We start from the raw sequence: 576,716 nt of genomic DNA, 5'->3' as shown, positions 1-576,716 counted from the left end.
ACACACGATAACGATGGCGTTGACACTGACAAACTCATTATCCGTCCCTCCCCTGGTGAGATAGTTAGAACATTTGGCGTTAGCAGGGGAAGACCGTACATCTTGGGTTTGCAGCTTATAAGTGTAACTGATGACACAATACAGATTGGTGATAGATGGTTTGAGAGAACGTCTGGCTTAATGAATCTTATTTTCCTAAGACCTACCAAAAAGCTATAAATTATTCAGTTAATGATATAGAAACGTACCATATTAATACTGCACATGACTAATGTACATGAGATCGCGAAAAGCCTGAGCAACAAGAAATATAAAACCATTATAAAATTAATACTTGAAGGCGAAAACGGCAACAACAACAACAGCAGCAGCAGCAGCGGTGATGGTATTGACATTGAGCATAAAGCAGTGAACAATCGAATCCCGCAGTATATATATTATGACGAACCCAACGAGCTAATAGATCGACTAGGGCTGTTCATGGCATCAACTGCTGCAGGTAATAGAGCTCATTCGAATGAAGTTGTTTCAGTAATCTCTGAGCTTAGAGAGAGAGGTATCATCGAATAAGTATAGAGACAGTAAAACTTCCTGGCAGATTAAAGCTGTGTGCCCGACCGAGTCTCGAACTCGGGACCTTTGCCTTTCGCGGGCAAGTGCTCTACCAATCTCATTCTGGAAACATCCCCCAGGCTGTGGCTAAGCCATGTCTCCGCAATATCCTTGCTTTCAGGAGTGCTAGTTCTGCAAGTTTCGCAGGAGAGCTTCTGTAAAGTTTGGAAGGTAGGAGACGAGGTACTGGCAGAAGTAAAGCTGTGAGTACAGGGCGTGAGTCGTGCTTCGGTAGCTCAGTTGGTAGAGCACTTGCCCGCGAAAGGCAAAGGTCCCGAGTTCGAGTCTCGGTCGGGCACACAGTTTTAATCTGCCAGGAAGTTTCATATCAGCGCACACTCCGCTGCAGAGTGAGAATCTCATTCTGGAAACATCCCTCAGGCTGTGGCTAAGCCATGTCTCCGCAATATCCTTTCTTTCAGGAGTGCTAGTTCTGCAAGTTTCGCAGGAGAGCTTCTGTAAAGTTTGGAAGGTAGGAGACGAGGTACTGGCAGAAGTAAAGCTGTGAGTACCGGGCGTGAGTCGTGCTTCGGTAGCTCAGTTGGTAGAGCACTTGCCCGTGAAAGGCAAATGTCCCGAGTTCGAGTCTCGGTCGGGCACACAGTTTTAATCTGCCAGGAAGTTTCATATCAGCGCACACTCCGCTGCAGAGTGAAAATCTCATTCTATAGAGACAGTAGTTCGAGAACTGCACAAACCAGCATGCAAAACATACCCTCGTAGGCATGTTATGATTAAAGGTTTGGGTGACTTATGGCAAGCTGAACTTGTAGATATGAGGGAATATGCACATGAGAATAATGGATTCAAATATATTTTAATGGTTATTGGACATTACCTGTTAAAACAAAAATGGGTAGAAATGTCGAGGATATTGTTGAGCGTTTGTTAGAGACAGGGACGAATCGATGCCCAGACAACCTCCAAACCGATCGCGGCGGAGAGTTCTACAATAGGTATTTCAAGACCGTGATGCAGCGGTACGGAATACATCACTACTCCACATTCACTCACCTGAAGACAAGTATCATGGAGCGTATGAACAGAACAATAAAAGGTCGAATGTGTATGCATTAACCTTCGCGGTTCATACAAGTGGACAGATATTCTCCCAGAAATAATTGGTCAGTATAATCGAACCAAACATACCACAATAAAAATGAGATCAATCGATGTTCGTGATAATGGAGTCATGGATACGGTGTACTATCGCATTAAAATACTGGATCCACGCAGACAGAAATTTATTGTAGGTGATTTGGTACATATCTCAAAAACCAAGACGGCATTTGAGAAATCATACCTACCGAACTGATCAACAGAGATATTTACAGTTTCAAAGGTGCAAAGAACGAATCCTAGAAGTTATATATTGAAGCATAGTAAAGGTGAAGAAATTGCAGGCTGCTTCTACACTGAAGAGCTGCTGGAAAGCTCAGAATCGGATGTTTTTTTCGTGGAGAGAGTCATAAGACGTCGTGGAAATAATGCACTAGTCAAGTGGCTTGGTTTTCCTGCTGCACAAAAGTGCTGTATTGATGCTAACGATTTGCTATATAATGGAGGCGCATAATTCACAACCACCACAGTAGCATAACTTGCATGCTAGGAGACGCATTAGAGGAGGTGGTGGTATTCTAGACAAACTGCCAGACCTGGGACAAAGCTTCAGAAACGCTTGGCATGAGGTAATGAGAGGGTTAGTCTGCTCGACGAAGCGTGTATGGAACGTGCATATGCTGCAAACAAAGATCCATCAAATCGTCACATTGCAGATAGGATTTTAGCTGACAAGGCTAAGGCGATACGGAGAAGAAAGGATATTGGTGTAGGTCAACGCAACGCAGCATTTGCAGTGGATAAAACCATGCAAGGAAAAATTAAGTTTGGTTCAGGAGTGATGAATTTCAAGCGAGTTATGAATTCTGCATGTTGTGCACTAAACAAGAAGAAGGACAGATGCGGGAAGCAGAGCTGTTTGAAGAACTATATCCTGACAGCGATGTATGCAGCTGAAAACGCACTGAAGGAGAAAGATGCGGGAAGAAGAGGAAGAAGAGGATCGGTTGAAGCACCTCGAGTTCTTCCAGTACCCAAGACATCTGGCGGTTTTCTTCCATTTCTCATCCCGGCCCTCTCCGCACTCTCAGCAGTAGGGTCACTCGCTGGTGGTGCTGCAGCTATCGCTCGAACGGTCAAGAACGCGCATAACACCCAAGTGCAGTTAGAAAAGGCAAGAAGATTTAATCGCATGATGGAAGCTGCAGCCATAGGAAAAGGACTATACTTGAAACTGTACAGGAAAGGGATTCGTCTATTCATAAATAAAAAAAGCCCATTAGCGGTCCTACCAGATCGGCCACTCACAAATACTGATCTTCTTAAGTTTGTTAGAAACAAATTCAAAATACAAAGGTTCTGGGTGTGTTTATGTGGGATACATTACCGAAGACTATATGGAAAACTGGTGAATGTGGCATGAGAATTTAGATGTTGCTGTAGGCCCCAGCACCCCTGGGTATCATATGTTATGAAAAATGCGGATACTGTCTACTATTTCGACTCATTTCGTGACCTGCAACCGCCAGAAGAATTACAACGATACTTCACTCACAGAAGACGTGTGTTCTAAAATTATCGGCGCTATCAGGACTTCAACACATACCTCTGTCGACATCTATGCGGCATGTTTCTCTTGATCTTAGCAAAGAAGAAGAAGTATGCTATATAAGGAGGAGCTTTAAACATTCCTTCATCAGTTGAGGTTCAGATGCAATGTCGTACACTTTAACGTTCAAAGAATAATCATAAGTATTGCATGCAAATTACTTCCCACCAATTGATTTTAGGGTTGGTGAATGGAGTATTGCATTGATTGGACTCGATATGTACAACAGCATCCCAGATATCACTGAGACTAACAACAAACTGCATCTGGATATTAATGGTGAAAAAGATGTCATGGAAATACAACCGGGTGCATACGATATCGACTATTTAAATTAAGTCTTAAAACGTTCTGGAAAAGATATTGAACTACATCAATAGACTTAAATCTGAAATAAGGACTGTAAATGCAACGATTGACTTTAACCCGAAAGGTTCAATAGGGCGCCTGCTGGGTTTCACCAAAGGGCAGCTTCTGAAGAAGGATCCAAGTAAATTTTACAAAGCAGATCAGACTGTGGACATACTTCCTGTCAGCACAATCCGAGTCGAGTGTAATATTGCAGTGAACTCCTATCTCAACGATAGTCTGATTCATACTATTAACGGATTCTTCCCCTCAGCTGCAATGGGATATAAGATTGTTGAGACCCTTGCCAATGCAATATACCTTCCAGTGACAGCTCAGACACTGGATTATTTGGAGCTGCATATTGTGGACCAGAATAACCAACTTGTTGAGTTTCGTAGTGAGGAGATCATTGTGCGATTACATCTAAGGCGGGATGGGCGAACGGTATAAAACAAGTGCACACAATCCACAGTATGTCACTTCACTACCGAACAGCAAAGTGATAACACGTGCAAACTACAAGTTTTTTAAATCAGTTGGCTTGAAACCGTGCAATGACGTCCTCACTCATTATAACCAGTCCAGTAGAGTATGATGAGAGAATTATACGTCAGGAATATTTCTCGCATAAACCTTATGCTTCAACCACATTTAACAAGAACGATGAAATTAGGATTGAAATCCAGCACCAAGATGCACTCATGCTTCCATGCAAGAGTATCATATATCTAGAGGGGTCATTCAAGACAACCGACGACAGTGATACAGTGGGATCCAAGCTTACATGTAACGCTTTAGCATTCCTGTTCCAAGAGGTACGCTATGAACTCAGTGGGTCTGAGATCGACCATACACGCAATGTCGGCATAACATCGACCCTTAAAATATACGTCTCTGCATCACCCGCAGATTAGCATAGTTTAGAAAATGCAGTATGGTTCATAGACGATCCAGAGGATAGAACAGTTGCAGACTACGAGCGATTTACTGCATGCACACCTCTAAAAATGCTTATAGGGTACTTTGAGGACATGAGACAGATTATTATGAATGCTAAACAGGAGCTCATTCTGGTGCGGTGTGCGACGGACAATAACTCATACATTCAAGGAGCTCAAGGGGAGAATATGATCACAATCATCAAGATAATACGGAAAATGCCTCATATCAGTGTATCTGATGAGGAGCGTTTGAAGCTTTTAAAAGTCCTGAATTCTGGAACAATTCAGTCACTGACATTTCGCTCATGGGAGGTTTTTGAGTACCCTACCGACTGCGAGCAGACAAACATGGGCTATTAAAACCTCTTAGCAGCTAGAGAGACCTAGATTCATCATACTTGCATTTCAGCCTGATAGAAGAGGTAATATAGCAAATGATTCCACCGTGTTCGATAACTGCAAGCTAACTAATGCCAAAGTTTACCTCAATTCAGAATTCTTCCCATATGACAATTTACGTCTGCATTGGAATCAAAATGTATATAGTCTAGCTTAAGACATGTATGCAAGGTTTCATGATTCTTACTATGAAATTGCCAAAGGAGAGGGAGGAGGGTGTCTACTCAGTCCATGTAAGTTCAAGGAGCTTTCACCAACCATTGTAATAGACTGCTCGAAACAGAAATAGATAATTAAGTCTGAACCTATAGATGAGCGAATTGAATTTGAATCTTCGAAAAATTACCCAGAACACACGGTCGTGTATGCTCTAGTTCTACATGACTGTGTGATCAACTACTGCCTGCTCCCCAGTGTTGTGTAACGAGCTGTATGAATGAATAGGTGCTGCACTGTACCTAGAGCAATTAACAATGGCGTCTCAAGGTGTGAACACCATTTCAAATGCTCAGGGTTTTTGTGATGGTGAGCGTAGACAGTTCATATTTGAAGATGTTGCATTTGAAGTGTACACATAAGATGCTGGAATAATAGAGACATTATCAGCAAACATTGCATAAATGAGGCCTTTCAAGTACGTGAAGTGTGCTAAAACACAGAAAAGTGCAAAGTGGTTAACACATTTTTACCATGAAATTCACTGGAATGATCCTGGCATACCCTCTAAAGATATGGTGATGGCGCTTAAATTATTTGATCACACGGATACCATCGCGTACATGAAGGGGAAGGAGAAGAGATCATGGATGCGTCGAAGCTTTAAGTTTTGTGCTATTCAAGATGTGGAATTCTACGGGTGTCCTTTTCTCCATCGACTCAAGAACATGTATGAAAACAGTGTTACTGTGTCTGCTTATGAACATGTAAAATTACTTCTAAGTTGGATCAGAAATAAATGAATTTTTACCTCACAACCTCTGTGTTGTTTTTTCTCAACCCTACTCCTACTGTGACAGCGTACAGTTTCTTAACCACATGCTATGTCTGTGGTTTTCTTCGAGTACAGGAGATATAATTTTAGACATGTCTGCTGTATATCTTTGGAAGTGGACACAGTCACGTGCCCCCTGCTCCCATAAACCAATTCGTTCTGCATGACAGGCGTAATTCCATGGAACCATTATACACTCCTGGAAATGGAAAAAAGAACACATTGACACCGGTGTGTCAGACCCACCATACTTGCTCCGGACACTGCGAGAGGGCTGTACAAGCAATGATCACACGCACGGCATAGAGGACACACCAGGAACTGCGGTGTTGGCCGTCGAATGGCGCTAGCTGCGCAGCATTTGTGCACCGCCGCCGTCAGTGTCAGCCAGTTTGCCGTGGCATATGGAGCTCCATCGCAGTCTTTAACACTGGTAGCATGCCGCGACAGCGTGGACGTGAACCGTATGTGCAGTTGACGGACTTTGAGCGAGGGCGTATAGTGGGCATGCGGGAGGCCGGGTGGACGTACCGCTGAATTGCTCAACACGTGGGGCGTGAGGCTCCACAGTACATCGATGTTGTCGCCAGTGGTCGGCGGAAGGTGCACGTGCCCGTCGACCTGGGACCGGACCGCAGCGACGCACGGATGCACGCCAAGACCGTAGGATCCTACGCAGTGCCGTAGGGGACCGCACCGCCACTTCCCAGCAAATTAGGGACACTGTTGCTCCTGGGGTATCGGCGAGGACCATTCGCAACTGTCTCCATGAAGCTGGGCTTCGGTCCCGCACACCGTTAGGCCGTCTTCCGCTCACGCCCCAACATCGTGCAGCCCGCCTCCAGTGGTGTCGCGACAGGCGTGAATGGAGGGACGAATGGAGACGTGTCGTCTTCAGCGATGAGAGTCGCTTCCGCCTTGGTGCCAATGATGGTCGTATGCGTGTTTGGCGCCGTGCAGGTGAGCGCCACAACCAGGACTGCATACGACCGAGGCACACAGGGCCAACACCCGGCATCATGGTGTGGGGAGCGATCTCCTACACTGGCCGTACACCACTGGTGATCGTCGGGGGGACACTGAATAGTGCACGGTACATCCAAACCGTCATCGAACCCATCGTTCTACCATTACTAGACCGGCAAGGTAACTTGCTGTTCCAACAGGACAATGCACGTCCGCATGTATCCCGTGCCACCCAACGTGCTCTAGAAGGTGTAAGTCAACTATCCTGGCCAGCAAGATCTCCGGATCTGTCCCCCATTGAGCATGTTTGGGACTGGATGAAGCGTCGTCTCACGTGGTCTGCACGTCCAGCACGAACGCTGGTCCAACTGAGGCGCCAGGTGGAAATGGCATGGCAAGCCATTCCACAGGACTACATCCAGCATCTCTACGATCGTCTCCATGGGAGAATAGCAGCCTGCATTGCTGCGAAAGGTGGATATACACTGTACTAGTGCCGACATTGTGCATGCTCTGTTGCCTGTGTCTATGTGCCTGTGGTTCTGTCAGTGTGATCATGTGATGTATCTGACCCCAGGAATGTGTCAATAAAGTTTCCCCTTCCTGGGACAATGAATTCACGGTGTTCTTATTTCAATTTCCAGGAGTGTATATATATATTGTTATCTTCCATCTTAAACTTCATCTCCTTAATAGCACTCACCTTCAGCAAAAACTAATGTCATTTGTGACAGGGCTCCCACACCGGCAGCAACAGCAGTTTGACGGGTAGATTCAGTGACAATTGCTAGGAAGAATGCACCCTGTGCTATTCTGGGAAGCACTGGGGCATCTATCTCGGCACTAGACCCACACCACAGTTATGTGTCATTGCGGCAGCAACAGTACCTAGGTGAACACATGTCTCGACAGGAATTTCTCGGGTGTAATGTATGAAAGAGATGTCGGCACCTCATCCTTGTGGGACCCAAACTGACCCCTACATATCACTTGGCAGCTGACGGCGGTGGCGGCGGCGGCGGCGTTGGGTGTCGAGTGGGGGGGGGGGGTGTTTTTTATTAGCGATCTTTTGTTTAAACTGTATTCCATCGATTTCACCGGCAAATAGGGTGTTGAAAATTAAAAGAAACTACCCCATACATGTCGAAAGTATCGATTTATTTAATTTGCATAATTTTTTTTTATCAATGTGGTGTTAGCTGTACAATAATTAAGGGGGGAGGGGGGGTGTCAGTGGGTGACATGGAACAGAACAGCAGGTTAAGTGCATAACACTAGGTTAATTTGCAAAATTTTTATTTAAAATGCAGTACAATATTTTAAGGGGGTGGGTGCCAAAGAAGAATGCGTTAGAAATGGCGTTCAACAGCATGTGAAATTCGAAAAATGAACCAGAAAATAGTGGTAGGTCATCACAAATTACTTAATTTGGCATCAAAGGTGGTACAATAGTTAAAGGAAGTGGGGATGATGTGGAAAACCACTTAACAGAACAATAGGTTAAGTAAGACTTATGTCCATCCTATCCATCACAGACTGAATCCTTTTCCAGCCAATTCCTAGGAAAAGTTGACGGTCGGATGACTTAGGTTAGTGGAGGTAGCCCAAGTGCCCTTTTTTCCCGCCATTTTCTTAGGTTAGTGGAGGTAGCCATGGTATGTTGCACTGTTCTGATGGAACTTCCCACCATTTTCTGGGGGAGGAAAGGGGAGGAAGATGGGAGGGTATTTACCAGTAGGTGACAGGTTAATTAATTGATCCATTTAATTAAGTAGTCAAGCAAATTGATAAACGTGAGAGGGGGACCTATTATAATAACTCAGCCTGAAAGTGTACTTGTAGCAGCGAGGGGGGGGACTGCTGTTGGGGAGGGGGCAGGGGGGCAATAGGATAAGTGTCTGTCAATCAAAAGGAAATGGGGGTGACATGAAAAACCACGTAACAGAACAATAGGTTAAGTACTTGTCAATCAAAGGAGAACAATAGGTTTGTCCCTGAGTGCATACCTGCCCCTGATGTAGGCAAACCACACTAACAAAATGGACTGAAACATAGCTTGTCCCACTACTAGTATGGTGATTCTGAGTTCCAATGACTGGAAAATGCTTAAACACGTTAAACAATGTCCTACTCTTTTCTATCTCATTATATTTCGTATAATCGCTCAAAAACAGGGAATTAGAACCAAAACATTTCTCCCACTCCATGATGCGATTCTGAAGTGGATAAATGAGAAGATCTGCACAGCGCATGAGCGCTGCTGAAAATGACAGCGTGAGCCAATCGGAAGGCTGTGTTCTAAAATTTAAACTGGACTTTATTCCCATGCGACATAAGGAACATTCACAAAGCCAGAGAGTATCACATCTGCCTAGATCTGACTAAAAGTGATTCAGTGAAGAATATGAAGTCTCCTTTGATGGAGGAATGTGTTCTCCTCATCCCTTCCAAAGATCTTGCTCGGGGTCAAGAACGCTTGGCTCACTATTTGCCGATGGGCTATTCGCCAAATTGCTACAGTTTTATAGTGGTAAATTCCTCTTAACAGAGATTTATATCGCACATCCATCTTGCGAGCTTTCCAGTCTTCGGAACCACCATCATCTACATAAGAAACGTAGAAGTGAAGCAAAATACAGCCACTGGCAATAGTAATCTAGATATGAAATTTCAGAGCAGTGTACTGAACGACTACTTGATCAAGGGAATGCCTATATTAACCTCTGAAATATGTAAGTGGACGATTTCAACGAAAAATTCAAAGAAGGGCAGGAAGATCTTTCTTCTTTGCTAGAGCGACAAGATACAGGGTTCCGATTATGACACCAGGTGGACAGCACGAAATTTTCATCTCCAACGTTTACAACGTAGAGTAACAATGGACAAAATTCAAGATCATTGTACAATACAGGTATGTGCTGAGGAAAGTTGTGAGGGATGGAAAGACCCTCTGTGGTTCCAAGGCCATGTTAAAAAACTATTACGAAAGCAAGGAGAGCTTCACTTGAAGTTTAAAAGTACTAAAAGCCTCACAGATTAACAAAAATTAAAAGAAGCCAAAGTTAGCTTAATGAGAGCCATACGTGAAGCGTTCAACGATTTCGGAAGCAAAATTCTGTTTAACGACTTGCCAGAAAATCCTTAAAAGCTTTGGTCTTACGTTACGTGTTTTTTTATATTTCATTTTATCTGTTTCTAGTATCGTGTTATAATTTCATGTATTGACTCGTTCCATGACCATGGAGAATTCTCCTTAATTTGGTCCCACGGAACAATAAATAAATAAATAAATAAAATAAATTAAGTCAGTAAACGGATCAAAGCGATCTGTCCAGAAACTCTGTGACCATAATGACATTTAAACATAAGATGACAAAAGTGTGTCGAAATACTAAGCATCTTTTCCAAAACTGTCAGAGGAAGATTACATTGCAGTGCCTTTAAATCGTCACACGAATGACAAAATGGCCCAAGGTCTTTGGAGAAGCGAAGTGTTCGTGATGACTGGAAAAAAACACAAGTCATTTCCATTTTTAAGAATGGTTGTCGAACTCCTAAACACAGAAAGCGGCTACACAGTGTGTTCTAAAAATAAAAAATAAAATAATATACATATGCATATGACAGACAATTAGAAGGATAATATAATTGCGTAATTGGAAGTGTTCTGCACTTGTACGATATTTTAGGCTATCGGACTTCTTCTCTTACATTTCAATTGTAGATGCAGACAGCGAATTCGAAGTACACCAGTGTGTGTCACAATTAAGTAAATTCTCCTTCCTTGGTTTCACTTCACTTGGATAAAAAATACTTAATACTGGTATCAAAGTTTTTTCTTATTTCGAAACATGTATGATACAAAACACTCGTAGCCTGTCATCCTCCGAACGGCACTTCTTAACATACAAGAGAGTGAGAAACAAAATCGTGTACAAAAAAATGAATAATGGTTTTTCATTTGTCTGGGAATTACCGCGCATTCATAATTGACGTCTTTGCCAACGCTTATGGCTGATCGGTGTTTCATTTTTTTTTTAAATAAATTTTAACTTTATGATATCCATGGGGTCTTTCATCATGTACCTACACAATTGCCCCCACACTGTACGTGGACCTGGTATGGAGGTCAACAGTGTTTTTTGCTTGTAAATGTTTAAAATTGCCGATAGGGGTCAATAACCTTTATTTGTCGGCTTCTCTTTTATTTAATGGAATGGATATGTCACCTTATCCTACGTATGTTAGAGTTCTACAAGAAATTAAAAGGTTATATACATAATATAATACGATGACCTCGCAGTCTGGTCTCCTTCCCCAAAACAACCAACCAACCAACCAACCAACCAACATAATATGATAGTCCATTACATATTTGAATTTAGCGCGATAACAATAATGTTCAGTTTGCTTCATTCTTGCTGCAGGGTTTCACGCTTGCGCACGGGTAAATTTGGCGGCTAAGAACTAGTCGCCAACGGTCAACATGTTAGCTGCTACCGTCGCACGTGCATGCACTCGTTTTCTTAGCGATGAGTTCACATTGAGTGTCACACTTTCGCCTGAGTGTCACATATTGAAGAATTTCCGTGTCGTTTGTCTTCATTCTGGGTGCAGTGGGTGTGTTCTTATTGTTCAAAATCCGACGCTGTGTCAGAGCCTCATTTTTATGGCCAGGGCGTCATTATTACTCATCGTACTCGCATTTTCAGTGGACAGAACCCCGACCAACAGCATCCGTCGATGAGGTAAGTACCAGCTCGAACAACTGTGTTAATGTGTCAAGTGTTGTGGGCAACGATACTCAGAAATTAATTCATTGCACACGCGTGTTCATATCACCCACTTGACCATCCACTTGTTGAAAGACACATATAGCCGTCCAAAACATAATATAAATTGCTTGCCTTCAAAGTTCATTTCTTCATATGGAGTTTGAGTTCCAATGAAAATTCATACAAGTATTGAGTTACAACAATATACATAACATGATAGCTTATACCTAGCATTCCATCCATCGCTTATACTACGAACATGATAAGCTTCCACATTCTTCAACAGGTTTCACACCTAACAAATTGATGTTCCGGACAAAACAAACGAATGAGTGGGAATCGCCCATACCAAAGGTACCCACTACAGAATTGACACTACGAGACAAAATCAAACAAGCCATGATTACACTAGAAAACAGGGCCGTGTGTAGAAAGAAAATTTATAATAAGAAACTGAAACGTGTTACACAACTTTTTAAAGGGCAGTGAGTCCTCTTATGTGCGCACGAAATTTGGCAAACTGAACAAGAAGTGGCAATTACTCTATTCAGTACCATACGTAATTTCCAAAATACCATACCCTGGGACGAACAGATTAGTGTATGTGAAAACATGGAGAGACAAGGGTCTCCATCCTCACAAAGATACAAAAGCCTTTTAGAATGATGAAGCTAGGTAGCTTTTCTTCATTCTATCACAAGATAATACCCACCGGATGTGTTTGTGTGGGGTGTATGTCCTAATAAACCGGTGAAATTCTTTAAAGACTCGTTCTACTGGCCTCGCTTCTGGGTGAAAAAAGCTTACTAATATATCATACAATGAAGGCTTACACTACCGGATGTTTCAGCTGCTGAGAGTTCTTCCGGGTTATGTGGCCGTGGTCCCTAGAACTCTTCTATCCCTGAGGTTTCGTCCAAAGCTAAGTTGGACATCTTCAGAGGTGCTTCTGGCTGTGCTGAGTCTTACTGACTAATATGTGCTTTATGCTCTGTGAGGTCATAAACTGTTTCCACTTTTGCCCAACGAAATATGAAGCATTATCAGTTAGTAGTACCTTTGGTTTACCTACTCTTCTCAAATAGTCTCCCTCAATTCTTCTTCTGATATTTGTGGCTGTTGCCTTTCTAATGGCATACTTTTTGATATGTTTCGAGAAAATATCATATAGTGCTACTACGTATCTTACACCTCCTTTACTTCCTGGACATGGACTAGCTATATACAGGGATACTATATCTAGAGTATATATCTTTGTGAGTATTAGGTGTAACTCAGTATATTTTGACACACTGGACTGTTTTGATTTTTGACATATTGCACATTTTCTTAATACCTGTAGGACTCGCCTTCTCAAATTTGGAAAATAACAAAGTGTTGCAATTTTTTCAGTACATTTGCCTACTTCATAATGTTCCCATAATTCATGTGTGTGTCTTATAAATTCGTCGGCATAATCTTCAGGAATACACACACCATTGATCAGATTTTTCATGTTTCCTATGAAACAAAACACTTCTACTCCTGATATCATTTACTTACCTTTCTACCTTCATCCTGCTTAAAGTTTTGCATGACTTTCCTCCATTTGCGATCTTGCTGTTGTATAATTTTCATTTGCTTACAAAACTTGTGGTAATCAGAGTGTTGTGTTGTACCTTGCATTAATAACGTTCTGAGTTCTGCGTCTTGCTCTCTTAATTCACCAAATTCCTCTAAACCTTGTGATAACCTAGACAAAGCATCTGCAATAACATTCTGACTTCCTTTAATATAAATGATCTCGAAATTGGATTCTTGTAAATATGGACACCACCTAGCTAATTTATGGCGCAATAGTTTAGATGTTAAGAGAAATGACAGTGACTGAGGCTCACAATAAACGTTGGTATCCTTAAGCCACAAAAGATATTCAACCTTTTTAAATGCCCATATTACAGCTAAACTTTCCAATTCTGACACAGAGTACGATCTTTCTGCTTATGCTTCTGATGTGCAACTAGCAAAATTGATGACCTTGGGTACTTCTTTACCTCCTTCTTCTCGCATCTGGAACAAAGGTGCCCCCAGCCCCTGAGATGAGGCATCTGTGCATAGGCAAAAAACCTTGGACATATCAGGGTGGCTAAGAATGTTTGCATTGACTAATGCCTGCTTAATGTATTTAAGTCCTGTTGACACTTATCATCCTGTAACCAAAGCCTATATTTTCGTAACAAGTTCAGCAATGCATCAATGTTCATCACTTGCTGTGTTACGAATTTACGAAAAAAATGCTAGTCCAAAAAAGCTTTTAGTTGTTTTTTATTCCTTGGAGCTGGACAATTGCGTATGGCATCAAGTTTTTTTTTGATGAGGTAATATACATTGTTCTGACAGAACATGTCCTAAAAATTTGACTTAGTCTCTACCAAAACTAGACTTTTTTAAAATTGGCTGTTACTCCATAATCTGCAAATCGTTGACGCACCTGTTTAATGAGCCTGATAAGTTCTAACCAAGTGGGTGTGGCTATTAGCAGGTCGTCTACACAGACAGTAAATTTGCTAAGCACTTCTGGTCCTAAAACCTTGTCCAAAGCAGATATAAACATGCCTACACTAATGTTCAGTCCAAAAGGTAGAACAAGGGATTCGTAACTTCTGCCGACACAAACAAATGCTGTATATTTTCAACTTTCTTCATGAAGCTTTATTTGCCAGTAAGACATATTGAGATCGAGTATATTGAAATATTTTGTACTGTAAAACTTTAGAAGCTGTTTGTCCAAGTTGTCTGGTCTTATGCATACTGCCACTATAATCTTATTGATACCTCTAGCATCGAGAACTAATCTTACAGAACCGTCTGTTTTGCTTACTGGTAATATAGGACTACAATAGGGTGAAAATGAAGGTTGCATAATTCACCATTTAATCATATGATTGATCTCTTCCCTCTTGTTTTGTCTATGGAATAGGGTATGACATTACACAAAATGTTTCAAATGGACGGACTTCAAATTTATATACATGGTCTTTGATTACTTCTCGCTCGCTGCTGAAAACATTTGCATACTTAAATAACAAGTTAGAAAGTTCTTGACATTGCACATCATTTAGTATTTGTGATTAGCTTAGTTTCTACTCTACCATTTCGTAACTTACCTCAGTGCATGCTTCTTGTTCAGTATCAAATTTGTTTGTGAAATATACAGCTGGAAAGGAATACTGTACTCTTAGATTTGACTCTGGATTGTTCTTGTTACTTTCAACAGGTGTTTTGACTAAACCAATAGAAAAAAATCTGATCCTTTACATAAAAGTGGCATTTACCATTACCTGTACCAATAGTGTTTTGTATGTTCTAAACGTGTCCATGCTAATAAGACAATTAGCTATAAGTTCATCAATTATGAGAAAATTGCACTTTACTGTGAAATGTTCAGTTTTTAATGGAATAAATGCCTGATGTTTAACCAATTTAGTCTTACTGCCTGTAGCAGTTTGTACCTTGCAGTTTTGGACAGGAAATGTTGGGAATTTGTCTCTCTTCTTCAGTTCACAGAAAAACGTATTTGACATTAGGTCAGTTGTTGAACCTGTATCTAAAATTAACTGTGTGTCAATATCAAATATTTGCACCTTAATGATTGCTTGTATTTGTTCTTCCCAAATTTTTTCTATTGCATCTGACTCATGCTGATACAAATCATCCTTGATGTCACTTTGTTTGTCAAACCTTATAAAACATGTTTGTAGTTTTACTTTGCCCCCACTCCCAGAGAGCTCAATAGCCTGGAGTAATTTCAGTTAGATGCACTGTGTGGGTATTTCGCCAATTCTTGTCGTTATCTGCTGTGCCATTATTTTGCTGCCTAAAGGTCAGCTGCAGTACAGTGTAAGGCATGGCATTGTTGTCGCACATCAGCCACTGCTGCGGCTGACTGTTTCTGTTCATGTTCGGCATAGGGCCTTGTGATGGCGGATTGTAATTCGCTTGTGCAGTGAAATTATTCCTGTTGTTTTGAAAATATCTTTTAAATCGTTTGTTTTTTCTGTTCCCGTTATCGTACTCGTAAGGATCAAGGGAGATGGGGGGAGGAGGGTGGTCGGGAACTGGCAGCTGGAAGGAGGATAGGAAGAAAGAGAATGCGATCTGACAGTTTTATCATCAACACCAAAAACAGATATCTACCACTGCCAGAGTTAAATGTGAGAAGAATCTCAGGTAGAACGAGGAGCAGGAAATGTGCAGCACACTTCAACCGAGGCCAAGAAGCCTAGGAATGTACAGAGTGTTAGGAAGAAGAAAGTGCTGCTGCTAGGTAGTAGCCATGGGCGAGGTGTAGGCCCTCAGTTAAAGAAAAGTTTAGGGGCAGTGCACCAGGCCACCAGTATCTTCAAGCCAAATGCAGGGCTAAGTCATGTGATAGAGGACCTAGGGTCTTTTTGTAAGGACTTTACAAAAGAGGACATTTAGTAATAGTGGGTGGGGTGGGAAACAGTTTGGACAGGGATGGGGTATATGATGTAGGTGGTGACCTTGACAAGATAGCTTCCTTGACTCGTGGCACCAATGTACACTGTGTTGAACTGTTCCAGCGTCATGACTGATCACACCTTCATGGAGCTCTGAGGCGAATCAATGTGGGGTTAGGGCTGGCTCTGAGGACAGCCAACTTTGCTCATGTTTCTCTGGTGCCTGTCATGACTATCAACAGATGGGGTTTCACTAGGCATGGCCTACACCTAAACAGGACTGGGAAGGGAAGATTGGTACAGCTGATTCATGAAAGTATAGGGGGTGGATCTCAGGCCATACATGGTCAAATAACTGTTGTCATAGGTAGGAAAAGTAGGTCTTTTTTTAGGATAAATCCAGATAACAGGTTCCCCTGCCTAAAGAGTATCTCCAGCTCTTTAAAAAATACTGAAACAATCACTCACAAGACAGATTTTAACACCTCAAATATCATATATACCAGATGTCACAAAGAAAAACAAACCACCGGAAAGAGTGACATGGGACATTTCACAGATTTAACAATCCTACATCAAAACATGCAATCAATAAAAAAAATTATACCACTATTAGAAGCTGAGCTCCAGTCTTTGAACTGCACAGTAGTTTGTATTACTGAGCACTGGTGTAAAGACACAGAAATCCAACATGAGGTATTATCATGTATGAAAAGGCAAATTCTTACTGCAGAACTACTTCAAGGGGTGGAGGACCACACATTTACATCAGAAAAAGAACACAGTTCAAATCAAGACATGGCCTCAGTACAGTAAGTGAAGACAAACACTTTGAAATATCAGCTATTGAATTAACAGGGCTTTATATCACCAAGAAATTAATCATTTTGTGTGTGTATAGATCACCCAGTGGTAATGTGGAAACTTTTTTCAATAAATTAACAGAAGTTCTAGATATAGTATAGATATAGACAAAGGTCAACATAATCCTGTGTGGGGACATTAACATCAACACTAACATCATAAATGAATCCAGCAGCACCTTCATAAACATCCTCCAAAGTTTTGGCATGTCCCTGTTGGTCAATAGTGCAATAAGGGTTACCACAACGACTTCATCAGTAATTGACCATGTGGAAACAAATATGGACAGGGAAAAATGTGATGTAGCTGTAAAAGATCTCAAACCATCAGACCATCTCTGTCAAAGAACAACAGTAAAGTCAGGCATAGAATCATTCCCTAAACTACAAGCCTACAAACGACATCTATCAGAAATCAAAATAAAAGATTTTTCAAAATAACTAGAATAACAAAGCTGGGATGAAGTGTATAAGGAGACCAATGTGGATTTGAAATTCTCTAAATTCTCCACATTGTTCAAATTGAACTTTGAAAAGGTATTTCCAAAAGTATGCATGTCAGTATCAACATCTCACAAAAACAGATGGATAACAGCAGGTACTGAGAAGTCCTCCCAAACACTTAAAACACCTCAGTTTCATGAAAAATATTCGCGATGACCCAGAATTCTTATATTTCTATCATAGATACAAAAAGATCTATAGGAAGGCGTTGATTGCTGCAAAAAGTCATTTAATGACAAAACAATATACAATGCAGAGAATAAAAGCAAAGCAGTCTGGGATGATATAAAAAAGGAAATGGGGAGAGGCAAACTATCACAGAATAACATACTGCTAAGGGAGGGGGATAAAGTAGTAAATGATTCACAGCACTTAGCAAACTATGTAAACGAGCATTTTTCAAGTATTGCAGAGAAGTTACAGCAAAAATTCCCCCAAATAAATATAACACCTGTAAAAAATGTTGCACTAACTACAATGATGTTACTTTCAACCACAGAGAATGAAGTCAGTAAAACAATTCAAAAACTAAAAAATAAAAAGTCAGTAGGCTTAGATGAAGTACCAATGTGTGTACTGAAACAGTGCATAGGGATTATACAAGGCCCCCTAACAAATATAATAAATGAATCCTTCACTTCAGGGACATTTCCAGAGCAGTTAAAACAGGTAAGAGTTGTACCTTTGCTTAATAAAGGTAATGGAGAAGACATAGAAAATTACAGCCCATTTCCCTGTTGTCAGTATCCTCAATAATAATAGAAGCAATTATGAAAGACAGATTAATGAATTACCTGAATAAATACAATCTTTTAAGCGAATCACAGTTTGGTTTCCGAAGTGGCAAAAATACGGAATCGGCCATAGTAGAATTCACAAAAGTTGTACTTGATGCTCTTGATAAAGATGAGTGTGTCACAGGCATATTTTTCGATCTTTCTAAGGCGTTTGATACAGTCGACCACAAGATTCTGTTAAATAAATTAGAAGCATTAGGAATAAGAGGGGTAGCTAATGACTGGGTTCGATCACACGTAGCAGATAGGGTACAAAGAGCAGCGATAGCACCTACTTCAAATAGATCTAAACATTTGGTAAAACACTTCTCAGCCCCAAGATACGTTAATATAGGGGTTCTGCAAGGTAGCATATTAGGGCCAATACCATTCCTGATATACATCAATAACTTTCCCAATAGTATTATTCATGCTGCAAAAATTCTCTTCGCTAATGACAGCAATATTATAGTCACTGAGGAAACAAGAGAACTCCTTGCAGAGAAAGCAAATGAAACTCTCAAGGAAGTTTACGATTGATCAATAAGCAATAAAGTGACATCGAACATAAAGAAAACTAATGCCATGACTTTCAGTTTGAAGAGGGAAAATTATTGTGTCAAATTAAATGTAGATGGCACCTCTATAGACTGTGTTACAAATGTAAAATTTCTAGGAATGAATGCTGATTCTCAGTTGAAGTGGTGTAAACACACAAAGGTACTTGCAAATAGAATGTTATCAGCATGTTATGCCCTTAGAATTATATTATCAGTGTGTAACATGCAGTGTCTTTTAGTTACATACTATTCATATGTACACTCAATTCTTAGCTGAGGCATGCTTTTTTGGGGAACAAATGCACACAATATGAACAATTTCCAAACTCCAGAAAAGAGCTATAAGAGTAATAACCGAAAACAGTAGTCGAGCTCACTGTAAAGATCTGTTCAAAAAACTAGGGTTTTAACTGCTCCATGTGAATACATTTACCAGTCAGTTGTACACATCAAAGATAACATTGGTAATTACTGCACAAACAGCTCTGTCCATGATCATGCAAGAAGAGATAGACTCAACTTACATTTACCAAGAAAAAATAAACATAAAACTCAAAACAGCATTTTCTACGAAGGAATAAAACTGCACAATCAATTACCTAAAATGATTAAAGAAATTGCAAAAATTATTTAAAAAGCCAGCTAAAAAGTACCTGTTATGCAATACATTTTATACATCGAAGGATTACTTAGCTAAAACAGAGGAGGGATTTGATAAAAAATGTTGTACAAATAAATAATAATAATAATGATTACAAAATATCCAACATTACACATAACACCTTCACTTTATGTTTTTTTCCTTTCTAGAAATACTTACCCCTTTCTAGAAATACTTACCCCCAAGCTATGTATAGCACAATACTAACACCTCTTTCTCTTCCTGAGCTCAACATCTCACTCATTATAGAGGGATGCTGACTCAGTTTTTGAGGATAGGAAATGGGATGTTGTAGTACAGAAAATGGCCCAGAGATAACCAGTGTGTGTGTGTTTGTGTGTGTGTGTGTGTGTGTGTGTGTGTGTGTGTGTGTGTGCCTGTGTGTGTGTGTGTGTGTGTGTGTGTGAGAGAGAGAGAGAGAGAGTGAAGTGTTATGAAACAATGTGTGTTTGTGTGTGCAGTGACTAATAGTGAGATATGAGTGAACAATGTGACATGACATTATTTAATAAGTTATTTGTAAAAAAAGTATTGTATACCAGAAGTAAATCTAATGATTGTCTCTAACTAGAAGTCTGTAAATACATGTGTAAACGAATTAGCTTACTTTAAATTGATCTAAATTTGTAAATACTTTTACAGTCCTATATCCTCGTTAAAGAGATCTATGGATGAATAAAACTACTACCACTACTACTACACCTACTACTACCTCTGGGTATGTAACTTTGTTGTTGTGCGCATCATCCTTACTGTGTGCGTGGATTAAGTTTTATTGACTGATTTACATAACTGTGTTGTTGTTGTGCCTGATTTTCTGTTGCTCTATTGGGTGCAGTTCTTTCCTCATAGATTAAGTTGATAGAATCAAGCACTAACAGAAAATATTAAGTGTCGTGCTTTGGTGTTGTGACTAATTTTCTCTAATGTGCGATGGTAAACGACTTTTCAAAATTTTTAACATGTCTGCCTGTGATATTGGGTTCGTCCAGTAGTGTGTCTTGTTCAGGTATTTTTCAAAGTATCCACATAGGCTACCGTATTTGCCATTGAATTGTGCGAGATTGAAAACCTCACGTCTGAGTCTTTCTTGCAATGCCTCAGACCAGTATTTGTTTAGAAAAGCTCGTTCAAATTCGAAATAAGTGGTGCAATGTTCGGCCACTTCAGTTGCCCATAAAAGAACGTCACCTTGTGTGTATCCCACGACAAATCTGATTTTTTGTGCTTCCGTCCAGTTGTTTGAAATACATGACGAAAAACACTGATAAATACTACTGGATTCATTCGTTTATCTTCAGTAGTGAATGTAGGAAACTGTCGTTGTCTCAGAAAACCTTCATCTCCGTAATAGTTGATAGAGGCGTTGTATTTTCGGTCATATTTATCTGGTTATTGTAGTTGCCTGTATTCCGGTTGGTAAATGTTTAGGTGTTGGGGTTGTGGGTATGTTTACATTTTGCACTCTACAACTGTCATGGTACCTGCTTTGGGACTCCTGATAATTTTTGGCAAAAAACCGACAGGTTGTGGTTTGTTCACTGTAACCTGTGTTTTATTTACGTGCCTATTTCGCGATCCGGTAATGTTTTCTTCTAAAAGATTGCGGATCCTATCTTCCACGGCTTGTAGGTTAATGCTTACCTTGTTCATAATTTCATTTTCTTTTTTCTGAATAGCTTTTCTACTACATCTGTGTATAATTTACAATCGGTTACTAACTTCTCTGCAGTGGTATTACCCTTATCTAACGTACCTGGTTCAGCTTGTCTAATGATATCACTCAGATTTTCATTGATCTTCTCTCTAGCCTTCTTAGCACATGCTGAGTCAACTTATAATGTTGCTACTCTTAAAGTAAGCTCTTATACAGCTAGAGGTACATCTTCATAGCCTTTATTTAGTTTTTTAACTACAGTGGTTACCTTGTTTACTGTTGAACGCAACTGGTTTTGCGAGTCTTCAATGTTTGTGTTTGCATCCGTGATTTTCTTTATCTGTTGCTCTACTAGATCATGATGGTCATTAAAAGAATCTACCTTCTGTTTTATCTCTGTAATATTGCCGTTAACTTCAGAAAGTGCTTCATGCTTTACTTGTTTTTTTCATATCATTCAATTTTTCATCGATTTCAGAGCGAAAATTTTTGGCTAAGTCATCGAACTTCTGTGAGACTGTTTCTTGCAAATCCTTGAATATTTGTTTTTATTCTGTTTGATTGTATTTAGATCTTGTGTAATAGTGTTTTGTTGTTATTTTACCATGTTCATATCATGTATCATATCACTGAAACCTGTATTGATGCTGTCTAATTTCGTGTTATATTAGATAATAACTGCCATAGCAGTGCATTCGTTGTACTACTTTGGTTGCTGTCAGCTGTCCTTTCCAAGTTAATGTTTGTGTTGTGACCAAGCGGTGTTTGTATTGTGTTGTCAAAATTCATATTGGAATCGCTCTCAAATGTTTCATCCATGAGCGGTATGTCGCTCTGGGAGATGCCTGACATTGTCTCATCAGTGGTAAACAGTGTGTCATCAAGGTTATTCTGCTGTGGAGTGTCGCTATCATTTGTCACAACTGCGACACTCATCTCTAACCTACTTAAACCTTCTGCAGTAGGCATGCGTGGCGCCTGAACTTCAACTGTTCGATCACATAATTCTGCGCCATCTTGGCTGAATGCGTTTCGCTATCGCTATTAACAATGGGCATATACTTTTCGGCCATGATACATGAATATTCAAAAATGAAGTTTTAACAAAAATGTTAAAAATTTCATATGCTAATTATTACACTCGATAATTGTTACGTCTATTATGAACACTGTCGCAGAAGCAACTAAAGAAAGCATCCCAAATTTAAAAGAACACAAAATTCCCAAGATTAGTGAGATTATACAGAAACTCGAAATTTAGCGTGAACTCCAATGCGAGAAGCTTTTAATTTAATTTAATTTCCACAATGCAATTCTGTCTCGACGTCTGGCAGTAAACCAAAAGAACTTCTGGTCATATGTAAAGTACGTCAGAGGCAATACGCAATCAATATCTTCAATGAGTGCAAACTATGGTGATGTCCATTTTCAACTTCTCGCGGCGTAATGAATAATCCATTAAATTTTGGCATGCAGCCGCGCAAATAAAATTTCTTCTACTGATATTTCGGCCGCGTATCGTCCGGCCATCTTCAGAGCGAATCACAAGACTGACGACTAGGTGCCAAGCGCGGCCTTATATGCTCCACCGCGGCGGTACTGCGCATGCAGGTCACAGATGCTGGTCGGCGGCAGAGACATACGCTTACACATGCGCCGCCTGTGGCGAAGGCGTACAGACATTCGATTTGTTTATCGATGTTTGATCGGCGGTGGTGACACGATGACGACTTCTCTGCAATTGAATTACTCCAAGAGCCGGATTCCATGCTTTCTCCAAATTAAAACCATTATCTCTGTTTATTAAATTGTTGGCTAATCGAATTTCTATAGCTTCCTTGAATATAGATTCCCAAAAAGAAGAGGTGGATGTTAAAATCTTCACATCACTGTAATTCATGGAATGACCCGTATCAATACAATGTTCGGCCACAGCTGACTTGTCTGGTTGTAATAAGCGTGTGTAGCTTCGGTGCTCCACACACCTCTCATGAACGGTGCGTGTTGTTTGACCTATGTATGACTGCTCACAATTTCCGCAAGGAATCTGGTACACACCCGCCTTACAAAGCAGTAAATCGTCCTTCACAGAGCCGAGTAAAGCCGCAATCTTCGTGGGGGGCCGGAAAATCACCTTAACACAGAGCAGCCCTCTTAGATTGTTTGCAGATGCTGCTGTCATTTACCGTCTTGTAAAATTATCATATGATCAAAACCAATTGGAAAATGATTTAGACAAGATATCTGTATGGCGCGAAAAGTTGCAGCTGGCTTTAAATAATAAAAAGGGTGAAATCGTATACATGAGTACTAAAAGAAATCCAATAAATTTCGGTTACACGATAAATCACACAAATCTAAATGATGTAAATTCAACTAGATACTTAGGGATTACAGTTACGAATAACTTAAATTGGAACGATCACGTAGATAATGTTGTGGGTGTATCAAACCAAAGACTGTGATTTATTGGCAGAACACTTAGAAAGTGCAAGAGGTCTATTAAAGAGACTGCTTACGCCACTCTTGTCCATCCTCTTCTGAAGTATTGATGTGTGGTGTGAGATTCGCATCTGATGGGACTGATGGAGGACATTTAAAGAGTTCAAGCCAGGGCAGCACATTTGGATTTATCGCGATGTAGGGGAGAGAGTGCTATGGGCACTGGTGTGGCAATCATTAAAACAAAGGCGTCTTTTTTTGCGGCAGCATCTTCTCGTGAAGCTCCAGTCATCAGCTTTTTCCTCCAATTGAGAAAATATTCTGTTCGTGTCCATCTACATAGGAAGAAATGATCACCATGACAAAATAAGAGAAATCAAAGCTCGTACAGAAAGATTTATGTGCTCGTTTTTCCAGCGCACCATTCGAGAGTGGAACGGTAGACAATGGTTCTTCAAACTCTCTGCCAAGCACTTACTTGTGAAACGCAAGGTAATCATGTAGATGTAGATGAACAGGCACAAAAAACTGTAGGCCTCTCAAGTCGGTCAGTTGTAGAGTTTTGGAACATGTTTTATGATCGTTATTATGACATTTCTGGAGGCCAAAAATCTCTTCCATAAGAACCAATATGGGTTCCAAAGACATTCATCGTGTGAAACTCAGGTAGCCTTGTTCGTCTACGAGACCAAGAAATCAGTAGATACAAGCGCTCAGGTAGAAGCCGTTTTCCTTGACCTCCGGAATGCAATCGACACAGTTCCGCACAGCTACCTAATGAAAAAAATATGAGAGTACGTAAATCAGAGCAACTGTGTGATTGCTGAAGATTTTCCATCAAGTAGAACACAGCAGGTCATTCTGAATGGAGAGAAGTATTCAGGCGTAAAAGAAACTTCGAGTGTGCCCCAGGGAAGAGTTATAGAACCGTTACTTTTCACAATATTTACGAATAAGTTAGTATATAACGTCGGAAGTTCCATGAGATTTTCGCAGATGACGTTGCATACAGAGAAGTCATGATGCTAGAAAATAGCGAAATGGAGGAAGACACGCAGAGGATCGACGCTTGGTGCAGGAAATAGCAATTGACCCTCGACGTAAACAAATGTAACGAATAGTGAATACATAGACGGAAAGATCCTTTATTGTGTTATTACACAACTGCAGAACAATCACTGGAAGCAGATACTTCCACAAAATATGAGGGGTATGTGTATGGGACGAATCGTGAGTAAAGCAGATGCCAAACTAAGATTCACTGGAAGAATCCTCAGGAAATGCAGTGATCTACAAAGGAAGTAACTCACAAAACACACGATCGACTAGTACTTGAATATTGCTCTCCAGTGTGAGATCCCTATCAGATAGAATTGATAAAGGAAATAAAGAAGATCCAAAAAAGAGCAAAATTTTTCATTACAGGTTCATTTAGTAAGCACCAAAGTGTCACAGAGATGATCAACCAAGTGCAGTAGCAGACACTGCAAGAGAGGCGTTCTGTGCATCATGGTATGGATTACCGTTAAAGTTCCAAGAGTGTACATTCCTAAATTGGCTCTGAGCACTATGGGACTTAACTTCTAAGGTCATCAGTCCCCTAGAACTTAGAACTACTTAAACCTAACTAACCGAATGACATCACACACATCCATGCCCGAGGCAGGATTCGAACCTGCGACCGTAGCGGTCACGTGGTTCCAGACTGTAGCGCCTAGAACCGCTTGGCCACCCCAGCCGGCGTACATTCCTAGATGAGGCATCAAGTATATTGCTTCCTCCTACATACATGTCACGAAAAGACAATTAAGATAAAATTATATACATTCGAGTCCACACAGTGGCTTACTGGCAGCCGTTCTCCCTGTGAACTAATCGCTACTGGAGCAGGGAGGGAGGGGAAGTACAATAGTACACAAAGTACCCTCCACCACACACGGCAAGATGGCTTGCAGATATAATGTAGATATAGATATGCTGACTGACTATACAACAGCTTGCATCTGCTTCACAATCCTTCCAGTGCAAGAACTGGAAATATGGACCAGAGAAAAAAATGAAGCATGGTACTGTTCAGGACACATAGTTGGGTTTACTGGTGGGATGAAAACAAAGCCAGGTGCTGTACAGCCAAGACAAGAGAGTAAAATCTCTCTAGAGAAGTTGGCTATGATATTCCAGGCAGAGGTAGTCGCTATCAGCGTGTGTGCTGAGTAGAGTCTATGTAGTTGCTACGAGACTCGTGGTACAGTATCTATATTCACTCAGGCAGCCAGCTAGCTCTGAAATCTCTATCAGCCCATGCAACAAGGAAAAAAATCGTCGTAGAGTGCTGTGAATCCGTGATGAGCGTAGGGAAAAGCAACAAGACGAACTGGTCCCTAGACATTCGGGAATCGGTGACAATGAACAAGCAAATAGGCTGGCCAAGGCAGGGTTGACAATTCCATTTGTTGGACCAAACCTGTCTTAATCACTGGGGAACGACGTAGCTTGGTCAGGAGATAGCATATAGAATACTGAACTGAAATCCAAAAACAAAAACATGGCAAACTAATTATGCCAAAATTGTGTTTTAAAGTAAGTTCTGCATTCTTGGGCTCGAAGAGAAGCAGAGTAAACTCGTGGTAGGCCTAATGCCTGGCCATGAAAACTTTAAGAAACACTTGACACACAAAGGGTACACAGAAAGAAACTCATAAATTCAGACTGTGTGGTGTAGGAGATGAAACCGCACCATACTTAATCTCCCAATGTGAGGCACTAGAGGCAAAAAAAGACACAGAATATTTGAGTCAGAAATGCCTGAAGAGGTTGAGACTAACAAAGACCTAGCAAAGGGCCTCCTACTTCTCTTGAAGAGTATTGGCTGGCCTTACTAGAATGAAGGGGAAACCACACAATAAACTTTGTTTCGGTGCAGGCAACAGAGGGCTAAGACTGCTGGTTTTCCTTTTTTCTTTTTTTATCTCCCTGATTAAACCAATCCAGTCAAAACTTGTAAATTACAAAAATTCAATTGGAGTGAAACTTGAATAAGATTTGTTAATGTATATCAATTTTCCATTGTACAAATAATTCAAAATACACATTTTTTGCTAATACTGTGTGTCACAAATGCACTCTGTGTACCCAAAACTGACTTTGCAGTCAATGTAGACAGTGACTCACACCACAGTGGTGAATAGGTATATGCGGAATGGATACTGAATAATGATTGTTTGAATAATTGGAAAAATTGGTTGGAAAGAATAGTTGAAAGAAATTTGAAGGTAATTTATGAATCTGTGCACAACCCTGGGTGAACTTTAACTGATGCCAATATCAATAGGCCTTTAATATCAGTACATACAAGCTCAATAAACATGATTTGCATTATGCACTGCTTCACATTAATTCCATTGTGCTTAATCTTGATGCAGGAACGATCCTCTGGATACCATGTCAATCCTTCTTGTCTGCATCGAACCTCTTGATGGGATCTCAGCTACGAGTCAAATGATGAACAGATAGGAGTTGACCTCTTAACCATGCGAATTAATATTGCTTTTCTAATAACTTTTATAAAAAGTCGTTTAATGAACGGTTAAAATACACATTTTTAACAATGCTGGTATAATGGCCCCAAGCATACGTCTGTACACCACCACTTCTCGAAAAAGAATTGTAAAAATAAATGAATTAATAAACTAAAGAGCGCATTTCTTACTTTGTTTCATATGTATATTTAATGAGGTATCAAAACATTATCCTTACCACAAAATAACTCGTTAATTTATCTTTGGCGGTGTCTATAACTCATTCAGTTCACATATAGCTTATATATAAGAAAACAACGAAAAATAATGATAGAATACAGTGGCTCATTTGTTCCCTTTGTTACCCAGTCAGCTGAAAAGCATTATTGACGAAGCGATAATATTGCATTCATTAGATGTAAGGGTATTGCATCCTTACAAGGAGATTCTCAGAATCTTGCAGTAGTAATAACTGCTAAAGCGTTCATAATAATATATCAACGCTTTGTGCATGAGTTTTGAATCTTCGTTAGCCTTCTTTTCCACTCGTTCCTAACGCTAAACATTAAAGTAAATTTTATCTGAAAAAATGCCCATTTTGTCTTGTTGAGTTAGAGAGGCTAGATGTACACATAATTGGCACCATCATACATCATATTGTAATGAGATAGATAAATTAATTAACAATCTTATTATTTCACTTATGTGATTCAATTAACATTAATACACACGTTTTTTCTGTTTCACAGTCAACATTCAAAGTACTAGTGTTGTATAATTCTTGTATACTAGGCAATAAAACCAATCAAAACATTGTAACCAATCAAGACGCTAATTCCTCATTCTTTGATTATTCATTTCATTATTTTATGAACCTTAATCTTGTCAGATTTCTTCAAGATTATTTTAATTTTAACTTACAATGTAATCATTTACATTCTATTTATATAAATCGACAGGTAGTGCAGACAAATATTTATATTACATCATCCTAGAATATTGGTCAAATGTGGGGGACCCATACAAAATAGGACTATCAGGGTATAATGTATGTATACAGTAAAGGACAGCACAAATTGTCACAGTTTTGTTTGATTTATGGGAGAAAGTGATGCAGATGCTGAAGTTTTACTATTGGTGTTTGCAATAGATATGACCAACTGTCAGAGTCTAGTGGAGAGGAATCTCTAGTAGTAGTAGATGTAGGAAGTATGCAGCAGACCTCAGCAGTTACGGTGGCTAGGACAGTTGCAAAGTCTAAGAGAAAGAAGAAGGTTCTGCTGTTAGGTAGTTCTCATGCTAGAGGTGTAGGTCTGGAGTTGCAGGAAGTGTTGTGGAGTGAGTACCAGGTCACCAGCATTGTGAAGCCTAATGCAGGATGGGCTCATGTGACTGTTAACATAGGGGGGTTATGTAGGGGTTTTACTAAAGAGGATCAGATAATGATTGTGGGTGCGGCTGGTAATAGTATTGATAGGGATGGGGAGTATGACATAGATGGTGACCTGGAAAAGATAGCCACTCAGACTGGCAACACGAATGCGCATTTCATGGAACTATTTCAGTGTCACAATCAGCCTCATCTTAATACAGCCGTCAGGTGTAATAACATGAGACTTGGGGGTGCGCTGATGACAGAAGGCATGAGTCACATTTCAGTGGTGTTGGTGGAGTCTATCAGCAGGACGGGTTTCACTAGACATGGCCTGCATCTCAACAAGTATGGAAAGGGGAGGTTGGCAAAGCTTATAGGTGACAGCATAGGTGGGGGTGGTGGGATCACTCATGGGAAAATTCCTGTAGTAGTGGGTGTTAGAGCTGTACCTTTTTTAGATTGAAGTCAGCTGATAGGTATTCCTGCTTAAGGGAAGTCTCTCTAACAAAGGAACCACTTTCGACAAAGCTTAGGTATCCAATTAATGAGGGAATTAGTATATTTCATCAAAATATACAAGGTATTAGAGATAAAGTTAGTGAACTGCTTATAGATGTTGACTCTGAAATTATTGGTATATCTGAACACTTCTTAAATAAGGAGATAATTCAGAGGCTTCCTTTACCAGGATGCAGGTTGGCTGGCAGCTTTTCTAGGAGCTCTTTGCAGTGTGGGGGAGTAGCCATGTATGTGAAAAACGGTATCCCATTTGAGTCAATTGATGTTTCAAAGTACTGCACTGAAAAGGTGTTTGAATGTTGTGCAGGTCTGGTTAAATTTAGTGGAGCTAAACTTCTAACTGTTGTTATTTATAGATCCCCAGACTCCGATTTCACAACATTTGTGCTAAAGCTAGAGGAGGTTCTTGGTTCACTTTATAGGAAATACAAAAAGTTAGTTATATGTGGTGACTTCAGTATTAATTGCGTAAGTGATTGTGCAAGGAAAAGAATGCTGGTAGACCTCCTTAATTCATATAATCTTATGCAAACCGTATTCTTTCCAACGAGAGTGCAAGGGAACAGTAGAACAACCATAGACAACATTTTTGTTCATTCCTCATTACTAGAAGGGCATTCTGTTAGCAACAAGGTGAAGGGCCTTTCAGATCATGATGCACAAATTTTAACTCTAAAAGATTTTTGTGCTCCAACACATGTTAAATATAGTTATCAACTTTTTAGGAAACCTGTTCCAGTTGCTGAAGAGACCTTTGTAAACCTTATGAAGGAACAAGAGTGGCAAGATGCTTTCCTCAAGACATTTCTCGTGCTCTTTGAAAGTTGCTTTCCGTTAGAACGTTCAAAACAGGGTACTAGCACAAACGGGCAGCCTGGGTGGCTGACTAGAGGGATAACAATATCCTGTAGAACAAAGTGGCAATTATATCGAAACGTTAGAAACAGTCAAAATCTAAATGCAGCAGCCCATTACAAACAGTACTGTAAAGTGCTTAAAAAAGTTATTAGGAAGGCAAAAAGTATGTGGTATGCAGATAGAATAGCTGAGTCTCAGGATAAAATTAAAACAATATGGTCAATCGTAAAGTAAGTGGCTGGTCTGCAGAGACAGGTCGAGGATATAGAATCAGAGCGTAGTGGGAATGTCCATGTTACTGATAAGTCGCATATATGTACAGTATTTGATAACCACTTTCTGAGTATAGCAGGTGAACTAAATAGAAACCTAGTCCCATCAGGGACTCGTAGAAAAAAGTTTTCCGAGACTGTTACCTGAAATGCTCCTCCATGATACTGACAAGAGGGAGATTGAGTTAATAATTAAATCACTAAAGACCAAGAACTCTCATGGATATAACGGGGTATCTATCAGAATACTGAAGTATTGTTCTATGTATGTTAGCCCAGTACTTAGCCATATCTGTAACTTTTCCTTTAGGAGTGGTCGGTTTCCTGACCGATTAAAGTACTCGGTAGTGAAGCCACTTTATAAAAAGGGAGACAGGGATAATGTTGACAATTATAGACCTATTTCTATGCCATCGGTGTTTGCTAAAGTTATCGAGAGGGTTGTATATACAAGGTTACTGGAGCATTTAAATTCACATAATTTGCTATCAAATGTACAGTTTGGTTTTAGAAATGGTTTAACAACTGAAAATGCTATATTCCCTTTTCTCTGTGAGGTTTTGGACGGATTAAATAAAAGGTTGCAAACGCTAGGTGTTTTCTTTGATTTAACGAAGGATTTTGACAGTGTTGACCACAAAATATTACTGCAGAAGTTGGACCGTTATGGAGTAAGGGGAGTAGCTTACAATTGGCTCGCCTCTTACTTTAAGAACAGAAAGCAGAAGGTAATTCTCCGCAATATTGAGAGTGGTAGTGATGTCCAGTCCCAATGGGGCACTGTTAAGTGGGGCGTTCCCCAAGGATCGGTGCTGGGGCCACTGCTGTTTCTTATTTATATAAATGACATGCCTTCTAGTATTACAGGTGATTCAAAAATATTTCTGTTTGCTGATGACACCAGCTTGGTAGTGAAGGATCTTGTGTGTAATATTGAAAGATTATCAAATAATGTAGTTCATGAAATAAGTTTGTGGCTTGTGGAAAATAATTTTATGCTAAATCACAGTAAGACTCAGTTTTTACAGTTTCTAACTCACAATTCAACAAGAACTGATATTTTGATCAGACAGAATGGGCATATTATAAGCGAGACGGAACTGTTCAAGTTCCTAGGCGTTCGGATAGATAGTAAGCTGTTGTGGAAAGCCCATATTCAGGATCTTGTTCAGAAACTAAATGCTGCTATATTTACCATTAGAACAGTATCTGAAATAAGTGACATTTCTACACGAAAAGTAGCCTACTTCGCATATTTTCATACGCTTATGTCATATGGTATTATTTTTTGGGGTAATTCTTCTGATTCAAAAAGGGTATTTTTGGCTCAAAAACGGGCTGTTCGAGCTATGTGTGGTGTAAGTTCGAGAATCTCTTGTCGACCCCTATTCAATAGTCTGGGAATTCTGACATTGCCCTCACAGTATATATTTTCTTTAATGTCGTTTGTTGTTAGCAATATTAGCTTATTCCCAAGAGTTAGCAGCTTTCACTCAGTTAATGTTAGGCAAAAATCAAATCTGCATGTGGAATGTACTTCCTTGACTCTTGTGCAGAAAGGAGTGCAGTATTCTGCTGCATCCATTTTCAATAAGCTACCACAAGAACTCAAAAATCTTAGCAGTAGCCCAAACACTTTTAAGTCTAAAGTGAAGAGTTTCCTCATGGCTCACTCCTTCTATTCTGTCGAGGAGCTCCTGGAAGAGCTGAAAAATTAAGCAAATTCCAGTGTTACATTGTTGATTTTCTTTATTTAAACTTACGAATTGTCGCCTGAATATATGTCTTATATTGCATTTTATCTGTTTCTACTATCGTGTTATAATTTCATGTATTGACTCGTTCCATGACCATGAAGACTTCTCCTTAATTTGCTCCCACAGAACAATAAATAAATAAATAAAAATGAATAAATGCACTTGAAGAAAAATGCAAAATATCCTGAGAAAGCCTACTTACAAAGTTTCCAGAACAGCTTTAAATTATAACTCTAGGAATATACAACAACTCCTTAATGTCACTCCTGTAAAGTCTATTCAGACAAGATAAGATTAGTTACAGCGCACACGGTGTCATTTAAATGGTCATTCTTGCCACTTTCCATAAGTGATTGAATGGGAAGAGGCCCTAATAAGTGGTACAGTGGGAAGTGCTGTGCACTTCATAGCAGTTTGCAGACTGTGGATGTAGAGTAGGCCTGGACGACAAGATAATTATGAATGTCTCCTAAAAGAGCTTTTCACAGAAGCCAAAAATCATGCTGAATATCGATTATTTTCTTTTAACAATGAAATTTGCGACATCTGAGCTGTGACATTTGTTATGCTCTTTATTTATTTCTGCAAAATTTTAATCAAATTTCAGTTCTAATACAGAGCATAAATTATTTAGATACCTTTGAAATCCATATGCAATTTCAACAGTACTTTTAAATGTGGTCTGTCTCTATCGTCGATGTAATGACATTCAAAATCTGAATAGCACTTAAGGGCAAACGTTACACTGTACTATAGCAATATAACTTTGGAGACAATGCATTTGTATGTTGCTGACAAAAGTTCTGTTCTACACAACTGAATGCTACTCTATAGACATCTCTACTCTATGGTTGAAACACATAATATCCTAATGGCCTCGGGTGTAAACCTATTGTAAAATATTGTGTGATAGAACACAGTATACTCAAGAAACAATAAAAGTAACTTGGTTAAGAAGTACATCTTTTTAGGAATTTCGACAACACATATCTCGTAACATATGAGGTGCATTCAAGTTCTACGGCCTCCGATTTTTTTTTCTCCAGACTGGAAAGAGATAGAAACATGCGCATTGTTTTAAAACGAGGCCGCGTTTATTGTCAATACGTCCCAGAGATGGCAGCACCGTACGGCAGATGGAATTTTACTGCCAGCGTCGAGAATGAGAACTGTTTTAAATACTTAAAATGGCAACGTTTTCCTTACTTGAACAGCGTGCAATCATTCGTTTTCTGAATTTGCGTGGTGTGAAACCAATTGAAATTCATCGACAGTAGAAGGAGACATGTGGTGATGGAGTTATGGATGTGTCGAAAGGCGTTCATGGGTGCGACAGTTTAATGAAGGCAGAACATCGTGTGACAACAAACCGAAACAACCTCGGGCTCGCACAAGCCGGTCTGACGACATGATCAAGAAAGTGGAGAGAATTGTTTTGGGGGATCGCCGAATGACTGTTGAACAGATCGCCTCCAGAGTTGGCACTTCTGTGGGTTCTGTGCACACAATCCTGCATGACGACCTGAAAATGCGAAAAGTGTCATCCAGGTGGGTGCCACGAATGCTGACGGACGACCACACGGCTGCCTGTGTGGCATGTTGCCAAGCAATGTTGACGCGCAACGACAGCATGAACGGGACTTTCTTTTCGTCGGTTGTGACAATGGATGAGACGTGGATGCCATTTTTCAATCCAGAAACAAAGCGCCAGTCACCTCAATGGGAGCACACATTCACCGCCACCAAAAAAATTTCGGGTAACCGCCAGTGCTGAAAAAATGATGGTGTCCATGATCTGGGACAGCGAGGGCGTAATCCTTACCCATTGCGTTCCAAAGGGCACTACGGTAACAGGTGCATCCTACGAAAATGTTTTGAAGAACAAATTCCTTCCTGCACTGCAACAAAAACGTCCGGGAAGGGCTGCGCGTGTGCTGTTTCACCAAGACAACGTACCCGCACATCGAGCTAACGTTACGCAACAGTTTCTTCGTGATTACAACTTCGAAGTGATTCCTCATGCTCCCTACTCACCTGGCCTGGCTCCTAGTGACTTTTGGCTTTTTCCAACAATGAAAGACACTCTCCGTGGCCGCACATTCACCAGCTGTGCTGCTATTGCCTCAGCGATTTTCCAGTGGTCAAAACAGACTCCTAAAGAAGCCTTCGCCGCTGCCATGGAATCATGGCGTAAGCGTTGTGAAAAATGTGTACGTCTGCAGGGCGATTACGTCGAGAAGTAACGCCACTTTCATCGATTTCGGGTGAGTAGTTAATTAGAAAAAAAATCGGAGGTCTTAGAACTTGAATGCACCTCGTATAGTTAGTGCACATGCATTGTTAGCCCAGTCCCAAAAAATGGACTCTGCATTAAGTGAAGTACATAACATTATGTGAAATGGCTAAATGTTTGTGATAGTATTGTAGAAATGACATCGTGTAACACATTAAGCTGCTGTTCGATTCATTCTTTATTGTGCGACTGGTTTTGGTGAATGACCATTAGCCAATGCCTGTTGTACGCACCTCATGGATTCCTGAAAATTTCAGTTGAAAAGAATGTTTGGATACTGTGGTAAAAATACAAGCAAAATTTACAGATTTTTGAAACACACGAATTGCATACATAAAAATATAATATTTAGAAATAACTGTGAGTCACGCACATGTAGCTACATGGAGCGTCAATTAGCGACGACTATCCCTGGAAGACCCAAAAGAAAAGGGCGAAGAATCATGAGCAACTGTTGACATAAAACATCGCTTATCCATCAGTGCCACAGATTTAGTTCAAATTAACTGACCATCAAGACCAGTATCACCTTTGTAACAAGATATCAACAAACTTTTTAATGTATATTTTATTTTTCAGTTCGAGATGTTCAAACAAAACAGAATTAAGTTGTTTTGCATAATGTGAGAAAATATCTATCTGTTCCATGAGATCATATTGTACAGAATGTAATCAAGTTATAACAGATTACGGTGAATAAGTTTTATTACTTGACTAAAGAAGAAGGGACTTCAAACATCAGGCATAGAAAACATGTTGTATGTTTTACTAAATATGACTCAGTTGTTGTTGTTGTTGTTGTGGTCTTCAGTCCAGAGACTGGTTTGATGCAGCTCTCCATGATACTCTATTCTGTGCAAGCTTCTTCATCTCCCAGTACCTACTGCAACCTACATCCTTCTGAACCTGCTTGGTGTATTTATCTCTTGGTCTCCCCATACGATTTTTACCCTCGGCGCTGCCCTCCAGTACTAAATTGGTGATCCCTTGATGCCTCAGAACATGTCCTGAAAACCGATCCCTTCTTCCAGTCAAGGTGTGCCACAAATATTTCTTCTCCCTAATTCTATTCATTACCTCCCCATTAGTTATGTGGTCCTCCCATCTAATCTTCAGCATTCTTCTGTAGCACCACATTTCGAAAGCTTCTATTCTCTTCTTGTCCAAACTAGTTATCGTCTGCATTTCACTTCCATACATGGCCACACTCCATACAAATATTTTCAGAAACGACTTCCTGACACTAAAATCTATACTCGATGTTAACAAATTTCTCTTCTTCAGAAAGCTTTCCTTGCCATTGCCAGTCTACATTTTATATCGTCTCTAATTCGACCATCATCAGTTATTTTGCTCCACAAATAGCAAAACTCACTTACTACTTTAAGTGTTTCATTTCCTAATCTAATACCCTCAGCATCACCCGATTTAATTCTACTACATTCCATTATCCTCGTTTTGCTTTTGTTGATGTTCATCTTATATCCTACTTTCAAGACACTGTCCATTCCGTTCAACTGCTCTTCCGAGTCCTTTGCTGTCTCTGACAGAATTACAATGTCATCGGCGAACCTCAAAGTTTTTATTTCTTCTCCATGGATTTTAAGTCCTACTCCGAATTCTTCTTTTGTTTCCTTTACTGCTTGTTCAATATACAGATTGAATAACATCAGGGATAGTCTACAACCCTGTCTCACTCCCTTCCCAACCACTGCTTCCCTTTCATGCCCCTCGTCTCTTATAATTGCCACCTGGTTTCTGTATAAACTGTAAATAGCCTTTCGCTCCCTGTATTTTACCCCTGCCACCTTAAGAATTGGAAAGAGAGTATTACAGTCAACATTGTCAAAAGCTTTCTCTAAATCTACAAAAGCTAGAAACGGAGGTTCGCCTTTCCTTAATCTATATTCTAAGATAAGTCATAGGGTCAGTATTGCCTCACGTTTCTACGGAATCCAAATTGATCTTCCCTGAGGTCGGCTCCTACCAGTTTTTCCATTCGTCTGCAAAGAATTCGTTAGTATTTTGCAGCCGTGGCTTATTAAACTGATAGTTCGGTAATTTTCACACCTGTCAACACCTGCTTTCTTTGAGATTGGAACTATTATATTCTTCTTGAAGTCTGAGGGTATTTCGCCTGTCTCATACATCTTCCTCACCAGATGGTAGAGTTTTGTCAGTGCTAGCTCTCCCAAGGCTATCAGTAGTTCTAATGGAATGTTGTCCATTCCTGGGGCCTTGTTTCGCCTTAGGCCTTTCAGTGCTCTATCAAACTCTTCAAGCAGTATCATATCTCCCATTTCATCTTCATCTACATCCTCTTCCATTTCTAATATTGTCCTCAAGTACATCACCCTTGTACAGATCCTCTATATACTCCTTCCACCATTCTGCTTTTTCTTCTTTGCTTAGAACTGTGTTTCCATCTGAACTCTTGATATTCATACAAGTGGTTCTCTTTTCTTCAAAAGTCTCTTTAATTTTCCTGTAGGCAGTATCTATCTTACCCCTAGTGAGATATGCCTCTACATCCTTACATTTGTCCTTTAGCTATCCCTGCTTAGCCATTTTGCACTTCCTGTCCATCTCATTTTTGAGACGTTTGTACTCCTTTTTGCCTGCTTCATTTACTGCATTTTTATATTTTCTCCTTTCATCTATTAAATTCAATATTTCTTCTGTTACCCAAGGATTTGTACTAGCCCTCTTCTTTTTACCTACTTGATCCTCTGCTGCCTTCACTATTTCATCCCTCAAAGCTACCCATTCTTCTTCTACTGTATTTCTTTCCCCCATTCCTCTCAATCGTTCCTTAATGCTCTCCCTGATACTCTCTACATCCTCTGGTTCTGTCAGTTTATCCAGATCCCATCTCCTTCAATTCACACCTTTTTGCAGTTTCTTAAGTTTTAATCTACGATTCATAACCAATAGATTATGGTCAGAGCCCACATCTGCCCCTGGAAATGTCTTACAATTTAAAACCTTGTTCCTAAATCTCTGTCTTATAATTATATAATCTATCTGAAACCTTCGAGTATCTCCAGGCCTCTTCCATGTATACAACCTTGTTTTATGACTCTTGAACCAAGTGTTAGCTATAATTAAATTATGCTCTGTGCAAAATTCTACCAGGCGGCTTCCTCTTTCATTTCTTACACCCATTCCACAATCACCTACTACTTTTCCTTCCCTTCTATTTCCTACTATCGAATTCCAGTCACCCATGACTATTAAATTTTCATCTTCCTTCACTATCTCAATAATTTCTTTTATCTCATCATACATTTCATCAATCTCTTCGTCATCTGTGGAGCTTGTTGGCATATAAACTTGCACTACTGTAGTAGGCAAGGGCTTCGTGTCTATCTTGGCCACAATAATGCATTCTGATGTGTTGGTGAATGTGCCAACACCTTGTAGATAGAGGAGGCCGAAATGCACGCTATCTAACGCAGACGGGCGTGAATTCTGGAACAGGATAAGTAGTGAATTCTAATAAGAAAAGTATGCAGCTCCTCTGGTACTTATCTTTTAATCCATCCTTTGTATACATCGTTCTTGATGAGACATCTGGAGATTGTGGCGATACAAGTGAGACTCTTTAGATACAAGCTATCTAAGGCTAGTGGCGCCTTGCTAGGTCGTAGACGTGAACTTAGCTGAAGGCTATTCTGTCTCTCGGCAAATGAGAGCAAAGGCTTCGTCCGTATAGGCGCTAGCAACGTCGTCGTACAACTGGGACGAGTTCTCGTACGTCTCTCGAGACCTGCCGTGTGGTGGCGCTCGGTCTGCGATCACACAGTGGCGACACGCGGGTCCGACATGTACTAATGGACCGCGGCCGATTTAAGCTACCACCTAGCAAGTGTGGAGTCTGGCAGTGACACCACACATTCACTATACTGTTTGTAGTAGCTTACCCGCGCTCCTATTTTTTATTCATTATTATACCTACTTCTGCATTACAGCTATTTGATTTTGTATTTATAACCCTGTATTCACCTGACCAGAAGTCTTGTTCCTCCTACCACCGAACTTCACTAATTCCCACTATATATAACTTTAACCTATCCATTTACCTTTTTAAATTTTCTAACCTACCTGCCCTATTGAGGGATCTGACATTCCACACTCCGATCCGTAGAACGCCAGTTTTCTTTCTCCTGATAACGACGTCCTCTTGAGTAGTCCCAGCCCAGTGATTCGAATGGGGGACTATTTTACCTCCAGAATATTTTACCCAAGAGGATACCATCATTATTTAACCATACAGTAAAGCTGTATACCCTTGGGAAAAATTACGACTCTAGTTTCACCTTGCTTTCAGCCATTCGCAGCACCAGCACAGAAAGGCAGTTTTGGGTAGTGTTACAAGACCAGATCAGTCAATCATCCAGACTGTTGCCCCTGCAACTACTGAAAAGGCTGCTGCCCCTCTTCAGGTACCACATGTTGGTCTGGCCTCTCAAGAGATACCCCTCCATTGTGGTTACATCTACGGTACAGCTATCTGTATCGCTGAGGCATGCAAGCCTCCCCACCAACGGCAAGGTCCATGGTTCATGGGAGCGGCATGCTCTGTATTATCTAAATAGTCTTCAATGTGTAGAATATATTGCTTAGCAACTACTTTTTTAACTGCCTTCTTAAATAATTTTGTTGTAGTACACTCTAAGACAAAAAAAAAAAAGAAAAACGAAGCACTACGAAGGAATTATCCGACTGTAACGGAAAACAGTAATTGTGATTTACTTGCACAGACTAACAAATGGCTACAATTTCAGAAAAATTGGATAATTTATTCAAGAGAAAGAGCTTGACTAAACGAGCAAGTCAATAATTCTTTGGTCAGCCTCTGGTAGTTATGCAAGCAGTTTTTTGGCTTCGCATTGATTGATACAGTTGTTGTATGTCATCCTGACACATATCGTGCAGTAGGTGCGTTAGATCGTCAATATATCCCGTACTAGTTGGATGGGTTCAGCCCATAATGATCCAAACGTTCTTCATGGGGAGAGGTCCGGAGACCATGGCCAAGGTAGGGCTTGGTAAGCATGAAGGGAAACAGTAGAGACTTTCGCCGTGAGTGGCTGGCCATTATTTCGCTGAAATGTAAGGCCAGGGTGGTTTTCTTGAAGGGCAACAAAACAGGGTGCAGAATATCCTTGACGCACCGCTGCGCTGTAAGGGTGCCGCAGATGACAACCAAAGAGGTCCTTATATGAAAAGAAATGGCACCCCAGACCACCACTCCTGGTTGTTGGGCAGTATGGCAGGTGACAGTCAGGTTGGTATTCCAGTGCTGTCCAGCGCATATCCAGTCTTGTCTTCAGCCTGGAATCTCATTGGTTAGAGTAGAACTGTCTTCAGGCCTGGACAAATTTTAGGACAAATTTATGAAACAGTAGTGGCCTGCAGACATTCAGCAAGAATTGCTATTAGATTTCTGGGGCAGAAACGAGTATCATCCATGTTACACCACGTTGAAAGAGTTCTGTAAAAATACTGTTGGAAGCAAATTAACTAGCTGGACATGGGCTTAGGTACAAAATTGTTTGCAATGGATACAGAACATACCTATTGCTGTATATTCATTGGGAATTGGTTGCAGCACTGGCAGATAATTATGAGTGTTATGTAAGGTTCTTCAAAAGAGTAGAATTTCTTGGTGGTCAATATGGCGGCAAGCAGAATGTGCTACAGCAATGTCAGCATGGTGGAAGGCTGGTGCATCTTCTGCACAGTCAGTGCTGCATGCCAAACCCATGTAACAGGCAACAGAGTAACAGCCATTGTGACATCAGGTGGAATATGACAATGACTGTATTCTACACGACCTGTTAAATTGGCCAATGTCTCAGTGCAGGATCAGCCAGAGACAGTGAGGTCTGAGATCCCAATTCTAATTGGAAAACTGGCCGATAATGTACAAGTAATGAGTATAAACGGAGTGTAGAAAGCAGACTCTACAACTGACTTTGGTGTCACAGAGGGGAGGTTGGTGAGGGCAGTAGGTTCGACAACTAGCTTGGTCAGATAGTTGCTGGGGTGTTCTAGTGATCTTGGTAGGAGAGAGGAGACCGGTAGCCTTAGGAGTGGAAGAGAGACATACTTGCAGCACCGAGTATGAGTGCAGTGTGGCGTGACCTTCACAGTGGATCAAACCGTCATTACGTTCTTGACTGATACTTTCAGAATAGTGTGACTGTTTGACAGACAGGAACCGAATGGAGCAGGTACAATAGAAAATAACAATTCATTGAGCTGGAAAGTGTGGAAACGTTGGTATTCAAAACAGCATATTAAAGAACATAACGGTGCAAGCACTTACGAATGGCATGTGAGGGAACTCGAACGAGGTCATGTGGAATACGGTCATTGTCACATTACACACTGATGTCACAATGGCTGCTACTCTGCTGCCTGTTGCATGGGTTTGGCATGCAGCATTGACTGTGCAGAAGGTGTACCAGCCTTCCACAATGCTTACGTTGCAGTAGCACATTCTGCTTGCCGCCATTTGACCACCTAGGCATACTACTCTTTTGAAGACATAGACTTACTAAATAAGAACCATACATAACACTTATAATTATCTTTAGACAGTGCAGCAGTGCCTCTGGAGGGAAGCGACGTTATCTACAGCGTATTTACGTGATGGTGTTACAAAATTTCAGAGATAATGGAGAAGGGTAAATGTATTAATATGAGTTAAGCGGTCCTGGGCCAGAAACGATCGAGTCGGAAGTTGTAAGCGGAAATCTCCTGATCCCACTGACAATGAATATCTGTGCCAGTAATCATGCTGCTAAGGTTGTAGGACAGGTGGTAATACAGACGAACTCTAGTAAACATGGGCTCTAAAACTATTTGCATATTTTTGTTTCGCTACCGGGAAATACATCTCTTCTATTGAATAAATGACCATAGCTCTTAACGTATGCATCTTAGGACCAATGTTTGGTAGAAATTTGTTTCTTGTTTTGGTCCATACTACCAGCTCTAGAAATTTCCTTCCCTGCAACCCAAGAAACAACATCAGTTCGTGTATTCTATTGTCAGAGATATCAGAACGATTTTTGCTTATGCTTATGACTTTCGACTCGGTCCTTTACAGACCAGGGTCCCTTACATCAAATTGATACAGTTAACCTTCTCCGTTACTCCTGATAGTTTGTAACATCATCAGGGGACCACCCTGTACAAATTTTTATTCGATAGAGATTCCAAATGTGAACTGCCCTTTACGTTGGATAACGATCATGCAATGCTTTTAGACTACCAGGTCGAGGGCGACGAAGTCTTTGGGAACTGTTGCTTCCTGGCAGTATACTTAGAGAGTTAAATGTATGCCTGCAGGAAGAGTAAAGACAGAAAATTCGATAGCTATGCCTGAGTTTGATAGAAAAGCCACAATTAAAGACTTGTTACATGAGGAAGAGCCAGTAAACATTCTAGCTGATCTATATCCTGTTGTAACAGTAGCAGGAGGTGGTATGGAGAATGAGTTATTAGTGTAGACAGTTGTTCAGAGTTTTTGGCGATTTTACAAGAATATTTTACAGACTTTCCAAGCAAAATAGACATGGAAGTATTGGTGGTCTCTAATGTTAAAAGCTTAGGTCTACAGGGAAGGTGTTCAAAAAAAAATATGGCATGACGCAACACTGCCTGTGAAATTTAAGTATCTCATCTAGATCACATGTTTTTGATCATTCTGAACCCATTTAACATGGTTACGGATGCAGCTTTCTTGACTTTGAAATACTGGACGTAAATTTTGAATTGTGTTACATAAAAACTATGTCAAAAGAAAGGCAGTGGTGGTACTGTTTCTTCTGCAAAAGGAACCAGTTATAGGAACCTCTGAAATTTAGAGTAGGGACCAAAGCAATGACGAAAGACTTGTATGAAATATAAGTTTATATGGTTTTAGAGTTCAAATGGTAGCGTGAAATGGAGGTAAGAGCTATCATGCAGAAATAGAACCAGGAACAGATGCGTGAAATGAATTGATGATGATGGAAACAGCGTTTTCTTAGTGGAAGAGTGTAGGAGATTTCTTGTACTCTGAGGAACGGTGTGCGTCTGAACTGAATAGAACAATTCTCCCCTGTTCTCTCCATCTCTGGTAGGTGTGAGAGAAATTTTTATGAAGTAATTAGTTAGGAAGCTACTGAAACGTCAATGGAATATGAGAGATTGCAGGGCGCTCTCACTTATGATTTGGTGTAGGGAATACAATCTACGGCGATTTGACTTCATACATTGTAATGAAATGGTTGGCAGCAGTTTATGGTCTTGTTTGTGTGCTCTAGGGAAAGAAATACGGTAAGCTTCACCTGTATTCAAAGGAACAGGGTGCCGACTTAGACGACTTCAGTAAAAGCATGGCATTGGTGGGGCGACTAAGCGCGTTTTTTTCTGGAGAACGGTGAGGAGAAATTTCCAGAAGGGCTGTGCCACAGTCGCATTGTGCAGAAACACATTAAGCCTTGGCGCCAGACATCCAGGTATATGGCCTAGCGCCGAAAAGTCGCCGACAGCGCATTGTAGGCCTTGTTAGCGAGCAAGCCGCCCAAAGAAATGTAAATGTTCTGCAAATGTCCGTGGGACAGGAAAACTGGCGCCCGGACGTGCAAACTCTGTTTCAAAACGTGTTTTGTCAATGCGAATTTATGGCCGTTCTTTGCAAACTTAGAAACGGACGCAACAGGGGAGATAACAAGCTGTTTATGGAGGGCTGTGCTTCCACCCTGTATTGTGTTGGCAAAAGACATGGCAAACGTGTGGGAAAGAGGTTGCGAAGCTGCATTTTTTCCGTGTTCTGCCAATTAACTTTATGTCTCTGATTGGTCAAATCGGTTAGCAGTGCAAAGACCATTCACTGAGCTTAGAATGCCGGGCTCAAGCTCGAGATTGGCTTGTGCGAAATTGGGGGAAATCAAAAAAGGGAAATAAGGTTTTGGAACCGAGCTGAGGAGGCAACACAGAGAAAGGGAGATCAGCACTCTGATACAAGTCTCTTGTACTGGCGCTTTGCTAGTGATGAATGGTGAGACTTCTTTCCTTTGCTAGTGTGCAACTTAAGGCCTGTGCTAGTCACCTTCTGAACCATCAGAGGTACTGCTTATATCATCACGGTCACAATGAATGACGCGTGGGTGTACTTATTTGTCTTGAGTTGGACGTCTAAACATTTGACATATTCCGACACGTACAGTCGTGGCACGAAGTCAAATTGGTTTGGCAGACCAGCAAACGGGTCCACCTGCACACTGGAATCCGTCGGAGTTTCAGAGGCTCTTAGGGAAGTACCTGTGTTCTGAATTAACAGAACGCGAGACCATGTACATGCATTTTTCGGGAACGCGCATTTAATAACAGATTGCCGCCGTCCATGACTTCAGTCGCCGAACGTATCTTAGTGTGCCTCTTTGCCCAGTAGGATGGTAAAGTGTTCGCTGCTTCGACATAGGGCTATAATATCTATTTCTCAGCACCCTGTTCTTTCAAACCATATTTTTTGTTTTCTTTTCGTATGGTAGAATATAGATGCTTGGTGGAGGCGTAGTTTGATGCCATAACCTGGATTCATGTGTTTGAATTGAGATAGAGCGAGTAGTCTTCTGGTTAGTGTCGTGTGGCGATCCTCAGCAGATCACTTTGTCCACCATAGATCCCATTTTAGTAAGGTTTTTGTTAAATAAATATTTTTTGTATGATGTTTTGTAAGAGGTATGCGATGTATGCGCTGCCTGCAACAGGCAAGACTTAGGAGAGTCTCTGACCAGAGAGCAGTATGTAGTTAGTTGTTGCTTGTCGCTATTCGGCATCAGTCTGCAGTGGTCTGCAGTAGTCTGCGTGAGTCGGCAGTAGTCGGCGTGTGTCTGCGCTTGTGTGCAGTCTACTCTGGTCGGGACTCTGGAGGATGAGTATTATTGTAGAAGGTAAAGAAGCAGCCTTGCGCATATCTAATAATGTGTGTCAAACTGTCATTCAATTTCGTTTAAAAATGCCCCAATAATAATTTTTATAATATAAAGTAATTTTTTTAAAAAAAAGCATTCATTTCAATTTAAAGATTTTATTCAATGGATTATCTTTCCTTTCCTGAATCACAAAGCATAGGCCAGCATTGCACGGAGCTGTGTCGAAAATTTTTATGTAAGGGCAGATATATTTGCAGTTTTTATTGAGGTAAGAATTTTTGCTTTTTTTTATTCAGAGTACAGGGCCGTCGCGCAGTGCTGCTGTCGTCATAAAATTTACCGGGTTACTGAATTTTTTTTATTATTTTGGTGTTTAGGAATTTTTCTATTTCGAACTTAATATTAAATGAGAAAAGAATTTTGTGGTTACATTAAATGTGAATGCATTTCTGCAGGGAGACTATAAATAGGAACCAATTTTGTTCAGAAGTAACAATATTAAAAAATTCATTTAATTATTATTTCCGAGGGGAGGTTACATCTGGTTCATATTTTTTTTTATTAATTTTTGTGGGGAGGTTACAGTTTCTTTAATAAATTTGTTGTATTGTCTTATGTGTTCAAATGTCCGTGAAATCTTATGGGACTTAACTACTAAGGTCATCAGTCCCTAAGCTTACACACTACTTAACTTAAAGTACCCTAAGGACAAACACACACACCCATGCCCGAGGGAGGACTCGGACCTCCGCCGGGACCAGCCGCACAGTCCATGACTGCAGCGCCAAGACCGCTCGGCTAATCCCGCGCGGCTGTATTGTCTTATTTAAAATCAATAAATCGATTGTGAATTAGACTACAACTTCTCCCTGAGTTCTTTTTAGCAGTTCCTTTGCATTTTTATGGCAGTCTAGATCAGTAACATAAGGAGTGGCTTTTTCATTTGGTGTCCACTGCGTGGATCTTTTACTTCATTAACTGTAATCTTCTTTCATTTGGCGAACCGCTGCCAGGATATCGATCCCTGGCACTTCTGTGATGCTGCGACATCCGGCCAGGATCGTATTTCTTTGTGAATCTTCTGATAAGTAGTCATATATCTGCTCTTATTTATTTAAACGTAGTTTGCATCTGGCGCAACGCATTTACTAATTTGTCACTCTTTCTTTCACAGATCATTGGCAATTTGTTGCTCTTTCTTGTAATTGTGTTTGTTGCGTTTTAGCATTGTCCTTGTTTCATTTGTGCTTAACTTTGATTAGTGAAAAATGCCGCAAAAAACTGTTAACAAATGGTTCAAATGGCTCTGAGCACTATGGGACTCAACTGCTGAGGTCATTAGTCCCCTAGAACTTAGAACTAGTTAAACCTAACTAACCTAAGGACATCACACACATCCATGCCCGAAGCAGGATTCGAACCTGCGACCGTAGCGGTCTCGCGGTTCCAGACTGCAGCGCCAGAACCGCGCGGCCACTTCGGCCGGCAACTGTTAACAGTACATCGCGATGTGTAATGAGTGAAATAGCCGACTCTAATAATTTGACCGATAATATTTGCGACACTCAGTGTAATGATGATAGTCCTCCATTTACAGACAATCAGTGCCTACCGACCACTAGTAATGATTTTGATCCTAATGATGAACAAATAAATTCAATTGTGTCGTCTGTCAATTTAACGACAATTGATGACGCGGCACGTTCTGTTACAATGAACGCTGCCCAGTTTAACACACCCGATTTGCAAAATTTGAATTGTGAACAGATAATTTTTTCTAACGAAAATGAACAGTGTTCTCAAAGTACGACAGATTTATTTGATTCCGAGGTAGTGACTAACAGTGCACATCCGATTGGCAAACCTTTTCGAGAATCACAGAATGACCAAATGGTTACACAAAACGTGCCAATTGCAGGTACGCCATCAAATAGCACAGAGAATAGAGCCGATAATTTTGGCTGGGATCAAGTTATGGCATTATTACGACAAATGAATGCAAAACAAGACAACAATCACAAACAACTTAATGAAAAACAAGACAACCTTAATGAAGATTTCAAACAACTTAGTGAAAGTCTTAAACAGTCGAATGATAAGCAAGACAGCAATCACAAACAACTTAGTGAAAATCTCAAACAACAAATTAATGAAATTAATGAAAAACTAGACAACTATTCCAGACAGCTTAGTGAACAGATTACAGTCGTTGCCGCGCAATGTCATGATACTAAAGAACAATTACGTGAGGAAATTAAGGCTTGTGCTAGGAAAAGTAGTGAAAGAATTAGATCTGTTGCTCAAGGATTAAGGAATACGCAAACAGCTACAACAGAATCACTTAGAGACGAAATTAGTGCAGTCGCTAAACAATGCTCTGAAAACGCAACACAGTTACGCGACGAGTTGAAATTTATGTCAGCAGAAGTTTCGCGCACACTGGATGCAAAGGTAGACGCGAAATTTGACCAACAGAACAGCCAAATTGACGAGCGCTTTAATCACCACCTACAAAACAGTGAAACGCGTTACCGTTAATTTATACAGGAACAGAATAAAGTAAAGCGACAAGTCATCGCACAGAGACGAAAGCAAAAACATACGTAGATAACAATATTGCTACAGTATCAGACGAAATTAATACTATCAAACAGTTGAACACCGAATTGCGTGATGAAATTTCCGATCTTAAATCAAAAACAGATACACACACAGTAGACTTTCAGACAGTGACCAACAGACTTGAACAATTAGAACTAATACAGGATTCCGATGTCATCAAAGCAGACGTTAAAAAATTGAACGAAACCACACGTAAACTACAAAAACAAATTAATGCTTGTGACACTAAAAACGATGATCATTTAAAAATACTGACTGAAAAATATGATGAATTGGCCAGTCGTATTGACGTTATTGAAAGTAATAATGACACCAAATCAGACGATACTTCACCGATTTCATTTAATCAAACACCTGAATTCCAAAATTTACAGCAGACGATCAATGAGATAGATTCGTCCAATAATACATTACGTAGAAAATTGTCAACTTTACAGCAAGAAGTGACAGAGATGAAATATGTTTCAGTCAATAACACGTCACAGCATACGGCACATTCCGAACATTTGTCACATTCACACAGTCAGTATAATTTAGGTAATTTACAGGGAGTACGTGAGTTAGATTCCGAACAGTCACAGACAAATAGATTCTTATGCAATCCTGAACCTGTTCACACATTCAGAGACGATAACGTTGATTACGAGCAATTTTTATCCGTAAAAAAACCTAAGGTATTTATAAATGACAGAACACAAATACATCGTTTGGACTGGATACGACAATTTGCTTTTGTATTTTCACCACCATGGCCTGTGATGCAGAAACTAGCATTGGCTTGGATACAACAATTTCTTTTTTAATTTTCACCGGCATTGCCTGTAATGCAGAAACTAAAATTTATTTGTAGCGCGTAATTGACCTCAAGGGATTCATTACGCTTTAATGAATATGTGCCTAGCGTGCACAGGGCCCCGAGCCGTAGTAGTGCTATTTCATCTTTAGTTTTCTGCACTGCTGCCTTCTCTTCTACTATCCTTTATATCTATTAAAACAGCTCTTCAACTATCGATCTATCTAGGATTAAGAATGAGTAAAGAAAACCCGATAAGACAAGTTTTACCGAAAGTGACAGTTTTCATTAGACGCTCCAGAAATTACAACCACGAGAACTTTAATACCAGACAAAAATTTAATCATCAGTATCGTCAAAATTATCAGCAACAGGTACCAAATTTTGGTAACAAAAGAGGTTTTTCCCAACAACAGCAACAAAACCAGCCGGTTAGCATACCTTACCAACAATGTAGTCTACAAGATCAACCAAGCTTTAACGTTTCGCCGCCTACACGTATAGCGTCAGCTCCAACAAATAGTAACGCACAGCAACAAGGAAATAACTACGTACAGAAAACACACCATTTCAATTCCTATCGCAATGCACCATATAGAAATGACTATCATGACAGACGTAAAAATAATGAGCACAATTTTCAGCGTAAATTTAATAACAGTCGGTCTTATCAGCAGCAAAATCATCCGCAACAGCATATTATCATGAATGAACCAGACAGTAGGTATCATCCCGAACGAAATACGTCAGGAAGAAATAACAGAACAGTACAAATAGTGAAAATGCCACAGCATCAATTCAGATAGAATTTGACTAGATACAGTACAGTTGCATCTTCCAGTAACGCAAGCATTACTTTTGACACGTAGAATCTTGTTCACGAAAATGTTATTACTTTTGACGACATCCGAGACACTCTTTTGCAGGAAAGACTAGTTATTCAAAAAACCATTTCACACCCTGTCATCGAAGTAAAGATTGGATCATCCAAATTTTCAGTAGTAATCGATTCTGGATCTCCTATATCAGTCATAAATGAGGAAATTTTCAACGAATGTAACAAAGAGAATACCTATCCTACGTTACCATTAGGCAAAACGAAAGTAAAAGGAACAGTATCTGGTAAAGGAGTAGATGTAAAATTACAGACACATTTATCATTTTGTATTGCAGGTCATACATTTCACTAAAATTTTTGGATTGTTCCCTTATTGACGACAGAGTTATTTTAGACACGAATTTTCTGGTACAACATGACGCAATTATTGACTTTCAAAACTCCTATTTAATGTTAAAGGATGAAAATGTACAACTGGATTTAGAATTTCTGCACTCTTTATCTGCAGAAGAACAAACAATTAATCGTACAGAGGTCATTTCCGCATCACGTAACATAGACTGTCATTCCACATTGTTAAAAGCGTACGTACACACTTACAATACTCCAGACGAAGCCGACTATGACGTTATACAGATGATTTCTGATAAAGTTAAACAGAGCAGTGCAAATACAGACGACGAACGCACACAACTACGCAAAATTCTTTTACAGCAAGCTCCAGTTTTTGACAACGTTCCTGGCACTATGTCCGGTTTTATGTATGAATTTCAAGTTAAACAGCACGACACATTTAAAGCCAAACATTATCCCATTCCGTATATTCACAGAGAACAAGTTAAGAAAGAATTGCAAGCTATGCTTGAGCAAGGAATTATTGAACCGGCAGTTAGTCCGTACATAAACCCGCTCCATATTGTTAAAAAAAAGGATGGTTCACTTCGCCTCGTACTTGATTCGCGTCACATAAATGACATTATTATTAATGAAACGGATCGCCCGCAGACACTAGAAGAACTTCTACAGAAATTTCATGGTACTGCTATTTATTCCACATTAGATTTGAAATCGGGATTTTGGCAAATTCAACTCCATCCGGACTGCAGAAAGTACACGGCTTTTCTCTGTTTTGGTGACTGTTATCAATTTTGTAAATTACCGTTCGGTTTAATTATTTCTTCAGCAGCATTTATTCGCGGTTTGAATACAATACTTCCGACAGAACTTAAAGACAGAATCACAACGTATGTAGACGACATTCTTATTGCAGAAGCTAACTGGTCTGAACACAATCTAATTCTTGAACAACTGTTACGAACTTTTCGTGCACAAGGACTTAAAGTTAATCTCAGTAAATCGCACTTTGGCAAAACTTCTATAAAATTTCTTGGGCATGTAATTTCAGCAGAAGGCATTGCGCCTGACCCGGAAAAACTTCAAGCTTTACGTGACATTACTGTTCCTACGACGAAGAAACAACTACGCAGCTTTTTGGGTTTAATTAACTTTTTTCGTAAATTTATTCATTACTCTGCTTTAGACACCCCTAGATTATGTCAATTGACAGGTAAAAACACTATCTGGTCCTGTGATAAGCAAGCACATTCTGAATTTGTGAACCTGAAGGAAGCTTTGTTGAATGTACCACTTTTATCACACCCAGATCTTACTAGAAATTTTTCCATTGCCACCGACAGTTCTAACACCGCTTTAGGCGTATACATTTTTCAGGAAATTGAAGAAGATATGGCACTACAGTAATTAAAAACATCGCCTTTGCGAGTCGCATTCTGTCACCTGCTGAACGCAATTATTCTGTTACAGAACTTGAAACACTATGTGTTGTATGGGCAGTTACGAGATTTCGGCATTTCCTTTATGGAAGACATACAACCGTTTACACAGACCATAGAGCGAGACAGTTTTTACTTTCAGCTAAATTTACACACGACAGATTAAGTAGATGGAAACTTTATTTGCAGGAATTTAATTTTGCAATTGTTACATTCCCGGTACACAAAATATTGTAGCAGACGCACTATCCCGTTCTCTCAGCAACAATCAGCAAGACATCGCAACCAACTTCTGCAAAGTAAATTTCAGCGTCATGTACATTCAACAAGTTGCATTTGAGAATTTCATTTCGTCGTCATTACGAGACATAGCACAAGAACAGAGTAAAGACAACGCATGGAAAGAAATTAAACACCTTTGGCAAGATAGGAATAATTTTACCATTAGAAAACATTACACTGTACGCAATAACATTCTGTTTCGCCACTCTCACCCTGACAGCAACAATTGGTTATTATGCATTCCTGACGAACTTGTTAACAAATTAATCTGGTATACTCATTTAAGTTATGCACATTACGGAGCCAGAAAATGTTTTCTTATACTGAGACATAACTGTTATTTTACCAACATGGAGAAACGTATTCGACGCGTTTTAGCGTCATGTAAAATCTGCCAGAAAGCTAAGTCAGAAACGACTTCACATATTCCTCCATTACATCCCATTGTACCTGTTAAATTAAGACACATGGCCGCTGCAGACATTTTTGGTCCGATTCCCAGAACTAATAGAGGTTTTTGCTACATCTTTGTCGCTGTTGAACTCACTTCGAAATTTGTTACATTCAATCCGTTACGCAAAGCTACTGCTAAAACTGTTTCGAAAGCATTTGTAAAACATTTTCTATTTCATGTAGGGCATGTATTGAAAGTAATTTCCGACAATGGATCACAGTTTCGATCTGCTATATGGACACGGATGTTACGAGCTAGAAACATTTCTCCGATCTATATATGCAGGTACCATGCTTCTTCGAACCCTTGTGAACGATTAATGAAAGAAATTGGTAAACTGTGTAGAATATACTGCCATAAAAGACTTATTGATTGGGGCACACACATACTCTCATTCCAGGATGTAATTAATTCCATACCAAATGAATCTACTATGCTATCTCCGTCTGTTATACTGAAAAATGTTGAACCACCTAACAAAATTAAAGAATTAGTAACCTTTCCTACATCCCGTCGACTACGACACCATGAAATAATTGACATTGCGCTGAACAACTCGTTCCACATCATTACGAAATATCGTATTCATGATCCATGGAACTAGTATTAATCTAATCTAATCTAATCTAATCTAATCAACATCAAACGTTCCGCAGAGCGCCGGAGAAGACAGCAAAAACAGGTTTGTACACGCCGTGACTTTCACATTGGACAGAAGATATTAGTATGCACACATTATTTATCTAATAGAGGAAAAAGTAGATGTAGTAAATTTGAGCTTCTATATGCAGGTCCATATCGAATTCGCAGCATTCCTCACCCCAATGTAGTACACGTCGAAACTTTGAGAACCAGAAAAACCAAAGGGAATCACCGTATCTCCAACATCAAACCCTTTATTGAATGAACATACTTTATGATTTATCACACTGTAATGCCATTTCCTGATTTTTTTTTATGACCACTTATGCAATTATATTCACATGAACACTTACTCATGATTATAGTATTTTTTCTTGGCAAGTGCCCGGCAAGGTAAGGCAGGTGGCATTTCTTGTCGTTACACATCAGACTGTGCTCATTTTTCATGTATGTATGATTGTTTTCCTGTTTTGTTTGTATGCGCTATGAAATATTTAAGATATAACAAACACCAGTTAACTTTGACATTTTGCCTTATGATATCTCAACATCGTGACTAATTTACATTTTTTGCTGCTACATTGTGATACTCTGTGTACATTTTTGCACCTGCACACTGTCTATGTTTTTGACATATTACGTTTTCTGTAATGCTATGCTGTATGCTCAATTATATCACTAGAAACCAGTTTTTATTTAATGGGTATATGATTTAAATGCAAGACATTAATCATTGTTCATCATTTTCAGAAAGAAATAACGTGTAAAAGAAATAAATTAAACAGAAATGGGAATTTTACCTTCGGAATGAACGAAAGAAGATGCAATACGTCGTCACGAACAGTAAATGGATCAGAATTAACAAGCATTAACAAGAATTTACTATACACATCGTATGATAGCAGTCTTAACTAATTTTTTCTTTGAGAATACGAGGCGATTGATGCAGGCTGTCAGACAGAACTACACATCTTAGTTTTAGTGATGAAATATGCTAGAAATAAGGAACTTTATACTATGAATAGTTGTATAATGAAGTGACTTTTTTGCAGATGATAATGAATGATAATGAATAGTGATGAAGAATATGCTACTATGGATAATGAAGTTTTTCTTTACAGGTGGTGATAATAATGGAATTATGTTGATATGGATAATGAAGTTTTTCTTTGCAGGTGATGATAGTAATGATAATGAAGTTTTTCTTTGCAGATGAGGATAATGTTGAAGTTTATGTATTAATGCTATGTAGTTATTTAACTATTTGTTGCAGTTCGTTTTGACAGTATGTCTTATGTCGCATGGTATGATGACTGAAGGTTTTGGAAAGGACAGCTACAGAACATATATATTTATTACACATTTCATTACCTGTTAATTCGAAGTTCACTACTTTTCAGCATAATATGCGTTTCTTCTTTCAGTTTAATAATACATTTTGTATATTTTGCAGGAGAAATTATTCATGAAATTAATGTGCTATAAACAGTTGGTCATTAAACCTGTGTCGTTCATGAATGTGATCACATATACTCTATTTGTTTCATAACCTTGCTACAGCTGACTCATGACGAATGACGTTACACATCTTCAATTGCAGCAATAAGACAAATGCAAATATTATTATGCCCCAGCAATTAATTATCGATCCCAACGCAATGCATTGCTAGCACAAAAAAAATGTATTACCAGTCCCAAATAATACTACCATTTTAAAAGAGTTATGAGTAACACTGAATGATGTCTTCTAATCACAGACTTTGAGTAATAGTTACAGAGTGTTACATTTTAATTATGTCTTATGTCACTTGAATGATGAGTTCTGAGTAATAGTGAATGATATTTTGTAATAATGCATGTATGCTCTACACTCTTTAACTCCTGTTTTGAATGATGACTTCTGATGATTTGTAACTGGCCAATGAGTGCCAATAATTATTTTTAAATATGTCATATGTCACTTGAATGATGGAAAATGTTTTGTAATATTCAATACTTGCTGACCAATGAATGCCACTGTTTCTTATATTTTAAATTTGTATTATATCACTTTTATGCTATATATATGAATACTAGTAGCTTGATGCTACACTCATTAGCTCCTGTTTTGAATGATGACTTCTGATGGTTTGTAACTGGTCAATGAGTGCCAATGTTCTCTGTAAACAGATTACTTATGAACATTATTCTGTAATACTTCATACATGGTACAGAAATGTTCAGTAACTGGGCAATGAGTGCCACGAATTACTTAAATCAGTTGATAGACTAGTGTAATTATCAATGATGACTGGCATAAGACTTAATGTCCTTCACTTTCGGACCTAATTACCAGAAATTACTGCAATATCCGTTGGCCTGTCTATCCTCATGCTCATGGAGCACTATATTTGGTTTTTGCACTAATTTTACGTTGGTGTACCTTACAAGAACGTGGTGTTGATACGACATGCTGTCCACCACCTTGAGTGATGGAGATGTTATTATGGTCCCACTGTTTGGTGTACCTAATGTACTACCAAATGATAACATGGAATATTAACACGACATTTCAGTGTCTTGGCTACACTGATTAATACTTCAGGGAAAAGAACTTCAGATTGTCTCACTTGGTGTTGTGCTTCTGCAGAAAGATATGGACTTTCAGTGCAGCTGCGTGCAACGTAATGTGCTACAACCATGATGCAATCCTTCCCTTTCCTATCCTAGTTCTTGTAAAAAAAAAAAAGGGTACTACAGTGCGTGTGGCACTTTTGATTTGTATTCATTGCGTATACATTTTGTGATTTGCTGATATATTCTGAACTACAGTGCGTGTGTGCACTTTATGTCATTTGTTAATATGATTTGTACTCATTGCCTCTACATTTTATGATTTCCTGATATGTTCTGTACTACAGTGCGTGTGCACTTTTGCCATTTGTTAATATGTTTTGTACTCATTGTGTATACATTTTGTCATTGCTTGATATGTTCTGTACTCAGTGCATGTGCACTATATTTTATTTCATGTTCTGCACTTATATATATATATATATATATATATATATATATATATATATATTCTCTGATTGTAAACTTAGTTAATTAGGAAAAATTTGTTGCTCATGGCAAGTCGAATTGACTCACCAACGCTGCCAAATTTTTGTCCCGCAAGTGGAGGGTTATGTAAGACGTATGCGATGTATGCGCTGTCTGCAACAGGCAAGACTTAGGAGAGTCTCTGACCAGAGAGCAGTATGTAGTTAGTTGTTGCTTGTCGCTATTCGGCATCAGTCTGCAGTGGTCTGCAGTAGTCTGCGTGAGTCGGCAGTAGTCGGCGTGTGTCTGCGCTTGTGTGCAGTCTACTCTGGTCGGAACTCTGGAGGATGAGTATTATTGTAGAAGGTAAAGAAGCAGCCTTGCGCATATCTAATAATGTGTGTCAACTGTCATTCAATTTCTTTTAAAAATGCCCCAATAATAATTTTTATAATATAAAGTAATTTTTTTTTAAAAAAAAAGCATTCATTTCAATTGAAAGATTTTATTCAATGGATTATCTTTCCTTTCATGAATCACAAAGCATAGGCCAGCATTGCATGGAGCTGTGCCGAAAATTTTTATGTAAGGGCAGATATATTTGCAGTTTTTATTGAGGTAAGAATTTTTGCTTTTTTTTATTCAGAGTACAGGGCCGTCGCGCAGTGCTGCTGTCGTCATAAAATTTACCAGGTTACTGAATTTTTTTTTATTATTTTGGTGTTTAGGAATTTTTCTATTTCGAACTTAATATTAAATGAGAAAAGAATTTTGTGGTTACATTAAATGTGAATGCATTTCTGCAGGGAGACTATAAATGGGAACCAATTTTGTTCAGAAGTAACAATATTAAAAAATTCATTTAATTATTATTTCCGAGGGGAGGTTACATCTGGTTCATATTTTTTTTTTATTAATTTTTGTGGGGAGGTTACAGTTTCTTTAATAAATTTGTTGTATTGTCTTATGTGTTCAAATGTCCATGAAATCTTATGGGACTTAACTACTAAGGTCATCAGTCCCTAAGCTTACACACTACTTAACTTAAATTACCCTAAGGACAAACACACACACCCATGCCCGAGGGAGGACTCGGACCTCCGCCGGGACCAGCCGCACAGTCCATGACTGCAGCGCCAAGACCGCTCGGCTAATCCCGCGCGGCTGTATTGTCTTATTTAAAATCAATAAATCGATTATGAATTAGACTACAACTTCTCCCTGAGTTCTTTTTAACAGTTCCTTCGCATTTTTATGGCAGTCTAGATCAGAAACATAAGGAGTAGCTTTTTCATTTGGTGTCCACTGCGTGGATCTTTTACTTCATTAACCGTAATCTTCTTTCATTTGGCGAACCGCTGTTAGGATCTCGGTCCCTGGCACTTCTGTGATGCTGTCAGTTTGCGTATTTGCCGATCAGTTGCGCATTGTTAAGAAAAATATGATACATTAGTATGCTGTAGATATTTAATGCTCTGATTATGTTGTTTATGTGTTTACTTGTTTTATTATAGTGCATTTGTGTCAGCGACTCCTGTCTCATTTTTTCGACCGACTTTCCGTCGTTGCTAACGGCGTTGTCTTATTATTTTTGTGGTGTTTGCTATTGTATTTGGTCGTTTTTTTCTGAATCTAAGGGACTACTGTCATTGTATTATACTGCGTATATCTTGTGAGTTAGATAATAGGTTGTCCACGTGTTGCACAGATTAGTGTAGTTGTTGTTAACAGAGAATCTGAATGATAACGAGAAGCAGGGCTAGACAAGTAGACTGCGAGCGGGAAAATAAAGCATAAGTCATGGAGGAATAGCGCAATGAAACGGTTGAGGCACAGTTTGAACGTAGGGAGGCGTTGCTGTTGAACGGAATTAGCAACAACGAGGTCGCACAACAAGGAAATCAAGGAGACGAAAGCGATATGTCTCTTCTTGAGGGAACAGAGAATGTCAGATCGCATGTGGTCTAGATGTTAGCGTACCACAACATATCGAGGCAGATGTGATTGTTAGAAATCTGGACAAGGAAGACAGGGAGGTATCAGAACGCAGTGATGTGGACACAACACCAGAGAATCCCTGTATGAGTTCTAGTGATCACGATGCGGTGGGAAACGAAGAGGACTTCAATCTAGTGGCATTTTTAATGGGAATGGAGAAGAAACTTGATAGTCTAAAAGGAATGGAGGAGAAAATTAACGAGACGAGGACGGACATAAAAAATATCGATGCTCAGGTAAATCAGATGCGAGAGGAACACAAGTCATGGACAGATAAACTCCAGGAAGACCTACGGAAAGTAAACACCAAGCCAATTAAAGGTTTAAAGATTGCACATCATGCTAAGAAGACGGCAGATAGTGCCAAGACAGTTGCAAGTTTCGGAAGGCGAGAAGCAACTGAAGCATCGAGGGCGATTAAACGGATAGGATTGCAAGGACGAGAGGCGATGATCAATTTGAACAAGAAGGTTAAAAGCGTAGAAAAGCGACAAAATGACGCAGAGCAGCGCATCGACACAAAAATACGTGAAGCCACTGATGTTCATGCGACAGCGGCCACGGAAAAATTAGAATCTGAGCTGCGCAAATTAGGGACAGGTTCGGAGGTAACAACTGCAAATCCAGTGAGCGAGACCGAAGAGGTCCGTACTCTCCTTTCGTTCAAAGCGCAACAGGAAGCGATCAACACGCGCATAGAGAAGAAATTGGAGGAAGCGCTAAGGAAACAAATTCAAATGCAGCCAAGCGCGAACGCAACAGCACCTGAAATAAAGTCAGTCGGAACGGATAACTGTATACCGTTAGCGGCAAGCAGAGGATATGGTGAGACGAACGTCGCACTTTCTCGAAACCGAGGAGAGAACACAAATGAGGGGACGTCGAACGAGGGCAACCAAAGGTCAGATATTTTCCGAAGGACAGACGTTGTCGATGAAACTTATTTGATTTTCGACACTTACTACAAGTCCGAAAATTCGAAATTTTCCGAGATGAGGGTAATTTTATTCATCCACGGACTTGGATATCACAATTTGACATTTCTTTACCACTAAATTGGCAATTAAAATACAAGCTGGACTTTATTTGCGGACACTTGCAAGGGCCAGTTGCGGAGAAAATGCGCAGAATATCGGCAACGTGTAGAAGTTACCAGGAGTTCAAGGACAGCTTCCTAAATATCTACTGGTCCAAGGAGACGCAAGAGCGTGTAAAATACGAGATGATTGTTGGGAAAGATTTCGAGAGTTCAGGCTACAAATTCTCTGTCAATTTCCTCGATGCAATGATTGACAGGAATCAATATCTTGACGTACCATGCTCTACCGGTGAAATCATTCGTCACTGCTACACCAAACTTCCGTCAGCATATCAACAAGTACTAGCTAGCAGGTGTAATGTGGAGCTCAGTACTTTCCGTAACACACTTTAAGAATTAAAGTACGCACCCCGAGCAGAGAGCATCAAAGAACACAGAGGAAAGTCTGACAGATACGTCGCAGGCCATATATCGCGTCCACAATATTACCGTTTCAATAATAGGAATGGAAATGCACGGAATGGAGCGCCTTACGGAAACTATTCATGGTCGGGAAATTTCGAAGTTGAACAACGAAGAGACTGGAATGGGAACCGGAATAACTATGTACTGCGGAACAGAGGCTGGAATGGAAGGAGGAATGAAGGCTACGGGCCACAAAGCAATGGGTGGCGAAGCCATGACTCCAGTTTCAATGACAACAGAAGATGGGCGCAATTGAACAACGGAGGAAACGGAAACAGAGCTCAGATCGAGGAAATTGAATTGAGGAGGCCGAACCCAGGTCGAAGTGCGCAAGGAAATGATAACCAAGGTCAGTGACTAGTCAAGAATGCAGAAGAGGCACAAAATGCATCTGCAACTAAATTCGGACCCATCCTCATCAATGTTATTAGATACGATGATATTGAAGAAACGTTGCTGGAAGAAAGAGCGGAGTTCACTCAAAATGACGTGCATCGAATAGCTATGGTAACCATAGGAGGGAAGGAAGTTAGAGCAATCCTGGATAGTGGTAGTGAGATTTCGGCCGTTGCGGAAGAGACTTATAGACTGAGCGGAACTATCGGTAAGGAAACTAAGAATAAAAGGAGCAATAGGGGGGAAAGTAACTGAAGTAAACATGCAGACAACCCTAGAGCTTCTTTGTCAAGGTCACCTGCTGGTAGGAAACTTCCTGATCGTCCCAAAACTGACAACTGAGTTGATTATCGGAACCGATTTTCTACGCGAGTATCATGCAAAACTGGATCTATGACGTGGTACAGTGACATTAAATAAGAATAAAAACATCATGCTTCGTTTCATTGATCAGGTAATACGAGCGCAAGTCCCGACGAGGTGCCTTAAGATCTGCACAGGTTCAGATGACTGGCATTTAGTGAAGGCGAAAACAGTGCCGAGAGATGATAGGAATTACCGCTATGACCGAGACGACACCGATGCATACGATACAAGAGAGGGTTTGTGGTATTGACAATATTACCGAAGAGGAGAGGGTTCGTGCTGTAACGTCCCCTTTAGAACAATTTATACAAGACTGTGCTTATCCTGACACACAATATTTTTAGCGCAACGCAATCTGACTTTCAAAAAATCCCTACGAAAGAATGGCCCTGACTAACATTAACCTGTACTTTTCACAAATCACTTACCTCACAAAAATCTTGGTTGCTCCCACTACTGCAATACAGCAAGCGCCACTACTGCCAGCTAAATTAAAGATTCAAACTACGGAAGGCACTAACTACTGATAGGGATAGTTAGCAAATGAAAGATATTAATAGAGAACAAACAATGTATTTACCTTGATAATGTTGAAAACTCATAATATACATAACAGATCATTGTATATCTTACAAATTTCCAAACTCCGCCATCTCTCTCCCCACATCCACCACTGCTGGCGGCTCACCTCCAACTGCGCAACGCTACGCGCTGTTCACACCCAGCTGCCTAACACTACAATGGCAGACAACAATGCAAACTAGACACAGACTGCACACAGCACAGCCAGTGATTTTTTATACAGAGGTGGCGTTACCAGTAAAAAGACTAAACAGCCAACTTACATAGCCCCCATGCTCCCCACAAAAAATTTTACAAATTGTTTTGGGCACTGGGCAATACATATTTGTTAAAATTTTTCGTAATCGTAATTACAACAACCGAGAAATCAAATGCACACACTTATTGATACAATGTTGGTAAAAAGCTAAAATTTTCTCACAGTCCATAAAGATAGTTCTGATCATTCATCATAATAGTAATTACAGTTGTTTTTTTCGCAAAATCTCATTAGTAAAAGAAATTGCACACGGAAGTAGTGGATTTCCATGCAGTTTTCAAGAAGTAGTGTTGTCCTTCCAACGGAAAGACAGTGCTGACTCTTGACATGCTGACAGATAATGGGCCACAACAGAGCAAACCCACAGCAGAGTCAGTCGAAGTTTTGAAGAGTATTGGTAGGTAGGTCATCACAGAGCAGACCCACTGTAGTCCTGGTAGAGATTACGGTATTGGTGGGCCACCAGAGGTGCAGACCCAATGCAGTCCTTGTAGAAATAATGGTATAGATGGATCATCAAAGATGTAGACCCACTGTAATCCTTGTAGAGATAACGGTACTGATGGATCATCAAAGATGTAGACCCACTGTAGTCCTTGTAGAGATGGCCAGCAGCCATCTGTTGTGACTGTGCAGGTGCACAATCACCATTGAAGAGTCTTGCGGAGAATAGAGCAAGTCCATAAACCACAACTTGTGCACTCACAAAGTTTTTGGAATCGTCCTTAGAACCAGCAATGCTGTTATCCAGTCCCTTGCTGAAATATTAACACACGTGCAAACACTAACAGTCCCAACTGCTCACATATTGTCCATATATTATGACCAACAAAAACGTGTGCAGTGAAATGATACTTAATTTGAAGAACTGGTGTCTATACAATTATAAATTTACAACATAAGAATACAATTACAAAGGTACAAAATACATTATTAAAGAACATAACAATACAGATAACATTTGTAGTAATAGGGGCTTTACAAAAGAATAGAAATAGACATATACGTCAGTGTTACAGGAATTACGACAAGAGTACATACATAAAAGATCAGAATAACTTTCGAAACATCAACTTCACACATGAGCATTAACACAAAACAGAATAAATAATGTCTAAACATCTTTACAAAGTAAATAACATATTATTAATGCCAATTGTATTTGAGGATAACAGTATTCCTCATCATAGTGAATGTAACTTAGTATTAGAAGAGAAAAAAAATTCTATGAAACAGTACACAGAGACAGGAAGAAAACAAATACACATGGGTACACAAGCACATGGTGGGAAAACACAAGGAAAGGACAGGGTTTCTTTTACTGCAGTATTTGGCAAACAAAACTTTCTTTACTTCTCGGAGATCTCCCTTCGTTCCTCATTATTTCCAAAAAGTCCTATCAATACCTGCTTTCTCTACTCTGTTCATATTTCTTTCAAAATAATTACGGATTATTGTACAATACTCATTTTGGCCCAAAACGTTTTCATATACCTTCAATGCATTTCTTTCCATTCATCACAACTAGTTTCTTATATAGTCTACCCCCTCTTAAGCTAACTTAAATCTACTGAGCTCAGATGCTAAACTAAGGGACGAGGCAATGCAGCAGCACAGAACAATTAACACAAACAGCAATGACAAAAAAGTGCAGATTTGCAAAGGAAGCAGCATTTTAGAAATTAGCGAAGCAATTGCAATATTACGACTAATATAAGGCAATGTGCAGCAAACAAGAAAAATAAATCTGGCTTAGCAGAGTAACACAAATTCAAATTCAGCATCACTATGCCTGGCAAACAGCAGCAGAAAATGAAATACCTAAACATGACATAGCTCAAGCAAAAAAAAAAAAAAATAGTACACTAAAGATAACAATGCAGATAAGGGAAATGTATAATCACATCTTAATGTCTAAGTAATTAAAGTGGTGCACCACAAGAAGTTATTCTACCAAAAAAATTACCCAGTACTTGAAAAGAAAATTCCGTATGCAATTCCTGTGAAGGGAAATATCTTTTTATGCTCCCTCATTTTTTAAAAAAAAAATTATTATTTACTCGATCTGTAGACAGAAAATATTTATATTAGTACATCTATAAAATTTTATTTTAACCAATGCTGCAGTGCAGCTAGAAACTAGATATCAAATGAAATAAGCAATTACGCAAACCAAAGCATAAAAATATCATTCAATAGTCATGTGACATTTCATAAGTTAGTAGACATTCTCTCAACTCTCGTAGAAAGACGCTTGTCATAATCAGGTGTGCAGATGTAAAAATATTTCTCGTCATTTCATTAGGCATTTCTGTAAATATCATAAATTAAGAGCTCCACAGTGTCAACATATGTTTTCAAGTTCGACCGTGTCGTTTTTGCGATGCTCTCTACAAAGGAACGTCAATAGCGAGGATAATGGCCTCTCTTTTTTTTTCTACCTGTGCCGCTGGAAGGCACATGCTAATGGCTTTTTTTCTCGGGCGGCTGTCGCCCATCTGGGTGCCCACGACGTATTACGTGCAGGTGGTCACTTAACTTTCTTACGGAAATATTTACGACAGCAGTTTCCGCTACAGTGGCTGTCTTATATAAAAATATTTCACGGGTCAAGAATTAGCGTTGCAAATCTGTAGAAACAAAATCCTATAAATATAAGTGTCCAAAAAAAATATTCGTCAGCATTGTGATACAGTCACACATTTACACACATTTCATAACCTTGAAGTACGATTCTTGGTTTCCAACAACCTTTTCCACAAGTCAGAGTCCCTAATCACTTTTCATTACTCCTTACCTTATTACACATATACATATTCGTCGACACGTCAATCTTGCGACGACACTTCACTATTTCATCGTAATAAATACATAGCATAATCAAATTCCCCATATAGCATCAAATTGTTCATCATAAACATACCTCAACAGCATAATACACATCGTCGTCGTAAAAATAACATCATAATACCTCAGTCAACTCTCAAAATCGTCGTAGCTTCCTCCAATAATTTCAAAACCTAAAAAAATTCTCTGCTCATGTCAAAAGTGTCATCCGCCTCAAACACACTTCAAAAATCATGATCCCATACCAAATACATCATTCAAAGTTCTCATAGTATCACAATGGTTCCAAAAAAATATGAACAGTTCACAAACTACTGACAAAATGCAATTTCATACGTGTGAAGTTATTCAACTGTGTAATTACGTAAACATCTGTCACTAATGTAGTAAAAAAAATGTTTATCTCTCAGTTACATGATCAGATAGCTGTGTAATTTGTGTGTTAGAGAAATATGGTACCGATGTGTAAAGTTGTATAAGCAAATACCATATTAGCTAGGGTTCCTTGTGGTTGCCACACACATGGTACACAAAGTAAGCGTGTACCCCCCTGAGGATTAATGTAATTATACCCTCAGGTGTTACAGATTACAGCAATGGAATGAAATGTATCACGGAAAACTTTCTTTGTAATTAAAAAATCTTTAAAAATAAGTGTCTTAAGTATAAGATTAATCACTCAAATGCGTGTACTGTAGCGCTAAACTGTGCGTCTTGTCGCAACATAATCTCTGTGGAAGTGTCGTAGTTATCGCCCTCCGAAAGCTAAGTTCTGCAGAAGTCAATGTACTTACCTCATGATAAACAAAAGTGAAATGCTTTGTGTATAGATATCGTAGTTATTACGCTTATTGTTGTGATGAAGAAAGTACTGTACAGTAACGTATTGTTGTGCCACGAAAAAGGCTGTCTCATTGTTGCTATACCACAAAAGTTACTACTAAAACATGTTTTACTTTACAGAAGAATTCAGAAAAACTGTGCATATATAAAACAGATACACCGCAAAAGCAACAAGGTAAATTGTGTCACGCATTAGTAGCGTCGTGATAAAACCGTGTAGTTGTCACATAAACTAACCACTGTGTCGTCTGGTATCTCACAGAAAGCGCTTTAATTTCAGAATGTATTTTCAAATAAACCAAAATGTTGCATTAAAATCTCATTAACAGTACTGGTAAATGTTCTAAGTATGTGAGCCTTATAGTCGTTACGTAATCGTGCAACAAACAAGCAAGAATGTACAAATACAACACTGTGTCGTCTGTTCACTATAACAATGCATTCGTAATTTCTGTTTAAAAATGTTCTCTTGCTTCTTGATTGGATATTTAACTTCAAACATTGTTGTATGTTAACAGATTCTAAGTCTGACAAAGCTTACTAGCAATGTAAAGTGAAAAGTTTTATGGCAAAGACAAAGTTAAAAAACAGATTATCTCTCAGTAAGCGGTTTTACATGTGAAATGTGGTATAAACCTCTACTCTTCCTAGTACTCAGAGTTTGAACTTGAATGCAATTATCATGCGGTATACGTCGGTAAAGAATGCTAAAATTTTTCTCAAGGCTAGCGTGTTATGTTATTTTTTTCGGAGCCAGCGGGGGCACGCGGCTGCCTGCTGTGCGAGTCATTGTCTGTCTCTTTGTTGGCGCGCGCCGTTATTGGGATTAGGAGACCTAACTTCTACAAATGCACTCTGACGAGAAGGCCCTGCCCTGTTTGAATCCCGCCAGTTCTGATGCAATTCAGGTCTGTCGTTACGAATATCTCGTCTGTCGTCATGTCGGTAGATTTCATAATTTCTTTCTTGTCGGTCATGTGGTGAAGAATTTCTTCCTGAATCGTAACTGCGCGCTGAACTGTTGCGTCTGAAGTTATTCCGTCTCCCTTGATAATAATAGTTCTGGTTACCATATTGTCTGTTTCTGTGGTTGTCTCTGTCACATTCATTACTACGAAAATGCGATCTTTCTCTGTAACTATTACTCTGCCAGTGGTTGTCATATGGGTGGTGTCTGTTTTGGTCACGATTTACGTTGTAAGAATAGCCTTGTCGTGTATTATTTCTGTCATCGCGGAATTGTGACAGATGTGACCTGTAATTGTTGTGCTCCTGTTCTCGCGTTCCGCGATTGTCAGTGTCAATTTCCAGTTCTTGTAGCAGTCCCTGAAAAGCTTCAATGTCGTCTTTGCAACGTCCTGCTAAAATAATATGCCGTAAATGTTCAGGTAATTTGATTAAGCAAATTCGGATGAGTTCTGAGGGGCTGTATGGGTTTGAAAGATATTGATTCTTATGCAACATGTCTTCAAAATATTTCACAAGACTGGAAAATTCAGATTGTTCAAAATGTTTCATCATTATGATGCCATGTTTTACTCGGTCTTGTGTGGCTTGAGACGAATATGCTGAGAGGAAGGCATGGTAAAATTCTCCTTCACTGTGGCAATCGTGAATGACCGATCGCATTCTTACAGCTGGTTCATTCTCTAAGTAGCCACACATAAATTCTAATCTGTGTTCTAACGACCAGTTGGGAGGAAAACAATGAGAGAATTGATGGAGCCACGCTTGTGGATGAATGTCGTTGCCAGAATTCTTAAACGTTTTGAATTTACGTGTAGTAAAGAACAGCTTATAGTCAAAGTCATCATGTCGGCGAGTCGCATATCGGTCATTGTTAGGTCGTGTCGGCCGTTCCATCTCAAAATTCGGTGCACATTGCCAGTTTCTTTCATAACTTCCGAAATGCCCTGTGTTATTATTTTGCGGCTTTTCCGTATTTCTAAGTCCCTCTTCCCGTACTGGAGCGCGAGTGTCCTCTGAAATATGTAATTCTTGTATTACCTGCGTCAACTGCTCTTGTACTTCCCGGATTTCTCTTTTGTATTGTGTATTGATTTGATTTTGATTTTGTTTGAATTTTCTAATTTGTTCATACTCTTCTGTGTCAGTGAAGGCTACAGGTCTTGTGTCATTCAGATCATCATCTACCTTTGAAGATAAGTTAGTGACCTGATCCGAAAGTTCGGCTACTTTCTCCGATAGTGTACTTATTTCCTCAGTGTGTTTTTCTGAACCAAATTTCAGAGTATTTACTGTGTCCTTTAAATTTTCCTGAGTTTTTGCAAGTTGCGTAACCGAATCGGTAGATGCAACTGAGTCAATTTTAGCTTGCAAGGTGTCGTGATTTTCATGAACAATGGTTTGCAGTTCTTTTATGGTTGCTTCGTGATTCTGTAATGCATTTTCATGCCGCGAAAAAATAGGTTGAAAATGCTCACAAATTTGTGTTTTTACGTCATTACAGACTTTTTGACATTTCGATTCGATGTTATGTAACTCAGTAGTTAAATCTTCACGTGTTTGTTCAAGAGTTTGTTCCAATGAGTCTAACTTTTGAAGATTTTGTTCCATTGTGTCTAATTTTTTAAGATTTTGTTCCACTGTGTCTAATTTTTGAAGATTTTGTTCCATTGTGTCTAACTTTTGAAGCTTTTGCTGTGTTTGTCTCTGGTGTTGTTCCATTTGTTGCATTAGCTGTAATAACAATGCATTAGTGTCTGGAATCTGTTCCTCTACGCTTTTCGGCAGTGCATTTGCACCGGCAACATTCACATTTTGACAAGCAGAAAATGTGTCTTGACTTATTTGAGAAAACGGTGAGGACGCAAAACCTGAATCTACAGTATTTGCAAAATTGTGTCCTGTCATTTCGGACTCCTGAGGCGAGCTGTTGCCGAGCGATCGATCGATAATGCTTCTCTGTTCACTAACTGTTTCACTGCCTACGCCATTGTTTGCCGCCCGCTCCATTTCCCTATGCACAATTACCAAATTACTACTTTGAATGTCTGTTACTTCATTACACAGTGGTGCTGATAAGCTACGCTCGTCGTCACTATTATTTCTCAGTTTACTTTGTAGCCTAGTGTTACGTTTTTCACACGCCATTATTGTCACAATATTTCACGATAACACAGAAAAGCACAATTTAAAGAGCAAAAATAAGAGAACACATTAACATAACACTGAAAATAATATCTAGTTAATTGCAGCTGCGAAATACTTGGTGCACATCCACATGCATGCCACAACTGTTTTACTGTACAACAATGAAAAACTACAACTACAAAGGAAATTCTCTCTATGATTACGCGCTAGCAATAAACAATAGCTACACTAATTACACAAACTACAAGGAAAAAATCAGAAGATTCCAGTGAGGTATCCTAGGCTAAGGGTCGACATATGTAACGTCCCCTTTAAAAAATTTATACAAGACTGTGCTTATCCTGACACACAATATTTTTAGCGCAACGCAATCTGACTTTCAAAAAATCCCTACGAAAGAATGGCCCTGACTAACATTAACCTGTACTTTTCACAAATCACTTACCTCACAAAAATCTTGGTTACTCCCACTACTGCAATACAGCAAGCGCCACTACTGCCAGCTAAATTAAAGATTCAAACTACGGAAGGCACTAACTACTGATAGGGATAGTTAGCAAATGAAAGATATTAATAGAGAACAAGCAATGTATTTACCTTGATAATGTTGAAAACTCATAATATACATAACAGATCATTGTATATCTTACAAATTTCCAAACTCCGCCATCTCTCTCCCCACATCCACCACTGCTGGCGGCTCACCTCCAACTGCGCAACGCTACGCGCTGTTCACACCCAGCTGCCTAACACTACAATGGCAGACAACAATGCAAACTAGACACAGACTGCACACAGCACAGCCAGTGATTTTTTATACAGAGGTGGCGTTACCAATAAAAAGACTAAACAGCCAACTTACAGTGCTACTGAACAACATGGAAGTGTTCCGACCTAAGACAGGAGTGATCAATAATTTCCAGTATGTATTCTGTGTCAAAGAACATCATAAGTTCTTCGTCCCACCTTATCCCATTCCAGTCGGATACAGAGACAGAGTCCAAACAGAAGTATGGAGGATGCTGCAAGAAGGGATCATTGAGACAGGCGTGTCCACATACAATAACCCATTGCGAGTAGATGAAAATCAAATTGGATTGATACATCTGGTACTTGATTAGAGGTAGATCAACATGATAATCTTGCCGGAAACAGACCATCTGGAGAATCTGAAAGATCTCTTGCAAAGATTTCATGGTGTCAAAGTGTTTTCGTCCATTGACCTCCGTTCAAGTTTCTGGCAAATTGAGGTACACCCTTCGTGTCGTCAATACACGGCTTTCCTAGTTGAAGGACACTGCTATCAGTTCCGGCGGTTGCCCTTTGGCCTCAATATATCGTCTGCAGATCGGAGGGTTGAACGGAATTTCGTCCATTGACCTCCGTTCAAGTTTCTGGCAAATTGAGGTACACCCTTCGTGTCGTCAATACACGGCTTTCCTAGTTGAAGGACACTGCTATCAGTTCCGGCGGTTGCCCTTTGGCCTCAATATATCGTCTGCAGATCGGAGGGTTGAACGGAATTTCGTCGGAGAGTCTGAAGAACGACATCACGTCCTACGTTGATGATATCCTCCTCGTAAAGCCTTCCTGGGACGAACACAACAAGGTCCTTGGCGAACTACTAGGAACACTAAGGCAACAAGGTGTCACAATTAATTTAGATAAATCATGTTTCGGAACTAGGAAGGTGGATTTTCTTGGGCACGTAATTTCAGCAGAAGGAATTGCACCTAATCCGGAAAAACTCGCAGTTATAGCACAGTTCCCGAGACCACAGACCAGGAAGGACCTCAGAGGATTCCTGGGCGTCGTAAATTTTTATAAGAAATTCATTAGAACGGAAGAGAATGGTGCACCAAGGCTTTGTGCCTTAACAGGAAAGAAGACACCATGGGTATGGGACGAGGCAGCAGATCATGAATTCAATTCGCTAAAAAAGCTCTTGTGGAGGCACCTATCCTAGCTCACCCTGACCTAACAGCGGATTTTTGCATGTGGACTGATGCAGCGAAAACAGGTCTTGCCGTAGTAATATTCTAGCACATCATGGAAGAGGGGACATTAGTAAACAAGACCATAGCATTTGGGAGCCGAGTCCTTACAAAATGCGAAAGGAATTATTCAGTAACTGAGTTGGAGGCACTGACTATCGTGTGGGCTTACAAAAATTCAAATATTTCCTGCTTGGACACAAGACCCATGTCTTTACAGACCACAGAGCGTTGGAATTTTTGTTGTCAGCAAAATTGGGACACGCCAGGCTGACACAGACAGTGGATTTTATTCCTGCAGCAATTTGTCTTCAGCATCACACATGTCCCGGGAAAAACAAATGTGATTGCGGACGCACTTTCACGTTCACCGATTGAGAGACCAGATGAAAAGGGAGAAGATGTGGAGGATAGTCACTTTAGTCTATTCTATCTGTGGGGAATCGCTTTCGATAACTTCATGACTGCATCATTACGTGATATAAGAAGAGAGCAGGATAAAGATCCGGAACTGAAGCAGCTGAAAGAACGTTGGAAGGACCGCCAGGAAGCCGAATTACGAATGTTCTATCTCGTAACGAAAGGGATTTTATTCCACTGACGCAACACGACCAGCACGATATGGAGCCTTTGTATACCGGACGAGCTAGTCAAGAAGTTAATCTGGTACACAGATTTAAGTCATTGTCACAATGCTTCCTAAAATTGAAGGACCTGTGTCATTTTAAACATATGGAAAGACGCATAAGGCAGGTTCTATTAGTATGAAAGACCTGTCAGAAGGCAAAACCAGACAGCCAGACAATGAAGGCACCCCTCCATCCAATCGTTCCAAACAAACTGCGACATATGGCGGCCGCGGACTTAATGGGACCGCTCCCGGTCACTAGGCGTGGTTTCCGATACATTTTAGTAGTCGTTGAATTAACATCGAAGTTTGCTACATTTACTCCGTTACGACGAGCCACGGCAGTCACTGTTTTCAAAGCATTAACGTAAGACTTCCTAGCGCAAGTAGGCAGGGTGGACAAAATTATTACAGATAACGGGGCTCAGTTCAGGTCAAAACGATGGAAGGACACTCTGGAGAGATATAGGATGGCACCCATCTACATATTGGGACATCACCCGAGTTCGAACCCCGCCGAACGATGGATGAAGGACCTGGGAAATCTGTGTCGTATCTACTGTCATCGACAGCACAGTACATGGGACGTGATGTTGCGGGATTTCCAAAATGTTGTGAATGAACTTCCACATGGTTCCACTCTCTTGGCACCGATAGCTGTATTGAAGAACAGAAATCCAGCAGAGAAAGTATGGGAGCTAGTGGAATTTCCCCGCCGGAAACAGATTCCGCACCGAGAGATAATTGGGATGGCGCTGGAAAGGATTCGGGAAGCTGGCAGGAGAAGGAAGGAGCGAGAAGATAAGAAGGCTTGGGTCCGTGAATTTCACGTTGGACAGAAGGTTCTCGTCAAATCGTTTAGGCTCTCAAACAAACAGAAGGGACAGTGCCAAAAGTTCTTCAGTGTATATAATGGACCGCTTCGGATACGCCGTGTCGCGCACGAGGTTGCGTATGAGCTGGAGTTCCTGATATCTGGAAGATCGGCAGGAGTGCATCACATTTCGCACATTAAACCCTTTATTGAATAAAGCTGGCGGTCACGACAGTAGCAGTTACAGTAGGAGGAAGGAGTAGAGACGAAAATAGAAAAGGCGGACATACGATGGCAATTTTCTCATGCTGGACAAGCCACACATAGTTTAATGCCCGGGGATAGCCGAACATGAGCATTGTAGCATAAGTTTGTTTAGTTATAATAATTTTAAAGATAACAATCATTTCTTTAGATCTTTTGTGATTCACCATGGTAATTAACATAGAAACTTCTCCCATTACTAATAGGTGTAAGAGTTGGCATTGTTAAAATTTCACTGTACAAGTATTTCTTTGTAACATGTAGCAAGTTTATAGATGTACAGTTGGTCATCCCAGAGCTGAATCAATTAGAGTTGTTGAGAGTAGAGGTGTAGCGATTTCACGATGGAAACTTCGTTGTTTATTTCTGTCCTATTTCGCGTGAGTAATATGTTATCTTAGGAGTTTTGCAGTCTGCACGGAACGACAGAATCAGGTGTCACAACAACAATGTTCGAGTACAAAAAGAGCACGAGTATTCGCCAAATTTAACCTAGTAAAAGTTTCTTTTCGGATGAATGTGAGAGCATGTGTAATCAATGTTCAGTCAAGGAATGAATGTAGCCATATGTATAACTGGGCAGGGGTAGTAATTTTTCCAAGGGGCAGAGAATCCACAAGACCACAATATTATATCCAGGTTAGGGAATAACCTTCTCTGACCCCAAATTCAGGATGAATGAGTAGATAAATGTATGCATGGCCCTATAACCGTTTAATAATTGTTATTTAAATCTGGGTCTTTAAGAATATGACCTGATGGTATACCCATCACACTTTGTTTTTCATTTATTTTTGTGTCCATGCAGCAGAGAGCATATGGATGACCCCTGGTTGAATGTGGATTAGAAAGGGTATAACACTGTGCTGGGATTTATGGTGTAGAAAGATTAATGTTCATTTCTTGGATAATGTTTCTACTAAGTGTCACAATTAATTCTGTTCCATGTCACACTAACCTCTTAAAGTGCAACACTCCCCATGAATAAATTTGAGAGGAACGGGGAGATCGTGAGAGTTCGCAGGGCACTCTCACTTATGATTTGGTGTAGGGAATACGATATACAGCGATTTGACTTCATACATTGTGATGAAATGGTTGGCAGCAGTTTATGGTCTTGTTTGCGTGCTCTAGGGAAAGAAATACGGTAAGCTTCACCTGTGTTCAAAGGAACAGGGTGCCGACTTAGACGACTTCAGTAAAAGCATGGCATTGGTGGGGTGACAAAGCGCGTTTTTTTCTGGAGAACGGTGAGGAGACATTTCCAGACGGGCCGTGCCACAGTCGCATTGTGCAGAAGCACATTAAGCTTTGGCGTCAGACGTCCAGGTATACGGCCTAGTGCCAAAAATTCGCCGACAGCGCATTGTAGGCCTTGTTAGCGAGCAAGCCGCCCAAAGAAATGTAAACGTTCTGCAAATGTCTGTGGGACAGGAAAACTGGCGCCCGGACGTGCAAACTCTGTTTCAAAACGTGTTTTGTCAATGCGAATTTATGGCCATTCTTTGCAAACTGAAATGGACGCAACAGGGGAGATAACAAGCTGTTTATGGAGGGCTGTGCTTCCACCCAGAATGGTGTTAGTAAAAGACGTGGCAAACGTGTGGGAAAGAGGCTGCAAAACTGATTTTTTTTCTGTGTTCTGCCAATTAACTGTAAGTCTCTGATTGGTCAAATCAGTTTGCAGTGCAAAGGCCATTCTCTGAGCATAGAATGCCGGGCTCCAGCTCGTGATTGGCTTGTGCGAAATTGGGACAAGTCAAAAAAGAGAAATGAGCTTTTGGAACCAAGCTGAGGAGGCAACACAGAGAAATGGAGATCGGCACTCTGGTACAAGTCCCTTGTACTGGCGCTTCGCTAGTAAAGAACTGCAGGTCTCTACCTAAACGGTGAGACTTGTGTCCTTTGCTAGGATGCGACTTAGAGCCTGTGCTAGTCATCTTCTGAACCATCAGAGGTACTGCTTATATCATCAAGGTCACAATGAATGACGCATGGGTGTACTTATTTGTCATGAGTTGGTCGTCTAAACATTTGATGTATTCCGAGATGCACAGTCGTGGCACGAAGTCAAATTGGTTTGGCAGACCAGCAAACGGGTCCACCTGCACCCTGGAATCCGTCGGAGTTTCAGAGGCTCTTAGGGAAGTACCTGCGTTCTGAATTAACCGAACGCGACACTGCGTACTTGCATTTTTCATGAACGCGCATTTAATAACAGATTGCCACCATCCATGACTTCAGTCGCTGAACGCACCGTAGTGTGCCGCCTTCACCAGTAGGATGGTAAAGTATTCGCTGCTTTGACATAGACCTATAATATCTATTTCTCAGCACCCTGTTCTTTCGAACCATATTTTTCCTTTTTTTGTATAGTATAATATAGATGCTTGGTGGTGCCGTAGTTTGATGCCATAACTTGGATTCACGTGTATGAAGTGAGATAGAGCGAGTAGTCTTCTGGTTAGTGTCGTGTGGCGATCCCCAGCAGATCCCTTTGTCCACCTTAGATCCCATTTTAGTAAGGCTTTTGTTAAACAAATATTTTTATATGATGTTTCTTTAATAATTTTGTTGTCTTGTCTTGTTTAAAATCAATAAATCGATTGTGAATTAGACTACAACTTCTCCCTGAGTTCTGATTAACAGTTCCTTCGCATTTTTATGGCAGTCTAGATCAAAAACATAAGGAGTAGCTTTTTCATTTTGTGTCCACTGTGTGGATCTTTTACTTCATTAACAGTAATCTTCTTTCAAATATACGAAGTAAATAAAAGGTGGATATAGACTGTTGAGTAGGTAGTATGAGAACTTTAAGGCTCCAAACTTAGGGCAATGCGAATAAAGATTCTAAAGATAGGAAAATTATTGAGTTGAGGTGAAGTAGAAACAAGACATAATTCCAGGTAAACCAGGATACTGGAAGTAATTTTCTGAAATATTTATGCATGAGTAGTGCTTTTGTCATTTAAGTCAAGAAGGTTAGAAGTGGACTAAGTATAAAAGAAATGTAGTTGGCACTAAGGTAGCAGTACCAAATGTAGACTATGCACGAGGGGGAGGGTCTGGTGTCAAGGAGATCAGTGCTTTGTGTCACAAACAAGTGATTAATCTACAAATATTATGCAATAGGTTAACAAAACAGAGAGTGAGTAGCATAGAACGGCAGAATAATAAACGTCAAGCCTCAGGATAGTGTTAAGACGAAATAAATACTGAGCAGACATGAGCACCAGAAAAGATTGGCTAAATCGTGTATATACATAAAGATCTAATGATTAAGTAAACATAGCGTATGCAACCAACAGATGTGATATTCAGACTATTAAAATAGGACAGTACAGTAGTTGACCAAGGAAAGTAGATAAGGTAGTGAGTGGAAGTCTTTGACTAGAGTAAACTGTAATGAATGAAAACGGTAACCTTCCAATGTTTTTCCAATCATGAGTAAAGACATTGCGTAGCTATTTAGACAAAGGAATATAACGGAGAGATCTGGGTCTAGGTCGTTGTTATGCAATAAGGCATTTGCATTTGAGATTTGTGAACCTAGATCACAGTTGAGAAAGAGAGGTATGGAGTAAGGATTGGAGAAGACAGAGACATTTACAAGAAAGGAGGCGACTCATCGCAGATGCAGGATACAGCAATAACCTCCTTTGTCCTGTTCCTATTGTTTGACCTCATTGTGGAGAATCAGAGTCACTTCCCCTGTCTTTTCGTTTACCATACCAACACCAGCCTGAGAAAGTGTGTAATGAAGTAGGGGCCGAGGGTTAGGTAGTGTGACACTGCAAAAATAGTACCTACACTGCGTAAAGAGATGATCTAGAATGTGTTTAAAAATGAAATTCACAGTCCAGTCACATTAATGTGATCTCACCTGTGTTCGAAGCCAATGTTCAATAATCACTCATAGACGGCAGACGGCAGCACTAGTGATGGAGCGTGTATAATCCATGTGTGGGGGACGTGGAAAACGTGCAGTCATTGCGGCAATGTGGAAATAGAGTGATTTATTTGATGTCTAAAACGTCATGGTCAATCGCGTTTGGGCCAGGGTTGATATGGCTAAGTCTCTAAACTGTTCGTGTGCTGTCATAGTTAAAGTATACCGTGCTTAGCAAAATGACACTGTCCAAAACTGATGCTAACGCAACTGTGGTGTACCATGGACCATAGATGACAAGGGACGACCAATAATTGCTGAGATGTGTATGAGCGAATAGATGTGCAACTGTTAAGCAACTGAACACCCAGATGAACCAAGGAGCCACCAACAGTGTCTTCTCAATAAGCATTCAGATGACTCACGTTTTATACTCCACCAGATGGATGGCTGTTGACATGTATGGCACTGCAACAATTGTTGGAAAAGCCACACTCAGAGAAGGGAGTGTTATGTTTTTCCAACAGTGTGATGGCTTCTACCACCAGGACAATGCAACCTGTCACACATTTCACACTGCATGTGCATGATTCAGAGAGCACCATACTACCCTAGCCACCAACTCTCCAGATTTAAATCCAATCGAGAGTATATGCGACCACCTCAACTGGGCTGTTCATTCCATGGATACTCAACCGATAAACCTAGCGCAGCTGGCCACAGCACTAGAGTCAGGATGGTTCCACATCCCCATCACTACCTTCCAGAAGCTACTTAACTCTTCCTGCACATCTCACTCTACAAAATGTGGTTATTCAAGTTATTCAAAGGAGATCACATTAAGGTGACTGGACCATTCATATCTACACTGCGAAGGAATAACAGAAAGTGGAGTCTATAATATTGTTCATCAAAACTCATGAAAGTTTTAAAAACTAAGGGAGTAGGGTGAGAGATTGCAGTGGTATGTTACCCCACTGCGCATGCTCATCTTATCATTAATTAATTTGTACCTTAACATAATGAAGAAGAGAAATAATTAGACGGAATAGTATGAAGACATACGCAAATTTTTGTTAAAGTAAGTTTGGTGTAAACTGCATTGTAATCCACTTAAAGTATCAGAAGATATTTGAATTTTAATTTGGATTGATGATCGGAATTCACGAGAACCAGACAGCCATTGTCTCAGAGAAAGGCACTGGTGCACACAAAAATACCAGTCAGTGGGACAGACATTCAGACTATGGTGTCAAAAGGTCTCAAAGGCTGTCAGAGGAACACTAACAGAAACTTGGATAATAATACTACTAAGTTTGCAGGGAACAATACCCCTTCACTACAGCTTGGTGGATGAGTACAAGGAAGAGAAAGTGGGAAGACATAAAGTAGTACATGCTTAAGTTATGGAGTGTAGTAGTAAGGAGAAATGATGGAATATCTAATTCCGATAGTGTCTTTGCTAGAGTAATCGTTTTAAGCAGTTATAATATTCGGAGCATCAATAATTCTTAAAGTGGTTGGTGTAATGTCACCAATGCCCAGGACAGGCAGCACTGGGGGCGATGAGTCATTCATAAAGGTTAATGTGGCTTAAGTCAAATGAGTTCAGACATTCGCCAGATGTCAGCTACTTAGTAATGGCGTAATAGGCTTTATTTTTGCTCTTATTGAGTCAGCAATATCTAATTATTTCGAGTCTCATAGGAAGTGAACTTACTTGATGTTGACAAAGAAATATTTTGATTCATGACAATCGACACAGATCTAGATGACAGTAGATAATGGGCAAGCTTAAGCCAGGCAAGCCACCATCACTCCAACTCGTGTTGGTAAGTAGGATGCTTTAACTATTCCAGTGTTCACAGTCTTAGTGTTGTGATTTTATCATTGATGATGACAACTTGGTAGTCGCCGTGTGGTTAATTTATTAAGTTCTTGGAAAATATCAGGTTATTAATTGCCAGCATATCCTAAACTGCCCTGGTGTTGTAGTTTGAAGTCCACATCAAAAGAGCATAAACCATATGCCATACAAATAGCAGAGTTGAGGGAACTGAGAATCGTGAATTCATGTGTGACTAACTTCTTCTTCCCTACTGATAAAATGGTGTCGAGAGGAAGACATATTTGGGTGAGTTCCATGAATTCTGATAAAAGCACTTGCAACTCTATGGAACTGATATAACTTAATGTATGTCCACAACGATGTATGAGGCGAATTCCAAAACTAAGGTCCGGTGACCAATATTTAACTGATGTTTCACACATGCAGCGCTTTCTACCGGCTCTTTAGAAAAGGACTGCAATATTGATTCGATTCAGTAGTCGTTTGCCAGTCGGTGAGAGCAGGTCACAATGGGTGAGATAATCGCAGGTCATGCCAGTTGTGAAATGCGTGGTGTGATTGCATTTTTGCTGGCAAAAGTGTCTTCAACACCAGAAATCCATCATTAGTTATGCCTATAGTTCAATTCTTTTATCTTGGCGGCTCGCGCATACCCGCCCAGACGCGGGAGATTGCTGTGTTGCCAGTTGCAAATGACACATGCAACAAGAGAAGCAGCGCCATAGTATAGTATAGTTCGCAAACTTACTTTTAGGGGGAGCGCGCAGTTTATGAAGTAAAGCCACCACGGCCGCATTAACCCTTTCGCTGCTACAGAGACGTGCTCCCCGCATTCCACGCAGTGCGCGATTTTGTCATCACTGCACTGCTCGCCTGTGCAGACACATGGTGTTCCAACTGCTTTGACACACTTATCGTTCGATTTCACAAAAACCATTTGGCCCAAAAATTTCATTTTTGCACATCTTCTTGGCTGATACTTCCCCCCATAAATGACTTAATTTTGTTTCGATGTTCTACGCAGTTATTGTGCAGCGTTAAATGTAGTAAACCATTGCACGAAATTCTTAAGAGTTTGCAGAGGTAAAAGTCCATAGTGTATGGTCGATTTTAGTTGCCACAATGTTGAGAATGAAATGTGGACAAGATACCTAAATTTCATATAAAATTTACTGTATAACAATATCTCATTTAATTTAAGTACCAGATAGGTATCGTATGTAATATTGAGAAATATTCCGTCTTTCGCGACTAATAAAAGTTTTATTTACACCGGGCGCGTTGGGCTTTATTTTAAAGCACTTCAATCAATCAAATAGAAGTAGACAAAATACATTAAACAAAACTGTGGAATTACAAAAGCATTAGGAGTTGAATCTACTGTATATCAGTGAAGTGCTCTGAGCTATGTCAAATATAATTCTTGTGTGTGGCACACACAAACAGCATTTATTTGCTAAAACACTGATCAGCCAACACAAACGTTGAGTATTGTTTACCGCAGCACAAAACTACGAAAGGTTACTTGCCAATGGAGGAGACAAAATACTGTCCACTGAAGATGCTTCAAAATAGAAAAACGTGTCTGGTCTAAATAAGACGCTTATTACAGTTGCAGAAGAGGAATATATTTCAAATTCTGCTCTAAATAATACTTTTAATATTGTCGCAAAAGAATATATCTCAATATGAATAGTAAAACAGCGACTGCGGAAGAGAAGATATACAAACAAAACAGATAACATGAATATTGTATGTGCGCCTTTTCATTGTTTTTAATTGCTGCGAAAAGAAATATTGGAGGACAAAATTAGAAAAACCGAAAACCTAACTTGGTTATAATGAAGAGACAAAGCATTCGGAAATTTCAAAAAAATTCATTCAAACGAATAAAATTCATGAAGTAATACACTTCGATATTGTTTTTAAATAAAGAAAACATTAAATTCTGAACGAGGTTTGATCTTAGAACCTTTCACGTGGCAGCCAAACACCTTAACCATTACGCTAACGTAGCTCGTCATTCGATAGAACTCCTGGAGGACTCTAAAATATCACGCAATATACCGACAAACATTGTTGGTATGATTACGAATTACTCACGTTTCGTCGAAGTACAATAGGAAATAATCAATTACTGCTGTCCTTTATTGCGAAAAAGCAGTTCGTGAGAATGATACAAACACCTTTCCTTGCTATCGCCTGAATTAGGAGGCTTACTGCTTGTTTGGTTTAATTAATTAATAGAATATGAAGCAACTGGTATAAAGAATGCTTTTTCCAAACTTTCTATAAAAGAAAGTCTGCTATCAAGACATTGCTTTTGTTCTATTACTTTATTTTTGACTGAACGATTCTAAAACTGAAGACACTCATCTGTGCTCTGCACTGCAGTCGAGCTTTGGCAACGTCGTTCTCTGTTCATTGGCTGACTGTGTTTTGTGACGTCAGATGCGGAGAACGAACCTAAACTCGGCCGCCGTCGTAAATGACGCGCACTTTAGTATATGTATCTGAAATAATGAGTGACAAACGTGTTCGGAAATGGTGTCGAGAATTTCAAAATAGCTGCACAAATGTCCACGATGAACAACAGAGTGGCTGGGTCGCTATTCCGGCCAACGACATTGTTGGTCAAGTGAACCAATGATGGGAGATTGACTATTAGTGCTCGGGCTAATGAATTCCAAAATTTTGCTCGAACCTCAGTTTACAAAAGTGTCACTGAACAGCTAGTAGATCACAAACTGTGTGCAAGGTTGGCTTCAAAAATACCCACTGATCGACACAAAGAGCAAAAAAAGCATAGTGCTCAGCAGTGTTTGGGGCGCTATAGTCAACATGGAGATGATTTGTTTTCCCATGTTGTTATGGTGTTATGGGCGACGAGACGTGGATATCGTATACCACTGCAGAATCGAAACAACAGTCATGCAGTGGCGCCATTCACTTCACCAAAACCAAAAAAGTTTAAGAAATCGCCGTTTCCAAATCGAAAAATGATGGCTACCGTTTTTTGGGACGAAAAGGGTGTTCTTTTTATTGATTTCATGCACTATTGGTCAACAATTACCGCTGACATATACTGTGAAACTATAACCAAACTGAGAGTTGGGCTCCAGAATGGACGCTGCGGGAAACGGTCTTCTAGCATAGTCCTTTATGACAATGCACACCATAACACCAAGGAGAAGAATCAAGATTTCCATTGGGTAAAATTTTGATCACCGTCCATACAGTCCCGAACTTGCACCAAGCGGCTGATTCCTCTTGTTGCAATTGAGAAAGTGACTGGGTGAACAACGATTTCAAAACTACGATGAAATCAAGGCTGATGTTTCCAAATGGTTCAATTCCCAGGCGGCAGACTTATATGCAGACAGGCTAAAGGATCTGGTATAGCATTATAAAAAGTGTATAGATGTGATCGGCGATTATGTGGATAGGTAAAGCAGACATGCAGTAAAATATGGGGTGTTCAAAAAATCTCTCCGCAGTGCCGTATGATTGTTCGCCTGCCTGGGTTACTTACCTTTAAGTGGACTCTCCCAACTTTCTACTGTTTCGTTTACCTCAGCCAGCGTCAGTAGTATCGTTGGTGTGTGTCGTTACATGTTGACGTGAACGTTTAAGTTTAGTTCCTTTGTTGGTTTATTTCGTTTTTGTCACTGTTAAAATGCTAACCATTGAAGAACGTGTGTTTTTAGTCGAATAAGTATTCAAAGCTGGCGGTAAATACACAGTTTCAGTTGGTCAAACATTTAATTCAGTTTTCCCGGAGACAACACTCTCACATCGCGATACTGTGCGAGATCTGATTAACAAATTTCGAAGTACGGTTTCAGTGACAGATGCACCGAGAACTGGTCGTCCTAGAGTTTTGTCTGAGGATAAACTACTCGATATTTCCGATAAAATGTCCATGAGTCCGAACAAGTCAGTAAGAAAACTCGCCCAGGAAATCGATGTTAGTGTCGGAATGTCCCACACAGCTGTAAGGAAAAAATTAGAACTTTTCCCATACAAAGTGACAGTCATGCAAGAACTGAAAAATACTGATCATGGCAAGAGATTGTATTATTGTCAATGGTTGAAAAATTTCGTTCAACAAAATGGAAGGGATATTCCTAATGGAACGTTTTTCACTGACGAGGCGTGGTTTCATTTATCCGGGTACATGAACTCGCTAAATTCTCGTATGTCGACTACTGCAATCCATTGTGTATTCATGAGGAACCACTTCATTTTGTGAAAATAGGAGTTTGAATTGCAATTTCTAGGCGTCGGATTGTGGGTCCCATATTTTTCGACGAAATAATAAACGCACAACGATACTGCAGTGATATTCTATACCCATTTGTAGGATAACTTATGTTAAATGAAATACTGAACGGTTATTTTCAACAAGATGTTGCAACCGCGCATATAGCTCGCGTTTCAGTGTCACTGCTTGCTGATGTTTTTGATGATCGCATAATTTCACAGGGACTTTGGCCTCCACGATCGCTTGACCTAACACTGCCTGACTTTTTCTTCTGGGGTGCAGAGAAAGCAACTGTCTATAAAAACCGTCCAAAATCCATTGATGAATTGAAAACTGCAATATCCACTTTCACTACTTCTGTTACAGAAGAAATGTTACAGCTTGTATTTGGAAACATGATTAGACGAATTGAATTGTGTATTCAACATCAGGGGGGACACTTTCAACATTTAATGTGAAAATTTTTAAGTAAAAATGAATATTCAATCAATTACTAACTTGTATTTCATTGAGTTTCATTTCGGTATATTCATTGCGGCAGATGGCACGCGCGGCTAGCAATCATATGGCACTGTGGAGAGACTTTCTGAACACCCCGTATTACTGCCAATAAACAACTTTTCTTTAGTTTGTATGATCGAGTGCAGCGTACTAGCAGCAGCACTGCAAGTAAGGTAAGTTAAGATAAACAGGTCAAGAAAGTCCAGTTGAACTTCGAAGATGCAGAACCAACATCTAGGTCTGATATTCGTTAGAGCCATGCACCACCACACTGCTGTTAGGCTTCCGCTTACTGATACAGTCAGTTCGTTTATGGTAGATTATTGTTTAGGGTTCGGATATCAGTTATTTTCTCTCATTGTCAACAGATGTACTTTGTTTCTATTTTCACTAAAATGTCCCACAGAAAATTAATTCAAAATACGAGAGGAAATATCAGAGAATGTTTCCATTCTGCTCTGGTATATATGGTGAATTGGTTTCATGACTGAAGTGATTATGAAGTTGATCATTAACAGACTCTGTTCTATTATCAGTTCTGATAACTTATTGCCTGTTTGTTGCACCGAAAAAGATTTTTCTTCAAACCAGGTACATATTATGTATCCTTGAGCCTCCAAAGTTCCCATGTAACATTTACTAGCGCATTTAACTTGACTGATCTAATAGGTTCAGAATAGCGAACTGATTCCCTAGTGGTTTAAATGTTGAACACAATTCCTTGTATGAAGTCATCAGTTTTTTTGAATCATTATTAGCAAGTCAAAGGTTATTACACTTAGTAACCAAAATGTTTCTAATTTCTGCGCTCAGAGCTGCATGTTTAGTTTCTAGACTTACTCTTGACAATTTAAACGCCCTTTTTTGTACTTAGCCTTATAATGATCATTCTTCTTACAATAATAGCACTCACAATCCTCTTTGTTCACAGAATTTATGCTGAAATTGACTTGTATCCTTTTTGTGGTCAATTCATAAAACTTTGTCAGCATGACCAGGAAGGATTCGGGATTCACACTCATAGCAGTGGAAGTTCAAAAACATAACAAAATAATTTTTTTTTACATGTGAAATTTCATCATTTTTTCGCTTACTATTGGCTGCATTTGTTGCTATAGGTACATTTTTCTTGACAAGTAACAGAGATTCTTTGTTGAATTTTGCGCAGCATACAAACCATATTTACAGGTGTATGAAACTCTAGAATTTTCCAAATCTATTAAAAACTGTGGTAAAAATTGAGATAATTACCTACAAAATTTGATTTTTTCTAAATATAAAGTTTAAAACATGACAGCTCATTCATTTTTTCATAAATTAAATAGATTCTAGAGTTTAAGACACCTGTAAGTATGGTTTGTATGCCGTGCAAAATTCATCGAACAGTCTCTCTTACTTATGAAGAAAAGTGTACCTATAGCAACAGCAAGCTTTAAGATGAGTACATTTCAATCCAAGTAGAGAAACCTCCACCATTGTGATATCTCGCGATTCTGCAGTGACTTGGGTTCGTGTTGCTGCTCGTAGTGTCACCGAGGCGAAGACCAGCGAGTGGAGTGCTTGGGTAAGGCGAATCTAATTAGCTTCCCTCGACTTCTTATTACTATTTACTGCGTTCAACTTGTTACAGTTTGTTAAGTTCAACCAGTGGTAATTTTTCTTGCCTAGTGGCCGCTAACGCCCCAGTTACCTGCCCTGGTGGTTAATGTATGTAATGGCAGTGTATGTTTCCTCGCCTTGCCGCTGCTGTCCGGTAAGGTGTGTAGCTTTGGCAGCTTTCTTGATTGTAGGCCGGTTGGTGATTCTTCTATTCTGGTATTAGTGGTTCCTTTCTTGTTTCGGGCACTCTAAACACAGTATTCTGGAGACGTAGTGCAGACCGCTGCTTCCAGCTTTGGCGTATTGTTCCATCGTTGCATTTTGTTTATCGGGCGTCAGGTAGCTTCAGCAAGATTATCATTAGTCATTCGTTAGACTGCCACTAGTCTGAGTTACCATCTTGTGAAGTGAAGGCAACTCGTAGCTGCCTATCCCATCGCTCATGAAAGTGTTCGTTGCCAGACCTTCTCAGAGATCGATTCCTGCAGCACTGTCTGTGGCTACTTGGTTCTTGTAAGGCATGTGTATTCTAAAAGGGGGTCTGATGGCCAGTAGTTCAGTGTAACACTCCTTCAGCCAACGCTTTCTGCGGCTATAATCTGCATCAGTACCCTTCAAGGAACTTATGTACTGGTCCTTGTGTTTTATTATTGTATTATTTATTACAATACCTCGTAATGCCTACATTAAAGGTTTATATGTCTAGTTAATGGTCGCCTTCTGGAATAAATGTAGCAGTGTAGTGTTCAGTGGATGTTAAGGGTTGTGTTACAAAGTTTACCATCATCTTATTTCACCATGTTTGGTGATCAGTTGCTTGTTTTTTAATTAACCTTTGCTATTGTATTTGCTGTTTTACATCAAGTTTCTAAATTTTTTGTATTATTGCCGTTCCTCGCGTGTAAGGCCTTCAGCTCTGATTATGGTCATTTGTCTTAAAATTTTAATTTGGTATTTTTATTTTAGTAGTAAGCCTTAAAACCTTATTTAATGCCATTCCTGGCATCTGATGCCTTCTGCTGTGTTTGCCACAACTTGCCTTTAGTATTTCAATACCTGTAATTTTTAAGTTGCAGCGTATTTTAAACAATTCTTAATTTATTCCCATTCCTGGCGTGTAAGATCTTCTGCCATCTCAGTGGCTTGCTGTTATAACATTATCTGCTGTATCTGTATTTAATGGTGATTTGCTAAATTGTAACTCATTGAAAAAACTATTATTTACACAGTTGCTTATTCCTTCATTAATAATGTATGGTATTTTTATTTATTGTTGAGTCTGGAATTACTGGTTTAAAATAAATTGTGTGAAACTGTAAAAGGCAACCAATAGTAATTGATTATGGCCCTGTCCACAATCACAACCGAATCCTGCCTTCCCTTGACTACCAGGTTTCATTCACTCAGCTGCTTAAGTAAAAATATAATAAAGAAGTTTCACCCATCGATCCTTAGCTGAGGACACTTCACTGGAATCTTCTGATTTTCTTGTAGTTTGAATAATTTGTGCATGATTGGAAAGTATTAATGTTTATTGCTAGTGCTTAATTGTTTAGAGAATTTCTTTTGTAGTTGTAGTTTCTTATTGTTGTACTGTATTGTAATAAGTTGTAATGAGGAAAGCAGTTGTGGCATGGATGTCGATTTGCATTAAGTATCTCACAGTCACTTTTGCAACTTATTAGATATTTATTATTATCAGTGCTATTTTAGTGTGTCATCTCATGTTTGCCTTTCAATTTGTTTTTGTGTGTTATTGTGTGAAATAGAGTGATAAACATGGCATGTGACAAACGTAATACTAGGCTGAAAGTAAATTGAGAAATGACAGTGATGACGACTGTAGCTTGTTAGCACCATCTAGTAACAAAGTGATTAACTTTCAAGACAATAATTTGGTAATTGAGTATAGGGACATGGATCAGGCAGTAAATGATGGTGTAGAAATGGGAACAATCAGTCAACAGAGGGGTATTGTTGATCGATCGATCAGTAGTCTTCGTCTCAGGAATGAAGAATAACAGAACGAAATCTTGCAAATTCCATAGATTTAGGTTTTGTGTCATTACCCATTTCTCAATTTACTCAAGACATGCTTTCTGTTTTTCGACATATATGAGGTGCGACAATAAAGTAATGAGACTGATTTTCTTTGCAAAATGTCGCAACCCTGCAGGATTGCATAGGCACTGTATCCTTGACCTTGGTCTATAAGCTACTTCTAGTCCAAGTGGCACATCGATGCAACTGCTGAGTCATGAGTTGTGCTGTGATAAGTTAACACGTGTTTGTGTCTCTCGTCACGGAAATGGAACCGCATAATATTGCGCAACAGTATGCCATTTCTTTATGCGTTAAATTGGGTGAAAATGCGACGACAACTTACAGTAAGCTTCAGAAGGCATTTATAGAGAAGGTTACGTCAAGATCTCAAGTTTTTTGTTGGCACAAAATGTTTAGTGAAGGCAGAACGAATGGTGAAGATGAAGACCGCAGTGGACGACCTTCAGCCTCACAGACGGCTGTCAACTTGGCCAGGGTGTGTGAACTCGTACGATCTGATCGAATATTATCCATGAAAATGATTGCAGAAGAATTGAACATCAATCGAGAAACGGTTTGTCTAATAATTACTGAAGATCTTGGTATGAGAAAGATTTGTGCAAAAATGGTCCCCAGAAACCTCACACCACAACAGCGAGAAACACTGAAAAATGTGGCAGCCGATCTGTTAGAGCAAATGGGAAACCAATCCAGAATTGTTGAGCCGTATTATCACTGGCGATGACACTTGTTTTTTCCAGTATTATCAAGAGACAAAATGCCAAAGTTCACAATGCTGCTCAAAGGGATCACCCGGACCAAAAATACTCGCATGTCAATGTCAAAGTGAAATGCATGCTTGTGTGCTTCTTTGAGTCCAAGGGTATTGTTCATAAAGAGTGGGTGCCTCCTGGACAAACAGTTAACCAATATTACTACAAAGAAATTTTAGAAAGACTTCGTAAAAGAGTTCTTTGTGTCCATGCCAACATTGCTGATAATTGAATTCTGAATCACGATAATGTGCCATCCCATACTGCTCTGTCAGTACAGCAATTTTTAACCTGAAAACAAATTTAAGTACTACCACAGCCAGCTTATTCATCAGATATCGCTCCATGCGACTTTTTTCTATTTCCAAGAGCCAAAACGGCGGTCAGGGGACACCATTTTCAAACAACACAAGATGTCCAAAAAACTGTGACGAGGGTCTTGGAGGATATTGCAGAAGATGAGTTCCAGAAATGTTACCATCAATGGCAGAAGCTCTGGAAAAGTGTGTGCAATCAGAAGGGAACTACACTCCTGGAAATTGAAATAAGAACACCGCGAATTCATTGTCCCAGGAAGGGGAAACTTTATTGACACATTCCTGGGGTCAGATACATCACATGATCACACTGACAGAACCACAGGCACATAGACACAGGCAACAGAGCATGCACAATGTCGGCACTAGTACAGTGTATATCCACCTTTCGCAGCAATGCAGGCTGCTATTCTCCCATGGAGACGATCGTAGAGATGCTGGATGTAGTCCTGTGGAACGGCTTGCCATGCCATTTCCACCTGGCGCCTCAGTTGGACCAGCGTTCGTGCTGGACGTGCAGACCGCGTGAGACGACGCTTCATCCAGTCCCAAACATGCTCAATGGGGGACAGATCCGGAGATCTTGCTGGCCAGGGTAGTTGACTTACACCTTCTAGAGCACGTTGGGTGGCACGGGATACATGCGGACGTGCATTGTCCTGTTGGAACAGCAAGTTCCCTTGCCGGTCTAGGAATGGTAGAACGATGGGTTCGATGACGGTTTGGATGTACCGTGCACTATTCAGTGTCCCCTCGACGATCACCAGTGGTGTACGGCCAGTGTAGGAGATCGCTCCCCACACCATGATGCCGGGTGTTGGCCCTGTGTGCCTCGGTCGTATGCAGTCCTGATTGTGGCGCTCACCTGCACGGCGCCAAACACGCATACGACCATCATTGGCACCACGGCAGAAGCGACTCTCATCGCTGAAGACGACACGTCTCCATTCGTCCCTCCATTCACGCCTGTCGCGACACCACTGGAGGCGGGCTGCACGATGTTGGGGCGTGAGCGGAAGACAGCCTAACGGTGTGCGGGACCGTAGCCCAGCTTCATGGAGACGGTTGCGAATGGTCCTCGCCGATACCCCAGGAGCAACAGTGTCCCTAATTTGCTGGGAAGTGGCGGTGCGGTCCCCTACGGCACTGCGTAGGATCCTACGGTCTTGGCGTGCATCCGTGCGTCGCTGCAGTCCGGTCCCAGGTCGACGGGCACGTGCACCTTCCGCCGACCACTGGCGACAACATCGATGTACTGTGGAGACCTCACGCCCCACGTGTTGAGCAATTCGGCGGTACGTCCACCCGGCCTCCCGCATGCCCACTATACGCCCTCGCTCAAAGTCCGTCAACTGCACATACGGTTCACGTCCACGCTGTCGCGGCATGCTACCAGTGTTAAAGACTGCGATGGAGCTCCGTATGCCACGGCAAACTGGCTGACACTGACGGCGGCGGTGCACAAATGCTGCGCAGCTAGCGCCATTCGACGGCCAACACCGCGGTTCCTGGTGTGTCCGCTGTGCCGTGCGTGTGATCATTGCTTGTACAGCCCTCTCGCAGTGTCCGGAGCAAGTATGGTGGGTCTGACACACCGGTGTCAATGTGTTCTTTTTTCCATTTCCAGGAGTGTACTTTGAAGTAGACAACACTAAACTTGACTAATACAGTAAGCAACATTTTTTTTCACATCACACTCATTACTTTATTGTTGCACATCATACGTATTACCAGTGTGAATTCATTGCCAAAAAGCGCGTTGGGACACGTTTCAGTCACTCATGCATTGTTATTGCTATTAATTCAAAAAGCTAATCAAATGGGACAATGGTTCCAAAAATTTAACACAATTTAACAACCAGTTGAACAAATACGTGAAGATTTAACTGCTGAGACATCTGAAATCGAATAGAAACATCAAAAAGTTTCTGAAGATGTAAAAACACAAATTTGTGAACATTTTCAGCCTATTTTTTCGCGAGATGAAGACACATTACAGAATCATGAAGTTGGCACAAAAGGACTGCACGAAAATCGCACCTTGCAGGCTAAAACTGACTTAGTTGCATCTGCTGATAGTTACACAACTTGCAAAAAATTAGGAAAACTTAAAGGACACAGTAGATACAATTTCGACACAAATGGACACACTAATATTTTGTTCATAAAAACAGAAGGAGGAAATTAGCTCATTATCGGAAAAAGTACCCGAACGTTCGGTTCAAAAATGGCTCTGAGCACTATGGGACTTAACTTCTAAGGTCATCAGTCCCCTAGAACTTAGAACTACTTAAACCTAACTAACCTAAGGACATCACACACATCCATGCCCGAGGCAGGATTCGAACTTGCGACCGTAGCGGCCCGAACTTTCGGAGCAGTTAACAAATTTATCTACGAAGGTAGGTTATGATTTGAATGATACAAGACAGATAGCCTTTACTGACACAGAAGAGTATGAGGAAATTAGAAAAATTAAACAAAATCAGAATCAAATTAATGTGCATCATAAAAGTGAAATGTGGGAAGTACAAGATCAGTTGGTACACGTGATACAAGAAGTATACATTTCAGGGATACTCCCGTTCCGACACGGGAAGAGGGACTTAGAAATACGGAAGAGTCACTAAGTAATAACACTTGGTATTTGGGAGATCTTGAAAGGAGTCCGCAAGGAAGGTGCAGCGAGCCTTGAGAAGGAACCACCGGCACGACATAAGAATGACAGATTTGCGACTCGTCGTCATGATGACTTTCACTATAAGCTCTTCACCACATGTGTAAATTCAGAACATTCAAGAATTCTAGTAATGATATACATGCACAGGCTTGGCTGCATCAATTTTCTAATTGCCTTCCTCCTAATTGGTCATTAAAGTAAAAAAATACAAAATATTATACCACATTTCTTGTGTAAAACCGATTATTGAGAAACAACTTGCTTTCTGACTTAGTCTTTGCCATTAAACTTTTCACTTCAGGTTACTATTACGCTTTGTCACATTTCGCATGCAGTGATGTTTTGAAGTCAACTATCCAGTCAACAACCTATGGAATTTATTAAGAAAATGATTTTATGAGTTCACTTTTATAGGAAACGGATGATACAGTCTCATGGTGTGTACATTTTTGCTTGTTAGTTGCACGATTACGTCACGACTATAGAGTCCACATTGTTGGAACACATACTGATAATGAGGTTTTAGTGCAACATTTTGGTTTACTTGAAAAGACATAATTATTTAAAGTAGTTTCTGGGGGATCAAAGACGACACAGTATTTGGTTTGTTTGACAGCCAAGCGATTATACTACGATGCTACTTATGAGTGACACAGTCTTCATTATTGCTTTTGCGCTGTATCTGTTTTATGTCTGCACAGTTTTTCTACATTCTTCTGGAAAGTAAATATGTTTTGGTGATAGCTTTTGTGGGATGGCTACAGAGAGACAGTTATTTTCATAACACAACAATACGTTACAGTACAGTACTTTCAAGGTCACAGCAATGAGTGTAATAACTACCACATTTCTATGCATAGCACTTTACTATTGTATATGTCAAAGTAAATACATTGATTTTTTGGAGAACTTGGCTTATGGACGATGATAACTACGACATGTGGTACATTTTTACCGTTAAGCAATGACAGAAATTATCTTACAGCAAGAAGCACAGTTTAGTGTTACAGGGCATGCATTTGTGTGATTAATTTTTGTACTTGGAACATTTCTAGAAATATTTTTGAATTACAGTTATACAGAGAAGGTTTTCGGCGATACATTTCATTCCGCAGTTTAGTTTGTAATATCTGAGGGTATAATTACATTATCCCTCAAGGAGCCTAGCTAATATGGTATTTGCGTATACAATTTTATATGTCAGTACCATATTTCTCTAACACAGAATTACACAGCTATCTGATCATTTAACTGAGAGGAATTAACTCCCTCATGGGGGTACGCCTACTTTGTGTACCATGTGTGTGTAAAGCGCAAGGAGTCCTAGCTAATGTGGTATTTGCTTATACAATTTTACATATCAGTACCATATTTCTCTAACACAGAGTTACACAGCTATCTGATCACTTAACTGAGAGGACTAAACTTCTCTTTACGTCACTGACACAGGTCTACCTAATTACACAGTTGGATTAGTTTGCATTTATGAAATCGTACCTTGTCTGCATTTTGGTAACTGTTCATATATTTTCGGAATCATTGCGATAGTGTGAGATATTTGATTGATGTATTTTGTATGCGATCATGATTTTTTAAGTATGTTTGAGGTAGAAGACACTATTGGAACGAGCAGAGAATTTTTTTCGAGGTTTTCAGATTATCGAAAGAAGCTATGACGATTTTGAGATTTGATTGATCTGTTATGATGATGTTATTACGACGACGATGTGTATTATGAAGTTGAGATACGTTTATGATCAATAAGATGATGCTATATGCGGAATATGAGTGTGCTACATCTTTAGGATGCTGAAGTATTGAAGAAGAATCGACGAATTTGTATATGTGTAATGACATAACGAATAATGAGTAGGGGTTAGGGACTCTGGTTTGTGAAAAAGAATGTTGAAAACTAAGAATCGCACTTTAAGAGTTATGAAAGGTGAGTGTATATGTGAATATGAGTACCACAATGATGACGGAAATTTTTGGACACTGTTATTCATGAGATTTCGTTTCTACACTCTTGTTATGTAAATTTTCAACCTGTGAAATTTTCTGTCGTAAATATGTTGGTAAAAAGTGTATGTGACCTTAACGTAACGCTCGAATGCGCCCAGCTGCGCGTTAGCTGCTTCGAAATATACCTATTGTTGTGTGGACTTCCAACTTTTCTTGTGCCACTTCAGCAACTTTGAAGCTTGCCGCACTCCCACTGCACAAAAGAGAGGCCATTGACCTCGATATCGACGTTTAATTTCAGAATGCACCACAAACATGACACATTATTACCTGGAATCATATGAGTACACTTTGGAGCTCGTACTTTGTGCTTCTTACTGAAATGCTTATGAAATGATGAGAAATATTTTTATGTCTACACACCTGACTATGACAAGTGTCTTTCTATGAGAGTTGAGAGAATTTTTACTGACTTATGAAATTCCATATAGCTGCTGAATGATGTTTTTATGCTTTGCTTTGTACATGTTTGTTTATTTTATTCGATATTTGGTTTCTAGCTGTGGTGTAGCATTGGTTTTATAAAATAAAATGAAATACATATGCTAATGTAAACACTTTCTGTCTACATATCCAGTAAATAGTAATTTTATGATCCACATTCCTAAGAAAAGGGGAGCACTTGGAAAGAAAAAAAAATAATAAGAAGGGGAAGTGACTAGTAACTGGAATTGTATACATGATTTTCTTTTCAAGGACTTGACAATTTTTTTGGTAGAATGATTTGTAGTGGTGCATCACTCTAGTGTTAAGGTGTGCCATCAAAATTAAGACGTGAATAGACATTCCCCTTATCTGCATTACTGTCTTTACTGTAATATTTTTTCTGCTTGTGCTTTCTCATGTTTAGGTATAAGTTATTGCATTTGCTGCTGCTATTTTCAGGCATTGTTCTACTGAATTTTACGTTGTATTACTGTATTAAGTCAGTTTTACCAATGATTTATCTTTCTTGTTTGCTGCATGTTGCCTTATAATAGTTCTAATGTTGGACTTGGTTTGCTAATTTAAATCTGCTGCTGCTTGCTTTGCCAATTTGCAATTTTTGTCATTGCTGTTTGTGTTAATAGTTTTCTGCAGCTGCATTGCCTCGTTCTCTAGTTTATGTATCTGAGCTCAGTAAATTTAGTTTAAAAGGGGGTATGCTATATAATGAGTTATGGATGAGCTGGTAAAGAAATGCATTGAGAATCTATATGAAAAAGGTTTGGCCAAAGAGAATTATGTAATGAGGAACAATTATTTTGAAAGAGGAAATGAACAGAAATATGTAGGATGTGATGGCAACAGGTTGAGATAGGATTTTCTTGGGAAAGAATGATAAGGGAAGAAATATTTGTGAAAGTAAAATCCAGAAAGCATGCTTAGATAAACTTTTCTTGTGGGAACAAACGTTGAAATAAGAAGACAGTTTAGATTGCTAATGAGGTTCCACGAGTTTTGCAGTACTAAATGTTACACTAAAAACAGAACCTGTCTTTCCTTTTGTGTTATTCCGCTATGTGTTTGGGTACCCTTGTGTGTCTGTGTTCTTCCTGTCTCTGTATGTTTACCTGATAAGATAAATTTGATAGAATTTTTTTCTAATACTAAGCTGCATTCACTATGATCAGGAGTACTGTTATCCTCAAATCTAATTTTGTTTTGTAATATGTTCTTTACTTTGGGAAGATGTTTGGACATTATTTGTCCTGTTATGTTTTCTTTAATGCTTCTGTGTCATGTTAATGTTTGAAAGGACATTCTCATTTTTCATTTATTTACTTATATCACAATTCCTGTAATACTCATGCGTACACTTATGTCTGTTCTTTTTTTAAAATTTGTATTACTACAAATGTTATCGGTATTATCATGTTCTTGACTGTAATGATGTTTTCTGTAGCTTTGTAATTGTATTCTTATGCTGTAAAATTGAAATTGTATAGACACCAGTTCTTTAAGTTAAATAAATAGTAGAGATTCATTTTACTGCACACTTCTGTTGGTCATACTATTTGTATAACATGTCTGAAAGGATACTGCAAAAAATTGGTGGGTGCACAAGTGGTGGCTTATGGACTTGCTACATTATCCGCAAGACTCTTCAATTGTGATTGTGTATCCGCACAGTCGCAACAGATGGCTGCTGGCCATCTTTTCAAGGACTACAGTGGGTCTGCACCTTTGGTGGCCCATTATTACCATAATTTATACAAGGCATACTGTGGGTCTGCTCTGTGGTGATCTACCTACCAATGTTCTTCAAGACTTCGACTGCCTCTGCTACGGGTTTGCCCTGTTGTGGCCCATCACCAGTCTTCATGTCAAGAGTCAGCACTGTGTTTCCGATGGGGGGACAACACTACTTCAAAACTGCATGGACGTCCACTACTTGTGCGCGCATTTTCTTTTATTGCTTAGATTTTGTGCATAAAACCATAGACTACTCTTTTGATGAATGATTAGGACTGGCTTTAGGGACTGTGCGGACAATTTTTGCTTTTGACCAAGGCTATATTACTAATTGTGCGCATTTGATCTATTTGATATTATTAATATGAAATTTTTTTAACAAATTAGTCTTGGGCACTGCCCGAACTATTCTGTAAAATTTTTTGAGAGGAGCAGGGGGGGCCAATGTAAGTAGGCTGTTTATGTTGGCAGCGTTATGTAGCGCTCTGCATTAATAATTCTGACAGTGCTGTGTGCACTCTGTAAGACACTGTGGCTGGTCGGACATGCTGTTAGAGGTGAATAGTCAGCAATGATAGCACTTGGAGGTGAACAACCAGCAGTGATGGAATTTGGGAGTGAGTAGTCAGCAGTGATGGAGGTTAGAGGTTAATAATTAGCAGTGTTGGAGGTTTGCAGTATTCGCACAAGTGTACAGTCTGAATTTGTATCCATCATGGAGATTTATTACTGATGATTATATAATTTTTTTGAACTGGTTGTTACTTGATTAAGGTAAAACTGCTAAATACATTGCTTGCTCTGCAACAAAATCTTTCCTATGCTAATCACATGTCTTTAGTAGTTAGAATCTCTTGTTTAGCCAGCAGTATTGGCGGTTGTATCGCTGTAATTCGTGTAAGGAAGATTTCCTGTGACATAAGTAACTTACATATGGTTTATTGTTAAGATGTCTTCTAATTCAGGGTTATTCTTTTGTATTAATTATTTGAAGTCTGGTCATCATTTTTGAGCAGTCAGATTGCGGTGTGCTAGGATATTGTGGGTCAGTGTTGAAATGATAAGAATAAGTAAAGCGAAAGTAGGTTCAGTATGTTTCGTTTCAGTCAGCAGTTTAAGAACGTTCACTTGCCTTCAATTTCACTCAGCAGTTTCAGAATCAAATAATGTAGAAGTTTCACCATCTCAGTTATTTCAGTCCAAGTAAGTAAAAATTTAATTAAACTAAGAATTTTTACTACTGATAACCATAATACTTATTATAAACTGTATAAGGGAAAATTAGATTATATGACATGACAATAGGCTTATGTATAGCTGTTTAATAGATGTGCCCTGAATATTTACATTAAAATGTCCACTTGTGGTACATCATACTGTTTTCAAGTTAAAAACTTTAATAATGCACGTAATTGTTTCAGAAATAACTCAATCATCAGATGGAGTCCACGGTATCATGGTTACTACAGACTTCCCAAATTCTACAGCACAAGCTCCTCCCCTTCTAAGAGTAGTTCATGGTCTCTGAATAGCTATGAATTCTAATATATACTTCCTATTCGGTGTGGGCAAAACGAGATGAAACAAAACTGCACAAACACGCTTAGTAAATAGAGAAATGAGTCGCAACCATATTACCACACTTCGCTACTAACCAGCTAGGCAGGCATATTGCAAGGACGAATTGCATGCAATCCATCAGACTGAATGAGCTTTCCATGCACTCAAAGACTGATCAATGCAATATGCCCACTTGAGTACGATCTACAAAGCGATCGGTCATCCATGCGAGCGGCTGCAGTGATTCATCACTCACGTGTGGGACACTTGAAACTTACCACAGTTAGTAAACACGTTGTTGCGCCAAGTGTGAAATTAACTTTGCAGCAACATTTATTATCTGACATGTTCACGCAATGCATTCTGAAAATACTCTATAAACGCCAAAATTCGACAAAGGCATGTTGTTGTTGTGGTCCTCAGTCCTGAGACTGGCTTGATGCAGCTCTCCATGCTACTCTATCCTGTGCAAGCTTCTTCATCTCCCAGTACCTACTACAACCTACATCCTTCTGAATCTGCTTAGTGTATTCATCTCTTGGTCTCCCTCTACGATTTTTACCCTCCACACTGCCCTCCAAAACTAAATTGGTGATCCCTTGATGCCTCAGAACATTTCCTATCAACCGATCCCTTCTTCTAGACAAGTTGTGCCACAAACTCCTCTTATCCCCAATTCTGTTCAATACCTCCACATTAGTTAAGTGATCTACCCATCTAATCTTCAATATTCTTCTGTAGCACCACATTTCGAAAGCTTCTACTCTCTTCTTGTCTAAACTATTTATCGTCCAAGTTTCACTTCCATACATGGCTACACTCCATACAAATTCTTTCAGAAACGACTTCCTGACACTGAAATCAAAACTCAATGTTATCAAATTTCTCTTCTTCAGAAACGCTTTCCTTGCCATTGCCAGTCTACATTTTATATCCTCTCTACTGCAACCATCATCAGTTATTTTGCTCCCCAAATAGCAAAACTCATCTACTACCTTAAGTGTCTCAATTCATAATCTAATTCCCTCAGCATCACCCGACTAAATTCGACTACATTCCATTATCCTCATTTTGCTTTTGTTGATGTTCATCTTATATCCTCCTTTCAAGACACTGTCCATTCCGTTCAACTACTCTTCCAAGTCCTTTGCTGTCTCTGACAGAATTACAATGTCATCGGCGAATCTCAAAGTTTTTATTTCTTCTCCATGGATTTTAAGTCCTACTCCGAGTTTTTCTTTTGTTTCGTTTACTGCTTGCTCAATATACAGATTGAAAAACATCAGGAGGAGGCTACAACCCTGTCTCACTCCCTTCCCAGCCACTGCTTCCCTTTCATGTCCCTCGACTCTTATAACTGCCATCTGGTTTCTGTACAAATTGTAAATAGCCTTTCGCTCCCTGTATTTTACCACTAAAACCTTCTGAATTTGAAAGAGAGTATTCCAGTCAACACTGTCAAAAGCTTTCTCTAAGTCTACAAATGCTAGAAACGTAGGTCTGCCTTTCGTTAATCTATCTTCTAAGATAAGTTGTAGGGTCAGTATCGCCTCACGTGTTACAACATTTCTACAGAATCCAAACTGATCTTCCCTGAGGTTGCCTTCTACCAGTTTTTCCATTCGTCTGTAAAGAATTCGCGTTAGTATTTTGCAGCTGTGACTTATTAAATTGATAGTTCAGTAATTTTCACACGTGTCAACATCTGCTTTCTTTGGGATTGGAATTATTATATTCTACTTGAAATCTGAGGGTATTTCATACATCTTACTCAGCAGATGGTAGAGTTTTGTCAGGGCTGGTTCTCCCAAGGCTATCAGTAATTCTAATGGAATGCTGTCTACTCCCAGGGCCTTGTTTCGATTTAGGTCTTTCAGAGCTCTATCAAACTATTCACGCGGTATCATATCTTCCATTTTATCTTCATCCACGTCCTCTTCCATTTCCATAGTATTTCCCTCAATTACATCTCCCTTGTACAGGGCCTCTAGTACTCGTTCCACCTTTCTGCTTTCCTTTCTTTGCTTAGAGCTGGGTTTCCATCTGAGCTCTTGATATTCATTCAAGTGGTTCTCTTTTCTCCAAAGGTCTCTTTAATTTTCCTGTAGGCAGTATCTATCTAACCCCTAGTGAGATAAGCCTCTACATCCTTACATTTGTCCTCTAGCCATGCCTGCTTAGCCATTTTGCAATTCCTGTCGATCTCATTTTTGAGACGTTTGTATTCCTTTTTGCCTGCTTTATTTACTGAATTTTTATATTTACTCCTTTCATCAATTAAATTCAGTGTTTCTTCTGTTGCCCAAGGATTTCTACTCGTATTTTTACCTACTTGATCCTCTGCTGCCATCACTACTTCATCCCTCAAGCTACCCATTCTTGTTCTACTGTATTTCTTTCCCCCATTCCTGTCAACTGTTCCCTTATGCTCTCCCTGAAACTCTGTACAACCTCTAGTTTAGTCAGTTTATCCAGGTCCCATCTCCTTAAATTCCCACCTTTTTACAGATTTTTTAGTTTTAATCTTCAGTTCATAACCAATAGATTGTGCTCAGAGTCCACATCTGCCCCTGGAAATGTCCTAGAATTTAAAACCTGGTTCCTAAATCTCTGTCTTACCATTATATAATCTATCTGATACCTTCTTATATCTCCAGGCTTCTTCCATGTATACAACCTTCTTTCATGATTCTTGAGCCAAGTGTTAGCTATGATTACGTTATGCTCTGTGCAAAATTATACCAGGCGGCTTCCTCTTTCATTTCTTACCCCCCAATCCATATTCACCTACTACGTATCCTTCTCTTTCTTTTCCTACTATCGAATTTCAGTCACCTATGACTATTAAATTTCCGTCTCCCTCCACTGTCTGAATAATTTCTTTTATCTCATCATACATTTCTTCAATTTATTCATCTACAGAGCTAGTTGGCATATAAACTTGCACTACTGTAGTAGGCAAGGGTTTCATGTCTATCTTGGCCACAATAACGCGTTCACTATACTGTTCGTAGTAGCTTACCTGCACTCCTATTTTTTTTATTCAATATTAAACCTACTCCTGCATTACCCCTATTTGATTTTGTATTTATAACCCTGTATTCACCTGACCAAAAGTCTTGTTCCTCCTGCCACTGAACTTCACTAATTCCCACTATATCTAACTTTAACATATCCATTTCCCTTTTTAAATTCTCTAACCTACCTGCCAGATTAAGGGATCTGATATACCATGCTCCAATCCTTATAACACCAGTTTTCTTTCTCCTGATAACAACGTCGTCTTGTGTAGTCCCAGCCTGGAGATTCGAATGGGGGACTATTTTACCTCCGGAATATTTTACTCAAGCGGACACCATCATCATTTAACCATACAGTAAAGCTGCGTGCCCTCGGGAAAAATTACGGCTGTAGTTTCCCCTTGCTTTCAGCCGTTTGCAGTACCAGCACAGCAAGGCCGTTTTGGTTAGAGTTACAAGGCCAGATCAGTCAACCATCCAGACTGTTGCCCCTGCAACTACTGAAAAGGCTGCTGCCCCTCTTCAGGAACCACACGTTTGTCTGGCCTCTCAAGAGATACCCCTCCATTGTGGTTGCACCTACGGTATGGCTATCTGCATCACTGAGGCACGCAAGCCTCCCCACCAACAGCAAGGTCAATGGTTCATGGGGGGGGGGGGGACAAAGACATAAACAAAAAAAAACAAAGAATAAACCCAGAGTCAAAGATATTACATCTAAATGTAATCACTTTTCAACTTGAGCACTTCTACACCCAGATGCACTACTACACTGCACAGACACTATGCCATATTACATCAGTCCCCCTCCCCCTCACCCTCCCCAACTGTTAACATTAGCTGTAGTTAAACTTGACCTGGCATCTGGATCACATGATGACTGGTGTTGTTGTTGTGAAGTCGTCAGTTGTAAAATTTTATGTCCATAGCTGGTTATCAGGGGCATGTGGCGGGGTAATGGGTGGTTGAGACATATCCATAGGTAGTGTGGTAGGAGATTTGCGTGCGCCAGTATCTGTAGCGCTAAAGACAGGTTTTAGGCAGTCAATGGAAACTGTTGTTGGCGTTCTCATTACATTGACTCTAAACATTTTACCCTCCCTGCTCAATATAATATGAGGTCAATCGCACCGTAGCTGTAGAGATTTATGTACTGTGTCATGCCGAATGATACTTGTTTGCAGCTCATCAAACTGGCAAAGTAGAATGGGCAATGAGTCACTTGCTCTCTTGCTGCAATAGGACTGAGTTGTCGAATCTGACAGCGAAATTTGCAGATGCAGTGATGACAGTGTCCTGCATGCTGCACTGGAGCTCACCGTGTTGTCTAATTGGTTGTCTATAGACCAGCTCAGCTGCGGCAGTGTTCAGACTGTCTTTGATGGCTGTGCGGAGGCCCAGCACCACAATCGGTAGTCTCTCAGTCCAACGCTGTGACTCATGGCACTGAGGAGATGCTCTGAACAGACTGTGTAAGCATTCTAGCGTTCTATCAAACCATTCACTGCCAGGTGGTAAGCAGCTCTTCGGATGCGTTTCATACCTGAAAGGGTGACAAGTGACTTGAATAGATAAGATTCGAATTGCCTGCTCTGGTCTGTAGTGATGCGTAATGGTATGCTAAAGTGGGCAATCCATCCCTGGAGAAATGTACTGGCGACAGTTTCGGAGGTGATATCGGACTTGTGGAATACCTCTGGCTAGCAAATAAATCGATCTATGATAGTCACACAGTAAGTACATCCTTCTGATGGTGGCAACAGTCCTATGATGTCAGTGTGGACATCTTTGAACCATTGATTAGGTGGAACAAACATGCTGAAGGCTGCACTAGTTTGACGAGTGCTCTTGTTATGTTGACAGGCCATGCCCTAGTGGACAAAGGTCTTACAGTCCCTGACAATATTAGGCCATACAAAAGTTCTTTTCAACAATTGCGCTGTAGCATGAACACCAGGGTGAGAGAGGTTGTGTAGTGAAGCAATTGCTTCCTGTCGAAAACTTTGAGTAATGAAGTGTTGTGGCTTAGACGCAGAAACGTCACAATACAAAAGCACGTTTTCTGGAGGCACCTGAATGCAATGTAGCTGAAGGCTAGGTGACTTGACCAAGAAATCCTGCAGTTTGCTTTCGGAATGTTGTGCTACAGCTAGCGCCTTGTAATCGATTGCCTTTTAAATCATCTCAATGCGCGAGAGAGCATCGACTAGGACATTCTCCCTCCACGTGGACATTGTTGATTGTAAACTGTCCTATGAAGTCTAGATAACGAAGTTAGTGTGGCGACGGTTTGTCCGAGCATTGATGAAATGCATGTCAGCAGTTTGCGGTCCGTTACAAAAGTGAAGTGTCTGCCTTCGAGCATGTGCCTGAAATTTTTTTTTTATTGAAACATATGTCGCTTACAGTTTGCGGTCATAAGTAGACCACTTCTGCTGTGAAGGAAACAGCTTTTTGCTATAGAATGCCAAAGGTTGCCACTGATGACTCATCTACTATTGGGCACAGCTCATCTTGCGACCCCTGACACGTCAACTATCAAGCAGAGTTGCACTGTGGGACTGGATGTGCCAACAAAATGGCCTCAGTGTTAGTGGACATTACATTGTTGAAAGCTGTCTCGGCTTCCCTATTACACAGCAGTGTGTCACCTGGTCTATGCAAACCGCATAGTAGGTTCTTCAGTGGGGCAACTAATGATGCATGGCTCCACACACAATGGCGATAGAACACGCAGCAATTCATGAACAGTCAGCAGTTGTGGATAATTAACGGTTGTGTCTACCAGGGGCGGCTCCTGTATAGGTTTGCAGGTTTGCGCTACTTCCAAGAAATAATTTTGTTCAACTGTGTTTGCCTTCTGAGCGTTCTATACTAGTGGAGAAGTAGCGCGCCGTTTATCTCTTTTGAAATGCCCGGGTTCCAAACGCCGAACGCAGTGGAGTGCGACGGAACATGCCGACAGCGACAGCGGATTTGCACTGTGGCTGCAAACGCGGACTTAGGTGTCTCAGAGGTGGTGTGGGGTGCGGGGTTCGGGGGCAACGCTTGGCAACAATGTACTCGTACGCGGGCCTTGTGTGTATAAACACCTCACCCGGGCCACCCTGCCAGCCGCAAGAAGAGGGCCCTAACTCTTCCGAAAGAAACGGAACTATCGGATCTTTGAACAAAGTGGGATTCTCGTGTCACCTTACCAGTTCAGGTGTAGCTGCGAGCGAACTAGCTATTTCCTGCGCGTTATTTAGTCATTTTAGCGTGTGCTATAGTGAATTTTGAGGCTAAAATGACAAGTGAATACGTGAAATAATGAATCAGGTAATTTCTTTGCTCTGTGAACCCTTCAGTTCACGGAAGTTTGAAGAAAAATTAGAAATCAAGAGGCTAGGTAGGCTGCCTCCTGCTTTAACAATTTCGCAGACCGTTAAAACGAAAAGTCGCCAATTTAATAGGAAATTTAACTCTGAATTGTACAACAAGCATGAATGGCTGTGTAGTTGTGACATGAAAAATGCCTTATTTTGTTTTCCTTGTTCATTATTTGGAGGAGATCTTTCATGGTCTAAACATGGAGACTGTGACATTCAACACGTCCATGACAAAATTAGAAAACACGAACTTTTTTCAGTCCATGTAAATAACGTTTTGAATATGGAAAGTCTAGGCAATGTAAATATAACTATCCAATTAGACAGTGGGTACAGAAGGTCCATGGCATTACACAACTAAAAAGTTATCGATAATAGGTACATATTGAATCTAATTATTAACTGTATTCGTTTCTGTGGTAAATTGGAACTTGCCCTTAGAGGACATGATGAGACTGAATCATCTTCCAATCCTGGTGTTTTTCGTTCCTTGATTAATTTTAGTGCAGAATTAGACTCTGTGTTATGATCGCATTTAGAGAAAGCTACAGCTTTCAAAGGAACCCCAAAAACCATCCAGAATTAACTCCTCCAGTGCATGCTTTACGTCTGACAAGAGGAAATTAGAAAGGAAATTAAAGGTGCTGAGTTTTTGACCATAATAGCTGATGAAAGCAGTGATATAGCCTGTGTTTTCCAAATGGTTATAGTATATAGGAAAATCATAAACGGAAAACTAGTTGAAAGATTTTGGGACTTCATATCATCAGAAAAGCATGATACCCAGTCTTTGGCAACGTCCATCACCTAACAGATAAATAATCATTTGAGGAATTGTCCACATAACTAACAGCGCAAACATATGATGGTGTCCATCATCTAACCGATAAATAATAATTTGGGGAATTGTCCACATAAGCTAACAGCGCAAACATATGGTGGTGCAGCAGTATGAGTGGTTCGTCACGTGGGGCAGTTGTTAAGGAAAAGTTTCCCAATGCTTCATACATTCACTGTTATGCCCACCAGTCGAACCTCATTGTGCTTAAAGCTGCTTCCATTAATAAAAATGTACGAATATTCTTTACTAAACTTCAGGGATTTTGCTTCTTTTCAGTATCTCCTCAAAGAACAGCAGTTCTTGACGAAACAGTACGAAAACGACTGCCACGTTCAGTACCTACTTGTTGGAATTTTCAGTCAAGGAGCGTCAATACCGTTTTCGAATATAAGGAAGATATTATCACGTGCATGAATAATATGAGCCAGGGGGAAAACCTGTGTAATGAGACCACGATCCAGTAAGCCTGTGGTTTAGTAATAACTTTGAAGGATGAAAAGTTCATTTTCTGGCTTTCATTTTTTCATAAAATCATGATCCATGTGCATATTTTGTATAACCAATTACAAAAAAGGGATATTGACCCACCTTACACATAAAATCGGCTGACAGCTTTTGAGCGTGAAATTGTGAACATTGGGGAAGGATTGAGTGAAAATTGAACAGGTTTACAAGAGTACGATAAAAGAGGGTAAACTGAAGATGGCGCAGCAATGTGTTATCTACTGAGGGAGGCAAAAGGAGTATGTAATGTCATAAGTTACGAGGCAAAAGAAAGATTCATGTTCACTGGACACCTAGTTGCAACCTCTCTCTTTTTACCACTGAAATTCGCTACTTACTCATCCAGTTTTCCAGAAACCTCTTTCAGAGCTGCTATTGAATGATACTCTTTTTTGGAAGCAAAGAAACTTCAAACAGAACTCTCTGTTATTTATGGAAGAGCGGAGTTCAAAAGCATGTGTGGAGCTTTGACCTTTCTGGATTACATAACAAACAATAATCTTCGTGATACACTGAGCGAATATGTGAAGCTCCTGAAAGCGATAATTACAATTCCAATGACCACATCAGAAGCAGAACGTTGTTCTTCTTCTCCAAAACGCATCACAATGTTCTTGCGGAATACTATGGACCAAGAAAGACTATCAGCACTCGGGATGCTCTCTATCGAACGAGACCTCGTTTTAGGAATTGCAGACTTCAATCAAAGACTGATTGAAAGATTTGCAAATATGAAGGAAAGAAGAGTAGAGTTCCTGTACAAGTGATCACCACCACATCCAGATTCAGATATAAAATCTAACGGCGTTAACATCAGTCCTGCTGAAAAAAGTTAGTAAGGCATGCCTACAACTTTTTGAGTACATAGTGCTGCAGTTGATTTTAATTTCTTTTATTCTGCAAAAGTAATACTTTCTGTGTACACCTTTTGGTTATTATGAGTAGGTGCAGGAGTGACACAAGCGAGCGGTCTGTTTATATCAGGCATTACAAAAACGTTAGCAATGTACTGATTTTCTATCTTTTGTTGACGTTTTCCTTCGTGAGCAAAGTGCACCACCATCTTCTTTGGTCATGAGCCGCCACTGGTGTCTACCCTGTCTTGTGATGGGCAGATTCCCAGCACATTGATGTGTAGTCCAGCAAGTGAACTTCTGAACCTCCAAAGACACGTTTAGAGGGGTTGGCAAGAAGTTCATGTGAACAAAGGTGTGAATATCTGGCATAAATGTTCCACATGCTCGGCTGCAGAGCTGGGCATAACTTTTATATCATCAATGTACACATAACAGAAATCCAGGTCTCTCATCACTTCGTCCATGAAACGTTGGAATGTTTGTGTGGCATTATACAATCCGAATGGAATTCTTGTAAACTCAAAGAGGCCAAATAGGGTGGTGACAGCGGTTTTAGCTATATCTTCTGGGGAAACTGGTATCTGATAATATGCATACAGGAAGTCCAAGGTGGAACTGGCGCGGTACCATAGACATCAAGTGGAAAGTCCTCAATGTACAGGGACGTGTATTGATCTCGGAATGTCCTTGCATTTAGCTGATGATAATCACTGCATGGATACCATCCATTGTTCTTCTAGGCACCACATGTGGCGGCGATGCCCAATTGCTACTTGACAGTCTGCAGATGCCCTGCACAAGCACGGAAGAGAATCCATGCTTAGCTATTCTCAGCTCTCAAGCAGTGTGGTAGGGCATGGATCGGCAGTCCGGGACTTGTGAGGATGTAGTGCACTGTCTAATGGTGTACAGGTGCTAGGGTTGGTAACTGAGTGGTAATCTCTTGGAACTGTCTAAGTAATGCGACGTAGGACGAGTCACCTGCGATCATCCAAACAGCTGTACCATCTATAAAACGTACACTACCTTGACTGGGGAGATTGGTGGTGGTATCGAGTAGTCGACGATATCTGACATCAGGGAGCAGACCATAAAATGACAGAAAGTCTGCTCCTATTATGGGATGCGTCACATTTGCCGTGATAAACTGCCATTCGAACTTTCGACGTAGGCCTAGGATTAGCGTGCACATCACAAGCAAAGAATAAACACAAAGTCAAAGATATTACATCTAAATGTAATCACTTTTTAACTCGCACACTTTTACACCTTGATACACTACACTGTACAAACGCTATGCAACCACTACAACGTTTTATTGGGCCAATAACCTTGTGGGGTGGTGGATAAATAATCAAATGTGTTTTTCGTTATGTCAGTTAAATGGTCTGTGCATGCTTTACATCTAACATCGCTGTTCAGAAGAGCCTGGAAACCATTTTTGTGGTCAGCCAGAAGGTGATGGAGAACATACTGACCGTAATTCCCAGTTAGCAAATCCACATTACTCTTTGTGTTCGCTGAAAGAAAATGTTCCTACCTGCTATCTACTAAACAGGGTCACAAACTAAGGCTAAAAATAAAAGTTTTGAGTTTTAACTGATTGATATATTCTGTAAAAGCTCACATGCAGAAAATATAATTAAATCCCTAATAATAATAATACTATCTCTTTCACTAACAGTACTATTAACAGTTCAGAGGCGACATCCACGGGAAGATCCAAGTAAAATGGTCTTCTAATCACCAAAAGTTAATTGTTTACCTCTAAAGTCGGAAAATAATCTCGCCACTTGCCACGCGACTTCGTCAACATTGCGAGCGGCACGCGAACAGTTACTTCTGTGACATCTAAGTGATCCATGGCAGTGTACAGTCCCACTTTTACTGTAAACGCTTTTGGTAGCTGCCCAGTTCTGTTGTCATCCAAGGCACAGCGCACACAGGATTTGACTAACGCAGACAGATTGATATCTCGGTGCAAGGTGTCTCTTCTACAGCTTCTCTGGCCGTATTTATATATGGCACAGCAGATTGCCAAATGGGACATCTGCTGTCAACGTCCTAGGCACAGGTAGCAGCATTTTACTCGTATACGCATTTATTAATATCTACGTCGTTTAACAATTTACAATCTTCTTAATATTTATATAAAACGGGGTTGAGTTTGCTTTAAGGCCCGTCCACACGCAACGATCTGTCTGCGCAAATGTCTGCGCACATCACATGTGCGCAGACAGATCGTTGCGTGTGGACAGAAGATTTGCACCAACCTGAGGTGTGTGCAAACCTGGAAGTTGGAGTTGGAGGTTTGAGCGAAACCTCTCAAATCTGTGGGTTCAAACCACATCTGCGCAGACAAGTTGGAGCGTGTGGACAGAAGATCGCCGCAAATCTGGCGCGAAACAGCTGTTTGCTCAGTCTAGTGTTTGTATTTGTACGCACAGAGCATTAAAATGGCTGATACTCGTCAGTGTTCTCGAGAGTTTGTAAGTGAATTCATTGAAATATACAGAAACCACCCATGTTTGTGGAAGATTAAAAGTAAAGAATATAGTGACCGAGACGAAAAGACAGCAGCATACAATGCTCTAATTGAAAAATTGCGGGTAGTTGACGCCTCGGCAAGCAGAGAAACGGTAATAAAAAAATAATTTCGTTGCGAATTGGCGAAATTATTTGCGGATGGATGTCGAAACTTATAATTATCTCTTAAAGCTTGTAACCCCTCATATTATGAGAAAAAATACTTGTATGAGAAGGGCAATTTCTCCTCATGAACGGCTGGCGGTAACATTAAGATTCCTAGCAACAGGAAGGAGCTACAAGGATTTGGAATTTTCATCTGCAATATCGAAACAAGCATTGAGTGAAATAATACCCAACAGATGTGAAGCTATTTACGCTTTCCTGAAGGATGAGTTCATGAAGGCAAGTCAAGTAAATTAAGTCTGTCAGCGAATTGTTTACCGAAAAGAGTTATCCAAAGTTCAGAAATCTAGAAGATCTGGTGTAGGAGTAGATCAAGTATACCAGCCAACGTTATGGTATTTTGATCTGCTTGTCTTTCTTAGTGATCAAGAAACGCCAAGACCAAGCAGGAATACAATTGAAGATGAAATTGGAGTGCCAATGTGCGAAGAAATGGAACACGAGGTAATGTAAAACAAAACTGGTTCGCCCTGCAACTCTCGCAGTAAATTTACGTGAGAAAACTGCTTTCGCTTTAGCAGCCACTGTCTACACCATTTTGACCGCTTTCTCTGTTTCCTGCGGTTGGTCTAAATGTTTTTGCAACACAAGTTGCGAACACAGACCACAACAGAACTTCCTCCATTTCTATATTTCAAAATAACTGAATTAAATTTTGACGTTTACGGGGATCGTAGTCGCTTGCCACTGATATTTCATTTCTACACCGACAGATGGCAGGCGAGTAGTAGATTGGGGTTTGTGTCGTGTGAACACACCACATTTGCAGCGATCTTTCGCATGTGCAGATATCTGCGCCGATGTCTGCGCAGACAGATCGTTGCGTGTGGACCGGGCTTTAGTTACTGTAAAAGTTTTAGCTCAACTGTGTTTAACCTTTGCTGGCTACAATTTTTAGAACGGAACTGATGTAGAAAATGACCTCTGAACTGCCTCTTTAAGATTCCTTGTACTAATAGTTATAAGCAATACATTCTTGAAACTTGGAACAGCTGTATTATAGTACTTTTGTAATCAAGTGCTGAAGTTAAAACTCTTTGTTACAAATATAAATGATACTTAATCTATCATGAATTATGGTGCTTTCGGTCCAAAATTGGTTTTTAGTAAATAAATTGAAAAGCAATAGTGGTAGCTCATTGGTGTCACCTCGTTAATATTTTATATCAAACTGACACCACAGACGAATTTTCACGTTCCTAAGTCTAGCATTCAGCACCTTCAATTTTTCGTAAAAACACTAATTCTGACCAAAATACTACTCTGATCAAGTTGAGACTTGTAAGTTTTACTTGTGACATACTTTTGTATATTCTGACCAATTTTTAGCTTTCTAGTTTTATTATTTAGTGTCCCTTTTTTTTATAAGATCATATTTTTTGCCTAATATTTCAGCTGATCAGTCTGAGACTTCACAATGTTAATATACTTAAGCCTACACCGACTGAGTTTGGAAAAGCTATTTTAATTTTTTAATTACATTCTTATATAATGGTGCAGTCCTTCAGGGGCATTATGATGAGGGGGGCTGGTGCTAGTGAACTGGTCTAAGCCCCAGCTTAATCGCTGGGCTCTGTACCCTTTACACTGACACAGCGCTTGTTTCGCCTTAACCTGTTACCAAGTTATTACAGTCTGGGGGGAATAAACCAACACAGACACAAAGTACTGAACGATTTCCATTAACATTGATAGGAAGAGAAAAAAGTCTGCAAAAGAATGAATGAATGTATGTCAGTCAGAAGCAGCAAAGATATAAAAACATTAGATGCAAGATTAAGATATTGTGCACCTGCACATAGAAATCACAAGATTATAATAATCACAATTAATCACACTGCGTAACAGATCCATCCATCTACATTACAACCCTTTTCGTAAGAAAATAACACTAATCAATTTTATCTACCACATGCTTTTCATCTATTAAATGTATACCAAATATTGTTGGATTGTTTTTGTCAGTGTTACGATGTTCTTTGTACCATGTACCTATTTTTCTGCCCAGTGTAATTTGAATGAACATCAATGGGCGTTCGATTTATTTCAGCTGATGGTATATCCAGTATAAAGTCAAATCCCCCGTGTGGAAGCACTTACTAGCCTCCGCTGTACATCCATATGCAATTTTTCGTTGTCTGTGAAAATGTGGCTTAAAGCCAGGCCAATAGGACGACAATTTGCTGGATTTTGTATTTGAACCGTGGTCGTGGTCGGGATTGTGGGGGGGAGAGGGAGGTCTGCATATGCAAGTTTTCCTTGCCTATGGAAGCCATCTTCATGAACTTGTCATCCTTGTGTGCTTCAAAGAATATATCTTTGCTTTTATTGTTTGTGATGGTGTTGCAGTTGCACACTTACGTATTACCATTCAACCATTGGCGTGTTGTTGTGAGAAGTTTGTGAATTAATTGAGCGTCTAAAGCGATCGAAGTGAGGTAAATTGATATATTGTGCAGAACACATCAAGTGAAACGAAGATCATTTGTTTTTTGGTTTAGTTTTTTTGCACAAAATGCTGGAAGTAACGTGCAATGATCGGTTGGGCAAGAAAGTTCGAGTGAAGTGCAATCCGGATGATACTATAGGCGATCTTAAAAAACTTATTGCAGCTCAGACGGGTACAAGATGGGACAAAATAGTGCTGAAGAAATGGTATACCATCTTCAAAGATCACATCAAACTTCAAGACTACGAGATTCACGATGGTATGAACTTGGAACTTTATTATCAATAATTGAGGAAGTTTGCTAATGGTCGTGGTACACATCTTCCTTGAAGATCTTTATTATTTCATGTATTTATCGGGTATTTTTGCCAGATAAATGTGTTTATGAGAGTAACTATGAGATGATACTCAAAGACAGACATGAAATCTTGATGATTTGACATTGTTTACCCGGTGATGAATATGCTGGGTATAATATTTGTTGTTTATATGGACTGATATGTCACGTTTTGTAAGTTCTTTCTTTTGTACTTATGTTACTATTTCAGTTAAGAGTTCTGCTGCTGAAATAATGTAGAATACTGGTGTATATTTTATCAACAGCAATATTATTTACATCAATCATGTAAGATATGTTCAGTAAGGAATGTTAATGTCCATTTTCAGATTAAATAAAAGAATTGATGTTGCATGTAAAACAGTTAACATTGATTTGCCATCAGTGTACGAAATAGTATCATTATGCATATCTGCATGATCTTTTAAAAAGTTCCTGAATATATACACTTACTGTGTGAGGTGTTAGAACTTAGCTCGTTTCCTGTGTGTTTTGGTGTGCCTTGCATAGTGTCACAGCATACCATCTATTAATAAGGTGTGTATTAGCCTGCATAGAAGAAACTTCTTGGTTTACATTTTTTAAATTTATGTGTAGTGGAGCTTATAATAGGAGTTTCCCCAACTGTTGTTGATGTATTTAGGGCTGTTCATCGAAGAATCATCTCCCAACGATAAAGCATTTGTCATCACAAAAAAAATGAAAAATAAATAACTCAAATGTCCATATAGCCTACATATAAATATGAATGTGTGTTTGTGAGGATAGGACAGGTGATGGCTCATTTCATTTAAAATCACCCAAACTAAAGAAATCTCGTTGCCATCATTTCACAGATATTTGTGAAAATTTTGTATAAGAAAGTACGTAAATAGAAAATGATAAAACTTTTTTCAGATTTTTTTTAGATCAAAACTGTAGTCAGTAGGCCATTTTGAAATGTCTAGTTTTTACTCCATCTGGAGTCAGTACGAAAGGTAGGTTGAAAGCTTTTAACTTTTGTAACTCCCTTATTTATAAATCAATTTTATTCAATTTGGTGTCATTAGAAAGATAAAAAGGACCAACTATATCAGTAAACTATGAAAATGTTGCAACTATATATATATATATGAGATGATGTGACTTACCAAATGAAAGTGCTGGCAGGTCGACAGACACACAAACATACACACAAAATTCAAGCTTTCGCAACAAACTGTTGCCTCATCAGGAAAGAGGGAAAGACGAAAGGATGTGGGTTTTAAGGGAGAAGGTAAGGAGTCATTCCAATCCCGGGAGCGGAAAGACTTACCTTAGGGGGAAAAAAGGACGGGTATACACTCGCGCACACACACACACATATACAGACACAAGCAGACATCTCACAAGCAGACATATTTTTGTCTTTAAATATGTCTGCTTGTGTCTGTATATGTGTGGATGGATATGTGTGTGTGTGTGCGAGTGTATACCCGTTCTTTTTTCCCCCTAAGGTAAGTCTTTCCGCTCCCGGGATTGGAATGACTCCTTACCTTCTCCCTTAAAACCCACATCCTTTCGTCTTTCCCTCTCCTTCCCTCTTTCCTGATGAGGCAACAGTTTGTTGCGAAAGCTTGAATTTTGTGTGTATGTTTGTGTTCGTTTGTGTGTCTGTCGACCTGCCAGCACTTTCATTTGGTAAGTCACATCATCTTTGTTTTTAGATATATTTTTCCTACGTGGAATGTTTCCCTCTATTATAACCATATATATATAATTAGATATTTTTCAGATTTTCTTTTTAAATTTTGTCTCAAAGAATTCATATTGTCATACATTTCAACATAAAAAAAAGTCAGAAGGGTGTTTGTTCTGTGTAATCATTTAAAACAGAAAGAACATAAATAATAATATAACCTACATGTTTCATTTTGTGACTCTTACCTAATGGCCACAAATAATGATCAGTGTGAAGTGGCCATGAATAACTTGAGGAAGGGCCACTTGGACTCATGAACTTGACTTTTGCATCTCTGTGTTCTTCACTTATCTCTAGAATTTTTCCAAGCCACCACTGGTTATCGTAGATAGCTGCGACAAATGTTTCCTCTTTAATTGTGTTAGAGGCAGTGTTTTGAATTCCACGAGGAACTTGAATGATTTTAGTAGATGATGAAACACGCTTTATCAGCAACTTGTTTTCATTCAGTGGTTTGAAAAAATGATTCACCCTTGTCCCAAGAATGGTACAACCACTCTTATCGTTTTTGTAACATGTTTCTGAACTTAATCTCCTCTGTTGTAACATATGACGTTTCTATTCCTGGAACATTAGTTTTGGCAAATGTAAACATATTTTGGACTTAAAATGTTGCTGTCATATGGACACTGTAAACTTGATCTTGTTGCTAAACGTTTAATATACCACCAACTCCATCACTTGCATTTTTGCCATGGCTAGTGGCAAAAAAATTGCATTCTGCAGTTACTCCATGATCTTGCTTGAGATGGCACAAATTTAAAAAGTTCTTGGAAGTTTTTATATTGTGCAGAACTGTCATCACTGAAGTACATATCATGCTGGATGTGTGGTAATTTTTCTAATACGTAAGTGAGAGCAGTTTTCTGGAAAACATAGAATATGTTTGTATCACGCTGCAAACAGTCACTTATACAACACAGCGACATTGACTTAATGCAATCATCTGTTTTAAAGTGTGCCACAAAAGGATGAAGGATGACTTGAATGTTCTGCCAGTGAAATCCTTGTGCAGCATCCTGAAGCAAACAGGTATACTTATCTGCAAAATCCACCATGATGATGCATGTAGTAACAGGGAGGGTTTCTTTGCTTGATTTGAAGTAGTGACTCTGAGATTTTGATACATAATGATGCTGTGTTAAGCCTTGAAGTTTTTGTATGAGATACTCAACAAATTCATCAGTCACTTTCATTAATGTCTCCAGTGTAGGTCGATCAGTTTGCATCCATTGTTTGAATACAACATTTTCACAATCTTGTAAGGAGAACAGCGACGCAGCATGCACTCCTGGTTTTCCAGATTGCACATGGTTCTTTCACATGTGCAGCATGCATTAACAGTTTTACGTTTTGGTGATACGTGCATACACACATGTTTATATCATCTTCACAGTAAAAATTCTGGACAAATTTTTCCCCATCCTTACCTATTATGTTTCCCACTTTATAACTCCCTTAATTGACAAAATACTATCTTTTAGCACTACCCTCGATTTCTTTACCATGTATTCGGTAGTGTTAAAAAACATTCGGATTTTTTCTTTACTCCATGAAGCTGGTGTTAAGGTAAGTATTTGTAGTTTTTCTTTAACAGAACTGCTGCTGAGTTTCTCTTTAAGTTTTTGCATTAAAATATTACAGTCTGTACATTCAGCACAGCCAGTTTCTTCAAACACATTTTTCACTGGAACATGTAGCACTTCTGATGCTGTTAGCTGGAATTTTAAAGCTAAGCGACGAGCTTGGATCAAATATATTCTGACGCCTGTCTTGTGCTATCTTGGCAACCTTCAATGGTTAAATTTCAAGTAATTCACAACTTTCATTAAGTTTTTCAAGAGCTGTAGATGGATCTGATGTATATTCTTGATCTTCAACTTCACATTCATCCATCCCTGGAAGGTTATCCCCCGTAGGAGATAAATGTCCTTATGGCATGTTATGCACAGCTTGGTACCTGGGATAAGTCCAAGTGTTTTTATTTCCTTGTCATGGATAAATAAATAGGTTTCAAAGATTTCTTACCAGTCTTTTTACCATGTTTCTTAAAAGGATCACTGCAAATTCTTTGTCTGTCTTCAAATGTTACCAAATACAGCCTTTTGTGAGAAGAGCTCTGTGATGCATGTGAGTGTTGCTGCTAGACTGAATTTTTCACTGTTGTTTCATTTATGGTAGATTAGCTATTTGAAGCAATCAATTATTACAGCATTATTGGAAAAGTATAAGATCTAACAATAGAGGACAAACACCCTTCTGATTTTTTTATGTTGAGAATTATGGCAGTAGGAATTAATAGAAACAGAAATTCAGATGGTGAAACTTGTGATCCTGGGGGAGGGGGGAGGGGGGGAGAGATAGTTGGAAACTACATTGGTTACAAATTTTCAAACATTTGTTGCTTAGGCACAGCACTTAAATAATTTTTATACTATAGCTCTATTCTTTTACTTTCCATTGGCACCAAATTGAATAAAATTGATTCATAAATAAAAAAGTTATTGTAGTTACAAACTTACAAGGCACTTAATTTCTCAACGCTAGTTGGTAGAAGGGACTCAAATTTCAAAATGGTCCCCTAATTACAATTTTGGTCAAAAAATTCCAGAAAAAATATTTTAACCCTAACTCATTATCTACATTCTTACGCCACATTTTCAGAAAAATCTGTGACATAAGGGCAACAGCCACTGGATGATTTCACATGAAATTACCCTGATCAGTTGTGGCCTAGAACCATCCTAGCAGTTGCCTGAAATTAATTAGGAAAACCTAAATCAGAATGGCCAGACAGCAAATTCTGCCTTTCTGAATATGAGGTCATTGTCTTAACAATAGCACGGCTTCATTTGGTTTGTCCCTATTCTACAGTGTTTTTCGATTTGCACCAGATAATGTATTTTATAAAACAACTTACATTTGCACACACTAAGGATATCTGGTGATGAATCATGGACCACAAATGTGATGCTGTGTCCTTTTCACTCCCTCAAGTGAGTACAGAAGGTAGACTTCTGTGATTATATGTAGAACTAATAATGGGAGACATAATGTTTTCCTTAATAAGACAAATGGAATATAAGATGCATTTATTCAGTTCAGTAAGGATCACCAATTTTTAAATAGTTCTTTACAGTGAACCAAACTAGTAGCCTACATCCAGTTGATTATTCGTGTGGTCCTTTTCCACAGTTTAGAAACTATGTTTGTGTTTTTACACCTTTGATCCATATAAAATCTCAGAGAGAACTGAATGTATTTATAAATAGTATGTCACTATAGGACATATGCTGTTACAAATTGATAATAGAATGCTGAAAGTGCAAAGTGCTGATGGTATTCTTTTTGCCAGTATCTTTGCATGTGTTCATTCCATATTAATTGACACTCACTGCTCATCTGTGAAACCTTTTGTTTGTTACACAATCTACAGCTTTATCAACTATGCCTAATGTGACTCAGTTGTTTTCCCTCTTTAATGCTGAAGTGTGTACTGTTTTTCTTTATGATCAATGTTACTGCCCAACAGAAAAAAAACACCTTTTTGGTTTCATTTCCTTTGTCTTGTGGGACTAGTGGTATTTTATTGGTGACTATGATGGTGCTGTCATTAGCAAATAAAAATAAAACTTTTCCTACATCTTTTTATACTGTCAGGAGAGTCATATTGTGTATGTGGGGAGGGGCGTGCGCTCGTGTGTAGGCACGCACTCTTGTGTGTTCTTTGTCCACAATAAGTTGACAGTTCGTGTGTTGGCTGTCAGAAATGGCAAGAGGCGTGCCTTGCCCCTGCATTAGGACTGCCAAGGGGAGGATGAGCGGAAGGCAGCGTCGGCTTCTTGCCACAGTCCTGGTGCGATTACCCTTAACAACATGCACAGTAGTAGTTCGCTTCTAGGGGCAGCTTAACATTGAAAATGCTCAGAAATAAACAAATAGCTTTCAACTAGTGTCGAAATTCTCCACTTCTGGCAGCACCAGTTAAATCATCAAGTTATCGTGGACAAGCAGTATAAGAATAGACCTGGGCGCAATACACTACCTTGACACAAACCTATGTTTCATGTTCCTTGGCTGACAATTGTTTTACTAAAAATTTATCATCAGCAGATGTTGAACTTCTCTAATTTGTGCATCCATTTTCCAGGTAAGACAGACCACACATTTGCTATTCACCCTACACCTTTTGCTTCTAGCTTTTTTAGTAATGTCAGAAGCTTTGGACAAGTCTCAGAATATGCAGGCTACCAATTTTGTTAACTTTATAATGGCCGATATTGTACCTCTTCCAACTGTAGAAACTAAAATGTACGTTGTTAAAAAAGTTTGTATTTATTTATGAAACTCATTTAGTCTTTCATGATTGATTCAGATATTTTTTCAGAATGCAGACAAGAGTGATATTGACACGTAGTATCGATACACTCCATGTTACATTTCTTTAGTAATGGTATAACTTGTGTGTGCTTTAGGTACTCTGGAAAAATACCTGCACGAAAGGACTTACTTGTTAATGGGGCTGGCATGCTATCCATGCACTTCTTCAGGATAGTGTGGAATCTTATTTAAGCCTACTGACTTATTTTTAAAATCTGTTTTAAAGATTATGGCATGATTGGCTGGCAGACCCTCGATGGATATTCAACCTGGCTGTTTGGTAGTGCTTTCAATTGGGCAGCTCTGTGGCAACTACTAAGCAAAGGGGATCTCCTGTTTAATGTGGACTCTGAACTACATGTCTTTAGATATATCTTCATGTATCATTTGAGACATGAAGACTAGCATAATGGCGCACCGAAAAATTCTGGTGTCGGACAAGGATTTAATCCTGTGACCTTATGCTCTCAAGGCTAGCACTTTACCCCTAGGCCACCAAGCCCAACTATTTCTGTATTGTCCTTCTGACTTCAAGCTCTATTGTGAGAAACATCATTATTGTGTGTGCTGTGTAAGTCATTGTGATTGCTTTATGTGTTTTGGAAGATTTTGTTGGAACTCTTCTGCAATGTCGGGGAAATGAGGTATAAAAAATTTGGCAATTCCGTGGATTTTCTAATGTTACACCCCCCCCCTCCCTCCTCCCATTTTTTTATTTGTATGTTATTATACTTGTGTTTACGTTTTGTAGTTTCATGTTTTATCATATCCCAAATTACTTTACTTTTATTTTCTGCATTACAATTTTTTGTGGTTGATTGACTTTTTTGCAGTAAACAGTACACTCTTGTTTTTTTATTATTTTAGCTGTATAATAATCTAGGAACTGTGGATTAGTATATTGCTTTTGTGCAGAACAGAGAAATTTAAGTGTCTTATACGACTTCCCAATTCCTGCACTTATCCATTCATTTTCCTTAGCTTCTACTGTTGAAGTGCCTCGTTTTGGAAATGTATTAATGTAAAGAATTTGTAGAATTTAAGAGAACTTACCATTTACATTGTTTTCCATATACACTTCATCCGAGGCTTTATTTATCATTACCATAGCAGTACTGTATCTTTTACACCCCCAGAAGATCCTTTTATTGTCCAGCAGTTTTGGGAGTTTTACCTAGCCTGTCTTCAGCTTTATTATCTAACTGTAATGATAGTTAAGGGGGATTCCACTGTCTTGAGTGGGACAGTTGGACTATGTTTCTCAACAAACAAAAGCTGATATAACAAAAAGTATAAATATAAATCAAGTAAAGATTCATTGATTATCATATGAAAACTTGTTGTTTTACCTTCCCTTTAAATGTGAATATCAGAAATTTACACGGTAAGCTGCTAGTCATCTTTAAAACCTTGTCACGGGTGGGACAGCGAATGGAGATAATATTAAATTCCCATCAATGTTTTATAAGAACTCTGTGAATTATGCCCATATTTGCTTTTGAAAACATTGAATCTACAGTGTTAAACAAATTCTCTATGTGATGAAATATGAATAAATGGAACATTGTTAATATACTTAACAAAAATTACAATCGAAGTGTATGACGGTTGCGACTCGTGAAATAGAATGTGCTAAAATTAATTTTGTTATGTTAATTTGTAGATGAATCAGTAGTTAACATATTTAGACCTGACTTCCTATTTAAATAACCTTGTAGGAAAGTTTTGTTAGCTATGAATAAGATTGGTTAGTTGGTTGACTTGGTAGAAGGGGCCAAACAGCGACGTCATTAGTCTCATTGGATTAGGGAAGGATGGAGAAGTAAGTCAGCTGTGCCCTTTCAGAAGAACCATCCTGGCATTTGCTTGAAGTGATTTAGGAAAAACTCAGAAAACCTAAATCAGGATGGCCGGATGTGGGTTTTTAAATAAGATCTCTCTCTCTCTCTCTCTGCGGCATTACTGTAAGTCCTCAGTACCTAACTGTTTAAATTTTAAAAAATGCTCAGAAAACTACTCATCCACTTTGAAAAACATCAATCTCCTGAAAGTTCATAATATAAAGTATTCATAATATGTTTGATGCTGGATTTGGGAGAATAGCAAAAAGTTGTTCAAACGTTATGTAGGATTCATTCTTGTCATCAACTCTTGAACACCTTCACGAAATCTCCTGCTCACACACATAATCTGTATGTCTCATTTTTTTTCCCAGAGTCTTCTGTGCAATCGCAGCATACCTGTATTTGGCCGATATCTTTCTTGCAGTTTAGGACTTCAACAAAATAAGTGTTCTTTGCATGATGTTTTCGACAGTTGGTTTTGACCCTGTAACTTCTTCAAGATTGTGTTGGCAGGTCTTGGAAATATGATAGTTCATTGGTTATCTCAGAATCTATAGAGATGAAAGAATGTACACTGAGTGCACATTGAAAAACTTGATTATTTCAATATCTGGATATTCTTGCTAGAGAGAGAGAGAGAGAGAGAGAGAGAAACCTAGACCTTTATGTCTCATTTATGTGACGTTTCTTTTTAGATTAGATTAGATTTACTTTCATTCCAATTGATCCGTAGTGAGGAGGTCCTCCAGGATGTGGAACATGTCAGAAAAACAACAATACATGACAAATATTTACAACTAAAACAAATAAGCTTATGTACCATTCCACTGGTCCCAAGTGGAATGATCGTCATTTTTTAATGAACACTAAGAGTCATTTTACAAATACCAATGCACTGAATTTAAAATAAAAAAGTTTTTTATTTATTTATAAGGTAATACAACTACTGTAATACTTATTTACAATGAACACATTACTGCACTGAAATTGTGCAGAAGTTATGTTGTACTTATATACAAATCAGTTGGTTTTACTAAGAAATTCATCAATGGAGTAGAAGGAGTTGGCCACCAATAAATCCTTTAGGCTTCTCTTAAACTGAATTTCATTGGTTGTTAAGCTTTTTATGGCTGCTGGCAAGTTATTGAAAATGTGTGTTCCTGAATAATGCACACCTTTTTGTACAAGACTAAGTGACTTTAAATCCTTGTGAAGGTTATTCTTATTTCTAGTATTGATTCCATGAATTGAGCTGTTGGTTTGAAAAAGTGATATATTTTTAATGACAAATTTCATTAAGGAATAAATATATTGGGAAGCAGTAGTTAGTATCCCTAGTTCCCTAAACATGCTTCTGCAGGATGTTCTTGAGTTCACACCACATATAACTCTCACTGCACGTTTTTGTGCCCGGAAAACTTTAAGCTTGGCTTGATGAATTACCCCAAAAAATAATCCCATATGACATTATGGAATGAAAGTAAGCATAGTATGCCAGCTTTTTCATTTTTATATCTCCTATGTCTGACAAAATTCGCATTGCAAACAGAGATTTGTTAAGACGCTTCAGCAGTTCTGTGGTGTGCTCCTCCCAGTTGAATTTATTATCAAGCTGTAATCCCAAGAATTTAACACTGTTCACTTCTTCTATCTTCTTGTCATCGTATGTTAGACATATACTCTTAGGACACCCCTTACAAGTTCTGAACTGCATGTACTGTGTTTTTTCAAAGTTCAGTGACAAAGAATTGGCTAGGAACCAGTGATTAATGTCCACAAATATTTTATTGGCTGATCTTTCTAAGACTACACTTGATTTGCTATTTATTGCAATGTTTGTATCATCGGCAAACAAAACAAACTTGGCATCTGGTAATGTTACTGATGAAAGGTCATTGATATACACAAGAAAAAGTAAGGGCCCCAAAATGGAACCTTGTGGGACCCCACATGTAATTAGTTCCCAGTTGGATGATGCCTGATAGCTTGATACATGTCTCTTTCCTAATAACACCCTTTGTTTCCTGCCAGAGATATAAGATTTGAACTATTTTGCAGCATTTCCTGTTGTACCATAATATTCTAGTTTACTTAAAAGGATATTGTGATTTACACAGTCAAATGCCTTTGACAGATCACAAAATATACCAGTTGCCTGCAATTTTTTGTCTAATGAATTAAGCACATTTTCACTGTAAGTGTAGATAGCCTTCTCAATATAAGAACCTTTTAGAAATCCAAACTGTGACTTTGACAGTATGTTATTTGAGATAAGGTGGTTATAAAGACGACTGTACATTACTTTTTCGAAAATTTTTGAGAATGCTGGCAACAGTGAAAATGGACGGAAATTTGATGCTATTTCTTTATCTCCCTTCTTAAACAGTGGCTTAACTTCAGCATATTTCAGCCATTCAGGAAATATTCCACTAATAAACGACTGGTTACACAGATAGCTTAATATGTTACTTAGCTCAGAATCACATTCTTTAATTAACTTTGTTGATATTTCATCATACCCACTAGATGTTTTTGATTTTAAAGATTTTATGATGGACATTATTTCTGTTGGGGTAGTGAGGGTCAAATTCATATTATGGAAGTTACTTGAAATGTCTGGTCTAAGGTAATCCATAGCAGCATCTACCGAACCTGACAACCCCATCTTTTCAGTAACAGTTATAAAATGTTTGTTAAAAAGTTCTGCAACACTATATACATCTGTCACCAATGTATCATTTATTCTTAATGCTATTTGTTCCTCCTCATGTCTGGTTCTACCGGTCTCCTCCTTCACTATATCCCATATTGTTTTTATTTTGTTATCTGATATGACTATCTTTTCCTTGTAATATATTTGCTTTGACATCCGTATTACAGTCTTTAATATTTGGCAGTATTTCTTATAATGTGCTATAGCATCAACATTGGAAATGTTTCGGATTGACAGATACAGTTTTCTTTTTGTTTTACAAGATACCCCTATTCCTCGAGTAAATCATGGCTTCTTTGTAGACTTTGCTCTAACCTTGGTAAGTTTTGGGGGAAAGCAGTGTTCGAATAAGGTAAGCACTTTATTAGCAAAAATGTTATATTTTTCATTCATGCCATGAGCACTGTAAACATCAGTCCAGTGAATGTCTCTGAGGAATGTCCTAAAATAATCAATTTTTGGCTTACTGATTACCATCTTGAGCTCAGATTTAACAGATTTTATATCCTGTTCAGTATTAACATTTAACAGAAGGAACTGCATATCATGGTCTGAGAGGCCATTGACTATTGGTTTTGTAATATAATTTTGTTCATTGGACTTTTCTATAAAGATATTATCAGTGGCTGTTTGTGAGCAAGTGGCTATCCTAGTGGGGAACTTCACAGTGGGAATTAAGTTGAATGATAGTGTTACTAACTCAAATAAGTTCTTATTGGGAGAGTCTTTAAGGAAATCTACATTGAAATCACCAGCAACCACTATTTCTTTGTTTTTGGTTGTTAAATGGGCCAGTACAGCTTCAAGGTGGTTGACAAACAGATTAAAGTTACCTGCAGGTGCTCGATATACACTTAATATTATGAAGGATTTTTTGTGAAATTCTAATTCTGTCGCACATGCTTCCAGATACTGTTCTAGGCAAAATTTATGAATGTCTATGTTCTTAAATTTATGACAGTTCCTGATGAATGTGGCAACTCTTCCTTTCTCCATTTCTGATCTACAAAAGTGAGATGCTAACCTAAACCCTGTAACACTTAAAAGTTCTATACCAGTGGTCACATGATGTTCAGAGAGGCAGATTATGTCAGCTGGGTTTGAAGACTCTAATTCATCTATGCAGATAGTTAATTCATTAATTTTATTTCTCAGTCCTCGAATATTTTGATGCAATAAAGATAGCTGACATTTCTCATTGACTGAGTTAAATTTTCCCAGTTGGTGGGTCTCCAGTAGACTTCAGGGGGGATGTAACAGAAAATGTAAACATTTATTTAAAAAATCATTACAGCCATGTTTAGTAATGTACAAATCTAAAATTTTGCATTTGTAAAGCAAAAGAGCTGTGTGTTACTGGAAAAAATATAATAAAATATGCAGGGTTAATATTTTGCCAGAATTTTTAATTGTTGTATTGTCTTTTTTTATAAAAAGGCTATAAGACAATTGAACTACAGGTATTAATTTATGGTACAAATTGTATCATTAACAGTTTTTAATTTTGCACATCCAATTTTTTTTTTCCCATTCAATCGTCTAAAAATCAGAATATAAGTGCAGTATCTCATATCTTTTAGTTCCAGGGAGACAGCAACACATTGTGAACAGTTCCTGAGAGTTTCATAGCATTAGTGCACATACTTTTCTCAAAAAAGGCTTCTAATAACATAAAAAACGTAAAACAGAGAAAATGAGGTTCAAAGATTTTCTTCTCATACTTCTACATGTAATAAGTTTACCCCAATTTTAAAATCCTACATACTGATACTCTTCATCCTCCAGGTTTCTCTTCTCTCCTCTCCTCTTCGAATCTGCCTGGCCTGTATTTGCAGATAAGACACTGATCTGAGCCGGCCGGTGTGGCCAAGCGGTTAAAGGCGCTACAGTCTGGAACCGCGTGACCGCTACGGTCGCAGGTTCGAATCCTGCCTCGGGCATGAATGTGTGTGATGTCCTTAGGTTGGTTAGGTCTAAGTAGTTCTAAGTTCTAGGGGACTGATGACCTTAGAAGTTAAGTCCCATAGTGCTCAGAGCCATTTGAACCATTTTTGAACACTAATCTGATCGCTTTCTTGACCCTGCTTTCTTCAATGGTATAAGATGCTTTTGTTGTAAACACCTCAGGATCTATACCAACTCTCTTCAGCACTTCATTCTGCCATTATTTCCGTTATTGTAACATAAAACTGCACCATAGGAACCTATTTTGAGTACTTAAAGTCCATAGAATGTCTGTTTTGAGCATCTAATCCTAAATAAATTACTGAGGCCTTCATTTGCATTTTGTGTCTTTCTGTGAAGGTGCTTCCTCAATAAATCAGGGTTTGCAAGAAACCTGAATGTGGGCTTAATTGCATTCATAACAGGTTCTGGTGATGAGTGTTTATGTGAATGTGTCTCATTTCTGTTGTTGAACTTACACCAATTGTCTTTCGGATACAGATTGTGCATTGGTGTTTGGTCATTGCCTCTAAATCATGTGTTTTTCCTGGTAGCTCTTCCATAAAATAACTGAAGAGAATCAATTTCTTACAGAGTAAGCCAGCCTTTTCCTCCTACTGGTTTTCTACCCTCAAGTACTTCACCTTTCTTCTCTTTCAGCAAGAGACGAAACCTACCACCAAGCCTCTTTTGAACGTGTGTTGTATTGTATTGTACGGATTTTTATCTGTTACAACTTTGAACGAAGAGGAGCCCCGTCACCAAGGTATTTAGTATATCTAACACCATACTCCCCCCATGAACCATGGACCTTGCCGTTGGTAGGGAGGCTTGCGTGCCTCAGCGATACAGATGGCCGTACCGTAGGTGCAACCACAATGGAGGGGTATTTGTTGAGAGGCCAGACAAACATGTGGTTCCTGAAGAGGGGCAGCAGCCTTTTCAGTAGTTGCAGGGGCAACAGTCTGGATGATTGACTGATCTGGCCTTGTAACATTAACCAAAACGGCCTTGCTGTGCTGGTACTGCGAATGGCTGAAAGCAAGGGGAAACTACAGCCGTAATTTTTCCCGAGGACATGCAGCTTTACTGTATGATTAAATGATGATGGCGTCCTCTTGGGTAAAATATTCCGGAGGTAAAATAGTCCCCCATTCGGATCTCCGGGCGGGGACTACTCAAGAGGACGTCGTTATCAGGAGAAAGAAAACTGGCGTTCTACGGATCGGAGCGTGGAATGTCAGATCCCTTAATCGAGCAGGTAGGTTACAAATTTAAAAAGGGAAATGGATAGGTTAAAGTTAGATATAGTGGGAATTAGTGAAGTTCGGTGGCAGGAGGAACAAGACTTTTGGTCAGGTGATTACAGGGTTATAAATACAAAATCAAATAGGGGTAATGCAGGAGTAGGTTTAATAATGAATAAAAAAATAGGAGTGCGGGTTAGCTACTACAAACAGCATAGTGAACGCATTATTGTGGCCAAGATAGACACAAAGCCCATGCCTACTACAGTAGTACAAGTTTATATGCCAACTAGCTCTGCAGATGATGAAGAAATTGATGAAATGTATGACGAGATAAAAGAAATTATTCAGGTAGTGAAGGGAGACGAAAATTTAATAGTCATGGGTGACTGGAATTCGTCAGTAGGAAAAGGGAGAGAAGGAAACATAGTAGGTGAATATGGATTGGGGGGGGAAGAAATGAAAGAGGAAGCCGCCTTGTAGAATTTTGCACAGAGCATAACTTAATCATAGCTAACACTTGGTTCGAGAATCATAAAAGAAGGTTGTATACCTGGAAGAATCCTGGAGATACTAAAAGGTATCAGATAGATTATATAATGGTAAGACAGAGATTTAGGAACCAGGTTTTAAATTGTAAGACATTTCCAGGGGCAGATGTGGATTCTGACCACAATATATTGGTTATGAACTGCAGATTGAAACTGAAGAAACTGCAAAAAGGTGGGAATTTAAGGATATGGGACCTGGATAAACTGAAAGAAAGAGAGGTTGTAGAGAGTTTCAGGGAACAATTGACAGGAATGGGGGAAAGAAATACAGTAGAAGAAGAATGGGTAGCTCTGAGGGATGAAGTAGTGAAGGCAGCAGAGGATCAAGTAGGTAAAAAGACGAGGGCTAATAGAAATCCTTGGGTAACAGAAGAAATATTGAATTTAATTGATGAAAGGAGAAAATATAAAAATGCAGTAAATGAAGCAGGCAAAAAGGAATACAAACGTCTCAAAAATGAGATCGACAGGAAGTGCAAAATGGCTAAGCAGGGATGGCTAGAGGACAAATGTAAGGATGTAGAGGCTTGTCTCACTAGGGGTAAGATAGATACTGCCTATAGGAAAATTAAAGAGACCTTTGGAGAGAAGAGAACCACTTGTATGAATATCAAGAGCTCAGATGGAAACCCAGTTCTAAGCAAACAAGGGAAGGCAGAAAGGTGGAAGGAGTATATAGAGGGTTTATACAAGGGCGAAGTACTAGAGGACAATATTATGGAAATGGAAGAGGATGTAGATGAAGACGAAATGGGAGATAAGATACTGCGTGAAGAGTTTGACAGAGCACTGAAAGACCTGAGTCGAAACAAGGCCCCGGGAGTAGACAACATTCCATTAGAACTGCTGATGGCCTTGGGAGAGCCAGTCATGACAAAACTCTACCATCTGGTGAGCAAGATGTATGAGACAGGCGAAATACCCTCAGACTTCAAGAAGAATATAACAATTCCAATCCCAAAAAAGCAGGTGTTGACAGATGTGAAAATTACCGAACTATCAGTTTAATAAGTCACAGCTGCAAAATACTAACGCGAATTCTTTACAGACGAATGGAAAAACTGGTAGAAGCAGACCTCGGGGAAGATCAGTTTGGATTCCGTAGAAATGTTGGAACACGTAAGGCAATACTAACCTTACGACTTATCTTAGAAGAAAGATTAAGAAAAGGCAAACCTACGTTTCTAGCATTTGTAGACTTAGAGAAAGCTTTTGACAATGTTAACTGGAATACTCTCTTTCAAATTCTGAAGGTGGCGCGGTTAAAATACAGGGAGCGAAAGGCTATTTACAATTTGTACAGAAAGCAGTTATAAGAGTCGAGGGGCATGAAATGGAAGCAGTGGTTTTGGAAAGGAGTGAGACAGGGTTGTAGCCTCTCCCCGATGTTATTCAATCTGTATATTGAGCAAGCAGTTAAGGAAACAAAAGAAAAATTCGGAGTAGGCATTAAAATTCATGGAGAAGAAGTTAAAACTTTGAGGTTCGCCGATGACATTGTAATTCTGTCAGAGACAGCAGAGGACTTGGAAGAGCAGTTGAACGGAATGGACAGTGTCTTGAAAGGAGGATATAAGATGAACATCAACAAAAGCAAAATGAGGGTAATGGAATGTAGTCAAATTAAATTGGGTGATGCTGAGGGAATTAGATTAGGAAATGAGACACTTAAAGTAGTGAAGGAGTTTTGCTATTTAGGGAGTAAAATAACTGATGATGGTCGAAGTAGAGAGGATATAAAATGTAGACTGGCAATGGCAAGGAAATCGTTTCTGAAGAAGAGAAATTTGTTAACATCGAGTATAGATTTAAGTGTCAGGAAGTCGTTTCTGAAAGTATTTGTATGGAGTGTAGCCATGTATGGAAGTGAAACATGGACGATAACTAGTGTGGACAAGAAGAGAATAGAAGCTTTCGAAATGTGGTGCTACAGAAGAATGCTGAAGATAAGGTGGGTAGATCACGTAACTAATGAGGAGATATTGAATAGGATTGGGGAGAAGAGAAGTTTGTGGCACAACTTGACTAGAAGAAGGGATCAGTTGGTAGGACATGTTCTGAGGCATCAAGGGATCACCAATTTAGTATTGGAGGGCAGCGTGGAGGGTAAAAATCGTAGGGGGAGACCAAGAGATGAACACACTAAGCAGATTCAGAAGGATGTAGGTTGCAGTAGGTACTGGGAGATGAAGAAGCTTGCACAGGATAGAGTACCATGGAGAGCTGCATCAAACCAGTCTCAGGACTGAAGACCACAACAACTACAACAACACCATACTGATCCTCAGATCTGGAGAACATTATCACAACTGCAGCAGCCTCCATGCCCCCACTTGAGCCACTATAATTTTTAGAGCATGCTTTTCTTGCCACAGTTTCTCACTGTCTTCATTGATGGACATTTTCCTTGTTGCACACTGATGGCAATATTTAGACATAATTTCTACATCTAAAACTTTACCTGAGTAATACTAATAATAGATGCAACTCCATACAGAGATGTGACTCCTTTTCATTCAGGTCCCGTCTACAGACACACACACACAGGTCAGTAACATTTGTAGGAAATTCACTGTCATGAATATCTACCCCAGGATCTATTTCTTTTTGGTTTATTTCCACCAATTCCTCCTCTGCTTTCTTCATAGAAACTTTGGCAGTATCGCATACATCAGACGTTTCTTTATTTTTTCAAACCTTGCACAAGGTGGAGGCATGTTTAGAAAACCACACAATAAATTACCTCCTTCCCTGCCTTGCCCAAGGCATCTCAGAGCATATGCTAACCTAAAATTGCTTTCATAGGTACCAGTTTTTTTAGGAGGAAAATGAAAATTTGCAGCCACACAAATTACAAATCATTTTTAAATCACAAGCTATTCCCACTCGTCTTTCTTCAACAACAATCATGCATTCCGTATTTTTACAGCTAACACATGAACATGAAAACTTTATAGCCTGGCTGAGAAGGTGTAAATCAGTAAGTCTGAATCCAGTGGAATCCATATCATCATTCACGCACCTTTACAATTCTTCTGTCCAAAGTTTCGACGCTGAAGCTGAGGGCTTATGTTCTTCATTTTAAGCTGCTTCTTCTTTTTTTGTTGCTAAACTGATTTCTATGAAACCATTTCCTAAACACAGTTTTTCCACCAGCCATTATGCATAAATTTGACTTCCACATAAAGGTTTGCAAATTCAACCTTCCACCTACTGATATGTGTTAGTATTGTCAAAAAGTAAATAAACCACATGCAAGAAAGTTTTCAGGCAAAGATATAGATGTCGCCCAAAGATATCGAAAGAAAATAGCCTTCACACTAACAAAAATTCCGCTGAAGCAAGCAGTTTCCCAAATGTCGGAAAAGGTGGGAGTGGCCACCAGTGCAGAGTTAATCAGTTTAACAATTTAAAGGCATTTCTAAAGCTGGTACCACAGTAAAATTCACACACAACATAGATTAAACCGCGTAGATCAAGAAAATAATATTTTTGAAAAATCGATTTTTTGACCCAAATCCATTACATCCCCCTTAACATTCATACAAGATAACTACCTGCAGGTTCTTATCATTTGTGAAAAAGTTTTGATTTTGAGCAGATAATCAACTGTAAGTTTGCAAGATGAGGTTTTCATGTCTCTTAAGAAAATCGGCTTGCTACCTTTTGAGGAGGCTTTGCACATACAAGCTTTTTTTATTCTTTAAGCGGCCAAAAAAAAGCTAATTCCGTACCTGAGAAACAGCTTTGGCGTGGGACTGAAAACATTTATAGGATCATATCTGGGAAGCACAGGTATCTCTCTTTCTTTTTCTTTATGAGTGCTGTATTTACTGGCACCTTTGCGCAACTTTTCTTGGAGTTGTCTTTCATGCTTTGCTGACATTCTTTTTCCCATATTACTTTAAACATTTATATGCGGTCATTTACACATTAAACACTGATTCTGGGTCACTAGATGTATAACTGACTCCTATGTTAAAATAAACAAGTAAACTTTCTCACATGTGGAAAACTAAAGGTATAGCAGTTTTTGTAAATTAGCTGTATACTTAATATCTCATATATCTTTAAAAACTGAAGTTTGCCTGCAAGATAGTATTGGGTACTTGAAACTTAACACTTGAAACAACTACTTAAGTTTAATAACTGCCAGTATAAAAAGCAAACTTTTTGTTCTCCAGCCTCATCTACAGACATGCTGACTTCATTTAATTATATTTCCTCAAATAATTTTGTAACTTTGATGATCTTTTTTTAAAGTTAGTCTCAAGCTTAGATGCACTTAAAATCACCCAGAGGCCAAAATCTTTCATAAATACTTTACAATTTTCCCTGTTGATACCACTAAGTAAATAGTCTTAAGATTGATGGTGAACTTTTGATACCCTAGTAGCAATATTTACCATTTGTGGCAGGCTGAAACTGTTCTAGCTTTAAAATATGTGCCACCTCTGATATGAATACATGATTGCACTTCATGGTAATTCTACAGTAAAAAACTTGCACATTCATTCGACGATAAGACTATATGCTGTATTTCAGATGACTGCACCAGGGCTCTATAATGAATACTACATGCTGTTCAAAGAATGTAATTAAAATTCAAGCCAGTATACTTTATTTTGAATAGAGTGCACACGCTGATGACAAACTCACAATTCTTAGCAAATTTCTGTGGTGTTTGTGCCTTCCGGTATGGTACATCGTATTTTTTGTGTACATGTTGCAGGAATTTCCAAACTGATAAGACAATTACTGAGAAATGGTTGTCTTGTGGAGTCCACATAGTAGCCTCCTGGAATTGAATTTGCAAACTGAGATTCAGTAATGTAATATAAATTCTCAACACATTCCCATTTCCATATAGAAGAGACCTTGAGTGTTCTTTTTGCAGTGCATGTGAAAGAATTGGTAAACCCTCTTCATTCTTTTTTTATCACTTACACAAAGAACTACCAAGATGTAGCAGCATAGTCACATCACAATGAACACTTACAAAGGTGCGAGTTATTTGTGATCTCATCAACCGTGTTGTACTTTCTTCCTGTATTGCTTTTCTTTTTAAATCATGAAAATTTGCTATGGTATTTACTTTTATTGCTCGTCTCTGACAATTGGTGAAATGGGTTAAATTTTTGCTCACTTGTTGCTTTATTGGTAGCAAGGGCAACAGTTACGGTTTTAATATATGGAGCAGTAGCGATACAGTCAGTGTTTATTCAGTAGCAGTGCCATCGTAACTGTCGTCTGCTTCACATCTTCTGTGCAGCAAGCTATGCAAATTTTAGTATTAACTGTGTTTTTCTTACTTGTCACTTTTTTTTCCGTGTGTTTTTGCTTTTAGGAAGCTTTAATTTTCAAGTACTAGTAACAGTGTTCCATAGATTTTGTGTGTGTGTTGAGCACAGTCCAGAGACAATGAAAATAAGCACTAACTGTTTCCAAAATGAAGTGTCTAGTAACCTCAGTTTAGTCAGCTATCAGCCGCCTTTAGTGAATTAGCAGTCTAGTTAAAAGTTGATTACTTAGCTCTCTACAGTAAATTGTTGTTTTCTTAGGATGGATAGGGTGTGTGACTGCTGTGTATGGACGCAGGAGGAGCTGGCCACTGTTCATGAACAGCTGAATGTGCTGATGCCACGATCAGCCATCTTCAGACTGCTGCCTCGGAGTGTAGCGGCAGTGGTGAGTCCGGTGCGTCGCATGGTACACCCCAGGTGTTACATGCTTCACCTGTGGTCCCTGCTGTCGAAACATCTTTGCGGGTACCGGGTGCAGTTGGCCACCCTCTCCCCAAGGGGAGTGGCGGGTTCAACGGCGTTTGCGTTGCACAAGATGGAGGGTCAATGTGGAGACTGGCCATGTGGCATCTTCCGCTCCGCCTGTGAGTGGACATGTGGCCGCACCTTCAGCAAGGTCCATGAAGGCACACGAGGGGAAGGGTTTATTAGTGATAGGGAACTCCAATGTTAGGCGGGTGATGGAGCCCCTTAGGGAAATAGCAGAATGGTCAGGGAAGAAGGCCAGTGTTCACTCTGCCTGCTTGCTGGGGGTCTCATCCGAGATGTGGAGGAGGCCCTGCCGGCGGTGATAGAGAGCACTGGGTGCACCCGATGCAAATTGCTGCTCATGTCAACACCAATGACTCCTGCTGTCTGGGTTCAGAGGTCATCCTCAGTTCATACTGGCAGTTGGCGGAGTTGGTAAAGGCAGAAAGCCTCACTCGCGGGGTGGAATCTGAGCTATTTGTAGTGTCGTTCCCAGAACCGATCGCGGTCCTCTGGTTTGGAGCCGAGTGGAAGGCTTTAAACCAGAGGCTCAGATGATTCTGCGGAGATCTGGGGTGCAAATTTCTTGACTTTCGCTATCGGGTGGAGAAATGTAGGGTCCCCCTGAATACAAGGTGTGCACTGCATGCAGGAAGCGACTACAAGGGTAGCAGAGAACCTGCAGAGTGCACATGTGGGTTTTTTAAGGTTAGAGAATTCCCTCCCTAGGCCCGACAAGACGCCTCCTGAGACACAAGGTAGCAGTAGGCAAAACACAACAGGGAATGACAGTATTAATGTAGTAATAGTAAACTGCAGGAGCGTCTATAGAAAGGGCCCTGAACTGCTCTCATTAATAAACGGTCACAATGCCCACATAGTACTAGGGACAGAGAGTTGACTGAAACCAGATGTAAACAGTAATGAAATTCTAAACTCAGATTGGAATGTATACCACAGAGAGAGGCTGGACAGTGAAGGGAGAGCCGTGTTTATAGCGATAGAAAGTGCAATAGTATCGAAGGAAATTGATGGAGATCCAAAATGTGAAATAACTTGGGTGAAGGTCACGGTTAAAGCAGGCTCAAACATGGTAATTGGATGTCTCTATAGGCCCTCTGGCTCAGCAGCTGTTGTGGCAGAACATCTGAAGGAAAATTTGGAAGATATTTCGAGTAGATTTCCCGACCATGTTATAGTTTTGGGGGGAGATTTTAATTTACCAGATATAGGCTGGGAGACTCAAACGTTTATAACGGGTGGCAGGGACAAAGAATCCAGTGAAATTTTTTTAAGTGCATTATCAGAAAACTACCTTGAGCAGTTAAACAGAGAACCAACTTGTGGCGATAACATTGGGCCTTCTGGTGACGAACGGACCCGAACTATTGGAAACAGTTAACGCAGAACAGGGAATCAGCGATCATAAAGCAGTTACAGCATCGATGATTTCAGCTGTAAATAGAAATATTAAAAAAGGTAGGAAGATTTTTCTGTTTAGTAAAAGTGAGAAAAAGCAGATTTCAGAGTACTTGACGGCTCAGCACAAAAGTTTTATCTCAAGCACAGATAGTGTTGAGGATCAGTGGACAAAGTTCAAAACCATCGTACCATATGCACTAGATGAGTATGTGCCAAGCAAGATCGTAAGAAATGGAAGAGAGCCACTGTGGTACAACAACTGAGTTAGAAAACTGCTACAGAAGCAAAGGGAACTTCACAGCAAACATAAACATAGCCAAAGCCTTGCAGACAAACAAAAATTACACGAAGCGAAATGTAGTGTGAGGAGGGCTATGCAAGAGGTTTTCAACAAATTCGAAAGTAAAGTTCTATGTACTGACTGGGCAGAAAATCCTAAGAAATTTTGGTCTTGCGTCAAAGCGGTAGGTGGATCAAAACAAAATGTCCAGACACTCTGTGACCAAAATGATACTGAAACAGAAGATGACAGACTAAAGGTCGAAATACTAAATGTCTGCTGCTTCACAGAGGAAGACTGCACTGTAGTTTCTTCTCTAGATTGTCCCACAGATGACAAAATGGTAGATATCGAAATAGACGACAGAGGGATAGAGAAGCAATTAAAATCGCTCAAAAGAGGAAAGGCCGCTGGACCTGATGGGATACCAGTTGGATTTTACACAGAGTATGCAAAGGAACTTGCCCCCTTCTTGTAGTGGTGTACCGTAGGTCTCTAGAAGAGTGTAGCATTCCAAAAGATTGGAAAAGGGCACAGGTCATCCCCATTTTCAAGAAGGGATGTCAAACAGATGTGCAGAACTATAGACCTATATCTCTAACGCCGATCAGTTGTAGAATTTTGGAACATGTATTATGTTAGAGTATAATGACTGTTCTCAAGATTAGAAATCTACTCTGTAGGAATCAGCATGCGTTTCGAAAAAGACAATCGTGTGAAACCCAGCTTGCGCTATTCATCCATGAGACTCTGAGGGCCATAGACATGGGTTCCCAGGTAGATGCCATGTTTCTTGACTTCCGCAAGGCATTTGATACAGTTCCCCCCCCCAGTCACTTAATGAACAAAGTAAGAGCATACGGACTATCAGACCGATTGTGTGATTGGATTGAAGAGTTCCTAGATAACAGAATGCAGCATGTCATTCTCAATGGAGATTAGTCTTCCGAAGTAAGAGTGATTTCAGGTGTGCTGCAGGGGAGTGTCATAGGACCGTTGCTATGCACAATAGGCCTATATATAAATGATCTTGTGGATAACATCGGATCAGAAGTTCACTGAGGCTGTAGTATATCGAGATCGTGCTGTAGTATATCGAGAGGTTGTAACAATGGAAAATTGTACTGAAATGCAGGGGGATCTGCAACGAATTGATGCATGGTGCAGGGAATGGCAATGGAATCTCAATGTAGAAAAGTGTAATGTGCTGTGAATACATAGAAAGAAATATCCTTTATCATTTAGCTACAATGTAGCAGGTCAGCTACTGGAAGCAGTTAATTCCATAAATTATCTGGGAGTAGGCATTAGGAGTGATTTAAAATGGAATGACCATATAAAATTAATCGCTGGTAAAGCAGATGCCAGAATGAGATTCATTGGAAGAATCCTAAGGAAATGCATTCCGAAAACAAAGGAAGTAGGTTACAGTACACTTGTTCGCCCACTGCTTGAATACTGCTCACGGGTGTGGGATCTGTACCATTATTGGGTTGATAGAAGAGATGGAGAAGATCCAACAGAGAGTAGCGCGCTTCGTTACTGGATCATCTAGTAATCACGGAAGCGTTAGGAAGATTATAGATAAACTCTAGTGGAAGACTGTGCAAGAGAGACACTCAGTAGCTCGGTACGGGCTTTTGTTAAAGTTTCGAGAACATACTTTCACCGAGGAGTCAAGCAGTATATTGCTACCTCCTACGTATATCTTGCGAAGAGACCACAAGGATAAAATCAGAGTGATTAGAGCCCACACAGAGGCATACCGACAACCTTTCTTTCCACAGACAATACGAGACTGGGACAGAAGGGAGAACTGGTAGAGGTACTCAAGGTACCGTCCACCACACATCGTCAGGTGGCTTGCGGAGTGTGGATGTGGATGTAGATGTAGATCTGAAGAAAAGAGTGTTAATTTTTCAGTCTGTTTTATCGTGGCAGACATGGCACATCTAATTCATGTATGGAGTTCATTTGTAAGATATTTTTCATTGGTTATAAAATATTGACAATCACAGGTCAGTGTACCTGTTTCCATGTGACATTTGTTCAGTTGTTACATGGAAAATGTTACAGAAAACAAACAGTAACAGACAGAAGTAGTGCTGAAAACATTTTAAATGTTTTCAAAAGAGTTTGGAGGAAATGAAAACTTCCCTGTCGACTTCTTTTTTACTTTCAGTAAGAAAATGTAGGTATGTCTCAAAGTGAACGATCCCCATACTAATAGTCACATGAAAAAATACTCTTCTAAAATTGATGTAAATAAAGGATGTTTCTATCAGAAATGGTACATACTTACGGGATAGCCCTACTTGACAAGTATTTTTGGCTATTTACATATTCTTGTAACATTTAATTTTATATGCATGAGCAATGTCAAAAAGAATGATACTGTTAAATAGACAACCATATGGAATATCCTCCAAGACAACTGCCACTATCTGTATCACTTATAAGCTGCACATACCTAATTACCAATGGACTTGTCTCCCGTGAGTTTTGTTGCTGGTAGCTATGGTGCTGGGATTTATCATCCATCCTATTTACAGATGAAGCTACCTTTACAAGTCAAGTAGTGGTACCTTCATCTTCTGAGCACCCACCATTGCACTGGTTCAGTGTCAGTGTTGAGGCAGGGACTATTGGTCACTGCTTGGTGGGACTAGTCATCCTTCCACAAAGATGATGCATATCTGAACTTCCTGTGGGTGACCCTGCTGGAAGACGTGCGCATAGTGATACAATGAGTAATGTGGCTACTACAGGATAACGATCCAGTACACTGTCCTCTCAATGTGGAGTTAAAAAAAACCAGCACAAGCAGAACACTGGCATTTGTCTGATGTATCCTCATGTATGCTTTCAGTCACAGAACCTGCATTGTCGATGATGGTTTGTCTTCACTTTCCTCAAGTGGATGTACATATCTTGGAACACATTTCTGGCTATATTTCCATATGACCTCCTTTGCTCCTTATCCTCTCAGGGATAGTTTCTTAGTTTGTCCACATTAGGAAATGTTTACATAGTGATAGATTATAAACTGGGTTGGTGCCAGCCACATGGATAAATCAACGGAAAAGCTGAAAAACATACTTAGCATACACTCAATCGCTCCTCTTCTATGGCATAATCTCTTGCATCTAAAGTGAAAATATATTTATTCTACAGAAGTGTACACAATATTGTTACTGCAAAGTCCATAACCTAACATGTCCAAGATGCTCTTCAGGTGCCAAGGGATTCTCATGCTCAACTGCCAATACATATACTCAAATATTGTGGTATTTGTGATTAACAAGTGAATTTAGGATGAAATACACAATTCAAAACATCAAAAAGGACATGTGAATGCAAGTACTGGAAGTTAACTTATCTACTGATAAGCAGAAGCCACACACAACAAATATACTGAAGATTTTTTAGGATAAGTACCGCATTAGTAATATGTTGGACAAAAAACTACAAATTGTTTCAATTACAGTATCTAAATGTCCCAAATTTGTCGTATTACACCCTAATGCTCAGTCACTTGAGAATAAAATTACTATGTTGCAATTGCTACTCCAGTATAAACTAAAAATCGTGGTACTACCAGCTTTGTGGTGGATATATTTCTGCAATACCAGTAAATGCTATATTGACCCTACTGAAAAAATTTCTAACTTTGTATTATATTTCCAGAAATGAATTTAATTATTAACATACTTGTATATGGATAGAAATCTTCTTTGCAACCAAAGTAGAGGTTTTACAGGATCAGTATATTAAATATGAAGCTAGTGCTTTGTGGTGATACACTAATTTTCCAACAAAGCAGTGGTAGGTATGATTTGATACATATGACCCACACATTTGATAAGGTCACCACACTCTACATCTATTGTCTATACTCTGCAAACCACTCGGCAGACGGTATGTCCCACTGGACCAGTTATTAGGGTTTCTTCCTGTTCCATTCATGTAGGGAGTGCAGGAAGAATGAATGTTTGCATGCCTTCTAGGCATTTCCTATTGAGCTAAAAACACTGAAACCTAGTAACAACAAACAATGGGTAACTAAAGACATAAAAATTTCCAGTGATAGAAACATTCCTGCAATATTTTTGTAAAGAATTTTCAGTTACTTTAAAGCCTACAAAATAAACTATATACAATGACACTTTGATAAGCTCATCAAATAAAATTATATACATATGGAGAGCTATACAGAAAGAAAAATCCTTTTAAGTTCAGTACCAAAAAGAATGTATCATCATTAATACCAGAGGGCTCAAAAGTCATAGAACCAATATCAGTTCTAAAACAATTAAATGAATAATGCACTAGCTGAAGATTTCATTCAGAAAAACTGTGAAAGGCCAGCCCTGTACTTCCTCAATAAGTCTGTGGCCTTTAATGTCTATTTATGAAACAGATCCTTGTGAAAATGTAAGTACAGCTAAATCATTAAGCAGTACAATCAAGTGACTTCGAAGTACCCAAGCATGTACTCGATAACGATACCAATGACAAAAGTTTAAATGTCTCTTTAGAAAATGGTTTCTTTCCACATTTTGAAAATAGAAAAAGTTTCACTACAGCTAAAAACAGGTTATTCTGTCAAAAAATCCATTTACTGACTTGCATCATAGTTAAGTTCCTGTCCATAGATTCTAGACAAACTTTGACATTATCATAAATGAATATTAAAAAAAGGAAAGTACAGGTTGAAATATCAAAAATATTATGAAAAGGGCAGATTGCTACTCACTGTAAAGATAACATGCTGTGTTGCAGACAGGCACAACAAATAGACTGTTACACACTGAGGTTTCACCAAAGCCGTCTTTAAAAAGACACACACACACTCTATAGCTGCATTCCAGATGGAGAGGTGGTCGTATGTGCGTGAATGTGTGTGCGTCTAAATTTTTTTATGAAGGATTTGGCTGAAAGCTCATGTGTAACAATTCTGCTACTCAGCAGTCACCTTTATGCTGAAAAGCAATCTATCATTTTCATGGTACAGTGTGAGGTTTGGGAACTTCCTTATTTGAAATGATGTGACACAGCGGCCATTACTCGTTGTTGGTGGGGTTGAGCGGCCTTTCACTCTTTTTAAGGTTAGTTTAGCAGTGATCATGTAATGGACAAGACAGGAGCATATGATTGCCGTGGCGACATTTTTCCCATAGTCATTCAGTCATCACAACCCAGTGTGCCTTCAGGGAACTGTTTATATTGTGCCTGCATGTTGTGTTCCTGACCAAAAGGTGATTGTTATGTTGGTGGGCACGTTTATGGATACTGATAATATGCAGGAAAAGAAACCAGCATCTTCAAGAACCAGCAGGACACCAGAAAGAGTTGAGAAAGTAAGGCTGGTGACTTTGAATTCCCAAGCGATCTACACACAGACATGCAGCTGCTTTTGCAACTTCTGAACACATAAGTGAGACAAATTCTTCCTAAAGACTAGAAATTTCATCCTTAGAAACTGGCAATGGTGCACATATTTAATCCATGCCATTTTGTTTCACAGTAAATAAATACACACACATTTGAAGCCTGGATTGAAAACTTGCCTTATGACACCCACATGTTGTTCTGCGACGAGGCACATTTTTGTTTGTCTGGATGGATGAATAAACAAGACGTGATAGTGGAGCACCACAAATCCCCGAGAACTTCATGAGCAGCTTCCGCATACAGAAGATGTGACTATTTGGTGCACTTTATGCAAAAATGGCCCATGGTTTTTCAAAGAGAACAATACGACTGTTATGACCACTTCTGCCCGGTATGCCAAGATGATTGAGGAGCTTTTTCTTTCCGAACTCGAAGAAATGGATGTAGAGTGGGCGTCTGGTTCCAACAAGACAGCACCATGGCTCACACAATACAGACCTCTATGAATCTCTCATACAAACACTTCCCTGTATGTGCTGTTGTTGCCAAATAAGATAGATCTGCTGGACAAAGTGGACCGAATCTTCCAATTTCAGCTCTCCCAATACATTGAGGAGAACAGATCATGATATTATTTTCATAACCTAATGAAGTGAAACTTTAAATGTACCTCTGTGTAAAGGAAAGATAATTAAATTGATATCCCCAGTATTTTATGTTTAACAATTTTCTAAAATAAGGATGTTTCTGTGCTGCACCCTCTATTCTGATCAATATAAGATAGCTGCAAGTATTGTCCTAGACATTTCGAAAGCTTTTGGTGTAATCCTGCTCAAAAAATTGAATAGCCTATGTGTAGCACATGGCTGGTAGTGCTCACACTTAAAAACCCGCAGACAGAAGATATCATGTATGAGTTTAACATAATGAATAAAATAAGAAACAACTATTTCCTTTATAGCAAATTACCAGTAAAATATGGTGCACTGCAAGGCTCAGTCCTATGCAGAGCTGCTACTCTTCCCGATTTATGTTGACTGCTTTGTTAAATATATGAACTATCCTGTATGTCAATGACACCAGCATATTGCTCACTGGATCTAGCCTGGAAACACTGCAATCTCCAGCAGAAAGCTATGAAAAGTCTTTGGGGAATGGTTCACCAAAAACAAACTCATCGTAAAAATAAGAAGCGTGTCAACTTTCGTTCATTTCCAGTATCTAGCTAAGTATCTATTCAACAAAGATTTAAAAATGGTCCTCTAAAAAATGTAAGAGTGACAAAAATTTTGGGTCTGTGGTTTCAGCAGGACTTTAGGAGATGCTTGTAAATAACTTGTGAAAGAAGCTCTCGTCCATTTTCTACTGCTTGAGAATAAAATCTGCAACAAATAAAACAATAGTACTGCAGGCATACTACAAGCAGTTCAACTCACTGTTCCAATTTGGGGTCATTTTGTGGGGTTGCTTAACTTATACCAGGAATCTTTTGAAGAATACAAAAAAGAACTCTAAGAATAATTCTGTGGTTTTAAAAGATGGAGCCCAGAAAATATCTCTTTACTGAGCTTGGTGTTCTGCATGTTACACATTTGTTAAACTGTCTTGTTCACTACAGACTACCTTTTGAAAACAGGCAAATTCCTACAGATTAAGAACGTAGACAACTACTGCCCCAATGGAAAATCAAATATATGCCTAACATATTCCAGAACAAAAACCTACGAGAGGAGCATAATTAAACTGGTGTCAAACTACACAATAAGATACCAGAAGGAATAAAAATTGTTATTTATCCAATATTTAAAATCAAACTCAAGACATTTCTAGTAACACACTCTTTATGTACTGTAAAAGTACTCCTGACTATGTATAAGTAAATGTTACTTAACACACTGACTACTGCACGCAGTGATGGATGTTTCACTGCCAGTCAGATGGCCACTGGCGTACATAAGGCGTTCAATGTGAGGTTCTGCTGTAGCTGCCGGCAGCCTCATGGTAGTCAATGCATAAAACGAAGTGAAAGAACGGTACCTAATTTTAATTTGTATATTTTCTATACTCTATCCTTATTTTGACCTGTCTTTGAACAGTTACTGATAACCTTAGATTAAACGAATATCTACCTACCTGTCTATATGTTCGTGGTTTATTGGCACTCAACAGCTATGTTATCATTGCGCCATCTGCCTACTTACTTTCACTTGTTTTTTTGCTGATACTATTCATAAATATAACTGTAGTCTCATGGTGATCTAATATAAATTGCATAATTTATACTGTATGAAAAACAGGACCAATACAAACTCAGTCAATCAATGCAACAGGTTTCCAACAGACAATGGGCAGGAAAGTGAAAATCAGTGTGGATGTAAATTCTGCGCAATTCTAATGTATATGAGGTATATAGACAGCTGACAGTCATCTGGGTAAAATTGTCTCTGTTTGAAATATTCGATAAAATAGCTGTGTTTTCCTTGGGACAAAATATTCTGGAAATTTTAGTTCCTTTTAAGGGACTATTAAGATATACAGTATCTGGTCTAAAGTAGCTGGACACCGTATGTAAAGCAGAACTGTCCATTAGACGTCATCAGGGGGGACCAGTCAGCACAAAAAGAGCATGGAATATTGCATTGTCAGTGGCAGCAGACTGGGACAGTCAGTAGCGGTACCAGAGCTCCAAGCGCTAATAGAAAGCACTGATGCTCAAATCGTTATAGGCACTGAAAGCCGGATATAAGCTCAGCCAAAATTTTCGCGAAGAATGTAACTGTGTTCTGAAAGGATAGGATGAACACGGTCGGCGGTGGTGTGTTTGTTGCTGTCAAAAGTAGTTTATCTTGTCGCAAAACTGAAGTAGATACTTCCTGTGACTTAGTATGGGCAGAGGTCATTGTTGGCAACCAGAATAAAATAATAATTGGATCCTTTTACTCACCTCCCAATTCAGATGATACAGTTACTGAAAGGTTCAAAGAAAACTTGAGTTTGATTTCAAACACGTACCCGACTCATATGATAATAGTTGGTGGTAACTTTAATTTACCCTCGACATGTTTATTTCTGGAGGTACGCATAAAATATCATCCAAAATTGTGCTACACGCATTCTCTGAAAATTATTTTGAGCAGTTAGTTCATGAGCCCACGCGAATAGTAAGCGGTTGTGAAAACGTACTTGACCTCTTACCAACAAATAATCCTGAGTTAATAATGGACATCAAAACCGATTCAGGAATTAGTGAACACAGAGTTGTCATAGCAAGATTGAATATTGTAATCCCCAAATCCTCAGGGGAGGAAGAGAAAATCTCCACTCATTTCAAATTAATAATACAAGTTTAGACCAGATGTGGCTTAAATTCAAAGAAATAGTATCGGAAGAAATTGAGAGCTTTATACCAAATAAATTAACAAACAACGGACTGATCCACCTTGGTACAAAAAACGGGTTAGAACACTGTTGCAGAAACAACGAAACAAAGATGCCAAATTTGAACAGACACCAAATCCCCAAGATTGGCGATCTTTTACAGAAGCTCGAAATTTAGCGTGGACTTCAATGTGAGATACCTATAACAGTTTCCACAACAAATCTTTGTCTCGAAACCTGGCAGGAAATCCAAAGAGATTCTGGTCACATGTGAAGTATGTTAGCGGCAAGAAACAATCAATGCCTTCCCCTGCGCTATAGCAATGGAGATACTATTGAAGACAGTGCGCTGCCAAAGCAGAGTTACTAAACACAGCCTTCTGAAATGCCTTCACAAAAGAAGACGAAGTAAATATTCCAGAATTCGAATCTAGAACAGCTGCCAACATGAGTAACGTAGACGTAAATATCCTCGGAGTAGTGACGCAGCTTAATTCACTTAATAAAAGCAAGTCTTCTGGTCCAGACTGTATACCAATTAGGTTCCTTTCGGAGTATGCTGATGCATTGGCTCCATACTTAACAATCATATACAACCGTTCGCTCGTCGAAAGCTCTGTACCCAAAGACTGGAAAGTCGTACAGGTCACACCAATATTCAAGAAAGGTAGTAGGAGTAATCCACTAATTTACAGGCCCATATCGTTAAAGTCTATATGCAGCAGGATTTTAGAACATATATTGTGTTCAAACATTGTGAAGAAAATGGTCTATTGACACACAATCAACATGGGTTTAGAAAACATCATTCCTGTGAAACACAACTAGCTGTTTATTCACTTGAAGTTCTGAGTACTATTGACAAGGGATTTCAGATCTATTCCGTATTTCTGGATTTCCGGAAGGCTTTTGACACTGTACCACACAAGCAGCTCGTAGTGAAATTGCATGCTTATGGAATATCGTCTCAGTTATATGACTAGATTTGTGATTCCCTGTCAGAGAGGTCACAGTTTGTAGTAACTGATGGAAAGTCATCGAGTAAAACAGAAGTGATTTCTGGCGTTCCCCAAGGTAGTGTTATAGGCCCTTTGCTGTTCCTTATCTATATAAACAATTTTGGAGACAATCTGAGCAGCCGTCTTCAGTTGTTTGCAGATGACGCTGTTGTTTATCGACTAATAAAGTCATCAGTAGATCAAAACAAATTGCAAAACAATTTAGAAAAGATATCTGAATGGTGCGAAAAGTGGCAGTTGACCCTAAACAACGAAAAATGTGAGGTCATGCACATGAATGCTAAAAGGAACTTGTTAAACTTCATTTACTTGATAAATCAGTCTAATCTAAAAGCCGTAAATTCAACGAAATACCTAGGTATTACAATTACAAACAACTTAAATTGGAAGGAACACATACAAAACGTTGTGGGGAAGGCTAAGCAAAGACTGCGTTTTATTGGTAGGACCCTTAGAAAATGTAACAGGTCTACTAAGGAGACTGCCTACACTACACTTGTCCGCCCTCTTTTAGAATACTGCTGCGCGGTGTGGAATCCTTACCAGATAGGACTGACTGAGTACATCGAAAAAGTTCAAAGAAAGAGGCAGTACGTTTTGTATTATCGTGAAATATGGGAGAGTGTCACAGAAATGATACAGGATTTGGGCTGGAAATCATTAAAAGAAAGGCGTTTTTCGTTGCGATGGAATCTTCTCATGAAATTCCAATCATACGAAAATATTTTGTTGACACCAACCTACATAGGGAGAAACGATCGCCATGATAAAATAAGGGAAATTAGAGCTCGTACGGAAAGATATAGGTGTTCATTCTTTCCACGCGCTATATGAGATTGGAATAATAGAGAATTGTCAAGGTGCTTCGATGAACCCTCTGCCAGCCACTTGAATGTGATTTGCAGAGTATCCATGTAGATGTAGATGAATTCAATAGTGGACTAGTCACTTGATGTCACATGAGTAACAAAACCATCGGGGAGTTTTAACCCTTCTTAAGATGCGCAACATATGCTGATGTAATTTTGATACGGATGCATGAAGGAACAACCATACCCAAATCAAGAACTGGTAAACCTCAATTACTAATGGACAGAACCATCGAGCATTGAACTTAATTGTTTTTTTTTTTTTTTAAAAAAAAAAAAAGAAAGAAAGAAAGGAAGGAGGAGGATGAAATACGTGGAAGGAATCACCCGTGAGTTCCAAAGTGCTACAAGCTGTCCAGCTAGCGCATAGCATATGGCAGTGCGTATGGAGTTAAAAAGAATGTGATACAATGCTCGAGCTCCTGATCACCACACATTTCTGTAGTCACTACTAAGCGACACTCAAGGTGGTGTAAAGAGTGACGCCACCAGACAGTGGATGAATAGAAATGAGTGACTTGAATTGATCAATCACGCTATAACATGTGGCAATCTGCTGGAATGGACTGTATTGGTGAATGTCCGGAGAACATTACTGGCCATCATGTGTACTGCCAACAGTGAATTACAGAGGAAAAGAAGGAAGATTGGGTCTAACATCCTGTCAACATCGAGGTTATTAGTGATAGGAGCACAAGCTCAGATTATGTCAAGGATGGGGAAGGAAATTGGCTGTGCCCTCTCAAAGGAGCCATCCAGGGATTTGCCTGGAGCAATTAAGGGAAATTATGGAAAATCTAACCCCGGCTGGCCGGACACGGGTTTGAACCGTCACCCTCCCGATGCGCGTCCACTGTGTGCTAACCACTGTGCCATCTCGCTCGGCAATTGCAGAGGAGGTAGTGTTATGGTATGGGGCTGTTTTCCATTATTAGGGTGTGGTCCCTTTACTGTGGTTAAGAAAATACTAAATGCAGAAGGATATGAATATATTTTACAGACTGGGTACTGCATACAGCAAAGGAACAGTTCAGAGACAGACTGACTGTATAAGTGTGACAATGCATTCTGTCATAAAGCAGCACCCGTGACACAATGTTTTGTGAACAACAACGTTACTGAAATGGGCTGGCATGCAGTCCCAATGCAAACTCAATGAAAACCCTTTGTGATGTATTACATCACTCAAGACCCAGTGCTCAACATCACTACCTTGTCTGTTTTTGGATCTTGAGAAAGAGTGGGCTGCCATTCACCAACAGATATTCACACACCTCACAAACTATCCCCAGCAGAATTCAAGCCATCACAAAGGCAAAGCATGGACACACCCAATATTAATGTCCACTAACAGGTGATGAGATACTTTTAATTAGATAGTGGACAAATGTTATTTGGTTTACAGTGTTGTTTTGCTGTCATAAACTAGAAGAACCTCAGAATGAAAATGAAGAGACTACATGTGAATGCCGTGAGTATGACAAAACAAAAGGCCTGGGAGAGCTGTGGAGTGACAGCTGCCGAGTAATTGCCTCAAGAGATTGAAACAGAGTGACAAAATTAGGAATATTTGTAAGCAACAACGTGAGGGTGCACGACAGGTCTCACCGATTTGGCTCTTACTGTGTGAGTAAAAGCATGTTGGCACCTCTTTCAAGTTCCTACACTATCTTGCTTGAGTGGGCCATAGGAAAAGGTAAAATGTTCTCTAAAGAATTTAAGGAGAATGTGAGGGATTTTTGAACAACAATCGTCAAATGGCATGGCTCAGTTGTCAGTCACTCTGACTGACTATTTGTTGGCTTGGGTTAAATTCCTGCTGCTACAGATCCCCCCCCCCCCCCTTTCTTTTAATTCTTCACAATATTAAACTATTAATTACAAAATTTAAATACATTTAAGGATTTCAATTTATATACATAAAGGTAATATATTCATTATGATGACACCACTTGTGAAATAATACCTTTTTGGTCACGTTACAGGCTTAGAGCAGTTCTGACCAGTGTACTAGGTTGTTCAAAGGTAAAATAACTTTTGTAATTCTGGATACAGTAATGTGTTAAAGTATATATTTCTGCAAGTATCTATGGACTCGACAGGGAAAGATAATGATTTTTAGGGTCCTCGCAAAGACTATGTAATGCGGTAAGAAAAAGAGAGAGGGGGAAGGGAGTAGGGTGGGAGGACGGGGGGGGGGGGGGGGAGGACGGGGAGAGATGGAGCAATTATTCAGTCACTTCACAAAAGAACAAAAAACGGCTTAAAACTATTGACACAATGAACCTCACAAAGCAAAAGACATAAAGCTTTATTTTCAAATATCTTATAACAAAGAGAGGGACTGTACAACAAAGACTTTGTAGTTGTGAATGGTACCACTATGGACTGGATCACATATGGACGCTGACTATCAGCAATTTGTGGCCATTATACATAAAAAAATCTTTAAATTATGGTAAACATTATGTTCATAATACAAAAATAATACAATTTCTATCTGCTCATCATACAAAATGCAACAGTTAACATCTAATGTCTGTGTTGGTCTCTCTTCTCTTGTTCTGCATCTAGATGGGATGGATATTGTGTGAGGTCCAACGTTAGCACTTTGCTCACGAGACACTCTCCTACCTGTGTACAGGTAAACAAAAGGTAAATTTAAGCATCAGTGTCATTAACTTCAGTTTTTCAGTTGGTAAAAAATACTAAAGACCATTCAGGATAATAGAAGCATAAAGTAGAAATAAGAATGAGTCCCATTCTGTTGTTGAACATGAACAAGAGGATCTTGTATTTTAAGGAAATTTTTATTGCATTCTGGTAATCAACAAAAAGGCTTTATGAACTGTAAAGTAACTACTTGTGTACGAATACAACAAACAAAATTAATAATTTGTATGGAAATTTTCTAGACTATTAAAAATGTTCTTTTGTTATCTTATCTTTATTCTTCACGTGGCATAGAGAAAATATCCAGTGTTCCAACAATAATGTACAAGGGAACATGGATATACAATACTACAAAGGTATGCCATAAAAGACTAACACACAAAGACAATGATACAGCTGTGGATGAGCTGCTTTAAGTCTTCATTACTGAACTCTGCCACCAGTGGAATGGCAATTTATCTTCAAACTGATGTCTGCCTTCTATATTTGCATGTATTAAACTGTCAACTACATTAATATTACATTGTATGTATATAAACTATGAGTATCACACACACTCTCATGAAAGAATTCAAAGGCTGACTCATCCAACATACAAAACAGAATGATTGCCTTTCCTGCTAAAGGAAACAGTGAATGGGTGCAGAAATTTTGTGACATAAAATCCTGAAATAAGTGTGAATGTATCATGATAAAATCTCTGCTCCCTTTATGACATGTATGAGTGAGTAAACGTGTATATGATGTTATTCTGCATACCCATGCTTCACTTATGTATTGAAGATACTTGGCTCTGCTTGACTTTGTGCACATTTCATTTGAGGTATTAGTTGGGCAACGAGCGGTTATGGGGTGAAGAGCCAAAGTTGTGATGTCAGACCAAGTGCAGAGAGACCTCATTGCCAACCATAGCTCCAAGGGATACACCAGACGGAAGATTCCTTGAACACTAACGAACAATGCTGAAGAAGAGGACGTTGAGCTTGGATGTATATTTTAACCTGTCTCTTGTCTGAAGTCTCTAGATGGACCTCGCTCATGATGGCATCACAAGAGGCATCATCTGTTGTGAGACTGAGACTGAAAATGAAGTAATTTGCTAACAAGAACTCCAGCCTACCGACTTAAGTAGAATGGGTAAATAACTGCTGTGTGGTGTACTACGGTTCAAGTACTGTACAGGAGTATTGCATAATCATCACAATGACAGTTTAAAGCAGTATAACTAACAAATTCGTGCAGCATATCCCCAAAACAGTACTTACAAATGAATATCAAAATGTACCTTAAACACATTGAATAATTCCTGTTTGAAACACTGCTCAAAAACTAACAAATGTCTATTGGTGGAAAGAATCATGACCGTGTCAGAAGTAAATTACCACAGTTTACTGATTTGCTACTCATGTAAGCTCTATTTTCAGCTTTGCTGAACAGGTGCGCATTGGCACCTCCTATCAAAAACTGCTGACAATGAACACTTTCAATCGTTCTTTGAAGAATGAAATTCTGCTAGTGGCACCATTACGGTTTGCAAAATGCTTCCATACTTGAAACCATTCAGATGATCTTGATAAACCTTGTTATACATCCATCTTCACTGTTTATGTACACACGCTTACTATCTGGGGGTAGACAATATTCTTTCAATTTATAACCTGGTTATGCATCTATCTTTACAGTTCATGGAAACACACTTATTATGTGTGGATATACAATATTCTCCAGCTTAACAATATGCCTATAGTTCAAAATATACAAGTGTGACCTGAATAAAATTTTCAAAACTTACAATAAAATAACTTCTTTGGGCCCTTACTTCACAAATTACACACAACTTAGTATTTCAGTGACTATCTGGGTCTTTGCACTTATTCTAAGCATGCTTCACTAGGCATGTGTCAGTACACTAAAGACACTTTAGGCACTATGGCTCCCAAAATCACCGGTAACTGTCTAGAACTTTACAGAGGTGTTCCAAACCCATTTAACTGTTGTCCATGATAGACATAGAAACTTCTCAGCATATTAGCTTGTTGTCAATTTTGAGGCTTGACTGTAGAGACTTCACAGACACTTAAATGAAGTAAAAATGTTTAAAAAACACATGGTAAAATTACAACGAAACAGAATGGTTGGCCAGGAGGCAAGATTTGAGTACTGTCAGTAGACATATCTGAAAGAGAAAAATGCTTTTGTTAGGTTTAATTCCTTCCTTGGGAAATAATGATGGATAACTTCGGAAAGGGTGGAAATGAGACACAGGACACTGAGGCCCGAGTTTCTGAGAACCTACCTGTTGCAAGGACATTAGGAAACAAATATCAACTGATCTGTATCTGAAAGCATAACAATAACCGTCAATTTGTCAAACACTACACTATTTATAATTAATCTGTCTGCTATCAAACTACAAGGGCAACTGTGTTGCTCAACATTACAAACCCTTTCATTTGTGAGCTCTGAAGTTTCTAACATTGCTGCTTATATAAAAATTGCTGCTGGAAATAACTTACATCTGGACATATCCCTATAAGAGCATCTGCATGGCTATAAAATTCTTCTTTTAGGGAAATAACTATTGTTTGCAGAGATGATGTTTTATCTCTGATATAACTTGCCACTTTCCCAATGTTTGTGTTATCAAGTGCAGCATCAATTTCGTCCAGCACAAAAAATGGTGACGGCTGGTAACTGCAAATGAAATGTATTTTGGAACATAATACTCGGGGCTTGAATTATCAGTGACAAAAATAAAAAATACCATTGTTTAAGATACACTTGTCTGTTATTAACTACAATACACACCAACCTGTGTATTGCAAAAAGCAGAGCTAAAGCTGCAACAGTTTTCTCTCCTCCTGAAAGATTTGACATTGGCTGGAAGCGCTTTCCAGGTGCTACACAATTGTAATTAATTCCATCAAGATAAGGCTCTTCAGGATTCTCTGGACCAAGAAATGCTTGAGCCGACTGATTCTTTGCAAGAGACTGTTGGGAAGGAGGAAAAAAAAAATCATTAAATTACACACATGAAAATGACAGCATGCAAGGCGTACTTATCAAGGCTTTAATCTTTGGCCCAAAAACAAGAACACTTTGTGTACAGGTATTACAAGTACTTTACAGGAATTTGTTTCTAACTCTAATGATGTTGAGAATGAATGGACGATTCCACAAATCTGTTAAAGATTTGCCATAAAAATATGAGACACTCTAACAATATTTGTGACAGAAGAGGGGTAATTGTTATAAGCTGCCAAAAAAATGCAGCCCTATGCTAGATTAACAAACATTCCTCTTCTTTGACAAACATTGATAGAATTTTTTCAAAACTAATGTTTCCAGTATAATTTCTTTCACTTAAATCAAATAAAGACAGAAATTTGCCTTGACAGCCAGGCAGTGCACATACAGTACTGAAGGAAAAAAGAGAAAATGTGTGTCTTTTCGAATGGTAGGTTCCTTTCGCCCAGCAAGAGAGAGGAAAGAGTTTAAAGAAATTGACTATTTAGAGTAAACAAAAAAGCCATTGGGAATCCCAAGTCAAAGGCCATAAAATATGTCTTACTAGAGTGGACTGTTGGCAGCCCCTGACTGGTAAGCACAACCTATCTGAATAGAATTTTATTTCAGACAACTTTTTGTAGTAGTTGTGTAATTTGTTCTATCTTTGGTATATTACTGCTATTATTTGTGCTGTTACAGAAAACAAGATATAGGACACAATACCACAGTGATTAAAAAAAAAAAAATCTTTTATTGTTCTGTCAACAGCGATACTGTTATAAAGTGACTGGCAATGAAATATGGATATATCATGGTATTTATGTATATATCGAAATCATCAGCAACCAGTGGCTGACTATTTTATAGTTGCTGAAGATGGATAAAATAATAAAATATTTATGTACTTCACTTTCCTTCCCTGGTGTTAGGATTTAGTGTGTTACAGATTAAAGTTTATTTTTGAACTTTAAATAGAACAAAAATCAAAGCAAATTGTAAGCCAGTGCACGAATAACTGCCCTCTAAACATAATTTTGATGTAATTCTATCGTGCTACACCAGGATGCATACATGAAATTCACCAGGAAAACTAACACCAGATGCTGGTACACCCATCACATTTTGTCATTAACATAGCAAAATCTTGTAACTTGGAAACTGCCAATTTTGAGTTACATGTTTCTACAAGTTAAGAAATGTGTTGTGCGAAAAGCAACAAAACCTTGGATCTTGTAACATTCAAATCTTAGGGCACAAAACCTCATATTTCAGAAGAATGTTTATGCTTGGATATTTACCACAGACAGTCCTTTCACTGTTGTGCCAATTTAACAATTATTTAGAGCTTGTCGGTAAATATTTATAAAATTCTTTGTATAATTTAGCAGTGTTATAGTGGAATGATTAATTGTTCATGTGGTTAGTTAATGTGTGCAGAAGGTTAAATATACTATTCAAAAATTGTAAGTACACAAATACTGAAACACGCTAATTTCAGTAACAGACCTATCCAAATGTAGAGCTCTTATAAAACAAAATTCACCAACAAGAATAACAGCTTAGATTGAATTGTGTCATCCTTTCACCAAACGCATAGCTTTCATTTTATTGATACTTTTCTGTGTATATAGACAGTAATATCATGCTATAGGCCATAATAATTAACGAAGTCACTCAGAAATACATAGTATATAAACTTTACATACAATCAGTGAATTTTATGGAGGTTTCTCTTGATACGGCAAGGGACTCAAATGCAAGTAAATAATTACAAAAAGGGAAGTAGACTCCTGCTCAGAAGTTTCAAGTGTACTGCCAGCATCATTCTCACCATCAAATGAACCTTTATTGTCTAATAACTTAAAAGTAACAATGGGAAGTTCAGGTTGGAATATCAACAATTACGAAAAGGACAGACTGCTACTTAGCGTAAAGGTGACATGTTGAGATGCAGACGTGAACAACGAAAAGACTGTTAAACACTAAGCTTTCAGTCAAAGCCTTCTTCAAAAAAAAAAAAAAAAAAAAAAAAAAAACCACACACACACCTCATGCAACATGACTACTATCCCTGGGTGTTTTAGCCGGACTGCCGAGCAGTCCCGCTAAAACAGCTGGAGATAGCAGTCGTGTGCATCTGCTTGGGTGAATGTGTGTGTTTTCCTTTCTTCTATGAAGAAGGCTTTGGGTGAAAGCTTAGTGTGTAACAGTCTCTTCATTGTGCCTATTTGCAAGTTAAATGTACGTAATTCAGAATGCAGTGATGTCATATCTGACATATTTTTCTGATTGGAAGTTCTAAGTGTACCACACGCACCAATCTCTCCAGCAAACAAATCTTCAGTATCTACTTACAGAAATGTAAGTAATTCAGAGATGGGCGTTATGATATTTGGAGAAGAACGTGGCAGGGCCCCGAAAGATCTATGTTGAAACAAGGCCCAAGGAGTAGACAATATTCCAGCAGAACTACTGAAAGCCTTGGAAGAGCCAGCCATGACAAAACTCTTCCATCTCATGTGCAAGATGTATGAGACGGACAGAATACTCTCATACTTCTAGAAGAATTTAATAATTCCAATTCCAAAGAAAGCAGTTGCTGACAGGTGTGAAAATTACCCAGACTATCATTTTTATCATAAGCCATGGTTGCAAAATATTAACACAAATTCTACACAGAAGAAGAACGGAAAAACTGGTAGAAGCCAAGTTCGAGGAAGATCAATTTGGATTCTGGAGCAATGCAGCAACATGTGAGGCAATACTGACCCTGACTTATCTTAGATGATAGACTAAGGAATGATAAACCGGCATTTATAGCGAGTGAGTCAGCATTGTACACTTTCTGTTATGTTATTCAAGCTGTATACTGAACAAGCAGTAAAGGAAACCAAAGAAAAATCTGGAGCAGGTATTTAAGTTCAGGGGGAAAAAGAATTTTTTTTTGAGGTTTGCCAATGATGTAATTCTGTCAAAAACTGCAAAGGAATTGGAAGAGCAGTTGAAAGGAATGGACAGTGTCTTGAAGGGCAGATATAAGATGAACATTAAAAAAAAGCAAAACAAGGATAATGGGATGTAGTTGAATTAAATCAGGTGATGCTAGGGAATCGGATTAGAAAGCGAGACACTGAAAGTAGTAGATAAGTTTTGCTATTTGGGCAGCAAAATGAGTTATGATGGCTGAAGAAGAAGAGAGGATATAAAATGTACATTGGCAATGGCAAAAAAAGCATTTCTGAAGAAGAGAAATTTGTTAACGTCGAATATAAATGTAAGTGTTAGGAAATTTTTCTGAAGGTATTTGTCTAGAGTGTGGATGTGAAACATGAATGATAAACAGTTTAGATAAAAAGAGAATAGAAGCTTTTGAAATGTGGAGCTACAGAAGAATGTTCAAGATAAGTAGATCACATAGTCAATGAGGAGGTACTGAGTAGAATTGGGGGAAAAAAGAAATCTGTGGCTATGTGGCTAAACCTGACTAGAAGAAACGACCGGTAGGTAGGACACATCCTAAGACATCAAGGTGTCACCAATTTAACATTGGAGATAACTGTGTGTGTGTGTGTGGGGGGGGGGGGGGGGGGGGGGGTAAAATTGTAGAGTGTGACCAAGAGATGAATATGGCAAGTAGATTCAGAATGATGTAGGTTGCAGTAGCTATTCAGAGATGAGGAGTAGCCTGGAGACTTGCATCAAACTAGTCTTTGGACTGAAGACCGTAACAACATCAAAGTAATTCAGAAGGCAGTGATTTAATAGATTACATGTTATCGGCCTACTACAGCAGAGGAATCTGAAGGCTCAGGGGCGGACGATCTGAACCCAACAAGAAAACTGGAAGAAGAATCATCTCAAAATGTACAAAAAAGAATAACACATAAGACAGCAGAAAATAGAAAAAAAAAATGACAATTTACAATCAACTGTGGCTGGAGTGGTATTAGGTAATCAGAACCAAAGGAAAAGCCAGGCTGAACAAATAAACGCCCTGAATAACACTGTGAAGTCAGAAATGATGACTGAATCTAATGAAGTAACAAAAAAGTGTGCTAAGGTGGTAGAGAGAATCCTCCTGTATAAATAAAGAAATGAAGCTAAAATTGTAGAATGAAAGGCAAAGAATATACAAGTACTGTGGGTAAGAAGCACAACTAAATAACAAGAGAATCTAGGAAAATGTGTTCATAATGGTCACTGAAATCAACATGTTCAACATCTGAGAAGAACCACATATAGTCAAATATTTAATACAGTCTGTCAAATATGACCTAGGAACAATGGAAAGTGTATGTTGCTACCCTAAGTTCATAGGAAAAAAGTTAAACAAAAAAATTCAAAGTAGGAGAATCAAGAAGGCAATATATTCTTCAGTGTAATTTAAAAGTACAAGATGATGTGTTACCTGTGTGAAATGAAATGTTCGTTTCAACTTAAGGAATTGGTGAATGGTCAACCAGCAGGTGGGTTAAACAGAGTAAAGAGGATAATTATTTTGAAACAGGAGGGGAACAGAAATACACTGAAGGAAAATGTTCATTAATTTTTAGATAAAATTACCAAACTGCCATGCAATCATTGCTGAGCCCCTACTTCCAAGCTTTGTTTGGCGCCACATTTTTGTCATTTAGTGAATTGTGCAGAGTGTTCAAAAGAGACAGTATTAGCAGTAATGTTGAATCAATTGCTGGAAAAGATTTATTTGGAAAAGAAATAACATTGCTTTAAATCATCTACAAAAAGATGAATGTGATTTCCGTCCCCCCCCCCCTCTTTCTTTCCCACATAGTATTACACTTTGTCAGTGCAATGCTAACTACATGAAGAAAGAAAGGGCAAGGCGGAAGTCAAAAGATAAAAAGGAGGCAGCTGAAGCAGGGAAATAATGTGTATCTACCACGGATGTGCAACAATGTAGTTACTGCTTGCATCCCAGGCCAGTTGTCTTTATTTTAAACGAAAGTTGGTACACCACAATTTCACTACCAACAATTTAGCGGTATGTTATATTTGGCATTAAGGGTGACAAGCTATACGATAATGTATTTGAAACTCTCACTACACTTTTTTTAGACAGAAATTAAGAGACTATAACAAAACTAAAATATATTACAGTGAATGGTGGTGTGCTGAGAACCAAAATGTTGTTCTCTGAAATGTGCTACAACAGGACAGCAAGCAAATGGTATGACAATCATTTGAAAATATTTACATGAAGGACACACAGAAATTAAATGCAATAATATGCAATCCATAATTGAATACAGAAAGAGAAACAGGATGCTCTAATCTCCAGCTAATTATGTCGATGCGATATACGAAGCAATATGCGGAAAAGAGGACAAGTACAAAGCAAAGTACATATTACATGACTTTTTTGAAGACTTCTATGGAATTCTGTACAGTAAATCAATTTGTTCTTGTAAGAAAGTAGGAGACTCATGTGTTACTTACAAACCAGCTCTAAGATATAATTCACTGGTATGTATTGAACATAAAGTTGATTTGAAAGAGGATTGGAAATTACTTCCTAGATACCCTCAACACAACCAATATAAATATAAAAAATCTGTATGCTTGACCAGCTGCAATTTCAGTACAAAAACATCATGTGTCTAAAATCCAAGAGATTATCAGTCTTTTGTATGAAGATCATCTTTACAAATACGTTCAAGCAAATTGAAGGAAATCACAAAGAATTTTAATTCAAATTAAATTTGTTTTGAGTTTAAATGCTCAGTTTCATTAGTAACATTAAAAACTATATGAATGCAAAAACTCTTAACTTCTTGTATGTTAACAATATTTTACTACAAAACCTCTTGTCTTATTAAATACAGTCATTAACACCACTGAACTGCTGAATAATATGTGCAGCAAATATTGTTACTTAAGTCTACAACTCAATCTCTCTTTCAGAGTTGTATAACTTGTATTAAATAAAAACTGTATTAGAAAAGTTTTTTTTCTTTCATGTAAAATGAATATTTTTGGTATAAGAAGTTTTGCTGTCTTGACAACAATATCCCTGTATTCAGAAGACCTAATATTACTGTGTAAGATGACATAATAAAATCTTAATGCATTAATGTTAAAACAACCCTATACATATACTGAATCTGAAAATGAATAACTGATTAAAGAAGATGGCTTTCATGATTTGTGTAGAAATAGTTTTTACAGTGGAAAGGATTAATATGACTACTCTGCCACCTACCAGTCAAACAAATATTTAGAAGCACTGAAAATAAATACTCTGTACAGATACAAGGAACCTACCAGACCAAGACAAGGCAGCGTCTCCAAAATGAAGTGTAACTATTGCATGCGCCCATAAGATTTGTGGGCATATTTCACTGGTTGTAATGATCACATCCACTGTTTTTACACATTGTTTTCACTAATTTAGAAGTTTGTAAGCTGAATCAGGAGAGGAGTGGGGGTTGGGGGAAGGGGGGGGGGGGGGGAGGACTAAATTGCTTATGACTTGGCCCAGTTGAACTTTCGTCTTTCTTCCCTGGATGAAAAGGTTACCAAATTCGAAATGAACTTACCTTATAGATGTTATCAATTTCATTAGCTACATGTTCAAAGCAGTTCATGAAGCGATCATGCCGTTCCTTTTTGACGCGTTCAAACTTCTGTTTTGCTTTAAAAGCATGCCTCCTTGAGTTTTCAAACTCCTCGTTTGTTTCATGGAGTTTTTCTCTTGCCATTTCCAATTTCTGCATAGCCTGTAATTAAAAAAAACGCTATACATCAAGAGAGGAAGGAAATACAGAATACTGATGCTAGTCAAAATAAGAGGGGAATAATTCAGATACATCAGAAAGGAGAGGAAAGGTTCATGTCATTGCTAATATAACAATCCTGTAACACTGATTTATGTTCTGAAACATCATCTTTAATAACTAAATGAATATGATCCCATGGGCATGGGAATCTGATTTGAAAGTAACATTTCAAACAGTTTTGGGGACAAAGAGAAAGTGGAAGGACACACATAAAGTGTGTTACGTTTAATGATCATGAAGAAACATAATATATTAACAGAATCTGGAAAATGCGCTCTCCATTCCCAAAGGACAAAAAAATTCAGGTTTATACACTCAAAAGACAATGGTCGTTACAACATTTAAACAGTCTAATGGTTGAAATAAGTGTGAGGATCCCTTGTACTATATCTTTCTTACATTAGTGGGTATTGATGGAAAGCAAGACATACATACATAAATGAATGGCACAAAGAGCAGCAGGCCAGTCCTCTCCACCTCACGACTTAGAAGCAACAAACACATTAGCTGGTAGCCATAGCTACGCCACTACTGCCGTTGCTGCATTCCAAGAGTCATTGGAGGTCTGGGAATTCTACCTTCATTTTTTGAATTCCAGTATTTTGCTTATAACATTTTGGGTAGGCAGCAAAGTGCTATGTTTTTCTCATACAGTAGTTATTTATATGAACAAAGTGGTACAGAAACTGAAATCACTCTCGGATCCTTGTGAATTTTCTTTCGACGATCTCTGTGCTCTGTTACAGTCAGCAGATGCATCTTCTTGTGGCTAGGCTCCAGCTTAATTAGTGTCATAAACAATATGAACAGTCATATGCAGCTTAGGATGCTGTCTTGCTGGGGCCCACACTCAAATGCAATTTCATGTCTCAGAACTATTAAATCTCATATGTGGAATTCACTGCTGCAGGAAGTGACTGCGTGCCTTATCCCTGACAGGAATGGTGCCATAAAAGCTTTAGCTAAATATCATCCTAGTCTTGGTGAAGTAATTAACTGCTATATCTTTCAAGGTTGTTTTGGAAGCTTAGCAGGTTTCTACAAACAACACTCAAATTTCCCAAGTTTTTACAGTTGGAGCCATGAACAGCGAAGGTCAAGGTTAGACTCATTCACCGCACATGATGTCACATATTCTCCAACCGCCAGTGAGTGTTCAGTAATGCTCTGAGTGCTCTGTCGTGAATGTCGTAGCGAGTGCGAACATTCAATGTGATTGCAGCAAACCATTTAATTGATTTTTATTCCATTTGTTTCAAGCTGTGATGCTGGTAAGCAGCAAATTTTACACAAGCAAGTGAGATATGAGGATCATTCAATAATTAACGAGACAAACTGGTCTAGGGAAAAAACTGTTAGTAGGGCAACTTTGGTACTATTATGGCTCTAAGTTGGGATCATGGGACGAGACCTGATCAGCTGATGTATCAACATTGTTTTGCTTATAGCCTCAAAAATACATTTCAAGATGGCAAGTCCACCTGAAATGCCTACATTAGTTGAACAATGTTCTGTTAATCGTTTTTTACTTGCTGAAGGTGAGAAACTGGTGAATATGTACTGTAGAATGTCTAAAGTTTACGGTGAAGGTTGTACAAATCGTGCAAATTTTTACAAGTGGGTAGAGCAGTTCAAAAATGGTCACAACACAGTGACTGACAAACACTGTTCTGTCCAACCAGTTGCAGTTTCAACTCCCTCACTCGACAAGTCGAATTGATGACATTATTTGTGCTGACCGCTGTGTGACTGTGGAAATGATAGTGGATAAGATTCAAGTTAGTACGGGCACAGTTCATAACATTGTCTGTAAGAAGCTGAAGTACCACAAAACCTGTGCAAGATGGGTCTCAAAGGAGTTGACGCGGCTACACAAGGAAACAGGGTAGAGAGTGTGCACAGAGCTAAAGGAACACTATGAAAGAGAACATGAGCACTTTCCCAACAAAAAAATTTTAATTCGCGATGACACTTGGGTCCACTATTATGAGCCAGAATCAAAAAGACAAAGCATGGAGTGGAAGCACACCAACTCACCTGTTAAGAAAAAATTCAAAGCCCAAGCATCAACAGGAAAAGTCATGTTGACGGTGTTTTGGGACGCTGAAGGTCCATTTTTTTGTGATTATCTCGAAGAGCAGCATACAATGAACAGCAAATACTACTCTGATTTGCTGTTAAACAAGGTGAAGCCAGCCATGAGAGAGAGAGAGAGATGTCGTGGATCTCAGAGGAGAGGTGTGATTCTCCAGCAAGACAACACACATCCTAATACTGCTCTACTAACCCGTGAAACCATTGACAAAATGGGCTGGGAAGTACTGCCTCATCCCCCTTACAGTCCTGATTTAGCACCTAATGATTTCCATTTGCTTGGTGCACTGAGGGAGGCATTATGTGGGAAGAGATTCCAAGACAACGAGGATGTGAAAAAGTTTGTGGGAAATTAGTTCAAACATCAAGATAAAGAGTTCTTTGCAGCCAGATTAAAAAAGCTTGTTGCCCATTGGAACAAGTGCATAAATGTTCAAGAAGATAATGTTGAAAAATAGAAAAAGTATTGTTTTGTAAAAATAAACACTTTTTTCTCCAGACCAATTTGTGTCTCTAATTATTGAATGACCCTCATACATAATTTGCAGGATACATGCTTTTTTCAAGCATAAAGCCCCTCTACATGCTTACCACAACTGTTGCTCTGAACCAGCAACATTGCGATCTCTTTCTGTGCCTCGCCCAGCTCGGAATATAGTTACTTTTGCAAGTACCAATCAAATGATTCTGACTCATTATCTTCTATTTCTATACCTAAGTTTCAACCAAGTTCATGGATGTCAAGATCGCTGGTGTCTCTTAAGATACTTCATTATGGTGATGATTCTTCCTCCCTCCGCATTGTTGCATGACTTTTTTTTGTAACTTTCGCTTGGGTCAGAAATGCCCTCCTTCCTTGGTGTTGCAATGTGTGTCATGCACATCAAATGCTCTCCAGTTCTGTCTGGACTACGGCAATGAGCATAACAGAAGGTGACACCTGCATCGTGCAGCAAACTGCTGGGCCTGCAGCAAGTGTTGTCATCTAACTGTCACCTGTCAACAAGCGGCCCACTGGGCATGTGTTCAGTGGCAGCGTGAGGGCAATGTTGTGGTACATACAGACATGACTGCAATATCTTGCCATGGAAGCTCACTTATAACTTGAAAATGACAGCTGATTTGCCCACGATATTTGCAACCTTCGACGATTCTATCTTTGTGTATTATCATGATCTTTTCGAACATTTTGACTGTTTTTCACCTTCATTCAAATTATGGTGACAGATTGTGTGCCATTTTCAGATTCTGAGAATACATTGCTAGTCTTCATTGAACAAACAATTAACAACAAAGCATAGAGCTTTATTATGGCGATGGATATCAGCCACTGCAGGAGCTACATCCGTTGTACTCAGGTTTATGGTGATTTCAAGGAGTCTGTTAACCTTTTCGCTGCTACAGATGTGCTCTCTGCAGTCTGTGCTGAGGGCAACTTTTGTTATAGCTGTACTGCTCGATAAATGCTGGTGACAATGCTGAGACACAGCATTCCAGCCGATACAACATATTTATCACCCTATTTTTCGAACACTATTAGGTGAAAAAAACTTGATTTTTTCACATCTTACAGTCTGATATCTTCACTTAATAAAGAACTGAATTTCTTTTTATTATCTGTCGGACTTAGTGCCCTGCCTCAAATTAAGTAAAACATCAAATGTAATTTTAAAGAATTTCAGACGTAGAAAAGCACTGAGTAAATTTTGTGTATGGTTGATTTTACCCTAAACATTGCAGCGAATGAAATGTAGATAAGATATCTAAATTTTATTTAAAATTGAGAGCACAACTATCTCTCATTTCATTCTTGAGTCATTGGATTTTATATCAAATGGAGGGTCGTGCACGATGTGCCCATTTGTGTCCTTTTGCTTCATGAACCATGTGGTCACAACAATTGTCATTTCTTATAAGTGATTCAAGATACTGAAATGATGATCTCTGCATAATACCATAGTGTGCAATGAGGGGCACACATTTTGTATGACAAATAGTGAACACTCTTATATTCACAGAGGAATGGAATAACTCATTTGCAGCAGTACGAGGTTGGCAACTCATGATGCATACAGACATCCATAGAACCGTAGGAAAATCCAAATAGTGTACGTCACACATCCATAGCACCTGGGGTACGGTGTAACAAGACATGTATACACATCTGCAGCAGTGAATGGGCTGATTATTTGGGTTCCCATTGACATAGTGGGCTAGTTTTTAATGAATAACGATTTCAGTGCATCTTTCACTTTGTAATATTCTCCTAGAGATGTGAGGTCTCATCTAATAGTGATCACACAGCAGCACGTGACTCATTTAATGTACACACAGTTAAAGTTTTTTATTAAGTAACGTGGTTTGTTTTGACAAATTAAAAACAAAAAATAATTTCTCATAATAAAGCACACAATGTCTTCTCTAAATCTACATCTGCAAACTGGAAATCAACAGAATATACAATGACAGAAAAAATTGCAACACCAGAAAATAATTAGTGTATAGTAATGAAATTTTGGAAATAAATTTAACTGATAAAAATTGTAAGCTCACAGGTTAATGTTAATATGAGATAAGCCATTGCAAATATTAAATTCTGATACATTAGTAACATGTGTAACCACCAGAATGTTGAATGCAAGCATGCAAACGTGCATGCATTTTGTTGTACAGGAGCCGGATATCAGCTTGTGGGATGGAGTTCCATGCATGTTGCACTTGGTCAGTCAATATAGGGAAGGTTAATTCTGTTTGTGGATGACACTGGAGTTACTTCCCAATGATGTCCCATACATGCTCGAATGGAGACAGATCTGGTGATTGAGCAGACCAAGACAACATGTCAACACACTGTAGAGCATGTACTGATGTACAAATTTGCAGTCAGGAAGTATGGGATAACAAGAGAGCACTCCCGCTGTAATACGAAATTGCACTCCAGACCATAACTCCAAGTATAGGTCCAGTGTGTCTAACATGCAGACATGTTGGTTGCAGATCCTCAACTGGCCTTTCCCTAACCAAAACACAGCCATCACTGGCACTGATGCACAACCAGCTTTCATCAGAAAAGACAACAGATCTCCACCCTACCCCCAATGAGCTTTCACTTGACACCACTAAAGTCACAAATGGCAGTGGCTTGGGGTCAGTAGAATGCACACAACAGGGCATCTGGCTCGGAACTGCCTTGTAACCAATTTGTAGCAGTTTGTTGCACCACTGTGGTGTCAATTGCTGTTGCACAAGCAGCATGATGTGCCAAAGCCATAGACCAAACAGGATGGTCAGCCCTCTTGGTAGTGTCTCATCGCCATCCAGAGCCCTGTCTTCTAGCGACTGTACAGTGGTGTGACCATCGCTGCTAGCAATTAAGTATTTCTGCAATATCACAGACGGGAAGGAACATCCAATTTCTCATAGCCCTGCTACACAACCTTGTTCAAATTCAATGAGCCACTGATAATGGAATCTTTGTCGCCTTAAAGGCATTCTTAACTAACATCAACTCACCACGTCCATTCTCAAAGGTAACTAATGCTCATGAAATTACAGTAGGTATTTATAGCGAACCTGATTCATGTCCTCATAGAGGTGCTACTAGTGCCACTCTTATGCAACTGATGCAAAATTTGAATAGACACGATCTTTCAGATGTAGAAACACACCTACCAACTTTTGTTTATGCCATACAACTCCTCCTTAATGTTGTAATTTTTTTCCCATCAGTGTGTAAGACAGTTACTTCTCACCACACTTACGGATGGACCATGGGAAGAATGACTGTCTATATGACCCAAACGGGCTGTTATTACTATTATCTTCATGCTCACAACAAGACTGGTATATAGGGGCCTGAAGGATATTCCTTATCGGCAGAGTATGAGACGGTGGTTGTCTGGGCCTGAATGGCCCACCTAGGCCCAGAACACAGAACTACAATTACACCATCAAAAAGCAGTTTATGTTAAATATATAATTATTAATATGACATATTTGCAACTACCATTGTCTTCTAAGTTGGTAAACTGATGGATGCGTTTGACATACAAATAATATTACATTAATTCTGACAGTTTTCATTATTTGGAAAAACAAATATAGTCGTTCCAGTAAACAATGAACACAATAAATAGGATGCTCAAGAAGAATAAAACAAAAGACATACCCGCATATTTGGTGCCTGTATTCGCTGAATGGTGTTTTGCAGGTCGTTTATTGCTTTACTTAATTTATTATCCATTTTTTTTACATCGTCTGCATCATCTAGTTCCTTCAGATTGTCTGGTAGTTGTCCGTAATCAATCACAATTCTAAAAACAAATGGAAATAATGAGGTTCTGACATTTCTTTTTCCATAAGTAACATCAAACATAAATAATTTCCTATATGTCAGTAGAAAACTCTACTGATGACAACAGTTTCAAAAAATAATAATGTCAACATATAACACTGGAAAATCACAATAACAGTTCCAAAAAGATTGTTAATAAAGCAGGGTATTATTCGGCTGTTGCAGTTACAGGTAACACATTTGTTTCCTGAGGAAAATCTAACATTCAGCTAGTACATGAAGTACGCAAAGGTCTGCACTACCTGAAAACTTTCTCTCAAATTAGAGCCCACACTGCACGAGTCTGTTTCATTTTTTTGTAGTCTGATCTTTTTTTCCAAAATTTGGACACTCCCCCCCTCCACCTCGCGTGTGAGGTTTACCCTGTAGTCGGCTAAAAATGCATGAAAATGATTTTTTAAAAATTTGTTTTAAGCACTGATTAAAACACTTCTTTAAAAACATTATTTTATTTAGAAAGTGTATTAAACAGTGACTTATCCATTAAAAATTGACCTTTTTTCGATACATTATACACACCAAATGTCACTGGTCATTGCAGATGACAGAGAACCTTGTTTGTGCCTTGCTTTGAACAATATGATATGTAACTTTTCAATCTTTTGATTTATATGATCACTAAGAGAGTTCTTGTTGGTGAACTTTAGCTTAGCTTTCTTCCACAAAGGGCTACTTCTTGCTTGCATTTTTGTATCAATTTGTTAGCATGCTGTGTAACATACACATTGTAGAAGTTTTGATACATATTCATGTTGAAAAGCATAACATCAGCTTGATATGTGTCGCAGAATGTCATGATTGATTCACTGACTGACATGCAATGATTTTGACTGGCACAGCAGGGAACTCCCCAAATGAAATCTGACATCTTTGCAGCACTTGTTTCAAATTGGGGAATCCTGGGCATGCACACTTGTAAAGCATTCAGTTTAGAGAGGCCATTAAGACTTTGACCCCAGCGCTCGACGCTGGCTTACGTAATCGTGGCAGCGCGCCAGCCGCGGACTTAGCGCACAGCAATGTAATATTCTCTATACTCTGGATGAATTTTATACCACAAAATGTTATCCATTATAATAATGTATATTCTCTGAATTAAAAAGTTAATATGAGATTTTCATTGTGACCTCCTCCCCATTCCTCTTTAACGTGACAAAAATGATCTGATGTAGCACACTCATTTGTGATCACATTGTGCCAGCAATAAACCCACAGTAAAATATCCACAACATTCCTCATGTGAATGTATGCTTTCCTGGCGTATATAGCTGGCGAAGAGTTCTCGGGCTTCCAGCCGGGTGGCGGTGTCTTCAAACTGCGACGTTTCGACGAGTGACATACTCGTCATCTTCTGGCGAAGTGCCGAGACTTTGCGGATGCCAGTCCCTTTATACCTGCGGCGTGCCCCCACCACCTGGCCGCGGGAGGCTGGGTCCAGAGGCGCCAGCGGGCGGGGTGGAGGTGGAAGCGAGTGCGCCGTTCGTGTCTCCGTCAGAGCGTTCCGGTCGCGTCTCGTGGGCTCGACGGTTCTTGGTGCGTTCCTGGTGTATTGTGGCTAATGCTGGATTCCAGGCCGCACTCAGTTGATAACCTTCGTCCCTGTTCACAAGATTCTCGTGGACCCGTATTTTTATTGATTCTTTAATGACGCTGTCCCAATAGCTCCCGGCTCGGCACAGCACCCTGGTGTTCTCGAAATCAAAGGCGTGATTATCTTTGATGCTATGTTCAGCTATAGCAGATTTCTCTATCTGTCCAAGTTGGACATGCCTGGTGTGTTCCTCGCACCTTTTCGAGATGCAGCGCTGCGTTTGTCCAATGTACTGTACACCACATTCGCAGGTAATGCTGTATATACCAGGTGTGTTGAGTTTGAGTGGGTCTTTAGCTGAGCCCAGCAGCTCTTTCGTCTTCGGCGGCGGTCAGAAGATGGTATTTATGTTTGATTTTCTCAGTAGCCTATTCTCAAGCTACATGGGCAGATAAACGGCAAGAGACACTCAGTAGGACTGGTACAACAGAGTTTAAATGTAATTTTACCAAAGGAAAGTTCAATCAAAAAATCTAATAAATTATGTGATATAACAGTTGGGTGTTCCAAATGGAGACCTATGATACCTTTTCACACTCTATCAGGTGCTGATAACTCTTGTCTCACATGGGTAACCAGCATCTCCATGTTCTTCACACTGATCATTCAACATCTGACACTGTTCATACCCCTTACATGCATTACCACACCCAGGAACAACACTAAACATGAACAACATTAATGCACTTTCATGGCTATTCTACCTGTCATAGAGAATTACATCTCTATAATCGTTTATATATTTGCCGCTAGCAAGTACGTCTGAAATACAGAGGTCAAAAAAGAAGGCACTAAAATATTACAGTCAATACACGTGCCTTGAGGATTGCTTAGCTAAAAATGGATGTGCCAGCTACTCTGCAACACACTAAAACCTCCAACTTAATGGTATAAGGCTGGAATCTTGACAAATCACAAATTTTTGAAAGCATTGCACACTTTTCTTGCTTTCAGCTACAATAGAGGACAGGCCCCAGAGGATCACTATGCACGAACAGTTAGTTTCACAGACCACAGCTTATTTCCAAATGCTTCCAGCCACTCTAAATTTAATGGCTTAGTACTTTTGCTAAACAGCAGGGAAAAGGCTCACAGGGGCAGTTCATTTTTCTGCACGTATGTCCCTGATAAACTTCCCAACTGCAATGCCTGGTTCCTCACTTCTAGTGTGCTTTGATACCCTGCAAAATTGTACTCCATTTCTTTTTTTGTATACCGGAGAGCCCTGAATCATCTGAAGCATTTTCTCTGCCAGTTACAATTGTAAAATCGCTTGAAGCGTATTGAGGAAATCAGTGCAAATGAAGTTCTCTCTGTCATAAGTAATCTCCATCGATGCCTTTAGGTTTGTATACAGTTCTGCACTGTACATTGAAAATTTATTTTGGCATGTAAATCCTCAAGACATGATAAGGTAAAACAACTCAGAAACCCCCTATGAGCATACACTGGAATAAAATTGTGGTTTTGTAAAATATTGCAGGAAGATATAAAATCAATAGTAAAGATACTATATTTATTTTATTTTATTTATTTATTTATTGTTCCGTGGGACCAAATTAAGGAGAAATCTCCATGGTCATGGAACGAGTCAATACATGAAATTATAACACGATATTAGAAACAGATAAAATGAAATATAGAAAAAAAAACATATTCAGGTGACAAGTCATAAGTTTAAATGAAGACTATCAACAATGTAACACTGGAAATTGCTTAATTTTTTAGCTCTTCCAGGAGCTCCTCGACAGAATAGAAGGAGTGAGCCATGAGGAAACTCTTCAGTTTAGACTTAAAAGAGTTTGGGCTACTGCTAAGATTTTTGAGTTCTTGTGATAGCTTATTGAAAATGGATGCAGCAGAATACTGCACTCCTTTCTGCACAAGAGTCAGGGAACTGCATTCTACATGCAGATTTGATTTCTGCCTAGTATTAACTGAGTGAAAGCTGCTAACTCTTGGGAATAGGCTAATATTGCTAACAACAAACGACATTAAAGAAAATATATACTGTGAGGGCAATGTCAGAATTCCCAGATTTTTGAATAGGGGTCGACAAGAGGTTCTCGAACTTACACCACATATAGCTCGAACAGCCCGTTTTTGAGCCAAAAATACCCTTTTTGAATCAGAAGAATTACCCCAAAAAATAATACCATACGACATAAGCGTATGAAAATATGCGAAGTAGACTACTTTTCGTGTTGAAGTGTCACTCATTTCAGATACTGTTCTAATGGTAAATAAAGCAGCATTTAGTTTCTGAACAAGATCCTGAACATGGGCTTTCCACAACAGCTTACTATCTATCCGTACGCCTAGGAACTTGAACTGTTCCGTCTCGCTTATAACATGCCCATTCTGTCTGATTAAAATGTCAGTTCTTGTTGAATTGTGAGTTAGAAACTGTAAAAACTGAGTCTTACTGTGATTTAGCATCAAATTATTTTCCACAAGCCACGAACTTATTTCATGAACTAAATTATTTGTTACTGTTTCAATATTACACACAAGATCCTTCACTATCAAGCTGGTGTCATCAGCAAACAGAAATATTTTTGAATCACCTGTAATACTAGAAGGCATATCATTTATATAAATAAGAAACAGCAGTGGCCCTAGCACCGACCCTTGGGGAACGCCCCACTTAACAGTGCCCCATTGGGACTGAACATCACTACCACTCTCAATATTGCGGAGAATTACCCTCTGCTTTCTGTTCTTAAAGTAAGAGGCGAACCAATTGTAAGCTACTCCCCTTACTCCATAATGGTCCAACTTCTGCAGTAATATTTTGTGGTCAACACAGTCAAAAGCCTTCGTTAAATCAAAGAAAACACCTAGCGTTCGCAACCTTTTATTTAATCCGTCGAAAACCTCACAGAGAAAAGAGAATATAGCATTTTCAGTTGTTAAACCATTTCTAAAACCAAACTGAACATTTGACAGCAAATTATGTGAATTTAAATGCTCCAGTAACCTTGTATATACAACCTTCTCGATAACTTTAGCAAACACCGATGGCATAGAAATAGGTCTAAAATTGTCAACATTATCAATGTCTCCCCTTTTATAAAGTGGCTTCACTACCGAGTATTTTAATCGATCAGGAAACCGACCACTCCTAAAGGAAAAGTTACAGATATGGCTAAGTACTGGGCTAACATACATAGAACAATACTTCAGTATTCTGCTAGATACCCCGTCATATCCATGAGAGTTCTTGGTCTTTAGTGATTTAATTATTAACTCAATCTCCCTCTTGTCAGTATCATGGAGGAGCATTTCAGGTAACAGTCTCGGAACACTTTTTTCTAAGAGCGCTATATGATTCCCTGTTGGAATTAGGTTTCTATTTAGTTCACCTGCTATATTCAGAAAGTGATTATTAAATACTGTACATATATGCGACTTATCAGTAACACGGACATTCCCACTACGCACTGATTCTATATCCTCGACCTGTCTCTGCAGACCAGCAACTTCCTTTACGACTGACCATATGGTTTTAATTTTATCCTGAGACTTAGCTATTCTATCTGCATACCACATACTTTTTGCCTTCCTAATAACATTTTTAAGCACCTTACAATACTGTTTGTAATGGGCTGCTGCATTTAGATTTTGACTGTTTCTAACGTTTTGATATAATTGCCACTTTGTTCTACAAGATATTCTTATCCCTCTAGTCAGCCACCCAGGCTGCCTGTTTGTGTTAGTACCCTGTTTTAAACGTTGTAACGGAAAGCAACTTTCAAAGAGCATGAGAAAGGTCTTTAGAAAAGCATTATATTTATCGTTTACTGTCTCAGCGCTATAAACATCTTGCCACTCTTGTTCCTTTATAAGGTTTACAAAGGTCTCTACAGCAACCGGATCAGCTTTCCTGAACAGCTGATGACTATATTTAACACGAGTTGCAGCATAAAAATCTTTTAAAGTTAAAATTTGCGCATCATGATCTGAAAGGCCATTCACCTTTTTTCTAACAGAATGCCCTTCTAGTAATGAGGAATGAACAAAAATGTTGTCTATGGTTGTTCTACTGTTCCCTTGCACTCTCGTTGGAAAGAATACGGTTTGCATAAGATTATATGAATTAAAGAGGTCTACCAGCATCCTCTTCCTTGCACAATCACTTATACAATTAATATTGAAGTCACCACATATAACTAACTTTTTGTATTTCCTATAAAGTGAACCAAGAACCTCCTCTAGCTTTAGCAAAAATGCTGTGAAATCGGAGTCTGGGGATCTATAAATAACAACAGTTACAAGTTTAACTCCGTTAAATTTAACCACACCTGCACAACATTCAAACACCTTTTCAGTGCAGTACTTTGAAACATCAATTGACTCAAATGCGATGCCGTTTTTCACATACATGGCTACTCCCCCACACCGCAAAGAGCTCCTCGAAAAGCAGCCAGCCAACCTGTATCCTGGTAAAGGAAGCCTCTGAATTATCTCCTTATTTAAGAAGTGTTCAGATATACCAATAATTTCAGAGTCAACATCTATAAGCAGTTCACTAACTTTATCCCTAATACCTTGTATATTTTGATGAAATATACTAATTCCCTCATTACTCGGATACCTAAGCTTTGTCAAAAGTGATTCCCTTGTTAGAGAGACTTCCCTTAAGCAGGAATACCTATCAGCTGACTTCAATCTAAAAAAGGTGCAGCTCTAACACACACTACTGCAGGAATTTTCCCATGAGTGATCCCACCAACCCCACCTATGCTGTCACCTATAAGCTTTGCCAACCTCCCCTTCCCATACCTGTTGAGGTGCAGGCCGTGTCTAGTGAAACCCGTCCTGCTGATAGACTCCACCGACACCACTGAAATGTGACCCATGCTTTCTGTCATCAGCGCACCCCCAAGTCTCATGTTATTACGCCTGACGGCTGTATTAAGATGAGGCCGATCGTGACGCTGAAACAGTTCCACGAAATGCACATTCGTGTTGCCAGTCTGAGTGGCTATCTTTTCCAGGTCACCATCTATGTTATACTCCCCATCCCTACCAATACTATTACCAGCCCCACCCACAATCACTACCTGATCCTCTTTAGAAAAATCCCTACATAACCCCCCTATGTTAACAGTCACCTGAGCCAACCCTGCATTAGGCTTCACAATGCTGGTGACCTGGTACTCACTTCCCAGCACTTCCTGCAACTGCTGGCCTACACCTCTGCCATGTGAACTACCTAACAGCAGAACCTTCTTCTTCCTCTTCGACTTTGCAACTGTTCTAGGCACAGTAACTACTGAGGTCTGCTGCATACTTCCTACATCTACAGCTACTAGAGATTCCTCTCCACTAGACTCTGACAGTTGGTCATATCTATTGTAAACACCAATAGTAAAACTATCTGAAAATCTTCTTCTCCTAGCAGATCTCTTGCCAACAGCCAGCTCCCATTCCCCAACCCCCTTCTCCCTCCTCATCCTATCTAGCTCCTCCTGTGCGTTTTTCAACTGCACCTGAAGGGCACAGATCTTACGCTCCTGCTCCTCTATCAGTTTACTCTTGCTACATAACCTGCAGTTCCAGGAGAGGATCTCACCAGAATGCCCACTGGCTTCCCCACTGCATTCCCCCCAGTGAAAATACTTCGAACAAGTGTCACACCGCAATCCACTACTCACGAACCTACGGCAAAGCCCACACTTCTCACTCATGGTAAAATTTTACTTTTTCTAAGTTCCGCTACTACAATAAGAAGATGCTAAAAACCTGACTACAATAATCACAAACTTACTCTACAAGGGAAGTAACTACTATTATTAACAGTATTAATAAACAACAAATGTGAATATAACAAAAGACTAATACAGAAAGAGAATCAAACGTCTAATCACACAGTAACGAGCTGTAAACAGTTCCCAAAAGGTTCTTCTGAAATTATTTCACCAGAAAACACCACGAACACCGGTTGAAGAGTACTAAAGTTCCTAAATAAATCACTATGCACAAACAATTAATTAGTACTTAGCTTTCGATGCGCCGCTACAGCTGCAACTGGCCAGCGCGGAATGTAAACACAGGCAAGAGGTTAAGTTGCTCGATACGAAACACTCACAAATATCACGTCACAACAGAAGAAAGGCAGAGCTGAATGAAGAAACCACTAATACGTCACTTATATAGTAAATATTATCACAAAAACCGTTAAAATATGTATCTGGAACCTAAAAATATATGAAAACTTAGAGAGCGATCTCACACGCAGTCACTCGCTTACGACGTCACACCAAAGAGTCATGATAAAATAACTTTTAGTTCCCTTAAGAAACCAAGATTGTGATTTGCTCCAACCTTGGCGTAATACAAACAATGGAAACTCCAGGTTGGAATATCAAAAATATTTGGAAATGGATGGATTGCTACTCACCATAAAGATGACAAGTTGAGTCATACACAGGCACAAAGAAAAGGCTGTTACACATTTACCTTTCGGCCAAAGCCTTCTTCAGAAAAGAAAACACACACACACACACACACACACACACACACACACACACTCATAAATGAAAGCACACCTCTCACACACATACCTGCCATCTCTAACTGGAATGCAGCTGTTACATTGAATGGAAGTAGCAATCTGGAGTGGGGTGGGGGAAGGGGAGGAGGGAAAGTAGGGCACCGGGAAGACAGGGGGGGGGGAGGAGGGGGAGATTAGAAGAGCACTGTCTGGTGGAGTGAGCAGGGACTAGATGGAGGCATGACAAGACTGCTAGGTGCATTGTCGGGAGGCTGTGGGGCAGGGGGGGGGGGGAGGAGGGGGAGGGGGGTAGTGGGAAGCGGAAGAGGACAGAAGCAGAGAAGGGGAAAGACAGAGCTGTTTTGGATGAGGGCGGCACACACTGAAAGTGGAGGACGTGAATACGAGTAGATGAGAGGACAGACAGAGTGGAAACTGTTTGGAGGTGTGGGGACAATAGACTACTGTAGGTTGAGACTGGTATAATTTCGGAAACGGAGGTTGGTGTGGGGACAACAGGTTATTGTAGGTTGAGGCTGGTATAATATCGGAAATGGAGAATGTATTGTAAGGATAGCCCCCTTCCATGCAGTTCAGAAAAGCTGGTGGTTAAGTGGCGGATTTAGATGGTTTGGATTATGAAGCAGCCATAGAAATCAAGCATGTATGTTCAGTTGCATGTTGCACCAGAGTGGTTTACCATGCTCCTGGCCAATTAGGTGGTGGCCGTTCATACTCATGGACAGCTGACTGGTAGTCATACGAATATAAACAGCTGTGCAATGTCTGCAGCAGAGCTGGTATACGACATAGCTGCTTTCATAGGTGGCCTGGCCTCTAAAGGGGTAATAAAGCCCGTGATGGCATTGAAATAGGAAGTACTGAGTGGGTGGATTGGGTAGGTCTGTATCTGGGTCTTCTACAGAAATACAGTTTCTGTTGCAAAGGTTAGCCCTGATGAAGAATGTGGTTCATTTGTTCCAGTCCAGGGTTATATTGGGTGACAAAGGGGGCAGTCCTTTGTAACTGATTCTTGGGGGTGGCGGGAGGATTGGGGTTGTGTGGGGGAATGGTACATGATAGTGTCAGTGTGTGTCTGTGAAGGCCTTGGTGAGACCTTCAGCATATTGGGACATGGAGCTCTTGTCATTGCAGATACACTGTCTCCAGGCTGTGCGGGAGGGATTTTTCAGTGTGAGAGGGATATCAGTTGTTTAAATACAAGCAATGTTGGTGGCTAGTGTGTTTAATGTGAACAGATGTGAGCCTGGAGCTCTCAGAGAGGGGGAGGTCAATGTCCAGAAAGATGGGAGGTTGGGTTGAGGAGGAGCAGGTGCAGTGGATGGGAGAGAAGGTGTGTAAGTGATGAAGGATTGAGATAGGGAGTCTTGGTAGTGAGTCCTTATCATGAAGATATCATCTGCCATACCTAATCTCAAAACAAATCCTGACCTAATCATCCTACCAGCAGACAAAGGCTCCACCATTATGAATCGCAGTGACTACCCACAGGGAAGCCTCTGCCAATAATCCGACTCCTCCACCTATAAACTCTGCCATCTCAGAACTCCATCACCTCCAATCCTTGCTTAAAACCTTACACCCTTCCCAGAACCTCTCCCCTGAACATTTCTCTCCTCACCCCTATGACACCCACCTTCTATACACTCCCCAAAATCCTGAAACCCAACAACCCCAGAGACCTCATTACAGCTGGTTACTGTGCCCCAACTGAAAGAATATCGGCCCTCCTCTTTGATTAACATGTCCAATCAATTGTTCGCAATCTAGCCTTCCACGTCAAGATATCAACCATTTCCTTCACCGACTCTCCACCATCCCCACAACCCTTTACCTCCATGATCCCTACGCATCAGTGTTGAAACCCTTTCCCTATACATCAACATCCCTCATGCTCATGGTGTCGCCATTACTGAACACTACCTTTCCCAATGTCCTTCAGACTCCAAATCCATTACCTCAGTCCTTATACACCTTACAAACTTTATATAACACACAACAATTTCTTCTTTGAAGGAAAAGGTATACATGCAAACCTGCGGCACAGATGTGGGCACCTATATGGCAACCTCCTATGCCAATCCATTTATAGGCCATCTGGAGGAAGCTTTCCTAGCCTCCCAAAACCCCACTGTTCTGGTTCAGATTCATTGGCAATACCTTCATGATCTGTACTCAGTGCAAAGACACCCTATCCTCATTCTTTCACAACCTAAATACCTTCTCTCCCATCTGCTTCCCTTCAAAACAGCGTGCCATCTTCCTGGACATTGCCCATCTCCTCTCTGATGGCTCCATCCACACCTCTGTCCACATTAAACCTGCCAATCACTAACAGTATCTGCATTTTGACAGCTGTCATCCCCTCCCCCTTCCCCCAATACAGCCTGACCAACTGGGAGCAGTGTATTTGCAGTGACAAGAACTTCCTTGTCCCTTATGCTGAAGGTCTCACGAAGGCCTTGACAGACAGGCACTATCCCCCACACCTAGTCTGTGAATAGATCGCCCATACCATTCCCCCACACACCCACGATCCTGCCACCACCCCAAGAAACAACTACCAAGGATTGCCCCCATTCGTCATCCAATATCGTCCCAGACTGGAACAACTGAACCACATCCTTCATCAATGCTCTGATTACCTGTCATCATGCCCTGAAAAGAGGGACATCCTACCCGAGATCGTTCCCATCCCTCCTAAAGTCATGATCTGTTGCCCACCCAAACTCCACAACATCCTAGTTCATCCCTATGATACTCTCAATTCCAACCCATTGCCACATGCATCATATCCCTGTGGAAGACCCAGGTACAAGATCTGCCCAATCCACCCACTCAGAACTTTCTATTCCTGTCCTGTCACAGGCTTAGCCTACCCCTTCATAGGCCGAACCACCTGTGAAAGCAGCCGTGTCATGTACAAGCTCTTCTGCAATCACTGCACAGCTTTTCATATTGATATGACTACTAACCAGCTGTACACTTAGATGAATGGGCACTGCCAAAGCGGGCCGAGAGTATGGTAGACCATCCTGTGGGACAACAAGCAGCTGAACGTAAAATGCTTAAGGATACAGGGTACTTATAAATTGTGGAAAAATCGAAATTTTTTATGACTTTATTAAATTCTATAGTCTTTCCTAATTACACTGATATATACATTATAGGGTTTCAAATGAAAAATTACCTATATATACCAAATTTTAAAGTTACAGTCATGTATTCCGCCACGCCCCCTTTATTTGTGTTACAGAAATCAGTATTATTTCGAAAAGAACTGTGAGCTTTCTGTTTCCAGTGATTATATGTGTGATACACTGTATATGTTGGTAACAGTGCAGGTTTCTAGTGTCTGTGAATGATTATCTTTGCTAGTACTTACTTTTGTTTCACAGAAGCAGTTTGTTCATGTGTTACTGAATGTTTGTTGCCCAAGTGCTACATATATTTGTGGACGTACATATCCTTTAGTGTGCAATAAATACGAACTACACCACACATCAAGAAATTCAATAAAAGGAAATTCTGTGGTAACCAGTTTACAAACAAAGCAAGCCACATTGTTAAAAAAATTAACCTATGTATCAGTTCTTCAGTGAAGAAACTCCCACATGGCATGTCTCCTTCTAGTTCAAATTTTTGTGTTAACAATGTCGTTGTTTGTAGTGGATTTGTTATTGTTGATGTGGGCATCTTATCTTCTTTGATAAAGGAAGTGGCAATATGTAAACAATGTGACAGTGTAGGCTGTCTTGAAATAACTGAACAAAAAAGTAGCAGGAAGGGTTTAGCATCAAAATTAGTTGTTCTGTTTAAATCATGCAATAAATCTACCTTGAAAATGACTTCCAACATTGTAAATAATTCATATGATGTGAATTTGAAGTTAGATTATGGAATGCATGCAATGGGAAACAGAAAAAACGGCTACTCAAACGTTTTGTGGTTTGATGGACCTTCCTCCTCCTCCCAGTAGGTTCAGCAAGTACATAAAAATACTTTTTGATGCCTTGAAGGTTGTGTCTAAAGCATCTATGAAACATGCAGCAGAAGAAACTGTAAATATTAGTGGAACCAGGGACATTGCTGTTACACTTGATGGGACATGGCAACATCGAGGACATGGTTCCTTGAATGGTGTTGTTAAGTGCTACTTGTCTGGAGAATGGAAAAGTTGATGATGCTGAGTGCATATCTATGTACTGCCACATCTGCCGTGGTAACACTGAAAGACATATTGAACGTCAGTGTTCTAAGAATTACGATGGTTACAGTGGAGGAGGTATGGAGTGTGATGGAGCTCTAAAAATATTTCAGAGGTTGGTGCCCGTTTATAAAGTTAGATATAAGAAGTATCTAGGCAATGGGCACTCTTAAGGTTTCAATAAAATTAATGAGTTCAATGTTCATGGTGATACCTTGATAACACAACTGGAGTGTTGTGGACATGTGCAAAAGGGGATGGGTGCTAGATAGAGGAAGCTATTAAGAGAAATGAAAGGAAAGTTGCTATCTGATGGAAAATCTGTCTGGCCGAGGCAGATTAACAGAAACTGAAATAGATCTCCTTCACAGTTGTTATGGACTGGTCATTAGATGAACTGCACTTCTGGAGCTATATGAGCCACCTACTTTCATAAGCTGTCCACAGATGACCACCCTGATCACGGTCTTTGCCCTAAAGGAGCAGATTCTTGGTGAGGTTAACAAAAAGCAAAAGAAAGTGGTCGAATATACCGTCATAAGCATTCCCTTCCTGAGCCTCTTATGAATGAAATAAAACCAATATTTAGAGACCTGAGTGGCCATGTTTTGCTTAGTAAATGCCTTCATGGGGGCACTTAGAATAAAAAAGAAAATGTTTCAAAGATTGTGGGAAAGATTACCCAAGAATGTTTTTGTAGGAGTCAATACATTAAAAGTTGGTGTACTAGATGCAGTGATATGTTTCAATGATGGAGTGATACGAAAGTTGGTAGTCCTGAGAAATTTAGTCATAAAATGTGGCTGTAATATTGAAAATAAATTGCTTGCATGTGACAACGGGTGCATGAAGCTGAAAAATTCGCTCTTTGTTACCAAAGAAGCAAGAAGTGCTAAAAGGAATGCCAAGAATGCCAAGAGGAAGCTTGAAGATGAAGAAATGCTGCAGGATGAAGATGATGCTTCAGGAACGCTCTGAAGCACAGTTTATTTGGACTCATATCTTCATTTGCAATTTCCTGCAAAGTTGTATTTTTCAGAATTTAAGTAAAAATATTTCCTAAAGTTTATAAAGCATTGCTCTAATTTTTTTACTGTAACTTGCAATAGTCCACACTTATGTAGTAGACCTAAGCTTTATTGCAGAATCAACTAAATTACAGAAAAAATAACATTTTTATTAGGAAAAAAAATATAAAAATTAAAATGTAAGATGTGATACTTTTTTATCCTTGTAATATACATAATGGGTGGAATTAAATAGCTCTAGTACCTCAGCCATCATATCAGGCATATCTGGTAAAAATATGATCTCTTTCAAATGTATAACATTAGATAAATGGTACCTCGATTTGAGGAAGCATTATGGAAAAAAAAATTGCTTCAGTTTCTTTGTAATTTTTTTTAATAACCCTAAGCAGGTTCAAAAATATTCAAATACTTCTAATTTGTTTAGAAAGTGTGCTGTGTTACCTGATACCAACAAAAAAATCTGTGAAAATATACATTATAAACAGTGCCTGAAAGATATAGGTGTTGACTTATACATAATATTGAGCTGGAAAAATACCCTGTATCTTTAATGTCAATAGCTGCTTCAATACCCAAGCCATCTGCTTTCTCCCCTCAACCACCACCTTTGCTGAACTGCACAGAAGGGCGTTATCCCTACAAAACATTCCCCATGCCCGAAGTCATCCCAACCTCAACCTAAGCTAACCTACTGCCCCCACACCCTCCATCCAACAGTGTCCTAACACCTTCTCCCTATTCACATACCCCATCCTCACTGTGTGCTGCCCTATTCCAAGGCACCCGCCCGTCTTTCCCTTTCCCTGCTCCTCTCCTTTTCTGCCCCCCCCCCCCCAAAACTCCCTGCTGCACACATGGCACCTAGCAGACTTGTCACGCCTCTATCTAATCCCTGCACACTCTGCCAGACAGCCCCCCCCCCCCATTCCCTGCTATCCCTCCCCTTTTCTCACCCTACTCCAGGTTGCTAGTTTTGTTCAACATAATAGTTGCATACCAGTCCAGCCTACTGGAGACGGCAGTCCTGTGCATGAAGTGTGCTTTCTTTTATGAATGTCTGTGTGTTTTCTTTTCTGAATAAGGCTTTCGCTGAAAGATAAAAGCATAACAGTCTATTAATTGTGTCTGTCTGTAACTTCATGTCATCTTTATGGTGAGTAGCAATCTATACTTTTACATCTACATCTATATCTACATACATACTCCGCAATCCACCATACGGTGCGGCGGAGGGTACATTGTACCACAACTAGCATCTTCTCTCCCTGTTCCACTCTCAAACAGAATGAGGGGAAAATGACTGCTTATATGCCTCTATACTTTTGCTAATATTCTTGGTGTAAAACGTTTATATTCATTACACCACAATCTGAAAGATGTTCTTTATGCAAATCCTGAAGGTCTTCATTACTCTCAAATTATTATTAAAAAATTGCTCCATAGGTAGAAGAGAAATCATGTGGTTTACGGGTGATTGTAGGAGGGAGGTGGTTTTACATGCCTGTTGCACCACAAGCAGCTGCCACCTGGTATCAAGTGGTGGTTCGTCATGACGGAAACAGAGGCTACGAATGGGGCCTGTCCTAAATGCCTACTGCTGCCAGCCTGATTCCCTCATAGTGAACCCTATATACTGTACAACAAAAATTGAACAAGGGTCATACAAAGGTTCTAAAAGAGCAGATATTTTCTGTCCTTTCCCAATGTCCTGTTGATTAATCATTTTACAATACCCAGTGTTTTGAGGGGCTGCATTCAGTTTCCTTTGATGTGGCAGCCAACTAAGAGCTCCATCAAAACAATAAGAGGCCCAGGAATCTCAGTGAATGTTTAGAACTGAAAATGGCGCACCTCATTTTATTAGCTGGAAGATGGGAAACCCGATTTGAACTGTTAAAAAGGACAGATTTTTCTGTACAAAATTTAGAATCTATACTTAACAGTTAATTGAGACTACTGTCTGGTTGCTGGGAAAATGAAAGAGCAGAAAATGGCATAGTTGTTCATAAGTAAGGGCTCCTTAACTTGGGAAATAAAGGAGAGAGAAGAAGAAAGTAAGTCACATTTAAAACACAGCTTTGAAATACACCATTCTCTCACATAAAATGAATGCCTAGAAAATTACTGTCTGTATATCTAAAACAATATTAGCACTGGAGGGACTATGGTAATCTGGAACAAGTCCCTTTGAGCCCTGTATGTGAAGCTGGTCAAGGGAATTATTTCTCCCAGAAGTATTGCAGTCTTCTTAAACATTGAAGAAGATACTTATTAAGTGGTGCCTGTAGAGCAAAGTAGGGGTATAGTGATCTCCAGCAAGGTCAGGTTATCAATAGTACAGTGACATCTCCTGAACAGATACTGAAACTGGCTGAGGACCTATCTATCCACAGACTTTTATACCTCATATAATGTCTTCTCCGTGGTTCAGTTGACAATAGAATAGACACTGTAAAAATTTTCAATAACCAAGGTGTGATTTCAGAAATTTAAATTGCAGCTTATCAGCTTGTAGTTCACAATATTTATTACTTTTCTCAAAATCCAGTCAGTAACTAATATCTTCACATCTAAATGCAATATTAGTGGTGATTTGATGATTACTGACTATTGACTGTGGCATTGTGCGCAATGCCTATTTAAAGGCTCACATAAGATAGTTTCTACAAAGTCTTTACAAAATGTGTCTATTATTAGTCCTGAGTATACCATCATTCATTACTTAAGTTACTGTACACCTTGCTCCTTTGCCTGGAATCCTATAAAGGCTTACATACAATTGGAGGCTTAATGAAAATGATTTATAGATCTTTCAGAAATTTCTGCACATGCTCTTCTTACTCTCTTCTATATTATTGTTTTTGCGACCAAACAGCTGCTAGGTTCTTATCTGACAGCCTGCACTCCATAATGCCCGGCATGTCTCCCTGATTCTGGAGCATCAATATTCACTCCATCAGGGAGCCAACTGTCTTATTAGTTGTCCTGAACACTTTGACATGTGTGATGGATTGTGTTGGTGGCATGATAAATGCATATGTGAATGTTCTCTATGGTCAGATAAAAGCAGCTGACTTTACAGTGTCCAGTTTGCTTTGCTGAGCACACATCTTGAAAGTTCTCTTTAATGAACTGCTCTTGCTGTTACATTTATTCAGGTGGGAAGTGGTCACTGGAATGCAGATCATCATCCACTTCCCTCAGAGGTGTCCTGTGTGCACACAATATGGAGAGTATAATGAAATACTCCCCCCCCCCCCCCCCCCCCATGAACCATGGACCTTGCCGTTGGTGGGGAGGCTTGCATGCCTCAGCGTTACAGATAGTCGTACCGTAGGTGCAACCACAACTGAGGGGTAGCTGTTGAGAGGCCAGACAAACGTGTGGTTCCTGAAGTGGGGCAACAGCCTTTTCAGTAGTTGCAGGGGCAACAGTCTGGATGATTGACTGATCTGGCCTTATAACTCTAACCAAAACGGCCTTGCTGTGCTGGTACTGCGAACGGTTGAAAGCAAGGGGAAACTACGGCCGTAATTTTTCCCAAGGGCATGCAGCTCTACTGTATGGTTAAATGATGATGACGTCCTCGTGGGTAAAATATTCCGGAGGTAAAATAGTCCCCCATTCGGATCTCAGGGCGGGGAATACTCAAGAGGACGTCGTTATCAGGAGAAAGAAAACTGGCGTTCTACGGATCGGAGCGCGGAATGTCAGATCCCTTAATCGGGCAGGTAGGTTAGAAAATTTAAAAAGGGAAATGCATAGGTTAAAGTTAGATATAGTGGGAATTAGCGAAGTTCGGTGGCAGGAGGAACAAGACTTTTGGTCAGGCGAATACAGGGTTATAAATACAAAGTCAAATAGGGGTAATGCAGGAGTAGGTTTAATAATGAATAAAAATAGGAATGCGGGTAAGCTACTACAAACAGCATAGTGAACGCATTATTGTGGCCAAGATAGACACGAAGCCCATGCCTACTACAGTAGTACAAGTTTATATGCCAACTAGTTCTGCAGATGACGAAGAAATTGAAGAAATGTATGATGAAATAAAAGAAATTATTCAGATAGTGAAGGGAGATGAAAATTTAATAGTCATGGGTGACTGGAATTCGGTAGTAGGAAAAGGGAGAGAAGGAAACGTAGTAGGTGAATACGGATTGGGGTTAAGAAATGAAAGAGGAAGCCGCCTGGTAGAATTTTGCACAGAGCACAACTTAATCATAGCTAACACTTGGTTCAAGAATCATGAAAGAAGGTTGTATACATGGAAGAATCCTGGAGATACTAGAAGGTATCAGATAGGTTATATAATGGTAAGACAGAGATTTAGGAACCAGATTTTAATTGTAAGACATTTCCAGGGGCAGATGTGGACTCTGACCACAATCTATTGGTTATGAACTGTAGATTAAAACTGAAGAAACTGCAAAAAGGTGGGAATTTAAGGAGATGGGACCTGGATAAACTGACTAAACCAGAGGTTATACAGAGTTTCAGGGAGAGCATAAGGGAACAATTGACAGGAATGGGGGAAAGAAATACAGTAGAAGAAGAATGGGTAGCTTTGAGGGATAAAGTAGTGAAGGCAGCAGAGGATCAGGTAGGTAAAAAGACGAGGGCTAGTAGAAATCCTTGGGTAACAGAAGAAATATTGAATTTAATTGATGAAAGGGGAAAATATAAAAATGCAGTAAATGAAGCAGGCAAAAAGGAACACAAACGTCTCAAAAATGAGATCGACAGGAAGTAAGCAGGGATGGCTAGAGGATAAATGTAAGGATGTAGAGGCTTATCTCACTAGGGGTAAGATAGATACTGCCTACAGGAAAATTAAAGAGACCTTTGGAAAAAAGAGAACCACTTGTATGAATATCAAGAGCTCAGATGGAAACCAAATTCTAAGCAAAGAAGGGAAAGCAGAAAGGTGGAAGGAGTATATAGAGGGTCTATACAAGGGCGATGTACTTGAGGACAATATTATGGAAATGGAAGAGGATGTAGATGAAGATGAAATGGGACATATGATACTGCATGAAGAGTTTGACAGAGCACTGAAAGACCGGAGTCGAAACAAGTCCCCGGGAGTAGACAACATTCCATTAGAACTACTGACGGCCTTGGGAGAGCCAGTCCTGACAAAACTCTACCATCTGGTGAGGAAGATGTATGAGACAGGCGAAATACCCTCAGACTTCAAAAAGAATATAATAATTCCAATCCCAAAGAAAGCAGGTATTGACAGTTGTGAAAATTACCGAACTATCAGTTTAATAAGGCACGGCTGCAAAATACTAACGCGAATTCTTTACAGACGAATGGAAAAACTAGTAGAAGCCAACCTCGGGGAAGATCAGTTTGAATTACGTAGAAATGTTGGAACACGTGAGGCAATACTGACCCTACGGCTTATCTTAGAAGCTAGATTAAGGAAAGGCAAACCTACGATTCTAGCATCTGTAGACTTAGAGAAAGCTTTTGACAATGTTGACTGGAATACTCTCTTTCAAATTCAGAAGGTGGCAGGGGTAAAATATACGGAGCGAAAGGCTATTTACAATTTGTATAGAAACCAAATGGCAGTTATAAGAGTTGAGGGGCATGAAAGGGAAGCAGTGGTTGGGAATGGAGTGAGACAGGGTTGTAGCCTCTCCCCGATGTTATTCAATCTGTATATTGAGCAAGCAGTGAAGGAAACAAAAGAAAAATTCGGAGTAGGTATTAAAATCCATGGAGAAGAAATAAAAACTTTGAGGTTCGCCGATGACATTGTAATTCTGTCAGAGACAGCAAAGGACTTGGAAGAGCAGTTCAACGGACTGGACAGTGTCTTGAAAGGAGGGTATAAGATGAACATCAACAAAAGCAAAACGGGGATAATGGAATGTAGTCGAATTAAGTTGGGTGATGTTGAGGGTATTAGATTAGGAAATGAGACACTTAAAGTAGTAAAGGAGTTTTGCTATTTGGGGAGCAAAATAAATGATGATGGTCGAAGTAGAGAGGATATAAAATGTAGACTGGCAATGGGAAGGAAAGCGTTTCTGAAGAAGAGAAATTTGTTAACATCGAGTATAGATTTAAGTGTCAGGAAGTCGTTTCTGAAAGTATTTGTATGGGGTGTAGCCATGAATGGAAGTGAAACATGGACGATAAATAGTTTGGACAAGAAGAGAATAGAAGCTTTCGAAATGTGGTGCTACAGAAGAATACTGAAGATTAGATGGGTAGATCACATAACTAATGAGGAGGTGTTGAATAGGATTGGGGAGAAGAGAAGTTTGTGGCACAACTTGACTAGAAGAAGGGATCGTTTGGTAGGACATATGCTGAGGCATCAAGGGATCACCAATTTAGTATTGGAGGGCAGCGTGGAGGGTAAAAATCGTAGAGCGAGACCAAGAGATGAATACACCACGCAGATTCAGTAGGATGTAGGTTGCAGTAGGTACTGGGAGATGAAGCAGCTTGCACAGGATAGAGTAGCATGGAGAGCTGCATCAAACCAGTCTCAGGACTGAAGACCACAACAACAACAACAATGAAATACTGATGTTGGAGAACAGTCTGGTGTGAGTGCTTAAGTGCGTCATAGTGTAAGTGCATATTCAGAACAAGAAACCCTTAACAACTTGATGGCAGAGTCAAGCAACACAAGAACCCCACAGCAAATGATGTGCACTGCAACTACCACAGCAGAGAAAATGCAACAGGAACTGTATTATAATGTTAATGAGAGTTTCTGATTAACAGTTCATGGAGGACGCATACAGTGAACATTCAGCAACTAAATGCTTAAGGCACACCATGACATCAATTGCCATCAATGAAGATGACTACTTATCGTTCTTTCTCTGTCACTTGAGTGATCCTTTTTGTATAGGCTATAATCCCTTAAACATAGGAGCAGGTGGTCATCTGACAAATGATTTAAAATGTGTTTCTTGTACATGTACCGCTTCCTGCTGTGGGTGTGTCCATAATGGGCCTACGGACCCTTGGAACACAGTGGGGTTGGGGGCAGACAACTTTCCAGTGGATGAACCCAGCTGTTGTATGTTCAGGCAAAGTTGGAGAACTGAAGGTCAGGACAAATAAAACTGTTTCTACTAGTTCACTATTCAGTCACTTCAGGATGTTTTTGAGATTCGTCATGTCAACCTCTAACCATTCTTCCTTTGGCTCTTGCACATTTTTGTGCATTAAGCCCATACATAAAATGATTGTCTTACTACGGTTTATGTTGTTCATTTCCATCAAAATTAGGTATTTGCATAGCACTTTGCCTGCTGTTTTTTGTTCAGTTAGATGTGCTGCTTCTGTTTCCACCAATAGTATTCCATTACCAACACTTAACTGATTTCAGTGTACCTGCTATAAAATTCAACCCTTTATGCATGTAAAAGGAGACACATTTTCTAAGCTTCCTGTCGGTGTTTCAATACTCAGAAACACATTATGAGACATATTAAGTGTCCTGTTATTCATAGGTATTTATTCTGAGCTGAAGCTATTGGTGGGCTATCTAAAGCCACTTTCATTCAAGGGTGTAATTAGTCCCAAACAGAATATGCATTTTGGTGGCAGTGTTTTTGTGTGACAAATTCACCTGGATGTTCCCACAAGCAGCTAGAAATACAGGAACTCACCCAGACTGAGCCCCACTTGCCTGAGTATGGCTCAGGCAACTAGGGTGAGAATGGTACCCCAGAAGTGGCTTGCTAACAACTCACAATACATGCAGTTAGGTTAAGATTCTCACTCCTTGTGACACAACATAAGATTACACCACTGCACCATATACGGTGGTCACTGATGCAAGCAGAGACACTACAGTTACAGAGGACTGGCAGCATTCAGAAAGCTGCCTGTTCCTGATCCTGGATTTAGCAAACGTGAACTCGGCCAAGGTAGAATGCTCTCCCTGGAGTACTCATAATTTTATATGACCTAGGAGGCACCTGTGACCTACTAAATGCTATAAATGGAACTAGCATTAGGACCCCTCTCATGATGACTTACGTATTCTGTGTTAACTGGATGTAATCACTAAAAGTAAGGATAGTTTTATTTCTCTGCCTCAAATAGTATCTGTAAAGTTATTTTGCTTTAGACTGAGGTAATTCATGTCTGATAGCTACGAAACACATTCTCATTATCTAACCCAATGCAGTTCATCTATACAGTGCTGTTATTAAAAGCATGAAAACAAAATTTACAAAAAGAGAGAAACTACATTCCTCACAGCATAAATACATAACATCTCGTTCAAGAACTATTAACAAAATGACATACAAAAATAATTGTTAAAATGACAAGAACAGTTTAGAAAAGCAACTTTTAGTAGTGACAGAATCATTCTTGAAGAGAGAGAAAGTCCATGAAAAATTTACATTATGCAATGTAGATTACTCACCGGCTTTCTCTATCATATATCTGTTGTGTGCTAAGCGAGTTCGTTTCTGAAGTTGTTTCTGTATTATCTCCTGTGGATGTTTCTTGTGCAATGTCTTCCATATTACCACGTTGCATTGGTATTGCAATATCTTCCATCTAAATTGAAAAAGTTCATGTTTACAGCCACTCAAATAATATAAAAATATTTAATTAACAATATAACATTACCTTGCATAACAATTTAATAAAACAGCAAAAAAACTGCTACAAGCCAAAACCAGCACATCTTTAGAGGAATGTGGGGTTCGACGAGTACTGTATTTTTCCGGTCACAGGATGACCCTGAATATAAGAGGATTCACTATTTTGAAAAGGCTTCTTGAGGTTTATTTTTAACATTGTCTAATTAATCAAAATTACAAACTGTTTTACTGATATAAAGTATATTACACTCTGCCAAATAAAGTCAACATTACCAATTTTGATCTTTTTTAATTCTCCACATTTTGGTAAAAGAAGAACAAACAGAAATTGTTTGCAAGCATTTTTCTCTGTTTGCAAGCATTTTTCTCTTAACAACTTCTATTATTGTTCTCTCACCACCACCACCACCACCACCACCACCACCACCACTCTTTTACTGCCAATTCTTCCTGTCAGGCAGTCCTCCCACATCACACCATATTCTGACACCCAAACTTCCAGATGTCAGACACTCAGATCGGTACCAAACATATGTCGATAGAGTATGAACCAAAACACCGATTTAGTTCCTCCTGTGTGCTGCTGTCCAGTAGAACACGCGTAAATGGTAATTAAAGGTATCACCAGAGTTACAGAGCTGAGGAAAAGTGTATCTGTGAGATAGTACTGTAGATCTTGCATGGGTGAGAAGATAAATGTGTTCAGTTGTTGTATCAAAGGTCCCAGCTTTGTTAATGCATTAAACTGTTATATAGGAGAACATTTTCTTGACATGTAAAAGGACTTTTCAGAGTTTGTAACAATGTTCTTCTGGCAGCCTGCTTTTGCTTCATTAGTTGAACTTTATGTAGCTATTACTGATGTTATCATTTAGTTTATTATTAATTATTATTACTACCATTACTTCTGCATGTGTGATGCAGTTGTTTCTTTATTTTTCTGTTCTGACTGTATATTCTGTGGAATTACAAATGTGCTCTATAGGTTTACTTCCAAACAGCCCTTTTACATGTCATAAACACACTGTCCCATGTCACACTTTCAAGCATAAAATACAGTAAAAAAATGTGACATTTTTGGGGTTCAAATCCAGGATTCTTGGTACATGGATGTAATGCTTTATCAGTTTCCCCATGGAAGCAACATGTGTTATGTGCTCACAGTTACGCTTTTGATATATTCCATACTTCTGGTGTTTCTTTTAATTAACATTTACGCCCTTTCTTCTAGATGACAGCATGTAGTATGAACTAAATCGGAGTTTTAGTTGATACTCTATTGACATACAATGTCTGGTTCTGCTCTGCGTGTCTGACATCTGGAGGTTGGGGTGTGAATGATCCACGACAATGGACATACAGCACTTTTTGAATCCTTTTATTATGGATTTTGGTTGAAATTCTGCTCTAGATAGTAAGGATCTGTTGTGTCAGCAGGGATATTGGGTTGCACTGGTGTTCTATACATTTTCTCCTTTATTGATGAGCTATATCTTCCCAAAATTCTCCCAAGTCGATGTAACATTACACCTAGATTATCACCCCAGCTGAAAATTTATCTAAGTCATCTTGTATCCCCCAACAAAAATGAATCTTCTGGTAGAGGCACTGATTCTAAATGATAACCTTCAACACTTCTGCTACATTGACGACATCTGGAGGCAGCTGCTTCATTATCATGTCTGCAGGCATTCCATTTGTTGAAATTTGCTCCACTGCGATCTCTCTTGAAACAGTTTTTTACCTGAAGAAATGATGCTTGGTGTCAATGTGTTTAGTGGGGTCTTTGTATCCACATGTCTTTGGCAGATCAATTGCACCTTTGTTGACACAAAACTATTTAATCAGGCCCTCTTTTGCAAAAAAGGGGTATTTCTCCTTGCAGCCTTCAGAACCAAAGTGGTTCCTCACAGGCAGAAGTTAATACCATGTACTCCACTCTACTGTCTAGAGAGCTACTGGTGGCAGTTTTTTGTTATTCCATGAAACTGCAGCACCTTGTGACAAACAAGAAACTGGTGGTAGATTTTCCATCTACAGTATCCTCGGCCCAGTCAGCATCGGTCTATCCTTAAGTCACGGTTCTCATCTTTTGAAAATTCTAGTTTAAAATATTTAGTCCTCTTTAGATACCATAGGATTATCTTTGCAACTAGCCAATGGGGATACTCCTGGGCTAATATCAAACAGACTCACTGCTTGAACTGCATATGCTACATCTTGTCCAGTACCCAGTCGAGCATATTATTACATTACTTATGCCTCCTCTGTGTGTGACATTCTTCATGGCAGCTTTTTCTCTTTCTGTTTTTGGGCTCATTTCATGAGTTATTACCTGATTGTTATTTAGTGGTGTGGATGCCATATGGCAGTACTCCATGTTACACTTTTACAAAATCTGATTTACATAATGGGATTGGTCCATCCAAAAAGTCTTGTTACTGGGGTGCACAGATGATTGGATAATTTTCCAAAGTCCTTTTGTTTCTTATTAATTGCATTTTTTTTTCCAAATTGTTAAAAAAAACAGTGTGTCATCTGCATTAATACCTACTTCCTTGATTTTTTGTGGTAAACAGAGGGGTTAGCTGTGGACCTGCTTGAAACTTAAACTTACAAGGAGAGGTACCCAGTGGCGAGATTAACATTTCGAAACCACTTATATGGTGATGTAGGTTAAGGTCCCTGATACACCCTGCAGTCATTCACCCTAGTGAGTCCTCAAAATGGTTCAAATGGCTCTGAGCACTATGGGACTCAACTTCTGAGGTCATTAGTCCCCTAGAACTTAGAACTAGTTAAACCTAACTAACCTAAGGACATCACACACATCCATGCCCGAGGCAGGATTCGAACCTGCGACCGTAGCGGTCTCGTGGTTCCAGACTGCAGCGCCTAGAACCGCACGGCTCCTTCGGCCGGCTAGTGAGTCCTCATTTGCGAGTAACTGATGAAAACAGATTTTTGAATTTCACTTGATACCTTACAGCTTTAAAAGAGGAATGTTACACAGACTGGTTGCATAGTATAATGGTTGAGGTAGACTCTTCACGTGCAGAAGGTTGTGGGTTCGCATTTTGTCAGGTGCTAGAAATTTTTTATTTTAAAGTCTTCACTGGTTATTTTTATTCATTTAATTGCTTTAAATGTAATTTTTTAAATTTGTTCCTTTTTCACATCATTTTAACCGCCATATTAGCTCTTCCACTTGTTCTAATTTTTCTTCCAACAATTCTTTTTCCACTTGGAAGTGCAATATTTGTTCATGTGATCTGAATTATTTTTGTAAATTAATTTCAATTTCATTTCCTCCATTTTACCGTCCCATATTTTGACCATATTAACTGCATCCATTTTATTGTATTTGTTGGTGTATAAGCTGATTGCAAGTTAATGTAGGTGCCTATAAGCTTAATCCAAATTTTCTATGTTCTGGCTGGAAGCTATTCACTGTTAGCTTCCTTGCGAATTTTGAGCATTCCAGTTTATAGAGTTTGATGTATGCATGTACGTTGTCATTAATTATGTTTATATTGTTCATTCAAGTTTCAGTTACTCTTGTGTTTAGTGTGGGGATCCACTTACTTCACTCCTGTACTGTGGTTTCTTTTGCAAACTATGACTGAAAAATGGCATTGCTATACTACTGCATTTAAACTGCAAGTGATTGCATACACTAAAGAGCATGGAAATAGGGCTGCAGAAAGGTATTTCAGGCCATCTCCAACTGAATCAAATTTGACCAGGAGCGAGAACACTACACACTGAGGATTCTGTAAAAACTTAATATGTATACAGACAGTTAGTTCATCCATTCTGGGGATCTAGAATCTCAGGATTTTTGCCTGTTATTGACATTGATACTGGCAAGACATTGGTCGCAGTGATTCCAAGACTTCAAGAATGTTTTACTTTCAAGTTCAAAGTCTCGTATCAAGTGAAAAACAGAAAATTTTTTCATGTAATATAATTATAAATTAACAATTCTCTGATTTTTATTTCCTTTACTACTTCTGTGAAACCTTCCTCTGGCCAAACTTCATGATTCTACGTAAGGGGAAGTACCCTATAGGGCATAATTAGTGAGATTGAAAGTATCAAAATATGAGACATAAATGGCTGCATCTTTTGTCTGCACTGGCTTAGAAGCTTAACATTTATTATAATGTGAAGTGACTATAGACCTTAGTACGCGACATAAATTTCAACCTGATATGTCTATCCATTTCTTAGAAGAAAGGATGGACAGTCAGATAACAAATGAGCAGAGGGGGAGGGGGTATGTGGTATAATTACAAACTAACAGTTTTCAGATTTGTTTCTTGCTTACCTAATTTCATGTTTCTAAACCAATGGCAAATACCTAACAGGTTTTAATGAGCGAGTTTGCAAGTGTCAAAACATGTGACAAATCTTTTGACTACATTGATTTAGAAGATGGCATTTATTACACCATCAAGGAACCACAGACCTTTGTATGGGACAAACTTCAACTTGATACATCTACACAATTCTGAGAGAAAGGTTTTCGAACAGTTGGACAGACACAGACAGACTGACATCAAGGTGATTCCACAAGGGATCCGTTTTTACTAACTGAGGTAAGAAACCCTAAAAATGAAAAGAGCTTGGCAGACTTAGGAAGGTATCTTTAAAAAAAAATCACCTCACAGTAAACATGTACTGAGAAGTGGAACAATTGAATGACCAAAACCTGAAGCAGAACTCAATACTTTATTTTTTGAGAACAGAAAAGCAAGAATTTCACTTTCTATGAAAATGATCATTCACTGAGCGAAAGCAGTTTCCACTAACAAAGGGATTGCTGACTTTACTGGATCAACATAATGGTGTTCAAGATTTATGAAATAGTATTGGCTTTTTATGTGGACCATGACAAAAATATCACAGGGGGGTGCCACCTGAGTATGAACAACAAATTGTTGAATTTCATCAATTCATCATTAATGCAAGGAAAAGAGAATAGTTTGAACTTTCACAAACTGGAAACATGAATGAGATGGTGGTAACCTTTGAAGTGCCTTCTATCAGAACTGTGGATTCTAAGGGTACAAAAAGCATTATTGTTAAAACTTCAGAACATGAAAAGATTTAGTAGACAGTTGTTCTATGCCGCAATGCTGATGGGACAAAACAGTCCGTACTTCTGATTTTTAAAAGAAAGGCACTTCCTGGGGAACAACTGCCAAAAGGAATATTTGTCCATATATACAATGAAGTCTGTATGGATGGAGGAGGAATGAGATTGTGGATAGACAAAATTTGGTCTAGGCGACATGGAGGACTACTGAAGAAACCTGCCTTATTAGTATGAGATCAGTTTCGTTCTCACAGAACAGAAGACGTTAAAAATACACTGAATGTACTGAAGACTCATTACAGTCATTTCAGGGCAGCTAAGTTGTTTGTATGTATCAACAGACCATTTAAGGGAATTATGAAGGCAGAGTGGAACAGATGGATGTAATCTACAAATTTTCACACTACACTGTAAGGAAAGAGGAAGTCTGTGTATGGGTCTAAGCTTCATGAGACTCTACAAAAACTGAAACAGTGATGAAATTGTTTAATAAAAGTGGAACCAGTAAAGCACTAGATGGCACAGATAATTATTTATTGTATGGGGATTCAGATCCTAACATGACAACTTCAAGTATTTCTACTTTCAGCTCCGAGGATGAATTTTGTAGTTTTGAGGAAAAAAATTTAAAAATTGAGCACATTTTCCTACTTATATTACCTAGATATATGACGTGTGTGCACATAAGTGTTATAACTGTTTTGCGGTAGATGTATTAAGTGAGAAATTTTTTCACAAAATCTTAAAAAAGGGGGGGGGGGATTATGTCTTTTACACTGGTGCCCCTTATGCACTAGCAAATATGTTACTGATGATTCTTTCTTTCTTTTGAATCTTCATCTGTGTTATTTTATCCATAGAGCAATACGAATTTGTCTCCTAAGTGTTTGTATGACGATTACCACTCAAAAAATTTACATCTTCTAACAAAAAATACACTTTTGAAATTGCACATTTTGTCTTCTTTTGTTTAACAGAGACATCAGTGTTTTCAAATGTTTAATTATTATGACAGATAAATAAAAATAGTTAAATCCAACAGCAAATTCACAAGCATAAATATTCCAAGTGGAAAAAGTATGATCAGATGAAAAATGAGAGCACATGGAAAAGTGAATATGATGATTACAATTATGTGACAAAGGAATCTAAATAAAAGTTTACATTTAAACCAAATTAATTAAATAAAAATAATTATGAAAGTCATTTTGACAAATATTTAAAAATAAAAAAATTTCAAAGCACCTGACGAGATTCGAACCCGCAATCTTCAGCATGTTTAGAGTTTACTTTAGCCATTCCGCTATGCAACCACTCAGCATAACACCCATTTTTTAAGGTCGTAGAGCATCACGTGAAATTCCAAAATCTTTTTTTTGTCGATTACTCGCAGACAAAAGCTCCCCAGGGTGAAATGCTGCAGGGTGTGATATGTGGGAACTTAAACTAGATCACTGTACAGATAGTTTCAAAAAGTCAATCCCTCTGCAGGGGATCTCTCCTTGTAAAGCTTTACCCAATTTAATATTACAACACTTCTACCTTTTTAGTTTTAGATTACTTATATAAGTAATATAAAACCATCAACATTTGTTGTTAATATTCTAACCCGGAGTTTCCATTGTTTAACACAAAACTGAAACACAGCTACATTACAGACCTGTCTACACTGTATTCAACCATCATTAGGTACAGTTACAATCAAATGGGCTGTTTCTCACATTGATTTCTGTGGTAGGGTACCACCACCCCCAAGGAACTTTTGCCATACAGGGGAAGAGACGAAAGCTAATGTAAACAGCCATAAATGAGCATCTAAACATTCACCAGCGATCTGAAGATGAACCTGTGGTTCTGAAGCTGTTAACAGTGTTATTTGTGTGAGTAAACTGCATTATTAATTGCGCCTGGTTGCTGTTTTCTACTTTGCAAGAAACCATTTGTGCGCAGCTGTCTCAAAATGTCAGTTTTCAACAAAATAGTAAAAATCAACCACATTTTTTCAGTTTTTATTTTACAAATTTTGTGGCAATTTAGTTTCCATGTGCATCAGCCCTTGTATCAGCATGTCTGCCAGGTGCAGCCAGTATCTTACAATCATAGTCTGAACGTGAACTGAAGTGGCAATCTGTGAGGGTCCCTGAATTCTATTTGATGCACTAAACCTTCCTTAAAATTGGCCTTCAGTGTATTTTGAAAATGTATAAGAGATAATTTGATTCAAAATACATTATATAATTCGGAAATATGGCTTGGCTGAAGGCACAGGAATGACATCACATGTCACCATAATAAAGGACGCTGCTTCAGCTGAAGGAAGACAGCTAAGGGCAGTACTAACAGAGTGACTGAGCAACTGGCAGTTGATTCAGACGGCACTGGATTTTGTTTCCGACTGGCCACATTCGAGTTCAGTAGATGAGGTTTTTTTATTTGTGGTGGAAGCTAATAATAAACTGCTGGGAGCTAACAGAAGCTAACATTAAACTGCTGGGAGCTAACAGAAGCTAACATTAAACTGCTGGAAGCTAATAATAAACAAATGTTATTAAATGATGAACCGTGGACCTTGCTGTTGATGGAGAGGCTTGTGTGCCTCAGCAATAAAGATAGCTATACTGCAGGTGCAATCACATCGGAGGGGTAGCTGTTGAGAGGCCAGACAAATGTGTGGTTCTTGAAGAGGGGCAGCAGCCTTTTCAGTAGTTGCAGGGCCAACAGTTTAGATGACTGACCGATCTGGCCTTGTAACATTAACCAAAACGGACTTGCTGTGATGGTACGGCGAGCGGTTAAAGCAAGCAAGGGGAAACTACAGTCATAATTTTTCCCGAGGGCATGCAGCTTTACTGTATGGTTAAATGATAATTGCGTCCTCTTGGGTAAAATATTCCAGAGGTAAAATAGTCCCCCATTCAGATCTCCGGGCGGGGACTACTCAAGAAGACGTCGTTATCAGGAGTAAGAAAACTGGCACTCTACGGATTGGAGTGTGGAATGTTAGATCCCTTAATCGGCCAGGTAGCTTAGAAAAATTAAAAAGGGAAATGGATAGGTTAAAGCTACATATAGTGGGAATTAGTGAAGTTCGGTGGCAGGAGGAACAAGACTTTTGGTCAGGTGAATACAGGGTTATAAATACAAAGTCAAATAGGGGTAATGCAGGAGTAGGTTTAATAATGGATAAAAAAATAAGAACGCAGGTAAGCTTCTACGAACAGCATGGTGAACACATTATTGTAGCCAAGACAGACACGAAGCCCATGCCTACCACAGTAGTACAAGTTTATATGCCAACTAGCTCTGCAGATGACGAAGAGATTGAAGAAATTTATAATGAGATAAAAGAAATTATTCAGATACTGAAGGGAGATGAAAATTTAATAGTCATGGGGGACTGGAATTCGATAGTAGAAAAAGGAAGAGAAGGAAACATAGTAGGTGAATATGGATTGGGGGTAAGAAATGAAAGAGGAAGCCGCCTTGTAGAATTTTGCACAGAGCACAACTTAATCATAGCTAACACTTGGTTTAAGAATCATGAAAGAAGGTTGTAGACGTGGAAGAGGCCTGGAGACACTGGAAGGTTTCAGATAGATTACATAATGGTAAGACAGAGATTTAGGAACCAGGTTTTAAATTGTGAGACATTTCCAGGGGCAGATATGGACTCTGACCACAATCTGTTGGTTATGAGTTGTAAATTAAAAATGAAGAAACTGCAAAAAGGTGGGAATTTAAAGAGATGGGACCTGGATAAACTGAAAGAACCAGAGGTTGTAGAGTGTTTCAGAGAGAGCATTAGGGAACAATTGACAAATATGGAGGAACAAAATACAGTAGCAGAATGGGTACCTTTGAGAGATGAAATAGTGAAGGCAGCAGAGGATCAAGTAGGTAAAAAGATGAGTGCTAGTAAAAATCCTTGGGTAATAGAAAAGATATTGAATTTAACTGATGAAATGAAAAAATATAAAAATGCAGTAAATGAAACAGACAAAAAAAAGTACAAAATGCAAAAATGAGATCGAAAGGAAGTGCAAAATGGCTAAGTGGGGATGGCTAGAGGACAAATGTAAGGATTTAGAGGCATATATCACTAGGGGTAAGATAGATACTGCTTACAGGAAAATTAAAGAGACCTTTGGAGAAAAGAGAAGAACCTGTATGAATATCAAGAACTTACATGGAAACCCAGTTCTAAGCAAAGAAGGGAAAGCAGAAAGGTGGAAGGAGTATATAGAGGATCTATACATGGGCGATGTACTTGAGGACAATATTATGGAAATGGAAGAGGATGTAGATGAGGATGAAATGGGATATATGATACTGCGTGAAGAGTTTGACAGAGCACTGAAAGACCTAAGTCGAAACAAGGCCCTGTGAATAGACAACATTCCATTAGAACTACTGACAGCCTTGGGAGAGCCAGCCATGACAAAACTCTACATCTGGTGAGCAAGATGTACGAAACAGGTGAAATACCCTCAGACTTCAAGAAGAATATAATAATTCCAATCCCAAAGAAAGCAGGTGTTGACAGATGTGAATATTACCGAACTATCAGTTTAATAAGCCACGGCTGCAAAATACTAACACGAGTTCTTTACAGACGAATGGGAAAACTGGTAGAAGCTGACCTCGGGAAAGATCAGTTTGGATTCTGTAGAAATGTTGAAACACGTGAGGCAATACTGATCCTACAACTTATATAAGAAAACAGATTAAGGAAAGGCTGACCTACGTTTCTAGCATTTGTGGATTTAGAGAAAGCTTTAGACAATGTTCATTAGAATACTCTCTTTCAAATTCTGAAGGTGGCAGGGGTCAAATTCAGGGAGCGAAAGGCTATTTACAATTTGTACAGGAATCAGATGGTAGTTATAAAAGTGGAGGGGCATGAAAGGGAAGCAGTGGTTGGGAAGGGAATGAGACAGGGTTGTAGCCTATCCCCGATGTTATTCAATCTGTATATTGGGCAAGCAGTGAAGGAAACAAAAGAAAAGTTCGGAGTAGGTATTAAAATCCATGGAGAAGAAATAAAAACTTTGAGGTTCGCCAATGACATTGTAATTCTGTCAGAAACAGCAAAGGACTTGGAAGAGCAATTGAACGGAATGGACAGTGTCTTGAAAGGAGGATATAAAATGAACATCAACAAAAGCAAAATGAGGATAATGGAATGTTGTCAAATTAAATCAAGTGATTCTATGGGAATTAGATTAGGGAATGAGACACTTAAAGTAGTAGATGAGTTTTGCTATTTGGGGAGCAAAATAACTGATGATGGTTAAAGTAGAGAGGGTATAAAATGAAGACTGGCAACAGCAAGGAAAGGCGTTTCTGAAGAAAAGAAATTTGTTAACATCGAGTGTAGATTAAAGTGTCAGAAAGTCTTTTCTGAAAGTATTTGTATGGAGTGTAGCCCTGTATGGAAGTGAAAGACGGACGATAAATAATTTAGACAAGAAGAGAATGGAAGCTTTCAAAATGTGGTGCTACAGAAGAATGCTGAAGATTAGATGGGTAGAACACATAAGTAATGAGGAGGTATTGAACAGAATTGGGGAAAAGAGGAGTTTGTGGCACAACTTGACTAGAAGAAGGGATCGGTTGGTAAGACATGTTCTGAGGCACCAAGGGATCACCACTTTAGTACTGTAGGGCAGTGCCGAGGGTAAAAATCGTAGAGGGAGACCAAGAAATGAATACACTACGCAGATTCAGGAGGATGCAGGCTGTAGGAGGTACTTGAAGATGAAGCTTGCACAGGATAGAGCAGCGTGGAGAGCTGCATCAAACCAGTCTCTGGACTGGAGACCACCACCAGCACCACCACCACTACCACCATCACAACAACAACAACAACAACAACAACAACAATAATGAAACGACAACGAAATAAGTACATTCAAGGGTCTGTAGATTTGAGAATCTACTGTTGGGGGATTGATTACATGCCAGAAAGTAAACATAGGCAGATCCCTTAGGGAAGGCATTTTCCTGCATAGGCTGTTGTTTTATTTCGAATTAATCACTTTATTCCATAATTTTACAAGTTGGGTAACTCGTCCCCTTTGCCACTATCAAGCTACACCACAGCAAAAAATTGTAAGACACATAATACGATTTATTCCATACATCTGCATAGAGGAAGCAACATGTGATGGTCAACCTAATAAGGGCTTTGAAGAAGCACAGTAGATAGAGGCACAACTATCTCAGACATGAAATACATAAGATAAGAAAAAGACACTTATGGGGGTTTTTCCAATTTGCTAGCATACAATACATATACGTTAGTGTAACTACTGTATTTAAAATGTAATTACACATGGTTCAGTCAACATGGTAAAACCAGTACCATAAACAAAAAATGAGACACCAGTGTGATACGTACCTTACATTGTTTTAAAATGCTATGGCGGTCTGCTCTACGCTGTTCAATTTTGGACTCTAGAGCTGTCACCTGCTTTTGGGCGGCCTGAATATCCTTTGCTATACCTCCCATTTCTCGTCTTGCCTAAAACAAAATTTTACACATTTATTTGTAACATATAAACTTTGGTTTACTATTCAACAAAAGCACAATAATTTAAAAGCAACTTTCTGTGCAACCATGAATCTACTGATGATTACAATAACTTTAAAGTTTAGGCTGGAGTCCTGACAACACAAAGAATTTTAAAACATACACCACATTCTTCTTTGTCAGCTACAGTAGAGAATACACAACGAAATTTTACAACTGCTCTTTTAACAGAATATAAAACACACCTTAAAATGTGATATATGTCACAAGCACCACAAACTAGGGTATCCTACCAACAAGCATAACTAGGTACTGTACCATCAGGGGTATTAGAAGGAAATCAGCCACTGATGAAATGTCAGTTTGTTGTGCGACAGATTTTTTGTTCACAATCCTGTCTGCAGCCTGAGAAATCTACGATAAATATTGCTTTATCACACATTTTTAGTTACAATTTTTTTTATGCTGTACAAGCAACGATCTGGGCAACACTTTGATGGGAGCAAACCATTGATATCCCAGTCAGAGCATCACGTTTAGCCGACAGCCAGAGGCCACCTGCTAAATTGTTCTCATTCCCTATGATCATTATTTAAATATGGCAACTATAAAACAAAAAAAGACATGTAAATTTGTATTAATTCAACCTTAGTAATTAGTAGTTCAATACTGTATCTCAATCTTAAAGACTGACTGATATGTAAACAAACATAAAGCAAGATAATGACCAAACTTAATGCAGAACAGCATGCATTGGAACTCTGAAGTGTAGTACTGAATATTTCTTCTTCTTATTTTCCCTAAAGTTTATCCCATCTATACAAGGTCAGCTTTTTACAACTTGGCAAATTTTATTTTATTATTTACCTTTGCATCCAGTTGCCCTACATGACACCAAAGTCATTAAGGTATCTTACGAGAGTGAAGTCTTGTGCAACAACTGTGTATCTTGTAAAATTGTTTTGTGTGTTGCCATATTTTAACTGCTTGCATAATGTAATCTCTGGGAAATACATCTAAAAAAACACACTCTGCTGAGCATATTCAGTCTGGGTCTAGCTCACCTTAATGCCTCACAAGGTAGCACACTGTGCCTCATGCTATATGGGCAGGTAATAATGAATGATTTTCAGTGACGAGAGATAAGATAACAATTAGGCCATATGAACAAGCTTATTTTGCCAGTACTGAACACAGAAAAGTTTAGGCAATGATAGTGATATCACAGCACTTTTTTCAAGCTAAGAAATATTGCATGGGCAAGGACTTCATTGAAGAACCAGTCATGTTATTAATGTTGCATATTTATCACCCAAAAATAATAACCAATACATCAGATGTATGAAGTTCATGTACCACAAAAAAGGAAATAATGAGATATAGCAAAGTACAAGATATAGGCATGAATACAATAAAAAATAATTTAATGTATGAATTCCTGTATCTTGGAAATTATGACAGTGTTTAGTAAAAAGGTCATCTGTGGTTGATGACACAGCAACGGGATAAACAACTAATACAGAACTATCGTACGTCACTTTGCAAACTGCCACAATATTTACATTCTAATAGTAAATATTCCCATCAAGAACATGCAGTCAAAGACACAATACACATTTATACAGCACTGTATCTACAATAAATTCATTGTTCACAGTATGCAAGTGTATGTTCACATAACAGCAAGGCATATCATGGCAAGTATTACTGACCACAGCTTATCATTCTCTACTGTTAGGCACTCTTTCCCTCACCAGTTCATGTCTCTCGAGTCCAATAGCTATATGAAAACCTGTAAGATGTCGGCACACTGTGTCCTAACATATTCCTTGTCGGCCTTCTCAGCTGCTAAATTTGCTTTCTTGTTGACCCAGAGCCCTACGGTCACTGGTACAAAGCAGAATGTTATGTACAGCATTGTTCAGAAGCACCTCTGGGGATTCAGAAGACGCCTTTGTGAAAACAAGAAACAAATAGAAAATTAGACACATATCAGTGATGGAACATCGTTCCAAGTTTCAAACAATAATATGATTTCTTCAGGCTCCTGATGAATGACTCCCACATACACTCTGCCTTCTCTTATGATAGTCCTGGCTGGTCTGTTTCCTTCACACACACAGCCTCTCTCGAGGAATGTTTTGTCTGCTGAAACTTTTACCTGAAGTTTGGTATGAAATCATTTAACTGTCACAACTGGCTCATATTTAATGAATTCAAAAGCACAAAAACGTACACATCGATCCATTATACTCCGAGAACTGATGGCTGCCCCCTAGTGATGTACTCTGCAACTATGCCATGACATGTATCACGAATCTAAACTTGGAGACATCCTCCGTCCAATGATATGTGTCACTTTTCTGGATGTCTTGTAGTTTTCATGGAGGCACCTTCTGAAGCCCTGGAAGTACTTATGAAAAGTAGTGTACTTCTATGGTAGGATGTGATGGGAGCCTTGTACATTTTGTAATTTGTTTCTAGATGCGGAACCCAATTAGAACATGCAAGTACGTTTTTTATTTGATAACACCTCTTCTACAGTAACAATGCCAGAATTACAATCAGCTCAGTTGGGAATTGACTCAAAATGGACGAGATTGATAGATAATTCAAAACTGAGTATTTTTCATCATCTAGGGTGAGGAGCCATGGTGGCACGTGAAAACGGTGCAAAATGTTTGAATAAGGTGACAGAATATTTTAAAAAATGACAAGTGATTTTAATAAACAGATAGGGCACAAATGAATGTTTCCATTTTTGATAGTCCCTACCAAAAGGCAATTTAAGACCACAATGAATTTCTGTCTATGGCCCTGGATGAGGTATCGCCAATTTCTCCTTCATACAAATTTATTAATATACTGGATCACAAACCCAGCAGTGCCTGTGCATTCATTTTGTCAATTTTATATTAGAAACAGAAACTGAATCTTCATGCATGATGTGGCAGTTGTTGATGCATCTCATTGTTTATGATGTTATAATAACTAAATTGGTAATCCTCCTTTTGGTAAAGCCATAAATTTCTTATTTCCGCAATTCTAATCAGAACCTCCTCATTACCTGCGTTATTTACCATGTTTCACTTCCATACAAGACTACACTCAGACATATACTTTCAGAAGAGACTTCCTAACACTTAACTCTGTATTCTATGTTAACAATTTTCCCTTCTTCAAGAATGCTTTTCTTACCACTGCCAGTCAACATTTTATATCCTCTCTACTTTGGTTATCATCAGTTATTTTGCTGCCCACATAGCAAAACCCATCTACTACTTTAATTGTCTCATTTCCTAATCAAATTCTCTTAGCATCACCTGATTTAATTCAACTACATTCTATTATCATTGTTTTGCTTTTATTGGTGTTATTTTATATCTTCCTTTCAAGACAATGCTCATTCCGTTCAACTGTGCTTCCAAATCCTTCACTGTTTCTGACAGAATTACACTGTCATCAGCAAACCTCAAAGTTTTTATTTCTTTTCCCTGAACTTTAATTCCTACACCAAATTTTTTCTTTGGTTTCCTTTACTGCTTCTTCAATGTACGGACTGAAAAATATTGGGGATATGCTATAACCCTGTCTCACTCCCTTCTCAACCACTGCTTCTTTTTCATGACCCTGGGCTCTGTCTGTCTGCTGTCTGATTTCTGTACAACCTGTAAAGTTCCTTTTGCTCCCTGTATTTTACCCCTGCTACTTTCAGAATTTCAAAAAGAGTACTCCAATCAACACTGTCAAAAGCTTTCTCCAAGTCTACAAAGCTATGAATAGGTTTTCTTTCCCTTAACCTGTCTGCTAAGGTAAGTTGTAGGGTCAGTATTGCCTCATGTATTATTTCTCCGGCATCCAAGTTAATATTTCCCAAGACTGGCTTCTACCAGTTTTTCTATTTTTCCATTCTTCTTGTTGTTTATGACGCCATATCTCCTGAACTATGACAGGTAGATCAGTGGTTCTTACCCCCACAGCAATTGTTACTTGACAGTAAGGGACATGTGTACCTTGTTTTGTTGAAATGGGTTCAGTGGTTTAGGAGAAGCTGTGGAACATACACACATCCATTTTTATAATATGTGTGGATGCAGATACACTGTTTAATTTGATACTGGTAATCGTAAAACCCAAACAAATTCTACATCACATTTTTACAACTAATGACATTCTATAACGGAGAAAGGTCAACAAAATATTTTTGGTTTCCTGTTTCTTAGGCATGAAGTAATCATACAAGATTTTCTTTTCCCAAGATTTCTCTGAAAGGTTTCCATCTCCTTTTCTTTCACTCTTTCACCTACTTTCATGATTTGTGCGTCCTTGAGTATACCCTGGGCCAATTTTGCTCCCTTTAAATCACTTGCTTTCTTAAGTTTAATGGAAGTTTGAGAGCAGGAGCTGGTGTTGTTCACCCCCCACCCCCTCTCTTTCAAAGCAGCTATCTCATGCTCAATTGATTTTACATGTTATTCACCTTTTTAATCGCCTCTTCCATGTGCATTTAGTTTTGCTCCTCTTTTCGATTTTCTTCTAATTCAAGTCTTACTTTCCTTTCACATTCTTCCTTACAAGCAGTATGATTTGCATGTGCTTGCCATTCACACCTAATAATTGTGAATCAATGGCCATGGAGAGAAAATAGAGGTACTGTCCCAAAGCATCATCACAGTCAAAACATGGTTTAAAAATCTTTCGGCCATCGCTGCCTAGTCTTCTCCTAATCTGTGTTTCGAAATGGGATATCTTCTTTCCATGTCCAGATTTCCATGGAACAATGTAAAAGAAGCTTTAACTAGTAATAGCTTTGAAACATTTGGATACTTTTAACTCTACAGATGAGGAGTCCCTTCTCGAGACCACCTGCTGCTGCTGCCACCAGTAGTTGTCAATACCCTTTTTATACAATAAGTAATCTTTCCGGACATCGAACAGCACCTTTAACATGTCACTGTAGCTTCTGTTCTTTACTCTTTCTTTGGAGTCTAAAAACCTAAATCTCAGTCGTGTACTTGATAAGCACGTTTTGTCATCACGTGTTTGCACACTGCGATGTACTGTTTTTAAGCACTATTTCGAAACAGTTTTTAAGCGTTATTTAAAAACCACTACTTTTAACGTTCTTCCTGTTCACTAGGTTCTTCAGTTACTTGCTTGCTAACGGTTAATTGTTCCAGAGGGAGCAGATTATACAATGTAAAGTGTTCATCATAAAAACTTAAAAAACAAAATCAATTTCTCTCAAAGCACAAAAATTGCTTAAAACACAAGCCAAAATGGTTTGAAGTATGTTTTCTATTTTGTATGCAACTTGTGAATCAAAGGTGTCAGGCTTTGAAAAAGTTATCCTGGTTCTGCAGATGAAATTATGAAACGAAGTTCTGCATTTATTAAAATGTTTTTTTCCCACAATGGCATTGTAGGATTTTGACTGAACAGTAGGAGAATTCCTTTTTAGAAGTATATATTTAAGAAAGTAATACTGAATACCACCTTACTGCTCCAAAATCCTGTTGGCTTGATGTCCTGAACTAAGCTGCTTAGTCATCACATGCATCGAAAACTTGAGCAAAATAATAATAAATATTGACCAGATATTTGGATGCTTCTTCACGTGCACACTCCTAAGCCTTTAAATAGGCATTACACATTGTATGAATGCAAATTCCAATGTTTATATGTTGTCTTCCATGGGACTCCTGGATATCACTATTTAAAAGCCTAATTAAGGATGTAACATTCTGCTACCTGCTTTGTCAATAAAGGAAGTTCTTAGGTGACACTGTTATGCAACAACTACTCTCTGACCAAAACGCAATGGTCATTTGCAATTCTTAAACACCAGCAGTTTCATCAAAACCCAAAGTGTAATACAATGAAAGTGCTCTGTGTGTCCGGAAATATGGTGTCAGTAATTAGGTATTGCATTCTTTTCAATGAAAGTGAAAAGTGTTCAGGAACACTATTCGGGAACATTATCTTAAAAATGATATAAAAATCATTATGAACCCATAGACTAATTCAAAATCACTGATTTCATTGTCCAAATCAATTTAGTAGTGGTGAAACTATCCTTCATACTTAACATCCTTATTGTTGGCGCACATACTGAGCTTGAAGGTTGTGCCTGATCTGAAAGTTCTAAATATGACTGATATGTCTTCCTTTACTTTCAAAGTTAGACTCATGTTTTGTTACAAGTGAACCATTAAAAACTGCCTGAAAACCTTTTGTCTTAAAATTAACAAGGCACGAACAGATACTACAAAATAGTTTGCTTTTGCTAACATTTCCCCCTTTACTTTTCAAACTTTCCGTCTTTTCAAGCCAGTCTCTACAGAATTTGCATTTTCCCTTCTCAAAAAGCTTATTTCAAAAACTGAATAGAGTATCAAATGCGATGTTTCACTGGTTCTTTACTGTGATATCAGGCAGCGAAGTAAAGTGTGATCAGGAGCTAAGACACTTCCTATTATTCAGTCCTGTTCACCTTACTATTTCATCTACATCTATGTCATACTCCGCCAGCCACCTAATGGTGTCTGGTAGATGGCATTTCTGGTATCACTAACTGATACACCATCTACCCTGTTCCATTCGTGAATCATGCGTGAGAAGAATGAGTGTAGGTAAGCCTTTGTATTGGTTATAATTTTTCAAATTTTCTCTTTGTGGTCATTATGTGAGATGTATGTGGGAGGAATTAATATGTTGTCCGACTCTTCCTGGAAAATGCTCTCTCAAAATTTTAACAGTAAAACTCTCCATGATGCAAAACGACTCTTTTGTAACGACTGCTAACTGCATTTTGTTAATGCCCTCATGCCAACTAAATGACCCCGTGACAAAAACATGCTGCTCTTCGTTGAATCTCCTCTCTCTCTTTTATCAGGCCTACCTACGGTAGTCATTTCAGCACACTTGCCCACCTCTTCCAACTGAATTTCGTATCTCTAAGTGCTGCAGTTACTGCTGGAAGTAATAGTACAATCCTAATATCCAATTCTCAAAATAAATACGATACTTCTGATAATAAATGTATCGTACACTGTACTCTTGTGTACAATGAGTAGGGACCAGAAAAAAATTGCATTTTGTGATAAATATGAAACAGATGCGAATTCTGCCTCAAAATGCGAAAACGCTAAATTATTTAATAGATGCTCTTTCATAGTGAATTGTATCAAGATGATCTATTTATCAGAGATAGTTGCAACAGCTTCATTTTTTGCAAACAATATTGAAAATTTAACCAGTTGTTGGCATCGTACATCATCTGACAAAGCCCAATTTAGTGAGACAATGAGCTCAAAAACCTACTTGCAAAATAAAGTGTATAAAATAGGGATGCTCCAACGTGTGAGTGTAATCAGTGATGCGGTGCCATGCGAGTTGTGGGTGGCTGAATGGTCTGTTTAACGTGCATGCTGCATAATGCAACATAGTACTCAGCCATGGGACCTAGCATTTTAGTTGCCTAAAGTTCAATAGATGGTATATTGTGGTCACTTAATGTGGCAAATAAGGTGGCGGATGTTTTGAACTGTAGTTACATCGAATACCACCAAAGGTCAGGCCTGAACTACATTGTTAACAATGCTCTACTAATGTCAATAAGCAATTGCATGGTAGCCGCCCCTGAATGCTTTGTTGTGCGTTGCTTGTTGTTTTCTTTTTTTACTATGGAGTATGTGATGTTACTAATCCTGGCCCACCATGGATTTCAGTTATGACCCTTACAACACCAGAAGAGATCAGCGATCCCTCTGACAATGTGTTAGTTTTGCTGTAGGCTGCTGCCCAGCAGATTGGAGGTGGGATTTCCTTCTCCTGTGGTGGTCAATATTCTAGGTTGTTTACATTTGCAGCCAGCTGTGACTGTAGCCTACAGTGCCTACCTTCTGCGCTATAGCTGTTGGAAAACAAAATCTGTACTATTTTTCGACTGTGCCGAAACTCTTCCTCTAAGGTTAAATAGAGTTGCCGTACATTCGGTTCTACTTCTACACAACATGCCTTGTCACTTCTATCCGCAATGTTGTCAAGCATGGGTCGCACGGCTATGAATGCCCACGAAAGGTTGAAATTATTAGTCTACAGAGTCTTTAATCTTCAAATTGTGTGGGAAAAGACAAATAATGTCCAGAAACACCTTATATCAGAGGGGCATTCGGTTAAATTGCAGGAAAATGCTGCTGCTTTTCAACAGAACAATCATTTTTGAAAGCTTAAATACTGCCAAACAAAGAAAACAAAGGCCATTACGGAAGTTTTTGCAAAAGCAAATATTCCAATCAGCACTTTTTTAACAGTCAATTTCAAAGAACTAATAATTTGTTTGTCTTCATCCATGTAGCATGACAACCTTTTAAATTTGTGGGTCTACAATTACACTGATAAGGACTAAGTCCACAATTGATCTGTCTTATTTATCAGATTCCAATTGAGGGAATACATAAAAAGTTTTCTCTTGCCCTTGTGATATCATACACATTGTCACAGCTGCTCTTCCTCTATGGCTCGCACCATATCTCCATGGCAGGGCCCGACTAAATGGCACCACGAATGCGGAACGACGTTTATCATTGTCCTGGCTTGTAGATAAGCTGCGTCCACCCATTCCATGACACATACACATAAATAAACATACAGCCAAACAATAGATTACTTAATTCACTATGAAAATAAACTTTTATAGTGGCGATCATCATTTGTCGGTTCAAAAAAAGCTTGTGCAACACACCACTTCACCAAAGAGAGATGTTACACTAGATACCACTGAGAAACTAGAACTTAACAAAAATAGGAGCGGTCATGATAGAGGAATGTTTCTCTCTAACAACAGTTAAGTTTATATATGTTATAAAAAAGGTGACTAAAGGTGGGGAAGATGACTGGTTCTTCACCCTGCATCATCATGTATTGGGTCCGCATACACACATTTTCTTAGAAATTGAGAAAAGAAACTGTTATAACTATCATTTATGTACTCATAATGCAAATGCTGTTCAATGGAAGTGCCACTGGCATAGCGGCCAAGACACCTGGCTCGGGAGCAGAGAACCTGTGTTCAATTCTCAAATGCATTCTGCATTTCTTAGTTGGATTTCTTCCCATATTGGCAATATCTTTGATGTGCAGCTACATGTACACTGCATTTTTTCATATTACGAAAGTATAAATTCGAATTCCACCAAACACCACAATTTACTTTCCAAAGCATTGAAATCGAGATTTGTGGTATGCTTTTGTAGGCCAGTCATAGCTCATATCACGTGATCTCGCCAGTCAATGACACCGGATATTCAGAGCATAGGACACGTGATGTAGTTAGCCAATAGGAACATCACTGTCAAGTAATGCAAACACACAAATAGAGAAAGTTAATGGTTTAAATTAATATATAGTGTTATAAGAAAAGAAAAGCTTTCATATATAATTTTTGTGCGTGTTACATTTTAAGATAGATCACACAAATGTGCCAGTAAAAGTTTTAACAACGACATAAATGTGATCTTCTGTGCTCGAAATTCTTCTAAATGGTCGTCCTCAAAGAGTTGATTTTTAAATGAGAGTCAAACCTTTTGTGATTTAAGAAATTCATTGTACAAGGTTATTACAAATGATTGAAGTGATTTCACAGCTCTACAATAACTTTATTATTTGAGATATTTTCACAATGCTTTGCACACACATACAAAAACTCAAAAAGTTTTTTTAGGCATTCACAAATGTTCGATATGTGCCCCTTTAGTGATTCGGCAGACATCAAGCCGATAATCAAGTTCCTCCCACACTCGGCGCAGCATGTCCCCATCACTGAGTTCGAAAGCATCGTTGATGCGAGCTCGCAGTTCTGGCACGTTTTTAGGTAGAGGAGGTTTAAACACTGAATCTTTCACATAACCCCACAGAAAGAAATCGCATGGGGTTAAGTCGGGAGAGCGTGGAGGTCATGACATGAATTGCTGATCATGATCTCCACCACGACCGATCCATCAGTTTTCCAATCTCCTGTTTAAGAAACGCCGAACATCATGATGGAAGTGCGGTGGAGCACCATCCTGTTGAAAGATGAAGTCGGCGCTGTCGGTCTCCAGTTGTGGCATGAGCCAATTTTCCAGCATGTCCAGATACACGCGTCCTGTAACATTTTTTTCGCAGAAGAAAAAGGGGCCGTAAACTTAAAACCGTGAGATTGCACAAAACACGTTAACTTTTGGTGAATTGCGAATTTGATGCACGAATGCGTGAGGATTCTCTACCGCCCAGATTCACACATTGTGTCTGTTCACTTCACCATTAAGAAAAAATGTTGCTTCATCACTGAAAACAAGTTTCGCACTGAACGCATCCTCTTCCATGAGCTGGTGCAACCGCGCCGAAAATTCAAAGCATTTGACTTTGTCATCGGGTGTCAGGGCTTGTAGCAATTGTAAACGGTAAGGCTTCTGCTTTAGCCTTTTCCGTAAGATTTTCCAAACCGTCGGCTGTGGTACATTTAACTCCCTGCTTGCTTTATTCGTCGACTTCCGCGGGCTACGCGTGAAACTTGCCCGCACGCATTCAACCGTTTCTTCGCTCACTGCAGGCCGACCCGTTGGTTTCCCCTTACAGAGGCATCCAGAAGCTTTAAACTGCACATACCATCGCCGAATGGAGTTAGCAGTTGGTGGATCTTTGTTGAACGTCGTCCTGAAGTGTCATTGCACTGTTATGACTGACTGATGTGAGTGCATTTCAAGCACGACATACGCTTTCTCGGCTCCTGTCGCCATTTTGTCTCACTGCGCTCTTGAGCGCTCTGGCGGCAGAAACCTGAAATGCGGCTTCAGCCGAACAAAACTTTATGAGTTTTTCTACGTATCTGTAGTGTGTCGTGACCATATGTCAATGAATGGAGCTACAGTGAATTTATGAAATCGCTTTAATCATTTGTAATAGCCCTGTACATTCTCGCACCTAGTACATCTTGCGTAAATGGAAATTTACTTTGAAAGTGATGCTTTTCAAACAACCATTTGCAATATTTTCCGCAACCCGTTAGAAATAGGTTCATTTCAGAGTTGCCAGAGAGCCCCTGATAAGAGGTGTCATCCCACTTGCAGCTACAATGACCACTTGCAGCTACAATGACACAGGAAGCCCGTATGTTCCAACATGTAAAACATTAGAAGATCTTACATTATGTCAAAAAAAAAAAACAACCAAGACATTGGAATTTCGTGCACCATACTAAAATGCATAATTTGGTTTTAAGTTTATATGTCCAGATTTGGATGCAAATTTTCTTTGCGTACAAGTATTGTATTATCTCATGTTTGGATCTTTATTGTGGCATGATGTCATACGTGCTAGAAGGTGAAAACATGCACTTGAAATGCAGCAAACAGTTTAAACTAGCCAACACTGTGGAATTAAACACTTCGTTCCAAATAAATTAACTACCTCAGCGGAAAAGATTAATAAAACCCATATTTCTTTAGTAAACCAACAAAAATAACTTCATTTTTCTGTAATGTGATTAATGCCTGACTGTCAGAAAGGTGAAAATAAAATAAAATCTGAAACTAATAGCATATTTTAGCCTTCCGTAATCACGTGAATGTGTTTTAATTCACTTGATATCTCCCGGCCACAAAAATCCGATTTGTTTTCATTTGATGTGAGAGCTATAGAAGAAGATCACTAAACGCAAACATGGGTCACATGGAGACTACCCACATAAAAAGTAAATGATACTGCTTTGGCACAAATGGTCATTTTTATAACACAACAGAATATAATTCACGAAGCACCAATATAAAATACCTATTGGGCCTACTACAAGCAAAACGCTTTATGTTATGAAATAGTTCCATATTTCATTTATACGCTACAGTTCTCAAGCATGAGATCGAAAAATAGCAGTATGAAATTTTGACATAAATTCTGAATCGTCATATTCTTCCATAATTTGTATGATGTTCCCGTTTCTTCTCAATCAATCAATCTTGTCACCACAAATTCTGTAATTATTCCTGCCAATGTCAAAACTTATTCTCATGTTAACATCACTAACCCTGCCACAATCACCAGCTTAGTTATCCCACATTTACTCTCTGATCAGATGCTATTACGTCTTCATACAATGCGTTTTGCTACTCCCAGAATAGAACTTAAGCAGCTGCTAGTCTGAAACTGTACAACTGACCCTTACTGGTGTAGTGGTCTGGCCAAACATTTTCTGTTGAAATTTCACTTTCTTGGATACGCTGAGCAGATAATATGTAATCTTTCTTAACTGTTATTCCTGTTAGTCGATTATTTCCACCCTGGTAGTCTGAATCTATGGATTTTGCTGGTAATTGTAACAATGTTGATCATTCAAAAACCCAGTCAACAACATAAACAGCGACTGGCATTCACTCGTTCGGCTTTATTCTGATCAGCTCGTATAACCCCACCCCCTTTTGTCTGCAGGAGTTTATTTCTAGATGTGATGGGGATTCCCCTGGCAGAGACATCACGTACGTTATGTACGCATTCAAAAATCAACTTGTGATTCATTCAGAAATCAACTTAGAATGTGTTCCAAAATGTTCAACAACCAACAGCGATTTGTTTCAAAATCATATGAATAAATGATAGACCACATGCGCTGGATGCTAGGCGCTTCGTGACACAAGGTTTTTTCTTAAAGAACACAAATTATCCCCCCCCCCCCCCCCCCACCAAATTGCCACCAGGGGCAGATATCCCGGTTTGCTCCCTGCCCCAGATCCGGGCCTGTTGCGCATGTGTGAATCTGGCAGCTTGGGTGCACCAGTAGAATTTTTCCGGGTAGCATTTGGTTGCTTGCTGCTACTGCTTATACAGCTTGTAGCCAGAAGTGGGAGAAGGTACTACTCATATGACTTATCTGCGCATGCACATGAGCTTGCTCGCAATTGCTCAAATGAATCTACTGTAAACAGCTGTGAAGTCACACTCATCGGAGACAGTTTATTGTTGTGAAGCATTACATAGTCTTCCGAAAGCCTTTGACACATTTTGCTGTTGGCAAATGCTTGTATGAGTACTGTGTGTTGTTGTTGTTGTTTTTGTTGTATATGGCACATTTCCTTTACAACTTAAGTTTTATTTTCTTTTTTTTTTTCCTCTTGTTCATGTTTTATTGCTGCAGTATTATTCTGCAGCAGGGAGATACTATAATATCCTTAGAGTATCTGTTCTTACCAGTCAAAATTACAAAAATTTAGCTGAAAACCAAGACAATGAAATATTCCTGGAATTCAAAACAATTCCTAGGTTTTTTTTCCAGATTTCCCGGTTGTCCCAGGTCGTATACACCCTGCAATTACCTACTGATTTCATCAATTTTGTGTCGATTACGGCTCATGCACTGTAGGGGTGCTTTTATCAAAAATGGGAGGAAGGGGGAGAGGAGGTACGGGAGGGGGGATGTTGACGGAAATATCTTTTAGTCTCTTTCATTTTAGGTTATACACAAGCTACCTGCCAAGTATGAACAGACAGTTGGCTATGTCTGAGGCCTGCCCCTTGTCACTACATAAAAATTTAAATTCCCTGGAAGAAAAGCTGTAATAATTGACTAAACAGCCAACACAGCACACTAGCTTTGACAATTAGTATATAATATGTTCAATTCATTGCATTTATATAAAATATTTTGTAATATTTATATGTTATATTTGAGTGTATTACTTACTGAATAGTCATATCTAAAAAAATTTTAAATCTTTTAAGCCACTGTATGTTTCCTCCAATCTTGCCAAAATTAAAATTTAGCATGCATATTTCTAGAAGAAAGTACTTTGCATGAATTCTGTGATTTCATCACTCTCTGACAGCCATTTGAAATGTGGGGAAGCAATGCCATGCCACTAAGAAGAATGCAGACACAAATGCATATTGTGCACTTATAACACTATTAACAGTTACTGTGTGAAGGTGTCACTGGAAAGGCTGGAAATGAGGCCGGTCTTTTATGAACAGTGGACAGCCTCACACCTTTATGTTTCACTGCATCTAATTTTTTATAATGTAATTGTCACCTATATGATCCTGATGTGACATTAAAATAAATCAGAAAATGAAAAATTCAGCCAAAAATAAAGAATAGCAAAGTGGTCTCCTTGCCTTGGAAGTAGCACTATTGTCATTCTCTTGTGTCTAAAGGAACTGATGGGCATCACCATCCAATTACCTCAAACAATTGGGAAGATTTTAAGATTCAAATAAGGTGGCATTTGATTTTTAACTCCAATGCATTCCCTTACTCAGCTCGTGAAAGCAACATTATAGAAACTATTCAGGCAAGTATGATCATCATCAGACTTCAAGAAAGGGGGTGAGGGGGGTGAGAAATAAAATGGAATCTCTCCACAAGTCAGGAAACTGTAGCACTACTCAGATAAAATTAAACTGGACGAGAAAGATTGCTTTAGATTTCCCTGCGAGATACTGCAGTGTGCTGTAATGAACTTATCATGGCGAAATGTTGATTCACAACCCACATGTAATGTTAATTCAGTTTCTACATGCAAAAGGGTAAACTGTAATTTTTGATGAAGCCTTATTACCCAACACTCATCAAGCGGGACTCTTGAGAACTCCAGAAAGCTAGATGATGCTACTACGAGCACGGTCATATCATTAGTGAAATTTTGCACTGTTATTTTTGTCATGTCCCTTCATTTTGTCTGCGGCTTCAATTTCAAATTGCAGCAGCAACTATGTACCTCCCAACCTTTCTCTGAAATTTATCAGTCATAAGAAGGTAAGCAAACAATACACTACAACAAGCACGTTTCTAACCTGCTTTTAGTGCAGATTTAGATTTCACTTATCAGTTTCCAGATAAGAATTTCAAAAATGTGAAAAATATTACCTTGCCAATTTCTTCTTCCATGTTATCCACCTCAGCTTTTTTAGACATGCGTTCTGATTTCAAACTATCCAGTGACCGCATATCACGTTCAATATCAGCCATCTGTTTCTGCTCTGCCTGTTTTGCTGTTTCTAAATCATCTTCATCATCTTGAACAGCCCTTTCCCAACGAAGCACATTATCTGAGGGGAAAAAACAGATTACAAAGCACTATTAGAATAAAGCTGAAAATCGACCACAGCAGTCATGAAATGACCCCCCCCCCCCTTTTCTCTCTCTGTGCATGTGTAATTTGGATGCATGTAATTAATTGGACAGGTAACAGTTATGCAAAAATAAAAACTGTGGCACACAATAATCTATCATTTAATTACGTAACTCACATTTCATTTATACAGGGAGAGTCAGAAGGAAAGGAACATGCTTTGAGGTGTGATAGTATTAGTGATTCTGAACAAAAACCTTCGGATGGATGTATGCCCTATTCTGAATGGTTTCCGAGATAGAACACATTTAATATCACTTTTGTATGTTTTTCTTGAACAATTCGAAAAGCACACCCTCCAGCGAAACGTGTCGCAGTACAAAATTAAACTACATTACATTTCCTGCAAATATGGTCCTATTCATTTTTTGTCTCTAAAATTAATGGTTTGTGTAAAGATGAGGCAAGAATGCTGAAAAACTGGCTCTACATGCATGCACTGTAGCTTACATAGTTTTTGTAGGCCAACTCGGGTAGTATATTAAGGTAGCAAGTTGAGACGAACTGTTTGATACGAGACACTTGTGGTCTATCAAGTCAGGAAACTATCTCAAACTGGCCTACAAAAACTACGTAAGCTACAGCACATGCGTGTCGAGCGAGTTTTTCAACATTCTCATGCTCTGTTTACACAAACCATTAGTTCTAGAGAAAAAAATGAATAGGACCTACTTTGTAGGAAATTTTATATAGTTTAATTTTGTTCTGTGGCACGTTTTTGCTGGTGGGTGCGGTTTTCGAGTTATTCAAGAAAAATGTTCAAAAGTGATATTAAATATGTTCTATCTCGGAAATCATTTGGAATAGGGCATATGTCCATATGAAGTTATTTGTTCAGAATCACTAATACTATCACCCCTCAAAGCGTGTACCTCCCCTCCTGACTCACCCTGTATTTCCAGACGTCACTAGAAGATAATGATATTTTACTATAAAAATACAGCGACCAGCCACTTTTTTTTTTAATGCGTTTTATTTATGGCAATGAGGTTCTAGCTAAGCTACTGTTCACTAAACATTGACTTGGGTGATAGAAGTATTCTAAGTACGATGTATACTAGGTTGTTTTTTATTTATTTATTTATTTTTTTGTTACTTAGGCAGTATTGAAGATAATAAACTAACATAACACATTTATACAAAGCAGTAATTCATACATTTACAAATAACAAAGATAGAATTAAGATTTTTATGTTGTGTATTATTACATGCATTTGTTGGGTTTATATTAGATTATGTTATTTCTTGATTGTGCTTAGTAAGTGGTTTGATATGTAGAGTGCGGAAGTTTTTCAGCAATATTCGGTTTGGTAACTGTGTTTGGCCGTTAAGTCATGTCAGAAGGGGATGCATGTTAATATGAATAAATTTCGATATCTTCTAGGAGGTTGATTCTTTTTCCTTTGTTGGCTAGGTGGAGAACTTGTAGGTTATGGGATATGTCTGTTACTTGATGTTCTTCTTTTGGGCAAATGTGGACTTATTTAAGTTTTTTAAACAAAGATCATCCATGTGTTCTCGAAAACGTATGTTGAAGTTTCTACCTGTTTGGCCTATGTATGTTTTTGGATAGTAGATTAGCTAGAACCTCAAAACTTTCGTAATGTATAACTTCGTCCATAGATAAACTGCTTGTATGGAAAGGGGGAGGGGGGGAGAGAGGGGAAAAAACCTGTGAGTCGACAACATGGCGGATAACGCGGTGCGCCTGTGTAAAATACGTGACCAAAAGTGTTTGTGCTGTTACAAAAAAGAAGAAAGGCCAAGAAAAAATAAGGAGAGGGAATGTAAGTAAAATGAACAACTAATAGTGTGTAATTTTAAACTTGTGAAATTGAAGGAAATGATTGGAATCGTTGCTTTGCACAGGCCATGTGCAGCATCCAAACTGCTGTCGATATTGTACCACTGTAGAAACTGAAAATACATGTAATTTGCCAGCTGAAGATGGGTGGATACCCGAAATGCATATTGGCATAAATAAAACGCATTAAAAAAAAAGTGGCTGATCGCCGTATTTTTATTGTAAAATATCATTATCCACGGCCACGGAGCTCAACAGTCCAAATAAAATGGACAAATTGTTATTGACACTACCTAGCCAGGTACTAAGAGCTTTACATGCCTTCAGAAAGTACTAAATTAAGTTAGAAAGAACAATTCTTAGTATCAAGGTCAATAAAAAGTGTTTAAGTGCGAATGTAACTCCAAAATATATCAAAGTGAACATCAACAGTCAAAGCTAAGCAGCGAAAATAGCTAAAGAAAGAAATGAAATTATATGGCTTCAATCTGAAATACAAAACCAACACAGAAAGAAGTATTTTTTAAACCACCAGTTATATAGATTACATTTAGAGCTAGGTAAACAACTTACTCCCACACAATTCAACCATGCATTAGATTTTGTCAGTATAATAGCTATGAAAGAACAGCATAAAGTCAGATGTAGGAATAACAATAAGTTGATAAAGCTTATGTCACAAATTCCAAAGGTGAATGACAATGTACCGTGCACTAAGCATAAATTCTCCAAACATCTAGTAAATTCAATTAACATCATTTTCAGTGATAAAGAAGTAAGTTTGCTGAATAAAGGGCTTCAACATAATATCACCCCATCTCTGATTGAAAATAATATTAAAGAATTAATACTAGGCACCAAAATAGCCTGTGATACTGTAAAACTAACTCAGAATGATCAGTTTGCCATAGGCCACAAAGTTAACAATTTTATTACCAAACAAATAGAGAAAGCAAATAATAATAATAATAATAATAATAATAATAATAATAGTATAAAGCACCATGACAGTACAATACTTAAAAGTGTTAACAAGAAACTAAGTGACAATAAAGCTTTAGTAGTAAAAGCAGATAAAAGCAATGCTATTGTTGTAATGTATGAAAGTGAATATGTAAACAAAACCACTGAATTTTTCAGTAACAATAATATAGTAGAAATTCAGTCTGATCCCACTCTTAAGTTACAGAATAAAGTTAAAAATATGATGAAAAAAAGTGATTTCCTCTTAAATGCAAAAGATATACATGAATGTACTGTTATGAACCCTTATGCACCACGCCTACGAGCACAACCTAAGACCCATAAAGTCAACTGTCCCATACGTCCAACTGTTAATTCTCGGAGCAGCCCAAGTTATAAAATCAGCAAGAAACTGAATGAGATCCTTAGCAACACATTCAAATTCGAAGAGACATACTCAGTAAAGAACAGTTATGAACTTATTAATTGTCTAAAGGAAATTCAGATTCCTGATACTGTTAGCTTTGCATCACTTGACATCACAAACCTCTACACAAACATACCGGTCAAAGAAACAATAGAAATAATTAAAAACAATTTACTTAAACATCAAAATTTGGCATTACCAGAAATATATGAATTCATTGATCTATTAACACTAGTACTATCACACAACTACTTTTCTTTTAATAACAAAATGTACCAGCAGAAAGAGGGCCTGGCTATGGGTAGCTGCCTTGGCAGTTTGCTTGCTGATATTTTCATCAATAACTTAGAATGTAAAATTTTTAAAGAAAACCCCCAGATAGTAACCAAGATAATTTATTACAAAAGGTATGTTGATTATATAATAATCTTATTTGATGGCATAGCAGAAGAAATTGATAACCTTGCAAAAGAAATGAATAAAACGCATCAGATCATCATCTTCACTGTAGAACACCAAACAGAAGTAGGTTTCAATTTTCTGGATCTCAGCATAAGTAACTCCAACAAAAAACACAAATTTCAAGTATACAGGAAACCAACATACACTGATAACACAATTAATAAATCATCCTGCCACCCCGATAAACATAAGATGGCTTCATACAGAGAAATGCTAAACAGAATGCACAAAATACCACTAGAACCAGCTGACCAAACAGAAGAACTAAACACCATCAAAGCAATTGCTTACAATAATGGTTACAATCCAAAATTAATAAATGAACTAAACTCTAAGATAAATCCCCACATAACCCAAAACAATAACAAAACAGCATTAAAGAATAACACAACAAAGCCAAAAGAAAAATATGTAAGCTTGCCATTTGTAGGAAAACTGTCATATAAAATAGCAAACCTGTTCCGAGGAACATATCAGAATCAGCTACTATACAAATAACAAAATAAAGGACAAAGCTATCCATAACATTAAAAATAACACCAAACCGTACAATCAATTAGGAATATACAAACTTAACTGCAACTCATGTCCAAAAACATACATAGGCCAAACAGGTAGAAACTTCAACACACGTTTTCGAGAACATATGGATGCTCTTCGTTTAAAAAACTTAAAATAAATCCACATTTGCCCAACATGTAGCAGAAGAACAACATCAAGTAACAGACATATCCCATAACCTACAAGCTCTCCACCTAGCCGACAAAGGAAAAAGAATCAACCTCCTAGAAGATATCTAAATTTATTCACATAAACATGTATCCCCTTCTGACATACTTGACGGCCAAACAGTTACCAAACCGACGACCAAACAGTGTTACCAAACCGAATATTTCTGAAAAACTTCCACACTCTACTTATCAAACCACTTACTACGCACAATCAAGAAATAACACAATCTAATATAAACCCAACAAATGCATGTAATAATACACAACATAAAAATCTTAATTCTATCTTTGTTATTTGTAAATGTATGAATTACTGCTTTGTACAAATGTGTTATGCTAGTTTATTATCTTCAATACTGCCTAAGTAACCAAATAAATAAATAAAAAACAACCTAGTATACATTGTACTTAGAATACTTCTATCACCCAAGTCAATGTTTAGTAAACAGTAGCTTAGCTAGAACCTCAAAACTTTCGTAAAATATAACTCTGTCCATAGATAAACTGCTTGTATGTAAAAAAAAAAAAAAACTGTCAGTCAACAACATGGCGGATAACGCAGTGCACCTGTGTAAAATACGTGACCAAAAGTGTTTGTGCTGTTACAAAAAAGAAGAAAGGCCAAGAAAAAACAAGGAGAGGAGAATGTTAGTAAAATGAACAACTGAAAGTGCGTAACTTTAAACTCGCGAAATTGAAGTAAATGATTGGAATCGTTGCTTTTGCACAGGCCAGCTGCAGCATCCAAACTGCTGTTGATATTGTACCACTGTAGAAACTGAAGATACATGTAATTTGCCAGCTGAAAATGGGTGGAAACCCGAATTGCATATTGTCATAAATAAAACGCATTTAAAAAAAAAAAGTGGCTGGTCGCTGTATTTTTATAGTAAAATATCATTATCCACGGCCAAGGAGCTCAACAGTCCAAATAAAATGGACAAATTGTTACTAGAAGATAACTTTTGCTATTTTGGCACAAAAATAACTAATGCTGATTGAGGTGGAGAGAATAATATAAATTTAAGTATTAGGAAGTCTTTGCTGAGGGTCTGGAACATAGCCTTATATGGAAGTGACTGATGGATGAGAAGCTGTTTAAATGACAAAAGAAGTTTTTGGTAGACATGAAGAAACAGTGAATTTGGTAATGAGAGTTAGTGCGGGGGGATAAAAATTGTAGAATTGGATATAAGCATGAGTACAGTAATTCAGTTCAAATGCATGCGCGTTGCAGTAGTTATTCGGAGATGAGGAGGCTTTCACAGGATAATGTGTGATGATGTTTGGTTTCTGGTGCACTCAACAGCATGGTTATCAGCGCCTGTTCAAATTCCTAATCTTTGCACTGACCAGTCTTGCCACTTTCCCAATTATGATGAAATGATGAGGACAACACAAACACCCAATCCCCAATCCTCGATCTGGCTGGGAAATGAACCCAGGGCCCTGTGATCCAGAGCCAGCAATGCTAGCCACTAGATCACAAGCTGTAAGCACACAAGATAGTGCAGAGCACTGCAACAAACCTGTCTTCGGACTGAAGATCACAACAGCATTCTACCATGATAAAACTTTCATGTGATTAATTAAACAATGGGAAGTCCAGACTGAAGTAACAACAATGTGAAAAGGATAGACTGCTACTCATCACACAGAGGAGGCACTGAGTTGCTGAAAGGCTCAATGAAAAAGACTGCTACACATTTAAGCTTTTGGACAAAGAGATCCTCCTTCCAAAACAGAAAACGTATACATTCACAGAAGCACAATTCACACTAACAGGGCCCTGGTTAATTGTATGGCACACCTGCAGCATTAACAACATACACTCCCAGAAAAAAAAAAAAAATAGTACACCTGGAGAGACAACATCGATTTAGATCCGAGGATGGCATATGCCACCTGGGGGATAGTAGTTGTATTCATAACGGTTTCCTTGTTGTCTGCCAACAGACAGCGTAGAGGCACAGCTACCAGAGCACCATCTGCGTCTACCCTTTAATAGGGAACACTCATAGCCAGAAGGCTCAGCGTGCTGCAACCAAATGAAACAAACAGTTAACCATGCCATGGAGATGCACTTGTGCTTCCTACCGCCAGCTGAGTTAGTTTGAAAGGGATCAAATTGTGGCCTACCATCAGGCAGGATGGTCCTTTTGAAGAATGCCACACAAGCTGGATGTGCTGCATCAGTTGTGCAACAATGCTGGTATCAGTGGTGATGTGAACATTGGTTGGTTGGCTTGGGGTATAAAGGGGAAAAACTACAGGGTCATCAGTCCCTTTTTCTTCATGCAAACAAGTCTCAATGTAAAACAATTCCAAAAAGGAGTTGGGGAAAGTAAAAGGGTGTAAAACTAATGGGGAACCACACCGAAAGAGAAAACGAAAGAAGCGAACCAAAAGGGGAAAACGTACACTAAAAGGAAAACAGAGGAAGTATTAAAATCATAGTACACTAAAAGGAAACATAGAGGAACTATTAAAGTCATAAAGCAGACGGCCTGGGCTTGCTGATCACATGAATCATAAAGGATGAGCCAGCCTCTCTGCAACACACTAAAATCTCCGGCCTAAAAGACAAGGTGAGATGAACACACATAGGGAAAAGACAAACACCAAGGTAAACAAAACGCAAAGAAAGAGTGACAAAGAGGTAAAAGGGAGGAAAGGTGGAGGCCTGAGAGGGAAGGCCAGATGCCCCTCCTTAGATTGTATGATGAACCCCCCACCCCCCGCCCCATTAATAAAACTTAAAACTAAACCAGCCATTGAGGCACTGTCGCTCAGCACCGTAGACAGAGTGCTGGGAAGGTTAAAAATCCGCCGCAGAGTGGCTAAAATTGAGCACTCTAACAAGTTGTAGATGACAGTCATATGAGAGCCACAGTAACAATGAGGTGAGTCCTTGCAACAGAGGAGGTGATTCTGTGTTACCCAAGTATGGCCAATGCGAAGCAGGCAAAAGACAACAGAGTCCCTGTGAATGGCTCACATGGATGACCATCACATGTTCATTGCCTCCTTGATAACACGGAGTTTATCTGGTGTACTGAGGCTGCGCCATTCAGTATCCCAGATCACGAAACTTTACGGTGGAAGACCGATTGGAGATCAGTCTCCGGCAGGCCAATCGCCAGAGTTGGTTTACCAGTAGCCTGTTTGACCAGCCTGTCAGCAAGTTCATTGCCTGGTATCCCGACACATGCTAGGGTCCAAATGGTCACTGAATGTCCACTGTTGCTGAGAGCATAAACAGACACCTGGATAGTCATTACCAAAGGATGTTGAGGGAAGCACTGGGCGAGAGCTTGTAGGCTGCTTAAGGAGTCACTACAGATGACAAAGAACTCACAGGCGCAGGAGCAGATATGCTCAAAAGTGCGACAGATGGCTACCAATTCTGCAGTGAAAACACTGCAGCCACCTGCCACCTGGTAAGGAGCACTGTTCAGTGTGTCCAATGTGAACATAAGGGAAGGCAACAAGGCCATCGACCACTCATCCATCGGTGTGCACTATTTCGGAGCCCTGAAACACATCAAGAAGAGAGAAAAATTGCCGGCAGAGGGCGTCAGCTGGAATTGGGCCTTGCGATAGGTCCAGACGAAGCTGTGGGCCGAAGCATGGACCTTGGAGGTGTATGAAAGTGTACCCACAAGAAAGGTGGTAGAGGGAAACTGTTGAGTTCAGTAAGAACTGACCATACACAGATGGAAGCAGATACCCAGTTCTGGACAACTGTTGTGGGAGACGGATCACCCTGTTAGGGAAAAGGAGATGGTAATTAGGATGACGGGGCGAACTATGAATGTGGGCGGTATAATTTGCAAGTATTAGTTGCTGCCGGAGCCACAATGAAGGAATGCCAGTTTCCACGAGGAGGATGTTCACAGGGCTTGTTCGGAAATCTCCCATTGCAAGCTGAACTCCACAGTGTTGGATAGGTTCCAGCAGCTGAAGTGCGGAGGGTGATGTGGAACCATACACCAGGATCCCATACTCAATATCGGACTGTACAAGGGCTTTGTACAGCTACAGCAGCATAAGACAACCAGCCCCTCCCAGTTGGTGTGGCTCAGGCATCAAATAACATTAAGAAGCTGCCAGCACTTATCCAAAAAGTGGTAAGTCTCCACTACTTCAAGTAATTGGTCATCGAGGGAAAGTTATGGGCGGGGGCGGACAGTATGACGATGACAAAAGTGCATGACGTGAACATTCTCACACTCAAAGGCAAGGTTCTGGATGTCCACACAGCACAGATGACTGCCAGGATTGTTGGATTTTAAGGGCAGCAGTGGCAGATTGTACAGCTACCACAGCACAGATAGGAGAGCGTGTGGGCCCAGTCATATCCAGAAAGACTGTTTCAAACCGGTTTTTAGCTGTGAGTCTACAGGCATGCACACTGCTAGCCCGTCTTCCACTCAAGCCACAGCATCAATGTGCATTACTCGATTCGTGCGATCAGAGTATCACTTGCAAGATAAAATGGTGTGCTGTGGTATTCAGCGATTGAAGCAGATTCTGCCAGCATGCAAGTGATGGTCATTTGCGCTTACAATGTAGACATGGTGAGCACTGTCTTGTAGAGTGCATTCATTCAAGACAAACTGGCCCCACCCCAGACATTATGGTCAACGGTAAGATAAGCTAGATCTCTTGTTCACCTTTGGTATTTCTGGAGGGGACACTAGCCAGCGCTTGGTATGTGCAGAATGTAATCAGACCTAATCTTTTGCTGTTTTTGCAACAGTAAGGTGATGTGTTGTTCCAAGAGGATAACGCTTGCCCACACAGTCTGTGAAACTCAACGTGCTCTGCAAGATGTGCAGCAACTTCCCTGGTCAGCACAATCTCTGGGCTTGTCTCCAATCGAGCACCTGCAGGATATGATGGGATGAGAAGGGACTCTTGCAACTCATCGACCAACAACTCTTACAGAACTACTTGAACAGGTTGAGTTTGTGTGGAATAAGATATCCCAGGACACTATTCGCCATCTGTACAATTGACTAGATGGTAGATTCAGTGTCCACATCGTCACTCGTGGAGGCTACACCATAAAATAATATGGGCGTTTCAGCAAGGGTCGATATATGGTACCTCTGAATCATTCATGCTATTGATCTGTAAATGTAGTCATTTCATGTATTCCACATGCACTGTTGTAACAATAAATCGTGAGTGAATTCGACGCTTCTAAAAGAGTCTACTAATTTTTTTTCTGGCAGTTTATCAACACACCTCTCTCATCAGATGCTGTAGCTTATCAACCCGTCTGGGGAAAATTATTTGATTTTAATGTGCAATGGAAATGAAACTGGTGGAAAACTTGAGGTGGCAGATTTCAGCCAATAATTTCAAAATAACTGTAAACATTTTAGTTCTTTATTAACACTTGGTGTTTATTTTCATAAGATTAAGTACAAATGACTTAGTATTGACATTTAAGAAAATGATAACTTATGTAAAGCTGAAGTTCAGCTGCTCATTTACATTTAAACAGCATTTGACAGCTTACGGTGACTTTAAATACTTGTGGAAATCCAAACAAAGGCGGATATTTGAAGTAGCCTATATTAAGCAAAATGGAGTATGTGGGTTGACTGATGTATCCAGAAATGCATCGTGAGATACATTTTTTGAATCCACAGTCACATAGTGGTTGAAGTAATGTGCCATTGACCTCAGGGGGTTCACAATATGTGTGAACTTGGTAAAATGACACCTAAAAGGCCAGAGCTGATCATTACTTTACTTCATATTTTGGTTTCTGTATAACAATCTTTCCGATTTAACTATACTACCTACTTTACATTATATATTCTTTCACTATCTCTATCTATTGTCCTGGAGCCATGAGGTACTAGGAGACACTTTAGTAACAATGGAGGGATAGCTTTTTTTTCACGTGTTCTTCACTGATTACAAGTACCAATAGAGTGTCAAGCTTACTAGTCTTGAGAGTGGCAGGTGGTACTTAGAAGCATGAATGGAAATATATTCTGCACAACACTAACACATTATCCATAGACTGATAATATTGTTATTCTCATGCAGGTATTATCATGATTTTTTCTTAGTACATATCATATAGCGAGATGACTGTATGACGAACTTATACAAAATACATATTTGTACAAAGCCAGAGGGAAGGTACTTATACAACACAAACCCTTATTATGTAACCTGAATAGTTAGTCATCAAAAATTAAAACATGAAAAACATAAAATTGTTACAAAGTCAAACAACAGAAAATCCAGGATGGAATAATGACAATATTATGGAAAGCAAAGATTGCTACTCACCACAAGAGGAGATATTGAGTCACAGACAGGCACAACAAAAAGACAGGTACACATTTAAGCTTTCAGCTGAAAGATCTTCTTCTAGAGTAGCAATTATGTGAGATGTAGTAAGGGACTGGAGAGAGAAGGCACAGGAGAAACAAATTTCCCATAACTTGTTTCTCCCATCATCTGCCACAGTCCCGCTGTCTGGTCATGGAGAAGCACTCCCCTATTGACACAGACAGTACCACACAGGACTCAACTCTCCAGCAGTACTGTGCATGGTTAACACAGATTTATTCAGTATACTTTGGCAAAATTAAGCCCCTTTTACACGAATAAGTGTCTTTTTTCAATAGACTATTAATGGCAACTCTCCACAGTAGTCCTGCTGATATATTTATTATACAATGTAATGAGACTTGCTTGGTAGGTGTGGTCATTTGTGTTTACATGTCAGTGCCAAAACTGTGAATGTTCTGACAGTACTAAAGAGCAGAAGTGAGGTTATGAGGGATCATTAGCCTTATAGAAAGTGAAAATGTAATAAAAGCAATAAGGAGCTAGCTGTTATACAAGAAATTTAAAGTGGATGTTCTTGACAAAGCTCGTACAATAAGTTCTCCACACTGCTAAGAAATGCAAGGACATTAAAAGTATCATGTAAAATTTCAAACCAACAATGTATATTTGCTTGGGAAAATATATACATACAAATGCATCAAATAATTTTTAAAAGGCTGTACAGAGTATGGTTTTACTTTTTCCTCTGTCCTCATCTATATTTACATCCACACTCTACAAACAAATGTGAAATGCATGGCAAAAAGTGCTTCCCATTGTATCAAATATTTAGATTTCTGTTGTTCCATTCACTCTCGAACAAGGGAATAATGACTGTCTAAATGCCTCTAAGTATACAGTAACAAGTCTGATTTTGTCCTTGTGGTCGCTGCAGGTTGGTTAAAAGGGGCTACAGTATATTCCTCACCTGTCTTCATAACAATTAAAATTACTTCTCTCTTTCAACAGTACTGACTTTACTGTTGAAACAATTTGCATTAATAAAAGATTTAATCTATTTATGCTCCATGTAGCTTTTTTCTCTTTTTCCATATACTGTAAAATCAACATACTATTTCTGTTTTTAGTTTTGAGGACACACACACACGCGCGCACACACACACGCGCGCACACACACAGCGCACACACACACACACACACACACACACACACACACACACACACACACAGACACTTAGAACAAATATCAAGTTCTCATGAAACTTTTGCAATGTGTCAAAGAGACAAAAGCACAGCATCCTCTACTATACATAAGTGAGGTGAGAACTGATTAACTTCTGATGTTACCAGATGCCGATGCATTCCCCAGTTTCTGTGTGTGTTCAATCCTCAGTATACTCAGAATTTTAGAACTCCACACTCAATCACTGATATCACTTATCCACTTGTGACATGGCTGGTGGCAGATTTGCATGCCTCACACTACATGCACCCACTATGAATAGTCAATTTAGATGGAAAAGTCGCACATGTGAAACAGGCCTTACTGCTAATTACGTATCAATAAACCAGCACACATAGTTACTTCACCACTAAATTGTGTATACATTTCTTTTTATGTAAATAATCAAATAATAAAATATCAATAGCTCCATGTATGAAATTATTTCTGTATCTGTGTCAATTTTTCCAACTTACTTCTGGTGTCTCGAGTTTTTTCAAATTCTAACTGATTGAGTATGCGGTTCTTTTGATTTTCAAATTCCATTCTTTTCTTCATTCTCTCTTGCTGTGTTCTGTAACAGAATCCAAAAAATGTGAATTACATGTAACTGATACAGAGTTTGTAGAAGAGTGATTGATTAGCAATGTTGGTCAAATTTCTTCTCTTACATTAGCCAGAAAAATTAATTAAATATGTATTTAATTCAAAACATATGTATTTTATATACACACTTTTTAAACTTTAAGTATGGTACAATTATAAAGCAAACTGTTCTTAACAAATTGACTAAAATATTACTTTGAAACAACACTAATTTCACCTCAAGGAGCAAGAATAAAAGTGTGTGTGTGTGTGGTGGGGGGGGGGGGGGAGGGGGAAGCCCTTATCTTTTCCCAATCACCTCTGCAACTCATTTTAACACTTACCTTCTCCCGACCACCTCTGCAACTCTATACTCTATCTGTAAACATGTGCTTCCATATGTATATGAAGATGCATTTTTTCTTAGAAAATAAAGGCATGGTAAAAACATTTCTAAAGATCTTGAGGTTCTGTATTGCTGAATCTGAAGTTAAATGTCAACAGGAGTTCACCAAATAGCTTCAAAAACTGTGGGTCTGACAACAATACTGATGATTGAATAAAATCTTTTCAGTTTCCAACTGACGCAGCTTGAAATCAGAGAACACAATATTCAGCACACCACTATAAAAGAAATCAAGGATGAATATTGATTGTTTTAAATTATCTTTACATGTGACATCCTTCCATTCCCAAACCCACACCTATCCTTAGGGGTAAAATTTCATCATCATTCTCACCTGTCAGCCTAACAACCCAGAAAGCTAAGGATTCATTTTTGTTGTTTTCAGCTACCTGTGTGTCTCCCAGTACTTACTCTCAAACTCATTTCTAGAAGTTTTAGGAATGTCTTAACACACACTCCTGTCCAAATAGTAAATGTGAACATGGGGAGTCCTGGGTGTAATATAAATAATGAATAAAGTGTACAATGTATAGTTCCGGCATAGAGCCCCTAACAGGCATGCTTCAAGTACACAGTGAGTTGTTACCTTTATCCTTTCCATTATTTGCCTAAATAAATAGTACTTTCCACGAGTAACAACTCTATTGAAATTGCTCCAAGGAATTACCACTGTGTGTTGAACCCCCCCCCCCACACACACACACACACACACACACACAGAGAGAGAGAGAGAGAGAGAGAGAGAGAGAGAGATGCATGACAAAAATTTACATGTGTACATCCATTTTATATGTGCTGATGATCTTGTATCACTAATGACTGAATTCTTACCTATTTCCTTAGCGAAACGTAAATTAATAATACAAAAAAGTTCCAAAAATGAAAAATAATCAGCTAATGTAACAGAGAGAAGATGTGATTCATGAGTGGTTTCAACGTCACCCACGAGCTACTAGGTGACATTACCTGAGCTCTCGTTCTTCATATTGCCTAATGTTTGCTACCCCTATCTGGGAACAAAAACTAGCAAATACAATGTCTTCAACATTGTTCATATTTTCTTTAATTTCTTGAATTTGCTGGTCACGATTACGCATTGTTCTTTCAATTTCTGCAATAGTTGGCTGCAAAAAAACATGTATTTGAGAACCATAATATATATTTACAGACATTTCAAAATGTCACACATTGAGGTAAGGTAGAACAACATTAAGTGATATTCTATATTATAAGAATGCAATGAACTCTAATACTTACTCCAAAATTTTCAGATTTGGTTTTTAGACTAGCAAGTTCTACTTCTAATTGCTTGATTTGTTTCATCTGAAAAACCAAAAGCAGACCAATGCTAAGTGATGTTTATATTTCTACTTACAAAATGCTGACAACTTACAAAGCATACAGTTGCCATGACAGTAAATGCACTTAATAACTTACCGTATTCTCACGGTCAGTTTTTGAGTATTTCAACCGTGTTTCAAGGCCCCGAATTTGTGAATCTACTGTATTAAGTTCAGATTCTTTCCGAGACTTCTTCATTGAGTCTCTGAGCTCTTCAGTTAATTTTTCCTAGAAAAAAAAAAGTAATAAAATAAACTCTGTTTAGGACTGAAGTATCCTTCCTCACCTCAACATCATGCTTGTGCATGTGAAATAATGTTTATCAGAAAGTCTTTCTGTACGATGGTTTTCTTATGATTTTAAGTTAGGAATGAACACATATCAATGTATGGTGCAGGATTTTTGTGACTACCTTCCAAAGCAACACGTAATCACAGGTTTAATAAAATCAGAGAAGAGAAAAACTCTTTAACACAAAAGAGGATTGGGTCAACTGAAAAAACTCAACCTTGGAACACAGATGACGACTGAAGAGAAATCTCACTACATTTACCAATAAATTGTGTGTACTTTTAGAATCTAACAGGAAGCAGTTTATATGATGCTGAATGGGGATCCAGATCTTAGTAAAATATTCTGGAAGCTGAATTCTGTGAGCAAATGCAATAAAATTTCAATTCTGCTCACCACATAGGTGTTGAGATGCAGACAGGCACAATGAAGAAAAAAGTGCTTAACATTTAAGCTTTTGGACAAAAAGCTCCTCCTCCTGAAATAGAAAATACACACACATTCACACTAGCCAAAAATGATGGGGACAGGACAGGGCTGCTAGGAACAGCGTTGAATGGCTGCTCTAAGGGCGGCAGATTTTCTATTGTTTAAAATTTCGATTCTGATAAGGTAACTTGCTTTTTTCAGGCTTGGTGCCACAGTCTCTTGAAATTTCCATTCCTACTGAGATGGTTTATTTTCATAGATCAGTATTTGTTTGAACCACTATTTGCCAATTTCAGTTATAATAGGATTTTAATGGGCTGGGGCAAACACATACCACAGTTCCAGCTTTTGGAGCCTGCGGTTCTTCTTCTGGTAGAAGGGTTGAAGTGGAAGCGAGAGGGATGAAGGAAAAAGACTAGCGAGGTTCAGGAAGTTGGGAGAGTGACGAAAAAGTCGTCCAGATCCCAAGGTCAGGGGAGACTTACTGGACGGGATGAGAAGGAAAGATCGATTGTTGGAGACTGCACCTTACAAGATTCGAAAAGCTGAGAGCTTAAAGGTGAAAGGTAGGGTAATAAGCAGGAAAGAGGTTGCTGCCAAGACAACATTGTGCAGAGTTGATAAGAGCAAAAATCTGTTTATGTGGAAGAGGCAGGGGGAGGAGGGAGAATAGACAGGTCAGAAAATAAAAGAGTTACACCTAGATCAGAATAACAAAGTGATTGACAGCTAGCTGTTCCAGGGCTGCTACCACAGCAACAGCCAACCACAGAATGTGGATGGCTGCACCTCCTGTTCCATTCACCATTGTCAGATATCTGTTACTTCTGGTAGTGGCTACTGTAGCCAGTTGTAGATGACGCTCATGGCCGGCAACAGAAACAGCTGTGATCCATTTTGTTGTGTGCTTTGTTTCTCTTTGCTGCGAGTTTATTTTGCCTTACAGAATGTCTGAAGCTTGCAGTGGAAGTGTGCAAAAATGTGTGGCAGCTGAACGGAAAGTTCAGCGATCTACTCATGTTTTTCATGACCAGACGTGAGTTTGTGCACTCAGTGTGAGAATATTTCGAGAAAGAGAGAGACAATGGAGTTACTCTTTCGTCTCTAATGAACGTTGTTGAAGAAACTGCAGACACCTTGAAGATACACAAAAATACTGTCATCAAAATTTGTAAGGATAAATGGTGCGCAGAAGCGGAAGAGCATGGATCAGCCAAACAGCAGACACCCGGGAAGAATAGAAGGACAGAACCACATGTAATAAACTTGGGACTCTTTTGAACTAGATGCTGTTCATCACCACATATACGGATATTACATGAGAAAAGAACATCCAACTATTAAAAACTGTGCATTTCTCCTCGTGAGGCAGAATTATTCAGAGGCAGCTAAATGTCTTTGTTAACGGTTGTCAGAGCCCTCAGTTTTTGGTATAAAAAAAATATAATGGAGGGAGGTGACACCGCAGTGTGGCATTGTTGATTTTTAAGAACTATAGTTAAAGTGCTGTTTGAAGACATTGTGTGGCTTGACGAAACCTGGATAAATGTCAGTCATTCTGTCAGAAAACACTGGACAGGTGATAGCATATGTGGAAGTTCTGCTGTTCTGGTGGGAAAGGGCGCAAGAAGTATTGTCTTGCATGCTAGAACTGCGTCTGGTTTCGTACGTAACTATCTCCTCAATTACATATCGAGGAAAACAAAGGACTACAGAGGAGATGCACCACGATAGTTTTCTGAAGTTGTTCAAGAGGCAACTGCTGGAAAACTTAAATCAGCGCCTGTCATTGTAACATATTATGCCACGTACCATTCCGTAATTAAAGATAAAGCTCCAACGATGGCAACGAAAAAAGCCGATATTGTTTAATTTTGAAATGCCACGACCTGAAAATTTAGGATGATTTATGCAAGGTGGAGCTCACGGAAATAGTAAAGAAAAATAAGCCACAATTCCAACAGTATATTGTGGACGAGGCAGCTAAAGATCATGGCAACAGGGTCCTTAGGCTTCTACCATACCACTGGCACTTTAATGCCATCGAAATGTTTTGAGCACAAATTAAAAATTACACAACAACAAATAAAACAAAAGGAATGTTAGAGGAGGCAGTGACACAAATAACCAAGAGAAGGCAAGAAATAATGTATGCCACACAGAAACGGTTGTTAAAGAAGTGTGGGAAATTGAAGTGAGTGTCGAGTAATGTAGAAAACATAATTATATCCTTGAACAATTCCAGTGCCTCATCCAAGGACCAGAGCTGAGGTAATGACAGTGTCGAAGAAGAAAGTGATTCTGAACTAAGTGGCATTTACCTTTTGCCTTTATTTTTGTGTTTGTATTTCATATTTTTGACTGAATGGTGTGCGCTGCAGTTGCACAATGAATCTCATCTCATTATTAAGGAATACCCCTCTGCAGAAGTATAACACTCTGCATACACACTTCAGTGACAGTAAGTACTCAAGCAGTTTATATTATTTTAATGTTAGTTATTGTATTTTCATGAGCAATTCAGATCCATTTCAACACACAATTCATTCGGATTACTGTAAAAACAGTGCTCTTCTTGTTGCTTTTGTTGAGATATATAAATAATAGAAAGATGGCATCATTTTATACATGGGAGTACGTTTATTAAGCCAAAAGTATACACTCCTGGAAATGGAAAAAAGAACACATTGACACCGGTGTGTCAGACCCACCATACTTGCTCCAGACACTGCGAGAGGGCTGTACAAGCAATGATCACACGCACGGCACAGCGGACACACCAGGAACCGCGGTGTTGGCCGTCGAATGGCGCTAGCTGCGCAGCATTTGTGCACCGCCGCCGTCAGTGTCAGCCAGTTTGCCGTGGCATACGGAGCTCCATCGCAGTCTTTAACACTGGTAGCATGCCGCAACAGCGTGGACGTGAACCGTATGTGCAGTTGACGGACTTTGAGCGAGGGCGTATAGTGGGCATGCGGGAGGCCGGGTGGACGTACCGCCGAATTGCTCAACACGTGGGGCGTGAGGTCTCCACAGTACATCGATGTTGTCGCCAGTGGTCGGCGGAAGGTGCACGTGCCCGTCGACCTGGGACCGGACCGCAGCGACGCACGGATGCACGCCAAGACCGTAGGATCCTACGCAGTGCCGTAGGGGACCGCACCGCCACTTCCCAGCAAATTAGGGACACTGTTGCTCCTGGGGTATCGGCGAGGACCATTCGCAACCGTCTCCATGAAGCTGGGCTACGGTCCCGCACACCGTTAGGCCATCTTCCGCTCACGCCCCAACATCGTGCAGCCCGCCTCCAGTGGTGTCGCGACAGGCGTGAATGGAGGGACGAATGGAGACGTGTCATCTTCAGCGATGAGAGTCGCTTCTGCCTTGGTGCCAATGATGGTCGTATGCGTGTTTGGCGCCGTGCAGGTGAGCGCCACAATCAGGACTGCATACGACCGAGGCACACAGGGCCAACACACGGCATCATGGTGTGGGGAGCGATCTCCTACACTGGCCGTACACCACTGGTGATCGTCGAGGGGACACTGAATAGTGCACGGTACATCCAAACCGTCATCGAACCCATCGTTCTACCATTCCTAGACCTGCAAGGGAACTTGCTGTTCCAACAGGACAATGCACGTCCGCATGTATCCCGTGCCACCCAACGTGCTCTAGAAGGTGTAAGTCAACTACCCTGGCCAGCAAGATCTCCGGATCTGTCCACCATTGAGCATGTTTGGGACTGGATGAAGCGTCGTCTCACGCGGTCTGCACGTCCAGCACGAACGCTGGTCCAACTGAGGCGCCAGGTGGAAATGGCATGGCAAGCCGTTCCACAGGACTACATCCAGCATCTCTACGATCGTCTCCATGGGAGAATAGCAGCCTGCATTGCTGCGAAAGGTGGATATACACTGTACTAGTGCCGACATTGTGCATGCTCTGTTGCCTGTGTCTATGTGCCTGTGGTTCTGTCAGTGTGATCATGTGATGTATCTGACCCCAGGAATGTGTCAATAAAGTTTCCCCTTCCTGGGACAATGAATTCACGGTGTTCTTATTTCAATTTCCAGGAGTGTATAATGATCCTGTAAATCAAACTCAAACACCGCACATTAAAAGGTAGCATGAGAAGCAGTCCAGTAAGGAACCACAGATGTTGCTGCTACAGCAGAATGCACATGCACGCACTAGCAACACCACTCCCTTCCACACTAACTGTGCTTCCATTGTCAATCACTTTGTTATTCTGATCCGGCTACAGAAAACTAAAAGGGAGTGAAAGAAGGAACAGTTACTTAGAAGAAATGTTGAGACTGAAAAAATTAACATAAATTAAGACCAGGTGGGTGGTGAGAACGAAGGACATGTCATAATGCCAGTTCTCATCTCCAGATTTCTGAGAAACTGAAGGACATGTCATAATGCCAGTTCTCATCTCCAGATTTCTGAGAAACTTAATATCGGGAACAAATCCAGATGTCATGTCTTGTGAAACAGGCACTGAGATCATGACTGTCATGCTGTAGAGCATGCTCTGCAACAGGATATTGTGTGCTGCCAGTATACACCATACCTATGCTAAAGACACCACCCATTTCCCAGACCAGCTGAAATCTGTGCCCATCCCACTCCCACCAAACACCTTGCTTGTCAATATTGATGCTGCCTCCCTCTATACCAAAATATTCCTTTTCATGGTCTGTCTGCTGCTGAACATTACCATAACCAGCGTGCATCTGATTCCGAACCTATGATGTCCTTCCTGCTCGCCATAATCAACTTTATACTTACCAACAAATACTTTACCTGTGAGGAACCAAACATGTGAACAGATCAGGGGCATGGCCGCACGAGACAGGATGGCTCCTTCCCATGCCAACTTTTCATGGTTCGTTTGGAGGGACTGATATCTTCAGCACCTGATTTGGTTTAAATACACTGATGAATCTTTGCTGTGTGGACTTACGGTGAGGCTGATCTGCTAAAATTCTCACAAATAAGTTTCACATGGTCTTATTCGGAATCCAAAGCCACTTTCCTTGACGTTGACCTCATCCCCAATGAGGGCCAGCTACACACTTCTGTTCACATTAAACCTACTAACAAAACCTATGCTCCATCTGCACCCATTTCTCTACCCTATGGCTCCTACCTCTGTGACTGCCGTGCTGTAACACTTGCCCTACGCATGCTCCTACCATGACTTATGCCAGCCCTGTAACTGGCAAAACATATAGTATCAAACATTGTTTGGCTTTCTACATTGGTATGACTACCACCAGGTCACCAGTTAGGGTGGAATGGGAATAGGCAGAGAATATATGTTTGCAAAACACAATATCCTGTTGCAGAGCATGCTCTACAATCTGACAGTAATGACCTCGGTGCCTGTTTCACCACACTTATCATCTGGATTCTTCCCCAAGACACCAGTTTCTCAAAACTCCACAGGTGGGAAATGACATTACAACATGTTCTTCGTTCTCGCCATCCACCTGGTCTTAATTTCCATTAATCTCTCCAGTCTCAGCATTTCTTGACAGCAACTAGTCCTTTCTTCACTTTCTATATCTTTCATTTTCTATGTCTATTATTCTCTGCCTCTCCCACCTCCATCACACACAATGAACTTAGCTTTCCGCTCTTATTAACTTGTGCTAGGTGTTTTGGCAGTAATCTCTGTATTACTTATTAACTTCTCTTCTGACTTTAAGCTCCAGGTTTTCAAATCTCATCCAGTGCAATTCCCAACAATCAGTCTTTCCTTCTCATCCCGTCCACTAAGTCCCCTCCAACTCAGGGTTCTGTGCGAGTTTTCTGTAACTCTCCCTATTTCCTAAGCCTTTTCAGTCCCTTTCCCTCATCCCTCTTCCTTCCCCTTCCACCAGGAGGAGGAGCAACTGGCTTTGAAAGCTTGATATTTCATTCCGCCACAATGAGAGCCACTGATTCTGAAAGCTTGCATATTGCCTCAACTTTTTTATATGTTTTCTCCTGCTGTCTACTTGACGAGTAGATTTTTTTATCTATCTAATTGTATTTTCAACTAAATAACTGGGTATTACAATTATTAACACCTTAGATAAGAAACATCACACAGTAAATGTTTTGGGGAAGGAAAACCAAATACTGCATTTTATTGGGAGAAGATTTAGAAGATGCAACAGATCTCTTAAAGAGACTACATCCACTACTCGTCTGTCATCTCCTGGAACAGTGCTGCATGGTATGGGATCCATACCAGAGGACCTATTATCGTGAAATGGGGGAGAGTGTAACAGATGTGGTACCTAAAGTTGGGTTTCCAATCATTCAAATGAAGACTTTCTCGTTGTGGTGAGATATTTTCACAAAATTTCAGTCACCAACATTATCCTATGAATGCGAAAATACTTCGATGACACCTACCTGAAATGATCATCACAATGAAGCAACAGAAATTAAAGCTTACTTGGAAAGAGTTAAGTGTTCATTTTCCCTGCACGCTATTTGAGGATTGGATGGTAGAGAAATAGTCTGAAAGTGGTTCAATGAAAGGTCTGCCACACACTTAAGTGTGAGTTGCAGATTAGACATGTAGATATAGAAGTAAAAATTATGGCCAGAGTCCCAGAAGATACCTTACAGTCTAAAATCTGGTTTTTGAAATCTGTCTCACCATTATACACTATCTGATCAAAAGCATATGGACACCTATTAGTGGGCATTAATATGGAGTGTGTTCACCCTCTGCCTTTATGTTGTCTTGAACTCTGCTGCGAACACTTTCAGTGATTGTCTGAATGTCTGTGGAGGGCATTCTTCCTTAAGAGCTGAAACCAGAGAAGATAATGATGGTGGACACAAGGGTCTGGAGCGAAGTTAACATTCTAACTCATCCTAAAGGTTCACTGGGTTCAAGTTGGGACACTGCGCAGCCCAGTCAATTTCAGGATGTTACTGCCCACTAATCATTGCCTCCCAGACACTGTTTTATGAGAGGGTGTACTGTCAAGCTGAAGCAGACAATCACTGCCTCTTAATTGTTCCAGTATTGTTCACAGTACACAGTACTGCAAAATGTGTTCATATCATTCTGATTGTAATATTTTCTCACGAGTAACAGAGAGACCACAACTTAATCATGAAACAACCCTATACTGAACCACCAACATTTCTGTATTCACTGTTAATAATACACATGATGGCAGGCAACGTTCTTCAGACATTCGCCAAACCCCAACCCTTCTGTCTGAGTGCCACAGGGTATAGCATAATTCATCACTTGTTTCTAGTCATCCACTGCCAAGAAGTTTCGCTCTTCACACCACCTCCTGTCACTTAAGACTGACTACAGAGATACGTGACTTAAGAGAAGCCGTTTGACCACTGTACCCCTCTCTTTTTAACTGCCTGCAAATAGTTATTGAGGTGGCAGGACTAATGGTAGCACTTTGCACCTCATGAATGATACCTTCCACTGTTTGCATGTGATATTTTTACACTCACCCTTTGCATTGCACAACGGTACTTATCTGTCAGTACACGATTTCTGACAGGTCTTGGTTTCACTGTGGTTGTTCCACCTGATTTCTGTGTTAAGTTTATGGCTAGTCTCATTTCTGCTCCTTCTCAGTACTTTCATTTTTCTTCAGTCTTGCTTACATTATCAAACACAACATTAGGATTGCCTCTTTGGTGCCTTTACCTTTCCTAAAGTCAAACTAATCATCATCTACCAGATCCTCAATTCCTTTTTCTATTCTTCTGTATACTATTCTTGTCAGCAACTTTGATGCACGAGCTATTAAACTGACTGTGCAATAGGTGAGTAACAATTCATTATTTTCATAATACTGTCATTCTTTTCCAGGAAAGCTTTTCTTGCTGTTGCCAGTGTGCATTTTATATCCTCTCTATCTCGAGCATCATCAGTTATTTTGCTGCCCACATAAGAAAACTCGATGACTACTTTTAGTGTCTCATTTCCTAATCTATTTCTATTAGCATCACCTGATTTAATTCACTTGCCGACATTCATCTTATAACCTCTTTTCAAGACACTATTCATCCATTCAGTTGGTCTTGAAAGTACACTGACATCTCTGACAGAATTCTCATATTTAAGCAAGCTTTCACAGATTTACATTTCTCATCTAGTTAATCATGCTCTACCAGTTTGCACTCCTGTCAATCTCATTTTTTGGACATCTGCATTTCATTTTGTTGTCGTTTTTATATTTTCGCCTTCCTCCAATTAGATAAAGTATCTCATATGTTATACAAGGATTTCTATTGGGCCCTTTTTTGCCTGGTCCTCAACTGCCTTTACTATATATCTCGAAACTATTCCTTACCCCTATTTCACACAGTTATACCTAATGCTCTCGTTGAAACTCAATAGTTTTTGATTCACTCAACTCATCCAGGTCTCACCATCAGGGATCAGAGTCCACATCTGCCCCTGAAAATGTTTTGCAGTTTAAACTCTGGTTTTGAAGTCTTTGTCATGCCATTATGAAAATACCATTGTGAAATCCGTATGAAACCTTCTAGGGTCTCCAGGTTTCTTCTTCATGATTTTTTGACTGGGGATTAACAATGATTAAATTTTGCTCAGTGTAAAATTCTATAAGGCAGCCACCCCTTATATCCCCCCCCCAAGTTCACATTCTCCTATTATTCTTCCATCTTTTCCTTTTCCTATTACTGAAATCTAGTATTCCATCATAAATAAATTTTCATTTTCCTTAACTATTTGGATAATTTCTGTTTAAACTCAGCAATCATTCTTTCAACCTCTTCCTCATCTGCAGAGCTAGTACTCATACAAATTTGCACTACTGTGGTGGATGTTGACTGTGTGTATTTTAGGGACCTAAAAAATTAAAAAACACGAAATTACCTAATAGACACTATTTCATAGCAAACTGTAGCGGCTGTTGAACTGTCTACATAGGATAACACGCCACATAAAGCAACACAGCACCCAGCTGTGGGAACTAGCATCATCAAACAAAGAAATGTCTATATTTGTCTGGTTGCTGAAGTTCAAAAATTGATATAATGTGGCACTATCAGTATGGCAGTTTTAGGTGGCGGATGTTTTGAACTGTAGTCACATCAAATATTGCTAGAGGTCAGCCCTGAAGTACCTTGTTTATAACTGACAATTTCACCACGCAACTGCAGGTCATCCATTACCAAATGCTTCATGTTGTATGTTGTTTTCTTTTCTTATTTTGAAATGACTGAAAAGACTAATCCTGGTCTATCATGGATTTCAATTATGACCCTCACAACAACACGGACTGGCAATCCCTGTAGCTCTATGTCAGTTCTGCTTTTGTAGAAAAACAGAAAAATGATGTAGGCTTCTGAACTGCGAGAGGGATTCACATCAAAATTTGTCAATCATAGTAAGTGTGATGAAAGACCCATTCAAGATTATTATGGATGATGAGGTTTGGTTGTTGCCTTTAATTTGTCCATCCACAGTACTGTGGATGGACAAATGAAGAATAAGAAATAAGACTTTTAAAATAAGGAATGAAAATAATGTTGAGGGTAATGTTAAATATTTCCATATGAACAGAGGGCAGTTTTCCCATGACACATTTATCTTTCTAGAGATTAAATTTATGCAGCTGTTCCACGTCATATCATTACCCAAGTAAATTGCCTGTCACTGACATTACGTTGCAGAATGAAATAATACACAGCTCAACAAAATCCAACAATGGAAAATCCTGTATAATATTGACAATTCATCAAAAATTGGTATCGAATACCTTACCTTAAGAGCTTTCAGCTGAGACATGTGCTTTTCATCCCAGCGTTTTGCTTTTCGTGCAAGATCCAGACTACCTCCAGAGATAATCCCAGACTTCTGGTAAAAGGTTCCATCTAGTGCTACAGCCTGCAAAGGAGCACATTGTAACAAGAGAACTAATAGTAAAATAAACTTTTATGCAGCTTAAACATTTAACATGCTTATCAAACAATGGAAAATCCACGATGGAATGTAACGATATTATGAAAAGAATAGTTGCTACTCACTATATAGTAGTGATGCTGAGTCGCAGATAGGCACCATGAAAAGACTGTGACAAAATAAATTTTTTACCAACAAGGCATTTGTCAAAAATAGATCACACACACACACACACACACACACACACACACACACACACAGAGCCTTGTTGGCCGAAAGCTTATTTTGTGACAGTCTTTTTGTTGTGCCTATCTGCGACTCAGCATCTCTAACATGCTTATCAGTAACTTAAACAATAAAGGTGACAACAATTATTTTCTATTCTGGAAAGGAATCACTTGAGGAAACTATAAGGTTTGCTACTCTATCCTGTGCAAGCTTCTTCATCTCCCCGTACTTACTGCAGCCTACATCCTTCTGAATCTGCTTAGTATGTTCCTCTCTTGGTCTCCCTCTACGATTTTTACCCTCCACACTGCCCTCCAATACTAAATTGGTGATCCCGTGATGCCTCAGAACATGTCCTACCAACCGATCCCTTCTTCTAGTCAAGTTGTGCCACAAACTCCTCTTCTCCCCAATTCTAATCAATACCTCTTCATTAGTTATGTGATCTACCCATTTAATCTTCAGCATTCTTCTGTAGCACCACATTTCATTGGTTTCTGTACAAATTGTAAATAGCCTTTCACTCCATGTATTTTACCCCTGCCACCTTCAGAATTTGAAAGAGAGTATTCCAGTCAACATTGTCAAAAGCTTTCTCCACGTCTACAAATGCTAGAAACGTAGGTTTGCCTTTTCTTAGTCTAGCTTCTAAAATAAGTCGTAGGGTCAGTACTGCCTCACGTGTTCCCATATTTCTATGGAATCCAAACTGATCTTCCCCGAGGTCGGCTTCGACCAGTTTTTCCATTCGCCTGTAAAGAATTCGTGTTAGTATTTTACAGCTGTGACTTATTAAACTGAGAGTTCGGTAATTTTCAAATCTGTCAACACCTGCTTTCTTTGGGATTGGAATTATTATATTCTTCTTGAAGTCTGAGGGTATTTTGCCTCTCTCATACATTTTGCTCACCAGATGGTAGAGTTTTGTCAGGACTGGCTCTCCCATGGCTGTCAGTAGTTCTAATGGAATGTTGTCTACTCCCGGGGCCTTGTGTCGACTTAGGTCTTTCAGTGCTCTGTCAAACTCTTCAGGCAGTATCATATCTCCCATTTCATCTTCATCTGCATCCTCTTGCATTTCTATAACACAGCCCTCAAGAACATCGCCCTTGTATAGACCCTCTATATACTCCTTCCACCTTTCTGCTTTCCCTTCTTTGCTTAGAACAGTGTTTCCATCTGAGTTCTTGATATTCATACAGGTTCTTCTCTTTTCTCCAAAGGTCTCTTTAATTTTCCTGTAGGCAGTATCTATCTTACCCCTAGTGAGATAAGCCTCTACATCCTTACACTTGTCTTCCAGCCATGCCTGCTTAGCCATGTTGCACTTCCTGTCGATCTCATTTTTGATACGTTTGTATTATTTTTGCCTGCTTCATTTTCTGCATTTTTTATTTTCTCTTTTCATCAAATTCAATATTTCTTCTGTCATCCAAGGATTTCTACTAGCCCTCGTCTTTTTACCTACGTGATCCTCTGCTGCTTTCACTACTTCATCCATCAAAGCTACCCACTCTTCTTCTAATGTATTTCTTTCCCCCATTCCTGTCAATTGTTCCCTTATGCTCTCCCTGAAACTATGTACAACCTCTAGTTTAGTCAGTTTATCCAGGTCCCATCTCCTTAAATTCCCACCTTTTTGCAGTTTCTTCAGTTTTAATCTACAGTTCATAACCAATAGATTGTGGTCAGAGTCCACATCTGCCACTGGAAATGTCTTACAATTTAAAACCTGGTTCCTAAATCTCTGTCTTACCATTACATAATCTACCTGAAACCTGTCAGTATCTCCAGGCTTCTTCCATGTATACAACCTTCTTTTATGATTCTTGAACCAAGTGTTAGCTATGATTAAGTTGTGCTCTGTGCAAAATTCCACCAGGCGGCTTCCTCTTTCATTTCTTACCCCCAATCCATATTCACCTACTATGTTTCCTTCTCTTCCTTTTCCTACTATCGAATTGCAGTCACCCATGACTATTAAATTTTCGTCTCCCTTCACTGTCTGAATAATTTCTTTTATCTCATCATACATTTCTTCAATTTCTTCGTCATCTGCAGAGCTAGTTGGCATATAGACTTGTACTACTGTCGTAGACGTGGGCTTCGTGTCTATCTTGGTCACAACAATGCGTTCCCTGTGCTGTTTGTAGTAGCTTACCCGCATTCCTATTGTTTTATTCATTATTAAACCTACTCCTGCAATACCCCTATTTGATTTTGTATTTATAACCCTGTATTCACCTGACCAAAAGTCTTGTTCCTCCTGCCACCAAACTTCACTAATTCCCACTATATCTAACTTCAACCTACCCATTTCCCTTTTTAAATTTTCTAACCTACCTGCCTGATTAAGGGATCTGACATTCCTTGCTCCGATCCGTAGAATGCCAGTTTTCTTTCTCCTGATAACGACGTCCTCCTGAGTAGTCCCCACCCGGAAATCTGAATGGGGGCTCTTTTACCTCCGGAATACTTTACCCAAGAGGACGCCATCATCATTTATCCATACAGTAAAGCTGCATGCTCTCAGGAAAAATTACGGCCGTAGTTTCCCCTTGCTTTCAGCCGTTCACAGTACCAGCACAGCAAGGCTGTTTTGGTTAGTGTTACAAGGCCAGATCAGTCAATCATCCAGACTGTTGCCCCTGCAACTACTGAAAAGGCTGCTGCTCCTCTTCAGGAACCATACCTTTGTCTGGTCTCTCAACAAATACCCCTCCATTGTGGTTGCACCTACGGTACAGCTATCTGTATCGCTGAGGAACGCAAGTCTCCCCACCAACGGCAAGATCTATGGTACATGGGGTGGGGTGGGGGTGGGGGGGTGGGGGAGCTCAGAACTTAAGTGGCTCAAAATGTAGTGTCATCTACTGACTGTTTATGAAGCCAAACATGTAAGTAATTGTTTTGCTTTAGTAGTCACTTGAGTACATGTGAAAGCTAACAACAGCAGCTTCAATAAGAATTGCTCCCACCAATCACAAAGTACATGTTGCAATTTGATTTCTATGTTAAAAGGATCTACAACTGCTCAAATTGTTTATGGTCCTACAGTAATGAGTGAAAATAGTGATGAATTCAAGACTGTTATTGTCAACTAGTTCAATTCCTAAGCAAGGGGTTCGAATAATTTAGCAAGTAGTTACAAAAAGCACTTGGAAGTGAATGGGATTATCTGGGACAGTGAACTAGATTTATAGGAAACTAAAACCACCAATAAAACCATTGTAACAATTTTTGATGACCAAATAGTTCTTACTTTTTGAATATGTCTCATATCAAGTATACAGAAGTGAGACCCCCTGTGCAATAAAAGTAGAGAAAGAACACATGGGAAACTACTGCTGTATTTCTTCCCTCTAGGCTGAAAGTTGAGTCATATTTCAATATTTACATCTCTGTAGGCAAAAGTTTTCCTATGGCACACTCATCGTCCTAGTGATTAAATTAAACCTTTTACGCTATTCGTTTCTGTCATCACGCGGCAATATGAAATAATAAACAAGGACTCCAAACTCTAAAATGAATTTCATAACAGTGTTAGATTGTTGGCAACCAACCAGAATCGATTTCAAGAAAGAAATAGCATCATGGTGGGATTCTGGTATAACTTGTACCCACAGCCACACATCGTACAGTGGTTTACTCATTGTATATTAAGATTCATACGGTCTTAATGAAAGAGGGTCTTATCATTCTGCACTACAGGCTACTTTTCACTATTTCTTCATCCAGTTGCTTCAGAAGACTAAGTTCCCAATATCACTGTTATGTTCCAAATAACACTGGCCAAATCTATTCTGGAAGTTGAAACTGACTTTCTTTTTGGTGGAGTGTCACCAACTTTCACTACTTTGACAGTTTCATTTCTGGTGTGTAGAGGTGAACAGTCACCACATACACAGCTACTATTTGGCATATAAAATTAGTTGGATTATTATTAAAACTGTTAAACATTAGTAAGAAATTAAGTCTTGAAGCTTTTAATCAGCATTCAACAAATGTGGCACTCATCTTGCATAAAATTTCACACATTTCTTCATGTAACATGTAGCCTACCCATCTTCTAACATCCTATAGTATCACCTAGTTTACAGACCTTCAATTTTCATTTTTTCAGTACCATAATGTACACATTCTCAATGTTTAAATCTGCAGTTGCAGCTTTTACACAACCTTTGGTTTATTATCTTGCAAGAGATGCACATTCACCTTTGAATTCTACAGCACATTCTTCAGTCATGAATGAGGGAACATACATACTCTTTCATGCACCTAAACTTTGGATGAATTCAGGTTGGAAACACACCAACTAAATGATTTTTCATGAGATTATGAAAAACAGCCATGGATCACTTGACATAAAAGACACAGAGCTTGGTAGGTGAGAGTCATGCAAACCATAAAAATTAATGGACAAATTTTAAGATCTACTAATTTGATCATGATACAAGTATTATATGGGAATCTAGGCTCTCTCTGCAAATTTTAAAGAGGAAATCTCTTTGGGTTATGAGCCGAGTAGTGACATCTTGTTGTTAAAACATTTCGAGTTCCCTGCTCATCATCTTTACAGGAAGTGTTGGGTTCACATCCAGTTCACATCTTTATAGTCACTGGACCACAGACTCCTTTACTGGGGGCCCAATGGGTGGGCCACTAGTGCGTCTTTAGAACAGACGTTGCAACTGATGCTGGTGGGGCCTCCCAGTGGGGAGCACGAGTCCAGGCATCAAGTCCTGGCTTCACCTCTCTATTCCACCTGGTGCCTCCACTGGCTTTACGTCAGACGGTTCCTGGGGTGTTTTTCCTAATGCACATACCATGTGGAGCTCAGTTGGAAAGAGCTGTCTACTTGAAAAGACCATCACATACTCTTGTCTCCACTGCCTCTTTGATGGCCAAATGCCAGAGCCATCAGTGCAAGACAATGCCTTTGTCTGCTCAAAAACAAACACGAGATCTTCATTGATGCTGCACACTACCAGTGCAGACTTTTCAGTTTGGCTGAAGCAAATGCTCCAAACATATTGTGAACATTGCTGCAACATGCACAGCTGTTTCTGGCTGATGTGCTGCATGTCAAACTTGCAAATGATGCTGTAGCCATCAGGAGCCTATAAGCCCTAGTTGGTCTTTGACTGGTCAAAGCATATTCTTGACTTTAACCGTTGAGCAGAAAATGGTTTTTATGTTGTGATTCTTCACTATCCTGGCAAACTTGGCTGAGGGCAGTTCTGGTATGAAAGGAACTTCAGGCACTTGATTTCTTTTTCTGGATTGTCTCTTCTTCTTCTCAGTTGGTTGGAGACCAAGTCTTATTTATGTCTCTGGATAGCTGTTCTTGCCAAACATTTTGGGAACATGCTGTAACTTAGTCAGTACACCTTCCTTGTTGCATACGGTATGCACTGGTATGTAACAGGGTGGTGAGCGCAGATTTGCATTCACTAGATAATAGCAGCCACTGGCCTTTAGTTGCAGATCTGTCTGTGTCTTCTCCATGCATAGAATGCCATCAGGATTCTTCTTCATCAGAATGTTTAGGAACAGTAGGAATCCGTTTTCCTCCAGTTCCACGGTGGACCTGACGTCATGTTTGTTGTGTTGTTCAACCATGGTAAGAATAGTGGTCCAAATGTTTGCTGAACTTTGCAACATTTAGGTCCTTTCAGAAGGTTATGTGAACATACCTATAAATGATAAACCTGTTATGCATATTCAGACGAAAGTGTAGGAGGAGGAGCTGCCTGTCAGACATGATCAATAACTTATCTCTCCACAATAGAGTTCTTGTCCACTATGATTGTCCAATGATGGCAGAAATTAAAGGCTGTGAGTTGTTTCCATAGATCTGTCATGAAACTACAGCTTACAAGTGATACAAGCATGGTAGAACATGAACAGTGACATCAGTAATCCAGGAATTCATGAAGGTTAAGCAAAAACAAAAAGTACATACATCATATCTGTTCTTGTCCATTTCATATGCAACCTTCATGGCATCTTCTGGTGTTTCACAGACTAAAGCATTATTTGTAGCAAATAGCACTGCTCTCTTGATATCAGGTGGCTGGTAGTGAAGAACATCAAACAACAGACGTACATTCTTTGGTTCCTTTATATTTCTGAAACAGAAAGATGATGCAATAATGACTTGAAATTACAGCTGAATTTGAAAGACGAAAATCATCACACAATATTAAATAGTGTCTCATTATTTTCAACAAACTTATCTTCAGAACACAAAATAAATACTACATTTTTTGCTAGACTGTGACTTCATAGACTTGCACCATATGGTTGAGAACTTTAAGATCCTCCTACATCAGTCAGGTGCGTACTATACATCAGAGGCTGTTAACCATGTTGCTGATCCTGTGTGGTGTCCAAACATGGTCCTTCTTTGTTTCTTTTCTTTTTTTTTTTTTTTTTTAAAAAAAAAGGCTGCTCTCATCTAGTCCAGATAACAACAGCTATAGAGTGCCAAGTGCAAGTCTAAGATCTGAAGGAATGTCCCCCCCCCCCCCCCCCCCCAGGCTACAGTATTTAAATCCTAGTAGTTAACTGACGGAGCATTTGGAACAAAAGTGCCCAAGTTTGGAGCACTCCTAAAAAGCAGTGCAGCTCACGATATACTATTTGTTAAAGGACATCTTGTGAACACCATGAGCTGTACTTAAAATGTTTATTAGCCAAACCCCTACTTGGGTGTACAACCCACTGTTAGTGGCTTCTTCATGTAACATGTACCCTATCCTCCTCTTAATATCCTATAGTATCAGCTTGTGTATAGGCCTTTAATTTTCATTTTTCCAATCATCCAACAATCAATGGGCACAATTGCAGTTTTGTTAGTGGAGGATGTGACAAGACATTCTGTGAAACATTATTAAATTTGTTCTCTGGAAAGTCAGAACAGATGGTTTGGAATGATGATGATTTTTGGTTTGTGGGGTGCTCAACTGTCCAGTCATTAGCACTCGTAAAAAGTCCCAATTCTTGCACAATCCAATTTCTTACAAAGTCTGATCTAGCCACTGTCACGAATGATAATGATGATTATGATGAGGAAAACACTAACACCCAGTCACCGGGCAGATAAAATCCGCAACCCAGCTGGTATTTGAATCCGGGACCCCGTGATCCAGAGGCAGCAGTGCTAGCCACTACACCATGAGCTGCGGTCAGATAGTTTGGAAGGTTGCTCATTTTGGAAATATATAGATCTAACGGCAACGAATAGGTATGACCTCTTTGAGAATGTACACATGGATCTGGTGTCAGTGGACATGATGCAACTGTAGCAAAATGATTACCGAAGTACAAAGGGCAACTAAAACAAGTAGAAAGATTCAAATGTTTAATGAACTAGACAAAAAAGAAACAGTGTCGTTTCTCAATCACGAGCTTGAAACTTTAGCACAGGACAGGAGCATGCAGAGGAACTGTGGCTCAAATGTAAAAGAATAGTTGATCCTGGACTGGATAGATATGTACCTCAAACAGTTCATGAAGGGAGGGACCCATCATGACATTCAGTCACTGTAAAGGAACTTCTAAAGAAATAGACTGCTGCATTATAGGTACAAAACAAAGCATTGCACTATAAAAAGAGAGATGCTGAATGAAACACGTTTGGTTGTCAAGAGAGCACTATGTGAAGGTTTCAATGACTTTTTCTACAGCAGAATATTGTCAAATGACCTTCCACAAAACCAAAATAAATTCTGGTCATACGTAAAGGCTGTTTGTGGCACCAAAATTATTATCCAGTCACTTATGGACAAACAAGAACTGAAACTGAAAAATTTTCAAATTTTCCTTTACAAGAAGGTAAAACCAGGAAAATTGCCTTAATTTAACCCTCATACCACTGAGAAGATGAGTGAATTCAGGGGCATTGAGCAACTGAAATTGTTAAATGGAACTCCTGGGCCTTATGGAATCCCTATCGGAAGCTACACTGAATTTGTGGCTGAGTTAGCCCCCCTATTAACTAAAACATATTGTGGATCACTTGCACACAAAATTGTGGCCAATTGTTGGAAGAAGGCACAAGTCACACCTGTCTACAAGAAGGGTAGTATAAGTCATCCACAATACTACAATCCCATATAACTGACTCTGCTGGTTGTTGAAACCAAGTGTACCATATCTGGGGGCAAAAGAGGCTGTCCCCCACCTCTCAGGGAAAGGAAAAAATATAGTGCAGTCAGGTGTTTTTGTTTCCAGAAAATGATTTCAGAGTCAGCATTATGCATGTTTTTAACAGGATCAGAAATGATCTTTTGCATTGCTACTTACAAGTCATCATTCGTCTTCCAAAATATTAAAAATACTCCATACTCCAGGTATAGGGACCCCCTCCCCCCTGCTACAAACTATCATATGGCACCCTTGGTACAAATATATTCCGAGTTCAAATGTAACGAGGTATTTTGAACAGAATGACCTCCTGAAAACCACGGATCAAGGTAGACAGGTAGATGCAGTATTTCTAGATTTCTGAAAAGCATCTGAATCAGTACAACATCTATGCTTATTTAAAAAGTCAAACAATGGAAAATTCAAGATGGAATGTAACAATACTATGAGAAGGAAAGTTGCTACTCACCACATACTGGAGATGCTGAGTCGCGGTTAGGCACAAAAAAGACTCGCACAATTATAGCTTTTGGCCATTAAGGCCTTTGTCAGCAATAGACACGCATACACAATCATGCAAACACAGCTCACACACACGACTGGAGTCTCAGGCAACTGAAACTACGCATTTGCGTGAGTCTCTCTCTCTCTCTCTCTCTCTTTCTGTGTGTGTGTGTGTTTGTTTTATTTGTTGAAGAAAGCTTTGGCCAAAAGCTATTAGGTGTCACAGTCTTTTCGTCATGCCTGTCTGCAACTCGACAGGTCATCATTACAGTACTTAACAATTCTATCCTTTTCCTAATATTGTTGATATTCCAATGTGGAGTTTAGGTTGTTCAATTTATTATCAGTTTGAAGAAAGCCAGAACATGTAATGAATACCGAATACTGACTAATAGTAAGTGTACTTAGACACACTCGTCATGAAATTTTAAAGATTTTAGTCACTGCCATCCCCCTCCCCTCTTTTCAGATCTTGGGTGCATTCTTGCCTAGTAGTTAATAACTACCATTTGTTGTTATTTTCTAATGTTCCTTGGCACAGTATTATTCCAGGCTATTGATTACCTGTATCCATCTATCCGATTTAAATTGCACCCAGACTCTAAATCACTTTAAGCATCACTTCTTATTAGCTTATAGTTCTAAAACTTAGAATTAACATCCTGTACACAACCCTAAAGCATAATAAATCATAAATGCATGTGGCTAATTGAAGGAGAATCTGAATCAATGGAGAGATGTGGACAAGGCTTTGCATTACCGTAAAAATAGTGCACTAAACTCAGTAAGAAAAACACAAGAGTAATCTGTTCATAAAATACCAAAGGTGAAGAGAAAGATGGAAGCACAAAAGTTAAGATGACCAATTGACACCAAAACAGTTCAAAACAACTAGAAAGGCTGATATCAATATACACTCCCATCACTGAACTTTGTGGAACCAATCTGTTGCAGCTAAGACATCTTCTGCTGTATCTGTTCTCTTGGTAGTTCTACCACACAACAAAAAATTCAAGAGACCCCTATAGAGTCTGGACAAAAAGGACAGAGGAGGAGGTAGTGTCAGATATAAGCTTTAGGTCAGTCTGAGCAATGAGTTCAGATCCAAGAATGCTGCCTATCCTGGCCAGCATTTAGGTTGGAACCCTAGCATTGGAGGGCAGTGTGGGGGGTAAAAATCGTAGAGGGAGACCAAGAGATCAATACACTAAGCAGATTCAGAAGGATGTAGGTTGCAGTAGGTACTGGGAGATGAAGAAGCTTGCACAGGATAGAGTAGCATGGAGAGCTGCATCAAACCAGTCTCAGGACTGAAGACCACAACAACAACAACAACAACCTAGCCTGCACACAAGTTTGGTCTATTAGGAAGGTTTTCTTCTGAGCACTTTCTACTGTGTAGTGGAAGTAGCACAATATAATCTTACCAAACAAACATAAACCAAGGAAAAGAATCTACTTCTGGGCACAACAAACAGGAAACAGGACATACAGAATATTCTGCACCGATACCAATTTAACACGACAAAGCAAACTATGAGCAGCAGTAGCCCAAAGTGTTACTAAAGATATCGATACAGGACATGCATACTAACCTTAATCTTTCCTTCAGAGGTTTGGCTTGAATATAATCCAATGGAAGAAATGTCTCTGGCTCCAACATTTGTTCTTTCAAATACTGAATACACTGTCTTGCTGTCTTTTCTGTATCTACAACAATGGCTTCCATATACTTGCCAAGAACTTTTGTAATTGCCACATTATAGCGTTTGTGAATCGGCTGACACATGTTGATCATCCGATCAAACTGAAATCAAGAAAGAAAAATTGATAGTAATGCTCTAACTTAAATCTTGGAAATCTTCACACATAATACATGGAATATGTAATACAGACAGAAAGTAACTGCAAAATACATTAGGAAAAAAGTGGGTCAGAGTTTAACATCCCACTGTCCAGCAGATCATTACGAGATGGAGCACCGAGTAAGGCCTCGTACTGACAATCACCGCGACTGTTGAATGAAGTACAGGGTTATTTGCAAGTATTTCCAGTTTTCAGAAAGGATAACTCTACAAAAACAGAAAAGAAAAATGACAGATATCAGTCGATAGAGCATCTCTCCAAGTTTAGATTCGTAACACTCAGTGTGGCGTAGTTGCATTAGTGGGCAGGCATGTAGACAAATCAGACACTCATCAAAGTAGTTTGTGCCTCCAGAAAAGGAACCCAATGAAAGGGTTTCCAAAATGGCTGCTGTTACGCCTTCCGGTGCAATTCACCAGTGAGCCCAAAGAAATGTACACATGTAATGATGAATGCTGTGTCACAAACGGTGCTCATATCAAGCACGTCTGTAATGTGAGTAAAAAGCATGGAGAGATGTTGTATACGTATATCTTTCATTTTTTTTTTTTTTTTTTTTTTTTTGTGCAATCATCTTGTGAAACCATGGAGGTACTTATGAATAACCTTGTACAGGTAAGGCATAGGATACAAGTCAGGGTGTATACGTGGACAAGGAAAAAAAAAAATTCTCGGGTTTCCTGGTTAAAAATACCGTTTCCCTGGGTGAAAATACACTTTTTCCACGTTAAGTGACAGTATACTCATCCTCGGCACTGTAAAACTCATCAATCCTTTGAATGTTTATGGTTTTATACATCGACGTAGAATTTCCTGGCACTTTAGAAAACGAAACTCTTGGGGGGGGGCATAAATTTGAATTCCGCCAAACAAAGCATGTCTCTTTCTGAAGCATTGAAATCGAGATGATGATGCGCTTTTGTAGGCCAGTCATAGCTCACGTCACGTGTTCTCTCCAGCTGATGACAGCATAGGACACGTGATATAGTCAGCCAATAGCAAGATCACTCTTACGTAGCACGAACACACAAATAAGAAAAGTTAATGGTTTAAATTAAGATACGTAGCATTCACATGTAATATTGGTCTCGAAGATTAATAAGCTGGAAGAGAAGTTAAGCTTCCACATATAATGTTGATCTTTTTTGTGCGTGATACACTTTAAAATACATCACACAAAGGTGCCAGTAAAATTTTTAATAACGACGTAAATGTCTGATCTTCCGGGCTCAAAATTCTTCTAAATTGTCATCCTCAATGAGTTGATTTTTAAATCAGAGTCAAACACTTTGTGATTTAAGAAATTCATCATACATTCTCGCACATAGTTCATATTGCGTAAAAGGAAACCTGCTTTGAATGTAATGCGTTTCAAACCACCATTCGCAATATTTTCCCGCGACCTGTTAGAAATAGGTTCGTTTCAGCAGTTGCAAGAGGGCACCAGATAACAGGCGTCACCACGCTTGCACAGCTACGATGACGCAGGAAGCCCATATATATGTTTGTACGTGTAAAACATTAGAAGATCTTACATTATGTCATAAAAGAAACAAGACATCAGAGGATACTTCAAGTGTGTCGGAATTTCATGAACCATACTAAAATGCATAAATCGGCTTAAAATGCACACTCGTACGTAAATTTTCTTGTGGTACCAGTACTGTATTATCTCATGTTTGGTCATGTCATACGAGCACTTAAAATGCAGCGAACAGTTGAAGCTAACCAATAGTGTGAAATTAAATACTTTGTTTCAAATAAATTTACTGCCTCAGCAGAAAAGATTAATGAAAGCCAAATCTCTCTAGCAAACCAGCAAATATAACTTCATTGTTCTGCAAGGTGATTAATGCTTGACTATCAGAAAGGTGGAAATAATATCTGAAACTAATATTTTGGTCTTCCGTAATTATGCGAACGTATTTTAATTCATTTGATAGCTCCCGGCCACAAAAATCCGTTTTGTCATCATTTAACGTGAGAGCAACAAACGAAGAGGAAACAACAAAATCACTGAACGTAAACACAGGTCACGGAGATGACCCAACTCCGCACAACAACTCAGACTGCTCTGTGCATCAGCCCCAGATTTACTATTATTTTCCCAACCTGGAGCAACATTAAGTAGAGGCGCCTAGCTGCACTTATGTAACCAGAAGCGGGAGAAGGTACTACTCATATGCAACTCAACTGCGCATGAGCAAGAGCCCGCCTGCAACTGCTCAAACGAATCTAATTTAAACAGTTGTCACGTCACACTCATAGGAGGCAGTTTGTTGTTATGAAGCATTGCAGTCTCCCTAAAGCCTTTGACCCTTTGACACAGTTTGCTGTTGGCAGACCCTTGTATGAGCACTGTTTTGTTGTTGTATATGGCGCGTTTCCTTGCAACTTAAGCCCCCCCCCCCCCCGTTCATGTTTCACTGCTGCAGCATTATTCCGCAGTAGCGGGATACAGTAATATCCTTTGTTAGAGTATTGGTTCTTACCAGTAAAAATCACAAAAAATTTAACTGAAAACTAAAACAATGAAAAATTCCCAGAATTCTAAACAATTCCCAAGTTCTTCCCAGTTTTCTCCCAGATGAGAAAATTCCCGGGTTTTTCCCGGATCTCCCGATTGTTCCGGGTCATATACACCCTGCAAGTACATTGTATTGTAACCAGATCAAGAGTCAGTGATGCGTGGGCTTTCCACATATCACCTTCTCAATGGTGTATTGTGGGTGCCTCAATTTGGGTAAAACTGCCACTTCCAGAACCAACTGTTGTGGGCAACAATGTTTCTGTATCAGGGGTCCTCATCAACTATCACAGATTGAACCAGCATAGAGTGTAGTAACTCCTTCATCAGTTCCATGGAGGAGGAGGAGGAGGAGGAGGAGGAGGAGGAGGAGGAGAGAACAACAACAACAACAACAACAACCAGTGGGTATCGCCCCAAATCACCACCTCCCTATGAGGTACCACATAAGCAGTTGTATCCACTGCATATTAACGGGTTATGTAATTACTATGGGTGCAGACACACCACAGTATGGAAGAAGGTTGCTGGACTGAAGTGTTTCTGTATCTGGTGGCAGACTCCTACAGCAGAGTAAGAGTGCATTGAAAATCAAACGCGAGAATGTATCCTGCTTGATAACAGGACTCTGTTCAGGTATGTGCTGGAGCTACTCTTAAGTTGGGGATATTCACATGGACTGAAATATGACTTTTGATAAGTCTGCCATTATATCTTGTAAGCAAATAATACAGGAACCCATTATCCAATTGTCATGTGTTTGTTTCCCTATAGCAATCTGTAGACAATCTGTACCTACAGCAAGACAATGCACCAGCTCATTTGTCCCATATACTGACACAACACATATGAGAGAGCCTGTATGGCCCCTCAGACTCACAAGTATATATTAGCAACATGCATCCATCTAAATCCTCAAATAATCTGTAGCATAGTATGAATAATGAACATTCTAAGGTGGTTGTTGTTGTTGTGGTCTTCAGTCCTGAGACTGGTTTGATGCAGCTCTCCATGCTACTCTATCCTGTGCAAGCTTCTTCATCTCCCAGTAACTACCGCAACCTACATCCTTCTGAATCTGCTTAATGTATTCATCTCTTGGTCTCCCTCTACGATTTTTACCCTCCACGCTGCCCTCCAATACTATATTGGTGATCCCTTGATGCCTCAGAACATGTCCTACCAACCAATCCCTTCTTCTAGTCAAGTTGTGCCACAAACTTCTCTTCTCCCCAATCCTATTCAATACTTCCACATTACCCTCTAAGGTTATTACTGCCTAAAAGGTGCATTAAGAATCAACTTGCCATTTACCCAAGTTAGAGCAACCAGCCAGAACATAACACCAACTACTTAAGTTTTCCTTTAAATCACTTAAAAAAAAAAAAAAAAAAAGTTATGCAACATATAATCACTTGTTCACTTTTCAACACAATTTCTGTTCTTTTCAACAGATTGTAATCATCTTCGATCAAGTGTTATGGTAAATCATGCTCTCTCTTTTCCTCAGCTGTAGTAAGGAATTTTGCAAACTTCCTATACGGTGGGCTTGTTTTAGAAGATTAACCAGTGATGTTGCCAAATCTAGGCTGTATAGTGAGTGGAATCAAAATGTTGCAACTTCAGCAATGGATTGTGAACTTTTGACAACATCTTGCATAGCCACAAATTCACACCATACTACGGAGCAGCAAAAATGGTGACTGGGAGTGTCAGGGAAATTCTTCCAGCCCTCTTCTCCTCTCCTTTTCTAAGTGCCAATGAGAAACCTTTGGCCTAATCCAACCTGGTCCGTGACTAAGCTCACACCATTGTCACACAGTGTCATTTCTGACACAGCTTCCAACCAGGTAGCATCATAAGGAACACAAATTACCAAATGGCCACCTGTCATCAACAAGGTTTATATGTGACAACACTGAATTTCATTCATGCTGCTGGTCGCATGGCTTTGTAACTTTGTTGCTACCCAGCATTCACTTACACATTCACTGTATGGAAATGTTGTATGATTACAAAGAAAGCAGCAACTTTCACTGGATAGTATTTTTGTTTGAGAGTTAAGATGACAGTTTGAAGATGCAACGTACACTTACTTCTACTCGACCTACAAGACAATGTTGTGAGCATCATAGACTGTAAAAGCACTAGTATGTAGTGCTTCACTACAAACAGTATAGAGAAACAAAGTTTCAATCTACAGGGTAAGATATTAATGGGAGAAAAACTATCACTGATTTGGTCGTTTTGCAGAAACATATTGTTCGTTGTACTGTATTGGAGTTTTTATGACCATGGCAAGTATTCCGCACAGCAAATGGTGGCAGAAGATTGCTTTCACGGAAGGCTGTCATTCGAATAAAGAATTCTGAAATCTTTGGAATTCAGGTACATAAAATATGATGATAGAAGACAGATTCTGATGGAGAGGTCCAGGGCAGTGGTGGTTTGAAAGTACCAATTGGCAAAGGAAACAGACTTATTGCATGTCATGCAAGATCATCTGAACATGGCTTTATCAATACTGAAAAGCTAACATTTGCATCCTACAAATCTAATGATTACCACAAAGACATGAATAGCGACATATTTTAACACAGAGTTTTTAGGTTATGTGATTTGGAAGAACATTGAGTAATTGTTAAAGAAAAATGGAAACGATTCCTAATTCTAATATAAAGGAGGAAGAAACTGTACAGTAGATAGAAAACTATTTCAATTTCAGGTTTTGTATATGATAGTGGAGATGTTGTAGGAAGTCAAACATCACAGGCATCTTTACAATCAATTTGAATTTGACAACTTAGCAGCAAAAATGGACCACAATGTTGTGAGGCTGCCCCCTTTTCACTATCAATACAACTTGCCAGAAAATGTATGAACGTTGGAGAAAAGAAAAGTCACGTCCAAAAATTGCACAGTCACGATGAAAGATTTAAAAATAAGTAGAGGATTATGATGTCACTGTGGAATAAAGGATTAAGTGGGTACATATAGACGAAGAATCTGTAAGGAAACAACTCTCGGAAGGAACACGTTAGAGAAAAGTTCAAGTCATTGTTTCAAATGACTCCTCTGATAATCAGTCTTTACGGATGGACTATTAAGCAGCAATAAATTGCATTAAATGTTTATTTCTTGGTCTTTCCTCTCCCCAGAGGTGACAATGTTGTTTCCTCTCTCCGACCGCAATTCCGTCCCTGTTGTCTTCCATCCCCCCACCCAAAACAACCAAATATGAGGCAGAACAACTGCTGAGCGTACACTGCCTCTGTGGGCATATTGGTAGAACTTGTGGAGAACAGAAGTAGCGATGGAACAACCGATTGGTTTTAGCAACTGACTGGCCAGTCAAATGTTTCTGTTCAGTTGGTTTTTTTCAGTCAAATGAAACCAATCTCTGTGGCCATGTTGTCAGCTGTATGAATGTTTTCACCCAGTCTCTGGGTTTGAGTGATTACATTTACATTCTTTTTCAGCCTCTTCAGTTATACACCAATCTTCAATAGAGCCACCAACTTTTTTGAGAGACAAGTAATGTATCTCTTATCAAAGAGAACTGAACAACGAATATATTTCTAAAAATGAAGTATTTTTCAAAACTTACATTTACTTACTTCAGTACAAATTTTTCAGGCTTGTAGCATTAAATATGGATTTTTGGCTGATTTTAAGAGGATAATAAAGGTGCTACATTATAAATTTATAATTAAATAAATGAAAAATACTTTTTTCTTAAAATTTGTTGAAGCTCCATCTGCCCGATAGTCTGCACCCATCACCAATAATTCTATTTCACTACTGAGGTGACGTGAACAGAAAGCATATAGGACACAAATTTTTAGATTGTCTGGTGCCTGCAGAACTTGCTCTTTAACCACATACAGTCACTCAATGGAAGTAATGTTTTTTTTTTTTAATTTTTTTGCAATAAATATTTGTCATCACTCGTTAAATTTCTTTGATTTTTTAAAATAATATAGTTTCATAATATGAATCATACTTGCAAATACTGTGTATCAGATTGAAAGTATCTTCAGGATGACTTCTCATTCAATTTTGTCCAAACCCAGGCCACTGAGCATTTCGCCATTTTGATCCACACACAAATTTTACTATTAAGACAATGTCTATTCATAAACATGAATGAAAAACTAAACTAAAAGCTACTTATTGGCTCTCAATAAAAATCAAAACTCAGGACAGCAATCACAATGATGACAGGTGAAAACAGAATCCAGTTAAGAGTCAGACTGCACTCAACTGTTTTCATTTTCGCAGACCAGTTTCATTTGAAAGAAATGAATGAATAATAATCCCACAGATATGTAAAATTGCAGCCAAATGAGTCGACTGTTTTCCAATGACTGGGTGAATCATTTGTTTGCATTCAGCTGTTGTCATCACAATGCAGAAAATTTGTTTTCTGCTTTGTACTGACATTAAAATTAAGAAGCAAAGCTATGGAATGTTTACATGTTCACAGCTTTATAATTTAAAAGATGATAAGTAATGATGTATTTGACTCTAATATCCCTTCTAAATCGCATGACAACACATCAATATGGACAAATTGCTATTTCACTACAATATTTTCTAAATATTTTCATGACGCGTGGTTTTGCAGCCATTGTTTGAGCCATCATTAGTCTTCTGACTGGTATGATGTGACCTCCCACAAATTCCTCTCTTGTGCCAACCTCTTCATCTCAGAGTAGCACTTGCATCCTATGCCTTCAATTATTTCTTGGATGTATCAATCTCCTTTACATGACCCTCTAGTAACATGGAAGTAACATGTCCTACCATGTTGTCCTTCCTTCTCGTCAGTATTTTTCATATTTTCCTTTCTTCCACCTCTTTCCTTACCATATTAGTCCACATAGTTTTCAACATCATTCTATAGCACCACATCTCAAACACATTGATAAATTACTTCTTTTCCAGTTTTCCTGCTGTCGATGATTCACTTCCATAAAATGCTGTGCTCCAAATGTACGCTCCCAGAAATTCTTCCTCAAATTAAGGCCTATGTTTAATACTAGTAGGCTTATCTTGGCCAAGAAAATCCTCTTTGCTTGCGCTAGTCAACTTTTTATGTCCTCCTTGCTTTGTATGCCATGGGTTATTTTTTCCCAATGTAAGAGAATTTAACTCAATCTTCCTTGTGGTCACCAATTCCTAATATAAGTTTATCCCATCACTAATTTCATGTATGTTACTACTCATTACTTTCGAATTTGGTTTACTACCAATACATATCATGCAATCATTTGACTTTTCATTCCATTCAATACATCTTTTAATTCATTTACATTTAGGACTGCTATGCCATTAGTGTATCTTATCAGTAATATCCTTTCACCCTGAATTTTAATTCCAATCTTTAAGGATTATTTTACTTTCATCATTACTGCTTCTATGTACTGACTGAAAAATAAGGGTGAAAGACTGTTTCCCCCTCTTTCACTCTTTTTTAATCCAAGCACTTTGTTCTTCGTCTTGCTGTCCAATTGCTTGAAGTTGACACCTGCTCCACAATATCCAACAGGTTGAGACATGCTTCTAAAGAACTTCATCACTACTGCTACAGATCTTACATGCCCATATTTTTCCTTGTCTGGTGCTGTGGTACCTATGACACCCTCCAAAATCTGCTTATAAAATCATATTCAAACAAATAATCCAACTATTCGTGACCCAAGATATTTGATATGAAATTTTCTCCTTATTTTGAATCATACCTCTTTACTTCCACATTCTGATCAATTGATTCATTGTAACCATCTACAAAACTCTGCGTAATCAGTAATCAAAGCCTATCAGTGATTAATCATCTATTAGCATTAATGATGTCACTGGCACATCAAATGTAAGGCACAGACAATGCTATGGCGGGTTGACCATTATGCTTTCAATCAGCCAATGATGTTCATCGTGCAGCTTCTGTTCAGTGGAAAACCCAATGTCTAGATATATTGATGCACCCTTATATTATTCTTCAGTCTCTTATGTAGAAGAATCCATCTGCTTTGTTACATATTGGCTGTAGGTCACAGATGTGAGTGTCAACATCCATGCATTATTAATATACAATACCAATATTTTATTTTCAGTTCCCCAGTCAACTTTCCATCAACTTCTATGTCCTGCATAATCCCTTTTCCACTTAACTTTTTTTTTCTCTCATCTTTCTCCAAGATTGCTCCTTCAGTTGACTGTTTAATTTTTTTTATTTATTTAGTTATTATTTTTTTTTTATTTTTATGTTGGTTCTCCTAGTTCTTTCAACTACCATCCACTAACGTACTAAGCACAGCTCATTCTTCTTGTTTTTCTGCTTCTACATATGAACCACAATGGACTACTTTTATTTCAATTTTGCCTCCTTTCTTTTCTTCCACATTTCACTCAATATTTTTTGATATTTCTCTCTTCCTTCTTCTGTCCAAGTGACTCCAGCTTTGTTCTTGGGTTTGCCATGAAAACCTTGGGAATATTGGTTGGTTGGTTGATTTGTGGGAAGGGGAACAAACAGCGAGGTCATCGGTCCCATCAGATTAGAGAAGGAAGTCGGCCATGCCCTTTCAAAGGAAAGTATCGCAGAAGTACCCGGATCATGCTATATTAGTCGGAGGCGACTTCAACCTACCTAGTATAAACTGGGATGTCGATGGATTCATTACAGGTGGTACAGACAAGCTGTCGTGTGAATTACTTTTGAACAAATTATCCGAAAACTGTCTTGAGCAGCTAAATCGACAGCCAACGCGTAATGGAAATATTTTAGATCTGGTAGCCACGAACAGACCAGACCTCATCGAAGGTGTCAGTGTTGAGACAGGGATTAGTGATCATGATGTTGTCATTACGACTATGGTTACAAAAGTTAAAAAGTCGGTCAAGAAGGCTAGGAGAGTATTCTTACTAGAAAGAGCAGATAAGCAGTTGTTAGCGTCCCTCTCAGTAAATGAATCGACTTCATTTACTTCCGGTACGATGGACGTGGAAGAATTATGGGCAAATTTTAAACACATTGTAAATCACGCATTGGGCAAGTATGTGCCGAAAAAGTGGGTTAAGGACGGAAAAGACCCACCGTGGTTTAACAGCGCAATTCGGAGAATGCTCAGGAAGCAAAGGCAGTTGCACTCGCAGTAGAAGAAAGATTGGGAGAATGAGGACAGGCAAAAGTTAGTAGAGATTCGTGCTGCTGTAAAAAGAGCAATGCGCGAAGCATTCAACTACTACCACCGTCATACCTTAGCAAAAGATCTTGCTGAAAACCCAAGGAAATTCTGGTCTTACGTAAAATCGGTAAGCAGGTCGAAGGCTACCATCCAGTCACTCACTGATCAGTCTGGCCTGGCAACGGAAGACAGCAAAACGAAAGCTGAAATTTTTAATTTAGCATTTGAGAAATCTTTCATGCAGGAGGATCGTACAAATATACCGCCGTTTGAGTCCCATACAGATTCCCATATGGAGGACATAGTGATAGACATCCCTGGGGTTGTGAAGCAGCTGAATAGGTTGAAAATAAATAAATCGCCAGGTCCCGATGGGATTCCAATTCGGTTTTACCGAGAGTACTCTACTGCATTGGCTCCTTACTTAGCTTGCATTTATCGCGAATCTCTTGCCCAATGTAAAGTCCCGAGCGACTGGAAAAAAAGCGCAGGTGACGCCTGTATATAAGAAGGGTAGAAGGACGGATCCTCAAAATTACAGACCAATATCCTTAACATCAGTTTGTTGCAGGATTCTCGAACATATTCTCAGTTCGAATATAATGAATTTCCTTGAGACAAAGAAGTTGCTGTCCATGCATCAGCACGGCTTTAGAAAGCATCACTCCTGCGAAATGCAACTCGCCCTTTTTTCACATGATATCTTGTGAACCATGGATGAAGGGTATCAGATGGATTCCATATTCCTTGACTTCCGGAAAGCGTTTGACTCGGTGCCCCACTGCAGACTCCTATCTAAGGTACGAGGATATGGGATTGGTTCCAAAGTATGTGAGTGGCTCAAAGACTTCTTAAGTAATAGAACCCAGTACGTTGTCCTCGATGATGAGTGTTCATTGGAGGTGAGGGTATCATCTGGAGTGCCCCAGGGAAGTGTGGTAGGTCCGCTGTTGTTTTCTATCTACTTAAATGATATTTTGGATAGGGTGGATAGCAATGTGAGGCTGTTTGCTGATGATGCTTTGGTGTACGGGAAGGTGTCGACATTGAGTGACTGTAGGAGGATACAAGATGACTTGGACAGGATTTCTGATTGGTGTAAAGAATGGCAGCTAACTCTAAATATAGATAAATGTAAATTAATGCAGATGAATAGGAAAAAGAATCCCGTAATGTTTGAATACTCCATTAGTAGTGTAGCGCTTGACACAGTCAAGTCAATTAAATATTTGGGCGTAACATTGCAGAGCGATATGAAGTGGGACAAGCATGTAATGGCAGTTGTGGGGAAGGCGGATAGTCACCTTCGGTTCATTGGTAGAATTTTGGGAATATGTGGTTCATCTGTAAAGGATCCCTTTATCAGGTCGGATTGAGGGAGGACATAGAAGCAATTCAGAAGCGGGCTGCTAGATTTGTTACTGGTAGGTTTGATCATCATGCGAGTGTTACGGAAATGCTTCAGGAACTTGGGTGGGAGTCTCTAGAGGAAAGGAGGCGTTCTTTTCGTGAATCGCTCCTGACGAAATTTAGAGAACCTGCATTTGAGGCTGACTGCAGTACAATTTTACTGCCGCCAACTTACATTTCGCAGAAAGATCACAAAGATAAGATAATAGAGACTAGGGCTCATACAGAGGCATACAGGCAGTCATTTTTCCCTCATTCTGTTTGGGAGTGGAACAGGGAGAGAAGATGCTGGTTGTGGTACAAGGTACCCTCCACCACGCACCGTATGGTGGCTTGTGGAGTATGTATGTAGATGTAGAACCATCCAGCGTTTACCTGAAGTGATTTAGGGAAATCACAGAAAACCTAAATCAGGATGGTTGGAAGCGGTTTTGAACCATAATCCTTCCAAATGCGAGTCCAGTGTGCTAATCACTGCACCACCTTGCTTGGTTTTGGAATCTTGCAATTTCTTTCTGAATGGCAGTTATTCCTTAATATCTTGGAGTAATTCAGAGTTTGTCTATGTTTTTTTTCCAATTTCTTTGCACTATGAGTGATCCAATTTTAATTTACCTGAATAAGTGAACAGCCTTTTTGTCAGTGGGTACAATTCATTCTTTGTATGTGTCCTGTTCCTCATTATGTCTGCAATCTTTTCCAATATGTGAATAAAGGTCACTATTATGACATCTTCCGTGTTATGTTTGCTCTTTAAGCGGTTCCAAAATTTAGCTTAGTATTTTTCTTTCTGTGTTTCCAGAACTTCCATCATCACCTTTTTGTTTCGAATTAAACATTCTAATTCAAATGTGCTTTTGGGTGAATTACTGTAGTGTAGTTTAAGTCTAGCACTAAAAGATATTGATTTGACCTTGTATACTTCCTTAGTGATGTAGCACATCATTTACGTCTTATTAACTCTTATTTTAATGGCTTGTGATGTAACACATGACTCCAGTAGAAGTGACATGTAACTCTACGTATAAACCTCGAACACTGTTGAGAGGTTTTTGTCATTTGTTTTTTGCCTGTGACATGATACAGATGGACATCATGCACCTTCAATGTGCGGCAGTGTTTGCAGTATAATCACCGTTGCAGCATGATAATGCTACGCCGGCCGAAGTGGCCGTGCGGTTCTAGGCGCTGCAGTCTGGAACCGCGAGACCGCTTCGGTCGCAGGTTCGAATCCTGCCTCGGGCATGGATGTGTGTGATGTCCCTAGGTTAGTTAGGTTTAACTAGTTCTAAGTTCTAGGGGACTAATGACCTCAGAAGTTGAGTCCAATTGTGCTCAGAGCCATTTGAACCATGATAATGCTGATAACATCAGTCAACAGAACTGTTCATTTGCTCATGTACTGTCTGAGTCTGTTGGCTGACATCAAACTGAATGAACAAGCAATGTTTCCTGTTACTAACTGATGTTGTATTCCTTTCTACTAAATATGGAATTACTTGAAGATTGTAAGTTTCCACCACAGGTGCAACTGGAGCGGAAAAGTCAAGACGAGTGGCATCTACTTAGTCTATGAAGAAGATTAAATCAAACAACAGAAAATCCAGGATGGAATGAAATTATCCTCCCAACCTTGAACAAAACAAATATCCCATAATTTATCTTTCCAGTCTCCCACCATCTCACAAAGTCCCACAGTCCATCCACAGAGGAGCATTAACTTAGTAAAATCCAGGACTGGAGGAACTGAATTATGTTATCCGCCAGGGTTTTGACTATCTCTTGTCGTGCCCTAAAATGAAAAATGTTCTGCCCACTATCCTTCCCACCCATCCCACAGTGGTATTCCACCATCCACCGAACCTACACAATATACTCGTCTATCCCTAAACAACCCCGGCTCCCAACCCATTACCTCATGGCTCATACCCCTGTAATAGATCTGGATGCAAGACCTGCCCTATGCATCCTCCCGCCACTGCCTACTCCAGTCCAGTCACAAACATCACCTATCCCATCAAACGCAGCGCAACCTGTGAAACCAGTCATGTGATCTACAAGCTAAGCTGCAAACCTGTGCTGCATTCTACGTGGGCATGACAACCAACAAGCTGTCTGTCTGCATGAACGGCCACTGACAAACTGTGGCCAAGAAACAAGTAGACCACCTTGTTGCTGTACATGCTGCCAAATATGACATCATTTCAATGACTGCTTCACAGCCTGTGCCATATGGATTCTTCCCACCAACACCAGCCTTTCTGAATTGTGCAGGTCAGAATTTTCCCTGCAATATATCCTATGTTCCCATAACCCTCCTGGCCTCAACCTTCGTTAGTCATTGTCCTTTCCCATCCAGCCGTTTCTCTGTTACCAATCCAGCACTACAAAGACTTCATTCCTCCATTGTACCCAGTCTTTTTACTTCCCTCCTTTTCTGCTATCTCCCCCCCCCCCCCCCCCAAAATCTCTCTGCTGCCCTCCATCCAACTTCCCGACTGCACGCAACTGCCCAACCCTCTTTCCACCCCGTCCCTGCGCACTGCCAACAGCACGTCAGTGTCCACCACCCCTAACCCACTATCCCTCCCCCTCCCCACCACAGCCTCCTGCTTACCACCACCCAGTCTCCACTCCCATCCTGCACTGGTGCTGCTGCTTGGAGTGTGGCCTCAGTTGCCAGAGACTGTGTGTGTGTGTGTGTGTGTGTGTGTGTATAGTCTAATTTTGATGAAGGTCTTACAGGCCGAAAGCTGTATTTGTGACAGTCTTTTTATTGTGCTTATATGCGACTCAGCATCTCCGCTATATGGTGAGTAGCAAGTTCCTTTTTGCTATGAAGAAGATTTATTTCCAAGTGTAGCAATTCAGAATGATACATAGGTAGATAAATAAATAAACCAACAACAGTTATGTGGAATATGAATTAATTCTACTTTCTGGTAAACCAGTGGCTGAGACTAAGGACTATGATTGTTTCATCAGTTCCATAACTACACCACAGCAGCTGGTAGCAGCAACGTTGGGCACTCGACAACTTACAGCCAACTATTTCACCAAGCATGGTGATCTGGTTTCTTGTCATTATTGTGTCGCTATCAGACATGCAAGCGACTTCAGTGAGGGGGGGGGGGGTGAAGAGGAGGAAGAAGAAGCAGCTGCCTTCCGCACTGAGACAGTTTTTAGCACGGGAAGAATAGTTTTCAACAAAATATTTTTTTATTTTATTACTATACTGATCTAGAAGGTGGAAGAGTTAAAAGCTGAAAATGCTAATTTAGGCAGCAATTACAGATCGAGGAGATGAGCTGATGTCTCCACTAGATACTGCAGACACACAAGGTATCAGATTCACTGAACTGAGTGAGAAACTAGGCACTAATAGTTCTGATAAGCACGAGCCAAAGTTATGCTCTTCTAACTTGCACAGAGGCTTGCAACTTCGAAATAAAAGATAAAATATCTTAATTAGAACCTCCGATTTTAAATATAACAGGATAGTTACATTCTGAATATCTGCACAGTTTGATTTCACCACAGATCCACTGCATGTATCTCCTATCAAATTAAATACTGAAACAAAATTCAGACACTAACACCAGTTTAAATATTTTAGAACAAAGTATCAATTTAAGTAAGGTAAACATAGGGGCATATTTTCGCATTACGATAGTATAAACAAGAATTCCACCAAATACAGCAACAGGAATTCCATCAAATACATCAGAGCAGCTTCCAAAGCACTGAAATTGAGATTACGATGCTTATCAGCCAATCGTAGCTCATTGTCATGTGATGTTGCCAGCCAATGACCGCAGATATTCAGAGCATAGGACACATAATGTAGTCAGCCAGTAGCAACATCATTCTTAAGTCGTGCAAACATATGAAAAGGAAAAGTTAATGGTTTAAACTAATATACATACAGCACAGCTACAAGAAAAGCTAAGCTTTCACATATAATACTGGTTGTTAAAAATTTTTTGCTGTTTTGTTTTCTGAGGGAATGATTAGGCGGGGTCCTGAGAACAGAACTTAAATTGCAGCAGCTGAATGTTTCTGAAAAGCACGGTTATAAAGTTCACTGACTGAATACATGTTCCGTCGAGCACTTTGACTTTTCCATAGAAAAGCCAATTACTTGTGCAATTGCTCAAGAACTCCCTCCACACTTTTTCTCTTTAAAAAAGATGAAGAAGAAGAAGAAGAAGAAGAAGAAGGAGAGGGGGGAGGGAGGGGGGGGAGAGAGAGAGAGAGAGAGAGAGAGAGAGAGAGAGAGAGAGAGAGAATAAGTATACTTTCTGTCATTGGTGTTGTATAATTTGTAATCTATGGAAGAACTAAAATAAATAAGAAAAACTAACCTTGAAACTTAGTCTTTTTTTAGCATGTGTTACCCTTGAAGATATATCAGGCACAAGAGTGTCAATAAAATATTAAATAATGACAAAAATGACTGGTCTTCTGTGCCCCAAATTTTTCTAAGTGGCTGATCCTTAATGTTCAGTTTTGAATAAGAGTCTAACACTCCATGATTTAAGAAATTAATACATTCATGTATTGGGCTCATTTAAGACTAGATACTTTTGAATTACTTCAAGTCTTGGCTATGAACGAAGCAAAACACATGTATGCTATTTGAATATGTGTAAATGAGTCTAATGTTTAAGGAATAAGTTAGCTTGCAGAAGTTATTGTCTGCAAAAGTTGAAAATATATAGTGATTGGACTAAAAAGTATTTCAAGGATAGAGGAGTATTTTAATAAATTCCTTTAACCAGCTATATTCTTTGGAGAAGAAGCTATTGGGAGATCTATGTAGCTGATTACCCAGAGCAGAGGATTGGCTACACACAACGTGCAAGTAAACTGAATTGAGAGACGTGTGTGCCTTGCAACCCAATACCACACTGTCTCTTGTTGACCGAAAAACGTTAGAAGGGGTGACAACATTCCAGTTTTGTAACAGTAACCTGCTACTTCAATGACTATAAGAAGGCACACAAAATAACAAAATTTAATTCATATTTCAGTTTTTTCATTTGGTACTCAATGGTATATTGAATCTTGATGTTCTTACTAATTAATACTTTTAAATAATTCACCATGTATCTGTTACATGAATTTTTTCCATTCTGGCTTACATCCGGAATGTTCACATTAACATTGTAATAGTGTTATAAGAAAAAAGGAACTTGGCAATCTTTCATTTATTCTGAGAAACGAGATGTCACTTAACTTATCTGGGAAAACAAATAGCATTAAACTGTCTCTACAAATTAAAGCAGAAAATATTGGAACTTACAACTCCTGGATATAGTCGTTTGAAATTCTCAACAATTTCCTGCTTTTTCTTGCGGCGCGAATCCTCATGTTTGTCCACACGAGCATCTCCGAGTTGTTCCACTACACTTTCTAGCTCCTTCTGTAGTTCTTGCACACGCTCCTTTGAAGTGCCAACATCAGACTGTAAATCCTCACGCAGACGGCGCTGATCTTCTAATGCTGATTCACTCGTTCTTTTCGAAACAGTAAGAAATATTAACATCATAATGAGAATATTTTCTTTAAACATACTTAAAATTAATACCATAATCATTATTTACTAATGATTGTGTAAGTCTCTCATAATAAATTACGTATGTCATAATTTGTCTTAAGCCAAGTAGCAATACAAAGAACAGACTCACACATGTGAATTCATTTCTCATTCACAGAAACACTTTTGCTGGGCTTTCCAAGGTCGAAGCACAATAGCTAAGTTTGTGTTAATCCATTAAATCATCACTAGGAAGTACCCTGTCACCACATTGACAAAAACTGTTGCCAATGCCTATAGAAAGGTGCACTTTTAGACAGACCTGGAGCTTGTTGCCTCCTATAGGGGGAGGCAGGCTTACCTAGTCACGGTTTGTGTGTGTGTGTGTGTGTGTGTGTGTGTGTGTGTGTGTGTGTGTGTGTGTGTGTGTGTGTGTAAGAGGGTAGGGGGGGGGGGGGGGGGCTGTCCACTAGTCCTGCCATATGAAAAGACAAGACGGCATTAACATAATGAGCAATACATTCTTGGCATATTTGAAAATGAATTGGAGGATATTATGAAGCAGCAATTGATAACTGAAAATTTAGTTCATTTTATAACCAGCCAGTAGAAATTAATTTTATATTTAAGGGGCTCCAGAAAGGCTCAAAATCATGAAAAGTTCAATTTTTACTTTTTTGCATTTTCTGAATCTGCAGACTATTACCTTTTAATACATATATAATTTATTCAATTCCGAAGACTACAACTACTTTTAAATTTTTTTTGAAATGTGTTCTACATGGGCGTGACCCACTGTGGCGCTGTTAAACTGCTGTCAAATGGTGTTATTATTAACGTCCGTGTTCATCAGGTACATTTTAGTGATGTGAGACAAAGTATGTGTTGTGGCTAACCTGTGATGGTTCAATATATATCGCTGGTGTGATTGTCGATTGTTTCATGTTTATTTACTCTGTCGTTATCTCGAAAATATTCGTAATTAATTCTGTTTCTTGAGTCTCTGTTTTGTTGAAGTATAATAATGAGTAAAAGTAAAGTTATTAGAAATCCTCTGAAGGCTTTTAAGAAAAGGAGAAATGTAGGAAAGCCAAAGGTACGTGTTATTACTGTAAACAATAAAGACGATAACCAAGTGAGTGAACCTAACCTCTCAAGTACACCTGCCCATAGCAGTCAAAGTGGGAAAGAAAATACTTCACAGAAGAAGCTTGGTTCAATGAGTGAAAACTATGAATGTTTTATGGGCGAATCGGATGTGAATGAAATATTTGATATGTCGGTTCTCAAAGGAATTTTTTCAAACTGTGTAAGATGTATTCATTGTAGTGAAGTTGGTCTGGAACTCTCCATAATAAAGCACGTAGGACTTGCTAGTGAAATACAATTGAAATGTGATAAGTGTTCATACATGACCACCTTTTGGAACAGTGTTGCAGTAACTGCAACTGAAGAAAATGGTAGCAAAATCTACGAACACAACAACGAGCGATGCTTGCTTTAGACAAGGAACGCCTTCGGGCTGCAGACAGGGCTGTAAAGAGTCTAGAAATACAAGCAAGAGTAAACAGGAGGAGGAACAAGAGGAAGCTGGAGGAGGAGTTTGCAGAGGATGAAGATAATCCATCCTATGGACCTGGAATGCACTAAAAAGTTAATCCAATCTTTGTCGCTCGATTCCCAAAACTTTTATTTTCTCATACTAATTACATGTTGTCTAAAGATCTTCCAAACATATTTGTTTCAAACTTTCAGTAAATGTTACACAGTACCTTCTGCATAATTTAACACAGCCTTTTTCCAAAAAACTGTATATTTTTGAATATATAAATAAAAAATTGCAAAAAAGTTGTGAATTTTCATTACAATTGAAAAAAAATCATCTTTAATAACTGAACTAAAATTTTGTAAAATCCCTGTGTTAAGTTGTAGCCCATATTCCAATAAATAATCTGTAAAAAGTTCAACTTCCTACCTCAAATACTTTGTGAGGAAAGATGTAATTTATAAGCGTTATTTTAACATTGCAAGTATAGGGTGTTCCGGAGCCCCTTAAGTAAATTGGTTTGTGATTAATATTCAGAAGTACTTTAATTCACTCAATAGTTAGCTATATATTCTCAATGTTCTCACAATTTGGGAAAATTATTCCTTTTAATGTAGTTTCAAAAGGGCCTCTCCACAGAACGTGTTATTTCGCAATTCATAAATCAGACAATATAAAACTCAAATGACAAAATATGGTCAACTGGCATATTCTGTGGCTTGTCAGTTGTCAAAAGCATTTGATTGTGCAGTTCACAGAATTCTACTAGAGAAGCTCAAATATTATGGTATCAGAGATTTTGTAGGTAACTTTTTGTTGAACTAAAAGGATGCAGAGTGTTGCATTAGAAAACCTAGCAAGTACACACAACAGAAAATCATCATAGAACGGTGATTAATCAGTACAGGTGTATCACAATAATTAATAAGGTGTCTGCTCTTGTTCTACACAAATAACTGATCTTTAATCACACATCCAAGAAAAATACCTAGTTTTTTTTATTGATACTGTAAATAAAGTCTAATCGAGTAACATCAACATCTGAAACAGTAAATCTTATTTCCTTCAAAATTAACAACTGGTTGTCTGCAATTGGAATGTCACTGAATTCTCTGCTGCACATGGCCATTACAAGCAATAAATGAAATACTATTCTAAATTCTTTGGTGTTTTTTTCGATAAGAACCTGAACCAGAAGTCACATTATGGATCATGTCAATGCTGTGCTAGTCATATACATGAAAGTGTCACCCACTAATTAAAATGTATCTAGAATAAGGAAAATCATTTGTAAATGACAATCCTTTCATTCAATTGACAAAATGTTAATTCCAGATTATACTTCTGGTTGTTCACAGTGTTCTGCTGAGTGTAACTGACTTTTGCCATGACCACTTGATTGATTCCAAGCACGTTACACAAATGTTGGAGATTTTCTCCACACATCCAACTCTTACATTTAACAATATTTCTTTCTAAGTATTGCAATAACCTCTGGAGCCAGGTGGCTTCTCAAGATTGGCCATTCCCTCATCCTCAACACCAAATAACAGTCAGTCTCTTCTATTTTCAATTTGGAACTTGGGTAATAGAGCAGTAATGTTCTACCTGAGCTTTAATCATTTCCTAAGCAATATCCTCCAAAATACTCCATTATGAAAGCTGAGATAAACTTGTATTGACTTTCAGAATAGTAAGTGTATTAACTGCAGATATATTCTGAAGATCAAAACAATTTCTTGATCACTTTTGGCAGCACACACCTCCTGACTACGGTTCCTCCTCAAACCACAACAGAACAACATTCAAGTATTTCACTGTCTCCGTCTTCCAGTATTTTGACATTTACATGTTACATATGCTGACAATTGCCATCCAAATACATTACTGTAGAGAGACTTTATTCACACAAATTAAAGATGCTAATCAGAAGAGGGAGAAAGATAGGAGACACAGAAGGGTGAGAGGAAGAAGGAGATGGGAAGGTGGGGGGAAGAAGAAGAAGAAAAGGAGGAGGAACCTATAACTTCCAGCAAACCACCAGGAAAATAATGAATTTTCTTAAAAGTAAAAGTACTCCAAGTGTTGATAACATTTCTAGCAAAATATTGAAAGTGTGCTGTTTTGATAAAGCTACTGTATTTTGCCATTTATGTAATTTGTCGCATTCACAAAGTGTATTTCCATTCAGACATACAAACTAGATCCCTGTTTAAAAATATTATGAGGATAATCATTAATAGCTATAAACTAGTTCTACTACTAACTTCCTTCCCAAAATGTTTAGAAGAACTGTATCTGCAAATATGGGATTCAGTGTTTTGACTGGGATTCCAGATGGGTTCCTCCACTGAATCTGCCATCTATAATTTTATCAACTGAGCATAAATGAGTTACAAAATTTTTCCTACTACGATCTTTTGAGGTCTGTCAAAGCCACAGCTTCTCTTGGAGACTCTTATAAATTCATAGCTTTCACAGTACAATGACTTTTAATTGTTAGGAAACAAAAAACTATATTAGTTGGACATGTAGATAGTGTCACAACTGAAACAAAAAAAAAAGCATGTTTTTGTTTAACAGTGGGGAAAACCATCCACTACTTCTTGGTGCTCTTGTGGGTAATATTTCTTACCAGTCTTGCTGAAGCAGGTAACTTCCTTTGCTACATAAGCTTAAGAAAATATGAAGTTTTCAAACTCCAAACCGCTAGGTCAAAAAATGCTGCATTTTTAACACCACAGACATTTCAATCAGTAGCGGATGGTAACAGCTGGCAGTCAGTGCTTTGTGGTGATGGTGACAGACTGGTAGAGCATACCAACAAACTATGATCCTAGTTAGAACAAATACTTTTGAAATGTAAATGCCCCATCTAATTACACTAAAATTTCACCCAAGGGCCATGATTGGGGAAAGTGCTAACAGGGCTGATTCAAGAACATTTTTCCACACAAGCAACGTATCATATAGCCCCCCCCCCCCCTCCCACCGCCCTTTTCCCTCATACACTTTCACTCATGTCAATTTTCACTACTAATTGTGATACATACTGTATATAAATCTTGGACTTGGGTGGCTCTGGGTCCCAAGCAGTGGCTTGTGTAGCTTAGGCCTTAAACAAGCCCAAGATGCTACATGTATGATGCAGCACCAGCAAATTTTGCTGCTGATGTAAGATGACATCTTACACATCAGTAAGGTCTGTAACTTTGTCTGCAAGATCACCTGACCTCATTACTCTGAATTTTATTGTCAGGTGTCATCTAAAAAGTGATGTGTTCAGCACACCCATTGGTAAGGGTGTAAAACTAGAGCAATGAATCATACAATCTTAAAAGATCTACTAGACGATCCAACGATTGTTTGAAAGAACTATTAACTCACTGCAGAGACAAATGCAGTACTGCAGTAAAATGCAATGCTGACATAAGGAAGAGTTTCTTCAACAAGTGCTTGTTTGCAGACCCATGTTTACTTGAATGTTATTGCATCCATTACTGCAAATTTTCAGAAGTGTCAGTTTTTGCTATTAATTATGACACAGATTGTATAGGCATAGCAGAAAGTAGTGTTAACTGATAGGAAAGTCCTAGCACAAACCTAGGAATGAACTACGAAAGTTTTTGAATTGTACTCTGACATCTATCCACTGTGACCAATCTCTGTTTCACGCAATTTAAATTTCAGAATTAAAATATAAAACACTTGCCCACATGTCACTAAAACAGACAAGAAATTATGATACCTACTTTATATGTTCTGCCAGCTTTTCAATGCGCTTCTGTGCTTCATCTTTCTCATGTCCCTTCTGACGTAAACGATTTTCGATTTCTGCCTTCTTACGATATTCATTATCGAGACGATCCTGATCTGACTTTTGTTCTCTATTGACTGAGTCGAGCTGCTGTAAATACATGGCTGACCTCTTGCCAGCCTCCTCCTTCAGCCTGTGGTACTCTTGCACCTGCTCAACATCAAATAATAAAAGATCTCAGGCTCCACGCCTACATTATTTATTAAATTATCTGTCAGTTCATTATTACAATGTAAAACCTTGAGAACAAACATGGCTAAATAACAAAAGAAATGCAAATATCTATTTTTAGTACGTAGGCACAGAGAGTTATAGCAATAAATCACTACATTCAGTTCTGTGAATCAATGACTACAACATTAATCATAAATGTAGCAAAAGGTTAGTAATTAAGTAGGAGAATTTTTTTTTAATTTTTGGGTAGGCTTACAAATGGGAATCTCTTATTCAAAGAAAAGATACAGGAGATTATTAACCACGTTTCTTCATTAAAATATGCCGTTTGTGTCTTTTGTAAAGTCCTAAATGCAGAGGGAGCAATACTTATGTCTATTTCAATTTGATGTGTATTTATTACATAATAATCTGGGATAACTTGAAGTTTTTAGAAAGGAAGTTGTTTTACTGTGCCATAAAAGTAATATGCGCTCTTCATCCAAAAGTATCATGTAGATATCTCAATTCTTTTTATTCCACAGAACATCAAGCAACATGCCATAACCACAATCAGGTAAAGGCTGAACACACTGACCAAGTACTACAATAAAAATATTAAGATTGGATGTTAATTTCAAACTAATAAAATACACTTAAGTACCTCCTAATATCACACACATTCTCTTGCATTCTCGTTGTGATGTTGTTCTCTACTTCGGTCCAACACCCACTTAAACCTGTTTAATGTGTGAAGCCTTTTTCTCCTCCCACAATTTTAACTCCCCCTCCCTCATCCCCCCACCACCCAACATTACCAAATTAACTGTTTCTTGATACCTCGAAGTATCCTACAACTGATCCATTCTTTTAGTCGTGATGTGGAATTTCATGTTGTCAGACAATAAACTTACGAGACAATAAACTTCTATTCTGTTCAGTGCTTCCTCATTAGTTACCTGACCTCTACATCAAATCTTTATCATTCTTCTGTAGGACCAACATTTCAAAAGCTTCTTGTATGTTCTGTTTATCATCCAGGTTTCACTTCCATACAAGGCTATACGCCGGGTGAGTACTTAGAGAAAAGACCTACAAACACTAATATTTGTAGTACATGTTAAAATATTTATCAGAAACACTTTACTTGCTAGCACCAGTCAAGTATTTTGCATTCTCTCTACTTCAACCATTTCAGTTACCCTGCTACTCAAATAACAAATGTCATCTACTGCTTTTGGTGTCTCATTTCCTAATCTAATTCCCTCAGCATGTTACCTGAATCAATTCAACTATACTCTATTTACCTTTGTTTTACTGTTGTTGTTGTTCACCATGTAACCTCTTTTCAAGATACTATCAATTCCATTTAGCTGCATTTCCAAAAACTTTACTGTCTCTGAAAGAATTAAATCATCACTGGCAGACCTTGAAGATTTTATTTTTTCTCTCTAAACTTCAAATTCCTTTCAAAATTTCACCTTAATTTCCTTTACTGTTTGTCCAAAGTAAAGACTGGCTAATATGAGGTACAAAAACATTATCTATTACAGTTTAAACTGAGTATTATACAGATATCATGTTACTGTACTCGATCATTCATTAAGATAATTAACCTGAATTCAAGTTATTTACTGCTTTTCTCTTTCTTCAGCACAAGAAACAATTTCACTATTTTACAGATCTTACATCTCCTCCATGATGAAGAATACTTGTTTCTTAAATGTCACATGAAGTAAAGACATATGAGCATGTGAGCCAAGTTATGTGGTGAATAGGGAATACAAGTTTAAAATGCCCAAAATACCACATTTATATACACAATCTTTACCCCCTCCATCCATATATCACATCAGGTGAGGTAAGCCTACCTGTGCATCTTCAAGATGTACATCTCTTCCCTGCGATTGACTTTCTCCAGCAACCATGTCTTCATACTCGCGTTTTCTTGCTTCAACCTCTGCAAGCTCATCCTCAAGTTCACGAATATCTTGTTCATGTGCTGCATCTGCTTTCTTCGCCTGAGCCAGAGATTTGCGTGCTGACTCAAGTTTCTTTTGAATATGAGCAACACGTTCTTTAGCCTTTATGAAAGTTGGCCTCTTCTTGTTGATCTCAACTTCCTACAGTACAGAGGAAAAATATATATACTTACAATATTATAGCCAATGGTCAAAATAACATGATGAAACAATGAAAAACTACAATGAATACTGCACTTACAGCAACAAGAAAAAGCAGTTATTTCTCACAGCTGGTTCTTTAATTAAAGAGAGTTAAAACCAAAAGTTCATTACACATAGAAGTGTGTGTGTGTGTGTGTTTTTATCCAAGTACAAAATATAATCACACTGCATCACAGAGAAATTTTAAATTACTAAGGTCATGTTTTGGATGCTCATTCACTGCTCAGAACTTTCTGTAAAATATATTTAATAACAAAAGTCAACTAAATTTCATTTAATCAATATACCAAAAATGTAAACCTGAATAGGGTTACAGTAGTATTTATGAGATGTAGATATCCTCATACTGAACCTGGCAAAGCTTCGCAATTGCTAATTATGAATAAGAGTCACGTAAATGTCCTAATGTCTCCCCCCCCCCCCCCCCCCCCCGTTCATCTCTTCCTGCCCCACTACATCTCTTCACCCCCTTTTCCCACAGTTCAGTTCCTCTTCACCTTCCCCTTCTTTATGTCCATCCCCTCCTCCCTCTCCGTACATTTCCTCTTCCCACTCTCTCTGACCTTAAGCATTGTTTATTGTTATTGCCAAAGACACCTTGACTGAAAATTGAAGTCAGTTAAAATGAATGCCTAAACTTGTTGGGAGCATCTGTATATGGGATATGAGAGGTCTCTCCTGCTACTGGATCTTTGAGAATAGTAGCTTCAATGGTATATTTCACATGCCTTTAATCTGCAAATTGGCTAAATTGCAAGACTGGCATGATTCAGATTCTGTAGTAGTATTCTAATCATCAGTGCCAATATGCCATAAGTACAACTTTCCTGTTTTCTATTAAAACAGAATGTGAAGAAGAAAACAAACATGTACATAGTTGTGTATACAATTTCTGTTTGCAATTCTATATAAAGAGAAGGAATAGATATGGGAGAAATAATATGTCTAATAGCACAGCATTTTTGTTTTCACAGAACACTTGTACACTGTTCTTTAAAAATAATATACAGCTCTCTGGATGTTTATTAGACTATCATGAAAAAAATCTAAAATAAGTAGGTCAAGAAATTTCACAATTTTTACTGACAACTTTTCCATATTGTATATGTATCCTATGTCTATACGAATGTTTATTAAGAGTATCACCTAAAAATCTGAAGTATATCAGTCAGGAACTTTTCAAGATTTTTGCTAACATTTCCTCTTTTTACACACACACACACACACACACACACACACACACACACACACAACCTGAAAAATACACTCCTGGAAATTGAAATAAGAACACCGTGAATTCATTGTCCCAGGAAGGGGAAACTTTATTGACACATTCCTGGGGTCAGATACATCACATGATCACACTGACAGAACCACAGGCACATAGACACAGGCAACAGAGCATGCACAATGTCGGCACTAGTACAGTGTATATCCACCTTTCGCAGCAATGCAGGCTGCTATTCTCCCATGGAGACGATCGTAGAGATGCTGGATGTAGTCCTGTGGAACGGCTTGCCATGCCATTTCCACCTGGCGCCTCAGTTGGACCAGCGTTCGTGCTGGACGTGCAGACTGCGTGAGACGACACTTCATCCAGTCCCAAACATGCTCAATGGGGGACAGATCGGGAGATCTTGCTGGCCAGGGTAGTTGACTTACACCTTCTAGAGCACGTTGGGTGGCACGGGATACATGCGGATGTGCATTGTCCTGTTGGAACAGCAAGTTCCCTTGCCGGTCTAGGAATGGTAGAACGATGGGTTCGATGACGGTTTGGATGTACCGTGCACTATTCAGTGTCCCCTCGACGATCACCAGTGGTGTACGGCCAGTGTAGGAGATCGCTCCCCACACCATGATGCCGTGTGTTGGCCCTGTGTGCCTCGGTCGTATGCAGTCCTGATTGTGGCGCTCACCTGCACGGCGCCAAACACGCATACGACCATCATTGGCACCAAGGCAGAAGCGACTCTCATCGCTGAAGATGACACGTCTCCATTCGTCCCTCCATTCACGCCTGTCGCGACATCACTGGAGGCGGGCTGCACGATGTTGGGGCGTGAGCGGAAGACGGCCTAACGGTGTGCGGGACCGTAGCCCAGCTTCATGGAGACGGTTGCGAATGGTCCTCGCCGATACCCCAGGAGCAACAGTGTCCCTAATTTGCTGGGAAGTGGCGGTGCGGTCCCCTACGGCACTGCGTAGGATCCTACGGTCTTGGCGTGCATCCGTGCGTCGCTGCGGTCCGGTCCCAGGTCGACGGGCACGTGCACCTTCCGCCGACCACTGGCGACAACATCGATGTACTGTGGAGACCTCACGCCCCACGTGTTGAGCAATTCGGCGGTACGTCCACCCGGCCTCCCGCATGCCCACTATACGCCCTCGCTCAAAGTCCGTCAACCGCACATACGGTTCACGTCCACGCTGTCGCGGCATGCTACCAGTGTTAAAGACTGCGATGGAGCTCCGTATGCCACGGCAAACTGGCTGACACTGACGGCGGCGGTGCACAAATGCTGCGCAGCTAGCGCCATTCGACGGCCAACACCGCGGTTCCTGGTGTGTCCGCTGTGCCGTGCGTGTGATCATTGCTTGTACAGCCCTCTCGCAGTGTCCGGAGCAAGTATGGTGGGTCTGACACACCGGTGTCAATGTGTTCTTTTTTCCATTTCCAGGAGTGTATGTACCCTATGTCTGTCTGAACATTCATTAGCATATCCTACAAAAATATTAAGTTAATCCGTTAACATATACATTAATATAATAGAGGGAAACATTCCACGCGGAAAAAATATATTTAAAAACAAAGATGATGTGACTTACCATATGAAAGCGCTGGCAGGTCGATAGATACACAAACAAACACATACATACACACAAAATTCAAGCTTTCGCAACCAATGGTTGCTTCGTCAGGAAAGAGGGAAGGAGAGGGAAAGATGAAAGGATGTGGGTTTTAAGGGAGAGGGTAAGGAGTCATTCCAATCCTGGGAGCGGAAAGACTTACCTTAGGGGGAAAAAAGGACAGGTATACACTCGCGCGCGCACACACACACACACACACACACACACACACACACACACACACACACACACACACAGACACAAGCAGACATTTGTAAAGGCAAAGAGTTTGGGCAGAGATGTCGGTTGAGGCGGAAGTACAGAGGCAAAGATGTTGTTGAAAGACAGGTGAGGTATGAGCGGCGGCAACTTGAAATTAGCGGAGGTTGAGGCCTGGCGGATAACGAGAAGAGAGGATATACTGAAGGGCAAGTTCCCATCTCCGGAGTTCTGACAGGTTGGTGTTAGTGGGAAGTATCCAGATAACCCGGACGGTGTAACACTGTGCCAAGATGTGCTGGCGGTGCACCAAGGCATGTTTAGCCACAGGGTGGTCCTCATTACCAACAAACACTGTCTGCCTGTGTCCATTCATGTGAATGGACAGTTTGTTGCTGGTCATTCCCACCATATTGCCTCTGTACTTCCGCCTCGACCGACATCTCTGCCCAAACTCTTTGCCTTTACAAATGTCTGCTTGTGTCTGTGTATGTGCGGATGGATATGTGTGTGTGTGCGCGAGTGTATACCTGTCCTTTTTTCCCCCTAAGGTAAGTCTTTCCGCTCCCGGGATTGGAATGACTCCTTACCCTCTCCCTTAAAACCCACATCCTTTCATCTTTCCCTCTCCTTCCCTCTTTCCTGACGAAGCAACCATTGGTTGCGAAAGCTTGAATTTTGTGTGTATGTATGTGTTTGTTTGTGTATCTATCGACCTGCCAGCGCTTTCGTATGGTAAGTCACAACATATACATTAACAAATACATAGCCCATATTCATCCAAACGTTTATTAGTCTCTCATGTAAAAATGTGAAGTAAATCAGTCAAGAACTTTTAAGAGATTTTTGGTAACAACAGTAAACAATGAATTGTCTTTGTATAGTAGTATGGATTTTATAATCAATTTGTACAGCACCTATATTAAAAAATATAGTGCCTACATTTAAAAAAATGTGTCCTATGTCCATGCAAATGGTTATTAGAGTATCACACAAAAAATTTAAGTACATCAGTCAAGAACTTTTCAAGATTTTTGCTGACAATGTTTCCCCTTTATACAGTATGTGTGGATAGTGTTTTCGGTTAGCATGCAAGAGGGTGAGAGTTTCATTCTGGGTTGAGAATTATTTGTTTTTATTTACTAAAACTAGTCCGCATGGTATGGTAGCTAGCGCTTAATTGTCATACAGTGATTACAGGGGGTCTTCTACAAAACATTTGCAGTTATGTACCATGTACACAGAAATGGAAGTACAATCGTTTTCACTGGTCAGCTTTTAAAGACACCTTTGGCACATTATGGATGCGAATTGTTTTGTGGCACTGCATCTACTAGATTCCAAATCTATTTTCTGTGTACCCTCCCCCAATGGTTCCATCAAAATCATTTGCAAAGCATGTTGCTAGCCCAACTGGTGATGTAAGACCCTAACTTAGTGTAATGGGCCTGAATGTGGCAAGAATAACAGTTGGTATTAATCCATGGGACCATTGAGGGAGGGTACACACAAAACAATTTGGATCGTAGTAGATGCAGTGGTGCAAAACAATTCATATCCATGAAACACTAAAGGTTTCTTTAAAAGCTGACCAACGAAAACGATTGTACTTCCATTTCTGTGTTCGTAGTATGTAACTGCAACTGTTTTGCAGGAGACTCCCTGTAGTCATCTGTATGAAGATTAAGACACTAGACTAGATAGCATACCAAGCAGACTACTTCTAGCAAATAAAAACAAATAAGCCTCAATCCAGAATTGAACCCTCAGCTTCCTGTATGCTAACTCAAAACGTTATACACCGCACCAACTGGACAGCACTACCACTACCACCTGACAGGGGTTGTTACTGTACATGTGATCACAGTGTTGCCAGACTGCCAACCTTTAATGTCCATTTACTGCCCGAAATATGTGCAGGATGAAATTTTGTGTGAGATGTTTTTGTATTGCAAGTATGTGAGGAATTACGATGCAAAGTCTGAGTGCACAAATTTTTCTTCACCCTGTATTTTTAAAACATATGTAGCCTATGTCTGACTGAACATTTATCTGAGTATTGTATAAAAATTTGAAGTAAATAAATCACGAATTCTTTGAGATTATTGTTAACAACATTAAACAACGACTTGTCTTTATATAGTAGAATAGGTAATTATTGCTTCACTGATTGCTTGAGTAATCTTAACTGACAAATAAAACTGCAAGAGGTCCGTCTTCAATATTATTGGCACAAGCTGTACACCAAGCAGTGTGGCGAGTGGGTAGCATTGCTGATTGGCAGGCTGCAAGTCAACAGTTCAAACCAGACCACCAGCAATTATTTATTATTTAGTAATCATCATTTCTGGAATGTCCTCAAAATTTCTTATGTTTGTAATGTCTGCATATTCTGGAATATTCAAAGTCTGTATAAATAGCAGCCCTCTCCACACAGTAGTCAGTTCAGTTTTGTTCTGGCTGTACTGCAGTGTTCGCAATTAATGCGTTTTCAGTGCTATGTGTTGTACCTCACTGATGACCCGGACTTTGATTTGATTGTGAATGCGGCATGACATTGCTTGGTGGAGGCACCGAGTACTTCAATTAATCTAAATCATGGTGACTCCACTCAGACAATGTAAAAGCTGTCGCCTACGTGGACAGGAACCAGTATAAAAGCAGTATATCATTTCCACGATCTGAATATTCAGGAGACTAATGGATTCCAAAACAGCAATAAGTTAGCTGTACATAGGTATCCATCAGTGTTTCCCAGATAAGCTGGTCAGAACCCAATGAAATAGCTGAAAGGATTTGACTGAGTCACCACAAACAAGAGATATGATGTGGTTGGCAAATGAATGATTTTACTTGATGGCACAATGGTTTGAGAACAAAGGAGAGAAGAAATTAGCTGGGACAAATTCCAGACCGAACTGAAGAAAACATCTAGTGACAATCAACAGCAAGCCCTATGACAGAAGAACTGAAGAACAGGGACCAGTGTCGTGGGGAAATGACACAGTCCTACATACAGAATGTTTGGGCTCTGTGCCACATTATGAATATGAATATGAGAGAAGCTGAAAAACTCTCAAACTTGATGAGGGGAATCACAGAAGACATGTACCAAGCTCTTCTGGCAAAGATTGTTACAACAACCGAGAAATTCATCAAAAGGTGTCAGTGCATCGAGGAAATGCGACAGAAAAAGTCGAATGAAAGACATATGTTTGACTCATGAATGTGGTCCCCATGGCAGTTGTGGAAGATCACCATGACATCACCTCTCTCATACACCAGGTTGTAAGAGAGGAGATACAGTATTTTATGGCAGCTTGAAATGTTGGATCAAGTAAGCAAGAGAAAGCAGCCATGAATGTTGACTCCATATGTCAGGAGACAGTGAAGAAAGTTGAAGATGTGTGTCTAACTTGAGCACCAATCTTGACCACCAGTCGAATGTGTAAGGAGGAATGGACTCTACCAGCTCAAACTTGTGCCACATACATCAAATGACAACACAGCATCTAACCAACACAGGTACAACCAACTCCTCCACAAAGTATAAAAGACATTTTCTATTCCCTGTCATGATATAAAGGTACCAGCCACTTGCACTGCTGTCAAATTCAGGAACCTTCAATGGAGGTGAGGCCGCCATGAATGACAATCCTCCATGGACAACAATCACCAATATAATTATGAGGAAATTTCATCGATTCAACATCGATGGCTAACATGTCTGGATGCTAGTCAACTTAGGGCTTCCCTTTTCTTTAATGTTGAATGCTTTAGCAGCTAGAGAAGACTATCTTCTGTGATATGAAGGAGACTGTGCTGAAAGTCACTTATGGGAAAAACTAACCAGCTGACAGGCATGTGTATTGCAAGAATAACTATCAATGACAGAGCACAGCCTTCCGAATCTGTTGTTTCATCAGAATGTCATCACACTGTTATTCTCGAAAGGACTTCCTGCAGCCATCACAAGCATCCTCAGACTGAGGAAGATCAGAGCTCCAAACTGACAGAGCTATTCAACAAACCACAAGTAACAAAGATTGCTTGCCATTAAAGACAGTGTTATTCCACACTCATAGAGGAGACGAGTTTCTGTTGTCAATCTAGATACTCCAATTGTGAAGATTTTGTTGACTGCAAAAAGCTACTCGGCATCACAAAACAAATCTAGATGCCAGTGACAATCATACACATTGTAAGTGATAAAGGATGACTTTCCATCACTATTTGTCACAAGCAGCCACAACTCATCTCTAAAGCTATGTGCATAGTGACAGTTGAACCAGTCCAGACGGGCCACTCAGAGCCATTGCCAAATAATCATGCTGCTACCACTAGAGACAGCACAATGCAGGAACCTACTATTGAACTACCAATAAGATCTTGCCTGACCGAGGAACACAGTCAGTGAGTGTTATCTGTTGGACATCACTTTTTGAATGCTTTCAAATCTGGTGTGGAGAAAAGACAGACCAAGCTGCCCATGTTTAAAAAATGTATCAACACGGGGAATCATTCACCAATTAGTCAACACTCGTACAGTGTGTTCCACCTGAATTACGGATAATCCGGGAGGAAGTGGAATAAATGCTGCAAGATGATGTCATTGAAGAATGCCCTTGATCCTCTTGAGTGGTTTTTTGTGAATAATAATAATAATAATAATAATAAGAAGAAGAAGAAGAAGAAGAAGAAGAAGAAGGATGGGAGACGGCATTTCTGCATAGAGTACCAATGACTGCAAAAATCACGAAAAAAGATTACATGTCTATCCAAGTCGACATGTGGGAATCAATGTGTAATTGGGTAACAGACTGCACTGAAAATCTAATCCACTATCTTACAACCAAAGCTGTACTAGTTACTGATGCTCCGGAAATTGCAAGGATCCATGTAGAGGACATCATTTTGAAGAACAAAACACACTGTATGATGTTCTTTGACCGCGGAAAGGTTTTCCATTAGAGACTAGTATCAAAGTAATTTCATGCTGCAACATTGCCCAAAAGATGACAATTGCCTATCATCCACAGATGAATGATATCACAGAATGCTTTAATAAGACACTGGCAGACATGCTCTCTATGTACACTGATGTCAAACAGAAATTCGGATACAATACTGCAAGTCATGACATTTTTATGCAATACTGTGAAGCAAGACACTACAGTCTCCATACTGCTCTTTCTACTCCATGGTTTGCAAGGCTGAAAACACACTGGATGCACTGCTCCTCTCTCAAACGCACAAAACTCAGGATGACTGCAAGAAACACCTCATCACCAGGATCAAAGAAGCAAGTAACATAGTTTGCATACAGACCTTGGATGTCCAGAAGACTGACAGAATGCTATAATGCCTAGTATCAGTCAGTGAGATACAGCCAGGGAGACCTGGTATGGTTTTTATGCCCGTGCAAAAAGTGGGATTATTGGAAAAGTTACTAAAGCTCTACTTGAGGCCATATTGTATGCTTTGTCGCTTGCCTCATTAGGATTATGATCCTTCATCACAAAGAAAAAAGTGCAGACGTCATCCTTGTCCTTATGAACTTGCACTACAGTCCTGATGCACAATTCACTAATGGGGCTTCTTGTTAAATGAAACTGAAGACCTACTCGGTGATTGGAAAACTTCGTTGTGAGGGGCCACCTTCAATGCTCGTCACAGTGAAGGAGATATGACAACATGACCAGAAGATGGGGATCTGACAGCACTGTCATACAGAGGACCACCGACAAGAATTAGATCCACTGTAAAGTTCTGAAACAGTTGGTTCGCCAAGAGAGGGAGAAATGCCACCACCTGTGTTCTCAAAATTTCTCATGTTTGTGATGTTTGTATAAACAGCAGCACTCTCCATTCAGGAGTAGTTTCTGTTCTGTTCTGTTTTGGCTGTACAGTGGTGTTCATGATAAACATGCTTTCAGTGATAAGCATTGTACATCACTGATGACCCTGGTTTCAGATTTGGATGTAAGATTCTGGTTATGATGAGTCTTTGTTTATAAATTACTTAATCTGCTACAATCTGATTTTATTTTAATGCATATTCATTTACTCTGGTTTCTATTTCTTATGTGATGTTTCCCAGTAGATATAACAAGGAGTAGCAGTCTACCCCAAGTCAACTGTCTCAATTCTGGAACTATACAAAACAAATCTCTATCAAAAAAGTAAATACCAAGCATTCTTACAGCATACAGTCAAAACAAAAATTTCACATGAAGTGTTGTTAAATATTACAACATGGTGAGAAAGTGTAACTAGAAAACTGCAACTGACTAGGAACTAAAATCATCAACACAAAAGACTGAAAACTTACCATTTCTCTTATGTTCTGCTCGACCTTGGCTAGCTCCCGAGATATTTTACCACATTCCTTCTTTTTTTCTTTAAGTTCTTCCTCTGCCTTTTGTTTTCGTTTTTCCACTTTCTTCACATCGTGTTGCTTTCGACCTAGCTCTTGCTCCAACTGCTCAATATCTTTTTCATTGTGATACAGGCGAAACAATTGCAGTTCTACTTGCTTGTCATGCTAGAAGAAAGAAAGATACATTTTTAATATTGTAACTATCTCTAGAAAGGTGCAGTAAATGCCTCTAATTTCAGCTACACATTTGTAACTTGTTCTTTTAAGGGGAGCCGGAGGTGGTCAAATCCAAAAAATTAGGATTTTTTTCTTTTGCTACCGAAAATTAATTGGAACATTCCTCTTTAATGTAAACTTTGAATTATTGTTCTACTCGCCCTAGAAGAGGAGTTATTACCATTTTCCCCCACGCAGAGGAAATGGGTGGCCGCTGAATGCATCTAACACCCTCTCGTGACTTCCTGGCAAACTGTTTGGGATTTTCTCGGCCTGTTACGCATACAGCGCCTTATGTTACGCATACAGCGAGTGTGCAAGGGTTGGCTACATTGTTTTCTGTGACAAATGAAGCGCTAAGAGCGCGGAACATCGTCTCTTTGCTGTTTACCGTTTCGAATTAGTTCAATGTTGCGCCTGTTGTTGGTAGTATTATACTTCTTGTGTAAAGCGTTGTTCTGGTTACGATGTCACGTTTTAGTAACCGTGTATATAAGAAGAGGAAGAACGTAGGGAAAAGAAAATTAACACTAATACCAAGTTGCGATACTTCAATTACTGAAACAGTGCATTCTTCTGCTAAGCAACACATGGCCGGCCATAGCCCTGTGACATCTTCTAGCAAATACTACCTTGGGGATGGTGACTCCAAAGGTTTCAAGACCATAGAGGAACTGAAACCATATGGAAATGAATTTGTAGTTGAAAAGTTGGAATGCATTGGGCATGTGCAAAAGCATATGGGTGCACGGCTTCGAAGGCTCAAACAAACTTTGGGTTCAAGTAAGCTCAGTGATGGAAAGACAATAGGAGGGAGAGGCAGGCTTACTGATGAGGTGATTGAACATCTACAGAGATACTATGGGTATGCTATAAGGCAAAATACTAGTAATGTTAGTGACATGCGAAAAGCAGTGTGGGCATTGTTCCTTCATACTGCCTCTTCCAATGAATACCCTCAACACAGCCTGTGCCCAAAAGATTCCTGGTGCAAATATAATGCAAAAAAGGACTATGATCACAAACATGGTTTGCCAGCAGCTGTGATAAATGCAATAAAACCAATTTTTCATGACTTAGCACAGCCAGAATTGTTACACAAATGTCTATACGGAAAGATGCAGAATCCTAATGAGAGCGTAAACAATTTGATTTGGAAAGTGATCCCTAAAAGGGTGTTTGTAAGCATAAAAACACTGCACTTTGGCATTTATGATGCAATAGCAACCTACAACCAAGGGAACAGTGTGAAGTGTGAAGTTCTGAAGGCATTAGGATTTACAGCTGGAGTGAACACTGTACGAGCACTAAGAAATATTGACAGAGAAAGGATGAGAGGAGCAGAAAGAAGAGAAAGGCATATGAAGTATGATGGAACAACAGGCCAGAAAAGAAGACAGAAGAGGAAGCTTTTGGAGGATGAAGAAGAAGACCCTGATAATCCATCCTATAGTGCAGGAATGTATTGAGAAACTTTGATAGCCATTTCCCGTAAATTAGAATTTTTCGAATATAAGGAACATTTTCTCAAAATCCACTCAAGCTAGAGAGAGGTGAAATTTTTATACAGCACTCCTAGTGGTCAAACTTACATTGTAACACAGCCATTTGGCAATATGTTCAGTAGTTTCATTTCAGTTTAATTATAAAGCAATTATTTGTAAAAAAATTTGGGTCATAATTAAAAAAAATAATTGGAAGGAAACTAGAAAAGATACTTCAAAATCCCTCTGTCATAACTGCAATACTAAACCACTCTATATGTAAAAAAAATTCAAATTTTTCTATTTGGTAGTTTATTCATAAAAGTTCCTCAAACTTAGTGATTTTAACATGGGCAGCATAGGCACCTCCGGCTCCCCTTAAAGGGAGACTGTAGGAAGATGAAGTTCCATTCACACACAAGTAATCATGAGTTGTTGGAGCAATGGGGTTGAATTTCAAACTACTCATGTAATGTTGCCAACAAGAAAAATTGGGAACACATTTTATGCTCGAGACTGACATACTGAAGTGACAAATACTAAAAACACACACACACACACACACACACACACACACACACGACCACTGACCAGGGACAGTGATCATGTGTTTTTGTTGCACCTATCTGTGCCTCAACATCTCCGCTATGTGGTGAGGCTTAAAATGAACAGTGTGTAGGTACATGATAAAAGACCCCCAGGAAATCGTAAAGTTAAAATTTATTAAAAACAAAAAAATGAAACACCAATCGACCCTAAGCGTTGGTAAAGACATTAATTTTGAATGCGCGGCAAGGCGTCGGAGAGAGGAAAAAACCATTCATTTTTCGTTATACACGATTTTGTTTCTCACTCTCTTCTATGTAGAAGTTCTGTTAAGAAGTACCGTTCGGAGGATGACGGGCTACAAGTGTTTTGTATCATACATGTTTCGAAATAAGAAAAAATTTGATACCAGTATTAAGTATTTTTTATTGAAGTGAAGATAAACCAAGAAAGGAGGATTTTCTTAAGTATGACACGCACTGGTGTACTTGGAGTCCGCTGCCTGAATCTACAACTGAAATATAACAGAAGAAGTCCGATAGCCTAAAAATTTGTACAAGCACAGAATATTTTTAATAATGCAATTGTATTATCCTTTTAAATGTTTCTCATATGTACATGTAAATTATTTAATTTAATTGAATATTTTTTACAACACAACAGACTGCACAATTTTCAATTGGGTACTTATCTATTTTAAATAGTTCATACTGAACGTGACTACGCTGGTGGCAACAAGAAACTTAACACAGATGGGCAAATTTAGTCCTTTATCTTCTAAATTCCTTTTAGGAAGACTCCTTGGAATGTCTAGTAGCCTCAACCTTTAGACTGCTATGGGTGTGCTCCCTGCATTCCACATTGAGCACAGCTCTGTTGTCAATATTCTGCTTGTCTAATGCTGCTACCTGTGCTGAAAGATGACATTCTGGCCGCTGTGAAATGCTTATCATTCGATTTTAAAAACTATTTAGTGAACAAAATTGAGTTTTGCACATCTTACAGTCTGATACCTTCGCTTGATAAAAGACTGAATTAATTTTTGTTATTCTTCACACTTAATTTGCTGCATCAAATTCAGTAAAGCATTGCAGGAAATCTTAAAGTGTTTCCAGAGGTAAAAACACAATGTGCACACTTTGCATTGGCTCATATCTTACTGTTTTATATCAAGTGGCCAGTTGCCCCATACATTGGGAATCATGTAGTCAAAACAATTGTCACATTTTGTAAATGGTTCAAGATATCAAAATGAGGTTTTCTTGCAAACGATAGCATGCAAAGTGGCATGTGTTATATGAAAAGCATTAAAAACATTTTATTTACGGAGATGTGGAAGTAAAGTAACTTGTGCGCAGCAGTGAAAGGGTTGGCGGAATGGGACGCATAAACATGTCAATAATGTGTAAGGAAAACCCAGGTGCGCTCAGCACCTGGCAGTGGCGATGCATGACGAGTTAACTCATACATGTCTGTCAAAGGGTTAAAACTTTCCACACTGAGCTGATTAGACATTTTTTGTCGCTGCAGACTGACACTTTTCAAAATCACGAAGAAAATATAAAGATAGTAAACCATTTACATTAAAGTTTGATTTTTCTTTCTAATGCTCTTATACAATTTTTTCTGAACGTAAATGATATTTTTTTCTAGTTATTTCTAAAGTTGAATGATTAAAAAAAAATTATTTTTAATATTTGAGAGAAATAAGCACCTGCAAAAGAACACATTTATTGAAAAAAAGTGTGTATACAAAAAAATTCAATACGAAGTGCAGCATTGTTTTTTAATCAACATAATTTATTCGGATATGGTACTCTTCGAAACAGTCAGGTATGCAGAGACCCACACTACACTGCTTACCCCACCATTGTGTTTATTTTCTTACTTTTTCCCCAGTTTCTTTTTTCCCTTTATCTGCACACACTTTACAGCACCTTGCTGTGTTTTGTTTACATGCTGTAACTGGGATCTTTTCTGGCAACTGTCACCCAAACACTAAGCCCAAACTTGGTGATGGTCCACTTTGTGAATCCTGAAGCCCTTCCACACCACCATGAGTTGCTAGCTGCTTACGTAAGACCTTCATGAAGCACACCAGAGATGTTATCTTTTTGTTTGTACACAATCCAACTATTCACTACTGCTAAAAGAAATAAGTGAAAGAAAATCTTTTCCACCGATTCAGTGTCTCCCAAGAGTAAGGACAATAGCTTGATACCTGGTCAACCCTGTCTACTCAAGGTTTACCCTTGTTATAGTCTATTACAACAGCTGGTTTATGTCTCTCTACTTGTCCTCCTTCATTACTGGTACTAGTAACAGCTGAAGTTGCTTGATGCTTGGTTGAAAGACAGTACACATCACTGGTTGATTTCCATTTTACTGCAAGTAAATATTTCTTCCTCCAAAACATCACTTCCCCCTTCCTGTTTTTCATTACAGTGCCTACTTCCAAGGTTTATTCTGCCACAGATAGCCCAACACGGAAGGGCTTGTGTAGAACCTATCTATACAAATGCAATGTGCTTTGCCAAAATAATCTCCACACAAGATCACAATTACTGACACGACAGAGTTATCTACATTGTTTGCTTTACCTGTGTAAATACAGGGTGTATACGCGGACAAGGAAAAAGAATTCCCGGATAAAAATGCACTTTTTCGCGGGTGAAAACACACATTTTTCTGGGTGAAAATATCCATCGGAACTGTAAAACTTATCAGTTCCTTGAATGGTAAAGGTTTTATATGCCACTTCCATGCACTTTAGACAAAATAAATAACTTGTTCTGAAAGGTCTTTGATGTGCAGCAACACGTACGCTGCATATTTTCGTATTACATAAGTATAAATACGGATTCCACCAAACACAGCAAATTAGTTTTCGAAGCACTGAAATCCTGTTTTCAATAACCTTTTGTCTGCCAATCACAGCTCATGTCACGTTATCTCACCAGCAAATGAAAGCAGATATTCAGAACATAGGACAGCCGAATTGTCAGCCAGTAGCTACATCACTGTCAAGTAGAATGGATTCACAAATAGGAAGTTTATGGTTTAAATTAATATACATGTAATATAGCTACAAGAAAAGCTAAGCTTTCACATATAATATTGTCCCCCCCCCCCCCCCCCCTCACCACCACCACCACCCAACCCCGCTTATTTTGTTAGAGTTATCCTTTAAGATATATCAAACGCAAACATACCAGTAAAATTTTAAATTATGACAAATTTCTTGTCTTCTGGGCCCGAAATTCTTCTAACTGGCTGGTCCTCAAAGTCTTAAGCTTCGAATGAGAGACAATCACTCTGTGATTTAAGAAATTCATCACACATTTCCAGACATAACATAATTCGTCTTGTGTAGAAGGAAATTTACTTTGAAAGTAACGATTCTCAAACAATCATTTGGAATATTTTCCCAGGACCTGCTAGAAATGTGAACTTTTTTAACATCACACTCACCAAAAGCAGTTCTTATGAAGTATTGCATAGTCTTCATCCTGAAGCCTTTGACACATTTTGCTGTCGGCAAATTGTGGTTTGTTGGAATTCTTACATTGGCGTTTCTCTCTTGTTTATGTTTTAACGCCGCAGTATTATTCTACAGTAGTGGGCTTCAGACGAATGGAAAAACTGATAGAAGCCGACCTCGGAGAAGATCAGTTTGGATTCCGTAGAAATGTTGGAACACGTGAGGCAATCCTGACCCTACAACCTATCTTAGAAGAAAGATTAAGGAAAGGCAAACCTACGTATCTAGCATTTGTAGACTTAGAGAAAGCTTTTGACAATGTTGATTGGAATACTCTCTTTCAAATTCTGAAGGTGGCAGGGGTAAAATACAGGGAGCGAAAGGATATTTACAATTTGTACAGAAACCAGATGGCAGTTATAAGAGTCGAGGGACATGAAAGGGAAGCAGTTGTTGGGAAGGGAGTGAGACAGGGTTGTAGCCTCTCCCCAATGTTATTCAATCTGTATATTGAGCAAGCAGTAAAGGAAACAAAAGAAAAGTATGGAGTAGGAATTAAAATCCATGGAGAAGAAATAAAAACTCGGAGGTTCACAAATGACATTGTAATTCTGTCAGAGACAGCAAAGGACTTGGAAGAGCAGTTGAACGGAATGGACAGTGTCTTGAAAGGAGGGTATAAGATGAACATCAACAAAAGCAAAACGAGGATGATGGAATGTAGTCGAATCAAGTCGGGTGATGCTGAGGGAATTAGATTATGAAATGAGACACTTAAAGTAGTAAAGGAGTTTTGCTATTTGGGGAGCAAAATAAGTGATGATGATCGAAGTAGAGAAGATATAAAATGTAGACTGGCAATGGCAAGGAAAGCATTTCTGAAGAAGAAAAATTTGTTAACATCGAGTATAGATTTAAATGTCAGGAAGTCGTTTCTGAAAGTATTTGTATGGAGTGTAGCCATGTATGGAAGTGAAACATGGACGATAAATAGTTTAGACAAGAAAAGAATAGTAGCTTTCGAAATGTGGTGCTACAGAAGAATGCTGAAGATTAGATGGGTAGATCACATAACTAATGAAGAGGTATTGAGTAGAATTGGGGAGAAGAGAAGCTTGTGGCACAACTTGACTAGAAGAAGGGATCGGTTGGTAGGACATGTTCTGAGGCATCAAGGGATCACCAATTCAGTATTGGAGGGCAGTGTGGAGGGTAAAAATCGTAGAGGGAGACCAAGAGATCAATACACTAAGCAGATTCAGAAGGATGTAGGCTGCAGTAGCTACTGGGAGATGAAGAAGCTTGCACAGGATAGAATAGCATGGAGAGCTGCATCAAACCAGTCTCAGGACTGAAGACCACAACAACAACAACAGTGGGCTTATGTAAAGTTCTTTGTTAGAGTATCAGTTCTTACCAGTCAAAATTACAAAAATTTAACTCAAAATTATGACAGTGAAAAATTCCCAGAATTCTAAAAAATTCCCAGGTTTTTATCCGTTTTCTCCCAGATGAAAAAATTTCCAGGTTCTTCCTGGATTTCCTGGTTGTTCTGGGGCATATACACCCTGTAAATATCGCAATTCAAAGCATAGCCTGTTGTTGAGTCACACAGTAAATAAAATTTGATTCCATATTTATTTGGTTTGCTTTTCATGTATGCTCTGATTCCTATTCTGCCTCTGAAGAGGCATAATCCTTCATCAATTGTGAGGTTCATGTGTGGGTTGAACTTATTCTTACACTTTGTGTCGAAAAAATTGAAGAAGGGCCTAATTTTGTGCAGTGGACCATGTCCAGCCTGATCTCGTTTTACGAATTTCATTTTGTCACTCGCATGCAACATAAACAAAACTGAAGTAAATCTGTCCTACTCATTACCTTGCTCAGCTGTGAGGTATTTATAAATGCATCCTTTGACCAATAGTCACTATTTTTGGCAATTTCACTACACTCATTTGCAAAGTAATAGAGAACTACTGACCACCATTGCCACACAGACTTCCTTTTCAGAGACTACTACTTATTCATCTCATAAATTTTTAGTCCTTCATATCTGTTTGTTCCAACTTTTATTGTTTTTTATATCATCTCATTGTCGAAAAATACTGACAAGCATTCAAATTCACTACAATAGCACTATTGAAGACTGGCAAATCAGGCTGGTGGTCAACTCTTGACCCGTTGCTCACATCAGTTATCGCATTTTGTGAAGTATCAGGACAAGTAGCAGTACTAGAAGCCTCCTCTTCATTTGTTCATAAATAAATAAATAAACATATCAACCACTATAAAAATATCAAAATAATTTGAGTCACTATTTCCTTTTATAGTACCATGCATATTATTTCGTAACGATATCTTTCAGTATTATAAATCCATACCTGAACTGTTGAAAGTTTCAGAAAATATGTCTGAAGGTTCATAACCAATAAACACATCAGTTTTTTCCTCCTCTGACCTGGGAGAACCATCAGAAACATCCATGATCCTTACACAAAACAAAGACGCAAAGTGCACTACACCTGAGTCGGAAGTTATGTGACTGTGCTCATGAAAACTGACGGTGTGTTGCCTATGCTCAAGCTGCAGACTCATAGTGACCTCTGTTAGAAAGTAAATGAACTGCTCTTGCCACCAGTTCAATTGACAAAATGTACAGTGTACATTTTTGCATCACACTTTCGCATTACAAATGTGAAGGAAACAAAGCAACGTATGGCATACGGGCTCCATACAAAGAGTTGTGTTTGCGAGAACTAGAGATGGGCAAACTCGTTCGTCCTTGGGAACTAGTTCACTGGTGATCGCTCTTTTTTGGGAACCGTTCATTTTTACTAATTCACCATTCATTTGTGCTTGGTATACGGTTCTTATGAAAAATTGAAAATTAGTAGCATAGGTGACTGAAGTGGAAAGTGCCAAGAAGGGGCACTTGCCTCCGCCCTGGAGTACAGAGGTTTTATTTATAACAGAACCCTTAAACACTTGTAATTTTTGTGATTCTGCAAAACCTCTCGTTTAGTCACCTGTAGCGTTATGTGGCTGATCGCAGTGAAACAATATAAGGTGGCGTACAAAAAAATGGCCCTGAGTACAGACTGCTCGCCAATTAGGCAGGATTTATTGACCGCTATGAGCAGAATAGATAAACATGTAATAATTAGGCAGTGAAGAAATAACAAATAAGCTAATGCAAACAACAACTTAGAAACAATAGATGACGATTGGTAGGCCACAATGTGCAGTCTAGTACTCAGGGCAGATTTTTCGTGCGCCACCCTGTACCACTGAAACAATATTGTAGAAATTATCATAGTCTCTTTACAAAATGTGACACCAGACACTTGATTATGGAACGCGGAGTTCATACGGTTGTAAGTCGGTGTGCCTTCCATAACAATGGACATGCTCCTTTACCTTGCATCAAAAAAAGACGGAAAATAGTCACTCGTGTGTGCTGTGCCGACTTCCTTTGCATGTGTAATAACAAAAAATCTTGCCTTTTTACAAGTATTTCTTCTGCTGCTTATCGAAATAGTGAAGTAAGCTGATATGCTGTTTTGTTACCTCAAAAGATGTATGTATTACATACCACATAATTTTATGTAATTTACGTAATTATAAAATACATTTTAATTACCAGTCTCGGATGCTGAATAGAATATGAAAATAACCAGAAGTTCAGAGCTCAAAAAAGGCTTGAAACAGATCTAGAATGGGTGTGCACAGCAAAAGAAACGAACAACTCTATACTGAACTCACTAAGAGCAGTCGGCAGTGGAACTGCAACGAGTGGCCACACGAAGGAGTAGTAGTCCAGCTGAGCAAGACTGAGACAGATGGGAACGGGACAGAGGCTGGAACGAGACAGGCCGACATGCCATTGTGGGAACTAGACCAATCGCTTCCCATTCCTGGGAACTATAAGCAGAAAGTCGCAACTGAGACCGACGGGAATGGGACATAGACTGGCCGACGTGTCATGAGCACAGTCAAGTCAACAAAAATATTTAGTGAAAAGCTTTGATTCCTCATCATCGACTGTGAAGAAGATGCACCACCATCTCCATACTCTCGCATAAAGGCTACTAACAAGGGATACTCCCCATCGCACTCCCCTCAGATTTAGTGGTAAAGCCCAGTGGACAGTCCGACAAAATCTGAACACACATCAAGCAAGGAAACAGGAAAAAGGTGTACTGAACTATGCAAAAAAGAAGCAAAATAGGAACAGTGAAAGGTCCAGCTCAAGATGTGCAACACCAACCGCATGCGATTAGGCACAGCGTCATGGTTATGTGGTTATGGTGTTAGACTGTGACAGGGGAGATAAGATTTGAAAATGGATCTCCTGCTTGGCAGTCTAATGCCATGACCACATAACCACAACACCGTGGTTTCCGTAATTCGCTTGATGCTGCACATCTTAAGCTTGGACCATTTGCTGTCTCTATTTTTCTTTTTTCACAATTCAGCACATCATCATCTTGTTTTCATGGTTGATATGTGTTCAGTTTTTGACAGGCTATCCATTGGGCCATTTTACGACTAAATCTGAGAGGGGTGCGATGAGGAGTTTCCCTTGTATGGTGGAGTTCCCAGGTTCAATTCCTAGCTACAACCAAATTTTTTTTCTTTGTTGGGCATGTATGGAACACAGTTCACAGTCTTGTGAGGTCAAATGAGCAGCCAACTGAAATAGTGAGCAACAATACTGACACACAAATTGCTGAAATTGGGTTAAATGACATTCATCAGTCTGAGCCACCTGACTTTTTTTATTTGTTTAACGGAAAACTATTTTCATAAAAACGACGACTTACAGTGAAAATTTGACACATAAACCAATAGCAAGCTTACCAAATCTTCCTTCAGACGTTGATATTTCTCTGCTTCCTCCTTTTCCAGTTTGGCCTCTTTACGCTCTGCAGCAATACCTCTTTTCTTCTGGTAAGTGAACTGTGTTTCCTCTTCTGCTTTTAACATTTCTGCTCTCAGACGCTCATATTCTTCCTTAAGTGCTCCAGATCTACAATTTAAAAGTATTGTCTCAGTTATATTGTCAAACAAAGGTGAACACATTGTACAAATCAAAAATGTAATGCACAAAACATGACTGGTCCAGACTAATGAAAATACTTTAAGCATTTTCACAACAACTAAAGATCCACGTAGCAAAGGATGACACAGAAACTATACAACTCTGAGTAGGAAATTGTCCAAGCTGACATTGCACTTCAATTACCTTACAAAATAGCTATTACCATTTTACACAGGATGAAAGTTAATCAATGAACTGTCAGAAATTTGTTTGAGGATTCCTATCACTTAAGACTATAATGACAATATAGGGAGACGCCTGCAACATAATGCATTGATATATATATATATATAAAATAATGGAAAGGCAATAACCCACCTACACAGAAACATCCATCAAAAAACAGCATTCACACTAGCTTACAAATACTAGCATTTTTTCTAGGAGAACTACACAAATCCACACACTCGACCACTCAGACACACAAATGTACACTCCCATGCACACAGCAAGACTGATTATTGATGCTCAATACAATAATCAATGGTCTTGCCATGGCCACGGGAGTGTATGTATGGGTTTCAGTGTGATTGTGTGTGTGTGAATATGTGTACTCCTGTTTAAAAAAGAGCTAGTGCTTAAAAGCTAGTGTGATGCTGTTTTCTGTTAGGTGTTTCCGTGCTCCACACTTCAAACCCTTATAGGTGTGGGGTTGCCTTTTCCTTATTTTACATACTGCTCCATCCAGGAATATCCATTACTGTTATAACACTTTGTTACTTTGATCAATAATTCTATAATTCTTCTTCCACTGAGTAAAAGTATCAACTCTGGCATATGAATAGATACCTGAAAGTACCCAAAGATATAAAACTGAACATGACAAAAAACTGCTGCTATGCTTTTACACCATGGAGCATACAAATAATAAAGTTTTACACCTCATCACCCTTCCTGTGAGAACAATTTTAATTCTCATGACTGATGATAGGTAAAAACTATCCTACAACTCCATAACAGAACTGCACACTGTAAACTATAAGAAAAGATTAGAGAAACTTCTCAGGGGTGCAACTGGATTATGGTCACTTTGTGGATAGAAGCACTACACCATTGCAGAACTGTACTATGAAATACTGTCATCAAAGTTTACTATCTAATGTAAGAGGTATACAGCACACACAGAAAAATTAACGAGCTTTTTTCAACCATGCCAATATATAAAATATATTCACTTATCAAATATCTTTGACATAACTTCATTTCAGCATTGCCAAATTCAATGCTTAATTATATTGAGATATATGAATCTGAATTTCTTTCGTCTAAGTAGTGTGTGAAAATGTTCAAGAATCAGATATTGCTTTGTTTTTGGGAAAAAAGAAATTGCTAACAATGCAGCTCTATTGACAAAAACATGTGCATGAAAGATCTAGCAGTCTCTCGTCTCTCCCTCAAATTGTGGAACAAACAGTTAACTTGAAAGGTAAAGAGCACGAAGAATTGTACTCATCTCAATTTCAAATTTAATGCAAATTCTGTAATTCAGCTCTACAACGTTATGGTACGCGACGTCATTGTTCGTTCGGCCCCTGATAGGGAGGTCCGGCAATGGGCCCTGCAGTTAGAAGACCCTTCCCTCGAGGAAGTCCTGTCCATTGCTCAATCGTATGAAGTCTCTCACGCGGCAGGTCAACAGCTGGAAGCGTGGTGCGACGTCGCGGAGGTTCAGGGATGCGCGGCCGCGTCCACTGTGTCCGGGGTGGACGACGTGCGAGCGGTACAATCCGGCCGTTACGGCCGCTCCCGCACGGCGCGTAAACAGAATTCCGGCCGCCGGCCCCTGTTGCCGTTCTGTGCGTCGTGCTATATACATCACGATCGGTCAGAGTGCCCCCAGCGTTGGGCCGTTTATCGCAAACGTAATAAAAAAGGCCACATTGCTAAAGTTTGCCGCTCAGCCTCAAAAGAATCGAAGGAAGCAAGTACAGAGGACATGGACGTTGACATTCAGGAAGTTTCATCAGGCCAGGCTCCCGACGCATCGGCACGCAAACTCTTTATCGAGGTGTCGGTTCGGTCGCGCCGGTTACAACTGCAAGTAGATACGGGCGCGGCAGTTTCGTTGTTGAATGCACAAACTTATTCCGACCTCGGATCGCCCCCGTCTACGCGGTTATGGTAAACAGTTCATTCCCCTACTGGGTCAATTCACTACCGACGTGACTTACAAATCAGTCACTCGGCCTATTACTTTCATTGTTGTCAGTGGGCTTGCGTTGCAACCTGCATAAGTCAACCTTCTTCCAACCAACCGTCCATTGAGTATGTGGGCTACACCATATCTCGGCACGGCATCCAGCCACTAGGAAGTTTGGTCCGAGGTATAGTCAACCTTCCTCGTCCCACTTCGCTGAAAGAGTTACAAGCTTTTTTAGGCAAGATAGCCTATTACCATCGGTTCATTCCCAGGGCTTCCACTATAGCCCACCCCCTGTACTGCCTTCTGCACAAGGGTATTCCTTTTGATTGGTCGCCTGCATGAAGCGAGCGTTCACCTCGTTGAAGGGCCTCCTCACGTCAGCCCCTTGTTTGGCTACTTTTGATCCCCATAAGTCGTTGGTCCTGGCTACGGATGCTTCGCAGTATGGGGTGGGGGCGGTCCTGGCCCATCGTAACGCACATGGTTCCGAGCAACCACTGGCGTTTGCGTCGAAAACGCTTAGTCCCACGCAGGCCCATTACTCCCAGGTGGAAAAAGAGGCTTTGGCCATTGTCTACGCTGTTACCAAGTTTCACCCTTTCTTGTATGGCACGAAGTTTCAGTTAATCACTGACCATAAGCCGTTAATATCGTTATTTGGCCCCGCCTCTCAGATTCCGGATAGGGCGGCCCACAGACTACAGCGCTGGGCCTTGTTCCTCTCTAAGTACCATTATGACATTCATTTTCGCCCTACAGGACAGCATGCCAACGCCGACGCTCTTTCCTGTCTTCCGGTGGGCCCGGATCCTACGTTCGATCGAGAGGAGATTATGTGTTTTCATTTGGATGTGGCGTCCCGCCAAGCGGTTGATGGCTTCCCGATCACTAGTTCTCGAGTTGCCAGGGAAACGGCGGCTGACCCGGTTCTCCGGCAAGTAGTTCGCCTCATTCAGCAGGGGTGGTCATCCCGCCCTCCGGGCCGGGCCTTGGACCCTCTTCGTAATTATTTTCTTCTACGAGACCGCCTCTCGGTCTTGGAAGGAGTTCTCCTTCTGGCTACCGATGATACAGCTCCTCGCGTGGTTGTTCCTGCAAGTATACGAAGGGAGGTCCTCACGTTATTACATGCGGGGCACTGGGGTGTTTCCCGTACTAAAACCTTGGCTCGCAGACATGTGTACTGGCCCGGTATTGACAGAGAAATTGAGCACTTGGTGGTCGCCTGTTCCCAGTGTGCGAGCCAACAAGCATCTCCCAGGGCAGCGTTCTCTTCATGGCCGCCGGCAACCCAGGCATGGGAACGTGTTCACATCGATTTTGCGGGCCCGTTTCCCAATGGCTTTTGGCTCATTGTCATTGATGCTTATTCCCGATTCCCATATGTGGTTCACTGCTCCTCAACCACTTCATAAGTTGCAATCCAGGCACTAGCAAAAATCTTTTCTGTGGAAGGTCTGCCAATCACCCTGGTCTCGGACAATGGACCGCAGTTTATTTCGCAGACCTTCCAGGATTTTTGTAGGCGCTTCGGTATTCGGCACGTTTGCTCTCCCCCCTTCCATCCACAATCGAATGGGGAAGTCGAGCGCATGGTGCGCACATTTAAGACGCAGATGAAAAAGTATGTGCACGAATTTCCTGCAGAGGAAGCATTGACGTTTTTCTTGACAGCATACCGAACCACACCAATGGGAGAACGCAGCCCTGCAGAGCTCCTCCATGGGCGTCAACCTAGGACTCTGCTGCACCTCCTCCGGCCTGGTCCTCGCCAGTCTTCACAAAACGGAGTACCTGGCTTTCCACTGGGTATGTCGGTCTGGGCCCGTGGGTTTGGTCGCAATCCACGTTGGATACCGGCGGTGGTCCTGCGCCGAAATGGCCACCGGCTCTATACCTTGCAGGCGGGGGACCGGTTGGTACGTCGTCACCAAAATCAGCTACGTCCACGTTCGGGCACCCACCCTCCGACCTCTCGGACACCGGCTTCCCCATTGCCGGCACCTGTATTGGTTTCACAGGGGACGTTACCTCCTCCCCCCGCTGTGACTCTGTCACACTGCGATGGTTCTCAGCCTTGGCAGCCTCCAGTAGCTCCAGCACCGGCATCGCCATCATTCGAGATGCCCCAGCGAGAGCCGGCCCCCCTAGCCGGCCCGGTTTCGCAGGAGGCTAGTTCACCTGTGGTCGTCCTTTCCCCTTCGTCCCCGCCACTGGGTCTTGCCCCTCCTGAGGTGGAACAGGATCCGGAGTTCGACAGCTTGTCGCCCGTTCTGTCCCGGGCTCCGGTTGTGGGATGACGGGGGCCTCTTCGTGTGGGTCACTTCCAGCCGTATTCGAAGGTTCCGGCTCGAGGGTTGGCAGATCCCCTTGACTCCGGCCATCCAATGGATGTGGAGGTCATCGCTCCTGCCCGATGCTCCACCTTCCGATGCAGTGGATCACAGTGGCTTCACCCCCCGAAGGAGGAGGAGTGTAGTAGCCACCAGAAAGATCGCAGGAGACGCACAATGGCACGGCGTGTCACGGACGGTAGTTGCCGCAAGTAGAGTCCCGTCCACCAGAGGGCACGCGAGAATTCGGACGCGACCTCTGCCAGTGTAGCAACAAGAACAACAACAACAACAACAACTCTGGCAGCACGGGCCGTGCCCAGTCAGTTAACATCGGGCCTGCCTAGGACACAGTCCCGGTCTACGCTAAGTGAAGTGCGACGTAACGTGAACAGTGTTACTACAGGTAGCAAGCTGAATCCTGTGAAAGCTTTTAGGAACCAAGAGTTTCTTTCTCTGACAAAGGATTGGAAATAATTGGAAGTAAAGATACTGGTTGAACTAAAGATATAAAGCAAGTGACCCACAATGCTAGGTCAAAGAAGAATTACCGGAAAGGAGGAGGGTATTGGTTAAGGATGAGCTTTGAAACCCACAGAAATCTGAAGAGTCAGAGAAGGTGGTAAGCAAGTCTTGGATGAGTGGAAACACCATAAATTAATCAAAAATCTGAGGTAAGAAAATGCAGGAAAATGGTAGAGAGAGAAGGAAAATAAAATTTAATTTTGGAATTTAATCATCTCGATTGCAATTTCAGCATTACGTCACTTTCAAGCACAAGATTTTGACATACAGGACTGCATTAGGCAATGCCAAAATTGCAATCATAAACTAAAATTCTAATAACTGAAAGCAAGATGATGATATTTTTTTTAAAAAATCATAGTAGCTGTGGACCGATATTACAAGAAGGTAATAAAATTTTATTTATTCCATTCATCTCTGTCACTTTTAAGTGCTCAGGTTTTCAGATTATCTTTACATTTACAACTCTTTTTCAATTTTCATTCTGTCAAGTTTTCTTGCTCTGACATCCTGCATGTATTTTCCTGGTACCCATTTTTCTTACCAGACACTTTAGGTCCAACCATTTTCCCTAGTCTCCAGAAAAAGGAGACCCAGGTGAAAAAAGCCAGCAATTTAATACAGCACCAGTTCTACAATGCTGACATTTAAAATGTTAGACCACCAAGAAGTGTGAAAGTCAAACTTTTACTTATTGTGCATTTTATGGGTAGTACTCTTCGGCATTGGCACTTTACTTAGCTTGCATTTACTGTTGCTACCTCGGTCAGCAGAAAATAACAAGCGTCTGGGGAGAAAGCACAGATGACTCCCATATATATATGAAAGGTAAAAGAATGGACCAGTAAAATTACAGACCACTATCCTTAACCTCAGTTTACTGCAGAATTCTTGTGCAGACCCTAAATTTGAAGACAGTGAATCTTCTTGGCAGAGAAAAGCTTCTAACCACAAATCAAGAGAGACTTAGAACCTATCATTCATGTGAAATGCAGCTTGCACTTTACTTGTATGACATCTGTGAACCATGGAAAGAAGGGAAATAGGCAGATTCCATTTTCCTAGAATTCTGTAAAGCACTTAACACAGTGCCATACTGTAGGTTGTCAATGAAGGTCCAAGCATACACAATAGATCCTTAGATATGTGAGTGGCCTGAAGACTTTTAAAGTGACAGAACCCAGTCCTGGACAGCAACCACCAGAAAGGGGGGAAAACAAAGGTTTCATCTGGAAGGCCCCAAGGAAGATTGATAAAACCACTCTTGTTCTCTATGTAAATAAATGATCTGACTGACAGGGTCAACAGCAATCTGTGACTGCTGATGACACTCCAATATGTGGGAAAAGTCATCCTTGAGAGGCTGTAGGAGCATAAAGGACGACTTTGACAGAATTTCGATTTGGCCTGATGAGTGGCATTTTGCTGTGAATGTTAAAAATGTAAGCCAATGCAGACGAGTATGTAAAACAATGCTTTAATGTTCAGATACAGTATCTGTAGTGTGCTGCTTGTCTGATTAAATAGCAGGCATAATATTGCAAACTGACATAAAACGAAGAAGCATATAAGGTTGGATGTAGAGAAGGCAAATGGTTAACTATGATTTTTTGGGAAAATTCTAGCAAGTGTAGATCATCTATAAGGACACCATGTACAAATCACCTGTACAAGCCATTCTGCAATACTGCTAGAGTGCTTGGGATCTCCACCAGGTTGATAAAAGGTAGACATCAACACAATTCCAATGCATGCTGCTCCATTTGTTATTGGCAGATTCAGTCAACATGCAAGTGTTACAGAAATGCTCCAAAGACTGAAGTGGATATGCCTTGAGGCAGTTTTTTGCAAAGCACTATTGGGAAACTTTGAAGAAATGGCATTTGCAACAGACTGCAGAACGATCCTACAGCTGTCTGCAACACACAACCCACATAAAGGCAGTGAGGTCAAGATAAATCAGGGCTCATAGGAAAGGATATGAAATGACTTGCAGTTGTAAAATGTACCCTCCAACATGCACTATATGGCTACTTAGGGAGTATGTATGTAAATGTAGATGTACAGTGTAGAAAGAACACCATGTGACGGTCATTCCATGGCAAATGGTTTTGAGATACTCACTTGACTATCATGTATTCTGATGAAATTTTGTGTGAATTTTCACACAAATTCCCAGTAAACTTTGGTAAAGTTTTACAATCACTATTTAATAATTGTGGAGATAAAGTCATTTATTTGACCCCAGAGTGTGCCCTTCAACAGTGAACGGTTGAGTTTTTGGTAAATTTGAGACGTATCATCTCAGGCAATTTTTTCTTAAAAGAAAAAAAAAACTATGCCATATTTTTGTGGTCTCTTAAACAAAATAATAATAAGACAGTGTCATGAGCAGTTTCCATAAGAATAATTTCAAGCAAAGTTGGAAAAAAAAGCCACTTGAAAAGAAAGTGAATTCTAGGTTTTTATATCTCCAGAAGTAACTACATAATGAACCAGACACTTTTTATTAATAACTTACCAAAATAAGGTGTCAGACACCCTGCTGCTTTTCAGTAGTTTACAAGTTGAGGACGAAGTTCAGTATTTTTTTAAAGTGCCAAAAATGGCATTTTTCGCCCACTTTTACAAAAAGACACTTTCTGTGAACTCGTTTAAAGCATTTTCATTAGAAAGAACACATTACAAGTCAACTGTAATCTTGGTTTTGCAATGTCAGCAAATAAGGCTCTAAAAAAATGTAACGAAATTCCAGTGCACATCTGACATCTTTCATTCTGTTTTACAATTATTTAGTACTATCTGGAAATGTAATATAAAAACTCCTGGTGAACAGCACGTGAGCTGGAGTTAGAGCAACAAGAGAAACAAAAACAGAGGGAATGTCCTTTGTCCCCACTCATTGTGATATATTTTTGCCAGTTGTTGTTCTGTTTTAAAAATGACATACCATCTAGTTTCTCTGCTGTAATAACTACAGAATCAAGCTAATTACAAGCTTCAAAATTTAACTGTGTGTTACCAAAGGACTGGAGATCTTGGTAATAAAACTGTTGCAGAATAGCTGCAACACAAACCCTGCAAACTACTATCAAGTTTTAGCTCATTACTGCATTGTTTATATCTAGCACAATCTGCCTGACACTTTTGGAAAAATATTTATGTTAATGATAATTTTGCATATATGCCTTTATTTTTAAATGCTATTGATATGCTAGTTTACTTCTGGTTTGATGTACAGCATATTCTGTGTTCACACAGTTTGCAGTTTATGTGGAACATAAGCATACTGATGAAAAATTTTGTAAATGTTTTGCTATGCTCAATAGTGGCCAAACCACTGACAATTTCTTTCAAAGTGAGGAAACCAACATCCCCCTCACCATAGGGACATGCCAAATAGTTGTGCAACAGGAGCCACGAATGAGTTTCTTGAGACAGGATCCTAAGCCTGATGAGAGTTTCTTCATACAGGATGCCAAACCTGATAAAGAGGACTTTTTACACAGGATCCCAAGCCTGATGATACATTTCTTTAAGTGACCCATTCCACAGCTACAAGAGATCCCTCTTAGACACCTGCACTTGTGTTTGCTCCAAGCTACTTATTTTTAGAGATTTCATTAATTTGCTACTGAATATCATGAGGAAAACTATGCTGATGGGCAGACTGTGTCCCTTATCATGCTGGAATAACTGCAATAATGCGCTGTTCTGTGCTTGCCACTCCTTGATGCCAATAAAATGAATTTGCTGGCCCATGTGGGTGCATGAAGGTTATTTAAGTGTCCTTCTGCTCAGAGGAAGTCTTGCAGGTGTTTCCAACACATCATCCTTTTTCATAAATGCATGCAGCATATTGCTATAGCTGGCGATCAGATGTTAATATACCTTCTCCACTAATTTCACTAATTATGGCCATAAAAGATAATACAACACTTGCAATTCTGTTGACCTGAATTATTGTTTCATCAGTTGGCAAAAAGTGATGATTTTCTCTAACTCCTGCTACAATATGCCCCTGTTTAAACCTCTCTTCTTGTGATGCTTTATTTTGTTCAATCTCGTTTTTGCTGATGAAAGTGAATTTAACATTATTAAATCTCGGTGGAGATGCAAAACCGATCTACAGGCATTAGACTGACTACTAAATGACAGAGGAAGTCATACTAACTGGCAGTTGCAAACCTGCACTCACTGCTCATCACTTTGTTGTACCTTCAGTCACATTGCAAAGTGACTTACTATGACATGCAGCTAAATAATTCCTAAAATTTCTTTTACAATTACAACAAACTGATAAAATTTTTGAAATGTTGTCATTTGGTGTTGGAGCCATTACTGAAATACCGGCTGCAGGATATCTGTGCAAACCATGTTTTTACATATTTGATCAGAAAAAAAGTAATAATAATAATAATAATAATAATAATAATAAAACCATGCGCTCTAAATATCATGTTCACTATAAATGTCATGTAGTAGACAGTCACTGACATTGCAGATATTCTAATTCCACATTCTGATTTTGGTGAAAATAGATGACAATTGAAGGATTGTTGCTTGACTATTTTCCCAGTGGAAACTTTGCATTGAATTCTGAATAATAAATGAATAATTTTTGGCAAAATCCATCATAATAATACACTCATCTTTCCTTAGTTCACATTTAAAGGCACTGAAAAGCAAACTTTGATGCCTGGTGATGTAATGATGACATGACAAACTCCAAATTTTCCCCCCTATTTTTTCAATAAATTCAGACACTGTCATTTGCTTCTTGTCCTGAGTGGTATGGGTCCAATGCCTATACACAATAACTGCATGTGACAGGCTCTATGAAAGAGCTGAATCTGCTGCATTCCAGCTGATATAACCGTTACACACCATTTTGGTCTAAGTTCACAAAATTTTGAAAACCCTATTTCTGGCCTATTTCAATTCCTGTAGCACACGTATATATGTTTCCAGTAAATTGTAAAGCAACAATATTTTTGGCATTTCTGTCTTTGTGTCCGAAAGTCTAATTGGCATACTATTCTTTTTCCAGGGCATTCTCTACCGACTTCTTAATCTTCAAAAATTTTGGCTTCTGCTACCGACTTCTGCTTATATTTGTCACCCAGGTTGATTTTCTGGAAGTGCTACAATGTGCTTCTTTGCTTTAAGCTTTCCAACACTTTACTATTCTTTCCTACACCACAAAAGATGTTTCTGATTCTCCGATTGTCTTGCTTGCAGGTGTCGTGGTTAAAATTTGCAGCTGTTCCTTATGATTGGATTCCTTAATCCTGCCCTTCAGTTCAGTCAGCAAATGTGCAGTCAGCACAATTTTCAAAATGATTACTTTTACTGGCATGAAGAATTTGATGATTTACACCCATAGCATCTGCAATTTGATTTCCAATTGCACTCTGTGATTTTAAATTTTCTTCTTCACACACAATATTATGAAAATATTGTTACATTCCATCGTGGATTTTACATTGTTTGCTTCTTCACACACAGATGTTTACTCCTGGTGATGACTGTTCATTTTATGGATGAAATACCATCTGATGATAAGTTACAGTTCAAATCTTCATCTGGTGAATTACCACTTCATTTGGTGAAAAGTCCTCATCAGACAGTGATGATGAAGCTGAAAACTGTCTCCAGATGTTTTAAATAAACAGCCTTGGAAGCTGGATAAAATTATCTGACTTGACTTAATGTTATGAATCAACTTATTCATCAGATAATTCAAAAATATTCAAAAAATCATCTTCACTAAAGTTGTTATACTATGCAACAATAAAAATGCAGATAGTTTGAACAAGGCTCCATAAGAATGAAACAAACAGAAATATAGCCAATTGTTAATTATTGATATGGTATTTTCTATAAACTGTGTACCTTGTGATAACTTCTGTGTGAAATTGTCAAATAGTTACAGGCAGTATATTTATTTAAAAGTGCTGGAATACAGACTTATTTTGAAACCCATAGGCATTTCACAGACTAAGTTCACATAAAACAAAATTGAATTTATCAAGTGTGATTAACTCCCATTATTAGAGGCACAAAAAAGAGAATGCCATCCTTTTTATTGGATTCTTTATACCCTTCCCATTTCACAGAACTGAACACTTTACAGATGTTTAAAATAAAAACAAAAGACTACTTTTTTTACAGTTCGTAAAATTTTTCTGAGCCAAATTCACTTCCTATTGATTAGGATTTCTGTTTTTACTTTTCTCAAACATTACTAAATAACTGTAAAACATATTAAACTGTCAGATTTAATTTGAGTATCAGCAGAATATGGGTGTATTTTTGCTGCGCAGGGACCTTTTCTTTGTTTTTACGCCATTATATGCTTGCATGAAAACAAAACCAAATCAAATTTTTTAAGTGGTTTCAAATAATGAAAATGGTTTCAAAGGGTTGCAGGAAACACTTTTGTGTAAAAGTGGGATAAAAATACCCATTTCTGATTTCTTTACAAAAATTTTCAATTTTGCCCTAAAATTGTAAACTCCTGGAAAGAAGTATGACAAATAAATTGTATATTCTAAGGTCTCATGCTGTAAAGTATTACACGCATAGTTTCAATTTTATCCTACAATTACTTCTGGAGATATAAAAGACTTAACTTCACATTTTTTCCAAGCAGCAATTTTTTGGCTGACTTTACATCATAATATGTACGTAGAGTGAAGCAGCGTGTGAAAATTTGTACTAAGGTTGGGAATCAAACCTGGGTCTCCTGTTTACTGGGCAGGAGCATTAGCCACCTTGCCACAGCAGTTCACACAACTGCACGGATTACCCTGGCATGCCTCCCTCCTTGATCCTGATTCTCACTGCCGCCCCACATTAGATGCCAGGGAGCTATTCCAGAACAGGGAGAGCCTTGCAATTCAGTTCACGTGTAAGGGGAGTTTAAAGTAAATTGGCTGTGAGAATTTGGATCGAGGAGGGAGGTGTGCCAGTTGTGCGAGCCGCTGTGCTAAGGTGACTTGGTGGCTTAATGACTTAACGCACCTGCCTAGTAAGCAGGAGACCCAGGTTTGATTCCTGGCCTTCGTACAAATTTTCACTTGCCGCTTAAGACTGTATACATAAAAACATATCTGTATGATAACCAGTAAAGTCTCTGAAACTGTGTCATCTCATTTGACTTACATCAAACTATCTATATGAAAATTGTTCAGTTTTTTTTAAAATTATTATTTGAATAAAGAATGTGTGTAAGTTGTACGTAATGGCCTAGTTTTGTTTCCTCCAAGGAAATATTGCCAAACATATTATGTTTCAAAGTTGTCAAAAACTCAGGGGTAAACTGTTGAGAGCTGCACTATGACAATATCTCTGCAAGTAAACTTTACCATTTAATTGGGAACATGCACATGTTCACACAAAATTTCATCAAAATCCGTGATGATCATAACGGAAATTTTTCCGAAATAAGACTACTTGGCATGGAATGGCCCATAATTCAATTTGTCAGTGATTTGGTATATTGTGAAATTTAGTACACAGAGCTGTTATCTCAGGCAGCAACAATGGCTCTAACACAACTGGGCTTTAAGTCAAACTGAATTTGGACATCGGATATGGATATGTCATTCAATGCTGTTTCAACTCCATGAAAGAATTCCTCAAATCATAGTGCCTGCCAAGTGGTGGCATACCTGTATCCTGGTAACCCATGACTAAATGTTTTCAGTGAGTGAGGTATCTGGTAAATGAGCTTGTCAGAATATCAGCCCAACACACTGTGTGTCAATGTAGGTCCAGTGCAGTACAGGGAATATGGAGTCTCACTGAGAGACCTTGATTGCAGGACACAGTCACTAGCCCTAAAGCATCAAAAATGTAATGGCTTTTATCCAAGTAACTGGATAAGTGAACCAGAGATTAGTGTGTTGTGTACACAACGGCAGCCCCTACCATCAGTCCATGCCGGCCCTCATGACAATTACAAATGAAATCTGCAGATGTTCATTCTCCCTGAGCCCTCACACACAAATACTGTGATGCTGTACGCAGAAATGGGAATCATCTGAAATGATAACATGATGCAAGCTCCTATGTTAAACATCGTCACTGAGCGCACCACTCTTGACACACCTCTTTTTAGTGTATCAAGAGAAGCCTCAAAATTGGTTGTTGTGCTGACAATCTGTGGTTCTCCAGACATTCTCAAACTTTCCATAGGGATACTTTTCTCGCTTGCAAATAACCCCATTTCCTGATTCAAAGTACATGATATAGCCATACCACCCTGCACGACCAAGGGAACAATACAGCTGTCATCTCAGGCATTAGCTGTGTGGGGCACTTGAGATCCTGCATCATGTTGAGTACAGCCCTCCAGAATCCACAAATTCCATATTCACGTGACATTCTTAGGATCGCAAACAACATTAGCAGCAGTTCTTTCCTTACTTAGAGAATGTAGGCAGCATCACTCCTACTTACTTTGTGCAGGTATTACATGCATGTAGTACACTTCATGCCATTTTGAAATTTGTTGCAAGCCATCTTCATAATGTTGTAATTTTAATGGCCAACAGTGGGTTTTTAGTTTGGGTGGCACTAAGAATTTTAAGGGCACACCAACATCTTCAGTTACCTTCATATTAACACTTTGGTGACCAAGCTCAAGTGCAACTCACGCCATGAAACTGTGCTCAAAAGACAAATTAAAGTGGCCCAGAGAACAGAGTTCCAGGGAACAAAGAAACACAGCTGAGGAAAGGAAATAGAGTATTAACCAGGCTACTGCAGATGCTGAAAGTTATCACATTCATCTCTTGGCACTTTTTGGTTCTGGTTAGCAAGTTGCTCAAGGAGGATTGAAGTGGGATTGCTGTAATTGCTGCAGTCTCATCTGAAATGTTCTGTTGCAGCTCTTTAAGACAATAAGTGTTGTTGTGATACATATTAGACTTGAGGATGCCTCACACAAAATAATTGCTCACTGACAGTTCAGTTGACCTGGATGGCCAGACTGACCACTCCTAACAATTCTGTCAGGCATGAAGACTGTGTAAACATGCTCCAAGGTTCAGCTGGCTGTACAGGCAGTTGCTAAATCCTGCTGGAAGTAACTGTAATTCTTTTTCTCCTCAGTTAATCCTGCCACAAATGGTTTCAAAATGTTGGCAATGTAATGTGCCGAAGCCAGCGTCTGATGAAAGAAGATGGGACCAATTATATGCTGTGCAGATGTTGCATCCCAAACCCCAACCTTCTGATCCTGCACTGCTGTTTTGGGGAAGATATGCAGATTCTCTGCTGCCCAGTACCTGTGATTCTGTGAGTTGACATAGCTCCTCTCATCAGACATAAAGAACAGATCCATGTGCAAGCCATTCATTGTTAGCTCAGTGAACAATTGCTCACAAAACTGGAGGTGCTGAGAGTATCTGCTACTTTTAATGCATGAACAACACTGACATTTGGTAGGTTGCATGTGAAGGTCCACGTGATATGCCAACCTCTTGCGACAAGTGTCGGGCTGATTTGGTAGGACTCTGAAGCATTTTCTGGTGAACTGCAGCCAATTTTCTGGTGAGAAGGCACGTTTTGCAATGTTTTTTGACTTGTTCAAAACAGATCCTCTCTGAAGCAATTTTCACACTAGCCACTGCATGGCACACTTTACTGGCACTTTTATACCATTAAACTTCGAAGCAATCAACTGCCCACACCATTTCCACGACTTTGTTGTCATGCAACTTTCCATAATGAGCACCCACTGCTCCACTGTGAGTACCATCACCCCTTTTGCACTGCTCCACTCACACTGACACAGTCCGCACTATGCTCTGAACCGGTGTGCACCACATGGCAGGCATACACGTGGTGTGCACATCATGGGGTGTTGTTATATGCGTACATTCATGTCCAATCGTATCAACTCATCCAGGCCACTTTTATTTGCCCAACCCTGCATATCTCAGGTTGCCATGTTTCACGATGCACCAGCCAACTATCATTCCAAAATGAGACTGGTTTATACAAGAGCAATGTATGGACATCTCGCTACCTGCTCCTTGACAGGTGTTGCCCTCTGTTGTCAGTTTATTACAGCATTATTTTAATAGAAGTAGAAGTGAATGTAACAGCTGATGCCATGACTACTGAGCCATTGTTTGCTTGCACTGTGGTGAGATTCTGTGTGTACCCTTAAGGTTTTGATGTTTTCTGCAATTCTGCTACAAATATATCATCTCTTGGGTGAATAAGAAATTTTTGAAACTCTAGAGGAAAAACTGAAGGATTCTCGACTGGCAGAAATATCTGAGTGGGAACAGTCTGAAGAAATTGGTGAAGGACTCTTCCAGAAAGGCATAACACTGTCTCAATAGTACCTAACTATCAGCAGTAGGCTTGTATGAAGACACTTTCCAGATAAAACTCATGCAAGTGAGATGAAGCAGAAAATAACACTGATTTGCAAGATTTGTACGAAGAAGATGAAACAATGTATTGCTGCAAGCAGGAAAGCAACAAGTTGGTTGGTCCATTTGGGGGAAGGTACCAAACAGCGAAGTCGTGTGCCCTTTCAAATGAACCATCCCGGCATTTGCCTGAAGCGATTTAGAGCAATCCTGGAAAACCTAAATCAGGATGGCCAGACACGGGTTTGAACCGTCTTCCTCCCGAATGCGAGTCCAGTGTGCTAACCACTGCACCACCTACTCAGTAGCAAGTTGGTACTGCCCCGATTGCAACATACTTCTCTGCACACTATAATATTTCAGACTTTTCCATACAAAAGCCAATTACATGTGAAACTGTTTGAAAACTCAGCTCACACTTTTTTTCCTTTAAGGATAGTTACATTTTCTGTCAGCATTATTGTAAAATTTGTTATCTGTCACAGAACTAAAATAAAAGTGAACGATAAACCTTGAGGCTTAATCTTTTTCAGAAAAAAGTTCGTCTTAAGATAATCCATGATTCCTACTGCTCACAATTTTTGATCTAATGTGTTGCTTAGTGTATGTTTACAAACGTGATAAACACATATACATAACAGATGCACAAGTTCTTTTGCATTTTATAACAGCCAAAAGGGCAGTCATTCAGACTCCACTTTCTTTTACAATTGTTTCAGAATATCTCGGCCAAAACTGGTGGGTGGCTTAGAACATAACTGTGAAGAGACAGTGCATTTACCTTAATACAAGTGCATATAATGATACGGTGTTGCTAAGATCAATAGGCACATTCAATTAGGATATATAGGGACTGATTCTTTAGCTTCTCCCAGCGTAATTCATGATGAAATAGTTCATGGTTCAATGGACAGATGTCAGCATTCAACAGGTGCAGTTTTTGAGCTTAGCAACCACACCGCCATCATAGCACAACTGATGTCAATATGGTCGCTTGCCATAACAGTGTGTCTGTTGGACATCGACGTCTGGCCCTTCACCCATGAGCTATTTTGTCAAAATTGTGACTGCTGCAGAATGGTGGTGGTGGTGGTGGTGGTGGTGGTGGTGGTTAGTGTTAAACGTCCCGTCGACAACGAGGTCATTAGAGACGGAGTGCAAGCTCGGGTTAGGGAAGGATTGGGAAGGAAATCGGCCATTCCCTTTCAAAGGAACCATCCCGGCATTTGCCTGAAACGATTTAGGGAAATCACGGAAAACCTAAATCAGGATGGCTGGAGACGGGATTGAACCGTCGTCCTCCCGAATGCGAGTCCAGTGTGCTAACCACTGCGCCACCTTGCTCGTGCTGACGAATGGCCTCTTGTTTCATCCCACAATGTATTTATCAAGTATTCTATTTAACTTCTGTCACTGGTTTCTTCATGCATTTACTACCCTCTTCACACAAATAATTGATCCCAGAGCTGAATTTCCACATCAAATTACAACGGCTCATTTTTTAGTAAATATATATGATGCAGAACGTCTTCATCAGTCTGGACAGGCAATGAGAAGTCACATTTGAAAAAGGAGAGAAGTAAGAATGTCAGTTAGGAAGAAGACTGTAACCGCCCACACTATTTTATTTCTCCTTAACTAGTTTCGGGCCTAGGCTCATGATGAGAAAAAATTTACTTTGTATATTAAGACATGTTGTCTCCAATCTAGCTCATGATTCAGCGTGTCACAAAACAATGATGCAGACCTCTAAATTGCAACATAGAAAGCACATTTTGCTCAAGATAAAAAGTTAAATTTGTACAAGAAATCCTCACTGCCATCTAATTTTACGTCAAAGCCAGGAATTAGTTTGACGATTGAAGAAATAAATTTTTCATTAATGACAATATTATGAACAGGATAGATTGCTACTTACCATATAGTGCAGATGCTGAGTTGCAGACAGGCACAACGAAAATATTGCCAAACAAGTAAGCTTTCGGTCAAAAGGCCTTCTTCTGAATTAGGAAAAAAAAACCCACCCACACCCACACCCACACCCACACCCACCCACACACACACACACACACACACACACACACACACACACATGACCACTGTCTATGGCTACTGAAGTGCTCGTGTGTGTGTGTGTGTGTGTGTGTGTGTGTGTGTGTGTGTGTTGCATTTCTGTGAACGTGTTTGTTTGTGCGTTCATGTGTATGTGTACGTGTACATGTGTTTCTTAATTCAGAAGGAGGTTTTTTGACCAAAAGCTTACTTGTTTTGCAGTCTGCGACTCATCATTTCCACTATATGGTGAGCAGCAATTTATCTGTTTCATAGTATTGCCATTATACTAGATTTTCCATTGTTTAAATTTTTCATTAAAATATTGTGACAGGTTGCAGTTTTCTTCCTCGCTGACATTTCTGGTAAAAGCTGTGATATGTTCCAGCCCTCATGAATAAAATAACAAGAAAGATTATTTTAACTCACCCACTAATTTCCTCGAACAGCGCTGTCCGCTCTTTGGGATTTTTCATTGCTATTGATTCCACAGCCCCTTGAAATACAAGAAAATTCTTGGCCTTTGCATTAATGCCTAGCTTTTCTAAATCAGCAAGATACACCTGGCTGCTAACAGACTGAAAAAGAGGTACAAGCTACAAGAACTATTGAAATTGATAAAAGAAATGGTGAGTTAATTAAAACATGCATTATCACAGTAAAAGTGGAAATCTCCATCACATTTTTAAATTTCTATTAAGTATGGCACAGTTATCCAATTACGGTAGTAATGCATAGACTAGAAACAATATAACTTAAAAAAAAATCTTAATTTTGTCAATTAATACTGAATATTTTTTTGAACATTCTCACACTATTGCATGCCCAAAACCCAAGCAGTTTCATTCCGAGTGATTTATGAGCTCATATCACAATGTCTAGCAAAATTTAATTTCAGTAAATGCACAGCACCTGAACACAATGGAAAGAGTAATACAGATTGGTTTTTATTCTGATACTTTGATCCCATCGTTCTTCACCTAGCAAAAAGTGTTTTGTGGTAATAACTGTTTGAAGGTCTAGCAACTCTTCCCATAAAGTTCAAATAACTGAAAATTAATCAGCAGTGTTTTCAATTCCTTATGCTTTGCAAAAAAATTAATTAACACACATATTTTAATACTTTCAAAAATTTAAGCATTTATATAAAACCATTGCCAAAGTTTTCATCTTGCAGCATTCACAAAACTGGTTAAGGTTTTGCTGCTGAATACCCACTTCTCCCAACCATACAATATTCCTTGAAACTACATGGACACATTATATTAAAGCTTTAAGTGTCAAACAAAAACTGAAACAGTCTGCTGACCCCACAAATAAAATTGAAGTGCAAATGATAACTCTATATAATACAAGGAGAGTGTGAAAACATTACATTTCTACTGTTTCCTCTTAAAATTATGTAACAAGTATTCATCACACACACACACACACACACACACACACACACACACACACAAACTAGAAGAAAGACTGAGATACTGTGGGCATGTAGGAAGGGGACAAAGCAGCACAATTCTGGAGCAATATATTAATAGATTAGTAAAGTTAGAAGACTTTAAAATACAAACAATGTTTCAAAAACAACCACCGACAGTGAAGCATGAAGCGCATGTACAGATTCTTTAAGGAATTTGCCATAATTGTTGTCAATGATAACATCTGTTTGAATTCTAGTAATGCATCCCACAAAGTTTAATGACTGAAAATTAATCAGCAGTGCTTTCAACTCCTTGTACATGATGTGCATAGAGATAAAAGAATCTGGAATTACAAGCAACTTAAGTCAGTCAACAAAGGGAAGAACACTGGACATGATGTGTCACCTCTTAAATTCTCCACTGTTTATTGTAAAGTATTGGAGCAATGTAGTGTCCAATGTGACTAGACAGGGGCACCAGTCATGCCATTTGTCATGAAGTCGAAGAGGGCAGATGTATAAAACTGCAGACAGGTATCGCTGCTATTACTGTGTTATAAAATTATGGAATGTGTTTTGTGCATCAGATGACTCTTTATGCTATGAATTACTTCTCTGTAGGGCTAACACCAATTTCAGATGAACCAGATACGCGAGTCCAGCTTGCTCTGTTCATGACACCAAAAAATTTCTAGACCGTGGGGATTGGGTCGACACCCTACATACCCACTTCAGGAGATGGCATCTAGTAAACTAAATATCAGACCAGATAAGGCATTGGATGGAAGACATTTTCACCAGCAGAACTATGAAAATTGGATAGTGGAAAACTGTTGACTGTAAAAAAACCCTCACCACTTTCTGGTTAAAAATTACAAGGTGTGATTGGGAAGTTTTAAGAATGGGCTTGTAATTGTACAATGATGGTACTTACATGCTAAAATAGTCCCCTTCTGACTGAACACACCGACTCCAAAGGTGTTTCCACTTTTGGAAACATTCCTGGAAATTTTTTTCCTGAAGTGTGTTAAGGACGCTCTCCTTATTTGCCTGGATGTCTTCAATCCAGTCAAATGGATTCCATTCAGTGAAAATTTCAGTTTAGGAAACAGGAAGAAGTCCACAGGGCCAAAATCAGGGGATATGGTGGTTGTGGAAGCACAGGTACTTTGAATTTGGTCAAAAATTCAATGATGGAGAAGGCACGATGAGCCGGAGCATTGTCATGGTGTAGAATCCAACTCCTGCCTTTCCACAATGCAGGCCCTTTCTTCCACACCTTTTCACGCAAACGCTTAAGGACATATTTGTAGTATTCCTGGTTAATTGTCTGTCCTCCTACGGCAAATTCACGTTGCATAATACCAGTAGAATCGAATAAAATCACCAACATTGTCTTCACCTTCGATCGACTTTGTCGTGCTTTCTTCGGGCGTGGTGAACCTGGAGTGTTCCCCTCCGAAGACTGCACTTTGGTTTCACGATCATATCCATATACCCATGATCTGTCACCAGTAATTACCAATTTAATAAATCTGGGTCATTTTTAGTCTGATTAATCAGTTTTTGACACACTCCAAGTCGGTATTGTCTCTGGTCACTTGACAACACTTCTGGAATGAATTTTGCGGGCACTTGACACATGTTCAGATCTTCAGTTAAAATTGCCTGAATTGCAGAGAAACTTAAAGGAAGTTCATCAGCCACCTACTTAATTGGAAGTCTACGATCAGAGCGCACTAAGTCACGAACTTTCATAACATTTTCATTCATTTTTGAGGTGGAAGGATGGCTGGACCGTGGTTCATCTTCAAATGACTCACGGCCATTTTTAAATTTGTTGAGCCAGACAAAAACATTTGACTGGCTCATACAATTATCTCCAAAAGCTATTTTTAATAACTCATAAGTCTCAGAAGCTGATTTCCCGGTTTTAAAACAAAATTTCACGCAAACTCGTTGCTCCATTTTTATGTCCATTTTCATGCAGACAGAATCCGGCAACGAGCACTAACAGACCTGCACTCAACCGGCTGCCACAATGAACTGAATAAATGAAACAATTTCCTGTCAGAGGGCATTCAAGGACAAGGCAATGACTCACTCCCTACCCACTGTGTACCTGCCCGCCAAACCAGTAAGCAGTAGCGGATCCATTCTTAAAACTTTCCAATCACACCTCGTATTCTACATCCTACATGGAAGTGCTGCTTGTGTGTATGGCAAGAGACAATCTTGGCTGCAGTGGTTGTTTCCCACAGAGACAAAGGAAAGGGAGGGAGTTCGGACACGCTCATGTGGAACATGTAGGTCATGTAAGGGATATGGCAAGCACACATACTGGGAAGCAAGTAGCATGGTATGGTGCACGACGAGGCTTTGCCGAGAAAATAACACACAGGGAAGTGTGGAGAATCTGGACAAAGAGAAAGAAATAAGGAAGGGAAGACAAAAGTAGGGCTAGAGTGTATTAGAGAAGAATTGGGGAGTGTGAGCATGACATGCAAACAGTTAAATGGAGAGGGAAAAGGAAATGAGTGATGTGGAGGACAAAGACTAGCACTGATTGAAACCATAAGGGTCGAAGGAAATTCACACCAGTGCAATTCAGATACACCTACTTGGTATGGGGAGGGGTGGTAGCTGTTCCCAGATGGTATGAGTTGTGAAGCGGCTGCTAAAGTACACCACATTATGTTTCACAACTGCAAGGTCCAGTTAGTTCTTTATGATATTTTGGTAGTGTCCATTCCTACAGATGAAGAGTTTCCTTTGAGGTCTGATCCACATAGAAATCTACACAGTGGTTTCAGTGATGATGCGGTTATACTGGTAACTGGTGGATGTTCAGGATTTGTTTTGTATCTGAGACTTGGGTAGATCTGCACCAACAGGGATTGGGGTTGGGAGCAGGAAAGCATATAGATGAACAAGGTCATTGTGTGGATTTGAGGTTGTAGAAAATTGCTTTGAAATGGGGTGCACAATGAAAATTACTTGTAAGGTTGGTGGAGAAGACGTTTCATTATACCCGTCCTGCGTGGCTTTGAGGAGGATAGGTGGTGGTGGTGGTGGTTAGTGTTTAACGTCCCGTCGACAACGAGGCCATTAGAGACGGAGCGCAAGCTCGGGTTAGGGAATGATTGGGAAGGAAATCGGCCGTGCCCTTTCAAAGGAACCATCCCGGCATTTGCCTGAAACGATTTAGGGAAATCACGGAAAACCTAAATCAGGGTGGCCGGAGACGGGATTGAACCGTCGTCCTCCCGAATGCGAGTCCAGTGTGCTAACCACTGCGCCACCTCGCTCGGTTGAGGAGGATACTTATCTGTGAGCAGCCAGTAGGTGTGTGAATAATGTTACATGTGAGTGATGTCATGAGAGATCTGTTCCTGGATTATGACAAGATGGTAAACTTGGTTGTGAAAACTTCAGTAGAACCTTAAGCATACTGAGGAAAGGACTGCTTGTCAGTGCAGATGAGCTACCAGCGAGGTGAAGGCTAACACGCAAGAAAGTGGCTTGGTGATATAAAGAGGACAAAATGAAATGAATGGAGTAGGTGTTGAGATTATTAAGGGATGAAAATAAGGTGACTTCATATTGGGTCCATGTCATCGCTGAATCTGGACCAAGTGAGGGGTTTAGAATTCTGGATACTTAGAAAGAATTCTACAACAGGCTTCAATGGATAGTGCTTTCCGACAGCCCATGCCACATACGGTTTGCAGAGCACAGTTAACAATGAACTCAGCATTCGAATTTTACTGCCAGCAATATTTTCAACACAACAAACCAACATTGTTAACAAGGATGAAGTTGCATTTCCACATGTGATCAATGAGTACAACAGTTACAGCACACTACGTTTTCTGTGTATTATCATTACAAGTGAGAAAGAAAAATGATCGCTTATGAGCAGTAAAATGGCCAACACAAAACCCTGACAAAAAGAATCATTAAAATATGTGCACAAACTGAGATTCATGCACAGTACGTGGTTATTCATAAGTACTGCCACCATTTCAGAACATGATTGTGTGAAAACTACAATGTGTACAGTAAATGACACTTATCAGTTTAGATTCATAATAAGTGCTGCGATGTAGTTGCAGAGTGCACCACTAGTGGGCAGGTGTCTCAGTACATGCAAACAGTCTGCTGTGTATTGCTGCACTGAATTAGTTCGTACCTATCGATAGGCAACCCAGTGAACAGAGTTCCAACGCAGGCTGCTGTCATTGCACCTTTCTGGTAGGTGCAACAGCAGCGGCAATGAAATGAATGCACAATTCACATTTGCTGCATCACAAACAGTGTCTAAATAGAGCATGTGTAATTTGAGTTAAAAGCATGGAGAGCTGCTCTATTTTTCGTATGTTTTGTTGTTTTCACATAGATGTCTTCTGAAACCACGAGGTACTTAATGAATAACCCTGTATGCTGTGATCTCAATGTGCCTGACCGTCAATCTTAATGAGTGTAATGAATGTTTGTTACGCAAGACAACAATAATAATTAAAATTAATGAAGTTCAACTGTACAAATATCTCTTATCATCTACATCTACATTTATACTCCGCAAGCCACCCAACGGTGTGTGGCGGAGGGCACTTTACGTGCCACTGTCATTACCTCCCTTTCCTGTTCCAGTCGCGTTTGGTTCGCGGGAAGAACGACTGTCTGAAAGCCTCCGTGCGCGCTCTAATCTCTCTAATTTTACATTCGTGATCTCCTCGGGAGGTATAAGTAGGGGGAAGCAATATATTCGATACCTCATCCAGAAACGCACCCTCTCGAAACCTGGCGAGCAAGCTACACCGCGATGCAGAGTGCCTCTCTTGCAGAGTCTGCCACTTGAGTTTATTAAACATCTCCGTAACGCTATCACGGTTACCAAATAACCCTGTGACGAAACGCGCCGCTCTTCTTTGGATCTTCTCTATCTCCTCCGTCAACCCGATCTGGTACGGATCCCACATTGATGAGCAATACTCAAGTATAGGTCGAACGAGTGTTTTGTAAGCCACCTCCTTTGTTGATGGACTACATTTTCTAAGCACACTCCCAATGAATCTCAACCTGGTACCCGCCTTACCAACAATTAATTTTATATGATCATTCCACTTCAAATCATTCCGCACGCATACTCCCAGATATTTTACAGAAGTAACTGTTACCAGTGTTTCTTCCGCTATCATATAATCATACAATAAAGGATCCTTCTTTCTATGTATTCGCAATACATTACATTTGTCTATGTTAAGGGACAGTTGCCACTCCCTGCACCAACTGCCTATCCGCTGCAGATCTTCCTGCATTTCGCTACAATTTTCTAATGCTGCAACTTCTCTGTATACTACAGCATCATCCGCGAAAAGCCGCATGGAACTTCCGACACTATCTACTAGGTCATTTATATATATTGTGAAAAGCAATGGTCCCATAACACTCCCCTGTGGCACGCCAAAGGTTACTTTAACGTCTGTAGACGTCTCTCCATTGATAACAACATGCTGTGTTCTGTTTGCTAAAAACTCTTCAATCCAGCCACACAGCTGGTCTGATATTCCGTAGGCTCTTACTTTGTTTATCAGGCGACAGTGCGGAACTGTATCGAACGCCTTCCAGAAGTCAAGAAAAATAGCATCTACCTGGGGCGCCTGTATCTAATATTTTCTAGGTCTCATGAACAAATAAAGCGAGTTGGGTCTCACACGATCGCTGTTTCCGGAATCCATGTTGATTCCTACATAGCAGATTCTGGGTTTCCAAAAACGGCATGATACTCGAGCAAAAAACATGTTCTAAGATTTTACAACAGATCGACGTCAGAGATATAGGTCTATAATTTTGCACATCTGCTCGACGAGCCTTCTTGAAGACTGGGACTACCTATGCTCTTTTCCAATCATTTGGAACCTTCCGTTCCTCTAGAGACTTGCGGTACATGGCTGTTAGAAGGGGGGCAAGTTCATTTGCGTACTCTGTGTAGAATCCAATTGGTATCCCGTCAGGTCCAGTGGACTTTCCTCTGTTGAGTGATTCCAGTTGCTTTTCTATTCCTTGGACACTTACTTCGATGTCAGCCATTTTTTCGTTTGTGCGAGGATTTAGAGAAGGAACTGCAGTGCGGTCTTCCTCTGTGAAACAGCTTTGGAAAAAGGTGTTTAGTATTTCAGCTTTACGCGTGTCATCCTCTGTTTCAATGCCATCATCATCCCGGAGTGTCTGGATATGCTGTTTCGAGCCACTTACTGATTTAACGTAAGACCAGAACTTCCTAGGATTTTCTGTCAAGTCGGTACATAGAATTTTACTTTCGAATTCACTGAACGCTTCATGCATAGCCCTCCTTACGCTAACTTTGACATCGTTTAGCTTCTGTTTGTCTGAGAGGTTTTGGCTGCGTTTAAACTTGGAGTGAAGCTCTCTTTGCTTTCGCAGTAGTTTCCTAACTTTGTTGTTGAACCACGGTGGGTTTTTCCCGTCCCTCACAGTTTTACTCGGCACGTACCTGTCTAAAACGCATTTTACGATTGCCTTAAACTTTTTCCATAAACACTCAACATTGTCAGTGTCGGAACAGAAATTTTCGTTTTGATCTGTTAGGTAGTCTGAAATCTGCCTTCTATTACTCTTGCTAAACAGATAAACCTTCCTCCCTTTTTTTTATATTCCTATTAACTTCCATATTCAGGGATGCCGCAACGGCCTTATGATCACTGATTCCCTGTTCTGCACATACAGAGTCGAAAAGTTCCGGTCTGTTTGTTATCAGTAGGTCCAAGATGTTATCTCCACGAGTCGGTTCTCTGTTTAATTGCTCGAGGTAATTTTCGGATAGTGCACTCAGTATAATGTCACTCGATGCTCTGTCCCTACCACCCGTCCTAAACATCTGAGTGTCCCAGTCTATATCTGGTAAATTGAAATCTCCACCTAAGACTATAACATGCTGAGAAAATTTATGTGAAATGTATTCCAAATTTTCTCTCAGTTGTTCTGCCACTAATGCTGCTGAGTCGGGAGGTCGGTAAAAGGAGCCAATTATTAACCTAGCTCGGTTGTTGAGTGTAACCTCTACCCATAATAATTCACAGGAACTATCCACTTCTACCTCACTACAGGATAAACTACTACTAACAACGACGAACACTCCACCACCGGTTGCATGCAGTCCTTCCTTTCTAAACACCGTTTGTACCTTTGTAAAAATTTCGGCAGAATTTCTCTCTGGCATCAGCCAGCTTTCTGTACCTATAACGATTTCAGCTTCGGTGCTTTCTATCAGCGCTTGAAGTTCCGGTACTTTACCAACGCAGCTTTGACAGTTGACAATTACAATACCGATTGCTGCTTGGTCCCCGCATGTCATGACTTTGCCCCGCACCCGTTGAGGATGTTGCCCTTTCTGTACTTTCCCAAGGCCATCTAACCTAAAAAACCGCCCAGCCCACGCCACACAACCCCTGCTACCCGTGTAGCCGCTTGTTGCGTGTAGTGGACTCCTGACCTATCCAGCGGAACCCGAAACCCCACCACCCTATGGTGCAAGTCGAGGAATCTGCAGCCCACACGGTCGCAGACCGTCTCAGCCTCTGATTCAGACCCTCCACTCGGCTCTGTACCAAAGGTCCGCAGTCAGTCCTGTCGACGATGCTGCAGATGGTGAGCTCTGCTTTCATCCCGCTAGCGAGACTGGCAGTCTTCACCAAATCAGATAGCCGCCGGAAGCCAGAGAGGATTTCCTCAGATCCATAGCGACACACATCATTGGTGCCGACATGAGCGACCACCTGCAGATGGGTGCACCCTGTACTCTTCATGGCATCCGGAAGGACCCTTTCCACATCTGGAATGACTCTCCCCGGTATGCACACGGAGTGCACATTGGTTTTCTTCCCCTCTCTTGCTGCCATATCTCTAAGGGGCCCCATTACGCGCCTGACGTTGGAGCTCCCAACTACCAGTAAGCCCACCCTCTGCGACCGCCCGGATCTTGCAGACTGAGGGGCAATCTCTGGAACAGGACAAGCAGCCATGTCAGGCCGAAGATCAGTATCAGCCTGAGACAGAGCCTGAAACCGGTTCGTCAGACAAACTGGAGAGGCCTTCCGTTCAGCCCTCCGGAATGTCTTTCGCCCCCTGCCACACCTTGAGACGACCTCCCACTCTACCACAGGTGAGGGATCAGCCTCGATGCGGGCAGTATCCCGGGCAACCACAGTCGTAGTCCGATCGGGGGATGTGTGGGACGAGCTGGCCGTCCCCGACAAACCCCCATCCGGACCCCCACAGTGATGCCCATTGGCAACAGCCTCAAGCTGTGTGACCGAAGCCAACACTGCCTGAAACTGGGAGCGAAGGAATGCCAACTCAGCCTGCATCCGAACACAGCAGTTGCAGTCCCTATCCATGCTAAAAACTGTTGTGCAAAGAACGTCTGAACTAATCTACAGAGAGCGCAAACAAATCAACACAAAATTTAAACGGTTATTAAAATACAAGATTGCCTAGTAAATGCAGTAATTCTGCTACTTGCGCACTGCTGACACACTGATAGGCGGAAGGAGACTACGCGATTTTACACTATTCAGGTACTAAAACGCGATGCTACAACTCTCAAATACTATAATACGACTGAAATTTATGAATTAAACAATGCAAGTACCAAAAACACGCGAGGAAATTAAGAATTAAACTATGTAACAGATGAGTGAGCTAGGAGTATACGACTTGCTGCTGCAACTGCTTATCCAACGGCGGCAGGGAGCACACTGACTGTGACCAACTGACACTGGCCGTTCAAAACAAAAACAGAAGACAAACGACTACGCGAATTTACACTATTCAGGTACTAAAACGCGATGCTACAACTCTCAAATACTATAATACGCCTGAAATTTATGAATTAAACAATGCAAGTACCAAAAACATGCAAAGAAATTAAGAATTAAACTATGTAACAAATGAGTGAGCTAGGAGTATACAACTTGCTGCTGCAGCTGCTTATCCAACGACGGCAGGGAGCAATAGCCTAGGCTTCACACTGATACCACCCCCCCCCCCCCCCCCCACCATCACACAAAATCTAAAATCTATTAGCAGGATGTAAATTCCATAGCTGCAGCAGTTTCGCGCATATGCATGTTAGCAAAAAGGACATTCACTGAAAGTACATAACATTCAGTGTAAAAATGTTTTGCTCTATAGCACATTTTACATTTTTTCACTGCATCAAACTAGCCATCAACCATGAAAAAAGCAGCAGGTTGTGAGGATGAGACAGATGAAAACTTAAAGTGAGGCATGAAAGAGAAAAATGAAGCCAGTTGCCATTAAGTTGGTATAATGCCCCTAAAAGTGCAGTAGCTGTTCTCTGTGGCTCATGGTTGTTTTTCGAGGAGGGTAGGGCTCATAATTTAGTTTCAGGTGGGCAAGTAAGCTTATAAATTAATACAATCTTTCTTATTAATTTGTTAACATAACACTAATACTGAAAGATATAGTACTGTACAGCTAGCACCTAACATCCAACTACCCTTCATAAAACTGAGTATAGCAAGTAGCTGCCTTTCTCACCAGCTCACTACACGGATCTGGCACTGACAAGAAAACCATCCGATGCAAACACAGGCATGCAGGATCCTTCTCTCTACAGTCTTCAGTGGTCGCTATGCTTCCCGGCAATGCAAGTCTCACCACCAGGGGCACTGCTACTACATCACTGCCACCAGTCACGTGTGTCTAAGTGCTGCCTATTTAAGTCACCACTTGGCTGATATATGCCAGATGGCACATTGGGAGTCACGCCATGGCCAAGTGCTGTCTGCCAGGTCCCTCAATATGAAGCTCCCTTCGCTAAGTGCACCAGCAACTCTTCAGATGTCAACTCTGTTGCCAAATACTGACCATCCACTGTCCCCCAAAATGGAGTTCTCTTCACCGAGCGACTAGTCTCTCCAGATTGACATTCACCCATTTCCGAAGACTTAGCAAAACATCGTTGACCACATGTCAAACTGCTAGGCTGTCGCCAAGTGCCTCATCAGCACCTTTTGTGGGATGTCAGCTCCAATATCATCTCCGAGCTATAACCTCACAGGACACCACTATCGACTTTGCCCACAACCAAAGACCGAGAAGCACATCATAGGCCGCATACAGGGTGTCCAGAAAAGGGCTCCCTGATTTCAAAATTAAATATCTCGAAAACAAAGATCGATAGAGGAATGCAGTAAATGGTAAGTTTATTGTGAAAGCTGTGAGAAGTTTATACAGCAGTTTGAAATAATAGTTACAAAAGCTGCTAACAGATGGCGCTGTACGCTGTACAGCTCATATCAGCATACATAAGTGAAATAATCGTATTAAAACAATCTTTGCAAACAATCACATCACAATGTTTTCAAAATGTTCACCATTGGCACTACAGAGGTGGCGCAAACAAAGAATGAAATTCGCAATCACATTTCGCAGTGTCTCAACCGAAATGGATTCACATGCCGCAGAGATCGCCGATTCAAGCTCGTCCAGCGTGGTGGGATGCTGCAGGTAGACCATGTCTTTCACTGTGCCTCACAAAAAAAAAAAGTCACAGGGAGTCAAATCTGACGAATATGGAGGCCAGTCCATGCCTGCACCAGTAAATTTGAGATATTCCAAAGCAATGACTCGATTCCCGAAGTATTCCTCAAGAAAGCGAAACACTTGTTCGGTCCGATGTGGTCGGGCTCCATCTTGCATAAACCATTCAGTACCTGGTCGATCCTCTAATGCTTGCTGTGTGGTGACAAATTGTTCCAAAACGAAACGTAACGTGCACCAGTGACCGTTTCTCGAATGAAAAAAGGGCCAATAATGCCTCTGCTGCATACTGCAGCCCACACAGTAACTTTAGGAGAATACAGGGGTTTCGCTTCACACCAATATGGCTTTTCGGAACCCCAAAATCGCCAGTTCTGCTTATTCACATATCCATTCAGGTGGAAGTGTGCTTCATCTGTAAACCAGATGCAGCCAACATCAAATCCTTCACTATCAATCATTGTGAGCATCTGATTAGCAAAGGCAACCCTTTGTTGCACAGCTCGTACGGGTAGGGCCTGGAGCATTTGAATTTTGAATGGAAACATGTGTAGGCTCTTTCTCAGTATTTTCTGCAGGCTGGAACGCTTCAAACCAGTCTCAGATGCAATTCTACGGACGGATGACATTGGATTTCGCTGAATAATTCCAGAAACTGTGGCGATATTTTCAGGCGTAACTGCGGTTTGCTTGCGGCCAACGTGCCCCACTAGATCATCAGTTGCGCTGCCTGTTCGTTGAAATTTTGCGAAGAGCGTATGAATGGTTTTCGCATTGGGTCCTTTTGGAACATTAAATCGTGCTTGAAAACTTCGCCTTGTTGCCGTAGGACTCTCTTCTAACCTGTGGTACTCTAGCACCAGAAAAACGCGTTGTTCAATGGAGTACATGCTTTTAATCTCTTCCTTCGGTACGCTAACCTCCTTTCACGTTTCAATAGTGGAACTGATCGCTCTGGGCTTCGGATCACTATTTATACTAGGCATTATTTATGGCGATTACAGCGCCATCTGTTAGCAGCTTTTGTAACTATTATTTCAAACTTCTGTATAAACTTCTTACAGCTTTCACAATAAACATACCGTTTACTGCATTCCTCTATCGATCTTTGTTTTCGAGATATTTAATTTTGAAATCAGGGAGTTCTTTTCTGGACACCCTGTATCAAACTGCCTGGCCTTAGCCAAGCGTCTCCTTTGCATCTCTTCATGACCTCACCTCTTTCACCATCTGCAAGCTCTCTGCCTTCTGGGACTTCATCTTAGCAGTGTTTGCAGCCACCTACAACCACTCCAAGTGCATTCTAGTGTACAGTGACAGACTCTAAGCCTGCATCAAGTTACTCAACTAGAGACAACTGTTATGTTTGCTCATTGTGCACTGTTATCCACCAAGAGACTACTGTTATGTTTGGCTTGATCAAGTTCATTTTATAGCTACCTGGGTTCATATCTAGGACACACACACACACACACACACACACACACACACACACACACACACACACACTTCAAAATACTATAACAGTCAAAAGATGGCATGGGATAGAACCAATCATTTCAATATCAGCTAAAACCTGTGTCCTAATAGATTACCTCACAAAATTTTAAAACCTCTATTACTCTCATGCAATCACATCCTGAAATGTGGTACACTCACAGGTAAATGCAGTGCTGCTCTTCTGTCATAAAATAAAATACAAACAACTAAATATGGCATACTGCCCTGTGGTACAGCATAAGCAATGCACACTGGTGAGTTGTCTCAATGGATGAGAAGCATACACATTAGGGGACTGTGTTCAACAGGAAGGCGCGTTAATAGCATTTCGTTCATATTCTGTGACTGAAAGGAGCTTTGCCATTGCTGGATAGTGGACTCCGTTTAGTCCAACTTCTTGTCTGTTCTATTACTTCTAACCACTCTTCCTCCCAACAACACAGTGAAGTTATTACATATGAAGAGACTAAACTTTGCTACAGGAGGTACTGTGCAAGCATGCTTGGTTGCTACATCTGGCTATTCACTGGTCCGAATTCCCACGTACTCTGGTACACAGCCGAATATCAAATCCTTCCCTAGATGCTGTATTTGAAGGAGCGTGTTCTTGATGTTTTAGACAACTTTCTGTACTGGATACATGCAACGGATTGCTAGCAGTACACTCATGAAGTTAGAGCAAATGTGAAATTTTGTAGGCCAAATATGTATTTATAAGCTCCAATTGCCTCAATACCGCCCACCTGTATCTCTTGCATCACAGATAGTGAATTCATTTGGTAAGTACATCTTGAGAACACAACTGGGTAAAATCACAGAGTGGCCCATGTTTTCTGCCTGCTTAGATTTCTGAGTTTAGATCAGCACATATGAACTACATTTTAAAGTGTTCAGTGTTCTTTCTTCGAGCTGGGAGTAGATACACAACCAGATTTGCTTCAAGTACAAAGGGATTCTTACTGTATGTGTGACATGAATGACAGACTGTGTGGTATACAAAACTCCAGTAGCTGCGGTGAGAGTAATAAACAGTAATGTTATATAAAATATGTAAGTAGTGATGTTTTCATTATGAGAATAGCTAGTACCAATTCATTTTCTCTACTCGTACGGTGAGCCACTAACTAGAATTCATCGTCAGTGGAGTGAGACACATAGTAATTGTGTCACGAACAAGAAGAATGTGTTCATGGATGTTACAGTTCAAAGAACTTTGTATGTCATATGACAATGAAGCTAAACAATCTTGGCCTTGGGTTCACCAGTCGGTAAACGTAGTCATGTGAGTAGATAAAGTTGGTTTGGAAGATTGCCAATTGAGTGTGAAAAGCTACTGCCTAAAATAGTTGGCATATCTGTGAAATCTGTGAAAACAGTCTTGCATGATGACCTGAAAATTCAGAAAGTGTCCTCCAGGTGGATGCCACAAACAGTCACAAATGAATTCAAGTTTTGTGTGTGGCAATTTGTCAGATGATGTTGACATGTGATGATGGTATGAATATGATTTTCTTTTCAATACCTGTGACAATGGATCAGACACAGATGGTGTTTTTAAATCCTGAAGGTTGGTTGGTTGGTTGGTTGGTTGGTTGGTTTGTGGGATTGAAGGGACCTGACTGCTACGGTCAGCGGTCGCTTTTTCCAAAATTTCAAACACCCACACACAATAAAAACAAACAATGGAGATGACAACAGACAACACAGGACAAGAAAGACACAGACAGAAACCAGACAAAAGGAATTAAAATCACACAGAGTGTGACAATGGTTGGCTGACCATAGAGACAAAAAGGGAAAACACAAAATTTTTAAGGCTTTCGTGGCCACTTGTTGACAAACTGCCTATTGGCTTCTGTCTCGGGTTCTTTGGCCGATATCATCCAATGATTTTTCCGACGTTTCACCAGCACGAGCGGCTGGCATTGTCAAAGCTTCACCCTCCATTGCCGGTGGTGACAATGCCAGCCACTCATGCTGGCAAAACGTCAGAAAAATCATTAGATGAACATCGGCCGAAGAACCCGAGACAGAAGCCAATAGGCAGTTTGTCAAAAAGGGAAAAGCCAACCACCTAGAAACACACTAAAAAAAATAACCCAGTCTAAAATCGAAGGCCAAAGGCCAGACTCAAAACAAAAAAATGACAAACACTCAGATTAAGTGATAAAAGCCCCTTGCCCAAATAAAACACAAAACTAAGCCTGCCATGGCAGTGTCATCTGTTAAAAGAGCAGGGAGCATATCAGGCAGCGCAAATGTCTGGCTGAGCAGAGCTAAATGGGGACAGGCCAACAAAATGTGGACCACCGTCAAAGCGGATCCGCAGCGACATAGAGGTGGGTCCTCACAGCGCAATAAGTGGCTGTGCGTCATTCGGGTGTGCTCAATGCGCAGCTGGCAGAGGACAACAGACTCCTTGCGAGAGACCCACAAGGAGGAGCGCCATGCACCGGTAGCCTCCTTGATGGACCGAAGTTTGTTCGGTGAAGGCAGGGTGCGCCATTCTTCACCCCAGGTGCGAAGTACATTCTGCCGCTAAACTAGCCTGAGGTCACTCTCCGAAAGTCCAATCGATAAGGCTGGTGCACCGACAGCCTGTTTGGCCAGCATGTCAACACGCTCATTGCCCAGGATGCCAACATGACCAGGGGTCCACACAAAGACCACAGAACGGCCGCAATGGGCAAGAGTATGGAGGGACTCCTGGATAGCCATCACCAGACGAGAGTGAGGGAAACACTGGTCGATAGCTCATAAACCGCTCAGGAGTCGCTACAGAGAACGAAGGACTCACCTGAGCAGGAGCAGATAAACTCCAGGATACGAAAGATGGCGACCGGCTCAACAGTGAAAATGCTGCAGCCAGCCAGCAATGAGTGTTGTTCGTAACGGACCCCTAGAGTGAGAGCATAACCCACACGACCAGCAACCATTGAACCGTCAGTGTAGACAATGCCACAGCCCTGATACGTGGCAAGGATGGAAAGAAAGCGGCGGCGGAAGGCCTCAGGAGGGACTGAGTCCTTCGGGCCCTGTGCCAATTTGAGCCGAAGGCATGGGTGGGGCACACACCACGGGGGTGTACGCAGAGGGGCCCGGAAAAGAGGTGGAAGAGGGAAAACCCCAAGCCCGGAGAGAAGCTCTCTGACGGGAACTGCGATTGTACAACCCGATCAGGGCCGACGTTCTGGGAGATGGACGACAGACTGAGGGAACAGGAGATAATAATTAGGATGCCCAGGCAAGCTACAAATGGGTGTAGCATAAGCGGCCAGTAAATGTTGGCGCCGTAACCGCAGTGGAGAGACACCTGCCTCCACAAATATGCTGTTCACAGGGCTGGTCCGGAAAGCTCCAGTGGCAAGTCGGATCCCGCTGTAAAGGATGGGGTCCAGCACCTGCAACGCAGAAGGGGATGCTGAACCATAAGCCAGGCTCCCATAATCCAGACGGGACTGAATTAATGCCTGGTAGAGCCATAAGAGAGTAGACCGGTTGGCACCCCAGCTGGTGTGGCTCAAGCAACGCAGAGCATTAAGATGCCGCCAACACATCTGTTTAAGCTGCTGAATATGAGGAAGCCAAGTCAACCGGGCATCAAAAACCACACCCAAAATCCGATGTGTCTCCACCACAGCAAGAGGTTCGCCGTCAAGATGAAGCTGTGGCGCAGGGTGAAAAGTGCGTCGCCGGCAGAAATGCGTAACGCAGGTCCTGGCAGCCGAACACTGGAAGCCATGCACTACAGCCCAGGAATGCGCCTTGTGGATAGCGCCCTGCAGCTGATGTTCAGCAGCTGCAATGCCAATGGAGCTATTGTAGAGGCAGAAATCGTCAGCATACAAGGAAGCTGAGACAGACGTTCCCACCGCCGCAGCGAGCCCATTAATTGCAATTAAAAACAGGCAGACACTTAAGACAGATCCCTGCGCTACCCCGTTCTACTGAACTCAGGGGAACTATGGGAGGCTGCAACTTGCACGCGGAAGGTACAATGTGACACAAAATTTTGTATGAAAATCCGCAGCGGACCCCGAAGACCCCAACCATGAAGCGTAGAGAGGATGTGATGTCGCCATGTCGTATCGTATGCCTTCCGCATGGCAAAAAAGACAGTGAAGACGTGCTGACGGCGGGCAAAGGCTGTATGGATGGCAGACTCCAGGCTCACCAGATTATCGGCGGCAGAGTGGCCCTTATGGAACCCACCCTGAGACGGAGCTAGAAGGCCCTGAGACTCGAGTACACAACTCAACCGGTGGCTCACCATGCGTTCGAGCAACTTGCAAAGAACGTTGGTGAGGCTAACAGGGCGGTAGCTGTCCACCTCCAGTGGGTTTTTGCCAGGTTTCAAAACGGGGATTACGATGCTTTCCCGCCATTGCAACGGGAACTCACCCTTGACCCAGATACGGTTGTAAAGGTCTAGGAGGCGTCAATGGCAGTCCGCTGAGAGGTGTTTGAGCATCTGACAGTGGATGCGATCTGGCCCGGGAGCCATATCAGGGCAGGCGGCTAGGGCACTTTAGAATTCCCACTCACTGAACGGAACATTGTAGGATTCAGGGTGGCGCATGTGAAAGGAAAGGCTCCGACGTTCCAACCGCTCTTTCAGGGAGCGGAAGGCCAGTGGGTAATTTGCAGAAATGCAACTCAGAGCAAAATGCTCTGCTAAGCGCTTTGCAATTATGTCGGAGTCAGTGCAAACTGCTCCATTCAGTGAGAGCGCAGGGATACTGACAGGGGTCCGATAGCCATAGAGGCACCTAATCTTGGCCCAAACCTGTGATGGAGAGGTACGGAGGCCAATGGTGGAGACATACCGTTCCCAGCACTCCTGCTTGTGTTGGCGAATGATGTGGCAGGCCCACGCACAAAGCCATTTAAAGGCGACAAGGTGTTTTAATGAGGGATGCTGCTTGTGACGCTGGAGCGCCCGCTGCGATCTTTAATCGCCTCAGCGATCTTGGGCGACCAAGGCACAGTCCGCCGTTGAGGGGACCCAGAAGAACAGGGAATGGCAGATTCTGCTGCAGTAACGATGCCGGCGGTGACTAAGTGAACCACCGCATCAATGGCGTCAGTGGAAAGAGGCTCAATAGTGGCAATGGAGGAGAACAAGTCCCAGTCAGCCTTATTCATAGCCCATCTGCAGGGACGCCTAGAAGAGGGGATGCTGTGGCAGTGACAGAAAGATCGGAAAGTGGTCACTACCGCACAAGTCGTCATGCACACTCCATTGGACAGATGGTAAGAGGCTAGGGCTGCAGATCGAAAGATCGATGGCTGAGTAAGTGCCATGCACCACACTGAAATGTTTGAAGACACCAGCATTTAAAAGGGAAATGTCGAGCTGAGCCAATACATGCTCAATGGTGCTGCCTCGGCCTGTTGCCACTGATCCACCCCACTGAGGGTTATGGACGTTGAAGTCACCCAGTAAAAGAAAAGGTGGAGGTAATTGGGCTATCCGCACAGCCAGGACATGCTGCGGGACATCTCCATCCAGTGGAAGATACAGACTGCAGACAGTAACAGTCTGAGGTGTCCACACCCAAACAGCGACAGCTTCTAAAGGTGTTTGTAAAGGGACAGACTCACTGTGATGGGAGTGAAGGACGTAGATGCAGATGACATCAGATGCCCTTTCATAAGCTGCCCAGTTCCTATTGTAACCCCGATACCCACGGAGGACGGGGGTTCGCATTGCTGGAAACCAAGTTTCTTGAAGAGCAATGCAGATGAAAGGGTGAAGGCTGAGAAGTTGTCGGAGCTCAGCAAGGTGGTGGAAAAAACCACTGCAGTTCCACTGGAGGATGACATTGTCCACAGCCGAGAAAGGCTTGAAGGGACTGAGGAGGCAAATTACGCTGCTGGGTCACCTGCTGCCACCGATTGAGCACCTGTGCAAGTGCTATCCATGGTGTCTGAGGGACCGGCGAGATCTAGGTCCTCAGCGGACGCCAGAATCTCCACCTCATCCTCAGACACAGAGCTCGAATGTTGCAGTGGGGTGGGGGCCACCACAAATTCCTTGGTTTTAGAGGTCTTTTTCTTGGACTTCTCTCGCTGCTCCTTGGGTTTCACTGGCTGGGAGGGCTTCACCGATGCAGTCTCTGTGACGGAGGAGGATTGCGAAGCCCTACGACCACCTGCTTGTGGACACTTATGCCACTGTCGGGCGTCATCCTTCCCACTTGTGGGAACCTTGGAAGGGAGGGACCCAAGGGACTCCTTGCGAGCGAGAGGAGCCGAAGAAGTTTGACGCTTATCCGGCTTAGAAGCGGGGACAGACATCCCCGATGGGTGGCGGGAGGGGGGGGGGGGTTTGCTCCCGAGGAAGGTGGGTGCGGGAGCAACAGGGTGGATAGTGCCCCCTAGGGGCAAGGGGGCATGGGGAGTTTTACGGCTCGGTGAACCGACTGGAATGCGCAGAACAGATGGGGCTAACAAGGTTGTCGTAGCGGCAGCATATAAGGAAGTCATTCGCACAGGATGTAGTTGTTCATATTTCCTCTTAGCCTCAGTATAGGTCAGTTGGTCCAGGGTCTTATATTCCACGATTTTTCGCTCCTTCTGTAAGACCCTGCAGTCTGTCGAGCAAGGTGAATGATGTTCTCCGCAGTTGACACAGATGGGAGGCGGGGCACATGGAGTATTGGGATGTGATGGGCGTCCGCAATCTCGACATGTGAGGCTGGAAGTGCCGCGGGAAGACATATGGCCGAACTTCCAGCAGTTAAAGCACCACATCGGGGGAGGGATATAGGGCTTGACATCACATCGGTAGACCATAACCTTGACCTTCTCCGGTAAAGTATCACCTTCAAAGGCCAAGATGAAGGCACCAGTAGCAATCTGATTATCCTTCGGACCCCGATGAATGCGCCGGACGAAATGAACACCTCAACGCTCTAAATTGACGCGCAGTTTGTCATCAGACTGAAAAGTAGGTCTATATGGGAAATAATACCCTGGATCATATTTAAACTCTTATGGGGTGTGATGGTAACGTTAACATCCCCCAACTTGTCACAAGCAAGTAACTGTCATGACTAGGCAGAGGATGCCATTTGTATCAAGACTGACCAAGAGCGCATTTTGGACAAGCCTTCCACCTCCCCAAACTTGTCCTCTAAATGCTCTACAAAGAACTGAGGCTTTGTCGACATGAATGACTCCCCATCAGCTCTCGTACAAACTAGGAATCGGGGCGAATAGGTGTCACTGCCATCCTGAGCCTTACGCTCCTCCCATGGTGTGGCCAGGGAGGGGAACATTTTGGGATCATATTTCTGAGCGTTAAATTGAGCCCGAGAACACTTAGAGACTGCTGGTGGCTGGCCACCAGCGAGAGATGATGTACCACACTTCAATGTGGGTCATCCACCCTGATGCCACCCACTCCGACCACGGGCCCTCCCCACGGGGGCCACCCAGCCTCAGCAAGGGCCATCTGGCAGGAAGGCCATTGCCAGGAGTCCCGATGCCCCAGGGAGATAAGCATCTACACCTTGGCATACGTGGGGAGTTAATGGTGCACGCATCAGCAGAGCGATCCGTGTTGTCAGGGGGCTAAAACCAACAGGGTACATGGTGAACCCACCACAACGGACTGGCTACCGTGCTGGATATTAGGTGACAAGTAGTCCAAGTTCGTCGTCAGTGCAGAAAGTGGCATTGCACATTGCACGTTGTTCTGTATGAATCACAAGACACTTCCAGTGTGCGGGTGAAAGTATATTGTGCAGGTACAGTAGGAAAAAATGAGGATACTGCTTCAGCACTCAAGGAGTTTGCGATTCTGGCACTATTCTTGAGGTCACAGGTTCAAATGTGCGTGAAATCTTATGGGACTTAACTGCTTAGGTCATCAGTTCCTAAGCTCACACAATACTTAAGCTAAATTATCCTAAGGACACACACACACACACACACACACACACACACACACATGCCTGAGGGAGGACTTGAACCTCCGGCGGGACCAGCCGCACAGTCCATGACTGCAGCACCTTAGACCGCTCTGCTAATCCCGCGCGGCAAGGTCACAGGTTTGCTGGCATGTAGACATAGTCCCATGGCATAGTAACATCAGTGCTGTAACTGCCTGATGGTTGTACAGATAGCAAATATTTTCTGGGCAACAGTAAGGGAGAGCTTTTCCTTCACCTGGATCTCCTGTACAGCCAACTCTCCAAGATACACAGGGTATTTGCAGGATGAAGTGGAATTGTCTCCTGTACAGTTAATGTAGTGAGGAGAAAGGATGTTCGGTCTCTCTCATCTGCATATCAGCCCCAAGGCACTGATTTGGTTGAATTTTTGCAGGACATTCAAATATAGTTGAACACTGATACTAGCAGCAACATGTAAATTGATTACCTCGTAGCCTGCCTCATCTTTGACAGGAGGTCCAGCTGGAAATATTTGAAACCTTCGTAGCTACACACAGGCCTGACTTTACTGACAGTATCAGCACAGAGACAGGGATTAGTGATCATGATATCACAGCGACAATAGTTACTAAAGTTAATAAATGAATCAAGAAGGCTAGGAGAGTTTTTTTAGTTGAAAAGAGCAAATAAGCAGTTGTTAACAACCTACTTAGGCCACGGCCTTGCCGCAGTGGTAACATCAGTTCCCGTCAGATCACTGAAGTTAAGAGCCGTCAGGCTGGCCTAGCACTTGGATGGGTGACCATCCGATCTGCCAAGTGCTGTTGGCAAGCGGGGTGCACTCAGCCCTTGGCAAACAGAGGAGCTACTTGATTGAGAAGTAGCAGCTCCGTAAACTGACATATGGCCAGGAGAGTGGTGTGCTCACCACATGCCCCCTCCATATGCACATCCACTGACACATGTGAGATGAGGATGACATAGAGGCCGGTTGATACCGTTGGGCCTTCCAAGGCCTGCTTGAATGGAGTTTAGTTTAGTTTTTAGCAAACCTACTTCGGCAATGAATGGACATCATTTAGTTCCAATATCATGGACATAAAAGAATAATGCACAAAGTCTAAACTGTTTGTCAATCGCACTCTGTCGAAGTAAATGCGAAGAAAGTGTATTAAGGATAGAAAAGATCCACCACAATTTAATAACAAAATTCGAAAAATTCTGAGGAAACTTTATGCACTGGGTTAACAAAAGAATGCAGAAACATCAGCAGATAAAAGTTAGTAGAAATATGAGTGCCTACAAAAAGACTGATCTGAGAAGTACATAATAACCTCTATCATCATACATTAGCAAAAGGCCTTGTTGAGAACCTGAGAAAATTCTGGTCCAATGTAAAAGGCTTCTATTTATTCACTTGTCGAACAGTCTGGTGTGGGAATACAAGAGAGCAATGGAAAGGTGAAGTTTTAAATTTTGTGTTTCAAAAATCATTACTGTGGATCATACAGACATACCATCATTTGACTGCCACACAGACTCCTGAATGGACTTTACACAAATAGGCAGCCCTTGTGTTGAAAAGCAACTGAAAGAGTGGCAAACAAATATTCACCAACTCTCGATGGAGTCCCAATCTGAATCTGCAAAAAGTACTCTTTGGGATTGGCCCCTGTTTTAGTTTGCATTTATCATGAATCTCTTGCCCACCTCAACGTCCCAATCAACTGTAAGAAAGCAGAGGTGACCCCTATATACATGAAAGTTAAAAGAGTGGACCCACAAAACTACAAGCCTATATCCTTGACATTTCCTGTAGAATTCTTTAACACATTCAGAGTTTGTATATACTAAACTTCTTTGGAACAGGAAAGCTTATATCCACAAATTAGAATGGCTTTGGAAAGCATCACTCATGCAAAACTCAGCTAACCTTTCTCTCAAATGATATACTGCAAGCCATGGATGTGAGGCAACAAGCAGAGTCCATATTCCTAGACGTCTGGAAAGCATTTGACCTGGTACCCCACTGCAGACTTAATGAAGATCTGAGCATACAGAATAGGTTTCCCGATATGTAACAGAACTTGGTAAGTTGTTCTGGCAGTGAATATTCATCAGAGAAAAAGAATACTGTAAGGAGTGCCCCAGGGAAGTGTTGCTGGACCTCTCTTTTTCTATATACACATAAATCATGTGATGGATTGGTTGAGACACAATCTGTGACTGTTTGCTGATTACGCTGTAGTGTACGGAAAAGGTTCATCGTCAAGTGACTGTAGGAGGATACAATAAGAATTAAACAGAATTTGTATTTGGTGGGATGAATGGGAGCTGGTTCTAATTGTAAAAAAGTAAATGATAGTAAATTAGTGCAGCTGAGTAGGAAAAGCAGACCTGTAATGTTAGAATAAATTTAGTGGTGTGCTGCTTGACACAGTTGCATTAATTAAATATCTAGGTGTAACACTGAAAAGTGATATGAAATGGAATGAACATGATGGTAGTAGAGAAAGGAAATGGTAGACTTTGGTTAATTGGTAGAATTTTGGAAAGTGTAATTCATCTATAAAGGAGATCGCACAAGTTACATACTTTATCTTGGTCCCTCTCTGACCAGTGGAAGTTGGCAGATTTCATGTAGCTCAGGAATATCTACCCTCTTTGCCAACCTAACTGAAATGCGCGTCATAGCCATTGTGAATCAATTGTTTATTCATGTGCAATATTACTCAGTTTGACTGACAATATCATTTACAAAAATGATTGAAGAGGCTGTACCTGGTCCTTCTAGAGACTTGCCATCAACTGATGTACTCAGATGACTCCTTTGTGAAAAAGAACTTTTATTTAAAGAGGTAAAAGAAAACTCAGGCTAAATATTATTCAGTGCTACAACAGAGGAAAAGAGGCAGAAAGCAAAACTACATCAGCTTAATAAGTCCGTTAAAAGACAGTAATTTTATTACGACTTGTCCTGGTGAATCACCTGCTACTACTGGCAAGAAAAGTTAAGTTTGAAATTGTCAACATTTCTTTATTTGCTACACAATGCATGTAAAGTACAAAAATAATTTATTTGCTGCATACTGCATGTCAAGTACAAAAATAATTTCCTGAGATAGCTGCATTTAAATCTTTGAACGAACATGGGAAATCGAATTATTAAGTCAATGTAACCCGTTAATCAAATTAATACTTCTGTTAATCTATTATAAAATTTCCATTTAAGTTGTATTTACACAGTTTAAACACACTTTTTGTTCGCAACTCGTTCCGCAACATATTGGCAACAATGGTTTTGTTCATGTTGCCGTCTACACTAGAGATGAACATTTCTGCTTGCATATTCACACTGACTACTATGCTGAACTGGTAGCAAATGTTTCACATTGTGTATTCACAGGAGCTTCCCTCAAAATAATATAAAATGAAACAAAACTGCCTGAACACAATGCCAAGAAGAAACACTGGAATAGTAACTGTCTATCACAAGAATGTATCTCAGTCATCAATATCTTCAAAGGAATGCTTTGTGGGGAACCTATGCTGAATATTTGTTCATCCCACAACTAACTTAGACAACATATTGTTTTTAATGTACAAAGTAATATATACAGTACCTCACGGTTAATACGGTGTTCAGATGATGAACCCTGTACAATTCGTGTAAATCGTTTCTCCGTCCCATCTTCAAGCTCAAATACTGCTGTCACAGAAGCACTGAAATATTGATACAGGCTTTTATTATTGCCAGCAAAATTACACACAAACAATGCATTCTACAGTTATGGCACAGCCTATTTACTTGTCATCCACTTTCAATAATACCTAAGCTAGGTGTCAACACTAATATAAAGATACATGAACAATTATAGTGATGAGTGATGGTGATTTTTTATCCATGTTGGATGCTGGTGTCTGGTTGTGTTATTCACCAACAAATAAAAAAGAAACAATACTCATTAATATACCTACAGGGCTTTTATCAAAACAAATAACTCAACCATGAATCTTTTGATTGTCATGTAGTCATTGCTATTTCTGTTATTGCTTTGACACCCAAGTTCAGCAACTACATTAAAACATATATTTAAATTCCAAATTCTGTGTACATCACTCTTTCTCAGCACTCAGAAAACTTCATTTTCTTCTGCTCCCTCTTTCAAAGAAGGGATGCAAGTCAAGTACAAAATAATTTATTTGCTACATAATACATATCAAGTATAAAAATAATTTCCTGAGGCAGCTACATTTTACAGAAGCGTCCGATTACACCCGTCTACTTTGACCCATGATGTCATAAATATGGCGGAAACGGCTATTTCCAGTTTATACAAAATGACGACAATAACATCACTACATACACACGGCAACAAACACAAACAAAAATAAAAATGACACAATAACGTCTCACTCCAAAAATAAAATGATACTAATGCGACAACCCCAAAAATTGGGGGTGTTAGGGTGGCGACAAGTTAAATATACAGCAATAAAATAACACTGCACTGAACCATCCCAAAACAAATAATATAAAAATAAATTAATTTACAGCACTCCACCACACCAACAAAACCACAGAAATCGGACACTTCCCTTGACCTGTACAGCTTAACCAACACCTACAACACCACCAAAGAGTGGAATCAGATATTCCCCCTTGAGCTATATAGCTTAAATCGCAGCTATCGATACCAACACCTATAACTCCGAAAAATGGAAAGAAAACTGCAACAACTCATATTCATAACACCAATTAAAACACGAAAGACCTACCGTAAATATACAACACACAAAACACAATTACTATAGAATAAAACAAAGAAAAAAATTACTTACCAACAAAAGCCTCTGGCAATACCACCTAGGTTGGCCACCACACACACACACACACACACACACACACACTGACAATGCTACATATACATTCCCTGCTGTGAGCGACCTGTACTCTTGTTGACCTTATGCTGTTGCCACAAACATGACGCCTAATATATTCAGCAATAAGACCGAACATCTGCAGAAACTGTATGACAGACATTGTATTATCATCCATCTCAGAACGTAAAGATACTCATAAACTTCACTGTCATATCCATACCCAATAAAAAAAAGGCATTAAAAAAAATTAAGACTTCTTTCCGCACACCACCAAACACCAATCTAATCAGACCTATAAAATGCCAAACACACAAAAAAACAACTTTAATAACTCACTGAAAATACTTCCACAACATACATTACCACACCAACTATCTAAACCCAAAACCACGTCAGCACTGGCAACAACCAAAACTCACATGAACCCAATACCACATGTTAAACTCAGCATGTCCACACCCACCACCAGACGGCACCATCATATACAACAAAACGACATCTACACACACAACCAACTCAAAAACTCCACACCGTTAGTGACCATTATGACAGGGGTCAAAGCAGATGAATGGAATCGTATGCTTCCGTTGACCCATAGATTCTGTACTTTGCAGCTTGAATAAAACACAGGAACTTAGTTTTGATGACTAAAAAGTAGACACCGACTACATGGCATTTATTTTTAAAAATTTTTTGTGCTGATAACAGATGAACTTCTGGCCTCATACCAGTCTAACATAAGAAAATTTTAGAAATAAATCCTATGCAGCCAATATCTACTAGTAATTTGCACACCAATACTTCAACTGGACATACACTGAGAGGCAACAGGCACCCTTTTCAGATGAATCACGCTTTATGCTCCATGAGACAAATGGCCGTTGGCATGTACGGGTCGAATCATCTGAAAGTGAGTACCCTGCAAACAACTGTCACAAGGGTCCTGGCCAGAGAGCATTATGGTCGGGGAATGTTTCTGTGGCATCCCTGGGTGATCTCATCATTCTGGAAGGCACTCTGGATAAACACAAGTACGCACCTACCCTTGTGGAACATTTCCATCCCTACATGCTGTTTTTTTCCTCAGTACAACAGCATCTACCAGCAGAAGAATGCAACGTGTTACACAGCTCGCAGTATACGTTTGTGGTTCGAAGAGAACCAGGATGAGTTTACCGTACTCCCGTGGCCACCAAAGTCCCTGGATTTATCAAGAACCTGGGGAACCACCTTGATCAGGCTTTACATGGCATGTACAGTCAACCACAAAACCTAGAGCAGCTAGCCATGGCACTGCAGTCTGCATGGCTCCACATCCCTGTCGGTACCATCTAGAACCTCACCGTCACTTTTCCTGCATGCCTTGTGCTGCAAAAGGTGGTTATTTAGGCTTTTGACATGTGGTCACATTAATGTAACTGGACAGTGTACATTCAAAAAATACATGACCTGTTCTGTCACAAAGCCAATGGCAGTTACTATCTACCACACCTTTTAAGATGGTAGAACAAATTCCTGTACTAAAAGGTGAAGATGTAGAAGTTCTGCAATTAGTAGCCTATTGTATCAGTTTCTACATATAATTAAATTGGGATTTACTTTGTATCTAGTACTCTACCTATCAGTTGTTATCTAATTATTTACTACCACAGTTGTATTATGGTGATCTATGCATCTCTATGCTTGGACTGCCAAACAGCGCCAGCAGCGGACAGAACTCATCACACTGTCAAAATATCTAGTGACCAATTACTGACAAATCATCGTAACATATTTTCCATGTAAAATAAATATTCATAACACACATACGAGTAGAAGTAAATGAAATTAACAGGGAAAGACAGGAAATATATCTATTGACGCTACAATGATGGTTAACACACTTCACTATCAGTTGCAAACTTCTCACTTATCAGTAAAAATCTCTTTAGGTCGCAAAAATATATTATTTACCTTCGCGAAATAGGCTGTCCAATTGACGCTCCATGTATTAGATCACTGAGCCTTTTAACTCTAAGACAAGAAGTCTTTTCTCCCATCACAAAACTGACAGCATCCATAAAATTTGACTTTCCTATAAAATAAAAATAATCGTTCATTAGCATTTACTAAATATTCAAAATACGGGAAACAACAGCAACGGCTATGTATTACCTGATCCATTTGGTCCAATGACCGCTGTAAAAGACTTCAAGGGTCCAATTGATAAATTCCCTTTGTATGATTTGAAATTTTCAACTTCTATAAAAGTCAGTGTTGCAGGCATTGTGGAATTCTTCACATACACAATGCTCTAAGTTCAGCTTCTCCCACGTAAACACATTACAAAACAAATCTACCAAACACCCGCCATCAAACCCGAACGCAAACGCATCGCAAGGTGATTACGCGCGCGCCAAAGATGAGCTCTCACTAGGTATACCGAATATACGAAGTGTTAATTTCATTTAAACAATTTTGTAATTGGCATTCAGTGCTGGTTGCTGGCAACTACTAAAGCGAAGTACATATCGTAGCCACCATTAACTTCCGATGCGTATAACGCGTTCAACTTGATGCAAGGCGCGAACATATACACTTTTTACCATTCATTTGTTCTGCCAGAATCGACTTCGGCTGTGCACCGTGTTGACTGTTGAGTATTTGTAAATTCCCGGCTGTCAACTGAAGCTGTGTTGAATAGAAATGAACTCAGACAACGAAGAATCAGTTGAAGGAGAGAAGAGGACAGAAAATAAACGGAAAAGGCGTAGAAAGAAAGAAAAATCAGCAGATACTGTTGTGACAGCGGCACTTAAACAATTAAATGCCGATGAAATCGAAACGGTGACAGCGGACCGTGTCGGTAAATTGCCTTTCCAATTGTTACGTAGCTCACTATTCGTAAGAAAGTATCACAGAAAATACGAAAAAAAAAATTGTACTGAACCTCATGTGTTTATTTTAAATTTCAGATGGCGTGGAGCATACTGTAACAACACAACCAGTTTTCAGAAGTTACCCATCTGATATGGTTTATGTTGAAAGAAAGAGCGGTTTTTTACCAGCCCCGAGAGAAATAGTTTTATCACGCACAAGTAAAATAAAATTTAAAGAAAAGAAATTACACACAGAGAATAAGTCAACAGTAGAATTAGCTGTAAAAATTCAAGAGGCATTCCATCCATTTTACAATTTATGCCACGGAATTTTAGGAGGAATGTCACTTACACTATGTTTGTTGGTGAGTTTATGACATTGATGTTATGATATGACTTAATATAAGTATTATACTGCCTTAATGCCATCGTCTTTATTTTTTATTTGTACTCGGGAAAAGAAAGCCATATAAAGAAATAGACCACACACACAATCACACCAAATATGCCACTTGCATTTTCAAGTGCAAGTGACATACACGATGTGACAAATGTGGGTGAAAGAACCCCAGAAATCGGCCAGCTGGAGTATGTAAATTAACAATTACATCTCCAGGACCACACACAAGTTAACAGTGCTGGAAATTACCACTTATGGTGCTTCCCAAATAAATGAAGTGAAATGTGTATGGCAATAAGCAAACAGCCTTCAATTAGTTGCGTAGATGGTACATACCTCCATGAATGAAATATGTTTGATTTGATTCTTGTGTCTGTGTTGTTGACTCTTTTTGAAAGAGTAAAGTGCACCATATTGCTGCATATATTATCATATTCTCTATGCCATGCAAACCATAGTGGAGGGTAATTCACACCAATATTAGAGGTTTTTATTTCCTATTCCAGTCACAAATTGAAGGTGGAAAGTGATGATCAATATGCCTCTGTTGACATCCTAATCTCTAGTGTCTTCTCCTCCTCCTCATCCCTATATGAATTATATAGTTGTGGCTGTAGAATTGTCACAAAATTTTCATCAAATGCTGATTCTCTTAAATTTTCCTAACATAGGTTTTACAAGGGATTCCCATATAAATCTCCAGAGCGTGTCTGTTGCAAAGAACTGTTAATGTCTTAGCAATGAGTCTGTGAACTTGTTCGGTTTTTCCTGTCGTAAGCCTATTCCACACACTCAAGCCGTGCTCTAGAATTGGTCATAGTCCGAGAATGCTTAATCTGAGTTTTCCATTTATCATCTAAACTACTGATTTTTGTGTGTTTGATGCATTTCTTATTGCAATTTGTTTAAAGAATGTGACAAGCTTCAGAAGGTTACCACAGATTTCATAGTTACGTACTATTGGGTTAGTATTCCCCCCCCCCCCCCTATTATGAACATTTTTATAATTTATGCATGTTTAAAGAAAGCTGGCATTCAGTATAGCTGCCAAAAATAGCTACTGTTTAAGTTTGTTTTGAATTTTCTTAAGATTATACAGTTACGGTACTTCTCTTGTATATAAGTGTGTCATCTGCAAATAATAGTCCATTGTGCTGTTGACCCTGTTCGATATATATATATATATATATATATATATATATATATATATACACACACACACACACAATAGAGGGAAACATTCCACGTGGGAAAAATATATCTAAAAACAAAGATGATGTGACTTACCAAACGAAGCGCTGGCAGGTCGATAGACACACAAACTAACACAAACAAACACACAAAATTCAAGCTTTCGCAACAAACTGTTGCCTCATCAGGAAAGAGGGGAAGGAGAGGGAAAGACGAAAGGATGTGGGTTTTAAGGGAGAGGGTAAGGAGTCATTCCAATCCCGGGAGCAGAAAGACTTGCCTTAGGGGGGAAAAAGGACAGGTATACACTCGCGCGCACACACACACATATCCATCCGCACATACCAGACACAAGCAGACATTTGTAAAGGCAAAAAAAAAAAAATATATATATATATATAGACACACACACACACACACACACACACACACACACACCAAACTGGAAAGTGCTGGTAGATAGACACAATAAAAAAAAAAACACAAACACACACACAAAATTTCAAGCTTTCGCAACCAACGGTTGCTTCGTCAGGAAAGAGGGAAGGAGAGGGAAAGACCGAAAGGATGTGTGTTTTAAGGGAGAGGGTAAGGAGTCATTCCAATCCCGGGAGCAGAAAGACTTACCTTAGGGGGGAAAAAGGAAAGGTATACACTTGCACACACATACATATACAGACACAAGCAGACATATTTAAAGGCAAAGAGTTTGGGCAGAGATGTCACATGAAGTGAAAATGGGAATTATTAAGAATACAAGACAATAGCTTTTTACAAACTTTCTCAAGAGTGTGTTCTTTAAATAATACTTTTCCACCATTACCAATCTCTGTAACAGGATTTTGGGCACTCAGCAACTCCGTTGCTGGCATGCAACAAATCCCATCTAGACTTATCATTACTCAGTCCTGGGAAAGTTAATTAAATGCAACTAATTCCAAAGTGCTGCACTTGTTGTTTGTGGAGTACCAACATTCCAATATACCATGACAGCCATGTTCATAATGATTTTCTTACTTTCGAGTGACTGGTAAGGTGTCATTGGTATGGGAAACATTTCTTTTGCAGGCATGGAGTTCTCTGCCTCTGATGACATGGAAGCACTCCATAGGTTCCCTACCTGTAGCCAGCCTCATTCATCTTGTAATTTTAAACCTTTCTTTTGGTCTGAAACACACTAGTAAATTCTGATTTAATTTTTGTTAATCTAAGACAAATTCTTACTGTTTTTCCAATTAGATGTAAGCCAAATACAATAAAATGTTTTTTTTTTTTTTTTATGATCACACTCAAGATTCGGGCTGCAGTGTTTTTTGGAGCTTCAGTCAACAAAGTTCATCCACATCCTGTTGGCTAAAGCAGACATTTCCATGATAATATATGGGAGTGAAAATGTTGTTGGAATTTTGAGGGAATGGTGATGCAGGGTTGCACCACACTGCCCTTATCTTCAGTTATAAGCGACAAGCCTTAGAAACATCTGTGTGCGGAGTGTAGAAGGGAATGCAAGAAGCGTCCCTATTCATCTCTTCTCATAACAGGGCTATAAGTATTGGAGGAGCGTCTTCATATATTATTGTCAATAACAAATGGAACTCAAATCTTCTGCTTCATACTGTGCACCTGCTGAGTAAAACCTGGCATCATAAATTGCAATCTTTCAAGTAATCAAAACTGAAACTGCAGGAGCTGGCATTGGTTGCTTCAGTGAGAAACCATTAACTTTGTGCTGAGCTCCTCATGTGAGACGACAGGTAATCAAACCATGTGTGCATAATATTTCAGTAGTAACAGCCCAAGTTATCATTGAGAACATGTAGTGTGTTGTAGAAGTATTGTGCATTGTGCCCAGTGATCCAGCCTTTCATCAAAGACTTCTTCATACCGTGTATGATCTATTTCAGGGAAAATTCGAAAACCACAGAACTAGAATTGCTTCATAAAACTTGTTGTTGTTGTTGTTGTTGTTGTGGTCTTCAGTCCTGAGACTGGTTTGATGCAGCTCTCCATGCTACTCTATCCTGTGCAAGCTTCTTCATCTCCCAGTACCTACTGCTACCTACATCCTTCTGAATCTGCTTAGTGTATTCATCTCTTGATCTCCCTCTACGATTTTTACCCTCCACGCTGCCCTCCAATGCTAAATTTGTGATCCCTTGATGCCTCAAACATGTCCTACCAACCGATCCCTTCTTCTAGTCAAGTTGTGCCACAAACTTCTCTTCTCCCCAATCCTATTCAATACCTCCTCATTAGTTACGTAATCTACCCACCTTATCTTCAGCATTCTTCTGTAGCACCACATTTTGAAAGCTTCTATTCTCTTCTTGTCCAAACTGGTTATCGTCCATGTTTCACATCCATACATGGCTACACTCCGTACAAATACTTTCAGAAACGACTTCCTGACACTTAAATCTATACTCGATCTTAACAAATTTCTCTTCTTCAGAAACGATTTCCTTGCCATTGCCAGTCTACATTTTATATCCTCTCTACTTCGACCATTATCAGTTATTTTGCTCCCTAAATAGCAAAACTCCTTTACTACTTTAAGTGTCTCATTTCCTAATCTAATCCCCTCAGCATCACCCGATTTAATTTGACTACATTCCATTATCCTCGTTTTGCTTTTGTTGATGTTCATCTTATATCCTCCTTTCAAGACACTGTCCGTTCCGTTCAACTGCTCTTCCAAATCCTTAGCTGTCTCTGACAGAATTACAATGTCATCGGCGAACCTTAAAGTTTTTACTTCTTCTCCATGAATTTTAATACCTACTCTGAATTTTTCTTTTGTTTCCTTTACTGCTTGCTCAATATACAGATTGAATAACATCGGGGAGAGGCTACAACCCTATCTCACTCCTTTCCCAACCACTGCTTCCCTTTCATGCCCCTCGACTCTTATAACTGCCATCTGGTTTCTGTACAAATTGTAAATAGCCTTTCGCTCCCTGTATTTTACCCCTGCCACCTTCAGAATTTGAAAGAGAGTATTCCAGTTAACGTTGTCAAAAGCTTTCTCTAAGTCTACAAATGCTAGAAACGTAGGTTTGCCTTTTCTTAATCTTTCTTCTAAGATAAGTCGTAAGGTTACTATTGCCTCACGTGTTCCAACATTTCTACGGAATCCAAACTGATCTTCCCCGAGGTCCGCTTCTACCAATTTTTCCATTCGTTTGTAAAGAATTCGCGTTAGTATTTTGTAGCTGTGACTTATTAAACTGATAGTTCAGTAATTTTCACATCTGTCAACACCTGCTTTCTTTGGGATTGGAATTATTATATTATTCTTGAAGTCTGAGGGTATTTCGCCTGTCTCATACATCTTGCTCATCAGATGGTAGAGTTTTGTCATGACTGGCTCTCCCAAGGCCATCAGTAGTTCTAATGGAATATTGTCTACTCCCGGGGCCTTGTTTCGACTCAGGTTTTTCAGTGCTCTGTCAAACTCTTCACGCAGTATCTTATCTCCCATTTCATCTTCATTTACATCCTCTTCCATTTCCATAATATTGTCCTCAAGTACATCGCCCTTGTATAGACCCTCTATATACTCCTTCCACCTTTCTGCCTTCCCTTCTTTGCTTAGAACTGGGTTGCCATCTGAGCTCTTGATATTCATACAAGTGGTTCTATTCTCTCCAAAGGTCTCTTTAATTTTCCTGTAGGCAGTATCTATCTTACCCCTAGTGAGACAAGCCTCTACATCCTTACATTTGTCCTCTAGCCATGCCTGCTTAGCCATTTTGCACTTCCTGTCGATCTCATTTTTGAGATGTTTGTATTCCTTTTTTCCTGCTTCATTTACCACATTTTTATATTTTCTCCTTTCATCAATTAAATTCAATATTTCTTCTGTTACCCAAGGATTTCTATTAGCCCTCGTCTTTTTACCTACTTGATCCTCTGCTGCCTTCACTACTTCATCCCTCAGAGCTACCCATTCTTCTTCTACTGTATTTCTTTCCCCAATTCCTGTCAATTGTTCCCTTATGCTCTCCCTGAAACTCTCTACAACCTCTGGTTCTTTCAGTTTATCCAGGTCCCATCTCCTTAAATTCTCACCTTTTTGCAGTTTCTTCAGTTTCATTCTGCAGTTCATAACCAATAGATTCTGGTCAGAATCCACATCTGCACCTGGAAATGTCTTACAATTTAAAACCTGGTTCCTAAATCTCTGTCTTACCATTATATAATCTATCTGATACCTTTTAGTATCTCCAGGATTCTTCCAGGTACACAACCTTCTTTTATGATTCTTGAACCAAGTGTTAACTATGATTAAGTTATGCTCTGTGCAAAATTCTTCAAGGCGGCTTCCTCTTTCATTTCTTCCCCCGAATCCATATTCACCTACTATGTTTCCTTCTCTCTCTTTTCCTACTGACGAATTCCAGTCACCCATGACTATTAAATTTTCGTCTCCCTTCACTATCTGAATAATTTCTTTTATCTCGTCATACATTTCATCAATTTCTTCATCATCTGCAGAGCTAGTTGGCATATAAACTTGTACTACTCTAGTAGGCATGGGCTTTGTGTCTATCTTGGCCACAATAATGCGTTCACTATGCTGTTTGTAGTAGCTAACCCGCACTCCTATTTGTTTATTCATTATTAAACCTACTCCTGCATTACCCCTATTTGATTTTGTATTTATAACCCTGTAATCACCTGACCAAAAGTCTCGTTCCTCCTGCCACCAAACTTCACTAATTCCCACTATATCTAACTTTAACCTATCCATTTCCCTTTTTAAATTTTCTAACCTACCTGCCCGATTAAGGGATCTGACATTCCACGCTCCGATCCGTAGAATGCCAGTTTTCTTTCTCCTGATAACGACGTCCTCTTGAGTAGTCCCCGCCCGGAGATCCGAATGGGGGACTATTTTACCTCCGGAATATTTTACCCAAGAGGACGCCATCATCATTTAATCATACAGTAAAGCTGCATGTCCTCGGGAAAAATTACGGCTGTAGTTTCCCCTTGCTTTCAGCCGTTCGCAGTACTAGCACAGCAAGGCCGTTTTGGTTAATGTTACAAGGCCAGATCAGTCAATCATCCAGACTGTTGCCTCTGCAACTACTGAAAAGGCTGCTGCCCCTCTTCAGGAACCACATGTTTGTCTGGCCTCTCAACAGATACCCCTCCGTTGTGGTTGCACCTACGGTACGGCCATCTGTATCGCTGAGGCACGCAAGCCTCCCCACCAACGGCAAGGTTCATGGTTCATGGGGGGGGGGGGTCATAAAACTTATGTATAAAAAAAGTACTTGAAACATAGTACTGAAGTGGACGAGCAATGTAAACAGTGGTAACTTTGACTTTTCTTTTGACACCACATTGTAGAATTGCCAAATGCATTATTTTTCTAAAGTGTTGTAATTTCTGCCTTTCAAGACTGTGGAGCCTAAAAAACAAAGAAAATTATGCCAGTTATAGTTGGATAGACTCATTGACAGGCTGGAGAAAGTGAAGAGTATACCACTTCTAGAGAGCACTTTAATCTCCAAAGTAAAGTTGTTGACTTATTTAGCTAACAGCAAGGTAGAAGTTCATGGTAGCATTTAAGTTACCATAGTCTTGTGAGAGGTTTTTTTAACATTAAGATATTAAAAGAAATGAAGATCAGTGGTTTAGGACCCAACATTGAAGAGTGCTCTGTCTATTATTGCTGTAATATATGCATCTTATGTATTTGTGAATTTAAAAAGAAAATACTGTAGCAAAATTCTAATACCCACAACCAAATTGTGAGCTTTGATTTGAATTTTATATTTCTTCAAAAGATATATTCTTCTTCTTGCTGTGAGCATGGGCTTCTGTATTAAATTTCAGCTTCAGTAAAACTTCACTTGATATGTGACTGTATAGTATAGTAATATACCTGGAGCAGAGTCATCAAAGTAACACCTTGCTATCTCATGATATATAAAGGAAGTTAAGCTGCACTTTTTAAATAGATTATTGGGATGTGCCAACTGCCAGCTTGCACAATACAGGAGCAGGAAATCAGTTGCCATCTAATCAATGAGCAGCAGTAGTCTGTGTTTTCAATTTTTATGTAAGTCTCTGGTTGCAGCAATATATTCTCTGTTGCAGGTTGTGAGCATTGGATGGACCAGAGTAGAGATAGAAGAATTTATTAATGTATATGACAACTTTTCAAGACCTGTGCAATCAATGTTTTATTTTCTTACTGTGGTTTGTGTTATTTCGTCACTTGATAGGTAAGAACAATTTCATTATTGTTTATTATAATGATGTGTACATGTGATTAACTGTAGCTAAATTTTTTATTTGTTGTTAGTTCTATTTTGCCACAAACCACATGCAAATTGCAAGAATTCGAATAAGCAGGTTGAGACACCAAGAGTAGTGTGAAACTTATATCTGTGTGAAATGGTAGATTTTTTTATTTTGGAGGCTAAGTAAGAACTAAGGAGAAGAATGTGTAGGAATGTGACACAGAAAGAAGCAAAAAATAAATCATCAGTATATCAATATCTGTTGACAGTGAAATCAGTAATATTTGAAAAGGAGCAAAAAATGAAATGCAACACACTGATGAACTGATGGATCTCTGTTCTGAATTGGCATTGAGTAACTGCAAAAGTCAGTGGCTGGATTGAGAAAATGAATTTCAATCATTCCTGTTAAGAGGACAGCACAGACACACTGATTCTTATTATTGAATTCATGTAAGCTAATCTGTTGTGGGAGCTGCCCATGTTGGCCATAGCTTCTCTCTTGCTCTCAAATCAAGAAAACCATCTTGGGCAGTTTCCATCAGTTCCTAGTCATCAGCCATCTTCTTATAAACATGGGCTGCATTTATTAGCATTTCGGGCAACAAAAACCTGCTTGAAGTGTGTATCACATGAAACAGTGGCTAGGCTTCAGTTGTTCACCACACAATTCTTGGCACCCCACAATCCATGATGTTCTGATATATACTCACACTGAAAGCAGTTATGGTGGACAAAGAATAAAGCCTTAGTCATGACTCATTGGCTTCAGAAAGTAATGAAAATATATGGCTTCCTTGTAGAAGGCAGACTTTAGAATACCAAAATCGTACCTTATGGAGTCATGTTCCCAAATTTGTAAATTGCATATTGGATTAAAGTGTATCTAAAAATTGTGTTCAGGTGCTCTGATTGGAACCTACACCATAGATTGAGGTGGAAATTTGCTAATATAAGTTAAGCACTTGTTTATGTGGAGTGTGCAGCAGTTCATTTCATTTCTACAAATTTAGTTCTGATAGTTTCATACTAATGACTCCTTTTATGTTACAAGAACATTTATATAGAATTACGAAGGTGTAATCGTCAGGAGAATTTCTGACCTTCGAATGGCTTCTTTTGCTATTGAACAATACTTTTGTTAATTTCAACTCATCCACCAATGAATAACTGGTTTGAACATTGACTCTCATGTTGATTTTGTAAGTTGATGTGTCATCTAACTATTGGAAATGAGTGCAGTCTACCACAAAGCTATTTACTTTATGGTTTGACGAAGCAACTGTTCTTAGCTGAGTGTTACTAATTAAAGTAATTAGAAAAAAACCAATGACTACAACAAGCAATTTCGTATTGTTACATAGCTGGAGCAATCATCAAGATTACCAATTTGCATTACTAAGAGTGTCTCTAAACAGGTTGTAAGGTATGTCAGTGATAGGAATTTGAGCTTCATTCATCAGCTGGCAGTCAAACTAAGGATAAAAATGACAGAATGATTGCTGTATAGAGATGAATGCATTGGCATTGGCCATCGGAGTTGTACAGTTACACAGCCAGACCATGAGGGGTGCGGACACTGCATCAGTTGGCAAGACCGTCTGGAGACATAGGCAATGAGAAAAGTATGCTTGCTTTCCTCAGTCAGTTATCTTGACACATCGAACACCTTCTGGTCACTGACATTGCTATTCACATGCAGTGACATACCTGCTCCTGGTTATTCTTTCAATTGGCTATTCAGGCTTAATTTGCACCCTGTTGACAATTCTTGGCTTCACAACTGAATTTCACTCTGTTTGTCTTTTTGGATTTGTGTACAGCTTGCTATTGTCCACCCTCTCTCTTCAGCAACTTACTGTATTTTTTTGCAACCACCTAGTGGCACTACCTACCTGGGTAGTGCATTGCAAAAGAGGCAACTAGGCTGACTCTCATATGTGAAACAACTTGTAACTTGCAAAACACTCAGTGAGCATATCTGCTCTCAGACTCATATTGTGGAAGTGTGATTGCAGGTCAACCGATATGGGAAGTGTAGTGATCAGTTTTATGCATCCCAGATAGCGGATTTGCAGAGTCTCATGCCTGAGTGGAAGTTTGAATGCATGAACTGCTGTGTCCTACACACTGATTCTTTAATCAGAGCCATAGTAGCTCTCCACCATATAAAGACAAGTTAGTTCCCAGAATGATACTCAGTGTGACTCGCTTGCACAAGGAAAGTTTTCTACTTCCCAACTAGATTTCAGTGGACTAAGTAAACAGATGCAACCTAGCAAGGCATCTCGACATAGATCACATTTCTTAGATGAAAAGGGAACTTGAATTTGCCGCTGTTGAGGCTTAAGTATTCTCCAGGTCGTTATAAGCACCACAAGCATTGCCAGTGTCCATATTTTTTCACACAAGTTGTACCTGTCACAAGCTAGGCCTGCTGGAGCAGGGAAACAATGTGCCACTGTTTCCCAGTACACTGGGTAGCAGAACCTGACCAAGCATTGGGATTCACTTTAAGTCCAGTCTCGGCAGAAACCTGTCAAGGGCCTAATACAATCCTGGTTGGATATCAGTAGTTATGACCCAGTTCCAGGTCGATACAAGGGCAGTAGTTACTGATTAAACAGGTAGTTACTGATAAAACAGGTGAACTATCAGTGTTTGGGCTCCCTATCTGCAGATGCCGCAGCAGTAGGTTATTTCATATAGCTGGCAAAATATCCCTTTGCAAGGGTATATGTGGGCAGAATACAATAATATGAAATGACAAATAGCTTTGTTGGTTATAAGTTCACCATCTGATGTAAATATTTTTGCTTTAGATGCGTTCACCACATTTTGTTTCCAAAAATTGCATGATGTGAACCTGGTACCCAGATTGATACCATTCCAGGATTTAGAATCATTATTAGAGAATTACCAGCATTTATTCTGATCAACACTGGATCAGGCGAAAGACTTTTGATACACACATTTCACACAAGCAGTTTGCTATGACTAAATTGTTGCCAGCTCTGTTCCCAGTGTATGATATAGTAATGGCAGAGTTAGACAGGTTACGGAACTGGGGGTAATTGTGCCAGTTTCATGTAATCAGTGGGCAACTCCCATAGGCATCATGAAGAAAGCAAATGGATCTATTAGAATTTGCAGTGAATTTAAGGTGAAGATTAACATACAAAGTGAGATCGACATCTACCCAATCCTTTGGCGTGAGGAACTTTTAGCAAAATTAGCAGGATGGGGGGACGTCGTTTTTCAGAGATCGATTTGGAGGATGCATATTTGCAATCTGTAGATGCAGAAATGTGGAAAATACTGGTAATGAATATGTCTTTTGGAGTGTATTGAGACAAGAGGTTGCCTTTTGGGGCAACCTTAGCACCAAGAATATATGAAGCATTTAACTCGCAGTTTTCTACACTGTGTTAACTACTTGGGTGACATTTGGGTGATGGAGGCTACTGTGGAAGAGCACAAGCAAAATGTACAAACACTATTTCAACAGCTGATGAAGATAGTGCCCCATTGAAATCTGGAGAAATGAAAGTTCTTTGCACTGTCTGTGCAGTATTTGGGGCATATGTCAGGCATAAAAGGGATCACACTGCCAGCAGAGCACATTGACCTCTGTCTACTTCTACAGGGTGGCAATTATTGAACTATGTGAAAAAAAAAAAACAGTTACAAACTATGGCATGCACACTATTTATTCAACAGGTAAACAACACTACAGATATTCAGGTTTAGGTTTTGACGTGTTTGATATGCCTGCCATCATTGGCAATGACGTGGCACAGACGAATTGTGAAATTCTGCATGACCCGCTGAAGTGTCGGAATGTCAGTGACCTCCTGAATGGCTGTTTTCAGCTCAGCAATGGTTTTGGGGCTACTGCTGTACACCATGTCTTTAATACAGCCCCACATTTGTCCTAATCCAGAGAACATGGCAGCCATTGAGGCTCATGCCAATGGCCTCTGGGTAATCCAGAGCCAGAATGCAGTCCCAAAAATGCTCCACCAGGACATCAAACATTCTACTGATTCGATGGGGCTGAGCTCCATCCTGCATGAACCAGATCTTGTCGAAATCAAGGTCACTTTAGATAATGGGGATACATCTTCTGTATTTGTTATCCCTTACAGATAAACCTCACTTTCTTAAAATTCTCCCATTAAACTGGAGTTGACAGTTTGCCACACCTACTACAGTCCTTACGTGCTCACTTCATTTCATATTTCTTTGCAGTGTTATGCCTAGATATTTAATTGACATGATTGTGTCAAGCAGCATACTATTTATGCCATAGTCAGACATTACAAGATCGTTTTTCCTATTCATCTGCATTAACTTTTTTCCCCCCGTTTGGAGCAAGCTGCCGTTCATCACACCAACTAGAAATTCTGTCTATGTCATCTTGTATTCTCCTACAACCACTCAACACCAAAACTTTCCTGTATGCCACAGCATCATCAGAAAATGGCTACTCATCCTTTCAGTCATATCATTTATGTATCTAGTGAACAAGAGCGATCCTGTGACACTTCCCCGTGGCACTCGTGATTATACCCCTGTCCCTGATGAATACTTGCTGTCGACTTCAATGCCCTGGGTTCTGTTACCTAAGAAGTCTTCAAGCTGTTCGCATATCTGGAAACCTGATCTGTAGGCTTGTCCCTTTAACAGTCTGTGGTGGGGCACTGTGCCATTTGTTTTCTGGATATGGAATCGGCTTGTTGCCCTTCATCCATGGTTCACATGGATTGATGCACTCGAGAAGCTTCTGGCCCCAAAAAACTTAAAGGAATTGCGGTCTTTTCTGGGTAAAGTGAACTGTTGCATAAATCAACTGAAAGCTTCTCTGTAACAACATGTCAAGAACAGTTGAAAGCATATTTAGGGCTTGATGAGTTTTATCATTGTTTCACCATCAGACAGAGTCTTTCATCACCTCACCTATTGAAGCTATTAAAGAAAGAAGCAGTATGGACATGGGCAGAGGAGCAGCAGAAAACTTTATTTTATATGTTCAAAAACTTTCTAGATGGTTGTAGTGTGTTTTAGGTTCATTTTCATGTGAATAGTTTTTTTCTGATGGCTCCACTGAGTTTAAATATAGCAAGTATCATACCATATACGTAGCCTGTTCTTACATGTGGAGCACATGCTGAGTGTTAAGATAGTGACTGCCTTGCAGTGGGAGTGCAGTGATCTCTGTGTGTAATGCATGGTTGTTTTGTTTATTTGTATCTAATGTCATCAGAACTTATCTGTTTCGGTTGGCACGGGTGGAGTTTTGGCACACTAACAAGTTACAGTTGACTTGTTGCATTTCCTGGCATGTTGAACTGGCAATGCTGATTGCTTTGACCATGTTACCAACTGCCACGATCACCTCCGTGATGACATCCACCATGTGCCCTTGAATCTGTGCTCTTTCCTGAAGGGTGACAGTCACTTATGAAATGTCTGGTTTCCCGCATTTGTAACATAACTGTTCCTGGTAGCTCATACTGGTTTTCTTATCAGCGTGGAGTGCTTTGGATTTTACATTTTCACTTCCATCCTTATCTTTAAAATGCATGATTTGAATTTTACTTTTAAAGGATTCAATTGTCTGATTTTCTTCGTTGTGCACAAGCAGCCCCCACCCCCGTAACTGCCTGTCCAACAAAGGTGCACATGTAGTTGAGCCTAACCAGAAGTGGTTCAAATGTGTTCTGTTGCAACTGTCACACTGTTTCCAGAGCACAGTTCAAGGAAACTGCCAGGTTTCCTCTGGATATCAAACTATGGACGCACATCACAACAATACACTGGTCCCCTATTACTTCCGACCTCCTTATCCTAAGTGATCCTCAAGTTTTGTTAGCGATATATGTGTCACATCTCAGTACAAAAAATGGTACAAAAGATGAAAAATAGCTGTGGCTCGCCACACACAGAACTCATTGTGATTAATGCTGCAAGCTAGTGCTCAGAGTGAAGATGTAACCTGTAGAATAGTTAGTGTGCTTTTGTTTCTTTGGCGTTTTCTTTACCTGTTTTTTTTTTAGTTGTCATACATTTAATCAGGTTAAGGAAACTCGTGCTCATTTCTATGATCACATTTATTGAAATTTAAACATATGATTAAGTTTTGTGATAGTCTGTCAGGAAATGCCAGTTTATAACTATCTGCATTTTGTTAGAAAGAGACTGCCACCTATTCTCAAGCTTCAGAACTGAACTCAGGTTCGTGGCACAGGACTAAATCAGTTCCCTTACATTGTCTGTTTCATTTCCATCCAAATATTGTTGATGAGGTTGAGGTCTGGGGGCAGGAGGAGGTCAATTGGGAAGAGTTATCCCATTCTGTACTGTAAATCACCTGTACACAAGAGCTGACTTAGTGTACTGGAGACTGGACCTGTACAAAACACATCACTCTCTTGGGATTCAGTTGTTTCAGTGGTGGAATCATTGAAGGGTGCAGAAATTTTGAGACTCCAGTAACTTTATTATATATGTGATTGTTAACATGCTAAAATTTGTGCACTCTAATGTTGTGTATCATTGAGTGAATGTATAGAGTTATGGTGTTGCTGTTGTAGCTACTAATGTTTGGTAAGTTTTGTAGACTCATGGTTTATTTATATATTGAACACAGCATTTGTCTTGGCTTAGTTATGAATGCCAGTGTTGAGAAGGTTTTGTGCACCTTCTATTTGAGGTATTCGTTGGGCTATGAGCAGTATTGGGGTGCAGTAGTCAATATTATGTTATGACTTCGGAGCAAGTGCAGCAGAAAGCCATTACCAACTGCAGCTCCAAGGGATACACCAGACAGAAGATCCTGTGAACCCAAAATAAAAAAGTGGTGAAAAATATTACATCAGTCTGGATAGAGCTTGCTCAATAGCATCTTATGAGACATCATACATTGTGTAACCAAGTCTGAAAATAAAGTAATTTTTGTCAATTAAAACTCTAGTCTACCATTTTAGGTAGACTGGATAAACCACTGTTTTGTGGTATAACATAGTTTGACAATTGTACGGGAGTACTCCATGGTTGGTATGGTCACAGTGTAAAGCAATATAACTAACACACACTATAAGACTATAGCTATCTCTCTGCTACGTCCATAGATTGTTTCATCCACCTTCAAGTGTGGTTTTAATGCGCACGTGATATTTGTCTCACTCGGATTTTAATGTTTCGACTTCTGATTTAAGCTTGAATTGTTCAGTCATAACATGGTTGCATATTTCATTCTGTTTTCTCATGAACATACTGTAAATTTATTTCTCAACTTTCAATTGCTTCTTGAAATTCTCATGTATTCTTTTTGTCTTGATGTCCCACCCCCTCACCAGTTTAATTTGTGTTTATGTCTGTGTTCAAGATCTTTCACATACACGTAGTATCAGTATTGTTATCATTCATTTTAGCATGAGGCCTATTTTTTCTGAAAATCAGAACTATTCACAGTTTATAGTTTCCTCTCCTTGTCGATTATTGGTTGTTTCTTAATTACCGACATTTGACAATTGGTTGGGTGGAGTTCATTAAACACAATTAACTGGAATGTCACAATTAGTTTGTTATACCCTTTGATGTACCTTAATATTGAGTTATAGTAATAAAATTATGCCATGAGATTCAAATAAAACTTCAATTTCTGTGAAGGCTTCATTCCCTAATTGAAAATTACTATTCAGTTTTATTAAATTATTATTATTATTATTATTATTATTATTATTATTCAAAATTGTTAACGCTTTCGTGGCCAGTTGTTGACAAACTGCCTATTTGCTTCTGTCTCAGGTTCTTCGGCCGATGTTCGTCTGATAATTTTACTGACGTTTCGCCAGCATGAGTGGCTGGCATTGTCAAATCTTCAACCTCCATTGCCGGTGGTGGACTAGAGCCGAGCTCGCAGCCGCAGACTATATGTACCTGGCACGCCAATGACTGAGGGCTTCTCCACAGTCATTTCCGGTGCGGTTCTCCTCTTCCTACCTGCGACAGTCGTTCTCTGCAGTACAGGAAGCCAGGATCCGTTTACCTTAAGGCTTTCCTCTTTCTTGTTGAAGCTGTTCCCATGTTTGTGTATTTCTACAGCTTCTTTAAACAATCGACCGTGGCAGAGCACGTGCTGAGTGAGACTGAGCCTGTAATAAAATTCTCCGACACGGAAGTTCTGGCTGTAGAGAAGCACTATCACACCCACTTGTTTAGAGAAGCTGTAGAAATACACAAACACAGGAACAATTTCAACAAGAAAGGGGAAAGCCTTAAGGTAAATAGATCCTGGCTTCCCTTACTGCAGCGAACGACCGTCACAGGTAGCAAGAGGAGAACCGCACCGGAAATGACCGCAGAGAAGCCCTCGGATGTTGGCACGCCAGGTACATATAGTCTGCGGCCGTGACCTCGGCTCCAGTCCACCACCGGCAATGGAGGGTGAAGCTTTGACAATGCCAGCCACTCGTGCTGGCGAAACGTCATTAAAATCGTCAAACGAATGTCGGCCGAAGAACCCGAGACAGAAGGAAACACACAACAGAAAATTATTTTTACTGTCTTTTGCTGTTTCTTTAGAAGAAGTACATGCATTCACACACACAACTACATAGACACTCAAAAGACACATGCCCATAGCCACGCCAAGACTTGTGCGTGTTTCCATGCGCAACACATCAGTCATCTGTAGGTCACTCGTTGCCTTTCACTTATTTTACATATTATGCCGTTCAGGTGTGTACGTTGTTGTTGTTATTATTTTTATTTATCTACTTGTGTGTCTTTTTTTTCATATTGGTCAACAAGGAGAGTGAAGAGTGTAACAACTTCAATCCCACTTCTTTTTTGTTTTCTATTTTTCCATTACTCCATCTTCTATCCACATTGTCCTTTCCTTTCTTCTGCTCATGTTGCTCAACTGCCATAAATGTAGCCAACTCCATACAACTTTTAATGAAGTTCCATTATTGATAAAGTATCCAAATGATAGGATTTTATGACGTCATCTTTTGGCCCTTCTCAAGAATGTACATTTAAATCTATATAGATGCTCCACAAGCTATTGTACAATCAATGTGTGGTGAAGGGTACCCTGTACCACTGCTAGTCATTTCCTGTCCAGTTCCACTCGCAAATAGATTGAGGGGAGAAAAAGATTATCTATATGCCTCTGTATAAGCCCTAATTTCTTGTATCTTAACTTCATGGTCTTTATTCGCAGCATATGTTGGCGGCAGTAGAATCGTTCGGCTTCAAATGTCGGTTCTCTAAATTTCAGTCATCCATCTTGCCATGTCCATCTTTATTGCTTAAGAGTTACATATACGTTCGTGTTTCTGCTGATCATTCAAGACATATGGTGAAGTAAAGAAACTTTATTTTTACACCAAAATCATTTTTTATTTCTATGTGCACTGGTAAGAAGCAGCGTACCACATGACACTCCAATCAGTAGCCTTAATCTGCCATGTTGGCTTGTAGCAAGTGCTTTGGGGTGTACATAGAAAATTTAGCATGTTTTCATATTTTTTTAGATATGGTGGCACTACTAAGCCACTGTAGTGTTCAGTATGGGTGCATACAGCAAACAAGACTAGTAGTATGTTAAGAAGAATGAAAGGTAGTTTTCTGAGTGTATAAATTCCACTAGGGAGTGTTGAAAGTAGGAGCAATGGTTGAGTGTAGTGCTCATGCCAGCATTGCCAGTTACCAGAGTCGGTAACGGGTAGACTGTGAGGTGTGGCTCAGAGATACAAAGGAAATGTGCACTGTGACAAAATATTCTCCTTCTCTCTCTGCACAAAATTCTTCACACAGCTACCTTCTAATGTTCACACCCCTGTAGCACACTCCATTCTAAGATTTGTGTTTGATTACCAGTATGTATAACAAATTTAGAATTTCCTTTAGATCAAGCCAATTTTTATGGAAGGCTTGGGCTTCTTTCTTTGTTATTATCAGGTATGTGCAACAGTGCACTCATTCTTGTTCATTTCTGTCTTTCATCTTATTGTTAACATTTATGACATTGCCAGAATACCATTATGTTATTACAAAATTTGCCGGAATGTTTTAAGACTGAATTTCAAGCAGCTGTGAACAGCTTGCAGTAGCACGGAAGCTATTTTACCTGTCTGGAGTTACAACTAGAGAAGATTATGGTGGTACGTAGCATACAGAGTAAGTCTTGGAACTGGCTGCAATTAAAGCAGAAAGTTTAAGGAGCAAGGTTCAGCAAAAGTAACTAAATGACATATAATTGACAATGGAGTGACAGCAACTATATCAAATGCAACTGAATATTTGAAAACATGTGACACAAAGATTGTAAAAAAAAGAATCTATGTATTATTTTGTCTTTAGATGGACTGCTTGTTGTGGTTATGTGAAATTACAATATTATTATTTACCTTTCAGTAAAAATGTCACACTGTAACCTCCTTAGATAGGTACTCGTTGCTTTATAAATGCTGACAAAATTAAGTTATTTTGATGACTTAAACACTATTGGTGAGTTGTGATAACTTCAGTGTTCATATTACAGGTGTGATGTTGCACAGATGTGTGGGCTCCATGCAAGGAAGTTGTGCCTTCATCATTTTCCAGACATTTTGCTGCTGCTACTGTATTTGTGCACTTTGGTAACAACTGTTGTCACCAGCTACTGGGATGAACAACTTGCCTACCACCATCATAATTCAACTGGCATGTGGAAAGATGATGCTGTATGTACAATAAGTATATGTTGTGAGCTTCTAGATATATATGTGGATGTATTGAGAGATATACGGTTGATAAGGTTACTTTTTGTGATGTATGAGGGTAATCCCAAAAATAAGGTCTGCTATTTTCTTATAAGTACATTGACATGTTTATTTCTACAATGGTTTACATCAGTTTACAGCTTGAACATTTAGCTATTTTTCAACATAATCACCATTTCTGTCGATGCATTTTTGTAGAAGCTGTGGCAGTTTTTGTATGCCAGTGTCATACCAGCTCGCCGCCATGCTGTTCAGAAAGTTATGAACCTCTTCTTTCACCTCGTCATCAGAGGTGAATCGCTGGGAGCACAATTAACGCTGACAGGTACTGTGAGACTCTGAAAAAACTCAGACGGGCAATTCAGAACCGGAGAAGAGGAATGTTGAGCGAGGGCGTACACATTCTCAATGACAACGCTCACCCCTGCAAACCATTGTTCTCCTGCAACAGTTTCAGTGGAACATAATCACCCACCCACCCTATAGTCCTGACTTGGCACCCAGTGACTATCACCTGTTCCCTAAGTTAAAAGAACATTTGGCCGGAAAGCGATTCAGCTCCGACGGCGAGGTGAAAGAAGAGGTTCATAACTTCCTGAACAGCATGGCGGCGAGCTGGTATGACATGGCCATACAAAAACTGCCACAGCGTCTACAAAAATGCATCGACAGAAGTGGTGATTATGTCGAAAAATAGCTAAATGTTCCAGCTGTAAACTGATGTAAACCATCGTAGAAATAAACAGGTCTGTGTAATTATAAAAAAAAAGGAGACCTTACTTTTGGGTTTACCCTGGTATATTCAATGTGACACTTATTTCCAATTGAAGGTAGAGGGTGGCGTCCAGGAGGCGGAAGGAATTGCTCACAGTGTTTGTAGCATTCTGTATTAGTTACACATACTCCATGGGTGGCACTAAGTCCTGATGGTTTTAGGGAGTTCTTAGCCTTGATTCAGTTCTGATTTGGGAAACCCGAAGTTTCTTAGCAGGTGGTTGCACAGATATGAGAAATGGAATGGATAATCCAATTAGAACTAAGAGGAAAGCAGAAGAGATTGAGAAAAAAAGGGTGGGAGAGGTAGTTGGGGAGGGGGGAGTATAGAAAAAAATGTTGAGTATATTTTGTGCGTGAGGGGGGGGGGGAGGGGGGGGTGCGGATGATGATATTAACACTTAGGCGCCGATGCCCGTAAAAATACGCGTGTGCGCGGCCTGCCCAAAATCCGGCGCCCGTAATTTTACGGGCGCATTTTCTCGTTCTTCCCCTTCCTTCATTTGTGTGTTCTTACGGCTCCCGCTTGTCTGGGAGGCGCTGCATGGACTGTAGTTCGAGTATTGGTCACTAGATGGTGCGGGCTTGCTGTGGAAGGGTGTGTTTCCCTTTTTATTTGTCGGGTTTTGTGAGCGGCGATTTTTTTCCCACGCGGTCTCAGTAGCGTCAACATGGCGAAGCGTGGCTTGACGGGCGTAGAAATTGCTTGCAAGTTATATCGTGATTTAGAAGAAAGTGATGTTGATTCGTCAGAGGAAGATATTGTAGATGACTCTGATGATGATGATGATGATGATGATGATGATGATGTGGACTATGTTCAAGAAGAAGTTTCTGGCAGTTCAGGTAAAGAATTCTGACAAAAAACATGTATAATTTTTGTTCAGATTTTCACTGAAAAAACTCTCAGTACGTAATTATGATTTTATTTGCAAATACTACTTTTCTGATAGATTCAGAAGAGGAGAGCAGGTGTCCAAGCATTTCAACAGCAAGTAATCCCGTCAATATTGTGCCTGAAGAATGAGCGAGACTGATGGCGAGGGGGAAGTCGAGACCTGCGCGTCGCACTGATTTCGAGGAAAGTTGGACGACTACTGATTGTGCACCAGATATCGATCTATTCTCAGGACAATCCGGAATATGCAATGTTGTCGGTTTAGACCAGAACAGTGCACCTCTAGAATTTGTTTCATATTTCCTGACAGACAGTATGATGAAACATATAAAGGAGCAAACTAATCTGTATGCTCAACAATGCATCAGGAAATTACGAAACACAAATTCCCTTTCACCCACCTGCTCATTATCAAAATGGAAAGGAGTTACACCTATGGAAATAAGGAAGTTTCTGGCAATTGTAGTCCATATGTGTGTAAGTGTGAGGCCACGTATACGAGAGCACTGGTCCAAGAACCCTGTTGTGTCGTGTAATTTCTGTCCAAACATCTTGAGCCGTGACAGATTTCTTTCTATTTTGAGAAACTTCCACATTAGTGATAATTCCTTAGCTAAGAGGAAAGGAGACACTGGCTACGATCCACTGCAAAAGATGAGACCCCTCCTAGATAATGTGTGTGCTAATTTCCAGCGTGCGTATACTCCATCTCAAAAAATTACAATAGATGAAGGCTTGTGTAAATTTCGAGGTCATGTGTATTTCAAACAATACATGCCACAAAAACCAAATAAATATGGTATGAAACTGTACATGTTATCTGAATCTGACACAGGCTACATCTGGAATTTCTCTGTTTACGCGGGTGAAAGTTCTGACACAGTGACTCTGATAAAGACATTGCTTGCAAATCTGTCAGGAAAAGGCTACTCGTTGTTTATGGACAGATTCTACACAAGTCCAATACTTGCTTCAGAACTGGAAGCAGCAAAAACTACTCTTGTGGGAACAACAAGAAAATCTCGGCAGGGATTGCCTCGTGCTATGAAAGATCCGAACCTTCAGCGAGGTGAACTTATTTTCAGGCGTAAAGGAAATATGTTAGCACTGTGTCGGAGGGACAAAAGAAATGTGCATATGATAAGTACAAGGCACACTGCTGAGATGGTCACTTTCACTGATCAGAGAGGAAGAGAGAAGTCAAAGCCAGCCTGTGTAGTGGACTACAATAAAAACAAGTTCGGTGTTGACTTATCAGATCAGCGATTATCATATGGCGCATTTGAACATCAAACTGTAAAGTGGTGGAGAAAGTTGGCATTCCATGTTATACTAATGGCGATTGTAAATTCCTGCATATTATACAATAAGGTTACTGGAAAACACCTCACAATATCTCACTTCATGACAGTTATCTGTACAGATCTTGCACAAAGCAAAGATCTTGAACCCCGACCTGGTCCATCTGGACTCTAAAGATTCAACTAGAAATTATTTCCTGGGAAAGATTGAGACAGAAGTAGGTAAGAAACAGAAACAAAAACAGTGTGTAGTGTGTTCTCTGAGAGGAAAAAAACTGACTGGAAAAGTGTGGCGAAAGACACAAGCTACCAGTGTAGTGAATGTAAAGTAGCATTGTGCAAAATGCCGTGCTTCAAAATTTACCACACAAAGAGCAAAACTGCATCCTAAAATGGTTACAGGAGGTTACTGTAGATAAGACATACTGTATCCATCATAATTACAATTTTTGTGTAAAATAAAAAAAAATTCCTTCTAGAAAATACAGTGAATATACCTTTGATCAATTTTTCCTTTTTTCAAAAACAATGTTATAATAATAACGCTTGTCAAAAGTATGTATTAATTCAAGATAAAGGTATTATATATGGTTTTAAACAAGAAAGTTTAGGTTTTTCAATAAGAGTAACTTTATTGCTATAACTGAAACCTTTCGTGGGTTGTAGTAGTTTAAAATACGTTAAAATCAGCCAGTCTTTATGGTAGACACCCGCGCACAATGGCTCAGGACCCAAAGTGTTAAACCGAAGAGGGCTGCTGGAGACCAAATCTACATCCCCAGAATTCAAGAAATTGGGGTATCCCAGTGCCCTTATGCATGTGGTGTATCATGCACTGAAGCCCCTTGAGCCATGTTGTTGAGTTACTCAGTAACTGGGTGTCTCCAAGTCATATTTATTATTAATTTTGATGTGATACGGGCATTTAACATTGGAATATGTCAATCTTTCTTTAAAAAAATGGTGTAGGATAAGATAAACACGCCACAATAAGACCACGAGACATATAGCTGACACTCGCCTACTTCATTAGAGCGACAAATCAAATAATCTGATGGTGTGTGTACCAAAGATCTTACAGTACGCACACCACACATACTATAATGGAGTTATGTGGAAACAAATTGTCATCACCGCATGGTTAAGACTAGTGTGTCTCCTTCTATACATTTCCCTTTTTCTTTGACTAAGGAATAGTGTGAGAAAAGAAACAAAAAATAAACTTAAAAAGGCAAACCTAATCACTAGAAAGTAGAACAGTGGTTTTTCTGGTGACTGTGACACATCACAAATCTTGACACTTGTTTGAAGGATATAAAAAGCTCCTAAGTAGCTTCCTCAACAGTAGAAAAACTTGCTACTATAATAGCTTCTTTTCTAAAATTGATTTTGAGTTACATTAAATAAAAGTATCTCCCTCCAAGAAATGAATTTTCTATCATTTGGCCAATACTGAAATACAATCTGTTGTTGTGACAATATATGACTTCTACAATATCATGGTGAGCTTCATTAACTTATCATCAAACAATTACATTGTCTGTGAATGTGTTGTAAACCTAATTATGCAGCACAGAAATTCCTGAATTCTGGAAAATGCTCTGTGCAGCTTTGGACAAACAGAATAACTACTTATTCAGAATACCAGATGTGCCATACATTTTAGATTTTAGCAGCACTTCAAGGCCGTTCTCCACCACTGACTTATCCTTTTTCATACCTGCTCATGCTGATATTGCACTGCAGAATGTAGGACTAGTGGATTCGGGCTATGTGGATGGGATTCTCTCTCTCTCTCTCTCTCTCTCTCTCTCTCTCTCTCTCTCTCTCTCTCTCTCTCTCTGGCTGTGTGTGTGTTTTTTGGGTGGGGTAGGGGGGCACACTTGCACAAAAAAGATCTTTTCGTGTTCCCAGTTACTGCTGAGTATGTCTATTGTATGGACAGTGTAAGCGTTTACCCTCACTCATTCTATCCTAGCACGGGATAACACAGTGATAAGAAAACCACTGAAATTCTGTTATTCAGGTGATGCATTCTTAAATGATTATAGCACTATTTTAACATAATAATAGGTAACACCTATGATTGTATTACTTGTCTCTCAAGAAATATTAGAAATAAATTTGCTCATCAGTTTGTTAAGCAAACTTACTGTAAACATGTTCTTGGATGATTTCTTAAATATTTGAATTGGGACATTGTAAAAGAATGGAGATCTGACTTAGATCATGTCACTGACATTAAGATCATTTAACAAGCTGAGGAGAATAGCATGTAAAGGAACATCTGTGTTCTTGTTAGAGGAATCTTTAATGATGTAGATTTGGAATGTCCTAATGTAAACTCATTATTCTAACAATGTATAGCACCAACAAATGATACACACTATTTGTCATGGCTGCACAATGCGTCTGTGTCACTTGCTCTTATGAGACTAAAACCAAATTGCTTGGAAAATATTTGGTAAGGTGCACAAGGTATTCACAGAGTGCATAGACGTTTATAGCATTGGTTATTTCTGTAGAAATTGGAAATAATTTCAGTGAGTATTCACTCTGTTTCCTTGTCCACACTATCAGGACATGAAGGCAAGTCTTTCCCTGTGGCGGAATTTGCACTTTGGGAGGTGCATTGGTGCAGTTAGTAGTTGGATCATTGTGTCACTCTACCCTGACCATGGATTACTTCACTCACGTTTAATCAGCACCATAAAACTGCAGTTCAGGCCTGCAGTTGATATTACGTCATCTTAACATCACCATGTACAGAGTGTAAGTACTATCACTAAATGCTATTATGTGTACAATAAATTTTGCAAGCAAAGGAACAAAGTATTGTATTTTGTAAGATTATTTAAAATCATTTGCAGGTCTTTGAATGAAGTGGCTTTGTATAAGAATGCTGGTTTGTATATGGTAGAATAACTTGAAGTGAAATCTTATTGTATCACGATTAGTAAAATTTTATTAGGTCAGGATTTATGCAATTTGCCATTGTTTTCTGAAGCAGTGAAGGAAATACAAGTTTACCCCGTTTCTATAATTGGTCCTAAAACAGATGTGCAAAATTGCAGTGATATTTCACTGGTATCAACGTTTTGTAGAATTATGGAGCATTTCATGCTTCTATATGATGATTTCAGTGATTAATGAACTCTGCAGTGAGAATCAATAATGACTTTCTAAGCAACAATCATTACTAAATCTACTATGTTGATACAAGAGGTCGGAATGGCTGAAGACAGTGGACCAACTGATGCCCATCACTTGCATTCCAGAAGGCTTTCAGCACTGTTTTGAACTGTCACGAAACCTACAAAATACATCCTTCAGAAGATTGTACTAAGAATGTGATTGGATTGAAAGACTTCCTACCAAACAGAATGTGCGTGTGACAGACAATTACTCTTCAAAATATTTATAAATGCCCTTTCAGATAATTTTAGTAGATCTCTTGAGCAGTTTGTACAAAATGATGTCATTTATTTGAAAGGTTATGTAATTGGAAATGTTTAAATAAATAGTTCCAACCATTGCCCATGTCATCTTATGGTGAGTTGGTGGCAGTGTGGCTTTCTACTCTCTGGCACCCCCTCGTTGTAGGACTGTTCCCATTTTTTACTTCTGAGTTGCTATCAGTATTCGCAGATATAGTATAACCTCATAAGAGGAAGGCAGTTGCAGTATTGAAGTCAAAGCGAATTCCTCCATAAAAGTTACTTACACTAACCTCATCCAATTCTTGAGTATTGATTCTTGAGTACTGTTTCTCACTCTGGGGTCATTATACGTTGGTTTAATAGAATCAGTACCAAAGGTTCAAATTAGGGTTTGCAATTTGTCCACGATTTGTTTGATCAGAGCGAGAACGCCATAGAGATTTTCAAGAGAAGTTAACTGCAGACACTAACGGAAAGGCTTTTTGCATAATGGAAAACTTATTCTTAACATTCAGGTAGCTGTGTTTCCAAGATAAGTCAACAAATATCCAGAAATGGGCATCCCATATAATGAACATGACTGTAAAATAAGCTGCTCTTCCTTTGTATTATTTGAATTTAGGACAGCTTGAATGAAAATCAGACATGCTACAGCGGAAAGTATTGTGCTTGTTGTGGCTATTAGGTGAGCAGGCAGTTGGCCATCACTAAAGTGCGCGTCATATATCTTGGCGGCCGAGTTTAGGTTCATTCTGCACATCTGACGTCACAAAACACAGTCAGCCAATGAACAGAGAACGACGTTGCCAGATCTCGACTGCAGTGCAGAGCACGGACGAGTGTCTTCAGTTTTAGAAACGTTCAGTCATAAATAAAGTAATAGTACAAAAGCCATGTCTTGATAGCAGACTTTCTTTTATAGAAAGTTAAAAAGTGTTCTTTATACCAATTGCTTCATATTATATTAATTAATTAAACCAAAAAAGCAATAAGACTCCTAATTCAGGCGATAACAAGGGAAGGCGTTTGTATCAATCTCACGAACCGGTTTTTTGCAGTAAAGAACAGCGGTAATTGTTGATTTCCTATTGTACTTCGACGAAGCATGAGTAATTCATAGTCATACCAATAGTGTTTGTCAGTATGTTGCTTGACATATTAGAATCCTTATGGAGTATTGTTGCCAGACGAGCTGCGTTAGCGTGGTGCATATATTTTTCGTTATTTAAAAACAATATCGAAGTGTCTTACTTCAAGAATTTTATTCGTTTGAATGGAGTTTTTTGAAATTTCTAGTGCTTTGTCTCTTCATTAACCCTTTCGCTGCTGCAGACACGTGCTCCCCGCATTCCGCGCTGTGCGCGATTTTGTCATCACTGCACTGCTCGCCTGTGCAGACACATGGTGTTTCCACTGCTTTGACACACTTATCATTCGATTTCACAAAAACTATTTGGCCCAAAAATTTGATTTTTACACATCATCTTGACTGATGCCTTCCCCCCATAAATGACTACATTTTGTTTCGATGTTCAATGCAGTTATTGTGCAGCATTAAATGTAGTAAACCATTGCATGAGATTTTGAAGAGTTTGCAGAGGTAAAAGTCCATAGCGTATACTTTCCGTATGGTCGATTTTAGTGGCCACAATGTTGAGAATGAAATGTGGACAAGATACCTAAATTTCATATAAAATTTACTGTATAACAATATCTCATTTAATTTAAGTACCACATAGGTGTCGTATGTAATATTGAGAAATATTCCATCTTTTGCGACTGTAATAAAAGTTTTATTTACACCAGGCACTTTTGGCTTTATTTTAAAGCACTTCAATCAATGAAAGGTATGGTACATACACAATGGTACTCATGTTCTCTTTCTTGTTTTTGTTCCACAGTCGCAGTTTTACCTATGGTATTGAAATATATTCCTCTTCTGCAACTGTAATAAGCGACTTATTTAGACCAGACGCGTTTCTCTCTTTTGAAGCATCTTCAGTGGACAGTATTTTGTCTCCTCCATTGCAAAGTCACCTTTCGTAGTTTTGTGCTGCGGTAACACAATATTCAACGTTTGTGTCGGCTGATCAGTGTTTTAGCAAATAAATGCTGTTTGTGTGTGCCACACACAAAATTATATTTGACATAGCTCTGAGCACTTCACTGACAGACGGTATATTCAAGTCCTAATGTTTTTGTAAGTCCACAGTTTTGTTTAATGTATTTTGTCTACTTCCTTTTGATTGATTGAAGTGCTTTAAAATAAAGCCAAACGTGCCCAGTGTAAGTAAAACTTTTGTTACAGTCGCGAAAGGTGGAATATTTCTCAATATTACATACGACACTTATGTGGTACTTAAATAAAATAAAATATATAGGTATCTTGTCCACATTTCATTCTCAACATTGTGGCAACTAAAATCGACCATCCGGAAAGTATACTCTATGGACTTTTACTTCTGCAAACTCTTCAAAATTTCGTGCAATGGTTTACTACATTTAATGCTGCACAATAACTGCGTTGAACGTCGAAACAAAATTAAGTCATTTATGGGGGGAACGTATCAGTCAAGAAGATATGTAAAAATGTAATTTTTGAGCCAAATAGTTTTTGTGGAATTAAATGATAAAAGAGTGTCAAAGCAGTCGGAACACAATGTGTCTGCACAGGCGAGCAGTGCAGTGACAAAATCGCGCACAGCGCGGAATGCGGGGAGCACGTCTCTGTAGCAGCGAAAGGGTTAATGCGGCCGTGGTGGCTTTACTTCATAAACTGCGCGCTCCCCCCTAAACGTAAGTTTGCGAACTATGCTATACTATGGCGCTGCTTCTATTGGCGTGTGCGTCGTGTGCAACTGGCAACACAGCAATCTCCCGCGTCTGGGCGGGCATGCGCGAGCTGCCAAGATAAAAGAATTGAACTATACCAACCAGTATGACGTAGGTCTATATCTTTCATTACAGTTCATGTTGAAACCAATTTACAAATTTGGTGGCATCTGTCCTTCCCTTAACAATAAGTTTCTTCTTGTAAATATATTGCCTTTTCAGAGGTCTGTAAACCCAGAAAATTCATTGTGATGTCCTGTCATTGTCAATTTGTTGTACTGATCAAATATGATGTGTAGTTTATGTTACTAACTCTCCTGTCTTACCAACACAGGCTAATTCACATTATCATGAGTCTCACTTGGCAGAGAATTTTTCCTGCATTTGCTCTTATAATAAGTTTTATAAGATGAAATTCCTCTAAGTTAGGTGATGGTATGAAATGACATTTGGTGCTCATTTGTTGCTGCTTACATGTACGTAGAAGTTTTTCCCCACTTTGGTCCCTCAGAAAGAATAGTTTTTGCATACCACATTTTACTGTATGGTATGTGGCTCATACATGTGATAGAAGTCTCACAAGTAAGTGGCTTTCTATGTACCACATGCATTTGGATGGTTAGAAGTTGGAGAATTGCTTTTCTGGCTGTGTTAAAAGTTTTTGTCATACTCCATATTATACCTTATCTCTACTAAATGACTTGGTGAGCAGATCACCCTGTAGTTTTATCATATACATGGCTATTGATTTTTTAAATTCTTCAACCTTGATTCATTTTGTAATCCGGGCCTTACCAAAGAACCATTGCCATCTACGGCTCAAGAATAATGTCAGTATTCTTATTTAGTAATGTGGTAATTCATTGTTCTTTTTACACAGTACAAATAGACTGTATTGTAATCCAGATGAAGGCCATCAGGAGGAATGTAAACACAGAAAAAAGTGCATTGAAAACAAAGACAAATGTCTCATGCTTAACATTGTGTTGTGATCACCCATCCATAATAATTTTATTTTGAAATATTGATGTTAGTGATACAACATTGAATTATTAAACTAAATTGAGGATTGTTGAAGGAGAATGCAACCACCATGGAGTTTAACAAGATCCAGCATTAAACTGAATTATCTTCTTTAGCTATTTGTAATATATTGATATCAGTATGTGACACAATAAAAGATAGATCATTAAAGAGCAGAAAATAGTCCATAAATTTAGGCGAAGCACGTAAAACAATCATTTTGCTTGAAATGTTGAGATTAACAGTTATTAATGTTTCTTATAGCATACATAATCAAAAACTGATATGAATGATAATTTATTCAAAGAACACTGATGTGAAGCAGCTTCCTGTGATGATATGCTGAATGTGTCACTTGGAAACAAACATGCGCAGTTAGGGTTATCTTCACATATAGTACAGGCCTTTCCATTCGTTTGACTCCTGCCCTCCTAGACAAAATATTCATGAAGCAGGCATGGTGTACTTGTGCATTATCTTCCTGGAAGACCAATCCGTCATCGAAATGTTGACTGTAGAACTTGATAATAGGTCAGGTGATCCTGTCATGGAACATTACAACTCTGAAATCATACTTGATAGAGCTAAGAGGCTTCTGACATCTGTACGTGCTACTTGTGTGAAACATCACCTGACCCTTCTGTCTACCTTTGGGAATGCATGCCTAGGACATGGGTTGGTGCGCCTGTATTCTTATATGATAGTCATAAGGACAAATCCCACCTCTGTCACTGAGGAGAACTGATGTTATTGATCCAGGTTACCTTTCAAGTGTTGCCCTGCCCATCTCCTTCATGCAGCATGGTTTTGGTAGGTTTATACTATTCTTTTTGTTGGGTCCTTAAAGCCAGATTGATCATGTGGAGATGGTTGTGTACTGTCTGGATCAACACAGCACCCTCAGTCGCCCCCAAAAAGGCAGTTCACAGTTCTGTTGTGTTCTTCTTGTGGAACCTACTACCTGTTTGTAGCTAGTGGTCATCAGTTAGTGTCACTGACAGAGGGTGACCAGTATGAGGTAGCCCTTAAATGTTTTGTGTATCAAAATAGCAGATCAGTGTTAAAAGAGATGTAACTATGCTGTACACTAATTCAGCAGGCAACTTCCCACGCTGACAATCCTCCTTGCTGTGAAGTAACAATGCACACGTGGTAAAAGCTTGAAGTGACCCTTCAAGGCATGTTGCGAGACAGAACAGTGTACACAAGTTGTTTTGTCCTGTGCACAATTACACACAGTGCACTCTGCTGAACTGCACTGAGAATCTAGGTTTATTTTTACCTTCATTACAAACACAGCTGTATATAGTGATTTTACATATACAAAAGAAAATTGGAAAAGAGGTTTTCAGTCAACAAACATGGCCATACATAGCAGTTTCCTGTGTTCAGAAGAATACTGAAAAAGCTTAATTAAAAAAACACAAGCTGTGCCAACCATGAAAATGGAGCAAAAGTTTTTTGAGAAGTTAATTATTATTTTCAGGATTGAGATAAGGCTAATCCCAAACACTTCTATACAAGGTCATATATCCAGTTCACCATTGGATGATGACAAAATATTGAAAATATTCATGTAATGGAAAAGGAAAGTACTGGGGAAAGTATTGGTAGTACACCATTAAAAGTTAACATAATGTTACTTAACTGATATTACAGTATTTCTGTGTCTTTGGATATCTTGACTGAAATTTTGTCCTTTTGCAAACTTACTTTTAGTACAGAAAAAAGCCATCCTACAGATGAAGAATGGTGTGAGTACATGTCAGTTATTGGGTGTGTCTAACGTTACTGGAACTTTCCAGGTGGAGATTGGAACACAGCATGCCAACAGAGCATGCAAGTGCAGCTTATCGCCATCTTTCAGACTTGAGAAGAGTCAAAACTTTGTAGTGCAGTGACTACAGGCAAGTGGTGGTGATATGGACTTGGAGCAACAGTGTGGCAGGATGTTGGCATGGGTTCCTCCAGGAGGACTACACAACAAAAAGACCATAGGATTGTTCAACTACCTCTAACGAACAGGCAGACCACAGCAGCTGAAATCAGGGCAGAGGTTACAGACATTGTCACCATATTATCTCACGAACAGGTAACGGAAGCTGGGTTGAGGTCTTGAGAGTTGTCATGTGTCATTTACTACTGGCACCATACTACTTATAAGGTGCAGAACCAGAGTCGACTGGCATGTGTAGGGGAATTCTGTGGTTTAACGACTCTTGCTTCTGTTTGTAGCAGTCAGATTGATGGGGAGTTACTGCAGATGACCTGATGAAAGACCACAGAAAGCAGCATTTCTTGAGGCCCAAACCTCAACCCATGGAATCATAGTGTGGGGAGATATTAAATGTGACAACAGAATTTGATTTAGTAATTGTTAAAGTGAGACTGAATGGTAAACCCTGTCGTCATACCCTTCACGACTGGGATACCAAGTGGCATATTCCAGTAGAATAACAAAAGACTCTACACTGCATTTCACATCACAGACACTTTGAAGAATGTACGAATCTTGGTTGGCCTGCCCAGTCTACTGATTTGTCACCCTTACAGCATGTGTGGGATGTGATAGAAAGGTGTATACATTCATACCAGCCAGCAATCTTAATGAACTTACCCATCATAGCGTTTCAGGTATGGCAAGAAATTCTCAGAGATGCCATTTGGAGGCAATTTGCTTTCAACCACAAAAAATACAAGAGGAAAAATGTATCATGCCCATGAGGGTCACACATCGTACTGATCATAATGATGGACATCGGTTCCACATGGAATGAAAATTTCATCATTTACTACACATTATGTGATGAACATCTCCACGAAGTTTGATAAACATCAGGCTAGTGCTTCATGGTGTAACACTTTACACATCTGTCTGTGTGTTAGCAAATTGACAATTTGTTGTAGTATATCAAATGGTTTGAAAATTAAATAATCATGGAACGCTACAATAGAGGAGGGAAAGGAGGCAGTATATGGTTGTACAAGAATAAATAAGAGAGAAAAAGGGCATGTGAGATACTGTGATGGTGGCTAGCACCCTCTTCCACTATCATAAGAGGAAAAGGTGTACTTTAAAAAGTCTCGGTGACAAATTACTATCATAATTAGATAGTAATTTGGAAAACAAATAATGGACTAGAAAGAATATCCAGATGCTAGTATGGATAGAGATCATATGGCAGTGGTGACACATAACATACTGAAATTCAGAAGAATAAAGTAGAAGTATTTCAGATGCCTGGACCATCTATCAGTGATCTCCATGCTAAGTAAAAATGTTAGATGTATTCCAGTGGAAAGTTTATTTTTAACATTTTTGTCCATTCTGTGTATTACGACACTTTTGACAAACTCCGCTGTGTTCTGAGGAGACAAACTGTCACTGTAGGAATCTAGAAAGGCAAGCAAAAGATTAGTTTACACAAGTGCTTTTTAAATAAATATAATTTACTCAACTCATGCAAAAGATGGCAGACTTGGCAGCCACAGACAGAGGCCCGAATGGGCCAGCCCATAAGTGCACTGAATGTTTGCCGGTAGAGCTATCGACAACTCAGTGTAAAGTTCAGCACCAATTAGAGACACGGAAGCACTCATGACTCGAAGATTGGTGCCCAGGTGCCCACTGCTTATAACACTATCCTAGCAGTCTTCATTTGGTGGTGCCGGCAGCCTGGCAGGTCTTCGTTAGTGACAATGTTCAAAGCGCAGCTCGCGGCACCTGCGGGACTCTTCGAGGCACTGGCTCCAACACTACTGATAGGCCTCAATACTACAAATGGCTGTGACTTTGAATGTGATTTTTCATGGTGATTTGGAGGTTAAAGTGAGTTTTTAATGGAAACCTCTGTTATTAAGATTTGAAAAGATTGACTCATTTTGTGTATAAAATGATGCATTCTGAACAAAGAAAACAAGTTCTTGTAGACCATGCTCAGTTTGAAAGGCAGTGAAAATAGATGGGGTGCCAGCATTATATAGTAACTCAGTTAATGTACAGTATAGTCTGGTTTACTTACTAAATTTGAATCGTATGAAGTAACTATTAATTACCACTACATGATTATATTGTGGTAGATCATTGCACAGCCTATTAGGGTGCCCTTGTACACTGCCACTGGCAGAGTGGATGAGAAGGTGGTCATGTGGGGACACAGCGCTTGACTCTTGCAAAGCATGTGATGAGAGAAGGATGTCACTATGTCTGTGTGCTGGAACACTGTTCTTGTTTCATTGCTAATTTGAATGATCAGCTTGTCAAAACTGCAACTCTGTTTTGCTTTATTAGGTTGAATCACATAGCTACAATAGCTGACCAGCCTCCAAATGAAATCATAGACATGATTACAATGTTAAGAGAGTTCCAGGGTGTTTACAGCCACATGGCCATGCTTTATGCTGGATGTTTTTGCAACAGACGACACACTAACTCAAGAGGTTCCCACATCAGTGGTGTTATCAGATGAAACCACATTTACAAATACTGGTGAAGTAAACAGACACAACTGTCATAACTTGTCAGATGCCCATCTACACTGGTACAGAACTGTTGACCACCAACAACATTGATGCCTCAAAAGTTAGTGTGGAATTGTCAGTGGCTATCTGATCGATCCCTACTTTTTTAATGGTACTGTTAATCAATATAATTTTTTAGAGATCATTTACCTGGAATACTTGAAGATGTTGATTTAGAGATCAGACAAAGAATGTGAGTGCAATTGGATGATGCCGCACCACATTACTCACAGTGGATTGGACGTGGCGGTCTCATTCCGTGTCTGCTTGTTCACCCGATCTAACTTCTCCTTCCCTGATTTTTATCTTTGGGAATAGTTGAAAAATATTTATTATGAGCAGCAACACATTGACAAGAGAAAACATTATGTAATTTATCTGGAGACCTTTTGTAGCCATTCCATGAGATGTCCTGCTTTCCACTGTGAGATATTTCTTAAGGAGGATTAATTTGTGCATTGAAACAAATGGTGGTCACTTTGAGCATATACTCAATGGTTAATTTCCACGTACAAAGTGAAAGGTATGAGAACTCTTTAAATCGATCACTCCAAAGAAAGAGAGTTGAGAGGACACTCAGTGACTTGTAAATCAATAATCTACATTTTATTTACGTTTGTCCTGTCTTGCAAATGTCAAAATAACATTTATACATTATGATGTATTTATTTTTGTCAGTACACATGATAATTTAAACTTAAAATGTAAATCTCTCTATGCTCTTTCCAAATCCAACATCATAAATAGGGGTGTCCCTGAAACAAAGCTCAACCTTTGATAATTACCTTAAAATCATAATTATTGGTAATGATACATGACCCATTATGCCCCTTCCAGTTTGTATCTAAGTTTGTATTTTACTGCATATCTCTCCTATTCCAAGTTAATTCCTACTGAAAATAAAAACATATTTGCTTATATGTTCTTCATTGAATCCTGCCATTATGTTGAATAATGTATCATTTTTTATGTAAAATGTATTGCTCTTTTCAAATCTTAAATATTAGGACTGCCATTTTAAAAAATCACTTCAACTTCCAAATCACCTTAAAAATCACGTTCAGGGTCACAGCCATTAGTAGTAATGCATGACCCTCATTGCCACCTGCAACTTTTATCTAATCATTTCTCTGTACCAAATTTCTATCCGAAGTCATTTCCTATTAAAGTATTTGAAAAATTATGCACAAAAAACTAATGGGCTTCATAAAACGTTTACTGAATTTATCCCAACATGGGTTTAGAAACAATAAATCTGCGGAAGCAACAGTGTATGAGTGCATTAATATGATGCCATATCTTTTACAGACAGAACAACCCACAACATGTATATTTTTAGACCTGTCAAAGGTTTGTGGCACTATGGATCACAAAATATTGCTGGAAAAAATGGAACAGTATGATAACATTGTCAAATGAAGGGATTACATAGTTTCAAAGCAGTTGCATACAGAAAGTCAGCAAGAAGTACACTAACAGCCAACTCAGTTCAGTAACTGAAATCTTATCTAGTATTAAAACTGTTACACAAGGTGTGCCACAGTATTTGGATCTAGATTATTCCTCCTGTGTAATGACTTGAGCCTGAGCACACAAAACCATATTATTTGCAAAGGACACATCTGTTCTCCTCAAAGGAGACACAGAGACTGCTCAAAAAGGTGTGAACTTGGCTACTGAACAACTCACCAACTGGGCTACAAACCATAGATTAACCATCAACACAAAAAAAGACTATTTCCATGAACAAGTTGCAAATCCCTCTCAGCCCCCTGTGACAGTAAATAATCAAACAATAGTTACTAATGCTGTGTTCAAATTCCTGGGTCTGTGGGTACAAGATATCTTGAAATGGAATAAACATACTGAAAAGGTAAATGCCAGAATAAGTACTGAATGCTATGCTATGCACCAAGCGCTGAAATTGTGATAGCTAGGAAACGGTAACAAGTGCATACTCTGCATACATACAGGCCCACCTAAAATGTAGTGTGATATCCTGAGGAAATTCTAAAACTGCCCAGAGCACTTTCAGAATCCAGAAGAGAGCCATGAGGATCATTAATGGACACAAGTCTAAAAATATACCAATGATTACACAAGGAATAAAGGTATCATGTGGGAAAAAAAGGAAACTTTATTTACTATCTACGAACAGCTGTGGTGATAGCATTGTAATGCATTCCAAAGAATACTGCAGAATATTGAAGTAAGTAATCCAGAAATCTAAGCAACTTTATTATGAGAAAAAGATAACTACAACAGGCGACAAAATAAAAAACTGTAGGATATAGTGGAGACAGGTGTGGCCAGAATGGAACAGATAGCTCTAAAAATAAATGAGACATTGGTAACAAGTGCATGTAGTGTTGCAAACTTCTTAAGAAAAAGTTCTTTGTTTCTGTTACTGATAGTTTGGGGTAACCAGTTCCTACAAATAACTTCAGTAAAATGGAAATGACACTAACTTCTCCCATCATAAAATTCTTAAAATCAAAGTATTTTAGTGGTTATGATAACATGTCAATGAAGTTAATCAAAGAGTGTTTATGTGAGTTGAGTTCTACCTTAAGTTATTTGTGTAACCAACCTAGAAGCGGAACATTTGCAGACTACCTAAAATATGCTGAAGTTAAGCCTCTTTACAAGAAGGGGGGCAAAGAGATATCATCAGACTATTGAGCTATTTCGCTTCTGCCAGCTTTTTCAAAAATATTTCAAAAGATTATGTTGAAGTGTCTTCTTAAGCATCTGACTGCAAATAATATATTGTCCAAGTCACAGTTCGGGTTCATTAAGGGTTCTGATATAGAGATGGCTATGTGCATGTACAGTGAGAAACTACTTAATTCATTAGGTAACAAATTAAAGGCTACTGGGATTTTCAGTGGTGTGTCAAAAGCCTTTGACTTTGTGAATCACAGCATTCTCTTAAGTAAATTAGAGTTTTACCTAACTAACAGGAAACAAAGGGTGTCGTCGTGAAATACCTATGGTGTAAGCAGTCAGTCTTCATCTGATTGGAAACTAATTACATGTGGTGCTCCTCAAGGTTCCATTTCAGTTCATAGCTTTTGCTTGTGTACATTAATGACCTCTCATCTGTTACATTGCCAAGTTTGTTCGCAGATGAAACAAGCATTGCAAAAAATAGCAAGCGAAGTACAGATTTAGAAATGGCTGTTATAAAATTTTCACTGATGTTAATAAATGGTTTAAAGCTAATTCACTGTCATTGACCTTCGAAAACCGAGCGTGGTGGCGCAGTGGTTAGCACACTGGACTCGCATTCGGGAGGACGACGGTTCAATCCTGTCTCCAGCCATCCTGATTTAGGTTTTCCGTGATTTCCCTCAATTGTTTCAGGCAAATGCTGGGATGGTTCCTTTGAAAGGGCATGGCTGATTTCCTTCCCCATCCTTCCCTAACCCGAGCTCCGTCTCTAATGACCTCGTTGTCGACGGGACGTTAAACAACACTAACCTGACCTGACCTTCGAAAAGGCCTACTACATACAGTTCAGAACCTGTGAGAAATTTCCTTCCAGCATGTATATAACATATGAAGACATGCAGATAGAAGAGGTTGACAGCATTAAATTTCTGGGACTTCAACTTGATAATAAAGTCAATTGGGAAGGACATACCACAAAATTGCTGAAGTGTCTAAACAAGTCTGTATTTGCAATGTAATTGATGTCAGATGTAGGAGATATAAATATATAAAAAAAATCTTGCATACCTTGCTTACTTTCATTCAATTATGACATATAGGATCATATTTTGGGGGAACTCATCAAACTGAGCAAAAGTTTTTTGAGTGCAAATGTGTGTAATAGGACTCATTTGTGGTGTATATTCAAAAACATCACTAGAAACCTGTTCAAGGAACTGGGTATTCTAACCACTGCTTCTCAATATATTTATTCCTTAATGAAATTTGTTGTAATAATGTGTGTCTATTTCCAACCAGTGGCTAAGCGCATAGTATCAATACTAGGATTAACAACAATCTACATAAATACCTAAATCACTTACCTTGGTCCAAAAAGGGGTCCATTATTCAGGGACACATTTTTTCAATAAATTGTCAGCAACCATTAAAAACTTTGTTTCAGATAAAGCACATTTTAGACATCATTTGAAAGACTTTTTGGTAGGTAACTCCTTCTACTCTATAAGTGAAGGTCTTAATAGGGACTGTTAGATCAGATTAAGTAAAAATGTCTGTTAGATTTCAGTTTTGTTAGTACTTGGCCACAAAAGTCAAGATTAGTTATTTTGTATATGTTAAATTTATTAAAAGTACATAAATGTGTTTCGTTATGACAGTGTATTAATTCTGTAAGTAATAGCAGTTCCAGTTTACTGTAATATATTCATATATTTTGACAAGTCTCCTGACAAATAACCAGGGAAGTGAGTATTATATTCAAATGTTTTATGCTTTCCTTTCTGACATGTTCCACACCCATCAGAATCATCTCATTTTTGGAACTGTGGAACAAAAACTCAATCTAATCTAATCTAAAGTAAACCTATATCTAAAAACAAAGATGATGTGACTTACCAAACGAAGCGCTGGCAGGTCGATAGACACACAAAGTAACACAAACAAACACACAAAATTCAAGCTTTCGCAACAAACTGTTGCCTCATCAGGAAAGAGGGGAAGGAGAGGGAAAGACGAAAGGATGTGGGTTTTAAGGGAGAGGGTAAGGAGTCATTCCAATCCCGGGAGCAGAAAGACTTACCTTAGGGGGGAAAAAGGACAGGTATACACTCGCGCACACACACACGTATCCATCCACACATATACAGACACAAGCAGACATATTTAAAGACAAAGAGTTTGGGCAGAGATGTCTGTCGAGGCGGAAGTGCAGAGGCAAAGATGTTGTTGAATGACAGGTGAGGTATGAGTGGCGGCAACTTGAAATTAGCGGAGATTGAGGCCTGGTGGGTAACAGGAAGAGAGGATATATTGAAGAGCAAGTTCCCATCTCCGGAGTTCGGATAGGTTGGTGTTAGTGGGAAGTATCCAGATAACCCGGACGGTGTAACACTGTGCCAAGATGTGCTGGCTGTGCACCAAGGCATGTTTAGCCACAGGGTGATCCTCATTACCAACAAACACTGTCTGCCTGTGTCCATTCATGCGAATGGACTGTTTGTTGCTGGTCATTCCCACATAGAATCCGTCACAGTGTAGGCAGGTCAGTTGGTAAATCACGTGGGTGCTTTCACACGTGGCTCTGCCTTTGATCATGTACACCTTCCGGGTTACAGGACTGGAGTAGGTGGTGGTGGGAGGGTGCATGGGACAGGTTTTACACCGGGGGCGGTTACAAGGGTAGGAGCCAGAGGGTAGGGAAGGTGGTTTGGGGATTTCATAGGGATGAACTAACAGGTTACGAAGGTTAGGTGGACGGCGGAAAGACACTCTTGGTGGAGTGGGGAGGATTTCATGTAAGGAACCACCATCCTGACTCAAGAAATCTAGTGAAATACACAAACACAACACCAGAATAAAGTCAAAGTCGCAGGTGTTATGCACAGGCCCTCAACTTTGTTAAAAGGAAGCCTCCAACTGTTCAACAAGCTTCCCATATGTATATGGTCTGTTAAAGGGAACATTCAACTTAATAAAGCCGTGAAGTCCTAATAGCTGTGTCAATGCTTTTATTGTGTAGAGGAATACCCAAACAATTAATATTGCTGGTCATGTGTAAGTTCAAAACATGAACTGTTCAGTGAAACTAACTTAGTTTGTTGCAATGCAATAATCTACCCATAATATATCAAAAATGTTAACAAATTTTGCTCAACATCTGTGTACTATCAGATGACATGGATTAAATAAAGAAATAAACAAGTATTTTACTTTTATAATTTGGAAGTATAGATTGGGTTGAAACCAGGGGGATTTTACCACACAAGCAATAAATTATCAGATATGGTTCTGCAACTGTACGAACCTATGTATCAATCAGGTCAAAAGGTGACAGCAGACAACTGGTTTACTAATATTGGATTGATAGAAGAATTAGGAAGGAAAATAATCTGTCTTTTGTTGGGACAACGAAGGAAAAAAGCATGAGATTCCTTTGGAGTTTGTTACCAGTAAAGGAAGGCTGTCCACAGTTCACTTTTTGGCTTCAGTTCACTTTTTGGCTTCAAGAAAGGCTGTACTCTAGTTTCTTATGTTCCTAAAAAAGGGAAGTGTGAAACTGTGGCATCAAGTTTGTTTGAAGATAATTCAATAGATGCTGACACTAGAGACGGAAGCCATCCATTGTAACATTTCGTAATAGCTCCAAAGGTGAAGTCGACACTACAGTAAGTTGGACGCTTCATACAATGTTGGCCCGTAGTTACAAACTGTTTTGTCACATTAATGTGACCAACTGTCAAAAGCCTGAATAACAACCTTTTGCAGTGCAGACTGCTGCAAGGCATGCAGGAAGTCAATGAGGTTCTGGAAGTATCGACAGGAATGAGGAGCCTTGCTGTGGCCAGCTCCTATAGGTTTCTTGGTTGAGGATCTACGCACATACACTGAGAGCTGTATGACATGTTGCATTATCCTGCAATACTATCATGCTGACAAAAAAGCGAACTGCATGTATGGGTGTACATGCTCCTCAAGGACAGATGCATATTCTTGTTGGTCAATTGTGCCTTCCAGAGTTAAGAGATTGTCACCCAGGGACACGAAAACTCCCTCCTCTGGCCTGGAGCCTTCTGTAGTGGCCTACCCAGTATTTTAGGTAAAACTGTTAAATCTGTACTGTAAGTGATGGAAAACAGCAGGGAGGCCACTGTGGAGTATTGCGTCAGCCATGCTACGTCAACATGTAAGGCACAATAACAGATGTGTAAGTGAGATGCAAAGCGAGGGTAGCTGAGCACAGTGGTGAACTGCCCTGCACAGCGAGTCGTTGCCACTACACTTGAGCGAGTCTCTTTGTTATGGGCAACATAACTAGACACAGAGTTTGAGAGAAACAGGTGGGCAGTAATGGAGTATAAATGAGGCTGAATTTGAGGACAGGATGTCATTCAATTCAGGGACTTGTTTATTGCTGGGTAGCTGCACCACGACGCCGGAGCACCACTGGACCATGAGATGGCTGGGCAGCTGCAGCAGCAGCCTCCAGTTCGAGACCAGGCCGCACCTGCCACCACACTGGGTCCTCCTTGGGACTGGGTGCCACAGTCCTGCTGGCCTGTTGCTGCTGACGCTGAAGTTCAGGGTGTCAGAATACCAGCTACCGTCTGTTACCTGTCCTAAGGGTTAGGGGTTGAGACCCGTGCATAGCTGTCTCTGCCACTGTGGATTGAAGAACAGTGGAGTCGCCACTTGGCACGTTACTCCACCAGGAAGTGCCGCTGTTAAAACTGGCCATCTTGCCTTTGCTGCGGGGCTGGAGTCCTGACGCAGCATTGCTGGGTGCCATCCTAGCACCCGACAACAGCAGCACTGTCCAGAGCTCATGAGGAGAAGTGTGCCTGCCTCACATAGAACTGAAGATATAATAAAGTTATATATTGTTAAATTGTTCACAGCATTTCCACTGGCTCTCACCACCTATGGCATCACCACAAATGCACCACCCATACACAGGTGACACTACAGAGTGGTGTCAGGGGGACTGATGTCGCAGCAATCAACAGTGGAGGGTGTGCCACCCCTGCAGCACATAGTTTGAGCCACAGCCAACAGTGACTTCATTGGGGTGAGTGAGACTGTTTAGTTCTTGTGTGGTGATAATCATGGGGTTGAAGTTTAGAGGATGTGATTTGATGCATGTTCCGTTTATGAGTCCAGAAGAACCTGTGGATCTGTCACAGTTTAGGAGTAATGGTAAAGATGAATGGTTAGTTCCTGTATGTTGCATTCAGTGTAATTTACTTGGGCATTCAACACCTTATGCTGAAACAGTAGCAGAACTAGTTCACTTGTAACAATTTTGGGCATGTGGCTAGACAGTATAGTGTGTCCTAATGGCTCATGATTAGAGAGAAGCAGTAACTTGGGAGAACACTCTAGGACTAACTGTTCTGTGCATATTGTTTTTTGTTGTGTAATTTCTATCTTGGATAACAGGATCAGGTGGTCCGGTTGAGAGCGGACAATGTGGTTATGTTTCATGAACTAGCGGGAAAGAATTGTGAGATAGAAGTGTTGAAGTCGCAATCTCGAGGAGTGGATCCGACTGTGGTGAATCTTGTTTCTCCTTTCTATGGTAGAGTGCCTGAGGATATGTTGGCATTTAGTGGGGATTTTAAAATCGTCAGATGACATAGGGGTTTGGTTAGATAAACAGTTGTTGCTGATCACAAGGTTATATTTGTCAAGAGAAGCATAATAGTGCACAGTTTTTTCACAAATAATTAGGGATGGTATCCAGGAGACATAACGAGGTAGTAGAAGACTTTTCAGCTAGAATTAGGAAAATGAACATTAACACATATGAGCTCTCATGAAACAAGATGGTACTGCAAGAGGCAGAGCAACGAGCACTCGATGCCTTTTGAAGGGGTTTGACACCAGAAATGTCTAGGCGAGTGCACATAGGGCCACCTAAGGCTCTTCATGAAGGGGTTAGGTTAACTTTGGAAAATGAAGAAATTGATAGGTTGACAGGGTAAGAGAGTGGAAACAGGTATTTACGTTGAATTTTTCCACAGCACAACTGGAGTAACAGGGTCACCAACAATTTTGTATAAATGGCAGTAGAGGAGGTTTCGGTCAACGGCAACGTTACAGGGATAGTGGTAAGCGTAGTCCAGGGATTAGGAAGGGTCCGTTAAACTTAAAAGGGCCGTCAACAGGAGTTCCCAGTAGGAATAAGTTTAGTAAGAACAAACACTGTGGCAGAATGTGCCATAGTGGTGTTGGGGATAGAAGAATGTATAAAGTATTGTTGGAGACAGGAGCGTAAGTGTCAGTAGCCTTGAGAGAATTAGTGGATAGGAGGCAGTGGAACCCACCATGATAAGATTTATGTAGGGTAGGGGACAGTCGTTGGGGTCAGTAGTGGTGAATTTTTCAGTTTGAGCAATGTTTAGGTACCTATAAGATGTATCTGCATAAAGAAATGAGATATATTAATTTATACAGGCAGCAGTTGAATGCGCTAAAGGTATATTAATTCACATTACTGCACATGTAATCTGAGAGGGCAGTGGAAAAATTGAAAATAATATACCCCCAGATTTTTTACCACCACCTATCTTGATTTAATGCTTGTAACATAGCTCTTCTGTTCTCACCTAGTCCACCTCCGTAGTGTAGCGGTAGCGTTTCCGCTTACCACGCAGTGGGTCCAGGTTTGATTCCTGGCAGGGGACTGGTTGTTGTGTGTCCTTCATCATTATTTTCATCATCGTTGACCCGCAAGTCGCCGAAGTGGCGTCAACTAAGAGGTACTTGCAATACGGTGGCTGAACTTCCCTGCATGGAGCCTTCCGGACGACAATGCCATACGATGATTTCCCCTTTTTTTTCCTCCTGCCATGGTGTACAGACTTATATCATTCTATATGTGTCTAACAAGGGTAACATCAACCATTGCAGCAAATCTTCAGATGCACGAGAATAATCTTCAAGAAGACAACCACCTTATCGTCATTGACATTGGTGTACTATGAAAGAGAAGAGGTAATTATCATTAATAGGAACAGAACCTTAAAGACTAAATATTTCTATTTCATGTTGCAGAAGATAGAAAGCAGTACCTGTCATCATGTCTGGCATGGTGCTTGTGTAAAAGGAAAAAAAAATTACCAATTGACAAGCACTGTTTATTATGATATTATCGACATACATTTCTCCGTCGCCAAATTAATTGCATTTTTATACAACAACCAAGTTTAAGCAGTGTGTGGAAGTGATGTCTCATGTAAGCAAGGGGTACAGCATGATCCTAGGGTCAGATTTTCTGCAGCAGCATTCTGCCATAATTGACCTTCAACAAGGTTTAGTGGAACTGAGTGGGAAGACAATGTGACTTGGGTAACCTGTTGTCAGTGTAAACCTGCTGTTGAGGAGTGTCTAGTATACAAGACGGTCTAGTTAAACCACAAGCAACAGCATTAAGGCTTGATTCACAAGGCGTCCAGCCATCCTGATTTAGGTTTTCCATGATTTCCCTAAATCACTGCCGGTATGGTTCCTTTGAAAGGGCACGGCCGACTTCCTTCCCTGTCCTTCCCTAATCCTATGAGACAGATTACCTCGCAGTCTGGTCTCCTCCTCCATAACAACCAACCTTGATTCACATGATTTAGTGTCGAAAGGCACTAGATCATGATGAGTGAACAGGGAACCAAACTTACCAGTAGGTGTGATATGTGTTGTAGAGCTGTTGGATGATAGTCAAGTATTAGATACAGAGTGTTGTTTGATGAAACATAGTATTGTATGCTTACAGGAAAGGTGATACCCATGAGTGTGGGTAATTTTGGTGCTGAAGATGTAAAGTTGTTGGGGGGGGGGGCAAGCATTATTAGCTACACTAGAGATTCTTGATGAGGAAGGTTGCCACACAGGAGGTATGAGCTATAAGGGGGCACAGGTGCTGCTAGGACTGCATTTAATGAGAAGTTGAAGCATTTGAAATGAGCAGAAAGAGCACAGTTAGATGACCTATTACTAGAATTCCAGAATCTGTTTTTTCCGAGAGGGCCATTGCCTGCCTCGCCAGTAACACAACACAGGATTCCAACAGGAAATGAAGCACTGGTATACCAAAGACCATATTGAATACCATAGTTGTTGCAACCAGTTTCAGGAGAATTCATAGATCAACAATTAGATGACATTAGTTACAGTGGCACCTGAAGATAGACCAAAAACAGCTTTCTCACCATATGGGGAACACCTCCAATATAGGAGGATGCCTTTTGGGTTGAAAAATGCGCCGGTGACATTCCAGTGATTGCTAGATGGAGTACTGAGAGGATTGAAACCTTGCCGTTGTTTAGTATCTCATGATGACATAATCATCCATTCAAGGGATATGTAGGAACATAGACAACATCTAAAAGAAGTATTTAGCAGATTATGGGTAGCATGTGTCACACTCAATGCTGAAAAATGTTACTTTGTGCTGCAGGAATTAACTATTTATTTAGCCAGATCATAAGTAAGGATGTGGTAATGATTGATCAGAGTTTGGTGCGAGCAGTGCAAGATTTTCCAGTACCACGAACTACCAGGGAGTTAAATCTTTCTTCGGTCTCATGAATTATCATAAAAAGTTCAGGACTGCAAGACCGCTTAGCAATTGTTGAAGAAAGGAGTTAATTTTGTGTGATTGGAGGAATATTAGGGAGAATTTGATCAAGTTAAAGATGATGTTGACATCCAGTCCAGTTTTGGTGTTTCCAGACTTTCAGAAAAAAAATTATATTATCATGTGATGCTTAAAACTATGCCCTTGGCTGCGTTTTGAACCAGGTCAATAGTCAAGAACATACTGTTGCATTTGCATCAAGACAATTGAAGGCTGCAGGTGATAACAGACCATGCAACTTTAAAGTGGTTACTAGGCTTGAAGGAACCATCTAGTAGATTAAAAAACGAGATGGGCATTGAAACTCAGTGAATTTGAGTGTGAAGTAATCCACACGCCAGCAAGGAAACACGGTAGTGTGGATGGGCTAAGCAGAAAGACAACTGTAATACAAGCACTGGGTAATAATCATGCGGAATGGCGAGCAGCACAGAACACTGACAAGATATGTAGGCAGTATAGAAACAGCAGAAAAGTGGTATGCATGATGGATTATTCTGCAGAGAGTGAGTGAGATGCGTGACCACATTTTGTCAGGCCATGATGGTTGCAGGGCGACGAATAGAAGGTTGGCAGATCAGTGTTGGTGGAAAGGAAGAAAGAATGATGTGGATCAATATATCAAGAATTTGGTGGATTGTGCACTGAGGGCCAGTTTTAGTTGGAAGCAGGTATTGTTGCAAAGATTGACAGAAACAACAGAAACTTTTGATTTCATTGGGGTGGATTTGTGAGGACCATTCAGCTGAACACCAGTGGTTAATGGTTTTTTGCTGGCCACAGTAGATTATTTTTCTCATTATGTCAAGATGGTGCCTATGTTGGACCAACAGGCAATCACAGTCACACAGCCATTAGTTCACATACGGATATTGAAGTTCAGAGTGCCACAGGTGATAACAGAACAGGGGACAAACTTCACATAGGCATGATGAAGGAATTGTTGGTCTCTGAGAGTGAAGAAGTTGAGGATTAGTCCACTACATCCACAGGCTAACGGAAAGACAGAGTGAGTTCATAGAACAATTGGGATACATACCCAGCTTTTGTCGTAAACGCATATAACTCTAAAGTACATTCTAGCTCTGGGTTATCACCGTTCAAGGTAGTGTATGGCAAAAAGATACCATCATCTTTTGACATGATTGATGAGAAAACTGGCAGAAAGGGAGAGTCAGTCCACAATTTTGCAAGAAAAGTAAAGGAGCTATGGAACAGGGTGCAAAGAGCAAATACGATGGCTTGGAGAAACAGGAAGGGACTTTGAGGTGTGGGGACGTTACCACAGTATAAGGTGCACCAATGGGTGATGTTGTCGAGTCCATATATGTCGAACAGAAAGACAAAGATGTTTTCAACACAGTACCAGGGCAGGTATAAAGTAAACTACATCAACAGTGGATGTGAAGCTGCAGGTGTATTGATTTTGTACAGGTTATTTATATGTATAGTGTAGGATGTAATGTTAATAATAGTAGGGATAGACATATATATTTATTTGTGGTAATCTTATCAGTAGAACAATACAATGATCTCTGTTCAGAGACAGCAGGCTTCTTGGGGGAGAGGAGGTGATATGGATACCTGTCCTCAAGCTGCTAGGTGAAGGAAGAGAAGAAAGCTAGTTTTGGCAGTACTGTACCTCTTCACCGGGGACAGTGTAACAGGACTGCAAGTGCATCACCTGAACAGTGGAACGTTGTTTTCCAGACAGCCAGGTGTGGTATTTTCTAGACATAAATGGTATTTAAGTTTAGTATTTAATGCATAGGAGTTATGAAATCAAACCAGGACGCTGGAAGAAGTAATTTAGGGGTGCAAGAATTGGCGATTAGTTGTGGGAAGTAGAGACAGGTCTAAAAGGAACACCGGTATTTGCTCGGGGCATATGCGCAATTAAAGGAACAGATGCAAGAGGTGATTGAAGTAGTTCTGCATGAGCTTTGGAGAGTAAAACGGGGATGGATAGATGCTGGCAGTAGAATATTGAAGACAGTCTTTGGGACAATAGATGCAAGTGATGTGAGCAAATTGAATGAAATGAAATGGCAGAAGCCACAAGAGAATTACCAGAAGCAAATAAGGTGAGTGTAAAGTGGCATTCCACACAAATTATGAACCTGGAGAGTGGTGTGCTGAAAAACATATGCATGCTCCGCCAGCTGACTAAGGAAGTAGTGAATTATGCCAGGACCTCGGCTAGTACCCTGAACCAGAATTTGTAGGCAGTGAAAGCATGTGTGCAGGTACTAGATGCGAGGTAAACTTTGACAAGGTTATTGCAGTCGCTAGGTGACAGCAACTGGTATGCAATGGTCAAGCTAACAGATTTGCAGGAGGCAGTACATCAGGCGCTACATGGTCAGTTGAGCCCTGTCTTGCTGTCACCCAAGCAATTTCTGAAGGGGTTGAGGAAGGTGAAAGGAGAGGTGTTATCAGAATTACGACTTGTAGTGGAACCGAGTAGTCAGAACTTACCATTGTATTACCATACCGCACCAGTGGGTGTAGTAACAGATAGTGTGCGATTGTACCTATTGGTAAAAGTACCAGTAGTTGGAAAACACACAGTATTCAGGTGCTACACAGTGACAGTTCTCTAGTGAATCACCGAGCGAGGTGGTGCAGTGGCTAGCACACTGGACTCGCATTCGGGAGGACGACAGTTCAATCCCGCGTCCGGCCATCCTGATTTAGGTTTTCCGTGATTTTCCTAAATCGCTCCAGGCAAATGCCGGGATGGTTCGTGTGAAAGGGCACGGCCGACTTCCTTCACTGTTCTTCCCAAATCCTATGAGACCGATGACCTTGCTGTCTGGTCTCCTTCCCCAACCAACACACACAACACTCTAGTGAATCTAGCCGCAGTTGGGAAATTTATGCAAGGAAGGGAAGAAGGGGTGTTACTACTGGCAGAAGACAGAGATCAACACATGGAGATGAGTGTGGGTGAGGTCCAGGACTTTCAGAATGGTCTGGTCACCATATGCCCAATTCACAATGTTATAATGAGTAGGAACACATGCATCTGGAAACCACTTAAGGGAAAAATGGGAGAACATCTTTGCCCAAAAGAGGTAATTGAAGCAAACCATTATTTTCAGAGAGCAGGGCTCCACTGGGTCTATTCGGTGTACAATGACACAGTGGTGGTTGCTAGTTGTTATGAAAAAGGGGGGCTCATGGGGCAAAATATTTGGAGATACGAGACAACAGATTCCTAATTTATTGGACTAGGTGTGCTGTAATAGGACATACATTTCGTTTACTCTATTTAATGTGACACAGCCACAGCTGTACTGGCCTGATGAACCACTAGAGATCTTATGCAAACAGAATCTTACCTCCCTCAGTTATATTTGGGAGCTAGGTCTGGACCACTCCTTAAGCCAAATGATAACAGTCCAAGAAGAGCAGATAACTGCGGAATAAATGCTACAGCATGTAGAGCAGTCTCGTCTCGGAATAGGAGATGTCAGGTAACTGTGACTTTAACTGTCGCAGTTGCTAGCACCATGGTGATTCTGATTTTACTCTGCATAGTGTTTATATATAAAATAGAGGGAAACATTCCACATAGGGAAAAATATATCTAAAAACAAAGATGCTGTAACTTACCAAACGAAAGTGTTGGTATGTTGATAGAGACAATAACAAGCACAAACACACACAAAAATTTCAAGCTTTTGCAACCCACGGTTGCTTCATCAGGAAAGAGGGAAGGAGAGGGAAAGACGAAAGGATGTGGGTTTTAAGGGAGAGGGTAAGGAGTCATTCCAATCCCGGGAGTGGAAAGACTTACCTTAGGGGGGAAAAAGGGACGGGTATCCACGCGCGACGCACGCGTGCGCACGCGACGCGCGCACACGCGCACACGCGCGCGCACACACACACACACACACACACACACACACACACACACACACACACACAAGCAGATATGTCTGCTTGTGTGTGTGTGTGTGTGTGTGTGTGTATATACCTGTCCCTTTTTCCCCCTAAGGTAAGTCTTTCCACTCCCAGGATTGGAATGACTCCTTACCCTCTCCCTTAAAACCCACATCCTTTCGTCTTTCCCTCTCCTTCCCTCTTTCCTGACGAAGCAACCGTTGGTATGTATATATATATATATATATATATATATATATATATATATATATATATATATATATATATATATATGGTGACGTAGCATGAGGAAACCCATTCCAGGGGTAATAAAAGTTCCGGTAGATTGGATTCCCAGGGTAAGAGATGACAGAAAGATCAACTTATTTGATACAGTACTTATGTAATAGTTAAGAACAGACAAGTTGGGGTAACTGTACAGATAAAGAATATAGTTGAAACAAAATAGAGTTACGGGCAGAGTAAAATCCAAGGGTTCCAGTCTTCTCTATTGACCACTCTGTAGTAGCACCTCTGTAGGGTGTAGCGATACTGCAGCTGGTGGGGAACGAGTGGAACGCTGTGGGCAATTTAACAATATAACTTGCACAGGTCTTGGACAGGCTGCTAGTGTTGTGACAGTGTCTCTCCCAGCGTCTCAGCACTGGCAGCGGGCACGGACAGCGGGCTGTTTCACCCAGTCTCGTAAAGGACCCAATGCAGTGGCAGAGAGCAGCCTGATTTCGAAATGGAGGCTGCTGGTGCTGGTGGCACTACCCAGTTGTCTCGCAATTCAGTGGTGCTCCAGCTACTCAGCGATGACCAATTCTCCAAATCAAATGATGGTCTGTCCTCAAATTCAACCTCATTTATACTCTGTTACTGCCCATCTGTTTCTCTAAAACCTGGTGTCTACTTATGTCACCCATAACAAAGAGACTCGCTTGAGTGTGGTGACTACAACCCCCTTACTACATCATTCTTTGCTGTGCAGGGCAGTTTACCACTGCACTAAGCTATCCTCACTTCGCAACTCACTTTCACCTCTGTTATTGTACCCTACATGTCAACATAGTGTGGCTGACGGCCAGTGCTTTTAACACAATATTCCGTGGTGGCCTTCATTCTACTTTGTCACTTACAATAAAGATTTAATTCTTTTACCTAAAATACTGGATGGCGCCACTACACTTCCGAAGATTGTTGCAAGGTGTTTGCTTTCAGATGTTACACACCACACACACAAAATGTCATTCGTCCTATAGAGCATAAGACGTGATTTATGTGGAAATGCCACCTGTCGCTACTCAGTGGATGTCCAGTTGTGGTACTGGCATGCAAAATCCAATCTTCACACAATGACAAACAGCAGTCAGCACAGGAGCATGAAGCAGGTACCTACTGTGGAGGCCCATACATAGCAGCGTTCGTTAGTCGGTTGCCGAGGAACACTGTTGATTAATCTGTGTGGTCAGTTGGTCAACAGTTTCATCTCCGCGGCTGTTGCTCACCCATGTCATCTGTGGATCATGGTGCACAGTTACCTCAATGCCAGTTTTGGATAACGCCATTTTTTAACCACAGCTACACGTGAATAGTTTACTAACTTAGTGATTTCGGAAACGCTTCTACCCTTGGCCCGAAAGCCGAGGATCACGTCGTTTTGAGCAGCGGATAAATTGCTCCTTTTCCGCATTACAACTATTGTAGCCTACTGACTTCTGCATCCCTGGCATGTTTTATATACCCTTCACTGCTAGTACTGTCACCTGCCATCTGTAAGTAGTGATTGCATGTTAACGTTGAATGTAGGCGATGGTCACGTTAATGTGACTGGACTGTGTATTTTCTGCAAAGATCAAAAACAGTGGAGTCAGTGCTCAAGTAATTTATTGTGGAAAAAATAAGAATTGTGTCAGAAGGAAAGGATGCCTGAAACAATGGTCTCATGCATTAGTTCTACCTCTCACTTGGTTCAAGGAAGCTTTGGACATCTCGAATTCACAGGGATTTTCAACTGAGACTACAACATTATAGGCCATGTGTGAAAAAGAGGCAGAAGATGAAAGCAGAAATGGAGGAAAAGGAATTGGGATCAAGAGCAAAAGTTGTAACACCTGCATGGTAATAAAAAGACTGACAAAATTGTGTTGCAAAAAGTGTCAAAATCCAATCTGTTTGACGCACATTGAAACTAGTTGCTGTAGCTGCATTAAAATTCCTCATTTGTTGGCATATACCAAAAGTGATGATGAGACAAATGAATGAATTATGTTGTCATTGTTGCCCTGTTCTATCATCTTCACCTTTCTATAAAAATATTTGTCATTTGTAATGAGTTTATTAAATTTCATTAATTAAAGAAGCAAGTGAAAAAGCGACTTAACATTTGTTACAGTAGTCCAACATTGACAACGAGAAAACAGAATGTTTAATATTTCTTTTGTTATGGTGCTCTCATGTTATCTTTGTCTTCCTTTAAAGAAATTTTCCATTTATAATATGTTTTGTTAAAACTTTAATAAACAATCATGTGAACAAGCGATGTGATTAACTTGGTACATTGCGTTGATCTCAATGCAGAAAACGCCTCGCCTGACAAGAGGTTAAAAAGATTAATATCTAAGTCTACCTACTGTCATCATGGCATTTTGACTGACATTTTTTGCACACAATGAACAAGCAGAAACCAAGAAACTGGCGCTATATGTGTACTACATAGGCAGTTACAAGTTGTTACAGCATGTGGTTTATATAGAAATGTGAAAATTATCAACACAATGCCAGTATTACACTCAACTGAGAATGACTGGACAAGAAAAGTTAAAACTTTACTTTCTTTCCAAAAGGTATTACTTTTCTCAGCAAGGTCAGTGCTAGGTTACTTTTATATCTAAATCATAATTGTAATTTGAAATATGTATTGACCTCAAGGTTCAACCAGAGCTGCCTTGAAAATCTCTTTCCCCAGATAAGAGCAGTTGGCGGAGCTTATGACTTTTCCTTACCAGTAGAATTTCGAAGCCTCTTGTGAATCTTAATTATGAACAGAAATATTGCTGACATTCAGGTACATGATTCACTGCTAACCACTACGGAAACAGATGCAAAGTGCCTGAGTTCCAAGCAGTTCACAAAACATGTCCCTGGCTTTGAAGAAGTGTTGTCAATAGTAGGTGAACAAGAAATGAGAGATTTTACGATAGATGATAAAACTATGTCATATTGGAAGAAGGCTTCAAAGTGTTCTCTGAAGTATCTGTATCACATCTTGGGATATATTGCTTCCAGAGGCATCTTAGTGGCAAGAGGATACAAATGTCAAAAGACCCTATTACAAGCTCTGGGTGGACTGAGAAGCTATCTTGTGATGGCTTACCTAATCTTCCAGATGAGCGGTTTGAAATAGTCATGCAATGTCATGCAGAAGTCTCTGTAAAGATGCCAGTGTATTAAAAAAAAGAGCTTGACCAAACTTTCAACAGAGAAGTATCCAAGTATTTGTTGAGAGATAATCACAGTGTATGCCAAGACCAGAAATTCCATCTGAACAAGACACCTCAACACTTTATCAAAGTCATAGAGGGCTAAATAGCAGCAGCAGCAGCAGCAGAAAGCAAATCACAAATGCAGAGCTTCTGTAGTTCACTCCAGATCAGACTAAAAAAAAAAAAAAAAAAACACTGCCTGAACAGGCCACGAAGACCGAATGATATCGACCGGCTGCCATGTCATCCTCAGCCCTTTGGCATCATTGGATGCAGATACAGAGGGTCATGTGGTCAGCACACTGCTCGCCCAGCCATAGTTCATTTTCGTGACTGATGCCACTACTTCTTAATCAAGTAGCTCCTCTGTTGGCCTCCCAAGAGCTGAGTGCAGCCTTTTAGCCAACAGCACTTGGCAGACCCGGACAGTGACCCATCAGAGTGCTAGCCAAGCCCAAAAGCACTCAACTTCAGTGATCTGGTGGAAACTAATGTTACCACTGTGGAAAGGCCATTGGCCCAAATCAGACTAAGGTATTTGATATTTTGTTGAAAGTAAAAATTCTGGAAAGTGAGGGAATTAATCCTCTAGCTTCTGTATAACTGTGGGCAATTACTAAACCCTTTCAGACATGGATTTTTTCTGGGAATAGGAAATTCTTTTATGTGGTAATGCTTTTAGATAATTTTTTTTAATTGTAAATGCTAGGTTCATACACAGATATGTACCCATTTGGAAAACATACTATGTACACTTGCTTTCATTTTGTGGACTAACATAACTAATTACAAAAATTTATCAGATGTAATTAATAGTAAAATGATCATTCAATAATTGCTAAACAAAATAACAATATTCAGTTACACAGTGGAATATAGCGGACCAACTAAATCTGTGTATTGTGGTGGTCACGAGCTGCTGCACACTGCTACAATTGACCTGCTGATATTTTCATAGTGACGCCCAACAGTTGGTAGCACTTGCACGTTATGAAAAGGTTGAACATAGGAAATGTAACTCAGGATACCATCGGGAAAAAATACTTCTCTTGCAGCTAAGACACAGTAAAAGTTAATGTACACAATTGTAGTCAGAGGGTCTGAAAGGGTTAACATCTGCATGAAAACAGTTGTGTACTAAACTGAAAGATTTTGTGACATGCATATGAAGTACTAAAACTGTAATAATACTTAAAACAGACTGAAGGATTCCAAGTTAAGAATTACCTAAAAGCACCAACCCACTGTGCAGTTTCCCAACTCTTTGTTCCAATTATGCATGGACTTGTGCTTCAGTGAGAGGTTTTGCATATGGAGGGGGAAGAAACATTGAGCCACACTAGGTACTTTGCAGTCTTTCTTGGCAGCTGCTCTACCAATTCATTAACTGGAATCCCTTCATGCCCTAGTATCTGGCTGATTAATAGCTCCCTACTTGAAACTTTCTGGCAGATTAAAACTGTTTCCCAGACCCATACTTGAACCTGCAACCTTTGGATTTTGTGGGAAAGCTCTGCCCACTGACCTGTCCAGGCACAAATTACGACCTGCTCTCAGGGTTTTATATCTGCCAGCACCTTGCCTCCTATCTTCCAGATGTCACAGAAGTTCTCCTACATACCTTTTGGGGCTAGCAGTTCTGGAAGAAAGGATATTGTGGAGAAGGCTTTGCCACAAGCTAGGCATGCAGAGAACTCCTGTGAAGTGTGGAAGGTTGGAGATACTGGCAGAAGCAGAGCTGTGAGAGCGGGTCATGAGTCATAACTGAGTAGCCCAGTTGGGACAGCGCGTCCCTGTGAAAGGCAGAGGTCCCAGATTCGAGCTCTGGTCCGGCACACAGTTGTAATCTGCCAGAAAGTATGAAATCAGTGCACACTTTGCTGCAGAGTGAAAATTCAGTTTGGGGCTCCTTTACTTTGTCATTAGAGATTGAGGAGATAATAAAGAAACCAGTCCAGTATCTCTACCTTTTTGTAGAAGCACTGTTTGAGTTGAAGTGCACTCATGGAGTTGGAGCAGGTGAGTAATTTAAATGTCTGTTTTGGTTCCCTTAAGATCACATTTACTTTCCATCCTGAATACAGACTGTGCACAGAAGGGAAATCGTAAGAAGACAATTACGGCAAATGAACAAGAAGCCGAGGTTGTCCCTCTGCATAGATCTAATAGTGAAAATAGGAATATAGGTGTTGCTTGTATAATATGAAGGAAAGTCTCAGTTTGTAATCCCAATGCAGATTTTACTCCTATAGATCCATAGTAATTCTAAGCCTCTTGTGTTTCCAGGAAGTCACACCTCCAAACTAAGAATCTAGATTTGGTCAAACTGTGTGTCCCAAAAGCCTGTATCATCTGTGGGTGACTTGTAAATGTCATTTCTATGGGTGGGCTCACAGCCACAGCATCACAACTGCTCACCACCCAGAGCCCAGAGACTGACTGGAGTTGGACGTGTAGCCACTTGTAGGCAACCTAAGTTTCTCACAGTAGATAGTGATCTTAAGACACAAATGTCTTGCCAGACTAGAAACATTATGTGGAAGCTTTATACTGAGGTGAAAGTATAAAAGGGCAGAGGATTGGTGAAACTGAGATTTGTACTCAAGTTGATTCACGTGAAAAGATTTCCAACATCATTATTGCCACATGATGGGAATTAACAGACTCTGAATGCGTAGTGAAGCTAGGTGCATGGGACATTCCATTTCATAAATCACTCAGGAATTCAATATTCTGAGATTCACAGTGTCAAGAGTGCGCTGAGAATATCACATTTCAGGCATTACCTCTCACCATGGACAGCACAGTGGCAACAGCCTTCACTTAATGACCGAGAGCAGTGGTGTTTGCGTGGTTGTCAGTGCTAACAGACAAACAATACTGCAAGAAATAACTGCAGAAATCGATACGGGGTACGTGACGAACATATCCATCAGGGCAGTGCAGTGAAATTTGGCATTAATGCGCTATGGTAGCAAACAGCTGACACCAGTGGCTTTGCTAACAGAATGATGTCCCCTGCAGCACCTCTCCTGGGCTTGTGACCATATCGTTTGGACCCTGGAGACTGGAAACTGTGGCCTGGTCAGATGAGTTCCAATTTCACTTGATAAGAGCTGACGGTAGGGTTTGAGTGTGGTGCAGACCCCACGAAGCCATGGACCCAACTTGTCAACACAGACACTGTGCAAGCTTGTGGTGGCTCTATAACGGTGTGTGCTGTATTAACATGGAATTGTTATGTTCGGCTACTTGGAGACCATTTGCAGCCATTATTGGACTTCACAATCCCAGACAACAATGGAATTTTTATGCATGACAATGCACCATATCACTGGGCCACAGTTGTTAGTGATTGGTTCGAAGAATGTTCTGAACAGATTGAGAAAATCATTTCGCCACCCAGATCGCCCAACATGAATCACATGGGACCTAATCGAGAGGTCAGTTCAGGAAAAAGTCCTGCATCGGCAGTACTTTCATAATTATGGATGGCTATAGAGATAGCATGGCTCAGTATTTCTGTAGGGGACTTTCAACAACTTGTGTATACATGTAGTGAAACATGCCATTCATGGAAGGGCATGTATCACGTATGTCAAATATAGAGCTCAGTGTAAAGATGTGTATAATCACAATTAGTTTGTAGACATTGGGTCACATACTGTGGGGATACTATTACTCAAAAGGTACGGAGTCTATATGCTGGAGAGTGTTTGTAATCTCTGCGGAAGCAAGGAGTAATGAAGGAACTCTGGTACCATGGAAGATCTCCGGAACCAGGGAAGATGAGTATGATGTATATAAGTGATTTTGTTGTATACTATTCACAGAATGTTAACGAGAAGTCTTTGAGACAGTAATGTTATATGGTTCCCACGTAACCTTTTTTGAAAGTTTGGTTTTGTGAAAGTTTGGTATAATATACATAATTATTTGGAACCAATATATACGTCATCTAAGTATAGTAGCACTGTTTTGTGTTATAGCCACTTCACTTATAGAAATCTGCACGGAAGAAAGAAGTTTGATGCAGAGGAGGAACAGGACACAGCATCGCTGGACCCTGAGATAAATCACTAGAGTTGCAAGACTGAATATTTACACCAATCTAATAAAGGAGTGTTAAGGCAGCAGTATTAGGTGTAGCTGCATGGAGTGATAAGTCTAGAACAGATGTTGCTCAAGTAGTCAAAACACGGCCACACTAGCTTAATACAGCAATCATCGGACACTAATAAACACTCCATGTGGCGACCATTTGGTTGTAAGTGGAAAGTGGCAGATAAAAAACAGATTGAAAGGAAGAAATTCTGTAATAAATCAGCAAATAGACATGTTGCCAAAGGCAATAGGGATAATTAGCAACAACGTCAATGCGCCTGTGCTAAGAGCATCTGTCTAAAATGACAAAACACACAGCCATAGACAACACACCAAGAGTGAACACACAGCTAGTGATGTCCTGTCAGCACGCAGCTGTCAACGATTGATCCATCACCAGAGTGCAGACTACACAATTGCAACGTCAGCTTGTTCTCTAAACCACTGCATTGTCACCATGCAGTTGTCGACGTCCAGACCATCACCAGCACACAGTACGACCATGGTGAGGTGCACCAGCATTTCACTTCAAAATTGTTTTTTTGTTGTAGTGCAGTGATTCGGTAGTATTTGAGTTTGTTTATGCTGATAATAACAAGGAAAAGGGCGACAAAAGTCGCTATGGAAATGTTATCACAAAAACTGGATGGTAAGTTTGCGCAGCTACATCAAGACTTAGGAAATCAGATTAAAGACACTCATGAGCAAGTAATGGAAAACCAAAACAAACTGAGATAAGAATTAGAAACTTTGATGAGAGACACTCATGAAGCATTAGGTACACGTTTGGGACATAAGCTAGATCAAAGACTCAACTTGTTAAGACAAGAAATACAAACTAAAGTCTTGAAACAATGTGACTTAGTTCAAGAAGATGTTCATGAACATATTAAACATTTGCAAATGGATGTAGATAGTTTACATAACTTTGCAGAAACAGAATGTAAGTTGGTAAAAGATCACATGTCAGATGCACAAATGAGCATAGAAATTTCAGAGAAGAGAAGGGACGATGCAGATTCTGTATATTCGCATGAGATACATTCAGGTTTGGAGGAAAAAATAAAAGCGTTGTTAGATAAAAAACTTTAGGAAATGGGCAGCTTTCTGGGGAGGGACTTGCTAACAACACCAATGAATTTCAAAGACTATGGGATGAATTGGCAAAAACTAGAAGGGAATTAACAGAAAGTCAAGTTAAAAAGTATATCTTTCTATGCAACAGCATTTTTAGAGGCATCACTGTTGGGAAGTGGAATGAACTTCTATAAGCATTTTCTAAAGTTCAAACCAATGGGGACCACAAAAATGGGAAGACTCTAGAAAGATAATTTCATGTTGAATTATTTACTGGGGGATGCTGCTGAGTGGTGTAACACCCATTCAGAAGAGTTTACCTTATGGGATGATTTTCAGGAGAAATTAAAGTGTAAATATTGGTCTAAAACAATACAAGAGAAAGTGATGCTAGAATTATTAGACCCGAACCATTTTCAAAAAGTATATCGAATGGCATCTAACAAGATCTAAGTATTTAGGTAACCCAATAAACGAAATACATCTAGCAAAGGTATTGGCAAGGTATTTAGAGGTTGGTCTACTGTGAATGAATTGCTTAGTGGTGCCTAATGTAAATTTGCAGTTGTTGCTAGGCACTGATTGGCTGATAAGATTTAAATTGGATTTTTCAGCACAGATATTAACATGTACTTATCATGACCAAGTATTTGTAGTGACAATTAGTGAGAAGATTACTGTTAATACCAAGACACACAACATCCACTTCTTAACAAGAAGCACCGTGATGGATTTAGAGAACAATTTGGTTACACAAAGTACATTACAAGAACTAATTAGGATGAAAGCTAATGAGTCTGATCTCTTATCTGAGTTGCAGAAGAATAATCTGTACCATATATTGTTGTTATATAGTAATGTTTTCTCAGATAAATCTGGAGTATTAGGTAACTACACGTTTAGTTTTAAGATCAAAGGTGAATCACCCCTTTGCTGTAAACCCTATCCAGTACCATTAAGTATACAACCATCCGTACAATAGGAGGTTAATAAAATGTTAGAAGGTGGAATAATAGAACAAAGTTTGAAAGAATGCAGTTACTCATTATTAGTCCTGCATAAAGCGGCTGAGGGAGTACATCTACTGTTAGACATGCATATTGTCAATAAGCACATAGAACCAGAAAGAAATCTATCAGTCAATACAGACAAAATGTTAACAAATTTTGAGCAAACAAAGTATTTTAGCTTGATGGATCTAATGGATGGGTATTGGCAAGTCAAACCTATGAGAAGTCGAAGAAGTTTACTGCTTTTTTGTATGTGGGTAAGAGTGTTACCCTTTGGATTAAATATCTATGTCGGTATTCATAAGAGCCTTGGATGCTGTGCTGGGTAATGATTTATTGAAAGACCTAATAATCCATGTAGATGACATACTCCTAGTGTCCAAGACATGGGAAGAACATTGTGATTTACTGGGGTCAGAACATTAGCAAGGTTTTACATTAAAGGTACCACTACAAAACTGTCAAAGTTGATTTCTGGGGGAGAAGAATGTAAGTTTCTTGGCCACTTAGTAGGCTTAAATGGAATAAAAGCAAATCCAGACAGGATAAGAGCCATAAAAGAATGTCCAGAACCTAAAAGTACGAAACAATTGGAAGCATTTCTGGGACTAGCGGGATTCTATAGGGCGTAGTTTCAATGACAACCTGTGAATAATCGTAAGTTATTAAACTTAGTGAAAAAAAAAAATACTAAATGGATTTGGGGAGATGAAGAGTCTAAGGCCTTTATTGAGATTAAAGTAGCTCTAGTAGATGCACCCATTTTAAAACAACTACAGATGGACAAACTTTTTAAGTACTGACGTCTCAGAGTATGGAATAGTGTGCGAGTTGTTTCAGGGAAAGTGGGATATTAGAATGGGAGAACATAATACACTAGCTTTTGTGAGCTGAGCTGTAACCAAATCAAGAGTTGAACTACACAGCAACAGAGAAAGAATTACTTGCTATAGTGTGGAGTATAAAAAATTTCAAACTAATTTGAGGATCTAAAATAATAGTGTATACTAATCACCAAGCACTAGCATTTCTTGTGGAAAGTCGACTACTACATAGTACATCAATATGTTACATACTATTTTTGCAAGACTATAAAACTGAAATTAAGTATATAAAGGGTTCACAAAATGTTCCTGATGCATTATCATACTTACCGTTAGGCATGAATGATTTGGTAAGAACGGAAGGTCCTGGAATTACTTCAACATTAATTTTTTATCAATATGTTGTACTGAAGTAAGAAACCTACCCTTAAGAACAGAGGAGGACATCACTGATGATCCATATTTTTGTAATAAGTGGAAAACCTTAGACCAAGGAGGGACAATTGATAATGGTGTAGCAGAATGATTTATGGTAAATCATCTTTTGTTATGAAGAGTAAAGAAAATTAGATTCAAATGGAGACGGTGTATACCAAAATCTGTAGAACTAGATTTAATTGCATTTGTTAATCAAGGGTAAGGATACTTTCGGGTACGAAAATGTGTTCAACATATGGTAAAATTTTACTACTTTAAGAACTTCAGTAAAAAAATGTCTGTACTATGTACTTGTGAAACTTGCCACTCAATGAAAAACAACACTCAAGCAATAATATATAAGTTATATCCAACACTACCTAAAGGTTTACATGACCTCACAGCTGCTGATTTCTTTGGCCAATTGCCAACAAGTAGAGGGGGGGGGGGGGGGGGGGGACTTACACATTTATACTAGTTGAGTGTTGGTCTAAATGTGTTAAACTCTATTCTATTAGACATGCCAATACAGAGATAGTGAATAGATTTCGGAATATTTCTTGGAGACATGGAAGCCACATAGATTGTTGATAGACAGTGGCCCACAGTTTGTGAGTAAAGCCTTTAAAGAGTTTTTAGCATGGGAAAATGAGAGACTCATTACTATCTCGAAAGTACTTGCAAAGTAACCCTTGCGAACGTATGATGAAAGAAATGGTAAGTTATGTAGGTCATACTGTTCAAACAGACATAAAACTAGGGCACAGAAAATACCAGAATTCCAAGTAATACTTAATGAACTTCTATATTTACCTACTGGTTTATCTCCCATTGAAATAATGCAAGTTAAATTCACAGGTGAGTTACTGTTGAAATTATTTCAATGGCCAGACGATGATAATAATGAGCATGGAGACAGCTTATGTTGCAAAAGAAAATTTACAGCTAGCAGCAGGTCAAGGGTTACATAAGTATAATGAAAAAGCTACACCTTCCTTTGATAGAGATGACTTGGTACTAATTACAGAAGTACACCATAGCTCAAACTGAAGAAACACACACACACAAGTTTTTCCCTCTATAAAATGGCCCATTTAAAGTTTTAAAAGTAGCATATCCCAAAGCAGTTTTCTTGGTTGATCCAGAAACCAGTTGAGAAAAGGAATTATATAATATTGATATGTTAAAGCAGTATAACTTGTGAAAGAAACACAGTAAAAACAAAAATTGATCTTAATGGTGAAAGTGTGTAAACAAAAATTGTCAACTGTTATTTAATCAGCCGTTTAAGTATTCCTGTAGTGTAAGATTGCTGACCAAAGAGGCAGGTTACTTATCATCATGTGGTAAAAACAAGGGAAGGGTTTGTACTGATTCTTTTTTAAGGGATATTAATCCTGGGTAGTGATATCACCTCGATCAAGTATTGATCGACGAGTAGACCGACTACAGAAATTATACTGGCCGTTGACGACGACCTATGTGAATATACTTGCCTACTCCATTGCATTTCATGAGTTTGTTAGGATCAATTTTCAGGGTTTCTGTGAAGGTGAAGCCATGGCAAGTTCGTTGTGTAAGGAATGTTGAACAATTTCTCCCTCTGGTTCGACGGTGAAGTACCTTAGCAGATGGGAGCCCTGTGGGTGGCGGGTGGTAAGGGAATCCATTTCTTTTCTTCTTTGATCCTAACACATCTGTCTCTCTCTCTCCTTTTCTTACATCTCCTTTAGGAGTACCAAATCTTATCTTCCCTCTGTCCATATGCTAAGTTCCAATTGCAGGATCCCATATTTTTAGTCTATACAGTAAAATTTACAACCTACAACCGCAGGACTGGGGAGGGATTGATCGATTTCACATATGATGACAACAACGATAGGCTATTCTTTTGACTCGGGGGAGATGAGAGTACCACATGTGCCCATCCACCCGCCCACAGAGGGGAAAACAAACAAACACACACACACACACACACACACACACACACACACACACACACACACACACACACAAACAAACCTGCCACAAACAAATGTGGTTCAGAGGTATTCCTTTGCCAAGCGTGTCATAGTTTCAAGAGGAGGAGGGAGGAATACGACAGGGTGTCGTACTAATAAGCTTGATATAAAAGTGACAAGCCAATGCTAAGGAGGAGAAGGGAGTTTTGGGCAAAAAAAAAAAAAAAAAAAAAAAAAATAGAACTCTGAGTGGAAAAGCAGAAAATAGCTGGAGTTTCATGGAGGGTGCAGCCTTAATATGAGGTAAAATGAAAGGGGAGAGGTACTGGAAATTCATGGCAAGGTCTTATGGAACCAAACTGCTGAGGTCATCGGTCCCTAAGCTTACACACTACTTAATCTAACTTATGCTAAGGACAACACACACACACACACACACACACACACACACACACCCCTGAGGGAGGACTCTAACCTCCGATGGGGGGAGGGGGGGGGAGGTACTGAAGTACTCAATTAAGTAGTAGAAAAGGAGGGTAATCCCCAAAGGAGGGAGCTTATGCTAATTTCGAATAGACCGAAGGCCCCGACCACTTGACAAGAAAGGAGAGGTACATCACATCGACCTGAAATAAGAGGAAAAAGAGTACTGAATTCCCGAAAGCTAGCCCTCAGTGAGGGAGAAATGCTTAAAGGTAATATTCACTAAGCAAAGGAGTAAGGACCTGCTTAAGGGAGCATCTCCTCCAAACTGGATTATAAATTTATAAAGTAAAAATTAGCTAAATCTATAGTTTACATGCGTATTTGAGTCTGTGCGTACTCTAATTTTTTATTTTAAAATGGCGTAACAATTGCACCCTCCAAAGGCAAGAATACAAATTAATGGGATTAATGGTTAAAGAGCTGAAAGTACTCTGCAAGAAAGCAATGTAATTATGGTTCACACTGTCACTATGTGAGGAACTATTAAATATAAAACAAGTGAATTATTGAAAATTCTAATTAGTGCACATGTATGTTTGTAGTGATTCGTTGTTAAGTGTATGGTCATGACGTGGTCTTTTTTTTGGAAGGGTATGTAGGGGTCCATATCATTCATGGAAGGGCATTATCATGTACGTCAAATATAGAGCTCGGAATAAAGATGTGCACAATTGCAATTAGTTTGTAAACATCGGGCCACAGACTGAGGGAAACTATTACTCAACAGGTTCTGGGTCTATCTGCTGGAGAGCATTTATAATCTCCACGGAGCAAGGAGGAATGAAGGAACTCTCACACCATAGATGATTTCTGGCACCAAGGAAGATGAATATGATGTATATAAGCAATTGTTGTTATATACTATTCACAGAATGTTAACAAGAAGTCCTTGAGACAGTAATATTAATTGGTTCCCATGTAATCTTTTGTGAAAGTTTGTGGTTGGAAACACTCTACACTTCACCTAAGTAGAGAAGCACTGTTTTGTTTTATAGCCACTTCACTTATAGAAATCTGCACAGAAGAAAGAAATTAGGTGCCGAGGAAGAACAGGGCACAGTATAGCCTGACCCTGAGATAAATCACTAGAGTTGCAAGGCTAAATACTTACACCAGTCTAATAAAGGAGTGTTAAAGCTGCAGTGTTAAGTGTGGCTGCATGGAGTAATAGGTCTAGAACAGACATTGCTCAAGCAGTGAAAACATTACAGCAACCATCAGACACTATTAAACACTCCACATGCCATGTCAAGTTTCTGCACTGTGTGGGTAAAAGGAGGTCTGACACAGAATTAGGAAGTAACCCATAACTTTTGTACCTCAGTGTATTACACAGTCAGGTCCTGTGTCTGAAGCATTTGAATATGTTGTGCCAAGAGGTATATTGTGTTCAGATCTCGAAGGCAAGCTGCTAAAGCACTGCATCTTAGTGCGCAAGACTCATTACTGTCAGACACTTTCAATGGGCAACCACTTGCCATGTGCAAACAAAAGTTTGTCGCAAATTGCCAGAAGTGTCCAAATGATACTCTCTTTCCAGTTACAGTAACAAATAATTCATTGTTATTTATTTAAATCCAATAATTAATTGACGGTAACAGTAGTGCTCGGCCAAAATCAGAGTTAAATTTTCTTAGTTGTGCATATGCAGCCGTGACTCAGATGCTCATAAAGCAGCTCAGAAGGCTTTATTTAAAAGTTATGTTAACTGTTATGTTTAATATTGGGACTCCAAAATAAAAGGTGTAACAAAATGGTATGGCTAAACTTTCAGGAAACGAATTCATCACATGTAGAGGAAGAAGATGTCATGTGGACATTGATCTGGAAACATTTTATTTCTGTGATAGAACACAGTTTGTACAACTCTTCAACACATTAATCATCTACTTTGAAACAAACATCATCCATAAACACCACATTTGCACTAAAGTGTGAGTTGACATGTTGTTGAACTGAACCATTCTAAGAAGTATATCTGTGCAGGAAAACCAGTGCCTGGACATGATATGGATACAGCAGGTTCTTACGTACCACTCCCCAGACAGTCATGCGATTGACATTACTTGTTGCACTAAGTGTCTTAACCTGATAGTAGGGTGGTTGTCAACTGTGCACAGAAGTCCCTTCGCCAGTTGAGGTGCCTTCGTGCTTCTAGGCCTCTTCCAGATGTGTGTAGTAAGTGTAAATGTCCCATGCTCTCCAAGCTGACACTCAATTGCTTCAAACATCCTCCTGTTAGGACACTGTCATTCTCGAAATCTCTCCCAGTACAAACTTTGAGCACCACAGCCATTGCCACTGCTAATCTGTACAGCAAATGGGTATCTGCCAACTCTGCATTTGAGTGCACTTTCATTACACTGTATCAGAAACCAATTCTGTGATGAACACTGGAACAGTTGATGCTACACGCTTGATGCCAGTAGAGCAATGAAGTTAGTTGCTCGTTTACACAAACAATTGAGTGAGTCACATGCCAGCATTGCCTTCATTTAATTGTAACAACAAACACAGTGGTGAACCTCAGAATTACAACTTGCAGTATCTAACCTAACATTACTAAGAGGGTATTATGAATATTTCATATAAGAAACTACTTCGTGTAATGTTGGTACATCCTGTTTCTGTGATTTTCCCATGATTAATGTGATTATGGAGAGAATCAGAAAAAGAGCTCTAACATAGAAGTACTGTAAAGTGCTTCTGGACCCATGTCCATATAACACATTTTATTCCTCTGTGTTTCCTGAAAGTTTGGTCGAGCCCGTTTCTTACATCCTGTATGAACTTAGTAAACAGACTGCACCTTCACAAAATTCAGGTGATGGGCAGTTTGAAATTTTGGCTTACAAAATAAGATTGCAACATTACTTAAAATGAAGAAAACATAAAAAGTTTTACAAACCGTATAAATGTTAGCTATCGCCGAATCAAATTTTTATCCAGTGTCATTAAAAATACTTGTCTCATAATTACTTACGCAACACTTCATTTATCCATTGTTAATCAGACATGAAGCAATAATTGTACCCTCTAATGGCAATGAAAGATGAGAGAGTGTATCATGCACTTTCTTGGGGTTCTATAGCAAAAATCAGATATACAAGGGTGTGCTGAAAAGTAATGCCTCTTACTTTGTAGGTGAAATCTCTTAAAGCTTTTTAAATAAAACAAACTTTATTAACATTCTGCATCTTTATTCTTCATGTCTGCATACGCATTTTTATCATATCTAAAGTGATAAACATATTTCTCCCAATAAGAGACTAGTTTGTTGACATCGTTACTGTAAAATGTTTGATTGTGTTGATGGAGCCACAACCTCACCTCCGCTTGTGCTGCTTCATCATTTTCAAGGTGAAGTCCTCAAAGGTATTCTTTAAGTTTTGGAAACAGATGAAAATCGGACAGGGTGAAGTCAGTACTGTGTAGAGGATGATCGATGACAGTGAACCCAAGGTGTTGGATTGTTGCAGATATCACAGCACTTGTGTGTGCCTTATGTTATCCAATAATTTTCTCTGATGAGTTCAACTACTTGACGCTATTGAGTTTCGTTGGCTGCTGTACACATATGTCAACTCTGAACTAAGTCACACATTTTGAGGTTAGCATCACTGTTTCCTTCATTGCGAGCCTGAGCAACCCAGTGTTGCACATTGCTGATGTTGGTGCAATCACCACCACACACGGCTTAGCTTCCATTCTTCTGTTAATTTAAATTGGAGGCACGTTTTGTGCATTTAGAAACTCGATTATGGCACACTGTTTTTCACGCACTGACATTGTTATGTTAGACACTGTAATGTTACATGCTACAGTTTATACCCATCTAGTGGCAGAGGTTTGCAACTTGTATAAGTGAAGCAGAAAAGTCAACTGAGTAATATGCATGACATGTAATACCTCAACCAATATTGAGAACAGAATAAAAAATTTGGATGCATTGCTTTTCAGCAACCCTTGTAATACTGTAACATAAAAAACTTATCCAACTCCAGCTAATGGAACAGCAAAATAGGTCTATCACGGATGCGCAGTTACCAATGCAATCTTTCATACACATCATCTCTGTCTCAGCAGCATAAACTACTACATCTGGTAGCACCATTTGGTTAAGTTCATGGCGATCAGATGGTGCTGGCATGGCATCTCACATATTTCATAATTGCTGTAGGCATCATTATCTTCTGGTGTCCTATGTATTTCACGATTACTGGTGGGCATCATTACCTAACTTTCAGCACTTAACTTGAAACTAAAAATGTAAACTTTATAACCAGTTTTACTAATGTTTATGTACGATGAATACATCTGTAAATAAAATTGTAAAAACCTGCAGAATGGAAAAATTGACAGTCTACAGTAACTTAACTTTATGTCATCCATGTTTGACTGCTGTAAGGAACTGCAACTGTTTATGACAATAAAAGTTCAAAACACAATTATCTTTGTCACTCTCTCTTTTTATTTCATCCTGCAACAAGTTTCGAGAGTTTCCACTCTCATCTTCAGATGGAACAATGATATTATGTTACATGCAATGAAATGCACCAAAATCAAATTGAGGATGTCAAACAGATAGCAGCTGCAAATAGTTTTCAGCCTACACTCATAGAAAAATGTCTAAAAAAGATAGGAAAGGAATAGACAGAAACATAACCAGAACAAGCAGACAGACATCAGGACAGTGGGCCTTCCCTTCTTTGTACTATTTCACAAAAAATTGCTAATGTATTGAGACAGTGCATGTGATAGTTGTTTTCTCCGCCAACAATGCATTAGGTAATAGACTGCCACATAATACAAAAAACAGTAAAGATAAATTCTCCAACTCAAGTGTATAGAAGATAAAATGCGGCCAGTGCCCTCTACAGTACAATGGTCAGACTGAATGAAGCTTTCGAACTGGATTCAAAGAACACATTAATGCATTTAGATACAACACACCTAATAAATCTGCCTTAGCTACACACATTCAAGACAAAGGACAATCCTTTGATAACATAGAGGGCAGTCTAATAATACTTTACAGAATAAACGAAGGCCACAAACTCAATCTTTATGAAAAACTGGAAATTTTCATTCACAGTAGAAAACATGGACAGAACACACTAAATGAAAAATCTGAGAGAGTGGCAGTGAGCTGCTTTAAGAGCTTCGCAGATATATATGATGTGCTGTAACTCTTTCCAGTTCCAACTTCCTGAATTACCTTAATGAAAGATAATTCCCAAAGCACTGTATGGAAAGAAACGGTAAGAATTATATTGTGTTGATACTAAGCCTGCAAGTTTTATATGTTCTTAACTGTCATGTATTTGTAATAGTAACACTTTTAAACAAGTTGTTGTAAAGAATGAAAAAATTTATAATAGTTATCTGTATGAATAATCTCTGAGACAAGGCACTGTATCTTTACATCGTTATAATCTGTGGTTTGTTTATGAATTATTGGTCCGTGTACTGTGAGACAACCTAAGTTAAAAATGTATAGTGAGGATGAACCACAAGATTCTGTGCAGTGGAACAAATCTATCGCCATTTAAAATTTATAATCTTAGTGCCATATTACGCTAACAAGTGCCTGTTACATTTTTTTGTAGCAAAATGAAACCAAAAACAAACAACTGGCTGCATCCAGTCAGAAAACATGTAACATAATATCATTGTTCACATGAAGATACGACTCAAAATTTTTCAAACGCACCGTGGGATGAAATATAAAGTGTGACTGATGTAGATAATTGCACAGTAACTTGCACAGTGGGAAGGAGGGGAGTGGGGAGGAGATGATAGCAGATCTAGTTGCTAGCTATGGCACCCTTGTATGTGTAGTGACATGTACATATCACTGCGCTGCTATCGGACCTTTTTTTCTATGATGAGCATTGATTATTTGCCCTAGTTTCTTCAAAGTTGATATGAATAAGGGGTAGAAGACTCAGGCTGTTGTGTCTTATATGCTTTTGTTCATTCAGCAAAATGTTACCTACTAATCACTTTTGACTCCTCTTTGTTTTCTTTTTATTTGCAGGGCAATCCATTCTGTAAACAAGATGGCTGCCTGAGCAGTTGACACAAACGTCTGATGACAGAAATATTTTTCTGTGTTCATCAGCTGAACATTTATATTGACCACCGCTAGGTTTACTCTTATACATGAATGTGATATCCGCATTTCAGACAATGGAAACAATGTGTCATATATGTTACATTGCATACTTGGCAAGACATTGCTTGGGTGCCACTGCACAATGTATTGACAGATTTCAGTGTGCCTTTTCAGATGTACTCTCCATCCTTGATATATTTAAAAGTGCTCTGTTACCAAAGTTAGATCTCAGTTTAGAGCAGAGATAATCCGTAGGATTGTCCTCATAGACTCTCTTGCTTAGTCAAGTTTGTGCTATAACCATCCCCTAGGAGTTTTAGAAATTGAGCTAAAGGAGCAATGGGATGCAAGGATAAAGGCTGTCAACCTAGAAAGTCTCAAGCCTAAGCACGCATAATACGGCTAATGTGCAGCAGAGATTTCTCTCTAATGATCATCTTGTCTCAACAGCCAGACAACCTATTCACGTTCAGTATGCAGGCTGAAGATCTTCACTACAAGAGGAGAGGAATTAATTACAGTTGAGGAACCTTCATAGGTATAGAAAGGGGAAAAGTTAAATAATAAAAAAGAAAACAAGTGATGAAGTGGAAAGCAAAACAGTTTCTGTGAAGTTACTTTAAAGTTTGCAACAGATTTTCCTATCTGCACTTTCGTCAGCATAGAAGAAAGGCAGGACCCAACAAAAATTTGCACAGCAGAGAAAAGCTCGTTTGCAGAGCAATTGATTAAGAGAGACTGACTGATTCATCGCTGTGATCAGAATTTGATAGAGCAACAACTGATTTGAGCTGACAAAGAAGTACGAATCACAGAGATATTTTTGAAGTTATACAGATTTGTTCGTTATATTGGGGTTAAAAGTTTTAAGAACTGTTAATCAGCGTATATAAAACAAATTTACCACACAATTACACTGCTGAAGAAATCCCTCATGCTTATAAACTGGGCACAAAAAATTGAAAGAAACTCTGAAGAGGCAGTGGTAGAGCAGTTTGACTCCTAAAAAGATAAAGGCAACTTCAAGAAATTCTTTAAAAAAGACATCGAACTGTTATGGTATTTGTGAACCATATAAATTCATTGGCAATGTGATTTGGTGAAAAATGTTCAAAATGTGCAAGCAGATATGGATAAAGTAGAAAAGAATACACAAAATAAAAGTTTGACTAATCAAACAGGAAAATAAAAAAGGGAAGCTGGTGTAAATTTTTGTTTTCCAAGCACAATTACCCAAACACTAGTTTAAGAGTGTGCATCCATGATAACTCAGACTCTTCCACATACATTTCAGTTGGAAACCTTAAAACCATCTGCTGCATGAGCTAAGGCATAACCTCACACTTTGTTGCATTGTAATAAAACAAACACCTGATGTAAATTGTGTATGCATGTTATAAACTCATAATTCAATAGGAAAATGTGTAGTATAGTGATAAAGCCAGTTGTATCAAAAATAAAAGCTAGGACATTTCAAAATTATGAGAGGTGTAGACATCTGGTGGTTGTACCACACTACTTGGAGTAGCTAGCTCGGCCATCAGGCAGTTATTTTAGTGCATCAGTAATACAGAGCAAATCACTGTGTACCTAGGTTGGGCTTTGTAAGTGGACTGCAGCAGCTAGTGCAGTTGAAACTGGTATGATATTGTCATTGGCAGCGTTTGAAGGATAGATTGAACATAAGACTGCCCAGTATCAAACTCCAGAAATTTGTTGGGCCAATATTTTAGAAGTTATCATTGTTGTAAAGGTGCATTCACTTCTGCACTGCCCCATCTGATGAATTAAGATCCCATATTCCAGTAAAAGTATAACTGCTTTTGTGTTAATTTGAATGGCCTCAATGTATTTCTTACTGTAAGTAAACGGGTTTTCTTTTAAACAATAGTTTGATGGTAGTAAAGGGCTTACTGTCGAACATTATGACAGTGCAAATTTGTATTGATGCATTAAGGCCTAAATAAAGTTATGCAGTATATAGACACTTAAATTAATTCTAGACACAATCACACTAACACACTTTGGCCCATCTCAGAAACTGTCTTAAATAGAGTGCCCACCAAAATAGCACAAGTGACGTGTCATGTGAATTAAAAGATACATGGCAGTAGCATGGCATGCAAGTAACTTGACACCAGTAGAAGTAACACGGCACCATATCTTCATTGGACGATAAAGGTGTTCTGCTTTAGTCAACTTAATGTTTTATGTAGATGAAACAAAGCTATAGCTGCCACTGTAGTTAGTTTCTCTGTAAAACTTCTTTTCATGTAAAAGGCTAAAAACCACTGTTTTGAGATTTTGCTCGTTCTCCATTGTGCAATCTTTCTCATTTGATTTTGAGGAAAATATGAAATGATTCATTTACACCTTGTAGTCAGATATTTCAACTTGGTAATGAACTGGCTCTTTCTTCGTATTGCTTACAGTTATTTTAATAACTAGAAATTGAGTAAGTACTTCACACATTTCAAAAAGTTTGCAGTGCAAAATGTATTCATTAGCCAGTTACATTTGGTGCATGTTAGGTCCTTCCTTGCTGTATGCAAAATGGGGCTAAAATATCAAAATCGTTTTTGACACTGGAAACAGAGCCATATCATTATTCAGTCCCAAGTAAATTAGCAATATATTTTGACGTTTAGCTGCGATGAGATATAACACGCCATGCTCAATGCTCTGGCTGCACACTAGGCGGAGTTGTGGCTCATGTTTCTCCTTCATATCTGGTTTATGGAGTCAATTGAAAAAATATTTTAAGTTAACATTGCACGAAGAGTTATTTTCGTTTTAAAACTAGAGTTAGACAATTGTAGATTCAGAGGCAGAGTTAGTGATATGTGACAAATTCTTTTTTGTGCTACCAGTTTATTTACATATTGCCGAACAAATGGTGTGCCCTCCAGGGGACAGTGAATCTGAAATGGAATTTTTGCTATTGATTAACTAAAGTATGCTGTGTTCGGGATGTCGCCAACTTGAGATACATCTACTGCAAAAGGATTTGATTTGCCACAAACTTTGATGGAAGAAGAAGAAGAAATGTATCAGAAACTAGAAAAAGATGCAATGGCTAACTATTTTGTAAGTGAGATGGGTGAAGTGCCCTATCAACAGTAAAAGGAATAGAGAAGTTACTTCAAACTTTTATCATGAAGCTGACATACTGCTAACATTCCACTTGAGTGAACTCACAAGGGGAACCTGTCGTGGGTCACTCCATGGCACAGACAAACCTTAGCAGGGTGAAAATAAAGGGACACTATGTTGGTTTAGTTACCAACAATCAATAGTTTCCTAGAAAATGATGCTTAAAATTTTGACACATTTATCAGTCTGTCCTTGAAGTGTAGCACCAAATTGCTAGTGTAGTGGTCAACAACATTTCTCATGGAGAAAATCAGCAGTCTCAGTAAAATATTTTATAATTGAATTAAAAACAGTCTTGTCTACAATGAAATATTTATTGGCAACAGTAACCGGTTATGGTTAAAATGTGACCATCTTCAGACCATAGGCACTGGAAATATGACAGCTATCCAGAAAGTAACAGACATTTTGGTGTATTGCAGCTGTAGGTGGGGCTGCAGCCATCATCTTGGTGCCATAACGTTCCTACACTCAGTCCAGCAGTGGTGGTGCGTGGTCTTTGTCCCTGCTACATTGCTTCCTGTGAAGTGTTTAAATGTGTGCTGCAATAGCAAATCCTGCTACGGTGTGATTAGGTTTTGTTGGCAAAAAACTGTAAATCAATTGAAATCATCACAACCTTTGGATGTCTACAGAAAAAGAGTGATTAGTGAAAGCCGAGTGAGGAAATAATGCATTGATTTTAAAAATAGCCGCACCAGTGTTCATGGTGAGAACTGCAGTCGTAGGCCTAGCCTTGTGACTGATGAACTGGTGGTGAAAACGACTGACAAATTTTGTGAAAATTATCATTTCATGATTAGGGAATGTTTGCAACATTTTCCCCAAATTTCACAGAGTTTGGTGCATGAAATTGTGGCAGAGATGCTTGGTTTCGACAAATTTTGTGCTAGGTGGGTTCCCAAAATCCTAACGGAAGGCCCCACAAAACAGAGACTGGCTGCAGCACTGACTTCATAAAGATTACGAGAAAAAATGGAAACAAAGTTGTGGATCATATTGTAACTGGCAGCAAGACTTGGATGAACCATATCAATTGTGAAACTAAAAGGTAGTTGTTGGAATGGAGAGACACAAATTCTCCCCAGAAACCACGGAAATGTTGGCGGGAAATCTGGGTTCGAGTCCTGGTTCAGCACAAATTTTCATTGTCGTCACTCCAGTCTACTGTTGATGGTTGTCATTACTCACAATTGCAAATACGTTTAATGTATATTATTACAATAATGTAACTGAATAAATAAAAAAATCTGCTCAAATGGTTCAAATGGCTCTGAGCACTATGGGACTTAACTTCTGAGGTCATCAGTCCCCTAAAACTTAGAACTACTTAAACCTAACTAACCTAAGGACATCACACACATCCATGCCCGAGGCAGGATTCAAACCTGCGACCGTAGCGGTCGTGCGGTTCCAGACTGTAGTGCCTAAAACCACTCGGCCACCACGGCTGGCTAAATCTGCTCACCAGCAGGAGAGAGGGAAACATTCCACGTGGGAAAAATATATCTAAAAACAAAGATGATGTAACTTACCAAACAAAACCGTTGGTATGTTGATAGACACACAAACACAAAATTCAAGCTTTCGCAACCAATGGTTGCTTCATCAGGAAAGAGGGTAGGAGAGGGAAAGACAAAAGGATATGGGTTTTAAGGGAGAGGGTAAGGAGTCATTCCAATCCCGGGAGCGGAAAGACTTACCTTAGGGGGGAAAAAAGGACAGGTATACACTCGCGCGCGCACGCACGCACGCACGCACGCACGCACACACACACACACACACACACACACACACACACGTCGCCTTGATGTTGAAATAAAAATCTGTTTCTAAACTTTCTTAAAATGGATATGTGTGTGTGTGCGCGAGTGTATACCTGTCCTTTTTTCCCCCTAAGGTAAGTCTTTCTGCTCCCAGGATTCGAATGACTCCTTACCCTCTCCCTTAAAACCCATATCCTTTCGTCTTTCCCTCTCCTTCCCTCTTTCCTGATGAAGCAACCGTGGGTTGCGAAAGCTTGAATTTTCTGTGTGTGTTTGTGTTTGTTTGTGTGTCTATCAACATGCCAGCGCTTTCGTTTGGTAAGTTACATCATCTTTGTTTTTAGATATATTTTTCCCACGTGGAATGTTTCCCTCTATTTAAAATTTGCCAGCTTTCTGTGCCACCAGTGGCTACTCCTCCTGATAAGAAGGTTGAAGAGGAGATAACAGAGGTGAGGGAAAAGTGCTTGTAAGGTTTAGGAAATGAAGAAAGTTCAGAAAAGTTACCAGAACCCTGGATCAGGGGAGACTTACCAGATGGGATGAGAAGGAAAGACTGATTGTTGGGGACTGCACTGGATGAGATTTGAAAACCTGAGAGCTTAAAGGTGGAAAATAGGATAATAAGAAAGTCAGAAATTACTGCCAAAACATCATACATGAGTTGATAAGAGCGGAAAGCTAATTGCTTTGTACGTGATAGTAGTGAGAGGGGGCAGAGACAAATAGACAGGTCAGAAACTGAAAAAATGTAGAAAATGAAGAAAGCAATATTTGTTCTGAAGAAATACTGAGATGGAAGAGATTAATGTAAATTAAGACCAGGTGGGTGGCGAGGACCAAGAACATGTTGTAAAGCCAGTTCCCACCTGTGGAGTTGTGAGAAAGTGGTGTCTGGGTGAAGAATCCAGATGGCATGTGTGGTGAAACAGGCACCGATGTCATGACCGTCATGTTGTAGAGTAAGCCCTGCAGCAGGAATATTGTGTGTTGCGAGTTTGCATTCTCTGCCTGTTGCCATTCATCCTAAACGGTAACTTAGTGGTAGTCATGCTGAAGTAAAATGCCAAACAGTGTTTACATAACAACCAGTATATGACGTGTCATTTCGCAGGTGGCTCTCCCTTTAATAGTATATGTTTTACCATTTACAGGGCTGGTATAGGATAGTGGTAGGAGGGTGCATAGACTAAGTGTTACAGCAGAACTGTCACAGAGGTAGAAGTCGTCGTAGGATAGGGAAATGGTTGCATAAGGAGCAAGGAAATTGCAGAGAAAGGGAGGGCAATGAATCGCTATTCTAGGTGTGGTGGGCAAAATCTCAGACAAAGGACCTTATTTCAGGATATGATTTTAGGAAGTCATGACCTTGTTGAAGTAGATGATTAATACTACTTTGTATAAGTGATTGTGCAAGGAAGAGGATGCTGGTAGACCTCCTTAATTCATATAATCATATGCAAACCATATTCTTTCCAACGAGAGTGCAAGGGAACAGTAGAACAACCATAGACAACATTTTTGTTCATTCCTCATGACTAGAAGGGCATTCTTTTAGCAAAAAGGTGAATGGCCTTTCAGATCATGATGCACAAATTTTAACTCTAAAAGATTTTTGTGCTGCAACACGTGTTAAATATAGTCATCAGCTGTTTAGGAAAGCTGATCCAGTTGCTGTAGAGACCTTTGTAAGCCTTATCAAGGAACAAGAGTGGCAAGATGTTTATAGCACTGATACGGTAGACGATAAATATAATGCTTTTCTCAAGACTTTTCTCATGCTCTTTGAAAGTTGCTTTCCGTTAGAACATTCAAAACAGGGTACTAGCACAAACAGGCAGCCAGGGTGGCTGACTAGAGGGATAAGAATATCTTGTAGAACAAAGTGGCAATTATATCAAAATGTTAGAAACAGTCAAAATCTAAATGCAGCAGCCCATTACAAACAGCATTGTAAGGTGCTTAAAAACGTTATTAGGAAGGCAAAAAGTATGTGGTATGCAGATAGAATAGCTAAGTCTCAGGATAAAATTAAAACCATATGGTAAGTCGTAAAGGAAGTGGCTAGTCTGCAGAGACAGGTCGAGGATATAGAATCAGTGCGTAGTGGGAATGTCCATGTTACTGATAAGTCACATATATGTACAGTGTTTAATAATCACTTTCTGAATATAGCAGGTGAACTAAATAGAAACCTAGCCCCAACAGGGAATCATATAGCACTCTTAGAAAAAAGTGTTCCGAGACTGTTACCTGAAATGCTCCTCCATGATACTGACAAGAGGGATATTGAGTGAATAATTAAATCACTAAAGACCAAGAACTCTCATGGATATGACGGGGTATCTAGCAGAATACTGAAGTATTGTTCTATGTATGTTAGCCCAGTACTTAGCCATATCTGTAACTTTTCCTTTAGGAGTGGTCGGTTTCCTCACCGATTAAAGTACTCGGTAGTGAAGCCACTTTATAAAAAGGGAGACATTGGTAATGTTGACAATTTTAGACCTATTTCTATGCCATCGGTGTTTGCTAAAGTTATTGAGAAGGTTGTATATACAAGGTTACTGGAGCATTTAAATTCACATAATTTGCTGTCAAATGTTCAGTTTGGTTTTAGAAATGGTTTAACAACTGAAAATGCTACATTCTCTTTTCTCTGTGAGGTTTTGGACAGATTAAATAAAAGGTTGTGAACGCTTGGTGTTTTCTTTGATTTAATGAAGGCTTTTGACTGTGTTGACCACAAAATATTACTGCAGAAGTTGGACCATTATGGAGTAAGGGGAGTAGCTTACAATTGGTTCGTCTCTTACTTTAAGAACAGAAAGCAGGAGGTAATTCTCCGCAACATTGAGAGTGGTAGTGATGTTCAGTCCTAATTGGGCACTGTTAAGTGGGGCGTTCCCCAAGGGTCGGTGCTGGGGCCACTGCTGTTTCTTATTTATATAAATGATATGCCTTCTAGTATTACAGGTGATTCAAAAATATTTCTGTTTCCTGATGACACCAGCTTGATAGTGAAGGATCTTGTGTGTAATATTGAAACAGTATCAAATAATGTAGTTCATGAAATAAGTTCGTGGCTTGTGGAAAATAATTTGATGCTAAATCACAGTAAGACTCAGTTTTTACAGTTTCTAACTCACAATTTTTGATCAGACAGAATGGGCATATTATAAGTGAGACGGAACAGTTCAAGTTCCTGGGCATTCGGATAGATAGTAAGCTATTGTGGAAAGCCCATGTCTAGGATCTTGTTCAGAAACTAAATGTTGCTTTATTTACCATTAGAACAGTATCTGAAATAAGTGACACTTCAACACGAAAAGTAGTCTACTTCGCATATTTTCATACACTTATGTCGTATGGCATTATTTTTTTGGGTAATTCTTCTGATTCAAAAAGGGTATTTTTGGCTCAAACACAGGCTGTTCGAGCTATATGTGGTGTAAGTTTGAGAACCTCTTGCCGACCCCTATTCAATAGTCTGGGAATTCTGACATTGCCCTCACACTATATATTTTCTTTAATGTCATTTGTTGTTAGCAATATTAGCCTATTCCCAAGAGTTAGCAGCTTTCACTCAGTTAATACTGGGCAGAAATCCAATCTGCATGTGGAATGCACGTCCTTGACTCTTGTGCAGAAAGGAGTGCAGTATACTGCTGCATCCATTTTCAATAAGCTACCACAAGAACTCAAAAATCTTAGCAGTAGCCCAAACTCTTTTAAGTCTAAACTGAAGAGTTTCCTCATGGCTCATTCCTTCTATTCTGTCGAGGAGCTCCTGGAAGAGCTAAAAAATTAAGCAAATTCCAGTGTTACATTGTTGATTTTCTTTATTTAAACTTACGACTTGTCGCCTGTATATGTTTTTTTTATATTTCATTTTATCTGTTTCTAATATCGTGTTATAATTTCATGTATTGACTCGTTCCATGACCATGGAGACTTCTCCTTAATTTGGTCCCACGGAACAATAAATAAATAAATAAAATACATTAAAGTCCAAGATAATACTACGTGACAAGAGGTATACTCCAAAGTTGTTTTTTGAAGGGATCAACAATACCAGGACTAGGAAACCTGCTTGTGAACTAGGTTGGTGGGGTAATTACATCCAGTGAAGACTGAGGAGAGAATGGTGTGTATTGCTGAAAAGAGTCTGCCTCTGAAGAAATATGTTTAATGTCATGCAAGTACTATTGTTTGTTTGTAGGTCCAATGTGAACATAAGTCCGTAGCTGACCTTTGGTGTGGATGTCAGCATCAAGGAAAGTGGCAGGGATTTAGAGTAGTTCCATGTGAAATTTAATTGAGAGAATGTATTTAGAGTTTTCAAAAATTTTAGCAGGTCAGCCTAATCATGAGTCCATATAGCAAAGATGTCATCAATGTATCTAAACCAAACCTGGGGCTGAAGGCTGATGGATCCTGTAAAGCCCCCTGAAGCGATGGTATACACAGACTTGTTATATTAAAGTTAATAACAGATGAAGAAATACATACATACATACATACATTACATAAAATAGCAGCTATGAAAAGCATTCCATGAGTCTCTACATATAAAAGGGAATGTCCCGACTGACCGACTCATCATCACCCAGGCCAAATCACTAAGGACGCAAATTTGAAATTTGCAGATGGTGTTGATCTTAACCTGTAGGCATTGTTTAAGATGAGATTTTCCAAAATTTCACCTCCAAGGGGGGTGAAATGGGGATGAAAAGCCTTTTCAAAATATGTTTCTATTAAGACAGTTTCAAGGCATGATTAACAAAAACCTTGAACCCCAGCTACCAGAATCGCATTTTGGTCCAAAGTACATTTGGCAGAGACCATGTTTCTATGGCCTTATTTATCGTAATAAGTTTAGAAGGTGTTACAATTTGTTAACAACATAAAAATTCAATTTAAAAAAATCTGTGCAGACCATACAGTCTACAAGGGCAAAGAGCGGGCACTAAGCTAGTATGTGATAAAAGTATATGCAAGAGAGAGAACCAATGATAATCGGTCGTGAGTTGACGTCTGTGGGGATTAGCAAAAACCTAGTAAATTAATGGCAGTCGATGGTTCCCATGGAAACAGAGTGGAAGTATTGACAGGTACTATCAAGCAGATGATGATTTCAGGGCTGCAGCACGGACTGAACATGCAAGTGTACTGGCATGCAAGCGGGCATGTAGAAGTGTATGTCAGATATTACAGACTGCTTGTAGACAATAGTGCCAGCAAAAATAAAGCTTGAGTGATACTGATGGTTGGCCACGGAAGTGTTGATACGCAGGTTCTATCGCAAACAACTTGAAAGTTCTCCACAATGCACCAAAAACACATTAGAAGAGAGAGAAATTTATACATACATAAATACATTGGAAGAGAGAGAAATTTACGCTCGTAAAAATATACCTTCGTCTACTCTCAACAAGCAACTAAGACTTTCGAGAAAAATATTTTTGCTATCTTTTTGAAGAGTTGCTTTACAATGCTTTTTACTCTCTTGTTCTTATTTTATTCTTATTTTTAATTTACGAATAATAATTTTTAATCTCATGATAGTAGCTATTTTTATGTAATTTAACATGACTGTAGACAATTTAAAGTTCACAATCTCTTTTACAATTTAGACTGCTCAATTTTTTGTTTTTTATCTATGGCCACCTTGATAGATCCATGATGCCTTATAACTGTTCTGTTGCAATTGAAGTGTTATATGCCTTTTAGGCAAATGACACATCACTCTCCATGTGTAGTACAAGTAAAGATGATGATCATCACAGAATAATATTCAGCAGGGAGTAAGTCGCAGAACATATACTGTGCATGGGTTTTTGTTTTCATGTGTGCAGACATTAAATAGGAGATGTGGAATATGAGAAAACGGGAAGGTGTGATGACAAATAAATGGCTTCGCCTGCTGTGCACACGGCCTTTTACATATTGGTGTCGCAGCTTGGCAGTGGCTTGACTGTCAAAAGAGCAGCCACACTGTCCAAGAATGAAAACAGAAGACTAGATGGTTTTGTGACAAGTGAAATGTATTATAATATTGAATGTCATGTTGAACCTTAGAGATGTACCTTGTATGTAAAGTTGTGTTCCACTCAGATTCATGAGCCACTCTAATGATCTGTACAACCATTCAAGTAAATGTATGTTTGTAAAAGGAAAGTAATGGACGCACTTTATCATTATATGAATAGAAATTATCTTCTTTTGCACCAATAACAGCTGCAGAACATGAAGATGTCACACCTTTCCTCGGCTACATACAGGATTTCACAGGCACTGATTAGCCGGACTTCTGCTTCAAGACAAAAAGGTAAATAAGTCAGATGTTATGTTGGGTGACAGACCTTATGAAATGTTTTGACTCAGCTTCAACTGCAAGGAGCGAGCCAGCAGCTACTTAAAACCCTAAACCAACAAGAAAAACACACTTCATTGCTTTCCTTGATGTAACTTCTAGAGGTTTCTTACTTGCATGGCACTACTCCATAACAGTTTTGAAATGCATATTTCTTTTGTAAATAATATTTCATGGTGTCACAAAAGAACTGAGGCCACACACTACCTCAAAGAAAAAGAGAAAGATTGGATTTGGGCATGGAGCATAAAAATTCATAACAGTGCTCTTATCCACTATGCTACAGACTCGTTTGTTTTATACTGTATAAGTAGCGCGATGAAGTGATGTCTAAAGTTTTGTATTTTGTCGGCACTTAAGCCTAAACATGTGCCCCTTTATTTTCACCCTGCCAAGTTTCGACTGTATCAGAGAGGGTTCCCCTCGTCAGCTTTCAGGTGTTTAAAAAGTTGAATAATGTCCTGCTTTCCTTTTATATTTTCCAAGGACACACTACCATTGAAAGAATTGTAGCTGAAACATCGAAGGTAGTATGAGAACATCTGCGGCCTGAATATTGACACATCGAAGGTAGTATGAGAACATCTGCAGCCTGAATATTTACTAACACCAGCTCAATAACTCCTGAAGAAAACAGCTGATCAGTACTGGAAAGTACGATATCTGCCAAACTGTACTGATAACTTCAATGGAAAGCAGATCATGGTTAAAGGTCCTGCTAAATCTGGATTGGACTGTCTTACAACTGCCACTGTTTTAAAAAAATGTTCAAATGTGTGTGAAATCTTATGGGACTTAACTGCTAAGGTCATCAGTCCCTAAGCTAACACACTACTTAACCTAAATTATCCTAAGGACAACACACACAACCATACCCGAGGGAGGACTCGAACCTTTGCCGGGACCAGCCCACAGTCCATGACTGCAGCGCCTTAGACCGCTTGGCTAATCCCGCATGGCTGTCACTGTTTTAATAAGATGGTAAATGATATCAATATGTTAAAAATAAAATGCGATAGTAGTCTGACAGTTCCACTCTTACGATATTATATATTTGTAAACAGTCCACTAACGGCATAGTATGGATGTCACATCAATCTAGACGTACTTGAAAATGACGATAAAGTTGAAACAGTCTGTTGGGAATAAAGATTAATTATCATAAGCAGCTATTTGGTGCATCTATAACATAAAGGACTATACCCTCTTAGAAAATTAACTACTGAAAGGTAAATGTTTAACTATGGATAATCCAGGGGAAGGTCTATTCTTTTGGTATGTTAGTATTAAAGGTCTGGCTGTTGGATACTTCAATAAACTGTGACATGAATAAAATCTGTGTGGTAGTTCCAGCCATTTGTTTGTTTCGTAACTTAATACCACTTCATAATCACGTATATTCTAAGTCATCCGTGCAACACAACATAGACCACCCTATTCAGACCTCACATATAAAAAAAATAAAAATAAAAAAATAAAAAGAAATTAAAAAAAAACAGTAACCTACAAACAGTGCTATAGAACTGAGCAACCAACTCAGTGGTTCCTTTCTAAGCCCAAGTGGAACATTGTCTTTTCAGAACAAAGTATTTTATTTATTTATTTATTTATTTATTTACATGTCAAGCTCCGTAGGACCAAGCTGAGGAGTAAATCTCCAAGTAATAAAAGATAAAAATAAAATGTTTATGAACCCCCCCAAAAAAATCAAGCTATAAGTTTAAGTAAATACAATCAACAATATAACATAAGAATCAGCTTAATTTTTTAAGGAACTCCCTAACGGAATAGAAGGAGTGACCCATGAGGAAGCTCTTCAGTTTCAATTTGAAAGCGTTTGGATTACTGCTAAGATTTTTGAATTTTGTGGTATGCAGCAGTATACTGCACACCTTTCTGCACAAGAGTTAAGGAAGTCTGATCCAAATACAGGTTGGATTTCTGCTGAGTATTAACTAAGTGAAAGCTGCTTATTCTTGGGAATAGGCTGATATTGTTAACAAGAAATGACAGTAAAGACTATGTATATTGAGAGGCCAATGTCAAAATACACAGACTAATGAACAGGGATAGACAAGAGGTTCGCGAACTTACACCACCACTTATTGCCTGAACCATCCGTTCCTGGAAAATAGTAAAAATGGCAGCATTAAGTCTTTGAACAAGATCCTGAATGTGGGCTTTCCACAACAGTATACTATCTATCTAAACACCTAGAAATTTGATCTGTTCAGTTTCACTAATGACATGTCCATTCTGTGAAATTAAAACGTCAGGTTTTGTTGAATTGTGTGTTAGAAACTAAGTCTTATTGTGATTTAACATTAGTTTATTTTCTACAAGCAACGAACTCCTGTCATGAGCTGCACTATTTGAAACCTAGCCAATGTTGCACACAACATCCTTTACTACTAAGCTAGTGTCAGCAGCAAACAAATATTTTAGAACAATATCAGAGAAGGAAAGTTGCCACTCACCATATAGCGGAGATGCTGAGTTGCGATAGGCACAATAAAAATATTCACAAAATTCAAGCTTTCGGCCATTAAGGCCTTTGTCAGCAGAACACACACACACACACACACACACGCTCTCGCGCGCTGGTGTGTGTGTGTGTGTGTGTGTGTGTGTGTGTGTGTGTGTGTGTGTGTTCTGCCGGCAAAGGCCTTAATGGCCGAAAGCTTTAATCGTGTGAATCTTTTTATTGTGCCTATCGCGACTCAGCATCTCCGATATATGGTGAGTGGCAACTTTCCTTCTCTGATATTGTTACATTCCAGCCCAGAAATATTTTAGTTACCCATAATGCTAGAGGGCATATCATTTATACAAGTAAGGAACAGGAGTGGCCCAACACTGAACCCTGGGCACCCCCATTTGACCGTACCCCACTCAGACCCCACATTACAGCCATTCTCAACACTGTGAATAATGACCTTCTGCTGTGTGTTAAAGTAAGAGGTAAACCAATGGTGAGGTACTCCCCATATTCCATACAGGTCCAACTTCTGGAGCAATATTTTGTGATCAACACAATCAAACGCCTTAGTTAAATAAAAAAATATGCCTAGCATTCAAAACCTTTTGTTTAACCCATAAAATGATCAATTATCCTTACATTCACAGTCTTTTCAATAACTTTAGCAAACACTGGTGGCATAGAAATAGGTCTAAAATTGTCTACATTATCCCTTTCCTCCTTTTTATAAAGCAGCTTTACTACTGAGTACTTTAATCTTTCAGGAAACTGACCATTCCTAAAGGAAAAATTACAAATATGGCTAAGTACAGGACTAAGATGTGCAACACAGTACTTTAATATTCTGATAGGCACTCCATCATATCCATGAGAGTCCTTAGTCTTCAGTGATTTAATTATTTACTCAATCTCCCCTTGCAGTATCACAGAGGAGTATTTCAGATATCAGTCTCGGAAAAGCATTTTCCAAGAGAGTTATGTGATTCCCTGTAGAAAATAATTTTTTATTTAATTCACCAGCAGTGCTCAGAAAATACTGTACATATATCTGATTTATCAGGAACAGAAATATTTTTACTACGAACTGACTTTATATCGTAGAACTTGTGCTACTGACCATACACTTCCTTCACAACTGACCATATGATTTTAATTTTATCCTATGAATTAGCTATTCTATTTGCATACCACATACTCTTTGCCTTCCTAATAACATTTTTAAGCACTTTACAATACTGTTTGTAATGGGCTGCTGTAGCTTGATTGTGACTACTTCTAACATTTTGATACAATTCCCACTTTGTTCTACACGATATCCTTATCCCACTAGTCAGCCACCCAGGCTGCCTTTTCCTGTTAGTACCCTATTTAGTTGGTTCTAATGGAAAGCAACTCAGGTAGCGACATAAGAAAGGATCTGATATTACATTATATCCAGCAAATCACTGAAGAGATTTGGAGGCATTTGATAGAAAACCACCTTACTTAATTTTATTCAGTTCTATATTTTGATTATCTTCCACAAACAAATTTAATGAATTCCAATTACTGTAAGAGGTGTGTCCAGGAAGTAAGTACTGTTTCATTCTACCGCCATTGCAGCCCTTGTGTCACAATTCTGCATATTCACACTTTTCTCTCTGATTCATTGAAAATGTTTAAGACAGTCTCTGAGCTCGCCAACTAAGAAGTGTGTTTTGTATTTTTTTTGTGCAAAGAATGTTAAACTGACTGAAATTCATTGTCAGCTTGTAGAGAATTATTGTGACAAGGTAATGACTAATGGAATTGTGAGAAAGTGGGTGACACAATCAGTGATAGATGAAACAATGATCATGAAAATTGGAGTGGGCGGCCTTCTGTTGTGAATGAGAAAATTCCTGAAAACAGACGGCTCACAGTAAGAATTCTTCGTGATAAATTTCCACAAATTTCAAGAACGGTTTTGTTTGAAATTAAGCAATTTGTGATAAATTTTTGCAAATTGTGTTCCCTCTGGGTTCCGAAAATGCTTAGGGTTGTCTACAAAATGAAGCGAGTGCTTTGACATTTGTTACTTGTTACAGTGATGAAACTTGGATTTGTCGTGTCACTCCAAAATCAAAGTAGTCAGCACAGAAAACATTGCTGTGTTCTGGGACAGACAGGGCATTCTGCTTGTTGAGTTCCTTTCCAGAGGTGAAACCATCAATGCGGTACAATACTGTGAAAACTTGAGAAAACTTTGACATACAATTTAAAACAAAAGGCATGTAATACTCAGTCAAGGCACTGTCTTGCTTCATGACAATGCAAGTCCCCATTGTGCTGGTGTTACTCAAAACCTTATTTAACAATTTGGTTGGGAGCATTTTGAGCACCTGCCATACAGCTTCAATCTCACACTCGTTCTTGAACTTGGAAGCATGATTTTGGAGGAAGCTGCTTTGGCAGCGGTGAAAATGCAAAGAACGGTGTTCAGCTGTGGCTGTCTTCACTGGCTACATCTTTCTATGAAGAGTGTATAGAGAAGTTGGTTTCCTGCTTTCATACATGTTTGAACAATGGTGGTACCTATGTAGAAAAATAGTTTAAGAAATGCTCTTTCTTGTAAAAATAAATTTTTGTTTAAAAAAATGTTTTAGGAGCTTTTTTCCAAAACATTACTATTTTCCGGACATGCCTCGTATCTGTCTCTGATATTTCACTAGAAATCCTTTGCAATACTTTGAGTTTTCCTGATGCTGTACTAAGCGCTATTGTGATTGGAAATAAATGGATATCTTTCAACTCTACCAACAAAAATGAATTTTGAACTCTGGGTTGTTTCTCGTTTTGCTGAGTACAGGGACAATTGTGCAACTAAAGCAGAAACATTCACAAACTGTAAGTAATAGTTAGATAATCACTTGATGCTATAGCACATGTCCCTTTATTTAAACTTGTGGGAGCTCCATTTTGGTGGATCTGGCCACAGATCCCCAGTAGCTCAGAAATATCAAATGAAGGACAATTTAGTATGCTCTCAAATGTAGTTCTTCTTCCATTGATGATTGCACATCTCATTCATATTACCATGGGGTTTGTACTTTGGCCTAGGAAGTATTTAAAAGCTACAAGTATCTGTGGCCGTATGTATCATGGCAAAGACAAATGATTTAAATAGGTGGACACAGGTGCTATACCTTCGGTTCTTTGACTCATTTGGAAGAGGATCTTAAGGTATGTGTCCCAAAATATCTGTTAAAGAATCTTAAGCCTAAAGGCAGATTTTTAACTTACTGTTGCTATTGAAAAGCCAGTGTACAAAGTGCACGACTATTTCAGAACATGAGTGAAAGTGTGAAGGTTACAATAACCATCCTCTTGCCCAAAGGCAATGGACATTAATAAAGGGTTCCTAGACAATTCTTTGTTACCACACTTTGAAATAAACCCACTTGCAGTTCAGAACTTGCAAGTATGTGCTCCCAGCATACGTCTAAAATATGACAACCATCGGAGGGAACAGGCTGATAGTGAGAATTTCTTAGGATTTTAACCTGCTAATTAAACTGGGAGGAGGATATTACAGATTTGCTAAAGCACCTAAAAAACTTAACGTCGTTATTTTGAGGCACAAGTGATACAAAAATATGAAAGCTGGCATACTTTGGCTACTTTCACTCCCTAATGGGGTCATTTTTGGAGCAACTCATAAAGCCAAACTGCAGTTTTCTGAGCACAAAACCCTGAAATATTAATTATTTGTGGTGGAAAGTGTCTTGCAGAGCCTGATTCACAATATATTTATTCCTTAATGAAATTTGTCAGAAGTGTCTTTCTTTTTTAAGCCTACAGCTCAGTTCATGGAATTATACTAAAAATAAGTCTTCATAAAGATTTAAGGTGTTTATTTACTTTGGTCCGGAAAGGTGTCCATTATTCAGCAACATACATTTTCCAAAACTTACCTGAATACAGTTCAATTTAAGCACAGCTTAAAGGACGTGTTAGGTGGCATTCCCATGCCAATGACGAATTTATTAATATCAAACAATGAGGTTTATTGTATGTACATTTACATATTTGTGACACATTTCTGACTGCTTCCACATTCATGAGAACCTTTCACTTATGATATAAGAAAATGAAATACGCATTAAAGAATAAAGTATTCTTGCATTGTGCCGTATTCCACATCCTTGAGGATCGAGGATCTATGGAAGAAAAGTATATTTAATCTTGCATAGAATACGCTGGTTACTTAGTGCCTAATTTATGTTAAGGATAAGCAAAACCGAGGAAGACATTCTTTAAAAATCCTTCTTGTGGTTATATGGGGGGAAAACGAGATAAGAAGAAACTGGTAGCAAGTGACAATAAAAAAGATTGATTGAAACCAGACAGGTAAAGTATGCGGTGAAGAGGTGAAGAAGTTGGTAGAAAATATTTTATCAGCTGAACGATACTCACTAAGGCACTCTGAAATAGCTAATTTAGTACTGGAAGCCGCAGTATGGTGGAAAAATTCGAGGAGTAGCCAAGGGTTACAATGTATATAACTCATAACAAAACAGTGTTGGAAGATATGCCATCCTGTATCAGGCCATTCAAGTGGCTGGTGAGTTTATTCAAAAATTAAATCAATTCATATTGCGATAATTGCTCTAGGAGGTGTAGCTCTACAGTATTTTATCTATCCTTGCATGCAGTTCTTATCTATCCTTGCATGCAGTTCAAGTTCAGTAACTGACACAAGTAACTAGGTGCCTTCACAATGGTGAAAAGGTACAACTGCAAATTAAATATAGTTTGACCGTTTCTGCCAGTTGCCATGTACTTTGTTCATATGCTGTCATTATCAAGCTATGCCTGATTTGCTCATTAGTTACATTTTTACCACTCAAGTATTTTAATTTTTGTTTTAACTTACTGCACTTGGATGTTACTTTTAGTGTTCATGGTGTGTGTTCTAGCATCGATGAAATCGTCAGAAAACAAGCTTTAAGGAAAATAAAAATATTTATTATAGACTTTTAGAAAGTCAGTCACCGCTGACATTTAACTTTAGTTTAATATATACAAGAAAAAGGAAAAATCTCACTATTTTGTGCAGTTAAAGCTTCATGTCATGAGGGTAAAAAAAGTTAAAAAGTTCACAGCACATACTTTGTTAAATAATAAGTTGTAGCAAAGCATTAATTACATTCATAGTCTGGTCGTCTACAAGAACAATGTCAAAATGATTTAAATATTCTTCTAAGCACTCGTCAACCTGGAACATAAGAAAATACATTAATTATATGGGATGACTTAAAAAGTCAGGAATGTAAATATTTATATTATGAAAATTATTTTTAAAGTTAATCACTAATGTGTTTAAAACAGGGTATGTGTCCTGTTAAATGAATTCTGTACAGACAAGTGTGCCATAGGATTGATAGAGCATCCAATCTTTTCCTGATTAATTGTTGTTGTTACTACTATTACTACACATTTTTGCCCCCAGGACAGTGATTAACTTGAATGTTAAATGATTATTCTTTTTTCTTGTTTCTTTCTTTTTCTATTCCTGAAACCTCTTCATTCTTTTGTTTTGTTCCTACTTCCTTTCCTCTGCCCACATTTTGTCTGTTTTCTTCCTTTCTTTTACTTTAAATTTCATATTCATAATTTTCTTTCTGAAGGTTTTTTTCATTTATCATTTCCCTACAGATGTCTGCTTGTTTTATGTCTTCTCCTATTTCTTGAAACCAATTTTTTTATTTGAACTGTTCACTGCATCAAAAATCCTCTTTGTGAGTCTTTTGTTCATTCTATGTACACTGAGGTGACAAAGGTCATGGGATAGCAATATGCACATATACAGATTGCGGTAGTATTGTCTACACAAGGTACTGCACTGGTGGAATTGTCATTTGTATTTGGGTGATTCATGTGAAAAGATTTCTGACATGATTATGGCTGCATGACAGGAATTAACAGATTATGAACACAGAATAGTAGTAGGAACTGCAGGCATGGGACATTCCATTTTGGAAATCAATAGGGAATTCAATATTCTGAGATCCACAGTGTCAAGAGTACTTTGAGAATACCCAATTTCAGATGTTACCTCTCACCACAGACAATGCAGTGGACGACAGCCTTCACTTAATCACCAGAGCAGTGGTGTTTGCATAGGAACTGTAAGTGTAAAAAGACAAGCAACACTGCATGAAATAACAGCAGAAATTGATTGAGCCTTACAATGAATCTATCCATTAGGACAGTGTGGCAAAATTTGGTGTTAATGGGCTATGGCACCATACAACTGATGCGAATACTTTTGCTAACAGCGTGACATCACCTGCAGTGCCTTCCCTGGGTTAGTGACCATATCGGATGGACACTTAAAATGACTGGAAAACCATGGCCTGGTCAAATAAGTCCTGATTTCTGTTGGTAGGAGCTACTGGTAAGAAAAATGTGATGCAGACACTACAAAGCCATGGACACAAGTTGTCAAGAATGCACTGTGAAAGTTGGTGGTGGCTCTAATGGTGCGGCTGTGTTTATATGGAATGGACTGGGTCCTCTGGTCTAACTGAACCTATGGAATGGACTGGGTCCTCTGGTCTAACTGAACCAATCACTGACTGGAAATGGTTATGTCAGGCTGCTTGGAGACCATTTTCAGCCATTCATGGATATTATGTTCCCAAGCAATGATGGAATTTTTATGAATGACAATGTGCTCTGTGACCGGGCCACAATTGTTCGTGACTGGTTTGAAAAACGTTCTAGACAATTTGAGCAAATGATTTGGTCATTGGCCACCCACACTGCCCTAAATGCACCCCACTGAACATTTATGGTACAAAACTGAGAGGTCTTCATGCACGAAACTCTGCACCGACAACACTTTCACAATTACAGGAGAGGGCTTCCAATGACTTGCTGAGTCCATGCCACACAGGGTTGCTGCACTACGCCGGGCAAAAGGAAGTCCAATACAATATTAGGAGATATCCCATTACTTCTGTCACCTCGGTGTATGTGTCCACAGAATTAAAGTTGCCATTTTCTGATCATTTCTGTCAATTTGTCTGTATGTCCATATAATTCTTCAGGTGGTCTCTTCATCCATATACCATCTCTGTGTACTACTACAAAAATTTCTCAGGATTTTCTGTTCTATTTTTTGTGTCTCTGTGATGCCTCATGCACTGATTATGGTTGTTTCTGATGCCTAGAGTGCTTCTGGTAGTACAACTGTGTTGCAGTGCCTGAGTTTGGCCTGTCTCTAAACGTTCATTTTATTGTTGTGCATCATCATCAATTCGTACACTTTCTGAAGTTTTTCTGTTCATTCTATGTTGGATCCCATGTCTGATCCTCCTATTTGTATATATTCCCAAAGATATTTGAATTTTTCCACTCTGTTAACCTTTCTGTATTTTGTGTACACGGTTTGGTTGTTACTGTTTTTCTTTCTTTTCATGTACTGCATTTTCTCAGATATCTGTGAACCTCTTTTGGCAGAGACTTTATGTAAGCATTCCTGTGCTTATTGTCTACTGCCGCTGAGTATTGCCATGTCATATGCAAATGCCACACACCTTATGAGCATCTTGTTTGCACATGTTCTCCCTAACTGAATCCCTTTTCACTTTTCCCCCCCACTGTTTGATAATTTGTTTCAAAGACGTTGTGGAATGAAATTGATGGAGACCATCTCTTTGTCTGAGCCCTGTAAGTATCTCAAATTGGTCTGAGGTTTCTCCTATAAATTTTATTTTGGATGTGGTGTCTGTAAGTATCTGTTGTATGAGCGTCCTAGTTTTTCTGTCTATTCCATATACTTCTTATGTGTCAAAGAACGTCTGCCTGTCTATGGAGATGCAGGCCTTCCTAAAGTCCATGAATGTGACTACAGTGTTGTTCATCTGTTTGATCTGCAGGAGAGTTGCAAATATTCAATAAGGACCTTCCTTTTGTGAAGCCTTCTTAGTGTTCACCTATCTTTGTGTCGGCTTGTGGTTCTAGTCTGTTGAGTAGTGTGTTGGGGAGAATTTTCTATGTGATCAGTAATGAGATACCTCTGTAATTATAAGGGTCTGTCTTGTCGCCCTTTTGTCTAGCTGGCAAATCAATGCACTTTTCCATTCCTGTGGAATTTTCTCTGTATTCCATATTTCTTTGAGAATTTTGTCTTTTGAGTTTCCAGATCTCAGAGATAATGCTGTCTTCTGCTGGGGCTCTGTCTTTTTTTTAGTTATTTTATAATCTCCTCTTCCTCTGTTATTGTAGATGGTTTTCAACCTGGGTTTGGTGGTGTTTTTATGAGTTTAATTTTTCTTTAGACTTCAAGCAACTGAGGAGTTTATCAAAATAGTTTTTAAGAATTCTGCAATCTTCTGTAGTATTTGTTTCCAGAGATTGGCCTATTCTTTTGAAGCATATATTTTGAGACCCTTTATATTTTCTCTGAATAATCTGTAGATTTTTCTCATGTTATTTCTCTTGCAGTCTCCCTCAATTTTATATAGTCTACTTTTATTGTGTGTCCTTTTCACTCTTATAATATCTTTTGAGGATTGCTTCTGCACTTACTGGAAATCCTGCCATGTCTCTCTTTTTCTGCTACTGCTGAACTTCTTCCAGGAATGGATTCTATGTTCAATGGATTCATTGCAAGTTGCGTACCACCATCTATGTTCTCATTTCCTAGGAGGTTGACACCAATGCATTGCATTCTGAATTGTCTTCGTGAGGCCTGTCCAATTTTCTATTGTATTTTGATTAATTTCTTCACTAATTTTATCTTTGTTTATCTTCAAGTATTCTAGGTCTGGTCTTATTATTTTGTTCTCTGTTGTCTTTCTGTTTCTTGGAATTGATCTAGTTTTAACTTGTAGTAAGGGACGGCCAGACTCTAAGATTTCTTTGAGTGTTCTCACATTCAGAATTTCTCTTGTATTTTGTTTGTTATGACTACATGATCTATTTGGAATTCCCCCCATACGTTTTTGGGTGTTTTCCATGTTGTGAATTTTTGTCTTGGCTTTTGAAATTGCTTTGACATAATTTTTAAGTTAAAATTTTGACAGTAAAGTATGAGATGTTCCCCATTCTTGTTGGTGTGACTGTTTGCTGTGTCTGGGTCTGTGGTTTGCTTGTTCTACTTCTCTTTGCCCAGTTGTGCATAAAAGTCTCCTAATACAATTTTAACACATCTTTCTGTTATTTTCTTTGTTACTTCTTCCATGTCTTCCCAAGTCTTCGACGTCTTGTGTTTTCTTTCTATTGTAATCGTTTGTTGGTGCACATGCATTGTGACTGTGTATCTCTTGTTTCCTGATTCAAGGTTACTGTGGAGATTTTTTCTGATATTGAATTGAAATCTAGAAAAAATATATGCCATCATATAACTAGGAGTGAGAAATAATTCTCTTTGCTCATGATGGAAGTCCCATACTCAAACCTAATGTGGAAACTATACCATTTGAAAATATAAATAAAATTTTCTTGAAAATTCATACGTGGTTCTTTGCAAACAGATTTAATAAACTTAAGATGACAAAAGATCTGACCACAACATAGGAAATAATTCATGAAAGAAAATATTCTGAATTCTTAGCTGTTTATGTTGATAAGAACCTCCGCCACACACCGTCAGGTGGCTTGCGGAGTATGGATGTAGATGTAGACTGTTACAGATAATGTTGAATTTCTAACTTCAGCAACTTATTCATTATGGATAATATTAAATTTTGAAGATGAAAATGCCAAAGTGGATTTTTCCTGTTTTGCAGCATCATATCATGGAACAAGAGTGATTGTTGCACAGAAGTGTGTAATAAAGTTAATATGTGGTGTGCACTGTTGAACCCCTTGTACACAGCTTGGCACATTGACAACAGCCTCACAGTACATTTACTCCCTCACAAAGTTTGTTGTCAACAATCAACCACAGTTTGAAATAAACAGTAACATTCATAAATTATAATACTAGCAGGAAAAACAATTTAAACTGTCCATCACTGAGCCTTATTGATGCACACAAAGGAGTAAGATATTCAGTGATAAAAAAATTGTATCACCTATGCAGTGACGAAAAAATTTAATAGATAATAAAATTATCTTGAAACACAAATTTAAATGTTACTTGGTTGCCAATTTCTACTTGAGAGAGAGAGAGAGAGAGAGAGAGAGAGAGAGGTATTACCCTCTCTCTCTCTCTCTCTCTCTCTCTCTCTCTCTCTCTCTACTCCTTCCATCATGCTTGTCTTTGTTTTTATTTTTAAATTATTTATTTAAATTCATGTAATTTACTGACCTTGTCATACAGAAAACCTATTTTCAGTATTGCATTTGGACTGTGCACGCCCTCTGCCATACCTGCATCTCCTACGACATCACCCATTAATATGACGTTTGGACGGTTTGTGACCAGCTGGTTGGAGGGGGGAAAAAAAGGCAGTTGAAAATAATTAAACTTCCTGGAATTTTTATCATAATAATCTCTAAAGCACACAACTGCATTATTAAGGACTTATTTCAATGACAAATATGTGACATGGATACCTAATCCAATCCAACACAAAATCTTATCTTTACCTGACTTGTACACTCAAGGATGAGGTGTGGGTTTGACTTTCTATCAGTAGATTGTTCTATGTACTGAATCAGAAATGATATTTTATAAAGTTTTATGTAAAGGTAGAGAAATCTGCATCAGTGCTTCTTAAAGCATACTTATACAAATTTGCCACAAGTAAAAGAAAAAGTATTTTAGAATAAGTGTGACGAGATAATCACACTAACAGCAGTCATTGTTCAATAACTTCACAGATAAAAACACCCCAAATAAACTGACATGCTGCAAAATATTCCCTTCTCATTCTTTTAACAAGCGTTAAACATGGATTAGTAGATATCATTCATTTCTCTGTTCATTATGTTGATGTAAGTGAGGGATGTGGAACATGAAAGGGATTGCAGGACAACTGTGAGAAATGATTGAAGCTTTCCTAGTAAATTTCACACTATAATGTCCTCAACATACATTTGTGCCTGTAAGGTCTTATGACTCAGACAGGGATGGGACAGTGAGGCGTGGAGATTAGAGAACACAGAATTCCTCTAGCTTCTGCTTCTCAAGCAATTCTTGAGAATCCCAGAAGAAATTATGTGGTAGCACATGTCGCTGGGCGCTAGATGACTGACAGACCTGCACTGGTGTTGTTATTTGACTTGAATGCACTGGTCACACCAATATTCAAGAAAGGTAGTAGGAGTAATCCACTTAATTACAGGCCCTTATCATTAACATCAATATGCAGCAGGATTTTGGAACATATATTGTGTTTGAACATTATGAATTACCTCGAAGAAAACGGTCTATTGACACACAGTCAATGTGGATCTAGAAAACATTGTGCTTATGAAACACAACTAGCTCTTTATTCGCATGAAGTGTTGAGTGCTATTGACGAGATTTCAGATCGATTCCGTATTTCTGGATTTCTGGGAGGCTTTTGACACTGTACCACACAAGCAGCTTGTAGTGAAATTGCGTGCTTATGGAATACTGTCTCAGTTATGTGACTGGATTTGTGACTTCCTGTAAGAGAGGTCACACTTCATAGTAATTGACGGAACGTCATAGAGTAAAACGGAAGTGATTTCTGGCATTCCCCAAGCTAGTATAGGCCCTATCCTGTTCCTTATCTATATAAACGATTAGGAGACAATCTGAGCAGCCGTCTTAGGCTGTTTGCAGATGATGCTGTCATTTATTGACTAAAAAAGTCATCAGAAGACCAAAACAAATTGCAAAACGATTTAGAAAAGATATCTGAATGGTGCGAAAATTGGCAGTTGACCCTAAATAATGAAAAGTGTGAGGTCATCCACATGAGTGCTAAAAGGAATCCGTTAAACTTCAGTTACATGATAAATCAGTCAAATCTAAAGGCTGTAAATTTAACTAAATACCTAGAAATTACAATTACGAGCAGCTTAAATTGGAACGAACACACAGAAACTGTTGTGGGGAAGGCTAACCAAAGACTGCGTTTTATTGGCAGGACATTTAGAAAATGTAACAGACCTACTAAGGAGACTGTATACACTACGCATGTCCATCCTCTTTTAGAATACTACTGCGTGGTGTGGGATCCTTATCAGATAGGACTGATGGAGTATATCGAAAAAGTTCAAAGACGGGCAGCATGTTTTGTATTGTCGCGAAATATGGGAGACAGTGTCACTGAAATGATACAGGATTTGGGCTGAACATCATTAAAAGAAAGGCGTTTTTCATTGTGCGGAATCTTCTCACGAAATTCCAGTCACGAACTTTCTCCTTCGAATGTGAAAACATTTTGTTGATACTGCTCTACATAGCGAGAAACGGTCACCACGCTAAAATAAGGGAAATCAGAGCTCATATGGAAAGATATAAGTGTTCGTTCTTTCCGTGCGCTATACGAGATTGGAATAACAGAGAATTGTGAAAGTGGTTCAATGAATCCTCTGCCAGGCACTTAAATGTGTTGCAGAGTGTCCATGTAGATGTAGACTGCTGACCCTAAACACACTGGCAGATCACTGCCCTCTTAACTCGTAAGGCTCAGGTTTAATTTGGAAAAAGCTCTGATTCAACTCAATATGGATACACAAAAAGAAAAGTCATGGAGCTTGCAATACTTTACAGAGGTTGCACATAATGTTTGTTGCAAAATTTGGTTTAAAAAACTCTTATGTTTCAAAAAATGCAACATCTTGAATTACATAATTTATAGAGCAATGAAGCACCAACATCCTTGGATACAGACCCTCATTCTTCTGCATACTGTGAGCCATACAAAATACCAAGGTATGCATGTTATTGATTCAAATCACACAAAAAAGGGAATGCTGTGTGAGAGGTCAGATAGTACCTAAAGCAATCCGCCAAGGTTGGAAAACTTTGATTTTTAAATTGGACTCCAACAAATATACAACACACCCCAAAATCAAAACCATCCAAGCTTTTGCATGGTTGATATGTGATTTTATTGGACTAGTTGTTGAGCGAAACACAACTCCTTGCAGGAACACTGATCTAAAAATTATGTTTCTCTTCATAGAGATACGTGGTAAGTGGCAAAAAGTACTCGATGCAGCACTAGTGGCCACTCTCAATGATAGAGAACACTGGTTTTCGAAATTTTGTTGCACTGTTGGACCCAAAATATTTTATACCAAATTGAAAGAAATTGCACCATATGATTGAAGAAAATCACCATAAAGAGAAAAAGATTGTGAACATGAAAGTGAAAGAATACCTGTGTTTCTTTAACAGCCAATACCTGGACCTCACTGAATTGTGAGGCATCTATGGCTGTAATTGGTGCCTGAAAGCTTTAGCTCTCAAGACAGTCCATTTCCCAGAAAAAAAAATAGCGCTACTTATTAGTGAGACATCAGATAAAATGTTGATTCAAAATGGAACATCAAAAACAAAGGTGTCAGTATCACAACTGAATCACAGTAGCATATAGCCATAAAGCATATTCACAGTGGCAGCATAGATATGTAGCAGTTGTTTGGTTTGGCACACACCATCAATTTAGTTGTGAAAACTTCTTTGCACACCAAGTTAGCTCTTCATTATATGGTGAAAAGGAAATAAAAAAGGGCTAGTTATTTTAAAATTAGTTGCAACACTAATAAAACCTCCATGAAATCTAGGATCTAATGAATTAACTCAGGAAACCTACGAGCAAAGTAACAGTACATTCTATATGTTACAATGCCTACTGGAGCAAAAGGAATGCATTGCTGCCTGTTTATCAACAATTTGTGTGATCAGAATCTGTTAGCTGACAAGTGGTGAATTTTGAAAGAATGTATAAGTGTACTGGAACAATCTGAATTGGTAAAATATGTAAGCTGAAAGCTATACCTCTCTTTCGAAAGCTATACCAATAATCAGACAGCAAACCTCAACCACATGCAAAGGAAAGTGGACTACCATGACGATGCAAGAGTTACAGCAACAACTGCACAACTAGCAAACAAATAGCATATCATTCATGCTCAACCCAAGATTCAAAACATTACCATTTACAAATTCCATTCATTCACACAATGCCGTTGCAAGCTAATTGCAAAGTGCACACACCTCAAGATCTCATTCGCCTGTTAACGACACTAAATACAATTATATTTCAAACTAAACACCAGTAGTTCATTACAGGCTTCATTTGATGAAGAAGTTTCCAACAAAAATCTAATGAAAAGTGGTCATGATAATATAGACCTGGAAGGCCAATGATACTTGGAAGAATCATACATGCAACATATGTACAATACTATACAATTCTGGAAGAAAAATGAGAACAGTTACCCATGTCTAACTGTTGACAATAAAAAAATCTCGCAACACCTGCAACTTCTGTCCCCAGTGAGAGAATATTTTCTAAAACAGGCAAAGCAGACTAAGAGGCCAATTGGTTAACAAAAGCTTATTTCTTAACAAAAATTGATGGCAGTGCAGTAATGGGAAGTAAAAATGCATTCAGATGAGTAACTTTTTTTTGCTTTCTACAAGTAAATATATGGGTATAATAGGTTATAGCATTTCTCTTTTACTTAGTTATACAAGGGTGTTCAATAACTAATGCAACACATTTTTTTTCTCAGCCAATATTCGGAATATTTCTGCTTCAGCCACTATAGTTTTATGAAGTTCCAATACAGGTGGCAGCACAATATATAGCCTCCAAAATGGCTTCTGTAACAAAGGTGCATTCCACACTGACAGATGTCATTGAGTATCTTTTGGTGGAATACCAGAGCTTCACTGATATTCGTAGGCACTTGCAGAATATCTATGGAGACCTGGCAGCAAACAAAAGCATGGCGAGTCGTCAAGCGAGCTGTCTGTCATTACTACAAAAATGTCACGCAAACCTGTCCTATCTCCCATGTTCCAACTAGTCGCACACAGCTGTGACTCCTGCAACATTAGAAAGTATAGATACTCTCATTTGAAGTGATCGACAGATCAAAATTAAACATCTTGCTGCTCAAATGGACATCTCTGTTGGTAGTGCTGACTCTCTCGTCCACCAGTTGAGGTACTCCAAGGTAAGCACTGAACAGAATACCGTAAAGAGCAACAAAGGACCATCTGTGCTGGATTGGCACTTTATTTTACAGGTCCGTTTTGATCGCACAAATTTTTACACTTCACTATTACCGGTTTAAGATACTGCCATCTTCAGATCTGTTACAAACAAAAACAGTGTGTAACCAACTAAGTTCAATTTGCTGACGCTAAATCTGTAAAAGTCCTAGTGCTACATAAGCAAGATAAAAAGTGTTTACATGATTAATAGCCATGTATACCAGCCACATATACCATAAAATATTCTGATGTAGTATCAACATGAAACTAAACATATAGGTACAGTCTTAGACATAAAAACTGACCGCCGGCCGGCCGCCACAGAGACTAAGTCCGAGTCGTTTACTTAAGATGGCCAATAAAACCGACCGCCCCTGACAACTCTTAAGTCCGGCCATCTGCACAATCTGGCAACACTGTAAGATGCAGAAGTGTTAGGAGGAAGTGTTGTCTACTTCCGAGCTGATACGCTTAGAGTCGCAAGTTCGCGTCCAACTGTTTTTTTTTTTAACACATTTTGGTCTAAAGTTATCAGTCTGATTGAACATCTAAGACAATTCGCTTAACATTCTACCCACCTGCAATAACAAGTATTCCAGAAACAATTCCGCAGGACAGCTCGTGGCTGCATCGCGATCATAACAGCTTATGCTCGAGCGTTTCCTCGCGCTGCAGCAGCTACCGGCCACCGGCCAGACTCCACCCGCCGCCTGAAATCCGGCGCCGCCCATGTGAAGGCGGCGCCACGCTTTCAGTGTATGTATCAATGCCATTTTCGAAGTTGAAGTTCTAGTTATCATCTTGCAGTTAAGCATTGGATTTTGCATACTTGAAAATCATGAACTACTGTTAAGCATTGTAAAATTGAGTCGCAAGTGGAAAAAGGAGTAACATCTGCAACACAACGTTTACTTTTGGTATAACAGAGGGGTGAATGTAGAGGAGGCAGCTAGAAAGATCTGAACTGTGCGTGGAGCGAGTGCATTTGAGAAAAATACGCCAGAAAAAGATATTCTTGTTTCAACAAAGATCGTTCTGGCATGAATGGTTTTCCACATTAAGAAAGCCTCGACTACTGATATATGTGACATTTTATCATTTTACCATCATGCGACATTTGCATTCAACAGGCAAAGTTCAGAAGTGTGGTGTAGGAGTACTGCATGCTCTAATTCTAAACAACAAAAATCAAAAGAGTGACTATTATTGAATGTCATTAGGTCGCTCATTGAGCATTCCTTTGCAGTACTGTTACTGGTGTCGTGTTATGATGCCTTTATCGCTAACTTCCTAAGAAGAAATGAAAGGCTGAGCCCCACCAAAAGACGTAGACTAGAGCAAAGAGTAGTGTGAACATAATACACTCCTGGAAATTGAAATAAGAACACCGTGAATTCATTGTCCCAGAAAGGGGAAACTTTATTGACACATTCCTGGGGTCAGATACATCACATGATCACACTGACAGAACCACAGGCACATAGACACAGGCAACAGAGCATGCACAATGTCGGCACTAGTACAGTGTATATCCACCTTTCGCAGCAATGCAGGCTGCTATTCTCCCATGGAGACGATCGTAGAGATGCTGGATGTAGTCCTGTGGAACGGCTTGCCATGCCATTTCCACCTGGCGCCTCAGTTGGACCAGCGTTCGTGCTGGACGTGCAGACCGCGTGAGACGACGCTTCATCCAGTCCCAAACATGCTCAATGGTGGACAGATCCGGAGATCTTGCTGGCCAGGGTAGTTGACTTACACCTTCTAGAGCACGTTGGGTGGCACGGGATACATGCGGACGTGCATTGAACTGTTGGAACAGCAAGTTCCCTTGCCGGTCTAGGAATGGTAGAACGATGGGTTCGATGACGGTTTGGATGTACCGTGCCCTATTCAGTGTCCCCTCGACGATCACCAGTGGTGTACGGCCAGTGTAGGATATCGCTCCCCACACCATGATGCCGGGTGTTGGCCCTGTGTGCCTCGGTCGTATGCAGTCCTGATTGTGGCGCTCACCTGCACGGCGCCAAACACGCATACGACCATCATTGGCACCAAGGCAGAAGCGACTCTCATCGCTGAAGACGACACGTCTCCATTCGTCCCTCCATTCACGCCTGTCGCGACACCACTGGAGGCGGGCTGCACGATGTTGGGGCGTGAGCGGAAGACGGCCTAACGGTGTGCGGGACCGTAGCCCAGCTTCATGGAGACGGTTGCGAATGGTCCTCGCCGATACCCCAGGAGCAACAGTGTCCCTAATTTGCTGGGAAGTGGCGGTGTGGTCCCCTACGGCACTGCGTAGGATCCTACGGTCTTGGCGTGCATCCGTGCGTCGCTGCGGTCCGGTCCCAGGTCGACGGGCACGTGCACCTTCCGCCGACCACTGGCGACAACATTGATGTACTGTGGAGACCTCACACCCCACGTGTTGAGCAATTCGGCGGTACGTGCACCCGGCCTCCCGCATGCCTACTATACGCCCTCGCTCACAAGTCCGTCAACTGCACATACGGTTCACGTCCACGCTGTCGCGGCATGCTACCAGTGTTAAAGACTGCGATGGAGCTACGTATGCCACGGCAAACTGGCTGACACTGACGGCGGCGGTGCACAAATGCTGCGCAGCTAGCGCCATTCGACGGCCAACACCGCGGTTCCTGGTGTGTCCGCTGTGCCGTGCGTGTGATCATTGCTTGTACAGCCCTCTTGCAGTGTCCGGAGCAAGTATGGTGGGTCTGACACACCGGTGTCAATGTGTTCTTTTTTCCATTTCCAGGAGTGTATTTTACATTTGATAGCTCCATAAGTGTGTTTTGGACTACGAATTTTGCCCCAGGGGCTGTGGTCCGCAGCTCGTGGTCGTGCGGTAGCGTTCTCGCTTCCCACGCCCGGGTTCCCAGGTTCAATTCCCGGCGGGGTCAGGGATTTTCTCTGCCTCGTGATGACTGGGTGTTGTGTGATGTCCTTAGGTTAGTTAGGTTTAAGTAGTTCTAAGTTCTAGGGGACTGATGACCATAGATGTTAAGTTCCATAGTGCTCAGAGCCATTTGAACCAGGGGGTGTGTGCTACACAGGTGGAATTTGTTGTCAACAACTGAGATACCTTTCCGTCGCAGTGTAAGAAAGTCGAGCAACAAAACTACATCACCTGTGCTACTGCATGATAACTCACTCTGTTGATATGAGAAACAAAATTATCCAGGAGATTGATAGGAAAGTCGTCTCTCGGAACTTGTATTGATAGGGAAGTCCTCTCTCAAGCACTTGTCCCTCTCGTCATATATTCGTAAAATTTTACCTTTCCCGCTCTTGATCGATCAACCGTCAAGGCAATTCACTTCTAGAGGAAAATACTCTTAAAACTACACTGGTTTAATGACATCGTTAGCACGAGTGGTTTTCTACAAACGTAGAATTTGCAAACAACTTTAACATAATTATATTGTTGTAGATATCGTGAAAGAAAATTCAGCTGCTGATTAATTTCTCTTTGATGATTAATGTTGCGATTAGAAAACTAATGGAAAGTGCAATTAAAATATTCACTGTGCCAATACAAATTAAATGCAGCTTACTACAGAAACATCACGACGGCAATCTATCTTAATAAAGCATTATGTGTCTGTAAGACAATTGAGCCTATTTTAACATGAATTAGTAGAATATTACCGACTTTGGACTTCGAATAGATCTGCATTTACTTCATTTCCTGTATCACTCGCAAGTATTATGTAAATGTGGCATTTCATAGATAAAATTATGTGTTTACAACAACAAAAAATATGTCGGCAGAAAACAAAAGTGGCATTATGAAATTGGCAGTACCGTAAGGTTTCCGATGTGACACTAAGGGTTACTGTAAGTAGCAAGCCGAATTTTACTCGAGCGTTATCTTACAATTCCCTTATTGAGTTAGTATCTGCCTGCTTGTAGTTCAGCTACAAAAGAATTAAAAATCTGGCTTTCAGTGAGCCTCGAAAGGCGAACGAAAGCAGCTTGCACCTGGTAGCCAAGCATGTTACCTGGGAACTGGTTTCTTCTAAAGTGGGAAGACATCCTTTTGTGGTTGAATTGTTGGCAAATGTCAGTCAGACGTGTGCCATTGGTCTAAGCGTTTCGGTATGTTGAATTTGTACCAATGATTTTTCTACAGGTTTTTTCTGTTCCAAATAGAGAGTTGAAGTCTCCCATTAGTATTTTCACGTCATCTTGGTGAATTTTGCTCATAGTATTTTCGAGTGTGTTCCAGAATTTTTCGACATTTTGGTGTTTTTCTTATTTTCGATGTTGGTGGGGGCATGTGCATTGATGAGTGTTTATTTTTTACTGGGGCTCTGAATGAGCACAGTCATAAGTCGATTGTTGATGGGTGTGATTTCTTTGACAGAGTTGTTGATAGATCTGTGTTCGAGAAAAGCAATGCCGAAGATTGGTACACCTTTCGCTACCTTTTGTTGTATTTTGCTCTTGCAGATGCAATGGTTTCCATAATGCAAGGTTTCACTGTCAGTTAGTCGTGGTTCGTTAAGGGCAAGGATGAGAATTTTTTGTTGGTCGATTTCTTTTGTGAGGTTATTTAGTTTTCGTGCTTGGATCAATGTACCGATGTTTAGTTTTCAAATGCATGTTTTCTGCTTGTAGGGAAATTTACCAGAGATCTTCGATATTCTCTGCCGTGCTAACCTGGACTCCCCAGAATCCGAAAATCCAACTGCCGCCTGTCGACAGCCGAGTTGTGTACCACCTGGGGTAGAGTTGACTTTGCTTGCACAGTTCATGTTTGCTTGTGTTTCGTTGGTTTGGCTTGGGTGATACCAGGACCGGACAGGACCAGAAGGTGTTGAAGCCTTTTGAAGCAAATATTTTCAGCCGAGCTCATTGAGCTAATAGACGGTGACCAGAGTAGCAGTGCTTTTCACACAGACGTGCGTGGATTTTGGGTTCAGCGGATTGAGTAGTCGTTGAGGATTGTGTTAGTATTTGGTTCACCCCAAGTATTTGATTTCCTCGGTACCACCCATAAGGGGGAGGGTTTCCCCTATCTGCCCCACGGGATTATTATTATTATTATTATTATTGTCATTATGTCATCAGCAAATCTGATATGGTGCATCTTCCCACCACTGAAATAGATGTGCATTGTTTGACTCAGTATTTCTATCACATAAATATGGGTTATAATTACTTAATTACTTACATTGCTGCTAGTAGACATATTTCTCACTTTTTATTGGGCAGTTGCTACCTGTTACTCCATCATAGGAATTAATGTGTGCAGCATTGTTGCAATACAGACGTTCATATTAACCGATTTTTGTAATTTCATTTCGATAACAGATCGTTCTAATCGGATTCAGCCAGTCAGGCTTAATGTGGATATCCGAATACGACTCTCATCATTTGATAGACTGGGTAAACCACATTCTTAATCGGACGGTTGAATCTAGATCACTTATTTATGACAGTGCCTGATTTTTTAAACACTGTGGAAAATAATAATACAATGTGCGTATTACTAATATGTTATTTAAATATAAATATATGAACGAACAAGATTACCGTTTATTTACAGGAGCAGAGCCCCATCCATCATAGCAGAGCAGTGCTAGATTGGTTTCAGGACCTAGAGAGTATAAAGCTGTTGCCGTTTGTTCCACGATCACCGAACATCAGCCAGATAGAGAATATGTGGGCAGAGGTAACAAGGTCATTGCCATGTGGACCTACAAATGCAAGCGACCTTTGGACGAATATAGAAAACGTATGGTGGGAAGTAAACCATCACGCTACACTGTCGACAACTTAATGAAATCAATGCCCCTACGCCTTCGAGAAATCTTACGTAATGATCTTGGGTGGGTTGGTTACTAAAAGTATACTCGTCCACAAAACACATGTGGACAATTATCTGATAGCCGGTCAAGCTTTGCTTTGTCGCAGCTGTTTAGATACAAGTCCATTTACTTTCAGTCTCCTCCTTACAATTCTTGCAATGCAAGGTAATGAAAAATCTCATCCACTCGACGCCAACTGAGGAATTGACTGCGTGTTGTTAAACACACCGTAGTTGTCACCCTCACTGGAATCAATGACAATGTGTGTGTGTGTGTGTGTGTGTGTGTGTGTGTGTGTGTGTGTGTGCGTGTTTTTGTGTTCACGCACAATCTGAGTCAATACTATTAACATTAGAGAGACAACCAACAATAAATATTGCATCAAATATGACTAAAGTATTTTAATGCGATGGCAAGTTACAAACTGAATTTTTACCCAACCCATGACCTGCATATTACGTTTCGTTAAGTAAGATGTATTAACTCCATAGTATCGTTAGCAGAGACAGTGCACTCTTTTGTTGTCGAGGCTTGCGACAAGTGCAGCGAATAGCAGTGCCCATTGCAGCCGCGATCTGTTTATGTTGACTGAGCGTGGACACTGCAGCAGACGCTTCGCCATAAACAGAAAGAAATCACCTTGGCTCTGACTGCAGTGAGCGGATATCACTGCCTGCGTGTTCTTATAGTAACCAATGTGAGACTCTACTCACAGGTGCCACGGAGCAATTGCAACGGGTATCATGTCATTAGTCATCAGAATATTAACCAGTGATGAAATGTCCACTCTATTTGAATCCCAAGAAAATAGGAACCTTCTCACAAAGGAATGTGAGGTGATATAAAAATTTATCCAACATACAAAAATTAACTGCAGGGCTTTCATGTATGTAGTAGTAGCACACAAGGAAATGTTATGTCTTGGAAGCGTATATTTCATTTTCTCTTCTCAAAGTAGCGCCCTTGTTTTACTATGAAGTGAGGAAAAAAACCACGAAGAACTAAAGTTCCTGAGTAGCATATCAGTCGTTTCCTCTTCTCATATCATAACTTTTATTTTAGTATGAAGTAAAAAAAACAAACAGTTTAAGGTTGTTAAGCATACTTGTATACTTCATAAGAGGTTCAAATGGCTCTGAGCAATATGGGACTTAACTTCTGAGGTCATCAGTCCACTAGAACTTAGAACTACTTAAACCTAACAAACCTAATGACATCAGACACATCCATGCCCGAGACAGGATTCGAACCTGCGTCCGTAGCAGTCGCGCGGTTCCAGACTGTAGCGCCTAGAACAGCTCGGCCACCCCGGCCGTCATACTTGTATACTGACCATTCGTTATTTGACTAAATAGAACTACAATCTGATTCGCATATATATGACATGGGTTAGCGCCGGCACAAAGCAATGACTAAGGGTTGGATGCCGTTGAAGTCCCGTTACACTGATGGCAAGACAAATGTTCGCAAATCACCTCTATTGCCTCAAAAAACAATTGCACCTTAAATACCGAAGGACCGACGTCCACACTGTCACAGCGCGTTGAAATACAGCTAAGACGGCAGATGAATATTTGTGACCGACTGGGCTTCGAACCTGGACCTCCTGCTTACTAGACAGACATGTTGATCACTGCACTATTATTTTTTTTTAAAGTTTGAGAAGACTTTTAGCACCAGGTAGGCGGAGGCGGCAAAGAGGGCAGGAGTCGAAGATCCGAGGCCTGGCCTCAATGCCTCCACCATACCTGTCACTGAGCAGCTGCATTATTCCCATGTATTCCATGTTTGCACCCATATATACCTTTAAATTGTGGAACAAAATTGAAGTAGTAATTAAGGTAAAATAAATTACAGATTGCCGCCTCCAATGGCGTGCGTTCCTTGTAGAACATAACTTATAACAGTGAAGGGGGTGACGGAAAAATACATAACAAACATTCATTCAGAAATATATTCACAATTTAAGGTATTTTGCACTGGATGCATATGAGGTCTGTAAGGAAGCCATATATTTTTCCACAAACGAAAAAAATTTCGGAGCCGGAGTGGTTTTGCCAAATTAGAACAGTTCTGATTTTAGAACCAACGTTTAAGAATATTCCAGGAATAAAAAAAAGTGAAAGAACAGTATTCTGCTTCTAATAAAAAAAACTGTGCACCTCTTCGTAGTCCACATAAAGCAATAGATAAAAACAATTTGAAACTATTCCTTATATTTGTTATTCTTCTTCAGCGTAAAATGTTCTTCTGCAATATAAAACATGTACTCTTCTAAGTTCTGTTTGTTACGACGTAAAACACAAACTGTCCCAGAAGCCACGAATAACTGTTATTCTTTGCGGACGGGTAACATTTCCAGTCAGCTTGTAAAGCTTCAGTTTTCGGTATATGACTTTCTGCGGTTCTGTTGATAGTGCTAATTTCTTCTTAGTCCAGTTCCAAATTCTGATTCTATTTTCACATAAGAAGATGTGCGCTGCAGTTTCTACAAGCCGACATTTGTTGCAGTACGGAGATGGTCTCAATTTGAATTTCCATAATCGTTCCGCAGAGGGTATGGTTTCGTTTACAACGGCACTGACTCTAGTTGGTAGAATTTTATTGTTAATATTTTTCCAGACGCTCCTCCAGTTTTTTGTAGGTTAATTTACAGGAATTGGTTTGTGAAGACGATGTGTGGTAATATAATCATAGACGTTTCTAGTGTTGGTTTGTGCTGGTGGAAGTCTTATACAGCTCCAATCGCCATTGTGCTTTCGGACGTAATCTAGGCTGGCATGCTACATTAACAGGAGTGTTCCTATCCCCAGGATCTAACGAGAGGAACAGAAGTTTCGTGATGCCTGTCTTAGTGGCATGTATTAGTTTAAAAGCACGTCTAATTTCAAGTCCTCCATTTTGCCTCTGCAAAGTCGCCATGTGGAGGGATACTTTGAAGATATTTTGTTTCCACACATACCAAGAGGGTACAGCTAATATTTTATGTGCAGTGACCTGCAGTATCGGTAAGACTGCTGCGACATGATATGTTTTGCTAAGTATGTTTGTATTTATAAAGTGAACTTTCTGCAGTCGGTCTAACAATCGCACGTCGTGGTCCTTCAACAAGGTTCCGATGACATTAAGTTTCCGCTCCCAATTGTTCGTGGCCATGCGCTTGGGATTCACCAGTGCGCACCTGTTGCACTATTGTAAGAACCGAGATGCAGGTTCATTTGGCTACAGGAATGCGTATGTTCCTCCAGCATGACGGGGCTCCTGCACATTCTAGTTGTCAGGTGACAGATTATCCAAACCTAACATTTCCCGGAAGGTGGATCATTAGATATGGGCAATTTTCTTGGCCTTCAAGGTCCTCAGACCTTATCTCTTTGGATTTTTACCTGTGGGGATGGTTAAAGGCGAAGTCTACAAATAAAAAGTAAACCCAAGAGCCGATTTGATCGTTCGGGTTATGAATAGCACAGCCCTCATAAAAGAACGCAGACGACCTCAGTAAGGCTACACGTGGTGTTATCAAGAGAAGTCAAATGTGCATTTAAGTTGGTTGGTGAATTTTTGAAAATCAGCTTTGAATGTCCTCATTTGCCTTTGCTTTAAATTTGTTAGCGTTACGTAATAACAGCTGTATCTCTGTACTCAATAAAAAGTGGACTCATTTATATGGAATTTTTTTCGTCTGTACTACCACCTGCTAAAATACGTACTATTCCTTCTGAAACACCCTGTATATGGATATATGTGTGGTGTCTGTTCTTTCGGAGATGTCCGAAAGAAAATGCTTCATGGCATTCTGCAACGACCTTCGATCTAGTTGCAGGGGCTGATACAGATTTCAGAGCTGCTTGGCTGTCTGAATAAAAGTAGATGCTACGATTTTTGTAGGGTCAACTCTAATTTTCCTCCGTGCACATGCTGACAGAAAAAAAAAAAAAAACGTGTAATACTGTGGCCATCTTCCCTAGGCAGTACACCAGACCTGGTACTTTCATCTGTTTTCGACCTGTCAGTAAACCATTACATTACGTCTCCTGCACGGTGTTGTGGTTCGTTTTTCCACTGCTCCCTGCTTCCAACTGTTACATGGCAAAGTTTATAGAAACCGCTAGAAGTTGTTGCGTAGTTAGTCGGCATTTCCCCAGCCATCGCCTTACTGATTTGGGATTCCGTATATTCTAACTATATCCAGTTATTTCCAATTTTTAGCCTTTATGTCCATGCCGCTACCTCCATTTTAAGCCACAGGTGTAAGGCGGGCATGTCTAGCATAATATCCATTCCGAGAGTGGATGTCCTGCTAATTCCATCTGTTTGTGAAAGCAGGCCAGTCTCTGCACTTTGTCAGACTCCCTAGCAGCCACCTTCTGTTCGACTTTGTTCATATTATAGGTCAATAAATTATCATTGGTCTTTTTGCAGGGATGTATATCCAGTACGTACTGGGTTTAGACCCCAGATTACCCTACAGCAGCTTCTAGTGCTTATAAGATTATCTTTCGCAGTGGAACATATTCTTTATGTGAGGTGTTCATAATACTTTTCCATCCAGGGCTACCTATAGATACACTACAACCCTCTCTAAAGTTTCATCGAGAAACAATTTTTCAGTATGTGTGCTGGACATGCTTCCCCATAAATAATACTACCCCAATTTTCATGGGGCTCGTCTTTAAACACTTTTTCACAATGCTCAGTGCACATAGGTTTAACAGTACTTGCAAATTTTCTAAGTCTTACTGTGAATAGATCGTCTACTTATTCTTTTCAAGAGTAGTCCCCCACATTCAGCTCATCTATGAGTTCGTTCACCACTAGGTTCTTCATCTCTAACCATTTACTCGAAGGTCGTATTACTCGACATCCAGGAAGAGACAGAGAGCATCCAGAAAGGGTAGTGCTTTTTCCACCTTCCCAACAAGTTGGTGAAGTGTTACTTCACATGATTTGCTTCGCAAGTATTATGAAAATGTGGCAGTTCATAGATAAAATTATGTATTCACAACAACAAAAAATATGTCAGCAGAAAACAAAAATGTGGCATTATGAATTTAGCAGCACCTCAAGATTTTCGCTTTGACACGAAGGGTTATTAAAAGAAGCAAGACGAATTTTGCTAGAGCGTCGTCTTATGATTCCCTCACTGAATTTGTATCTGCCTGCTTGTAGCTCTGCCACAAAACAATCAAAAATCTAGCTTTTGGCGAGGCTTGAAAGGCGAACAGAGGCAGCATGCACCTGACAGGCAAGCACGTTACCTACGAGCTAGCGAATAGGCGCGGAGTCTTCCCCTTACTTATTGACCCAGTAAGCGCTATGGCAGATAAACCGCAATATAAGAGGTGACAGTAGTTGTATTTCTCATGTGGAATGACTTTCGTGGACTCAAAAGGATTAACTGATATTCTTATGTCACGTCTCAAGCGAAAATCACAGTATTAAACTGAAATGACACAATAATATCAAGTGAATTTAGCAGGATAATTCTGTGCCATCAAGGAAGTAACTCGTCGGTCACAGAGTTGCCAAACATATTCTGCGCTGTTGCCAAGTTTCAGTTATACCGCCGGGAAGGATACCAGCTGATGTGTTCTGTGAGTGACCTCGGAAGTGGCTATAGCTTCGTTTCAAAGTTGCGGGTGGCAAGGGCCGCAAGATCCTCATTATATGTCAATGAGTCTTATTCGCATTTCTGTAACTAGGTTTAGGGGCTAGAGTGCAATTACTTGTAATACATCGATGCACTGAATGCAAACTAAATGTCATAAATTAATAACTGCGGCAATTATTTGTGTTTTACTGACTTAATCGGACAGAAACCTTGAAAGCGTATTTACCAGACGTGATTCACAGTTTTGGAACTTCTCCAGTGGTTGAGTTGGCAATGTATATTTGCTGTACAATATTGTTATTGAGACCACTGTCATTGGCACATCCACCAGAAGACAGGCATGGCCTGGCTTATTGCTGTCAGCTTTCCTGACGGATATTCTGCCTTTGTTCGAAACGTGAAGACTTAGGGTGAATTCGAACATTCCATATGGCGAAAATTTGATGTTTCTATTCTTCCAGCTCTAACATTCAAATAACAGTTACAATATGTGGCAGAAAAGCGCCTGTTAATCAACAGTTAATAATGCAATCATAATTAGTGGAATCTGACAAATTCCATCTGTCATCTGATAATTGTGAAAAACTACTTTTTTCATCTTCACAGCACCACAGTATGAACTCAAGGGTTTCATAGGATACCTATACTTAATTTCGTTGTGATCGTTTTCAATGACAGTACGGGAGGAGCAAAACCATCTGACTTGAAACATACTTTTCCAGTGGGATTTGAATCTTTGGCTACAGTTGCAGTAGCACGTCCAGTGAGGTATCAAGAATGTGAGCAATCACTCATTGCTATAGTATAGGCTAGGGCAGAGAGAAGCAGGTTTCCGACAAAGTAAACGATGAGAGACACTGTCGCTGTCACTTATTAAACAGGAATTGTTCAGAAAATTATGACTATATCTAGTGAAATGAGTAGGTTGATGCAGCTCCAGTCCGGCACTATCACTGAGTTGCCAAACATTTTCCGAATAGCACTTAAGATAAAAATGTGTGTGTGTGTGTGTGTTTCTTTTTTCCAAAAGAACAGACACTACGAATCAATAAAGACAGCCTTGTTAATCAATTAAAGATTGAAGGACAGATGTCCAGGCTGTCATGCGCATTAAAATAGAACAACGCCGTCAGATGAAAATTTGTGCCTGACCAGGTTCGAACCTGGATTCGTAGTGTCTTTCCTTTCGGACATTCCCGAAAGAACTGCGCATGTGGTATGCAGCAAAGATGGGAATTCGCGTCTGACGAGGAGCGTGTGTAGACAGGTGCTGAAAAGAGATTGGCTGCTGCGTCCAGTGCCCACCGTTCGAGGTTCGAGTCCTCCCTCCGGCATGGGTGTGTGTGTTGTCCACAGCATAATTTAGTTTAAGTTAGATTAAGTAGTGTGTAAGCTTAAGAACCGATGACCTAAGCAGCTTGGTCTCATAAGTTCCGACAACCAATTTACAAAATTTTAAACCCAAAATACTGCATCTCGGTTCTTACAATAGTGCAATGGGTGCGCACTGGTTAGCTGTAACTGAAGAGAGACTCCAACATAGATTGTGGTTAAGAGCATATTAACTTAAATTGTGAATATATTTCTGAATGAATGTTTGTTATGTATTTTTCCGTCACCCTTTTCACTGTTATAAGTTATGTTCTACAAGGAACGCACGCCATTGGAGGCGGCAATCTGTAATTTATTTTACCTTAATTACTACTTCAATTTTGTTCCACAATTTAAAGGTATATATGGGTGCAAACATGGAATACATGGGAATAATGCAGCTGCTCAGTGACAGGTATGGTGGAGGCATTGAGGCCAGGCCTCGGATCTTCGACTCCTGCCCTCTTTGCCGCCTCCGCCTACCTGGTGCTGAAAGTCTTCTCAAACTTTAAAAAAAAATAATAGTGCAGTGATCAACATGTCTGTCTAGTAAGCAGGAGGTCCAGGTTCGAAGCCCAGTCGGTCACAAATACTCATCTGCCATCTTAGCTGTATTTCAACGCGCTGTGACAGTGTGGACGTCGGTCCTTCGATATTTAAGATGCAATTGTTTTTTGAGGCAATAGAGGTGATTTGCGAACATTTGTCTTGCCATCAGTGTAACGGGACTTCAACGGCATCCAACCCTTAGTCATTGCTTTATGCCGGCGCTAACCCATGTCATATATATGCGAATCAGATTGTAGTTCATATTTAGTCAAATAATGAATGGTCAGTATACAAGTATGCCGGACGGGGTGGCCGAGCTGTTCTAGGCGCTACAGTCAGGAACCGCGCGACCGCTACGGACGCAGGTTCGAATCCTGTCTCGGGCATGGATGTGTCTGATGTCATTAGGTTTGTTAGGTTTAAGTAGTTCTAAGTTCTAGTGGACTGATGACCTCAGAAGTTAAGTCCCATAGTGCTCAGAGCCATTTGAACCTCTTATGAAGTATACAAGTATGCTTAACAACCTTAAACTGTTTGTTTTTTTTACTTCATACTAAAATAAAAGTTATGATATGAGAAGAGGAAACGACTGATATGCTACTCAGGAACTTTAGTTCTTCGTGGTTTTTTTTCTCACTTCATACTAAAACAAGGGCGCTACTTTGAGAAGAGAAAATGAAATATACGCTTCCAAGACATAACATTTCCTTGTGTGCTACTACTACATACATGAAAGCCCTGCAGTTAATTTTTGTATGTTGGATAAATTTTTATATCACCTCACATTCCTTTGTGAGAAGGTTCCTATTTTCTTGGGATTCAAATAGAGTGGACATTTCATCACTGGTTAATATTCTGATGACTAATGACATGATACCCATTGCAATTGCTCCGTGGCACCTGTGAGTAGAGTCTCACATTGGTTACTATAAGAACACGCAGGCAGTGATATCCGCTCACTGCAGTCAGAGCCAAGGTGATTTCTTTCTGTTTATGGCGAAGCGTCTGCTGCAGTGTCCACGCTCAGTCAACATAAACAGATCGCGGCTGCAATGGGCACTGCTAATCGCTGCACTTGTTGCAAGCCTCGACAACAAGAGTGCACTGTCTCTGCTAACGATACTATGGAGTTAATACATCTTACTTAACGAAACGTAATATGCAGGTCATGGGTTGGGTAAAAATTCAGTTTGTAACTTGCCATCGCATTAAAATACTTTACAGTCATATTTGATGTAATATTTATTGTTGGTTGTCTCTCTAATGTTAATAGTATTGACTCAGATTGTGCGTGAACACGAAAACACGCGCGCGCGCACACACACACACACACACACACACACACACACACACACACACACACTGTCATTGATTACAGTGAGGGTGACAACTACGGTGTGTTTAACAACACGCAGTCAATTCCTCAGTTGGTGTCGAGTGGATGAGATTTTTCATTACCTTGCATTGCAAGAATTGTAAGGAGGAGACTGAAAGTAAATGGACTTGTATCTAAACAGCTGCGACAAAGCAAAGCTTGACCGACTATCAGATAATTGTCCACATGTGTTTTGTGGACGAGTATACTTTTAGTAACCAACCCACCCAAGATCATTACGTAAGATTTCTCGAAGGCGTAGGGGCATTGATTTCATTAAGTTGTCGACAGTGTAGCGTGATGGTTTACTTCCCACCATACGTTTTCTATATTCGTCCAAAGGTCGCTTGCATTTGTAGGTCCACATGGCAATGACCTTGTTACCTCTGCCCACATATTCTCTATCTGGCTGATGTTCAGTGATCGTGGAACAAACGGCAACAGCTTTATACTCTCTAGGTCCTGAAACCAATCTAGCACTGCTCTGCTATGATGGATGGGGCTCTGCTCCTGTAAATAAACGGTAATCTTGTTCGTTCATATATTTATATTTAAATAACATATTAGTAATACGCACATTGTATTATTATTTTCCACAGTGTTTAAAAAATCAGGCACTGTCATAAATAAGTGATCTAGATTCAACCGTCCGATTAAGAATGTGGTTTACCCAGTCTATCAAATGATGAGAGTCGTATTCGGATATCCACATTAAGCCTGACTGGCTGAATCCGATTAGAACGATCTGGTATCGAAATGAAATTACAAAAATCGGTTAATATGAACGTCTGTATTGCAACAATGCTGCGCACATTAATTCCTATGAAGGAGTAACAGGTAGCAACTGCCCAATAAAAAGTGAGAAATATGTCTACTAGCAGCAATGTAAGTAATTAAGTAATTATAACCCATATTTATGTGATGGAAATACTGAGTCGAACAATGCACATCTATTTCAGTGGTGGGAAGATGCACCATATCAGATTTGCTGATGACATAATGACAATAATAATAATAATAATAATAATCGCGTGGGGCCGATAGGGGAAACTCTTCCCCTTATGGGTGGTACCGAGGAAATCAAATACTTGGGGTGAACCAAATACTAACACAATCCTCAACGAGTACTCAATCTGTTGAACCCAAAATCCACGCACATCTGAGTGAAAATCACCGCTACTCTGGTTACCATCTATTAGCTCAATGAGCTCGGCTGAAAATATTTGCTTCAAAAGGCTTCAACACCTTCTGGTCCTGTCCGGTCCTGGTATCACCCAAGCCAAACCAACGAAACACAAGCAAACATGAACTGTGCAAGCAAAGTCAACTCTACCCCAGGTGGTACACAACTCGGCTGTCGACAGGCGGCAGTTGGATTTACGGATTCTGGGGAGTCCAGGTTAGCACGGCAGAGAATATCGAAGATCTCTGGTAAATTTCCCTACAAGCAGAAAACATGCATTTGAAAACTACATGCCGCGTGGGATTAGCCGAGCGGTCTGAGGCGCAGCAGTCATGTACTGTACGGCTTGTCCCGGCAGAGGTTCGAGTCCTCCCTCAGGCGTGGGTGTATCTGTGTTTGTCCTTAGGATAATTTAGGTTAACTAGTGTGTAAGTTTAGGGACTGATGACCTTAGCAGTTAAGTCCCATAAGATTTCACACACATAAGAACTTTTTTTTTTAATAACAAAACATCGGTACATTGATCCAAATACGAAAACTAAATAATCTCACATAATAAATCGACCGACAAAAAATTCTCATCATTGCTCTTCAAGAACCACGACTAACTGACAATGAAACCTTGCATTACGGAAACCATTGCATCTTCAAGAGCAAAATGCAACAAAACGCAGCGAAAGGCGTACCAATCTTGGCCATGGCATTTCTCGAACGCAGATCTATCATCACTTCAGTCAAAGAAATCACACCCGTCAACAATCGACTTATGACTATGCTCATTCAGAGCCTCAGTAAAAAATAAACACTCATAAATGCACAAGGCCCCACCAACATCGAAAATAAGAAAAAACACCAAAAATGTCGAAAAATTCTGGAACACACTCGAAAATACTATGAGCAAAATTCGCCAAGATGACGTGAAAATACTAAAGGGAGACTTCAACTCTCTATTTGGGACAGAAAAAACCTGTAGAAAAATCATTGGTAGAAATTCAACACACTGAAACGCTTAGACCAACGGCACACCTCTGACTGATATTTGCCAACAATTCAACCACAAAAGGATGTCTTCCCACTATAGGAAAATACCATTTCTCAGGTAACATGCTTGGCTACCAGGTGCAAGCTGCTTTCATTCGCCTTTCGAGACTCACTGCAAGCCAGATTTTTAATTCTTTTGTAGCTGAACTACAAGCAGGCAGATACAAACTCAATAAGGGAATCTTAAGATAACACTCGAGTAAAATTCGGCTTGCTATCTACAGTAACCCTTAGTGTCACATCGGAAACCTTACGGTACTGCCAATTTCATAATGCCACTTTTGTTTTCTGCCGACATATTTTTTGTTGTTGTGAATACATAATTTTATCTATGAAATGCCACATTTTCATAATACTTGCGAATGATACAGGAAATGAAGTAAATACAGATCTTTTCGAAGTCAAAAGTCGGTAATATCCTACTAATTCGTGTTAAAATAGGATCAATCGTCCTACAGACACTTAATGCTTCACTACAGTCTGGAACCGCGCGAATCCTGCCTCAGGCATGGATGTGTGTGATGTCTTTAGGTTAGTTAGGTTTAACTAGTTCTAAGTTCTAGGGGACTGATGACCTCAGAAGTTAAGTCCCATAGTGCTCAGAGACCTTTGAACCATTTTTGAACTTAATGCTTCATTAAGATAGACTGCCGTCGTGATGTTTCTGTAGTAAGCTGAATTTAATTTGTATTAGTAAAGTGAATATTTTATTTGCATTTTCCATTAGTTTACTAAACGCAACAGTAATCATCAAAGATAAATTAATCAGCAGCTGAATTTTCTTTCACGATATCTACAACAATCTGACAATGCCACAGTTGCTTACAAATTCTACGCCTGTAGAAACCTACTTGTTTTAATGATGTCATTAAACCATAGTAGTTTTAAGAGTATTTTCGTCTAGAAATGAATTGCCTTGACGGTTGATCGATCAAGAGCGGGAAAGGTAAAATTTTACGAATAAATGACGAGAGGGACTAGTGCTTGAGAGAGGACTTCCCTATCAATACAAATGTCTGAGAGACGACTTTCCTATCAATCTCCTGGATAGTTTTGTTTCTCAAATCAACAGAGTGAGTTATCATGCAGTAGCACAGATGATGTAGTTTTGTTGCTTGACTTTCTTACACTGCGACCGAAAGGTGTCTCAGTTGTTGACAACAAATTCCAGCTGTGTTGCACACACCCCTCGGGACAGAATTCGTAGTCCAAAACGCACTTATGGAGCTATCAAATGTAAAATATTATGTTCATACTATTTGCTCTAGTCTACGTCTTTTGGTGGGGCTCAGCCTTCCATTTCTTCTTAGGAAGTTAACGATAACGGTATCATAACACGTCACCAGTAACAGTACTGCAAAGGAATGCTCAATGAGCGACCTGATGCCATTCAATAATAGTCACTCCGTTGATTTTTGTTGATTCGAATTAGAGCATGCAGTACTCCTACACCACACTTCTGAACTTTGCCTGTTGAATGCAAATGTCGCATGATGGTAAAATGATAAAATGTCACATATATCAGTAGTCGAGACTTCCTTAATGTGGAAAATCATTCATGCCAGAACGATCTTTGATGAAACAAGAATATCTTTTTCTGGCGTATTTTTCCCAAAAGCACTCGCTCCACGCACAGTTCAAATCTTTCTAGCTGCCTCCTCTACATTCACCCCTCTGTTATACCAAAAGTAAACGTTGTGTTGCAGATGTTACACCTTTTTCCACTTGCGACTCAATTTTACAATGCTTAACAGTAGTTCATGATTTACAAGTATGCAAAATCCAATGCTTAACTGCAAGATGATAACTAGAACTTCAAATTCGAAAATGGCATTGATACATACACTGACAGCGTGGCGCCGCCTTCACATGAGCGGCATCGGATTTCAGGCGGCGGGTGGCGTCTGGCCGATGGCCGGTAGCCGCTGCAGCGCGAGGAAACGCTCGAGCGTAAGCTGTTATGATCGCGACGCAGCCACGAGCTGTCCTGCGGATTTGTTTCTGGAATACTTGTTATTGCAGATGGGTAGAATGTTAAGCGAATTGTCTTAGATGTTCAATCAGACTCATAACTTTAGACCGAAATGTGTTTTTAAAAAACAGTTGGACGCGAACTTGCGACTCTAAGCATATCAACTCGGAAGTAGACAACACTTCCTCCTAACACTTCCGCATCTTACAGTGTTGCCAGATTGTGCAGATGGCCGGACTTGGAGTTGTCAGGGGCGGTCAGTTTTATTGGCCACCTTAAGTAAACGACTCAGACTTTGTCTCTGTGGCAGCCGGCCGGCGGTCAGTTTTTATGTCTAAGACTGGACATAGTAAGTGCTGGTGATGATCGGCGGAATGTGTCTGCTATTTATGCAAGAAAACTGAGATCAGCAGAGGGCACTATAGCTAGGATACATGATTGGCCAGTATCGCAAATGTCATGTTTAAAATGTGATATGCATAGTCATTAATTAAAATTACTTCACATGACAAAACAAGCATCTGACAATGAAACTTGTACTGACATACTATACGTGGTATTGGATCCATACTTAAAATGCACATAAAAAGTGCAAAGACTAATAATGTGAAGCTCCTGGCCTGGCAAAAGAACATACAATTGTTAAAAAGCCTGTATAAAAAGTACAAGATTAAAAACATCTATAAAATAAAATCTTCTGGCCTGAGAGATCAATTACCATAAACATAATTGTAAGGTAATTAACAAAGCAGTGACTGGTAATTAAAAATGAAGCAGTCAATAATACATTCAGAGTGTGGTCTCAATGGCGGCACATTGTGACTTCTCTGTATGACGTCGTCGTTTTCCTGTGGCGGAACTTGCGGAGGAAGGCCCAGTCTCCTCATCGCCAGCAGCCGGCGCACATGACAGTACGTCAATCCGCTGGGGTGCTCGACACTGCTTAAACTAGTAGGTTTCTGAATACATCAAAATAAGCATTTAGGTTAAACTCATTCTGTTCATTCAGCAATAATTCCGGTTGCCTTTTTCTGTGCACATAAATCTCCATTTGCTCAAATAGGTTCAGTAACTGTCCCTTTGGCACCCTATGCAACACTTCCATATTATTCTCTATGTTCCCTACCAAATGTTTTTCTCTGTCTAAATGTGTACCGAAAGTGTTCGTATTTTGGTTATATGTATGCTCTCTAAAACAAGTCTTAAAATTCCTTCCTGTCTGACCGATATAAAACCTGTCACAAATGCGTCACTTTTTATCTTGCTTATGTAGCACCACGACTTACAGATTTAGCATCAGCAAACTGAACTTACTTGGTTACACACTATTTTTGTTTGTTACAGATCTGAAGATGGCAGTAGCTGAAACCGGTAATAGTGAAGTGTAAATAATAATAGCAATAATAATAATAATAATAATAATAATAATAATAATAATTTGTGTGCTCAAGACGGACCTGTAAAATTAAAGTGCCAAAAATATGATCAAGGACTCACTTTCAGACTTTGTCTTCAATTGATATACATGGTGAATTGCGTGCATGTTATGAGACTGATCATGACAATTTTTGTCGAACATCCTCACAGGCGATGAATTATGGGTTCATCACCTCGAGTCGGAAACAAAACCGTAATTGAGTGGTGGCACAACACTTCTCCTCTGAATAAAAAGTTCAAAGTTGCACCCTCCACCGGTAAAGTCATGGCAACGCAACGATCAACTCTGAAGCTTATTGCGCTACCCTCAGGAAATAGAAGAAATGGATTTTGCATCTGTTGCCACAAAAATGCAAACAAGTTTCTTCTCAATGACAAGGCAAGGCCTGACCCAGGTCTGTGAAACTGAGAGGAGCTCACAAAACTTCGCTGGACTGTTCTTCCTCATCTGCCTCACAGCCCAGATCTCATGGCTTCTGACTTGGCCCATTGAAAGATGCACCCCGTGGGAAGCAGTATGTGGATGATGGAGAGGTTACTGATACAGCAAGATGGTGGCTCTGATATCAACCAGTAGAGGAGTACGATTTGGGCATACAGGCACTCCCAGTAAGGTAGTGTGAGGCTATCAAACTGGATGGTGATTATGTTGAAAAATAGGGTTTTGGAGCCAAATGAGTGGGAAAAAATCAAAGTGTATTGCAAGCCTGAGTAAGACCAGCCTGCTTTCAGAAGAAAAGTGTTGCATGACTTACTGTTCCTCATATACACACCGGAAGAATGCACAGGTTATTGTTGCTGTCCCCTTTTTTAAAAATAATGTTTTTGTTTTGTGTTAGATCTGTGTGTGTGTTTTTTTTTTTTTAAGAAAAATTCTAAGATTTTGGTCTTCTGAGAAATCTACTACTAATTCTACAAAAATTAATGAAGGCAGTACACTTGATACAAATTTAGAAAGTACAATTTCAAATTCTTGCTTGCACATATGAAAGATAAAAATTGCAGCTGCTGCAGCTCAATGCTCTGCTGTGCAATAGTTTTGTGCAGTATCACAGAGTGTGACAACTTCTCAAGAGAACGTGAGAAATTCTCGAGAATTTGCCTTAGTATCACGTGTTTCTTGAGCATGATCAAAGTCCATCCTTTGATAATTGGTCATGATAACTGAAGAAACTCCTTGAGAGAAAGAGAGGAGGAGGAGGAGGAGGAGGAGGAGGAAGAGACTGAATGAGAACTATTAGATCACAAGCTGAACTGTGGTTTTCATGAATATAGGTCCAGGTTTTGAGCTCCCACACTGACTCCCACGAGTTTCTCATTTTCTACTGGATCCATATTAGGACCTCTCTCATGTTTTGGTCATTGCTTTTCTGCCACTATCAAGTCTCCATGTGCATTATTTGCTACCCTTCACTTTTTTGTGCAGACTTTGAAATCATTTTTATGCTACATCTTTACAAATATTCCTATCCTCAAATAGCCCATCATAGTTACAAAACATAAGTTAAGTAGGCAGTGTGACATTAGAGAACATAAATTATGTAGGCAGTATGACATTACAGAATATAAATTACATAGATAGTGTGATGAACAAACATCTGTAGCTCTTGTTCAATGAGAGTTCTGACATAATTTCTATCTTGAATGACTGATGCAATGTTACCTGTGCCTTACTACGATTCTAGAAAAGTAAATTTCTCTAACTTTTTGCAGGGTACGCATCCTGCCAATAGTGAAGAATAAGGATGACCACGGAGTTTAATTCCCACCAAAGAAGATATGATACTTTCACAGAATTAGAATAGAAATGCTTGAGGAAGAAATACAGAGATGTGAAGAAATAAAAAGAAATCTGAACACCAAGGAGGAGTTGAGCAAGATAAACAAAAGCTGCTAGGTATGTTTCTACATCTGAAACTTGATGTCTATTCAATTTTTGTGCCAGTTTCATAAGAATGGCACTAGTAGTGCCACTACGAGGAAGTGAATCAAGTTTGTTTTAATTACATGCTGTAACTGTGGTGAGCATTAGTTACCTCTGAAGTTGGATGAAGCGAGTTGATGTTAGTCAAGAATGCCCTTAAGATGATGATGACGCCATTAATGACAGCTCACTGAGTTTGAAAAAGGTCATGGAACAGAGCAACAAGAAGTTGGATATTCCTTCTGTGATATTGCAGAAAGACTTGATGGATACATAGGCAATGTACATGATGGCTGACAACAATGATCATGGAAAGGGTCACAAGAAGACTGAGCTCCAAATAGCCACATGACACTACTGAGATAGAAGATCATTGTGTTTGGTTTCTGGCTGTGGCACATTGTACTGCATCTGCAGCAGCAATTTGAGCACCACAATGACGCAGCAAACTATTTCAAATTGGTTACATCAAGGACAGCTCTGAGCCAAATGCCCTATAGCGTGCCTTCCGCCGACTCCAAACCACCACCATTTATGACCTCAGTGGTATCAATATCAAGTGAGAACTCATTGGAAGGGGGGGAGGGGGGTGGGGAGTGGAGGTCTGCTGTATTTTCGGACGAAAGCCGGTTCTGCCTCAGTGCCAGTGATGACCGTGTGTTGGTTAGGAGAGGTCAAGTGAGCACTTGCAACCAACCTGCCTGTGGCCTAGACACACTGGATCTATACGTGGAGTTATGGCCTGGAGTGCAGTTTTATTTGACAGCTGGAGCATTCTTGTGGTTATCTCAGCACCCTGACTGCAAATCTGTATGTCACTCTGGTGATTTGACTTGTTGTGCTGCCATTCATGAAGAGCATTCCATGGAGTGTTTTCCAACAGGATAACACTTGCCACATACCACTATTGTGACCTAACATGCTCTACAGAGTATCAACTTGTTGCCTTTGCCTACTCGATTACCAATATGTCTCCAACCGAGAACATCGGACAACTCCAGTCAACAGGCATGGAACTCCATCTCACAAATTGACATTTGGCATTTGTATGACACAATGCATGCACATTTGCATGCCTCAGTTCAACATCCTGACAATGACACTGGTTATTAATGGACCAGCATTTCAATTTTCAATGGCTTTTCTCGCACTTACATTAACCTGTGATCTTGCAATGTTAATCACTTAAATACGTTACCTAGACAAACGTATTCCCAAAATTTTATTACTCTACATTAATAATTTCTTGGTGTTGGATATTTTTTCCCATCATTGTATAATGAAAATTCCCATACTGATGAGTCTGAAGTGATAACAGAGCAAGATGTGGTTTAATATTTGAGTATCAATTCATTTTTGTAGTTGGAGGACTTATGAAACAGTACAACTGTTCAAGCCACAATTGAAAAGGAAGGTGTTAAGGCGCATACACACTAAGGCAATGAACGACAGTCAGTGGATTTGGCCAAGCATTGGTCATCAATGGTGTGGAATCGCAGTTGGCTCTGATAACTTGTCAATGTTGCTCCTGTTTTGTTACTGTTATAAAGAAATGTTTTAATTACAATTTCACTGGCCGATATTATAAGGGAAGAAGAGTATTTAGCAATCACTCTATGTGCAACATTTATTTTACTGCAAGAAGCTGAGCATCAGAAAAAGAAGGAGAAATGATGCTGGCAGACAACCTCTCTTTAAAAAGGTGGATCAGTGTGGTGGGGTAAAATTAATGAGTGACCTTAAAGCTGTTTTGGAATATGAGGTATATCATAAATTTTTTCCAAATGAAAGTAACAAATTTTGAATAGTTGTTGAAGTGTATAGGCTCTAAAATTTACAAAGATGGAATCTCTTCTGGGCACCACTCAGCTCCATTCCTAAGTTTGTTTCTTTCTGTTTGTCATTCATGGTGAAAGGATGTCAATAACAACTCCATTTTCTTTTTCACATTGTACACATTACTTTCAAATTTCCCTCCAAATGTCTAACCTTTTCAGTTTGTTTTTACAATTGCAGTCTGTAGAGTCCCATAAACATTACTGTTTGTGATTAAACTATCATGTTTAATACTGTCTTCGTATTCCACTCCATGCTCCAGTGTTTATAAATTCAATAAATACATACCCATCATGCAGACACAGCAAATCACTATGGAGCCAAACTAGGAGAGAGAGGTTCAAGCGCCATCGCTTTTATGTTACTGCCAGCAAACCGAACTGCAACTGATGAGGCCAACCACTTCATTGGCTCCTATTTGCCACCCATCCACACTAAGCACATCTCAGCCAATGAAGTGCTTGTCTACCGTTTGTTGGCCTTTAAAATGATGTCATCAACAGACACTGAATGATTTGATTGCACTAAGATTAGGCATAGCATTCTTTTAATTAATCGTTCCAGCATTCACCTGCAAAAACTGCAGGAAATCTACATCAGAACGGGCTGACTGAATTTAATCCCATTCTTCCTGTATACAGGATAAATATCTTGAGCACTATGACACCTCTTTAGTTGCTTAGTTCGACTCAAACTATTGATATCTATAGCACACCGACTTGTTCCATTATGTGATTAAGAAACAAGATTTTCGTATACTTCATGTCTATTTTAAATGTTGTTATGAAAGATAAAACCATCAATATACATAAATAATAGTGGAATGTGTTAAGAGGATTTTCTAGTCAAGTTAATTGTACATAATTCATCAGTTATTGATGATGTTGTTGTTGTTGCTGCTGCTGTTGTGGTCTTCAGTCCAAAGACTGGTCTCATTCATCTCTCCACGTTACTCTATCCTGTGCAAGCCTCTTCATCTCTGAATCAATTATTGATAGTGACAGGAAAATCTTGCCAAAACGAGTGTGAAATATATTGCAAAACTGGCAGCCAAGAAACAAAAGTATAATCAAACCAAAGTTGAGAACACCCAAGATGCGACCTTTCATATGGCTCCTTCAAGTTGGCAGTATACTAGAAGCTGTAATGCAGAAGTTGTTAAAATAGAGAGAGATTAATCACCGAGTACAAAATGTCCACATGCCTGTATATGACTATAAGAAAAAGTGTAACACTCAACACTGAATCCTGAGGTATGCGCAGGTTCTAACCCAAAACACAACAAAGTAACAAAATAATGTGTGTCAAAACTGGTATTAGAGTATCACCAAGCAGTTTAATATGCTTTATGCAAATCATAAAAGACAGCTTTATGATTAAAGGAGCTACCACATGGGCAACTATTAGCTTCATCAGTTTTCATGGCACATTTGTGAGACATTGTTCCATAACAGTCAATGGAAGTTGGGGCCTGGCTAAACAATGGGAATGATGGTATTGTCCTGCCACTGTGAGGGAATTCACCTCTAAGTCAAATACAACTACAAATGATGAGCAGGTAGCTTTTATAATTCATATTCAGGTGTTGAATCATGAGTCAGTGCCTGGGTTTGTGTTGAGGTAGGAATTGAGGGTTCTAAGCAAATTCTTGTTCATTAAAAGTTTGGTTGTATGGCTTCGAAACATGTCAACATTAAGAAGGAATTACATTGTAAGGTGCAGAGAGTTTGGAAGACTTGTGGTCAAATAATGTAGAGGGGATAGATAACACACTTTCAAAGTTTCAAATATCACTAGAAAAAGCGCCAACAAGTTGAAGATGGTGTCAATATTGAAGGAGACTTATGGAAAAATGTCATCCACATGATATTGAAGGTAGCAAGGGCAAATAATTACAAGAACTATCGTGCAATCAGATTAATGGCTCAGGCTTCTTAGCTGCTGACAAGGACAATACACATAAGAATGGAAAAGAAATTGGCGTATCTGCCATATTACAATCAGTTTGGCTTCAACACTTTGAAGACCAGCCATTTGGAAGAATTTCAGGCCTAGAAAACTAGCCATTTATGCCATTATTTAAAGTGTTATTAGCACATGCGTAATTGATGTATCTTAAACAAGTAATAAATACTTTGAAAAAAAAAAAAAAAAAAAAGAAAGAAAAGCTTCAAGATTTATTTTCATATTTACTTTACTTCTTTGATAGATTCATCATCATCAGGATTTTCTTCCAGTGAGCCAGGTACGAACTTTGTGAATGATATGCCTCCATTGGTTTTTATCCTGGTATAGCTTCTCCCTCTCCACTACATACCATGTTACTCCTCTCCTCTTGAGATCTTCCTTAACCTGGTCTGCTCATCTCTTTCTAGGCCAGCCAATGGATCTTCTTCCTGGTACCTCCATCTCCAAATACTGGTGTGGAGTTTTGAGTCTGGTGCATTCGCTTCACATGACCGAACCACTTCAATCTCAAAGCACTCATCCTCTCCTCTGTAGTCAATGTCACCTGCAGGTATCTCCTTACATAATCATTCCTGACTCTGTCTCTCCTAGCTTTTTGTAGAGCTGACCTAAGGAACTTCATTTCACATGCTTGTATTTGACTCTCTTCTCTCTTATTTATGACTATACATCATGATTGGCAGAAGATAAGTTTTATACATGGTCTGTCTGGCTCTTTGAGGGACTTCTTTGTACCCGATTAGATTTTGTACTTGGTGGAAGAAACTAGATCCTTTTGTTATTCTGTATAAGACTTCTAGTTTGGAACTTCCATCGCACGATATGATGCTACCCACATAATTGAAGCTCTCACATTTAACCTTCTCCCCATCCAGTATGATGTGACAAGGTGTGGGTGTCCTGCTCATATCAGCAAAAACAAAAGTGTTGAGATCTTCATTTTCTTCTTCCTTGATTTCTTTCATGACTGTGTCCATAAGTGTAATGAAGAGTAAAGGGGAGAGCGAACTGCGTTGCTGAACACCTCTCTTTGTCTTAAACCATTCTGATCTTCCACCTCCTACTTGTACACTGCTCTCTCAACCATCATACAGTATCTGGACTTTTTAATTAATGAATCAAGAACATTATGTTTTCTCAGGCATTCCCATATTTTATTCCTTGGTACACTGTCATATGCTTTTTCCAAATCCACGAATACTACTATCAAGTCCTTTCCTTTTTCCCAATATTTCTCCATAAACCGATAGAGGGAGAAAATGAGAGCTATTGTTCACCTATTACTTCTGAACCCATGCTGTTGTTCCTCTAATTGGTGTTCTAGAATTTTCTACAATCTTTTCTCTATGAGCTTTTCCATTATCTTAAGGCAGTGTGATAACAGTGTGATTCCTCGGTAGTTGGTGCATTTTCTTTCTACTACTTTTCTTGAACAAGTGTATTATAATTCTTTTTTTTCGATTCATCTGGCACTTTGTTTCTTTCCATATCACCCCCAGCACCCCGAGTAACCATTGTATTCCATGGATTCCTGCAGCTTTTATCATATCCCCTATCAGCTCATCTACTCCAGCCGCCTTCCCACATTTCATCTGTTTCAGAGAATTCTCAGTTTCTAACCAAGAGATTGGATCCTGCTCTTCCTCTAATTCAATGACTTCAGTGTCACTTTCTTGTGCACCTTCCCCATTCAGTAAGATTTCAAAATAATTCTTCATCTTTGATAGATTACAAATTTTAAAATAATTATGACAGAAAGTATAATTAACCTTTAAAAAAAAGTGAGGCGAGTTACTGTGCAATTTCTTCCTCTTGAGCTACCAAAATTACTTGCTCACTCAACAAACATGATATATTCGTAGCAGAATTACAGTGAACCATGAAATCTAACAAGTACACACATGATATTATGTAAACACTTTCACAAACTAGCTCAGCCACTTGTGATAGCAGCTGTTATGTTTGCTAAAGTTACTTTCAAAACAAGTCTAGAAATTGACAACAGAAGGCAGCACTTGTCAAGGGAAAGGTAATGAAACATCCGTATATAGTATTCATATGACACGAGTCCAGTTTTCAAGCAACTGGTGGCTGGTATGTTGAGAAAATCGCGGCCCGAGCTATACTTGAGTGCAGTCTTTTGAACACGGCATTCTGGTGAGAGTAATGCTTGGGCTTGGTCCCCAAAATGGCACCACACACACTCACATTGTGCTTGGGGTGAAGAAACGAGAGGGTGATGGCTGAGGCTGACCCACCAGCAGCAAAGAAATGAGTGGGAGCATCTGTGTTAACGATGCACAGCTCGTGAGATGTCACAAAGCTCTTCAAAGTCCAGCTCAAAGGACAAGTAGAGATCGAGCTTCACAATACATGATGGGTGTTGAAGTCTCCCAACAGGAGAAATAGTTGTGGGAGTTGTATAAGATCTGTGAGAGCCTCAGAGTCTATCACATCTTGTGGAGATAAGTACAGTGAGCAAACAGTGATCCTCTGACATACACGAATTTCAACTGCAACCGCTTGTACATCAGTATATCCAGTGGGAGGGCACAGGAGTGGTGTGCGTTATTGATGAATGTGGTGACCCCTTACCTGGCCCTTTCCCCAGTCAGGTTATCATTGCAATGGAGGGTTCAGCCCCACAGTACAGGGGCACCAGACAATTTAAAATGTGTTTCCTGCAAACACAAGTACAGAGGCCATTCCTGCACAAGAAATTATAGTTCCTCCATGTGTGCCCTGAAACCATCAATGTTCCACAGCAGTATGGGACCCATTTATGATGGGGACAGCACTTTTATGCTGTTTTTCCATGGTGAAGGGAGCCTATAATGGATTCAGGCTCAGTCTTGGGGCGAGATTAGTGCCCTGGGCCAACATCGATGTCCATTGGCTCCGAAGATTAATCGAGAGAGATGACAGAGAGAGTGACGTCAGCACTGTCAGACTGTATTTTTCTCACCTCCGCATCTGAGGTTGACACTTTGCCTTTGAATTTTTGGCCTGTGGAAGCTTCAGAGCCACAACTGCAGCAGTGGTAGTGGCAGTGCTGGATGGTGGACCAGGTTGAATCTTTGGAGGAGTAGGAAACTCTGAAACATTAGCAACTGTGGTCTTTTCTGATGTTCTGGGGAGGGGGTATGGGCTTTGAAATAATTGGAACAGCAGAAGTGCCTCAACAAGTGCAGGTATTAGTGCTGAAACTAGCAACCTCTGTTTGCTTAGCAGCATTGGCTTTCAGAACAGGAATTTTAAGAACTGAAGCAAAGGAGGTAGTGAAATGTGAGAGGCAGCTTTGTCTTATACATCTTTTTGGCCTCACCATGCGCTTCATAGTTTCTAGGTCTTTTATCTTCCATTTTTCAAGGTATATGCTACAGTCCCTACTCTGGACAGGATGATCCCCAGAGCAACTCACACGCTTTGAGGATATAAACAAATGACTCCTTCATGGGCGGCCTAACCAGATTCACCCCAAATGGTGTGCACACAGCATTGCCACTTAAAACAGCACGACGTGTTGGGGACATAGGTCCGCACACTTAAATAAAGGAAAACTGCTGTGGGAATGTCCATCAGATCCCTGCATGCCAAAACACCTTTGCTGGCATTTGAGGTGGTGTGTAGCTCAGTTTCAATGCCATATTCACCAAGGCTTTTTGCTTTCTGCAGGTTTGTCGCTTGTTGGGAACTAGAGGTTTCAACCGACAACATCCCACTGCACATCCATTTGACACACTTTAACATACCTGCTATTCTCTCTAAAACCTTTTGAATGTAAAAAAAGTGAAACTTTATCAAAAATTCGCTCTCTTCTTTTAACCAACAAAAATACATTCTGGCTTGCAGCATGTGTTCTATTACATGAGGCCTCTTGAGAAATTTGGTGTTGGTATCTGCCCACAGACCCATCCATTCTACTGGGAGGAGGTGGAGAAAATTTTGAAGGTTCCATTTCAGTCCCACGAGCAGCTACAGAAATAAGGATCCACTCAGACAGAACTCCACTTGCCTGTTGCAGCAAATTCCCCACAGATTTCCTGCTAACAACTATTCTACCTCAACAGCCATGCATTTCATTGGCTTGTAGCAAAGCTTGAGATTAAAGGTTTCTTTTTTACAGAGGGTTTTACCTCCCCACGAACCGGGTGGTAAAACCAAAATCCCCATTCCCTGTGACACAACGTTCACTGCACTGCACAGTGGTCACTGAAGCATGCCCAGAGCTTACAGTGACAGAGAGCTTACGGCAGTTACCTGTCCCTAGCTGGGTCACCGAGCCCACACCCAGCAAACAAATGCTGAGCCCCAGAGGACAGGTATGGTAATGTTTGAGAATAGAATAGTGATTGTTGTTGGACTATGCTGACTGCCGAGTAGGATAATAATTGTCACAATTCCGAGACACTGGCAGTAGTACCAAATGATCTATCTATGGGGGCAGGGGAGGAGGCTGAAATCTGAAAGTGAAGGGTCATGCCCTAAAATCCCCTTTCACCAACAGTTTTGATGGTATGATATATACAAACAAGGGACTGGTATTTATTTTTGCTATCTCTCTCTCTCTCTCTCTCTCTCTCTCTCTCTCTCTCTCTCTCCCCCCCCCCCCCCCCCCTCTCCTTCATTTGGAGGGGGAGGGTTGGTGTGTCTGTTACCACAGGGGCCAAAAGAATTGTCTTCACATTGAATTTCTTCTTCTTTGTGTACTGCCAACGACACGCTCCACCCTGTTTAGTACAATATATAGAGCAGTACTCCCCCCCCCCCCCCCTGCCCTCCATGAACCATGAATTTTGCTGTTGGCGGGTTGGCTTGCATGCCTCAGTGATACAGACAGCTGTACCATAGGTGCCACCACAATGGAGATGTGCCCATTGAGAGGCCAGACAAATGTGTGATTTCTGAAGAGGGGCAGCAGCCTTTTCAGTAATTGCAGGGGATGATTGACTGATGTGGCCTTGTAAAACCAACCAAAACGGCCTTGCTGTGCTCATATTGCGAACGGCTGAAAACAAGGAGAAACTACAGCCATAATTTTCCCAAGGATATGCAGGTCTACTGTATGGTTAAATGATGATGGTGTCCCCTTGGGTGAAACAGTCCCTCAATCAGATCTCTAGATGGGGACTATCCAGTAGGATGTCATCATTAGGAGAAACAAAACTGGTGTTCTATGGATGGCGTGGCATGTTAAATCCCTTAATGATCAGGTAGGTTAGAAAATGAATTTAATTGAAGACAATATAAAATGCAGCAAATAAAGCAGGTGAAAGAGAATACAAATGTCTACAAAACAAGACTGACACAAAGTGCAAAATGGCTAAGCAGAAATGACTAAATGAAAAGTGTAAGGACTTGAAAGCATATTTCACTAGGGGAAAAATAGATACTGACTACATGAAAATTTAAAGAGGCATTTGGAGAGAGGGAAGCAGCTCTATGAATATAGGAAACAGATAGGTTAAAGTTAGATGTAGTGTGAATTAGTGAAGTTCGATGGCAGCTGAATACAGGGTTATAAATGCAAAGTCACATAGGGATAACACAGAAGTAGGTTTAAGAATGAAGCTGAAATGTGGACGGAGTATATAGTGTGTCTATACAAGGGTGATGAACTTGAAGATAATAATATAAAAATGGAAGACAATGTAGACGAAGATTTGGGGGAAGACCTGTTTGGATTTCAGAGATATGTACAAACATGTGAGGCAAACCTATGTTTATAGCATTTGTTGACTTAGAGAAAGCATTTGACATTGTTGACTAGGATACTCTTTGAAATTCTGAATGTAGCAGGGGTAAAATACGTTGAAACGAAAGGCTATTTACAACTTTTATAGAAACCAGATGGCAGTTAGAGTCTCCACATGAAAGGGAAGGAGTGGTTGAGAAGGGAGTGGGACAGGATTGTAGTCTATTCCCAATGTTATTCAATTTATACTTGGAGCAAGCAGTAAAGGATACCAAAGAAAAATTTGGAGTAGGAATTAAAGTTCAGGGAGAAGAAATAAAAACCTTGAAGTTTGCTGATGACACTGTCATTCTGTCAGAGACAGCAAAAGACAATGTATTTGAAGGAGGATACAAAATGAACATCAACCAAAGCAAGGCAAGAATAATGGAATGTTGTAGAATCAAATCAGGTAATGCTGAGGGAATTAGATTAGGAAAGGAGAAACTTAAAATAGCAGATAGGTTTTGCTATTTGGGCAGCAAAATAACTGATGTTGGCCAAAGTAGAGACGATATAAAATGTTGATCAGCAATGGCAACGAAAGCATTTACGAAGGAGAGAAATCTGTTAATATCGAATATAGACTTAAGAGTTAGGAAGTCTTTTCTGAAGTTATTTGTCTGGAGTGTAACCATGTATGGAAGAGAAACATGGACAATAAACCGAGAAGAGAACAGAAGTTTCAAAATGAGGTGCTACAGAAGAATGTTGAAGTTTAGATGGGTAGATCATGTTACTAATGAGGAGGTACTGAATAGAATTGGGGAGACACGAAATTTGTGGCACAACTTGACTAAAAGAAGGGATCAGTTGATAGGGCATATTCTGAGACATCAAGCCATCATCAATTTAGTGTTGGAGGGATGGGGGGAGGGGAGGTAAAAATTGTAGAGGGGGACAAACAGATGGTTACAGTAAGCAGATTCAGAAGGATGTAAGTTGCAGTGGTTATTCAGAGATGAAGATGCTTGCAACAGGGAAGAGTAACATAGAGTGTTGCATCAAACCAGTTGAGACACAAGACCACGACAACAACAACAACAACAACAACAACAACAACAATGTAATGTAGTACTGTGCATTAATTTGTATTTTTTGATTGAGTCAATGTCGGTGTAAAGGAAATCAAGTGGCATTATCTTGTTCAATGTTTTCATTTTTTTTTTTTTTTTTTTTTTGCCACATTTACTTTCAACAGAGCTTTTATTATAACTCTTACAAAATTTCATTGTTGCTATACATCGATTATAATGGTGACTGCTAATTTATACTAATGAACAGTGAGGTTTGCTTTATCATATGAGCATAAACCTCCCCCCATGAACCATGGACCTTGCCATTGGTGGGGAGGCTTGCATGCTTCAACGATACAGGTAGCCGTACCGTAGGTGCAACCACAACGGAGGGGTATCTGTTGAGAGGCCAGACAAACGTGTGGTTCCTGAAGAGGGGCAGCAGCCTTTTCAGTAGTTGCAGGGGCAACAGTCTGGATGATTGACTGATCTGGCCTTGTAACACTAACCAAAATGGCCTTGCTGTTCTGGTACTGCGAATGGCTGAAAGCAAGGGGAAACTACAGCCGTAATTTTTCTCGAGGGCATGCAGCTTTACTGTATGATTAAATGATGATGGCGTCCTCTTGGGTAAAATATTCCAGAGGTAAAATAGTCCCCCAATCGGATCTCCGGACAGGGACTACTCAAGAGTACGTTGTTATCAGGAGAAAGAAAACTGGCGTTCTACGGATCGGAGCGTGGAATGTCAGATACCTTAATCGGGCAGGTAGGTTAGAAAATTTAAAAAGGGAAATGGATAGCTTAAAGTTAGATATAGTGGGAATTAGTGAAGTTCGGTGGCAGGAGGAAGAAGACTTCTGGTCATGTGAATACAGGGTTCTAAATACAAAATCAAATAGGGGTAATGCAGGAGTAGGTTTAACAACGAATAAAAAAAATATGTGTATGGGTAAGCTACTACAAACAGCATAGTGAACGCATTATTGTGGCCAAGATAGACACGAAGCCCACACCCACTACAGTAGTACAAGTTTATATGCCAACTAGCACTGCAGATGACGAAGAAATTGAAGAAATGTATGATGAGATAAAAGAAATTATTCAGGTAGTGAAGGGAGACGAAAATTTAATAGTCATGGGTGACTGGAATTCGTCAGTAGGAAAAGGGAGAGAAGGAAACATAGTAGGTGAATATGGATTGGGGGAGAGAAATGAAAGAGGAAGCCGTCTGGTAGAATTTTGCACAGAGCATAACTTAATCATAGCTAACACTTGGTTCAAGAATCATAAAAGAAGGTTGTATACCTGGAAGAATCCTGGAGATACTAAAAGGTATCAGATAGATTATATAATGGTAAGACAGAGATTTAGGAACCAGGAGATGGGACCTGGATAAACTGAAAGAACCAGAGGTTGTACAGAGATTCAAGGAGAGCATAAGGGAACAATTGACAGGAATGGGGGAAAGAAATACAGTAGAAGAAGAATGGGTAGCTTTGAGGGATGAAATACTGAAGGCAGCAGAGGATCAAATAGGTAAAAAGACGAGGGCTAGTAGAAACCCTTGGGTAACAGAAGAAATATGGAATTTAATTGATGAAAGGAGAAAATATAAAAATGCACTAAATGAAGCAGGCAAAAAGGATTCCAAGCGTCTCAAAAATTAGATCGACAGGAAGTGCAAAGTGGCTAAGCAGGTATGGCTACAGGACAAATGTAAGGATGTAGAGGCTTATCTCACTAGGGGTAAGATAGATACTGCCTACAGGAAAATTAAAGAGACCTTTGGAGAAAAGAGAACCACTTGTATGAATATCAAGAACTCAGATGGAAACCCAGTTCTAAGCAAAGAAGGGAAAGCAGAAAGGTGGAAGGAGTATATAGAGGGCCTGTACAAGGGCGATGTACTTGAAGACAATATTATGGAAATGGAAGAGGATGTAGATGAAGATGAAACGGGAGATATGATATTGCGTGAAGAGTTTGACAGAGCACTGAAAAACCTGAGTCAAAACAAGGCCCCCGGAGTAGACAACATTCCATTGGAACTACTGACAACCCTGGGAGAGCCAGTCCTGACAAAACTCTACCACCTGGTGAGCAAGATGTATGAGACAGGCGAAATACCCTCAGACTTCAAGAAGAATATAATAATCCCAATCCCAAAGAAAGCAGCTGTTGACAGATGTGAAAATTACCGAACTATCAGTTTAATAAGTCACACCTGCAAAATACTAACGTGAATTATTTACAGACGAATGGAAAAACTAGTAGAAGCCGACCTCGGGGAAGATCAGTTTGGATTCCGTAGAAATGTTGGAACACATGAGGCAATATTGACCCTACGACTTATCTTAGAAGAAAGATTAAGGAAAGGCAAACCTACGTTTCTAGCATTTGTAGACTTAGAGAAAGCTTTTGACAACGTTAACTGGAATACTCTCTTTCAAATTATGAAGGTGGCAGGGGTAAAATACAGAGAGCGAAAGGCTATTTACAATTTGTACAGAAAGTAGATGGCAGTTATAAGAGTTGAGGGACATGAAAGGGAAGCAGTGGTTGGGAAGGGAGTGAGACAGGGTTGTAGCCTCTCCCCGATGTTATTCAATCTGTATATTGAGCCAGCAGTAAAGGAAACAAAAGAAAAGTTCGGAGTAGGTATTAAAATCCATGGAGAAGAAATAAAACTTTGAGGTTCGCAAATGAAATTGTAATTCTGTCAGAGACAGCAAAGGACTTGGAAGAGCAGTTGAACGGAATGGACAGTGTCTTGAAAGGAGGATATAAGATGAACATCAACAAAAGCAAAATGAGGATAATGGAATGTAGTCGAATTTAGTCGGGTGATGCTGAGGGAATTAGATTAGGAAATGAGACACTTAAAGTAGTAAAGGAGTTTTGCTATTTGGGGAGCAAAATAACTGATTATGGTCGAAGTAGAGAGGATATAAAATGTAGACTGGCAATGGCAAGGAAAACGTTTCAGAAGAAGAGAAATTTGTTAACATCGAGTATAGATTTAAACGTCAGGAAGTCGTTTCTGAAAGTATTTGTATGGAGTGTTGCCATGTACAGAAATGAAACGTGGATGATAAATAGCTTAGACAAGAAGAGAATAGAAGCTTTTGAAATGTGGTACTACAGAAGAATGCTGAAGATTAGATGGGTTGATCACATAACTAATGAGGAGGTATTGAATAGAATTGGGGAGAAGAGGAGCTTGTGGCACAAATTGACTAGAAGAAGGGATCGGTTGGTAGGACATGTTCTGAGACATCGAGGGATCACCAATTTAGTATTGGAGGGCAGCGTAGAGGGTAAAAATCGTAGAGGGAGACCAAGAGATGAATACACTAAGCAGATTCAGAAGGATGTAGGCTGCAGTAGGTACTGGGAGGAGATGAAGCTTGCACAGGATAGAGTAGCATGGAGAGCTGCATCAAACCAGTCTCACGACTGAAGACCACCACAACAACAACAACAACATGAGCATAAAAAGTTTAATGTTCAAATGGATCTCTTATCATCAACTGTGATGTGGGCATGACTTTGTAAATGTCAAAAAATGACTAGTTCCACTAATAAAGATGACTGGTTCCACTAATAAAGCCTTACTAACGATGTTGAAAGAACAAGACTTTGATGGTGGTGGTATATCAAGAAGTGAAGAAGTGATTGACAAACACTAACAAGGAGAGGTCCCCAGTGGTGGGATTCAGTGGTGGGATAGACTTTTTGAAGCCAAATATACAGTGACGTAGGTTAAGAGTCCAGGTATTACACCCTGCAGCCTTTCACCCTGATGGGCCCTTGTTTGTGAGTAATTGACGAAAAAAGTTTCAGAACTTTGTGTGATACTCAATAACATTAGTAAAGTTGAATCACACAGTAGAGTTGCAATGGTGTAATGGATAGGAGAATGGCTCTTTATAAGCAAGATGATGTGGGTTCAAGCATCAGGTACAGCACTGTAACTTTTTTATTTTTAAATTTTTATAAAAATGATTCTGATCATTACTTTTACTCAATTAAATGGTTTAAATGTAATTTTTTTTATTTCTATTCCTTTTTTACAGTATTTTAATCACCATATGAACTTTTTCCATTTGTTTCATTCTCTCTTTACATCATTCTTTTTCCAATCAGAATTTTTGTGAATATGAATTTAATTATATTAATGTATTACAATATTCTGTTTCTTGTAAATTCCGATCTATCAGTTATAAAACAGAAGGCCAAATAATCTATCAATATTCACTGTGCATTGGTGTTAATGTTTTTCATATTATTATTATTATTATTATTATTATTTCATGTGGCTCACTGGCCTGGTGCTAATCTTTCTGTTGGATGCCACTTTGGCAACTCACGTTTCCCCAGCCTACCACCGTTATTCAACTGGTGAATGGGGACCTACAGTTTAACATGGAAACTGAACCATGTGTCATTTCTGGCAACTCATCATATCTTTGTGAGGTGAAGGCTAGGTTACAACGCAGACTGAAAAATCTAAGGTCTGACTGGGATTCAATCCCATGACCTCTCTGTTTCCAGTCAAGCATTTTTTTGCTGGACCACCAGGCCTGACATGTCTTTCATAGAATGTTGAATAAACATCCTCACTCATATTCGTGATATGAAAAACACCTCCAAAGTGTCACAGAACCACATCTGACCTGAACTACATCTTACACACACCATGCATTGTAAACCACCTCTTTGGACCATTCTACATGCCACCGGACAGTTTCCGTGTCATTCGGCTGATGTGCAGGTTTGTGCGCCACTAAAGGCAATGGTAACTCCAGCAGTCCACTGCATACAATTTCTTTTGCAATGTTCAGTCAAAATGTGGTTGAGGTTGATGTGCAATTGCTGCTGGATTCAAAACAGATGGTCATTGACTCATCCATCTTTGGTTCCTGTCTGCCGGAACCTGTTTAGGACCTCTGTTCTTATGCAGTGTTACATGGCTGTGAGTGACACACTAATCTTTGTAGACACCTTGGACAGTCTGCACTAATACACCAACAAAATGAGCACCTGTGGTGTGATCGTGAACACGTACAAATACAATAACTCTTTTCTGCCATTTTGTCACGTCTTCACATTGGCCCATTTTACTGCACTGATACCACATCTACCACTGAAACCCAGGATGCAAAAACATCCTTATTAAAATAGGGCGTATGCACCTGAGATTTCATAGACCATTATCCAAGTCAAGTCACATAAAGTTGCAAGTTGATTTGATGAGTTGTTGCTAGGAGCTCAAGTACCTTTTGTATATAAAATAGACTTCTACAATATTCCTTTTTATCTCTTTATAATATTTATTTCTTCTTCAGAAGTACAACCTACTATTTGGGAATTTAAAATATGTCACACAAATCACATATTACTGTTTAATGAATTTTTGTGTATAATAATTATTAGTAGTAAATAAATATTAATCATATTAATATCCACCTCCCTCTCGCTTTCTTGTAATACACAAGGTGGCCAGAAACTGTCTGTAAAGCTTTTAAGAGTGTTGCATGGGAGGATGTGCTGAGAAATAATTATTGAAAAAAAAAAAAAAAAAGATATGAAGCACCACTTCCAAGTTATTTAGCATTGAAGTTAGTGTATCAGGTCATTGCACTGGCAAATACAAGCACTTGCATGTGCTAAAATGTGATAATGCACAGACATCTGTGGGTCTGTAAGTCACCATCTGTTGAAATACACATTGCCAGTTAAACAGTGCATTTTTCAGAAGCAAAAAATTTAAGCTAGGTGAGCAAAAGCTATGTTTGTTCAAGAGGAAACCAAATGAAGAACATGCTTGGCAACATTGCCTCTGGCAGCCAACTTTAATCTGCACACGTGACAACCTAATCAACTAACTTCAATGCTAAATAAATCAGAAATGATGAAACTTATAAAATATTTTGTAAACAATTATTTCACAGCACAACCACCCCTGTAACACCCTTAAAAGCTTTTCAGACTGTTTCTTTTATTAACTTCCCTCCATTACCAAATTGATGATTTGCTCGTGCCTCAGGATATGTCCTATCAACTGATTCTTATTTTCCTTTAGCTACATTGTGCCAGAAATTTCTTTTTCCTCATTTTGATTTGGTAGCTGCTCATAAGATATTTGATATACCCATCTAATCTTTAGCATTCTTCTGTAGCACCACATTCTGGAGGCTTCTGTAGTCTTAGTGTCTGAACTGTTTGCTATCATGGCTCACTTCTGAACAAGGCTAACCTCCAGGCAAGTACCTTCAGGAAAGACTTCCTGAGATTTAAATTCATAGCATATATTAACAGATCTCTCTTTTTCAAAAACGTTTCTCTTGCTACTGTCAAGTTGCCTTTTATGTCCTCTCTACTTCAACCATCATTTCTTTTGCTACCCAAACACCAAAACTCATCAACTACTTTTAGCCTTTCATTTCCCAACCTAATTCTCTCACCATCATTTGATTTAATTCAACTACATTCCATTACCCTTGTTTTACTTTGGTTGATATTCATCTTGTAACCTCTTTTCATGATAGTCTCCACTTCATTCACCTGCTTTTGCAATTCCATTGCCATCTCTGAAAGAAAAACTATGTCATCAGCAAATGACAATTTTTTTTTTTTAAATTTCTGGTCGCTGATCTTTAACTCTTTTTCCAGATTTCTTCTCAGTTTCCTTCATAGCTTGCTCAATGTACAGACAGAATAAAGTCATGTATAGGCTGCAACTCTGTCTCACTTCCATCTAAACTACTGCTTCCCTTTCATGTCCTTCAACACTTACAATATTTTGTCTCTCTCACATATCTCACACACCAGGCAGAATAGTACTGTCAGTCTCTCAGTTCTCTGACTAATTCTTCTCACAATATCAATGACCCATTTTCACTTCCTCTCCCCTTTCTATAATACTGTCTATTTCATTATATCCTTCCACATTTTGCTTCCACCTCTCAACTCTGTCTTCTCTGCTTAGCACTTTCTTGCCAGCTCTTTATATTCACACAGCTGCTTCTTGTTTTCTCCAAAGGTGTCTCTAATTTTCCTATTGGCAGCATCTGTCTTTTTCCCTGATCATTTGTCCTCTGCCCTTCATACAGTCTCACTTTTTAGAATAATGTATTCCCTTTTATTGCTTCATTTTTATATTCCCTCCTTTGTCCAATTAAATTCAGTGTCTGCCGTGTTCCCTAAGGATTGCTGCTGGGCCTTTCCTTTATGCCTATTTGACCTCTACAGCCCAGTGCTATATCCTCTGCCAGAGTTACCCATTCATCTTCTACTGTATTTCTTTGTCATGTTTCTATCAATCATTGTATAACGACCCTATGAAACTCTCAACCACTGGTTCATTCACTTTATTCAGGTCCCATCTGCTTGATTTTCTAACTTTCTGCAATTTCTTCAGTTTCAATCTGCAATTTATAAACCGAATCCATATCCGCCCTGGAAATGTTTTGCAGTATGAAATCTGGTTTCTAAATCTCAGTCTAACAATTATTATATAATCTTTCTGTAACCATCTGGTATTTCTAAGTCTCTTCCGCATATATAACCTTATTTTACAAATATTTGCAATGATTAAAGTGTTTGCAATGATTTAATTATGCTCTGGACAAAATTCTTCCAAGCAGCTAGCTTCCCTTTTTCATTCCTTTCCCTGAGTCCATGGTTTACTAACATTTTTTTCCTTTTCCTGCTATTGAATTCCAGTCACCCATTACAATTAAATTTTCATCTCCTTAACTACCTGAATACATTCTTTTATCTCATTATCCTTTTTTCAATTTTTCATCATCTTTGGAGTTAGTAGGAATATAAACTTGTACTATTGTTGTGGGTACTGACTGCATGCATACTTTGGCTACAATAATGCATTCACTATGTTGTTCAAAATAGTTTACCAACATTCCTATTATCTTATTCAAATTACTCCTGCATTACCCCTACTTGACTCTGTATTTATAACTTTGTACTCACCTGACCAGAAGTCCTGTTTTTACTGCCACCACACTTCATTAATGCACACATTTAATCTTTGAGTGGGCAAACTGATACTGTTGTTGTTGTTGTTGTTGTGGTCTTCAGTCCTGAGACTGGTTTGATGCAGCTCTCCATGCTACTCTATCCTGTGCAAGCTGCTTCATCTCCCAGTAACTACTGCAACCTAAATCCTTCTGAATCTGCTTAGTGTATTCATCTCTTGGTCTCCCTCTATGATTTTTACCCTCCAATACTAAATTGGTGATCCCTTGATGCCTCAGAACATGTCCTACCAACCGATCCCTTCTACTAGTCAAGTTGTGCCACAAATTTCTCTTCTCCCCAATCCTATTCAATACCTCCTCATTAGTTATGTGATCTACCCATCTAATCTTCAGCATTCTTCTGTAGCACCACATTTCAAAAGCTTCTATTCTCTTCTTGTCCAAACTATTTATCGTCCATGTTTCACTTCCATACATGGCTACACTCCATACAAATACTTTCAGAAACGACTTCCTGACATTTAAATCTATACTCGATGTTAACAAATTTCTCTTCTTCACAAATGCTTTCCTTGCCATTGCCAGTCTACATTTTATATCCTCTCTACTTCGACCATCATCATTTATTTTGCTCCCCAAATAGCAAAACTCCTTTACTACTTTAAGTGTCTCATTTCCTAATCTAATTCCCTCAGCATCACCCGACTAAATTCGACTACATTCCATTATCCTCGTTTTGCTTTTGTTGATGTTCATCTTATATCCTCCTTTCAAGACACTATCCATTCCGTTCAACTGCTCTTCCAAGTCCTTTGCTGTCTCTGACAGAATTACAATGTTATCGGCGAACCTCAAAGTTTTTACTTCTTCTCCATGGATTTTAATACCTACTCCGAATTTTTCTTTTGTTTCCTTCACTGCTTGCTCAATATACAGATTGAATAACATCGGGGAGAGGCTACAACCCTGTCTCACTCCTTTCCCAATCACTGCTTCCCTTTCATACCCCTCGACTCTCATAACTGCCATCTGGTTTCTGTACAAGTTGTAAATAGCCTTTCGCTCTCTGTATTTTACCCCTGCCACCATCAGAATTTGAAAGAGAGTATTCCAATCTACATTATCAAAAGCTTTCTCTAAGTCTACAAATGCTAGAAACATAGGTTTACCTTTCCTTAATCTAGCTTCTAAGATAAGTCGTAGGGTCAATATTGCCTCACGTGTTCCTATATTTCTATGGAATCCAAACTGATCTCCCCCGAGGTCGGCTTCTACTAGTTTTTCTATTCGTCTGTAAAGAATTCGTGTTAGTATTTTGCAGCCGTGACTTATTAAACTGATAGTTCGGTAATTTTCACATCTGTCAACAGCTGCTTTCTTTGGGATTGGAATTATTATATTCTTCTTGAAGTCTGAGGGTACTTCGCCTGTCTCATATATCTTGCTCACCAGATGGTAGAGTTTTGTCAGGACTGGCTCTCCCAAGGCTGTCAATAGTTCTAATGGAATGTTGTCTACTCCCGGGGCCTTGTTTCGACTCAGGTCTCTCAGGGCTCTGTCAAACTCATCACGCAGTATCATATCTCCCATTTCATCTTCATCTACATACTCTTCCATTTCCATAATATTGTCCTCAAGCACACTGCCCTTGTATAGACCCTCTAGATACTCCTTCCACCTTTCTGTTTTCCCCGTCTTTGCTTAGAACTGGGTTTCCATCTGAGCTCTTGATATTCATACAAGTGGTTCTCTTTTCTCCAAAGGTCTCTTTAATTTTCCTGTAGGCAGTATCTATCTTACCCCTGGTGAGACAAACCTCTACATCCTTACATTTGTCCTCTTTCCATCCCTGCTTAGCCATTTTGCACTTCCTGTCGATCTCATTTTTGAGACGTTTGTATTCCTTTTTGCCTGCTTCATTTACCGCATTTTTATATTTTCTCCTCTGATCAATTAAGTTCAATATTTCTTCTGTTACCCAAGGATTTCTACTAGCCCTCGTCTTTTTACCTACTTTATCCTCTGCTGCCTTCACTACTTCATCCCTCAAAGCTATCCATTCTTCTTCTACTGTATTTCTTTCCCCCATTCCTGTCAATTGTTCCCTTATGCTCTCCTTGAATCTCTGTACAACCTCTGGTTCTCTCAGTTTATCCAGGTCCCATCTCATTAAATTCCCACCTTTTTGCAGTTTCTTCAGTTTTAATCTACAGTTCATAACCAATAGATTGTGGTTGTGATACTATTATTATTATTATTATTATTATTGCATGAGTAGGTGTGTGGGGGTATAAAGTACCCCACCTTGTATGATAAGTTATAATATCCTTAGGAAATCACTTAAATATTTATATGTTGTAGTTGCATTATTATATACACTGAAGAGCCAAAGAAACTGGTACCCCTGTCTAATACTGTGTAGGGCTCCCGCGATCACACAGAAGTGCCACAACACGACATGGTATGGACTCGACTAATGTCTGAAGTAGTGTTGGAGGGAATTGACATCATGAATTCTAAAGGGTTATCCATAAATCCATAAGAGTATAAGGGGGTGGAGATCTCTTCTGAGCAGCTCGTTGCAAGGCATCTCAGATACGCTCAATAACATTCATGTATGGGCAGTTTAGTGGCCAGTGGAAGTGTTTTCATTTAGAAGAGTGTTCCTGGTGCAATTCTGGACGTTTGAGGTGTCTCATTGTCCTGCTGGATTTGCCCAAGTCCATCGGAATGCACAATGGACATGAATGGATGCAGGTGATCAGACAGGATGCTTATGTACATGTCACCTGTCAGAGTCATATCTAGACGTATGAGAGGTCCTACTGTGGGGCGGCTGGTGGAATAATTGTTATATAAATGTTCCTATTATTTATTTAATGCTGTTGTTTGCCGTTCTCAACACTGGCTCTCTAACTACAATATTGTCAACCAGAAAGTGATTAGCAAAACATGAAGCCTGTAATTAGAATTCATAGTGCCCACTTCATCTGAGAAATACACTTATAGCTACAGCTTATAGCTCTGAGGAATTAGGAGATTGTCTGGGATTCATAATCAAAAACGATTCTCTAAAAATGTTCACTATATTCTGAAAGTCACAGACCAAAAAGAATTCACACAATCCAACTAACAGAGCAGTTCAGAGTCTAATGCGCTGATACTGTCTAAATTAAATGTTTAAGTGAATGCTCGCCATAATTTGATGATAATGTTCATCAAACGCCACACTAAATAATGGTAGAATGTCTGTCCCGCGGCGGCACGTGAAAATACGACATACGCAAACTGAAGATAGATCATTAAAGTCATCCCAGAATTAACAAGTCACTCGAAAATGATTTCATGGTTACGCGTATCCCGAGTAACTTATTACGGCATCCGAGGCTGTTTATAACAATGATACCAACGCGACACGACGCCCGGCACAGGTGGTGTGCTATTCAGCGTCTGGAGAGAACTGGGGCCTTCCTTCCTCGCGCAGCGTTCTTATATATAAAGCCGCGGTGCGGACGGCTAAGGGAACGCCAGATCAAATTGGCTCTCCCGACTAGCCGCTGGGCTAGTAATGCACCACGTTAAGTTATTGAATAAATCATCGCTTCCTTTGCTGATGGCCGATGAAGCTCTCAATTTAAATGTGCATTCAGCACACAGGTAAGTAATCATAATAAAAGTCTGACGTGGCTAAGTCAAATAATTTGGGTGAGAGAATTAATTTAATTACACTACACGCAGTAGACGAGCTCTGAACTTGCCCTTTGGAGATACGCTATCGCTATAGTTTTGTAGTTATTCAATTGAAAATTCTCACATCTTTATGATTATAGCGGATCTCCCTTCTACTTAAATTTAAACATCCTAGCATTATTTATGCGCCTACTTAATCTATCTTGCTTCCTTAATTTCTAAGACAAAAACCAGAAAATAATGAATTTCAACTAAAATTTTAATTTGTGAGATCCAGAATACTGTTTCTACTAAATTATTATGAAAAAGGAATCCAAATATAAATTTTTAAGTTTCTAGCTCTTTTCTGTTGCGCCAATGATTTTTACAGGAAAACGTCCAAATTTCGAAAATGGTTAAAGTTATTGAACTGATATTCAACACATATTGATTTAGTATTACTCCTGACATGCTAGAAACGTTTCAGGTTATTTACTTGATTTTTAAAGTATTTCGCAACATTTATGACGTCAGAGCTAGGCTGGCACACAATGGAAAGACTGATGTGAATTTTATACAGCGTGAGTAGGCTGCTTCCCTACACTACGTCACTCCAACTGCACACACCCCACACCATTACCAAGCCACCACCAGCTTGAACAGTCCACTGATGATGTGCACGGTCCCTGATTCATAAGGTTGTCTCCATACCCATACACATTCATCTGCTCGATACAATTTGAAACGAGACTCATCCGACCAGGCAACATGTTTCCAGTCATCAACAGTCCAATGTCGATTTTGGCAGGCCTAGGCGAGATGTAGAGTTCTGTGTCATGCAGTCATCAAGGGTACACGAGTGGACCTTCGGCTCCGAAAGCCCATATCGATGACTTTTGTTGAATGGTTCGCACGCTGACACTTGTTGATGGCCCAGCACTGAAATCTGCAGCAATTTGTGAAGGGTTGCGCTTCTGTCACGTTGAACAATTCTCTTCAGTCACTGTCAGTCCTATTCTTGCTGGATCTTTTTCTGGCTGCAGTGATGCAGTGATGTCAGAGATTCCTGATATTCACAGTAGACTTGTGAAATGGTCGTACGGGAAAATGCCCACTTCATCGCTACCTTGGAGATGCTGTGTCCCATCGCTTGTGCGCCGACTATAACACCACTTAAATCTTGATAACTTGCCATTGTAGCAGTAGTAACCAATCTAACAACTGCACCAGATACTTGTTGTCTTGTATAGGTGTTGCTGACCACAGCGCCGTATTCTGCCTGTTTAAATATCTCTATATTTGAATACACATGCTTCTGTGGCACTTCAGTGTATCTGTTTCAAAAACTTCAATCAGCACCTGGATGAAGGAATTCATGATACAAATATGTAACAGAGGGAAAAAAATTACTTACATTTTTTTTATCCTTGTAATACAGGTACTTTTATAGTTCAACCCTTTGCTTAGATAAAGTGAGAATGGCATACATGCTAAAAATTGTCAGAAAGCAGTAAGTATAACACGAGTGAGGGCATAGGGTACGGAGTGCCCCACTACCATTTTCCTGGCGAAACAATTCATTACTGAGGGCTCTGAATAGCTGCCACATCGCAGGGCTCGGCATTATGCTACAGCACTATGAAATTCCGCAATGGGGTACTCAGTACCCCAGCACACCTTCTCAAAGGTTAAAGTTAACTTAGACATTTCCTTCTTAAAATTCTTTAATCTACCTACCCAATTAACGGATCTAACATTCCACATTCCCATACATTGGTTGAAATCAGTCCCAATATTTTACGTACTTCTGCTTGATAACCTTCTTTTAACCATAAAGGACTCCTCTTTGCCTGATTTCCAGTGGGCATGTTCCCAGAACTGCGAGAAATATATTAGTCAGCTTCACAAAGGAGGTGACTGTTAATCTCAGCTGCACACTTCATTGTACTCTTCTGAGTACTAAAGCTGGCTTCACATACTATAACTGATAATCATAAGCTTGTATCATGTGCTACAACACATTGCTTTAGATAGGTGATGTGACTGTTTTCAATAAAGTCTAAACTGTCAGCTTTGTGCTATTTATAATTTTGTGCATACCTTTGTACCTCTTCCACCTGTCTCTCTGCATGATATGTTAGGTGTTGGCATTAATCCCTCAAACAACTAACTGTAAAGTTTTACTGTAATCTAAGTACATTCTTCACCAGGATTTTGACTGCCTATCATTGTCAGCAGATGATGTACCTCATACCCACACAATACTTCCCAACCCTTCTAAAGTGGTAATCCACTACCCATCCCACCTACACAATTTCTTGGTCCATCTCTATGCCACACCCATTTGTGCAGGACCTATTTGATTCACCAACACAGACTATCCTCTCCAGTTCAGTCACAGGCTTAATCTATACCATTAGAGGCAGGGCCACCTGTGAAAGAAGCCATGTCGTATACTAGGTCTGCTGCAATTTTACAAGTGTTTTACATGGGCATGACAAACAACCAGCTGCCCATCTGAATGAATAGTCACCACTAAATTGTGGCCATGCACCCTCCCACACCCCCTTCACCCAAATGCTAACTTCTGTGAATTACATACATGTGAACTGTCCTTGTAACACATGCCTCGGTCTCTCTATCCTCAGGGCCTCAATATCTTACTAGCATCAGTCTCCCTCCCACATACTACACACTGTTATTTATACTCACAGTTTCCTCTTTCTCTGAACTAACTCACCCTACACATCCACTTTTCACTTATTTGGCATACATAACACTGATGTGGGCAAGTTTAGTGATGCCACATTCCATTCCTTCCCCTTGCTGCCTCTCCATCCCAACCCTCTGTGTGTGTGTGTGTGTGTGTGGGGGGGGGGGGGGGGGGGGTGCGCAATAGAAAAAAAAGATATATATATATGCTAGATCACCACACTATATTGAGCTATTAATCACAATACAACACAAACAGTCCTATATGCTAAATTGCATACCTGGAAATAATCACTGTTTTCAATGGCATGTTCATTTTTGTTATATGCATGTATAACATTCCCCTTGAAGCCATTCAGCTGTGAGCCTTCCCAATTAAGAAAATTGGATATAACTTGCACATTTTTTCGAAGTGCCCCATGATACTTGAGGATGGCAGAAACTATGTCTCCCAGACCAGCTGAGAAAACTAATACTGGAATACTTGCTTCATCCAATGCTTTAAGCATCATGTCGGAGCCATCCCTAATAACAAATCAACACACACACTAAATTAGCACACTTCACAAAGCAGTAACAGATGTACACGACAGAATAGGAATAGTAAAAATGTTTTAAGATAAACATTATTTCTGTTCATTGTCAATATAATATACAGAGACTTCATCATGAACAATGTTATATGGGACAGTCTTCAGATCCTCAGTTCTCTGGGTAGTCATCTAATGTCATCTGAAAATGTTACAATGCAAGAAAATACAAACATTTAAATAACGACAATGCTATCTTCCCTTTTTTTACTTTTATACAGTTGCCAGAGAGTTATATGATGCAAAGCATGCATGGTCTTCCAAGAGGAAACAACTATGTCAAACTGGGAGCATTTATAGGTAGAATAGATGTTTACTATAATAACAATAATTCCATAATGCAAATAACAAACAAAAATTAGAAAAGACTACCACTTACATATAACTGACTGGTGTGAGGTACATATCAACTCATAGCAGCACAGCAACATTATAAAAGGTGTGTGTAAGTAAATGGATGAATAATACAATACAGGAGGAGAAAACAAGCTCTCAGAAACAGTAACAAAATTATGACTGAAAGAGAAGAGATTCACAAAACAGAAGCACAGAAGAGGAAGCTGTGGGAGGAATGAATGGTTTCAAGATATGGACAGGAGAGGAGTGGTGTGCCATAAGGACAGGAGAGGAAAAGTGATAGTAAAAGAAGAGTAATAGTTGAAGTTGAGGATGAGATGCCCGAGAGCAGAGGATTTGCTGGAAGGGGGAATAATAATAATAATAATAATAATAATAATAATAATAGTCCTTAGGCATCACCAGATGCGGTTACAGAACGGCCTGTGGCCAGCACACCACACTCCCGGCTGTTGTCAGTTTTCATGACCGTGCTGCTACTTTTCAATCAAGTAGTTCCTCAATTGATCTCACAAGGACTGAGTGCACCTGCTTGCCAACAGCACATGGCAGACCCAGATGGTGACCCATCCAGGTGCTAGACAAGCCCGACATCGTTTAACTTTGGTGATCCGACTGGAACGGGCAAGGCCATTGGCCTGCTGGAGGGACAGTTCCCCTCTGTGTAGTTCAGAGGGGCTGTTGCAGCAGGCAGGGTGGAGATCCAGATGGCACAGGTACTGAAGCTTGCTGCAACTGGTTTATACAACTGGTAGTTAGCCACAGTTTGGCAGTGAACATTTATGTTGATAACCAGCTGGTCAGCTCACATCTCCAAATAAAATAGAGTGCAGCTGGTGTTTAATGTGGCTGCTTTCACATGGGATCCTTCCTTTTAGAGAACAGGAAATCACTGTGGCCGGACTGGTGACTGCAGGTGAAGGATCAGTAATAAGATGCAGGTGAAGGATCAGTAAATAAGACAAATCTTGCACCTGAGGGAATAACCCATGTGATGAAGAATGGGGAGCATGGCTGGCAAAGGATAAACTAGTTGGAAGAGCAACGGACTACTACTTCGGCAATGGGCATAGAGTTCTGGGTAGGATATATAGGCACTACAAATGTCCCAGGGGTACTACAAATGTAGTGTGTGGACAGTAAGCTGGAAATGTGGGTCTCACGGGGAGTGTGCCAGAGATAAGTCCCTGCAGTCTCACTATCCTCCGTGTCCTCAATGGCTCAGTCAGATAGTGTGACTGCCATGTAAGCAGGAGATCCCGCGCTCAAATCCCGGTCAGGGCACACATTTTCAGCTGTCCCCATTGATATTTATCTACACCTGTAAGCAGCTAATGGTCTGGATTTCACTGTAATTTTATTCTTCAAGAGCTGCAAAAATCACTAATAGTATCTGTTCTTTCGGACATGTCCAAAAGAATAGATACCATCTTCATATATTTGAGACAAGGTCCTTTGTGTACTTTTGGTTGTGGTGACCAGTAGGGTGGTTGCCAAAGAAATGCTTCAACTAAAGAGAATGAGTGCAGAAAAGTAGATCCCCTGCAAGTCCAGCAAAGTTTCCTAAAGATAGGGTAAAGTCAGGTTTTTGGAATACAGGCTAACGGCAGTGTTGACAGGCGGTTAAGAACCAGTAAGTCTCTATTTTTTTTTTTTTTTTGGGGGGGGGGGGAGTTTGAAGGAAGTTTCTAAGGATCTTAGGGGTTTAGTATCGTAGGTTATCAAGTGAGGGCTGAAGAGATGAGGAGGGGTGGTGGTGGTGGTGGTGGTGGTGGTGGTGGTGGTGGTGGGGAGGGGTAGGGGGAGAGAAAGTTGATTGGGAACCATAGATTCCTTGTTGGATAGAGTTATTCACAGGCACGAATTAAAAAAAGTAGCCGAAGTTGCCTCCTCAGGCAATCATTGGTTTAATGATGAAAGGGACCAAACTACAAGGTCATCAGTCCCTCCTACCTGGAACAGTCAACACAACCACACACCAAAGAGCAGCTCAGTGCACGACACCCAAGGAAAGAAAATTCCAAGGTCTACTGAAGATGAACAAAGGCTACAGATAGGAACAAGGAAGAGATGTGGGTGAGGTGCCCTATCCAGAGAGCAGCCAGAAGTCACCAAAGAAAAAAAAGCACAATGGGGTACTCCCCCCCCCCCCTCCACCACTTGCCGGAAGCACCCCACCCAAAAGAATCCAGAAACAACTAGCAATATGGACAGGGTGAGAGAAGCACAGGAAAAAGAGAAGAAGAACACAAAGTCAAACAGAACACACGAGAAGCGGGAAGGAAAGCAAAATAGCGGGTAGGACAAGGGCTGGGGTGGGCTACCAAGCTCTGCCAGCTATTGCCCATTCGGGGCAGAGGAAGCAACTGGCTCTCCTACCAATCCTTCAGTGGGCCAACTAGGCTGAGGTGCCCTCATTTAAGAGTGGTAAAAACCCCCATTCATGAATAAACCATGAAACTAGGCCAGCTGCTGAGGCATCATCTGCTAACATCATGGGAAGCGAGACAGGATGATTAAGAGTCCGCTGCAAGGCGGCTAGGTTAGGACATTTCAGCAAAACATGGATCACAGTCAAACAGGCACCTCAATAACAGTGTGGAAGATATTCATGATGGAGGAGATGACCACGAGCCAGTCAAGTATGGCCGATATGGAGCCGGCAGAGGATGGTGGAGTTCTTGTGAGAGACCCGCATGGAGGGCCTCCACAAATTCATGGTCTTCTATATCACCTGTAGTTTGCTCAGCAAAGTCAGAGTATGCCATTCCAGATTACAAATCCTTACAACTTGACGGCATACTGCTGACTGAGGTCTGATTCTGGAATACTGATCTTAAGCGGTGGCTTGCCAGTAGCCAATTTGGCCAGCCCGTCAGCAAGTTCATCTCCTAGAACCAAAACGTGACCCATTGTCCAAAGGCCACAGAGCATCCACATTGTTTGAGGGCAAAACAGGAATCCTGGATAGTTAGGACTAAGGGATGGTGAGGGTAACACTGGTCACAAGCTTGTAAACTGCTCAAAGAGTCACTACAAATGAGGAAGGAGTCACTGGTGTAGGAACGGATATGCTCAATAGCATGAAAGATGGCTACCAACTACGTAGTGAAAACACTACAGCCGCCTACAAGAAGCAGAGTTAATTAAATCCTGCATGAATGTAAGCAAAGTCAGCACAAACGGCAGCCACTGAGTCATCAGTATAGACAACTTCTGAATCCAAAAATGCCCCACGAATTGAGAAGAACTGGCACCAGAGGGCCTCACAATGAGCTGAGTCTTTCAAAACTTGTGGCTTGCAGTAGGTTAAGAGAGAGCTGTGGGGTGGGGGGATGCACCATGGAGTACATGAGTGGGCCTGGAGAAGAAATGGTAGAGGTGAAAGCTGGAGTTCAGGAAAAAAGGGACCAGATGCAGATGGTAATCTTAAGCCCACATCGGGGCCACCATTATGGGATGTGGATCTTCATATCTGGAAAGAGGAGTTGGTAGTTGGGGTGCTCTTCAGAGCAGCAGATGCATCTGCTTAAGTGAGCAACTGTGGTTGGCACAAAACCCACAATGGTGGAACCATCACCAGCACTAGGAGGCTGATCATAGGGCTAGTCCAAAAGGTACCAATTGACCGCAAAATGGTGAAACAGGTCCAACATCTGTAACATCGAAGGTGATGCCAAGCTGTATGCCAGACTCCTGTAATCTAGATGGGGCTGGATCCATGCTGTGTAGAACCATATTAGAGTAGAGCAAGCTACACCCCAGTTGGAGTTGCTGAGGCATCGAAGAGCATTGAGGTGCAACCAACATGTCTGCTTTAATTGACAAAAATAGGGAAGCCATGTCAACCAAGAATCAAAGACCAGTCCCAAAAAACGATGATAGTCCACCACATTGAGAGACTGACCGTCAAGGTATGTCTATTGTTGACAAGGCCGAAAGTTATAATTGTGAGAATCTTTTTGTTGTGCCTATCTGCGACTCAGCATCTCCGCTATATGGTGAGTAGCAACATTCCTTCTCTAATATTGTTACATTCTTTCCTGGATTTTCCATTGTTTAATATTTGTTTATGGTTCATTTAAAGTTTTTATAATTTTTTTGCTTTAAAATTATCGCATATTGGTACTAAATTTTCTGTATATGTAAAGTGTGTTATACTGGAAGTTGAAGTGCTTTGCATTACATATGAGTAATGTATGTAAAATACTATATAAATTGTTTATTATGTTAAATAATTTTCAGATGACCTTTCGTATTTAAAAATATGTGTGTGTGTGTCTAAATTGTTCATGTTAATGTAAATCTGACAATTTAAGAAATGGTCACGCTTAGCAACAATATAAAGTGTTATGTAAAAGCCAGTGTGCTTTTGTTTAAAACGAAACTGGCTCTGGGGAGTGGAAAAGGTGGCAAGGGCAAATTGGTGCGCTACCTACAGAAAACGCGGGAGTAAGTCACACAGTCTGTAGGCCGCAGTGATTGAGGCAGCATCTTTGAGGAGCAGGAAAAGCTTTGCCTGCAAATTAACACAAAATGCCTCGAAATGGAGAATGCAAATGGCTTACAGCATAGCTGTGAGTTGTTGGGCTACTGTATGTAGAATTGACTGATGCCACGAAGAGAAACTGAGCCCATACAGCAAGAGACTTGCAGGCCATACTGCGGGAAGTGGCATAATTGTTTGCCACACCCAAGCCTACAGCTACAAGGTAAGACTTTTATAATAAATTTACTTTTGTACAGTGTGAACAATTAATTTAAACTGTGTTTTAATAATCACTCTTGAACTTTAAAGAAAGTGGTTCACTCTATTATTTCATCCTAATCATACAGGGTTCCTTCCTGGTGTTTGATGGATCCAAGTATCCTATTTTACAGACTGGATCTGAGTATCCTATTTTACAGACTTAGAAAGTGCCAAGTTAATATACAGAGGCACCATTTAAATTGTTTTTGTGTTTGCAAAGAGTTATAATAAAAGTTCGCTTACGTAAAATTCAATCAGAGTGTAGCCAAGTTACTAGAATCTGGTAAATGACTATACAGAGATAGTTGAAGAAAATAGCTTCTGAAAGTAAATTCCAGCAAGAAAGAGGTTTTCTTGACATGAAATGATCAGTTAAAAAGTGTGTGCTTTCGTATCTAAGTATATCAGTATTTAAGTTTGTTTATTATAGAAAATGATTTTCTATGTCCCCCCCCCTCCCCCATGACCAAATTATTTTAGCTTTCCTGAAGTTATATAATGGGCTTTTTCTCTTTTTAAAATGTAATGTATAAGGGTGTAGTAATCAAAACGAAATTCCAGTGTCTGCACTAACATTGTTTACATGGAGTAATATTTATTTGAAGAACCAAATTAAACAGTGGGAAGAAAATAGGCAAAATTCATTCTTCTGCTTTTCCAAATACTTCACTGTTTCATCGCCCGGATCGGCTGGCTATTAGTACAAGTTTTGAACCACTGAATGAACTTGGAACTAACTTGTCCTAGCTTCAATATAATATTATTCATACTGTGTTTCTTTAACCACAGGATAAAATCTTAGGAACAGAATTGAATAGTCTGATTTACTTATCCATTAGACACAACATAGAGTCAAATCCTGTAAAAAGGGTAACTCTATTAATTAGCTTTTACTATTAACAGGACTATCCTACCATAGTGTACTTTATTTGGAAACTAAACTAAATTTTAGTCAGAGGGTTATACGTGGCTTTTCCCGTAACAGGACTATTTGTTCTGTTCGGGTATAGTATATGTGACAACACAAAGACAGTTTTTTCTGTTATTTAGGTAAAAGCATACTAAATTACAATAGTAGTGATACGGTTATAAAGGCACAGATCTGGATGGGAATGGACTGTAAGGCAACAACAGAAATGCATTAACATAGGTCTTGGCAGCTGAAAATCAGAAGCTATGAGTAAGAACCTAAGACTGCGGTGGTGTATTGCTCCCTGCAGTCTATGTTCAGCAACACCCGTTGTGGGTGAACACAAATAAATCCAAAAATCATCAGCATACAAAAACAGGGCCACCATAGGCCCAACAACTGTCAACAGACCACTGATAACCACTAAAATGGGAAGGACACTCAAAACAAAACCCTACAGAGCATGATTCTCCTGGAGACAGGTGGTGCTACTGGAAGTGTCAGTCTGTACCTGAAAAGTGTGACATAAAAGAAAGTTCCGGATAAAAATCTGGATGTGTCCCTCATGTAAGGTGGCAAGGGTGTGGTGGCACCATGTGGATCACAAGTTTCATGCAGATTGAAGAAGACTGCAACAAGGTGTTGATATCAGGCAAAATCTGTTCAGATGGCAGACTCCAGGGTGGAGTAAATTACCTGCAATAGAGCAACCTCGGCAAAAACTACACTCTGTCAAAGCCAAAAGGTCCTGAGACTCAAGGATCCAATACAGCCTTTGAAACCACATACGTCCAAGTAACTTGCACAGGACTTTCACTAAACTGATCGGACAATAGCTGCCCATCCGAAGAGGCAATTTACCTGATTTCAAAACTGGAATAATACACTTTCTCACACTGGGAAGGAAATTTCCCTTACTCCTGAGATGGTTAAAAAGGTCAAGTAAATGACACTGCCTAGGCAGTGATACGTGTTGAAGCGCATTTGGTTGTGTACTTGGTCAGAGCAGACAACAAGGACGCTGGTGAATTTCCACTTGCTACATGGAGCATTACAAGACTCTAGGCAATGGGGAACACAAGAGAAAGGCAGTTGTTTCAGCTGTTGTGTGTGAAGACCAAACATGGGTGGACAGTGGACTAATGCTAGGCCTGGACAAAATGCTCATCAATAGAGTCTGGGCTGGTGAGGTCAACACCTTTCTGGGAAATTCCCAAGACACCTGTAGAAGAACGGTGGCCAGAAATAAGCCTGATCTTGGCCCATACCTGCGAAGAGGGAGCATGTGGTGCTATATAACATATATTTTTCTGGCGTTTAAGAAGATAATGAGCCGGGGCACAAAGCAGTTTAAATGCCAGGAGGTTGTCAAGAGACAGATTCCATATGTAGTATTGGAGGGCAGAACAATGGTCTTTAACAGCTGCAGCAATTTCGGGGGTCAACCAAGGGACAGTCTTCTGTCGGAGAGTAGTCAAGGAAGAAGGAATCGGCCAAAGGTGTCTGTCAGACACTGTATGGTCTCATCAATCCCGTTGTGTGGTGAAGTGGTTGGGATGGCAACCGTGGAAAGGCATCCCAATCCACATTAGTGAAGGCCCATCTGGAAGTGTGTCCAGGCGAGTGATGCTGAAGAAAAGGTATGATGATCAGAAAATGATCGCTGTCACACAAATTGTCTTGAACTCCCCATTGAATGGAGAGGAGGAATCCGGGGCTATGTACAGAAAGATCAATGGCCGAAAAAGTGGTGTGTTCCACAATAAGACGTCTGGGGGCTCCAGTGTTGAGGAGGCAGAGGTCAAGCTCTACCAACAGGTCTTCAACAAACCTGCCCTGGTTAGTGATTGCAGTACCACCCCACAGAGGGTTATGGGCATTAAAATCTCGAAGGGGGAAGGAAGGTGTCAAAGGAGGGCAAGAAGAGCAGGAAGCATCATTAGGAGATCTGTCTGGGGGGGGGGGGGGGGAGATAGAAAAAAATTAATCTGAACAGTCACCACTTCCAGCACAGTATGAAGAGGAACCCAGGTACTAAAAATGTCCATGTGGACCCACATGCAGGCACCACCAGAGGCTCACAAAGGGCAGACCAGACGGTTTGGAAACCACAAAGAATTGGCCAAATGAATATCCACGAAATGAGATTCCTGCAATATAACACAAGCTGCAGAACGGACAGAAAGAAGAGACTACAGTTCCAGAAGCTGACAGTAATAACTACATTTCCACTGAAGGAGAGTAGTAAATGAGACCAGATGAATGTTGAATGAGCCAGAATCGGTCGCTGGGCAAAGTCAGAGTCCGTCACCAGTACAGATGGAGAGATAGAATGTGTAAGTTTGGACCCTGACAGGGGGAAGGTGCAACACCCCCTCTGATGTCAAGTGTGGCTCCATCCCAAGACTCACGCTTCTTCTTCTTCTTCTTCTTGTTCTTCTTCTTTCGACGGTGAGAGAATTTGTAGTTGGAAGAGAGAAAGCTGCGGCAATATCCCTGACAGAGGGGGAGGGGGGCGGGGATATAAAGGAACCAAATTACAGAAAGAAAATGAATGGAATGCACAAAAAATGGGGGAAACATACACCACAAGGAAAAGTACAAGAAGGTATTAAAACCATAGAGCAGATGGTCTGAGCTGGCTGATCACAATGATAAATGAGCCAGCCACTCTGCAACATATTAAAATGTCCACCCCAAAAAGACAAGTCATATGTGAGCCACAGTGACACAGAGATGGGTCCTCACAACAGAGGAGGCAATCTTGTGTTAGCCACCTATGGCCAATGCAGAGCCGGCAGAGAACCACAGAGACCCTGTGAGAGGCCCGCATGGAGGTCTTCCACACATTCGTAGTCTCCTTAAGAGCACACAGTTTCTTGTATGTACCGAGATTATGCCATTCCATCTCCCAAAGCTGAAAAACCTTGTGGCGTAATAATGATCGCAGGTCAGTTACAGGGATGCCAATATCCAGAAGAGATTTCTATGTAGCCTGTTTGGCCACCATGTCGGCAAATACATTTCCTGGGATTCCGACATGGCCTGGGGTCCACACAAACACAATGGAATGACTGGACCATTCCAGGGCATAGATGGACTCCTGGACGGTCGCTACCAAAGGATGGCAGGGGTAGCACTGATCGATAGCTCGTAGGCTGCTCAAGGAGTCAGTACAGAGGAGAAATGACTTGCCACGGCATGAGCGCATGTGCTCAAGAGCACGAGAAATGGCAGCCAGCTCTGCAGTGAAAACACTGCAGCCATCTGGCAAAGTGGTGTTGTTCAATATGTCCTCCATGAATATATGCGAAGCCAACGTGACCATCAGCCATCGAGCCGCCAGTGTAAACCACTCCGTGTGTCCCAGTACCTGTCAAGAATCGAGAGGAAGTGACAGCAGAGAGCCGCAGGTTCAAATGAGTCCTTAGGACCATGTGAAAGGTCTAGGCAAAGCTTCAGCCTAGGTATACACCATGAACTTCAAGTATAGGTGGTAAAGGCAAGGACTCCACTTCAGACAGAAGAAATCGGACGCAAACCGCAATCGTAAGCCCCGACCTGGGCCTCCGATACGGGATGCCATGGATGGGAAAAGGAGACGGTAATTCGAATGCTCAGGATAACTATGTGTGCAACGTAACTGGCGAGCAGTTGTGCACGCCTAACCTTCAATGGAGGGACTCCGGCCTCCACCAGTACACTGGTCACCAGACTTGTCCTAAAAAGCTCCTGTTGCCAGTTGAACGCCACAGTGGTGCACTGGGTCTAGTAAATGCAATGCTGAGGGCACCGCTGAACCATAAACCAAACTCCCATAGTCGTGGCGGGATTGAATAAGGGCTCTGTAGAGCTGCAGCAGCGTAGAGCAATCTGCACCCCAGTTGGTGTTGCTCAGGCAGCGGAGGGCACTGAGGTGCTGCCAGCACTTCTGCTTCAGCTGACGAAGATGAGGAAGCCACGTTAATCGGACGTCGGAAACCAGTCCTAAGAATCGATATGTCTCCACTACCATGAGTGGATTATCATTAAGATAAAGTTCTGGTCCCAGATAACGGTACAGCACTGACAGAAGTGCATGACACACGACTTCGTGGCTGTACTGGAGGCCGTGGGCTCTAGAGCCCATGACTGCGCCTTGTGGATGGTTCCCTGTAGGCGCCGATAGGCAGCACCAGTACTGGAGGAACAGTATGAAATGCAGAAGTTGTCTGCATACAGAGAAGGTGAGACCGACAGCTTGCTAGACTGTTAATGGCCACTAAAAATAGAGATACACTCCCTGCGGGACCCCATTCTGCTGGCTATGGGGGGAACTATGGGAGGCACCAACTTGGACATGGAAAGTACGGAGCGATAGGAAATTTTGGATAAAAACTGGGAGCGGGCCCCGGAGACCCTACTCATATAATGCGGCAAGGATATGATGTCACCAGGTCGTGTCGTAAGCTTTTCGTAAATCAAAAAAGACAGCAACCAGGTGTTAGCATCTGGAAAAGGCTATTCAGATGGTAGACTCGAGGGAAACTAAATTATCAATGGTAGAGCAACCCTGGCGGAAACCACCCTGGCATGGAGCCAGTAGGCTACGTGACTCCAGGACCCAACATAACTGCCAACTTACCACACGTTCTAACAGATTACAAAGAACGTTGGTGAGGCTGATGGGTTGATAGCTATCCACACCAAGTAGTTTTTTACTGGGTTTGAGCACTGGAATGATGGTGGTCTCCCTCCATTTTAATGGAAAGACACCATCGCATCAGATCCAGTTGAAGATGACAAGGAGATGTCGCTTGTAGTCGGATGAGAGTTGTTTGATCATCTGACTGTGGATCCGATCTGGCCCAGGAGCTGTGTCGGGGCAATGTGCAAGGATGCTGAAGAGCTCCCACTCTGTAAATGGAGCATTATAGGGTTCACTGTGATGTTCAGTGAACAAGAGGGCTTTCCTTTCCATCCACTGTTTGAGGGTGCAAAATGCTGGGGGATAATTCTCTGAGGCAGAGGCTCGAGCATAGTGCTCGGCAATTGCGTTTGCATCGGTAGATGACACACCATTGATTTTAATGCCAGTAACACCTGTCGAGGTCTGGTACCCACAAACACGTCTGATCTTTGTCCAGACTTGGAAAGGTGACGTATGGCACCCAATGGTCGAGACGTACCTCTCCCAACACTCCTGTTTGTGTCTTTTTATAAGCTGGCGAACACCAGTACAGAGCCCTTTAAAAGCTATTAGGTCTCTAGGGAAGGGTGCCACTTATGTCACTGTAGACTTTTGCCGGAGGCACCCTAAAGAACAAGTGATTGTGTTTTCGCCATCGGAACGATCGTTCTAGTGACCTGCTCAACTACCACATCGATGGTACCATGTGGGGGAGATTCGATGGTGACAGCAGAGGTAAAAGCATCCCAGTCTGCCTTGTTTAAAGCCCATCGTGGTAGACGCTCAAGGGAATAGCGCTGGGGGAGTGACAGGAAGATGGGAAAGTGGTCACTACCACACAAACCATTGTGGCCTCTCCAGTGGACAGATGGGAGAAATCTTGGGCTGCAGAGGGATAAATCAATGGCCGAGTAAGTGCCATGAGCCACACTGAAATATGTGGGGGGCCCAGTATTTAAGAGGCAGAGGTCGAGTTGAGACAGGAAAGTTTCGATATCTCTTCTTCGGCCAGTAAGCACAGTGCCACCCCACAAGGGGTTATGGGCGTTAAAATCTCCCTAAAGAGAAATGGTTTAGAGAGTTGATGAATCAGTGCAGCCAATGCATTCAGGGGTACTGCACCATCTGGAAGAAGATATACGTTGCAGACAGTTAATTCCTGCATCGTCCTTATACTGACAGTCACAGCTTCAAGAGCGGTTTGAAGAGGCACAGGTTCACTGCATACTGAGTTCAGGACAGAGACACAAACTCCACCTGATACTATTATAGTCGCTATGGTTCTTGTAATATCCCCTATAGCACAGTGGAGGGCAGGGGTCGGCACTGCCGGGAACCAGGTTTCCTGGAGGGCAATGCAGAACGGATCTTTTAAGTAATTTTCTGTATGAAAAAAAGACAGTAATTCCATGTGACATATTGAGCAGATCGGTGACTAGAAACTTGAGTGTATTACACACTGATAAATTTAATAGTATAGCGAGTATTTTCATTTTAAAAAAATCCGTGCTTAGTAGCTGTTCAGATTTCGGGTAGTACGTTACCATAAACTTGCTAACGTGAATGAAAGGGTTTCTGAATGGTTGTGATAGGATTAGCACGGGCTTGGCAGTGAATGTGTAATGCTTAACTTCAGGAAATACCGAAGTTTTGCCAGTATTAATTAAGATCTCTTCCTGAATCTTAGAATAGTTATGTTGTATGCAGCCTGGTGCGAGTTGCAGTACGGTAGGTTTCTGCTCGGCTTCCCTACTGGACAACAGCTGCGAATAGTTCACAAGTAGGTTCTGGTTTAAACCCAAAAAAGAACCGCGTTGCTGCAGTAGGTATGCAGCAGACGAGAAAAATATGGATTTAATAAGGAATGAATGGGATTTTGGTAAGAGAAGAAAGACATCAAGGTAGGAAATGGCCATATGCAGGCACTGAAGAGAGCCAAGTTGCAAAATATAACATTAATTCCAGGAAGCGGAGATGCTGAGTCGCGACAGGCACAACAAAAAGATTCACACAATTATAGCTTTCGGCCTTTAAGGTCTTTTTCAGCAATAGACACACACACACACACACACACACACACACACACGCACGCACGCACGCAACTTGCACACACGTCTGCAGTCTCAGACAACTGAAACCACACGTTTCAGTTGTCTGAGACAGCAGACGTGTGTGCAAGTTGCGTTTACTTAGTGTGTGTGTGTGTGTGTGTGTGTGTGTGTGTGTGTGTGTGTGTGTGTGTGTGCACGCACATGTATGTATATGTGTCTATTGCTGAAAAAGGCCTTAATGGCCGAAAGCTATGATTGTGTGAATCTTTTTGTTGTGACTATCACGACTCAGCATCTCCGCTATATGATGAGTACCAACTTTCCTTCTCTAATATTGTTACATTCCATCCTGGATTTTCCATTGTTTAATTCCAGGACGGGAATAATAAACAAAAATGAAAAAAGGCACCCACCCGTGTCTGCAGCATGAGTGATTGTTCGTGTATAATTTCTCATGATAACACAAGAGGAGAGAGAGGAAAGGTGTGTGACAACTTGGAGGCAATAATATCTATGGGTAAGAAGCAGGCTGATCAGATAAAGGAAAGCATCACAGAGGGGAAGCAACAAAAATAAGGACTTGAAAAGCAATTCACAAAACTGAGAAAGCTGTTCTATAATTTCTGTGCAGCATTCTAAGCTAGTACATATATATTTGAGAGGGCTGCAGTTCAGAAGTGGAAGTTTATGAAAAGGACTGACAATTTATTCTATAATTGAACATTTTATTTTGATCTGTTATTAATTACCTGTAATACATATATAAATTTCTGAGAAATTACCTGAGAGGAACTCTAGTCTGTGCAACAACTTCATGAATCTCTTGACAGTCAAAGTCATAACCTCTCAGGAGATCCTGAGCTTTGATATACCATTCCAACATGTATTCCATTTTCTGTTCTCTGGTCAACTTTGGATCAATCTCCAGTGCTCGATAATATCTGTAAAGAGCACTGGAATCTGCTTTATAACTACTAGGCAACTGCTTGCACTCTCCAAAGATACCTGACAAATGATGAACATATATTAACATTTTATTTATTCTCAAGAAGGTCCAAAAGAGAAAAGTACTTCCCTAACAAACTGACTTCATATTAAATATATCTAAAAACAAAGATGCTGTAACTTACCAAACGAAAGCATTGGTATGTCGATAGAGACAATAAAAAACACACAAACACACACACAAATTTCAAGCTTTCGCAACCCAAGGTTGCTTTATCAGGAAAGAGGGAAGGAGAGGGAAAGACGAAAGGATGTGGGTTTTAAGGGAGAGGGTAAGGAGTCATTCCAATCCTGGGAGCGTAAAGACCTACCTTAAGGGGAAAAAAGGACAGGTATACACTTGCACACACACACATATCCATCCGCACATATACAGACACAGGAAGACATATGTAAATGCAAAGAGGGCAGAGATGTCAGTCGAGGTGGAAGTACAGAGGCAAAGATGATGTTGGATGACAGGTGAGGTACGAGCGGCGGCAACTTGAAATTAGCAGAGGTTGAGGCCTGATGGGTAACAGGAAGAGAGAATATATTAAATGTTGTATGAACACCTTGCCTCACATAAAACTAATATTTCTTGAATGACATTGCCTTCACAAACACCATATAGCTACACCAATAATTTAGTTAGCAGTATTTGGAACTGATTCAGGACAAACCCATTATCAACAGCCAGATGTGAAAATATAAAGTAAATACTGCTAACGCTGCAGATTTTTATGCTTGACTGTTTGCTGATTTTATTGCTTGACTGTTGATAATAGGTTTATTCTGAAACATGTCCAGTAATTGATAAATCAATTATGTCATTGACGAAACATTATTAAAATTAAATATAATCCAGTTAAATATGTGAGCATTATAGTCCTGTAACTTATTTCTTAAATACGTATAAATATCCAGCTCAGGAAAAGTACTGATAGTTTTTGATTTATATGATCGCAACACCAGGACAAAATGTACTACTGCACTCTCAATAAAACTGAATGTGACTGGTAAGTCCAACAAGATGCCAAACTCACTAAAATCAAGTATGTTGCTGTTTTATATAATACCAATGTATTATACAACACTGTTTATGTTGGCAAACAGTTTGAATAAGCAGCAGCAGCAGCAAAACATGAACGGCAATGTAATAAACATGCCTGATAAATCCAATTGTTTTATGCAGGTTATGCTTAGAGTATAATTATTGCAATTATGTTATTTATGATATTTGCAAATGCCATTAGTTTAATAACTCCTTGGAAACAGAAAGTAAATAAACATTTTTTCACATTGCTATGGAAATCACAGGCATTTATACATATAAATGCCCATAACAAGCTCATTGAAATCATGGAATCTTTAGTATTCATTTACAGGGTAAATGGGTAAGAAAGCATATATATTCCAAATTAAGATTTATACTTACCAAAACTTGTGAGACATCGATTTCCATTGACATGTTGTTTTGTCAGTGTTTGGTCAAAATCAAGTATTATCTGAAACAATATTCACAGCTCACTTACTATACTTGCCAAGTGCCTCCTACAATTACAACAACCTATTGCACAATGTGTGTGCAGAGGCTTAAGCATTTTTCAACTTTTTATTTTTTGCTTCGTAACAATTAATCAAGTACTATCTTGGAAAATTTGCCTTTACAGCAATACCTAGGTACATACTCTGCAAGCCAATGTAAGGGACATGGCAGAGGGTATTAGTACCACTGTATTGTATGTATGCAAACAATAAAATTCAAATTCATCCATTCTTTTCTTCACTTTGCTTTGATTATAAGATGGATTCATTATGAACTTCATTACCTTATATTCTCTGCCATTATGACTTTGCCACTATATTTCCCACCACAAAAAGATGAAACTTTGGTGTCAGATACTCATTTTAAATACAATGATGCCATCACAACAATTAACTCAATTGTCTTGTCACCAGCTTTAAGCTAGAATTATAATTGGAGTTACGTTTCTTTCAGTTTCTGTTAACTACCAATATCTCAGAACTGGCAGTTAAATGAACCAATATTGTTTTGAAAGTATGCCAACACTATTTTATGAGAAGCTTTGTTATCTTGTTTCCCTTGACTATGTGTTGCAAGCAGCACAACAAATGAGAAAGAGACAGACTCATCTCCCGTACAATGAACTGCCTTCAATTTTCTTTACAAACCTAGGTTACATGCATCAGAGCATTCCTGAAATAAGGAAAAAAATTTCAAGCAACTGCATGGAAAACTGGATGGAAAGCTACAGAACTTCTCACATTAATAATAGTGTATGCTAAAGCCACAGAATGTTACATCTCACCAAGTGAAGTTTTATAAATCAGAATCCTGCATTACCTTTAAGTCAGCCAGCAAGAACAACTTCAGAATTGCTTCAATTCATTGTCAGTTCTGACTTCCCCATCAAGTAATGATAGCTAGATGATTTCCTTGTCACACTGTTTTAGGATGATGCCACTCTTATGGGGAAAGGCTCCCCAGATAAAAGCACTGAAATGACTTGTGCTGTACAATGCTGCAACCTGAATGCGCCAGTAGCAAAACATAGTATATGACAGTAAAATCCAAAGAAGCTGCACAGCCAAAATAAACTTATCAGACAGGACAGAGTTTGCAACTGTTGTGTGTGTGTGTGTGTGTGTGTGTGTGTGTGTGTGTGAGGTTTACGGGGGCTAAACAGCGTGGTCATCAGTGCCCAAACGCATAAAAACAGGAACAGATGCAGTGAAGGGACTAAGACGGACAGCAAACAAGGAGAACGGCTAAAAGACACAGACCTGACGCAGTTCCACATCCTCACAGACAGAAGCAAAACAAGAGGAGAAGAAACACACTAAAAAAGGAAAGGAAACACAAGGAAAAGAGAACAGAAACCGAAGGGGAAACAAGGAGGTAATCGTGACTGGCGGACCTCTTACCTAAAACCTGGGTGAGCCAGTCACCCAGCAGCACATTAAAACCCTCTCCCTAAAATCCGAGGCAACAAATTGGACAGGACACAAAACCGTAAGACCTTAACCACAGTCGTTGCGTCATCTTGCAAAATAGAGGGCAAATCCGGTGGCAAAGAAACCACCGCCCTCTGGTCAGAGAATAAAAGACAGTCAAGTAAAATGTGGCAGTCAGTAATCTGGACGCCACAAGCACTGCAGATTGGGGGGTCCTCCGCCGGAGTAAAAAACCATGCGTTAAGGGACTGTGCCCGATGCGGAGGCGAGTGAGGAGAACCTCATCCCACCTGCAAGACTGGTAAGACGTACGCCATGGCCGTGTGGTGGCCTTGACCAGACGCAGCTTATTTTCACTGACTGCCAGCCACTCCTCTTCCCATTGATGCATAACACGAAAACGCAGGAGGGAGGTAACAGCATTGAGGGGGACGGCACAGTCAACAACGTGAGGGAGGGAACACGCATCTTTGGCAGCCACATCCGCCAGTTCGTTTCCCCTAATACCCACGTGCCCCGGCACCCAGCAGAAACAAACCTCCTTCCCCTGCCGTTGCAGGTGGAGTAGGGCATCATGGATGTTCTGGACGACCGTATCTGCTGGATACAAGTGTTTCATGGTCTCAAGGGCTCTCAGGGAGTCAGAACAGATGAAGAACTTAAGACAGGGAACACATCTCATCTGCTCCAATGCCCGCAAGATCGCAAACAATTCGGCATCAAAGATGGTAAACGCCGCAGGAAGCCGTAACTTGACGACTCGATCAGGGAAAACAACAGCACAACCAACAGAGCCCCCCTGTTTAGAGCCATTCGTAAATACTGGTACATGGTCCAGATACTGGTGTAAAATATCAGAAAATAAGGAGATAAAAACAAACGCAGGAGTGCAGCTCCTCCGGTACTCTGACAAGTCTAAAAGGACGCTGGGCCTCTGGAGCAACCAGGGAGGCAGACGAGTAAAACCTTGTCGCTGGGGGGCCACACGCTCTACACCAAAGGACTCAAGCAAATGCTTGGCACGAATCCCAAATGGTCTCGTTGCCCTGGGACGACTGGAAAAGAGACGTTCCATAGGCGGTCGGGCAACGGTAGGGTACGCAGGGGAGATAGGACAGGCAAAGAATTGACACACCCGTCGCACCATGAGGAGTTTCCGCCGGATGGCGAGCGGCGGTTCCCCTGCCTCAGCACACAGGCTGGGGATGGGACTGGTATGGAAGGCACCAGTGGCCAGCCTGATACCCTCATGGTGTACTGCGTCAAGAATCTTCAGATACGAAGGCCTTGCTGACCCATACACGGTGCAACCATAGTCAAGACGTGATCGGACGAAAGCCCTATAAAACTGCAGCAGACGCGCCCGATCTGCTCCCCAGGACCGATGGCTCAGACACTTCAAAATATTCCGTGCCTTCAGGGCCCGCAGCTTGAGGTCTTTAAGGTGAGGCAACCATGACAACTTGGAATCAAATGTGAGGCCCAGGAACCACACATTGTCTCTAAAAGGAAGAACGGTGTCCCTCAGACGCAATTCAGGGGAGGTAAAAAGACGTCAAGAACGATTAAAATGAACACACACACACATTTGTCTGCAGAAAAGGTAAAACCCGTCTTCGCAGTCCATGCCTCTAAGCGCTTTATTGTAAGCTGCAACTGCCGACTAGCAGTGACAAGACTGGAGGAAGAACAGAAAACAGCAAAATCGTCCACAAACAAGGAGCATTGGGCAGGACTCCGGATAGTGGACGCGATACTGTTAGTGGCGACGGCAAAGAGGGTGACACTTAAAACGCTTCCCTGAGGAACACCATTCTCCTGCACGTATAAATCAGATAGCACATTACCAACCCGATATCGAAAGAGGCGGTGGGAAAGAAAGGACCGAATGAAGATGGGGAGACGGCCACGTAAGCCCCACTCATGGAGTTGATTGAGGATAAGGTGGCGCCAAGTAGTGTCATACGCCTTATTAATGTCAAAGAATACACCTAGACAATGCTGGTTACGTAGGAAGGCCTGCTGGATGGCCGCCTCAAGCAGAGTCAAGTTGTCTATAGTTGAACGACATCTTCGAAAGCCACACTGAGAGGGGCTAAGGAGCTGCCTGGTCTCGAGCAGCCAAACCAGGCGACGGTTGACCATGCGTTCCAACTTCTTCCCGACGCAGCTCGTCAAAGCAATACTTCGATAACTACTGGGATGCATTCAGTCCTTCCCCGGTTTGAGGAGGAGAATCAAAATCGCCTCCCTCCACAAGTCAGGGTACGTGCCGGATAACCATATCATATTAAAACAATTCAGGAGAACTTCCTTGGAAGGCAGCAACAAGTGCTGCAGCATGCTGTACCGGATTTGATCATGACCAGGCGCAGTATCATGAGCCACAGACAGCGCCGAATCCAGTTCCCACATTGTGAAGGGGCAGTTGTAGGGTTCAGAATTTGGAGACCGGAAGTCCAAGTGACCCCTCTCGATGGCAGTGCGGTAGCGGCAGAAATCTGGATCACAGTGAATAGTGGCGGTAGATTCCGTAAAATGCATGGCCAGTGTCTGGGAAATGTCTCTCGGCGCCGTGAGGAGACATCCCTGATGCAGCAATGCTGTGACAGGTAGCTGGCTGAGTTTCCCGGAAATCCTCCTGATGGCTTCCCATACTTTTGGAGAACTAGTGGAGCGGGAGATGGAGTTCAAGAACGATTGCCATGACCATCGTTTGCTCTCTTTAATCACTCGCCGCGCTTTGGCCCTTGCCACCAGAAAGGGCGCAAGATTGTCAGCTGAGGGACAGCACTTGAAGCGGCGCAGAGCTGCACGGCGGGCTCGGATGGCTGAGCGGCACTCAGTGGTCCACCAAGGGACAGGACGCCTCTTGGGATGACCGGATGACCGTGGGATTGACAATTCAGCAGCACGGGAGATCACGGCTGTAACATGGTCTACCCATTCGTGGACGCTGGCACGGTGTTCCAAAACAGCCAGTTGGCTGAAAAGTGTCCAGTCAGCTCTGCAGAGGTGCCACCGGGGCGGCACTGGTAATGCCACAGCCTCATCCAGCAGGCGAATCCAAAGGGGGAAGTGGTCACTAGAATGGAGGTCAGCAGCAACCTCCCACAGAGCAGAATCCGTGAGTGCTGGAGGGCAAAAGGAAAGGTCAATAGCTGATGACGACCCAGAAGCAGTACAGAAATGAGTGGGAGCACGAGAGTTGAGGATGCACAGTTCTTCAGACATCACGAGGCTTTCCAGAATGCGACTCCTGGGGCAAGTAGTCGAAGAGCCCCATAAGACATTACGAGCATTGAAGTCCCCCAGAAGAAGAAATGGGCGGGGGAGTTGGCTAATAAGGTCTGTGAGAGCCTCAGAGTCTATCGCATCCTGAGGTGGTAAGTAAACTGAACAGACTGTGAGCCTCCGACCCACAAGAAGGTCAACTGCTACTGCTTGCAAGTCTGTAACGAGAGGGAGCTCAGATGAGGGGTGTATGTCAAGGACAAAAACCGCAACACCACCCTTTGCCCTTTGCCCTTTCCCCCGTCAGATCATCTTTTCGATATACGGTATAGCCCCATAAAGGAGCAGCATCAGTGGCCCGAAAATGTGTCTCTTGGAGACATAAGCACAAAGGGCACTCTCGTACAAGGAGTTGTAATTCGGCCATATGCGTCCTGAACCCATTCAGGTTCCACTGTAATATGGGAGCCAGCGATCAGGGTGGCTGAACTTTCACCCTGCCTCTGTGCTTAGGAGGAGAGCCCGTACTGGCCGGAGATTTATTCCTGGGACGAGGAGATCGCCCCCGGTCGACATCAATGTTCATCAACTCCGATGACGACCCACGGGAGATGTCAGACAGTACGATGGCCTCGTCATTGGACCGACCCTGACTAGTCTCCTCAGGTGGCAAAACCTTCGGCATCTTTGCAGAGCAGAGCCTTGTCAACAGTGGGAGCTTTACTCACCTGGGCAGAAGGCGCCATATGGGGAGAGGCAGGAAGTACCCCAATGTCAGCAACCACGGCCTTGTCCGACGTAGCGGGGAGAACCGCAGGTTGCAAAACAACCGCAGCAGCACAAGTGCACTGGCAAAAGCAGGTATTAGTGCTAACACTAGCAACCTCCATTTGCGTAGCAACAGTGGCCATTTGTACCGGTTTTTTTCAGAGCAAAAGCAAAAGATGTTGTAAACACAGGAGGTTGCATGGCCTTAAAGAGTTTCTTGGCCTCACCATAGAGGATGCGCTTAGATGTTTTAATCTCCTGTATCTTCCGTTCTTCGAGATAGATGGGGCAGACCTGACTCCAGACAGGATGACTCCCAGAGCAATTCACGCACTTCACAGGTGATGAACAATCGGCTCCTTCATGGGCAAGCTGACCACATTTACCACAAGCAGCTATCCCATTGCACCCCAACGTAGTATGCCCAAAGCGCTGACATTTAAAACAGCGCATTGGGTTGGGGAAGTATGGCTGTACTGGCAAACGTAAGAACCCCGCTTTAACATGCTCTGGGAGTCTCGGGCAACTGAACGTGAGAATAAACGAGTCTGATTTGACTAGGTCCCCATCGACTCGTTTCATAATATGCTGCACGTCAACAATACCTTCATCAGCCCACTCAGATTTTAACTCATCTGTGGGGATATCCACCAAGTCCCTACATGTCACAACACCCTTACTATAGTTCAGAGTGGAATGGAGCTCGGTCTCGATAGCGTACTCTCCGAGACAGGTCGCTTTCTGAAGAGAAGCGACTTGACGGGAACTAGAAGTCTCAACTAACAGAGTCACATTGCGCAGTCGCTTCACAGATTTCAGTGTTCCTGCAATTCCCTCAAGACCATTGTGGATGTAAAAGGGAGAAACCCTCTCAAAGCTACCCTCCTTCCGTTTAATAATCAAACACATTTTGATTATCAGCATGTGCTCTGTTACGACAGTCTGATAAATCTCTAGCAACACCAGGCGTTGGAGGACTCGCAGCACGAAGTCGCTTTTTCGATGGGGTGTGTTTTCCAACCAGTGGCCCACCCAATCCACTGGTAGGGGGAAATGTAGAGGTCGAAGAGCGAAGGGTCCATTGCGATCCCACGAGCAGCTAGGGAACTAAAGGTCCTCTCAGACACAGCCCAGCGTGCCTGAGTAAGCCTTATACAACTGGGGTGCGGCAGGTGCCCCAGAGGTTGCCCGCTTGCGACTGTTCCACCCCAACAGCCACGCATCTTATAGGCGTGGAGCACACCGTAAGATTGAGGGGTTTTTATAGAGGTTGGCCTTCCTCGCAATCCAGGTGGTCAAGCCAAGATTACCATTCCCCGCAGCACACAACATTCCACCGCCGCACCATACGGTGGTCGCTGAAGCATGTCCGGGGGTTATGGTGACAGGAGACTGGCGGTGCTGACCAGTCCCCAGCTCAGGACTCCGGGGTCGCCAAGCCCGTACTCAGCAAATGAATGCTGAGCCCCTGGGAGCAGTTTGCAACTGTTCACTGGAACCACTTCATGATTGAAGAAATGTGAATTTTACTTATTGATGTCATTTTCCGAAGCCACAGAACTTGCCTAAAGTAGCAAATGACACTGGTAGGTGCTCTGAGTTGTCTGTCTTCTGTGATGGAAAGTAAGACTGGCTTCTGTCAGCAGCCACTCACTGGGCCACACGAGACTACACCTGTACATTAGATTTACTACAATGTAACTAAAAGACCAGACATACTATAAAACATTGTCAGGAGCAGTTTGCCAGAAAGCAGATGTCAGGATATAGTTTAAGTAAAGGCTCCATATGCTGTATGGCCAGGAGTGAAAAGAAGTTTGTTTACCTGAGGAATCAGTGCCAGCAATTTTTCAATATTTTCACCATTCATTGGTCAGGTGGTTCTTAGTGTCCATAAAACAACCACGAAGATCAAAGACCACTTGACTTGGCCTACCTTACGCAAGGGTATCTGGAAATTAGTGGGGGAGCTTAAGGCTGCTAAAGCAGATCTTAACTCTTGGAAAGGGCTTCTTCAGTCAACATGTGAGCATAATCCCATGGAAAAGTCATTCATTGATTACATTGGGCCATTACTGCAGACCCGCAACAGGAACTGCTATATTTTCTTTGTTATAGACATATTTTCCAGGTTTTTGTGTCTCAGTCTGAGTCATGGAATTACTGTGGCGTTAACCATCCATCATTTGTCTAAAATCTTTTCCATCTTTGGCCCTCCCAGAACTTTGGTTAGTGATAATGCTCTGGCATTTTTATACAAAGACTTCAAGAAGTTGTATTTTGAAAAATGCAGTAAAAGATTGCATGACGATTCAATGCTACTCCCAGCCCTCATTTGTGGAGAGGGTCAACTATAACCTCAAATCTTACACTGATAATGTTCCATGCACGCACTCAGAACAAATGGGATATTCCATACCCTGGATGAATCTAGCATTTAACTCAGTCCATCATGAAGTCGTCAGGGTAACACCCCCATCAATGGTTTTCAGCTGCCCCCCTCAATTCTCCCTGGGTCAATTTGTGGTCCATAAACAATATCCTTCCATACAAAATCACCCCTGAAATTATCCAAAAAGAATGGCAATGAGCCAGGAGCAATATTGTTCTTGCACAACAGAGACAGATGCAGCATTATTATAAGAGTCAGCGCCTATTTAAGGTAAAGGTCAGTGACCAAGTCTATATCTCTAAGTCTGTCGTATGAGCACAGGATGTTGCCATTTTGTGCAAGTTATCACATTGCTTTGTGTGACCTTTTGTGAGGTGAGTAAAAGTACTGAATCCAGTCAGCCTCTTGGTCTGCCACCTCGTTACAGGCAAGATACTGAGGGTACATGTCTCCCAGCTGAAAGGTGGCATCTAACTGTAGTTGTTTCCAAGTCCTTCCCTGGGGGAGCAGGGCTTTGACTGTCAGCCAAGCCGGGTGGACTAGAGGGCATGTGTGGAGAGCAGAAGGGAGTGTAAGAGGACAGCGTTCGGACTGGAGAGCGGCAATCGTGGAGTTACGACTTGGCCAGTCACCAGGAAGTAAGTTGCAAAACTGAGTGCTAGTGCAGCAAGCTGGGGCTAGTTGTTGTGAAATGGCTGTGGGAGTGGGTTTTAGACAGCTGGCTGCCCAGGATTATACACCAAGTCACCTGTATGGTTACTGGGATGCATCACGCAGCTCTAGTCAGTGGAATGCCCTTACCTGCCTGTACCAGGAATGTGCATGTAGTAATCAACCTGGCTATTTTTCATTACTACAGCTTGTGCTATTGCATTGTAAGAAACACTACAAATTTAAAATGTAATTGATTCTGCTGGTATTTGCATTCTGGTAGAAGTTGGCAGTTTGGGTGAATGCAACACAAGGCATATGCAATGGTAGCTTCAGAATGACTGGTATTTCGTAACTAACATTCGAACATGAATCAAGGCCAAGCTGTTGAGCGAACTTTCTTAGTGTTCGTATTCCAGTTTGACTGAGCCTAATAAGAGCAGTTAAAATACATTCTCTTACACCATTTTGGAAACAAATCTGTTTCAATCTTTGGTTATCATACTCTTAAGAATTATGTGACTTCCACATACTGGGCAAATTCATTGGAATGCCTTTGCAGCACAGAAAACTTTGTGGTTTCTTAAGTTGTAAAACTGTTGTGCAGTCTGAATCAGATTTTAGAGTCATTAGAGCACATTGTGCTGAGAGTTTAAACACCTGTACCATTAAGCAGTTTAATTCACAAATGGCAGTTTGCCACTGAAGAGCTTTTTCCATTGAATGGTTAACCAAATCAGTATACATTTTCTGCATAGCTGCCCACTGCTGTCCTGAATTTCTTGTAGTTATTAAGCCTCAAGCAGGTATTTGTTCATAAGTTAACCTTTTTAATTATTCTCTTAAAGAAACTTAATTTTAACAAAATTTTAAGATCTAAATTATTTATGGCCATTTCCAATATCTAAAATTCCAAAGTTTTTAAATATTTTCATGACTTTTCTACTGTCCTATGGTTTAAGATTTTTAAGTACTGAGGACAGTAATCATGATGTTGGGCACCATAAACTGCGTAACCTATGATGCAAAATAAAATTATTTTCTGTGCCAATGTGACTATCACAGTTGATGTAGTTAGTGACCATGACGAAAAAGATAACTCCAACAGGAAAATCAAAGCCCCCTTATGCTAAATCCTGTCTATTACAGTTTCTTTGACCAACCCTGGCAAATGAGCCATTACAAAACCTGTCATTTTCTACAGGGATCCTGACAATAATGCACCTTTTGCTATTCATGTTCACTCCCCCGTCATAATGTATGTAATCAATTTATGAGTTTGTACTGTTTTCAGTATTGAAGTAGCATGGTACTTAAGATTTCAGATGGCTTAAACTTACTCATTATCTTATATTAATTTGGTATTGCTGATGTTTGCAGCACAACTGTAAACTGTACATTGCATAAAACTCTACTACCCCTTCTCTCTCTCTCTCTCTCTCTCTCTCTCTCTCTCTCTCTCTCTCTGTGTGTGTGTGTGTGTGTGTGTGTGTGTGTGTGTGTGTGTGTGTGTGTGTGTTTTATTTATGTTAATATTAAATTTTTTCTTCATTGCCTCTCCTTCTGTGTATTTTTTTCCCCGAAATGTGCAGGTGTCATTTGTCGATGCTTCTTTTTTAAAGGTTTAATGATTTTATTTGTGAAGGGTGTTTATCATTTGCACTGTACACTTAACTGAAGCCAAAGAGTGGAGCTTCACAATTAGAGGCACACTTCACCCTTCATGGCAATTTTCAACAGTTAACAACAGATACATGCTCAGGAGATGGGATGTGAATAGGTCGAAAGAAGCAGAAGTTGTTGAGAGGTTCAGAGGGAGCATTAGGCAATAGAACAAGGGGAAGGAATACAGTAAAAGATGATTGGGTAGATTTAAGAGATGAAACAGTGAAGGCGGCAGATGATCAAACAGCTAGAGAGACAAAGCTTAGTATAAATCCTTCGATAAGACAGGAGATGCTGAATTTAACTGGTGAAAGGAGAAAATATAAAAATACAGCAAATGAAGCAGGTAAAAGGGAATACAAATGTCTAAAAAATTAGGCTAACACGAAGTGCAAAATGGCTAAGCAGGAATGAATAAAGGACAAATGTTAGGACTTAGAAGCATATTTCACCAGGGGTAAAACAGATACTGCCAATAGGAATATTTAAAGAGGACTTTGGAGAAAGGGAAGCAGCTCTAGAATATCAATAGCTCATATGGAAAACCAGTCCTAAGCAAAGAAGAGGAAGCTGAAATGTGGACGGAGTATATAGAGGTCTATACATGGAAGGTAATATTACAGAAATGGAAGAGGACGGAGATAAAAATGAGATGGGAGATATAATACTGTGAGAAAATTCGACAGGGCACTGAAAGACGTTAGTTGAAGCAAGCCCCATGGAGAAGACGACTTTCCATGAGAACTATTGATTGCCTTGGGAGAGCCAGCCATGACAAAACTCTTCCATTTGGTGTGCAAAATGTATGAGACAGGCAACATACCCTCAGACTTCAAGAAGAATATTATAATTCCAATACCAAAGATAGCAGCTGCTGACAGGTGTGAAAATTACCAAACTATCATTTTAATAAGTCGTGGTTGCAAAATCCTGACATAAATTCTTTAGAGAAGAAGAATGGAAAAACTGGTGAAAGCTGACCTCGAGGGAAGACCTGTTTCCATTTCGGAGAAATGTAGGAACATGTGAGGCAAACCTACATTTATAGCATTTGTTGATTTATAGAAAGTTTTTGACATTATTGACTAGGAAACTCTCTGTGAAATTCGGAATGTAACAGGGGTAAAATACATGGAACGAATGGCTATTTACAATTTGTATAGAAACTGGAAGGCAGTTATAAGAGTCTGTGCATGAGAGGGAAGGAGTTGTTGAGAAGAGTGTGGGAGAGGGTCGCAGCCTATTCCCAATGTTATTCAATTTGTACATGGAGCAAGCAGTAAAGGATACTAAAGAAAAATTTGGAGTAGGAATTAAAGTTCAGGGAGAAGAATTAAAAGTCTTGAAGTTTGCTGATGACACTGTCATTCTGTCACAGACAGTAAAAGACTTTGAAGAGCAACTGAACAGAATGGAAATGTATTTGAAGGAGTTTATGAAATGAAAATCAACAAAAGCACAACAAGACTAATGGAATGTAGTTGAATTACATCAGGTGATGCTGAAGGAATTAGACTAGAAAAGGTGACATTCAAAGTAGTGGATAGGTTTTGCTATTTGGACAGCAAAATAATTGATGATGGTCGACATAGGATATAAAATGTAGACTGGAAATGGCAAGGAAAGCGTTTCTGGAGAAGATAAATTTGCTAACATTAAATACTGATTTAAGTGTTAGGAAGTCTTTTCTCGAAGTATTTGTGTGGAGTGCAGCCACATATGTAAGTGAAACATGGACAATTAACAGTTTAGACAAGAAGAAAACAGATGCTTTTGAAATGTGGTGCTACAGATGAATGCTGAAGATTAGATGGATAGATCACGTAAGCAATGAGGAGGTACTGAATAGAACTGGGGAGACAAGAAATTTGTTGCACAACTTAACTAAAAGAAGCGATCGGCTGATAGGACAAAGGACAATAAACAGTTTAGACTAGAAGAAAACAGATGCTTTTGAAATGTGGTGCTTCAGCAAAATGCTGAAGATTAGGTGGGCAGATCATGTAATCAATTATGAGGTACTGAATAGAATTGGGGAGACAAGAAATATGTGGCACAACTTAACTAAAAGAGGGGATAGGACACATTCTGAGGCCTCACGGGATCACCAATTTTGTACTGGAGGAGAGTGAGAGGGGGAGGAAGACCAATAGATTAATACAGTAGCCTACATAGATTCAGAAGGATGTAGGTTGCAGTAATTATTTGGAGAGAAAGAAGTTTGCACAGGATATAATAGAGTGGAGAGATTCAATACACCAGTCTTCAGACTGCAGACCACAACAATAACAGATTGATATACCTCTTGCTCTATCTCGAACACTATAATGATAGCACCCAAAAACCAACCAGACAGGATTGCCATAGCAGGGGATGTTTTAAAGTGCTTATTCCTTAACACTAAAGACACCACCTACTGTAAATTACTAGTAATTCATACATTTGACTGTTTAATGGGTTCATACGGATTATAAATATTGAACACTAACAGTTCCCTGACAAACCCACTATATCTTTATATCAAAATAGAACAGACTGATATCTATCAGAAATATATTGAAAAATACAGATGGCATAAAGTGAATGGATCACATGGATGTACAAAAATAGGGTAGACATCTTAAAAGGGGGGAAATTAATGATTGAAACATATCTATTAAAGTATCTGTGTCCTGGAAGAGATTTGTACAAAACTGACATAGCTGACAAAAACAACACACAACAAACACATACATATTAAATAGGCAGTTATAAGCTGCACATACATACCTGCAATTTATCCTTCCCATCACTGATAATCCTGTTGACCATCTCCTCGACATGATTTTTGTCCTTAATGTGAACAGCTCTACTTAATAAGGCCTTTACCTGCAAAATATAAATGTATCATCTATTTTCCATGTAAGTAAACCAAAATAAAATTATCTGCTGCATGTAAATGAAAGCTGGATTATACACAGTGCACAATTCCTTGTGTGCAACTGGATAATAAGTTAAAATAGAGTCAATACATAGATAAACTTATCAAGATGTTAAGATCAACATGATTTGCTATTAAAAGTGTATCTTGTTACATTTACATGTGTGCGTGCTTATTTTCATCCCTGTCTCCACATTCTCGTACAGAATTATTGTTGGGCAGTGATAGGCTGGTCCATAAGTTTGTAGCATTTTAGTTTTGCATATTGGTATTAAGGTTGCTATGGGTTTGTTTATCAACTGTCATTTTTTATTTGTAGTTCACTGTTGCTATTTCAGTTCACATATTGTCATTTTGTCATTTGGATACAGTGAATGGAGTGTTAAGTGGAGGAATCAGACATTTCTGACATATCCTTCTGTCTGAGTTCAATAGAGGAGTGACAGGAATGGAGGCAACCAGAAGAATTTGGCTTGTGTATGGGGATAATGCCATTAGATAGAGCACAGCAAAAAATAGTTTTCTCGTTTTGAGGAGTATCTTTTTGACATTAATGACTTTCAAAAAGACCTATGAAAACAGTTTAAATGCTAAATCCACAATGATCTGCATTAGTGAACTAGAGAACTGGCAAATGTGATGAACTGTGATCAGTCCACCTGTGGAATTTGCTTGCAATGGGGAAGATTAAAAAATTGGATCTAAGGGTGCTGCATGCTCTAAGCCAAAATCACAGAAAACAGTGGGTAGCAAGTGTGCATCTCTGTTTGCTCGTCATCAAGGCTCACGAGCAACACCGACCATTCCTATTGTGTATCATTACTGGTGCCAAGAAATGGTGTTTTTATGCTAACATAAGGAAGAGAGAGGAATGGTTGAGCCTAAACAAAGCAGCAATTCCCCATACAAAGACCTGTGAGCTTCCACAAAAGATAATGTTTGATATCTGGTGAAACAGTGACAGTGTGGTATACTATGAATTGCTTGGCTGAGGTGTGACCACCGCTGCTGACATTTACTGTCAACAACTGAGATTTCTTGCAGACACAATCCTAGAACCACAACCAGTACAACTGCATGAAGTGATCTTACTCCACTATAATGCCTGTCTGCATTCTGCTAGACAGAAAAAACGCTATGCAGGAGTTGGGATAGGAAGTCATTCCACACCACCTTATTCAGCTGATCTTGCACCCTCAGATTTTCACCTTTTCCACTCTCTATTGAATAACCTTCAAGAAACTTTCTTTACGGATTAAAACGCACATGGCTCGACAAGTTCTTTGCCTCAAAACCACACGATTTCTACAGTTGTGGAACCAAGAAGTTATCCCAGCAATGGCAGGCTGCTGCAAATGGTGGAGGAGAATATATTATTGACGACTCAAGTCTCCTGTTATGCATATCTGTTGTGTTTATTAAACTTATGGAGAAACGATGTGAGCTTAAGCACCAATGTGATACTTTATATGCAGTATTATTACTGGTCAATAAACAGATGATCACATATCTTACAGAAGCCTTTTCAGGTGATCTGAATTCTTGCACTCACTTTCCAGTACATTAAAAGGTCTTCTTTTTTTTTTTTTTTTTTTTTTTTTTTTTTTTTTTTTTCTGATAGTAAAAATTAATGCTAGCAAACTGTGACATATACAATCACAATTTCAGTCTTGGCTTCCTTGTCTAGGATTCAGAATTATGTTATGTACTCTGGCACAAAGTAAGTCAACAAGCTACCATCTAATATAAAGCAAGACATTGTAAATCTCAAAAAATTCGAAAGAAAATTAAAAATATTCTTCATGAGCCACTCTTTCCACAAATCAACTGTGTATTCAGTTTAAAGGGTTTGTAAGTTCTGTTACTTACATGGCAAACAACAGTGTCCATTGTAAAGATGCATGACAAGTAGTAATCTATGGCAAATATTTTCTTTGAAAAATATTAGTATCATCAAGTGAACATTAAACCACCAATAGAAGATCAACATCTGCTTTCTTCCAAACAGCTGGCTACTTTAAATTTAGCTGGCGTAGGCTTGAATAGGATTAAGCAGTGTAATGATGTACTGTATATAGTACACAGACTAAGTTTCTATGATTTGTTTGTCTGTTGTTAACGTATTCCTTGACTCATTTCACATCCCTGAAGTTTCTTTTTCTTAATGGTATCTATAGAACATGGTAAAATGAAAGAAAGAAAGGTGCCAGTTTGGCTACAAACTGGCGAAGAAAATGAGTATTTTGTCATAACAGTAACTGTATTTATTGAGCGTACATTTTGCACACATTTCTGCAAAATAATAATAATAACATCACGTATGAAAAAGTTCCCGGAACTGCACAAGCTTACAAAAGACATTTATAAAAAATCAAAATATAAGACTTTTAGAAAGAACTGCCAAACCAGAGTCGAGATGAAATGTACATAGAAACCAACGTAAATTTGAAATTCTCTAAATTCTCAACATTATTTAAACTGAACTTTGAAAAGACATTCACAAAAGCAGCCATATCAGTACCAATGTCTCGCAAAAACAAATAGATAACAGCAGGTATTAAGAAGTCCTCCCAAACCCTAAACTGATATCAGTGAGCATTGTGCAGCTGTGATAACAATGATTACCAAAGTACAAACGACAATTAAACCATGCAGAAAGTCATATATATGTTCAGTAAATGTGAGAAAAAAATCAGTGCCATATCTCAATGAGGAACTTGAAACTTTCAGCACAAGGCAGCAGCATGTAGAAGAACTAAATTTACAGGAATAGTTGACCATGCACTGGATAGTTATCCACCCAGTAGATCAGTTTATAATGGGAGGAACTTCCATGGTATACAACCACTGTCAAGAAACTGAGCTTACTGCATAATAGCGGTAACACAAAAGTGCAGAGCTGTAGATAGAGAGATGCTGAATGAAAAACATCTGACTGTGAAGAGAACAATGCAATGACTACCGTAGCAGAATATTGTCAAGTGGTCTTTCACAAAACCCAAAGAAATTCTGGTCATATGTAAAGGCTGTTAGGAGCACTAAAGTTAGTGTCCACTCCCTAGATGGTTGGTTGGTTTGTGGGATTAAAGGGACCAGACTGCTACGGTCATCGGTCCCTTTTTCCAAGTACTAAAAACAATCACAGGGAATAAAAATGACTAACAGAAGAGAGCACAGACGACACAGAACAAGAGAAACTGAGACAAAGACCGGACTAAACGAACTAAAATCACACAGAGTGTGACGGTGGTTGGCCGACCATAGAAATAAAAAAGGAAAAGCCAACCACTTGAAACACATTAAAAAATCAGTTTAAAACCGGAGGCCAAAGGCCCGAATCAACACAAAACTATAAGATAAAACAGAAACACTTAGATTAAATGATAAAAACCCCCTGCCCGAATAAAACGTAAAACTAAGTCAGCCGCAGCAGAGTCATCTTTTAAAAGGGCAGGGAGCGTGTCAGGCAGTGCGAACAACTGCCTGAGCACAGCTAAATGCGGACACTCCAATAAAATATGGACCACAGAGAACACGGAGCCGCAGCGACATATAGGCGCGTCCTCACGGCGCAATAAGTGGCCGTGCGTAAGCCGAGTGTGCCCAATGCACAGCCGGCAGAGGACAACAGACTCCTTGTGGGAGACCCGCATGGACGACAGCCACACAGTCGTCGTCGCCTTGATTGGACGGAGTTTGTTGGGCGTGGGCAGACTGCGCCATTCAGCGTCCCAAACCGAAAGAACTTCGCGGCGTAAGACTGCCCGCAAATCAGTCTCCGGGAGGCCAATCTCCAGAGACGATTTCCTAGATGGTTGGTTGGTTGATTGGGGTTGAAGGGACCAAACAGCAAGGTCTTCAGTCCCTTGTTTCAAATGTGGTCCATTCAGATAGTGTGACATCTCAGGAAAGTCAGAACGATAAAAGGGAAAAGGCTAAAAAACATGAAAGTGCAGTCAGGTCATCAATGGTAAAAACAAAATGAGGTAAGTCAGCAAGAGGGCGACCCTCTGCTAAAGGCAGGAAATATTCCACCTCTGAAGCAGTAGAGGCAAGACCACCTGCGACTTAAAAGTGTTCAACCGCTATAATGTAGAAGTGTGTATGGGAAAAGGAGACTAACCAATCCTAAAAAGTGATAAAAACAGAGTAAAAGGGGAAGAAAAGAGGATCTTGGCCAGGGAGGGGAGTCGGGAATCTCCAAACAGCATACAGTGGGAGATACCCCACGCTCAATGCCCTGCCCCAATACCAGAGTGAGATTAAAAACCTTAAAACTGAGAATAAAATCCACTTTCCTGGAGGAAACTGAGAACCAGTTCGACTATCCGGGAATCGTCAGCCAACATTAAAGGTAAAGTGCGAGGGAGGCTGTAGTCAGTACGGAGAGCCAAAAGAAGGGGGCATTCCACCAAAATGTGGGCTACTGACTGGAAGGCTCCACAACCACAAAGTGGGGGTGGCTCATTACACAAAAGGAGGTGGAGGACAGGACAAAGAAGGAAGCTGAAAATCATGGCGAAGGGATGCAAGGTGGAGCCTAACCGGTAAACCCACCCAAGGGCGACATCCATGGTCTGAGAACAGGATAGAATAGGAAGGATGAGTGGGAGAGGAACGGACAGCGATTGCATAAGACACCAGAAGCTGGGACCGCTGAACAGAAAAGGAGGGAGGGGGGGGGGGGATCCCAGCTTCAACCAGGAGACTATCAACAGGGCTAGTAGGGAAGACACCGGTGGCCAAACAGGTACCACGATGGTGGACTGGATCCAGCATGTGCAGTGTGGAAGTAGCAGCCGAACCATAAACTTGACAACCATAGTCCAAGTGAGACAGAACTAAAGCATGATAAAGGCGGAGAAGGATGGAGCGGTCCACACCCCAAGAGGTGTGGGCAAGGAAGTGAAGAACATTAAGTTTACGGAAACATCCTACCTTCAGAAGTCTGATATGGGGCAGCCAAGTGAGCTTGTTGTCAAAAAGAAGACCCAGGAAACGAAACTGTGGGACCACAGGCAATCGTTGTGCATCGAGATACAGCTCTGGATCGGGGTGGATCATAGTACGGTGACAGAAGTGGACCACCCGCGATTTTAAAGGAGAGAATTGAAAGCCGTGTGAGAGGGTCCATGCAGAGGCACGCCGTATAGTTCCCTGGAGTTGCCGCTCTGCAGAGGCCGTCGAAGAGGAACTAACCTAAATGCAGAAATCATCCACATACAGAGCAAGGGCGACCAAAGGACCAACAGAGGCCACAAGTCCATTGATAGCAATGAGGAAAAGAAGTACACTCAATACAAAACCCTGTGGAATGCCAGTCTCCTGGGTCCATGGATAACTAAAAACAGTACCAACCCGAACACTGAACGATCGATGGAACAGGAAATGGCAGATAAAAATCGGGAGTGGGCCCCGAAGACCCCACTGATGAAGTGTAAGAAAGATGTGATGGCGCCAAGCCGTGTCATAGGCCATGCGAAAGTCGAAAAATACTGCAACCAAATGGCAGCGGTGGGAAAAAAACCTGCCGAACTTCAGAGTCCAAGCAAAGTAAATGATCGATCGGAGACTGTCCCTCTCAGAAGCCTCACTGGTAAGGGGACAATAGATCCCGAGATTCGGCTAACATCTGTTCTAGTAACTTGCAAACAACATTTGTCAGACTAATTGGTCAATAGCTTTCAACAAATAGGGGGTTCTTACCAGGCTTAAGGGCAGGTACCACGATGCTATCCCTCCACTGAGAAGGGAAGTCACCCTGGAGCCAAATACGGTTAAACACCCAGAGAAGATGTTGCCGTTGTGGAGCACTGAGATGTTGAAGCAGTGGGTTATGAATAGAGTCTGGGCCAGGGGTCGTATCATGAGAAGAAGAAAGTGCAGAAAGAAATTCCCATTGAGTAAAATGTTAGTTGTAAGATTCTGACTGACAAGGGGTAAAACATAAGGCAGAAGCTTTGGCCCGCTGTTTCCGATGAAGGAAAGCAGCCCGATAGGAGGCTGATGCTGATGCCGCTGCAAAATGGGTCACAAGATGTTCCGCAAGAATCAATGCATCCGTACAAAGGCCATCCGGGAGGTGAAGGCCTGGGAGGGTGGACTGCTGATGGCAACCTTGGAGAGAGCGAAGTGTAGCCCATACCCGTGAGATAGGGACCGTAGAACCGAGGGAAGAAACAAAGCATTCCCAGCATATCCATTTGCTCTGTTTGACTAAATAATGGGCTTTAGCATGAAGGCATTTAAAGGTAATAAGGTTGGCAATGGATGTGTGCCTCTTAAGGTGTTGCAAAGCTCAACGGCGATCATGGATGGCAATGGCCGTACTCCACCATGGGACTTGCCCGCGGTGAAATGGTCCAGATGAGCGCGGTACAGCAAGGCTAGCAGCGCGAACAATCGTGTGTCAGACATGTCACGTAGGACGTCAACAATACAACCCAACAAAGAGGGAGAAACACGACCTGTGCAGTGTATAGAGGTCAATCGGCGTGTTGGAAAGACCATCGGGGAGCGGGAAGGGAGCTAGAGAATCAACGGGAAATGGTCACTATCACAAAGGTCGTCGAGTGGCGACCAGTGTAATGAAGGGAGGAGGGAGGGAGAAGAAAGAGAAAGATCAATGGCAGAAAAGGTACCATGACAGGCACTGACATGGGTAGGGGAGCCATCATTAAGAAGGCACAAGTCGTGGTCTGCAATAAACTGGTCTATGAGAAGACCTCATCTAGATGGAAATGCACTGCCCCACAAGGGATGATGAGCATTAAACTCCCCGAGAAGGAGGAAGGGAGGAGGAAGTTGCTGAAGAAGGGCAGTTAAGGCAGCAGGTGTAAGAGTCCTGTCAGGAGGGAGATAAAGATTGTAAACCATGACGTCAGTAACCAGGTGGACCCTAACAGCAACTGCTTCCAATGTAGTTTGAAGAAGAATCCATGTGCTAGCGACGTCTGTATGGACCAACGTACAAACACCAGCAGAAGCCCGCAGGGGGTCGACCCGATTTCGACAGAAAACACGGAACCCACAGAGGCTTGGTGAGACATCATCAGTAAAACGAGATTCCCGTAGAACCACACAAGCTGCAGAGTAAGACGAAATAAGGGATTTCAACTCCAGAAGGTGACAGTAATATCCATTACAATTCCATTGGATAACCACAGAACGATGATGGAAATGGGGTTGAACAGGCTAAAGCCAGTCATGCCGCCGGATCACCATCCGTCACCAACAAGGAGGGGGCGACATCCATGAAAAACAGGTCAGAGTCTGGTTGTGAAGCCGGGGATGGGAACTCTGGTGACACCAGAGGCTCCTTGTGCCGTTATGTTTCTTCTTCTTTTCTGTTTGAGATCGAGGAGGGCTGTGTGGCATAAAGGAGCCAGCTGCAGCAGGATCGGGAACAGAAAGAGATCGGGCGACCTGGGGGCCGACCGACTGTGGTTCCCACGGTTGTCGTGTGGCAGCAGACTGTTGGCCTGGAAGGTGCTGGGTAGGGGTATCCTGGGAGGGACGCCCTTAACCGGCAGACGCCGAAGAAGTGGGACACTTCTCCAGCTGGGGAGGGGGAGCAGTGCCTGTAGGAGAAGGTGTGGGAGCTGCAGGGGAGGGGGCGAGGAGAGAGGTCCGGGACTGGGGTAAGGACGGGGTGAAGATGTAACTAAAGCATAACTAGACGTCATGGACACAGGGTGAAGACGTGCATACTTCTTATGAGCCTCAGTGTAGGTTAAACGATCAAGGGACTTATACTCCTGTATCTTCTTTTCCTTCTTATATACTGGGCAATCTGGTGAACGTGGAGAATGATTGCCATGACAATTAACAAACACAGGAGGGGGAACACAGGAACTCCCCTCATGGAGTGGACATCCACAGACACCACAGAGAGGGGCCTGCGAACAGCAGGAAGACGTGTCCAAAATGCAAGAACATAAAACACCTCATAGGAGGTGGGATGTATGGCTTCATATCACATCGATAAACCATAATCTTTAGTTTCTCAGGTAGGGTGTCCCCTTCAAAGGCCAGGATAAAGGCACCAGTATCAATGCGATTGTCCTTCGGACCCTTCTGAACACGCCAAACAAAGTGAACACCCCGCCGCCCGAGATTGTCCCGAAGTTCCTCATCAGTTTGAAGGATGAGGTCCCTGTGAAAAATCACACCTTGAATTATATTTAGAGACTGGTGGGGGGTAATGGACACAGCAATTGTGCCAAGATGGTTACAGGCACGAAGGGCCGCAGACTTGGCAGCTGAAGCAGTTTTGATCAACAATGAACCCGACCTCATCTTGCTCAGGGAGTCCACTTCGCCAAACTTGTCTTCAATGTGTTCCACAAAGAATAAAGGTTTGGTATTGGTGAAAGTATCCCCATCAGTCCTGGTGCAAATCAGATAGCAGGGGAAAGGTTTCGCCCATAGCCGACGGGTCTGACCCTCCTCCCAGGGGGTAGCCATGGAAGGGAAGGCCGAAGGGGCAGGAGAAGCAGCACTAAAAGTATCAGTTCCACTCACAGAGACGACCACAGAAGAATGCCCAGAGTTCTGGACCCGTATGTGTTTCATTTGTATAGTGTCCGCCCTGATACCACCCACTCCAATCGGGGCTCTCCTTGTGGGCGCCACCCAGCCACAGCAAGGGCCGTCTGACACGGTGGCCATTGCCGGAAATTCCGGCCAGGATGACAAGCAACCACTCCTAGGGTTACATGAGGAGGTCACAGCTCATGTATCAGTAGTGTGATCCCTGTGTGTTCAGGGGACGCAACCAAAAGGGTACATAGCGACCCCACCACACGGGCTGGCTACCGTGCTGACTATGCACCCTAGCATCAGACAATGACGTGAAAGTAAAGGTGGAATGAACTAGGAGGGTACATGTCGGAGACACTAGGTAAGGTGCTCTCCCCAAATGGCTCACACTATGGAAGAGAAATTTAGTAATGGTGGTCAAACCCCAGAGGGAAACCAGGAAATGCCAAAAGGAAGAGGTGATTACGCAATAAAACTAAATTGCAAAACCAACATAACCAGGAGGATAGCGCGGCCAACATAAGCAAGGACACCAAGAGAGGGAGAGGAGAGGGCGAAGGGGAAGGGGCAAGGAGAGGAAAGGAGGGGAAGGGCAAGAAAATCCAGTCCTGGAAAGAAGGAAGGCTGCAATAGCTCGGGGCCCCATGTTCGCCACGCACGTACTCACGAAAGAACCGTGAGCCCCCTGGGGTGTTCACTCCCTAGAGAATCAGAAAGGAACTGAAACTATGAGTAGCAAAGCAAAAACTGAAATGCTTAATTCTGTTTCTAAATGTCCCTTTAGAAAGGGAAACCCACTATAATTGCACCAATTTCATTCTCATACCACTGAAAAGATGAATAAAATTAGCATTTAATGCCAGTGTTGTCAAGAAACAGCTGAAAGCATTAAAACTGAACAGAGCTCCAAAGAGCAACTAAATTACTGTCAGATTCTATAGTGAATTTGCAACCGAGTTAGTCCCTCTTCTAACTATAATCTATCGTACATCCCTCAAACAAAAACTGTGCCCAGTTCTTCAAAAAAAACAGGTCACACCTGCCTACAGAAAGGGTAATAGAAGTGACTCACAAAACTACCATCCAACATCGTTGACATTGATCTGTTGTAGAATCTTAGGACATATTCTGAGCTCAAACACAATGAGGTATCTTGAACAGAATGACCTCCTCAATGCCAACCAGCACAGATTTCAAGAACATAATCACGTGAAATTCAACTCACAATTTCCTAACTTGACATTTGAAAGCCATCAAGGTAATCAGTACATGCAGTACTCCACATTCTCCGAAAATCATGTAATTCAGCACCACACCTACACTTATTATCAAAAGTACAATTGTATGGGGTATCTTGCAACATTTGTTAATAGATCTGAGGACTTTTCCATAGGGAGGACTCAGCATGATATCTTCGATGGAGAGTCATTGTCACATGTAGAAGTAACTTCAGGTGTGCCCCTGGGAAGTGTGTTGGGACACTTGCTGCTCATGATGTATAATAATGACCTTGCAGACAATGTTAATAGTAAACTCAGGCTTTCTGCAGATGGTGCCGTTATGTATAATGAAATACTACCCGAAAGAAGCTGCACAAACATTCAGTCAGATGATGACTGACAACCTCAGCTGCCGACAGCTGTTGTTGATATACCTCGATGTGGACAGCTGAAAATATGTGCCCCGACCGGGACTCGAACGCGGGATCTCCTGCTTACATGGCAGACGCTCTATCCATCTGAGCCACCGAGGACACAGATGAATAGCGCGACTGCAGGGACTTATTCCTTGCACGCTTCCCGTGAGACTCACATTCCCAACTGTCCGCAATTCTACATACGTATTGTACCTTATAGACATTTGCCCACATTTTCAGCTGTCCACATCGAGGTATATCAACAACACCTGTCGGCAGCTGAGGTTGTCAGTTAGTCATCATTTATTCCAGGGAAAAGCTGCACGGTCATCAACAGTAACTGTTCTTTCGAGAACAAGTTACTGTCTTCGTATATATATTCTGTCAGATCTTGATAAGATTTCAAAGTGGTGCAGAGGCTGGCAACTTGTTCTAAATGTTCAGAAATGCAAAATTGTGCACTTCACACAACGGAAAATTGTAGTATCCTATGACTACAGTATCAATGGCTCACTGTTACAATTGGCCAACTCTTACAAATACCTGGGTATAATAATTTGTAGGGATATGAAATGGAATGATGATCACAAAGGTTCAGTCATGGGTAAGGCAGGTGGTAGGTTTTGGTTTTTGGTGGAATACCGGGAAAGTGTAATTAATCTACAAATGAGACTACTTACAAATCTCACTCTCGACCGGTTCTAGTACACTGCTCACATGCGTGGGACCCATACCAGATAGGAGTAACGGGGGATATTCAGCTCATAAAGAGAAGGGCATCATGTCACAGAGATATTGCAGAGACTGAACTGGAACTCTCTTGAAGATAGATGTAAACTATCCCGAGAAAGTCTGTTAACAAAGTTTCAAGAACCAGCTCTAAATGATTACTCTAGGAATATGCTATAACCCTCTACACATCGCTCAGTAGGGATTGTGAAGATAAGATTAGAATAATTAATGCAAGCACAGAGGCATTCAAACAATCACTCTTCCTGGAGTCCATATCTGAACAGAACAGGAAGAAACCCTAATAACTGACACAGTGGGACAAACCCTCTGCCATGCACCTCACAGTGGTTTATGGAGTGTATATGTAGATGTAGAAGTGCCTCAGTTCCATGATAGAGTCATGAAGAGCCACAGTCTTGAATTTCTATTGTAGGTACAAAAATATTTATAGGAATGTGCTGATTGCTGCAAAAAAGTAATTGACAAAATAATATACAATGCAGAGAATAAAGGCAAAGCAGTCCAAGATGTCATAAGAAAGGAAGATGGAGATACAAACAAAGGCATAACAACATACTGATAGCAGAGGGGGACAAAGTAATAAATGATCCACACTACCCGGCAAACTACATGTATGAAAATTATTCAAGTATTACAGAGATGTTACAGCAAACACTCACAAAAACAATTATGAGACCTGTAAATAATGTTTTTGCTACCAACAACAACACGTGAAATCAGTAAAACTGTACAAAAACTAAAAAAATTGAAAGTCAGCAGGCTTACAAGAAGTATTAATGTGTGTGCTGAAATAATGGATAAAGAGCATACAAGCTCCCTGAAAAAACATAAAGATTCCATCACGTCTGAGAATTTTCCACAGTAAAGTATTTAAATTTTGAAACATGCAAGAGTTGTACTGCTGCTAAAGAAACTTAACAGGATTACAGAGGCGTCCGATTCCACTCGTCTGCTTTGACCCATGCGTCACCAATATGGCAAAAACAACCATTCTCAACATCTCCAATATGGCGCATACGACATCATTACGTAAACACGACAACAAACACAGAAATACATATAAAAAAAACAAACACATCTACCTCAAAAAATATAATCAAACTAATGGGATCAGCTTGGTCAAATTGGGTTTTATGGGTGGGGACAAACTGAATATAAACACATAGACACACACACCACAACCTAAAGCCACACAAAATGATGACATAGAAACAACACAAAATTTCCACATTCTGCTACACTCACAATATCCACAGGAATCGGTCACTTCCCTTCACCTACATAGCTCAACCGCAATTAGTGATAGCACAAAATAAAAACCAACAACACCCAAAAATTATAATTATACCACAACTATCAATCCCACAAAACCAACACTAATAACAAAAATTGGAATCTGACACTTTCCTTGACCTAAATAGGTCAACTACAACTGACGATACCAAAACACACACAGCTACATTGACACATTGGAATAGGACACTTCCCCTGACCTATACAGGCCAATTACAAGTGACAGTCCCTACGACAACATACATTGGAATCGGACACTTTCCTTGACCTAAATAGGTCAACAACAGCTCATGATACCAAAATGCATCTACAACTAAAACATTGGAATCGGATACTTCCCTTAAGTTACATAAATCAACCAGAAGTGATAATACCAAAACATAACACCTACACCAGCGATAAATAACACCATGCCAAAAACACATGAAAAACCCCACAAAACATCACAACTCACGAACAACAGACCACCCCAAAAAAAAAAAAAACTACTTACCGCGCAAAAATTCCGGCACTACACATGTCAGCCATCACAATCAAATGCAACCACAGCCTCAAACACAGTGCCCCCCCCCCCCCTCCCCCACACAAAAAAACAAAAAACAAAACAAAACCTCCCAACCCACCAACCACCTACAAACCCCAACCACCCCCCACAACCCTCACCTTTCCCCCCCCCACCCACCCACCCCCACGAAATAATGGCCCCGCAAACCTATAAACCAGCTGGAGACTTACAGCTCCCATATTTCCTCTTCCCAAACTGCGACTCATCTATCTCGACCACCACACCCGACCCACCCAACTTACCCCTATACTTAACCTATTGTGAACAAACTTCCCTACAAAAAGAAAACGAATCTAAAACTGTCCTCTCACTCACACCAGTCTCATACATACAAAAACTGATGCAGGATCTATAACAAAAATAATAAGTCATTTAAACAATCTCTCTCACGGCCAACTTAGACTTCTTGAACCAGGCACTGCATCTAATGGAGCACCAAAGGTTATCACTTCGGCACTGCCTCATGTAAAAATCCCTGGTCTGAGGCACCGGAATTCTGGCCAACCGCATATTCTCTTTACAGACACTGCACTTGACTATTTCGACCAGCAGTCCAAACATCTGCCAAAATTTTATGAGGGACATCATGTCCTCCCCCATCTCAGCACACAACCACGAACTGTTAAATTTCACTGGCTTCATATCACATCGATAAACCATAATCTTTAGTTTCTCAGGTAGGGTGTCCCCTTCACACCCATACCTAACAAAAGAAGCCAGAAAATAAATTAAAGACCTTACCGCACAACGAACAGCAAACCAATAACATCAATAGATACCGCAATCATAATAAAAAAATTAGGTAACTCACTGAAACTAGATTCTGTTCTGCAATCACAGTCAATACAAATTAATTCACACTGCGACCAACGACGCTCAAATGAACCCAATCCACCTCATAACACGTGGATCATACAGACAGCACCAGAGGACACCACCAACCGCACCAAGACGACATCTACAAACACAACAAACTCAAACTAAACTCCGCGCTGTAACACAACAAGATGACATCTACAAAAACAACCAATTCAAACTAAACTCCATGCTGTCATGACGTCACGCAGCACAACACCCTTACATCACAGGTCAAAACCGGGTGGGATCGGACACCTCTGCTGACCCCAGAAAACATAGAAAATTAGTGGCCCTTTTTCCTAATGTCACCATTCTTAAAAACAACAAAACCAGTTTTGAAAGGCAGATTAATGAGTTACTAGAATAAATACAATATTTTAAGTGAATCACAATTTGGTTTTCAAAGTGGCAGCAGCAAGGTATCAGCCATCGTAGAATTCACAAAAGTGGTACTTTATGTTCTTCACAAATACAGATGTGTTACAGGAATAGTTTTAGATCTTTCTAATGTTTATTAAAGCCAAATTATCAATTTAGCAGCTCCTCAGGATGGCATTTTAGGACGAATACTGTTCATGGTGTACATTAATGACCTTCTCACTAGTGTTAGTCATGAAGGACGAAGCAATATCACAGTCACTGAGAAAACAAGTGAATGCGTTGCAGAGAAAATAAATCAAACCCTCCAGGAAGGTTACAATGGGTCAATAAAGAGTAAAATGGCTCTGAAAAAAAAAAAAAAAAAAAAAAAAAAAAGCCCTGATTTCAGTCTGAGGGAAAATAGAGAGGGCAGTACTATAGGCAGTGCAACAAATGCAGACTTTATAGGAATGGATAATGATTCTCAGTTGAAGATCCTCGCAAACAGAATGTCATCAGCATGTTACACCCTTCAGGTCCTGTCATCAGTATCAGACAGTTTTAGTTACATACTAGTCATATGTATACACAATTCTTAACTATGGAATTCTTTTCTGGGGATCAAATTCACAAAATGTGAACACAGTTTTCAAGACGCAGAAGAGGGCCATAAGAATAAATAACCAAAAATAGGTGTTGAGATCATTGTAACTGGGGAATTAAACTGCACCATGTGAATACATTTACCAAACAGTTTTACATATAAAAAATAACATTGGTAATTACTGCTAAAACAGTAATGTCCACGATCATGGAACAAGATCTAGACTGACCAAACAGTTTTACACATAAAAAATAACATTGGTAATTATTGCTAAAACAGTAATGTCCACGATCATGGAACAAGATCTAGACTGAACTTACATTTATCAAGAAAGAATAAATATAAAACTCAAAACATAATTCTCTACCAAGGAATAAAACTGTAAGTTAGCAAATAAGATTAAAGAAATTACTCAAACAAACTTATTTAAAAAGATGGTTAAAAGTACACATTAACCCAAAAAAGTTATGCACTGACGGATTGCTTATACAACACAGAATAGGGACCAGGAAAAAATTTAACCCAATAATAATAATGTAACATCTACCATCCCACATAAAACTAAACTACATTAGTTCCTTTTTTTTGATTTTCTGGAAAAATGTACCACCGAAGCCATGCAATGTTTAATACTAACATCTTATCCTCTTCATGAGCTCAATACATCACTCGTTACAGAGGAATACTGACCCAGTTTTTCAGCCAGCAAATAAGAAGCTGCAGTGCGCAAGATGGTCCTGTTATCAGCTGATAGTGTGTTTAGTGTTACGGAACAATGTGTTTATAGTGTGTGCAATGACTGGTCGTGAGAAATGAATGAACAGTGTTGCTTTACCCTTTGATCATTATCAAATAACTTATTTGTAAAACAGTATTGTACACTAGGGTTAAACTGAATGAGGTTGCACCACTTTACAGAGTGGACTTACACCAGGAGGGTGCAGGCTCTAATCTTCACCCAGCCATCCTGATTTATGTGTTCGATGTCTTCTTAAATTATTTCAAGTAAATGCTAGGACGTTTCCTGCTATAAGACATAGCCAACTACGTAACTGATCTTTGTCATTCTAGGCATGTAAGTCTGTATAAGTGAGTTACTTTGTTTTTGTTATTCTTAAATTGTAATACTGTGACACGCCTAATATCCTTATAAAAGAGATAAAAAGATAAACAAAACTACTACTACATATATTTCGACGAGTGGAATATGTCCGCCTCGGGCCAAAGCAGAACTGCCTTGGGCCAAAGCAGAACTTTGGTATCAGCTGATTCAATGATTGTTCACATGTGTCACAAATCAAACAAGAAGTCATTCCTCTTGTTCCTGCAGTAAATGAAAACGAGTTGACGTCAGCATATATGAATGTCTGATCTTCAGTCTATTCTATTTTTGTATGTGCAGCTACAATCATATACCGATGAAACCGAAACAACATGCTAAAAAAAAAAAACCTGAGGAACTAAAAAAAAAAAAAAACTTTGTCATGGAAACTTAACCCGCAAAATTTAAAATTGTTAACTAAGTAGCTGGTGTATTTGAAAGATGAATGTAACAGCCTTAATTAGAGAAACTTACGTCTTCGATCCTTATCTTCTTCCCAGCCTTTATGTCTTTCATTTTACACCAAAACGGCAATTCTGCAAAATACGGTTCATGACGACAATTACTCGAACATTTTTACTGCCACTGAGTTACTATACTCATGCTTTTCACAGCCGGAAAAGTAATAAACAATCCATAAAAAAAAAGTTAAGTAGCATACACACTTTACCAACAGTCTTGATTCACGGCTTAAGACATCAGTTGGACAATGATTATAACTACGTTAATCCCACAGAAGATAAACAATAAATAAACGACTCATAGACGCCAATCTATTTGCTGCCTTTGTCACTTTCAAGTCGCCAGCGACATTCTGTACGTTGCCAAAAACAGCTGTGCCGCTACTCCAAAGATAGCAAAAGTGATCACCAGTCAGTACAAGTATAGGAATAGTCACAACTGGTTTTAAGTTACGGAATGAATTTATATAATGAATATAATGACCAGAAATATTTTATAACGCTCAGCTGTGAAGTAATCCGAGTGTGAGTACTCAGCAACATTCAATCCTCTTCGTCAAAGGATCTTTGTAGTCCGAAAGTAGAAGATTTTTTATTTATTTATCCATCCATGGACACGATATATTATTTGCAGGTAGCCCAAATTTACATAAAAATCTTATTAAATTCACTTTCAGGGCAAAGAACATGTAAAAACATACAAACATGCAAAAATTAGACACACAGCGCCAGGTCGTTGGACGAAAGCGCAGGTCACACCCATCTACAGGAAGGGCAGCAGAAATGGTTTACAAAACTACCGTCTATTGTCCTTGATATCCGTTTGTGTAGAATCTTAGAACATATTTAGATCTTAAATGTAGTAATATATAGCGAGCAGAGTGATCTCCATTTCAACAAGCATCGATTCCGAAAACATCGAATATTTGGAACCCAACTCATGTCTTTCTCACGTGGCATTCTGAAAGCCATGGATCAAGGCAGTTAGGTAGATATAGTGTTTCTTGATTTCCGAAAGGCATTTGACTCAGTACTACACAAATGCTTATTAATGAATGGAGTATCAAGTGAAATGTCTAACTGGAATGAGGATTTCTTGGTTGGATGGACACAGCATATTATTTGTCAGTACAAAAAATAGATCAAATGTCTCTGAGCACTATGGGACTTAACATCTGAGGTCATCAGTCTCCGAGACTTAGAACTACTTAAACCTAACTAACCTAGGGACATCATACACATCCATGCCCGAGGCAGGATTCGAACTTGCGACCGTAGCATCAGCACGGTTCCTGACTGTAGCGTCTAAAACCGCTCGGTCACCGAGGCCGGCTTGTAAGGACAGTAATCGACTGAAGAAGAAGTATTTAGAGTAGTGGCCCAGGGAAGTGTTTTGGGACCTTTGTTGTTCATGTTGTATATTAACTGTGTGGCGGGAGTGTGGCGGCATACAGAACCCCAATTTAGTCTTCTTTCAGTAGATATGTTTCGATGGTTTAGTAAGGCACCCCTCGTAACAGCTCTGACTGATCTATGAAGTGAACAACTACACTGAGATGCACTGTATACTGCATGTGTCTGGTAATGTAAGTAAATGTAGCGTAATCACTACAGAACATTTTGAAGACCAGAACCTATATTTTACAAAAACACTTCGGATGAATGGTCATCTAGCTGTTAAGATTAATTCAGTGTTACAATAATTTTCCTTTTGCCATCAGGCTCGCAACACTAATGGTGTCCCAAGTGACTCTTGGGTTCTAATCGCTCATGGTGCACAGTTGGCAAGTATCATACTGTGATTGTAGAATAAATTTTGTGTCATGTAATAACTAGAGAACGCTGCCCCAGCACCAGCACAGCCAATCTAGCTCTTGCTTTCCGCTTAGTTATTCACTTTTGTGGCTCTAACAGGCTAACTGCATGCAGTTCTACATCATATATAGTCTAGAACGCGCACTGTTTTCTTTGGACACCATGTGCTAAAACTACCTTGTGATGGAACAAGAAATTCACTTTCTTTAAATGTTGTTCGAAATCCTACCATACATAACATTTCCCAACAAATGTACATGGCAACAGTTATAAAACATTTCTATAATTTGTCAGGATTGCCAACAACATCAAAGATATGGAACTTCTGATTTCATCACAAGGTGATTTTTACAAAAAATATATGGAAAATATTCTGCATTCAAGAGTAAACACAAAATAAAATATATCTGTTTGAATATAGTTGTCCTGTCGCTTAACACGTTTATTAACACACAATTTCAAAGGACTGTGAACAAAACTGATCTGATGCTTGAATCGTAAAAGGAAACAAAATGCTTCTGTATATTCAACAGAAAGTTGTCTTCTTCGTGAAGTGTTCAGATCCAAACAACAAAATTTGTCAGTTCCTAGGAGGAAACTCAAACGAAACTTCGAACAAAAAGACAGGTAAAGTCACTGGCCCTGAGCTAAAGTCCAAATCCAGTGTGGGATACAAAAATTTGACTAAGTTCAGAGGCTATCATTGACAACATCTCCAACTCCAAAAGTGTCATGCTAATCAGGACATCCTCAGAATGGCGACGTCTAAGACAGATGGCGAAGTCGGTGAGCAGTGGACAGGGCAGTAGCAGTGGTGCTGACTTCAGAGATGAACATAAGTCTTCAGCAGGTAGATGAACTGCCACTTGTGGCCAGAATACAGTCTTAAATCCTGGCTACATGGATGACTACAACTTTCCTATTCACAGGTTCCCTTGTTGGTGGATACATGACATAGCCCAATTGTTGCACCTTGCCTGTGTCGACTGCTGGCTTGGTGTGGCCACTAGGACTGCTCTTAGCTACTGATAGTGCAGAGTGTTTAAATGCTGTGATTCACAGATGCTCAGTTGTTGGCACATTGGAGACAGCATGCCATAGCATCTCTCCTACCCTCCCCCCAACCCTCAGGATGAAGGTGTCGAGAAAGAGGCAGGCATCAGAGTCCTCGAAAATGCCCATACCCTCGAAGCCTAAGGGTGAAAAAGGCCAGCTGCAGATCAGTATCCATCTGCATGGCTGATTGGTGCTCTGGGACCTGTTGGCATGCCTCCTCCCAGGATGAGTCTGGTTTGCCAGCCACAAGAGGTGAATGAGGTCCTGGAATGTGTAGATTGTAACTTAATGGTGTGGCACCTCTTCTCTGATGAAACTGGTTAATGTGGTATCCATGCATCGATGCATTGGCACACTTACTCTCGACCATGGTGCGGCCCAGAAGGCGCTGAACAGTGGCAGAGATTCACCTTGGTCTAAACCTTGTGTACATTTTGGACCAGACAGGTTTGGGGTAGCGTAATGGTGGCGCCAAGAGTAGAAATGGGTGGTTTTTTGAAGTGTGGAATGTATGACTGACGACTAGGACTGAAGACGGCAACTGTGTTTACATTACATGGCAGACAAACCTTCATGGAGTCAGGCCCAGTAGGAAGATAAGAATAAGGACACTATGTCTGTAAGGGAATGATGTTGACAGAATTTGGCCATATGGGTTTAAAATGTCATAAAGAAACTCTCGGTGAGGCCATTAGATGCTGGATGGAAACGAGCTGTGTGTATCAAGGAGATTCCACCAGTTGCGCAAAATTCTTTGAATTCTACAAACATAAATTGCGGACTGTTGTCAATCACAATGTTTTGGAGAGTCCTTCCAACAGCAAAGTCGCTCGAATGCTTCTATAGTGGGGTGGTGGTAGTAGATGACACACAGGAAACAAAAGGAAAGCCAGAGCTGGCGTCAGTCACTATCAATGAGGAGGGCCTCAGGAAAGGGCCTGGCTAAGCTGAGGTGCATCCTGGACCTTAGGGTGGAGGTGGTAGGCCAAGAAAAGTACCTGCACACCAGGGTGGCCTGCTGGCTTTGACAGGTTCAAAAATGGTTCAAATGGCTCTGAGCACTATGGGACTCAACTGCTGTGGTCATCAGTCCCCTAGAACCTAGAACTACTTAAACCTAACTAACCTAAGGACATGACACACATCCATGCCCGAGGCAGGATTCGAACCTGCGGCCGTAGCAGCACGAGGCTCCGGACTGGAGCGCCTAGAACCGCATGACCACCGCGGCCGGCCTTTGACAGGTCGTGCACACTGGGACCATGGTGGAGATGGGCTGCATCCCTCCCTCTCAAATATATAATATGAAGTTAGGACATGTGTTTGGTGAGGCCAACCCTCCAATAGCCCTGCTACAGGAGGTCAAGGGTTCTGTGTTGGAGAGAGCCATGTATGACAACCTGCATGAGGCCACTGTCCCACTGGAGCAGCAAGACCCATTGGAGAGCAGAGAGCTCATGGCACGTGTTCGAGAAGGCTTAAAGGTTAGGAGTCTGCAGTTGCTTCTGATATGCCAGCCACCCATAAGGAATGCAGATCAAGACTTTACTGAGAACTGTATACTGAGCCATGCCCTGCTTCATAAAGGTGGAATGCAAGGATAAAGTAGTGACAGCCTCTTCTACCATTGTGTCTAGGTGAAAACAGATGTCAAGAACAATGGTGAATAGAGGGTCTTCACTCATGGGAAGAGGGGAAAAAATCTGCAATAGCATGTTGAGCTGACATTTGAATCATATAATGTAAGAATAGCTGGACAAGAATACGGCCCATTGCTGTAGGCACCAAGCTGTTGCCATAGGTACTGCTGCAAAATCTCGAAATGGTTGGACAGTTCATAATTTGTAAGTAGAGTAAACTTGTGGCCATACATGTAGTCATGAAAATTCTTGATTCAAAAAGTTATGGTCTGGACTTCTTTCTCAATTTGGGTTTAGTTCTGGGCATAGGTGAGCATCTTGGATGTGAACACAATATGTCGTTCTCTGCCACTGACGATATCAGACAATAATGCCATCAACCTTTAGTAAGATGTATCTGTTGACAGGACCAGCAGCTTGGAAGCATCACAGGCGACAAGACACATGAGCTGCAGGAAGGCCTGCCTCAAGGCCAGGATGCCTGCTGCAATGATCTGACAATTTCCATGGGACATTCTTTCTGAGAAGTCAGCACAAGGGGTCTGCCACTGATGCTGCAAGGCAGGATAAAATGGCGATAGTAACTGATCTGCTCCAAAATTGATTTCAGTTGTGTGACACTCTTAGGAACAGGAAATTCTGGACCATTCCGTCGTAGGTAGGAGCAGGGAGGATGCTGGACAAAGTATTCAAACTTATCGAGGTTTCAGTGCAAGTTCACCTTCTAGAAAACAAGGTCCCTAAAGTGGTCATCAGATCCATGACAGTTTTCCCTGCAAACCAATATGTCTTTGAGAGATTTGGCGAATGTGTTGTTCCAGATACCAGACGCCACTGAAAGATAGGCGGCGCGCACGCCATGCTGAATGCAAAGCGGCTGTAACGAAAAAGTCTGAGGGGGGGTATTAATCACCAATAATTCCCTAGATATGTCATCATGTGGGAGTTGGAGATATGCATCTTTAAACACCTTTCCCCTTGCGAGGCATGGCATTTCTTCCATCATCGGTATGTGGTACGAGGTTACAACCACCTGGAAATTAATATTAGCTTTAGAAGCGCCACAGATGCAGAGTGTTGCATTCAGATTTTGGACTAGGACAATAGGTGTTACACAAATACTGTTCAGAATAGGTGAAATGACACTGTCTGTGGCTGGCACTGGAGGTCCAGCTGAGCCTAGGAAGGAGGAAAAGGAACAGTCTGGGCTTTGCAGAACTTAGAAATCACACGAGGCGGCATGGTAACATGGTTCTCAAAGTTGTTGACACTCTGACGGTGGACGAGAAGACAGTGGGGAATTCCTCAAGGAAACTACTAGCATGGGGCAGCTGTCTCCCTGTTCGAACTGCTGGTGTTGCATCATAAATTGTAAGCCCCAGAGCTTGAAAAAGGTGCAGCCAAAGCAGATTACATGCACGAGGGGTAGCAACCATGAGGATATAGGCCGTGATGGAGATAATACCCTTCCATGTACATGCGTGGACGACCCCAGTGATGGGAATCTCATCACTGCTAAAACTCTTGAGAACCCTGGGAAAGCGATGGAAGGAAGGGCACGCCTATCCACTTTCATATGTTGCAGTCGACAATGGTGACCGCCAAACTTGTGTTAAACTGCGAAGTGACCAGAACTGCACTTGTTCTGCATGTCCAGCACCATCTGGATGGTGGAAGATGGAGTGAATATATCCAACACCCACCTCACTGAGATCGGCCTAGAATGCATCCTGTCCACTGTGATTGTCGTGTGTATAGTTCACCGACATAAATGTGGAAGAGCAACACATGGAGTTGGTAGCCCTGCACCAGGCGAGACGCGTGAGTTTTGTACTGCCTTACAGATAAGTGATTTAGAGTGTAATAAAACTCTGTTTAGTTCAGGAAACTAGTTTAATACGCGTATTAGTGTGTTTTGCAAGCTTACTATTAAAGGTTTCACTTTTCTTTGCGTATTATTCTAGAAAACGCGAAAGGAACATAAAGTAGGGTTACGATCATATTCTTGCATACATTTTAGCGCAGTAAAACTTATAGAATCTCATTTAATTGTTCTGTTCCGTTCCAGAAAGTTAAGAAATGCGTATCCCTTTGTTGTTTAACTCTTATTTTGCGAAACACAGCGTATATTTTAAATTCCGGTATCTGGAAACTTTGTGCATACAGTGGTAGGTTTGTTACATACAGTTGCGACTAGGCCTAATTTTTGTAAACGTGTTTTTCTTCTTCTTTTCGGTAATATAACTTATTGTCACTAAAGTAAGTTCGTTTACATACGATTGAGACTAGACCTAATCTTTCGTAAACGTGTTTTTTTGTTTTTCTTCAATTTAATTTGACTTAATCTCGCTAAAGTAAGATTTTTACCATGAGTGAAAAGTGCCTGACGTGCCGTAGAATTGTTAGCTCCGGGGTTTGTTGTGATGGGTGTAGCAGGTTTTTCCATTGGGGTGACTGTAGCGGCGTGGGAAATGGGGAAGTGGGTCAGACTCATCAGTGGTTCCGTAGGATATGCAGTAGAGGTAGGAAAATAGTGGAACAGGAGGGGAAAATTGCTGCCCGTTAGGCACAGTTAGAGCAGGCTAGGGAAGATCTGAACAGGTTAAGGAGGGAGAAGGGTAAAGAGAGGTGGGAAGTTGCAACAGGCAACAGGAGTAACAGACCTAGAACTTTGTGAGACAGCTTTGTGGTAAATGCGAAGAATAAGTTTGACCTGTTGCTTCAGTTAGAAGCTGATGAGCCTCAGACAGAGGTAGGTGTAGAGAGGGCACAACAAAAGTAACAGACCTAGAACTTTGTGAGACAGCTTTGTGGTAAATGCGAAGAATAAGTTTGACCTGTTGCTTCAGTTAGAAGCTGATGAGCCTCAGACAGAGGTAGGTGTAGAGAGGGCACAACAAAATTTCAGTTTGTACTATTCAGTTTGTACTATTCTTTGAGTCTCCTACTCCATGGCATTGGTAGTCTTTCTCACAATAATATTAGGTTGTTGCATAAATTCATAACGTTTTTGTTTTGCATCTTGGTATTTCGGTTGCTATCGGTTTACTTATCAATTTTCATTTTTTATTTGCACTTCACTGTTGTTGTTTGAGTTTTGGTCGCTGTGCTTGAGAATCAGGTCTTGAGACTACTATGCCTGTTACAATACGTGCACCAGAATATCCTCAAAACAACAACGAAACTTTCTTAGATCGTGGAATACTAAATACTGATCTCATGAGATTAGGAATGCAAGAACAGATCAGTTGCGCTTAGTGAGCTCATTGTGTGCTTGCGTTATTTGGTACAGTGTACATAGGAACGCATACAACATAGAATAACCGACATACAAAAAGTAACAAAACAAGTAATAAAAGCTCTGCACATTGTGAGAACAAAACACACCACCCCTAGACAAACACGTGAAACTACTTGGTGCACGCGCAAAAATTAACGCTCAGGTTGATACTCACGCTCTAACACAACACAAGCCAGATGATGGCTGCAGTCGCTACAACAGTCCCCTCAGTGAGAGCGGAGTGCCATCTAGAAAGAGCGCTGGGAAGTGCACATGACGGTGAGACCCCGTGATGCTGGACAAGGCAGTACAGTTGTCTGGGTTACTTCTGGAGCACAGATGAGCGCTGGATCAGGCAGCGGATGTGGCAATGGTTGTCGGCCCATGGGTGGTGGTGGCTCATGGAACATGTAGGCTGGCTTCATTCTGTCTACAGTGATCATAGTACGTTTTTCATTGAAGAGAATGTCCATGGTGCAGTCTTCCCTGTTAACAACCTGGTGTGAATCAGTGCTGAGCGGCTGGAGAGCCAGTTTGATGCCATAATTATGTAGCATCATGTATGAGCACGAGCTGAAGCCTTTGTGTGTGAACAGTAGACCAGTATCATGTCTGGACGGCTATGGGAGGCGTATCTTCTCCATGTGTGCTCTGAGATGCCCAACGAGCGTAGCTGGGATGATCTCTTGTCGCAGGGCAGCTTCTAAGAAATCCCAGGGTAGCCTTGCTGTTTTCCCATATACTAACTCTGCCGAGGAACCACCCAGGTCTGGTCTGTAGATGTCGCAAAGCGCCAGGAGGACGGTTGGCAGAGCCTCAGTCCACATGGCCACATGGCACATCAGTGCCACTTTTAGTGTGTGATGTCATCTTTCTACCATTCCATTGCTGGCCGGGTGGTAACTGGTCGTCCAACGATGCCTCATGGCGCAAAGCACTGCCAGTTTTGCGAACAACCTGGACTCAAATTGTGTGCCTCTATAGTTTGTGTCATGGAAAGGGCTGCCAAACCGCTACCAGCTGGCTAATCCTTTGCATCAGCTGATAGACCTTCGCCGCTAATGCCTCATACTAAGTGCGCTACCGTGGTAATTGTAGTCGGACACTGTGTAGTTCATACCGCAATGGGCGCAGGCTATACGGCATCCAGTACTTTGTCGCCCAACTGTGCCCAGCGGAGAGGGCTGGGATGAAGAATGGAAGAAAACCACCTTAGGTCTTGAGTCTTGGTAGAATTCGAGGTGCTTTAATCAATCTTCTTCTTCTTCCCATGCCCTTTTTCTTCAGAGGACTTTTAGCTGCATACATCATTGTCAGGATACAGGTTTTTAAACACCCTTTCTTCTTCGTCGTCGTTGTCTTCTTCTTGTCTTCTTCTTCTTCAGTCTATGACGTGCAGCATTCATAATTCGCTTGAAATTCATCACTCCTAAACCCAACTTAATTTTTCCATGCATAATTTTACCAACTTCAAATTCTCAATGTGTTGACCTATACCAATGTCCTTTCAATGCATATCACCTTAGCTTTATCAGCTAAAATCCTATCTAAAATGTGACGACTTGAGATATCTTTATTTGCATTGTATGCAATGTCGTGTTCCCAACACGCTTCGTCGAGCAGATTAACCCCTCTATCACCTCGTGCCAAGCGTTTTTGAAGCTTTCTTCCAAGTCTACAGTAGTTGTAGCCTAGAATGTGCAATTCCACTGGCAGTTTGTCTAGAATATTCCCACCTCCTCTATGCATCTCCTAGTGTGCATGTTATGCTACTGTGCCGGTTGTGCTCTATGCTTCCCATTATATAGCAAATCATCAGCGCCAGTCCAGATTATTTGTGCTGCAGGAAAACCACGCCATTTAACTAGAGCTCTGTTTCCATGACGTCTTATGACTCTCTCCACGAGAAACACAAGTCCGGTCCAGAGCTCTTCTGCATTTCCTCAGTGTAGAAGCAACTTGCAATTTCTTGACCTTTACTATCTTTCAAGATGTAAGTTCTAGGATTTGTTCTTTGCACTTTGGAAACCCTAAATATTTCTGTTGATCAGTTCGTAGGTATTATTTCTCAAATGCCGTCTTGTGTTTTGACGTAGGTGCCAAATCACCTATATTAAATTTTCGTTTTCGTGGATCCAGCATTTTAATGTGATAGTACACTGTATCTACAAGTCCTTTATCACGAACATCGATTGGTCTCATTGTTATTGTGCTATGTTTGGTTCGATTATACTGAGCAATTATTTCTGGGAGGATATCTGTCCATTTGTATGAGCCACATAGACTAAAACGCTTCCACCTTTGACCTTTTATTGTTCTGTTCTGATGTTCCACAATGCACGCCTTCAGATGGGTGAGTGCTGAGTAGTGATGTATTCCATACTGTTGCATCATGGTCTTGAAATACCTATTGTAAAACTCTCCACCGTGATCGGTTTGGAGGTTGACCAGGCATCAATTCGTCCCTATCTGCAGAAAACGCTCAAGCACATCCGCAACATTTCTTCCCATTTTTGTTTTAACAGGCGATGCCCAGGCAAATTTGGAGTCTGTATCAATAACTATTAAAATATATTTGAATCCATTATTCTCATGTGAGTATTTCCTCATATCTACAAGATCAGCCTTCCGTAAGTCATCCAAACCTTTAATGATAACATGCCTACAAGGGTATGTTTTGTGTGCTGGTTTGTGCAGTTCTCGAACTACCATCTCTGTACTTATTTGATGATGCCTCTCTCTCTAAGCTCAGAGCTTATTGAAACAACCTCATTCGAATGACCATATATTACCTGCAGCAGCCTATGCCAGGAGATGGCATAGTCGATCTATTCGCTCGTTGGGTTTATCACAATATGCATACTGCAGGACTCGATTGTTCACTGATTTATGCTCAATATCAATACTATCGCCGCCGCTGCTGCTGTTGTTGTTTTCACCAACAAGTATTGGTTTTATAATGAAACTGAAACAGAAATATTTTCGAATTTGGCCTTGGTTCTTCACAGCAACATTGTAATATGAACACATTGTTTGGCTTAACTTTTTCAGGTGTGGGGATATCTCCACTTTCACTGAGTGGCCTGTGTGTAATGCCTTTTACACTGTGCAGTATCTCCTGTAATAGCTGATACCTGTGTTGAAACAGTGTTTCTGAAAATACACAATCATATTCAAACCAGACTCCATCTATGTGCGTTAGCAGTGTCATGAGGACATTAGTCTTCCTACAATTGGATAGACCTACAATCATTGCTCGTATATTATCAGGAAGGAGTATTCCGTTCTTCTTCTTCTTCTTCTTCTTCTTCAGGTCTTCTTCTGCACCTTCAGAGGACCAGTCACCGACAACAAAGTCCTGATGCTTCACCAACCTGGCCAAGATACCAACTACATCAGGTTTTGGTGTGCAATGGGCTTTTATAGAAAACATGAACACTTAAAATGACAGTGATGTATGTAGCGACTATAGTGCAATCATTTTACCAAGTGAGCTACAATGGCTACATCTTACATTGTACAATGATGGGGTAGTTAAATAAGAAAAACAATAAAGATTTGCAATTACACCTATTTTATTTACATTTCAGCAATGATACATAGGCTGCATTTACCCGAATAATTGTTTCTTGTATGCAGTAAATTCAGCATGTGTTTCTCTCAAACTGATGGGAGTTCCTTTAGCTTCTTCTTTTGATACCATATTGTTGTACTGTTCAATATCATCTGCATGCACACTATAGGTATGGAGATAGTTTATGATGTGTTTATACACAGTGTGAACACACGGCAGCCCATGGTTCAGTTTTTACAGCACAAGGAATAGCACCATCTGTAGACCAAAAAAGTTTGTAATGGTGGAGTGCTGCAGATAAATGGATCGATCTCCAGATCTCACTATGAGTATCAGTCTTACAGCGATATTAAAGAAAGTGTCAGACCTGCACAGTAAGTGTCCAGAGACGGAGTATACTCAGAGGTCATCTATTAGTTGATGTAATCTTCTGCACAACATGGTTCTTCAGTCTCTAACAAAGCACGCCAGTCACTGTCCACTGATGCTTCTATACGAATATTTAAGTGCTTTGGGCCACCAGCTGTTAAAATATAAGTTGAAGGGAAAAGCAGTAGAGTACTGGGAGGAATTGGCAGCTTCTCATCCACCACATCAACACTCTGTACTTGCAGTAACATCGGATTGCTCTGGGATGGTACATATGTCAGAGACCAGTACTGACCAACATCGTGAGGTGTAGGGCCCCCAGAATGGTTCTTCTGAGTTGGGGACTTGCTGGGTGTCTAAATCAGTGAGTGGGATGTATGCTCCAGCATGCTTGTCAGATGCGTTACAGTATTCCATGGAGCTACTACTGCTGCTGATCCTGACAGGTCACAGTTCGCTGCAAGTGCCGACCAGGTAATGGTGGCTGCTGCTGGTCCAGACACCCCAGAGGCCGCTGAACAAAGAAGAAGAAACAATAATAACCCACAGACAATGACATGGAGCTGAACTAAGAAAGGGAACTGCTACGTGCAGTAATAGTAGCAATGGCATGTAATGACTGCTTAGTTTTACCCTTCTTCTGTGATGGAGAGGCAGATGAGTATCTCGACTGCTGGCGGGGCCACCGGTGCACCCTGAGGCCGTGCGGAGTGGCCACTTCATGGATTGCGCAGCTCCTCCCACTGGAGGTTTGAGTCCTCGCTTGGCATGGGTGTGTGTGTCGTTCTTAGCATAAGTTAGTTTAAGTAGTGTGTAAGTCCAGGGACCAATGATCTCAGCAGTTTGATCCCTTAGGAATTCACATACATTTGGACATTTGAACTTTTTTGCACCCTGAGTCTGGGCAGCTTACACAGGTGGCATGACAGGATGATAGGCGGTGTGTGCTCCAAGATCGAAAGATTTTTAACTGTGTATTATGTGTAATGGGTGTTTCATGGTGGTATTTCTTGTGTGATCGAAATAATAAAAACGATTGATTTAATTACTTCTTTACAAGACCTGCATCTTTCCAAACAGCAGAGAATGATGGGCAAGAGAGATTCAACCACTGAAAACTTAATTTTTATAAATAAACAATATACCCTCAGCTATGTAATTGAATTTCTGGTCGTGAGATACTTCCTCTCCACCACAGAACCGCCAATTTCCAGGTGGGGGAGGGAGAGAGAGAGGGGAGGGTTGGAGGGTATAGCAGAGGGGGAGGAGTAACTAACTGATCAATTTAATTACATAGTCAATCAAAATGATAAGAGAGAGAGCGGAGTATTCGAATAAATCAGACCTGAAAGTGCACCTGTACCAGTTAGGGGGAGGTTGGAGGTTTCCTGATGGGTTGGGGGAGGAGGTGGAGGGAGAGGGGTGGGGGAACAATAGATTAAGAACCTGTCAATCAAAAGGAAGGATTATCACTGAGGTCAGATACTGTCAGTCAAAAGAGAACAATAGGTTTGTCCCTGAGTGCATACTTGTCCCGGATTTAGGCAACCCCCATTAACAAAATGCACCTGTACCCATATTGTCCCACTACTTATCGATAGATGGGGTTTCTCTATGCAGAGCCTATACCTAAATAGGAGTGGGAAGGGAAGACAGGTCAGCTGACAATGAGTCTTGAAAGTATAGTGGGTGGATCTTGAGCCACACATAATCAAATACCTGTTGGCATGGGTAGGAGAAGTAGGACTTTTTTGAGACTAAATCCAAACATTAGGTTCCCCTGCCTAAAGTGTACACCTGGCAGTTTAAAAAATTTGCAGTAAGCATTCACAAGATAGAATCTATGTTGTGAGTGCTTATTGCTGACTATAATAGGCCTACACCAAATGGCACACATACTACATGTCATAAAGAAAAAGAAACAATCGAAAAACTAACAAGGACCTTCTCAGACTTAACAATCCGTTGTAGAGATTATGGATGTATTGTGATGGACGATGGTGGATCACAGTGCTTCAACAGCTCTTTGATGGCAATACAACGCTCTTCTTACTTTCCAACAGTTCAAATTAGTAGCTCAGTACCACATCTTGCAGGCACTGGAAGTTCAGTATCGACCCACAGATCTCGGCAGTGAATCGTTGTCGTAATGATGTCTGTAGTTGCTATGCCCATTGCAGCCCAGATGCGGCATTACTTGACACGGTAAATATTCCTGGCCTGCAGCTGAGCTATGGTAAGAGCTGATGTTGCAGACTGGCGTGGCCAGGCCGAGTGCAGGAAGATTCAACCATTTATACCAAACTCACAGGTGTTGAATTAGCTGCTGATCTTCTTACAAAACAACTGTCAGGGCCTTTTGGGCAGCAGAAGAGATGGTAATTACGTTTCCATAAGCTGCAAGAAAACGAGTTGTGGAATGTCACGTACAATTCACTTTTTAATTCTTATCTTGATTTCTTTCTGGAAAATTGGGAAGCCATAAGCAGTGAGCAAGGTGAACGCTTTCACCAAGACATCCACATTTTGGAACACCCTTATCAATATCACAGGAACCTTTAGATTATGAGCAATACTGCTGGGGTCTTGTTAGGGAGAGTGATGGAATAAAAGAGAAAAGAAGAGCACCATTGTCGCAGTTTTCAAACACCAAAAACGTTAAAATTGAAAATGTGGGGTGAACTAATTTAGAACTTATATTTGCTTAATGTCTATGTATACATATTAAGTAGTATCAAGTTCTCAAGTTATGAATATGAATTTTTTGTTTGTTTTAATTCTGTTAAGGTTCACCAGTACTGTTTCTGATTCTGCTCTGTATCAAGGAAACGTTAAGTGATTGAAACTGATTTTACCAGTGAATTCAGCACCCCAAAATTATGTAAATCCAACCATTTACAAACCAGATACAGAAAAAAGTTCAAGTTTGTACAGTAGTGTCCCCACCTCTATACCTATCTTACCCATAAAGTCGTCCCATCCCCTATGTTACATATTATCTTAATGGGATATTGTGTTTTATGACTACATCATAAAACAAGCGCAAAAGTTTGCAAGAACTGAACACAAAATATTTTCGAAAAAGGAATGCTTTCTAATCATAAAATCTGGATAAATATCGCTTAAATCCTAAAACTTATCTTTTTATTTGTGACAGATTGACTCAACATATTGTGCTTCATGAGTTATGCAATACAACTTATGTATATACTTAAGCACTGGCATTCCACTAACTACACCTGCGTCCTTTAATTCTACTCATATTGCTCAATAACATTTTCTCCTCATCTCGCTGAAACTCTATAAATTCTCCCATTATGATTTAGATTGTTTCTTTTATTAATTCTGACATTTGTCTTGCGTAGATTCTCTGGTATCATGCCAAGTGAACTTTGAGGGACCGGTGTAGGTATAATGATGACGTCACAGCAAGTTACTCATCTCATGTTCATTTCTACTAATTGCCATGCTCGCATCTGTGGCATCTCAGTGCCATGCTACACTGCTTTGAGTCAGTGTCACATGATAAGACAAAATACCCAAACCACAAGACACTGTTGCGACACTGGTCTATTCTAGCTATGAAATCTTCACGGTTTATCAGCTGAGTGGCGTCGTCTTCTGGTCGCAACGTTTCAATGGATTGCGTATCCATCTTCACCTGAATATGATGGATACGCAATCCATTGAAACGTTGCGTCTAGAAGACGACGCCACTCGCCTGATAACCCATGAAGATCTCATAGCTGAAATACGCTGAGAAAGCCTGCAATCGCATATGGTCTATTCTATTCAGTTATCATTTGGACTGCGTATCCATCTTCACCTGAATATGATGGATACGCAATCCATTGAAACGTTGCGTCTAGAAGACGACGCCACTCGGCTGATAACCCATGAAGATCTCATAGCTGAAATACGCTGAGAAAGCCTGCAATCGCATATGGTCTATTCTATTCAGTTATCATTGTACCATGGCTTGCAACGATCTCTCTAGAGAACAGAATTACCTACAGAAGCAGAAAGAGTGCGGTACAGAAAGGGAATAAATAGAAAAGCTCCATACACATCTCAGGCTGCCAGTGGATGTCAGTTTGCATAATTACTTATGTAGCCCCCTGGAGGACTCTTCAGTTCAAAATTCAAGTGAAAAAACTATTAAAATGATCTACGTCTTCAGCTACCGACTATCCACATTCATCTTAACTTTCCTGGTATCCATGGTCTAGCATGTCTCAGCCACACATTATCCTTGCACAGTCTGATGTAACGCACTTTTTGCCAGCATGTCCAACATACCATGTCGTGTGGTTCTGTACTTGGAGCCACATGACCTGCTAGGCTACAATGCGTACATGCAAGGTTCCAGTTTCATCAGTTCGTCCCTTTGATCCTTTCCAGGAACTATATCCCAGTCTATTCCTGATATAATCAAGACATACCAAATAGGAAACTGAGAAGAGGACGAACATAGGATCAATTCACACAAGGACCCCAGAAGCTATTATAGACTGCGCATGCCGCTGCTTACCCTCAACTGCATTGCCAGTGACAGTAACACTTCCCCTAAATCCGATTATGACGCTACTGGTGAAGGCTCTGGGTGTGCTCTGGTGGGGGACAGTGACTGGGTGAGTCAAAAGTCGCTCGATGACAGAAGAGCCTTTTTATTACTTTCCAACAGTTCCAATTAGTAGCTCAAGCCCATATCCCATTGGCACTGAAAGGTGGCCATCGCGCCAAGTACATCAGTAGCGAGGCATTGTCATAAAGATATCAGCAGTTGCTACGACTAGCGCAGTCCAAACACTGTGCAACTTTACATGCAAACATTCCCAATCCTTGGCTGAGCTACATCAGTAGTTGAAGCGGCAGACTGACACAGCTAGCCAGTGTGGGGTGGGCTGGCAGTATGCCTCGTTCATGGCAGGTGACAGGAGTGTAGACATCAGGAGAGAGAACCCATGTATCACAAATGGCTGTCAGTGTCTAGTGCTAGTGGAAGCCCAGTGGCTCACTGGCTAGGAGGGCATCAGTTCAACCAATTGGCCCATCAATGCTGCCCTTGACAGGTAGTCCGATCAAAATGATGATGGAGCGGTAGTGACCTCATGGAGGAATCTAACGTTATTTCAGCCATAACTCGATGAATTGCCGATTCAATAAGCTGCCAAAGGGGGTCTGTTGAGATGTTGCTGCTGCAAATGGCACATATGATGTATGTCAAAGTTTCCCTGGTTTTGGTAGCTAGCTGTGCCCGAGCAGCACTTGGGTAGTGGATACTGTAGTGTAATGCCGCATCAGCGTATTGTGACAAGTGTCCTTTTTATAGAATCGACTCTCCTTGCCTAGGATCATGCCATTGCGCTTTCATTGAAACATGCATAAAAAATAAAATACCAGTGTTTCAAGCTGAGCTCAGATCTTTGAACTGCTGGCTAATTTGTGTCACTGAGCATTGGTGTAGAAACACAGAAATCTTACATATATTACCATTGTATGGAAGGACAGATTCTTACTGTAGGACTATTTCAAAGACTGAAGAATCATGAACCTACACAGTCCATCAAAAAAGTTCCAAGTGACATGAGTGCAATAACAACAGTGCCAGCTTGAACTAAGAACTGTAAACAACAGATAACCATTAGAGCTGTCAGTTGTGTGCAGGAGGTAGTGTTAAGTAGTAGGGATATGGCTGTAGTGTATCATTTTATTGTATCACAAATAGCAATGGAGCAACATTTCTAAATCAGGTGTTCAAGAATCTCCAGAATGTTTTCAAGGAGAGAAGACTGAATGAAGTTTGTCCTCCACATCTTGATTTCTGAACAAAAATGATGCGTAGAAGCCTACCACAACTTGACTGAAGTACAAAACACAGGCCATTTTTTGTAGAAAAAGTCATTGAAGGTGATGAGACTTGGTGTTATCAGTACCTACCACAAAATGACATTGTGCAGAAATTCACATGAAGGGTCAATGCTTTGCTGATGTAACTAAAATCCAAGCCAATGTGACATACAAGTTGAACAACAAAAATTATAAAGAATGTAGCAACCAGTCACGGAAACATAATTTATTTATCTTGTTGCAAATCAATTACGACTGATATCACTCATCATCGGTGTTAAAATAAATACAAGAGACAGGGCATAAACAACAACTACTTTAACAAACGAAAAAATTGACAATAAAACATAGTTACATCAATTACAACATACACTGTATAATTTTTTTGTAATGAGATATATTTCTTATTGCTTGTATTTTACATAACTTTTTGTATTTCACATAGAGGGCGCTTATTGCAGCATGGCGCCACCTCGTGTTGTCTTGTTGTAATGTTGACCTATGATGTGTCCCTTCATGATAGAAATCTGCCAAGAACAGTACTTCTACTTATGGCTTGTATCGGTTAGAAAAATGGTATGTTATGACTTTGAATTTTAATTTCAGACATCTGTATATGTTGTAATTGATGTAACTATGTTTTATTGTCAATTTTTTCGTTTGTTAAAGCAGTTGTTGTTTATGCCTTGTCTCTTGTATTTGTTTTAGCACCTATGATGACTGATATCAGTCGAAATCGATTTGCAATGAGATAAATAAATTATGTTTCCACGACTGGTTGCTACATTCTTTATAATTTTATATTCCTTGGTCGATGCACAGAAAGGGAACCTTATGGAGCCCAACATTCAAAAGTTGAACAACATTCCAAAAAAAGGACTTTTCTGACAGTTTCACATAGTTGTTTGTATGTTCTGTGCATTGTACACAAGTGAAATGGGAGAGGCAGAGACTGTGCAGACTATGTAGAACATCTGAAGCATTAAAACGACCATCTTAACTTTTCTCACAGTCACAAAGGTTTTTGGACTGAATGGGTATATCAGAAAAATGAGCACAGTTGACAGGGCTTGACATCAACAAGAAATTTAAACATTTTGTGTGTATTGATCACCTAGTGGCATTGTGAACACTTTTACATAAATTAACAAAAATTCTAGATACAGTCTCAGTTACAGAAGTCAACATGACTTTGCATGGTCAATAGTGCAAAAAAGGGTTCCTACAGTGATTGCTTAGTAAATGGCCATGTCACTACAGATATGCACAGGTAAAAGTATGATGTAGCTGCAAAAGAGCTTGGACTCTTAGACCGTTTCTGCTGAAAAATAACGGTAAAATGAGTTATACAAGATCTCTAAATTGCAAGTGTACAAAAGACATTTATCAAAATTTAAAATACAAAATTTTCAATAAAACTAGCAAACTAAAATTAGGATGAAGTGTTCAGAGAAGCCAATATAAATGAGAAATTCTCTAAATTCTTATCATTATTTAAACTGAGCTATGAGAAAACATTACCAAAAGCACCCATATCAGAATCAGTGTCTCACAAAAACAAATGGATAATAACAGATATTACAAAATATCTCACCTCATTTCCATAAGCACATTATTTCCACAAAAAGGAGCTATAATGAGCCAGAATTCTTAATTTTCTATCACAGATACAAAAAGATTTATAGAGAGATGTTTATTGCTGCAAAAAGTCATTTAATGACATATAAGTGTTCAATTAAGAGGATAAAAGCAAAGCAGTCTAGGGGTGTCATTAAACAGGAAACAGGGAGAGACGAACAAAAGCATAATAATTGGCTGATAATGGAGGGGGACAAAGTGATCTATGAGCCACACTATCTACTAAATTAAGTGAATAAGTATTTTTCATGTACTGTAGAGAAATAACAACAAAAATTCGCAAAAACAAGTAAAAGTCTGTAAATAATTATGGACTAAGTACAGTGGCACTACTACCAACCACAGAGAATGAAGTTAATAAAACTTGAAAGTCATTAGACCTAGAAGAACTACCAATGTGCATGGTGAAACAATGCTTACAGCATACACAAGCTCCCTTAGCCTAACCAATGTAATACAGGAATCTTCCACAAGAGGAATATTTCCAGAGTATTTAAAACAAGTAAGAGTTGTGCCCCTGTTAATGAAAGGTCACGCAGAAGACATAGGTAACTACCACCTTATTTTCCTGCTTTGCACTCTCAAAAATAATAGAATCAATTATAAAAACAGATTAATGAATGGTTGAATAAATACAATCACAATTTTTTTCTGAAATGGTACCAAATGGTACAGAATCAGCCATAGTAGAATTCGCAAAAATGTTATTTGATACTGGTAACAAAGATGGATGTGTCACAGGCATAGTCTTAGATCTTTGTAAGGCTTTTGATACTGCTGACTTTGAGTTTCTACTAAATAAGCTACAGTCATTAGGAATAAAAGGCGTAGCTAATAATAGTTTCAGCCATACCTAGCAGATAGGGCACAAAGAACACAGCGAATACATACCTTGACCAAGGGTAAAATTTTTAGTGAAGACCTGGTACAAGTCAAAATACATTAAAATATCAGTTCCTCTGTCTGAACAAGGTGAAGTGGGAGCCTGCAGGCTAATGTGTCACCGTGCAGGCTGCTAGTAGCGGTGGTGGTGTGACAGTAATGCAGTGCTGCAGCAAGTTCGAGTACTGGTGAGTACCACTTCATGCATCAAAGCAGACATAAATCACTGTTATGGGTAATGGAGTTGTTGGTGACTTACACCTCTCCTGCATGCACGCAACCAGCTGACGTTGCAGCACAGCACGTGTAGACTAAGCATGTTACTGTGGAGGCATGCAGATAGCAGCAGTCACAATGATGGTGCTACTTGGGGGTTCCGTAGGAGTGGCAGTGGTGGCATGGAATGTGGAGCGCCCTTCCCCAGTGTGCTGTCAGGTAAATAAAGACATAAACGCCCCTAACATTCCCCAACATAGTACAAGTGGTCAGATAGAAACTTAGCATGACATCAGAGGGGAACTGAACTTTAACTTAGGAATTGCACTCTAGATCTCTACACGTCAGAGCAAATAGTAGCTTGGGGAAGATACGTTAAGTGATTTACATGTCGCTAAAAGTAGGTCAGCAGGGAAGTTCAGACTCAAGTTCAGTCTAGTTACTATGTGTGGGGTGGAAAATATGTTTGTATATCCTGGATATAGCCAACAAGGAAAAAATGACGTGGGGAAAATAACCTTTGTCTTACAAATAGGAGAAACAAACACCTTTTGTCCTGGCTGTGAAGTGCTTCCCATGCAGGCTAAGACTGGCATGAGGGCTGGTTAACACTCAGAAAATCTGGCACCAATGCAGATTCAGCCAGTATGCCAGGTCAGTCACCTTGGATCACCTTCTCAGTGTTTGATGTCATACAACCTGTGCCAGTATGAAAGGGTCGCCATCTTGGATCGGAATCTTGAATTTTTTAATTTCACACCTACATGATACTACACCACCTTGTATTTTTTAATTTACTGCTAATTTGTATTTAGAAAAGAGCTCCACTTCCAACAGTGAAAATTGTAGGGAAATTGGATTATTTTAAATTTCCTGCTGAAATTCGAATTTCTCGCCGTTTTTTGAATTTCCCACCATTGTATACATAGGGAAACTGGCCTATGCCAGAGGGCTTTGGTGGAGGGAGGGACTAAATCTGGCAACAGCACTTGATCTCATAGTAGGGAGGGGAGGGGGTGAAATCTGGCAACAGCGAATAGTTGGTCTGAACTCTCCTTGTCTACCTACCAATAACTCTCATTCCTGGTCGCCATTGCTGCAGAATTTCATCATGATTTAAGCTGGTGGATGGAGCAGTGTGGAAGGCCATTGACATACTGGGAACTGAATATGGTCTCCCTCAGAAGTAACTCCGTCTCCAACCAGAGCCACAAAAGGAGCTGCAGAGCAGTGTCTGTCACAGAGATGTATACCCCCTTGTGTTCTCGCAGAACTGTCGCAGATGCTCTCCCAGAGCTGTCGAACCAGAGTGGCCTCGCAGAGCTGTCTTCCCTCTGGACTCCCTGAAGTTCACATAACGTATCCTTCGCCATTGGTACGGCTCCATGAAATTCTGGTCAATGGAAATGTTTGTATCAAAACTGTCAAAGAACCCCTCCTAGTAAAATTTTATCAAGCAGTCAATGGCTTGTGTTTCCACAAACGTAGTTCCTCAAAGTTTTGTGCAAAAATGCCCATTCCCCAAAGATACTTTTATTTCAGCTAATCTGTGGATCTCCTGCATCTGTAATTCTTAGAGAGAGCCAGGCTATCTTACGGTTTATGGTAGTCTTTTAGGGGCATCCAATGGAGTTCTTCGTAACATTTTCAGTGACACAAGAGGCGATTCACGCTCTGCTTGATAAAATTTTACTAGGATAGGTTCTTTGACAGTTTTGATACAAACATTTCCATTGACCAGAATTTCATGGAGCCGTACTAATGGCGAAGGATACGTTATGTGAACTTCAGGGAGTCCAGAGGGAAGATAGCTCTGCGAGGCCACTCAGGTTCGACAGCTCTGGGAGAGCCTCTGCGACAGTTCTGTGAGAACACAAGGGGGTCTACATCTCTGTGACAGAACACTGCTCTGCAGCTCCTTTTGTGGCTCTGGTTGGAAACGGAGTTACTTCTGAGGGAGATCATATTCAGTTCCCAGTATGTCAATGCTGACGGCAACTCGCCACTTCAAAGGGAGGAAAGAAATTCTAAAACAAACCCGACTATTTCTCTTCCTAAGAAAAGATAGAGCCCTTTTATCTGCGAAAGGTATCCCACCCTCCTGCTTTCTAGGGAGGCTGCCAGCTGCAGCAAACAAAATTCTATAGAGCGATGCTCTGATCAAATGGCTTTGGTTTGTAAAAATGGGCAATATTCTGCACAAGGTCAAATGTTTGTTATGGCTCACTACACTGGCGTTTTAAGGTGTAATCTATTGGCCTTCATGCTTTGCTGTCCATCAGTTTGCGACTGTTGGTGGACACGTGCCTAGCCTAGAGAACACATAGGGTGTGTCCCCTGCCCTGCAAATGCCCGACTGACCCTTGGCAGCACTTCTCTCAGAAATGGAAACAATTCACAGGAGACCACCCTGGAGTCACCAGAACTCGCTTGTCAGTTCCTCATCTTATTATGTGACCCAGACATGCAATTACAGAAAAATTCCGCATGCAGTAGCTACCCAGTGTGGAGAGAATTTTAAAATCAGAATTGATGGCTTAGTCTTTGCAATCACTGAGGCTCCTCATAATCAGCACTGACACAGTTAATCGACACAAAAAAGTCTTAGATGCGAGAACTGAATTAAACAGATGAAATAAATATGAGACGAGTGAATCCAGAACGAAGTGACATGTTTCAATTCCAGCATAACCAAAACTGCAGAAACAGAGAACCATAGCAGCCTTCTTATCGCAAATTTTCGAAAGAGAAAAATGAAGATAAGTGCTTCCAAGCCCCACCGACGACGAGGTAATTAGGAATAGAATGTAAACTCTGGTTGGAGAAGGATGGAGAAGGAAATCAGTCATCTTCCTGCACAGGAATGATACCAGCATTTGCCTTAAGTGATTTAAGCATCTCACAGAAAACCGGAATCTGGGCGGGCAGATGCAGATTTGAACCACCGTCCACCAGAATAGGAGTCAAGTATCTTACCACTCCATCACCTCCTGTGGTAGAAAATCTTAGGCTGCTAGTATTTCTACCATTTCATCCGAGTCATTATCGCAGTCCTGGGATATTAAATCATCTCTCCCCATTCAATTCCTCTCAACTAGTGCTCTGACCAAAGATGCAAGCCCTGGCTTGGGAGCCCATACTCTGAGATTAAGAGATTGGCAAGATCAGAGTTCGTGGTGGGCTGCATCAAACCAGTCAGAAGACTGATGACTCAGAAAAGAAATCATAAGTAATGGTGTGTGACTGAGATCTACGCTGAAATATCTAGGTGCAGAAGGTCGAGCAATGCTCAGGGTTTTTGATCATGCAAAATGTTGGCTGGGGTATGTCCATGGATTCAGTAGTATCGATAGGTGGCGAGGAGACTGGTCAGCGTTCCCTTTGAAGACATCGATATTATCATTTTCTGCATTTGCTTTTAAAATGTCCTGGCCATCCTCTCCGACATAGAATTCTATCTTGGGTGGAAGGTGGTAGAGGTCAGGTGCTCTATTCCATTTCGTTGTCAGGTATGCTTAAATACAGGTACAATGTACTGGTGACAATTGTCAGACGCTGTGGTGAATGGAGAACCTTTAGTAAGAGAAATGGTGGTCTGGACATGAACACTGTCATTCGCTAATTTGGCAGACATTTATTCCGAGTAGGGGACATTTAACACAACTAGTCATGTTTCTTCTTGGAATGGTGGAGCAAAATCGACATGTGCCTACTCCCAGGTGCCAGCTGGATCTCAGAGCACGCAAAGCAGGCCCAGTTGTTGTGTTCAGTCGCTGTTTTGATATTGGACCAATAAACATAACCTGTGCACCTTCTTTCTGCTCATTCCCTAGTGCAGGTTGTGGGGAAAGTGGGGAATGTGGCGGCAGAGTGAGGGTGGAATAAGACCTGACAATGTTCTTGTTCAGTAGTTAGGAATAGTATACCACAAGTGGTGTTCAAATGAACTTACAGGGAATGTAATGTTTAGAGTGTACAGTCAGTTCCTTTTCTTATGTGTCCTGGGCACCCTCACTGAACAGACAACACTGTGATAAGTAACAAATCCCACCTTGCTGAGGCTGCTTCGTTAGCAGTTCCTGGAAACTCATCTAGGATCTGACAAAGATTACGATGCCAGGCAAAGCACATGGCTTAGTGCCTATCAGAGTTAGCGTCAGGCCCTGGAATTAGGAGTAACAAGATGTCAGTGTTCACATGCTGTTTGGTGGACCTGTAGCAAACATCATAATTGTAACTGCTCAAGTAGAGTGCCCACCATTGAAGCTATTTTGCCATGTTTTCTAGTAAAATTTAGTGGGAGCAGGAAAGGGGGCTCAGCAACTTGTGGTGTATGATCGAATGAAATTTTATTGTGTACAAGTACACATGAAGTTTCTTTTGTCCGTAAGAGAATAGTAATTTCTCGATGTGTTAATAGTTTCACTGAGCTGCTTATTGCCTTTGATGAAAATTGTATCTGCTACTCCGTGCTAACCATGCTACAGTATAGTCCTAATTCCTTGCATGGTTGCCCGTGTAATATACTTCATAGATGTCGATGTCACATATCGCTTGTGCAGGAAACTGACACACTATCCACTTTTATCTTTGAGCTACTGCCAACGTTTTGAGGAGGGGGGTTGGGATTTACTCTCTTACTTACTAATTTAACCCTTGTCGCTGCCATTCCACGTCATGGCAGATGTATCATCAAAGACCCTGGTAATGGCTTATAAGACAGTTTGGCAGTATGAACGCTGTTATGAAAAGTTTGCTAAGAGGAAGCAGCGGCTTGGAATGCCCACAGCTGTTTGTAACACTGCACTGAGGACTGGGTCAGACGATCCCAGACCCATAAATCAAACATGTTTATGAGGAAGGAATAAGAGACTGAGCATATGACGCACTGCATGACTCACACAATAAACTGCACTGTTCGGATTATCTTGAAATTCAGCGCCCCCTGTTATGTTAGACTAATGCGGTGTTTGCTACAATGATTACACTTGAATCTTGTTGCTATGACGTAGGATTGCTGACAAACACTTCCAAAAATTCTAGGTCCTTGAATCTGATGAGACAGTCGTCGATAGAACGTTAATCTTCCTATCTTTTGTAGCGACCTTTGCACTCTGACTGTATTTTGGTAGATGGAATGGTATTTACACCCTACAGAGCTCATACACATTGCCATTAACAACTGCATAACATATTCCAGTGTTGATGTATGCGCTGCATCAAAATGTACATTTCAAACATATTCTAATTTCGAAGGACAATTATTTGTCTAAGACTGTATTTAATGTCTGGTTTGTTGCAAATCATTTGCTTTCCTCTTGTACAAGTTTAATCTTAAACGACTGTCAACTTTAAAGTTACTATTTCCTTTTCAGTAATTGCTTTTTAATTAAACCATTGTGTGTCTATCTGGTAACTCTACTTACTAAACTTTAGCCTCTGCAATTTACTTTGTAGAGAATGAATCCAGATTACACAGAAATAAAAAGTTTTCGATGGTGCTGAGTCACAGTCTCACAGTATTTTTTGAAGGAATACACCGCCATTTAACTATATGTATCCGTTTATTTCCTGTGTATAATATAGATTTCGGCTGTTATGCCAGTATCGAGTTCAACGCTAAAAACATGAATATGCAAATAGTAAGTCATTAAATAAAAAAACCGAAAATTTCAAAAAAATATTAAAAAATATTGCCACAAGCTGGTATAATATTAGCGAGATATGCACTTAAATCTTAGACCATTAATATATTTTGCTGTGTACTGTGCAGGATAGCATATACACAGTTCAACACATTTGACTCACATGATGTAAGTGGTACAAATTTAACATTTTGTAAAAATGCAGCATATTGTCTATCAGTAACATCATATCTGGGAAGGGTAGTACAAATCAGGCAAACAGAAGACTAGTACGTGACTTTAAGATGTAACTATGAAAGTGATGTGAAAGAACGGAGACTCTAGAAACCTGACACATTAAAATGTAGAGGCATTATTGACATAAGCTTACTAGTGTTAGGTTCCATCAGACTGTATGTGAGGTAGGTAGCTTTGTGTATCATCATCTTTGCATTTACATGTAAACATCAGATCGTTAATAATATGAAGTGAACATACATTATGTAGCATGAAAAAAGTCTGTAAGTAACAGCTGAAATTAAATGCAAAAGCCAATGAATGGCACATAATGACATGGTAAGTGCCAGTAATAATGTACTATACTAATCCAGTCCAATGGCTTACTCTTCTTTCCTCCCACATTTCTTCAACCCCTTGCTTATCATTGCATCAGTCATGGTAACTTGTTCCTTTGCCCCCCCCCCCCCTCCGAAGTGTTCAATTCCTTGTTTATAATCCTGTTCATCATAATTTCTTGCCCTGCCCCCTCCAAAACCTTTTCCCACCCCATCCACCCCAATTTCAACACTTAATCAAATATACATGAATGTTTCTTATGCTGCTTCTCCTCCTCTAAACCCCCCTCCTAGTTCCCCATCTACCTATCCTTCTGCATATACATACATGTAGCACTACATTTACAAATTGTATCTCACAAACTGTCCTCTACAGTTGGACCCCGTCCCTCCAATGCCCCCCTCTCCCTTTCACCCTTCCAATTACGCTCTTCACCTTCTTCTTCTTAATTTTATATGACCATCACATGACAATATCTTCTCCCATTCTCCCTCAGCATGCCTCCCCCCCCCCACCAATTTTTTTCACTCCTATTTTTATATGTAGTATTTTCATATAATTACTGTCGCTTGCTATACCGCTATATGTGTTTTGTTGGCTTTAGTATTTTGTTGTATCTGTTCGTTAATGGTCTAAAAAGTAAGTGTATATCAGTTTCATATCAGCTTGTATCTGTATTTTTAAATATTTTTAAATTTCTCAGATTTTTGCTTTATGGCTCAATAATTACATATTTTAATTGAATCAACTGTGGGTTCTTGGTGAAACATAGTAAATTAACTAAACAAACACTGTCTTTTGCCTTGTATTTGAAACAAGGCAAAAAACAGTGTTTATCTGCATATTCTTGCTGTTAGCATTGTACTCAATAATACTCTGAAAGCCGAAATCTAGGTTGTACACAATAAACACACAAAAATATACATTTAAATGGCGGCGTATTCCTTAAAAAAATTTCAGAGGCTGTTTACAGGGGTAATTTATGACTATTTTGGTGTAAAGGTCTCTTTTTCTCCAGTGTTACAGAGTAAATGCATTTCCTGTTGAGGACATTTATCTTTGTATGAATGTTGTAATGAAAGTATGTTCAAAACGGTACAAATATTGACAGTATGCGCTCTATGTCTTGCCCGGAAACAATTTTGTTCCATGTACTTGTGGTGCTTGTTGATGAGAACAGTAATGCCAACTTTACACTTCAACCTCAAGCATGCATTCAGTCCTGTGAGAGGGAACACACACTTTGTTTAAGGGGCCCCGGAACGCCCTATACTTGCAATGTTAAAATAACGCTTATAAATTACATCTTTCCTCACAAAGTATTTGAGGTAGGAAGTTGAACTTTTTACAGATTATTTATTGGAATATGGGCTACAACTTAACACAGGGATTTTACAACATTTTAGTTCAGTTATTAAAGATGATTTTTTTCAATTGTAATGAAAATTCACAACATTTTTTTGCAATTTTTTATTTATATATTCAAAAATATACAGTTTTTGGGAAAAAGGCTGTGTTAAGTTATGCAGAAGGTACTGTGTAACATTTACTGAAAGTTTGAAACAAATATGTTTGGAAGATCCTTAGAAAACATGTAATTAGTATGAGAAAATAAAAGTTTTGGGATTCGAGCGACAAAGATTGGATTAACCTTTTAGTGCATTCCAGGTCCATAGGATGGATTATCTTCATCCTCTGCAAACTCCTCCTCCAGCTTCCTCTTGTTCCTCCTCCTGTTTACTCTTGCTTGTATTTCTAGACTCTTTACAGCCCTGTCTGCAGCTCGAAGGCGTTCCTTGTCTAAAGCAAGCATCGCTCGTACCATGTTAGAACCTATCTTCATTCCCATATTTCTAAATACCTTGCACCTTACAATGTTGCCATCATTGAAAGTCACAACAGCATCATACACACCAAAGTGAAGTGTTTCTATTCCAACAAATACAGTCTTGGGGATTCTCGACCATATAACACTATTTACACTTTCATTGGGGTTTTGAGTTTTTCCGTGAATACACTTTTTCAACAGTTCAGGTGCTGCTAAGTCTCTGAAAACAAGGTTAGCCACAACACATCACTAAAATGTACCTGATGAACACGGACGTTAATAATAACACCATTTGACAGCAGTTTAACAGCGCCACAGTGGGTCACGCCCATGTAGAACACATTTCAAAAAAAATTTAAAAATAGTTGTAGTCTTCGGAATTGAATAAATTATATATCTATTAAAGCTAATAGTCTGCAGATTCAGAAAACGCAAAAAAGTAAAAATTGAACTTTTCATGATTTTGAGCCTTTCCGGAGCCCCTTAATGGAAGTCGAGAGAGTGCTCAGCAGATAAGGAGTTGGCTCTAGGGAAGTAAGCAGCCATCATGTTGTCAGCATCATTACTATGGACTATATCTGTAGAAAATTGGCTAATTAAGTCTAACGTGTACGTGTCATGGGGGAGAGGGGACATTCCTTGCTAGGACTCTTGATCGTTTTCACCAGAGGTCTATCTCTGTAAATATCGTAAATTCAAAACATTCAATATCCGCTCTGAAGTAACAAATAGTTTCATAAACCGCCAGTAATTCACCGTCAAATGCTGTCCATTTTCGATGAGAGGCATTCAGCTTGCATGAGAAAAATTTAGGGGTGCAGCTGCCCATTGATTTGTGGGTGCAAAATAGGGCTGATTTCTAGATCACGTGCGCCTGCCGGATGGATAAAGGTGCACCTTCGACAGGATACACTAATGTTACTGCTTGTTCTAAACTGTCCTTAATATTGTCAAAAGCATTTAAGGATAGTAGCCTCACTTGCAATCTAAGGAAGTTTTTATTACGCCAAGGAAGGTGAAATTCTTAGGGCACATCAGTAGCTGTGAGAGCATTATGCCAGACTCAGCAAACTTCAATGCAATTCTAGATGCAACCCCACCAAAAAACATCAAGCAACTACGTTCATTTATTAGGCATGTAGTGTTTTATTGAAGATTTGTGAAGACAAAAGCTTTAAATGCACATTGCTGCTGGCATTAACAGGTAGCAAAGCAGTCTGGGACTGGAATGGGCGGTGTCAGGTGGAATTTGAGCTTATCGCACAGGAATTATTTTTGGCCTCATCACTGTACCACTCAGATCTAGCAATGCCATTTCACCTGGTCTCAGATAGTTCATCTTGTGGTATTGGTGCCCATGAATTCCACCTATGCAGTAAGGTGAAGACACTGTAGTTGTAACTATACTTTTGCGAGCAGACTTCTCATAAACACTAGCGAAACTATTTGGTTACAAAACTGGAAACACATTCCATTGTCTGGACATTCCAGCACTTTCATTACTACTTATTAGTGAGATGAATGATTAGTGGACCTATCACCATGCTCTTGAGTTCTGTAGGCCAAAGCTCATGCGTGGAATACTGAGGAGATAGATGTTGCTCTTACACGAGTATGATTTACAGATGCTATACCACCATGGAAAGGAGAACGTTGTGGTTGAGCACTCTCTCGATTTACTGTAGTGGCAAGAACAACGAAAGGGTAGCGGATATAGGTAGACTAGTTGGAGTTTGATGTCTGAGGAGAGTGCCTTTCGAAAATTACTTACGTGAAGTGTTACATGACTTGCTAAATGCACTTTACCAAGATGAGGGGCTTAAGAAGATCATAGATCATTGGGAAACATGTATCCAAAAGGCACAAAATTCTAATTAGAAAGTTATGAATTGTTTAGGAGTAAAGGAGACGACTCACTGAAAGGCAGAAGTGCTGCATCGTCGACAGATACACACACAAAAGGTACAGAGCTTTACTTTTCTAGCTTTCAGAATGGAATTCCTTTTCCAAGCTGTAGGAGAAACATGCACACACACACACACACACACACACACACACACACACACACACATGTGTTTTGTGTGTGTGTGTGTGTGTGTGTGTGTGTGTGTGTGTTTCTCCTACAGCTTGAGAAAGGAATTCCATTCCGAAAGCTAGCAAAAGTAGTCGGACAAAGTTCGTTCTGCCCACTTGGACTAGCTCCACTAACCTAAGAAAATGGTGGAAAAAAGATGACTTGGGCTACCTGCACTAATCTAAGTCATCCAACCAACACCTCTTCCCTGGAATTGGCGGGAAAACGACTCTCGCCGTGCTGGGTTGCTGGATAGGATGGACATAAGTCTTCATTTTGCATGCAGTGTTTATAAACAATTTAAGTTGTAATAGGCAGTAGCTCCAGAGAGTGTCTTCACCATGAGGTCCGGAGTCCAACTGACCTAGTAGTAGGCTACTGCAACCAGAGGGCGCTGTCCCCCTTGGTAGTCTGGGGAAAAATGGTGGGAAAAGGACGCAGTCTGTGTCCAGTTGCTGTAGAGAGGAAGGTGTGTCCTTTTATTTATTTTTTCAGTGGGAAGTTGGATCAATTTATTTAGGGATGGATTTCACATAGTATATTTATTACACTGATACAAAAACTCACCCTAGCGTGCTTGGGGTCACAGTAAATATCCTACAGACCTGCAAACTACCCGTAAATCATCGAAATAATGCAGTACACTGATGTGCAGACACGAAAACAACTCGTAAATTGTCAAGATAATGCGTGTATAACCCTCTACAAACAAGCTCACTAATTATAAACCTTCGAAATAATTCATTGCACAGCCTACATACCTGCAAAGTACTCGTAAATTACGTAAATAATGCTGTAATCTGATGTACAGGCACACAAACAAATTGTAAATTGTCAAAATAATGCCTGTAAAACGCTATGCAAACACGCTCACTAATTATAAACTGTTGAAACAATGCACTGCACAGCCCACAGACATGTTCAGAAAATAATGCAACAGACACACTCACTACACGTAAAACTGGCATAATAATGCATGTACACTCCTGGAAATGGAAAAAAGAACACATTGACACCGGTGTGTCAGACCCACCATACTTGCTCCGGACACTGCGAGAGGGCTGTACAAGTAATGATCACACGCACGGCACAGCGGACACACCAGGAACTGCGGTGTTGGCCGTCGAATGGCGCTAGCTGCGCAGCATTTGTGCACCGCCGCCGTCAGTGTCAGCCAGTTTGCCGTGGCATACGGAACTCCATCGCAGTCTTTAACACTGGTAGCATGCCGCGACAGCGTGGACGTGAACCGTATGTGCAGTTGACGGACTTTGAGGGAGGGCGTATAGTGGGCATGCGGGAGGCCGGGTGGACGTACCGCCGAATTGCTCAACACGTGGGGCGTGAGGTCTCCACAGTACATCGATGTTGTCGCCAGTGGTCGGCGGAAGGTGCACGTGCCCGTCGACCTGGGACCGGACCGCAGCGACGCACGGATGCACGCCAAGACCGTAGGATCCTACGCAGTGCCGTAGGGGACCGCACCGCCACTTCCCAGCAAATTAGGGCCACTGTTGCTCCTGGGGTATCGGCGAGGACCATTCGCAACCGTCTCCATGAAGCTGGGCTACGGTCCCGCACACCGTTAGGCCGTCTTCCGCTCACGCCCCAACATCGTGCAGCCCGCCTCCAGTGGTGTCGCGACAGGCGTGAATGGAGGGACGAATGGAGACGTGTCGTCTTCAGCGATGAGAGTCGCTTCTGCCTTGGTGCCAATGATGGTCGTATGCGTGTTTGGCGCCGTGCAGGTGAGCGCCACAATCAGGACTGCATACGACCGAGGCACACAGGGCCAACACCCGGCATCATGGTGTGGGGAGCGATCTCCTACACTGGCCGTACACCACTGGTGATCGTCGAGGGGACACTGAATAGTGCACGGTACATCCAAACCGTCATCGAACCCATCGTTCTACCATTCCTAGACCGGCAAGGGAACTTGCTGTTCCAACAGGACAATGCACGTCCGCATGTATCCCGTGCCACCCAACGTGCTCTAGAAGGTGTAAGTCAACTACCCTGGCCAGCAAGATCTCCGGATCTGTCCCCCATTGAGCATGTTTGGGACTGGATGAAGCGTCGTCTCACACGGTCTGCACGTCCAGCACGAACGCTGGTCCAACTGAGGCGCCAGGTGGAAATGGCATGGCAAGCCGTTCCACAGGACTACATCCAGCATCTCTACGATCGTCTCCATGGGAGAATAGCAGCCTGCATTGCTGCGAAAGGTGGATATACACTGTACTAGTGCCGACATTGTGCATGCTCTGTTGCCTGTGTCTATGTGCCTGTGGTTCTGTCAGTGTGATCATGTGATGTATCTGACCCCAGGAATGTGTCAATAAAGTTTCCCCTTCCTGGGACAATGAATTCAGGGTGTTCTTATTTCAATTTCCAGGAGTGTATAAGGCTCTGCAAAAACGATCACAACGCTTAAACAACCGAAAATAATGCAGTGAACAACTACTCATTGCATGTAAAAACGCTTTCGAGCTATCGTTAAGAAATTCAACTGTGAAATATCAACGAACTGTTCCCTACAGAGGTCCCAAGGCGCACATGCCAGCGTGGCATGTTCACACTGGTCCCATATGCGAGACGCTTCCAGCTGCATACGTGTTTACATAACCACCGTTGCTGGTGCAATGATACATAGCCTTTGTACCTGTGAGTCCAGCCAGATGCTTACCTAGCGACTCACCCTTGCAGGAGCAGCTAAAAGGTTGTCAGTGTTATACTGAAGTCACACATATATGTAAATAACAGCCAAGTCTCCCCCTGGATGCACTATAGAAATCTTTTGCAATGCTTTCAGAAACAGTTTACGAATAGTCCAGAATAACACTGGTTGCATTCTTCCTAGCGATCCTAACGGAACAGCCAGTCCATTACATATTGGCCCCTTCCCAGAAATTGTAAGTGGGTCGCTTTTGTTGTTGTTGTAGGAGCTTTCGTGATGTCTCAGCTTGTCTGCATGGAAATTCTTGTCCTAACAGGACCTGTTTACGAAAATAGCCCAGAATAAAACCGAATGCATTCTTCCTGATGATCTGACAAGGCACCCCATCCATCACGTGTTACCCTTCCTGAAACTCAACGCTAAAAGCCTCATCATGTCTGTGTGTGATTGCTAAAACACTGTTAATCATACAAGCGTTCTTGTTATTTGGAAAGAGTGATGATGGTGGCATCAAACTCTTGCAGGAAATAGTGACGTTCCATAAAGGCTTCCCGTTGGCTGTCCATTAAAATGAAGCTCTCTCATTGGCCACTTCAGTCTATATACAAACCCACAACCAACCACCATTGTCGTCAGTCTGCTGCTGTTCGCCTTGTGCGTACCTTCATCTCTGTGTGCGTTTTGGAAATTTATGGTTAGGTCTTGTGGGACAAAACTACTCAGGTCATCGGTCCCTAAGCCTACACACAACTTAATCTAACTTAAAGTAACTTATGCTATGGACAACACACACCCCCATGTGCAAGGGAAGACACGAACCTCTAACAGGGCGAGCCGCACAGACCGTGACAAGGTGTCTCAGACTGCATGGCTACCCCGCACGGCTGTGTGTGCGTTCTTTTTCTCCCCTCAAGATAAAGAGAGAAAGCAGCAGCAACGATTCAGAGTATAGTGGCAAGAGGCATAGAGTTCTGGAGACAGGGTTACCAAGTTAGTAAATAGTTTGTATTTTGAGTGTAAATTTTCGTGTGTATGTTATATTCCGTATCCTTGTTATAGTACAACTCCAGGGTTTTATATTGGAGTCTGAGGAGAGACAGAAGGAGTCTGGATTGTGGCAGAGTCTCAAAATCCAGCATCCTGTGTTGGGTTCACAGCCAGGATTGCCATGTGAGTATAATTTTCATTGTAATTTGTTCTTTATACTAGCGATTCAAAATTTTCTTATTTCACACTTGTTTTTTTCGGTTTATATATCTTGTTTTTTGTTGTTGTAGGCGAGACTGACCAAGTGCCAGATGTCGATTCTGACGAGGACAACGACATGCCTGAATAGGTCAGACAAAGGGCCACTGAACTAGAGGAGGAGGAAAGGCGTCATGTTCTAGCCCTGTTAGATGATGTTGATGATGACTTCTTTGAGGGTGTGGTGGAGTTGCCCAATGAAGTGTTAATGCCTTGGAACCAGAGCAAAAAAAGTAATTACTTATTCCGCTTATAACCTTGTGATCGTCAGTATTCTTTCTTTCATTCTGTCAGCAGCGGTAAGCAGTGTACTTAACTATTATTTTTTTTATCTCTTCTCCTACAGCTGTCGCATCTCCGCAGCCGCAACACAGAGTGTCGCACATACCCTTGGTGTCTAAAACTTCTTCCTTGCAAAGCAGCACCCAGTAAGGCACGCATCGCCTATAAGGGCGCCAATAGTTGCCGAGCGGAAAGCCGCCGCCGCCACCCCGGCACCGCTGCTCCGGCATCCATGGGCCAAGGAACGAACCACCACCCATCAAGTTACCGGGGTGGGTCTGCAGCAGCAGCAGCAACATCTACATCTACATCTAAATCTACACGACTACTCTGCAAATTCACATGTAAGTGCTTGGCAGAGGGTTCATCGAACCACAATCATACTATCTCTCTACCATGCCACTCCCGTACAGCGCGCGGGAAAAACGAACATCTAAACCTTTCTGTTCGAGCTCTGATTTCTCTTATTTTATTTTGATGATCATTCCTATGTATGTAGGTTGGGCTCAACAAAATATTTTCCCATTCGGAAGAGAAAGTTGGTGACTGAAATTTCGTAAATAGATCTCGCCGCGACGAAAAACGTCTTTGCTTTAATGACTTCCATCCCAACTCGCGTATCATATCTGCCACACTCTCTCCCCTATTACGTGATAATACAAAACGAGCTGCCCTTTTTTGCACCCCTTTCGATGTCCTCCGTCAATCCCACCTGGTAGGGATCCCACACCGCGCAGCAATATTCTAACAGAGGACGAACGAGTGTAGTGTAAGCTGTCTCTTTAGTGTACTTGTTGCATCTTCTAAGTGTCCTGCCAATGAAACGCAACCTTTGGCTCGCCTTCCCCACAATATTATCTATGTGGTCTTTCCAACTGAAGTTGTTCGTAATTTCAACACCCAGGTACTTAGTTGAATTGACAGCCTTGAGAATTGTACTATTTATCGAGTAATTGAATTCCAGCGGATTTCTTTTGGAACTCATGTGGATCACCTCACACTTTTCGTTATTTAGCGTCAACTGCCACCTGCCACACCATACAGCAATCTTTTCTAAATCGCTTTGCAACTGATACTGGTCTTCGGATGACCTTACTAGACAGTAAATTACAGCATCATCTGCGAACAACCTAAGAGAACTGCTCAGATTGTCACCCAGGTCATTTATATAGATCAGGAAGAGCAGAGGTCCCAGGACGCTTCCCTGGGGAACACCTGATATCACTTCAATTTTACTCGATGATTTGCCGTCTATTACCACGAACTGCGACGTTCCTGACAGGAAATAACGAATCCAATCGCACAACTGAGACGATACCCCATAGGCCCACAGCTTGATTAGAAGTTGCTTGTGAGGAACGGTGTCAAAAGCTTTCCGGAAATCTAGAAATACGGAATCAACTTGAGATCCCCTGTCGATAGCGGCCATTACTTCGTGCGAATAAAGAGCTAGCTGCGTGGCACAAGAACGATGTTTTCTGAAACCATGCTGATTACGTATCAATAGATCGTTCCCTTCGAGGTGATTCATAATGTTTGAACACAATATATGCTCCAAAACCCTACTGCAAACCGACGTCAATGATATAGGTCTGTAGTTCGATGGATTACTCCTACTACCCTTCTTAAACACTGGTGCGACCTGCGCAATTTTACAATCTGTAGGTACAGATCTATCAGTAATGGGTACCATCACCATAGAGTGACAATGGTTGCATCAAGCTGTTCCCATTGGTCTGACACAGTAGCACCGCAGCATTCTCCTCTGTCATCATCATCACCATTATCATATCAGCCTCGTCGGAATCGGTGTAAACGCAAGGTATGTGTGCCTTGGCGAATACCTATTTGCTCCTCCCCACTACCATGATCAATGGGTTGGATGCAGAAGAGCATTAATAGTAATAGAGAAGATCCTGGGGCGAGTGGCAGTTAACTCTCCCATCCTTTTAGTGAAGGACATCAGGTCAATGAAACCATACCGCAGTTAGAATACTCGGTCATTGCAGACGCCTTTGAGGAGCGAATCTCATTTATGAGGATCGAGAGCCCGGCAGGAGGGTACTGTGATGCTGTTGGTTTTCTAAGGGCGTGCTTTCCTATCATGGAAACAGAGTCAATGATCCGCAGTATCCCGCCATTAATGCAGTGCGGTGCTCTGCATCGAACTATCGCACCCCCCCCCCCCCCCCCAAGTTGATTCTGGTGCTGAAGAGGCAACTCTTCATTATCTTTGGGGGAAAATGGCGTGATAACGCGGAGCTCGTCAATCAGCGAGTGGTTCTGTAAATCCACCTTTACTGCTATACTGGCCTGGTTTTCCGAGTTGGACGTCAGAGGTTCAGCTAGAGCACTCGAGCTGAGTACTCCTGGAGATCCATACACATGTCTATGATCCAGTAAATGGAGAGTCTAGCTATATCAAGTTAACTAAAGATATAGTTAATAAGCATGCATGCATTAATGTCGAAAATAGAAAGGATCAGGCTTGTTTTGCGTGGACAATCCTGGCTTACGAAAGAAATTACCATTGTAGAGATCATCCTGAATGTCCCAATACATACCATATAGGTGATAATATTCGTGGGTGTTATAACTTTGATGGTATCAATTTCCCTATCAAGTTCCAGGACATACCTAAATTTGAAGCGCAGAATACCGGGATACTGGTTCATGTTTATGGTTTGGAGAAGAAAAACAAGTCAGGTGAGCAAGACAAGCATATTGTCGTCGGGCCCCTCCATTTCTCAAAATTTGCCTGTGAGCATGAGCTGCATGGAAACAGGCTGCTCTTCTCTGAAGGTGATAATTATCCCCATGTTTGGATCAAAGACATGTTCCACCCAACTATCAACTAATCATCATGTAAAACATATTTACTTATTGTGCCTGAATTATTTCTCCTCAGATAAGTTACTAGTGGCGCATCTAGTAGACTGTGCTTCCAAGGACCCGGTACATGAAATTATGCCTACTGAGAGAAACAAATTCATAAAGTTTAAGAATGCTCAACACCAGGAGCAATGCCCGTTTGTAGTGTACACCAACTTTGAATGCCTCCTCGCTCCTATGACACGCTGTGATGGTGACCCCACGGCATCACATACCACCTTTACAAAAAAACACGTACCATATGTGGCAGAATACCAAATTATGTCATCCTGTGATTCCAGTCTTAACTGCTGCAAATCTTATGTCGGGGATAATCCTGTGGGTTGGCTGCTCACTGAGCCCGAAAAACTTCCATGGGAGGTTGATAAGCTTTACTGCGACAACGCTCCCATGACCAAATAAAAGGAGGACGAAGATTTGTACAATAATGCGGTTGACTGTCACATCTGTGGCTTGCCATTAGACAAAAAAATGGGAACTCCTCGTAGGGACCACTGTCATCTTACGGGGATGTTCCATGGAGGAGCTCACAATATGTGGAATTTGAAATACTAGCTACCAACGCACATACCCGTTCTCTTTCATAATTTAATTGGGTATGATACTCAATTTCTAGTTGAGCATTTGGCTGATTTTGGCTTGGAAAAAGATTAGATCGGTGTCCTACCTGAGAACATCAAGAAATACATTTGTTTCTCCAAACACATGATGCCAAGAATTATGCTCCGCTTCCTTGATACACTACGTTCTATGCAGGCGCCACTCCAGAAACTCGTTGAAACTCTACCTTGGGAGGATATGCACATCACTCAAGCTGCAATTCCCAATGAGGAAAAGTTTCAGCTTCTAACTAGGAAAGGGGTTTTTCCATCCGAGTACATGGATAGTACAGCAAAACTCAACGAAACCAGGCTATCTGACATCATTCTCCAGCAACCTTACGGGCAATGCCATAATGGATGCAGAATATGAGAATGCCATGAATGTCTGGTGGGAATTCAACATCTCCACTTTAGGAGAGTAAGCACAGCTTTACACAGACACAGATGTGCGCTTGCTTGCAGACGTTTTCGAGAAATTCCAGAGTCTGTGCATGGCCACATATTCTCTGGATCCCGCCTTTTATTACACGGCACCTGGCTTGCCTTGTGATGCAATGCTCAAGAACACGATGTGCAGCATTGAATTATTGACTGATGCTGACATGCTTCTTTTCTTTGAATGAGGGATCCGTGGGTGATTTTGCCAATGTGTTCATAGGCATGCAAAGGCAAATAACCTGTGGATGGGTGACAGGTGCAACGCATCCCTTGATTCGAGGTACATAATGTATCTGGGTGTAAATAACTTACACGGGCACACCATGCAGCAATCACTGCCGATTCGTGAGTTTCAATGCGTGCCCGAAGACGAATTCAAGGGATCAGGTGGAGAAATCATGGTGGGTATGGAAGCTGATTCTGATGTAGGATATGTGGTGGCAGAACTCACCTACCTCATTAGTTTGCATGATGCACACGCCGATTTGCCGCTGTGTCCAGAGCAACCAGTTCCGTGACAAGGCTCCATGCCAAAACTGATGACAACGCTGGTGAATAAGCGGAGATACATTATTCATTACCGTAATCTCCAGCAGTGTCTCAGCTTGGGTATGGAGCTGGTTGTAATCACTCGGGCCATCTCCTTCAAGCACTCCGCCTGGTTGAAGTAATATATAGATTTGAATATGAGACAGACAGCTTCTCCGAATGTGACTTTGAGAAAGATTTTTACAAATTAATGGCTAATTCAGTTTTCGTTAAAACAATGGAGAATTTGAGGGAAGGACGTGAAATTTTGATTAGAACCGAATGGGATGGGCGTTATGGTGTAAGAAAAAGCATTGCCAGACCACATTTTAAACAGGGCACCACATTCAATAAGAACTTTGTTGCTGTGGAGGTGGTGAAGACTGCAGTAGAGATTAACAAACCCATTTAAGTGGGGATGTGCATACTAGACCTATCCAAACTCCACATGTACCGCTTCCATTATGAGTCTGCAAAAACTCATTTCACAGATCCTAAATTATTTTATATGGATACAGATAGTGTCATGTGTTGGGTGAAGAACTGCAATCTATATGAAGTAATGATGTACCACAATGATGAATTCAACATGTCCTCATACACGGCCGATAATCTTTATGGTATTGTTTCACAGAACAAGAAGGTTATCGGTCTTATGAAGCATGAGGCGAATGGATTTCCAGTTGTGGAGTTTCTAGGTCTATGCTCAAAAATATAGAGTACCGCACATTAGAAGGTGCCACCCAGAGACGGGCTAAGGGTGGGCATCGTACGGCATTGAGAGCCTCTCTATCGAAGGCTACTTGTGGTGCCTGTTCAGTGCTGTCTGCGGTGCTGCGCTGCAGCCGTTGCATATGGTATAGAGGACCAGTATTCTATCTTGAGGACACGACATGTACACTGTGCTACAGTCTAAAATCGGCCAATTGCCTCATGGCGATAAAAGGGTCATTTGTGATGATGGGATTGAAACTCTCCTGTACTCACACTACTTTCTTGTAGCAAGAAAAGGGATGGGGGATACTGATTGAGTCAGAGTGAGAAAATGATAGGGAGAGAGAGAGAGAGAGTCTGCAGAGTAGTAGTATGGCATTTTATCATAGCGGAAGTAATTTGTGTGTGTTTGTGTGTGTGTGTGTGTGTGTGTGTGTGTGTGTGTGTGATGTAAATATTTTTGTGTACTATGTATGTGTGTATATATATATACATACATAAAGCCTATGTGGAAAAAAGGATAAAAAGAAAGAAAAGAAAAAAGTGTATACAGGCACACCATGTGTGTGAAAGGAAAAAATTAAAAATGCATAAACAAAAAAATATTATAAAGCATAAACAGAAAAAAGTTGTTTATTTATTTATTTATTTATTCATACACAACATACGTGTAGCCTGTAAATATATATATCCATGCACCATGTGCATTTTGTGAATGGAATAGTTTTTCAGTTTTTCACCTGCTGCTAGCATTCCAACTCAGAATAGTGTTTAAGAGTATATATATCTATATATCTTACAATCCATCAGAATTGTTATTGTAAAAACCTTTGCTATTGGGGCTGTTAAAATTAGATTCTAAGCGTGCACAGTCCATCAGAATTATTGTAAAAGCTGTGCTACTGGGGCTGTGGAATTTAGTCATAGTAAAGAAATTATCTTGGCATTAGCTTTTAGCGTCGATTTATAAAACAAAATTCTGACCAGTGTTACTATTGCCGCATGTAAGTTAAAAGTATCTCTGCATTGGAATAGCAGAATCAATTTATACCTCAAGGATTCTATATTGTACCACAAAAACTACATTGTACCTCAAGGATTATATTGTACCTGAAGAGCTATATTGTATTTGTGTGACCTGAATAAACGAAGAAAAAAATTCGTCACTATATGTCTTTTTTGTTGTTATTTACAAAAATCCTATCCCCTGGTGGATTATTTATGTACATGTATATAAAGGCTGTGGGGGTCACAAATGACATTAGTTTTTCTGAAGATGAGTGCTATTAATGAGTTGAAGTTTAAGATGGTAGATAACAAAATATATATTGGTTGCGTGGAATTACACTTGTCATGCAGCACGAATTGGGTTATGGGAGCAGGAAGCAAATGACCGTGTCTGCTTCCAATGATATATAGTAGGCATGTCTAAAATTATATCTTCTGTGTCTGAAGAAAACCACAGACATAGCATGTGGTTAAAACTGTACACTGTCAAAGTGGGAACAGAGTTGAAAAAAAGAACACAGAGGCTGTGAGGTAAAAATTCATTTATTTTTCATCCAACTTAAAAGTAATTTTACATTTTCATAAGCAGACACAGCTACACTCTTTTCACACATTTTCTTCTTCTTCTTATGCTTCTTCTTGACTCAATTGACACCCGTGGAATTCCAGGTCTTGAACAGCAGCAAACTTGAAGATTGGAAGCATCCATGAGATCTTCTCCTTCCCCTTCACGTAGATGTTGGTATCCATGTGGTCGAATAACTGAAGCGATGTCACCAGATCTTTATAGGGTATGCCAGGATCATCCCAGTGAATTCCATGGTAGAATGTATTAACCACTTTGCACTTTTCAGTATCTTAGCAGACTTCACATACTTAAAAGAGTTCAGTGATGCAATGTTTGCTGAGAATGTCTCTGTTATTCCTGCATCTTCTGTGTATGCTACGAATACAGCATCTTTAAATATGAACTGTCTATGCTCACTATCATAGAAACCCTGAGCGTCTGCTAAGATGTTCACACCTTGAGATGCCATTGTGGAATGCTCTAGGAATAGTGCAGCACCTGTTCATTTACAAAGCTCGTTGCACAACACCGGTCAGCGGGCAGCAGTTGATCACACGGTCATGTACAACTAGAGCGTATGTGGCAGTATGTTCTGGGAAATTTATCGAAGATTAAAGTTCAGTTCGTAAAATCTATAGGTCCAGGCTTACTTATCTCGTTCTGTTTCGAGCAGTCTATTACGATAATCAGTGATAGCTCCTTGAACTTCCGTGGACTGAGTAGACACCCTCCTGCTTCTCCTTCAGCATGTTCATAGTACGAGTAAGAAACACGAAACCTCGCATACATGTCGTATGCTAGACTTTATACATTTTCATCTCATTGCAGGTGTAAATTGTCATATGGGTAAAATTCTGAATTCAGGTAGACGTTGGCTTTAGTTAACTTGTAGTTGTCGAACACAGTGGAATCATGTGCTATTTTCCCTCTTCTATCAGTCTGAAACTCAAGTATGATGAATCAAGGTGTCTCTAACTGCGAAGAGGTTTTATAGACCATGTTTGTCTGCTTGCAGTCGGTAGCACTGGGTACTCGAAATCCACCCACGAGCGAAATGTTAATGATAGATATGTACTAGAACTTTTATAAGCCTTCAAACGCTCCTCGTCTGATACACTGATGTGAGGCATTTTCCATATTGTCTTGCTGACTGTAATCATATTCTGCTCTTGAGCTCCTTGAATGTATGAATTATTATCCGTCGCACTCCGAACCAGAATGAGTTCCTGTTTAGCAATCATAATAATCAGCATCATGTCTTCAAAGTATCCCATAAGCATTTTTAGAGGTATGCAAGCAGTAAATCGCTTGTACTCTGCAATGTTCTATCCTCCGTATCGTCTATGAACCATCCTGCGTTTTCTAAACCATTCAGATCCGTGGGTGATGCAGAGGCGAATGCTTTAAGGGTTGATGTTATGCCGACACTGCGTGTGCGGTCGCTCGCAGACCCATTGAGTTCACTGCGTATCTCTTGAAACAGAAACGCTAAGGAGTTACGAGTAAGCTTGGATCCCGCTGTATCGTTGCCATCGGTTTTCTTGAATGACCCCTCCAAATGTATGAAACTCTTGCATGGAAGCGTGAGTACGTCTTGGTGCAGGATGGCAATCCTAATTTCGTCGTTCTTGTTATATGTGTTCGAAGCATAAGGTTTATGCCAGAAGTATTCCTGACTTACAATTCGCTCATCATACTCTACTGGACTGGTTATATTGAATGAGGATGTCATTGCGAGGTTTCAAGCCAACTGATTTATCAAACTCGTAGTTCGCACGTGTTATCAGTATGCGGTTCTGCAGCGAAGTGACGTGCTGTGGAATGCGTACAGTGGTTTTATGACATACGCCCATCCTACCTTAGATGTAATAGTACAATGGCTTCCTCATCACGAAAGTCAACGAGTTGATTATTCTGGTCCACAATACGCAACTACAAGTAATACAATATCTGAACTGTCACTGGAAGATATATTGGATTGGTAGGAGTCTCAACAATCTTATACCCCGTTGCAACTGAAGGGAAGAACCGTAAATACAATGAATCAGACTGTCGTTGAGATAGGAGTTTGCTGCAATGTTACACTCGACTCTGATTGTGCTGATGGGTAGTATTGTACAGCTGATGTGACTTGTAAAATTTACTAGGATCGTTTTTCAAAATCTGCCCTTTTGTGAAACCCAGTAGGCGCCCTATTGAACCTTTCTAGTTAAAGTCAATCGTCGCATTAGAGTCCCTATTCCACCTTTAAGTGTATTGATGTTTGCACGTAGCTCAATACCTTTTCCAGACTGTTTTAAGACTTCACTTAAATTGTCGATATCATATGCACTGGGCTCTATTGCCCCAATGTCCTTTTCACCATTAATATCCAGATGTAGTTGTTGCTAGTCTCGGTGATGTTTGGCACGCTGTCGTACGTCACCAGTCCAGTCAATGCAATACTACATACACCAATGCTCGGATCAATTGGGCGGAACTAAGTTGCACGTAATATAGATGATCGTTTTTTTTTTAATGTCAAAATTTATGACATTGCATCTGAACCTCAACTTATTAAGGAATGTTTCAACCTCCTCCTTATATATTCTTCTTCTTCTTTGTAAACGTCAAGAGAAACATGATGCATAGATGTCAAAATAGGTGTGTATTAAAATCCTGATAGCGTCGAAAACTGTAGAACACACGTCTTCTGTGAGTGAAGTATCATTGTAATTCTTATGGCAGTTGCAGGTCACCAGTTGAGCCGAAATAGTAGACCGTATCCACATTTTTTTTATAACGTTTAACACCCATTGGGTGCCGGAACCTCCAGCAACATCTAAATTCACAATACCACATTCACCAGTTTTCCATATAGTCCTCGGTAATGTTTCCCGCATAAACACACCACGGAATCTTGGAATGTTGAATTTTTTTGTAACAAACTTAAGAAGATTTCTGTTTGTGAGTGGTCGATGTGGTAGGAGCGCTAATGGGCATTTGTTTTATATATGAATAGACCAAGCCCTTTCCTATACGGTTTCAAGTATAGTCCTTTTCCGATGGCTGCGGCTTCCATCATGCGGTTATATCTTCTTGCCTCTTCTAACTGCGCTTGGGAGTTTTGCGCGTTCTTGACTGTTCGAGCAGTTGCTGCAACACCACCAGCGAGGGACCCTATCGCCGAGAGCGCGGGGAGGGATGGGATGAAGAATGAAAGAAAACCACCAGACGTCTTGGGTACTGGAAGAAGTCGAGGTGCTTTAACCGATCTTCTTCTTCTTCTTCTCATACCTTTCTGCTTCACAGTGTTTTTAGCTGCGTACATCGCTGACAGGATACAGTTCTTCAAACAGCTCTGCTTCCCACCCTTCTTCTTCTTATTGTTTAGTGCACGACGTGTAGCATTCATAACTCGCTTGAAATTCATCACTCCTAAACCCAACTTAATTTTTCCTCAATTAGTTTTATCAACTGTTAATGCTGCAATGCTTTGACCTATATCAATATCATTTTTTCTGCGTATCGCCTTAGCCTTATCAACTAAAATCCTATCTGCAATGTGGCGGATTGAGAGACCTTTATTTGCAGTGTAAGCAATGTCGTGTTCCACACACACTTCGAAGAGCAGATTAACCCCCTTATCACCTCGTGTCAAGCGTTTCTGAAGCTTTGATCCTAGACCACAGTAGTTATATCCCGGAATGTGTAATTCCACTGGCAGTTTGTCAAGAATACCACCACCTCCTCTAATGCGTCTCCCAGCACACATGTTATGCTACTGCGGTGGTTGTGGACTGTGCACCCCATTATATAGCAAATCGTTATCATTATTCCAACTGTTTTGTGGTGCAGGAAAACGAAGCCATTTGACTAGTGCTCTATTTCCACGACGTCTTATGACTCTCTCCAAGAGAAACAAAAAATGGCTCTGAGCACTACGGGACTTAACTTCTAAGGTCATCAGTCCCCTAGAACTTAGAACTACTTAAATCTAATTAACCTAATGACATCACACATATCCATGCCCGAGGCAGGATTCGAACCTGCGACCGTAGCGGTCGCGCGGTTCCAGATTGTAGCGCCTAGAACCACTCGGCCACCCCGACTGTCCAAGAGAAACACATCCGGTTCTGAGCTTTTCTGCAACTCCTCGGTGTAGAAGCAACCAGAAATTTCTTCACCTTCACTATCCTTCAAGATATAAGTTCTAGGATTCGTTCTTTGCACCTTTGAAACTGTAAATATCTCTGTTCATCAGTTCGGTGGGCGTGATTTCTCAAATGCTGTCTTATGTTTTAAATTTCTGTCTGCACGTGTCCATCATTTTAATGCTATAGTACACTGTACCCATGAATCCATATCACGAATATTGATTCGTCTCATTTTTACTGTGCTATGTTTGGTTCCATTATACTGAGCAGTAGTTATTTCTGGGAGGAAGGTTAAATGCATCCACATTCTATCCTTTATTGTTCTGTTCAGACGATCCACGATACTTGCCGTCAGGTGGGTGAATGTTGAGTTGTGATGTATTCCATACCGCTGCATCAGGGTCTTGAAATACCTATTATAAAACTCTCCACAGTAATCAGTTTGGAGGTTGTCTAGACATCGGTTCGTCCCTGCCTGTAGCGAACACCTAAACACATCCGCGACATTTCTACCCGTTTTTGTTTTAACAGGTAATGCCGAGGCAAATTTGGAGTACGCATCAATAACCATTAAAATATATTTGAATCAATTATTCACATGTGAATATTCCTTCATATCTACAAGATCAGCCTGCCGTAAGTCATCCAAACCTTTAATGATAACATGCCTACAAGGGAACGTTTGACGTGCTGGTTTGTGGAGTTCTCGAACTACTGTCTCCATACTTATTCGATGACACCTCTCTCTCTAAGCTCAGAGATTACTGAAACAGCCTCATTCGAATGAACTGTATTACCTGCAGCAGCTGATGCCATGAGCAACCTTAGTCGATCTATTAACTCGTTGCGGTCGTCATAATATATACACTGCGCGATTCGATTGTTCAATAGCCTCGACTCTTTCAGTTAAGTATGTTACTTTCGTACCTATTTCATCAACTAACTCATTTAACGCATTCACCATTCTCAGAAGAGTTTGGTAATACGTCTCTGGTTACCTGTGCAAACCTCCAACTATATGCAAAATAGTCAGAAGTTTCACATCCATGTCCAAGCGAATGTTCTGTCTGTGAACACCCATTCTCTCGGGTTGACAGCTAGACATGCGCGCGAATTTGTCCACGGTGCAGCGTGAGCTGATGTACTCAACTATCTTACCAGGCTATGCCTGCTTAGCTGGGTGGTAACATGCTTGCCTCCCATGCACTGGGCCTGGGTTGGATCCCCCCCCCCCCCCCCCCCCCGGTTGGAGATTTTCTCTACTCGTGGACTGGGTGTTGTGCTGTCCTCATCATCATTTCATCCTCATCATCGGCTGTAAGTTACCAAATGTGGCGCCTACTTCAATAAGACTTGCACTTGGCGGCCGAACCCGATTGGGACCTCCCGGTCAAAAATGCCATACGATCATTTTATTACCAGGCTATATATATATATATATATATATATATATATATATATATATATATATATATATATATGCACTCTTGAAAGTTTCGCCTGTACCTACCATCATTCAGTTTTCTTGCTTTATGAATAACGAGAAACCCATCCTGTGAATGATTCCAGCAATCAGGACATATCTTTACAAAATCATTGAACGAACATGTCAGTTCCTACATTTGCCTGGTAAATGTGTCTTAAATTCAGATTGTCTTGTTTAAAGGCTATAATGAGGTTTGCATTATCCCCGACGAACTGTTTCGGGATTCTGGAATATGTTTGGCTTAGATAAAATACACTCCTGGAAATTGAAATAAGAACACCCTGAATTCATTGTCCCAGGAAGGGGAAACTTTATTGACACATTCCTGGGGTCAGATACATCACATGATCACACTGACAGAACCACAGGCACATAGACACAGGCAACAGAGCATGCACAATGTCGGCACTAGTACAGTGTATATCCACCTTTCGCAGCAATGCAGGCTGCTATTCTCCCATGGAGACGATCGTAGAGATGCTGGATGTAGTCCTGTGGAACGGCTTGCCATGCCATTTCCACCTGGCGCCTCAGTTGGACCAGCGTTCGTGCTGGACGTGCAGACCGCGTGAGACGACGCTTCATCCAGTCCCAAACGTGCTCAATGGGGGACAGATCCGGAGATCTTGCTGGCCAGGGTAGTTGACTTACACCTTCTAGAGCACGTTGGGTGGCACGGGATACATGCGGACGTGCATTGTCCTGTTGGAACAGCAAGTTCCCTTGCCGGTCTAGGAATGGTAGAACGATGGGTTCGATGACGGTTTGGATGTACCGTGCACTATTCAGTGTCCCCTCGACGATCACCAGTGGTGTACGGCCAGTGTAGGAGATCGCTCCCCACACCATGATGCCGGGTGTTGGCCTGTGTGCCTCGGTCGTATGCAGTCCTGATTGTGGCGCTCACCTGCACGGCGCCAAACACGCATACGACCATCATTGGCACCAAGGCAGAAGCGACTCTCATCGCTGAAGACGACACGTCTCCATTCGTCCCTCCATTCACGCCTGTCGCGACACCACTGGAGGCGGGCTGCACGATGTTGGGGCGTGAGCGGAAGACGGCCTAACGGTGTGCGGGACCGTAGCCCAGCTTCATGGAGACGGTTGCGAATGGTCCTCGCCGATACCCCAGGAGCAACAGTGTCCCTAATTTGCTGGGAAGTGGCGGTGCGGTCCCCTACGGCACTGCGTAGGATCCTACGGTCTTGGCGTGCATCCGTGCGTCGCTGCGGTCCGGTCCCAGGTCGACGGGCACGTGCACCTTCCGCCGACCTCTGGTTTTCCCCAGCAACATCGTCAAATATGAAGACAGTGTTTGGCTTTGCTTTTTCAGGTGTGGGGATATTACCGCTTTCGCTGAATGTCGTGTATGTAAAACCCCTTTATACCGCGCAATATCTCCTATGACAGCTGATACTTAGCGACATGAGGACATTAATCTTGCCACAATTGGATGGGCCTACAATAATTGCTCATATATCATCAGGAAGGAGAATTCCGTTCTTCTTCTTCTTCTTCTTCAGGTCTTCTTTTGCATCTTCACAGGACCAGTCATCGACAACAAAGTTTTTGTGATGAGGATGTTTCACCCATCCTGCCCTGATACTAACTACGCCAGGTACTGACAAATAATTGGCATATATAGAATGATACACTTGTAAGGATGGTAATAGCACGTGTAGCCATTGTAGCTCCACCACTTATCCAACTGAGCTATATTGTCTACACAGAGAAATCGGCTATCTACATTTTACCCATGAGGAATAACTTAATCATTCATTTCGTCAATGACTGGTGAGGAGATGTTTGGGGCAACTGTCTTCTGCTGCTGCTGCATCATTAGTAGCACTGAAAAATAATGATATTAGTAAGTGTAATACTTGGACTACAATGAGAGATTATATATACATACAAATTATTTACTTAAATATCACACATCAGATGCAGTATTTCAAATAAATCATCAGACTCTTTCTTTATCTTCTTCTTCGCGCCTGTACAGTATTTCCCAAACAAAGCTTTTTGTTATGCAATAAATTCCGCACGTATCTCCCTCAAGCCAATGAATGCCTCACAGTACTAAGGTTTTTTCACACACAAATTTAATGTGTTTCTCTTTCGGTTCCAAATTCATGTGCAAACAAAGGTACAGTTCCAAATCATCAACATGCACACGAAACACATGTAACAAGTTTACAACATCATTGTACGCAGAGTCAATGCTCAGCAACCAATGATTCGATCTCTCCAATGCAAGGCATAGTGCTGTATCCAGATCATATAAGTTCATAACTGAAGTGTGTCATAGATAAACACACTTGTCACTCGATTTCACACATAGTGCAGAGTCATGATACACTGTTGTAATTGAAAGTGTCATACCAGTAAGGCAAATGTCTGGGTGGGAACGAGTTGGATAATACTCTGTAGTCACCTGCTGAATGATGTATCGCTCTCCACAACATATTTCATCCCAGTCGAACTCAGAAATAGACGCTTTAACACCCTTCAATGCACTTTCAATTTCAGTTCTCGCATGCAAGCCACAGTCATGATGTGCTTCTATACCCACGTTTACACATTTCATTCCGCCAGGAGTTAAATTGCATGTAGAACTGAAAAGCTTGGGTACACTTGATGTCTTTGTACCCAAAGCATTTGCATTCTGTACCTGCACTAGCACAGGGATCTTCGGCTGGGATGGGTCGTATGTTGATGACCAGTACTGTCCTCCATCTTGCTGTTGTTTAGGACCACCAGCAGCATTCGATGGGTTGGGTGCAGACTGCATGTCCTCATCACCCAAATCAATGAGCAGGACAGACAACATCATCTCCGTGTCCTGCTCCTGCAAGTGGGCCATGTGCACTACAGGATCCCACATGGTCGCTACAGGTGCAAACATGCTGAAGGCAGTTGGTGCCACAGGTCCAGACATTGGTAAATGTCTCAACAAGATGGCAGCTGAGGTTGCTGCAGGTTCAAAGGTAGCAGAGGTCAACGAGTTGGCACTCGGCCCTGCAGGCGTGGACACATTGAGGGCTACTGCTGAACAAAGAGGAAGATGCGTTACATACGGATCAAGATGCAAAAACAATCAATAATAATAATAATAATAATAATGTTAACCACAGACAAAGATGTGATATAGAATACTCAAACGAATGTCGGCCGCTTCGTTTGAACAACAACAATTTCAACAGAGACCAAGGATAGACACCCAGCAGGGCATTGGGATGGGCATTGGACATCGAAAGAAAGCAAAGACAGATGCGCGACGCGGGAGCGGCAGTTTCAAACGTGGCGCCTGCCCCTGGAGCCATCTGACGTCACCGGTGCTGCCACGGGCAATAGCTCCGCTAGCTGCCTGGGTCGACTTACGCGCGCGCCACATTGGATCGAACTGATTGGCTGCTGATGATGACGTCATGCCTATATAAGCGAGACACCATAGTGAACTCTTGATGTCGATGGCGGAGATGGCCATCGAAAGCTCGAGAATTTTATTCTAATTGACACAGCTGGAAAACCGAAAACGTTTTATTCATGTATACCATTGTGAAAGACTCCGAGAACACAGTGCCCTCTGATGCTGGTACTGTGTACTAGGTCAGCTGGACTCCGGACCTCATGGTGAACATACTGGATGGAGCTACTGCCGAAGACAACTAAAATTGTTTAAATAAGCACTACATGAAAAATAAAGACTTGTGTCCATCCTATCCAGCAGCCCAGCGCAGGCTGAGTCGTTTTCCCGCCAATTCCAGGGAAAAGGTGGTGATTGGATGACTTAGGTTAGTGGAGGTAGCCCAAGGGCCCTTTTTCCCCCCAAAATTTGAACTTCCCACCATTTTCTTGGGGAGGAAGGGGTGGGAAGGGGAGGGGAAGGGGGAGGGGAGGGCGTTAGGTTAGTGGAGGTAGCCCGATTGACGTATTTTACCGCCAAAATTTGGACTTCCTGCCATGATGTCATTGTGATGTTGCCACATCTATCGCCGCCATCTTTTATACGCCATCTTGAATAAATTCAGCAACAATGCATAGTGGGGCAGAACAAACTTTGTCCCACTACTAGCAAAGTAAAGCTCTGTACTTTTTGTACGTGTATCTGTCGATGATGCAGCACTTCTGCCTTTCTGTGAGTAGTCTCCTTTACTCCTAAAGAATTCATTATTCTCAACCAGAACTTTCTGTACATTGTAATCGGAAAGCTAGTTTTGCTTAAGTGAACCATGTGTGAAAACACGGAATGGAGAGTGTACATTCATGAAAGCAGTATGAACAGACTCATTTGACATGTAGCTCTGAGTTTGGCTCATTATCGTGTGTGAAAACGCATTTCACACTTAGTACAGAGTTATTATTTCGCAAATAATGCGAGAAGGTTTAAGAGGATACTGCAAACATACTGATACTGACAAATAGCTAATAAGCGAATGGTTCAGTCTGACAAGTCGAAATCTATCCTAAAATTTTTCACAGGGGAAGAATATACCAAAAGAAATACAGTCAACATTTTAACTGCTAAGGCGCATTGCAAATATCTTTTAAAATTGCTAAAGTTTCTCACTTTTTGCCATACGAAGAATCACTTATAACAGCGGTTTGTACAGCCGTTCCTGCGTAGCTCGCGAAATGGCATATGAGTAGCTGCAGCCGTCACAAGAGATCGTAGCTCCACATAGCACTAAGTCCAAAGTGCACACGCGCGAATTTTAAACACTGAAATCAAACCAAAAGTGTCTCAAATCACAAATTTTTAGAACAACTTGCAGTTCAATCCACAGCTAAGCTGTTGCAGATTTAATTGTTTCACAGGGGACTAGTAGAACAAAGAAAATCAAGGCAGTGTATGATATTAAATTACAGACAACTTTTATCCATTGGGACTTTATCTTGTTAACATCGAATATTTTATAACAATTCCTGTAGTACAGTTCTTATGATAACTTTTGAATAGTGTATATTTTACTATCAAAGAAAGAGTTCCTTGTTTATTCCCTGTAGTCGTCACAAAAATGTGAAGTTTCTGCTGGATGACTTAAACAAACATTTTCCTTATTCTAGATATGCCTAACAAAAGAAAAATGAATTCATTGAGTTACCTCACAGCAATTATTAGCTATATCTAGACAGAACTGTGATGGAGTAAGAAATGGTTGTGGCTACTGGTCTGCATATTTTACTGTGTACCAGGCATACTGTATCAGATGCATAAAAGATGGTGATACAAATCGTTGATGCATAAATGACAGAACCTTAACAATATTGTAGCACTGATAAACCTGAAATGACGAAGAGCTATGGGAAATTATACTGTCTGA

At 40.2% G+C, this 576,716-nt stretch overlaps 3 protein-coding genes across 9 annotated transcripts; 1 reads left to right on the top strand and 2 right to left on the bottom strand.

Annotated features, from left to right (window-relative positions):
• Window positions 1–142,794: 142,794 nt before the first annotated feature.
• LOC126251397 (structural maintenance of chromosomes protein 1A) lies at window positions 142,795–334,713 on the bottom strand. 2 transcript variants are annotated; one of them, XM_049951796.1, is made up of 24 exons: window positions 334,366–334,713; window positions 334,165–334,285; window positions 330,951–331,050; window positions 306,346–306,494; window positions 288,229–288,397; window positions 277,591–277,803; window positions 267,876–268,127; window positions 265,787–266,004; window positions 260,255–260,468; window positions 243,552–243,763; window positions 239,267–239,432; window positions 232,936–233,058; window positions 222,531–222,662; window positions 222,351–222,416; window positions 222,060–222,217; window positions 220,579–220,676; window positions 207,905–208,086; window positions 192,877–192,999; window positions 181,192–181,328; window positions 159,241–159,385; window positions 152,739–152,918; window positions 145,985–146,163; window positions 145,689–145,866; window positions 142,795–143,133 (listed from the first exon to the last, which is right to left on the bottom strand). In XM_049951796.1, the coding sequence occupies exons 1-24, from the start codon at window positions 334,475–334,477 to the stop codon at window positions 143,032–143,034; spliced, it is 3,729 nt and encodes a 1,242-aa protein (XP_049807753.1). In that variant the 5' UTR covers window positions 334,478–334,713; the 3' UTR covers window positions 142,795–143,031. The 2 variants fall into 2 exon arrangements, with proteins under 2 accessions (XP_049807753.1, XP_049807754.1); XM_049951797.1 differs by having other exon boundaries at window positions 265,787–266,001.
• Window positions 334,704–414,225, top strand: LOC126251398 (transmembrane protein 237-like). Of its 4 annotated transcripts, none has more exons than XM_049951801.1 (6): window positions 334,704–335,056; window positions 335,166–335,434; window positions 342,772–342,899; window positions 353,473–353,653; window positions 359,246–359,437; window positions 413,809–414,225. In XM_049951801.1, exons 1-5 carry the CDS (start codon window positions 334,897–334,899, stop codon window positions 359,417–359,419), a joined length of 912 nt encoding a protein of 303 aa, XP_049807758.1. In that variant the 5' UTR covers window positions 334,704–334,896; the 3' UTR covers window positions 359,420–359,437; window positions 413,809–414,225. The 4 variants fall into 4 exon arrangements, with proteins under 4 accessions (XP_049807758.1, XP_049807757.1, XP_049807756.1 ...); XM_049951800.1 differs by lacking the exon at window positions 413,809–414,225 and adding an exon at window positions 359,536–360,118; XM_049951799.1 differs by lacking the exon at window positions 413,809–414,225 and adding an exon at window positions 403,079–405,212 and having other exon boundaries at window positions 334,705–335,056.
• Window positions 414,226–421,894: 7,669 nt separating this feature from the next.
• Window positions 421,895–524,781, bottom strand: LOC126252018 (7-methylguanosine phosphate-specific 5'-nucleotidase). 3 transcript variants are annotated; one of them, XM_049952802.1, is made up of 8 exons: window positions 524,593–524,778; window positions 524,402–524,463; window positions 508,065–508,163; window positions 495,045–495,114; window positions 493,405–493,627; window positions 479,577–479,820; window positions 427,213–427,329; window positions 421,895–422,166 (listed from the first exon to the last, which is right to left on the bottom strand). In XM_049952802.1, the coding sequence occupies exons 2-8, from the start codon at window positions 524,441–524,443 to the stop codon at window positions 422,065–422,067; spliced, it is 897 nt and encodes a 298-aa protein (XP_049808759.1). In that variant the 5' UTR covers window positions 524,444–524,463; window positions 524,593–524,778; the 3' UTR covers window positions 421,895–422,064. The 3 variants fall into 3 exon arrangements, with proteins under 3 accessions (XP_049808759.1, XP_049808760.1, XP_049808761.1); XM_049952803.1 differs by having other exon boundaries at window positions 524,598–524,778; XM_049952804.1 differs by lacking the exon at window positions 427,213–427,329 and having other exon boundaries at window positions 524,593–524,781.
• Window positions 524,782–576,716: the final 51,935 nt, after the last annotated feature.

The sequence above is a fragment of the Schistocerca nitens genome, chromosome 4 (assembly GCF_023898315.1).
Source record: "Schistocerca nitens isolate TAMUIC-IGC-003100 chromosome 4, iqSchNite1.1, whole genome shotgun sequence".
NCBI lineage: Eukaryota > Metazoa > Arthropoda > Insecta > Orthoptera > Acrididae > Schistocerca > Schistocerca nitens.
This window is presented reverse-complemented; position numbering and strand designations above follow the sequence as displayed.

Coding starts and splice junctions, on each gene's coding strand:
- LOC126251398 (XM_049951801.1), top strand. CDS start 334,897: ATGAACTCAGACAACGAAGAATCAGTTGAAGGAGAGAAGAGGACAGAA. Junction 335,057..335,165: donor GGTGACAGCGGACCGTGTCG/GTAAATTGCCTT, acceptor TTTAAATTTCAG/ATGGCGTGGAGCATACTGTA. Junction 342,900..353,472: donor GTTATTTCGTCACTTGATAG/GTAAGAACAATT, acceptor TTCATATTACAG/GTGTGATGTTGCACAGATGT.
- LOC126251397 (XM_049951796.1), bottom strand. CDS start 334,477: ATGCCTGCAACACTGACTTTTATAGAAGTTGAAAATTTCAAATCATAC. Junction 239,433..243,551: donor CCTCTGAAGGAAAGATTAAG/GTTAGTATGCAT, acceptor TTTCTGTTTCAG/AAATATAAAGGAACCAAAGA. Junction 208,087..220,578: donor AAAAACTCGAGACACCAGAA/GTAAGTTGGAAA, acceptor TTTTCCCCTCAG/ATAATGTGCTTCGTTGGGAA.
- LOC126252018 (XM_049952802.1), bottom strand. CDS start 524,443: ATGAAAGACATAAAGGCTGGGAAGAAGATAAGGATCGAAGAC. Junction 508,164..524,401: donor AGAAGATAAGGATCGAAGAC/GTAAGTTTCTCT, acceptor TATATTTTGCAG/GTAAAGGCCTTATTAAGTAG. Junction 479,821..493,404: donor CAGACTAGAGTTCCTCTCAG/GTAATTTCTCAG, acceptor ATTTGTTATTAG/GGATGGCTCCGACATGATGC.